This window comes from Leucopleurus acutus (genome assembly GCF_964270905.1).
Source record: "Leucopleurus acutus genome assembly, chromosome: 19".
Classification (NCBI taxonomy): Eukaryota; Metazoa; Chordata; class Mammalia; order Artiodactyla; family Delphinidae; genus Leucopleurus; species Leucopleurus acutus.
Window position 1 is genome coordinate 5,547,928 of NC_139161.1, and position 573,904 is coordinate 6,121,831.

The 573,904-nt window shown below is 52.8% G+C and overlaps 1 protein-coding gene across 1 annotated transcript; it reads right to left on the reverse strand.

Annotated features, from left to right (window-relative positions):
• Nucleotides 1–1,151: 1,151 nt before the first annotated feature.
• On the reverse strand, nt 1,152–259,323 carry SDK2 (sidekick cell adhesion molecule 2). The gene is made up of 45 exons (XM_082860149.1): nt 258,963–259,323; nt 138,217–138,382; nt 107,904–108,010; nt 94,989–95,136; nt 89,651–89,784; nt 82,267–82,378; nt 80,083–80,273; nt 79,869–79,952; nt 78,047–78,241; nt 77,408–77,524; nt 75,623–75,790; nt 74,580–74,682; nt 70,187–70,363; nt 69,712–69,848; nt 68,609–68,756; nt 64,713–64,853; nt 62,894–63,075; nt 62,235–62,350; nt 52,432–52,627; nt 52,134–52,232; nt 51,558–51,749; nt 49,819–49,940; nt 48,974–49,083; nt 48,725–48,875; nt 46,023–46,260; nt 45,140–45,255; nt 44,299–44,488; nt 42,606–42,704; nt 41,536–41,730; nt 40,266–40,467; nt 39,042–39,145; nt 38,461–38,531; nt 36,431–36,566; nt 34,810–34,866; nt 33,377–33,478; nt 33,093–33,208; nt 26,786–26,972; nt 24,303–24,440; nt 21,870–22,031; nt 19,123–19,248; nt 14,905–15,069; nt 13,489–13,629; nt 13,081–13,219; nt 10,620–10,746; nt 1,152–1,631 (listed from the first exon to the last, which is right to left on the reverse strand). Exons 1-45 carry the CDS (start codon nt 259,024–259,026, stop codon nt 1,278–1,280), a joined length of 6,525 nt encoding a protein of 2,174 aa, XP_082716275.1. The 5' UTR covers nt 259,027–259,323; the 3' UTR covers nt 1,152–1,277.
• Nucleotides 259,324–573,904: the final 314,581 nt, after the last annotated feature.

Consider the following 573,904-nt stretch of genomic DNA (forward strand, 5'->3'; position numbering starts at 1 on the left):
CGGGTGCTGGGAGATCCAGCCTCGGGACCGGAGACTTGGCCCGCCCCTCTGGGCCCCTGGACTTAGGAGGCGGGGGTCTTAGACACAGAGGGCTATGGGCTGAGAACGAGAGACACAGGTCTGAAAATGAGTCTCCTGCTGGCTAGGAGGACCCAAAGGGATTTCCCTTGGAGAGGATCTCTGGACCCTTTTCCTTGCCAGTGCATGGGGGGGTGTGTGTGTGCGTGCGTGTACGTGTGTGTGTGCGTGAAGGTGTCTATCCAGGGAGAGGGGCGTGTCTGCCACGGCGATGCCTCACCCCCGTTTAGCCCCTCAGCCCCACAGAAGCTGACTTTCCTTGTCTCTGTAATTCCCTTTTCCCTCTCCCTTTAAGAAGGGGGTCAGGTGGTACCTGAATTGGAAGAAAAGGAAAAGTCCAAGCTTCCTCCTTCCGGTTCTGAATTCTGCCTTATGCCCAGTTATCCCAGTGATGCCGGGCCAGTGCCCCCATCTCTGTTCCCCCAGTTCATCTCTCCTAGTCTGTGCTCAGGAAAGTGAATTCAAGGAAAGGGATGGCTGGGTTCAGTGGCAGAGGGACCTCTCCCCAACCCCCAGGGGCCCTCTTCCTTGGGTTCACAACAGAGAAATCTGTTAGGAGCAAAGGAGCTAGCTAGGCAAATTCTCATCCTTCAGCTGGGTTCGTTTTTCTAAATAAACCAAATGCTTGGTGGGGACATTGAACAGGGAGGGGGTAGTGGAGGGTGAGAAGCCGGGCTGCACAGGGTGGGGTGGGAGTGTGGGTGCAGGGGGGAGGGGAGCTTTGCCCCCAGGGATGCCCATCCCGGCGCAGCACTAGGCAGCAGCAGGCCCAGGGCTCCAGCACATGCCGGAAGGGAGCAGCCGGCTGGACGTCCAGAAGTTTCTTCACCACCGCCAGCCACGCCCGCCTTACAGCCCTCCAGGCTTTGCCTTCCCTCCCTCCCTCCCTCCCTCTCTCTCCAGGGGCCCAACCCACTCGTGTCCACCGCAGCCAGCCCCCCTACTCTGCTCAGCCCCCCGAAGGAGCAGCAAACCCCACAGTCTCGAAGCCACACACGTCCTCTCGTGGTTTTTCTCGTGGTTCTTCTCAACACCGGCTTTGCTGGCCCTGGAATCTCTGGAAAAATAAACTCAGGAGGTGAAAAGTTGACTTGGTTTCTTGGTGTTTCTCTTTTCTGGCAGGCGGTGCGAGGAGGGGCGGAAGGGGAGTTTGGTGCTGTGTTTTCTTACTTTTTCCTCTTCCGACAACGAGGATGACATCAAACAAATGATGAAAATCCTGCTATAGGAGCCCGGGAGCCAGGGGCGAGGCTGCTGGGGGGACGGTAGAGGGTGCTCTGCTGACTAGGGGGGTTCGGGGGGTTTTGGGGCGTTGGGGTCCGACTGGCCTTGGGCCGAAAGAGGCTGCCCTGCTGGGCGCTGCTGCCGTTGGACAGGGCGGTGGGGTCTGGCTCGCCCGGGTCGCTCTCCGTGTAGCTGTAGGCCTGGGCCCGCGAGATCCCCTTCTGCTGCCGCCTCCACGAGTTGTAATAGGTGGGGTCACTGATGTAGTGGTTGACAAAAGAGTGGGCCTTCTGGGGGCTCGGGTCGACCTCGTACTCGCTGTCGCTTCCCTGGGAGGGCAGAGAATCGGGGTGTCAGTGGGCCCCGGGGACAGGTCAGCAAGATCAGGGCTGACAGGCACAGAACACTCTGCCCTGAATCTCTGCTCGGCCGCTTCCGAGCCCCGAACGGTGGGCGTCTCAGCCCCCTCTCTGCCAAGGGGGTGTAACGCCCGCCTTCTTACGCACCTTCAGAGCTCGTGATGTGTATGAAGCCTCTACCTCAGGGCTGGCCCAGAGCCTGAGGACCCTCCACGGCAGAAGACCTGAGTGCTAACCTCTTACGAAAAATCGAAGTGAAATTCACATAACACGAGGTTAGCCACTGTCAAGCGTACGGTTCTCTGGCATTCCGTACATTCGCAGTGCTGTGCGACCATCGCGTCTTTTCATTCCACAACATCTTCATCAACACCCCGGGGGAAACCCTTGCGCCCACGAAGCAGTCGCTCCTCTGTCCTTCCTCCCCAGCCTCCCCCCGACCCCCACCCCCGGCAGACACCAGTCCACTTTCCGTCTCCGTGGACTGATCCCGTCTGGATATCGCATCAAGACGGAATCGCACCGCAGGTGGCTTTTGTGTCTCGCTTCTTTCATTTAGTATAATGTTTTCTTTTCGACGTTGAATTCATCATGTCTTTTCACTTTCTGGATTTCTGATGCTTTGATATCTGGGGCCTTTGCTGACCCTGGGAGGACGGCCCGCCCCCCCCAGAACTAGCCAGTTCCCGGAGGGAGTGAGCCGCCTTTCATACCCAGAGTCCACGCCGATACCACCTCCTCTAATGGGCTCTTACACACCGACTCGGGCCCATCATTCCCTGTCCCTAATCACCCCAGGGGCAGGTACCAGACAACCAGGGGCAGCCCCTACTCGCTAGGGCCCCCTGAATTTATTCAAACTAGCCTAAGCCTGCTTGCCCTGCCATGCCTTTCCTGGGGGAACCACAATAAAGGCTCCTGCCTGCGTCTTCCTGTTTTCCTCCGGCTCCTCCTGACCAAACCGGGTGTCTCCCTGTGTGGTCCCACCTGGCCTGGTGTGTCCCCTCTTCTTGGGAACCGTGAATAACTATCTTTTCATTGGTGGTCATCTCCTGATCTGCTGGCCTCATCACACCCGAATAATAACAAACCTACATTTTAAAAGAGGTTCACGCGTGATATACTGAGTTCTAATGTGGACCCAGCCTCTGACTTACTGTGACTGGGGCCAAAGCGGGGACCAGATCAGAAGACCTTTAGGGGCTCCTGGCACTGAACAAAGGGCGATGCTCACCCGTGTGTGGTCCAAAATAAAAGCAACACTCGGTTATAAAAGAAGCAAGAGAAAAAGATCAACGGAGTTCAGAATTGTCACACGATGACCACCCTGAGGCTGTCGGGGAGAAACAGAAAAAAAATTAAATTGTCCTGAACACGGTGATACTCTGGTGTCCTTGGCACGTGCTCTATCTGCCTTTTGGGGAAATCAGCAAAGGAGTCGGTCTGCGTTGCAAAGTGGCAGTTCGGCTCCCAACTGCGGAGCTAAAAATACCACGCACCCCTTCCCCCATCCCAGAGATGTTTTGAGAACTAGTAAGACAACAGATGGGAAGGCCCTGAGAACTCTCTGGAAGACATGCACTGATTTTAGTGAAGAGTACACTCTCAATGAATATGGTGCAGAAGACCGCGCTCGGGTTGCCTCGTCTCTGCCCAGAGAATACATGCTTGGAGGCAGTAGGTTAATTTTATCAAGTAAAATATACGTTGAAAAAACCCCTGCAGCCCGGTGAGCCCAATACAAACGAGTCTGGGACGATCACCTGTGTTTTGCTTCACAGGTAAAGAGAATGGGGAGTTGACCTTGCCCAGGAGGTCTGAGCTGTGGGGAAGGTAATGTGCGCTTGTTTTCAGGAACTCGAAGCTCTTTATGGCATGTAAACCTTCAAGAGAAATAGGTACGATGCAAAGAACTAAAATGATCCTAACTCTGGAGCAGGCTCTTTGCCAGACAGCAGGAAACGCTGACTTGCATTCTCGTGTTTAAATTTCACACCTCTGCGCTGCAGCTACTACCCTACTTGAGCGCTGATGAGAGGGTGAGGGTTTTGCCCAAGGAAATGACGAGTTGGACTTGAACGCAGATCTGCCTGATTTTCCAAAGCCCACGCATGCTCTGAACTCCCATACTCCTGCCTGGAGGTCACGAGACAGGAAGGAGAGCCCCTCTACCCTCCCGTGGGGATTAATTGCTCCCTGGTTGATCTGCTAATTTATGTCCCCTGGCCCCTCCCCTCCTCCCCCCACTCCCGCCCTTCCACAGTCCCCACTGCCCCCAGCAGACACCCCCAGGACACGATCGTCTTGGCAGGCAGAGCCGGTTGCCCAAGACAATGGAAAGTCCCTCACCCTTCTTCCCGTGACGCAGAGCGGCACAATACAAGCCCTTTCTTTGCCTACGGCCCAGCTGCCGGCCCAGGAGGGAACAAAGGGGCTGTGCAGACTGGAGGGCTCCATATGCCAGGAGCCCAGGGGAGGGGCGGAGGGTGGGCACCTGATGCCTGGGGCTGTGGTGAGGCTGGCCCAGGGGCAGGAAAAGTCTGAGCGAGCCGTGGAGGACGAGGCTGGGGTCCCTCCGGTCCAGGAGCAGTGAGGGTCTGAGAGTATGGGGGGCGAGAGGGGTGCCCCACAGTTTTCCCTACAGGTTAGGTCTCTCTGGGAGGGCACCTACCAACTGGCCGGAATCACTGCTAGTGGTTCTAGAACTTTGGCCAGCCCCAGGCCCCGGTCTTGAGGAGAAACCCCCAAATCACTGTGGGCCCAGAGTGAATGAGTCTCCGGGGTGAGGGGGGGGGGCACAGTGAAGTCCTGACTCTGTCCCTTCCCAGGTAGGTAAGCTTGGACCCATCACTTAGCCTCTCTCAGCCTCAGTATCCTTGTCTGTAAAATGGGTACATCCCGCAGTTCACAGGACGAAGTGAGCTAATGGATGAGAGAATAGTGTAAAGTATTATTAGGGAGACAGTGAGGGGGTGTCTGGGAGAGATGGGGCCTCGAAGCCCCCAGAGGAGGGATCAGAAGGGGCCACGGGATGGGGGAGGCTGACTCAGGGCTCAGCCGGGAAAAGAAAAGAATGTATGGTTCCTGCTTCCCCGCAAAACCCCAACCCTCAAGGATGACTAGTAGGTAGGGAATGGGCCTCCTTGGCCCTCCCGGGGGCCCAGACCAAAGCCCATTCACCCAAATCGTCTCCTACCCTCTGTTGAGCACCTACTGCGCACCAGACGCTCTGTGGGGCAGCAGTCCCGATGGGGATGGGAAAGCCAGAGGAGGAGCTGGGAGGCTGCGCTGGGGGAGGGGTGTGGGCTACAGTCTGGTCTGCCCCTCCCCCAGCTCTCCAGTGCCAAAGGATGGGGTCTCTGCACCGTCCTCCTCTCCGCCTCCACCTCCCAGAACATCTGTTTCTTTTCTGGATGGGGGTGGGGTGAGAAGAGAAGAAAGAAAGCGAGAGGGGACCAGGGGCTCCCATTCCGGCTTTCAACTCTCGCCCGGCCCTCGGTAATTGAATGCAGCTTCCCAGTCACCGGCCCAGCACAAAGAGGGCCTTTCACGGGCAGTCCCTCCAGGCTGCCAGCAATCAGGTGACTGCTTCAGCTCCCCGGCCTCTTAACAGCAACTCAAAGCCACTCCATCAGCAATCACCAAGGTCTGGGGAGGAGGGAGCGCAGACAGCAGGCCTGGCGATGGGAGTGAGCCGCATGGGGACCAGCGGGAGGGAGGACCCCGGAGCAAGGACGGAGACAAAAGAGAGGGAGCCATGGAAAGCCTTTAGCTTTTCTGTTCCTTTCTAGAAGGAGGAACTGTTGTATCAGACTCAGCAGGCGACAGGGCGGGCGGGTGCCGTCCTGGGCTTGGGGACCAGTGTTGAGAGCCCAGGGCGGGGCAGGGTGCCCTTATCTTGTTGAATCTCAAGAATTCCGGCAGGAACGCGTTGCCCCAGATGACAGGTCACCCTGTGCAGCTCCTTGGGAGACTGGGAGCTGGAGCCCCTCCCCCGCCCGTGGTCCAGGGGCTCCCTGCGCGGAGTCTAGCCTGAAGCCTAGATGGGAGTCTGTCACCTTGGATGCTCTCACGAGGCCCCTCCTGCAGGGGCTGCTGCCTCCCGGGGGTTAGAGGTGGGGTGGGGGGTGGGAGATGCCTCCCTGAGGCACATTTTTCTCCGGGGCTCTGGGCTCCTTACCCCTGCCAGGTGTCACGCAGAGCCCAACCTGTGTGTGGCCACTAACACCACCAGGCCTCCCAGAGGGCTCATGGGTTAAGTGGTACCATTCTCGAACAATCCTTAGAGCCATTCCTGGCTCCTAGTAAGGCCTTCGAAAAAGGTCACTCTTCTGATGGGGTGCTCAATAACCAGTGTCTAAAATCTACTATGGCCTATATACTTCCTTTTTCTCAGAGGTTCAGTTTCATTATAATGAGCTTAAAGGGGCTGCCCAGACATCACAAAGAACCGAGTATCGATTAGAAGAGACTTGCCATGGGCTTGGAGTTCTTTCCCACTGACATTTACTTGTGCGCTATGTGGTTTTTCTACCCAGCGTGGGCTCTGACTTTGAAATGAAGTAGGACAGTGGCCATACTTTCCTTTTAGAAGTTCCCTCAGACCAGCCTCAGCCTTTGTGGGTCCCCCTGCCTGGACCCCCTTCTCCTGTACCCCTTGAGACGCAGCCGCCAGCCCACCCCGTGCCGCCTGAAGGGAGCCAGCCCCGTCCTCCTCTGCCTCCACCCACAGCCCTGTTATGGCCTTTCCCATGTTGTATCATGTGTGTTTGTTTATAAGAAACCTCGACTTTGTGTTTATCACCATATCACAGGAAAATGGCTGGGCAAATTTCCTCCAGTTTTGGAGACCGACTTTTGGGTGGTCTGACTTAGAATACCAGCCAGGCGGCACAGGCAAAATTTACTCTCCGGGGACCCGGTGGGGGCGGGGTTGGGGACTTCGCAAAGACAGCTGGCCTGAGGGGCTGGCTGTGTGGCTGCAGTCCTTAGGGATGTGCCCTTGCAGAAACTGACACGGGCAGGGCTAACGGTGCGTCCACCGTGAGCCCCGAGTTGAAAGTCGTGACGGAGGATGCCGCACGTTCCAGACACTGATGTGCGGTCCAGCTGCTTCTCGGGGAGGTGGGGGGCGCGCGAGCAGCCCCAGGAGCATCAGAGCGAGGCCAGCGGCTCTGTCCCCAGTCTGTCCCCTCCAGCCCACAGGGAGCCCCGGGGAGGCAGGACTGCGTCTCCATCACCTCCTGGCCCTCACGGTGAGTGCTGAGAAGTCACGGTCTGCTTGCCCCCTGCACCGGCTGCAGCAGCCCTCACAGCCCCGGGCAAATGCTGACACCCAGGCCTCCTGAACCGCTTAGGCGGGAACTTTGATCTGACCCAGAGGCACAGAGGAGTGGCCCTGGCTGAACCAGGCATGACCCCACCTGCAGCTGCAGAATCATCGAGCACGCTTCCTGGGGTCCTCCGGGTGACACTTAGGGGCTCAGGGAGGGGGCTCTTTACCAACAGGTAATGGAAGCAATTCAACTTTTTGTTTTGTTTTGTTTCTTTGGGTCACACCACACGGCTTGTGGGATCTTAGTTCCCTGACCAGGGACTGAACCAGGGCCCCAACAGTGAAAGGGCTGAGTCCTAACCACTGGACCGCCAGGGAATTGTCACCATTTAACGACGCACAACGTACCAGTGCCCTGGGGCTGGCGGCACACGGGTGACTGATGGCTGAACCTCTCAGGGTCCTCCCGGGCCCTTTCACTTTCATGTCAGAGGACGCTAATGCGCTGACAGTAGCCTCCTGGATCCTGTATGATCTGCCGTGACCCTAAAGCCAACTGCCTGGTTTTCAAGAACAATTCTAGAACAAATAACCCACGTGATCCTGGTTGCCTCTTCTAGGGTCCCTGTGATGAACCTGGCACTGCACAGACCCGACTGCATCTCACCTAACGTACTCCTGTAACCGCCCCTTGGATAGACGGTCCTACTGTGCTGTGTGGGTGAGGACTTGAAGGATCTCCCCCACCCTCACCCCTGGGTCAGTAAAGGGTGGGCTGGGATGCAAGTCCAGGGTCACACACCAACCACAACTAAGTGCTGCAGATTTTCAAACGAGTGTCCCCCTTCAGAGCAGCCTCAGAAGCGGCTGGAGAATCACTGCGGTGATCCAGTGTCCAAAGCTGCTAGGGTGTCTCTCTTGGGGAAAATTTTAGTGCCTGTAGCACGTTCCTCTGAGTGTCTGTCTTTATCTTTTTTCCTTTTTTTTTTTTTTGCGGTACGCGGGCCTCTCACTGTTGTGGCCTCTCCCGTTGCAGAGCACAGGCTCCGGACGCACAGGCCCAGCCGCTCCGCGGCATGTGGGATCTTCCCGGACCGGGGCATGACCCGTGTCCCCTGCATCGGCAGGCGGACTCTCAACCACTGCGCCACCAGGGAAGCCCTGTCTTTATTTTTTAAAGACAGGCTGGAGTTTATTTATTTTGTAGAAAATCCAGTTGCTTATCCTCAAGATTGTTTCATCAGCTAGTTCTGAAGGTCTTTCCAGAAAGGTCTGCCACGAGGGCAACGTCACCGGCTTCAGGACAGGGGTAGGACCGAGGGGCTGATCTGGGTTCTGACATCCTAAGGCCTGTGTGTAGCATCTGGCTCTACAATCTGGAAGCCTGGGTTTGCACTTTTGGACCTGAGCCGACTTACTTAAGCTCTCCCAGCCTCAGCTTCCCCATCTGTACAAAAAAGATGACACCAAGGTCTGCCTTGGAGTGTCGGTGTGAAGATAAACCGTGGCGAGGCACTTGGGATGCTGAGTGTGGCCCAGCGGGCGGGGTGAGGGGTGGCTGGCTTCTGTCATCAGCGTTAACTTTGAAGAGCCTCTATGAATGTCTGAGATCTGATGCTGGTTATTCCACGAATCTTTGTTTCTGTAACCTGCTAACCATATACGGTTTTGAGTCTGTTCAACCTGACTACCTTCCCCAGCGACCCTCTCATGCTCTCAACAGATACGCCCAGAGAGCCCACGTGCCAGTGCCGTGCCGGACTCTGGGGACACAGCAGTGATCAGAACTGTCACGAGTCCCTGCTCTTATGCAACTTAGCCTTCAGAGTACATAGACCCAACTCAACTCAGCCCAGCCCCAAATCAGATCCAGAACCATCCCAAATGCTGCAGGTAGAACTCCAGGCCTGGGCTATGGTCCTCGGTTTGGGCATTCTGGAACCAGGAAGCCTCCTTTCTCTAGGGTATGTGCTCCCCGAAGGGGTGGTTGGTTCCAGGATGCTATGGAAACAGTGTTCAAGTGACGGGCTTGTTCTGAACAAAGAAGACCAATAGCTAAATGGAGGATTCCGGGTACTCTGCCGCCCTGGGGTAACTGCTGAAGCAGGGTGCTCCTGGGATGGGAATTCTTCTCCCAGCAACCTCTTCAAGGCTGGGGGACCCTGGCATGGCCTCAGGGACCAGCTCTGTATCCCATGTGAAGGTCCTCCAGACTCTTGCAGGGATGGCCACAGAAAGCTCCGGAGACATCGGGCAGTATCGTCTGCACTCAGGTGGCTTACTCTCTGAAAGGTTGGGGCTCAGCTGACGGGGGTGGATAATAATGCCCTCTGCGGAAGGTCAAGGGGGGCTGAGCAGAGCAACCCTTCCACCAGGCACCACGCCGCTTTCTCCACAGACGGGGTGGGGCTCAAGCAGCCCTTTGTTACCACCCCACGGGCACAGGGGATCCCTTTATCTTTTGGAATTTTACCTTGGGTACCTACAAGCCAAATGCCCATCACCATCTTTGGGGAGAAGCCCCTAGTTCGGACGCGGCTGCAAAGAGTTAAGTACGCATAACAGGATGCCGTAACCTGAATCATGTGAGTCCCCGTGTAACCCAGGCTAAGCTGGGGTCTCTGTCCCTGCCAGCTCTGAGCTGGGGTGTCAGCTCCAGCCTCCCCGGCTCTGCCAAGCCCAGCAGTAACCCTGGCTGAACAAAACGGCAGTGTGCAAGAGGCCCCCGGTTCACGGGGCCGCGACTGGATCCCAGGCTTTGCCGGTACATCCCGCCCGGCCAGCAGCCCCGCTCCCTGCCGGCGCCCCTCCCTTCTCATCCTCTCCCAGGACCGGGCAGAAAGGTCCAGGGCGTGGGACACAGTAGCCTTTTGCTGCCCCTTCCTCGGCAGCCGCCAGGCTTGGCCAAGGCCGAGAGGGCTGGGGTAAGAGGCTGTCACATCACTTTGCTGGAACGCACTCAATCCCCTCTCCCTAAAGTCTGGCCAGTGTCCCCGCGTGGCCACCTAATGGCAGCCTCTAAAGCTCTGGATCTCCCAAAGGCACCATCCCCTTTTCAATATTAAGAGCTGACATTTATGGAATGTAATCTCAGCAACTCCTCCCCACAACCCCATGAGCCCATTCTACAGACAGAGAAACTGAGGGTCCAAGACGTTACTTAGCGCACCCATGACGCCCGTGGCTCCTAGGCAGCAGAGCCAGGATCCAGCTCAGGTCTGCACCTCCAAAGCTTAACGCTGTAACGGTCTACACTGTTTTCCATCCTTGGGGGGTCCAGGGCACACAGTCCCCCATTTCTGGGGCTCATTCTGACCCCGAATAGCTAAGTTCAGTGGTTCTCCGGGCTCTGGCAAAGCAGGGCTGCTGTGCCAACCTCGCTCTCCTCGTCTTCAGGCTCCTTTGCAGCCCAGAGCTACTGAGGGACGGAGCACGTGGGGTGACCCTTGCAAATCCAGAGGGCCATGCTCTTGGGGGTTCCAGGGACCCCACTAGCCCAGGGTGCAAACTCTGAGCAGAGCTTGGGAGGTGGCAGCTGGTCTACACACACCTTCCGGATAGTTTTCTGGGACCCCTTGGTTTTTCCGGCCCGTAAAGGAAAGGAGGGAAGGAAGTGATGGGCAGGTTCACACTCTGGGGTGGGCTGCTTCACCTCCCTCTCCGGGGCACCTGGCCCTCCTCACCTGAGAGTCAGAGATTTCCGAGGGCTTCTCGGTCAGGCTGCTGCTCTCGGCTGGGATGAGGTCGTTGTACTTGGTGACGTCCTCGTCGGAGTAGTGGAGGCTGCCCGGGCTGGGCCGAGGAGGAGACCTAGAGAGTGGGAGCGGGGGTGGGGGGGGCAGAGCTGAGACCCGGCCTCCCTCACAGCAGCCTCGTCCAGCCCGGAAGGCGCAGGGGAGCCTGGAGGCCCTCAGACCCCTCCGTCCTGTGTTCCTCCTCCCCGGGTCTGCTCGTCCGGCAGGCCTGGGCCTTGGGCTGGAGGCCCTGCCTGGCTGGGGACGCTCCAGGTCTTGAAGGCCTAGGACAAGCCTCCCAAACCAGCTCAGGGAAATGGGGGGCTCGGGGAAGGAGAACCTTGACTCTAAGGCCCCAGCACTGGGAGCGCTTGGCAGTGAACGTTGCAAAGCAATTCTGGGCGCCACTGAGACCTCCTGAATCGGAATCTCAGGTGAGGTCTGGACACCTGCCCTGCAGACAAACTCCCTGTGTGACTCCTAAACTCACAAAGTGAGCTTCTGAGAGTTAACACAGAGGATTAGGGGAAAAAGGAGACTCACGGCCTCCCTCCCTCCACATCTGCTCAGAGACCAGAGATAGGCTAAGTCACACCCTACCTTGAAAAATCAGCCCTAGAGAAAGTTGTGCGTTTCCCAGGGGCTTGGCTCTGAGTCATCTGAACAAACAGCCAGGACAGGGCGCCTCGGGCACTCTGCCTGTCGTGGGGTGCATGATAGGGTGGGGGACAGGATGGGGGCAGGGGAGGCCGGCTGGCAGGCTCCCAGGGGCCCTGGGCAGGTGGCTGGGGTCCCCCATGACTCTGCCCTATTTGTGTCTTCTCAGGGTGGGGTACAAGGGGGCCCTGCCCAGGGCCTGATGCCCCCACGATCTGCCTACCCTGCTCCAGCAAGCGTTTATGGCCCCGAGGCCCTGAACCCCAGCTGTCCCGCCCGGGCTGGAGGCGGTTTGCTGCCGAAATGCCACTCCGAGAACAATCTGGTGGCCTGGGACTGTGTCACAAGCAACGCCCCCTGCTACCTCCAACCTCTTGTACTGTATCTGCATGCATTTTATTCCAATCAACAAAGCTGCGTCCTTAAACTACTTAAGAGTAAGATGGCAGAACCGGCAGCAGCTTCACGCAGACAAGACTGGCAAAGCAGGACAGTGGCAGGAGGGAGAAAATGGGGCGCCAGGCTAATGCAGTCTTGGCGACGTGCAGGCTGAGTGGGCGCCGATGTGGCACTGTGATTGGGTCGGGCCCCCGGCGCCTGGGGCTGGTTTGGGGGCCACGGACTTCCGTGTATACACAGCGGGGTAGGGGCCGCAGTGTGTGGACACGGGGGGTGTGAGAGGCAGGCGAGGCCAGGCCGTGGGTGAAACGTCCTCTTTTTCCACGTGGCAGGGCCTCAGAGCCTGGCTGGCCACTGCGGCCTCAAACGGCTCTTTCTTTGGAAAGCTGGCTTTGGCAGCGGATGAGACGGGGGGCTGGCCGGCCTGCACACCCCTCCCGCTGTCCTCCCGCTGAAGACACACGTCGCTCTTCCTTCCAGGACCAGACAGAGGGAAGCTTTGTGAGCTGTGCCTGGGAGAAGCAAATCCCCCACTCCCGCGGGCACCTCCAAGGAGCCGGGAATGTGAACAGGGCTGAGGCTGGAGAGAGGAGCCCCTGGGCCGCAGCCCCAGTGCTCCTGCGCTCCCGGGAGCCCGACACTGCCGGGTCAATCAGGTGAGGCTCCCACGAGCCAAAGCAGCTGCCCCTGCCCTTGGACACAGGCAGCCCGGCCCGCCGCAGCGAGTGGGGCTAGGAGGGGCCTGGGGCTGGAGAGGTGTCAGGAGGAGACAGGAGCTGGACAGCCTAGACCTCCCCTGGTTGGCTGCTCTCAAGATGCTGCCCCTTGAGGATGACGCTGAGCCTGTGGACTTGGGGGGCCGGTGGGAGAAAACTGTCTACAACTGCAGCAGGTATGAGTAGGTGCCCGGGGGAGAGGGCGTCCACACTGCGATGGCCCTCTCTTTCCGGAAGGAGGACAAGTTAAGGTATAAGCAGTCATGGGGGGGCTCCTGCCTGGCCCACCTTCGCTGGGCGCATCTCGCCTCTAGGGCCAGCAACCATCGCGGCTTCAGGCCTGTACTAGAAGCAGCTGGCCCCACGCAGCAGTCGGTGGTTTGCAGAATGGTGCAAGCGATTTGTATTCCGCTGTGTTTGGCACAAACCCTCTGTACCCACCTCCTTGTGACCTTCTCCCCAGCCCCTGTGGAGCTGCCTGGGCCCGGCTCTGTCTTCCTCGTGACCATTCCCAGTGGATGCCGCTCCAGGACAGGGCCCTGCCTGCTCTGTGGCCCTCCCAGGAGCCCCCCAGTCCCTCGGCACAGCTGGCCCCCAAGCCTCCATCCCCCGGTCCCCCACGCAGACAGCCCCGCTACCTGGTATACAGGCCGTTCTTTCGGCAGAAGGAGTTCTTGACTGAGAGCCGCCGGTTGTTGAGTTCTAGGGCAGGAAAACTGCTTTCGTCTAAGCTCATCATCTCCCCATGGCCCAGGGCACCAGACTTGGGATTGGTCCCTGGGAAGGGAGAGGGTGGGGATTGACATCCATCGCTCACTCCATCCCTTCAGACCAGGTGGCCTCCCCGCCGCCCCCATGGCTGGGCTGCCCCCCTTCTCTTGGTATAATAGGAGATGGAGATTGCAGGTAGGAACCCTAGGCTGCCGCCGCCCCTCGCCCCATCAGAGCACGTGCATTTCCAGGAGAGGGAAGACCCCGCCCTTGCCAAAAGGGAGGGGGCCGCGTGAGAGTCCCCGCGCAGCCGGCAGGGCTCGGGGCCGGCTCACCTGAGTCTGTCTTCTTGGCGTACTTCTTGCTCTGGCCCCGGATGATGAGCACGAAGACCAGGAGCAGGATGAAGATGAGGCCAACGAGCGCGATGACCACCAAGAACCACCACTCCTCGTAGAAGGGGTTGGCTTTCTGGGCTGCAGCACGGAGCGGGGGTCAGGGCCAGGACCGCTCAGCTCCATCCTGCCTCCAAGCCTCCTGCTCCAGCTGGGACCCTACCACCTGCCCTCACACTTCACGGGTCGTTGGGTCTGTGCCCTCTGCACGAGGCAGAACCTAAGGTGGGTAGGGGCGGTTTCATCCCAAGGGCCAGCTCTGAGCAATCAGTAAAGGGCTGCCTGGAGGGCTGTTTTGAGAAAAGTTCTCAGGTCGGTTCTAGACTCCCTGGAAAGAGGGCTGGGATTGATTAGTGATGTCTGCTAAAGACACAGGAGGGAGGACTGCAGCATGTTTGCTATCTTTCCCTTCTTATTTTTCCTTGCCACCCGTGGCCCAGTGGCTACCTTGACAGACAGACACCAATGTGGTTGGAAAGGCGATTGCCTGGTCGGCGATGGGCCTGGGAGAGTTTCTCCCAAGGTTCAGTTGTGACAGAAATCTTTTTCTGGTAGCAGAAGGCAGGGGGAGCTGGGAGGGTGGACACGAGTGGGTCTTCAGAAAGCCTCCTCCAGGGAGACTCCCCTTCGTCCAAAGCCCCCAGTACTGTGCTCCCTGCACCCGGCCGGTACTAATCCATGCTGCTGCCTGACGGGGGCTGGCTCTTCTGTTTCGTCTTGAAGTGCTTACTTCCCATGATTAGTTTCTATCAGGGCAAGGGTGAAACGTGCCTGGTGAGTAGACATTTTGAGTTATATTCCTGCCTCGAGGGAAGAGGCCTCGGTATCAAAAGTGGCTAGTGGTCAGATTTGGGGTCACGGGTTCCGACCCTGGCCTCCTCTGTGAGCTCGGGGACAGTGGGAAGAGAAAGGCAAGGAGGCGGGGGGGGATGGAGTCCTGCCCCGTCGGGGAGCTGCTTGTTCAGGCCTGCGCTTCACAGGCTGCTGGCGCTGTTTTGGGGGGAGGTTTCCACGGAAACACGCAGTTTATGGCCTGGTGCCCTTGAATCTCCTGGGTGACAAGCTCAGGGAGACTCTCATCTTGGTTCCGCTGATTCATCCTCAAGCCCACTGGGCCCCCTGCCCAGGGCTTCTGGAGTCCTTGAAAAGGAACCCAAAAGACCCCTGGCCCCCAGCTCCTTCCAGAGTCGAAGGCTGACTCAGGCCCTGGCCCAGGGCTCTCTGCTTTAGAGAACCGAAGCGGTCCCCACCCCAGTCTTCTGGGGCTGCTACCTCTCCTCCTTCATCTCTGCCCCAGACTCCACCACAAGGCTCTTCAATGGGGCACCCTCACCCCTCACCCGCAGGCCACAGTACCTGGCACAGACTGGGAGGGGCTGCTGGGGGTGCCAAAGCCGTAGTCGTTGACAGCGATGACCCGGAAGTCATAGCTCACGCCTGGCTTGAGGATGTCCATGCTGAACGTGTAGGAGGTTACCTCCTTGGGGATGTCTTTGATGAGGATGTCCCAGAGCCCCTCGTCTGCAGGGGCACAGAGAGGGAGGTGCCCGTGAGGAGGGGCCCTGCCCGACCCTAACTGGTGCTCTGATGCTGGGGCCTTTTGGGTCTGCCCCTTCGACACTGAATCTCCGGTGCACGGCACCTAGCAGGTCCTCAGGAGACATTTACAAAAAGTATCTGACTTTTTATTCTTTCTTTCTCTCTCTCTCTCTATCTGTCTAGGCTGCACTGCACAGCTTGTGGGATCTTAGCTCCCTGACCAGGGATCGAATCCAGGCCCCGGCAGTGAGAGCACTGAGTCCTAACCACTGGACCACCAGGGAACACCCTCTTTTTAATTAAAATGTCCGTAAAACATTAAAAAATGTATAATAAAAAAATGTATAATAGGCAGAAACTCCTTTAACACCCAACCCAGTATCACCATGCAGAGAAGGCGCCTCACCATTCCAGCACTTTGTGCAGAAGAAATCTACAGATCCGTTTCCCTGTCAGTAAAGCACGCTGGTCAGATGCTTTTAAGAGGCTGCCTAATGTGTTATCATGGGGGTAGGCCTTCCTTTACTTAACCTGGCCCCTATTTTTCTGATCCCCCTTCCTATTCAAAACACCCACAGTAGTGGCATCAGACAAAAAGAATAGGACTTTCTAACAATCGCTGTAGGAGGGACGGGGGTTGCCTGTGAGGTTCTGGTCAAGTTGCCTGGATGTGATGGGGCTCCGTTTGGGAGCGGAGATCTGAGGAGAATGAGGGACCAGTGAGAGCTGGAGGGGACTCCGTCCGCTCTCCCCCTACACCCCCATCCTTTGAGCTCCTGACTTAACCTTCAGGCCTGTCCCCCTTTGTCTGTGGCTCTCTGGGCCTTGTCCTCTTGGGCCATCATTCATTTCCACCTGCTTCAAAAGGAATGAGCGTGCTGCCCATGCAAGAGAAGAGGCCAGCAGCATCCTCCAGGGCCCAGTGGCATCGTCCGCAGATGCTCTGTGTGGGGCCCATGGGGCTGGCCTGGCTTGGGGAAGAGGGGGAGTCCTGCCTGCGTGAGTGCAGGGCTGATTCAGCAACCAAAGTGTCAAGCCACTTGGGCCCTGGACGGGACCCGTTTTCACATGGACCAGGGGCCCAGGGGTCTCAGAAGGGCCTTGGTGGGCTGAGTGCCCAGGTCTTCATCCTGAGCAGCTGCCGCTGGCCTGGACCAGCTCCCACAGCACGTCCTCCGCTCCACTGGCTTCACTGTCCTTCCTTGTCTGCTTCTCAACTCCTTGGCGTAAGAGCTGTCTTTCTGGCCCACAGGCTGCTCCCAGCTCGGCCATTCCCCGGGGAGGATGGATTTTGTTTGCTTCCTTCCCCACACTATGTTTTACAGACCCACCCGAGTCAGGAATCCCGGTGGAGTGGCCGTAACTCCATCATCATTTCTGAATGTTGGACCAGGAGTGTGGTGGCACCTGTGGAGGCCACCTTCCTGCCGTCCTGCCTGGGTCCCTCTGCTTGAAAGGCGGCCCGTCTGCATTCTGCTCTCCTTAGAAGACTCCAGGGTCCTCACCTTCCCTCTTAATGATTTGTTTTTCGGTGCCTGCCTCATACACATCACATCTTTTTGTTGACTGTCTCTCTTCCTCCTGCTAGGCTGTGAAAGTCCTCCAGGGCAGGGATCGTGCCTAATCTGTCTTTGTAGCCCAGCACCCAGCACAGGCATACTTGAAGTGTTTTTGAATCAGTGAGTGCAAACCTTTCTTCCCTGGCCTTTCCATAGCATCATGAAACACAGGCCCCGATTTCAGTACTGCAGGCCCCGAAATACAAGTATTGGGATGCAAATCCATTTTCCTCCTGTGACTTTGAATTCTCTCATTCACCCTTGATGACAGGCACGGTGATGATACCAATGATGATGATCAAACAGCGACACTCGCTCCTTATCAAGCATCCTGGTTCCAAGGGCTCTACTGGCAGCAACGGTGAGAAGGAAGAACACTTGTACCCATGTTACAGATGCGGAAACCAAGGCGTGGAGACAGCTGAGCTCATCCTCCCGAGGTCACAGTGGCAGCGCTGGTGCTTCAGCCTTGAGATGCCTGATTCGTCCCAGCGCTGAACGCCCTCCCTGTGCCCAGGACGACGCTGACCATCATGGCCGTGTCCAGGTGGGCTCGGCCAGGACCCCGCTGCCTCCCAGAAGCTGGGGGCTCCGGCCTGCTGTCTGACCCTCCTTGTTCCTCCCCACACAGGAACAAAGGGTGGAGCCGGGGCGACGGGGCCAGGCCGGAAGCTGAGGGAGCGTCATGCTGTGTCTCTGGCCTACAGCCCTGGGAGTTGGCCCGAAAGAGTCCCTCCCTGGTCTGCAGCGTCTGGCTTCTTGTGTTTAGTTGATTCTGCCCAGGAGGGAGCACAGGCGATGCCGGCAGAGCCAAGGACGCGAGCGATTCCATCCCGAAGAGGATGTACAGCCGGGGGGAGAAGCACGGCATTCCCCTCGTGTTCCCGTCACCAGCTCTCGGGTACCACCCCGAATCCCCGCCCTTCAGGGGGTCCTGGCTTGATCCTTCCTCTGACACTCAGTCCTTGACCCCAAGTGTGTGCGCCGAGTCGCGGCCCCCAAACCTGACCCCAAGTGTGTGCGCCGAGTCGCGGCAGGTCCCCTGCCGGGCCTCCCAGGGAACGCTGGAAAATCCACAGGGCTGAAGTCCAGCGCCAACATTCCAGAGCCTGGCGCCCCGGCAGGCCAACTTGGATGGGAGAAACAGGCACAGGCCCTGGTTGAGAGAAGCACGCGGAGGTCTCCCAGCCAAGTCAGCAGCTGGCCCTGGAGGGCCAGGGAGGGACCATCTGGAGAGGGGAGGGTGCCAAGGCTGCGCGTATCTTCCGGCTACACGTTGGATCTGAGCTGCTGGATGTAATAGCTATCTGTGACTGCAGTTATTAGTCCAAGATTAAGGCAATGGCAGGGTGGTAGCGCCTTCCTGGAACCGCTGGAATGAACTATTTGCTATTGAGATGTTCAGCGCTCAGCCACCCCGCGGTACTAACCACGTCGCTGGGATGTGTCAGCACCCCATTAGAAGTATTAGCTACTGAGATGCTGGCTTCCCGCTCTGATTAGTATTTGCTATTCGTGCTGGAGCAACACAGTCTTTTTGTTTGTTTCTCAACTTCAATTACCTAATCACAGATCCACGGAATACGGAGAACAAGCCTCCAGCCTGAGCCGACTCTGGCATCTCTGATTAACTCAGAAACCTAGCAACGGAGGGAGCTGGCCGCGGCCGGGAGCTCCTGGGGGTAAGGGGAGCTCCTGGGGGTAAGGGGAGCCGGAAAAGCAGGAGCAGGTGTCACCTCGACTGTGAAACAGGAGCTCGGCGGACAGCCCCCTGCAGCGACTTATCAACCGTTCATCTCCTGATGGCTTTGGAAGTTCTTGTGATTCGATTTCAGGCTTGAGAGGAGAGACTGAGACATTATAGGAACTGCAGTGACAGCCATGATAGCGGCGACGGGCCTCAAAGAGGCAGCTGGGGCTCCGGGGGACAGCCAGCCTCCTTGTGGGGCACTCGTCAGTGGGGTCGTGTGGAGGACATGGGTGTTTAGCAGATGGGAGCCCAAATCTTTGTTCTCCAGCTTCTTTTTTTTTTTTTTTTTTTTTTGCGGTACACGTGCCTCTCACTGTTGCGGCCTCTCCCGTTGTGGAGCACAGGCTCCGGACATGCAGGCTCAGCGGCCATGGCTCACGGGCCCAGCCGCTCCGTGGCATGTGGGATCTTCCCGAACCGGGGCACGAACCCGTGTCCCCTGCATCGGCAGGCGGACTCTCAACCACTGCGCCACCAGGGAAGCCCTGTTCTCTGGCTTCTTGGATGACCCTTACATGAGTCGGTCCTCACCTGGTGATTATAGCTGTTCTCCGGGGCCTCCTGGGTTTCCCTTAACTAAGGATGCAAGTCCCATTTCCCACTCGTCACAGGGCCGCCTCTAGCTTCACCTGGGGGAGCACAAGCCCCTTCTCACGCGACATCAGTGCCCCAGGTGGAGGCACTCTGTTCCTGAGGGCAAGCCGGCTCAGCCCGGGCGGGACGTACCTGAAGGTCTGGCTTCTATGACGTAGCGGGTGATGGGGCCTTTGCCGGGGTCTCCGCTGGACCAGTGGATGGCAATGGCCGAGCTGTACCGCACGATGATGGGCACTCCGGGCGGCCCGGGGGCACCTGTGAACGGCACACAGTGGGTGAGACGATGCATGGGAGCCAGAACAGGCGCCCAGCCTGTCTTCCTGAGCTCCAGCAGGAGGTGTTGGACGTCAAAACCAACCTCGGCCAGGGGCTCCAGGAACCTGCGCGTGCCGAGGCCCAAGAAGTGCCTCTTGGACAGGCCTACTGGGTCTGACTTATTCTCTGCCAGGTCACCCAGAGCCCCTGCACTCCAGGAGAGGTATATGTGACGATGCCAGAAAGGTTCCCAGCTGCATTTGCTTTAAGGCTAGGCCAGAGAGGAGGCCAGGGCCGCAGGGGGATCTGGAAGCTTTGCGTCCAACAGGAAGAAGAACCTGGCCCCGCTGCTGGCTCTGTTAAGTCGGCCACGCGGGGTACTGGCCCCAGGGGCCAGAGCAGGAGACAGACGTTCGCCTCCGTAGTGAGAGGAGTGAGCCCGTGCTATCTGCTAAGAGTCCTGTACCCCTTCTTCCCTGGGGTGCCCTGCAGCACCGGCTCCCACTGCCCCCAGGGCCCCTGTCTGCTGTTCCCCACGACATCTGGAGCCCTGTACCCCCAGGGCCTGGCACACAGTAGGTCTTCCTAGGTGCTTATGGGACAAGGGAGTGAGCCAGGGAGTGAGGGGGTGGGTGACTGGCTGGCCCGGTGGCCCCTGTGGACGCCTGCGGGGAAAGGAGCTGAGAGCCCAGCTTCAGACTGAAGATCCTCTGGGCCTGTGAAGGCTTGCAGCCGGACAGCAGGCCAGAGACTCACTACCAGAGCGTGGCGGCCCATTGCCCAGCCCGCGTCCAGCACCGCCCGTGACCTCAAAGGGCCTCACTGCCTTCCTTCCTGTCCCCCTTCCTCCCCTAACGAGCATCCTGCCCACAGCACAGGGCAAAGGTGGCTGAGGGATGGAGGGCGTGGGACACAGCCCGAGGGAGATGTGAAGGGCAGGGCAGGGGCCCTTGGGATCCTGAGTTGTCATTGCGCACAGGACAGCCCTCGGGGCTGAGAGGAGCTGTCATCTCCTCCTGGACTAGAAGCTTCCAGCATTTCCAGCATTGCCCAGCCTGGAGGGAGAAGGACACCCAGCTGCAATCTGCCCTTGCTGACCCCTCCTCCGCCGGGTGGGCGCAGCTCAGTGCTTTCTCGGAGGCCCCTCCCCCCAGCTCTGTACCGCCCCCCTCTGGATCCCCCCCCCCCCCCCCCCCCCCCGTCACTTCAAGCCTCCGGTTAGGACCCCCTGTCCTCCAGGCGGCCCTCTCCTGTCCCCAAGCCACCGCTCTGTCCTTGTTCCTGCCGGCTAGCTTCCTGCTTTTGTCTCCCAAGGAAGCCAAGCTGGCTCAGGTGAGAGGTGCTGGGGGGATGGGGGGAGGCTGGGGGCAGGGGGAGGGCAGAGGCGGGGCAGGGGCAGCTCCCTGGCAGTCTTCCCCCTGCAGCCCTGCAGGCTTTGTTCCAACAGAGCCCAGGGGCCAGAGGGCTTTTCTGCAGAACAAGGGGCAGGGAATACAAAGTGCCCAGGAAGAGAAAGTGAAGGGGGGCCGCCTTGAACTAGCCCCTGGGCAAACCCGCCAGGCCGGTGAGGCAGCCTCTGCAGGCCCAGCTCTCCCGGCAGGGGGGCAGCGGCTCTCCCAGCCCGGGTTCTCCCAGCCCCGGGCTGAGCTGGGGCCTCCTCCACTCCCGGCTGATGGGCGGGGAAGATGGGGAGGAGGGATTTCAGGGGGAGTCTGGGGTGGGCTGTGTACTTTCTCCGAGGGGGAAGTTCAGAGTGGCTGGGAGGTGGATTCTATGTTTGGGACACACTGCACGGGTGACAGAGACGCTGGGGAGCTAAGCCTCAACCTCAAGTTGCCCAGCAGAATTCCCCCAGCCTGACAATGACCCCAAGAGGCATCGCAAAACCCAAACCAAGCCACTCTTTCCTCCCTGGTCCCCGGTACTCCCCTCCCTCCCCTCCCCTCCCCCCAGGCCCAGTGCACAGGGCCTGGCCTGTAACTGCCTGGCTCCTTTCTTGCCCTCCCCCCAACCCTGCCCCTCTGTCTAGGAAGGATGCAGCCAGCAGGTGCCCCCTGGCCCTGCCCAGTGTCATCTTCCCAAGCCTGAAGACCCCCAGAGCGTGGGTTTTCACAGTGGGTAGCAAAGAGCTACCTCAGCTCTCGTTCAAATGCACATTCCCAGGGTGGCTGCACAGAGATGCTGAACTTCCTGAGACCCAGAAATCTGTACTTATCACAGGAACCCCGGGGGATCTGACATCAGTGGCACCTTGAGAAACACTCCACAGCCGGCCAGCCTTCCCTCACACCTGGACACCCACCCCTTCCCATCCTGCTCCACCACAGCAGAATTCTGCAGATGCCAGTCTGTATTCCCATGCAGCCATCTGAATGGATGACTTCACCCCCATGGAGTCTTCTGGAATCTCCCCCTTTACATACCCCCCCTCCTCCCCCCATTCCTCCCCCCAGGCCCACCCCCTACAACCCCAGGGGCCCACGTGCTCCACCAGAGACCCCATCTTGCTCAACTCTGCACCCCCAGGCTCCAGCACGGCTCTGGGCACCCCCTTCCGACTTGGGGGGCTGAACACCGTGTATGGAGACAGCAGCCCCCGCGTCCGCCCAAGGCTCCCCTACCTTCTCCGGGGCCCGTGGTGACGTTGGCTTCAATCTCGGGCCCGTAGGTGAAGGTCTTGGCTCTGATACGGAACCTGTAGGTCATCCCCTCCGCCAGGTCCTTCACCTTCAGCCACAGAGGGCTGCTGCCCTTCACATCCACTGTCACGATCTTACTGACTCCTGGGGGGGAGGGGGACACACCGCATGTAGGGCCGGGGGAGGCCATGGGGGAGAAGCTGGCCAGGGGCTGCACCCCCTTGGAGTCAGGCTGGGACAAGCACCCTTGGCCACACAGAGTGTTTTCCAGACTGCTCTCAGAACACAGCCCGCGGGCTGTTCTCAAGAATATATATGTACTGCCTGCCTGCCTGCCTGCCTGCCTGCCTGCCTACCTGCCTGCCTGTCTGTCTGTCTGTTGACTGAAAACCCAGAGGGTCCTTCAGCATCTGGAGGGAAAAAACAACTCACCATCTCGCTTAACTTAACCACTGTACGCCGAACATATTTCACCCCGTTTTTGGTCCCCCATGTTCCATCCCATAGAATTCAAACCCCAAGGATCATCTTCCGGCGAGTGCTTCTGTAAAGACACCACCGTCCAGAGCTGGAGGGGACACCGGTGCAGCTGCCCCTAGAGCCCAGGACAACCTCCTTCCTCCTGTACCAGCAAGAGCCAGGAGCCCACGCCCGGCCCTCCACCAGCTGAGCCCGCCAGGCTCTTCAGGGCAACAGTGAGGGCGCTACAGCACTCCAAATCTCGGCAACTAGACGGGAGGCTGGATGGCTTCCAGGAGGTGAGAGTTTGCGTGCCGTGACTCCCAAGTCAAAATCCTCCCGACCGCCAGCCTCCCCAGGACCGGGTTTCCTCTCTCATGCACACCAAGCAGCCGGCCACCCCCAGGAGACAGGCTTTGTGGCCAGCAGGCTGGGCTCAGACCCCAGAGCTGCCTAGGGGGTCTCTGAGCATGTCTCCTACCCTGGCTTCGCTTTATTCTACTGACTGAGGGTATCAGTGGCATCTTAGGCCAGGTGTCACGAGATTAAATAAAATAACAGAGCGTCTGGCTCAGGGTTGGGGCCCAGTGTATTGAATGAATGAAGTCCTGATGGACAGAAAAGTGGGCGATCTCGAGGGGCTTCCTGAAGGAGCGAGGTGCCCGTGGGGTCACGTGGTGATGCACCCTGGGACCCGGAACAGCAGCCCTGGGTACCTGGCCTCTCGACTTTTCTGAGCAAACCCTTCATTGGCCTGGGCCTCGGTTTTCCCTACAGAGAAGCAGGGGTTGCTGCATCCTCGCGGGGCCTGTTTGCTGGACTGAGGAACAGACAGGCCAAGTGACCATGCCTCGCCAGGTGTGGGTCCCCTGGTGCCACGGCAACAGGAGCCGTCTGTCCCCCTGCGTCCCGTCCCCGTGACCTCTGTCCTCTCCATCCTTCCGTGGGAGAGATGGCCCCTTTCCTGTGTCCTGCACCTGACCACCCCTCTTCCTGGGGCCCAGCTCCCCCTCGGGACCTCCAGACCCGGTGAACTGCTGGCACGCAGGTTGGGCCGGGAAGACTGAGGGCCATTGTTCCCGCCGCTGACCCAGAACTGCTGGCCGCCTCGGCTCCCAGGGCTCCGCCCCTTGTGCTGGTCAGGCTCCACCGTCGGGGAGGGGTGACCCCAGAAGCGGTCACCTCTAGCCACCAGGGTGCCACCTGGTAGGCCAGCCATACCCCCAAGGCCTCACTGGGCTCTGGAACTGGACACAGGCCACCAGGGGTGCAATCTCCTTCCTGCCTTTCTAAGCAAACAGCATTAATCTTGGCCGGGGGGTGGGGGCAGCAGGTGGAGGGGTCCAGGAGTGGGGCAGGGCCCCGACGGGGGTCTGGATGGACGGGGCGGGGCTGCGGGGAGGGCACTGAGGAACAGGGCTCAGGGCAAGCGGGAGGGAGGCTAGTTGCCGAGCAACAGGCTTGAGCTGAGGTTCCCAGGGGGCAGCGGGGCCGCAGTGATTCCCGGACTCGTGCACCTTTCGGAGAGAGGTTCCAAGGCTCTTATCAGATTCTCAGAGGGGTTCCTGCCCCCACGAGAGGCAAAGAGGAACTAACCCGGAGGAAGGCTGAGCCCCTGAGGTTGGCGGGCACATGTAGGACGGGACCATCGGGGGATGGCCCATCTCTACCATCCATCTCGGAATAGGTCCTTCCACTCCTCCCCGCTTCCATCCACTGAAGGGGAGAACGTATTTTAAAGTTCTCTCCCAGGGGTCAGGAGGCCGGGGCTACTGTTGCAATTTTGCCTCCAACTTGCCACTGTTTCACCTTGGCGATGCCCCGGCCTGTCCTGTCGGGGTCTCAGTCTCCCGTTTGTAAGCGGGGAGGGGCTCATGGCTCTGCGTGGTGATCACGGAGGGGACCTGTGCCGAGGGTGGGCTTGGGGATCCCCGCGGGAGGGAGGGCCCCACTCACCGTCCACGGGGGTGCAGGGCTCGTACACCAGCCGGTAGCCCTCCAGGACACCATTGGGGAACTGCGGAGCCTCCCAGGACACGTTCACTGAGGTGGTGGTCAGTTCACTGAACTTGACGGAGCTGGGAGCACTGGGGGCTGGGGGGAGACAGCAGAGGGGCTTTGTTTCCTCCTTCCTGGAGGTTCAAAGCCCTGGGTTTGGTTCCAAGGAACCAGCAGGGGCGTTTGGGCCCGGGAAGAAGCAGAAAGCAGGGCTTCGTGCCAGAGAGGGTGGGAGGGGTCACTAGAGGTCACTGGACCCCCTTCCCTCCCCCGCTGAGGTCATTAGCATTCTTTCCAACATCAGAGTCCAAGTACTGGGAGAAAAGGGGACTTTCTTTTCCCTAAAGTTGGAGAACGCTGGCTTCCTCTTGCTAAGTGGCCCCGAGCCCTGGCTGAGAGCGCAGGACACGCCTGGACTGTAGCCCCGGGGTCACTGCGGGGCCGGGCGATGCCTTGGCTTCCCTGGTGGAGGAGGTTGGGGGGTGCCTGGGCCTCAGAGCATCGGGTGGGCCCTAAACAACCTGCCAGAACTGCCACGGACGTGGACTTTCTCTTGCTCCTGGGGCCCCGGGGATTACTGCCGAGAGACACCACACCACAGGAACGTTCAACGCTCTGGAAGAGAAGCTTTCTTGGCCCAAGAATCCCGGAGTGACCCCAGAAACATCGGAGGGGGGGAGAGGTCAGAGGGGGAGGACAGAGAGGAAGGGAAGGGAACATCAACCACGCAGCGTCCCGAGCTGGCTCCAGCGGGACGACCGGGCTATTATTGTCCGGAGCTGCCCGCCCACGGAGCCGGAGCTAATCTGGGCCGGCTTCCGCTCCAGCCCCGGGAGGCAGCGTCAGGGAGCCGTCTTTGAAGGACGCAGGCCAGCTCTGGAGGCCCTTCCTGCCTCCCCTCTGTTAGAGGGACGTGAGACAGAACACTTTGTCCTGCTGACGGAAGCGTCCAGGCTCCCAGGAGCTCACATCCGGCCGATGACACTGACAGAGAGCGGTCGGGACAGACAGGCAGGCAGATCGACCCTCGGGAACCAGAGCTTGTCCCCAAAGAGGGCAATACTTAGGAACCGACTCCACGGGGTCTCACCCTGTCTTTAAGAGAAAGGTAATTGACAGAATGGGAAACAGGGAGAAGGTTGGAAAAGATGTTTCAAGCCAAAAGGCCTGTATTCAAATCCACGTAGAGCAAACTCGATGGCAGGCAAAGAAGGGGACCAGTGCCATGAAGACAGCCCAGGACATGCCCAGATATCCCGGGCCCCAGTCTCTGCTCCCCCATGGACCAGCTGGGGGACCTTAGGGGAGAAGCGTGACTTCCCAGGCCACCCTTGCTCATCGTGAAACCGGTCACTCCTGCCCTGCCCGTCCTCAGGGCTTCCGGAAAGGTCAAGTGTACTGTTGCCAGAGAAGTGCCTCTAGATACCATCTAGAGGGCTGGCTCTGCACGTGTGGACTGCAGGGTTCTTAGCATCGCCCACTCCTCTGCCCCGCCCCGCCACCCAGCCTCCTAACTGGCCTCCCTGCCTCCCTCCTCTCCCCTCCATCAGCCTGTCCCTGGTACAGCAGCCAGGGCCATCTTTTATAAACACAAACAGATCCTGTTGCCCAGATGCTCATCCCCACCAATGGCTCCCCGGCACGCTTAGAATTAATCCTAAACTTCCTTCCAAGGCCCCCAGACCCTCTGCCACCTGACTCTTACTCACGTTCTTTCAAGCCACCTGGCCTTCTCTCTGTTCTCTAATCCCCTCCAGCCTCCAGGCCTTTGCACCTGCTGGCCCCTCTGCCCGGAACACCCCTCTCCTCCAGAACTTCCCGCGGCTGGCTTCTTCTCACCGAAATCTCAGCTCAGATGTCAGCCACTCCGCGAGCCCTCCGCGGGCAAACCCATCGGAAGCCATCTGTCCACTCCCTGCCTCAGTCCTTAGCTCACTCACACCCACTACCACCTGAGGTTAATTCATCTAGATGCTTGCTTACCATCCGACTCCCTCCCTAGGAGTGGGCCCTTGTTGGCTTTATTCACTGTCGTGTTCCCAGCATATGGCCCGGTGCGGGCCCACAGAGAATGCTCAGTAAATACTGGTGGAGGGAACAAAGCCAGGGAGATATGAGAAAGTCAGATGGGAACAGACCGGGAGCAGAAGGCGGCTGGCTGGGCATGGACTGGCCATCGGCAAGGCGGGCTACTGGGGGAAGATGGGGGGAGGAAGGGCGAGATCTGGGGGCCTCTCCAAGGCTTTCTGGGGACAGTGCCCCTCTTCTGGGCACTCATATCTAGGCCCCTCTGGGTGGGCGGTGCTCTCCCACTCTGGAGGACGTCCCACGGGGCCCGGGGACCCAGGCCAGATCGCTCAGCTGCCTCCACTCCCCCACGATCGCGGACGCCAGGTGCCCCCCGCCCTCCCCGCCGTCTGTCCCTCCAGTCTGTCCCCCACCTGCTTGCTGGGTCTGGCCCCGGGCCGGCGTGCTCCGAGGCCCGTCCCCCGCGGCGTTGAAGGCCGCCACGCTGACCATGTAGGCGGTGTAGCCAGTCAGGTTCTTGAGTTTGACGCCGTTCTCGGCCAGGAAAAGCGTCTTCACCCGTTCCGTGAGGTTCCGCCGCTGGGCCTCCCAGAAATAAATCTGTGGGCACAGAGGATCTGGAGTGAGGGAGACAGTCACCCGGCTTCCCCCCTTGCCCCCGCCTGATCCCAGGGTCTCAGACACACCTGCTTTCGTACCATCCACACACCTGGATGGGAGCTGTGAGTCGCCCAAGAAATAGTATAGGTGTATTTAAGAGCTGTTTTAGAAACCCTTCCAGAGTGTTCCTTTTCACAGCTAATCCTTCAGTCTCTGCTAGACTGTAAACCCCATGAGGGCAGAGAGCCCATGCGTCTGTTCACTGCAGTGCCTGCAGGATTTAGCAGAGCGCGGGCACGGGTGGCCCTCAGAATGTTGCCACTGTAGGAATAACTCAATTCTGCTCTGTAGGACCCTGAGTGCAGTGTAGGTAGACTGCTGGCGTGAAGTCTACCTCAAACCCAGCCGAGAGTCGACTTTGAGGACCAGCCCATCGGCATCACCTAGGAGCTGCTTAGGGATGCAGTGTCAGCCCACCCTGGACCTGTGGCATCAGCATCTGCAGGTTGACAAGGCCCCCAGGGGCACACATGACAGCTGGAACAGCGCACTGTAGAGGCAGGCAGGCCTGGGCTGACCCCAGCGCACCACTGACTTGCCCAGGTGACTTCTCTGAGCCGCAGTTGTGTCGTCCGTATAGTGGGGGTCATGGACACCCACTTCCCAAAACCAAGGTGACGTGCAAAGGTTGTAAAAAGAAGGAAGACACGGCAATTCTGCAGAAAGTTTCAGTCCAGGAGCACAGCAGGTGTCCACAGTGCTTCCAATAATAGTTGAACCCCTGAACAACACGGGTTTGAACTGCCCGGGTCCACTTCTACGTGGATTTTTCTCAATAGACAGGTGCAGTACAACAGGATCTGCGGTTGGTTGAATCCGTGGATGTGGAACTGCGGATACAGAGAGCCGACTGGGACTTGAGCACCTGCAGATTTTGGTAGTATCCACAGTGGGTTCTGGAACTGATCCCCCGCGGATTCCGAGGGACGACTCTACTTCATATTCACCAGGGGTTAACACCCACTCGTCGCCAGCGAAGCAGCAGATCCTTCACTATTTTTATTTTTTGACTGTGCCATTCTTTATTATTTTGGATATCTACACAAAATTTTACTTTATTTTTTGAAAAATTATCTTTTTTAACATCTTTATTGGAGTCTAATCGCTTTACAATGGTGTGTTAGTTTCTGCTGTATAGCAAAGTGAATCAGCTATACATATACATATATCCCCATATCCCCTCCCTCTTGCGTGTCCCTCCCACCCTCCCTATCCCATCCCTCTCGGTGGTCACAAAGCACACGGAGCTGATCTCCCTGTGCTATGCGGCTGCTTCCCACTAGCTATCTATTTTACACTTGGTAGTGTATATACGTCCATGCCACTCTCCCACTTCGTCCCAGCTTACCCTTCCCCCTCCCCGTGTCCTCAAGTCCATTCTCTACGTCTGCGTCTTTATTCCTGTCCTGCCCCTAGGCTCTTCAGAAGCATTTTTTTTCCCTTAGATTCCATATATATGTGTTAGCATATGGTATTTGTTTTTCTCTTTCTGACTTACTTCACTCTGTATGACAGACTCTAGGTCCACCGACCTCACTACAAGTAACTGTTTCGTTTCTTTTTATGGCTGAGTAATATTCCATTGGATATATGTGCCACATCTTCTTTGTCCATTCCTCTTTCGATAGACACTTAAGATGCTTCCATGTCCTGGCTATTGCAAATAGTGCTGCAATGAACATTGCTTCACTACTTTTAGAACTCAGAATCGAGGCGTTGGGAAAGCTACAAGTCCCTGGCCCGCAGAGGACTAGAGAGCATTTGGCGCCACCTGCTGGCCAACGGGGTTTCGGCACGCTATTGGCTTCTCAATTTCTCAATTTGCCTGGAGAAAGTTCGTAAAAGTGAGAAAGCTAATAAGTGTCCCCACCTGGCATGTGTGAACGGCAGTTAGGACGACTCGGTACCATCAAATCCTTGCTTTTCTCTAACCCCTCCCTTTTTCTTTCTTCTTTTTGTTTTCAGTCTTCTGATACAGGTAGATAGTCACACATGAAGTCATTCACTCATTCACTGTTTGGAATGAATGAGTGAACCTACTTGGAGTGGATTCAAGAGAGACGGGGCAGAGGCAGCGGGCAGACATTTTTTGGGAGGGTTTCTGCCATAAAGGGACCAACCAGAAAAATGGCTGACGCAAACGTGAGGCCAGGAAGAGGCATTTGAAAGATGCAACATATTTCAGCATGAGAAAAGTGACAATGCAGGACAGGGGGTGCCAGTGGCTGGCATCACGTTCTTGGGAAGGGGAGGAGGGGGGTCCAGGATGCAGGGCCACCACACGTACATAAATGGGCACCCTCAGCAGGCAGGTCTTACCTGTGTGAACCGAATTCAGCAGACCTTTGTTGGATGAGGATTAAGTGACATCTGTGCAAATAGCACAAGGGGCTGAGGCTTGACCCCAACCCCAAGGGCACACAGCCGAGTTGCCGTGCCCGCTGATGGGTAGCCAGGTGTCTGCTAGAAAACACGCTCCCTGGAGGGCCCACGTCTTTGGCTGCCTTGCATCTCAAGCGCCTAGAATCATGCTCAATAAATATCTGCTAATGGATAAACACCGTCCTTAGACGGGAACAGGTGTAGGAGTGAATCGTCATCACCACCTTCTCCTAGTCTCAATTCCCTGCCCCTTCGGGCTTCACCACAGGCAACAGGCCGAACTTCAGCCTCGGTTAAGTCCGGTTCATGCCCACATGTCACATCGCTGGCTGTCGCTGGAGGAAAGCCACACTTTCAGTTCACGAGCACAGCCTCGCGTGGCCCGGCCACCGTGACACACTGGCCTGGTCCACTCTCTGCAGTCTCCGGCATCACAGTTCCACACAACCCTTCCCCATTTTCCCTCCCTCCCCAACCTCACTCCTGGCTCAGGACCCTTCACGGAGCTCCGGAAGCCATCACACAAGACTCCACAAGCTCCCTGCCCCAGCTGGACCACCTCCTGCCCTGTGTCCCTACCCTCCGCCTCCCTCCTGTGACCAGGGCTGAACTGCTGGCTCCCTACTAAGGCGGGCCCCACATTACTGCACTAAATCCCAGCCCCTCTCACAGCTTCCTCTCTTCCCTGACTCACCAAATTCCTCCTCTTTCCAGAATCATTTCTATCAGCACACAAATGAGTTATTCCTCCCATCTTAAAACCGCCTCCGTCCCGTTGACTGTCTTTTTCCAGTCTCTACCCCATTTTGTTACTTCCCTTTAAAGCGAAACTCCTCAAAAGGGATGTCGGTACTGGCTGCCTCTCCTCATTCTCTCGTGAACCCACTCCAAGCAGGCATTCCCCGCCCCCAGCTCTTATCAGAGTCACCTGTGAACTTGGCCTGTTTAATGCTGATCCAGGGCTCTGGAAACTCCCTCTGTAAAGGGCCAGGTAAGAAATATTTTAGGCTTTGCAGCCCTCACGGTCTCTGTTGCAGCTATTCAACCCTGCCTGTGACTTGAAAGTAGCCAAAGGCGATCTGTAAACAAGTGGGTGTGGCTGCATGACAATAAAACTTTATTTACAAAAACAAGTGGGGGGCCGGATTAGGCTCACGGGCTGTCTGCCCGTCCCTGAAAAATTGCTTCCTAGATTTCATCTTGTTTGAGCTCTCAGTAGTAGTTGGCACATCTGCTGCCTCCCTCCTTCTGGAAGCACGTTCTTCATGTGGGCTCTGAGACTTCGATCACTTGTTTTGGTCCCCAGGCTCCGTTTTCAGACTTCTGGTGTTTTGTATGTAGTCTCCGGGCTTTCAGGACCATCTATATGCTGAGGATCCCACCGTTCACACCTCCATCCTGGACCTTCTCCTTTGGACTCCGCACCTGTGTGTCCAGCTCCCTCGGGTGTCTCCCCTTGGAAGTCCAACAGACGTCTCAAACCAGCTCTCCCTCCGTGCCTCCCCCTCCCACCGTCTCCCCTTTTCCTGCGCTGTAACTGGAAGCTCCGTCATCCAACTGCTTGGAAATCCTTATTGCTTCTCCTTTTCTCACATTCCACATTCAGTCCCTCAGCAAATTCTATCAGCTCTACCCCCTTCAGATGGAACCAAGAGCAGATGCTTCTTACCTGCTACTGCGTGGACTAAACCACCATCATCTGGACGATGCTGCCTCCTCTTCATGTTTTCCATTTTCCCCATTTCAGGCTACTCTCAACGCAACAGCCAGCACAAGCCTTTAAAAACCCGAGTCACCCATGTCCCTCTTCTGTCCCCAAGTCCCTGTGGCTGCCATCTCATTCAGCCAAAGCCCTGAGGACCCCAAGCGATGCGCCCCATCACACTGGGACACGTGGGGCTCTTTGCTGGGCTTTGTACACGCCAAGCACCCAGGGATCTCAGGGCCTTTGCTCGTCTTCCCCCTCCTCCTGGAACACTCTTCTCCCAGATCCACGTGATTCACGCCCTGTTCGCCTTCATCTTTGGTCACGTGGCAGCTTCTCAGGAAGCGCTCTCCCAACGACCCTATTTAAAATGCCAAACCTGCTCCTGGACCCGTTCCACTTACCACCACCTGGAGGTGCCCTTTGCTTTGCATCACTGGCTTCCTCCCCTACAGTTTAAATAAGCTCACGTTGTCTCTGCTTTCATCTCAGCACCGAGGACACTGCTAGGCACAAAGTAACTACTCAATAAACACGCATCCCTGAAAGGCCGGATGCGTGGACGTGCCTGTCCCTGCACACGTCACAGCTCATTCTGGTGCAACCACTGGCTGGTGGTGTGAATGTGTGGTTAATGTTAAGGTCAGTGAACGTGGATGTTAATGCAGGTCTGGGAGGTGGCAATTCTGTTTCCCTTATCAATGTCCATGGCTGGTTATGATGTTTCCCTGAGCACGTGGATGTCTGCTGTGTGATGTCTGGGCAACCACACATTTCCTGGGACCGTCCCTTAACTGGAGACTTCCACACCTCCCTGGTCTGGTGGCTGCCAAACTGTTGCAGGCCCTGCCCGACTCCCTTCTTCCCCAGGGCGGCATATGCTAGTGGCGCAACATTTAGTTCTCCCAGCTGGCGCTGCGCGGGAGCGTCATCCATCTTCAGAGCATCCTTCGCGAGACGCCTTTCTTCCTCTCTCCTGCCTCCTTCACCCCACACAGAACCAGACTCCTGTACCAGATTCTGTCTGAAATGGGGTCTCCACAAGCCGTGGGACCGGGCAAGGCCCTTACCTTTGTGGAAACTCAGTTTCTGCCTGTGGGACGAGGGCTGAGCCGGGGAAGCCGGGAAGCTCCTGGGTGCTCCCACCCTTCCCACCGGAATAACAAACAACCACCAGGAATCAGAGCGGCGCTGGACAGCGGCACAGGAGGTAGGCCTCAGACATGGCCATGGGCTGAGCGTCCAAACGAGCAGCACGTGATTATTATTATTACTGTTATTGCCGCCTCCTCCAGCGGTTGTGTGCTCAGCGCTTCCTCCCCACCCTTCACAGGGTGACGGCGAGCAGACCTGGAATCTGACTCTCTGCCATCTATCTGCTTTTTCTGTGACCTCGTTGAACCACTAACCTGGGTCTCAGTTTCCTCATCTGTACAATGGGCACAAACATTATAACCTACCAGCTTTACTGGGCTTTCAGGAGGATTAAGGAGCTCTAAGGGGCTTTGCGAAGTCTGGAGACAAATTGAATCCTGCCATAACACAAGATGTTGCCTAAAATCTAGAAATAACTTTAAACAGAAATTACCAACACTTGGCCGGTGGTCCTTTGCTAATTGGCCATTCAGTTTGCATCAATATGGTAACTAGGGTTGGCCAGATAACCACTTTGAGAGGTCTCACGTTGGCATCGGGAGCTGGTGGGCTGGGTGGGGGCTGGGGGGGGGTGTACTGCCCAGGGATGATACAAGCTGGGGGGTGTCCTGAATTTCTAGCATCTGAGCGCCTCCTGCCCCAAGGACGCCAGGGGGGATGGGCGGAGTCTTGCTCCACCTGCAGGTGTTTCAGGGGATTGGGTGCAAACAGCCAGGGGATCAGGTGTAGCCCCGGGACCTCACCACTGCTGGGTCACTCCCAACCACCACCCGACCCTGTGTCCCTCTGAACCTTGCTCTCTGCCGGAGCGCCTGTACCTTGTAGCCCTGGATGTCTCCGTTCTGGCTTTCCGGCGGGGGTGGGTCCCACGTCACATCCAGCTGCGTGGCCGTGGCGCCGTGGACAGCCACGTTGCGGGGCACTGCCGTGGGCACTGGAGGGTGAGAGGGGTGGTGAGTGCGTGAGGGGACCTCGGGGAGGAGGAAGAGTAGGTGGGCTGGGGGCGGGGTGTGGTCCCCCAGCTCCCGTCTCTCCTCCTACTGGGCTTCCGGGGCGGGGCGTGGGAAAGGTGTGCTGGGGCTGGAAGGGCAGCGGCGCTCACCTGCCTCCCCGACGAAGACCTCGTGTGGGGGGCTGGAGGGCCCCTCGCCCGCAGTGTTGTACACACTCATGCGTATTTCGTAGCGCCGGTGCTTGTTCAGGTCTGGGGGTGAGAGTGGGGGAGGGGAGAGGCACACAGAGGTCACTGGCCCTGCAGTGGACGGGGGCGGCGTGGAGGGGGGCGGCTGCAGGGGGCGCTGTGATGACGCACCCCTGCGAGTCTGGACCCCTGAGTGCAGGTTCAGGAAAGAACAGGTAAGAGGTGGGGCAGCCGACACTGGGGAGAGGGATGCTCTGACTCATCCCTGGGAATCTGGACAGGGTGACACTGGGTGGCGTCCTGGCCAAGTGTGACCACCTTGGGCATTTTTGAGACCGAAAGGTGCACTGTTAACATTTATGCTGGGACAACAGGTGTGAACCAAAACTGTCCCAGAGGCGCCAGGTCACAGGTCACTCCTTCCCTGCCTGTCCTGGACACACTGGTCACTTCAGATGCTTCAAGTTCCCAGCTTCCCCCCGCCCCCAAGTCTCCATCAACCAGCTCTTAACGCGGGGGGCAGGGCCCAGCCCTAAAGAGAAAAGGCTCATTGGAGGCGAATCTGGGGCAAAGAAACTCTATGTTTTTGCTCAGTTGGGGTGCTTGGGGGGAGACGCTTAGACGGAAGCTGGGAGAGGGGAGCAGCTGCAGGAAAACAGGCCCCGACACCCTGGGTGGGAGTTGCCGTCCCTGCTGGGGGGTGGCTGACACGTTCCCCCAGTCTCCTCTGTGTTCCCCTCCACAGCTCCCCCTCCCCAGGTGGAAGCCCCAAGCACCCCGATAGCCCTGGCACTGCACCCGTGAGGGCTGTCGGTTCAGGAAGGACCTAGAGGCACAATTCAGTCAAACGCGTGCCATTAACGGGAGGCCCCCCTGGTCCAAAGCTCCGGGCCTCGGGGAGAACCGAATGTCCTCTGGGACGTTAGGAAAGAGCTAGGGCTCGGGGCACCAGGTGGGGACATTTCCTGGTCCCTGAGGGAAGACGGGGGCTCTGCTCACTCCAGGGTGGGCCTTGGCTTGAAAGACAGAGCTGAGCTGACAAGTGCCTCTGATGGGACGAGACAGAGCGGCAGCAACGTGGACGCCTGCCCGTGGACCCCCGGCCCCTACCGCGCACCTCCTCTCGCCATCCCCCGCCCCCCAGGAGGACGAGGCCTTAGCCATTTCCCTTTCTGTCCTGCACTGATGGACGGTGGCCTGGAGCAGACCTTCCCTGGCGACCCCCTGCTTTTCTGTGTATTTCAGGAAAGTCACGCGTGTGCAGGGGGTTCCCCTTCTTCAAGCAGCCTGAGGTGGGCGCACCACTCAGCTGTGGTCAGGCGTCCTCGGAGGCCCCTCTCCCCTCCCCGTGGAAGGCGGGGCCCGTCGGGGAGCTGCCGTGCAGGGGGACTTACTGTCCAGCTCGTACTGCGTGAGGCTGGGCCGGCTCAGGTCCCGCACGGAGTACAAGGCTACGGGGTTGGGGTGGGGTGGAGGGGGCCGGAGGGAGACAGCAGACAGAGGAGGTTAGTACACACGCCCCCCCGAGCCACACAGACCCCGATGAGGGGGGCGGGATGGGAACACGCATGCAGAGGGAAGGGCCCTCCAGATTCCTGAGTGAGGGGCCAGGGTGGGAGCGGGGATGGGGGGGGGAAGAGGCAGCTCCCAGGACAGTGCCATCCCGTCCTGGTGTGCACCTGCTGGAGGTCACAGGGCACAGGAGCCCCTGGGAGCCCAGCATCCCCAGATGGGGACAGCTCTGGTCCCTTGTCTAAGGCTGAGTTCCTGCCATGATAGAGTGGTGTCGTTAACTTCCTCATATGAACCAGAAAGCATTTTACTACCAGGAAATATGACTGTATTATCCACAGGCCTATAAAATCACAACGACCAGCACGTCTGCCAAAAAATAAAACAAAATAACGCAAGCTGCTGTATCAGCGCTTTCTGAGGTTCTCTATTAATTTTCCTCGGCTACGTGTTCAATCATCTTGTCTGTTAATACCTGCTAGGAGACACGGTGCAGAGGGTTTACGAGAAGGATGGGAGGAAAATCAAAACGCAGAGGATCTTAAACTGTTCCTGTTCTCCCAGTGTCTCTGGCTTGGTGCCACCACCCACCTGGGGACCAAATCCTCCAGACCCCTCCCCGTCCCACCGGCCCCCCTCTCCCCAGCTTGAATCAGTGCGCGTGTGTGTGGTGGGGCTCAGAGCACAACATCTCCCAAACAGGCCCTCGACTGCATCTCACGCCGGCCGCCCTGGCACCAACCTCATGCTCTTGCCTCCGTCATTGTATTCGCCTCGAACTGGGGCAACTGCTTCTGGACCCCATCACCGGCCATGGCCCTCAAGACCCCAAAGTAACCATCCTAACCCAGAAGTACAACGTGTCATTCCTTTGCTTGTGTGTGACTCTCTGGGATTTTTACTTGGCTTCTTGAATTTTTTCCTTCCTGCTGCAGAGGCAGGCTGGATTCCGGGGACCCCAGGGCAGAATGGTCATCTCCCTGAGGAACCAGAGGGGGCCAGACTGCTGCCCTTGGGACATGACCAGGCTTTGCTTTGGGTCCTTCCCACCTCAGGCCCTTTGCACATGCCAGGATCCACCCTCCCCCACCAACCTTCTCTGGACTGGTTGACCTGGAATCATCCATCAGTGTCGGCACCACAGCCACCCCCAGGGAAGCCTTTTCTGACACCTGCTTTAGGACCTCCTGGAATATGTGCTTCACAGAGGCCATGCCGACGGTCTTAGATTACCTATAGCAGGCTTTTCTTCTCCAGCGCCTGGCTCCTCCCCCAGCCTGCAAGCTGTCTGAGAGGGCAGGGACCTTGTCTGTCGTGTTCACTGGTGTCCCCCCCGGTGTCTGGAGCATAGAAGGTGCTCAATAAACATGCATTTGGGGACTGAATGGGATGGGATGAGAGGCACACACAGGGGAGGGCGCCAGGGTTTCGGGTTAGTGTGATTCCAGGATGCTGAGAGCTTCACGCCCCCGCCCGCCCCCGACTCCCTCCACTGTCACTCACAGGTGAGCTCTGCCCACTTGGCCCCCGGGTTGTTGATGCCACGCAGCGTGAAGCCCCTCAGACCCTCGTAGAGCAGCTCCCGGTACCGGATCCGGAAGCCCAGGAGGATGCCGTTGATCTTGTCTTCTGATGGTGGCTGCAGGGAAGGGAGTGGGGGTGGGGCCGGCCGGGCTGGACCATGGCTGGGCATCCCCTTCCACTCCGCCCCTGCCTCCCTCCCCATCCTGCGTCCTGCAGCCACAGAGCACTGTGTCTTAACCGGGAAAAGGAATCAAAGTGGCATTGAGCATTCTTAATTTACGAAGCATTTCCAACGAGGTTACTCCATCCCTGTAGCATTCCCTGGGAGGCAGGGCAGGGCGGGAATCACCATGCCATCCCCACTGAACAGAGAGGAAAGTGAGGCTCAGAGACGGTGAGGAACTTGCCCAAGGTCACACAGCATCATGGGGGCCCTGAGCATGACTCTGGACGCAGAACCGTCTCAAAGAGTTGTTCCTTGTCTAGAAACTTCCTCACATGATCACGTGCCCTGGCCAGGATTTCCTGGAGTTTCCCGGGAATTAGGGAGAGTCCTCGCCCTGCTTTTCAGCAAGAACGAGGGCGGCGTGTCTTCGTGCGCTGCCCCTCTCTGCCTTGATCGTTTTCCTCTTTGCTTCCTGCTCCCGTCCTCAGACGAGTTGGAGAACAGGCTTCTGGAGAAGGTGGAAACTACTTTATTTATTTACTTTTGGCTGTGTTGGGTGTTCGTTGCTGTGCGCGGGCTTTCTCTAGCTGCGGCGAGCGGGGGCCACTCTTCGTTGCGGTGCACGGGCTTCTCATTGCGGTGGCTTCTCTTTGTTGCGGAGCACGGGCTCTAGGTGCATGGGCTCAGTAGCTGTGGCACGCAGGCTCTAGAGCACAGGCTTGGTAGTTGCGGCGCACGGGCTTAGCTGCTCCGTGGCCTGTGGGATCTTCCCGGACCAGGGCTCCAACCTGGTGTCCCCTGCATTGGCAGGTGGATTCTTAACCACTGTGCCACCAGGGAAGTCCCAGAAACTACTTAGTTATGACGCCTCTTCTAAAAAACCTGCTAAAATGGTTCAGCCTTTTATTAGCTCCTTAACTGTATTCCTGGCTGCAGCTGGTGCTTCCCTGCCCCCTTCATCACGATGGCCCCGATCTGCTCCAGCCTTGGTTGGCTCCCCGCTGCACTAGGTCATTTTCACTTAAGGGACGGTCCTTCTCAGGTGGGGCCTTGAGCTGTGGGAGGGGTCGGGGGGGGTCCCTTCTGTTTTCTCTTCAAGGGCTTTCCCTCCAGGGGGGCTGCAGGTGGGCAAAGGTTGGCACCTGCCCCTCTAATCCTGAGAAACGGAGACAGGAGTTCAGGGCTTTGGGGCCTCCGTGGGTGACCCGCTGAGCCCCGGGACTGGGCTTCAGGGGCTGGGGAGGGTCCTAAAGGCACCCACGGGCAGCTGGGTCTCTGAGATGCGTCCCGGGTCTTCCTCAGGCCGTGAAGGGATGAGCAGGTGGTTGGCGGAGGAGAGGTGGGAGGCTGGTTCTTTGTACCTGGATGATGGGTTCCTGCTCACGGTGACAGGACCGAAGCCCAGCCTGGGTGCAGGTGAGGCAGGCACACCTGAGATTGGTCTCTGTCGGGAATCCCTTCACTCAGAGCGGGGCTGGGGTTCACAGAGACGCTGGAGGCCCTGACAGCCCCCCAGCCCTTCTCTGTGCAAGGATTCTGCTGACGTAAGGGCACCTAACCTGGCTCTGCCACCTAGTAGCTGTGTGACCTGGGGCATTCTTGTCACCTCCCCGAGTCTGGGTCCTCATCCACAGAAGGGTATAGGGTAGGACCGTATTATCTGGAGGTGGAATGAAGGGTGTGTATGTGTATGTGTACACACGTGTGTGTGCGTGCGTGTGCGTGTCTACGCATGTGGGTGCCGTGTTCCAGCCCTGCGGGGGCTATTGTCTTTCTGGTCCCAGCACAGGGTGTGTCTGAGTCCTCGTGGGAGACGGGCCTCTCCCCGCCTGCCCGGCCGTACCTGCCATCGGATCAGCACGGAGGTGGTGGTGTGCGGTGTCACCGAGACAATTGTGGGTGCTTCATCAGGGGCTGGGGGGAGAGGCGGACAGGTGAGCTCTGGGGGTGGGTGGGACTTAGGCCCCCTGGGAGCCATGGGACCAGATTCTGCAGACACTGGTCCCACTTAAGCCCCTCCTCATGCCCACCGCCCCAAGTTCTGTACAACAAAGAGCCAGCGTAAAGTGGGAGAGGGGCCGGGACCTTGACCCCAGCCCAAACCCAAGGGCCCCGATCCCCTCCTCTCTGCGCCCAGTGCCACAGGCCTCCCCACTCCCACTGAGGTTTCCTGGGGTCGGCCATGAGCGTCGAGGACAGAGAAGAAACACACGAGGATGCCAGGCTGGCTGTGGGTCCTGAGCCCATGGCAAAGGCCCCTCTGGCCCAAACCTCCTCAGGACTCTGCCTGGGGAGCCAGACCAAGGGCCCAGCAGGCCCAGTGCCCCACCCATCTTTGGAGGCTCCTCCCCCAGAAGAGAATGCCCAGTGCCCAGCAAGTGCCCAGGGGACCAAGAGAAAGAGACCCCAGTGGAGGGCACTGACCGGCCTGCAGGGTGGTCAGTGGTTCCGACTCCTTGCTGAACTCACTGTCCCCGATGTCATTGGTGGCCTTCACTCGGAACTTGTAGGACGTGAAGGGCTTGAGCCTGTGTAGGGGAATCGGGTTTGATGAACAGAGGTGCCCCCTAACGGCCCTGCCCCGCCGCCTCTGCTTCCCGTCTCCCCAGGGCAGCCCCAGCAGCTGTGGGTCCATCACACAGACAGGAACGTGGAGGTTCAGAAGGACGGTCTGCTACACAGGCAACAAGCTCGGGCCAGGCCCTGGGGTGCCCTAGACCAGGCCAGCTCAGGGTGTGGCCTCACCTTGGCCGCAGCTGGATGCCAAAGGTCCCCAAGTGGAAACGTCCACATATCCCCTATCTCAGAGGGGCCTGTAGGTAGGAAAGCTCCAGTAACTTCCCCTCAGAGCTGACACCTCCCCCAAAGGCTGCCAGCCCTCTCTTGCATTTAGTGAATTCAGGACGGGCTGAGGGTCTCAGGAGTTAACCAGCACTTCATCTCGATAAGCCTCATTTCCTCTGCAGGCAAACAGCTTCCTTTCTGATTTATTGAGGGTGGGAGGGGGAGTGAGGAGAAACGTCTTGCTCAAAACTCTCGGTCTCATCAACTGGAATGTTAAAAATACATCCCGGGCTTCCCTGGTGGCACAGTGGCTGGGAGTCCGCCTGCCGATGCAGGGGACGCGGGTTCGCGCCCCGATCAGGGAGGATCCTACATGCCGCGGAGCGGCTGGGCCCGTGAGCCATGGCCACTGAGCCTGCGCGTCCGGAGCCTGTGCTCTGCGACGGGAGAGGCCACAACAGTGAGAGGCCCGCGTACCACAAAAAAAACCAAAAAACAAAAAACCCCACATCCCACTAGGAATTAAATTGAAGGCAGAACTTTGGAGCGAAGCTCCACCCCCCTATTAAGGATGGAGAGGGAGGCTCCGCCTGGCTGGAGAAATCCAGCTAATGAAGGATGGCGAGCCTTTCACGGAGGGGGCTTCTAGGCTCCAGAAATAGATAATAAGAGGCAGCCCTAACAAGGCTCCAGAGAGGGTGGGGAGGGAGGTTAGGACAGAGCTGGAGGGGATGAGCGTGGATGCGGAGAGGCCCAGGGGGATGCGGGCTGTGGAAGCGATCTGGGGGTGGGCGGGGTCTGGGCTGGGAGGGGCGGAGCGGAGATGCTGGCGGACACACGGGAGGGGGGGGGGCGGGCCCTCACCTGTCCACAACGAAGGCAGAGGCGTTGTGGCTCACAGAGGCTGAGTGCAGGGCCCACCTGCCGCTGGGCAGCTCGCGGGTCTGGATGGTGTAGTAGCGCACGGGGGACAGCCCGTCGCTCCCGGGCTCCCAGGACAGGAGCACGCTGCGTGCCTTCACGTTCTCCTGCTGCACCACGGGCTTGCTGGGGGGCTGCGGGCGGTCTGGAGGGGGTGGATCGGGGAGGAGCAGGTGAGGCCACGGCGGAGATGGGGGTGCACTTTCTCGGCCCCCGGGAGCACTGATGGCCCCCATCCCATCCCATTTCTGCACGCAGGTCCCAACAGTCAGCACCGTGGCTCCTGGCCAGCGAGTGTCCCTGGGCTACTCGAGGTCCAGGTGCCTGGGAATTTACACCCCCTGAGGGCAGCCCCAGCACAGGGCTGACAGTGAGGTGATGTGAACGCCCCAGTTCCTTTGCCCCGGTCTGCACGGTGCTGAGATGGGACCCACGCTGTCCCCAGTGGGGTGGGGCTGAGCCCACATCTCCCTCGGTGGGACTCGGCTTTGTCCCCCGCGAGGGCTTGGCCTCTGCTCACTTCCCCACGCCCCATGGCGGGATTCTTGGTCTCAGCACTCTGGCTCTTGGGTGGATGAGTCTTTATTGCGGGACCTATCCTGTGCGTTGCAGGATGTGTAGCGGCACCCCGGCCTCTACCCTCCAGATGCCAGGGGCGCTTCCTTTCCACCTGTGACACCCAGACTCTGCTCAGTATCCCGGGGTGGAGGCAAGGGCACCCTGGCTGAGAAGCACTGTCCTCCTGGTTTTTCCTGGGAACACTGTCTAATAAATCACGCTCACAGGGATCTGGGGCTCAGGCCTGCTTCTGGGGAACCCAACTTTGAGCGAGAAGCCGGCTCAGGGAGGCAGGGCGACGGCAGCCAGGGCTCTAGGCTGCAGTCCCATCCTCCACCCAACTGGACACGGTCTCCTCTTGAGAAGGAGGGGAGAGAGGAAGGAAGCTGGTCTCACCGGCTCGCCCTTTAGAAAATCTGGGCAGGGCAGGACCCTGGGGAGGGGAACTCCCAGATCAGCTCTGGAAGTCTGCTGGAGCCCTTGCTGACCTTGGCCTCAGAGATTTGAGCCCACTTTCCATTCTGGACCAGGGCAAGAGACTCACAACTAGCCCACTCCCAGCTGTGCACGAGGAGATGGTGTGAGCTCCCGGGCCGGCTGCGGGTGCCCCCCCCCCGAGGCCCCCCAGGCCTCCCCAGTCCCGGTGGGCAGTCACCTCTCTTCTCCGTGGTCACCACCAAGGCCTCGGCGGCCTCTCCCCAGCCCTTGCGGGTCTGGGCCGTGATGCGGAACAGGTAGACGGACTCTGGCTTGAGGCCGGTGGCCGTGAACTGGCGGGCGCTGGGCACGAGCACCTCCACCGTGGCAGCGTTGGCCGTGGTGGCGTTGAGCCTGTGTGTGATCTGGTAGGCTGCGGGGAAGGAAGGAGACGGGCCGTGCTGGGAGGTGGGGCTGCGGGGGGCACGAGCAGGTGCTCTATGCAGCGTCTGCAACCCCCAGCCCAGCCCCCGACGAGGCAACTGAGGCTCAGGGAGGCCAGGCCACCTGCCAGGAATTGACCAAGCTGGAATTCCAGACCAGGTCTTTCTAAGCCCAAACGCCCTCCCCCCACCCCCCAACCCCCCAGCCCCATCGACTCTGTCTCCAGAGGCACAGCTTGCACAGGGGGCGGGCGCTGCACGATGCCAGGACTGAGCCCTGGACCGGCACAGGTGGTCCGATCCCCCGTTCTACAGGTGAGGGGCTGAGGCCATGGAGGGAAGCCGACTTGCTCAAGTTCACACAGCTGTTCATTTCAAGCCTATGAGTCTTCTCGTGTGTGTGTGTCTGCGTGTGTGTGTGTGTGTGTGTGTGCGCGTGTGTGTTAGTAGGAACCGTGACTATGAAATGATGCTTCCGAACTGTAGCATCCCTCCTGGGTGCCTCAGGCCTCGTTTCCCACCTGTGGGCGCGGCTGCGCTGAGCCAGCCCGTGCGCCCTCACCTGGCTACACTTAGGAACAGCGGCCGAGGGTCACCACATGGCCAGTGCCCTGGGGACCTGGGTCACGTGAGGCACAGAGCTGACCAATGGTCCCTAAGACACCTGAGCCCCAACCTTGCCCTCCGGCTGATAATCTTACAGGCTGAGATTTCCAGTAGGAGAAATTAGACTCACAACCATTCTTGAGGACATGTGGACACTTGTCCTGGGCTTAGCCTCTCTCCTGCCAAGACTGAACTGCCTCCTTTACACCTTATACCTCCTTCTTCCTGCAGCCAGGGCCCAGGAGGGGTACAGGCTTACCAAGAATGATGCCGTTGGGGGCGGCGGGGGGCTGCCAGATGAGCCGCACCGAGGTGGTCCTCACCTCTGGGAACAGGATGCCCATGGGTGGTCCCGGGACTGGAGGGGACAGAGGAGAAGCAGGGGACACTGCAGCTGCTGCTCAGCCCCTAGACCAGCCCGGCTCCGGCAGAGCAGCACGGCGGGGGGCAGGGGAAGGGGTCACTCTGCTCGCTGAACTTCTGAGGAGTGTGTGTCTGTGCTTGGCACCGTGTCCTCACACAGGACGGGGAGATGCTATCAGTGAGGTTTATGCGTTACTTGGCAGGAACTAGACGGGGCCGAGGCTCCAGCTTTGGGGCAAATGAAAGTGCCAACCCCAAGCACACACCACTCCTCTTTCTGGACCTCACTCTGGGACCCGTGGATGTGGAGCTCCACCGCTCCTCTTTCTGGACCTCACTCTGGGACCCGTGGACCTGGAGCTCCACCACTCCTCTTTCTGGGACCCGTGGACCTGGAGCTCCACCGCTCCTCTCTCTGGGCCTCACTCTGGAACCCGCGGGCCTGGAGCTCCACCGCTCCTCTTTCTGGACCTCGCTCTGGGACCCGCGGGCCTGGAGCTCCACCGCTCCTCTTTCTGGGACCCGCGGGCCTGGAGCTCCACCGCTCCTCTTTCTGGACCTCACTCTGGGACCCGCGGGCCTGGGGCTCCACCGCTCCTCTATCTGGGCCTCACTCTGGGACCCGTGGATCCGGAGCTCCCTGCCCAAACAGCCCCAGGCATGCTTCCCTTCTACAGGGGCCTGGAACCACCCCCCTGAGGGTGTAGACTTGTCCCTCTGGACTGAGGGATGGCCAAGGGGCAGGTGTTTTGGGCAAATGGATGGAAACTGAATGATATGGGCCAGAGGAGATGGGGGCAGGGCGGAAACAACAGGGTGGCAGAGTCGGGGGACGGCTGGGGGGGGGCAGCTCTTCCCAGGCTGCCTCGATCTAATTCGGAATGCCAAGAAATCTGAGATTTCTAAACTTGAACTGGGCCTTCCAGGTCATTAGGAGGGTATATCTGTCAAGGCAGGAGGGTAGAACATATTTAATTTAACAGATCATTAGCTTCATTTATCACTTTAGAACACAGAGACATATGGTGTTTGGGCTTCGCTTTGCACTCTCGTCCCGACCCCACAAGTGTTTTTGGTGAGCAGTATGTGAGGATGTGTGTGGGGAGGAGAAAGGGGGGCACAGGACCTGTCAGCTCAGCCTCCGATGGGGAGTTTTGCTGCAGAGATGAATGCCTGGAGCCCGGCAGGCGTCACTCGTTTGCTAACAGGACCCGTAGGCTTGTGTAAAGGAAAAAATCAAGCCTTTCGCTTGCACAGACCTGCACTCGGAGAGAGCCTGCCCCAGGTGACCAAGAAATCAAAGCGGGTACAAATCCTCTTTTCTGTTCACCTGTCCCGGAGAGACTGGATCAGATGCCAGCCTGCCCTTGCATTGTCATTTCTTCCTTAGGGATGCGCAGTTTGTAATTAGCATCCCTTGCAGTGGGGTTGGTGGCCCTCAGTGACCTGCTTCCCCCAGCAGAAGCCTGAGGCCACGGTTCCCTTTGGGGCAGAGAGAGACCTCAGAGGGGCGGGGCAGGGCTGGGCAGGGTAGGGGTGGACAAAGGCAGCTCTCAGCCTTCCCCAGGCTCCCAGGGATGGAAACGTACCGTCATCCAGCGTCCGCTCCAGGATGGCAGGATGGCTGGGGCTGCCGTCCCCGATGCGCGTGAAGGCTAGCACCTGCACCTCGTACAGCACGTATTTGCCCAGGCCTGTGAGCTGGGCGCTGCGTGACGCGTTCCCTTCCACCAGCCAGAACCGGGGCTGGGAGTCTGAGTCCTTCTCCTTATACAGCACCTGTTGGAGCCCAGAGCAGGGGTGAGGGCCTCCGGCCTGGGTCTGGTCCCGCCAGAACCTCTCCTATCTCCTCTCCAGGAGCCAGGTGGGTGAGGATGAGTGGGTGGACCTGGGGCTCCCTGGAGGGGCTTGGTTCCCAGGTTACACAAGCCTAGTGCTCGGGGAGGGAGGGGGACACAAAGATGCAGTCAGCCATGGAGCTGGAAGGTTCCTTAGAGAGCATCCAGCTGAGGAAACAGGCCCAGAGAGGGGGCGTGACTTGCCCAAGGTCACACAGCCAGTAGTGGCAGAGATGGGATGTTAAGCTATGTCTCCTGACTTCCAGGCTGGGGCGGTAGGTGCAGCTTTGGGAGGAATTCTAGAAGATAATGGAAATTGAAGCTGGGCCCATCGGGGCTGAGACTGAGGCTTGGGGCACCCAGTGTGGCCTCCCGGGGGAGGTAGAGCTGCCCCAAGGACCTCAGGCCTTCATGGGAAGCTTCCCCACCCCCAAGGGAGGACTCCTTGGTTGTCATGGTGACCAACGGATGCCGCCAGCAGATCCCCCGTGTCCACTGTAGAAGGCAGAGTCCTGGGCCCCAGGGGGTCACGAGGACAGGGAAGTGGGTGCAGGGGCTCCAGCCCCCTCCCGTGCTCGGATCTGGGACTCACCTTGTAGCCCAGCACCAGCCCGTTGCGGTCGGCCTCTGGGACTTCGCTCCAGCGAACCAGCATGCTGCTGGAGGTGGTGGCCAGCACAGACACGTTGGTGGGGCCCGAGGACGGCACTGGGGGAGAAAGGAGCGGAGAGAAGCAGCTCACGACCCAGAGCGGACCCGACAGTGGAGGGGGTGGACTGGGGTCTGAGGAAGGAAACGGGGCACGGTCCCCAAATAGCAAATTATTCTGCGACGATGATGCCTTTGGCTCCGGAGTGTCGCAGATGCTGCTTCTGGCTTCAGATCAGCCTCCCCGTTATCCCCCCTCAGACTAACGTTAGGATGAGGCTGCATTTCCTGCCGGCGTAGCAGCCAGGGGTGGGGGAGGGGCTAGGGTGGGAAAGCAGCTGTCATTTAAAGGGCGTTAGGAAAAAGCCACAGAGCTACACGCCACACGCGGCTGGATGAGAGCTGCCTGTAGGCCGGGAGCACATATTCTGTGGGTGTCCCCTTGCCAGGCCCCTATGAGCCGCTGCTGCTTCTGGAATGTTCTGAGAGCTCACCCAACCCGTACCCTCTCCCCACCCCCCCCACCTCCATCTTGGGGTCTCACAGGCACTGCTGGGTGTCAGGGTTAAAAGTGGGGACACAGAGGCGGGAAGCCCCTCCTGGGAACCTCTGGAGGCAGTGCTGGGAAAATCAGGTTCCGGAAGGCGCGGCCACGCACACACGGTGCCCTGCGGGACGCTGAGCAAAAGGAGCCCAGGACATTTTCGCACAACAGCTCCAGCCTCTGAGCCCCTAGCAGGCCCTGAGGGCAGAGAGACAAGGGTGGGGGGCATCCCCAGGCCCCAGGGCGGTGAAGCAGTGGGGTAGCTGGCATGAGGGCGCAGTACCTGACTCCCGGGTCCTGCCCAACACCGTCTGGCTCCAGGGCCCGCTCCCGATGGCGTTGAAGGCCTGCACCTGGACGCGGTACTCCGTCCACTCCTCCAGGTCTTCGATGGTGTACTCCCGTTCCACGCGGTCCTGGACCACGTGGCTCAGTGTCTTGCCGTGGCCGTCCGCCCGGCTGTACTTGATCTTGTAGCCCACCGACTCGGGGTTCCCGTTGTATTCCATCTCTGGGAGAGGCTGCGGGAGGGCAGGGGTGGGAAAAGCAGCTGTGAGGCCAGGCCCACCTAGCGTATGGAAGAACTGCCTGGCTCGAGCTGCCTCTTCCAGGCAGCCTTCGGGATTAGCCAGCCCACTGTCCAGCCCGTCAGCACCCATGTGAGGCGCTCTCACCCCTGGGTGTGGCTTAGTTGTGTAACTCTGTGCTTCTGACAGTCCCACCATCTCCCTGTCTCTCTACCCTGGGCTCAGAGGAGAGGCGGCATCCACTCTTCATTGTGCAGGTGACAAATTTATGACCCTGCCAGGGGAGTTGGCCCTGGTGAAGAGGCAGAAAGGCTGTCTGTCCCACACTCAGCACCTGTGGCAGTGGCTGTCTCTGCCACTTAACTCCCTCACTCAGCCTGCCAACATATACGTATTTAACTGCCTACGGCACGCCTGGTCTCAGGTTGTGTCTGCCCTTGGAGAAGCAAGCACGTGAAGGCAGCATCTCAGGCATGGGCGGAGCTCCAGTCACTGTCAGGAGGTCCTTCCATCCAGCACACCTCCGTCTCTCCCGCTGCAGTTTCAGCCTCCTCCTCTTTGTTTGAGTCTCAGTGAAGAGAAAAAAGACAGCTTCATCTCCTGAGCCTATGATTAGGCTGGTGGGGCTGTGGTCACCGGCTCAAGGTCATGCGGATGAACTTGGGCAGTGCTGATAAGCGGTGGAGGTCTTTGTACACTGGGGGCAGCCTGGGATCTGAAGCAGGTGTGAGCTGAGGGCCCAGCCTTCAGATTCTCCTCTGAAGGTGACAGGGCTGGAGCTGGGGCATCCTCAGCCCTCACCTGCCCGCATTCTGCTTCCCCAGAGGCTCCGACGAGCCCATGATCCACAGGCCCTGCACGTCCTGACCTACTTTCTCTGGCTGCTCGGCCTCTGCCTCACCGCCTACGTCCCCCGTCCCTCCTGCCAGCCCCCGCTCCTACAGACACTTAGTGAAGCAGACCAGAGACCATTAAGACAGCAATCGATGGGCCTGAGAGCTGGAGATGGGCCTCGAGCACATGCTCTCCTACCTGCTAAGGAAAGGCAACGGGCCATGCGCCATTAGGTGGGACCGGAGGGGCCCGGGGCCCCGCACAGTGCAACCCTGCCTTTTATTCCCCCTCCAGCTCCCACCCTACGTACCAGACTTTTTAGCCTTTTAGTATTTGGAAACCTTAAAGTGAGATGCAGAAGGGACGCGGGGAGCAGCCTGGAGGGGAGCAGAGCTGAGGTGAGAAGCGGGGGGTCGGGGAGGGGCGAACTGGGCCTGACAGCTCTGCCTGGTGCTGGGGCCAGCCGCCTGGGAGGGGCGTCGTCATTCATAACTAGCGCTCGTCTGGGCTGATGGCCATTAGCGCCTCCATCAGGCTTGTCCAGGCAAGCGAAAGGCAGCAATGACTTTCTGGTAAATCTCAGCCCACAGCTCGGGGTTTTGCAAGTTGAGTTTGGGGCAACTAGTAAGACATCTTTAGTGGAAGCAAAAAAGAGTTGCATGGCCGGAGGGGCCTGGTGAAGTGGAGGCAGGCAGCTCCCCCTGAAGCTATCATTCCTGGATTCTCTAAGGAGCCGGGCTGTTCGGTGCTGGCCCCACGTCTGCTTATCTAGGAATTCCTCTTGGGTTGCTGCTTTGTGGCGACCGTGCTGGGAAACGCGGTTCCAGGCGATGTCCTGGGGGAGAAATGCTCTCTCCTGTTTCCCAGAAGATGGGCTGGCTCAGGGGTTAGGGCGGCGGATTCTGGGGGCCAGACTCCCCGGGTTGGGATCCCGAGCCCTGCTGTTAACTAGGGGGTGTGGGGGGGGTCTTGGGCCAGTTATTCCACCTCTCTCTGCCTCAGTTTCCTCATCTGTAAAGTGGGGGCCAGGATCACTGTCACAGGCTCGTGGAGAGTGTTCAAGGTCCAACTCTGACAGCACTCAGAACCCAGCTTGGCAGGAGGAGAAGCCCTCTGCACGTATTACTAACTCGTGCAGGGTCACTGGGGTAATGACCCTCGATGTGGAACCCTGATCTGTGGGGACAGAGCCTAATGCCTCCCCGATCCCCCCCTCAACCTGAGAAGCAACCCCTCACTCTCTGACTTGGTGGGTGAGACAATCTACATCCGAAGCCCAGAACCACCCCGGGAGCTGTGTGACTGTGGGTGAATTCCTAACCTCTCGGAGCCTGTTTTCTTAGCTGTAAATTGGGAGAGTACCATGTCCTTTGCAGGATTACTGGGAGGATTAAATGGAAGAAAAATAATGTAAAGTGCTTGGCGTGTGGCAACGCTCAATGAACAGTATTTTCGAGCTTCTTTTCACGTGGGGCGTTTGTTCATTGGACTAAGACTGATGCTCAGAACAGAGGAGGGGCCTGGAGGGAATCCGGTGGACGCCTGCTTTGAGGCAGTGACACCTCTGCAGGGTGCTGAGGCCCGAGGAGACGTCCCACCCCCGCCGCTCTCGCGGGAGCCTCACCACCCAGCGGAGCCACAGGCTGGTCTCACTCGCTGTGCGCAGCGTCACGTTGGCCGGGGCCATGTCAGGGGGCGCCTGGAGGGTCTGGATCTTTCTGGAAGGCTGGCTGGGTGGGCTAGTGCCCACGATATTCACCTGGCGCACGCGGAAGCTGAGATGGGCGGAGAGGGGTGAGCAAAATGGTGAGGGCAGGACCCCAGGGCCAAAGCCCGTCCCAGGCCGGGCAGCCCCCGCCCCTTCCTAACCCACCTGTAGTAGGTGAAGGGGTTCAGGTCGGGCACCTCCATGGACCGGGCGTTGGGCTCGTTGGGGAGCTGGTGAATCAGCAGCCACTCCTCTCCCTCCCCGACCACGCCCACCTGAAAATGGAGACACCCTTAGACCTGGCCAGCCTGCCGGGCTGAGATGGGGGTGCTCTGAGCCCCAGCTCCCGGGAGGTATAGCCCGGCCCAGGGAAGGTCTTGACACAAACCCCAGGGCTCACCCGGAGGGCACCACAGGGGGCCCCCATCTTTCCAGGCCCTTAAACAAGACTTCAAGTGGGACCCCGAGCCCTCCTGCATCAGAATCTCACGGGCTGCTTATTATAAACCCACTCCTGGGCGCTGCCCTTGACCCAGCCAATCAGAATCCCCGGGGGTGGTGCCCAGGAGCCTGCATATCTATCAGCAGTAAGCTTCCCAGGTGATTCTCCCCAACACCCTGGCACGCTTCTTAAAACCCCAGCTAAATCAAAATCAGAATTTCTGGCGGTGGGACCCAGGTGCTGGAACTTCTGAACACTCCCCTGGTGCAGGCAAAGGTGAGACCCATGGGTGTAAAGGGCTGCAGGAAGCAGCTGGTTATTTCTCTAGACTAGCCAGTCACCACCCTGACCAGAGGAGGGGTGTGTGTGTGTGTGTGTGTGTGTGTGCGCGCACAGGTGAGGTGGAGGTGGAACTGTGGGCATTTCTGGTGTATCTGACCTTCTGATAGTTGCATGTGAAACTCACACAGATTGAAACACACATGTGATTTGCTGTCAAGAGCAGGCGTGCCGCCAAGGCCAGGGAGCAGGCTGCCCAGGCTGTAGGGCTCTCCTCCGGCAGCTTTACCTGGGCCTCCACCAGCCAGCGGGAGATGGAGGTCTTCCCATCATAACCTGGCCTGAACTGCAAGGTCACGGAGCGGGGGCCAATGTTGGAAATGCCCAGGTTGGTGGGGGCTCCTGGGAGTTCTGGAAAAGGAAAACAGGGCAGGAAAGGAGTGAGAAGAAGGTCCTTCCACCTCCCACAGGACTCTCCAGGCATGGGGCGGGGCAGGGGGGGGGGGGCTGTGTGTCGCACATTTCCTAGACACCTCGGAGTAGGAGCATGGCCGAGGCCTCAACCCACAACACGGCCTTCGGCCCTGCATCTAAGGCTCACTGTGTTCAGACCAGGGACCGAGGTAGGCTCGGGGCTGAGAGAACCCCCCCAGGGCCAGGGGCTTCCTGAATGAATTCTCTCCATCTACACACAACCCATTACAGCCCTCCCAAACCAATAATGGCTGAGGGAGGTTAGAAGGAGGGGTGAGGACAGGAGGAAGCCCCTGTATTCTTTTCTTTTTTTTTAATTATTAACTTTATTTAGTTTTTGGCTGCGTTGGGTCTTCGTTGCTGCACACGGGCTTTCTCTAGTTGCAGCGAGCGGGGGCTACTCTTCATTGAGGTGCGTGGGCTTCTCACTGCGGTGGCTTCTCTTGTGGAGCACGGGCTCTAGGCACACGGGCTCAGTAGTTGTGGCTCGCGGGCTCTAGAGTGCAGGCTCAGTAGTTGTGGCGCACGGGCTTAGTTGCTCCGCAGCAATGTGGGATCTTCTAGGACCAGGGCTCGAACCCGTGTCCCCTGCATTGGCAGGCAGATTCTTAGCCGCTACACCACCAGGGAATTCCCAAAGTCCCTGTATTCTGACCAGGAACCCTGGGGTTCAGGGTGAACAGAGAGAGAACAGATTCCGGGGTCGGACTGTCTGAGTTGAAATCCAACTCCACTGCTTCTGATGCTGTGTGCCTTTGGGCAAGTTACCTAACCTTTCTGTGCCGCAGTGTCTTCCTCGGTAAAATGCAGATGATAATAATATTGCCTACCTCAGGGTTGTTGGGAGGGCTAAGTGCACGGATGCACTGAGCTCTGGGCCAGGTGAGCACTACAGTGTGTCACTTGGGGTCAACTGAAGCTCAGGTATCTCAACCACCTCGGTGGGCAGGTCGAGGGATTCTGGCCACATCGCACAAGCACAGACTTACAGACCCAGACAGGACCACGTGGCTATCCGGTGTGTCTCTCCATAGACACAGATGGGGAAACTGAGGCACAGAGGGGGACGCTTGACCTGTTCAGGGTCACAGAGCCTGGCAGAAGCGCGATGGGGGCCAAAGCTTGCTGTTTACACCGGGGGTGAGGTTATTCTCACCCTGCTCTATCCCCTTCCCAACCAACATTTCCACTGGTTGGAATCCGTTTGGACCTTTTGGGCGACAGTGAGAATTCTTCCCCTGAATCATAGATACCGCTGCTTGATGCAGAACCTGGAGCAGGATGGGGGAGCAGAGGGAGGGGGCAGTGGTGGAAGGAGGCAAGGGTGGGGTTCTGCGGGGGCCCGGGCTCCCCTGAGAGTCAGGGGAGGAAGCGGCAGCAGCCCCCACGGCCTCACCATCACGAGGATGCAGCCGGCCCTGGGAGGACCTGGGAACCCCAGACTCCAGGGAGGGGAGAGCTGTGTGGGAAGAAGCCCATCTTCCTGAAGAAGGGGCCTCCTCCCGAACAGGAGAACAAGAGGCCAGGAGCCCAGCGCTGGGGGCAGGCACCCACCTGGAGGCACCCCGGAGGAGATGGTTGAGGCAGACACCTGGCCCTGGCCCTTGGCGGTCATGGCGGCCACCTCGATGGTGTAGGTGGTGAGCGCGGTGAGGCCCGTGACGCGGTACTCCAGGGTGACGTTGGGCAGGTAGTGCGTCACGCGGGTGTTGGTCCGGTTATACTCCTCCCAGGAGATCCGATATCCTGGGGAGAGGCCCCAGTGTGGTGTGAGCTTGGCTGGGACCTTAACCTTCTGCCCTGCTTCTCACTTCCTTACTAGTCTGGCAGTTAGACACGCACTGGAAGGAGGGGGCCGAGGGAGGTGGGAGCATCGTGCCTGGGGCCCCGGGTGTAACCTGGGTGGGTGCCCCTCGTTGGGTGTGGATTGCAGGAGGGAGGGTGGGTCACTGAGGCTGAAGATCTGGGATGCGGCTCAGAGCACAGGGGCTGAGAGCCTCCCATGAGTCCTTTCTAAGAAAGAGTGGCCTGCTGGGAGGCTCTGGATGACACTAGGTCGAAGGGAGGGGCATGGACGGGAGGGCCTTTGCCGCCCGTCTCACCCCGGGGCAGCGATGCCATGGCGCCTACCTGTGAGAATGCCGTTCTTCTCCCCTGGTTCTTGCCAGCTGACCTTCAGCGAGGTGTCCAGGATTTCAGTGAAGCTCAGGTGTCCCACGGGCCCTGGCACTGTACCCAAAAGGGTCCCCCACCCACACAATGCCAGTTAGAGCCGGAGAGAGACCACCGTCCTCAAGACAGCCCGTGGGGCTCCAGGGGTGACCCCCGGCTCGAAGACAAGAGCAGGGCCGTCCTGGGCCTGGAGCGCTCACCCTGGCCCGCGGAGGGGGGTGGGGGCAGAGGGGGCCGGGGTTAGGGCGCTGCCTACCGTCCTCGTGGGTGCGCGCCAGCTGCGGGGTGCTGCGAGGCCCGTCGCCGGGGGTGGTGAAGCACAGCACTGAGGTGAAGTACTCAGTGAACTTCTTCAGGCCCGACACAAAGCCCACGTGGATGCTGTCTTGAAAGTTGGGCCGGGCGGTCACCATGGTAACCTCCTCTTCCTGCTCTGGCTCCCAGGCCATCAGCTGCGGAGAGGGCAGCCACTCAAGCAGGGCGGCAGCGAGCGCGCGCCAGCAGAGGCCCAGCGCTTTCCCACAGGCTGGGCCAACGGACAGAGAGTGTCCAGGAGCCCAGCTTTCCTAGGGTCCCTCCTCTGAGGGAGGGGAGGCCGGGCGGATACCCACAGGCCACTGGAGCATCTGTCCTCTGGGAGCTCACTTTGGTGTGCTGCTCCATTTGCTGAGTGATTTACTCTAAGCAAGGTACCGGGCAGGGTGGTTTCAGTGAGTCCTCTCCCACTCGATTCCCACAGCAACCCCACAGGGAGGTACTTGACCAAGACTGGCTACATAATTTGCAGGTCCAGTGCAAAATGCAAATGGAGGCCCCCTTGTTCAAAAATTATGAAGAATTTCCAGAGACGGCAGCAGAGCATTTAACTGAACGTGGGGTCCTTCTGAGCGTGGAGCCCTGAACCCCCACACAGGCATGAAGCCAGTCTTGTTTTTTACAGATGACAAAACAGGCTCAGAGAGGCTAAGTGACTTACAATATATCACACAGCTCCTGGGTAGCTGAGGGTCTTTGCTTCTATACCTGGGCTCCCATGCCTTTCTCTGCCTGGGCCGGGGCAGTTCCTCCTAAGAACTCCAGTATGTAGATAACCCTCTCTTTTAAACTTGTTCCAAGTTGGGATTTCAACTGTAACCATCCTCTAGAGGTGGAGCATTGGCAAGAAAACCCCGTCTGGAAATTCAGCATCACTTTTCCTCTAATCTCCACTCTACATATCCCAGCCATAACTGCATAAACTCCCCACCTCCCCTTCCTTCCTCTTTTATTAAAAATTGAAGAATAAAGTTGATTTACAATGTTGTGTTAACTTCTGCAAAGTGATTCAGTTATACACATTTATACATCCTTTTTTTATTATTATTATTTTTTTTGCGGTTCGCGGGCCTCTCACCATTGTGGCCTCTCCCGTTGCGGAGCACAGGCTCTGGACGCGCAGGCTCAGCGGCCATGGCTCACGGGCCCAGCCGCTCCGCGGCATGTGGGATCTTCCCGGACCGGGGCACGAACCCGTGTCCCCTGCATCGGCAGGCGGACTCTCAACCACTGCGCTACCAGGGAAGCCCTACACATTCTTTTTTTTAAATATTCTTTTCCATATGGTTTATCACAGGATAGTGAATATAGTTCCCTGTGCTATACAGTAGGACCTTGTTGTTTATCCATCCTATATATAATACTTCAGCATTAAATATAGCATCTGCTATGTTAGCATCTGCTAACCCCAAACTCCCAATCCATCCTTCCCCCAGCCCTCTCCCCCTTGGCAACCACAAGTCTGTTCTCTGTGAGTCTGTTTCTGTTTCGTAGACAACTTCTTTTGTGTCATATTTTAGATTTCACATATGAGTGACATCGCGTGGTGTTTGTCTTTCTCTGTCTGACTCAGTTCGCTTAGTAGGAACATCTCTAGTTGCATCTGTGTTGCTGCACGTTCCTGCTGCTTCTTGACCTCCTGCCCCACACTCCTATTTTCTGGGCCCTTTGTCTGTCTCTAACAATGACAGCTGGTCTCACAGATTTCCTCAATTATTTCAAATTGATTAAATAGCAATTAATGGTGAAAAGCTACGCTGGATGAATTTTAATAAGCCTGGGTATTTATAGACATAAAACAATACCACGCCGATGTCTCTTGATTAACTCAGGCCCATGACAGTGCTTCATCTCCTCCTTTTCATGGCCGTGTGTTTATAAAGGATTTTGGAAATTTAATTGGTATTGTGAAAAGATAGCCTATAGCAAGTTAATTAGATACCAATTAGACCCTAAAAATACTAATCAGAAACACTAAGTGGTATTTAATACGTAGGTTAAATGCCCTCCTTATTGCGGTTATCTTGTTTCATAGCAATTCAATTGCTGAACTTCGCTGGAGTAGATTAAGAAACAAGCTTGATGTTTTAATATACTTTAATCAATGTAATTTCGAATTAATTACACCATTAGAATTGTGTGGTGCATTCTCCAGTAAGTGCAAAATCTGGGTAAATATTATTTTTTCGGGTTTAGGCCAATTGTGATCACTACTATTTAAAAAAATAAGGGACGGGCTCCCCTGGTGGCGCAGTGGTTGAGAGTCCGCCTGCCGATGCAGGGGACACGGGTTCGTGCCCCGGTCCGGGAAGATCCCACATGCCGCGGAGCGGCTGGGCCCATGAGCCATGGCCGCTGAGCCGCGCGTCCGGAGCCTGTGCTCTGCAACGGGAGAGGCCACAAGGGTGAGAGGCTGTGTAAAAAAAAAAAAAAAAAAAAAAAGGGACAAAGAATGTCTTGACAGGTGCCTTAAAGCACATCCACAGGGAATTGTCTTCAGATATGACAAAGAAGATGGGGACAGGGTGATGGTAGTGTGGTTGGGTGGAGTCATGACCACAGCATCATCCTCCAGGTCCAGGCCCAGAGCCCAAGACGGAGGCAGGACAGGGGTTGCTTCAGAACATTTACTCTGGGATGTGAACCACTTGTCCTGTAGCCGCATCCAAAGAGGAGGAGGCTAAGGGTTAAGAGGCCTCTCCCTCAGGTCCAGGAAGACAATAGAATTGTCTTCTGCACCTCTATTGCTTCCAAGGGGCTGGGCTCTGGGCAGCCATGGGGTGGAGGCTGTGCTCCACACACACACTGGGCTCTGGTCCCATGAGCCCTTCCTGTGTGCCTGGCACTGGGTTAAGCCCATCACGGACCAGTCCCGTTTCACCATCACAATGAGGAGGGCATGCGAATCACTGTCCTGTGCTGCTACAAAAAGGAAACCAAGGCTCAGGAAGGTTGAGGACTGGTCAGGGCACAGGGGACCACCTGGATCTGGCTTCAGATTTGTGGACCTGAGACCTTAGACGCAGCCCTCTATTTGCCGAGGTACACACGGCTGCCAGGTGAGGGCTGGGGGTTCTCCACGCCTGCTCTTTTTACCGGGGGTCAGCGCTGATTTACTTCCTCAGGTCCTTGGTCTTGGATTCTAAGCAGACTGGGCTGCCCTGAGCATGGCTGGGGTGTGTGGGTGAGTGTGCTTGTGGGGGGACTTCAGATCTAGATGGTGGGACAGGCAACTCCACCATAGACAGCAGAGGCCCAGGGGGTCACCCCTGTAACTGAAAGGGGTGTGTGTGTGTGTGTGTGTGTGTGTGTGTGTGTGTGTGTGTGATGGTGGGGGGGGCCAGGGTGCAGAATGTGCAGCCAAAGTCGAGAGACAGGACGACAGAGCACAGCTTTGCCATTTACTGTGTGACCCTGGGAAAATCACTCAACCTCTCTGAGCCTCAGGCTATTACAGGAGCCGGTATTAGCTACCTCAATGGTTGTGGGGAAAAGGGCTGAACTGACGTGCCTCCTGTTTCTGATGGAGGCAGTACATCGCGGGCTCGAGAGTCTAGGAGAGTATAACCTGCTAGATTCTGGAGTTAAAAACAAGTAGGGGAAATTCTCTTTTGCACCCTCCCTTTGTCTTTCCCTCTACTTTTCTATCTCTTTTGCACGGATTCGCACAAAACATCCTGGAAGGATATGTAAGAAATTAACAACAGTGGTTCCCTGGAGTGTGGAGAATTTCAAGGTTGGGTGGGATAGAACCAGGCAGATGAGGGACTGGGGTGGCATGGCGTGAGATGGAGGATGTCTGCCTGCTATAAGTTTATCTTTTTACATTTGTTGGTTTTTGAATCGTGTAAATATATTCCCAGTTAAAAATTAAATTAAAAAATTAAAAAAATAATGGGGGCGGTTTGGCAATAGCAGCAAAATTATACACATTTACCTTTTGACCCAGCAATCTCATTTCTAAGAATCTATTTCAGAGTTATATGTGACAGTACGAAAAAACGTAGGCACAAAACTATTCACTGCAGAAATCTTTGTTATAGTAAAAGACTGGAAACAACCAAAATGTCATCACTAGGGAGCTGGCTGACTAAACAATGGGAGATCCACATAATGGAACACGATACAGATTTTTTAAAAAGGGACAAGGAATATCTCTATATACTCTTACAGAGAGACCTCCAGGATACAATGTAAATAAAAAAGCAAAACGGAGAAAGTATGTAGAGTACACTGTCATTTATCTAAGAAGGCGACGGTACACATTTATACATGCATAGCTTTTGTTTATGTTAAAGACATGGAAGGGAAAACCGAACCAAACCAACAAACAAAAAGAAATCACTTCTCTTGGGAAGGAGGAGGACCAGAATTCAGGCTGATTTTTTTCTGAATTAACTTTGCTTTGTAGATTTAACTTTGGAACCATGTAAATATGCTACATAATTATAGAATAAAATTAAATAAAAAAATCAATCCCTAAAAATCGAAACCCAAATGAAACAAATGAACCTCACTGTATATTGAATTGTAGCAAAATTACACAGAAAGAAACCATTTCAGAGACTTTGCAGCACAGAAAGGGGGGGACTGTATCCCTGGTGGGATACATCCTGAGAAGTACAGATAATCTGAAACTATTTTCAGTAATCACAGTGTTGATATTGCTGTTCTGAAACTGTCGTGGGTATTTGTGGGATCAAGTAGTGAGTAATTCTGTTGCTGTGGAAGAAACTAGGTTTTCAGAATGGAGAAAAGAGAGACAAAAGACCAATGAGATTATTTTTAAAATGTCCTGAAATTGAATTGGAAGTATCAGTATGTGTTTTACCTTTAAAAAAAGTATTTCTGAGTTGTCCATTCACAGGGCCTTGAAACAACAGCCAATGCTAGAACCAGGAGCAGCCCCAGTGCCCAGATTTTGGTGTCTAACTATCATTAAAAGAGACAGGGGGCTCCCTGGGGGCGCAGTGGCTGGGAGTCCGCCTGCCGATGCGGGGGACGCGGGTTCGTGCCCCGGTCCGGGAAGATCCCACATGCCGCGGAGCGGCTGGGCCCGTGAGCCATGGCCGCTGAGCCTGCGCGATCGGAGCCTGTGCTCCGCAACGGGAGAGGCCACAACAGTGAGAGGCTCGCGTACCGCAAAAAAAAAAAAAAGAAACAAGGGCTCCTTGATGACATGGCTGATCCCAGGCACAGGGCAGGAAAAGGAGCTAGCTTGGGCCACCCTGTCATACCAGATAGCAAGGAACCTATCAAAGACTCCTGGGGCAGGCTTCCCTGGCGGCGCAGTAGTTGAGAATCTGCCTGCCAATGCAGGGGACACGGGTTCAAGCCCTGGTCTGGGAAGATCCCACATGCCACGGAGCAACTGGGCCCGTGAGCCGTGGCCGCTGAGCCTGCGCGTCCGGAGCCTGTGCTCCGCAACGACGGGAGAGGCCACAGCAGTGAGAGGCCCGCGTACCGCAAAAAAAAAAAAAAAAATAGAGTGGCCCCCGCTCGCCACAACTAGAGAAAGCCCTCGCACAGAAACGAAGACCCAACACAGCCAAAAGTGAATAAATAAATAAAATTTAAAAAAAGAATTAAAAAAAAAAAGACTCCTGGGGCCACATCAAAAGGACTCACCAACTTGGAAGAGGTGGGTGATGGGTCAATTTGGTATCAATGAGAGTAATAATGGCAGTGGATTGAAACATATCAGACGTATTAAAAATCCTTAAGGACATAATAATACTAACAAAAACAAAACAAAAAGATGCCTCCCTCTGCCCCCATCCAAACTCATCTGTCACCTTAGAAGACGCTAAGGAAACAATTCACTATTCTGAAAACTGTTCAGTCATGGAAAAGAACTGAGCATTTACCGTGCTTTTCCTAGACGAACTAAACCTTCAGGTAACCAGAAAGTTGTTAACGGAAAAATTCTTTTGGGGGGAAAGTATTTCAACTCATAAATCAAGGAGAAATCATAATATTCAAGTAGCCTCATTTTGATACTTGAATACATTTCCTATCCTCAAGTATCGCCTATTGAGATAATAGAGCACACAAGGGTGGTCAATGGTCACCACATCCTAGTAAGAGAGACAGGCAGACTCCGTGCCTTCTCATGAAAATGCACAGCACCATCTAGGAAGTAATATTTTGAAAATAAAAAATTCAAATCTGAATATGATCAAGCCTCTAGTTCTAAATTCCAATTTACTGCAAATATAGTGTTCAGAGGGATATATTAAATGACCCCACAGGGATGCAGTTGCAAATCCAGGCTGTGGAAAACTGGCTAAGTTTCTTTCTTTCTTTCTTTCTTTCTTTTGCTGTACACGGGCCTCTCACTGTTGTGGCCTCTCCCGTTGCAGAGCACAGGCTCCGGACGCGCAGGCTCAGCGGCCGTGGCTCACGGGCCCAGCCGCTCCGCGGCATGTGGGATCCTCCCGGTACCGGGGCACGAGCCCGTGTCCCCTGCATCGGCAGGCGGACTCTCAACCACTGCGCCACCAGGGAAGCCCTGACTAAGTTTCTTTACTAAATAAATTAAAAGGAAGAGAGAGTGAGAGAGAGAAAGGAGAGAGAGAATCTGTAGATCAACTGAGACCTAGAAAACTTCAACCAGTTGCAATTGTGTGGCTCTCATTTGGACCCTGAGGCAAATAAACCAACCAGTAAAAGAAATGCCGTGGCAACTGGGGAAATTTGAATGCTGACAGGGTATCTGATGCTATTAAGGGGACTGTTGATTTTTTAAGGCACTATAATGGGAATGTGGTTATTGTGTTTGGGTTTTAAGTAGAGACTTTATCTATAATATTTCTCTGCAGAAATATTTATGGATGAAAGGCTACAATACCTGGGATTTCCTTACAAATATTCTAGGGGAGAAGCAGAGGGCTGGAAAATAGAGGGAACGCATTGGGCCGTGAGTTGGTAACTGTCGAAGCCAGGGTGCGTTATGGTCTGATCAAGTCATCTTAGTCTCCTCACTACTTTTGTAGATGTTTGAAATTGTTCACAATTCAAAGGGGAAAAAAAGGTCCCTTCTCACTGGAAGGATGGAAGGGACAGACACTGCTTTTTTCCCCTCCCTGTGATACTGAAGGCCAAAGGAGCAGGAAACAAAATCCCCACTTGTATCCATTCATACTTAGAAAAAATCAAGTTATAGTTATTTACAATTAAATCATACAACACTTTCTTTTTAATGCAAGACAAAGTGCAGGCTCTGGAGTTCGAAGCCAAGCTTTGCAGTTACTCTGACTGTGAACAAGTCACTGGCCCTCATGCCTCAGTTTCCTCCTCTGTAAAATGGGGTGATGATAACACGCCTTCCTTCTTAGGGGTCTTGTGCAGCTTGTAGGAGACAAGAATGTGAGGGAAGCCCAGGCATCCTGCCTGGCCTGTAGAAAGCGCCCTGGAAGCGTGAGCTCTTCTTACGCACCAGTTTCTATGCTCAAGCTATCTGGACAATTCATTTCTGCTGACTTTCTTGGAGCAGTTATGGGGTGCTGGGCACAGACTGGACCTGGGAATCAGGTGGGCTTCTGCAGCTTCCTCTGGCTCTGGGTCATTGCCCTAATTGTCCCGGCCACTAAGCTGGTCTCCTTGGCCCTCCGGGAGCCATTTGCCTTAGAAGTTTGCAGCCCAGGTCTCCCCAAAGTGGAAGGAAACTTAGAACCGGCAGCAAGAAGCTAATTCTTCCCAGCTCAGCTCTTCTGCATGACGCAAGCCTCCCTCTTCCCTCCACTGCCTCCCCCCAGAGTCCCAATTAGGAGGTTTCTCCAGCCAGCCGGCACTACCGGCAAGCAGCTACAGCCCTGGTCCAGGAGGGCCCCGCTCGGCTTCGGTGACGCACTTTCCTAGAAGCGAGGTGTCTGCGGCTGGGGTGTGTCGGGATCTGGACCCTCCCGCCTTTACTTGAAACACCGGCAGAAAATTCTCTGGGTGATTTAATCTCAGCCCCTTCCCGTCCAGCCACCCCCCACCTTGCAGCAACAAAAGCTAAGGCTGCTAGTCCTAGAAATGGTCCTTGTTGTCACACACGGGTGGTGTGGGAATCTTCTGGAAGTATCTGCGGTCACCTCGAGGCCAGCAGAGCCCGCGGTTCCCTGCCCTCCACGGCTGGCTTCCTGGTGACATGCCTCTCACATCCAGAGGGAGCGCACTGCCTCCTCCCACCTGCCCCACTCAGCTGAGGCCAAGCTGTAAAACACGGCGTGGACCACACACTCTGTGATCTGCCATCTCCCATTCTCTTAGGGAAGGTCAGCTCTGTGCTCCTCGTGGGGTGATAGGAGAGACCCAGGAGTGGCTGCCAGAAGGGGATGGTTGAGACGTCCCGACTTGCAGCACAGTTCCAATTATAGCAAATTTACTACCATCACCGTCACCACCGCTACTAGTGCTTTTTGTTATGGCTGAATTGTTTCCCCTCCAATTTTTATGTGGAAGCCCTAACCCCCAGGACCTCAGAATGTGACTGTGTTTGGAGATAGCCTTTAAAGAGGTAATTAAGTTAAAACGAGGTCCTTAGTGTGGGTCCTCATCCAACAGAACTGGTGTCCTTCTAAGAAGCGGAAGTCTGGACACAGACACACAGAAGGAAGACGCGTGAGGACACAGAGAAGGCGGCCGTCTACATGCCAAGAAGAGACGCCTCAAAAGGAACCAGCCTCATCAGCACCTTGACCTTGGACTTCCGGCCCCCAGAACTGTGAGGAAATACATTTCTGCTGTTTAAGCCGCCCAGTCTGTGATACTCTGTGAGGGCAGCCTGAGCAACGAATCCATTTCTACTACTATTGCTACCGTTTTCGGAATGCTTCTTAGGTGTCATTCTGCTGAAAAAATTACAAATATTCTCATTGAATCCTCATGCAATCCTAAGGGACAGAAATTATCATCACCTTCGCGTGCAAAGGAGGAAACAGGATGTCTCTTGGCTCTCCAGCAGCCAGAACAGCGCCCATGGTTGGGCTCAGTAAACACTTATTGAAGGAAGGATGCTCAGACAGTTTACAGGACTTGTCCAGGGGCCTGGCCAGAGGCAGAGCCAGGACTTTAATCTAAGCTTTCTGAGTCCTACTCCTGCCCTTAAACACACTGTGTAGGGTCAAGTACAGTCTGAGGACAGATGACCCTGCAGAGTGCCCATTAGCCCATGGCTTGGGGGTAAGAAGCACGGTCTGGATTTTTCTTTTTTTTTTTTTTTTTTTGCGGTACGTGGGCCTCTCACTGCTGTGGCCTCTCCCGTTGCGGAGCACAGGCTCTGGACGCGCAGGCTCGGCAGCCATGGCTCACGGGCCCAGCCGCTCCGCGGCATGTGGGATCTTCCCGGACCGGGGCACGAACCCGTGTCCCCTGCATCGGCAGGCGTACTCTCAACCACTGCGCCACCAGGGAAGCCCCGTTCTGGATTTTTCTGCTGGGGCCGTGGCTGTGCGGGAACCCTGAACCTGAAGCAAACCTGGTTTCGTTCATAAGGCAGGCTCATCGAGACTGACTGCTCCCTGCACTGGGTCACACACAGGCCAGTGTCCGTACTCCCCGTGGCCTGGACGTGGACCTGGGGAAAGCCCGCATGCCCCTTGCCTTGATCACGTGTCCTCTGCTTGCCTTGAACCAATGATTCAGAGACAGAGCGGGGACTCCCTCCTCCCCCTTCCTTGCCTTCTCCCTGCCTCTGCGGCCTGCGTCCTTCCGAGAATCTCCAGGCTTCCTCTTGGGGCAAGGAGAGGCCTTAAGTACCTTGTAGCCCTGGTTGATGCCGTTGATGAACTGGGGGCTGGGGGCAGTCCAGGTGAAGCGGATGGTCGTGGAGTTGGTGGCTTCTGCATGCACGTTGCCCGGAGGGACTGTGGGCACTGGAGGAGAGCAGAGAGGTAGGGGTGTGTGTGGAGGGGGCACCGTCAGACTGTCCGGCCCGGTTAAGCAGCGAAAACACATGAGGTCTGCGGACCCTGCTTTACACCCCTCCCCCCAGCTCCTCCCCTGCTGCTACGGAGACTTCAGATGCCCTCTTTCTGCAGATTAGTTTGGGCTTAATGAAACCGGTCTGGCCCATTTCACAGGGTACCCACAAATAAAAGTGATGGATCTGAAAATGCTCAGGGTGGTTTTTAGGTACAATGCTAAATGTAAGCTGTTTCATGATCCAGTTAATGGGTAACTTTGCAGAAGGTCCCTGTATCCCTGAAGCCTCTGTGTTCATCACACCCACCCCAACCTCTTCATCCATCTTTCCCTCCATCCTCCCACCCTACGGGGTAGCTGGGCACAGCATGTGACAGCCTGGGACTGGATAAAACAGGTGACACGGTTGAGGCAGTCAGGACTGGACAGTCAGGACCCATCAGGCACGGAGAGGGGGAAGTACCAGCTCTTCCACGGCCACTGTCCCCACCCACCTCCCTGCAGTGTCCACTCGGTGACTTTGCTGCTGTAGACACCCAGTCCGGCGCTGTTGTAGGCGGCCACCTCGATCTCGTAGTTGGTCCAGATGATGAGGTCCTCCAGCAGCAGGTTGTTGACATCAGCATCCGTGATGTTCTTAAACTGGTACCCAACAGGCAACCCGGCCAGGCAGTACCTGAGGGGAGAAAGCCAAGATGCCATGGATTGGAGTCAGCCTGCTGTCCTCGTGCCCAGGAAGCTGTCTGTGACGGTGGAAACCCACATCCACGCTGTCCAACATGGAACCTGCTGGCACTTGGGGTTTTTGGGCACCTGAAACATGCTTAATGTAACTGAGGAACTACGTTTGTCATTTAATTTACTTTTTTATTAATTTAAATGGCTGCAAGTGACCAGCGGCTACCCCACGGGATAACGCAAGTCCAGGGGATGTGTCTGGACTCTTCTTTTTGACGGGGGAGGAGGACATTGGTAGGATAGCCAGCCAGGGATGCTGAGAGCTCCTGGGAAGATCTCACGGGTCTAGCTTTGAGGGGTCGCTGATCAGAGAGTGGTCTCCAAAGGTTGGGCTCATTTCCTTTCTCCTTCTAGGAGAAGGGCTCCCTCTCCTGACAGCCATTCACTGAGGTGGAAAGAAAAAAACCTGAGGCTACGTACTCTACCAAGTTCCACCTTCCACTGGAAAAAAGAACGCAGGGTAATAAAGAAATGGGACACGTACAGGCAAATTTTGGAGGATGGATAGCTCATAGGAAAACAACAGTGCACACATACTCTAGCGTCTAACTATTGGGAAGTCAGAGGCCCCAACTTATTCTGATGCTTCACAAAACCCCACAGCAGTGGTTCTCAAAGCCTTAGGGTGCATTAAAGACACCCGAAAAGCCTGTTGAAACACAGATTGCTGGGCTTATCCCAAAGGTTCTCATTCTATAGGTGAGGGGTAGGACTTGAGAATTTGCATTCCTATCAAGTTCTCAAGTGATGCTGACATTGCTGGTCCAGGAACCACACTTTGAGAACCACCACCCTTTAGGATTCACCAAAAAGCCCACGACGAAATTAACCGATAACAGAGCAGCCCAACCAACAGTAACTGCTTCCAAAATTGGGGAATTCCAGTGCTGTGAGTGTACACATTCAGGAAAGAGACGTGTGAAGTTGCCTAGCATCTTGCAACCAGCCAGAGTTCAGAATACTGACACGAGTTCTCAGAAGTTTCAAGTAGCAGGCTAATTTTCTTTTATGAATACCAAATTTTAGTAACAACTTAGTAATACACTTTCAGGTTACCAGTAAAGCACCCATAGTCAAATGTAAAAATAAAAGGCTATATAAGTGGGCTTCACTTGGCAGTAGGGACCAAAGACAGGACTTCCACTTTTCAACCAGTTCTTGGCCTAGTAATTCGCCCACTCATTGTCTGTCCTGGGGAAATCTGGCCTGCTAGAATATTCTTGGTTTCCCAGGTGGTTGGTCCCCTGGATAGTAATGTGTCTCCGTGTAGCCCTACTCCTATGTAGCCCTGATGTCTGGCAGACCTGCCATCCATACAGGCTTAAGGAGGCTACATTGTATCTCCTCTCTAACCATTCCTATTGGTTTCCAAGGCTCTCACTGCTGGAAGTTCTTCTAGATGTCTAACTTCAATCCCTCCTACTGTCGTGTAGGCATTTCTTGTTGCCTGGTCCTTGTGGATGAAGAAGGACCTGCCATGAATCTGCTCTGTTTTCCAATCCACTCCCTGACCCTCCCTCATCTCTTTCCTCTTGAGTCTGGGCGGCCCCTCCTTTCCCTGGTGCGGACGCCTACCTGATGATGTAGCCCTTAAGGATGCCATTCTGGTGGCTCTCGGGAGGTGGCTGCCACTGGATCATGATGGACTGGTTGGTCCGGCCGCTGGCGATGACATTCTGTGGAGGGGCCGTGGGGGGCTCCTCAGGAAGGGAGACCCTGGATAGGAAAACACCAAGAATGGGCAGGGCTTTTCACTCCTAGTCTCCACGGTAAATACAGGAGTTTAATGGGATAGGAAGAGGCCCCACCCTGCTCTGTTCCTGGATGACTCTGCACAATTGCTGTGTGCTTTTGGGCTAGTCACTTAACTTCTCTGAGCTTGCTTCTTTGCCTGTAAAAGCAGTATCATAAAGTCCACTTGCCTGCTTTATGAGTGGTTGAAGCTCGAATGACACAATGTATATGGAAGTCTTTTTAAAACACTGTAAAGCACCAGATATATGTATTTTCTGTGCGGTTGAGGGACACAGGCCTTGGTTTCCCATTTGTCAAAGAAGCTGCTGTCGGGGTTGATGACGTCATGAGTGTTCAAGTATTTTAGAAGCAGGAGTGTCAAATACTCACCTCCCAGTTACCAGCTGGCGGTGAACTTGAACCACGCTTCCTTTACGAACCAGCTGAGCCCCGGCAGGGGTGAGGCAGGCCGGGTAGGGGTGGCGTGGTGTGTGCGTGAGAGTTTGAGCATCCCTGCACCCCCCGAAGCCCAGTGCTACTGCATTTCTTTCTCTGGCATGGCCAGGGGACACAGCATTCCACTTCTGTATTTTTCACATAACTGACATGCATCCATTAACAACAAAAGTTGATTATTTTTGATGGATGTCTTTCCCGTTTTGTTTGTTTTTGTTTCCTGATGGATAGCTTTTCCAAAACATCCTGCACCCTCCCATGGCTTTGTAAAGCCTAAAGTGAGGGTAATCTAACCTTTTACTTGCTGACTCAGGACGATTCATTAAGAAGATGAATCAGCATTACACAGGGAAGCCCGAAGGACTGGAGAGGTTATAGGATGGTTTCCCTACACTTCAAGGCTTCTTGTTATTGGGATTTCGTAGCTCTGAAGGATTGGGGCTATGTCCATTTTTTTCCCCTGCACCACCTCTCGTGGTCCAAACATGGCCTGGCACATAGTAGGTGCTCAGTAAACAGTGAATGAATAAATTCTCCTATAACTGCTCTCCATGCCAGGCTGTTAGCTGTCACTTCTCCCTCCTGTTAGAGTGTCACAGCCCCTGTGGCATCCCCCTAGTAAAAGCCAGAGGGATTCAAGCTGATTGGAACTGTGGGGAAACCACAATGATTGATTTAACCCAGTGGGGGGGGTCTGTGTACACACCAAAGAGCATCTTTTAAAGAGCAAAGCGCATTCTTGGCTCCCTTAGCAAGTACTGTTCGCTATTTCTATTTGCTATTATTTCTGGGCTCTCAATTCTGTTCCATTGGTCTATGTGTGTATTTTTTTTTTTTTTTTTGGTTGCAGCTTGCAGAATCTCAGTTCACCAACCAGGGATTGAACCCGGGCCACAGCAATGAAAGTGCTGAGTCCTAACCACTTGACTACCAGGGAATTCCCTATGTGTCTATTTTTATGAGTAGCATACTGTTTTGGTTTACTATAACTTTGTAGTATAGTTGGGAATCAGGAAGTGTGGTGCCTCTGGCTTTGTTCTTTGTTCTCAGGATGGCTTTGGCTATTTGGGGTCTTTTGCGGCTCTATACAAATTTTAGAATCGTTTTTTACTATTTCTGTGAAAAATGCCGTTGGAATTGCGATAGGGATTGCATCGAATCAACGGATGGCTTTGGGCGATATGGACATTTTAACAATATTAACTCTTCTCAGTGGGAAAAGGATAGTCTCTTCAATAAACGATGTTGGGAAAACTGGAAAACCATATGCAGAAGAAGGCAATTGGACCTCTATTTTACACCACTCCCGAAAGTGAACTCGAAATGGATTAAAGACAAACTTAAGACCTGAAACTATAAAACTCCTAGAATAAAACATAAGAGAAAAGCTCCTTGATTTTGGTCTTGGCAGTAATTTCCTGGATATGACACCAAAAGGACAAGCAACGGAAGCAAAAACAAATAAAAGTGGGACTACATCAAACTAAAAAGCTTCTGCACAGAAAAAGAAACAACAAAATCAAAAGGCGACATAATGGAATGGGAGAAAATATCTGCAAGCCGTGTACCTGACAAGGGGTTAATATCCAAAGTATATCAAGAACTCATACAACTCAACAGCAGAAAACGAAATAATCTGATCAAAAAATGGGCAAATGAGCTGCATAGACATTTTTCCAAAAAAGACATAAGAATGGCCAACAGGTCAATGAAAAGGTGCTCAACGTCACTAACCATCAGGGAAATGCAAACCAAAACCACAGTGAGATATTACCTTACGCCCATCAGAATGGCTATTATCAAAAAGACAACAAACAGGGCTTCCCCGGTGGCGCAGTGGTTGAGAGTCCGCCTGCCGATGCGGGGGACGCGGGTTCGTGCCCCGGTCCGGGAGGATCCCACATGCCGCGGAGCGGCTGGGCCCGTGAGCCGTGGCCGCTGAGCCTGCGCGTCCGGAGCCTGTGCTCCGCAACGGGAGAGGCCACGGCAGTGAGAGGCCCGCGTACCGCAAAACAAAAACAAAAACAAAAAAGGCAACAAACAACAAGTGTTGGTGGGGATGTGGATAAAAGGGACCCCTCGTGCACTGTTGGTGGGAGTAAAAACTGGTACAGGGACTATGGGAAACAATATGGAGGTTCCCCCCCAAATTGATAACAGAACTACCACGTGATCCAGCTACCCCACTTCTGGGTATATATTCACCCCAAAGAAATGAAAACAGGATCTCGAAGACATATCTGCACCCCCATGTTTACGGCAGCATTATTCACAATAGCCAAGATATGGAAACACCCTAAGTGTCTGTCAACAAATAAATGGATAAAGAAGATGTAACACAGCTATACAGTGAAAGATTTTCCAGCCATGAGACAGAAAGAAATTCTGCCATTTGCGAAAACATGGATGGACCAGCAGGGTGTTATGCTAAGTGAAATAAGTCAGGCAGAGAAAGACAGATACTGCAGATCTCACTTATACGTGCAATCTAAGGGAGCTGAACTCAGAGAAATAGAGGAGGTGGGGGGCTGGGGAAGATGTTAGTCAAAAGGCATAAATTTCCAGTTATAAGAACAACAAGTTCTGGTGATGGAATACACAGCATGGTGATTATAGCTAAGAATTCTGTATTATATACTTGAAGGTTACTAAGAAAGTTGATCTCAAATGTTCTCACCACAGAAAGAAACGGTAATTATGTGACAGGATGGAGGTGTCAGCTAACACCATGGGGGTAATCATTTTGCCATAGAGGAGTGTGTCAAATCAACGCATTGTACACCTTAAACTTACATAATGTTACAAGTCAACGATATCTCAATAAATCTGGAAAAAATAAAAACACACATAAAAAAATAAAGAGCAAAGCACACAGCTTTGGGGCATGGGATTGGTGTCACTATCATTCTGACCTGATGTCTTTTTTCTCACTAGAGGAGGCTGCCTGTTCTACGGGGGTCTAGGCGGCTAGAACGCGCCTCCTACACAAGTGGGTGTTAAAACGCGTGAACTGCTGTTTTTATTAAACTTTCATCATTTTAAAAAAAGCTTTGTTGGAGGCTTCATGGGGTCTGGCACCATGCAAGGCACTGCGTACAGAGATCCGTGTAGACCCTAGACGTCTTTGGAAATTCACGTGCGTTTAACAATGATGGCAACCCATGAGGATGCACAGCAGAATGGGGTTAGGTCTTGGAACTTGCATGGCCCACAGTGAGAGGGACAACTCAACTGGGTTAGTGAGTTGAGCCCCTGACAGACACCCACCCGGCTCCCCTCACCTCTCTGTGTCTTTGCTGAACTGTCCTTTCCCCACGTCGTTGACGGCACAAAGACGGAACTGGTAGGAACGTGCGGGAACCAAGCCCTTGACCATCACCGAGGTGGCCTTGGGGTCCACACTGGCCAGAAGCACCGTCCAGGGGGCATCTACAGGGACAGAGGGCGGACGCTGAGGTAGGCATCTTGGGGGTGCACGCTTCTTCCCCCTCCATTCCCAGCAGGGGTCCAGCGTCGTTTGGGCTGGCAGGGTAGTACCTCCCCAGCTTGGTCCAGTAGAGGCTGGTCACGTCATTTTTCTGGGTCCCCTTAGCCCACATGTCCCAGGGGGTTGGGGGGGTTCTGGGGAGGGAGCAAGGGCTCATGGAAACTGAGAGGCATTTGTCTTTTCTATCTTTTTTGTTTTTTCTCAAATTGATGAGCTCTAGCAAACTGTATTTGAAACACCACTCAAATGATGCCTGCTAATTTTGGAGTTCATGGCTTGGGGATGGAGGATAAAAATTAAAAATAAAAAACAAAACTAATGGCCAGGGACTTCCCTGATGGCGCAGTGGTTAAGAATCCACCTGCCAATGCAGGGGACATGGGTTCGAGCCCTGGTCCGGGAAGCTCCCACATGCCGTGGAGCAACTAAGCCCGTGGCCACAACTACTGAGCCTGCACTCTAGAGCCCGAGAGCCGCAACTACTGAAGCCCGTGCGCCTAGAGCCCGTGCTCCGCAACAGGAGAAGCCACTGCAATGAGAAGCCCACGCACCGCAACGAACAGTAGCCCCTGCTCGCCGCAACTAGAGAAAGCCCGTGCGCAGCAACGAACACCCAATGCAGCCAAAAATATATATATATATATAAATAAATTAATAATAATAAAAAAAAAAACAACAGAAAACAAACAAAAAACTAATGGCCAGTGTCTTGGAGGCTTCTGGGTGGCAGGTCCCAAGTCCAGCCTGTGCGTCATCTCGTTCAATTGTCACACGACGGCAGGATGCCGTGGCTCATTTTGCAGATGAGGGAGCTGGGCCGTCCAGAGGGTTGGCTCAAAGGCACAGAAGTGGGGTCGCCCTGGCTGCGGTCGGTGGAGGGGGTGGGAGCAGCCTTACTGTTCTCCGACATCTCCAGGACGTAGCGGATCAGCGGGCTGTTGCCGTCGAAGGGCTTGGCCCACGTCAGGTTGACGGCCCTTCTCTCCGCGGCACTGAGAGTCGCCACTGGGTGCTCAGGGGCATGAGGCAGCTGCCTGGAGGAGACAGGTGTGGTGGGGCCCCCCCGTGAGGTCTAGAATCAGGTGACACCCAGGACTCAGTCTGAGCTCCCATGATATCTGGTGCTCGGCCCCCGAACCCAGCCTTTGGGGCCATCTAGCTGGAGATTCCGTGCACTGGCTTTGGAGCCCACCTGGCCAAAGCCATAACCCAGACTCCCTGCCCTTGACGGGGGCTGAACTGAGCTGGCGAAGGCCTGGAGGATGCTGGGGTGAGGTGGGCGGGCTCAGGTCACACCTGGCCTGGTGGCCTGCCTAGACGCAGCCTTCCCTTTGCTGCCTGCACCCCTTTACCCCCCGGAGCCTGCCCTCACCTCACACGCAGGTGGGCACTGCGAGAGTCGTTGCCTCCGGCTGAGAGCACCCGGCAGGTGTAGGTGCCGATGTCCCCGGACCACGTCTGCGAGATGTGCAGGGAGCCGTTTCTGTCCAGACGGATGCGGGGGTTGCCCTCCATGCTCAGTGTGGCCCCATCCTTCTCCCAGACGTGCCTGAGAGTAAGAAGGACCGCTATGTAAAGAGAGGCAGGGAAGGCAGGGTGGGGGGGCTGCTGGGGTGGGCACAGCCCAGGGCTGGTCTGGAACAGGGAGCTCCAAAAGTGGGCAGGGGGCAAGCCCCCAGCCGCAGCGGGGGCACCTGCAGCCCATTACGCCTGCGGGTGGGGCCCTTGGTCCAGGAGCGTGACCACATCAATATCCATCGTTCACACCTTCAGTTCAGGGCCAGGTCACAGCCTGGTTGCTTTTGGCCGGAAGCCATCACCAAGCGGTGCAGAGTGGACAAAAGGTACCTTCCAAAGAGGTTAAAAGATTAGGGCTGGAGAAAGAATGAACGTCTCCACGTAGACTACATGTGGGGATTAGTTTTATGACGGGAATCATCAGATCAATGCATCACTGTGACAAATTAACTTTGGCATCTAGAAAAATCACTTTAGCTTTGGTCAGTCAGTACAAAGGGGGACTTGAGAAACTACACACATGCCCGTGCCTGACAATGAGCAATACCTGCTCTGGATTCGTTCTGAAGGAGACACAATCATTGTCATGAAACACACAGGGTGCCAGCTCCTGGGAGGATGCTGGGCTGCTTCCCCCCAGGGAAGGGCGACCAGGGCAGAAATGCGGTCGGGCTGGGATGCTTTCCTAATAACCCATCAGTCGCTCAATGAAGGGACAGGGTGATGGGGCTGAGTCACAAGGCCCTAGAACTCTCTGGGTTTAGGGAGTGTGAGATGGCTGGGGAGAATGAGCCTGTAATATATATATATATATATATATATTTTTTTTTTGCGGTACGCGGGCTTCTCACTGCTGTGGCCCCTCCCGTTGCGGAGCACAGGCTCCGGACGCGCAGGCTCAGCGGCCATGGCTCACGGGCCCAGCCGCTCCGCAGCATGTGGGATCTTCCCGGACCGGGGCACGAACCCGTGTCCCCTGCATCGGCAGGCGGACTCTCAACCACTGCGCCACCGGGGAAGCCCTAAATAATATTTTATAGTCCTCAGGAGATCAAAGATGTGCAAAAATGTTTAGTTATAAGGACATTCAGAATGATATTTCTTAACATGAGCAAACATTCAGAAACAATCCACATACCCGGCATTAGGGAACCGGTAAAAAATTATGTGGCATCCACACAGTGGAGGACTGAGCAGTCATAAAACTGACAGAGGAAGAGATTCACAACAGGTTCGTAAGGGAAAAACCAGAGTAAAACACTGTTTCTAGTTTTTTCAAATGACACCCGAATACTACTCTCTCTAGTGAAAGGAAACAGATTAATCTACTCTTCTACTTCCTCTGTCTCCATCCCTCCCCATGGTCTTTGGTTTACCTGCATTTTCTATATTGCCCTCCCAAAACGGATACCTATTAGCTGTATGATAAGAAAAGACAGTAACAGTACCAATGAATATTAACAAGGTGGACTGTTCGGATTCAGTCTAGATCTGGGTTCAGATACCAAACAGAAGCAATTCTGGAGGTTTTTCATGCTGCCACCTACACCTGCCCAGCCTGCGTCCCCTGGAGCCCAGCTTTATTCTGAGGATATGTAACCAGGATTAAGTGGCTACCACTTTAGTCTGATTTGGTTGTTCAAATCCTTTCCAGTCTGTCTACTCAGGGAACCCCTGGTATGTTTCCTGCCGCCAGAACAGGGATTTTTAATTCTGGCTACACATCAGAATCACTTCGGGGACTTCTAAAAAAATACTTCAGTCTGGGGCCCACCCCACCCCTAAGACTCACCTCAAGGAGGAGGAGGGCTGCCGGGAAGCTCCCCTCCCCCAAGGTGATGGAAACCAGGCGTGCGTGGGAGATGTCGGGGTGGCCTTGGCCACAGATTTTGCCAGTTTGGGGGGATGATGGACCAATTCTGTTCCCTCCCCCATCTAAAAATGATTGTCCTAGATGGGTAATTCCACTCTAAGGCGAGGACCCCTCCAGTAAACTGGAACAGTGATTTCCCATCTGTAGTTCACTGGCGGTCCCGGAACGTGGGCCTGCAGATATATTGCAAAGGGTCCCTAAATCTCTCTGTTCACAAGAATTGTCCAGAGGATGAATAAAATGTGCAAGTTTTTCCCAAGTATTAGTAGATAACATTTGAATAAAATACCAATTTATTTTAAAGTTTTACTGACTTAATATAGCTTTTTGTTACAATAAAAATTTGCAATTAATGGATGTTAAAATGATAGCAGCTATTTATGTATGGGTCTGAGACCCACAGCGGTGTTCTATGGGGAGAACATGTGGGTTCTCCTGGAAGACATTTTTACACTTGGTATATTAATTTTTTAAATAAAAATCTAATAAACCCTGGGATAAGCATATTCTAGATTATCTGTTGGCCATGTTCTAACTCCGTCTATGTGATTTCCAGGCTCATGTCTGCATTTGATGATGAGTATCCTAAAGGGTCAATGTTTAACGTTTAATGAGGTGTTTCTCCAACTGGGGCCTGAGACAGATCCTCTGAGAATGGGTGTGGATCTAAAAGCCTAGTGCCCTTGAATGTAAGGCGGTGCAGCCACTGTGGAAAACAGTATGGAGGTTCCTCAGAAAACTAAACGTAGAACTACCAAATGATCCAGCAATCCCACTCCCGGACATATATCCAGAAAAAACTATAATTCAAAAAGATACATGCACTCCTATGTTCACAGCAGCACTATTCACAATAGCCAAGACATGGAAACAACCATGGATGTCCGTCGATGGAGGAATGGATAAAGAAGATGTGGTACATACACACAATGGAACATTAGCCATAAAAAAGAACAAAATAATGCCATTTGCAGCAATGTGGATGCAACTAAAGATTATCATACTAAGTGAAGTAAGTCAGAAAGAGAAAGACAAATACCATATGCTATCACTTACATGTGGAATCTAAAATATGACACAAATGAACTTATCTACAAAACAGAAACAGAATCGCGGTCATAGAGAACAGACTGGCGGTTGCCAAGGGGGAGGGGGTTGGGGAAGGGTGAACTGGGAGGTTGGGGTTACAGATGTAAGCTTTTATACACAGCCTTTACACAACAAGGTCCTACTGTGTAGCACAGAGAACTATGTTCAATATCCTCTGATAAACCCAAATGGAAAAGAATATACATACATATGTATAACTGAATCACTTTGCTGTACAGTAGTAATTAACACGACATTGTAAATCAACTATACTTCAATAAAAAATAAAATAAAAAAGGGGAAATAAAGCAAAAAAAAAAAAGTTGTGGTACCCTTGCCTCCAACCTTGGTTTCTGGGGTCCCATTTGTCACGGCCATACAGACTGTCATATACCCAGTGGCCACCAGGTGGGGTCCTAGGACACAACTGCCTCCTGAGCAGAGCGGGCCGTTACTCCAAGTGGCATCAGTGCCCGGCCCTTCCAGCTCCGTGCCAGTTGCTTTGGCAGTGACATTGCCCATAAAATAGAGAAGCAGCACGGAGGGAGTATTTATTTCTAAGGAAACAGTGACGTTTTCTACTCAGCATCCCAGAGCTCAAGGGAGAGCCTGAAGGGACCATTTTGTTCCTGTTTTAGTTCCAGGAAGTGTCCTTGTGCCCAGCCTGGGAGGGTTCCCAGCTTTCGTGACTTTCTCGGCTTCTTCTGTGCTCCCTGGCCTCTCCAGGGCGTTCCACGGCGGGACCTGGTTCCCTCCAGGCCAAGTGGCTGGCCGAGGTCTGGGCTCCCAAGGAGGATGGCGGGGGTGGCCCCAGGCTGGGCCTCTGTCCCTCACATGTGTCCCTTTGAGGGTCACCTCAGGACCCTTTCCCTTCCCAGCCCTGTCACTGCTCCCACGCCTGTTTACCCAGACCCCCCTGCTGTCCACGCAGTGGGCGGAGGGTCTAAGGCCTGGGGGGGTGGTGCTAGCAGGGGGTCCCGAGCAACCCGGAGCCTCCACCTCTCCCCGACAGATGCCTCTTTCTCATCCCTTCCCTTCCGCCCTCCTCCACTCCCTTTCCTCCACTTCCTCACCCCCTAGCCCCTTCCCCTCCCTCCACCACCCTGCCCAATTCAACTCAGGCTGGTCAGTCCGCCAGGCATTTACTTAGTATCCCCCATGTCCCAGCCCTGCACTAGCTCTGCACGGGCCACACTTACCCGTGTAGACACTCGCCCAGCAACCAGCTACCCCCTAAAGCTGCCCCTCCCCTTTTGCCTACAAGGGGCCACAGCCGAAGGAGTACCTGACAGTCACTCGGGGGTCGTGGGTCACTCCACACATCATGGAGGCCTGGGTTCCCTTGATGACGCTCTGGTCCTGGGGGGGCTTGGTGATGCGGGTCCGGGCTGAAAGAGAGCAGGGAAACGGCGTGGTGGGAAGGGAAACAGGTGGGTCCCACACAGACAGGTGAGATGCAGGTGTAGGGGAGGGGGACCTTCAGGTGAACGGCACCCGAGTGGCTGAATTCTACGGGTGGACTGGTCTGCTGTGGTCAATGTCCCAGAACGTTAAGAACCACGTGCTTCCACGGTATGGGATTCTTGGAAGCCACGATCACAGTGGGGGCTCTTTTAATTTTGCTCCCACAAACCCACGCAACGGATGAAGAAAGATCAGGGCTGTGTTCCCAGCACACCAGTGGTCCAGCCAGGGTAAAAATAGGATCGTCTGATTCTGGGTCTAATGGCCACCATCACCCACCAGGCCCCTGGCGCTCAGCCTAGAAGGGCGGCCCACACCTACGTGTGGTACCAGACCCCAAGTGGTACCATCTGAGGGTGGGAAGGGGCTTGGGAAGTTGCCCCAGAGCAGGGGTCACAAACCACAGCCTGGGGTCGAGCCCATCTGGGGGCCTGGCTGGGAAAGTTCCCCCGTCCTGGCACTCAGCCACACCCGCTGGATTCACCACCGTCTACAGCTGCTTTCTTGATGAAACAGAGGAGTTCATGGAGCTGTGACAGAGACTGTTTGGCTCACAACGCCTAAAATATTTACTATCTGGCCCTTTACAGAAAAAGTGTGCTGATTTCGGCCCTAAAGTCTATGCCCATCAGCTCTCTCTTCTCTCAGCTTGGCCAGGCACGGCCAGAGCCTCGCTCACACAGCATCACCCGCGGGACCTTGGCCTTCCTGTGGCCTGTCCTCTGCATTGATCCATCCAGGTCCTTCTTGTAAGACGTGCCGGCTGGACAGACACGCGGATGTGGAGCTGCAGGGGCTCGCGCGCGCTCAGCGCCAACTAACCCGCAGGCATGGAAAGAGCTCCCGCTTGCCCTTCATACTCACCCCACACGACCAGGTCGGCCGAGGCTTCGTCGACACCCCGAGAGTTGGTGGCCAAACAGGTGTAGGTGCCGGCGTCGGAGGTGTGCGTGGGGCTGACGAGCAGGCTGCCGGATTCCAGGAGCGTGAAGCGAGGCAGCTGGACTGAGCCGCTGGCCAGGATGCGCTCCCCTGGGGCAACACGGGGTTGGGGGGCATGCATGTGTTCAGGCTGCCGCCCTGGCACACTGACATCGCCAAGGGCCTGGACGGCACTCCCACCCGTCCCCGGCCCGTCTGGGGCAGGGTGAGCTCAGGCAGGCTCCCAGCTTCAGAAAGGCTGGAAGGGCCACCGGTGGGGGGATGGTGGTGGCAGCGGGGCTGGGGACCAGAATGGTTTCTGACTTGGTGATGGACACAAGGGCACACGGTCCCAGAGTGGGTGGCCCAGAGCCCGGGTCTCCTGATGTCTCTCCACCCACCGCGCTGTCTGCCCTTCACGAGAGGAAGCCAGCACTGTCTCTTGACGCTGCCGGGCACAGCCCTCGGAGGCAGCTGGCACCTGGGCTGGGGGGAGGGGACAGAGAGCTCTGACAAAGTGGTGACAAGCATCCTGTGGGAGGATGCTTCTGGAGAGTCACCTGCAGGGGAGCGGAGGAAAGTGATGGGTGGGAACAGTAAGGGGTGGGGGCGGAGAGGGACACATAGGGCGGGGGCAGCCCTTGTCAGGACGGACCTCCCTCTGCAGTGGGACCTAGGGAGGCCTGGAAAGAGGGAGAGGGAGGGAGGGAGGGAGGGAGAGGATACGCCATGTGTGAGTGAGTCTGAGAGTGCAGGTTTTCGTGATTGTACCTATTTTAGAGAAAATCCCACCTGTCTGTACAGAGGGGACTGTCCATGTGCAAGTCTGGGGGTGAGCGGGTCCCTCTGCACACACGTGTGGGCATACTGAACAAGTGAGCGTGTTCGGTGGGTGTGTTTACTTCTGGGCCTGAGTGTGCCCACACTCCCCCCACCAATAGTGATGGGGTATCTACTGTGTGTCAGACTCTGTTCTAGGCCCTGGGGAGATAGCAGGGGACAAAATCGAAAGCCCTGACCTCGTGGGGGGCCAGGCAATAAGCAAAACCAAGGTGCAGACGATCTTGCGTATTGGAAGGTGGGAAAATAACGCAGCGGGGGGCCGGGGGAGGGCCTGGGTGAGTCCTGTGGAGAAGGTTCATCTGAGCAGAGGCCTGGGGGGTGTGAGTGAGTGACTCTGTGTGTGTGTGTGTACATGTGTGTGTGTCCCCGGGCAGGGCTGTGAAGGTGAGTGTACAACGCAGAGTGTGGAGGAGTCACGCGGGGTGGGTGGACCTGGGTAGACGGCTTGGGCTTTGGCGGCTCAGGTGTCGGGAGCCCCGCAAGCTGCCTGCGGAGCGGGGATGGCCTCCTACCTGTACGAACAACCTTCACCGGGCTGTTACATCAGCCATCATTGTTTGGGCCTCCCTACTTCCCAGGCACAGAGCAGGCCCTTCGTGAGCATCCCCTCGTCTAGTTTTCATGCCACGCCCAGGTATGTGTCCTACTGTCCCCATTTTACAGATGGGAACCTTGAGGCTCCAAGGTCACAGGCCTCACAAGAGGTAGAGCTGAGCCTTGAGTACCTACCTTTGTGTGAAAGAAACCGTCTTGGGTTGTACAGTGCACAACCTTCCCAACTGTACATGGGAAACCCCACCCGGCTGGCTCCAGAACTGAGCCCTGAGGACTGCCCTAGACTTTGTCACGTGGCCACACCCTCCAAAGCAGATCTGTCTCAGCTACCTTTCTGCCAAGTGATGGCCGGCCGGGGCGCCCCCGAAGTCTCACAAGCCAGCACCACTGACATGCCGTCAATCACCGTGCTGTCCAGGGGGCCCCTGGTGATGTTGGGGGCGATGCCTGCGAAGGGAGACAGTGGGGCCTCTTAGGCACACCCCAGGTCCTTGTTCTGCCCTGCCACTCCCGCTGGCTGAAGTGGGTCCCTCTGCAGGGAAGGATGCAGGTGTCCTGACAGGGCCCCAGCATTGGGAAGAAGCCCGGAAGGCCCACGAGGGGCTCCCCTTACCACCTGCCCCATGGAAGGACCCAGGTGACACCAGTCCCCACCCTGCCTTGATTCTCAAGTCTCCATTTAGGGGAAACTGAGGACCCCCAAGAGCAGCTGACACCCTCCATGACAAGGTAAATGGGATTCATCCTTCATCAAATGTGAAATCGAGGCTCTGGTTTGTAAAAGAAAAAACGGTGCTGGCTGCAGAAGCAGCAGGTGTCACTGGCCAGAGCCGCCCGGCCCCGGGGGACAGCCTTCTGGGATCCTGTCTCTGCACCGCACAGCATCCTGTTCTCAAGAGGCCCCTGGCTTGGAGGAAAGCTGCGTCCTGGGCGGGAGGGGCTCGTGCAGGACAGGAAAGGTCGACTCACTGGTGACGGCCAGGTACGTGGAGGTCTGCACCTCGCCGGCCGCGTTGCGAGCGAAGCACTGGAACATGCCGGTGTCGTCGGGCACTAGCCCGCTGATCTGCAGGCCCCCGTCGCCTCGCTGCCGGAAGCGGCTTAGCCTCCCCACCTCCACCACGGTCGAGTCCTTGTACCAGGTGATGGAGGGTGGCGGCACACCTGTGGGAGATGAGCGCCCACCGTCAGCCGCCCCTGAGGGATGCTCAGGTAGAGGCTGAGGCAGCAAGTCCTCGGAGGGGGGGCGGGGTGTCCCTGGGGTGTCTTGGTTTCTAGAACCTTCTCAGAGGTGCCACTGTCGGTCTTGGGAGCGGGGAAAGATTTTCTCAGAGGGACAATTCTCAAATTCTCATCGAGTAGGCGTTCCAGGAAAATTTAAAAGATCCTGGCGTTAGTTTAGCTTGGAAAGGCTGGACTGGACAAGCTCTATTTTTTCTGCAATATTTAGCAGAGTCTTTTGTGTGCTCTGGGAACCTCCAACTGGGCTTCCACAAACCCAGGTGACCAGAGAACCCTGTGTCAAGGGGCATGCGGATGGGATCAGCGTTCCTTCGGAAGCCCCCTCCTACCGGGTTGCACAGGGAGGTGAATGGGGCTCCCCTTACGCCTCAGCCTTCCCCAAGCTATGTCCCCAGCCTGGCATGCTCTTCCCATAGGTATCCCCTGGCCCTCTCACCTCTCCCACTGCGTTTCTGCTCAAATGTGACTTCTACAGAAAAGGTCCCCAAACCCCGTTCGAAAGACCACCCCGTGGCTCCGAGCCCCCTCAGCCTGCTTGGTGTTCCTTCCCAGCACTTTTCAACCCTGACGTCCTCTAATAGTTCATCCAGTCCAAGCAGAGCCTTCTTTCACATTGTAACGTCTCACATCAGGACGTGTCTTCCAATCGACAGCATGTCATAATTTAATTGGCAGTCCCTTTTCTTTCTTAGAGGCACATGAAATAATGGGGCATCTTACAACCCATGGCATTTTAGATGAAGTGAAATACGCTCTCTTTATTTGCTTATTGGTTTGTCTACCTTCCTCATGAGAACGTAAGTTCTGTAAGAGCGGGGATTCGGCTGTTTGGTTCATCCTGTTTCTCTCCAGCCCCGAGAACAGTATCGGCACATGATAAGCCCTCCAAAACCTTTGTTCAGTAAATGAACGGACCTCTGTCTTCCCCTGGTGTGGTCTCAGAACCGGGGTCAGTATCCCCCCTCCCCCTCCACTGGACCCTCCCTCCTGCCTGGGCTACAGTCTCCTCTCTGTTCAATGTCAGACCCTGTCCCGTCATGCTCGCTCTCCCCTATCATCCCATCATCCCAGATTTCACCCTGGTTTCGGGGTGCCTTTGAGCTCAGTGGAACCTGAAGGGGGGGGGTGGGGATGGGAAAAGTAGAAAGTCTGCAAGAATTCCGACAAGGCGGGGTTAAGTAAAAATGGTGGGAGGAGATGAAGCAAAATGGCCCAGACACCGGGCAGAGATGCACTCAGTTCTGACGTAACGATAATTTGGCATTGTCTACGACTCTCAGATTATGGGCAATTTAGGTCTGTCACCTATCCTGAAATTACGGTAATTTGGATTCATTTGTAACCTTCAAGTTATGGTAACAGGGGGTTGATTTCCAGCCCTGAGATTATGGTAATTTGGCCTGTTGTTTCCTGGGGTGTCTGCCTACAGCCAGACTGACTCTCTGCTCAGTGATGAGAAGGATGAGAATTTGGAAAAGTCCGTGTCAGGGACAGGAGCGGCTGAAGGTCCGGGGGTCCCTGTCCACCCCCATCCGCACCACCGCGTTACCTTTGGCCCGACAGGGGACGTCCACCACGTTCTCCATCTCTGCTGTGATGTGTCTCTCTGGCTCCTTGACAAACTGAGGCGGCTCTGCAGGAGGGGGGACGGGGGGGGGGGTGTCAGAGCTGTGCTCCTGTTGGTATGGCCACCGTTTGGGGGGTCACCCTTCAGTAGGCCCCAGCCATGCTTGGGGGACCCCAGCAGCCCCACCCCGTCTCACCCAGCACAGACAGGTAGGCGCCACGGACGACAGAGGCGGCACTGCTGCCGCGAAGGATGGCCTCACACTCGTAGTAACCGGCGTCGCTGCCCGTGGGGTTGGGGATGGTGAGCCGGCGGTTGTAGTCGCTGATGCCGCCGGACAGCAGCACCCCATCCTTCTTCCAAGTGATGTGCAGCTTGATCAGGGGCCTGGGTGGGGGGGGGGGTGCGAGGGAGGCAGGACATCAGCCACAGAGACTTCAGAGGCCCGAGAGGCAGGGCAGGGCATGGTAAGGACTGCAGGTCCGGGGCCAGGCTGCCTGGGTTTGCCCACGCCCCTGACACTCTCTAGGTGAAGCCGTTGTTTGGCGTGGTTCCTTCAGGGCTCTGGGCCTCAGTTTCCTCGTCTGTGGAATGGGGGCAACCGTGCCCACCTGGGGGTTGTGGCGAGGGTGGATGGACTCACACAGGACCCGGTCCCGGGGGTAACTCGTGCTCGGGGGCTTTCGAGAGCAGAGAAGCGTCCTTCCCACGCATCTCTCTTTCTTCTGCTCTGCTCCGCGTGCCGTGCCCCATCCCATAGAAGTCAGTGGATAGGAAAGTGTGAAAGGTGAGGGAAAGTGACAAGTTGAAATGGGAGGGAAGCACCCAAAGTTTGGAGATGGGGAAACAAAGGCAGGCAGGTGGACATACGCACCCCCAACTCTGAGAGAGGGCTGAGGGTGTGAGCTGGGCCCCCTTTCCTCCATCACTGACCCCGGCTCCCCGAGGACCCCTGAGCTGGGGTTGGCCCGGCTCTCCTGTTTAACACCTGATGGATCCCTAAGGGCGGATCTGCCAAAGTGGGGTCCGTGCTAGTTCCCCGGGGACTCAGAGGGGTCCCACGAAAAAGGGGTTTCATGGTCGAGTTGAGTTTGGGCAGCCTGGCCTGAATGGTGTTATGTAGGTTCTTCTCTGCTCCCTTAACGTGCTCTGTTGCATCCTGGCGGCCTTTCCCCTACTTGTGAGAAACTTGGGTTCTGAGAAATGTACTTTTATGTATTAAAAAATTTTTTTTGGCTGCGTTGGGTCTTAGTTGCGGCACGTGGGCTCTTTCGTTGTGGCGCGCCGGCTTCTCTCTAGTTGTGGCATGCGGGTTTTCTCTCTTTAGTTGTGGCGCGCGTGCTCAGTACTTGTGGTGCACGAGCTTAGTTGCCCCACGGCATGTGGGAATCTTAGTTCCCCGACCAGGGATCGAACCTGTGTCCCCTGCCCTGGAAGGCGGATTCTTTACCACTGGATCACCAGGGAAGTCCCTGAGAAGCGTACTTTTAGAAGCACTGCTACAGAGACACGCTGTCCGGGAAACTTCAGCTGGGGGTGAGCTTGGGGGTCACTGGTCTAACTGCCCACTCCATCACATTGGATCATCTTTCTGGAGCACTTAGGAGGTGTCAGGTCGGGCTGGCTCCAGCATTCTACCTGCATGCCTCACTGCTGAGGTAGGCGCTGCGTCATTTCCCATTTTATAGCTGAGGACACTAAGGCCCAGAGCCTGGCAGTGAGCATGGGCCCGAGGGGTGGTGGCTTGTTGTATTGCAACTCTGCTATCGGTCAGCTGGGTGACCTTGGGTAGGTTGCTTGCCCTCTCTGGGCTTCAGAGTAGTGACACCTACGTGGGTAGCTGTTGGAAGAAAGGAGGTTTTGTGGGAGGGCATGTAGCACAGGGCCCACACACGACCAAGGGAGAGAAGTGAGGGTCGTACACGGCTGAGAAGGGGCCGCATTTGCACCTGACCCCAGGTCTACCCTCCTGCAAAGTCCATCACGTGACCTGTCTCCTAGCACAGCTTTCCTCTTGCCCATGCCTGCACGCGAGGAGGGCACTGCTGGCAGAGGTGAGCCACCCATCTCCAGGCTGCTCTGAACGTTGGAAGTATGAGTGGATTCCCCCACCGGCCCCAAATATCCCGGGCTGGGATCTGCTGGCCCGTAACTGCTGCCATGCCTCAAGGCGGGGCCTCTCCTCTCGGGCGGGCCCTGCTTGCATCCGAGGGCTCTGTGATGGCCCACCTGTCACCCCTCCTCTAGGCTAAATACCCCATCTTCTTTCATGGGTCCTCACGTGACACTTCTGGGCCTGTCTGAATTCCGACTGGTCTCCTCCGAGCCCACAGGTCAGGAGCGCTCGCTGGAGTTAAAGTGGGGGAGGGGCACTGCCCACCTGGCATTGGCCACGCACTCCATGGTCACCTCCGAGGTCCCGGTCACCACGCTGGTGTTCTTGGGAGGAATGATGATGGTTGGAGCGATGGGGTCTGCGGGGCCCCCTACATCTGGAGAGAGGACAGGTGTCAGCTGGGAACAGAGGCCAGAAATCCCACCCCCCTTTAGAGGGATGCCACGGGAGACCTTTGTCCTCACGGAAGGGGGGCAGGTGGCCATGGGGCAGACGCCCCAGCAGCCCCAGAGCCGAACCTCCAGACACTGGGGTCCCTTCCACCTCCTCTGCTGATGGATCTCCACACAGTGTCCAGGGAGAGTGCACTGGAGACCTCAAGACCTCTCCCGCTCCTCCGGTAATGCAGCCACTCCCTCGTCCCCATCCCCCTGTCCTGGTTTCTTGCCTTCAAAATCCTTCCCTCCACCTGCATGTATCTTGTTGGCTTACTGCTTCATCTGCCACCTCTTCTACCAGAATGCCAACTCCCTGTAGTTGGCTGAACACTGTCCCCCAAATCCAAGTCCATGGCAGCTGTGAATGTCACCTTATTTGAAAATAGGGTCTTTGCAAGTGCAATCCAGTTAAGATGCAGTCCTACCGCATCAGGGTGGGCCTGAAGTCCAATATGATGTGTCCTTATAAGAAGAGGGAAATTTACACACAGACCCACAGGGGAGACGGCCAGGGGGAGACAGAGGCAGAGCTGCAGTAATGAATTATAAGCCGAGGAACATCAAGGATTGTCCACAACTGCCACAGGCTTGGAGAGGCAGGAAAGGACCCTCCCTTACACCTGTCAGAGAGAGCATGGGCACGCCGACACCTTGATTTCAGACTTCTCTGCGAGAGTAAATTTCTGCTGTGATAGGTCACACAGTTTGTGGCCCTTAGGAAATTAATACATTCTATGAGGCAGGCACCTCATTTGTTTTTGCTTTGGACTGAATTGTCCCCACCCCCACCCCCATTCATATGTTGAAGCCCTAACTCCCCTGTGTTTGGGGTGGGGTCTTTAAGAGGTAATTGGGTTAAATAAGGTCATATGGGTGGGGCCCTAATCCAACAGGGTTATTGCCTTGATAAGGTGAGGAAAAGGCCCCAGAGCTCTCTCTCTGCCATGTGAGGACACAGTAAGAAGGCAGCCGTCTGCAAGCCAGGGAAGAGAGCCTTCAGCCAAAACCAACCATGCTGGTACCTTCGTCTTGGACTTCCAGAACTATGACAAGTAAATGCCTGTGTCTGAGCCCCACCGTCTGTGGTATTCTGTTACGGCAGCCTGAGTCAAGACAGTCCTGTTCGCCCCCACTTCCAGAACCATGCCACACAGCACACAGTAGGTGCTCAAATACACCTGTTAGGTGAATGAACGCATGGGACTGGAGCTATCGTTGTATAACTTCCAGGGTCGACGATTAAAATGAAAGAGAACTTATCATGACTGCGCTTCATTAAAGCAAAACACCCCCAAAACACCCCAAACTCTCCTAACAGAGGCAGGAGCATTTCCTTTTTTATATTTTTTGAGCTCTTTAAGAAGCGGCCAGGTTCTTAACTTTGTGGGTCAGCGCAGGCCCAATACTGGCAGAAACTCCAATATTCTCTGTACACCTGCTCTATGGCTCCCAGAAATACAGCCACCGAGGACTTGCTCTCACAGCAAATCCATCCAGGTGGCCCCTAACCGGGAGGCTCTGGAGGTGCAGGCCATAATGAAACACACAGCCCCCCAGGCCACAGCAACAGGACATGCTTTATGGGGACGTCAGTCCACCCCAGTCAGCCCCGGGAAGGGTTTTCCTGCCGGGCCTCCAGGCCTTGCTGGGAATAAAATGTAAACAATAAACTAAAATGAAGGGGGGAAGAAAGGAAGCTTATAAACCAAAATGACTGCAACAATATAAGAGCCTCATGTGGGCGCCATAAAGAGCGACGGGACTGAAAGCTGCTGACGTCGCTGAGTCCATGAAAGTGTCTCCACGCTGTACTGCACGCCGCGGTGCGCAGCTACGGAGGCCCAGACGACTGGCGCACGAGGAGAAGACAGACAGAGCCCCACGGCATCATGGGTAAACAGAGCCCTCGGAGTTTAAAAATAGGAGGGCTGCCCCCCCACCTCAGGGCTGCCTTGTTGGCTTTAGGAGGTTAAAGGGGTGACTGACACCCACCCAGGGACCCTGTCCTGCCCAGATCCAGGTGGCTGCTTGCAGGGTACGAGGGAAGGGGCCCCAGATGCAGTGAAGGAGGGCCTGGCGGTCAGGAGGGCCTGGCGGTCAGGAGGGCCTGGCGGTCAGGAGGGCCTGGCTCAAACTCTTGCTCTGCCCCAGGCGTCCTGGGCGTGACTCCGGCTGGTCACCTCGTCCCCCGAGTCTCTCAGTTTTTCTCAGCGGCAGAAAGGGGGTAGAAATCACCGCCTCTCAGGGTTGTGTGGGACCAGCTCCCGACTCGACAAATCTTTTCTGGGTAAGGGCTCTGTGTGCGCCAGACTGTGTACCAGGCACCAGGGATTCCCTGCTGAGTGAGATGGGTAGGGGGTCTGTCCTCATGGCGTGCAGTCTGGGAAGAAGTCAGATCCGCGCTTGGACGGCTAAGAGATTAAAGGTGCACATGACGGGTGTTGGAAGGAGGGTCCTGGGGGGGGCACGGCTAAGCTGCTCTGGGGTAAGCGCAGAGTCCCTGGCACATAGTAGGTGCTCAACAGATGACGGTCCCTCCTCTGGGGACTTGTCTGCCTGAGCTTGGGTGGGGGGATGTTTCCTTGCTTCTTCCCTCCACCCCCAACCCAGCCTGGACCAAGTGATGGAGCCAGAGGCTACCAGGAGGTGAAGTCATGGACTCTCAGGGGCCTCTTGACCGAGGGAAGGAGGACACACGTGTTCAGGGCTACAGGAGATCAGGCAAAGCCTCGAGTGCTCCCTGGGGACTCACAGGAGATGGGGGAACTTGAGCGGAACTCAGAGAAGCCAGAGGAAGAAGAACATTCCAGAACAGAAGCGCTGTGTGAGTGAAGGTGAGCTGAATGGGGGGAGCCGGAGGTAAACGTGGGCGCGACGCCGGGGTGGCCTCAGAGCGCTGGGATGGATGAGACGGGAGAGCCCCAGAGCAGACATGATGGATCCTGGCCCACATGCTGCCCCGTCCCCAGCCCACTCTCCTGATTGGTCAGTGCTTTTCTTGCCTGAGCCCAGAGGTGTCCTCAGAATCCTTCTTAACAAAGCACCAACAATGGATCAGAGCTGGCCGATGAGGTGAATCCCATTTTCCATCCCTGCTAGGGGGAGTAGATCTGACTGGGAGAAGTTGGGTCAGGGCCAGATTACTGAGAATTTCCAAGCTGGGCTATGGGCTGCAAGTCAGCCCTAGGTGGGCACATTACACGGAGGGGTCGACAGACACGAGGAAAAGATGCCTGGACATGGGGCCCCCTTTACAGAGAGAAGTTAAGCCCAAGAGGAACAGGTTTTCAAAGAAGGGAGATGGGTTGGGATTTTGTCACCCTGGGGTGGAGATGGCGGTGGGATGTCGGAATGAAGGTACTCAAGGGGGGACATTCAGGAACACGAGGCAGGAGCCCCGGGGGGTGACGCGCCCGGAGAGGACAGGAGGGTGGGGCAGGGGGGACCCCGGGGACCAGGGGTGGGGGAGTGGGAGGCACAAAGGGCAGAGAACCAGGCATCAGCTAGTTCACGTCAGGGGAGAAGGAAGCAGGAGACGGGAGAACAGGGGGAGACACGCAGGGCTGAGGAAGCTCAGGTTACGGGGTGCCAAGAGGGGGGTCAGTGGAGAGAATCAGGATGCAGGAAGTGGGTTTGCAACCAGGAGGTCACCAGTGGCAGGGGCTGGAGAACGCAGGGGAGCCGGTGGCAGCCATGACCGGGAGGTAAAGACTGGGGTGGGGTAACTTCTGAAAAGTCTCGAGGTGCCTCTCAGGGGGCGGCAGTGGCCAAGAGGGAGATCTGTTTGCCTCTGGGACGTCTGGGGAGCTGTTAACGAGGTGAGCTTGGCAGCCAGGGAAACATGGTTCCATCCTCGGGTTTGCGCATCATTAGCGAATGTCGCTGGGAAGTAAATTGCTTCACCTCTTAGGCCTGTTTCCCCCGCTTTTGTAACTCGTGGAGGGGAATGACAGACTGCCTCCAGGGTTTGCTGTAACGATGGAGCACCAGAGTGCCAGCTGGTGCCCAGCACGTGGGGCGGCGGAAAGGGAGGCTGTTGGTGTGGTGTGGAGGCAGAGGGGGACCACTCGGGTGGACCCACCCTCGGCAGGACGCACCTTTCTAGCAGGCGCTCCCTGCAGGGAGGCCTGTACTGACTCAGGGTCTTGGGAGGGCCAGCCAGGGGGACGGGGACAGCCTGGCCATGCTCAGGCACTGCTCTGGACAGCGGGGTGAATGGGGCCCTAAAGATCAAGCAAGAAAACCACATGCAAACCAGAGCAAGGACGGGCATCTTCCACACGAGCTCGCGATGTGGACGGGGTCCTGGGGCACGAGGAAGCTTAGGGGCTCCCCACATGGGGGCAAAGTTGGGTATCGCTGCCCCAGGACGATTTTGATAACAGGCGCGATGGGGGACACCCACTCTGATCCATTCTCCCCGAGTCATCTCATCGAATCCTCTTCCCAACTAGGCTTTGCCACAGGCGAGGAAACTGTGGCTCGGGGACCACGTGACGGGGCCACGGGTCAAGGGGGTGGGGAGCAGGGAGGCGAGCTGCTCCCCTCTGCCGGGCCGGCTTCCAGGCACTCGCGGGCCCAGGGCAGACCTACCCTGTCCAGCATGGGCAGGGGTGGGGTGAGAACCACAGATGGCTACGAGCTCTTGAAACGTGACTGGTGCCCCTTTGATGCAATGGGATTTAATTTTACCTAATTTACATTTAATTAAAAGCGGATCCCCGAATCAGTTATTAGAACCGATTACAACACTGTATGTTTGGAAAAACTTGGGCATACGATCCCACCTTTCCAGCTGTAAATTTTATGAAATCTAAATACAGATCACGTATTTCAGATGAAAACCCAGCATCCAAATTGAGATGTGCTTTAAGTGCAAAATACACACGGATTTTGAAGACTTAGTAAGAAAAGGAAACCCAGTGTAAAGCGTCTCATTAGTATTTTCTCGATTGTATGTTCAACCGCTAATATTTTGGATATGTTGGGTAAATAAAATATAATAAGATTAATTTCACCAGTTTCTTTTTCCTTCTGAAAAAGTGAGGCCAGTGGCAAGTTTTAAATTACATATGTGGCTCATATTACAATTCTATTGGACAGTGCAGCTCTGATTGCCACCCAGTGGGACCATCAGCCAGGTATGAACTTTTCAAGAGCTGTGACAGTCCGTGTGAGGTCACCTGGGTGACACCTGGGCAGAGGGCAACTCGGGACGGGGGGTGTCCCTAGTCTTTGCTCTCTCCTTCTCCATTTCTGAAGAGCATGGATGTCCCCTGAGGGCTGCTAAGAGGCTGAGCTGCCCTGAGCAGAGGAGGGAGGAAGGGGGGAGGGGGGAGAGCAGAGGGAGAGGTGAGGCTTGGGCGAGACAGATGAGGGGAGATGCAGCGGGCGGAGAGGCAATTGTTCCTAGGAAACTGGCCCGCAGGCCGGCAGTTGGGGGATTTGTGTCAGTGACAGTAACTGGGATTTGAAGTGCAGTCACTCGTGGGAGGAGCAGTTAGCTGATAAGCAGCTGATTTCGCTCTCAATCCGGTACAAATCACCGTGAGAGCAGGTGGAGGGGGCTGATGGGGTGGGGGAGAAACAGACAACAGGGGTGCGGCGGGCGAGGCTTGGGCACACATGGGGGTCCCAAGGGACCCTGCCTGCCTCTCTTGGGCCAGCCGGAGGGCTGGGGGAGGCAGCTGGGAGTGAAGAGCCCGCCCAGTTGGCCAGGAGAACAGCTGGTGCAATTCCCGCCAGGAGGAGGTGCCAGGGGAGGGGCTGGGGGACGGTCTCAGGGTCAGCGAGTCACCCAGGAAGATGCCTGGCCTTGACTCGGACCGTGAGCATCCCTCCCACTAAACGATTCAATTCCATTAGCCTCTCTAAGCGCTGGAAAATACATGGGGACAGACGTCTCTCTGACGGTTACCTTCCTTTTCCTATAGAAACAGCAGCCCCAGGTCATGGGCTAGGCCCCAGGTTGCCGGGACAAGACTGAGACCCTGGCCCAGGTCAATGTCAGAGGTTACACCTGTGACCCTGATAGGTCGGTATCCAGACTGGAACTCTGCTCCCTGCACCCAGGTTTCTTTCTGGGCAGACGGGAATGTGGTCTGGGGGGAGGGGGTCACTGCACGTATGGGAGGGGCTTCTGCTGGTGCTCAGGAGGTCCAGGAATGGGCAGGTTGGGACTGGGGAATGTTCTGGGCTTTCTGGGCCTTTGAAGACAGAGGCTGGGATCAGAGGAAGGACACGGGAAGGTTCCGAGCTGGCGGACACCCTTCTCTCGCTGCTGGCGGGTCGTCCCAGCAGGACCGCGGATGATAAATGAGGCTGGCTTTCGGAGCAGCAGTTGTGCAGATGTGGAGGGATGTGAGCATCTGGCTCCCCCAGCCTGTGTGGCTGCTTGGCCGCTGCGGGAAGCTCTGGCCTTGTCCCACGTACTCTGTGACCCCCCACCCACCTCTCCATCCCAGGGATGGAGAATGGAGGGAGCGGGCCGGGGAGAACCAGGCCGGGGGGGACACCCCCAGCATCTCCATCACCGATTGGAAACCTGCCTTGAGCCTCGGCTGGACAAATACTTCTTTGCCAAAGACACCCAAGGAGTCACCCTTTCCATTTGCTATCCTCTGTGCTCTGCCACTGGGGAGAGCCTTGCCTCTCTCTTCCGGGGTGCGGGGTGGTCTCTGGGGATGGACACAGGGGCACTTTTAGGCAGGAGCCTGGGCAGACAGCAAGTGTTCCCATCGGTGAACTTGGCTTGGCTCCAAGTAGAAGTGGCGCTTTTTACATGCCAGCGGAGTAGAGGCAGTCAGTACATTTCTTTAAAAATGAGCTTCCCATCTCCTGGCGGGCTCAGGCCACCAGCACCTGAGCCCCAGGGGTGGTGGTGATCCTCTAGTGCACACACTTTCTCCTATATCCCACGCCCTCCCTGGGCTCCCAGGGGCCCAGCTAACAGCCAAACTAAGTGTCCCCCCATCCCGATAGGGTCTCAGACTCGTCATGGGCACGGGGTCCGGAATTCAGCTCCCTCCCGGCCTCCACCTCCACTCCCACCCCCAGGTGGGCCTCTTCCTCCTTGGGATGGCGTCTCCCCCGCCTTTTCCCAGCCTCCCCCCTCCACCGCCATTCCATCTTCCCAATGACCCCCCGGAGCCCCATTCCCAAGATTTAACGACGGGCTCCACCATCGGTCCCGGGCCCTGCGGCTTACTTACTCTCCACGGCGAGAGCGATGGGCTGGCTGGTCTTGTTATCCCCATTCTTGTCATTAACAGCTTGCGCGTAGTAGCGGCCTGCGTCGGGAGCCACCGTTGACAGGATGACAAGGGCGTTCTCCAGGGTGATGGCTCTGGGAGGAGGAAAAGAACGCCTCTGCTGGGCCTGCTAAGCCTGAGCATCTGGGGATGCGAGCGGGGACGTGAAGCCAGGCACCCCAAGACCCCCTTCTCCAGCCCACCCCCTGGAACCACTTACTGCCTGAACTCCAGCCGTGTTTAGTTTGCAGAGAATCCCAATACTCCACCAGCGCTGGGGATCACACCCCAATACAGAACATGCCCAGGCGTCTGAAACTGTCCAGGTGACACTTCTCTGCCACTCCCCGCCCCCAGGCCTGGTTAGGGGCCAGAGCTCCCCTGGAATTCTACCCTTTCCTGTGTCACAGCGTGGATGGCTGTGTGGAGTTACCTCTGCACCAGGAGTGTCTAGAACTAAAGAAACTCATTCACCAGAATCAGTGAATGAATGAATGAATGATGAGACGAGAATGAATTTAGAGATGAACATGATCATTCCAGAATCACTGCCTTAACCTAATCCTGAATCTGTTTAGGTTGATTCAAAGGCTACAGCCTGCCTGTAACACAGCCTTCTGGGGTTCACATCTCCCCCCGTCCCCCTCTTAGGGTATCCGTTTACTTCTCCCCAAATCTGATCTATAAAAGAGGGGCCACCGGGGCTGGTGGAGAGGGAAAAAGGAGACGGGCCGGGTAGTGGGGTGTAGACGTGGGCTGTTTGCTCCCAGCCTGGTTCCCACTGCTGGGATCCCATCCTGCAGCCCCTTGGCTCCCATGTCCACGGGCCGGGCACAGGGCTTTTGCAGGCGGGAATTCGGACGCCACTGGACGCGGGTGCAGGAGCAATGCCCACCCTGGCTCTGCCAGGCACCCCCTCTCACCCAATCCTCCTGATGACAAACAAAACCACTAGTTTGTCAAGTCTCTCTCTGGATTTTAATGTGATGTGTCCGAGACAGCTGTTAAACATCCTTAATGTTCGTTTAACAAGGACAAATCCAGTTGAATTCTTTTCAAATTTTTCCATTAGGTGAACGTAACAGAGTTTTAAACGGGCTCTCAAACACCCCCACGAATGTCTCTCCAGCCTGGTCTCTCCCAGCCAGGCTGTGCTGAGGTCTCTCCTCCTGGTTTTGGGGCTTCGCGTGCTGAGTCTCAGGCTGCCTGCCGAGCTCCAGGAAGCAGGAAGACAAAGCCCTCCTGCCCCAATTCCTGGGAACCCTAATGATGTCCTTTCTTTTGTTTTCTTTTCCCCTGGAGAGCTCTTTTAACCTCCAGCTAATGAGGTGATGGGAGTGAGGACAGAGCCAGCTAAAATATTTTAAAATCGACATAATGGGACAGGGATGGTGACCATGTCCTCACGTGGGACTCTGCAGGGGCCCTGGTGGAGCTTGTGGAGTGGAGCTTGTCGGGGTGGGTGAGGGCTGGCGAAACGGAGGCTGGGCTGTGCCAGGGCAGGGGGGCAGCTCTGGCCTCTAAGGAGCTCACAGCCTCCTTCTTGCTGGGCCTCAGTCTCCCTATCTGTGTAAGGGGTGGAGGCAGAGGCGGGTGAAGACCCCTTCCAGCCCTGAGGCGGAGGCTGCTTCTGTTAGTTTCCAGGTGGCCTGGGGCTGTCCCCTCCCTCTCACTCAGCCCTCTCCAGGCACACAGTCCAAGGTCAGGGCTCGCGACAAGCAGCAGTGCACGAGGACCCCCTGGGCTCCAGCTTCCCCAGCCACTGCCCTGGTGACGTAGAAGCCAGCTAGATGAAACCTTTGGCAGGTGGGCACCCTGGGCATGGCCTGGTCCCCCTCCCCAGTACACCCGTCTGTCCTGAACTCCTCTTCTGGCCTCCAGAGAAGGCCCCCCACCTCCACTTCCTTCTCTCCTTGACCATACAGACTCTCCCCACCCCCTTTCTCTCCTTTGCCTATATTTTGTCTATAGTATGATGGATCCTTCTAGGTCAGTGGTTCTCAATCAGGGGTGGCTTCACCTTCCAGGGGACATTTGGCAATGCCTGGACAAGTCTTGGTTGTCCCAGCTGTGGGGCTGTACTAGTAACTAGTGCGTAGCGGTCAGGGATGCTGCAGTGTCCCCCCACGCACCAGACAGCCCGCACGACAGTTTGTGGGGTTCAGCATGGAATGTGTGGATCGTGCGGTGGTCAGTACCCTGTCCTGGGTCGGGGGGGACGGCACATCCAGGTGGCAGAGATGGTCACCATCTACCTCTGTTTCTGGCTCCCCTCCTGCAGAGAAATGAAGATCTCGGGAAGCCAGGCGTCACCCTTCCCAGCCCCCCTTGCACCCAGGTGGGCAGTTGGCCGAGCTAGTGGGATACGGAGGATGTGCGCCGCTTCTGGGCTTGGACCAGCGGGGCCACTGGGAGCCCGGTGTGGATGAGAGTGGAGCTCCCACCAGCCTGGCTGTGGAGGAGGGTGACCCTCCCATCCTTCGCCCTCGGTGGGACTTTCAGTTGGCAGGAAATAAACTTCTCTGGTGCTAAGCCCCTGGGATTTGGGGGTCTGTCTGTGATGCAGCTAGCATGGCCTTGACTGGAACTAGAGGAAAGCACTGTGTCCGGGATCCCGGGGCCTGGGTTCGAGTTCCCAGTGCGGAGTAAACAGGAGGCAGAGAGCCGGGGAAGGGCCAGCGGCCTTTTGACCTGCTGTCCCTCTGTCCTCAGCAGGAGGCTAAGGAAGGTCCCTGGGCTAGCAGCCTTCTGCAGGATGACCTTCCCCTTGAGAGATGGTTCTAGAACGACCCTGCCCCTCACCTCCAAAGTGCACAAAGCTATTTGTGGCTGTCAGGAGGGCTTCCGGCCTACTGCCCCCAGAGGCACCCGCATTGAAGGAAGCTGCTGGAATTCTTGCAGGGCGTGGACATCAGGGCTCTACTCTCAGGCGGGGGCTTGTTGTATTTTCCAGCCACGCTCCTCTGGTTTCAGTTTCCTAGGTCTTTCCCGCTGCTTTGATGGGCCCAGCTCCCTCCCACCTCCCATCTCCCACTCCTATGAAGTGTGCCCTTTTTTCTCAGCTCCACGGGAGCCCAACTCATCATTTAATTAAGAATAAAATAAATCACCCTAGAAGCTGCCCAAAGCCCCCAGCGTGTGTCTTTGATGGGAATCTTGTCTCCTTTTCAACAATGAGTATCAAGGAACGGGCCAGGGGTTACTAATCTCCACTTCTGCCCTGGGAGGGAGAGCGGTCCTCTGTAGATAGCACGCGCCTTCAGCACCCTGTGCACCCCACTGACTGACAGCGCTCATCAGATGCGTATCTCCAGCAAACAGACACCAGAGAATTTGTTTCCAGGGACCTTTCCTCTGGGTTACGAATATTAATCTGCTGTAATTGCTGAGATGAAATCCCCACAGTGTTCTCTCGTGTGTTCGGTACGACTGGAGGAGGTGGGGAGGGGGTAGGCGTGACCAGGAAGGTGTGCGTGTGTGTATACCCAATCATCACCTGCTCTGCAGCAGCACCTTCGCCAGGTGACTCTGTAGTCCTCTCACTCAAGAGCAGAATCAATTTCCTGGCTTCTTGAGCTGAGTTCTACCATGTGACTTGCTTTGACCAATGGGATATTAGCAGAAGCTTGTGTTTTGCTTCTTCTGAGACTGCCAGGAGGAGACACTAGGGGCCACTGGCTAGAGGCTGGGACACGTGGGGCAGAACTGAGTCACCCAGGCATTCTCATCAGCCAGCCCCAGCCAAGTGAGAGAGCCAGGCCAAGCTCACCAATCTGCCGGTTCACATGACAAATACAGGCTTATTGCATCAGGCCACTGGGACCACTTGTTACGTAGCACTATTGGGTCTGTCGGTAACAGATACATTCTAGACACTGGCTCTCAATTGAGGCTGCATGCTGGAATCACGGGGAAGCTTTTAAAACTCCCAAGGCCTCGGTACACCCCGTTTCAATGAAATAAGAATGTGTGAAGGGTAGAATCTGAAAATGAGTATATTTTAAATGGTCCCAGATCATCTCAGAGGGCAGCCACGTTGAGAATCACCAGGACCAGTTCTCCAAAAGTACAATCACTTTATCCTTTTTAGCTCCCATGTCTTTGTACCTGTTCTCATATAATTTCCACATAAGGCAGAATTAAGGACCTGACTCTGGAGTTGGCAAGCCTGGAACCAGCTGCGTGAGATCTAGCAAAGCAGTTAAACTCTGGGGGCCTTCACTCTACCGTCTATAAAATGGGGGTAAAATCAGCCACTTCGTAAGGTTGTTGTGAGGGTCATTCATTCAACAAATATTTCTTGAGGTGGACCTGGGGATGGAAAAGGGAACGAGACAGAGCATCTCTCCCTGGGAGGTGCGTGTCTGTCCTGGAGGAGAGGGTGATGGAGGGTGTGCTTAGCCCAGGCCTGAGAACACAGCAGGCACTGTCATTGCCAGGATATCATCATATTATTAAGATCACGCTTCTCTCACTGGACCTCATGTTCCCCAGAGGAAAGAACTGTCCGTCTCGGTTTCTGCTTCCTACAGAGACCAGAATGGGCTCCACCCACAATGGATCTGCGGCCCGAGTGGACAGGGACCAGGGTGGTCTTTCTTCTCTTCTGGGAGTAGAATGTAGGGGAGAGTGCGGGCCCTAAAGAGGACAGCCTGGGCTGGCTCTCCCAGGGGGCTCAGGAGGGCCACTGCGCCCCGTGCTTTGCCCCTCGCCCTCTGCGGAGGTGCTGCTTCTGTCACTCTGCCCACAAGCCAGGCTGCCACAACCCCCTTCCGGGCAGCACAGAGGGGCCCTTGTGAGCGCTGAAAGGACCGTGTGTTCCTCTTCCCGCCTCTCCTGGCCTCACCTCCTCCCTGGAGCCAAAACACACACAGCCATGCACACCGGTGGACACCCAGCCACACACGCACCGCGGAGACACCCTGCTGGGGAGGTGCCGGCGCCCTCCCATGTGCCCTGATCCCTGGGCCTGTAACCACGGTGACAGAGCCTCTGTCTGTGCCAGTTCGGGTTTTTTAAGCACTCTTAGAGGCAGAATTATTCTCCAGCCGAGAGTGGAGCCAATGCCTGGGATTCCCCGGGGAGGCCACGGAGCTGTCATGGTTCCAAGACTCCTCCCGCACTTTCCCAGAAAGGTCCCTGGAAACCAGACTTCCCTCATCGGGGACGTCCCCCATCTGGCTCCCTCCCAGAGCAGGGAGGGGCCTCCGTCCTCAGCATCTGGGGGCGCTACGTGGCCTCGCATTTCCTCTCCCGGGGCCAGCCCCCCCCCCCCCCCCCGCAAGGGCAGGAGGCTCACATGCGGCTGCTGGGCGGGATCTTGCGGCCATCCCGGAACCAGGTCACCTGCGGCCGTGGGAAGCTGGCGATGCGTGGGGCGCGGATGATGGCCGCTTCTCCGTGGGAGACGCTCTGGTGCTTCTGACTTTCCTCAAAGCTCCCCATGTCTGCGGGAGGGAAGGGCACATGGAGGGGTCAGGGGCCGGAGGTCGGCAGCCGAGACTGCCCGGCTCCCGGGCTGGGAGTGGTGGGGCAGACAGGATGCTCGTGGAGCACGGCCACCATGCTCGGGCTACCTCACGGGGCCCCATCACCCCATCCGTCACTACGACACGCTCTGCTTTGTACTTCTGGGGTTTGTATCCATTTATATCCATATGTCCCTGAAGCAATGGATTCATCCAACAACCATGAGACACGCGGCATTATTTCAAACAGTTTACAGCGGAAGAACTTCTTAAACAGGCTCGTTGGCTTGTCCAAAGACACGTGGTTGGAACAGGGCGGAGGCAGGATTTGAACTCGGACCTCAGAGTCTGGAGGCAGGCAGAGCTGTCCCTCCTTCCCTGCCCTGTAGTGCGGCAGGGGTTTAGGTGTGGGGTGAAGAGCACATCTGGGGAGCAGTTTCCCGTGCCCTTGGGTGAAGTGTGTGAGGCTGCATGGATGTTACACACAAACACCACGTTGCTCCTTTAAAAGAATGCCTACCCCCTTGGCAGATAAAGAGGGGACCGCTGGTCCAGCTCCGGTGCCCGTCAGCCTGGAGGGGAGCAGTGGAGATGCAGGTGGGAAGGTTCTGGCTGCCCACCTGCCTGCTGGGATCTGGATGGGCTCTGACTCTAAGAGCAGAGGCTTGGAGATGGGTGGAGTGTGGGAAGGGGTGTTTGTGTTGATGACCACAACAGCACAAATGAATGCTTTAAAATGAATGCACATCCTTGCTACACAAAGGGTGGTCCGTGGGCCAGCACATGGGCACCACCTGGGTGCCTGCCACAAAGGGAGAGCCTCAGGCCCGCCCCGCCCCCCAGACCTGCTGAATCAGAACCTGCCTTTTAACAAGACTCCCAGTCAACTGTGTCCACATCCAAGTGTGAGAAGTACTGTTTGCCCTCAAACTTGGCTGTATGTCACTGAGTTAACATGTCAAGAGTTAAAAGCACCTAATGCTGGGGTTTCAGCCCCAAACTTCTGATGTCCCTGGTACGGGGTGTGGGCTTCCCATCAGGATCCCACGTGCAGTAAGGTTCAGACCACCGAAAACTGGCTGTGAGTCCCCGTTGCCCGCCTGCTCCCTCCTGGATCAAGGGGGCCGCGTGCTAAGCCATATGGGTCTCCTGCTACTTTGATTTGTTTCCCAACCCCTCCAAGACCACTGCTCTTCCTCGTCTCCTTCAGCCAGGAGCCCCCAACATGACTGCGCCTTAGAACCCCCTTTAATATTCTCAGAGGTAAGAGCCTTTTGGGGTGGCTGGGGTCCAGACATCGGTGTTTCTAGAGCCGTTCAGGGTGTCCCAACAAGAGCCAAGGCCGAGAAGTACCGCTGGGCTGAAGCCAGTGGTTCTTACACTTTGGTGGGTCTCAGAATCCCTAGGGAACACGGTAAGCCCAGAAATTTGCTCCCACCCTTCCCTCGTCCCCTAGGGCACGGAAAGGCCCTGCTTCAACGTGCCTGGGTCTCTGAGTCCTTGACTCACCTTCCCGAGGATTCTGCTGCACGCCGAAGTTCTAGGACCACCGGCCCACACTCTCGTTTTCTAAAGCCCTGGGCTTGAATCTCCTCTTGGCCACATTCCCCCTTGGAGGCCTTGCCTAATCTGATGGTTCTGGCCATAGTCTCTCTGCAAAGGCTCTCACATCTGCCCTGGCTCCTCCCTGAGCTCCAACACTCAACACCCAACTTGCCACAGGAAATGCTGGGTACTTCTTACCTCCCTGCCAAGCCTCCCTTCTTGCTTTCACAGCTCTGCTAATAGCTGCCCCACCTGCACCTGCCCAGATCACCTGGGCTCAGATGCTTGGAGCCTTTCGTGGTGCTTCCTTTCCCACACTACGGCCCCTCTGTTCTCCCAGGCCCCACCCACGTGCTCGCCCCATCACTTGGCTGCACGGACTCCGCCCCTACGTCAACGCCTACACTGGATCCGCCTCCCCCATCTCCCACACTGCTCCTGATTAATTTTTCTGACTTGCTCAGATCTTCTGGTATCTCCTCATTGCCCCAGGAAAGTCTACATTCCCTTGCCTGGATTCAAGGTCTCTGCCTAATTTGACCCCAACCAACCTTTCTTGTCCTATCGCCCACACCACGTCCCGCGTCCCCCGCCACAATGAATTACTTACACCCCGCTTCTCACCTCGGGGCCTTTCTTTGTGTGGGGGACCCTGCCTGGAACGCCACCAGAGCAAGCCATGATTCACCAGGGCACCACGATTCAATAGCATCCCGGGAGGATCTAGTCAAGTAAGTGTCTCAAGATATGAAACCTGACGTTGGCAACCTTGTCCTAACTGGGCAAGCAGTAAATGTAACGGTGGTGGCTTTGGAGTCACTGAGACCTGAATTCAAATCCCACTTCTGTTACTTATAAGGCACGACCTTAGGCAAAATTTTGACTTTGCTGAGCTTTCACTTCCTCTTCTGTAAATTGGAGTTAAGAAGAGTATGTCCCTGGGCTTCCCTGGTGGTGCAGTCGTTAAGAATCTGCCTGCTATTGCAGGGGACACAGGTTCGATCCCTGGTCTGGGAAGAATCCACATGCCACGGAGCAAATAAGCCTGTGCACCACAATTACTGAAGTGTGTTAGCCTAGAGCCCGTGCTCCACAACAAGAGAGGCCACTGCAATGAGAAGCCCGCGCACCACAACCAAGAGTAGCTAGCCCCTGCTCGCCACAACTAGAGAAAGCCCGCGCGCAGCAGCGAAGACCCAACACAGCCTAAATAAATAAATAAATAAAATTTATTAAAAAAAGAAAGAATGGTCTACATTAAAAAAAATGATACAAATGAACTTATATACAAACAGAAATAGACCCACAGACATAGAAAACAAACTTATGGTTACCAAAGAGGAAAGGGGGGAGAGATAAATTAGGGATTTGGGATTAATTTATACACACTATATATATTAATTAATTTAATTTAATTAATATATATTTAATTCAATTATATATTATTAATAATTAATATACATCAATAATTAATATATATTAAGTTAATTAATTATATTTAATAATTAATATATATTTAATAAATTTAATTAATATATATTAATTTATACACGCTATATATAAAATAGATAAACAACAAGGACCTACTGTATAACACAGGGAACTATACTTAATGTTTTGTAATAACCTATAAGGGAAAAGAATCTGAAAAATAATATATATATATATGTATGTATAACTGAATCACTTTGTTGTACACCTGACACTAACACAACATTGTAAATCAACTATACTTCAATAAAAAAAAAGATGGCTACCTTACTATTTATCTCCCATTCAACATGATCTCCTGCCACTGAGAGGTGGGGGCTAAGACCCCTCCCCCTTGAGTCTGGGGGTTTTGTGACTATACTTGTAGAATATGCTGGAAGTGATGCTATGTGACTTTCAAGGCTAGGTCATCAGAAGGATATGGCTTCCACCTGGCTCTCCAGACACTGCTGCTTGGAATCCAGCTGCCATATTGTAAGGAAGCTCAATCTAGCTCACACAGACAAAGGAACAGCTCTTGTGCAGAGGAACTGAGGTCCCAGAGGATGGCCTGCATCAACATTGGACATGTGAGTGAACATGTGAGCCCTCAGATAATTTCAGCCCCCAGCCTTTGGGTCTTCTAGTTGAGACCTCAGTCATCAAAGAGCAGAGACCAGCTGTTCCCACCGTGCTTGGTCCAGACTCACAGAATCTGTGAGCATGATAAATGACTGTGGTGCACCATGATGTTTGGGGGTAATTTGTTATGTAGCCATAGAAACAGGAAGAGTATAGTCAAGTGCTAAAAACTGTGTCTAATATTTATAGTATTAAAATACTGGAATCCTATACATTTTTCACAGTTTAAACATCAACCTCTTCAACAAAGATTATCGCATGCCACCCAGATAGTCACTGACCCTACGTCAGGTTTCCTTCTAGGTGGACTTCACACAGACTGTCTCATTTCATCCGCATAATGACACGACAAAGCTCAACTTTCCTAAATACACATTTTTAAATTGTTTACTAATTTCTGTTACTTGGCTCTGTCTATAAAAAAATTGCATCAATAAATCACATTGATTTCGGTTCTTACAATAATTTTATCTATTTAAAAAACTTTTCACAGAGCTCTGAAGATATATTTGAACAATTTAAAGCAATTTCATGGTAATCATGTTTTTCCTCCTCTCTCGGGTTTTATTAGCTCCATTTCATCAGTGAGGAAATTAAAGCTCATGGAGATAGAGTGGCTTATCCAACGTGCGCAGTTAGGGCTGGGCCGGCCAGCGTTCAAACCCGGCTCTCCCTTTGCATTTCCTCCTCACCTCTTCCATGACTCATCCCCTGCGTTAAAATTCTTCATGCACATTCTTTATCTCTTTCTACTACATTGAAAGCTTCAAGAGGCAGTTCTATTCAATTATATTCATGAGCAAATCCTTATAAGACATCAGGCCCCCTCCTCTGCACACAGTAGGTTCTCTCTAAACTCACCCAATGCCATCATGCAATGACTCTTATATTGAGTCCCTACTATGGGTCAGACAGGCTCTGCAGAAGGTGCTGAAGAAAGACCCGGTCCCTGTCCTTGTGGAGCTTATGGTCTGGTTAGGGGAACAGGCATAAGAAAACCAACCCAACGAAATTCAGGGACATATTGTGACAAGTGTTAGGAAGAAGGAACAGGTTTTTTTTTTTTTTTTTTTGCGGTACGGGGACCTCTTACTATTGTGGCCTCTCTTGTGGAGCACAGGCTCCGGACGCGCAGGCTCAGCGGCCATGGCTCACGGGCCCAGCCGCTCCGCGGCATGTGGGATCTTCCCGGACCGGGGCACGAACCCATGTCCCCTGCATCGGCAGGCGGACTCTCAACCACTGGGCCACCAGGGAAGCCCCCAGGATTTTTTTTTTTTTTTTTTTTAATGAGAGGCGACATGAAGGGAACCTACTTTAGACTGGGAGGTGGGGGTGAGGCTTTTTTTAAGCAGAGACATAAATAAAGGGTAGGTGTCAGCCATGTGTGTGTGTGTGTGTGTGTGTGTGTTGGGGGTGGGGTGGGCGTGGTAATAGTCCAGAGGAAAGAGAGTATGCGAAGGCTAGGAGGTAGGAGAGAAGTGCTAGTTTGAGGCAATTTAAAAATGCCAATAGGGCGGGTGGTGTGTTTGTTCAGTGGACGGATGAATGAAGAGATGGATGGATAGATGGGTAATTGGATGAGGGCAGGGATGGATGGATGGATGAATGGATGGAGAGAAGGAGGCATGGATGGATGGAGGAGATGCAGGATGGAGGGATGGGTGATTGCATGTATGTATATATGGCAGGATGGATAGATGAAGGAAGGGCACAGCTGGCCTTGTCCAAGTTTTGCAGCTGATGCTCTCATTCACGCTTCCATCCCACAATCTCCCCTCCCTATGGCTCTTAGGCCCCCAGAACCCTCCCAATTCTCTCTACTCCACTTTGCCAAACGGGCCTCCTAGGTCAGGGAGCCCCTTGCCTCTGCTCAGGGGGCCCAGCACACAGGCGCGTATGTCCTGAACACCAGCTGCAAGGGTGGTGCTAAGAAGAAGTCTGCTCAGCCAGCCAGCGCAGGAGAAAGGCTAGAGGGAAGTGCACACTGATGGAGCTGGGGATCCAGGATCTCCTAGGAAAACTCACTCCCACTGAGGTGGAAACAGGTAAGGGTTTATCTACTATACCTCCTCCCCAAGATACATGCTTGTTAATATACCACGTCGTTCCTTGCAGTGCTGATCCAACTTTTCCTAAAAATTCCCCCAAGAGCAAAGAAGTATGGGCCTGGGGCACCGCTGGACGTGACCTAAAATTATTCCTGATGTTTCTGATATATCTTAAAAGGTCTTGTAAATTATGCACTCCACTTCAGAATATATTTATTGCTTTTATTTATTTTTAAAACATTTTTTATCATGAAATATGTCATGCATAAAAAGGAGTAAATATAATTATATGAATAGTTCAAAGAAGCAGAACAGAATGCACACTCATGTACCCACCGCCAGTTTAAGGAATAGCACATGAACAAAGCTCGTCTCTCTCCCCCACGGCACTCCTCCCATATCCCCTCCCTCGCCAGAGGTAACCGCCGGCCTGGATGCTGTGTCAATCATGTCGTTGCTTTTTGTTTTCTTTCAAGTTTCACCACACGCAGATGGATCCTTAAACAATTTATTGTTAATTTAGCCTGTTTCTAAGCACTTTGGGTTATTTTGTATGTCACCTACTGTGATTTGCTTTCTTTTGTGCAACATGTTTTTTGGGAGCTCCATCTCCGTCCTTGCACCTGGTCTAGTCGTTTTCATGGCTGCTTGGATGTCCATGTATCAGGATAGCACAGCGCTGCTGCAGGCTGGCTTTGTTATCAGTGTTTCCCTGTCCTGCTAAGAACAGTCTCATGTGGCTCTTCCAGCACATGTGGCTGAGAGAATCTCTAGAGGACGCACTAAAGGTGGAACTGCTGGGTTGTAGGTTGTGCAAATGTTAACCTTATGAGGTAATGCCAAGCTGTTTTCCTGATATGCACCAAGTTGCTAATTCACACGCCCACCAGCAGCGGTGGGACTTTGTATTAACACCTTGTCTTGCTAGACTCCGGTTTTTGCAGTGGGATGGTACCTCACTGTGGTTGTGTTTGCTTCTTATGAAGATGCTGTTTCTCCCTCCAATCAGTTGTATCGTGCCTCTGCCTCTAACCATCCGTGACTTCCACTGCATCCTGAGGCACACTGAACCGCCCAATCGCATCTTAGAATGTCACCATCTGTCCCCAGTGCCTCACCTCCTCCGCCACATCTCCTTCCACATCTTCATTCAACAGACACACTCAGGTTGAGGATTACGAAAAACGGGCCCATTGGTGGCACTCTGGACATGAGCTCCAGCCCATGTGACAATGGGTCTGATGCCCTCAGCTCTCCTTTTGTACAGGGGGCTGCCGAGCTGCCCAGTAGAACGGGGGGCAGGCCAGGCTCCCCAGTGGAGCAGGGGCTCTTGGCCCTCTGATGTGTGGGTGGGCTTATTGCTGGGCTGGGGGTTCCAAGTCTGAGCCATCCGCCCACCTGGTGAGGGCTGGGATGGGGTCAGGGATGTTGCTCAGGCGAGGAGGACAAAGAGGTGCCCACAGGATCCGGATGCCAACTCCGGAAGGCGTGCCCAACCCTCTCAGCCATTCAGTCCACATGTCAGAAATTTATGGCGACTTCGTAACAACAGAGACTCGAGGTGGGGTCAGGAAGGGAGCTGGGGAGGTGGGTGGGTATGTTACTGACTTCCCCTTAATTGCTGTAATTAAAAACATGTAAAGAGGGGACTTCCCTGGTGGCGCAGTGGTTAAGAATCCACCTGCCAATGCAGTGGACACGGGTTCGAGCCCTGGTCTGGGAAGATCCCACATGCTGCAGAGCAACTAAGCCCGTGCGCCACAACTACTTAGTGCGCGCTCTAGAGCCACTGAGCCACAACTACTGAGCCCGCGTGCCACAACTACTGAAGCCCACGTGCCTGGAGCCCATGCTCCGCAACAAGAGAAGCCACCACAATGAGAAGCCCGCACACCGCGACGAAGAGTAGCCCCCACTCGCCACAACTAGAGAAAGGCCGCACGCAGCAACGAAGACCCAACGCAGCCAAAAATAAAATAAATAAATAAACTTATTAAAATAAAAAAACATGTAAAGAATCTTTTTGGAATGACTTCGCTATTATCGTTAGTGGTTAGCACAGCTGCCTTATTAATTTCTCATTAGAACCCAATTCACAGCCCATCTTCGGGAAGGGGGATGAGAGCCGGGGTGGGGCCTGCCTGGCCCGGCCTGATCCAGTCCCTGTGGAACCGGCTGCTAGAAACCCCAGGACAAAACCCTCCCACCCCGGGAAGCAGAAACAGCCAAGGAGGGAAGATGAGGGGTTTGGAGAAGCAGCCGTACCCCATCCATCCTCAGAACAGTGAGCATCTGTGTGTCTGTGTAAAACAAACAGACGGAGGGACAGACAGATGCAGGAGGTCTGCGGGGCCCAAATCTGGGAGAGGCCAGGACCGGGGTGCGTGAGGAAGGCGAAAGATTTAAGGAGGTACCCACTGTCAGGGTCCTGCAGGTGCACGGTGAGTCCCATGAGAGGGAGTGCCTCCTTAAATCCTGCATCCTCCTTGCCTCACTTGCCTCACCCTAGCCCCAGCCCTGGAGAGCAGAGGTGGCGGCTAGGACCACACCTCCGAAGGTAGGATGAGAGAGGTTGTGAATGTTTATTCCAGGACGCCTTCCCTGGTTGGCCTGGCGGAGAGAAGACGCGTACACTCTGCCACCGCGAGCGTTCCCTGGGCTGGGCGCCATTTCTGATGGTTCGTGTGCACTGACTGATTACGTACTGTGACCACCCGGCCAGGTAGGTACTAATAGTAACATTCCTTTTTACACATGAGGAGGGAAAAGCACACAGAAGTTAAGTAATTTGCCCGAGGTCACACGGCCAGGGAGAGGCGAGGGGGATGTGAACTCAGGGTCCATGGCTGGGTCCATGGCCCCACTCTACAGCTGCTGGTGGCAAGGCAGGAGAAAGGAGATGGTAGGAATCCTGGCTGTGGGAACTTGGGTTGTCCTCTGACCTTTCTTTTAAGAGCCCCTATCGTTTTTTGGGGGGCAGTACCACGAGGCATGTGGGATCTTAGTTCCCATACCAGGGATAGAACTGCACCCCCTGCAGCGGAAGCACAGAGCCTTAACCACTGGACCGCCAGGGAAGTCCCTCCTCTGACCTTTCTGAGCCTCGACTTCCCCATCTCAAGATGTGGCTCCCTAGACACGCCTTCCTACCTCTGAGGCCTGTCCTAGGGACCCTCGGAGGAAAGAGTGCACTTCTGCACCATGTCACCGGAGGGCAGAGTGCTGGGGAGGCTCTGCTGCATCTCCCTAGCATCTCCTTAGGGACGCGGGTGTCCACCTTGGACCTGTGATTGTGACTGTTCTGAAGGCTCTTGGGCTCGTGCACATCTTTTCAGGGAAACAGAAGCCGTGCTTCCTTCTCTATCTGCAGCCCGGTCCCCTACTCCCCAGGTGTCCGGAGCCCTAAGCTAGTCGCCGACTAGACAGGGGCCAGAATCCACGGTTTCTCCCTCGCGTCCTCCCACGGGTCGTGCCCTGGCACACAAAGAACCCGGAAGCTAGCTGTAAGCATTTTTCATCTGCTCATCCGTGCTGAGAGCAGAGAAAAGGGGTGACGACGGGTCAAGGCCACCTGGTGGCGTGAGACGGCCTTCAGCCTAGGTGGGGGCCGCATCTACTCACAGGGCTGTCTGGACACGAATTCTTACAGTCCAGGGGTGTCCCTCTGATTCCCTTTGACCCCTGGCCCCAGCAGCAACTGGCCTCCCCGCAGCTGGACCCCATTTTGATGTCTCTCTTCTCGCCCTCAGGCAGCAGTGTGGGGAGGCGTGGGCTCAGGTCATGGCTTCGGCTCCTGCCTCTGGTGCTTCCTAACTGTGACTCTGGCGAGTCCCCTCAGCCACACCGAGCCTCGGTTTTCTCATCTGTAAATGGGGGTGGGGGCTTCCACTCTGCAGGCTGGGATGAGGTGGGGATGGGGGAAGGGGAGCGAGTTTCCCTTCTCCCCCACTGTGGCCGCCAGGGCTGGGCGAAACCTCCATCTGTTAGGATGAGCGCTTTTCTCAGCTGCCAGACGGAAGTTTCTAAGGCTCCCCTAACTCTTTTGCTTTAGGGCCCAAAGGGCTGCGCTGGGCGCTCTCTGCTTGATGACGCCTGGAGGACACAGCTTCAGGCTTGCAAAGCGGCCCGGGGCAGATGAGGCTGGGGTCTCGGCACCGGCCCCTGGGTACCAGCTCAGGGAGCTGCACCTGGTGGTCAGGAAGGGCTGAACCTGGGTCTCCCCACACCGCCCCTTTGGCCCCTTCGAGGTGCCCCGTGCTCTCTGCCAGGGGCCTGTAACCACATCTGCTCAGCTCAGCAGCAGCAACGCCATGTAGCCTGGTGGCCACATGGTGACAACCATGGTTCTAACTGTGTCCAGAAGGTGCCTGGAGCCCAGGGTGACAGGTAGCTCTGAGCAGCAGAGCAGGGCTGCCCCTGTGAGAGGTGGTGGAGGGGAAGGGGCCGGGCTGGCCGATGGCCCAGGGGACAGTGGCAGCTCCCTGCTCTGCATCTGGCCAGGACAAGTTTTGCTGGAAGCCATTCCATTCTGCGGCCTGTTTCTTCCTTCTTTAAAATGATAATATAGAATATTCATTGTAGCATTTACTCTCACTGAATCAAAGTGTGTTATCTGTAGGCATTGGCTAGGTGCATTGGTGGATACGGGCTCAAGGAAGGGCAAAGCCTAGGGGGAGGTAGTACTAGACGCACATTACAGATGAGGAACCTGAGCTGGGTGAGGCTCAGAGAGGGTCAGTCACTTCCCTGGAGACACACAGTGACTGAGGGCAGAGTTAGGATTCGGATGTGGTCCGTCCAACACGAAAGCCTAACCTCTTCATCAACTGTGCTGCCAGTCATGGTGATGGGCACCCCACAGCCTGCCAACACTGACTGGATCTCAGCACTGCAGAGTCCCAGGCTCCCTCATGGGTTTGGGCCAGGCCCCCTGCATGTCACCGCTACCTGGGGTCATTCCGGCCAGCATCACCTGGAGTGGTCCAGGACCCTCAGGACCCAGAGAGCCCATAGTGTGTGTGTGTGTGTGTGTGTGTGTGTGTGTGTGTGTGTGTGTGTGTGTGTGTGTGTGTGTACGTTGGGGGGGGGACCCCACCTCGAGGGTCTGTGACTGGGCAGACAGTTAGGGTGTTGGCTAGCTCGAGTCTCTGCCATCTGCTTTTCACCCCCAGGTCGGTCTGAGCCCTTCTCTGCCACGTGCAGGGACTACCAGGGACACCTGAGTCCTTCACAAAGGCCTCTGCCCTCCATCAGGGCACGGGCCCGCTTGCTCTGCACATGGGCCTGGTCACAACCCATCCCTCTGCTTGGGGGCAGGAGGGTACCTTCGGGTCTGGGGACAGGATCCGTACACACGTAGGCCGGCTTCCAGGGAGCAACCTCATGTGAAAAGGAAGATGCCTGTGGTGGGAGAGGGGTCAGGGGGTCAGGGGGCTGAGTCCTGGGTCCTGGATCCCTACCACAGCCAAGGAAAGAAACATCTCAGCCACACAGACACTGCTTCTCTGCCTTTCTCTTTCTGATCGGCGGAGCCAGCCCAGGGGAGACTCGTGCCATCTCTGCGGCTTTCAACTCCAGAAAGTTCTATCGTCTCCTGTGAGCGAAGGCTTTGGAACAGGCACTTGCCTGCTTCCCCCGACAGCCTGGACTGATTGGTGTCCTGAAAGGTATTTTCAACGGCACACACACACACGTTCTCACATGCACACAGGTGAACAAAGACGCCGACCAATCCAGACACACACATTTGCACAAACACATGCCTGAACCCACACCCACCCTGGAGTGGACACAGACACACGCATGAGCAGTCTCTCTGCAGGCTGACCCACGGCTACCCCTGCACCGCTGGGCTCTGGGCACCGGCTAAATGGCGCTCTGTGGGAGCCCTCCAGCTGGCTGCCAGCGGCCCTGATCCATCATTTTAATTCGGGGCTTTTCCACTCCTCTGAGTGAGCTGAGTTGCCTTTAGTGTTGATTTATGGGACAATCAGTCCTCCACTTCTGATTACGGTTGTTTTCCATAATTATTATAAACACTCTTTGCCCTCACTTGAGGTTTTCTTCTCGACTTCTCTCCCTCACTTCTAAGTAGCGAGCTCTCTCCTGCGCTAAATCTGACTCAAGCCCCAGTGGGCCCCAGATGAGAGGGTGTCCTTTTTTTTAGAAAAAGCTTCAGGGCTCATTAAGGCGTTCCACACTCCCGTGGCCCACGGTGCCACCTTGGACCTCTCCCCCTAAAAATCCCAGAATGAAACAGCCCATAATGAGGCTCATTTCTGCTCATTTCTAAGGCAGCTATCTTAGAATGGGGGGCAGGTCTGGGAAGGGGATACTGAGTCACAGGGGGAGGGGGTGGATTGGTGCGCCGGTCCCTGAGATGCCCTTGCGTTCTCCTGAGGCTTCCCTCTCGTCCTCCATCTGAGGGAGCCCTTTGGGGCTTGGTGGCAGTGGAGAAAGTCTGTTACCCCAAAGGCTCGGCGAGGGTCTGTTACCTTACCCTCTGCTTGCCTGGTCCTTTCAGGAACCCTGACTCATCAGGTCCCCTCTCCCTCTTAGAGCTATGGTACCCACACCAGCCATCTCCCAACGCCTCCTGAGACCGTGGGGACCCCCAAGCTGTTACTGCTCCAGGGCTGAGCAAGCTGGAGGATGGAAAAGTTAAGGTCATGGGAGGGCCCCGGGAAGTCTGCCATTACGAAGATCCCCCAAGTTGGCGGCCGAACCCAGAGGAGTCCCTTGAAGCAGGTGACAGGGCCTCCCTTTCAAAGCAGAAGCAGCTGGTCGCATCCAGAGTGCTGGGCTCAGCGCCAGCAGATGTGTGTCGCGTGTCAGCGGCGTGGCCTTGAGAGCTCTTGCCGCCCCTCTGGGCCTTGGTTCCCAGGTGGCGGGAAGGGCCACCATTAGCACCCAGTGAGCGTGGGAAGCCACAGCTGGGACCTGGCTCTGCCCAGCGTGTGGCCGATGGGGGACGACTCTGCAGATCCTCTCCCGCTTCACGGCCTCCCCCCACCCGCCCCAAGTCCGCGTTGTACTCACAGGCCACCTGGACCTCGGTTTGCCGCTGCAGCAGAGCGCCCATCCGGTTACGCACGATGCAGCGGTAGAAGCCGGCGTGGGTGCGGTCCAGGCTGGTGATCATGTACCTGGGGGCAGACGAGACAGCCAGTGAGCAAGTCGGGCAGCTCCAGGGATGCAGAGGTCAAACCAGGGTCAGAGGGCAGAGGTCGCCACATCACCCTCTTCCATAATGAAAGGTGCCAGGGAGCCCCTGGCTCTACCATGGGGGTCACAGGAGGGTCCTTATTAATAAGAGGTCCCTCCCAAAGGCTTTTGCTCAGCTGCCCAGGAAGGAGCCTGCACTTTCCCAAGGACAGGAGATGCTGTGCCTGAGCCCTTGACTGTGGCCGTGACCAGGCGTCCCAGGACTGTTTTGGGTCTGTTGGAGGCTACTGTCCTCCCCTGCCTGTGACCTGCATGACTGAGAAAGGTGGGGGCATTTTCTTTAGCCTGGACCAGGGACACGCCATAAATGTTAACTTAAATGGATGTAGGTTTGTTACAAAGCACAAACTAACACACCATTGTAAAGCAATTATACGCCAATAAAGATGTTAAAATAAATAAATAAGTAAATAAATAAATGGAGGCAGGGAAATTTACGTTTTCCCAAACGCTTTGCATCATTCCATGCTTAGAGTTGCAGACAGCTCCACTGAAGCTCTGTGAAGGGAAAGGGCAAAGCCGTCTGGGCAGGGCAGGTTGGCTTTCTGTCCGTGTGGGCCCTGGGGCCAGAATGCGTGAATCCAAGGAGGCTCTAGGGTGTATCCTGCTTTGGGAGCACGTCACTGGCCCGAGTGCTGCAGGATCTGGTGCTGGGGGGAGGGCGGGGGGCGAGCAGGTGTGTGGGGCGCTAACCTGGCTGGGAGGAAAGGAGGAGGCCAGGCAGGTCAGTGCAAGGAACTTCTGGCAGCGAGACACGGCAGATGATGGGTGCTCTCTGGTATGGAGGGGGCTAGTTCCCCTAGCACCCATCTCGTGATCACCTTTCTGACGCTTGGGCAGTGAATGGCCCGGCAGGGACCTCTGAGGATCCAGGGGCTTGTGCCTAGGAGACCTCCCCTGCCCTTGGGTGTCCTAGGTTTTGCCAGCTGACTTGGTGAACAAGCTTACTGCCACCTGCTCCCAGGCTATGCCAACCCCGGGACAGAGCAACCTCATCTGTAGGATTTGCCAAGTTTTCTTTTAACGTGAGTTCTAGACAGTGTCCATCAGCCTCTCAGAATGATGAAACAGCTACCACTTTCTGAGCACCACCCATGCTTCAGACGCTGTATTCAGTACTTTTCATTCATTTCATTTCTTTTTTTTTTTTGGCTGTGCCACGTGGCTTGTGGGATCTCAGTTCTCTGACCAGGGATCGAACCTGGGCCCCTGGCAGTGAAAGCACTGAGTCTTAACCACTGCACCACCAGGGAATTCCCTTCATTCCTTTCTTTATTTCACACAGCAGTTCCCAGACTACTGGATATCATGGACCAGTAACACTTAAAAAAATGGGGCCAGACATAAGATTGTCTTACTTACGGCCAAGTAAGACCATTAAGACCAATCGACCAAAAAGCAAACTGGGAAACAAGCAACCAATAAAACTAAAAAAAGTTACAGGCATGGAGAGAGAAAGGAACAGAAATGGTCAGTATTTTATCTAAAAAGGACATTTTTGAGATCACAAAAAAAAAATGTAACCTCAGCATCAAAGCAATTTTAACACATTTTAAACTGAAATTTTATGCCGCGTCCACGACACTAGCTTCCCTTTTCTCATTTGATGTGGACACGTGCAAAATGTCGTGGGTCTGAATTGGAGTCTTTCGCCTAATCTCCCTGCTGACGCTACGGAGGCAATACTTGTATTAGCTCCCCCTCCCCATTTTAGAGGTGAGGAAATTGAGGTTCAGAAATATCACATCATTGGCCTGGGGTCTCACAGGCAGTAAGAGGCAGGGCCAGGGTCCCAAAGAACCTTTCGGACTCCAAGGCCAGCTGCTAACCTGTTCAACACGGACATCCTACCCCAAAGGGCCCCACCTTCCATCCTGGGACTGCATGAGCCCCAGACTCACGGGTGGCTGTGTGCCAAACCTGCTCTGGCTCTGCATTAATATCCAGAACCTTCTGGCTGTCCAATCTCTTATCTCTGCCACCGGCTGCAGCTCTTATCTGTCCTTCGTTACTATGCACCGCGTGATGATGGGGAGATAGCGGGTACCCAGGCTCTGGCAAATTTCCTATTCTCCCTCTATTCTGTCCTCAAGCCCATCACAGGCTCTCTTGCCTCTGCCCCATCACTCCCTGGGGGGGGGGGGGGACAGCTTTGGGTAAACTGTTTGGGTCTTAAAAGTGATGGGGTGACCCAAGAGGAAGATGGAAGGAGAGATTGGCTGGAAAAGCTCTCTATCTTTGAAAATGGAATCAGATGTTATTAAAAAGCATCAGGGAGAGGAAAATGAACAGCTATGGCCAAACACAAAAGATGCTCGGCCTCTGTCACAGTGAAAGAAAGTCCAATGAAAAAACAAGACAATATGCACATATCAGATTGCCAAAAATTTTCTTGTATGATTACACCCATGGCAAGAGTGAGGGTGTAGGGAGGCTGACCTCAGATCGGCCGATGAAAGTGCAAATTGGTCCAGCCTTTGGGGCAGAATCGATCAAAGTAAGAATATTCCAGTCTTTTGACCCAGAGGCTGTACTCCAGGGAGCTGGTCTTTCAGATGTACTTGCAAAAATGTGACAAAAGGGCTTCCCTGGTGGCGCAGTGGTTGAGATTCCGCCTGCCGATGCAGGGGACACGGGCTCGTGCCCCGGTCCGGGAAGATCCCACACGCCGCGGAGCGGCTCGGCCCGTGAGCCATGGCCGCTGAGCCTGCGCGTCCGGAGCCTGTGCTCTGCAACGGGAGGGGCCCCAACAGCGAGAGGCCCGCGTACCGCAAAAAAAAAAAAAAGTGACAAAAAACAAGTATGAGGATGTTCACTGTGGCTTTGCTTGTAATAACAGAGACAAACGAACAAAAGCCAGAAGCAGCCCTCAAAACTGTTCTGTCTCATCCATCAGAAATGGAATTGAATCGACTCTTGATGCCGTAGCCACAGAACGAACGAAGAACACCTGTATGGGATGAGACAGTCTCCAAGATGCACAAAGCATGGAAAGGAAGTCGAAGCTGGAGACGGCGATGTTTATGGAAATTAAAAACATGAGAAATGAGCTAAATAGCGTCACAGCTGAGTGTTAGGGACACGAGAGATACTGTATTCTTATCACTTGATAAGTTGTTGTTTATTGATACAGGCTACCAAGCCCTTAGTCTAATGTTTAGGATCATGCAAATCGACCCAATAAAAAGAATTTTGAGTTTGTGGCCAAAAAAAAAAAAAAAAAAGTCAAAGAACAGTGTGTTATGATACCATGCAGGTAAACTGGAATAGTACGTATTTGTATATATCTGCACACGCATAACCATATATACCCTCTAGCATGGACATAAAATGTTTTCGGGATGGATACTCCAAAACACGTGATCTGCCTTTTGGGAGAGGTATTAGGAACGCAGAAGGAGGGAAACGTCTACTTTTCGATTTTATGTCTTTCTACGCCATCAGAATGTTCTTTATCGTATGCATATGTTGTTTTTATTTTAAAAAGAAAATTTAAAAACGCACTTTGAGCATATAATGTCAGGATATGTTATAAAAAAGACACCAGGGACTCGCTAGATCTGGGTTTGTTTGCTGATGTCAGTGATGTGTGGTGAAATTTCAACTTTAATAAAAGTTGATTTCTGCAGAAAGCTCTAGATCATTTGCTTCAGCCAGGAAGCCCCAGGCCCCATCTGGGGCCCCGAGGAAGGCCAGCTGGGTGCAGGTCTGCCCCACCCTGAGGTCAGTAGAGGAGGCCTGGCTCTGGGCCTCCCCTCGGCCCCCACTGTGGGGAGGTGGGCATCCTTGTCTGAGTATCCTTGGCCGGACAGAGAGCAGGGTGCAGCCCTCCTCCCCGGGCTGTCTCTGGCGTTCCCCTCCCTGCCTGGGAGCAGTATTTTTGGCTTGTAGGCAACTGTTATCTAAAGTAGCCCTTCGGCCCACCGCCTTTCCTACAGGGGAAACCCGCTTTGCTCCACCCAGATTGCCTCGCAGGCGGGTGGAAGAGGCAGCTGGCCAGCATCTCAGTTTGCAAATCCAGCGCAGCCAGCGCTGTGAGCACGCAAGCATCTGAGATAATGACAGTGACAGCTCAGTATCCCCCCCAGTGCTCCCTCCTGGGCCCTCAGGACGCACTTAGCCTACAGCTCTATCTGTCCCACCCACCTGTGGCTGCTGGCCTGGCAGGAAACTGGATGAGCCCAGCCCTGTCCAGGTCCCTTCCAGAGGCAGGGGGATGGCTGAAACGCCCTGTGCAGGAGGGTGCACTTGTGATCGCCCAAGACAGAGCCTGGTACTGGAGAGTGTGCTGAGGCTTCTGATGTAGGGAAAATTAAGCTTGATTTTCGCTTCTGCACTTTCTTAGCAGTGTGGCCTGGTCAAGTTATAGAAACTTGCAAGCCTCAGTCTTCTCATCTGTAAAATGGGGACAATAATGGCCACCTTTTTAAAAAATTGAAGTATAGTGGATATACCATATTATATAAATGACAGGTGTACAATATAGTGATTCACAATTTTTAAAGGTTATACTCCATTTACAGTTATTATAAAATAGTGGCTATGTCCCCATGTTGTACAATGTATCCTTGTAGCTTATTTTTCACCTAATAGTTTGTACCTCTCGCTTCTCTACCCCTATACTGACCCTCCCCCCCTTCCCTCTCCCACGGGCAACCGTTTTCTATAGCTGTGAGTCTGTTTCTTTTTTGTTATATTCACTAGTTTTGTTATATTCACTATTTTTTAGATTCCACATATAAGTGATGTCATACGGTATTTGACTTTCTCTGACTTTACTTAGTATAATGCACTCCAAGTCCATCCATGTTGCTGCAAATGGCAAAATTTCACTCTTTTTTATGGCTGAGTAGTATTCCATTGTGTATATATGTGTGTGTATATATATATATATATATATATATACCACATCTTTATCCATTCATCTATTGACGGACACTCAGGTTGTTTCTATAATGGATGTCTGGGCTGTAAGTCCTGGACTTAAGTCCTGGCACACGGCAGGTGCTGCACAAATGCTTGTCACACGAGGGAGCAAATATATGAGTCACTGGCGGGGAGTGGAAGGTAGTGGGGTGAGGTCGGGAGGATCAGAGAGGAAGATGAAGGGGGCGAGCAGGACCCTGTTCCCACCCGCGTGAGGATCCGGTAAGGGCTCCAAACCAAGCATCAGGGGACCACAGATTCCCTGGCAAATTCTTCGGCTTCCCCGTGGACACGTCCCAGCCACCCACGAAGGATCTGCCACACCCGTCGGTTTCCTCATCCTTCTTCCTGGGCTGCCCCCTTGGCCTCTTGGTCCCAGGGAAACTCTCTTCACCAGCCTGACCTCCTAACCTCTCCGTCACCTGTTTGTACCCTCGTCCTGGCTGACCTGCCATCTCGTCCTCCATCCAATGAAGAACAGGCGCAGGGGTGTGGCTCCAGGAGATGGGAACACCTGGATTCACCTGCCTCTAGATCCCCCGCAAAGGACCGCTGATTTACTGATTTATTATAGGAAAGATATTCCTGGAACTCAAAATTCAAAGAATAAAAGAAGAAGTACACAGTACAAATCTCTTCCATCCCTGTCCCACAGCTGCCTGGTCATTCCCAGCTCCCAACACACACACACACACACACACACACACACACACACACACACACACACACACACACACACACACACACACACACACACACACACGGAGGAAACCACTGTTAGTTTCTTGAGTATCTTTTCAGAATTCTTAGGCGAATGCAAGCAAGTGTAAATTCATAAGGTGAAGAATCTCCTGGACGGAAGAAGCTTGGCTTTCCCCCAGTCAGAGGGAGCAGGTGGTGGAGAGAGAGCCTTGGGGGCCAGGGTAGAAAGAAAGGGAGACACACAAGAACCCACACTGTCTGCTTTGCTCATCACAGGGGCCCTGATTTAACCTGCGGGACCCCGGTGGCACAGTCCCCTCCTCCGAGATGAAGGGCTGGGCTCAGGGTGGGGGGCGCATGACAACAATGCCGGGAGGAGCCGGGACAGATAACTGGAGTTTTAGAGACACAAGACGCACAGGGGAGAAAACAACTGCCTAATAAACGTGGCGTCTTCGGCGTACGAGGAAACGCACAACGCCCTTTTCGGTTCGAGTCCTTGAGTGTCACAGTTGATATTTAAAATGATTCTTACTCACGTTAAATAAGATATTTCAATTCCACAAAGCTGTCAGGAGATGATGCGGACACCAGAACTAACAGGCACACTCTCCTCGTGTCGTCCTCGTTAATGAGTCAGACGCCAGAGGTGCACGTGCGATGCTCATGGTGAGGGGGGAGCTGAGAGGGAAGGGTGCATGTGCACATGGGCACACGTGTGTACTCCCACCCCTGCGCACACACATGCACATATTCATGCACACACAGCCCACACACATTCATGCACATATGTGTACGCATACATGTGCAACCCATACCCACAAACTTACACACACACGTGTGTACTCGTCACACCAATGTACTCATGCATACGCATGCACACGTACACACTCACCCGCGTGCACGCACACTCGCGCAAGGCACACACTTGGGTATGCACATGCACACATGGACACTCCTACAAGCCACGTATGCGCACTCCTGCATACACGTGTGCCCACACCAACCCACATGAACACACACTCATTCACTCCTGCAAACACAGTCACACCTGTGCACAAGGGCAACACGCCCAGGTGAACACACGTCCCTGGCCATGCCCATCCGAGGTCACCCAGGTGCACCCAGCCCAGTTCCAGGCCCCTCCCCACTCTTGCCCTCACACGGAGGCCACAGGCCGCAGACACTCATTTAGATGCACCCAGGAGAGCGACAGCCACTGCCAGGCAGGCACCCTCCCACCCAAGCCTCACCTTCTAGGGTCTAGGTGGCCCTCAGGACACAGATTTCTGAAACAGTGGCCCCCTGGCTTGTCCTAGGGCTTTTCTCTCCAAGGCCCTGCATGGGGGAGGGGCGGCACTGAGGGCTGGGGGGAACAGAGCTCCTGCAGCCAGGCCCCCTCCCTGGGCTCTATGGCTGAGGCATGAGCCCTCTGCCACCCACCCACCGGGCCTCCGCTCCTCAGTGACCTGTGCTCGGGGAGGGGGCGCAGCGGGGACCGCCCACAAGCACTGCCGTAGGTGTCCCCGCGGACGGCTGGGCAGCTGAGTGCAGGGGGCCCCGGCCTCCTCCCCTCTTTCCACGGGCTTCCAGGCAATGGCGAGGCACCAACTCCAGGACGTGTTTGTGCCCGTGTGTGTGTCCTCAGATGTGCCTCTGCCTGCATCAGTGGTACAGTTGCCCCACGAACAGGCCACCGAGGTGCTGGCAGGCTGGACGTGCACCCCATCCTGTGGATTTGCTTTTGCAGAGATTCTTCAGGAAGGAAGACAAAACTCTGTCCAGGGTGATTTAAAGGGGAAAGTACATGTACCTGGTAATAATAATAATAACGTACCATTACATAATTAACATAATTATTAGTAGTGTAAGAAATGTCCCTGTTCTGAGGGCTTTAACATGCATCCACTCAGTTAATCTCACAATACTGTAGGAGACTCATGCTAACAGAAACCTCAGTTTATAGATGAGAACACTGGGACTCAGAGTGATCAAGTAACTTGCCTCAGGTCACACAGCTAATAAGTACCCAGTAGCCTGGACAGTCCACACAAAGAGAAGACACATACCTGATAGCTTGGGGTCTCTCCTTGAAGAAGGGTCGTTTTGACCATCTACACTCTCCCCCTCACACACGGACAGGCCGTGGATGACAGAGGGAAGAGGGGTGTTTCTGAGAATTTAGTCTAGGGCCTGTTAAAGAGGACGCCATTGTTAAGAGTAACAACCTAGTGACGCGGAGACCCAGGGGAGGGGGCTTGGCTGCTCGGGGTAACTCTTTAGCGGGACTTTTGGCTTTGGAAGGTGGGCAGGTCTGAGGGGGCCCAGGACCGGAGCTAAACTGTTGTGTGGGATGGTCCCCGGAGCGCCGAGTCTTCCCTTGTCAGCAGTACTGAGGATCCTGAACTCATGGGGGTGGCGGAGGGGAGAGAGAAAGAAAGGGATGGAGGGAGGGAGAGAGAGACAGAGACAGAGAGACACACAGAGACAGGAAGGGGAGACAGAGAAACAGACAGAGAGGGAGAGAGACAGAGAGGAGAGAGAGGAGAAGGGCCCACCGCCCTGCACAGGGAGTAGATGGGGTCTGAGGACCGCAGGTCCCCCTGGGGGGCTGGCAGGGCAATTCAGGAACCCAGATGTCTGTTCTCTTTTAAGCCGTTTCCATCCTGGGTTGTAAGTCCCCTCCCACACCTTCAGTCCGAGTCCTTTCCACACACAACCGGCTTCTGCTAACGGGGCTTTGGGGATGGAAGGGAGCCGCCATGCTCCCGCTGGAGGAGGGATCCTGGGGGGCGCCCAGGAGCAGAGCAGGAGCTGGCGAGGTGGCAGGTGAGGCCCAGGACGGGTAAGACCGTCCTCAGAGTCCTGGGAAGGCAGGGGCGCCCCGGGCTCTTCCCCACACAGCGTGCAGACATTTGTGTAGTCAAGAAGGAGGAGGCCCTTGGAAGCCGGCGGCGGGTGCGGCGCTTGGGCCGCTGGGTGCTCCCCGCCCCTGGGAGGACGCAGGGTGGGTGGAGGGCTGTACCGCGGTGGACGGAAGGGGGAGGAGCCCCTGCCTCTGATGACAGAACATGGGGGATAAAGTGATGCTGGGTCCAAGATGCGGGGCCACGCACCCCTCCTTTCTGCCTCAACTCACCCCCTCACCGGTGGACAGGGGTGGCGGGAACCTTTCGAGCGCTGGGTCCCCCCGGCCACAGTGCAGGGGACGAGCAGAGGCGCAGGGCGCACAGGCCCTGCTCACACGCGCAGGGGTCTGCAGCGGTTGCAGCATCCAGGGGACAGCCGGGCATCGGGCTTGTAGAGACCCCGCCCCCAGGGAGTACAAAGCTCCCCTTGGGCCCCAACTCTACCAAACTCCCAGCAGTTTCTAATGAAGACAAGCCACTGTCACCTCTCCACGTGCCTCTCCTCAGCCCGCAGGGAACATCTCTGGTTTCAGCTCGCGTGTTGGGTCCAGGAAGCATTCCTGAATCTCCTCTGGGCTACCCCAGGGTTGCCCCTGCCAGACCTGGTGCACGTGTCACGATTTAATGTTCTATGTACTTGTATGTGTGTCCCTGAGGCCAGGTCTCGTGTATTGGCATCACGCTCCTTGAGTATCATTCCTAGAATAACACGTGCTTCAGTGAACACCCTCTGGATGAGTGAATGAAACAGCCGGTACTGGAGGCCAGATCCTGCCCCCACAAGGTGTCCACATCCTACTTCCCAAAGCCTGGGAATATTCTACCTTACAGGGTATGATGGTTGAACTGGGTACCCCCAGAAGACCTGCTGAAGTCTAACCCCTAATACCTGCGAATGTTACCTTATTTAGAAATAGGGTCTTAGCAGATGTGATCAAGTTCAGATGAGGTCAGGAGGGTGGGCCTTGATCCAATATGAATGGTGTCCTTATAATAAGAGACACAGACACACAGGGAGAAGGCCATGCGGTGACAGAGGCAGAGATTGGAGGGATGCAACCGCAAGCCAAGGACGCCAGGATTACCGCAACACCAGAAGCTGGAAGAGAGGCATGGACTGCATCTCCTCAGAGCCTTCAGAGGCAGCGGTCGTGGCCGTATGAGCTTCCAGAAGGAACGCAGCCCTGCTGACACCTTACTCTTAGGACCTCTGAGCTTGAGAACTGTAAGAGAACTCATCTGTGTTAAGTCACAAAGTTTGCAGTTATTTTTTACCGTGGCAGGTCTCCTCCAGGTGGGGGATGGAGCGGGACCCAGGAAAAGTCTCTGTGACCGTGTGGGAGGGCTGAGTGGGTGGGGGATGAGGACGGATGTGGTCCATTCTCTGCAGACCACCGGAGGGCTGGGGCTGAGCTGAGCTGGACGCAGCGCTGCCTGAAGGCGGCTGCTCTGGTGAGACACAGCCTGCGGGCTTGGACGGCCACCTTCTGATGGGCGGTTCGTTTCAGGAGTAGAGATGATGCAGGGCCTCCCCGCCCTGCTGCCCCTGTGCTCCCCGCTCAGCCAGGAAAGCCATGAGGCTCTGACTGATCCCGGGGCCCCATAGTCAATGAGAGGGACGACCACTGACACCCAGACGGCCCTGGCTCAGATTGGCGGGGGGAGGGTGTCTGCCCGCCCTGTGACCTCTGGCCGGCTAACTGCCTTCAGTGAACAAGGAAAAGGACTTCACTAAGGATTTCCATCAGCCGGGAGATCCCAACAGACCTTGGGTGAGAAGACAGGGAGGGGGAGGCCTGGGAGGAAGCTGAGGGGCCTGAAAGGGCCCCTCTGCACGGGCGGGGGGTGGGCGGACTGCCGCTGCTGGGGAGTAAACAGGGTTCCTCCCTCTGATAGCAACAGTCACAGCAGCATCGGGTTCTGAGCAGACACTTGACAGCCGTTGTCTGGTTCGTTCCCACATTTACCGAGGCAGAGGGCTGGGGGAGGGACTCCTATCCCATAGTAGCCGGGGACCAGGGCTCAGAAAGGTTGAGCAAGTTGCCTGAGGCCACCCAGCTTGAGGGCAGCAACTCGAGATTCAACTGCAGGCCCACCCGACCCCAAACATGTCCCCGCCCCACGCCCACCCCCTGGCCTGTCCGGGGGCTCAGCAGAGCTCTCTCCTCACACCCCAGAAACAGATGCCTCACGGGCGCTGCCCAGACCTTGACCTGACCCAGGAGCGCCCCTCAGAGAGATTCGCCTGCTGCCTGAGAGGCCAGGGTAGTGAGGTCTGGGGATCATTTTGCAAAGTGGCAAGTGACACGGGACATCACATTTTATCACAGGGAGCAGAGAGGGATGAAGAGACAGAGAAGGCAACACTTGTCCAGGGCGCAATGAGTTAAAACTTACAGAGGTGCCCGTTTGGATTTTTTTTAAAAAATGACTGGGAAGGAAGAAAGCCTGAGTTTGAGGTTATTTTACAAAAATCATAAAGAAAATAAAAAGACGGACAGAGGGTGAGGGTGGACGTGTCACCTCCCGTTTTGCTCTCAATGATGCTCTAGAAACTTCCCCACTGCTCCCTGCTTTCTCTACCTCTGGGGGGCAGGGTGGGGGGAAGCCCTTCCATCTGCTCTCCAGGCTTCAGGGCCCACAGGGCCGCTGTGTCCAGGCTCCTGGCACCTGGCTGAAATTCCACGTGATCCCTTTTCAAGCCATCAGAAAGAAAGCAAATTAAAACAAGGCAATAAAGAGCCTGTATGGAAATCCGGCCTCAGGGAAGCAAGTTGCCTGTGCTTTGTGGCCCAATGGCTTTGCTTACTGCCCACTCGCCCCAGCCTGCCGTGTGTCTGGGTGTCCACGAGACATGCTGCTTTTAATGACCTCTTAGCCCCAGGGGGAGTGGGCGAGAGAGCAGCCTCTTAATCACACCTGCCCAGGTGCAGAGGCCAAGGAGGCTTTAACCTCCACTGTAGCTGGGGTCCCTGCTGTGAGAGGCCCAGCTTGTTTGGGGGGCACTGGGGCATCTGGGGGTGCCTCTGTCCTCGTCCCCTACCTACTGACCCCTCCCACACCGTCTAAGTGACTTTTCCTGGCCCTGGCTCCGTCCCCAACCTGGAGGAGACCCGGCTGTATGAGTTTCCTACAGCTGCCGTAACAAATAATGACAAACTCTGTGACTTCGAACAATACAAAGGATTCTCTTACGGTCCCGGAGCTCAGGAGTCCTGACCTCGAGGCGGGGGTGCGTTCGTTTTGGAGCCTTTAGGGGAGGCACCTTCTCCTTGCCCTTCCCAGCTCCAGGAGGCAACCTGCCTTCCCTGTGGCTCCTGGGCCCGCTTCACTCCAGCCTCTGCTGTTCTCCTCACATCTCCCTCCCTCACTCTGACTCTGCTGCCTCGCTCTCAGAAGGACCCTTAGGATCCCATTGGGCCCACAGGGTAACTCAGGTCATTTCCCCGTCACGAGGTCCTTCCCGTAATCCCAGCTTTAAAGCCTGTGTTACCATCTGCGTGAGTTTTGCAGAGCCAAGTGCCACACACTGGGCATCTTAAAACCTCAGACATTTCTTCTCTCACAGTTCTGGGGGCCAGAAGCCTGAAATCCAGGTGGCGGCAGGGCCACGCTCCCTCTGAAAGCTCTAGAGAAGGAGGCTTCCACGCCTCTTCCAGCTTCTGGAGGCTCCAGGAGCTCCTTGGCCTGTGGCCGCGTCACTCCCATCTCTGCCTCTGTCTTTACGTGGGCTCCTCCGCTGTGCCTCCATCTCCACATACCATCTCCCCTCTGTGTCTCTCCTCTTATAAGGACACCACTGCAGTATGAAGTCATCTTAACTAATTACACCTGCAATAAGCCCATTTCCAAATATGGTCATGTTCTGAGGTCCTGGGGGTTTGGACTTCAACATCTGTTTTGGGGGACAGGAGGAGGGCTGGTGGAGGCTGTGGGGAGTGGAAGGCAGAAAGGCTTTTGGGAGGTGGTCCTGTCCAAGGCAAGACATACAGGGGGAAGGCAAGCCTGGGTGAGGGGTGCCAGGCACGATGAGTAGATATCAGAGAGAGAGAGAGAGAGAGAGAGAGAGATTCCTGGGACCGTGAGGATTTGGGGCTTTTCTCCGAAGGACAGTAGGAATTTGCTGAGGGTGTTAAGCAGGGGTGTAAAACAGAGGTTGGCCAACTACAGCCCACGGGCCAAATCTACATCCCATCGCCTGTTGTACGGTAGGCATACTAAGAATAGTTTTTATATGTTTAAATAGTTGAACAAAATCAAAAGGAGCGTCCTGTTGCATGACAAGTGACAATGATATGAGATTCAAATTTCAGAGTCCGTAAGTAAAGCTTTATTGAAACCCAGCCACGCTCATCGTGGACGAACTGACTGTGGCTGCTTCTGCAATACGACCATGGAGTTGAAAAGCTGCAAAGGACCCTACGAGACCACAAAGCCTCACACAGTCAGTATGTGGCCCTTTACAGAAGAGGGTTTGCCAACCCTTGGAGTAAAGGAAGCAGATTTACTCCTTACAAACTCTGCTCCGATTACAGGGTGGACGACGAACTGGACTTGGTCTAGGCTGTGGAGTGGGAGGACAGATGGGTCTTTGCCATAGACCAGGGTAGAGACAGCGGGGCTGACCAGGGAGGATGGAGCCAGGGAAGGTGGAGAGTGTCTGCCATGTTGGCCTCAGGAGGGAGCTGACTGGGGGGCCGTTTGCACAGGCACAGCTGGCTGAGAAATTGGGGGTAAGCAAGAGAAGAGTGCCAAGATTCGGGCCACGACAGAGCAGAACGGATAACAAGTAGAGAGTGGATGTGGGCAGAAGGAGAGGCTTCATTCTGTTAAAGGTGGGAGAGACCTGAAAATGTCTACAAGTTGGTAGAAAGTTCGAGGGAGAAGTAGAGAGACGGGGTAAGTGACGGATCACACAGATCCTGCAGGAGTTGGGAGGATGGATCATGGGCACAGAGGAAGGACCATTGGAAGAGAAGCCGGGAGTGGGCGTGGTTCACTGAGACAGGGCTCCGGAAGCAGGAGGGATTCCTCACAGTGGCTTCTCGTTCCTCCAGGGAAGGGGGTGAGGGGAGGGGTGTGGGCTGGGTGGTGTGTATGGAGTGAAGGCGGAGGATAAATACGCAGACATGGAAACTCCTGGAAGGCCCAGGTGAGGTGATACAAACTCTAGTTTGTAATGGCGGCCCCCAAAGGCGCGTGGTATTCTCTAGCAGGGCTCGGTGGCCTTACTTAGGGAGCAAGACGGGTGGAAAGCCAGAGTGACCCAGGGCTGGGGTTCTTCCAGGAAGCCGTAACAGATGGACCACAACGCCAGGGAGCTCAAGATACTGGCAACATTGAGCCGAGATGATGATGTGACGTGTGGGCTGATTATGGACGATGGGGGCTGAGGGCATGAGGGCAAGAGGCTGGAGCTGGACCAGCGGCACGGGCAGAGCCTGCGGAACCAGGGCAGAGATGCAGGATCCCGAGCCCCACCCTGGCCCTGCTGAGGCCGGATCTGCATTTAAGACGTTCCCAGGGTGGAACCCTCCTACCCTGTTGCTGGGAATGTACATTGGTGCAGCCACTATGGAGAACAGTATGGAGGTGCCTCAAAAAACTGAAAATAGACTTGTCATATGATCCAGCAATTCTACTCCTGGGCATATATCCGGACAAAACTATAATTCGAAAAGATACACGCACCCAGACGTACACAGCCGCACCATTTACGATACCCAAGACATGGAAGCAACCTAAATGTCCATGAATAGAGAAACGGATAAGGAAGATGTGGTATATATATACACACATACACACACACATACCCACATATATACAGGAATATTAGCCATACGAAAGAAATAATGCCATTTGCAGCAACATGGATGGACCTAGAGATAATCATACTAAGTGAAGTAAGTCAGATAAAGACATACACCATATGATGTCACTTGTATGTGGAATCTAAAGTATGATACAAATGAGTTCATTTGGGTTCAAATCAGTTCGGCATCTACGAAACAGAAACACTCACAGACGTAGAGAACAGACTTGTGGTTGCCAAGGGGGAGGTGGGGTGGGGAGGGATGAACTGGGATTTGGGGTGAGCATTTGCAAACTATTACATACAGAATGGAAAAACAAGGTCCTACTGTAGAGCGCAGGGAGCTCTATTCAATATGCTGCGATAAAACATAATGGAAAAGAATATGAAAAAGAGTATATATAACTGAATCGCTTTGCTGTACAGCAGAAATTAACACAACTATACTTCAATAAAATAAACTTAAAAAAAAAGATGTTCCCAGAGTGATTCCCAAGTGCATCACAGATGGAGACGAGGTCAAGGAGGCGGGTCTAGGACAGGTTCAGCGGGCGATGGGAGGGAGGCTGGGGTGTGTGGCCATAGAGCGCACAGTCTGAATTTAACGTTTCAGACGTGACCATCTCACGTGAGGACAGGGGCCAGGGTGTGGGCTCCCCAGTCCTCAGTTTCCTCCTCTGTGAGATGACTCTGGTTATTGTCTGATAATGGGACTGATCAGAGTCCCAAAGAATGACAGTCCTGAAGAACCCCACTTTGGCCTCGGATTTTCACTCCGATCCTAGCTGTGCTACTCGCCAATAAGTGAGGGATCTTAGACAAGAGGCCGAACCTCGTTAAGCCGGGGACACCACTCCTGTGTAACGGGCAAAATAAGGGCGGCTGCTTTCCAGAAAATACGAGTAAGGGCAGTTCTGCTCTAAAGCTTGTTTTGAAAACATGCATTTGTTCCGATGCCATTGATAGGTTAGGGAACAATCGGCGCATAACTTGAGTTTTGCATCTGCTGTGTGTGCTTCAGTCCGCAAGAAACACTGGGTAAACCCAGAAACCCGCACGCAGCTGAGCGGAGCTGCAGTTACCACAATCTGCACACCCGGGAGATCTCAGCTCCCGTGTGTGTGACGAGCTCACCCACCCACATCTGGTCTTACAACTCTCCTTTCCATTGCAGACAACCCTCCTTCCACCCTGCATAATAATTCACCGGCTGCAACCCACCGATGCCCGCTTTCACTAGCAAATTTCAGGCCCTTCGAAAAAAGGCCAAGTACCGTACTTATTGTAGTCTTTACGCATTTCTAAACCACTGAGTGTTCGTGAACCCGAGCAATCATCCTCATTATTCTCCTCTCTTTTTTTACATACCCCAATGAAGTTTTTTTAAAAAATAAATTTATTTATTTATTATTTATTTTTGGCTGAGTTGGGTCTTCGTTGCTGTGCGTGGGCTTTCTCTAGTTGCGGCGAGCGGGGGCTACTCTTCGTTGCGGTGCGCGGGCTTGTCAATGCGGTGGCTTCTCCTGTTGCAGAGCACTGACTTCAGTAGTTGTGGCACGCGGGCTTCAGTAGTTGTGGCACGTGGGCTCAGTAGTTGTGGTGCACGGGCCTAGCTGCTCGGCGGCATGTGGGATCTTCCCGGACCAGGGCTCGAACCCGTGTCCCCTGCATTGGCAGGCGGGTTCTTAACCACTGCGCCACCAGGGAAGTGTCCCCCTAATGAAGTTTTCGAGAGTGGCTCCCTCACCCCATTTCCCCCATTAGCCCTGTGGTCTCTACTGCACGATTTTGCACAGCGCGGTGACTTTTGCAAACGTTTTATACCTCATTTTAGCAGAACTGACTGACAAGTGCTTAGCTCGGGGTCTGACATTCAACATGCACTCGAGAAATATGTCTTGATGTGTTTGCCGTCGTTATTAATCATTTGACCCAGAATGGAGTGCCCACAATGATCCAGGCGCTGCGTTAGGCTCTGGGTGTCAACAGTGATAATAACAACTATAGTAATAGCATGACCACCGTCTTCGTGGTATTGGGGTACCCTCAGCTCCTTACATTTAGATGAAATGTTACTGCTGCTGCCGTACCTGCTTAGAAGGGCCCTGTTCCCCAGTCCCAGGACCAGTCCCTCCTTTCCTTCAGCCAGCCCCCACCCCTTGGACATCTCAGAATCTCAGGGGACAGAAGGGAACAAGGACTTGCTCCTCTTAGGGCAGAAATGACTTTGCCATGGTCCCTTTAATTACCACAAGGGATAAAAGCTAATTAATACTAAGGAGGGCGGGGCCGATGTGCCTCCGGTGGGCACGGAGTGCAGGTGATGCTGTGAACCCGCCAAGCTCTGCCCGACCAGCCCGAGCTTCCTGCATGGCCGAGTCCTGCTCCCTGGTCTTCACCGGACTGCCACTTTCCCCAGGCCAGATGTTTGTGGGATTACTGAATGCTGATTAGGCTGGAGGATGCCCCACTGTACCCCCGGGTTTCCCCCCAGCTTGCCCAGGCAGGTCGAGGGGAGCTGGGAAGAGGCCCCCCTGGCCGTGCTGCAATGCCTGCTGTTGGCAGCGCGGGCAGGGCGGGGTGTGTGGTGAGCTGCCCATTCCCTTCCCGCCCAGCCCTGGCTCAAGGTCAGAACTGATGTCCTTCCTCTCTACCTGGGGCAAGGCTTCAGGTGGTGCTGCATCTCTCCTTTCCGAGTCCCAAGGCTCAAGCATGCAGGCAGGGAAGGTGTCCACTCCCCGAGCCCTCCCCTAGCTCCCGGCTCTGGGTTGCCTCTCCCTTTGGGAGAGTCTTGGCCACACTTCCACTGAAGTCAGAAAACAGGCACCAACAACTACTAGTGTCCAGAGCTGTGCTGGGGGGCTTGGGAGGCAAATGCTCTAGGGAGTGGTGGGCACAGGTGGAGAAGGAGGGTTTTGGACTGTCTGTGTATTTTACTTGCTGTGTGACCTCGGGCAAGTTGCCTAATCTCTCTGTGCCTCCATTTCCTCAACTACGAAATAGGAGTAATAGTAACAATCATAGTAAATAAACCAGGCAGTTCTAACCACTTTACATATGATAATGCATTTTTTCCTCTTTAACTACCCCATGAGGTCAGAATTCATTTTATCCAAATTTGGCAGCTGAAAAAGATGAAGAAAACAAGGCACAGAGAGGCTAAGTAACTTGCCCAAGATCACATAGCCAGCAGGTGGCAGAGCCCCAGGAGGTGGCCCCTAGATTTTGTGCTCTTTACCACGACACCACGGTCCCTACCTGAAGGCACACTGTGAGGATGACATAATACCTGTCACGTGCTTATTAGGACAGCGCCTGGCATGAGGCATGTGGTAAGCACACGCCCAGAGTTAGCTGCCACTGGGATCATTCACGTTCTTCTCATTCGCTCAGCATGTCCTGGGGGAAAGGAGTACTGCCCTAAGCCCCCTCTAACAGCCGCCGAATCCCAGGCCCAACGCTTCTGCCCAGCAAGTTAGCCTGAGCAGCAGCGTCTGAGCTGCGGCTGCACGTCCAATGTCGGCAGGTGACGGAGGCCGCCCCGAGCTCAAGGGTCAGAGCCAGCCCCCCGCTTCTCTGTCCTTCCCGACACCTGCTCAGACCCTGGGCAGGGGGCCCCACAGACAAGCCCACCGGCCCAGACCGTTCTGGCCTCAGTCCAGCGCGACTCACCTCTGACCTCTGCCCATCCTCTCTGGGCTTTCCAAAGTCACCGGCGAAGGTGACTTCAGAGATACTTGGTGAAGAGCTAGACCAGAACCGCGTTAATGGGGCCCTGGGGACCCGCCTGTGAGCCGCCATCCGGAAAAGGTGATCTGCGTGGGCTGCCGGGCACCGGCCAGACCTCGGTGGAGCTGGGAGCCTGAAGAGGGGGGCCCGAATGCTTTGCAGCCACTCCAGTGCGGATGTGGCGTCCACTCTCCCGTACATCTGGCCTGGCCTCGTGACTTGCCTTCACCCACAGAATGTGGTAGAACATTCCACAGCCCAGGCCTCAGGAGCCTTGCAGCGTCCACGACAGCCCTCTCAGACCACTGCCCCAGACCACCATGCCACAAAGGATGTTAAACCACAGGAAGAGAGACAGGCAGCCCAGCTGTCCCCACCACGCCCAGCTCCCACTGACAGCCCGCCGAATGCAACTTCATGAGAGCACGCAGGAGGGACCAGCACAGAAGCGACACATCACGGCTGTCTAAGTGACTGAGGTTTGGGGTGGTTTTCTGGACGGCAGGAGGTAACTGACCAGAAGCTGTGGCAGAGGCCAGGCTGGGCGTCTCCTGTGGGCATGGTCCCTGCTCCTTGTATGCTCCCTAGGGGTCGAAGGTAAAGGAGTAGCTGCCGTGGCTGGAGCTTCTGGACGTGCCGTACTGTGCGCCGACCTCCAGGGGCTGTGCCCGATCTCCTTTGGGGAGACTGTCTTTCTTGGGCACTATTCCCTGTTCTGCAGGCAGGAAGCCCCTCCCTGCTCCCTGCTCACACTGAGCTGTAGAACTCTCTGGCATCTCCCAGCCCCCAGGGGCTGCGGGTTGGAGCTGTAACCCCTGCTCCCAACCCCCCACCCCTCCTCCAAGCCCACCCCCAGGAGGCTCTGCGCCCCAGGGGACTTGGGCAGCCAGCTGGGAGCAGACCTCTTCCTTGGCTAGGGTGGGAAGTTCAGAATCACAGAACCCCCGGCGCCCCATCAGTCAGAAAGCAGAAAGTGGGTCACAGCAGAGACTCCTCCTGGCGGGACAAAGACACAGGGGAGAGACCACCTGAATCCTCCCACACTGAGAAATCCCATGAACGGGCCTGATGGGTCTCTGAGGGGTATGGGTGGGGAGAGGGGAGTCAGGCACCACGTCAGCCCCCAGGAAGCAGGGGTCATTACCAACTCCCCAGGCATCTGTCTAGACCATTTGCCTGCCTGAGTGCAGAACAGAGTCCAGATCGAATTAGTTTTTGTGTCCTGGCTGAGAGCCAAGGTTGGGGGGTGCCCCCAGGAAGATCTGGGGAAGGGGGAGGAAAGAGAGAGGCTCTCAGGGCAACCTGGCGTGTGAGGAGGGAGAATGAACATCTCATTTCCATGCATTGAAATCTCCCTCATGACAAACATATGTGCCTCTGCTGGGGACCACCTCCCATCCCTCCCCAAGGACCTTGGTCATCATCACACGTCCACTGCCCTACGCCCATCTTTGCGCATTGGTTACCAGGGATTCAGGCCAAATTTACATATGTCAATTTCGGGTGACAGAGGATCAGACCCTTCCTAATTCGCATGTTAAGTTTCCTTGTGGTAGAAATAAATAGCCTCCGCTCCTCAGAGAGCAGCTTTCCTCAGGGACCTTATCATGAAAGGCAGCGGCGATGCTGCACGTGCGTGATCTGTCTGCACTCTGCGGAGTCTGGGCGGACGTAGCCACCTGTCCCCAGGGCTGCCCGGATCAGAAAGTAGCAGGAGAGGAGGGGGAGAGAGGGTGTGGCTCATGTGTGCACACCTGTGTGTTCTAGACTGTTCCGTGTAGCGGGGCCACCAGCGGGTCTACGTCCCTTGCTCCAGCCCTGATTTGCAGCATGACCCTGGACGCGTCACTTTACCCCCTGGGCCTCAGTGTCTCCATCTATACAATGGGAGGCCTAGTAACATCCTCCTCCAACCACCCAGTGAGCATTAAACTCAGTCACGAGGGCTCACGTGGGCCATAGATGGGCCCCCAGAGGTGTGCCAGTTGCACAAGTGTCAGTGAGGAGACAGGGAGCAGCTCCTTCCTGCCTGCCCCAGCTTCAGGGGGAACCTACGGCTTCAGGGAAATGCCCTCCCTGCCCCAGTCCCAAGGGTTCTCAGGGCTGTGAAGCCTCGGAGTGATGTTCTGAACCACGGGGACATCAAGAGGACGCAACGGATACCCAAGGGGAGAGAAAGGAGCCTGAGACCGAGGGCCTGGGAATGACCCCCACCCCTAGCTTGGTGTGTCCCCCGCACATCCTGAGACGCTCAACCTGACGAAGGAAAAATCACTGAACCTAACTGGGTCTTGGAGTCTTCGCGTTCGCCCGTACTCGTAGCCCGATGAAATCCAAGCAGCGCCGGATGGAGACTCAGGGAGCCTGGGCGTGAATTCTAACCTTGACGTTAACTCACGCCCCGACTCTGGGGCAAGTCATCTTCCTCTCAGGCCACGGTGGCCTGTAAGGTGGCGAGCTTGGCCCGGGGGCCGGGGAGCCATCCTGTGGCTGTGACTGTCCCAAGGCCCCAGGCGAGGGTCCCCTGGCCCCCACTGCCCTCTGCTCGAGTCCAGCAAGGTACCACCTACCGTCCATCTCCAGCTTCCCCGGCAGTGGGGGGCCCACCCCCTGCCCAAGCCAGGACCCATTAGTGAGAGTGAGGAAACAGGTTGCCACGGAAACCGGGACAGCCAGTGTTTTAGAATCTCTTGCTTCTTTTTTTCCCTCTTTCCCCTCACATTTTGAACTTATTCATCTTAATTGGTATCATTATCGCAACGACACCCTGAGGTCAGGGGAGCCAGCCGTGCCCCTTGCTGCCCACCACCTGCCCTGGTCCTCCGGGGCCTCTCTGCCTCCTGCCCGCCTCTCTCCTGGCTTCTCCTGTCACTCCCCGTCAGAGTGGCTGGTCCCCTTGGGTCCGGGAAGGACCTGTCCTAAAGCAAGGGGAGGCCTCCACCCCCGGGAGTGGGATAGGCCAGGTTTTAGGGCCTCAGGACCCTGTCAGGAGGTTTCTTCGGCACTTGTAGGGACCGGGCCAGGGCTGCTCCAGGTAACTGAGACCCCTTCCACCGATGGCCTTAGCCTTCACCAAGGCTTCAAAGAGCGGGACTGCCCAGAGGAGACCAGGGTGCAGTACTGACACCTGGGGGAGCTGGTGCCTTCCATCCACGGGGTGAATGAGCGCTGGCCAGGCTCAGGGTCTCTGAGCCTCTGGCCTCGTCTGAGCAATGGAGCTGTCACACCCGCCCCGTGCATCCCACACGGAGGACCAAATGCAAATGCAGCATTGACGAAAGCAACTCCGTGCCACAGGAAGTCCAGTCTACTGGGGGCAGGAGAGACCCCAAGAGGGACCAGAGGGTGGCCAGCCACCTCCAGCTTCTCCCTCCCATGCCAGGCCCCTGACTCTGGCTCCAGCTAGGAGAGTCTGGGGCGCACTGCTGCCTCACTCTACATCACTGGTTCTCAGTGGGGGTGACGTAGCCCCCCCGCCCAGGGCACATTTGGCAGCGTCTGGAGACATTTTTGGTTGTCACATTTCGGGGAGGGGACTGCCGGCATCTAGGGGAACAAGGCCACGGACGCTGCTACACACCCTACAACGCACAACAAAGAACAACCCCGCCCCAAACGTTAAGAACGCCCAGGCCAAGAAACCCCACTCCCGCTACTATCTTCCTCACGGGCAGCACGGGGTGTCTTCGGAGGGTCCCTCAAACTCTGCTCCCACCCCGCTGCTGCGGGCCCCCTTGGGCGCACAGGAAGGGCGAGCAGGGCAACTCGCTGCAGCCTCCCCTCACCCCCGGATCCTTGGGAGCCGGGAGAGGGGCTTCCGGGTCAGGGAGAGGACAGCATGCTCGGCCGGGGGCCTCTTCCTCCTCTCGGTCCACCTTACCCACCCCTCCCGGAGGGTTACGACCTTTCTAACCTCGTTAACTTTTTTTTTTTGCGGTACGCGGGCCTCTCAGTGCTGTGGCCTCTCCCGTTGCGGAGCACAGGCTCCGGACGCGCAGGCTCAGCGGCCATGGCTCACGGGCCCAGCCGCTCCGCGGCATGTGGGATCTTCCCAGACCGGGGCACGAACCCGTGTCCCCTGCATCGGCAGGCTCAACCACTGCGCCACCAGGGAAGCCCTGGAGTTTCTCTTCATCCTCTCCTCTGAAGGATTTCAAAGGTTGCAGCTGCTCTGCAGGGGTCCCCTGTTTTGTGACCACAGCCAGGGCCATCTCACGCGTGGGTCTCTGCCTCGACTGGGCTTTCTTCTCCCCACCACCGAGCCTGTGCACCTCCCAGATGCTACAGCTCCACCATAAAGGATGTCAGGCTGGCAGCAGGGCTGAGGACACAGCGGGGGCCAGCCAGACGCCCGGCCTGGCTCACCTGAGCTTCCCCTCCACGCACCTGCCCGTCTCCACACCCAGCAGGGCCCATCTGGGGCCTCGGAGGACGGACTCAGCCTCAGCTGGTCTCACACCCACACGCTTGCCCCCCAGAGGGTCTGAGGGGCCCTCGGCTTCTTGTCTCTTGGGCCAGAGAACGACACACAGTGACAAAAGTGGGGCAGAAGGAACCCAATCGGGAACCTGTGTGCATCTGTGCAGAAAGGGCAAAATGCACTCAGGTGACGGACCTCTTGGAGCTGCTCCCGGGATGAGCCCAGACACATGCTGGAACTTCTGTGAGCTTCGTCTGCAAAATGAGGGTAATAACACTTCCTAGTGTTGCTGTGAAATGATGTATATTAAGTTCTTGAAAGCGAGTGAGTCTGGATAAACAGTTTTTCTATGGATACGCGTGCCTGACTGCGTGTGGGAATGTGTGTGTGTGTGTGTGTGTGTGTGTGTGTGTGTGTGTGTGTGTGGTCTGCCTAGCTGATTTGTTTTTCCTATTTGATTTTAAGTGTGAGACTAATTATGGCAGAAGGCGTTATCCAGGTGGGACAAAATAATCTGGTTGAAGACTCTGCCAGGACATGGTCACAAGGACGGGAGGTTAATGTCCATCCCCCTTCCTCCCCTCCAGCCACTGCCTGACCTGCCATTTCTTGGGCTGGGGGGATAGTCCCAATGCACGCAGCCCTGGCTGGTGACATGGATGCAAACGGAGGCTGACCTGATTCAACCTGGAGAGATGCCCCCCCCATGGGAGGGAAGGGGGGTGGTGGGAGAGGCTCCAGAGGCAACAGAGAGGACCTGACCTTTATGTGGGGTTACTAACCCATAGAGTCAGGAAGTCACGCCAACACATCTATGTGCTTTGCACGCTCATGACCATTAAATGTGTATATGAGACTTAAAGAAGCATATATATAACCAGAGCCCTGGGACCCCTTGGAGGAAGGTGTGCTCACCTGCACGCGAGATTTCTGGCGGCTTTGTTATTTGCCCATTATTCTATCAAGATGACACCCTGTAAAATCCTGACAGGTACCCTTTATTTCATGTCTGTTGCACCCGGGACTGGATTTGTCCCATAGCATCTCATTTAATCCTCACGATAACCCCCTAAAGTAGGCATTACCGTGCCCAGTTCCAAAGTGAGAAAACAAATTCAGGGTGGCTAAGTATTTCTGCCCTAAGTCACAGAGCTAGTAAGCGGTAGGAGTGTGATTGTATTCACGCGGGCCTAACCCCAAAGGCCAGGCTATTTCCACTCTGCCCCCATGGATGGATTCGGACCCACAAACTCCCCAGGGTCACCGGTACTCAGAAGGAGGCACTGGCTTTCCTTCTTGTAGATTTCTCTCTCTCTCTCACACATACACACACCCCTGGCCCATTCTGGTACAGATCCCACTGAGAATAAACACCCTTGGAGACTGAATGGGATGCAAACTTCTTCCTTTGGAGACGGCGTGGGAAACAGTTAAATTTACGGCAGTGTTTCCAATCTTCTTTTCACTCAACCTGCTGAGTCAATTCAGCCATCCTTCTGCCTGAAAATTGGATATTATCACTCGACTCAAAACCTGGAGTTTGATAAAAAAAACAAAAACAAAAACCTGGGGTTTGGATGAGATAGGAAGTCCTCAGCAAAAAGCAGTGGTGAGACAACCATAATGAGAAGCTGCTGACCGATCTCCTCCATGATGGGATTTTCAGTAGGCATTCATTCAAAAGGGGAAACGAATATTTTGTTGAGGCAAAAAGCAAGAAAGTGCTAGAAATCCATTGGGGACATGTCAAAAGGACTCAAGATCCAGCTTGAAGAAGCTCCATTGGCCAACTCTGGGTTACTACGAGTGTCCAAATAATGATGGGAATGGATGAAATTAGGGCAAATTAAATAGAAAAAATTATCCGTGAGTTTGTACTGATGCTAAATTATTTTAAAGGGGATGAGAAGGGAAAGCTCTCTTTCAAGAAAGAATGCCAAGTGGGCTTCCCTGGTGGTGCAGTGGTTAAGAATCTGCCTGTCAATGCAAGGGACACGGGTTCGAGCCCTGGCCCGGGAAGATACCACATTCTGTGGAGCAACTAAGCCCCTGTGCCACAGCTACCGAGCCTGAGCTCTAGAGCCTGCGAGCCACAACGACTGAGCCCACGTGCCACAATTACTGAACCCTGTGCGCCTAGAGCCCGTGCTCCACAACAAGAGAAGCCATGACAATGAGAAGCCCACACACTGCAACGAAGAGCAGTCCCTGCTCACCGCAACTAGAGAAAGCCCGTGCACAGCAATAAAGACCCAACACAGCCAAAAATAAATGAAAGAAAGAAAGAAAAGAAAGGAAAGCAAGCAAGCAAGCAAGCCAACTAATATAAGTAAAAGGAATGATGAAAAATCTGCTTATCACAACCACCTTGGTAATAATAATTGATTCAGGTAAGACTCATCAATGACTATTAAACCACTGGGTGGGAAATTCCTGGGGAGGAGAATATTCACAGAGTCTCAAGTTACCATTCAAAGGAGAGACGATACATCGATACCTGGACAAAGGAGAGATCTAGTAAACATCACCTTGACCAGTTGGTAAGACCCACCATCACCGATAATGGTGCAAAGTGACTTAAGGTGCTTGTAACTGTGAAGCGTTGAAATGGATGTATATCTACGTAATATCCTTGGAGGACATCTTGCAAAACTGGCTGAACTCTCAACAATGGCAATGCCGTGAAAGACAGGAAAGGAAAATGACCAACAGTTCTAGATTTAAGGAGTCTGAAGAGTCATGACAACTGAATCCAATGTGTGGTCCTTGATCAGATCCTGTACTGAACAGCAACAATAAAAATGCCCACAAAGGATCTAATTGGGACACATGGAGAAATTTCAGTGTGGACTGTGTGTCAGACAGCAGTATTTTATCAATGTGCAATTTCCTGAGTGTGAAAATTGTGTGGTAGTTCTGTAGGAAAATGCCTTGCTTTTAGGAAATTCTGCTTAGGGGTGAAGTGACGTGATGTCTGCAACTAACTCTTAAATAATTCAGAAAAAAAGATGCATGCATCTACGTGTGCATAGAATGAGCAAGAGAGAGTACAAATGATACAAAATATTAACAACTGGGGAATGGTAAAAAGGTATACAGGTGTTTACGGTACTGTCTTATAATTCTTCCAAGATTTGAAAATTTTCAAAATTAAAAAAAAAGAAAGGAAGGAAGGAAAAATACCTGCTATGAGCCAGGCCCTCACAGGAGGCAGGGGTGGTAAAGTGGACACAGGGGGCTACTGTCTGCCCCACCACCCTTTTCCCTTCTTCTGCTAAGAGCTCTCACCCTCCTTTCCACCACGTGGCTCTAGTGTGGGAGCTGCTGCGCAATGTCCTATGGCTCGGAGTAGACACATGATGCAGGCCTGGCCAATCACAGCACTCCATGCTGCTTCCCATTGGGATTGGTCAGGGCAGATCCAAGCTGGACCAATCAGAATCCTTCCCTGGGACTTTCTACATGGAACTCCTATGGCGAAATTCCTTCTACTCTGAAATCATGTGGCTGTGAGCCTGTGATTCCCAAACTTCTCAGTGTCACTCACTGCATGAGAATGAAGTCTGAACCCAGAGGCGGGCACAGCTGAGCAGCCCAGAGGGGAGAGGGCCTGGCAGTATCAAGTTCTTGGTTCTGAGATTCCTGGAACCTCCAGGAACCTGAGATCCCTGGAACCTCCCAGGTGCCTGAGGCTCTCACTTCATTCTGTGGTTTATTTGCAGGCTGTCATGTAAATAATTAGAAGGCAGAGTATAATAGGATGTATTATGGACAGTCACAAAGGGCAGAGAGAGGCAGAAATGAGTGTGTGTGTGTTTGAGAGAGAGAGATTTATTGAGAACACATATGTGTACTATCAGGAAAGGCTTTACCAAAAGAGCTGGAACCCTGCAGGAGAGAGACAGAAGGTTCTGAAAGGGGCAATATTCCAAGTGGAGGGGACAGGACAGTTTGGACAAAGGCAGAAAAAAGGGCATGTGGAAGGAACTGTCCTGGGACCTGTGGTGTGAGGGTCCTGTTTGGTGGGAATGTGTTACCTCAGATGGGAACAGCAAGAGCTAAAGCAGGTGCTGTCAGGAGCAGAACATGAAGAGTTCTGAAGGCCACACTGAGGAGTGTAGATCTTTCCCTGTGAGCACAGCTCGTTTTTTTAAAAAAATTAATTTAATTTATTTATATTTGGCTGTGTTGGGTCTTCGTTGTGGTGCGTGGGCTTCTCATTGAGGTGGCTTCTCTTTGTTGTGGAGCACGGGCTCTAGGCGCGTGGGCTTCAGTAATTGTGGCACGTGGGCTCAGTAGTTGTGGCCCGCAGGCTCTAGAGCACAGGCTCAGTAGTTGCGGCGCACGGGCTTAGTTGCTCCGCGGCATGGGGGATCTTCCCGGACCAGGGCTCGAACCCGTGTCTCCTGCACTGGCAGGCGGATGCGCCACCAGGGAAGCCCACAGCATAGTTTTGATTAGAGGAAAATCCTGATTGACTTGTCCTCGGGCACACGGCAGGCACACGCTGTCACGAAGAGTAGCCCCTGCTCACCGCAACTAGAGAAAGCCCACGCACAGCAATAAAGACCCAACACAGCCAAAAATAAATGAAAGAAAGAAAGAAAAGAAAAGAATGCCCTGCTGTAACAGCCAGCCTTCCTGGGGATGAGGAGGCAGGAGGATGAGTTTCCCGAATGGACGTCCATTTACGTCTCCCTGAATAACTTCCACCCAACTAAGCTCTGAAATGGAGCTTTGTTTTCTAGAACGTGCAGAGCACAGTTAGCAGAAAGATGCTTAGGATACACACGGAGGAGGCGATGGCTTCAATCTTTCTTTCTTCAACGGGAGGCAGTGTGGGGGATGGTAAAGAATTCTAGTCCTGTAGTTATGTGACTTATATGTGAAGCCCAACTCAACAACTTGACCTTGGGTGGACTCTTTCATCTCCCTAAACCTCAGTTTGCTCGTCTGTAGAATGGAGAAAACACTGGAACCTACTCGTGGGATTGCTGGCAGGATTAAACAAGACGCTCTCAGAGCGCCCATCACGCCGTCTGCCAGGTAATAAATTTTTTCTCATTGCTGATGACTGTTATCATCATTACCATCATCAACAGCTGCACCCTGACAACCGTTTGGATGCCTCCAGGGACAGGTTGCTGACTGTGTCCCGAGGAAGCCCATTCCATGGCTGGGCAAGTCTGAACCGGAGGCTGAGCCAGGATCTGCTTCTGTGTAAAGCCCACCCCACGTCCCTGCAGCTTCAGGCACCAAAAGAATGGCTGTGAAACAGATCAAGAACCAACTCTCCTGCTCCTCCTGGGTCCTGCCTCCAGCTCAAGACAAGGGCAAGGGCACCATTAAGAGCGTGGCATGCCATCAGCGTGCTCCTGGGGCGCCCGTTCGGCATGTTCAGCATCTAAGCGGCTGCAGGGGCTTTTCATGGACACGGTCAAAACTGCCCAGGGTGCCAGACAGCATTCAAGAATGGCTCTGGGCCCCAGCTGAAAACCATCACGGGGACCACCCTGGGAGGCTCCCTGGAGAACCGAGGCCCAGAGTGGCCAGCCCTGGAGGGCCTCCTGCATCCTGGTCCCGGTCTCTCACCAGCCACAGAGGGGAGGGTGGTCGTCCTGCCCGGCCTCTCCTGCCCCCTCCTTTGCCAAACTGGCCACTCCCACTGAAACCAAGCAGAACCTCGTGGGGCTCCTAGGCACCAAAGTCTTTCTGTGTCCCCCATTTCTTGTATGTAGGGAACAGCCTTCAGCCTCCATGACCTTCCCTGAGTCCCAAAGGGCAGATCAGAACGGTTGCTAATCAGGGAAGGGAGGGGATGCAGAGACAAGGGAGGGGCAGTCAAGAAACAACAGTGCAGCCTTGGGGCAGGTCCTGGTCCCTCCTCAAGGGATACACACAACAGTATCTTTGAGCTCTTTACAGAACTAAACCCCCAACAAATGGAAGATGAACTATTTGATGAAGCGTTCTTCATTTCAGGGGGAAGGTCACAGTTTGATAACCTCAAGAACCACAGAAGCTCATCAAGAGGCCACCTGAGGAGCCTCCCTGGTGGCGCAGTGGTTAAGAATCCACCTGCCAATGCAGGGGACACGGGTTCGAGCCCTGGTCCGGGAAGATCCCACACGCCACGGAGCAACTAAGCCCGTGCGCCACAACTACTGAGCCCACGTGCCACAACTACTGAAGCCCGCACGCCTACAGCCCGAGCTCCGCAACAAGAGAAGCCACCGCAGTGAGAAGCCCGCGCACCGCAATGAAGAGTAGCCCCCGCTCGCCGCAACTAGACAAAGCCGCACGCAGCAACAAAGACCCAACGCAGCCAAAAATAAATAATAAATAAATTTATAAAAAAAAAGAGACCACCTGAGGCCAGATTAAAGGAGTGCAGGCCCTGCATACACCCTAATCTTATTAGTAACCCCACCCTTGAACTATTGCTATAAAACTCCTCACCAAATCATCACAGGTTGGGACACAGTTTTTGAGGGCATGAGCCCACTGTGTCCCCCTTTGCCTGGCAAAGCCATTAAGCTATTCTTTTCTACTTCACCCCAAACTCTGTGTCTGAGATTTGGCACTGGTGCACAGAGGCCGAATTTTCGGCTCTCATCACCATCCCATCCAGGCCAGGGCTGGGGCAGAAGGAACCTGGGCATGGGGGTCACCCCAAACTCTGGCCTCCCTGCTTCATGAAGAAAAGGATGGTTTTCTGGAAAGGACCTATTCTCAAGCAATTAAATCCCCCTCCTGTCATTTGCATTCCTGTCCCTGGTGGCAGATTTGTATCAACATCCCCAGGGCAAGACAGTCTTGTTTCCCCAACAAAACCAATTATGCACATCAGGCCTGGGGATTAATCGCCAGGCACGGGGTCAGGAGCCAATAAAAAAGGCCGAGATGGGGGACAGAAGCAGGGGGAAGGAGAGCCGGGAGAAAGGCTGGAGGCTACCTGGCTTGGGGAGTAGCTGCCCCACTGCTCACTCTTCTGGTAGCAAACTTGCTCTCACTGAGACCCTGTTTCTCGCTCTCTCTCTCCCTGTTCTCCCTTATCCCCACTTGGCAGTGTCCTGGGGAAGGAAGGGCAGCCCAAGCCAGAGCCCAGTGCGAGGGCACAGCAGGGAGTGGAGATAAGCGCAAAGGCCCTGGCGGGGGAGGTCCCACCTCCATGTCCCCCCCGAATTGCCCTCCCAAACAGAATCTGTCTGCCCCTTACAGACCCCAGGTAGCTGCGTGCCCTACCCCTCTGCTGGACCCAGGCCCCTCCAATAGCTCCCCCGAGACAGCAGGGCTCTTCTCAGTGGGGAGGGGAGGTGGGGATCTGGTCACAGCCGTGGCCACAGTCTAGCTGCTGGCAGCGGGCTCCCCTACCTCAGTCATCACCTCTGCCCCGTCCACGGTTGCCTGGCCGCCCAGCCAGCTTCTGCCGGGTGCAGCAGGGCAGCGTCTTCTCACCCTGGGCAAGGGCGGCCTTGGCCCCCTACTTCTGTCACCCCAGCCTCCCAGCAACACTGGAGCAGGGGCTCCCCCACCAAAACCACCACACGGCGCCCCTGCCCAGTGCCCTGGTACCCCCTCAGGACACAGCAGGACCCTGGTGGCCGGGTGGGAAGAAAGGGGCGGCACGCTTGCCTGTACTCCAGAGAGAACTTGGTCAGCTCCCTGTCGTTGTGGAGCCACTTGAACTCCAGTGGCCAGCTGCCCTCGGCCATGCACGTGAGTACCAGGCGATTCCCCTCCAGGTGCACCTGTGTTCGCACCGGCTCCGTCTTGAAGTAGGGGGCCACGTCATCTGTGGGGAACAGAGACACAACGTTGCTGGTTATCACCGGCTCACCTGCCTGCGGCGGCTCAGCTGGAGCCCTGAGGCCCCGAGGCAGACGGGGCAGGTGCAGCGGGTAACCTGCCAAGGTCATGTGCCTGGGCAGGACTTGTCTTCAGAGTGAGCTCTCCCCGCCACCCTCCTCCCAGACCCCACCAGCTCACCACCACTGCTGCCACCCCTCCGCTCCAGTACCTTCCACCTCTCTCCCCTCGGGATCCCATCCCGTCCATACCCTTAGCTTTGGTTTCTCCTTCCAGAGCAGAAGGGGGGGGGGTCGACAGCGCTTACCGCACTTCAGCCAAAGGGAAAGGGAAACAGGGACACCTGCGCTGACAGAAGCGGCGGGTGATGGGGCTGCCCTGAATCCTGCTTCCCAAGGCTGAGGAAACCCTGCAAAGGCATCAAGGGCAGAGTCCCTCCGGTCGGCCCCCTCCACTGCCCGGTTGCTTGATCTTCCATCCCGGGTCCTGGGCCAGCCTGCCTCGGCCTCCCCGTTCGCACACCAGGCCGCCGTCGGGGCAGAGGAAATGGCACTGCTGGGCTGTGGGTGTGGGTCCAGCGCTTGCTATGCTCCCTACCCTAACCCTGTGACCTGACTCAGTCCAGCCAAGCACGAGCCCCCGCCCCCCCCCCCCCCGCCACCGCGGCTTCCCTCGACGGAGACAACGCACTCCGGATCCCGGACTTCAGGGGACCACTCAGACCAACAGCTTTGGGTGGAAATAGAGGCCTTCTGCTCTCTGGCCAGTGGGAAAAAGGGCAGAAGTGAAACAGACAAGGGGGTTGACGAAAGGACAGGGAGAGAGGGGGGAACGGGGAGAGGACCTCCAAGCCCATCATTGAGCAGCCCTGCCCTTTAGGGGCTGGGCTGGGCTGGGGGAGGAGCCAGGATCTGGAGACAGCACAAGGACTGAAGCACCTGCTAGGTTCTGGGCTGTTCCTGGGGTTTAATATATGCTCATTTAATCCACACGCAAGCCCACAACCAGACAGGATCATAATGCACCTTTTAGAAAAGCGGTTAGAAACCCGCCCAGGGCAACACAGCTGCAAGGGGAGGAGCCAGCCCTGCAGGCTAGACCTAGAGTCCCGCACCTGCCTTGATGAAGGTGGAACGTGGATGGAGGAGAAGATGGGCTTAAGGCGAGACTCCCAGAGTTCGTGCCGCCGCCGAGCCCTTGCATCTGACAGATGGAGGGAGCGAGCTCCAGAAAGCACCATTCACCGGCTCACCCACGTATCACCTGGCGCTCACAGCAGCGCTCCCGTTGTGGTAAGGGATACCGCTCGGGGACCCCACGGCCACGTGCCGCTAAAGGGGAGTCAGGTCCAGACTTGCCAGACGCAAGTGCAAGCACCTTCCACCCATCACACTGCGCCCCGAGGGGCGGGCAGTGCTCAAAGCCAGGAAGCTGTTGGCGAGCCAGGCACCGGGCGTCCCGACCTCCAGCCCCGTGGTGGGGGAGGGGTCCTGGCACCACGTTCCCATCTGTGCTCAGCCTGCGACTCCCAGCTGCCTGGGCGTGGACAAGCATTCATCTTTCCGAGACTCAGTTTCTCCACCAGGAGACACGGGAAGAGAAACAGCCACCTTGATATCTCAAGGGTTCAATAAGATAGGAATTGTGAAAATGCCAGGTCCGTGCTTGGCCCAGAGTAAATGTTCTGCAAATGTTCACTTCTTTCCCAACATCAGAGAGTGGGTGTCCCCACCAGGGTGGGTGTTCCATCATCCTCGATGCCCCAGATATGCCTTGGTCCGAGTGCTAACTCTCCCCTGGGGGTCCAGAGGGTGAAAACCATAAGACACTATTCTTTTGGCCTAAGATATGGAACAAACCAAAGAAGAGGAAGGGGCACGTGTCAGGAGTCGGGGAGGGGGTGACTTCAAGGGTGGCAGGGAGTGAATCAAGACGCGGCCTGGCAGGCTGGTCAGCGCACTAGGGGTGGGGGCATCGGGGCCCCTCCCGCATCACACGTTGAATCTCCGGAGTGTCAGTGGGGCCTCACCCTCAGATTTAACCAGAATTGGGCACCCTTGGTTTTCAGATAAGGTTCAGCATCTGTGACAAAGCCTCACTCTGAGCTTACACACAGACTGACAGCTCGAGACAAGCCGTCACGCAGGTCTGGGGCCCAGGTCAACCTGTGGGCTGCACAGCATCTGCGTCCCCTCCGTCTCCACTGGACACTGCGTGGCTGAGTCTTCCTTGAACCCCATCCCTGCTACTGACCCTCCCCTTGGGGGCCACTGGAGGGCAGGTGCAGACACGCGCAAGAGGCGCACCCTGGACCATTCTGCCCCACCTCGTCTCTCTGTGTGACCGCGCACGTTCCCATCTCGGAGTTGACGCTACCTATTCGCAGGTCTCTCCCTCACTCTTTTTTACAGTTGTTTTTTTTTTTTAATGTATATTTATTTGTGGCTGTGTTGGGTCTTCATTTCTGTGCAAGGGCTTTCTCTAGTTGTGGCAAGCGGGGGCCACTCTTCATCGCGGTGCACGGGCCTTTCACTATCGCGGCCTCTCTTGTCGTGGATAACAGGCTCCAGACGCACAGGCTCAGTAGTTGTGGCTCACGGGCCCAGTTGCTCTGCGGCATGTGGGATCCTCCCGGATAAGGGCTCGAACCCGTGTCCCCTGCATTGGCAGGCAGATTCTCAACCACTGCGCCACCAGGGAAGCCCTCTCCCTCACTCTTAACGACCGTCATGTGAGCACACTGCCTTCAAGGTGGTTGAAAAGGCGCCTACTGATATGAAGAACCGAGGGGCAGGACAGGAATAAAGACGCAGACACAGAGAATGGACTTGAGGACACGGGGAGTAGAAAGGGTAAGCTGGGACGCAGTGAGAGAGTGGCATGGACATATATATACTACCAAATGTAAAATAGATAGCTAGTGGGAAGCAGCTGCACAGCACAGGGAGATCAGCTCGGTGCTTTGTGACCACCTAGAGGGGTGGGATAGGGAGGGTGGGAGGGAGGGAGACATAAGAGGGAGGAGATATGGGGATATATGTATATGTATAGCTGGTTCACTTTGTTATACAGCAGAAACTAACACACCATTGTAGAGCAATTATACTCCAATAAAGATGTTAAAAAAGAAAAGGCGCTTCTTCTAGAGTGTGTCTTGGGAGAGTGGCCGCCACGCCGGATCCCTCGCTTTGGGGTCCTAGCGCACCTCTGGAGGTGGCGGAGGGCAGAGAGGGAGGCAAGCCCCCAGTTGCCAAGGAAAACGATTCCCCACCCCTCGGAGGCAGCTGGCTCGCTCTCAGTTTAACAAATGGACACGTTCGCACTTCAAAGGCGCATTCATTCTCCAGCAGCTTTCAAGAGCCCTTTGAATCGAGTCTTTAAGAAGGGGGAAGGGTAAACTGGGACGAAGTGAGAGAGTGGCATGGACATATAGACACTACCAAACGTAAAATAGATAGCTAGTGGGAAGCAGCCGCATAGCACAGGGAGATCAGCTCGGTGCTTTGTGACCACCGAGAGGGGTGGGATAGGGTGGGAGGGAGGGAGACGCAAGAGGGAAGAGATATGGAAACATATGTATATGTATAACTCATTCACTTCGTTATAAAGCAGAAACTAACACACCATTGTAAAGCAATTATACTCCAATAAAGATGTTAAAAGAAAAAAAAAGAACCCTCTGTTAGTTCCTGTCATACCCTGTTTGTTTAAAAACAACAACATTCCCAGCCCCCACTGATTAAATCCCTTCGAGGCGGGCCGACTCAGAGCCAGAACAGTCGGTGCGCGCGCGCGGGCACACGCGCTCTGCACCCAAACCCTCGCCTCCGCAACTCGACTCCCTGGGCGATGCGCCTCCATGTCTGCATTTGCCAGTTCGTTCCTCACGCTCTCCCGGGGGTGGGGTGGGGTGCCAGTCTGGAGCCGAATGGCTTTTGCTTGGATGAGTTGATTCCAGAGGCCGCTGGAGACAATGACTTGGGGGAAGTGGAGGGGGGAGGGATGCGGTTAGCCTTTCCTGAGAACCTGCTGGGTACCCAGCTCAGAGCTGCATCCCTCATCCCAGGTTATCCTAACAAGGCGGTCTGGCAGAAGCCGAGGTTCCCCTCCCCAAGTCCCTGCTATGCGGGTCATACCTCCTTTTCCTGAAAGGCTAAAGGCCCCCTCCTCTCTGGGTACAGGGATTTGGGAGGGAGGCCCTATGCAGAGCTGAGAGCCAGGACAGGGAGTCCAGCCAGGCGGTTTTCCTGGATGGACTGGCCCTGCCCCAAAGCAGGGGGACTGGGAGTGTGTGAGCCATCGAAGGAAAGATTCTGATGGGAAAAGGGTGCTGGTGGGAACAGCAGCGTGTGCGTTTGTGTCTGTGTGTGTGCGTGCCTTTGAGCGTCTGTGCCTGTGTGCATCTGTGTATGTACGCAGGTATGTGTTCACGTGTGTGTCTCTGTGTATGTCTGCATGCATATCTGATGGCATGGGTATCTGTATGTCTGAGTGTGAATCTGTGTGTGTGTGTGTGTGCACACACGTGCTTATGTGCAGGAACAGATTTCTGTGTCATGACTGCACAAATCATTGACCTTGGGCAAGTTACTTCGACTTTTTGCACCTCAGTTTCCTTAGCTGTAAATTGGGGATATATTTGTTGTGACGCTTAAATAAATTAAAAAACATAAAGTGCTTAGCAAGGTGCCTGGCGCACGCTATAGGAGAGGCAGCTATTTTATTCTTGATCGGATATGTAGATGGGCAGATTCCCTGGAGGGAAGAGCTCATACCCTGTTGGCAGGGGCCAGCAGCTCCTCTCAACCTTAGTTCTAGGACTGTGCAGTACACAACTTGGACTACTGTACACAGCAGGCCTGCTAGCCATGTTCTCAGTGGGAAGGGATAACCGGAAATGGAGGAGAACAGTGGACAGAATCAACACTTTGAAAACACACACACAGAGGATTTTTTAACTAGACAAAGTGATTTGAAAGTGCACATTTTAAAAGACCACAAAAGAATAGCCAAGAAAATTCTGAAAAAGAATGGTAAGCAGAGGAGACTAGCACAGATATTGAACTCTATTATAAAGCTGCAATAATTAAAGAAGTGTGTTCTTGTCCAAATAGACTGATGAAGCAATGAACGAGAGAGGCCAGAAATATGCCCCAATATATATGGGATATTTAAGACAGGACGAAAGTAGAATTTCAGGTCAGTGGGGAATAGATCAATTATTCAACAAATGGCCTTGGAAAAACCAGGATGCCATCTGGGGGGGAAAAAAAATCAAGTGGAATCTCTTCCTCACACTTTACCTCAAAATAAATTCTAGATGGATCAATGTTTTAAACAAGAAAAATGAAATTCTAAAAGAACTAGAAAAAAATCACCGGGGTTTTAAAATATACAATCTTGGCAAAGCAAAAGAATTCGCCAAGTACTTTCTAAGTACTACACAAACTCCAGAAAGTCATACAACAGATTGATACCTTCAACTATATAAAAATCTTGCGTGGAAAAAAAATGTCCATAAACCAAAAGCAACACATGACAAACGGGGGGAAAATATCTGCAACTTCTATCAGGGACAAAGCACTCATCTTCCTGATATAAAAAATATTCCCATAAATCAATAAGAAAAAGATGAACAAGCCAACAGAGAAACGGGCAAAGGATATGAACCGTTCACAGAAAAGAATTGCAAGTAACTCTGAAACATAGACAAAGATGCTGAACCTCGTGATAAGAGAAAGGCAAGGGAAACGCAATAAGACAATTTTTTTTCTATCACTTCGGCCAAGATCTGAAAGTGCGATAATACCCCGGGCTGGCCGGCCTGCGGAGACCCGGGTGTCGCGCACACAGCTTTGGGGACTGTCCTTGGTACCACACCTATGCAGAACAACGTGGCGACTCTGTCGAAACTAAAAATGCACCTCCCCATCCCCCAATCCTTCAAGGAATTTCTCCTCCACACACACCCGTGCACGAGTGAAGTGACAGCACTTCATGGCAACACTATGTTTTGTAACAGCAAAAGCTCGGAAATGACCTGAATGCCTGTCAAGAGGGTGATGATGGTTAAAGAAATGATTGCACCTCCAAACAAAAGAATTCTCTATAGCGAAAGGCTCTGGAACAAATTTTGAGAGCTACTGTTAAGTGAAAAAAGCAAGGTGTAGAATGGGGTGTGTAATCTGCTACCACTTGTGCACAAGTTTGGTTTTTTGTTTTTTTTTTTTCAAGGATAAAAATAGATTTGCCTGTATAGGCGCAGGCTTTTTCTAGGGGGTCACATAAGAAACTGGGCTCAATGACGCTTTGGGGAGGAGAACTGGGTGGCTGGGGGCTGGGTGGGGAGGGGTTTACTTTTTACTCTACGCTTTTTTGCAACTTTTCCGTTGCGTCCCACAGGTGTGGATTGCTTATTTATAATCAAATGCGTTTATTGCTTATTTATAATCAGATGTGTACACACAGATGCAAACACGTATGTGACTGGGCAGGGTCAACAGTCGCGGGCAGCCCTGCTGGTGACGCAGGAAAGGACAGGCCTTCCGTGTGCATGGGACACGGGGGTGTGGCGTGGCTGGGGGTCCCTGACCACCAGAGCCTGAGCCTCTTGAAGGAAGAGCCGCCTTCAGAGGTGGACAAGAGGCCTCAGTCCTGGGCTTCCTTCTCGTTTCCCAGAACAGCTCAGGGGGCCCCTGGCTGGCTTTTCCTCCAAATTCCCACTAAATACACTTATCGTCATCCTTCTCCTCCAAGCTCCAGGCGAAATAGCCCCACACAGACGCTTATCTCAACTTCAACCTCTCCCCTCCCTTCAGCCCCCAGCACAATGATGTCATCTTTCTCTAGGGGTCCCCCCCCAATCTCTCCTGGGATTTGACTCCCCAGCCAGCCCAGGCCTGGGAACCCCACCTCCCCTGGAGCCAGACCCTTGCCAGCTGGCAGTGCCAGTCAGGGTGAAGACCTCCACCCACCACCAGTGCAATTAGTTGGCCAAAAGGTGTCCATCTGCCCTCCAGAGCCAGCTTCACGGGGCACCAGGCCTGGACCAGTCCCCTTCCCAGCTCTGAAAGACCCCAAAGCCTTTCTCTTTTAGCAGCTCTCCCGCAGTAACTACACAGCCATCGGGAGTGTCTCTGGAAAGCTCAGGGACGGGGTGGAGGTTGGGATTCTCTCAAACTTTCTCAGCTCACCACCCCCTAGCTTCTGCACCGTCACCTTTGTCCTGGATTGACCTCCATGCCCTCCTAACTGGTCCCCACCCTGGAGCTGGCTGGTGGCCACAGACCAAAGCAGGCTGGGCCCCGGGTCAGAGGAAGCAGGGGCTCTGGACAGGCCCTTCTCCACAAACCCCACTTCTCCCTACACATCTATTCCTGCTGCCTTTATTTCATACGACCTATGCAACTTCCCACACGTCAAGTGCTTTATGTCCATCTCTTCAGTTAAGTGTCACGAGAACTTCTCAAGGATGGTACTACCTTTATCCCCATTTTACAGACGAGAAAGCTGACACTCAGGAACGGTTGGTCTTTTGACCTTGCCACACAGATGGAAACCCAGATCTGGCAGATTCTAGAGTCCTGGACCTTTCTGTAGGTGGCACGGGGCTTCCTTGAGCTGTCCCACTCTTCACATCCCAACCCGTGGCCTCACGGGTGGTAAGTGAGGGATGGTGGCCTCTCTCAGGGTCGTAGCTTTGAAGCCACAAGCAGGGGCCACGCCGGTTGTGTGGCAGGGGCATTCTTACCCCAGCCTCCAATGTCACGGCCCTAGGACTAGATTGGGGGTGAGGGTGAACCAGGCAGGCTGACCGGGCATAAGTCCAGAGGATACTGGAAGGATGATGGGGCAGAACCGCCCAGGGGAGACGGGTCCACCTAGGGGTGGAGTTTTGGAGGGCTGGGCTAGTGGGGTGCAGGGAGAGAAGCCTGGGATTAAGGGAGGTCCGAGTCCAGAAGATGAATAGATGTGGGCGGGAGGGGTCAAGTAAGACGAGGCAGGGGTCGGAGCCCCGGGGGTTCTTGGGAAGGAGCCGCTGACCTGGGGCCCCCATCCCAAAGCTCTGCTCCCCACGTAAGCCCCCAGGTACCACCCTTTCCCTAGGGTCTGGCTTGAAGGTCCCAGTGGGGGAAGAGAAGAGAAACTGGGTTTAAATGCCAGTTGCTATGCCAACTGAAGTGTGACCTTGAGCAGAGTAACCTCGCGAGTCTCCCTTGTCTGTCCGTGGAAGAGATTCCAACCCCTGCCCCAGAGGCTGCTGGGAGGACCAAGGGAGCGAACGTACGTCAAATTCGGAGCTCAGCGCTTGGCGCCTACGGGATGCTCTTTCTGCCCTTCAGACCCCTGGAGGTGACTGCATGGGGAGGAGATGGGGAAACGGGAGCCAGGGGCGCTATCACTGCCCCACCCGTCTCCCCTGACTCAGAGGCATCCCGCTTACAGAGCCCATAGTCTCCTGAATGCCTCACATCTGAGTCTTCTGAATCCAGCTCCCTCACGGCCACTCCAAACTGGCTCAAGAATCAAGTCTGGCTTAGGGATGGCTGGTGAAGCCTTGAGCGAAGGTTCAGGACCTGGGTACGAACGGCTGGAGAGCTGCAGGAGATTTTGCATAATGTCAGCGATTCCTCTTGGGGAGCTGCCTGGACGGGGGCTCAGGAGTAGGGAGCTGTGGGACCCGGAAGATCAGCCATGCATGGAGGTGTTGGAGCCCTGCCCCCACAAGAAATGTTCGGCGTGCGCACAGCAGGCAGATGCTAGCAGGCAGAGGACCCCGGGCTCCCCAGCTGTGCCCCTCCCCCTCCCAGCCCCACGCCTGACACGGCCTGTTGGCTCCTGCCCACCCAGCCAGGGCCTCGAAGCCCCCCAGCCCCCTGGTTCCTCCCCTCCGGCTTCCCTTCTCCCCACTGCCTCGCCCACAAATGAGATGCTAATTTATGCCCCTTCCCTGTCTCCCGGCAGATGCCCGGTCCAGCCTCGGTGCTGCCTGCATGCCAAGTGCTTCATTAGCTAGGAAAGGAGGCTCTCGCCCGCCTTAATCTAATCCTCGCCGGTGACCTTCAGGAACCAGGCACCTTCTGACGTCGGGGGCCTGGCGGGGGGCGACAGTCAATTATGCCTCGGCCTCCACAGCTGCTGCCGAATGGATTTCTCGCTCAGAAAAGCATCTCATGGAACGGATCATCAATTTGTTTGAATACACATCTAATCTGATTAGGGGGCGCCCAGCCACCAGGGTAGCCAGCCTGACTGAGCCTCGACACGGCCCTGGGGAATGGGGAGTGGGGCCGAGGGGCCCAGCCTGGTGAAGGGCGGGGGTGTGTCCCAAGCTCCCAGCCTCCCTCCCCCAAGCCGGCTCCGCCGATTGTATATCCAGCCAAAAAAAAAAAAGCCACAGTCCTGCCCGCTGCCCCTCCGAGGCTCCAATGTGCTGTGCTCTGTAACTCTCTTCCTGCTGTCCAACTCCACGGCCCTCAGACTTCTGGGATTACGTCCCTTACAGCACGCAGGACGCACATGACAGCCGCACGCGTGGTGACTCCCATGCTAGTGTGTCAGCCATGGGAAGGTGGGGGTGGAGCTCCTTCGCCGCCCGGGTCCCAGAGCTTGGCAATGAGTCTGACACGCAGGAAGCCACACAGCCATGAAGGAAAAAGCCAAGTGAACTTGCTGTTGAGCTCGGCCAGGTCACCTCCCTCTTGAGAGCTGACATTCCTCTATGTTCTTCCAGCTCTGGCAGTGCCAGGTCTGAGCAGTAGTGTGGTCTGTGACCTGGGAGTGGGGTTACTTGGATGTGAATCCTGGCTCGGCTACTCACTAGCTATGTGACCCCGGACATCTCTCTGAAACCCCTCCGCATCTCAGGGTCCTCAACGGAAAGATGGGATAATAGTGGTGCCTATCTCATAGGCCTATGGAGAGGGGAAGGGGCTCGGCCAGTGCCTGACACAACGCACCCACACAGGGGGGTCTGCTATTATTCCTCACCCTCACTTGGTGTAACCTCTGCTCGCCCATCTCCCAGCCGGGGCCTCCTGCCTGGACCGCACAGGTAAACTAACGCCGAAACATCCCCAGCCTTGCGTGGAAAAAGATGGTTCTCATTTCCGATGGGTTTATTTTGCAATTAACAGAGGGGAAGGGAGCCCTGTCATACATTTCAGCTGGAGGGTTCAGAGATTAAACTTATACCATCGATTAGAATGCTTTTGCCTAATGGTGCTATTATCATTTTAGTGTATTCAGATTCTTTTCAGCTATAAAAGCAGTGATAACATTTTCCCTATCTCCTGGAATCTCTTCCAAGAAGCTCCACGATGCCGTGTGGATGACACGCATCTTCCCCTCGGTGACCCCCAGGAGGGTGACCAGCTTGGAGCGATTCTCCAGTCTCACAGCTGGGACCTGAGACCCCCAGGGATGAAGGGCTTGCCGAAGCTCAGCTTTGGGGGTCAGCTGCCTGGCCAGGCCCACGGAGACTTGTCCCACATGGCATCTGTCACTCCCCCAGCTGATTCTCTTGAAGATTCCCTAGCAGGTGAGTTCTCTCCATCCCGTGGGTACCACTCTCAGCCTGTCCCCTAAGCTCTGGGGATGGAGAAACGTCCGCCACCCGCTGGCCTGGAAAAGCCGAGGGCAAGGGCTGGTAGGCTTGGGGATGCTTCCAAGAACCCAAAGCCTGGGGATCCCCAGTGTCTACCTTGGCCGGCGACGGCCCCACCGGACACAGGGCGCAGAGGGCTGTGCGAAGAGAGTGGACAGCGTTCCCAAGCTTTGGGTGGCACGCTTCCCAAGGGTAACCTCCTTTTCTGCCTCTTTTCCACCCTTGAGAAAGGCCAAGCCCTCCAGAAAGATGGTGCTCCGGGCCTGAGGAAGGGGAGACGGAGTGAGGGAAGCTGGTGGAAAATGTGACTTAGCATCAGCCCCAACTTCCTGGGTGGGCAGTTGGCCTCACCACCCCCAGGTGGGTGCTATCAGTGGCTCTTCCCCACCTCCCCTTCCCTGGGTCAGGTGGGCAGCTCAGCCTTGGGAGAAGGGAAGAGAAGGGGACGTGTTTGCTGCAGGCCTAATGCACGTCGATCTCCCTGTGTTTTCTCTTTTAATCCTCCCGGCCACCTCGGGGGCGAGTTATGATTCCTGCCCTTTTATTTCTCTCATCAGAAGCTCAGAGGAGATGGGTCACCCGAGAGTCAGAGCCGGGTTTCGAACCCACGGCTGCCTGCCCTCCTGCAAGGCCTCTGAGGTCAGCGCTGTGCCTGGATCACAGGGAAGGAGTCTGCGGCCGGGCCTGTGGGGAGGCTGCGAGATGGAGCTGCCGTCGCCAGGAAGAGCACACATTCATCAGGCTGGTGACCCCCGTGTACCGGCGCTTTGTGGCGTGCAACAAAGACTGCGGAGCAGAAAATTGGAGTTCAATTTGCCGTCCATCCCGTGCAGCGCTCAGCCCATTCCAGTCCCTGGCAGGCACCTCTGCGCTTCATCATAAATAATAACACCACGCAGCTCGATGGCCCTTTCCGCAGTTACAGGCGCCGAGCAATTTACAAGCTGGATGATACACAGAAGCCCGCTTGCGCCTGCCGGCACACACGGCCCCTCCCCAGTCACTGCACGGGCACTCACTCATGCCACCCTCCTTTCCAGCTGCCACCACCTGGGGGCCGTGCCCAATCGGAGGGAAACAGGCCCTGGTGCAGCCCAGACTGCCTTCCTTCCTGGCCCTGGTCACTGGCAGAAAGCCCCCCAGGCCTGGCAGGGACCGAGTCCTTGCTGCCCCTGCCGGACCAGCAGGAGGCGCCGCTGTCTCTCTCTTTCCTCCTGTTTTAGAAAGAGTTTCTGGATCTCTGATCTGGCCTGCCTTTGCCATCACACAAAGTCCCATTTCTCGCCTCTGAACCTCACGGGGCGGGGGTGGTAGCGGTGGCACAGCAGTCATTGAGACCCAGCCCTTCAACCTCCCACTTAGCAGGCGAGATGCCCAGAGGCCCACGTTAGCTGCCGCGCTGAGACCAAGCCCAGGGCTCGGGCGCCCAGTCACCACCTGGGACAGCCACGTGGAGGCAGCCACACCCAGGGGCCTGGGGCAGACCTGCCGGCTTCCTCTGAGCAGGCCTGGGGACTTTCCAGCAGGCAGGGGCTTTGGGGCGGAGTATGCAGGGGGCTCGGGCCACATTTCTCCGTCTTCCCATCAAAGAGTGCACATGTATGAGTCAATGTGTATGAAACATCCGGAAGAGATAAATGCATAGACAGGACAGAGATTGGCGGCTGCCAGGTGGTCGGGAGAAGGGGGATGGGGAGTGACTGCTTGATGGGTACAGGATGTCCTTCTGGGGAGATGAAAATGTTCTGGAATTAAGTAGAGATGCTGGCTGTACCACATTGCAAAGGTACTCAGTGCAACAGAACTGTTCACTTGAAAGCCATTGATTTTACAATATGAGTCTTATCTCAGTTGAGAAAAAAACAAGTAAATCTGGTGACAAGGTCTCTCCCTGTCCCCCTACCTCCACTCACCCCCCTCCAGCCCTGCCCCTCCCCACTCTCTGCCCCCAGCCCCATATGCTCCTTAGCAGTGAGGGCAGGGCGAAGTTCTAACAGCTCTTTCACATCCTAAGAGGTCACCTGGCTCTTGTCTTCACCTCCTCCCTGCCCTCCCCTGATGGGATGCTCAGGGCCCCTCCCAGTTCGGGCGAGGGGCCCACTCTGCAGGTTACGGAGGATGGGCTGGGTTTCTAAGCAGTCTTACGGGCACAGGGCTAGAAGCCCATCCTGGTTCCAAGTGAACGCCCTCCCCGGCCGCTGCCCAAGTTGACAGGCTGTTTGAGTGAGGGCAGAGGGACTTCCCTGGCGGTCCAGTGGTTAAGACTCTGCACTTCCAGGGCAGGGGGTGCGGGTTCGATCCCTGGTCGGGGAACTAAGATCCCAAACGCCGCGTGGTGCAGCCAAAATATTAAAAAAAAAGAAAAAAAAAAAAAAGAAGGAGGGCAGAAAGCCTCAGCTTCGCAGGTGGACCACGGGGCCCCCTCTCTGTGCCTCCTCGGCGCACGAGGAGGGTCCTGCGTCACTCCCCTTGCCAGGTCTCGGTAGGATTCGCTGGGATAGAACTTAAAAGACCAGGATCCCAGGCCTGGCTGAGGGTTCACCCTACGGGGTCTGGTGAGGATCCTGCGCTCCGCTCCGGGCCGCAGGTGCATTTTCTGATTCTCGCCACACAGCAGCATGGGGTAGGATTCACCGTCCCAGGGTCCAGAGCAGGATGGCGTCTGGCAGGGTTGAGTCCCTCCCACGTCTGGCGCCTGGGAAGCGGCCGGGGTGGAGTGACGGATAAACACAAGTCAGCTTTCTCAATGCTCCCACCAAACCCAGGGTCACCAAAAGCCAACCCGGAGCGTGAACTCAGGAGGAGAAGGGGAGCCCAAGATGCGGGCGGGTGGGCGGCCCCAAGTGCAGGGGGGATGAGGCCGAACGTCACCCTGTCCCAGGCTGCAGATGCCCCCGCTGCCCGCCCGGCCCTGGCTTGGCCGCCTCGGCTCACGTGTCCTGGTGGCAGGTGGCCTTTCCGGACAGCAGCCTGGCCGCCGGCTTGGAGAAGCAGAGGGAACCCGCTGAAAGGAGGGGTGTGGTGGGGAGGGGCAGAGACAGGTGGCAGTGTCCCCACCCTGCTCCAGAGGCTGCATTCATAATCCTTGCCCGGGAGCCAGCTGGGACTCCCCATCCTGCCTCTTCATTCTGTCACTCTGAAAACCCAGAGCCCATCTGTGGTGTGTGAAATGTGGCCAAGCCAGAGGCTGCAGGAGGGGGCTCCGGTATCCGCTCACCACTTTTGATCCCCTGACCGTTACCCACCCAGGGAGGTCAGGGGGCCTCCTCTCCGCTCAGCGGCTCCCCTTCCTTCTCTCGCTCCTTACGCCGTGCCCCCAGATCTAATCGGGCTCCCCAGCCCTCTCCGGAGAAGCCTGGGCCTGGCGGCAGCTGATGCCAACAGCAAATGAGAGAGACGGAGACCCAGGGAACTCACACTAATGAGAGACACGCCAGGTTGACCAAGAGCATCTCCACGGGTGCCGCGGTTCACGTCAAAATGGGGTTTATGTTCCTGGCGCTGGCCCCCAGCCCTCCTGTGTGTGGGGGGTGAGGAAGGAGGCGGCTTCCTGGGCTGGACATCAGACAGAGCCCTGGGCTGCAGGCCAGCCCGTCCCAGCTCTGACTCCAACAGACGAGCGCCCGTGGCCTCCCACTGGCTCCACGCACCCCAAGCGGGGAGCGTCCGTACAACTTGCCTAGTCCAGCCCCTTTTGTTGGCAGACGGGGAAACGGAGGACGAGGGGTTTCAAGGAGGATTCGAGCCTAGCTTTTCTGACACCAAGTCACCCTGTCTCACTTGATAGCTCTTGGCCTCATTTCTCCCATCTATAAAATGGGCACAAGGGCTTAACAGACGTCCACTGCTGTCTTCCAAGTCTGGCCTCCACCCTCCTTGATGGAGCGAGGTCTGGGTGCCACGGAATGGTCTTCGTGGATTCCTGCTATACCCCCGGTTATGGTTGTACTATGTTCCCCCAAAGATATACTGAAGTCCTAACCCTGGTACCCGTGATTATAAGCTTATTGGGAAATACAGTCTTTGCAGATGTGATCAAGTGAAGATGAGGTGGTCAGAGCAGGTCCTAATTTAATATGACTGATACACAGAGCGAGAGACGTGGGGGAAGATGGCCGTGTGATGCCAAAGGCAGAGACTGGAGGAAACCCTCGACAAGTCAAGGAATGCTGACAACACCAGGAACTGGGAGAGGGAAGGAAGGGGTCTCCCATGCAGCCTTTAGAGAGAGCGCGGCCTCCGGAACTGTGACGCAAAACCTGCTGTTGTATTAAGCCGCCTAGTTAGTGGCACTCGGTTATGACAGCCCCGAGAACCTGATGCACCCCCTCAAAGTGACCCCCCCAAAGCCAGCATCGAGCGGAGCCCCCTGCTCTATGGAGGTTTCACAGATGCTTCCCCCCAGTAGAAGTGAGCCCCCCTTTGTGTTCACTGAGCCACCACAGGAACCCTCAGGGGTCCCCGCATCTTCTGAATGCCCCGACTGGACTCCAAGCTGTGAGGGGACACATCTCAGTCATTTTTGTGCCCTCGGTCCCTTCCCTGGCTGCTTGCACAGAGTAGGAACTCAATACCGAATGAAGAGAGAGTGAAAGGAATTCTCTTGTTTCCAGAGGCTTCTGTCATGATCTCTGACTGCCTCGCCCCCGACCGATCGCTGCCCAGACTCACTGGTCACCTCCGATGCGCGGTCCTCAACATGCCCTCCTGACCCCAGCCTCATGCCAGCTGCTCTGCCCTGGGGCCCCAGCTCCGCTAATGGTGACTGACGACACTTCACGTGCCAGGGAGCTCACGGCAGCCAGGATTGGCATGCTGGCAGGAGGCACCTGAGTGATGGATGGCCTCGCACAGCCTTTTCCAATTCATTCCCCAGAAGCCAAGGCTTTCTGGGAAGCAGAGCAGAGCGGCCGCTCCACCGCCCGCCCACGCACACGGCCAGCCCCCTTCCTAGGACCGAACCCCCGCCTTCCCCCGGCGACTGGGGCACAGCCAGCTAGACGATATTTAGCTTTCCCGGGCTCAGAAAGTAGATGAGATGTTCCTTGCACTCCCCCTTTTCCTGCAGGGACCCGCCATCCAGAGACAGCGATCTGGGAATCGTACCCTTACTGCCCTCTCCCCTCTGGCTCGGCTGGAGAAGTGACCCCCAGCCAGGCTCCCACACCCCCGAAGCCAGCCTCTGTCCTTGGTTATGAGGACCAGGTGTCCCCATGCTCTGTGTGTGTGATCCCTGAGCCCAGGCAGGTACGACTGTCCATTGTACAGATAGGAAAACTGATGCTCCAGTTCATGAAGTGTCTTAGCCCAGGCGACACAGATGGCCAGTGTGGGCACTAGGATCGGAACACAAGGCTGTCTGTCCCCAAAGTCCATGCTCCTTCCACCGTGACACCTGAGGTGGGCTGCAAAGGAGAGGTAGCCACCTCGGGGTGCTCTGTCCTCGACCACCCACGAGTCCCAGGGAGGCAGGGACAAGAGTTCCATGAGCACATCGTTCCCGTGGACACAGGCTTGCCCGGGGTCCCAAGGGAAAGGTCAAGGTCAGGCCCCCAGCCCCCCAGGGCCAAACCATCACACACGGCACGTGGTTGGGGCGATTGAGATCCACTTCCCCAGGACTTGTGTGACCTTGGGCAAGCCGGGCTAGGTCTCCTGGCCTCAGTTTCCCTTTAGGTCACGGCCAGGCTCATCTCTGTCCATCCCTCCCTGGGGAGCCAAGGAGTAAGCAAGGGATGGCGCTTGAGGCAAGAATTGAGGATGGGTGAGGGTTCTGTTGCCAGAATGGGGAGCTGATATAAGAAGGTGAGCTCCAGAAGCCGTCCTCAAAGGGCCAAGGCCAGGAGGGTCCCAGGAGACCTCTGCTCCCTGTCCGGCCATTCTCCGGCGTGGGGAGCAGAGGGCAACCTGGGAGCCGTGCTTTGGCAGTGGGCAAACCCAGCATGGGAAAGGGAGGCATTGACGGGAAGCCTTCAAGTTACGGGAAAGGACAATAAATTAAAATAATCGGGCTGTTTGGCTGGTGACAATGGATAAAACATGTGGTCCAAAAAAGCCCCATGTGAGACTGTCACAGGGATGAATGAGAAGGCAGGATCGGGAGAGAGCAGGGAAGAGGCTCACGGAGGCCGAGGAAGCTGAGGAGGTGGTGGGGGCCTGGCTGGGCCTCCTGACCTTCCTGTCATCCCTCCTCCGCCTCTCCTGACTCTCCGCTCCCCCTTGCCTTCCCTCAAAGCAGCACACTCAGCATCAGAGCCTTCTCTCCAGACACCAGGTCCTGCACTGGCCCCTCCATCCCCACTGAAGGCCCCCACCCTCCTCCTTAGAGTTTCTGTGCCTTGGACGTCCAGCTCACACAAATGCCCGTGGCCCTCGGTCATAATAGAAGGTACACATTTCATTCATTCAGTCATTCACTCAACTCCCTAATTCAGCAACTGGTTTTTTTTAAGCACCTACTATGTGCTGGGAGATGACACGGTGAACCGGAAGAAAACCGCTGTCTTCCAGCTGCTCACAGGCTTACAGGGACATGGATGAGCCCTGTGACAGTGGAGGGACGCCCGTGACACATCAGGCCCACGGCGCAGGCACAGCTCGCCCCCCAGGCCTGGAGGGACCATCCGGAAAGGTGGTCCCAGCAGCATCCTAAAGGATGTGCACCAGGCAGGGGCTGTCATGCGCAGAGAGTGCCACGTGTGCAAAAGCCAGGAAGCGTGAGAGAACAGTGGCTTCTGGGAACTTCAGGTGTTCCCGGACGGCGGGGATGGAGGGTGCAGGGTTGCGGCTGCAGGGCCGGGGGAGGCTAGCTGGCCCAGCGGCCATGGGCGCAGGCCGCTGCAGAGTGAACTTGGATTCAAGCCCTGGCTTCTCCAATTAGGAGCTGCACGACCTTGGGCAAATCACTTAGTCCCTTTGAGCTGATTTCCTCATTTAAGGAGAAGGAGGTGGAGATAATAGTGCCTGCCTCACAGAAGTGGGGCAAGGAAAAAACGGGAAAATGCAGAGGTATCTCCCAGCTGGGTTTTTGAATAAATGAATGGGGAGGGTTGAGGTTCCAGAGAATAAAGGGCTTATCAATTGCGCTCAGGAGTTTGGATGTCATCCTGAGGGCGGTGGAGAGGCACTGGCGTTTCTGAGTGTGTGTGCGTGTGTGCGCGCACGTGCGTGCGTATGTTCGTGCCCGTGCATCCTGGGGGCTTGTTGGGGGGGTAGGATCAGCCCAAGCTCCATCTCCCGCCTCTCCCAACTCTAGTCAATTTTGTTCCCTGCTTCCTAGAGGAGAGGACGGTCTTGAACGACCCTTGATGAGGATGGAATAAAGGACCTGCACCTTCTCAGCCAGACAGTCTCAAGGTCATGACTCATCTCACTGACCCTTCTGCGAAGTGAACACCAATTACGGCCCTGGAACACAAAGACATGGCCACACCCGGAGGCCCTTCAGGCCGGCTGGAGAGATGGCATTCAAACGGGTGAGGCACCTTGGAGCACAGCCTCCCTCAGCCCTGGGGACCAGGTGCCGTGGGTCCTGGGGACAGAGGGGGCTGCCGAGGATTAGTGGGGCAGTCAGGGCGATCCTTGTGAGTCACTGTCTCATGGATTAATCCAGTGGCTCTGGACTGTCAGCTCTGCACCGGCCTCCATGTGACACACTGGGACAGAGTGGGGACCAAGACCATGCAGTCTTGGAGTTCATGAAGTGACATTTGCAGTTTCCTCTGTTCCTGCTGCAGTGCGGCGGGAGGGGCAGGGATGGAAGAAGATGAGAGCAGATGCCAGATGTCCATGGTGCAGGGGCTGCTGTTGGAGAGTCCAGGGAGAGATGATCTCCAGGGAGAGATGATCTCCAGGGAGAGATGATCTCCGGGGAGCAATACCTCCTTCTGGAGACTTCACTTTCTTTTTAATTTTTAAAAATGTATTTATTAATTATTATTATTATTATTTGGCTGCGTTGGGTCTTCGTTGCTGCGCACGGGCTTTCTCTAGTTGCGGCGAGCGGGGGCTACTCTTCGTTGTGGTGCCCAGGCTTCTTATTGTGGTGGCTTCTCTTGTCGCGGAGCACAGGCTGTAGGCATGCCAGCTTCGGTAGTTGCAGCACGTGGGCTTAGTAGCTGTGGCACACGGGCTTAGTTGCTCCATGGCATGTGGGATTTTCCAGGACCAGGGATCGAACTCATGTCCCCTGCATTGGCAGGCCAATTCTTAACCACTGCGCCACCAGGGAGGTCCCTGGAGACTTCACTTAAATCTTTCAGTCCCGGCGAGAAAGTATTTCCCTGTCCAGGGAGAGAGAGATGACGCTGAGCTGAGAGGAGGTGGTTTAGCTTGGACCCTGGTGGTGGTGAAACCGAGCAGGACCCTGTGGGCCTCCTGGGCACGGAAGCCTTTCGTGTCCCCCGTTCCTTGTTTGTAGGGAACAGACTCCAGCCTTCGTGACCTTCCCTGAATCCCAAAGGGCAGATCAGAACGGTTGCTACTCAGGGAAGGGAGGGGATGCAGAGACAAGGGAGGGGCAGTCAAGAAACCACAGTGCAGCCTTGGGGCAGGTCCTGGTTCCCCCTCAAGGGATACACATAACAGTATCTTTGAGCTCTTTACAGAACTAAAACCCCCAACAAATGGAAGATGTCAGCATTCTTCATTCCAAAGAAGACCCCCTGAGGCCAGATTAAAGGAACCAGAGAAGCTCAGTAAGAGTAAAGGAGTACAGGCCCTGCACACACCCTAATTTTATCAGCAACCCTACCCTTGAACCACTGCTATAAAACTCCTCATCAAATCCTGCCAGGTTGGGGGACACAGTCTCTGAGGCAGGAGCCCGCTGTGTCCCCACTTTGCCTGGCGGAACAATAACGCTCTTCTCTTCTACTTCTCCCAACACTCTGTCTCTGAGATTCGATGCGGCACCGGTACACAGAGGCCGAGTCTTTGGCATCAGTGACGGTCGGGGTGGAGAGAAGCAGGGGACGTGGAGGCAGGATGGAGACTGTGGGGCTTGTCCGAGGGAGAAGGTCAGTGGTGATGGTTCCTAAGACCCAAACCCTGGAGCAGGCGCTGCTCTGGGGGAAAGATGCGGAGTCTAGTTTTAGGTGCGTGTGGATATCCAGGCGGATGTCCAAGTCTGGGACCCAGAGCCGGAGAAGGGTCACGGAGCACACACCGGACAGGAAGGGGAGAGCGACGAGGAAAGGGTTCTGACCCCTGCTGAGCACAGCTCCGAAGCCTCAAGGGCTATGCACCCATCCTGGGTCCTGAGGCCCACCTGATGGTCTGCGCACACACCAAGAAAGCACTAACTCGTATTAAGTGCCTGCCCTGTGCCAGGTGGTCCCAGGGGCCTCAGAGGCACATCTCAACAGATCTGCACGGCAAAGACAGCCGTGCAGTGAGGTTGAGGCTCTGTCCCAGACCACGGGGGTGTGACCATCCGAGGAGGGATTCACACCCAAGTCTGGGCAAGTCCAGCGCCCAGTCGCTTGTCCCAAGGAAACCTCCCCCCATCGTTAAGCCCCAGTTGAACAGGGAGCTGCCTGAATTGTGTTCTCCCAGAAGAGTTTAAGAATCAGGAGGGTGTAACAGCAGGGCTTAGGGGGCCACAACCCCAGGACCCCCAGCTGCCGGGCACATGTGGCACCACCCCTCTGCTTCCAGGAAGAGGCCACAGGGGCGGCCAGAGAAAGGATCCCAGCGGGGATGGCAGGGGGCCCTCTGCCTCCTTCCCCCGCGGTCCTGCCCCTCCTCCCCCTATGGCCACATCCGCCCATCTGCCATCCCGCTCCCACCCTCTGCTGACTCTTGGACACCACAGAGCCACCATCCGCAACGGCAGATCCATCTCTCCATGGCTCATCCACTCAAAACCCATCATTTATCCCCTCAAGGTCGAAGTGTTTATTTCCGGGTGAGAAGAGGGCTAAGAGAAGAGTCCCTCTGGCCATGCCCCGTCCCAGATAACATATGGACCAATCAGTACATCCGTCTGCTTTGCACTGAGGCACAGATACAGAGGGGGCAGCTGGAGGAGCTGCCTTGCCCCTGCAGCTCTGCCTCTTTTGGGGTCCCTGAACTCTCCCCAACTTCTGCAGCTCCCTTGGGTGGCTCTCATGGGCCTCGATTATTGTTTTTCTCTGCTCTCTCTTTCTTGAGTCTTCTTAAACAATTTTGAGGCTTCTGTAAACATCTTTTGGGAGACTTGACTCTCTTTTTATTCCTGAGGAGAAAATATTTCTCTGCCCAGAAGAAAGGTGATTCTGGGGAGAGAGTGGGTGGATTAGCTTGTATTGAAAAGCGCTTATGAGCGGGCACCAGGGCGCCCTGTTAATGAGTGGCCAGCATGGAAGCAGGTGAAGTGGAGCAGAGGGAAGACGGGGCTGGATGCTGAGAGGTTGCCTTTGGCCCGTCGCCACTGCCTGGAGCCGGGAGACTTTGGAAAATCCACACCACCCCTCCAGGCCTCAATTTTCTGGTCTGAAATGGACGGTGGTGTGATCATTAAACGGGATAGGGTAGGGAGCTGGCCTAGAGAAGGCTCTTAATACATGAGAGCTAGTTAGGTTGGTGTACTGGGTTGAACAGGGTCCCCCTTGCACCCAAATTCATGTCTGCCAGGAACCTCAGAATCTGACCTTAACTTGGAAATAGAGTCTGCAGATAGAATTAGTTAAGATGAGGTCCTCCTGGATTAGGGTGGGGCTTGAATCCAATGCCCGGTGTCCTTATAAGACCGTAAGAAGAAGGGCATGTGAAGGTGGAGGCAGAGATGGGAGCTGTGTGTCCAGAAGCCAAGAAACGTGAAGGATTGCTGGCCAACGCCAGAAGCGGGGGAGAGAGGCCTGGGACAGACTCTCCCTCAGAGCCTCCAGAAGGAACCAACCCTGCTGACCCGTTGATTTGGGACTTCTGCCTCCAGAATTGTGAGCAAATAAATCTCTATTGTTTTAAGCCAGAAACTTTGTGGTAATTTGTTACGGCAGCCACAGGAAACAAACGCAGCTGGGGATAAGATAGGAGAGGAACTCTCTTAAGGCTGGACCCATTCCCGTCTGCCTGCGGGGTTGAGCGGAGCTCTGTATGGAGGGGGAGGGGGAGGGGGAGACCCCGTCCTGCTGCTGCCTCACGTTCCAGGTTGGACCATTGCTTGAAGACAAGGGAGGCACAAGATTCTGTACGCTTTGCTCCCGCTTATTTCATCTCTGGCGTGCTTATCCTTCTCCCCAGGATCCACGGAAGACCGACAGCCCGATAAACAGGTGCAGGGGCTGTAGGCGCGGGTAGGGTCTGGTCGGGGTGGGACATGGGGGACGAGGATGGGCACCGTGGTCTCTGGCGGGGATGCCGGGGCAAACAATACTACTAACTGCGCTGCAGAACTGGGAGAACTCTACAAGCCTGCAGAGACCCGAGTTCAGCTTTGGGTCTTTTGACCTTTAGAGTCTGGAGGTCATCAAAATCGGGTTGGTTCATTCAGGCAAGAGATGAGGGTGAAAGATCTGGGAGGCGTCAGCATCCACGCGACAGCCGACAGCGGAAAAGTGGATGTTCTCACCAAGGGAAAAGCGCCGTCACCCAGCTCACTACTTAATTCAGGGATTTCCAATCCAGTGCTTCCTGCTGTATTTCCGTCCATAGCACCCTATCCCTATAGGATAAAATACTCCCTAACAAGGAGTACAAAACCCTTTTTGTCACTGAACCAGACACACGATGAGTGTTCTGGAAATACTGGTGAAACAGAAGAACGCAGCAACTGTGGCTTCCTGCCCAACCGCACAGCCTCACCCCTGGGTCTCTGCTCCTGTCAAGTCACCGCATGGTCCCCCCACCAACCTCCCCTGGGCACTACGACCTGAACCCCATGGCAGGTAAGATGCACACCTCCATCTCTGCACTGTCACCTCCACTGGGTCACCTTCGAATGATCTCATTATGCATTTCTCTCTCTGTCTAGACCAGGAGTTCTCAACCAGGGGGCCCACCTTCCCAGAGGACACTTGGCGATGTCTGGAGATATTTTTGGTTGTCACAACTGCAGTGGGTGGGTAGTGCTAGCAGGATCTAGTGGGTAGAGCCAGGGATGCGGCGATACATCTTACAATATAACATGTAGGAGAGCCTTTACAGCAAAGAATGACGCGGCTCAAAACGTCAATGCTGAGACGTCCTGGGCCAGACTCGGGCTGGTTCCGTATCCATGTGTTCCCGTGCTCCAGGGCCTGCCTGGGTGCCCGCCGCATCCTAGGCCCTCAGCACACGCTAGCGGAGAAAACGGCCCCACAGTGAAATCCAATCACTTCTCCAAATGGGAGGCCACAGAGGAAGGATGCTGGGGGCCATCTCCAGCCCCAGAATCAGGTGCCGGGGAAGAAGGCCGCTGAGAGCCCAGCCTTCAGAGAGGAGCTGCTGCTTCCAGGAGCCAGGGCAGATGCCACCAATCTCGCTAACAAGTTGCCAGGGCTGGGATAATGCTGCCAGACAATGAAATTGCCCTTCTCACCCACAAGGACTGCCAGGACGATAAGACAACAGGCCTGTTAATTAGGCTGTGATGGCAGCCACAGAGCGCACAGTTTTGTCGAGGGAAGAGGGGGCTGGGGGCTCTCGTCCCACTGGAGACGGAGCCTGAGGCTGGGCTTTGTTGCTTTCCGAGAGGGAGGACAGCTGCCTGTCGCCAGAGCTGCAGCCCAGGGCGGGGTCGGAGGCCTGTCTCCAGTCCCAGGCTTCCCCAGCCTAGGGGACTCTCTGTGGCCTCAAGCCCAGCGGTTTGCCCAGAGGAGACTCAGTCAAGGCATTTAATAAAGAGGAGTGTGAACATCGCAGGGTCTCTTCTCCCGGCCCAGGCTCCACCTCTGGTGCCCTCCCAGCCATCTCCCTGGACGCCCCGTCCGGCTCTCGCCTTTCTTGGGGACACTCCCTCCGGGTAACACTCGTGCCCCAACCAGACACAGGCAGAGCAGCACGCGGCCACGCCAGACCCAGAGAGGTCGTCCTTTCCGGGTCCCCTTGAGTTGGTGGTGCTGATGGGGACGTGCCAGCCACCGCATCCCAAACCCACTTCCTCAGCATTCCTGGTCCTGCAGTCCCTCGGATGCAGGCAGGCGAGCACATCTCCCGGCAGCCTGTCGGGTCATCGGGCAGTGGCTGGTGACACAGGTGTGTGTCCCAGCAAGAGTGTAAACAGTCCGGAAAACCCCAGGTCCCTGGACACAGGTCCCAAGGCCCTCTAGGCCTCGCCCTGGCTCCGGCTCCACCCCGGTTCCCACGGTCATATCCACGGGGGCTTCCCTCCACTTACAAAACTCCCTCTGCAAGGTGCTCTGTGCCGCCGCGTGGACTCACCCAGCTACAGACCCGCCCCTACAGGCGCCAACTGGCACCTTCTCTGCAGACGCCACCGTCCCCGCTGGGGCACCTGTCGCCAGCAGGTACCGCCGTGGCCCCAGCCTCCTCCAGCCTGCCCTGCAGCTCCTGCAAGGAAGTGCCTCTTTTTGAGACTCTGCCCCAGAAGAAGGGTCAGTATTGCTAATGCCTTTTCTCCCCCATCTGTTGTGACTGTTTACACTCCACTTGCTAATTAGAGACTAATTAACTGGTGCTGAAATTCATCACTTTCCAAACACAACACAGCAGCAGGAAGAGCACAGTGACACGGGCCACATCTGCACCTCTGCTTGGAGCCAAGGCGCCATTCTGTTCTTCCCGCTTCCCTCCCCCTCCTTCCCTCCTCCCCTCCTTCCCTCCTCCCCCTCCCCTCATCCTTCCTTCCTCCCCCTCCTCCCCCTCCCCCTCCCCCTTCCCTCCTCCCTTCCTCCCCTCCTCCTTCCCTCCCCCCTCCTTCCCTCCTCCCCCTCCCCCCTCCTTCCCTCCTCCCCTCCTTCCCTCCTCCCCCTCCCCTCATCCTTCCTTCCTCCCCCTCCTCCCCCTCCCCCTCCCCCTTCCCTCCTCCCTTCCTCCCCTCCTCCTTCCCTCCCCCCTCCTTCCCTCCTCCCCCTCCCCTCATCCTTCCCTCCTCCCCCTCCCCCTCGTCCTTCCCCTCCCCCTTCCCTCCTCCCCTCCCCCTCCTTTCCTCCTCCCCTCCCTCCTCCCCTCCTTCCCCTCCCCCTCCCCCTCCTCCCCTCCTCCCCTCCCCCTCCTCTTCCTCCCCCTTCCCACTCTTCCAATGAGCCCCTGGAGGGGCTGCAGATGCCTGCTCTTTCATTCGGTCCCCCCAGCACAGTGCACAGCTCGTGGTAAAGACCCGATAACGTCTCTCTGACCGAGCGGAGGCAGGAATGCATGGGGACCAAAGAGTAGCTGCTGCGGCCTGTGTACTGTCAGAGAAAGGGGAGCAGAACTCACCCACTCACTGGCAGCCAGACCAGAAGCTGTCGTGACTCCATGGAGGATGACACTGGACGGGGCAGGGGCCTGGGGAAAAGCATCCCTGAGGGGCGGGCAGTTCGGAAGGGATGCTCCAGGCTGGAGATCAGGCCTCTGGGGGTACTGGCTGTGAGCACGGAGGTAGAGGGAGGAAAGATGGACCAGAAGGAGAAAGAGGGACGATTAGGTCACAAAGGGAGGGATGGGGTACAGACAGAGGGACAGAGAGAGGGACAGAGCCGGGGTCAGCGGGGTGCGGGGTAGGCCGCAGGAAGGAGTCACGGCCCTGGCTTGGGGTGAGGACGCCTGATTGCATCTGAGAGAAATCTCTGTGGCCTGTGGGGCGGCCTTGATTGAAACCAAGCACAACAGCGGGGAGCAGAGAGGAGCAGAGAGGGTCCGGGCCCTGACCTCTCTTCCCCTCGACTCAGAGAGAGCCGCTGCTCTTCCCCAAAGCTCCCTTTCTGTAATGAGGCATGGGCAGCGGGGGCTGGGGCGGGCGGCAGCCGCTGCACTCTTCTGCACCTTCTAGGCCTCCCTGGGGACACGCCATGAGCTCAGCTGGCTGCTGTCCAGGGTCTCAGGAGCCCAGGAGGGAAGCAGCGCGAGCCTCTGAGAGGCAGGCCTTACTCTGCGCGTGAGCTGGGGCTGCTCCAAGGGGGCCCCCAGGACAGCTGGAATCGGGGGGGGCGTCCCTCTCCTGGGGACATCCCCGAAGACACCATTGACCCCTACAGCTCTGGCCAGGGAACCAAGGTCACCTCACTCCAAACCCTAGTCCGTGTGTTGGAAACACGGGCTTGCCCTCAGGTCCAAGCGTGCAGGCTGTATGCGTGTCTTACCTTGGCCTTCCCTGAGGGCTGGGTCATGGGAGACAACAGCCTGAGTCTAACCTCCCAGTGCCACTTTCTTGCTGTGTGGCTTAGGGTACGCCGCCTAACTTCTCTGAGCTTGTTTACTCATCTGTAAAATGGGGATGTCGACATCTCCCTCACGGAGGCGCCATTAGGACAAATTAGATGCGTTTCCCTTTTGAGCATGGTGTCTGGTCTCCACGTGTGGTGGTGAGTGGTGCGAGTCCGGCATCCTGGTGGCTGGCTGGCCCACAGAGAACACGGACCATTTCCTTCTTCCCTTCTTTCCTCACCTGCAGCAGCACGCTGGTGAACGTTTAACAACCCTCTCTCCGGGAAAAATGAAAAAGCCCCGAGTTGCGGTGTTTGCCGATTTCCACTGTGTAAATATTCCCAGCATGGCCCATTTTAAGCTCTCAGGGGGACATCGCTGGACTCAAACCGGGAAGAGAGGCACAGTCACTGCCTGCATGTCACCAAAGTAGGACTACGTAGCAGAGATCTATCAGTGGCTGTGACAGGCGGGGCTTACCAGGAACCTGGGTCAGGCCAGCTGAGGCCCTGAAACCAAAGCTGCTCGGAGCACAGGTGGTCACTTGGCCTTGTGTGGGCGTGGAAGGCAGGGCTGTGGGCAGCTGGGGTCACTTACGCCGCCCTCCGTAAGGTACACACCCACCCACCAGACACACCTTTCTTCCTAACTCCTCCCCTCCCCTCCACACCTATCCTGACACTTGCCTTTGCTCCCATCTTTTAAACACTTGCCACGTTCCAGGTGCTCCGCCCACCCTGCAAACAGGCCGGATCCCTGCCCCACAGACTTCCTGGACCAGAGAGCAGTGGGTCTCACCCTTGAGCCTGTATCTGAATCGCTGGGAGAGCTTATTAGAAGACACGGTGGGCCCCACCTGCAGGGTGTCTGATGCGGCAGGTGGAATCTGCGTTTCTAACAAGTTCCCAGGTGCTGTTGCTGCCCCTGGCCCAGGGGCCACACTTTGAGAGCCCCTGGCTGAGCGGGGGAACCAGAGAAGGAAGCAGGCGGTTGCCACCCTGGCAAGGTAGGTGATGCTGGGCTGGCAGGACTCGCGGGTGACGGAGTTCAGAGGCTCTCTTCCATCCCAGGAAAGGCCTGGCTTGATTCCTCACTTGCCTTCCACCCCCAAACCCTCCCCAATCTAATTAAGAGACGATCACCAGCCTGGGGAGGGGTAAGGATCCGCCTCCCACCTCTCCAAGCCCCTGGGGTGCCACCCGGGCACCTCCCACCTCCCATCGTCCGTCCGCCCACGAGATGTGCCGATGCCTTGTTAAGCAAAGGGAGAGCGGGCCAAGGGGGCCACAGAGAGACAGCAGGAGCCCCTGCCCCCCAGCGAACGAGGGGGTCACAGAATCATTCATCAGTTTCCCCTCCCTCCTCCCACCAAGGCCCACGGGGGGGGCCCTTCCCTGGGCAGACAGGTGGAGAAACCAGAAGCACAAAGCTGGCTTCCACCTGCCACCCCCTGCCCACGATGGGGGCAGGTGACCAGGGGCTGCCGGGACCTCTTCCAAGTTGGGGGTTATGAACAGGGTGCAGGCACCAGCCCCCTTCTCTCCGAGGGCCCCCCTGCCCCTTCCTGCTGACATTCTAATCTCCCAGCCTCCTGGGTCACTAACCCCCCGTAATGGGATCAGGTCTCTTTCCCTGCGCTTTATTGGGGCACGGGGACGCCTTCCTCTCACCGGCTTGGAGGGCAGCTGGGCTGGGGGGCAGGAGTGGCACCTGGGGTGCAGGAGCACAGCCCACCCGGAGGCTCTGGGGACAGTGGGGATGGACCTTGACCCAGCGGCTCGGGATAACGATGCGTGTGCACGCCTGTGTGTGTGTGTGTTTGCGTGTGTGTGTGTACACACGTGTGTGTGGGTGCTCGGTTAATACTCAACCACAGATATTAATTAATCCCTTTTTATGCAGAGACGATGAATCATAAGCCCCGAGAAATCAAACCTGAAACCCGGCCAGCCCCCCGCCCCGCTCCCCTCCCCCCTGCCGGAGGGACATGTCTGCTAATGGCGGAGATAAACGGAAAGGCCACCAAAGCAGATTTTCAATCTGTCGATTTCACTTTGCGGCCTTCAGAGCTCGATTTCGCCCGCCCCCTCTGCCCCAAATCCTGCTTCCTCTGCTTCCACTCCCCACGCTGTTCCCCAGCCCCCAGGCTTTGATCTCCCAAAGTGGGATCTCATGACCCGGCTCATAAGGGCTCCTTTTATCGGCTCCAGATCTGATAATGGACAGGCAGGCCGAGGGGGTGGCAAGGGGCAGAGAGGTTGGCCATGCAGCCAGCAGGGTGGGGGCTGGGAAGAAAGGGAGGGCTTTTTCTCGGGGTGGGGGGGGTGCTTTCCTGCAGCAGACTGAGGCCTAGGCAAGCGGGCATGTGCCCGGCCTGGGGACAGCGTCTCCCCTCACAACCCCCGCCCCCCAGTGGCTCAAGGAAAAGAGGATGAGGAAGGAGGGGACGGGCTTGGCCTTTCTGCACGGCTGACCCCAGCCTGGCCCACAGCACCAGCGGCCTGATGAACGCGGTCCCATTCAACCTGTAGGATGTGTGGTTTTCTACCTGTTCTGTACATGACCAGAGTGTGAACAGGTAACCTGCTCTGGGGGCAGATGGCTGGTACCTGGCAGACGAAGACCCATGACCCCCAGGGATGGCGGTTTTCACCCCCTGGCAGGAAGGGCCAGTGAATATTTGGGGTTAGAACACAGACTCAGAAGCCACACAGATGGGTCTCAAGTAGGTGCCATGACTGTGCCCATTTTATAGATGGGGAGACTGAAGCACAGAGAGGTTAACTACCTCCCCAAAGTCACACAGCTGATGATCCTTAGACCCGTGTGTCTGCCTCCTGAGTTGGTAAACCCTATACCAGGCTCCCTGTACCCCTCCTCTGCCTGTCCTCCCCTACTCTTTCTCACTTTGTGTCTCTGCCCCCTTTTTATTTTATTTTTTTTGCAGTACGCGGGCCTCTCACTGCTGTGGCCTCTCCCGTTGCGGAGCACAGGCTCCGGACGCGCAGGCTCAGCGGCCATGGCTCACGGGCCCAGCCGCTCCGAGGCATGCGGGATCCTCCCGGACCGGGGCACGAACCCACGTCCCCTGCATCGGCAGGCGGACTCTCAACCACTGCACCACCAGGGAAGCCCTCTCTGCCCCTTTTTAAAAGGGTCACTAAGGGACTTCTCCCAAGAACTCACTCTGTGATGCTGGGGCCTTAAACCAGGCTTCCAGTTTTAAAATGCGCAAGGACAGCTTTTCAATAACTACGTAAATAAGTAAATATGCGTGCGTGACATTAGCAAGGACAACTCACTGAGCGAACCACCTTCTGGCCTCCTAATGAACAGTGTCAAACAAGGTCAAGGTCACGCTCAGATCACGCAGGCCCTGCTGGCCCACAGTGGGCGTTCAGTAGGGGCTGCTCCTGAGAAATACGACGAGTCCTTTGAAAGCACCAAACTCTGCCGCGCGAGGGTGTAGGAGAGGCGGAGGAGGGCAGGGAGTGACATTTTAGCGGGCACGGCGGTATGCCACAGCTGCCTCTTCGCAAACTTAAAGGATCGGGAGGTCTTCGGCCCTGGTGTCCCCAGGGCTCTGGACTCCCCCACCCAGTGCTCGGGTGGCCCCCTCATCACTGCTCTAACCTTCAAGGGGCTTAGTTTCTCAACCATCAGTTGTCATTCCGGTCCTCTCTGCACACCCGGGAGTGTTATCTGGGTTAAAGTGACCCCCCCACCCTCCAAGAGGAAGGGGGCTAGTGACCTCAGGAGAAGGGCAGACAGAGGACAGGTGAGGGGGTCCTGACCAGCACCCAGGCCTCCCGCCTCCAGCCCCAAAGAGGAGAGGAAGCCAAGTGCCCCCCCCCCCCCCCCCGCGCCAATCTGCCAAAGAACTAAGGAGAAGCCCTGGGACATTTCCTAGTCGCTTGAAATTTGTTTGGCCATCACTCGCCAGCCAGGCTGAGCGGGCCCTTTAAAGAGGAAGAACAAGCATACGTGGGAAGAGTGAGAAATCATTCGTTTGTCAACAAAGGGAGGGAAAGTCTGGGAGGGAACCAGCCCCGGAGGGCCCGGCAGGGTCAGCGGGAAGGGAGAGGGATTAAACACTCAGCCGTACATCAAGCCCGCTCTGTTGAGCCCAGACAGACCCCGAGAGGCCGGTGGGGAGACAAACAGCACGGGGCTCTGGCCCAGGGGCGCCTTGGTTTAAAAAAAAATGTGATCCGGCATCACAGTTACAAGCCATTTGCTTGGGTGGGAGCCAGAGCCCCTTTACAGGTTGAATTGCATTCCACCCCCTACCCATCCACCCACCCCCACCCCCAGCAAAAACGTGTCGAAGGCCTCACCCCTGGTACCTGTGAATGTGACCTTTCTTTGCAAATAGGGTCTTTGCAGATGTATCCAAATTGGAACGAAAGCGTTACGGTGGGCCCCACTCCAACGTGACTGGTGTCCTTGTAAGAAGAGGGAACTTTGGACGCAGACACCCAGGGAGAAGACCACGTGACGACAGGGCAGAGACTGGAGAGACGGCGCTGCAAGCCAAGGCTGGCCAGAAGCGAGGCAGAGGCGAGGAAGGATGCTCCCCAGATCTCAGAGGGAGCCCAGCCCTGCTGACACCGTGAACTTAGCCTTCTGACCTTCAGAACTGGGAGACGATAAACCTCTGTTGTTTTGAGTCACCCAGCTTGTGGTACTTGGTTACAGCAGCCCCAGGAAACTCACACAGGTCCCAAGAGTGCATTGTGTCCCCGAGGTGATTTTTTTCCAATAAACTCTGAACCCCTACCTTCCACAGCTGTCCACCTAAGGAGGTGCTGCCGTCAACCTGGTTGCTTCAGCCCCAACCTAGGAGTCAGCCTGGATCCTCTGTCTCCTTCAGCCCCATGTCCAGTCAGTTACCAAGTTCTGTGGTCACTTCCTCCAAGACATATTCCAGAATCCATCCACCTCTCCAGCCCCACGGTTTCCTCTCCCTGGGTTGGTGTCACCGCGGCCTCCCGTCGCTATGCAGTCGGGGAATCAACTAGACACGACGACTAGACGCATGGAAGCAAGGTTTGCAGAGACGGTCTTGTGTCTGCAGGTCAAGATTAAGGTTGGATACAAGACAGAGATAGAAAGAGGAACCTCTCACTCGGTCCTGATGGAAGGAGTATTAGGTGGTGATCGTTGTTAATGAACTTTTTGTTTTTAGGATAGATCCAGATGTACAGAAAAGTTACGAAGATAGTTCAGAGAAGTTCCCATACACACCCAATAGGTTTCCCCTATGTTGACATCTCACATTATCACGGCGCATTTGTCACAGCTAAGGAACATTACTGATACCTTCTTACTAAGGAAACTACATCGTCTACTCAGATTCTTGTTGATTTTTCCCTAAACGGCCCTCTTCTGTTCTGGGACCCCCTCCCGGATCCCACATAACGTTTAGCTGTCTCCCTAGGCTCCTAGACACAGTGCCAGTTTCTCAGACTTCCTTGTTTTGGACGATCTTATAGTTTTTTGTTTTATTGGGTTTTTTTTTTTGCGGTACGCGGGCCTCTCACTGCTGTGGCCTCTCCCGTTGCGGAGCACAGGCTCCGGACGCGCAGGCTCAGCGGCCACGGCTCACGGGCCCAGCCGCTCCGCGGCACGTGGGATCCTCCCGGACCGGGGCACGAACCCGCGTCCCCTGCATCGGCAGGCGGACTCCCAGCCACCGCGCCACCGGGGAAGCCCGGTCTCATAGTTTTGATGGTCGCAGGTATTTTATAGACGGTCTCTCAACTAGGGTTGCTTGGTTTGTTTTAATGCTTAAAGACCAGGGGGAAAGCATGTCCCCCCCGACACACACACCGAATAAACACACTTATTGCATCTGACTTCAATTCCTCCTTCTGTGACAACGATACTACTGTAGCTTCCGTGGGGTTTATCTTTTAACACCTCTCTGATGTTGCCAACAGAATATGGTACCAGGTATGCCAATTATTAGAACACCTATTTCATGAATGAAGACACGGAGGCTAGTTGGGACACCCAACAACTGGTTGCAGAGTCCCCAACTTGGGTCCCCAGGCCAGAGTCCTTCCCTCTGCCTCTCTGCCCCGAGGGGCTTCAGCCCACTCCCCAAGTCAAGCCCTGTCTGGGAGGCAGGCGAAGGGAGAAGAGGCCAGTCAGGGGGCCAGCAACTTGACTAGAGCAGGGCAAGAACCACGCCCCAGAGCCCCACCCCAGCCAGAGGCGGAGGCGCCCAGCTGCGGCTACCAGCTCATTCCCCAGCCACCGCACCCCACAGCCTGGACACACAGCGGTGCCCTGTGATCGCGGCAGAACAAGCTGCCAGGGCACAGCTGCCCAGTGCCCTGGGCGTGAGCCTCTGCCAGCTGCTGTGGGATGCCCCCTCCCCACTCCCGGCCAGGGTGGCAGAAGCAGCTTCACGGCTGCTATGAGGGCAGTGCTGGCTGGGGAGAGGCAGCTGGGCCCAAGGGGGCTGGGGAAGCAGCGAAAGGCGGGCTGCTGCGTGCGCAGAAGGCTGACGGCCAAGGGCTCTGCGACCTGCGGAGAGAGAGAGCAGCGCCCGGCCCTAGCTCTCCCGGCTGGCTGAGCAGACGCAGAGGCACGGATTATCCCCAAACTGCAGGTGACACCAGAAGGACCAAAGTGAGCAAACTTAGCCAAGGGCGGCTCCACGCTGAACACTTCACCCACCTCGCCTTTCAGCATCCTCACCCCGTCTTAGAGGCGCGATGCTGTCCCATCCCCATTTCACAGATGAGGAGCCTGAGGCCTGCGGAGAGGCCAGGTCACTTGCCCACGGACACCTTTGCGCGGCTTCAGGGTCGCAGCCCATCCCATCCTCCCGGTCTCTCCCTGCTCGCTTAGCGTTTCTCCCCGGTGTTTACCTTCCCCATTTGGCCTGCTTTTGTTTGGTTTGATAGGAAAGTGAGTTTGTGCAGAAGGCACAGCAGCAGAAGGAAGGGGGCTTGGGCGGGACCCGTGCTGAGTGGCAGGAAGCAGCAGACGTGGAGTTCAAAGCAGGCTGTCACCAAGGGAATCCACCCACGGAAAAATCGGGATGGATTTAGACGTCAGTGTAAGATCCTAGTCAATGGGGCTCGGTCTGGTGGAAACCGCAGGGGGCGTGGGGCCTGAGGTGTCAGCGCTGGCCTGCTCTTGACTGTGTGCCCTTAGGGCAAGCCCTTAACCTCTCTGAGCCTCAGTCGGGTCTGCTGATCAATGGTGACAACCATACCTCTTTTACAGGGTCGTTGTGAGTCTGTGAAGCACCTGCTGTGAACTGCCAAGTGCCACCCATTGGGAGGTTGTATCAGGGCCTCTGAAGCCGGGGACCCACCAGCCCCAGGATGGTGGAGGGAGGGAGCAGGCTCTCAGACCCTCTATGGGCCTCTCTTTGTCTGGCAGGGCCCATCCTCCAACCTGCCCGGCCCTGGACCTTCTGAGCAGTTCTGGGATGGGGCACGGCTGGGAGAACAAGGCTGAGGTTGGCACCTGCCCCATGGCAGCGGGGGCTGTTCCTGACGTGAATGGCTGTTCCGTGGGAGGGGGCAGAGGGAGGAACAAGACAGGGCAGGGCTCTTCCCACCTGTGCCTGCCTGGAATAGCCCTGGGAGAGGGTGCTGGTGAAGCAGCTCTTTAAGAAAAGACACATCCCCCAGCCAGGACCAGGCGGGCAGGGAACGGCCCTGCCGGACAGGCCGGGCCTCCATTCCTCCAAGAACAGGTAGGGGGAAGGCGGGCTTACAAGGCATCAAGGGGAGACCAAGCCCCCGGCGGAGGGGCCCTGGGCACTTGGCCACCGTCCCAGGCCCACAAGGGGCCTGAAGCGTCTGCGATTTGGTGGTTGTCTTTAAGAACACAAACTACCCAATACAAAATGGATGTGTAGTCCTGGAGGGGCCCCGAGGCTTAAGTTCATTAGCTTCGCGGGAAGTTGCCTCTGATCCCAGAGGTGGCCGGAGTCCCACAAATGCTCAGAAGTCGTGACACACGCTGGGAAGCACAGCCCCTCCGCTGCAGACGCAGCGGGCCCTGGGACACCCAGGGAGGGGCAATCCCTGCCCTGCTGTCCAGGCCTCCGGGGCTCCAGATGGGCTGAGGAGGCAGGAAGCCACCTGGGCTCCAGGGCAGGGACGGTGCCTGGCACGAGCAAGGCTCACCTTCCCGCTCAGGTGTGGTGTGTGGCGGGTCCCTCCTGTGTCCCCGAAGGAGGAGGCCAGGGCGGGGTCACCAGACACCCACCTCGCCTGGGAAAGGAGTCACACTCTGAGGACAGACGTCGCCGTCCCATCCCCCAGCCCTTGACTGTGCAGAACCAGAGTCTACTCAAGCGGCATCAGGCAGCTTTTCCCTCCCTTCTCCCACTGTGCAGAGAATCTCTCTTCAGAGGTGAATATCTAGTTCCCCAAACCTTTCCCCCACTGGATGCAGGAGTTATCATTACAGAAGATGATGTAGGCTGGGGCGGAACGTCTGACCCCAGAGCTATTGATTTGGGCCAGCCCTGGGGCAGGGGCTGGGGGCGGGGTCAGCCATGCTCCCACCCTCTCACAGAGTCTGGCCTGACCAGCTCCAGTGGTGGTGGGGCCGGGTAGGACGAAGGCCAGGCCTGTCCTCCAGGAGCTCCAGGAGGAGGGGGAGGCAAGGCAGCTGCTGTGCCCTGGGCCCTGCCCTTAGCAAGCATGGACTGGGCGTCTTCTGGGTGAGGACACCCATGTGGCCCTGTGACCGATGCCCCATGGCAGGGCTCAGATCATACCCGAGTGCTTCAAAACTGCAGGGGGCAGAAGTGTCCAGGGGACGCAAGGAACACCACCTGAAGGAAGTCACACCAGCGCGGTCTTAAAGAAGAACGGAAAGGCCAGCAAAGGAGAGAGATGAGTGTGGTGCAACTGGGGAACAGGAAGTGGTTTTTATGGGGTTGGAGGTCAGGGGACCCAGAGATGAGAAGATGCTAAAGGTTTATCCCGTGAGGATGGTCACCTGCCTTTACGGAGGCTTTCCGCCTCCTTTGCCTTCGGTGAACTCACTGAAATTCTCACAACAAACTTCGAAGCTTGCCTGGTACCCTCGTCTTTCAGGTGGCAGCTCTGGGGACTTCCTGCGGGAATCCTTCCTTGCTACTCCCCAGTGGATGGGCTGGGGCCTGTCCTGTGTGTCCTCATGGCTCCCCCTCTTCACAGATCACTGGGTCATCGCCAGAGTCTGCAGTAGAATCTGGCAGGTAGCAGGTGCTTCATCTGTTAGACGGATGGATGGACGAATGGATGGATGGATGGACGGATGGATGGATGGATGGATGGACGGGCAGGTGTGTGGCTAGATGGAAGAACAGGCACACAGATGGACAGATGAAAAGATGGGTGGACAGACAAATGTATGTATGGATGGATGGACAGATGAATGGATAAATGGATGTGTAGATGGATGTAAGGACAGATGGACAGATGGACAGGTTTGTGCGTAGATGGAAGGACAGGCGAATGGATGGACAGATTAATGGATGTATGTATGGACGGACAGATGGATGGAGGGGCGGGTGGATGATGTATGGATGGATACATAGATGGATGGATGGATGGATGGATAGATGGAAGAACAAACGGCTGCGATACCATGAAGTCCCAGGATCCCGCCACGTCACGCCAAGCAGCGTGCCATGAACCACCTCAGATATCATCAAACCCAACCCCTTCATCTCCCAGGTACAACACAGAGCCTCATGAAGGGGAAATGCTCACAGGAGACCTCTGAGGACAGCAGGGGCACGGCCAGAGTCAGAGCCCAGGTCTACAGCCCCTACGCCAGGGCGGGTCACTTGCCCAGAGCGCTGGGCAGCAGGTCCTCAGCAGACAGATGTCAACCACTGACGGCGGCCCCCGAGACCTCCCCCATCCTCTTTGCCTGTCCCCCTGCAGAGAAGCTCTTTGGACCCTCACAGCCTCTTCTCAAGGCTGGATGTCTCACCCTCTATGTCCTGTTGGGGTTCCCCTCCCCCAGGACACCCCTGCCTCTGGGAGGGAGACGCCGGGAGTTCAGCCCCCCTGGACTCCCCAAACCTCCTGCCCTCTCCTCCCCAGCTGCCCATCCCCACCCCCATCGTACACAGGTCATCCCAGCAGCAGGAGGGGGCCCTGCGGAGAGCTAACTGTGCCATCTTCTCAGTAAGACTTTCTCCTTAATTAATTAATGTATGTGCCTGAGAGACAATGTGGGGGGGACAACTGGGGACAAAGGGATCAAGAATAAGGCCCAGGGATGGGAGAGGGAGGCACCAGGACATTTGAGCCAAACGGGCCCTGCCTCAAGTGGGAAAGGACCAGACACAGGAGGGATCCCCCCACCCTCCCACCCCCAAGTCTCAGGCCCCAGAAGGCTGACGAATGTCACACTGGGAGGTGTTTGGGGGACAGCAGTGCCACCTCCCACTGCTCGCCCAGTCTGATTGAGGCCAATGAATGGCAGGCCCCAGTGGCGGGATGATTCAGCCGCCAGCCGCTCTCAGCGGAGGTTTCTCCTCTACGTGAGGCTGCCCAGGGACATCCAGCCCAGCTGTCTGGACGGCTCTGGCCTCCTTCTTCCAGAACCTCATGGTGTGCCCTGGGCCACGACCCTTCTCTCTGGAGGGTCTCGGCCGCCCCCAGCCTACTCCCATCCCTCCCACAGAGCTGGGGCTTTCCTAAAACCACATCTGGGAGAGGCCCGGAAGGGATTCCCACCCAGTGAACAGGAGAGATCTGGGGAAAGAGCCGTGGGGCTGGGAGAGGTCTCTGAGGGGGCCTGGGGGGTCGCACTACTCAACCTCTCGGAATAGGGTTCATCGGACGAGCTGGGAGCCAGTAGCTCTGGTAAAGGCAGGTGGCAGTGGACGGAGCCTTCTGTAACCCAGGACTTAGAGAAGGCCAAGCCCCACCAGACACTCGGACCGCACCTCAGAAGATGACGACTGTCGAGGGAATGGACAGACAAACCGCAGACTGGGAGAAAGTGTTTGCAAAAACACGTCTGATAAAGGACGGTTATCCAAATTATACAAGCAACTCTTAAAACCCAACAATGAGAAAACAAACAGCGCGATTAAAAAACGGGCCAAAGATCTCAAAAGACACCTCAGAGAAGAAGAAAGACAGATGGCAAAAAAACATATGAAAGGAGGCTCCACATCCTATGTCATCAGGGCAATGCAAATTAAGGCAACGAGCTACTACCTCACGCCTATGAGGATGGCCAAAATCTGAAACACTGACAACGTCAAATGCTGGCAAGGAGGTGGAGCAACGGGAACTCTCATTCATTGCCGGTGGGGATGCAAAATGGTACAGCCACTCTGGAAGAGAGTTCGGTAGTTAACTTACTAAACTAAACATACTCTTAGCATGTGACCCAGCAACTGTGGTATTTTACCCAAAGGAGTTGAAAACCTGAGATTACACAAAAACCTGCATGCAATATTTATGGCAGCTTTATTCACAATTGCCAAAACTTGGAAGCAACCAGGCTGACCTTCAGTAGGTGAATGGATAAATAAACTGTGGTCCTTGCAGACAATGGAATATTATCAGCACTAAAAAGAAATGAGCTACCAAGCCATGAAAAGACATGGAGGAACCGTAAATGCAGAGTGAATTACCATGCATTGACTTAATAAACAGAAGCCGATCTGAAAAAGCTACAAGCTGTATGATTCCAACTGTATGACATTCTGGAGAAGGCAAAACTATGTAGGCAGCAAAAGGATCAGTGGTTGCCAGGGGGGAGGGGGGAGGGGGGATGACGGCGGAGCACGGAGGATTTTGAGGGTAGTGAAACTAGCCTGCATGATACGGTAATGGTGGGTAAATGTCACCATACATTTGTCTAAACCCATAGGCTGTACAACACTGCGAGTGCACTGCAAGGTGAACTCTGCACTCTGGGTGGTAATGATGTGTCGATGCAGGGTCATCGATTGTAACATGCGGGGGCAGCGGGTCTCCGGGAAATCTCTGTACTTCCTGCACAGTGTTGATGGGAACCTAAAAACGTAAAGTCTTAATTTTAAAAAGAAGACAATTGCAGAGAGGTGGGGAAAAGGAGACCTAAGGGGGTTTCAGGCGAGGGTGGGGGAAGATGGGCAGGGAGGGAGAGGCAGGAGATGGGGAGGGAGGCCTGGATCACCCACGCTGCTCCCTCCGCCCTCTCCCCTCCCCAGCCTGGTGGCGGGGTGGGGGGCGGTGGCAGACTGAGGTGCAGAATTCAGCCCTGCTTTCCCTCTCCTGGCAGGCGGGCGGGGCGGGGGAAGGAAAGGATCAATTAATTCAATTAAGTCGTTAGGCTGACATGTCTGCGAACATCGCTCCTGGGACTCGACGGGCCTGGCAGCCAATGGTGGTTTAATGGGCACTTTAGCTCTGAGATGACACCTGGGCCAGCTGCTCCTTCCACGGCACTCACCTCAAGAGGTGGGGAGCCATTGGAGGGATGACACCCTGAAGCGGAGGGGAAAGTCCTTGGGCCGGGAAGGGACGGCCCCCTCCCGATCTCTGCTCAGACCGCACCTCCTCCATCCCTGGGTGACCAGAGGACAGCAGCACAGGGTTGGCGGGGAGACCTGACTTCCCGTCTCCAGGCCTCGGGGTCCTTGTGGGTCCGTGGAGGGGCCAGGCCAGGTGGCCTCTAACCCCTTCCAGTTCTGACATTCTAGGATCTGTGGTCTGGAGGGGAATTTACATTTCAGAATCTGTGGATGGTTTCCAAATGCCCGACCACTCCGGTGCCAGAGATCAGAGAACAGGGCTGCTCTGAGAGGTGCAGGCATGTCTCTGGCCACACAGCTCCTTAGGGGCAGAGCTGGACGCAGACCCAGGTGCTGGCCCCACAGCCTGCACCCTCATGGCTTCCCCATGCTGTCCCCCTGGGAGCGGGGAAGCTGGGCCCAGGTTCCAAGTACTCACCTTCGGGCCCCCCCGCGTGCATCTCCCGGGGAATCGCCTGCGCTCGTCCTACTGTCCGTTTAGGGAGCTGAGGGCAGGTCTGTAGCAGGCGGAGGGTGGCGGTGAGAGTGCAGCCGGTCGCTGCATCCCCTCCCCTCCTGCCAGGGCCTGCCTGCCCCACCCCAGAAGGGCAGACGCCATGAAGACGTCCCTAAAGGCTCCCACTGGCCTCCATCAGGCTCCTGGTCAGTAGCGGGGGACAGGGGACAAGAAGTGTGTTTTGAGAGTCCAGGATGCCGGGCACGGCGCTGTCTGCTGTTCACATTTTTCATCTAACTTAATCGTATCAGCTCAGTTTTATCAGCCCATTTCAGACTGTCCTCAGTTGAGGTGGACAGGGGTTAAGTCACAATGTCTCAGAGCTAGGAGGTGGCAGTGGTGGAATTCAAGCCCGGGGCCTGTGCCCTTTCTGCTCCCCCAAAGCTTGGAGGATCCCGTGATGCCCCTGCTGGGAGGGAAAGGCCCCTGCCGTTCACCCCCATCCTGTCACCCCCCCCCCCCCGGCCCCAGGGGAATGTCCTGCCACTGTAGCAGCAGACCCGGCTTCCTTGTTTCCTCTCCAAGCCCCTCCCTTCAAATCCCTGGGCACAGGGTGATGGCTTCTCCCGGGGTGGGCACACAAATAATCCCGATCCTGTTTCAGGGATATTGAAACTGATGCCCACGGTCTGTCTGGTACAGAAGCCAGGTGTGCTGTGCTCTCTCTCGACCGGCCTCCCGTCTACCCTCCACAGCCCAAGCTTGCTGGGGTTCCCTGTGGCTGGCTCTTGGTGTCCACTGGGCAGTGTGGCCCGTCTCCCCCCTGAGGACATGACCATGGATACTGCCCAGTGCCCAGCCCTGTCCAGGGGAACCAGCGTGGGGGGGGAAAATCAGGCCTCCCTCTCACCAACCAAAGGTTCAGCCCCTGTGTGACTGAAGGCTTTGACCGTACACTCAGGTCTGCTGCTGTCCCAAGGAGCGGAAGGCACCTGGCCCCAGTCACAGGCTCAGACACCCTGAGATGTGTCATCCACGCCAGCAGCTGCTGCTGTCAGCTTTCTTCTCAGCGCTCTGAGTTTCGGGACGACCCCAGTTGCCTCCTAAGGAGGCACGTCAAGGACTCCTGTCACCATGCCACCATCAGCCTTCTCACTGTTCGCTGAGACACTGGGCATCAGCAGTCCCTGCCCTGGCCCTGCTGCCGGCTGATAAAAAGATGATTTTGCTGCCAAAGGCAAAAACTAGCAAGTCTTTCCTTGTGAGGAAGCTCTTAGGCTGACGGGAGAAGCCAGAGTGGGGAGCAGAGAGGGGGCGAAGGAGAGAGGAGTGGGAAGAGAGGAGGCGGCTTCCTCTTCCAGGCAGCCTTCCTTGATGGCTGTGGAGCAGGCGGCCAGCCACCTGGGGCTGCTCTCTGTTGAAGAAATCTTCCCACAACTTCATCACTCAGGGTTCTGTAGGTACGCTTTGCCCTTTAGCTTCTACTTGATCAATTAATTTTTATTAAGTAATTTGATCCTTCATTCATTCACCCAGAAACCATTCTCCGAGAGCCTGCCATGTCCAAGGCGCTGTCAACAAAGGTTCAGTCCCTGCTCTCGAATTGTTCACAGGCCAGGGGCTCGGACAAGGCACCATGAAGTGCTAGGGGGGAAGAGAAGCGGGTTAATCCAGGCTGGAAGCATCAGGGAAGGCTTCTTGGAGGAGGAGGTGTCTCAGTCAAGACTCGAAGGACAGATGGGAGTCAGCCAAGCAGAGACGCGGGCGTGCTCTAGAGAGCGGGGACGTGTGCATAGGCCAGAGGGAACGTGGCAGGTCCCACCTGACTGCATTTGACTGGCTGGAAGTGGCCAGGATTCTGGCTTGGACAATGGCTGTTGGTGCCCTAGACCGAGACTAGGAACCCTGGAAAAGGTCCCAGCTTGAGGAGGGAGATGGCAAGTTCCCGTGGTCTTGTGGGGCGTGTGCTGGGGCTGCCTTGTACCACCTCGTGAAAGGCCGCAGGCATCTCTCTTCCCAGTTCTCTGTTCAGTAATGTCAGGTTGGTGGCCCCAAACGGCCATGGTGGCGGCACTTATCCCACGGAAACGGGCAAATGCTATGAGCCCAGAGCCGGCTGTCAGACGCTCCGTAGCGCGGCGCTGCTCCCCTCCACTCTCAGGTACGTTCAACCGGAGAAAGTCAGCAGGGTGTTGGAGGATGCTCTGTGCTCGGGAGAGAAATCTGGGGTGGACCTGGATCTAGAGATGACCAGTGTAGTGACAGCAAGTGATGAGCCACTCAGGGAGGGGCAGGGTGGAGGGACAGGGCAGAGGAGAGTCTGAGGGTCCTACAGGACCCCAACCTTCACAAGGAACCAACCAGCAGGCTGTTGGAAATGGTCCCCTCTGAGCATCACTCCTCATGACCCTCACCGTGCTTTATTGTCATTACTGGCTGGGCACGTGTCTTCCTAGAGTGAGTTTTCCTTGCTCGACTGTAAGCTCAGTGAGCATGAAAACAGATACCTGACAAATTCACAGTTCTAATCCCAGTGCCTGGATGGTGCTGGGCAAAGAGTAACTACTCAGTGAATATCTGGTGAATGAACAAACGAACCAATGAATGAATGACATGTCCGTGCATGCACCTGTGCCCCTCTCTGGGAGAGCTGACTATATGCTCCCAGCATCCTCAGGTCCAGGGCAGGTACTTAGTAAGTCTTGTGGGAAGTGATAAGGAAGAGAATTAGTGATGAGAGGCAGGATGAGAGTGGGCAGTAAGTGGTCCTGTGTGACCTTGGACCAGCCACTGACTATCTCTGAAACTCAGATTCCTCAATCTATAACAATAATGATTCCTACTTCATAAAATATAGTGAGGGGCTTCCCTGGTGGCGCAGTGGTTGAGAGTCCGCCTGCCGATGCAGGGGACACAGGTTCGTACCCAGGTCCGGGAAGATCCCACATGCCGTGGAGCAGCTGGGCCTGTGAGCCATGGCCGCTGAGCCTGTGCGTCCGGAGCCTGTGCTCCGCAACGGGAGAGGCCACAACAGTGAGAGGCCCACGTACCGCAAAAAAAAAAAAAGTGAGAATTCAGTAAGATGATGAAAGTGAGAGTACCTGGCACATAGTAGGTGCTCAACTAACATTTACCCTCCCCCTCTCTGCTGTGGACTAGGCCCTGTGTTTCCCAGGCTCCAGGTCAGCTGGCGTCTAGTTTCATCACCCAGCCTCTCTCCCTACCTGCTCCCTTCCTCCACAACTCTCCCTGCTCTTTTCTGGTCTAGTGCCCTGGTTATTTCTAGATCAAGGTGAACTGGCCTTGCTCGGAAATATGCCTGATAGAGTTCTGGCTAAGAGGACTCAAGCTGAACTTGACGCGGTACGGGGGCAGATGGAAGTAGGGGGGCCGGAAGGGGCAGGGGGCATGGCTCTCCCTGGCCTCCCCAGCTGCTCTGCTCCAGGGTTAATGGCTCTGTAATTTATTCTGCTGGATGCTACATTCCCAGGAAAGGGCCCTAACCTGCTAACCCTTTGCCCAACTGGGAAAATAGCTCAATTACTGCGAAATGAGATGCTGTCCCATGTGGCTGGATCAACATAAAATGATCAGTAGAGAGGGCTGGACAGGAGTGGCCAGCTGTCTGGACACAGCAACCTCCCCTGGGCAGTGGGACAGCCAGGAGGGGCAGCAGGGAGCCTCTCCCACCCCCACCCCTGCCAGGGCAGTCCCACTGTCCCCATTTGTCTCCCTGCAATGTTCACAGAGCGGATGTTACAGCTGGAGTCCAACCAGGAAGAGGAACGACTTGATGTATTAAAACGCAAGGAATTTGCTACAGAAAACTGGTTACAGGAGAGCTGAGAAGGCAAATGGGGGACAGTGAACAACACAGAAAAGCTCTACCACCCTTAGGCTGGAAGGGTCCAGGAGGAAGCTGGGTTATTGGAGCCCAAGGCAGGTCACTGGGGGCAGCTAGAACAGGGCCGCCAGTCTGCTAGGAGCAGCTGTGAGGAACGCCAGTGGAGACACAGAGAGAGGGCGATACCCCAGCTTCTCCCTCTTTCCCACCTGCTGGTGCCTCCCGTTGGCCACACCCAGTCTGAGGCCAGCTGACCCGGAGCCTGGGAAACCAGGAAGACGGGCCCCTGCGATACAGGACAGTAGCCTTGAGCCGCAAAGCGTGTAAGCCGGGGCCTCGGAGACCCTCGCCCCGCTTTCCTTCCTGCCCAGCGCCGAGGGCTCAGCTGACAGTGCTGGACAGTGTCATTTGGCTCCTACCAGCTTCCGGTGCCTCGGTGATAAATGCCCAGGAGCTCCCATGCCCAGCCCGATTCATCAAGCTCACAGTGGCAGGCTGCAGGGCCAGAGACCTTGCCCATCAGGAGCTTAATCTCCCAGACAAAGAACAGAAACGCAGTTCGAGCCACGGAGACATATAACACACCAAGGGCAGTTACCAGCTGTGTGAGTCAGCCTAGGAGCCTTGCAGCTCCTGCCAGGAATGAAGAGGGAGACTGTCTTTGGTTTTCCGTCCTCCTAACATCTCTGGAGGGGATGCAGGGAGGCCTGGAAAGGGAATCCAGAGCGTTTCCAGGCCGTTTTCTGCTCTCCTGTCTCATTACTCTCTGCCTAACCCATCCTGGACCAAGCAGGCTCTACGAATAGCCTTTTCTCTCTCCCTCCCGCCCTTCCTTCCTCGACAAGAATCATAAGCCTCCACTGTATCACTTATGATGCTGGGAGCTAGGGATTCAGCAGGCAAGCTCCCTGCCCTCACGGTGCCTGCACACAGAGCTTCCAGAACCTTCCTCAATTGCCCCCACAAGGGCAGGAAGAACTTCAGGTCTGCCCCACCCACCCCACCCTGCTGCTTTCCATAAGAAGCTGAGACCCAGGCACCCAGAGACCCAACTCCCGGGGCTTCCCTTCTCCCTCCAAGCCCTTTCCTGTAAGGAGGAGGAGAGAGAGGAGGGTGGGGAGGGAGGCACTGGATTCAGAGGGCTGTGATTGGCTGCCATCAGGCTGACAGATGGCTGAAGAGACCAATCAAGACGGGCAGGCGGCCAGAGTGACAGTCACTCTGGCATCAGAGGCAGATGCCGCCACAGTTCCCTGCTGCCCGCCCCCCACCCCTCGGCCAGCTTCTCCCTCCCATCTGCAGCACAGCTCTAAATCTCTTTGACATAAAATATCGTCGGAGGGCCGCAGCACAGAGAGATTAAAAAACAATAAAGAGAAATCAAAACTCTCGGCTATAACTACCAGCCTCTAGCCGACAGCGGCAAAAACGCACTAAAATTTTAATAGGAACAACCGCATTTAATTTAATGACACATTTTTTCAATTACCAGAGTAATTGTTTTATTCATAAAATGAGTTTCAATAAAGAGGGTCATTTTCCTTTGTTTTTATTATTCATTTGTGCAACATATTTGAGATAGAATTCCCTCATGTTAAGGCAGTTTGGAGGGGACTCATGACATCTGTGTCATGAGTGAAAACTGGAGGGGGCAGGGGACCCGAGGAGGTGGGCGTCCACACGCCCAGGTGATGACTGAGAGCGCTCTGCCAGGGCGTCAACCCACGCCCTCCCCGGAGAACCTTCCAGAGCACACTTCCGCTCACTTCGCCAGGCTCATCCGATCTCTCCAGCCGTATCCTCCACTCACACTTTGCTGAGCGCCCCATGGCCACTGGGAAGGGGAGACAAGAAATGCAGCTCCTTCTGCACTGCAGGAGGGAAGCAGGAGCTCAGATCCTCCAAAAAAACACTGCTAAACTGTAGGACAGCCAAAGCCCGGGGCCACTTGGAGGAGCAAAGAAAAGTGAGCAAAGATGATACGTAAAAAAGACAGCCTGTTGCTGGGAAATTGAAGGCTGGCTGCACTCAGGGACCCCTGAGCCTCCGTCCCTGCCCTCCCAGAATCCAATCAGACAATCATCACGACCATCACTTACTGGGTGCCGATCCTGTCCCAGCCGGATTAACTTCCCAGCACCCAACAGAGTGCTGTTGTCACACCCACTTTAGATATGAGAAACTACGGCTCAAATAGATTAAGCTACTTGTCCCAGATCTCCCTGAACCCGGCCAGGCTGACCGCAGAGCCCGCAGAGGATGCTGCATACGACGGTGCCAGCTGGCCTCGAGGTAGGCTGCTTCTCGGAGTGCCCTCTGCGACTTCATCTTTGAATCAACTCATTTGCACTTCTCGCTCTGGCTTGGTTTACACTGCACTCTAAGCTCTCTCCCTGGCAAGCTCTCAACTCAAGAGTCCTCACCCTGAGCCTCTGGCTCAGAGATGCGCCAGCTCCCAGGCCAGGGCAGACGGTCCCAGCCTCATGCCGCTCCCAGGGATGGATGGATGGAAGGATGGATGGATGCAGAGTGGAGGCTGGTGTGAGGGCTGGGAGCAAAGGGCCAGCGGGGAGCTCTGGGGTCCCCCACTCTGGGCATGGATGTGATGCTGAGCGTGGAAACACACTTGGGTGTCTGCCCATTCTGAACTCCATTAGAGCCAAGAGTGGGGAGACAGGACACAAGGAGCCAGTGGTGGGCTGCCTCCGGTAGGGAAATTGACATCGATGAACCAATTTCAGTGTCAAGGCCTTTGGGCACACGTTACCTATTTAGTCCCCACGGCTACCCTGAAAGGTGGGTATTATTCCTGGGCTAAAGATGAAGAAACTGAGGCCCCAAGCGGTCAAACAAGGTCTGTCCATGATCACTGAGTTCGTAAGCATCCTAGCGGGGGGGTCACCCATAAGCCTTTGCTGGGTGCACCCCCATATGATGGGGTCCCCCCCTCCCCATGCAGGGAGCTGCCCTTTGGAACGACAGGACGGCACGAGGCTGGACGGGTGAGGATGGAGAGGAGGAAGGTCTGAGGCTCAGCCCTGACCCCTGCACTGGCCACACTGGCCATGCCACCTGCGACCTTCTTCCTCTGGCCTGTGAGCCCGGCTTGCTGCCCTCCTGCAGGTGAAGGGCCTCAACCTCTGACTCCTTACAGCACAGGCCTGGCCCAGGGACTCAAATCACTCCCTTCCTGGGTGGGTGCAGGAGGGGTGAGTCCAGCTCTGGGCTGAAGCCTTGGCTTTCCTCGAGCCCTTTTGGAAGCTCCTGATGCAGCGAGGGTGGGCGGGGGGAGATGGGATACAGGAGTGGGAGCATCTCAGGACGGTTCCCACCCCAGGTGCAAGTCTGGTCCCCAGAAGTCTTCTTTGGGGTGAGACATTTGGTGGGGTGGCCCCAACACATCCTCTTGGAAGCCTAGCTCCTTCCCACTGAGGTCCGTCTCTCCCTGTGAGGGAGAGGATGGGAGGACAGAGGGAGGGTCACGAGGAATGCTGGGGCCCTAAGCCTCACGTGGGGCTGAGGCCACCTGTGCCTTCCCCTTGAGCAGCCCCTCTGTCCTTACCAGCTCATCACCACCTGACTGTGACTCCAGGCGCCCTGCTCTGGGGGCTTCCCCCAGCCTCGGGCTTAGGGAACTCCAAAAATGCCCAGGGCACTCACACACCCGGCCATCTCCTCCAACTCTCACCAGGCTGGTCTTGCTGACACCCCCTCCCAGGTCTTTTGCTCCTTCCAGAGGGGTTCTCCCCATGACCTTGGGCTCCTGAAGATAGGGACAAGATGTCCCTGCCCTTGGAAGCCCAGTGCTTTGCACAACGCCAGGCACGTAGGAGAAGGGAATCAACACTGTACACAGCAGCACGGCACCTAGACTACACGGGACACCTTCCATTCTGGGATGGGCTGACTTAGGCTCCCCCTCCAATTCAAGCGGTGCTAACCACCACCACCCCCCCGCCACGTTTATCTCAGACTGTGACTAATTGGAGATAGAAACTTTAAACAGTGATTAAGGTTACATGAGGTCACTGGCATGGGCCCTAATCCCATATGACCAGTGTCCTTGTAAGAAGAGATCAGGACTCAGACACGCGTGGAGGGATGACCATGTGAAGACATGAGGAGAAGATGGCCGTCTCCGAGCCAAAGAGAGAGGCCTGGAACAGAGCCTTCCCACCTGGTCTTCAGAAGAAACAAACCCTGTCAACGCCTTGACCTTGGACTCTGAGCCTCCAGAGTTGTGAGAAAAGAAAATTCTGTTTTTACGACTCAGTCTGTGGTATTTGTTACAGCATCTCTAACAAACAAACAAACAAACAAATACACTTTTTTTTTTTTTTTTTGCGGTACGCGGGCCTCTCACTGCTGTGGCCTCTCCCGTTGTGGAGCACAGGCTCTGGACACGCAGGCTCAGCGGCCATGGCTCACGGGCCCAGCCGCTCCGCGGCACGTGGGATCTTCCCGGACCGGGGCACGAACCCGTGTCCCCTGCATCGGCAGGCGGACTCTCAACCACTGCACCACCAGGGAAGCCCAACAAATACACTTTTATACATATCTCTTCCCTTCCCTGGAATTCATCCTCTTCCTTCTCTGCAAATGCGAGTTCTCTTCGTCCAGTCCTGCCTCAAAGCCCACCTTCTCCGGGAAGCCTGCTTTGATTAAACCTGCTCTTTCCCTTTTAACCTGGTGGCGCTCTCGGCTGTCCTGTTTGAAGAGTATAGATTTATACTCCTTCGTGGGTTGTTCTATACCTGTCACTAAGTCAATCTGGTGCGGGTTTTATGACAGGATGGAAGCTGAGAGCTTCTTCCTGCCAGGGTCTGTGTCTCTTCCATCTTCAGAAGCCGTTCTATGTGCTCTGAACTCAGTCAGGGGCTTGGTCCCCAGACAGCCTGGGGAACCAGGCTGGGAAGAAGGAGGAATGGGGAGCTTCTCTGGGTTTGTCCCTCTGACAGTGCAAACCCCCATTATCCCCACTCCCAGTTAATCCAAGAGCACTTGTTTCAGCCGCACACCCAGCCTTGAGCTACGGGCTGCGGGCGCACGGTCCTGCTCCCAAGAAGAGTCACATCCAGCAGGTGAGATCGTGGGGACCAGAGAGAGAGAGGAGGAGGGGCAGAGGCACCCTCTGTGCGGATGAGCCACATGGGGGACACGAGTCTTGACCTGGCCTCGAAGGCTGCTGGAACTTGAACTGGTCGAGGGCGGAACGAAGCACCTCCCCGGTGGGGACAACAGCTCATGCAAAGGTGTGGCACGTGAAGGGAGCCCACGGCCTCGAGGAGGTGCCTTCTGGAAGCTCGATGTTAGATCCTGGACGCATGCAGCCTGTCCCCTCCTCTGTCCACTGAGCTAAAGCCCATGAGAGGGAAGAGTCTGCCCCGGGTGGCTCGTCTTGGCCAGGTCCCTGCCCTGGGCCTCAGAGGGGACTTGGAGGTCATGATTCCCGCCCCCACCACGGGGTGAGCACGCTTGGCTAGCCCAAATCATCCTCTCATTTTCCGTCTCAAGGCCCTGGAGCTCGGCTGGGGTGGGGGGCCGGGGAGGGAGGCTGCTAGGCGCCAAGATCACATAAGGAGCAGATGCTGGCGGATTAGCAGCCGGCCTCGCAGAGACACCTGAGTCACTTAATATTCTGCAGATGGATCACCTCCCTTTCATAAAAAGCAAGCATGGAATTGAAATGCTGCAGATTCCAAACACCTGGGGAGGGCTGGAGTCTCCAAGCCGCGCACCTTGGGGAAGGGGTCCTGGGAATGAGACAGAAGGATGAGAGGGACGGGGGAGCAGGCTTCCCTGCTGGCCGGAAGCAGTGACAGTCCCCGCTGGGAGCGGGGCTGTCGGAGGTGCAGAGGGCCCTGGGAAACGCCCAGGGCTTTGGGAGATACGAGGGCATCGCCCAGGGTGCTCGGGCTGGGGGTGGACAGTTGGCAAAGCCTGTCGCGTGCTGGAAGCCGCCACCAGGAAATGAGACGTTCAGGGACCGTTCCGCTCCCTTTTCGTGACACCAGACACTGGGATGGAGGCCCAGCCACCGCAATTGGAAGCAGCAGCCTCTTTCCAAACAAACAGATCAACAGAGCAAAACAGCAAACAGCTTTCGTTAAATGTGAATAATTCTGAGAGCCCAGAGAGCTTTTTACCTTATGAGCTTTTCCTTAAATACTGGAAGATGATTTCCGTGGATTACACAGAGCTCGCCTTACCCAGACGGGACAGAAGCAGAAGCGCTCTCTCCCCCAGCCTCATATAAGACCAGGCGTGGCTGGGCACAGACCGTAACAGGTGGCATTCTCTTGGGTGTTGGTTGGACAGAGGCCGTTTGCAGCCGGGCATTTACAAACCATGAATCATCTTCAGTTGGGGCACTCATGTTTGACCTACACGGGACTTTATTGTCAAAAATATCTGTTAATTCTCGTGCCGTTGCTGTCCTGTGGTTGTTCCGTATCTGTCCCCTTTGGAAATCTGTTCCCAGTTTTAAAAGGAATGTGGTCCGAGGAATAACCCAGCTTGCCTGGGAAGAAGTACAGCACGGAGGCCCGACCGCCTGGGTTCACATCTGAGCTCTGCCGTCTACTGCCTTTGAGACTTTGGGGGATTTTCTGAGTCTCAGTTTCCTTACCTGTAAAAGCGGGGTGCTGACTATAATGGAAACTCCCTCACAGGGCCTTTGTGAAGATGATGAGTTAAAACATGCCAGGAATTTAGACAGGACTCAGTGGATAAAGCTACTATCGAGATGGGAACTAAATCTCCACTACTGTCTTCTCTTAGAATCTAGGAAAGGCCATGCAGCACTTAGGAAGGGCAGACACTCAGCCTGCCGTGCATGCGTTTGAATTCCTCAGAATGTTCCAGTTGTGAAACTGAGCAGGTCGCTTAACTTCTCTGAGCCTCAGCTTCCTTATCTGTAAAATGGGACTAGCAGTAACACAATACTCCAAGTGACTGAAGCTCGCGGAATAACACAACACATAGTACGTGCTCAATAAACGTGACTGGCCTGGTTGACTGAGGCTGGACCTTGCTGAGGTTTAGACCAAAGGCCTTGTGTGTGTTGCTGGACCTGAAAAGAAGTTTCCCTCTTTCCCCCTCCCTCCCTTCCTCCTTCTTTCCTTTCCTCTTCTTCCTTCCTTATTTTATTATTATTAATCAGAAGCTCCTCTTTCAACAGAGGATGTAGAGTACTGGACCCTTGACAGCCCAAAGCTCAAAGCCCTGCCATTCTCATTTCTTATCCCATTAAGAGGGGTCCCTTGAATTCTGTGAGTCCAAATGTCCCGCCCTCCCCACGATCTGCTTGCAGCCTCTACACGTAGTGACGTGATGGGCAACTCTGGACCCAGCAGCGGAAATGGCAGTGAGAGTGAAGCCGCCTTCTCCATCCTCTCTCACCCCCTCACCACCAGGGCTTCCTGGAAAGCCAAGCCCTATTCTTCCTTCCCAGGAGACCCCCTCCCCCGGACACTCTGTCCGTCTGCTTCAGGCCCCCTCCCCAACACCGGGAGGCTGGCAGCCTTAGGGGCGCAGAGCACCGGCTCCAAGAGCATGGGTGAAGTGCCTTCTGATGAAGCAGGAAGGAGGCCGCTTAGTGAAAGGGCAGAAAAGCCTAAGGTTCTGCCAGTGAACTGACAGAGGATACAGACCCTCAGCCCGTAGCTGCACGGGGCAAATGCCGGAGGAGCCAGCCAATCTGCGAGTGTGCGCCTGTGCTTAGCTCTGCATGTGGTTCTGCCGGGTTTCCTCTGGAACCTTCCAGAATTCCTCCATTAATGACAATGACTCTACCCAGGCTGCCATGGAAAGGGACATGGATGCTTTGCTCTGAAACTAACTTCAGTTGGAAGAAAGAAAGGGAGGGAAGGAAGGGGAAAAAAAAGGAAGGAGAGAATAGAACAATAATCAAGCCCGTTTCTAATACCTGCGTGGCACTTTCAAAAGTCCCAGCACGTTTACATGGACTGCGTCTCCTTTTATCATCCAGCCAGTGATGGTCACAGCTTGGGCATTATTAGCCCATTAGACAGATGAAGAAACCAAGGTCCACAGAGTCTTCCACAGGCACATGCTGAATCAGGGTCCAAGCTAACAGGACTTCCCCCAGGAGCCCCAAGGGAAGGCTGCCGCCTGGGGTCTTGAGCCCCCCCCCCATGGGGGTTCCTGGCCCTGACTCCTGGGGTTGTGGGTCACCCCAGATGGGAGGGATTCCCACCCACTGCAGCCCCAGACCTGTCTGCTTCCAGCCTCTTCCAGCCGGTGGCCCGGCTCCCAGGATGGGGTCTCATTTCAAAGGATGAAAAGTCAACCAAGAAACAAAGTGAGATAGGAAAACACATGAGAGAAGGAAAGCTGAGAGCCTTCTCTGTGGGGAGAAAGAGAAAACTAAACACTGCTTTCGTTTGCTGCCCAACTGGAATCTCCCGCCTGCACCAGGGCCCCCCATGCGCAAGGGTTAGGCCCCGAAAGTGTGTCTCAGTCCAAAGGGGACTTGGGGGGCACAGGGGCTGGGAGAGGAGGCCAAGTCCCACCCAGATAGAGGAACCCTGACAAGAAGACAGCACACCACCTGAGCGCACACACTGACCGTGCAACTCTGGGAAAATTACTTAAGCTCTCTGAGCCCTGGGTTTTCTCACTAGTAACGGAGAGATGACAGAAATACATATACCACAGAGTGGGCTACATGGCATACTGCAGATAAAACAGTTGGCACGGTGTCTGGCGCAGAGCAAGGAGTGGATACATAGAATGTAATATAATAAAGTAATTATAATATAAATTACGTTAGAATGTGTGTTCTTTTTGAGGGTTCTTGACATTGAGAACTTTCTGCTGACATGGGAGAAGGAAAAGGGGGTTGGGAAGGCTACGCAGGTGAGGGCGCTAAGCTCCCCGCCAGGATGCAGGACAGTATGGGGGGCAGGTCCCCCCATCCGCCAGCACCCCTTCGTCCCCTCCCCTCCCCCCTTTCTCCTGCTCTACGATCAACTACACCTCCGGATGGCTGCTTTCCAGCTTGCGAAGGGCCCCCCCCCCACAGCCAGGTGGTGGGCAGACTCAGCAGCATGGGCAGGTAAGGTCCTAACAGGGACACGGCCCTAAAAGTCTGTGCTCCAGGGTCCTGATGCCACAAAGACCTTGCCAAGACAGGACCTGAGAGAGGGTGAGACAGCTCAGAGCCTTTAGTCCCCAAAGCTAGAGCGCCTCCGGCCGCTGCGGCCCCTTTAAAGTATTTGCTCTTGACCCCTGGTCAGCATGCAAGGTTGGGGGTCCTCTAGGTTGTCACGCAGGGGAGGTGGGTCTGTGCCCCAGAGTCCTGCCTTGGCCCCGTCTAGAAGGAGTGTAACCTAGAGAACAGCGCACAGGCTCCAGACCCCCAGAGAGCCAAGTTCAAATCTAGCCTTGATCAAATGGCTCAGCCCCGAGGGCCTCGGCGCCCTCATCTGTGGGATGCAGTCACTTCCAGTGCCACTACCTTAAATCCTGAGAAGAGACTGCAGACATTTAATACAGGAACACACGTGCCACTTGGCTGGGATGACAGCCGGGCTATGGGGTCGGAGCAGGGCTGGGCGTCCTGACTGCTGAGGCTACGCCTGGCATCCACCCTCCGGCAGCTGGAACACGGCATGTTCCGGAGATGTCAGGACAGCGCTATTTCCTCAATAGCCGAACATGCTGCATGATGATGGCGGATTTGGGGGGGACCCTGCGCCCCACCTAACGGGTTACTGGGAAGTGGCCTTAAGATCACGGGCGCGCATACCCTGCTTGGTACAGAGCAGCTGCTCCAGAAATGCCGGGTCCCACACCTTCCCCCGGGCCTGACTCAGGAACACCTGGGCTCCCCCACTGGGGGACGGGCCAAAGCTCCCACGTGCCGGCAAGGACTGTCACAGGAGCTAGGACACCCGTGGGGGTCAGGAAGCAGAGAGGGTGGGACGATGCCAATAGGCCGGGCTGGCTCCCTGCAGGATGTCAGGGGCCCCCTTCTCCCCCGCAGGTACGGGAAGAGGGGACACGCCTGCCCTGTTCCTAGCCGCCCTGCCCAGGCTTTGGGGGATCTGGTGAGCGCCCTGCCTCGGACACCCACAGCTTGGGCATCTCTAGTGGCACCAAGGGTGGGGCTGGGGGAGCTATTTTGGGTCTGGAGAAAGGGCTGTGGGGAGCATGCAATGGGAGACAATGACAGGGCTGGGGCCCCTCCTCTGGCCTCTGTCCACCGACACCACCCACCCTTGTCTGTGGCCAGCCCTTGGTGCGACCTCCCTCAAGTGATGGAGAGGCCGAGGGGGAGGGGGAAGAAGAGACCAAGACAGGGGCCTGGTTAGGGAGAGGAGCCGTCATGACGCCCAGGGCCTGGGAGGCCCCCAGTAGGAGGTGGCCGCAGAGAGGCGGCCAAGAAGACACACCTCCACGGGCTGCCTCGGAGAAGAGGCGGCTGCCTTCTTCAGGCCATACCCTGCGGTGGTCTTGGCGGGCCCTAAGGGTACACGGTACAGGAGTCATGTAGGGGCATTCGAGATCACCGCGTCATGGGAAGCTTCTTCCTTTTTCCTTCTTCCTGTGGCTCAGGGCTGCCCCTGCCCAGCCTCTAGTGGCCACGAGGCTGGACAAGGAACAAGTGGCCCGAGAGGGCTCCCTGGGGACGGTTGGGATCCTCCCCCCTCCTCCCCGCAGCTGGCTTCCCCTAGAATGAGCCTCTGCTCGCAAGGACTCTGTTCCAGGGCCGGGATCCGGGTGAGGAAAGTGAGGCAGCGGGGCAAACTTTCAGGGAGGGGCGCCCAACAAGATCAATCTTTTAATGCAATGTTTCAAAAAATACAAGTTAACCTAAGACATTCCATGATGAGCAAACCAGCAAAACGTTGAGTAAAGTCAGGCCCCGACAGGGCTGGTGCTGGGGGCGGGGCTGGGGTGAGCCGTGCAAGGGAAGGGTCAGATCCGGTCTTTTGTGAACATTTTTTTTTTTTTTGCGGTACGCGGGCCTCTCACCGCTGCGGCCTCTCCCGTTGCGGAGCACAGGCTCCGGACGCGCAGGCTCAGCGGCCATGGCTCACGGGCCCAGCCGCTCCGCGGCACGTGGGATCCTCCCGGACCGGGGCACGAACCCGCGTCCCCCGCATCGGCAGGCGGGCTCCCAACCACTGCGTCACCGGGGAAGCCCTCTATTCTCTTTTTATATCCAATTCGCCCACCCCTTCCTCCCACGTCCCCTGAAAGAATTAGGGCAGGTGGAAGTACGGTAGAACGAGAGCCACACGGAATCTGAACAGAACACGCGGTCAGATGCTTCTCAGAGGACACGGAAGGAGTGGGAAGCAGGCAGGCAGGGGAGAAGGGGGTGGAGGCAGTTCTAGTGTCTATCCAGGGTGATGCATGAAGGCTGGGGAGACAAGGGGTGAGCCGTGGGGTTTGGGGACAGTCAGAAAGACAGGGGAGAGGTAGACAGAACATGGGCATGGAGGAGGGGTAAGTAAGAAAGAGAGATACCAGCAAGACGTATTGAGCATTTTACCACGTGCCAAGCGCTGTTGTAAATGATGTGTCTGTGTTCTATATGCTTCAACACATGCTTACACATTCCATCCTAAACAGCCTTAGGAAGTGGGCTGACTTATTGTCCCCATTTTACAGATGTGTACGTTGAGGCACACAGAAGCACCCAAGCCCAGAGCGCTGTGTTGAAGCTGGAATACCATCTCAGGCAGTCTGGCTGGAACCTCAGTACTCTTACTACTCCTGGGAGGTGGGGGGACGATGCCCCCCGCCTGGTCTTCAGACCACTGCTGGCAGGGAGCCTTGGGCAGGCGCTCACCACCCAGGAACTGCATGGCTTCTGGGCAAGGCTGGGCTGAGACAAAGTCAGAGATGGATAACTTCGCTTCAAGTTAAGAGATATGCTCCCCCAGAAGTAACAGGCAAATCTAATTTTTATAAATCATGTCCTATCTCGAATATCTTTGGGGAATTAATAACTTAAAAACACTCTTTTGTGTCCCTTTGCAACTGCTTCCTAATATAGCTCTCAGTTTGAAATGCCATGAGCAACTCTGCAGGGCAACAGGACCCTGAAAGGGTCTATTCTAGGTATATGTACTGTTTTGGGGGAAGGGAATAAATGAAATCCTATCTCAAACACCCTGAGTTTTATTTTCTTCTTTCTTACAGTAAATCTTTCTGTAATTCTTTTTTACAGTTACCCTGTTTTCTGTCTTTCTGTCAATGCAGACAGATTTCTTGAATTTGCTTAGACCTATACTAATACAGCAGCCACCAGCCACATGAAGCTACTGAAATTTTAACTTATCCTTGAAATGACATAAACATTTTTTATTGAAGTACGGTTGATTTACAATGTTGTGTTAATTTCTGCTGTGTAGCAAAGTGATTCAGTTATACGTATATATACACTCTTTTTTTAACTATTCCTTTCCAGAGGATATTGAATGCAGTTCCCTGTGCTATACAGTAGGACCTTGTTGTTCACTAAAATGAAATAAAATTTAAAATTTAGTTCCTCGGTCACACTGACCACATGTGGCTAGAGGCTGCCAAGCTGGGCTGTGCAGAATATAGCACGTGCCTATCACCATAGAAAGTTCGACTGGACAGGGCTGGCTTAGAGTATGAAGTCCCCTTTCTCTTAAAAGTGAGTCTCATCTGCATTTCTGCATTCTCTCCTGGGTCTGAGCCTCTGGAGTGTTTGGCTATATGTTATGAACAACTGTTGCAACGAATGCCACTGGGTGCAAGTATAACCCAGAGAGATGCCTGGTGTCCCGCCTGACTACTCCCTGTGACCCTGCGACACCGAACAGCTGGGCCTGCCTGGGCTTCTGGTAAAGGTGGCTGCTATCAGACCAAGCCCCCTCCAGCAGAGAACAACTATAAACCAGTGCCTGAAGGCACTGGAGAGCAGCCAGAAGCAGGTGACAAGGGAGGGGAGTCAATACTTAGAAAATAGGGACGGCACTTGGGTGAGTTTCCCATATGTATGGGGTTCTGTTGACGGCAGGCTCCAGCGTCTGCCAAGGGGGGCAACTAAAATCCAGAGAGAAACTCCCAAATCTTACTGACTTAAATAGCTAGAGGACAGAGTTTGGAGCGACTCCAGTAACTGGAAAGTGAGGGTGGGAATCCCAGAAAAAAAAGAGCCGGAACGAGGGGGCTCAAATTCCGTGTATAAACTCTACCCAAATCTTAGGCCAACCTTTGAAATGTCCACACAAGTGCTGCTCTAAGCAGCCCAACCAAGGCTACAAAAACTGAACAGAGAGTTCTGCTACTGGCCACCACAGGAGAGACAAAGTTTGGAGTTTGAGTCCAGCCAGATTCACTGTTTCTGTTTGGTTCTAGTCAATGCACTTCAGGGTAACGCAACAAAATCCAGTGTTCACCACCTAACATTCACAATGTCCAGGATATAGCCCCAAACTTCTAGGCACACAAAGAAAGAGAAAAATGTGATCCCTACATAAGAGAAATCAATACAGACTGTTTTAAAACAGCTATTCTAACTGTCCTCAAGGACATAAAGGAAAATATAGCTGCAGTGAGTGTCCAAATAGGGAATCTCAGTAGAGAAATAAAAACTATTAAAAAGAATCAAGTAAAAATTCTAGAATTGAAAAATGCAGGATCTGAAATTAAAAACTGACTGGATAGGCTTAACAATTCATTGACGAGAACAGAAGAAAACGCCAGTGAATGTGAAGATAGATCAATAGAAAATATCTAATCTGAAGGACAAAAAAAAAAAAAAAGGACTAAAAAAACATGAAACAAAGCACCAAACCCAGGGCCTCAGGAACTGTATCTAAACATCTAACATCTATATAAATGAAGTCCTAGAAAGAGAGGAAAGAAAATAGGGGCAGAAAAAGTATTGAAGAAATAAGGGCTGAATAGCCCCCAATTTGGAGAAAGACAAATTGCAGATTCAAGGTGCTCAATGAGCTCCAAGTAGAACATATACAAAGAGTAAGAGCCATTAACCTAGTGACCCACAGGAAGCGTGACCACCACGCCTACTTTACCTGAAAAACCACCGGACAGCAGAGCCCACCTCTCTGCAGGCTGCATGCACGCTTTGTGATAGATCATATGACAATATACTGTCCTCTCGCTACAGAGGGGGCTGAGGCTACAAAGCACCTGGCAGATGTTACGTGCTTTCCACGCATTTTCTTAACTGACACTCAACAGTTATCTCCTGAAGAACGGGAACTCTTGTCTCCATTGCGATTTGCCTATTAATTCATTTTTTAAAAATGGAAATCAGCACTAGGGTTCAGAGATGTTGAGCAACTCACCTAAGATCACACAGTAAGTGGGGGAGCCGGGGTTGGACACCCAACTCCAAAGCCCATTTTCTTTCCTTTATAGTCATGCCTGTTAACCCTGGTTGCACATTGGCTTCATCTATGTAGGGGGCGTTCAAAAAACATCCCCACCCCAGATGAATTAAATCAAAATCAGCGGCGGCGGGGCGGGGTGGGGGGGGGTTCAGGTCCAGGTATGAGAAATTTTTAAAGCCCCTCCAGGTGATTTTAAGGTGTGGCCTGGGTTGAGAAGCACTGCGGACATTATGCTGCAGTCTGGAAAATTCCAGACAAAGGAAGAGAACTGGGTCAAGCTGGCGCACACAGGTGGGCAGTGAGAACCCTCGGTAAAGGCCCCTGGGACAAAGCAAGCCCAGCCCTGTGAGCTTGTAACCTTCCACCTCTCATCTTTTTCCCGGATTTCTAGGAAATGCATAGCCATCCCCCGCTCTCACCTCCAGAAGACACAGGGGTGATAAAAGTGTCAGAGGAGCCTCTCTGCAGCAGGGCTTGAGTTACAGGAGGCTGCAGAACCGGACGCAGGACACTTAACTCTGGGCGAGGAATGAGCAGTGAGACCTCAGAGCCCTAACTCCCCCAGCTTTGGCTGGGGGAAGGCAGAGAGCCAGACAGCCCCCATTTACTCTCTCAGAGCCCTCGGGACTGGCCCACGGCCCTGGGGAGAAAGTGAGCCTGCGCTGGGCAAGGCGGATGCAGCCCAAACGCCCCATGGGCACAGCCCTGCCACATCCCCGTCCCCTCCGTGCCACGCTCACATGCCTGCCTCCTAAACCCAGCCCGGCCTCAGGACAGTACTCCCACCACCCCCTGCACCCAGCCCAGAATCCACTTATGAGCTCCTTGCTGTTTCTCCAAAGCCCAACACAGAGCAGACGCTCCCTAAATAGTTTCTGAACGCGTGTGAGGGTGCGCGAGGCTGGCTCCCACTGCTGGCTGGCTCAGCTTTGCCATTTGATGCTAGATTAGCCAAACCGCCCAACCAGCAACAACAAAAACCAAAAACAAGACAGTGAGACCCACTGAGCATCCCTCTTAGAACGGTGGTGATGATGAGATGGTGATACTGATGGTAGTGATGCTGGGGGTGATGATGAGACGACAATGATGGTGACGTAGCTGCCGCCCTCCACTGAGCCCTGACTACATGCTAGCACTTCACATGCATCACCTCGCTGCATCCTCAGACCCGCCCTGCCAACGGTGCTGTTCTAGCTCCATTTTACAGATGGGGAGACTGAGGTTCAGAGAGGGACTATCGCTTGCCTGTGGCACAACCAAGATCAAAGCCAGGTCTGTCTCTAATGGAGGAGCCCTCAGGGGCGGCCCTAACTCTCCCATTCCCATGTTCCCCCCAACCTCACTGGACTGAACCAGATTTAATCCTAAAAGGGCCCCCTGGCCAAGCCCAGGCCTCCAGCAGCACAGCCAACCCCACATGCTTTGTGTCCACTTCGGGGTTCCTGCTCTGGGGAGCTCTCCACTCCGGGCCAGCTCGTGGCCTGGGGTCAAGGGTGGCTGCTGTGAGCCCCGGCGTGGTCCCCAGGGACCGCCTGTGCTCGGGGAGGTGGTGGCCCACCGAGGTCCACTCCTGGCTTATCGATCTGGGTCTGGGGGGAGCAGACGGGAGCCCAGCCCGGCGGCCTGGCAGGCACTCCCAATGGCCTGTGTCTAATGACGGCAGAAAGCCATTACAGCCCACTTAGCTATAAACGGCTCTCCACAGCGCTCATTAGGGCCACTGAGCATCAGAGAGAGCCCTGCTCCTGGAGCGCGGGCTGTGCCAAGCTAGCAGGGGCTGAACCTTCTTCTTACTGGAAATGCTGCTTCCCGCCTGGCCTGGCTTCCAGGAAAGGTGAACCCAGCTGGGGCCCGGCCAGCCCGCCCGCCCTGCCCTCTGAGACCAGGGTCCCCCACGGCAGCGGCTCTGTGCCCCCCATGACAGCATGGGCCAGGTTCTCCACATCCCAGCCTGGCCTGACATCCAACCTGAAGGACAGCCAGCTGGACAGACTCCCCTGGGGTGTGCCCGGCGCCCCAGAAACACTGGCTGGGCCGGTCCCCACACAGACTCCCTCCTTTCTACGGTGGGGACATTCTGCCTGTCGTTAGAGAGGATGCGCATTTCTGGGGTCTAAACTCCAGGCAGGTGAGACCCCCGGGGCTTGGACCAGATATAGTCTCCCCCCAGATCAGAGCTTTCAAACAGTCTTAAGCCTTGATCCTAATAAAATCCCATAAGGGTTCCAACAGATAAAACAGAGCAAAGTGCAGATGCCCTCCTGCAAAGAGGGGTTAGGGTGGCGGGTCCAAGGTCTATCCGTGATGCTGTCCCCTCACTCCCCACCCTGACCCATCCCCACTTGCCACGATGGCTGGAGCACCTGTGAACTCTGGGGTCCTCAGGACACGGTGTAATAACACTGACCTGGCCCACATGCTGTTTTCTCTGCCTGGAGCCCTCGAACCCATCACCCTCCAAGCCTCGCGGGTCCCCCTCCGAAGCCCCCCCTCTCTGCCGTGCTGGTTCTCCTTATTGCCCGGGTCTCATCCTTCTTAGCATACACCATATTTTCTAATCACATATTTCTTTGTGTCGTGATTTGCTTACTATCTGCCTTCCCTACCGTTCTCTGAGTTCCACAGGGATGGGGACCACGTCTGTTTCGTCTCCTTATCTCCAGCGAGAGCCCAATGCTTGCACACGGACGGTGCTTGGTAAAGATCTGACTGATGAATGAATGAATGAGTGAATGATCGATCGAAGAAGGTACTGTCCAGCTTGCTCTGAAGCCTTCTGGGGAAGGGGTACCTACGTCTTACTGCCACTGACCTTTCCCATGACTCCAATCCTCACGGCCGACGTTTCTCCCATCTGTGTTCACCTCCTGACCATCTGATTCACTCCCGTTTGTCCTCCACCTTTCAGCTGAGACACTCTCCCCCAGGAAGCTGCCGAGCCTCATCAAATACCCAACACACTCCCTTGTCACGGCTCCTTGGGACAGGCATCTCTAGTGTCAACACGTGCCTAGGTGCCTGATGTAGGTGGGTTGAATGAATGAATGAAGGGGTGGCTACCATATGGCCCTGCAGCTACAGTCAGCACCACCCCCCTGGCTGGCTCCCAGGGACACGAAGGCAGTAAGCTAACACGGCCCCTGCCCTCAAAAAGCTACGAGAGGGCTTCCCTGGTGGCGCAGTGGTTGAGAGTCCGCCTGCCGATGCAGGGGACGCGGGTTCATGCCCCGGTCTGGGAAGATCCCACATGCCGTGGAGCGGCTGGGCCCGTGAGCCATGGCCGCTGAGCCTGCGCGTCCGGAGCCTGTGCTCCGCAACGGGAGAGGCCACAACAGTGAGAGGCCCGCGTGTCGCAAAAAAAAAAAAAAAAAAAATGCTACGAGAGAGTGGGGAAGAGACGGCCCCCCAGCTGGTGTGCAGACTGGAGGGTGTGGTCCCCACCCTACAGGACCGTTTATCAAAGGGTCAGGTACCCCTGGGAGATCCAGGCATCCCTCATCCCTCCCTAAGAGAGGCAAGGGGGTGGGGGTCAGTGCACAACTTGGCGGCCAGCCTGCCCGGGGTGTGAACCCTGGCTCCTCTCCTGCTAGCTGAGGGCACTGGGTAACTCCTTGACATTCTTAGGCCTCAGCATCCTCATTTATAAAAATAGGGATGGTAAATAAATAAATAAAACTAAAAAAATAAAAATAGGGATGGTGATCATGTGTAGTCAGCAGGATAACGCTCCCAGAGGTGTCCACGTCCTAATTCCCGGAATCTGCGAATACGGTATGTTACATTGGAAAGGTGGAATTAACGTTGCTAATCAGCTGACTTTAAATTAGGGAGACGATCCTGGGTTACCAGGGTCCTTAACTGCAGAAGAGGGAGGCAGAAAGGGAGTCAGTGTCAGAGGGACACAGCATGAAAAGACCAAGCGGCCCAGGGCTGGCGTGGAAGATGAAATGCAGGAGGCCTCGAGAAACGGAAAGGCGAATGGATTCTCCCCTTGAGTTTTGAGCCCTCCAGATATCTTGATTTTAGTCCAGTGAGACCCGTTTTGGACTTCTCACCTCCAAAGCTGTAAGAAAATTAATGTGTCGTTTCAAGCTACCAAGGTTATGGTAATTTGTTACAGCAGCCATTGGAAACTAATACATCACAGTACCGACCTCACGTAGCTCGTTGTGGAGATTAATGACTTAATGACACACAGCAAGTGCTGTTGCTGGGTATTATTATTTGAGGAACTGTGAGGGCAAGATTCCGTGGGCCAGGCCTGGGTAGGGGTTCCTCCTGAGACAGAAGAAGGTCCAGGAGCCCTTGGGACAGTGGGGCACCCAGGTCAAAGGGCCAGAGGCAGGGACTGGCGTTGGCCCAAGTGCATGAGGAGCTGGGCTAGCTGGAGCAGGTCGGACAGGCAAGGGTGGGCTCACCCTCCTCTGCCCAGCCACTAATGCTGGCCCGTCTCAAGGCACAGTCGAGGCCAACTCCCCTTTCCACTCTGTGCCGTGCCCCTAGGTCATCACAGCCTGTCCAGGTCTGTACCTTCATTCATCTCGGCTGCTTGGTGTATCCAAACCTCCTTGGAATTACCATGTCCCAAACCAAGCGCTCCCCCTCTTCCCACCTTCCTGCCCCATCTCCATCTCAGACTTCCTCTCCAGTTGGGCTCCCTCAGGGTGTGGCACCCCTAGCCGGCCAGGTCAGGGTCCTAAGGGCCATCTCAACACCTCCCTGCCCATCACTGCCCTTGTCCAGTTCCTCCCCAAGCTGTGTCAATTCTTCCTCTTCTCTCGGGCATTCTTTCACGTCTCTCCATCCCGGCTGCCACAGCCCCAGCCCTTGCAGCCACCATCTCTTGCCTGCCCCCTTCAAGAGTCTTACTTGTCCCCTTCATCCTCCTGTAGCCTTTCCAGTCTGTGATGGTTAATTCCATGTGTCAACTTGCCTGGACCACGGGGTGCCCAGATTAAACATCATTTCTGGGTGTGTCCGTTAGGGTGTCTCCAGAATTGGTGGGCTCAGTATATCGCCCTCCCCAGTGTGAGTGGACATCGTCCAATCGGCCGAGGGCCTGAACAGAACCAAAGGAGGAATTCGCCTCCTTTTCTTCCTTTCCTCTAGAGCATCCGGACTGATACACAGTCCATTCTCCTCACCAGAGTCAAAGCCATCTTTGCAAGAGCAGCTCACACCAGGTCCTGAGAATAGAGACCACCGTTCTTATTGGGGCCCGTGGGGTCAGACCCCTGCCACCCTCTGCAAACTCATCAGGTGTCACTCACCGGAATCTCCCCCAGTGCCCTCGCCCACCGCACAGCGCCTGCGTCGGCAGCACCCTGCAGCTGCTCACCCAGCCCTTCTCAGATGATGTTCCTGTCTGGAGAAGCACCCCCTTTCCCTTTCCCTAAGTAACCTTCTACTCACTGTTTAGCTCTGAGCTCAGAGAGCACTTCCTCCGGGAAGCTGTTATGAGCTGAACTGTGTCCCCCTTGGAATTCAGACGTTGAAGTCCTAACCTGCCCCCCACCCCACCCCCGACCCCAATACTTCAGAACGTGACTGCATTTAGAGACAGGGTCTTGCAGAGGTCATGAAGGTAAAATGAGGTCCTATGGGTGGGCTCTAATCCAGCGTGACTGGTGTCCTTGTAGGAAGAGATTAGGACACAGACACACAGAGGGAAGACCAGGTGAAGCCACAGGGAGAAGACGGCCGTCTGCAAGCCATGGACAGAGGCCTCGGAAGAAACCAACCCTGCTGACACCTTGATCCTGGACTTCCAGCCTCCAGAGCCCTGAGAGTTGTTAAGCTGCCCAGTGGGTGGTTCTTTGTTACAGCAGCCCAAGCAGCCTTCCCTGACCATCGGGGGTGGGTTCTCCTCCCTGTAACACTCCCATCTCATCCTGTGCTTCTCCTTCTTCGCTCATGCAGATTCATCATCATACATTCCTCTTTGCCGGACCACAGAGTCCGTTCCTCCCATCGCCCGTTCCTCCCATCGCTTGGCCTACGACACGGTTTGCCCTCCGTGTTGAAATCTGTGACACCCACTCCAGGCTGTCAGTGTCCCTCTGATGTGTGGCCCCCAGCACCCTGTCCCACACCCTGAGCAGGGAACCGCGGGCTGTCCCCTCCCTCGTGGGGACAGCCTCCTGGCCCGCAAGTGCACTTGCTTCTCTGGGGCGCAGTGGCTCACGCCGAACCAGGGCCGGTTTTGCGGGCGGTGAGACCCATCCAGTCACTTGAGCCGCATGCTCAGAAGAGGCCGTGCCTAGTTTAGGGCTCTGTGGTCGCCGTCTTGAAATTCTCAGTAATTGTATCTTTGAACTGGCGTTCTGTAAGTGAAGCACGGAGCTTCCTCGATTTACGACGGGGTCACATCCCAGTAAGCTCATCGTGAGTGGAATATGCAGTTAATACACCTAACCTACATCACAGCTTAGCCTCGCCGACCTCGAACGTGCTCGGAACACTTACATTAGCTACAGCTGGGCAAAATCATCTAACACAAAGCCTATTTTATAATGAAGTGTCGAACATCTCACATCATCGATCGATTACTATACTAAAAGTGAAAAACGGAATGGTCGCCTGGGTACAGAATGGCTTTAAGCGCATTGGTTTTTGACTCTCATGATAGCGGGGCTGCCTGGGAGCTGCGGTCACTGCCACTGCCCAACATCACGAGAGAGGATTGGACGGCGTACTGCCAGCTGGGAAAAGATCAAAGTTCAAAATCTGAAGTACGGTTTCTACTGACTGCGCATCACTTTCGTGCCAGCGACCAAAGTCGAAAAATTCTAAGTCGAGCCATCGTAAGTCGGGGACCCTCTGTGCACTGGAACGGTGGCCCGTGCACATGAGAAGAGACACGTAGAAGAAAGGAAAAAGCTGGCTATTTCAGTAGCTTTCACAGCACTTTTTTGTCTGCTTTTCAAACAAGGTCCCACATTTTCATTCTGCCCCAGGTCTTGCAAATTATACAGCTAGTCTCACAGCAAATTTAGGAAAACCTCCTAAACCCCCAAGGCATTTCCCTCAAAGTGCTAGTAAGGTGAGTCTGTGCTCTTAAGGATTTCCTGAGCCTCCCTGAGGGGACCTGCATGCATTCCTATGCCCTGTGACTACCTTGGCTAATCCTGGTCTGTAATCCAACTGCCAAGGGCCCAGCTCAGCTCTGACAGCCCGCCTGCCATGTGCCCCTCTGTCACTGATGGAAATGATGACCCGGCAGGGCCAAGGACATCGCCCCCGCCACCGCACTGAGACTCCCTCCCTCCAGACTGACACCTGTCCCTGGATGAGCCACCACGGCCCGCTGGAAGAGGAACGCTCCCGAGTGCCAGCTTTGCCAAATGCCCCTCCTGGTATCCCATGGGAAAACCGCCCTTCCAGCCCCGCCCCAGCCTGACTCAGGACCTCTGGGGTTGCACCGGGGCTGGGAGCTGGAGTGAGGGAGTCATGTTCTTGGGGATATTTGGGGGGCTGCACGGCTCACACTATGGAACCCTGACCTGGGGCTCCGATGGGTAGGGTGGGGACAACCCCTCTTCTCTACTACCCAGCACCCCACTTCCGGCTGAGCCCCAGAAGTGTCTGATCTCTTGGGGGAGGGGAGAAACAAAGCAGAGAGTGGGGCGCACAGGCGCGAGCGTTGGGGGGTGTGCACCGCGCAGGCAGGAGCGTCTCGCTTTCTTTTTTCATGCTGGCAACAGCTGGCGCTGCATCGGAGCCTGCGGCTGTGACGATTACCAAAATGTTTACTGTGTCACTATTAATAATGCAGAAGCTCCGCCAGCCTCTTACTCAGAAAAAGAGCGCGAGGCAACGATGGAGCCGGGCGCCCGGGAAGGGTCCCGCTCTCCTGCCCATTCACCCTTGACTCTGTGCGGGCGGCCTCGGTGTAAGGACACGGGCTGTGCCCACCCCGTGCCTGGGGGTCCCCCTCTCCTCCTACTCAGCCGGCCCCTCCAGACCAGCACAGAGCTCTCCCCCCGCCTGGGTATCTGCCTTGCCCTTCTGATAAAGGCTTTAGAGCCACCTCCGTCCTGTCCTGCCCTCCCTCCTTCTGCCGCTGACTTGCAGAACAAGCTTGGGCAGGGTGTGTGCCCATCTGAGCCTCGCCTTCCACAACGCTAAAATGCGAGGGGCAGACTCCATGCGCCAACAGGGTCTCCCAGCTCTGACCTTCCAGGCGTTTCTCGCCCTCTGACTCCCTCTGCCCGAGGGGCTTCCCTGCCCCTCCTGCCACCCCAGCCCACCCCAGCCCTCGGGTCTCCACAGCAGAAGAGGCGAGGGTGACTTGTAAGAGGAAGGGTCAAAGGTCGCAGAGCCTGTTGGTCTGTTACAGGTGATGGATGCTGGCAGCTACTCCACTGTCCTTACGGCTGATGAGAAAGTCTCTGATGCGAGATTAAAGGGCGCAGGGGTGAAGGGGGCGGCGGTGGATCCAGCTGCACTGCAAGCCCACCCTCTGCTCAGGTGGTCCTACTCTCCATCATGGGGCGGTCAGGGGCTGTGGCCCAACACTGGTTTCTCACCGTCACACCGCCTGGCACCAATTCACTGAGTCTGCTCAGCCACCCAGCAAGGAAGGTGGTGCTGTTCTTGTTGGAGATGTGAAGAATGGAAGCTCAGAGAGGTTAAGTAACTTGCCCAAGGCTACACAGCTAGACACAAGAGACAAGATTTGAACGTAGATCTGTCTGATTTAGAATGCATACTCTTTCCCCCAGGCCATGCACTTCCTGCCATGGGTGCCAGGGCCTAGGGTGATTCAGTAAAAAGAGCACGGGAACCAGGAGGCTGTCCAAGACCAGCCCTCCACCCCCTACAGTCGCCATACATAAGCTGTGTGCCCTTGGACCACTCGGGACCCCTTTTGGGGCCTCAGTGTCACTATCTGTAAAGATGGATGACGCAGGACTTCTCAACTAATGCGACTAGGAATCACCTAGGGGGGTTCAATACAGATTCCTGGGGCCGCCCCCAAATGTTCTGATTCAGTTGGTCAAGATGGGACGATGCTGCTGCTGCTGACCTGCGGACCACGGCCTGAGCTGCAATTCACTCCTGGGTTCCTTTCGAATCTCAAAATGTGTGACTGTTAGAAGCCTAGGATAAGGAGAGGGCAAGTAGGGACCCAAGACACTGGCTCAGGGCAAGCTCTGGACAAAACCCCCAAATCTCCCATCAATCTCGCAGAGGATGAGCTGGCTGCAACCCTGTGGTGTTCCTTTCTCACCATCTCCCACCCTCCACCAGGCCTGGCCACTCCCTGTATTCAGTACCTACCCCCCTCCTGTCCATGGGGAGCAACCCCACCCCATGGGAAGAACCCCAACTCCGTCTGTCACACCTTGAACGCAGTGCTCAGTGCAAGCCATAACGAGGTTTGGAAACAGGGCTCCTCCCCTTAGGAGCTGTGTGACTCTGGGAAAGTTACTAGACCTCTCTGAGACCCCCAGTTACCTTGTCTCTAAAATAAGAATAAGACTGGAGCAACATATAGAATGATACCATCCACATTCAAAGCATACACTCATGTGTACTGATACAGGCTCATATGTGTAGATGTATATATGGGATGCTTCTGGAAAGGTACAAGAAATGGACAGTTGGATATTTAGCGGGAAGGTAGGTCAATGGCAGGGAGGGGAGACTCAGCGGTCACCTAAATACCCTTTTGGAATGTCTTCCAGAAATGACTGTCTACCTGCTTACAGGGCTGCGGTAGGACGATCCACACAAAGGGGTTAGCGCGATGCCTGGCAATATAGTAAGCGCTCGGTACACTGTCAGCGCTTCTTCTGGGTCCTTTCCTACTCCTGATGCCTCTCGGGCCAGCTGGCTCTCCCAGCCACCTGCCAGTCTCCTGAGCTGGAATGCCTCTCTTCTTCCTGCTGCCCTTTACGTATGTGAATATTCCCTTCAAAAGAAAGGCCCGGGTGTGGTTGGATCCATCCATTCACATCATTCACTTTGCTCCACACCCGCCTCCGTCCACCCTTCTCCCCCTCGCTGAGACCAAGAGTGTAAATTCCTTCTGGCTATTAATTAAAAGCAGCCTCTTCCTTAGAGCGAGTGTACTTGCCATAAATTAATAGCAGAGTCTTCTTAATCAAATCTTATCTCCTCCTCGAGCCATAAACACATGCAGCTCGAGTTGCTATCTCTGTGCACCCAGCCGTGAAATTTAATTTCTGATGCTTCAGCAGACTGCGTGGGGTGGGGGTGGGGGGCACCTATTTGGGGGGCAGCCCCACCTTGAGTTCCCGCACCAGATCCCTGGCCGACCAAGTGGGTACACTGAACCATCGCCCCTGATGTTCGGAGCGGAGCACGCCTGGCTCTTAAAACCCGACGGTGCAGAAGTTTAATCGTCATGAATATAACCTCTGGCATTCCTATAGCTTATATTATCATACATTTTTATCCCATCTGATTCCCATGACAGCTCTAGGAGGGAATGGGTTGGGAGTATGAACCTCATTTTAGAGATAGAAAAATGAAGTCGAACGTGTTCTTTAGAGTCAGATCTGGATGGAATTCTTGCTCTGCCACATTCTAGCTGCCACTCTGACCCTCAGTCTCTTCATCTCTCCAAGGGGATTTGTCCTGTAGTTCTGATGTGAAAATGGGATAAAGGTAATATGTAAAAGGCCCGGTAGGTGCCACACAGGGTGAAGATCTTTAATAAGTGACCCCTCCCAAGATCATCTATCTAGCTCCAAATAGAGGAACCTGGACACAGACCTTGACTCAAATTCCACACCCTTGGAATTCCATCTTGAGACTCTGGAGTCCAGGGTCACTGGGCTGGTCCCTGAGCAAGTTCCGCTCAGCCTGCTTTCTACTCCTGGTCAGCGGAATGCCCTCTCCCATGTGAGTCCACCAGCCACAGGACAGAGGTGGAGCCAGGAGCTGCCTGGACGTGAGCACGGATGGGCCAAGGCAGGGTCTGGATGGAAGATGCTCCTGCTAGCCCAGCTGCAGCTGCTAAGTTACTCTGAGCTGCCACCACCACGGGGTGCCCCCTCCCTCCCCCTGGGTCACGCCAGCATCACCACTCTGCTGAGTAGGTGAGCGTTCCCCGCGATTTCCTCTGGGCCATGGGAAGCCTCGTGGCCGTCTCTGTACATTATCTCCGTTACTCTCGCAGGGTTTCATGTCATCCTGGCGCAGGTTCATTCACAGATGAGACAGGAGTCCGCGGCCACTGTTGGAGCTGCTTTTCCCATCCAGAGCTGAGTGTCACTGTCTCTCCAGGCTCTTCTGGCCCTTCAGGAAATGAGCCTTTCTGTCTGGGTCCAGGCACCCCCACCCTCGGCTCCTGGGCAAACAGCCCTCCTCACGCCCGTCAGGCCCTCTGTCAGGCTCCTCTGGAGCTGGCTCACAGAAATCTCCCTGAATTAGCTTCTCCCTGCCTAAGCGTGCAGCCGCTCTCCTTTCAAAGTCTCCTCACTGCTTCTGAGTTGGTTATTACTGTTTTTTTGTTTTTGTTTTTTCCAGTAAAATCTACACGTTTGTTCCTAATGCTTCCCACCTGCAGGGAGGTACCTCTCCCGGAAACTCCTCTCCTGTCCTCTCTCTTCTCAGTACCATGTTCACTAACCTCAATATCTCTAAAGCCTGACCCTCTTACTCTTGTTCGATGGTTCCCAAAGTGGGGGGTCCCTGGCACAGCTGAAGCAGCAGCACCTGGGAACTCTTTAGAGGCGCAGATTCTGGGGGCCTTCCCAAACCCCAGGAATCAGCAACTCCGAGGGCGGGGCTACGCGGTCTGTGTTTCAGCCAGCCCTCCAGGTGAGTCTGATGCCTTCCACAGTTGGGAGAATGTCGTCACCCAGCCTGAGCCCCCAGGGCAAATGTCCGGAGGCGTTTTTGGTTGTTATAATTGGCATCTAGCTGGTAGAGTCCAGGGCTGCCGCTAAACATCCTACAAGGCACGGGACAGCTCCCTTCCCTTCCCCCATTACACAGAACGAGCCGGTCCAAAGTGCCGAGGTGCGAGGCTGAGAAATCTTGCTCTCGACCCACCCAGGCTAGGATTGCCTTGCGATTCACATCTGAGGAGGGTGAGGAAATGTCACAGGGCCCCGAGCTCCCGAGGGCCAGGGTGGCACAATCCCAGGCTTTGGATGTAACAGGGCGCCTTTCCTCGCACTGCAGGTGCTGTAGACACACGAAGCCACTTCGCTCGCACAGCAAACCTCGGAGAGGGAGGCCCCTTCTGGTGGCCCATTTTACAGACCGGGAACCTGTGGCACAGAGAAGCCCAAGGTCTCACAGCTAGTGCACAGTGGGGATGGAAACCCAGAGTAACTACAGCTTCCTCCCCGCGGTGGCACGCACGACTTTCTCACGGGGAGATGTTCACTTGTTAGTCAATGATCTATTTAAGCAAGAAACAAGAACTGCAGGCATTGCAACCACTCACTCAATCTGTCTAGGAGTGGTTATTCAGTGCCGACGACATGCTCCTCTCTAAGCCAGCGGCTTTACGGTGTGACCAGGCCACCAGAAATGCACAGTCCAGCTGGGAGAGATTCAGATTAGCGCACACACATAGACACAACCCTGGAGCATAAGGCAGCGTCTCTTTCGATCTCTTTTGAGGTGCACAGTTATAGGTGCTCAACGCATTTAGAGACACAGAACAGGAGGGAGGGAGGCCCCGAGGGAGAGCTGAGCCTCGAGGTGTAGCTCAGATTTGCAGAGCTGGGGAAGTGAAACACCAGGAAGAGCGTGGGGCAATGAACGTGGCCTTGGAACCAGACAGAGTGGCTCTGGATCCCGCTCTCCCACTTACCAGTGGTGTTAATCTTGAGCAACTCCCTTATTCCTCAAGCCTCAGCTTCCTAATCTGCTAAGTGGGGACATTGCCACCTGGCACACAGCATTGGGTGGGGATGAAACAGGAAGTCACGGGACAGCGCTCAGCTCTGTTCACAGTGCTGTTCGTATGTCAGCACTGCCTGGCCCTGAAGCAGGGTTAACTCCAGTCTGGTCATTGGAAACTGGAGCCCCACTTGGGGTGTGAGATGGGGTAAGGGGGACAAGAGTGCGTGTGTTTGGGCAGTAACAGAGCCCCATCCCCAGCCAGCAGGGCAGAGCAGTTGGATCATCCTGAGCAGTCCTGCAGAGCCACTGGGATGTGCAGGTGTCACAGAGGTGCTAAGTGCCATTAGCATCTAATTATGCCTTTGTCCTTGCTGTAATCAGGTGAACTGAAAAGGGCTGGAAAGGGGACAGACTTCAAGAGAAAGCAGGCATTTTTGGTCTTGTTTATGGTTTCCTTTGCTGTGCAAAAGCTTTGAAGTTTCATTAGGTCCCATTTGTTTATTTTTGTTTTAATTTCCATTTCTCTAGGAGGTGGGTCAAAAACGATCTTGCTGTGATTTATGTCATAGAGTGTTCTGCCTATGTTTTCCTCTAAGAGTTTGATAGTTTCTGGCCTTACATTTAGGTCTTTAATCCATTTTGAGCTTATTTTTGTGTATGGTGTTAGGGAGTGATCTAATCTCATACTTTTATATATACCTGTCCAGTTTTCCCAGCACCACTTATTGAAGAGGCTGTCCTTTCTCCACTGTACATTCCTGCCTCCTTTATCAAAGATAAGATGACCATATGTGCGTGGGTTTATCTCTGGGCTTTCTATCCTGTTCCATTCATCTATATTTCTGTTTTTGTGCCAGTACCATACTGTCTTGATTACTGTAGCTTTGTAGTATAGTCTGAAGTCAGGGAGCCTGATTCCTCCAGCTCAAGAAACCATAAACAAGACCAAAAGACAACCCTCAGAATGGGAGAAAATATTTGCAAATGAAGCAACTGACAAAGGATTAATCTCCAAAATTTATAAGCAGCTCATGCAGCTCAATAACAAAAAAACAAACAACCCAATCCAAAAATGGGCAGAAGACCTAAATAGACATTTCTCCAAAGAAGATATACAGACTGCCAACAAACACATGAAAGAATGCTCAACATCATTAATCATTAGAGAAATGCAAATCAAAACTACAATGAGATATCATCTCACACCAGTCAGAATGGCCATCATCAAAAAATCTAGAAACAATAAATGCTGGAGAGGGTGTGGAGAAAAGGGAACCCTCTTGCACTGCTGGTGGGAATGTGAATTGGTACAGCCACTATGGAGAACAGTATGGAGGTGCCTTAAAAAACTACAAATAGAACTACCATACGACCCAGCAATCCCACTACTGGGCATATACCCTGAGAAAACCATAATTCAAAAAGAGTCATGTACCACAATGTTCATTGCAGCTCTATTTACAATAGCCAGGACATGGAAGCAACCTAAGTGTCCATCATCGGATGAATGGATAAAGGAGATGTGGCACATATATATAATGGAATATTACTCAGCCATAAAAAGAAACGAAATTGAGCTACTTGTAATGAGGTGGATGGACCTAGGGTCTGTCATACAGAGTGAAGTAAGTCAGAAAGAGAAAGACAAATACCATATGCTAACACATATATATGGAATTTAAGAAAAAAAAATGTCATGAAGAACCTAGGGGTAAGACAGGAATAAAGACACAGACCTACTAGGGAATGGACTTGAGGATATGGGGAGGGGGAGGGGTGGGCTGTGTTGGAGTGAGAGAGTGGCATGGACATATATACACTACCGAACGTAAGATAGATAGCTAGTGGGAAGCAGCCGCATCGCACAGGGAGATCAGCTTGGTGCTCTGTGACCAGCACCGCCTGGAGGGGTGGGATAGGGAGGGTGGGAGGGAGGGAGACGCAAGAGGGAAGAGATGTGGGAACGTGTGTATATGTATCGCTGATTCACTTTGTTATAAAGCAGAAACTAACACACCATTGTAAAGCAATTATACTCCAATAAAGATGTAAAGAAAAAAAAAAAAAGAGAAAGCAGGCAGCTACTGGCCGAAAATACCTGCAAACATGCCCATTCCTCTCTGGAATGTGGCCTCTTGCAAATGGCCAAGGGCCTGGGGGCAGCCAAGTGGGCAGATAGGAGGCTGCCAATTACAGACTTCAAAGGTGGGGCAGGTCAACGTCCTGGCTCAATAGGAAACGGGGAGCCAGTGGGTCCTTTGAGAAGCAGAAGGCATTTGATGAAAGAGGACGTTTAGCAAGAAGGCTCAGACAGCTGTCTGCGGGATGGAAGGAAAGGAAAGGCCAGATCAGAGGGGTCGGGTAGCAGGCGGTTAGCGGAATCCAGGCAGATGTGGGAGGCTACCAGGGAGGCGTGAGAACTGACAGCCCTGGTAAGTGATACCTCCTTCCCAGGCACCGGCTTCCCCCATCGGAGATGATGCCCCAACGCCTGCGGGTCCCACAGATACATGCCAAAGACTCAGCACCACCCTTCCATGGTAGAGAACAGCCCACTCTGCCCCTTGAGACCCTGGACTCTTGGAATTTACAACAGTCCAAATTTACACCTGGAATTTTCAACACTCCAAACCTTCAGAAACTAAGGATCAAAGACGCTATATCTCAGGAGCTAGAGGGCCCCGATAAATCTGCCCTTCCTCCGCGTGCCCACCTTGCTAGGTGATTCGTTGCCTGGCGGCGGTCACAACCAGAGGGCAGGGCAGGGGTCTGCTGAGGTCAGGGGAGTCCACAGGTGACTAGTGATGGTTGGGGCCATGAACGTGGCCTTGAATCTTGAATTGCCAGGGCTTCTGGTCACCCAGTCTTGCCTCTGCCCCCCTGGTTCCCAGCACACTCCTCCTGGGCCCCATTCTGGGTTAACAGGACACCCGGTTAAATGTCAACCCCAGACTGTTAGAGCTAGGGTTTTCAATAGTCCAAACCTGCAAGAAACGCAGCATATACACCTGATACTTGGGACATACTAAGAGATGAGTCCTTGTTTATCTGAAATGGACATTTACCTGGGCGTCCTGTATCTTACCCGGTAGCCCATGCACCTGGAGAGACCAGCTGGGCAAGAATACACAATAGCGTGGAAAAGAACTAGAAAAGTGCGCTGGACGCCAGGACACCTGGGGGCCCCTCCTGCTGTCCACGAGGCTGCGACTGCGACGTGGGGACAGAGCCAGAGGGCAGCGATCACACAGCTGTTAGGAAACCTTACAGGTGAAAAGAACCAAGCACTAAAAAGGTAAGCGGGGCCGGGGGCAACACAGTTGACGTTCAACTGGAGATCAAAGGCCTCCAGCAGCACACTTGGCCCCTCTGGGGACACAGGGTGGGTGCCTGGGAGAGGAGGGAGTTGATTTCCCCAGCCACGTTCAACTTAAAAATCTGATGGTAACTCCAGGTGACTACCTTCATCTGTCAGTAAAGACGCAGTCGGGGAACTGCAACTTGTATTCCACCAACAGCCCCTCAACACCTAGAGAAAGGTAACCCACAGCCAGCAAAAAGTATCGTGTCCTGTAGTCCACAGACAAGCCTCCGTGACCTGGGCACCATCTACCACTGGGAACCATCAAGGCCACGGTGTCCCCTCGGTGGGGAATTAGAGGCTGGCTACGAGCTGCTGCCCCACAGCTGTCAGCAGGATTACACCTGTACTATTCGAATGTGTAAGAGCAGATTTTATTGGGATAATAAAAATGATTGAAATGAAAGCGGAACCCAATCAAAGAGGGAGCATTGGAGGGAAAGAGACGGAGGCTTTTTGATTTTTTAGGCAGGCTAGCGGGTAGAGGATGTGACAGCCTCTGTCTGTGCCCCTGCCAATGTCCCCAGCCATCTGTCCCCGTCAGCATCCTGCCTGGTTAGCCCACTTACACAACCAGGGCATGCCGGGAGCCAAGCTTGGAGGGAAGGAGGGCAGAGAGGGCGGGGAGAGGCGGCCTGGACCGAGGGTGGCTCGCCAGGGATGCACAGGTAAGAAGGGGGTGACTGGATGGGCAGGCAGGCCCTGGTGGCTTCCGGCCTGTCCCCCTCTCCAGAATGAGGACCCTGGTGACACCACGCGCTTTGGGGAAGGTACGGAATAAAGGGTCATGGATTCGTGGCCCGTCCCCATGGCCTTCTCCCAATATTTTGGGGTGTTGGAAACCTCTGTTCACCCAGGAACAGTGTTTGCAGCACACGGAGCAGGGCGATGCGGGAAGAGGGTGCAGAGCCCAGCTGGTCAACCTGTTCATTCTGCAGGTGGTGAGTGAGAGGCCCAGGTGGCCTCCCCTAAGCTCTCAGCATCCCAGCATCCAGCATGACCTTCCCCTCCCCCGCCCCCTCCTTCCCCGAGGGACATAACCGGCTACTGCTCCAGGTCTCTTCCCTCAGCAGGTGGGTGGCTCCACCCTCGCCCTCCGCCAGGTGTATGATGCCTGGAGCAGAGGAGGGGTGTCTCTGCAGGTCCCTCAGCAGCCTGGATGCACAGCTGCTCCCAAGCATCCACACAGGGCAGGGGCCCAAACACCTCTGTTCTTCAAGTCGCTGGCCAACTCTGAACACCATCCCTTCACCCTCCCCCCCGCCCCTGCCCACACTCGTTGCCACAATTGCAACTTTCCTCCTTACTAAGCAGGCACGCCCCACCCAAGGGAGCAAGGATGGTGGGCCAGGGTGAGGGGAAGGCTTCCCCTCCAAGGCCAGGGGGCTAGAGGTAGCTGGACAGCACCTGCTCTCCCGGGCACCAGGGGAGGACGGTGGTGGCACAGGACTCCGCACCCGGCACCTGCCGGGCCTGCCAGAGGCAGGGCACCCAGCTTGGAAGGGCCAGAGGCCTCAGGGAGGAGCAGGTGGCAGTCAAAGTTGAGCCCCTTCTCTGCAGTGCCCCCCACCGCCAAGCCGTGCCACGCACATGATGCCTTCTGATCAGATCTGGGGTTTCTCTCATGGAGTAATCGGATCACAGGGGGTGTAACTAGATTAGGCAGAAGTCTTCTAAGAGACACAGGCGGGAAGTGGCTATTGCACCGCACAGGGGCCTGGGCATGTGACGAGGGCTGGTTTCCAACCCTGCTCTTTCCTCTCCTTCCCTCCTGGGACGGGGGCTTGGAGCCGGCCCTGGCTCCTCAGCCCTCTACTTAAGGTGTCCCTGTCCCCTCACTGACCCACCCAGTTCTTGTCTCAACGCTTTTCCCTCTTGGAGCACAGACCACGGAGATTCTTTGCTTTGTCTCCTTTAATCTCCACAGGGAATTTTACAAGGTAGTTTTCAGCCTGCCCACTGAACAGAAGGAAAAACAGAGGCTCAGAGGTTAAACAAATGACTCCGTAACTCACAGTTAAGCAGCGATAAGTTTGGGGTTCCAGTCCAGGTCTGTCTGCTCTTACTTCCATCTCAAGAACCATCTCCCCAAACCTAGTCATGGCCAAACCCCCTAACTTCTGGGGCCCAGCCATGGACCGTCCACCCTCGCCAGCCTCTGAGGCCGAGTGCTGGGTGGGGAGGAGGTGGCGTTGGTACCGATTTATGGGCTCCAGAGAGAGGCCAGACACCGGACCACTGCCCGGACGCCCAACCACCTCTGGCTGGAGTGTCGCCTTCCTCATCAGGGTACCAGAGGGCCTGAGTCACATGTCGTCAGGCTGTCCTAGATCAGATGTCTCAAGGCCAACACGCACACACACACATATACAGGCACACACAGATACACATACACACACACATACACATGCACACACATACACAGACACACATATACACAGGCACACACAGATACACATAGAGACACACATACACATGCACACACATACACAGACACATGCACACAGATCCACAGAGATCCACACAGACACACATACACATGCACACAGACCCACACACATGCACACACACATACACATAGACACATACACACACATATACACGTGCACACACACATACACACACATATACACGTGCACACACAAACACACACAGACATATACACATGCACACAGACACACACACAGACACATGCACACAGGCCCCCACACATACACACATACACATGCACACAGACACATACACATGCACACACACATATACACATGCACACAGATACACATAGATGCACACACATACACGTGCACACATACACACACATACACACATGCACACACACAGACACACATGCAGACACACACATACACACGTATACATGTGCACACACAGATACACACACATATACACGTGCACACACAGACACCCCCCACACACACACCCCAAAAGGCCTTCTCTTCCTTCCTGCTTTTTTCCCCCTCCTCCCCCTTCCCCATAGCAACTTATCAGCATCTAATACATATAAATTGTATTTATCCTCCTATGATACAACTTATGTTACTTTAGGTTGTCTTTCATCTGAGGCCCCAGGAGGAGGGGTGTTTTGGGTACAGGACGGCCACATCAAAAGATTTCAGCATCCTACAACTGCATATATAAGGTGATCTCAAAATATAAGGACTTTATATTACTTAAAATACTGATCACTTTAGAATTCTAACTTCTTTTACGTTATACTGAAAATGTTGTCTTGATGTACTTTCTTTTGTTTTTATTAAAGTAGAGTTGATTTATTATATCATATTAATTGCAGGTGTACAACATAGATGCAAGAAGCCTCTAGAAGCTGGAAAAGGTAAGGAAACAGACTCTCCCCACAGCCTCCAGAAAGGAAGAGACCTGCTAACACCTTGATTTTTAGCCCGTGAGACCTGTGCCATATTTCTAAGCGCCAGAATGGTAAGACGATAAATCTGTGTTGTTTAAACTAAAAAAACCCCAAACAACTGACTTATCTGTTCTGCGGGTCATCTCCCAACCGGAAGCTAAACGGCAGGAGAACAAAGGTGTTTGCCTGTTTCTTTGTGTCCAGTGACCCAACGGTCAGCTCCTAGAACAGAGCCTGAGATACGGTGGGTGTTCAATGAGCGTTTGTTAATGCTAATGAATGAATTCATGGGGGAGGGAAGGGGCATGAGAAGCAAAGGTAGCGGGAAAGTGGGGAGGATACGCCTGCATTCGTGCGAAGGGCCGAGAAGATGGTGAGATGAACACGCGGGAAACAGGCCTGGGGGCCACAGATGGGCTGTGTAAAGGGGGTAGCTGGTGTGTGTGTGGGGGGGGCCTGGGTGGTGGTCTCGGGAAGAGCGTGGATGAGATGCCCCAGCCGTGTGACCGTCAGACATGGAAAGGGCGCAGCAGAGGGTGTGCGTGGGGCGGGTGGAGTGGCAGGTGCAGTGGGCCCAGGTCGGGGGCGGCGTGTGATTCTCTTGCCGCCTGGCTCCCGATGGAGGGTGGGCCCAGAGGACAGCCGAGCATGGCGTCAGAGCCCCCATGAAGCTCCCGGGAGTGGGGGACAAGGCTCCGAAAGGGGGCCCCCCATGCTGCCCGGACGCCCGCCCTGCAGCCGCGCGAGTGGCGCTCAGCTCTGTATGTGACCGGATGCTCCCTGCCGCAGGGACATGCCGGGCAACCTCAGGAGGCTCAGCGGCGTGGCCAGCGACACACGGTGCTTCCTAATGAGGTATGGAGTCATGGGAAGGCGGCCTGGGGTCCAGGCCAGCCCCAGATGGCCCCAGCTGCTCACCACAGCCCCAGGGATGGGCAGGAAGCGGGAGTTGCCACTGATGGGGGAATGAGAGGCAGTTGGGAGAAGGGCCTGGGGGGGACAGCATCAGTGCAGGCCTGACGTCACCCACCACCCCTCCCTCCCCAGGCCCCAGCCAGGGCCCATCCTCCTGGAATGTACCAAGGCAGCCAGGAGGGCAGCGAGGGGCCAAGGAACTGCGGGGTGGGCGGGGGAGGAACAGGCCCCATCCCGTCGGGCTCTCTGCCCCTCAGGACCGGCCGCCCAGCAGCCTGAGGGCGTCATGAACATGGACCAGGCGTGCTGACCAGGAAACCCTTGAGACGCGATATTACAGAAATCAGACATGCCGGCCTTGGGCGGGGGGTATGCAGGGAGCCCACTGACCCCGAGGCCCTGCCAGCTTCACATCCCAGGCAGGTCTCCCCACCACCACCGGCTGCCCGTCCTAACGTGCTTGGCCTGTTCTGGGCACAGACCGCAGGTCGAGCGTCCTGGCCACAGGCAGTGGGAGGCCTACAAGACGGGGGTCCTGGGCAGCTCTGGAATGGAACCGCTGGGCAATGTGGAGCGCCAGGCAGACTGGAGCGAGGGCCTATGCGTGAGTGTGGAGACCACGGGGCCTCCGTGGAAAAGCAGCCTTGCGGAGTGATCTCTTGATCAGTTCAGGGCTGGGCACATCTGGGTCCCGTCCTTACTGTGACTCCTAGCTGGGCGACCTGGAGAGGATGCAGGGCATGGCATCAAAGTCCAGTGGGGCTCCACACCTGGCCCAGAGACCGGGGACAGGTCACTTCACTCACCCTAGTAAGCCTTGCTTTCCTTATCTGTAAAATGGGTTGGCAGGGCTATGAACCAAGGTGACCCGAACAAAAGCACCTATTCCGATGCACTGTTTACATCTCCACACGTCTGTGTATTTATTCATTCTGTCCTCCTCCCTTCCCCAGCCTCTGAAGGGACGGTGCTGGTCGGCTGATGGCAGGTCTGGTGCCTGCAATGCAGTGTCCAGAGCCCATGGCCACCTTCCCTCCCAGCAGGCCCCAACTTTCAGTGAGGCCACACGACTCTGATGCTCCCCCCACCCCCACCCCAGGAACAGGACACACAGGCCAGGGTGGCAGGTACCAGCCTCTACTGACCCTCCTGCCACCACTCTCATCTGGTGACGCCTTCAGCCCTCAGCCCCCGTAGGCTCCCCATGGCAGGCCCCGGTCACAGCCCGACAGTGGCTCAGCAGAGGAGCGAGATGAGCCGGGTGGAGGAGAGGGGTGACCCTGGCATCAGAGGCTGACACCTGCCTCCCCCGACCCTCAGCCCAGGAAGGCACGGCAGGACCCTGACAACTTCCTTCTGGGACCCTGGTTCTCAGCCGGGGGCCCAGGGACCATCTCCTAACTCCATTCAGTACTAAGTCCACGCCCGGGTGCCTGGTCCAGTGCACCTGGACTCAGCTCACCTGCATCGCACCTGTGCTCACTCCTGCCAATAGCTGGGCTGCTCCTAGGCTCACCTGTACTTCCTTTACCTTGAACAGTCCCGACTTTTGAATGCTTTCCGCTCTTCCCTGTTTCACGGGAGGCCGCAGGGCGGAGACTCTCCCTCACTTCTGGCCACCTGGTACCTCCCTGCCTGGCACGGGCTTCTGGCCACTCCCACTGCTGACTTAGGAGGAGCTGACGTGGTGGAAGATGAGAGCCTGATGCTGTAAGATTTCTGGATCGGGACACAGGAGACCCAAGGTCAAATCTCAGCCCCGCCATTTACAACTGTCTGACTGTGGGCAAAGTATATAACTTCTGCGATGTCCGTTTTGTAAAACGGGGGGAGCTTAATATTTGCTTACGGGGCTTTCTGGGATTAGGTATGGAACTGGCTGGTAGAGAGAAGGCGTAGAATTCCTGGAACCACAGGCATCACGGTCCATGCCACTCATTCTGCCTCTCAACTCTCATCCAGTGAGAGCCATGTGTATTTATATATACAGATCTATCTGTTTACCAATATCTATAAAGATGCTGTTGGGAATCCTTATATATTCCAGGAGTGTTCACCTCGTCCTTTGCGCTTACTGTTTTATTTAACTTCGGGGCCATCCCTGCAGGCGAAATATTCTCCTTCCAGTTTTAGCACGTGAGAAAAAGGAGGCTCAGAGGGCTTGGGTCACGGCGCTGAGGTCGCAAGGCCAGTTGGTGGCCGAGTGAAGAGCTGCTGGCAGGTGCCCTAAATCTCAGCCTTTTCTCAGCGCATCTCCCCAGGTGCCAGGGGTCCCCCTGCCCCAAAGCTGGTCACCACCAAGCTGCACCCCATTTGCCCCCATCGCCATTCGGGAACCATCTGCTCACGTGCAGAATGTAAAGGTCTGCAGGAGCTCAGGGGCAGCTGCTGGGGCTGGGGGTCGGGGTCAGGGGTCAGTCCTAGCACCTGACCCCCTGCACTCCCGGGTCAGGCCACTGGGCCGGTGCTGGACGGCCCGGGCGCCACAGGCCCTCCTGCCAGCCGGCTGGCGGAGGCAACGCTGTGCACCAGCCAGTTTTAACTGTTTATTCTCCAGCCTTGTTTATGACTCGATAAAATCCTCCTTGGCTCCCTGGGGACACGGCTCTTCTCTTCATAGAAACCACTTGCTAAACTGGACCCACTTTAAATCCGTAATTGTCAGCAAATGACCCTCCCAGAAGAGAAGCTGTAAGTTAAGTGCGAAGCTCTGGGCAAAACATGGATCGATGGCCTCTGCCTTTATCAGGGACGTGAACGGTCCTCCCGGGAGCAGCAGACTCCCTTCCAGGCCAGCTCCCAAGCCTCCATGGGAGCCACCGGCCGGGGAAGGAAGGAGGGGCCTGGACGGGCTGGTGAGGGCACACGGGTGCTGGCCTAGGCCTGTCACTGACACTGAGCCTCCGGGTGAGTCCCAGCACCTCTCTGGCCTCCTGGTAACTCACAGCAAGTACGTGGATTCGGCACCAGAAGCTTCTGCCTCCTTTTTAATTTTTTTAAGGGGTGAACCCCTTCTTTAAGCGAAATTTTAAAACAGATCCCCCAAAGACAAGACAACTGAAAACAGACTTTTCTCATTAAGGGGCAAGTGGGAAAGGGAGCCCCTGCCTTGAAGGAACCTCCTCCTTTTTTTGCTTCTCCAACTGAAGTCCAGGAGTTCTGGAAGGCTAAGAGGGGGCCTGTTTCACTGCTGTGTCCTGCACACTGGGCCTGTCCCAGCACCGTGTCCCCAGCATGGCTTAACACATGTGTGCAAAGGAGAGGGGACATGAGGGACGGAGGCAGGAAGGAAAGGAGGAGAGAGGGGCAAACACGTGAAGCCACTTTTTGTTTTTCCTCTCACAAAGCCCAAATGCGCTCCTCCATCCTGAGGCCTCCTCGCCTTCCTGGGGCTCAGGAGACAACCGGAGGCCCTCCACAGTCCCCGAGCAACCCAGCCTGCTCCCAGGACGCACAGAGGTAAGCCAGTGGTCCCCAACACGGGGGCCAGGGCAGCGCACGTGCAGCCCACACCATCTGCCGACAGAATTGATACGTCTCACACACCCATGGCCATCTGTCAAAAGCGAAAGGCTGCTGTCGTGACTAAAAACGTAAAAACCCATTGAAAGGCGGTACTGCGTTCACAGCAGCCACGTGTCACGTGTCTTCACAAACAGCGACTGCTACGCGAACAACCACTAGCGCGTGGAGATGCCTCAGTTTCTCTGGAAGAGGGTCCCTGTGCCGGGAAAGGAGGGATGCGGGTCCCACTTGGCCTGAGCCTCGGGCAGCCCGACTCCCCCCTCCTGCCATCTGCACGCCCACCTCATCCTCCTTCCCGGCCAGGAGCTCCGGGTTCCCCCCACAGGAGGCCAAGGCAGCTGTCTGCGGAGCCAGAGGCCACATCTGGAACGCATCCTCTTCATTACTTTAGTGGCTGTTTCCCAAGCCCCGGTTCCCTTGATCCCTCAAAGCCCTGTTCGTGCTGCTAACAAGGACAGTAATTTGTTCATTAAAAATAGGCTGCCTTCCCAACAGGCCTCCTGGCTGCTGCCGGTTCTGGGGGACGGAGGAGTCACAGGGTCTGAGCCGTCCCACCCAAGGCCTCTCCAGGGCAGAGCCCCACCGGCTCTGGTCACTTGACCCCTAACTCCCCGAGTGACTCCTAGGAGGCCTGGGACAGTCTGGGGACAGGCCCTCAGGCAGTCCCTGCCAGGTCCCCTCCTGCTGCACGACGGCTTCGTGGCCATCCAATCAACGCACGCAACTCGATGGGCATCGAGTCCCCATGCAAACCACAGCCCATCAACGGGCATTTACTGTCGTGAAAACACACAGGCCCCCTCCGCCCCGCCTGCCTGGGTATCCTTCGCCTGTCCTTGGAGCTGCTCAGACCCACACTAATCCAGGGCCGCTGGCTCCTGTGCATTCCAATCTCCACCCGAGCCGGGCTGGTCCACCAGGGGACAGGAACCAGGGCCTGGGGGGCAGGTCCCCACACAAGGTAACCCACCAGAGAGGGGCCTCCAGGCCTTCAGTCCCTGCACCGTTAGTAACGAGCTGAGTTTAACCACGTCGACCCCTGGAGGTGGGGAACTGGGCTAAAGGGTGTCCCCCAAAGTCTTGTCCATCCAGCATCTCAGAATATGACCTTATTTGGACAGAGCGTGGCTGTATCTGTAATGCAGTTAAGATGAGGTCATCCTGGATCAGGCCCTAATCCAGTCATGGTGCCCTTCTGAGAAGAGGGAAATCTGGACACAGAGACACACCCAGAGGGAAGGTGGCGAGAGACAGAGAGATTCAGGGAAGACGGCCACGTAGCCATGGAGGCAGAGGTTGGAGTGACGCGCGTCTTACGAGCCAAGGATTGCCGGGAAGCCACGAACTGGCTTCTCCCTCGGGGCCTCCGGAAGGAACCAGCCCTGCCGGTGCCTTGACTGTGGACCTCTGGCCTCCTGAACTGGTTTCAGCTGCCCAGTCTGTGGTCCTCTGTGGTGGCAGCCACAGGAAACGCACACAGACGGGGAGTGGGGTAGGCAGTGTGATGGTTAGTTTTATGCGTTCACTTGGCTGGGCTAACGGGTGCCCAGATAGTTGGTAAAATGTCATTTCTGGGCGTGTCTGTGAGGATGCTTCCGGAAGAGATTAGTATTTGAATTGGCGAACTGAGCAAAGCCCATGGGCCCTTGCCCGTGTGGAGGGACATGAACAAATCTACTGAGGGTCCCAAGGGCCAAAAAGGTGGAGGAAGGGTGGAGGCTTTCGGTTGAGCTGTGGGACGTCCATTTTCTCCTGCTCTTGGGCATCGGGTTCCTGGTCCTCAGGCCTTCAGACTTGACCTGGGACTTCCACCACTGGCTCCCCAGGCTCCCCCGGACTAGCACAACACCCGCGGCTTTCCCCAGTCTGCAGCTCGCGGACGGCAGATCATGGGATTTCTCGGCTCCCACGGTAACAGGAGGCAGCTCCTCGCGTAAAGTTCTTCCTGTATGTCTCTATATGGTCTCTCAGTTTTTCTTTCTCTGGAGAACCCGGACTGGTATGGACAGGTTTGGGAAACTGAGGCCCAGAAGCTGGAGCGGTTCACCCGGAGGTCACAGGAAGAGAGCAGGGACAGCGCGGAGCTTGGAGCTTCCGGCCCTTCTCCCCTAAGAATCCCTCCATGAGTCCCGGAGGCTGAGAAGAAACACAGGCCCCTCACTCCAGCCACGCTGTGAAGAAGGCGGCCGGGGCTGGAAGGCCTGAGCATCTGAAGGGCAGAGACCTCTTCCTCCACGGCATCCCCAGCTTCAAGCCCAGCCCTGAAATGGGGCCTCCACAAAAGGCCCTCGTCTCGGACCCAGTGTCTCGGATTCTCCAGCCCATTCACAGGGTGCCTAGTAGATGCCAATAAGTGAATACCCAGGAGGAAGACAACAATCTAAGCGCTTTGCGTGGAGTTCCTTTGCAAAATCCTCCTTTTGGTTGCCAGATGGAAATGAAGTTGGATGAGTTTTCCTCCATTTTCAGTCTTTTAAATCTCAGGAAACCCACACAAGTCGTTCTGTGTTCAGGTCTGGGCACGGCTCTTAAAGTGGGCTGTTGATTTAAGGCAGAGTTTCTCACCCTCGGCACGACTGACAGTTTGGGCCGGATCATTCTTAATCATGGGGTGTGACCTGTGTTTCCTTGGCCTCTACCCGCTAGAGGCCAGGAGTGCCCACAGCCGCCCAGGTCGGGACATCCAAAAATGTCTGCAGAAATGGTCACAAGTCCTTGGGGGGCAAGTCACCCCCCGCCCCCGAGACCACCATGTGCTGGCGTATGTGGGTGCAGAGACGAAGACAGCCCAGGCCCTGCCCTCAGAGGGCTTCCCTTTTGTGAAGAGTAGGGGTTGACAAAACAAGGGATGTGCATCCGGGAAGAGGGGAGGCCATGCTGCCCGGGATCCAGGAGGCGGCCTGGCAAAGGAGAAGCTTCCAGTCCGAGGGAGTGTCCAGGCAGAGGCTGGTCCCCCCTGTGCTGGAGAAGAATTCCTGTCCTGGAGGGACGATCCACTCTTCCCCTAGAAGATTCTAAAATACTCTGTGTTCCTACCACACTGATGAGAAGGCAGATGACTCCTTTTTCCTCTGAAATACAGCCACCACTGGGCCCCGAGACGGCCAACGCCCTGGGATGCCTGTGATACCACACCAGGCAGGACGGCCTTCCCAGAGTGCCTGGGAGCTCGGGCCCCCAGTGCTCCCCCACACCCACCGCCCTGCCAACTCTGAATCTATAAATAGAGTAGCAGCGGCTGGTATTTTATAGTTCTGTGCTAGGTACTCTTCAGACATTATTTCACTATCTCTACTCTTTGAAACTACCCTATTGGAGGAGTATTATTAGTCCCACTTTAAAGAAGAGGAAACCAAGGCTCAGAGAGGTTAAGGAAGTTGCCAGAGGTCACACAGCTTGTGAGGGGCGGGGATTCCAACCCAGGTCTGTCTGGCTCCTACGAACACAGGCCCTGGCGTACCTGGACCCTCTATGACATCCCCCACCTGGGCCACTTCCTGGGAGAACAGAAGCCAGTAATCATCAATGAGCCTCCTTTCCACAGGAGCCCCAGGAAAGAGGTGTCAAAGGGAGGAGGTTGGGGACTAAGAGGGAGGCCCAGCAGCCTGCCGGCAACGTCACTTGGCACGAGGACAATGGCTGTCTCAGAACCCAGGGCCAAGTGGGCAGCAGGTCCCCTGAGATGCCACACAGGGGGAATGCCCGCCCCGGCCAGCTCCTGGCCACGGGAGTGTTGCTTTCCAGGGCGAGGCCGGGGGTGGTTTCCAGGTGGGGGTCCGTGGAAATAACGCGCTCACACACACTCTGTCTCAAGCTGCCCCTGAGCGTTGCTCAGGAACACAGCCCCATTCAGCCCATGCAGCGGGGGCGCCTGTGTGGCTCGCAGCCCACGTTCCCGGGAGGGTGGAAAAGTCAACTCAGAGACGAATGCTCTCTCCACCCTTGCCACATCCTTCACAGCCTCTCCTGAGAGGACAGAGCACGTGCAGGGCATGGGAAAGGGACGCTTGTGGCGCCCCAGGCTGCCCCGGGGGAGTCACTGGCCCCCGACACACAGCATCCTGACAGCACCCAGCACATCCCGAGAGCCCAGTGGGCGGTGGGCTTGAAGGAACCAGTGGTGGCTCTGGGAGTCCCACGGACATCTCCTTTCCTAGCCCTGCCGAGCCCTGGGGCTGAAGGTCGGGGACAGCCAGGGGTTGTTGCACAAGTCCAGGAGGATGGGCAAGACTTTCTGAGCTATTCAAACGGAGGGGCCAGGGGAGAGGAGGGAGAAGGGACAGCGTCAGGTCCAAGCCACTGGGTGACAGGTGGGTTTCTCTCAGGGACAGGAGGCACACAGGTGTAGAAACCTTGGGGGCTCAGTTTGGAGTGGTACTAAGGGCAGGAGACATTCAAACAGAGACGTCCCGCCATCACAGACATCCTGGCAGGAAGTGTGGGCAAGGGTGACGTTGGCACAGTGATGGCAACCGAAACCATGGTGGGGGGAGGGGGAGGTGTGGAACACGGGCAGACACCCACATTTAGGGGACCGATGCAGGAAGAGGAGGCCCCCAAATGGGCCTGGGAAGGGAACTCTGAGAGGCAGGTGGACTCCAGGAAGCCAAGAAGGGAGAGGTCACCGCTGGGCAACGATGGGCAAGACGCCAAGGCCACTGAAGGGTCCGCTGGATTTAGCAACACGAGATCACAGGCAACCTTGACCGGGAAGCTTCAAGGAAGGGCGGGGGCGGAGGTGATGGTGGGCGGGCAGGGAGGGACGTGGGCAAACGGAGGTGGTACCAGCAAGAAGGCTTGGCATGAAGGGGCCGAAGCAGCCAAGAGAAGTCTCTGCGAAGATGCAAGAGACTCAGCAGGTGTGCGCTGACGGGAGGGACCCAGTAGAGAGAGAAAGACAGCAGGTACGGATGCCAGGGGCACCCGAGCAGTGAGCGGGGTGGGATACGGGCTCAGGTGGAGGGCCCGGCCTTGACCATAGGAAGTGGGAGCAGAAGAGAAAACACAGGAGAAAAGGTTTGCTAGAAGTCAACGGGGTTCTCTTCTCTCTGAGAAGGCAGGTGGGGCCGTCGGCGAAGGGATGGAGGAGGTGGCAGAGGTGAGTGACCCATGACTCCTGTCCCAGAGTTCCCCGCGCTCCTTTCCTCCATCAGCCCAGCATCACCTCCCCCAGGAGCGCTTCCTCGCTACCTAGTCCTGCGTGGGTTTCCCGTCACTCCTCTAAATGCCAGCGCTACCCGGCACCCCTCCGTGCAGCACCAGCCGGATGCACCAGAACCCAGTTCTGTGTGGGTGTCTGGGTTCCTCACTAACTCTGGGCCCGTGCCGACAGGTCACATCCACGTGTAGGTCACCAGCCCCTCGGGGCGTGCCCGGCACACGACAGATGCTCCAAATATTTGTTGAGTGACTTACAGATCTTCTCCCCACCTACAGACTCAGCCTCAGGGACTCAGCCGAGTCTGAGAAAGCTGACACCCCACTTCCCTGCCAATCCAGTGAGACCACAGTAAATTGTGGAGTTTGCTTTTTTTCTTCCTGTGTTTTCAGGAAAAGAAGAAAAAAGCCATCCACTCACATCGAACACACAAAACGAGGGGGCCTTGTTGAAGCGCTGATGAATCTAATTAGCAGAGATGGGGCTGTGTTGGTTTTCCTTTGCAAACATCCTGTTTGTTTGTGGAGGGCCCGTCATGCTTGTTCTTTATTATTACTTTGCTTCACGTGGGGTCAGGAGGGGTCCAGGGAGCTGGTGCAGGCAGCCCCCTGGGGACACGGGACGTGGCAGGGGGCAAAGCGTGGTCTGCGGAGCCCCTCTTCTGAGGCGGGGCGGGGAGCAGACAGCTGGGAGGGGCTCCCAGGGGGGTGATGACTATACCAGCTTCCATCTATTCGGTGCCTGCCGTGCTCCAGGCCCTCTGCTGTTTTCCATATATCACCCCTAACCCTTACAACAAGCTGTGCAGGCAGGGGTGGTATTTCCATTTTGCAGACGAGGTTCAGTGAGGTTTCGTAAACTGAGCAACGTGACGTGGCTGGTCAATGGTCACCTTAGGTTCCCAACCCCGGTCGGGCTCACTCCGGAGTGCATTTCCTTTGGGACAGCCACTATCGAAATCCATGGGGAATCCAGATTTTCAGTCTGGAGAATGGGGAGGGAAGGGAAAAATCAGAGACAGCGGCAACAGATTCTCTTAGTCATGGAAACTGGTATTTTTCATTCTGGAAGCACCCAGGCTGAGGGTCCAGGAAGGAGCTGCGGGAAGACCAGGCCAAGGGGAAGATTCCCAAGGCCAAGTCCAACGGAGGGGGCCCAGACGGGAGTATAGAAACAACGTTCCAGGCTGCTACGACAGGAAGCAGTGGAACAGCCCAACAGCCAACGTCTGTGAGGGTCTCCAATATTTGAGGCTCCGAGCCAGAGCCTGGGGCTAGACAGTGACAGAGGACGGTCCCTTTCCTCCCTGATTCATTCAATACCCTTCCCAGGAGTGGCCTCTTGTCCCACATTCTCCGGGAGATAAGATGTGTCCCTAAGAGGCAACTACTGACTCAAGTGCCAAGTGAGAGGTGTGGATGGCAAGCGATCAAGAGTGCTTTGTAGACTCTTCCAGATCTCCAAGAAGGAGAGGAATCGTGCTTCCTGCCAGGACAGTCTTGACACGAACAAGCCCAAATGAGAAGGCACTGCTGGACATGAGCATACGTGAGGTACCCGCTCTGCATGGCTGGTCCCCTTGTTAACTATTTTAACTATTACCTGCCCCGAAAGCAGGGGGAGGCCCTCATTCATTCATTCACTCAAAGATAAGTACGTGTCAGCGCCTACCACATACCAGGCACTGTTCTGGGCATATGTTCACCCATAAACATTGAGACAAAGATCCCCGCCCTTGGGGAGGTGACACTCTGGCGGTGGGGGCGGGGATGACAGTAAACAATAAACACGATGAATAGGTACGTGCTCTGGTATGTTAGAAGGTGATACGTGATGTGGAGAGAGAAGGGTCTCAAGCAGGGTGAGGGGTCTGGGGGTGCGGATAGCAGATGCTGGGGGTAGATTACAGTCGGGCTAGACCCCACCGAGGAGGCGACACCCGAGCAGACACTCAGAATCGCACCAAACAGCTTTCTGTGGGAGGAGCGTTCAGAGCAGCCGAACCAGCTGGCCCAGAGGTTCTCCAGGGGTGCTGTGTGGTGCATGTCAGGAGCAGAATAGCGGCCGCCTGGCTGAGCTGGGAGAGAGAAGCAGGGGGGCTCAAAGAAGCAGCAGAGAGTCTGAGCAACGTGGCCTCATAAGCCACTGTAAGGACAGTGCCATTTACTCTGGAGTTTTTTACACTGCTGGCTTTTGAGCAGAGGACAGAGGCGCTGATTCCTGGGTTTTAAAAATCGTATTTTACATCAGAACAGTTGTAGATTACAGAAAAGTTGCAAAGCTCCCATCTACCCCAGTCATCCGGCTTCTCTTACTGTGACCATCTTACATCCTACGGGACATCTGTCACAGCTAAGGAGCCAGTCTGCTACACTACAGGAACTCCACTCCACAGTGTGTGCGGATTTCACTAGTCTTCCCTCATGTCCCTTGTTGGCTCCAGGATCCCATCCAGGATTTAGTCGTCATGTCTCCTTGGGCTCCTCTGGGCTGTGACAGTTTCAGACGTTCCTTGTTTCTGATGGTCCGGACGCGTGAGAGGACTCCCGCTCAGGCATTTTGTAGGAAGTCCCTCCGTGTGGGTTAGTCTGATGTTTTTCTCCTGGTCAGGCTGTGGTTATGGGTACGGGGCAGGGAGACCCCCAAGGTGAAGCACCTTTCTCATCACGTCACATCAGGGGTACGTACCCTCGATGTGACTTAGCATTGACGATGTGGACCCTGGTCACCTGGCTGAGGTGGGCTGTGTCAGGTTCCCCCGCTGTAAAGTCACTTTTTCAATGCCTCTTTCCAGACCTTACTCTTCAGAAGCAACTGCGCCAAGCACAACCGGGGAGAAATGGGTCACGTCTATTTGGAAAGGGCCGCCGTAGCTACTGGCTGGTCTTAAGAGGCTATTACAGCAGCCCAGGGCAAGGTGATGGCGGCTGGGACCTGTGTAGCAGCAGAGAAGGTGGTGAGAAGCAGCTGGACTCCTCATATATTAATACAAGATACTAATTTAATTAGATTATCCTACTGGATGAGACGAGGGCCTAAGACAGAGAGTGAAGTCAAGGGTGGCCTCAGGGTTTTGGCTGTAGACAACTGCAGCTGGGCACTGCCCTGCACGGAGCTGCCAGAGGAGGGCAGGTTGGGGGAAGACAGGGAGTCTGATCTTGGGTGTTGTTAAGTTTGGGGTTCAGGCAGAGCCGGACAGAGGAGCCTGGAGTTTGAGAGACAGGTCTGGGCTGGAGGGATACACGTGGGCATCGCAGGTGCAGGGACCGGATGAGATCACCAAGGTGATGGGGACACACGGGGAAAGGACGAGAGCCTGAGTCCCAGGACGCCCTGACGTCAGAGGCTGGACCAGGAGGCAGAGCCAGCGAGGGAGGCGCCTCACAGAGATCGAGTCCTGACCACCGCGTGTTAAGGACCAGGAAGCCACCCCATAAGAGCAGCAGAGGAGCAGCATTCAGAGTAGACGGGGTTGGGGGTAACTGGAGATGGAAGCGTGAAAACCTTTCCCGTGACCTTTTGCTGCAAAAGGAGCAAAGAAAGGGGTGGGTGGGGTGGAAGCTGACAGGGGAAGTGGACTCAAGAGGTTTATTTTTCAAGATGGGAGAAATTAGGAGTGACCCCAGAGGGAGGTGACAGGGCCCTCTGATCTATGTGCCAGAGGCTCTCCAAGCCCCCCAACGGGCACACCGTGGGGAGGAGTTGCAGGAGATGCTCCTGGAAATGGAGACCCCCGAGAGCACTGGAGACAGAGCCCCCGCCGTCTGGGCACCCCCCACCTGCCCTGGTACAGCATCAAAAGGCAGCTGTTAGGAGATGAGAACAGCTCCCAGGGCCCAGAGCAGGGCTGGGGCTGGTGGGACAGCATTGGAAACAACTCATTGGAAACAACTATCATGGCACCAGAGAAAGGGGATGGATGACGCACGTCAGCCCTGGGAAGACGTGGGGAGGCTCCCATCTCCCTCTTCCAAGTCCCAGGGGGATGTCACTGCCCTCTGGAGGCACTGAAAGCTCAGGATGCTTTGGAAACACTGCTCCCTAGGGGTCCCCAGACATGGTGCTGACCCCCCCTGAAATTATACCCCAAACGCTGCCTGCTCAGGCATATGCAAGTGTTTTTCTGGAGAGAGGCACCCATGGGGTTCACTGGCTCTTCAAAGGGGTCCATGTCCTCTGGACAGGAGCTCAGGAAACGTCGAAATGCACCCTGTCGCCCCACTCCAAGTCCCAAAGCTGCCTGCCCCATCCTAGACAATGCAGAAAGGGGGAAAATAATCAATGAGCTATTCTGCTGCCGGCCCCATCACACACCCTGAGCAGCTGCAGATCCCAGGGACGGTGTGATTCTCAGTATCTGGGTCACTCTCTGGGTCTCTGATTCACGGGGCTGCTTCGCTGCAGTTAGGACACTGACGGCCCGGAGAGTTGATGGCATTGCTGATTTCCCCAGAGCGGCTGGAGGGAAGCGGAGAGCACTTACGCGTATTCACGCACAAATGTGTGTAAGCGTGCAGCTGGTGTGGGTTTGCATGTACATGAGATATGTTTGTGTGTGTAAGGGCGTATGCGTACGTAGTGTGTGTTACGTGTGTCCAGAAAGGACGGGGAGGGCGTGTGCGCATACGTGCATGTGTGTGCTATGTGCGTCCAGAAAGGACGGGGAGGGCGTATGCGCATACGTGCATGTTGTGCTATGTGTGTCCAGAAAGGACGGGGAGGGCCTGTGTGCATACATGCATGTGTGTGTTGGAGGCGGAAGGGGATGGGGCATCGACGGGGCGTGGAGGGGGACGTGCCCCGCAGCCTCTCAGGATGAACACGAGGATCTGTCAGAAACGTGGAAACACCCTCCACCACCCTCCAAACAATGTGAGATCAGCGACGGGTCTCGACTCTCTATTTTCTGCACAGAAGGAAATGCCATTCTACTAGAAATCGTGCCCAGCCAATGCCACGGTCCTGCTGTGACCACGCGCGAGTCCGCCCAGGCGCTCAGAGCAGCTGTGACGCGGCCAAGGTCACAGCCCTGAGGCAGATGTGTGGAGACAGAGATGAGCCTCTGATTCTCCTCCAGCCGCTTCCCTCGGGGTCGGAGCCCAGGGAGCTGGGTTTGGCTCTCTCCCCCTGACGCCACTGAGGGGCAAGGACTCCTCCCCCAGGTTCAGGCTTCTGGGTTCTGTCCCTCTCTTTCCTGACAGTGGGGCTGTGGCAGAAGCCAGGCTGTCCCCGGAAGCCTCTCTCTGGGCAGGACCGCCCCTCGGAAGGCCCTCCCGGCCTGGCGCCCAACACTTTCCAGAGGACCATGATGGAACCAGCATCTCTCTCTGGCTTGGCCAGGCCTGCTCTGAGCCGCCTGGACCAGCTCCAAGCAGAAAGGGCTGGGGCCGGGCGCCCCTCCCTGCTGGACCCCAGGAACCCTGGGACAGGTGCCTTCGGGAGACCCAACACCAGGCCCTCCATGGCTGCTGCTCACGTGGTCAGCGGATGGAGGCCTGAGTTTGCGATCAGGCTCTGTCGTGTGCGACAGACTTGCGACAGCTTGCGTGAACTGCCGAAGCTCTCTGAGCCTCAGTTTCCCCAGCTGTAAACTGGTGGTCCTGACACCATCCCTCATTGGGCTGTCCTGCTGCTTCCCCCCAGGGGAGGCCCGGAAAGACCCCAGCAAGGGTCTGCACGTCACCGGGGCTCAGGAAGGGGGTCCCCCGTGCCCACTTCACTTTGGGGTCCGCCACTCACCACCCCTCCTGTTGGGACCACGTCCCGGCCAGCTCTGAAGCGGGGCAGCCCCGCCCAGCCTCTCCCCTGCTTCCACGCCCCCGAAGCCCACTTGGAGGGAGACACCCAGGGTCCCGGGGGCAGATGAAGGCGTCTCTGGGGCAGCACCTGCAGGACAAGGCGCCCACTGCCCTTCCCAGGTTTCTGGACCCTGCGTGGGGAACGGGAGAAGCAAGTCCCCACCCCGTGCTACTGGTCACGGAGACTTTAACTACCACAGACACTCCCGCCATCTCAGGAGGGAGCCCGTCTTACCCATTAGCCACCAGGGAAGTCTCCCCACAGCACAGTTGTGAATTAAACATGCAGCCTAATGAGTTGATTTTATTAGTTTGCAAACGCATTGAGCACTCGTTATCAAAATAAACATCAATTCCTCTCACCCCTGCTGCAGCCTCTTCAAGTGGGGAACATCAACGCAAGGATACAACGGCCATGACCCAGTAGCCCGTGTGGCTCCAAGTTGGCCCAGGCGGGGTCCCACCATCTCTCCGGGACCCTGTGGCCCTGCTGGGGTGGGGACAGAGGAGGAGCCCAGGGAAGGGGGTTCTGCTGCTGCTGACAAGACCAGGGTGGGGGTCTGAAGTCTGTCCCAGGTCAGGCCCCTCACTCCAGCTGGACTCTCAGAGCGAGGTATGGGCAAGAGCTGAGGCCCAGAGGACTAGCCAGCAAATAATAATAATAATTAATAAAAGCAATAGTAACAGCAGCAGCGTTTCTTACGCACCAGGCTCTGTGCTATGCGTTCTTCTACTAACCCTATGGTGGGGGGAGGAAATATGATCCCATTTTATAGATGAGAACACCGAGGGCACGGAGAGTCCTTTCTCCTGCTCAAGGTCGGGGGGTGGGGGGGGGGGCAGGGGATGCAAGCCGGGGCTTATCCCACCATCCTGGCTCCCAGGCTCTGCCTCTGTGGACACCCCCCAGCCCCGCTCAGTCCTGAATGGGGCTTTCTGGGGGCATGGGAGATTTTAGTTACTCAGGAGACTTTCTCCTTGCCGAGTTAAACAAGGGCTGGGTTAAAAACAGCAAAGCTCGTTTTCCCTGAAAAAGATTCCCATAATCCTGTGGTTGGGCAGGGGGCCGGGACATGGGCAAGTTGACCTTTGGAGGAACCTACTCCCCCCACCAGCTCGGGCCTTCTCTGGCTCCAAGCCTGTCTCCCTGGAGACGCCAGTGAGTCGCCGGCTTCCCTCCCCCCTTCCCCTGGCCCCAGGCCCCTGGAGAGAGATGGTTCCAGGCTGGCGGAATTAGCCACAAAGCCAGCAGGACAGGGGACCGTATTGTCACGCTCTGCGGTCCGTGCTCTCTCTTTGGAAAAGGATGTTCTAATCCCATCTCATCCGCTTCCCATGGCTGTCGGCTGTTGGGAGGCATTTGGGAGGCAGGTTTCTGAAATCAGAGCCATGGTGTGGTCCCACCCCCATTGCCAGGCCCCTCCCCCGCTGGCCTGTGCTCATCCATCCCTCACGCTGTCCGGGACCTCTTTGTTGGCCAGCCAACTCCCATCCAATGGCATCTCGGGCCTCACCCCCCTGCCAGCTGCCCACCTTCCCTTCTATTTTGGGCTCACAGCAGGACAGGGCTGGGATGCATTAGCCAAGCCCCCTGCAAAGAGGAGGGCGGGCACACGGAGGGGGGAACCTCCTGGATTCCACAGGGAAGCAATCAACTAAGTTTGGGGATTTTCTGCAAGCGAGGTTAGATGAGGGCGATCTCTGAGAAGTGAAGGGAACTGAACTTCTTAACTAGATTTCTTCTCCTAGTGCAGCAGAGAGATCAGCCACTAAAACAAAAACAAAAACAAAAACAAAAGAAAAACCCTCCCGGCCCCCGGCCCTGAGGCACACAAGCTACAGAAGATACATCCAGTGCCCCCAGCTGCCCCGCAAGCTGCCCTCGCCCTTCCCCACCCTTCCCTCCCTCCCCTGGGCCCCTGTACTTGAAACTCCACGGCTTTTAGTCTCCCAAGCTTGCCAGGCATGGCATTTCCAGCCTCTAGGCCTTCGCTCAGCCTGGAATGCCCTCCCAGCCTCCTGTGCCAGCATGGTTCCCACCCTGCTTCACAACTCAGCACCTGGGCTGAGCCCCTCCAGGGGCCCCTCCAGAAAGCTTTCCCTAAGCCCAGGATGGACCACGGGCCTGCCTCTGTTCTCCCGAAGGATCCTAGGACGCATCCTTCTTAGCACTTGATTTAAATATCCTATGGGATCTGTCTGGGCATATCTTGTCTCGCCCTGGACTAGACTGAGTCCAGGCTACACTTGAGGTCAGGGACCACAAAACACGTCAAAGTAGGCATCGTGCAAAGACAGTTCATAGAGGTCTTGACTATCGTATGAATCTGCCTGGCCCGGGGTAGGTGCTCTGTAAGTATCAGCTACCTCTACTGTTGTCATTATTCTTGTTCTCATTTTTAGCTCCCCAGCTCCCAGTACCGTGCCTGGCCCACAGTGAGCGCGTACTCGATAAACGTTAAAACAGGTGCCTCGATCGTGTGGGATTCTATTCAGGGTCTTAGAAAAGGTACAGCAAGAACGCAACTTGAAAAATCACTGCTTTGAACACTCTCCGTTGTAAATGATGAATGTGAGGCCCCAGAAGTCAAGGGACTTGTTTGAGGCCCCCGGAGTAGGTCTCCGGCTGAGCTGAGCCTGGAACCAGACCCCTGGCATCCTGCCAACGCACTGCCCACTGCCTGAGGCCCTCCCCACTGCAAGCTGGAGTTCACTCCAGGCTATGTGCTCCCGAAGGCAAAGGAAGTCTGCACTGGTGTCTTTGTAGAACCCAGTTCTTTGCATCACGCTTAGAGGACGTGGGGTTAGGGGCTGGGGCAGACCCACTGTGTGCTACTCGCCAGAGGAAGAGGAAGCACACACATCCTCCCAAGCTCTGCTCCCTTCTCCATCCCCAGTCTCGTTCTGACCACTACACGTGGTCCCAGGGCCTGCGTGGTCGCTGTGGGGATTGGTCTAGAATAAAGCTCACGGGGGGGGGGGGGATGCCCAGGATGGGGGGCGTGGGAAGACAGGGTAGTGGGCAAGGTGGTCAGGCAGCCCCTCAGAAGCTATGTTTCTGGGCCACGGTCATGTGAAATAAGCAAGCATAACGTACAAACACACACGTGCGTGTGCACAAACACACGCACACAGGCATTCACCTACCCACATACACACGTGCGCACACATGCATGCACCTATATACCTAGGCACACATATACACACACCCAGACAGTGCACACACACACACACACACACGTTTTCCCCCTGCATCCCGGCTCGCCAGGCTGCACAGAGCAGGGACACAGTCCAGTTTGTGGAAACAGTACCGCCTCTTTCCCAGGATGCCGTGAAGGGATCAGAAAGGCTATTCCTTTGCAAACTGGCCTCAGGACATTGCAAAACCCAGTGCTTGGCTGCCCCAGCCTTCCCAGGGCCCCTTCCCCTCCCCATGCAGCCCCTCCTCTCCTGAGCTGGGCAAATTCCTCTATCCCCTGCCCCACACCCCAACCAGCCCTAGCTCTGAACAGCACGTGCAGACACCCGCTCAGGAGGGGAAAAGCAGGCCAGCCACCATGACTTCATTTCACTTGGGCAGCCTGACCAACTGCCTCTAGGGCCACTGGCTGTAATTTTTTGCGCTGGGAATCTGTCTTTGTTTTGTTTCGTTCTCGGGGCTGAATTACCACGTGGCAGCAGATTCTTTTTCTGGAGTGACGGAGCCTTAGTCCCGGGTGTTTGGGGCTGGGAAAAATGAACGCTCCAAGAAGGTACAAAAGAAGGAAGATAAGAAAACGAACGAGCCTTGGAGTACAGCTACTTTCTGCAGAAAAATTATGAGTCACCAGGCTGTCAAGGCACTTTCTCCCTCAGCCCAGCACTTAAAAAGGTGCCTGAGAGATGGAAGGGGGGAGGGGAGCAGTGGTCTGCTCAGCGGAGTTGCAGGCCCTGCGTGGTTTCCTTCCAGGTCTCCGCTGGATGGGCTGCCTGGGGAAGGGGTCAGATTCCAGGGCGCCAGGCAGAGGGGCCCCTTCTCAAGTGGGGACAGCTGAGCCTGGACGGGGCGGGCGGGGCAGGCTGAGAAGCGTGCTCTCCTCGGAAGAGTGGAGAGCAAGGAGTGGGATAAGAGGCCAAGGGTCTTCACAGGCCCACCCAGCACACGGGAGGCGCCGGACAAATAGTTACTGAAGGAGGGAAGGAAGGAAAGAAAGGCCGGGGCAGTGAACACACTTGTGGGCGGCGGTGGGGAGGGTAAGAGAGCTGCCCTCCACCTAGTGAGGGAGGTATAGAGGGCTGCCGGGGGGAGGGGAGGGGGCCCAGGGGTGCCTTTTAGCAGCAGCAAGAAGAACCCACATCACCTTTCTGATTCTAGACCTCGGAGCTGCTGGAGGGGCCTTTCTCAGGGAAAGAGTCCCCCCATCTCTTTGGGTCTGAACACAGTCTCGCTCTAAGGCAAGTGGATGAATCTGGAGACGCCCCCCCCCGGCCCCCCCCCTTTCTGGTCCCTGGCTCTGGTTTCGAACTCCAGGCAATGTGGGGAGAGAGGTGGCAAGGGGGGTAGTGCCGCCCAGAGACCTCGTCCGCCTGGCTGCAGAGGGTTCTCCCCGTGCAGTTTAACCAGTAGCATCCCCCGGGGATACAGAGCTTCAGGGGGACGGGGGTCCCTGCTGTTTACACGGTTCTCCTGAATGTTTCACCATCCCTGCCAATATAACCCCCTCTCCTGGTAAATTAACTGGCTCTTCTGAAATCATAAATAATTAGTGAGTCCAGCCAGATGCCACTTAACAGTTTGTGTTTTCAAAGCACTTTATAGCCCATTAACTAAAGAATTCTACAGGCATCTCCAGAAGCAAAGGATAATGTGAGAAGGAGGTTGAAAAGACCTCTCTGGAAGTCATCTCCTCCAGCCCCCTGCCCCTGGGCAGCGCTGTACCAAAGAGACAAAACATACACACAATCCCCCTTTTAAGAAGACACCCAGATGGAAATACCCAAGACAGAACAGAACGAAGTAAAACAAGTCATAACCAGGGCAAGCTGCTCTCAGATGAATTCACCACCAGACGGAGCCCAGCCTGCCAGGAGCCCCGTGGAATGTAGTGGGTCAGAGGGGAAAGCCCGTTAAGGAACTGGGGGTGGTTAATTTAATCCAAGGCAAACCGGAGAGACCTTGATCCAATAAGCAGGTTTCCTCACCTGTAAGCAGGGAAAACGGTTAATTTTCTAAGCAAGACCCGTTCATTAGTCTGCAAATGACACAGTTCGGATACTTAGGAATGTCCCTCTTAATTAGCCCCCCTGCCTTGGCCCAGCAACATGTAAAGTTTTGCTTCTGGCTTGGGGTATAAATGGCCATTCACGCCAATTTGCCTCTCCCTGTGGAAAGGGCGGGCTCCAGGTCTGTGTTGATTCTTGTATAATTTGCCCAAACGGGATCTTCCTGGGGGGCAGCAATTGGCCAACCCCGGAGGGCAGCAGAGCCAGAGGGAAACATCACTCCTCTATCTTTGCTAGAGTCACAAACACTTTACTTTTCAATGAGGAGCTACTGGAAGCCTACCATGTGCCCAGCACAGTACTGAGAAGTGAAAAAAAAAAAAAAAAAGGAGGAAAAGAGTGAAAAAAGGAGGAGACTTCAGCTCTGTCCTAGGAACACAAGGGCATTTCTCTCTGGAATCTCCATCCACTTAGAGCCCAGGAATGATACAGGAGGAAAGCATCCCCCAGCATCCCCCTCCCCGCACCGCCATATTCGTGGTTCAGGGGAACACGGGCCAAGCAAGAAGTCTTCTCCAGGGAGAAAGTACCTGGGCAGGGAACTTCCCATCCCATCGCTTCTGCTATCCTCACTAAAAACATTCTCACTTAAAAGCCAAGGAAAGCAATGGAAGGAGGAAGGGGAGAGTCAAGAGGAGATTCTGCTCCTGGCTCGGCCCAGTAAACTCCTGCCAGAGCAAGCAACCCACAGTTAACAGCCCACAAACTCTGGACAGGGTACAAAGAAAGCAACAACCTGAAGGCACTGGACAGTGAACCAAAGCAGCAGCTTCTGGACAGGACTTGAAGACGCCCACGGCACAAGGTGAGTTTCCTGTTTTGTATGGCTCCCCCCTGCTTTCTGTGGCTTTGCTGCTGTTTTATTATTTTTAAATTTTATTGAAGTTTAGTTGATTCACAGTGGTGTGTTTAATTTCTGCTGGACAGCAAAGTGACTCAGTTATCCATATATACATTCTTTTCTCTTATAGTCTATCACAGGATATTGAATATAGTTCCCTGTGCTCTACAGTAGGACCTTGTTGTTTATCCATCCTATATATAGTAGTTTGCATCTGTTAACCCCAAACTCCCAGTCCTTCCCTTCCCCACCTCCCTCCCCCTTGGCGACCACAAGTCTGTTCTCTATGTCTGTAAGTCTGTTTTTGTTTCACAGATATGTTCATTTGTGTCGTATTTTAGATTCCACATATAAGTGATATAATATGGTATTTGTCTTTCTCTTTCTGACTTATTTCGCTTAGTATGATAGTCTCTAGGTCAATCCATGTTGCTGCAAATGGAATTATTTCATTGTTTTTAATGGCTGAGTAATATTCCATTGTGTGTGTATATATATATATATATATATATATATATATACACCACATCTTCTTTATTCCATATGGCTTTTAACTTGAGGGCTGGCTGAAGTCAGCACAGCACAGAGAGCTAATCTCTCAACAGAACAAAGCTACAGTCATCAAAACAGTGTGGTACCACCAGAAGGACAAACACAGAGACCAATGGAATACAACTGAGAGGCAAGAATTAGACCCATATATCTATGGCCCACTGATTTTTGACAAGGTTGTCAAGAACACACAATGGGGAAAAATTGTCTCTTCAACAAATGCTTCCAGGACAACTGGATCTTCATATGCAAAACAATGAAGATGAACCCTTACATCATACCACCTATAAAAATTAATACAAAATGGATCAATGACCTAAATATAAGAACCAAACCATAAAACTCTTAGGAAAAAAACACAGAGTTAAATCTTCATAACTTTGGATTTAGCAATGGATTCTCAGATATGACAGCAAAGGAACAAATAGTTAAGTGGACTTCATCAAAATTAAAATCTTTTGTGCACCAAAGGGCATTATCGAGAAAGTGGAAATGCAATCTACAGAATGGGAGAAAATATTTGCAACTCATATATCTGACGACGGTCTAGTGTCCAGAATATATAAAGAACTCTTACCACGCAACAACAAAAAGATGAGCAACATGATTAAAAAAATGAACAAAGGACTTGAAGAGACATTTCTCCAGAGAAGATATACAAATGGCCAACAAGGAGGTAAAAAGATGGTCGTCATTGTTACTCATCAGGGAAATGCAAAATCAAAGCCACAATGAGGTGCCACTTCACTAAGATACTTTAACAAATGAATTAAACAAGTGAATTAATTAATTCAAAGATAATTGTTGGTGAAGAATGTGAAGAAATTGGAACTCTGGTACATTACTGGTGAGAAATGTAAAATGGTTCAGGAACTGTGGAAAACAGTGTGTCAGTTCCTGAAAAGGTGAAGCACAGAATTACCGTATGATTCAGCAATTCCACTCCTAGGTATACACCCCAAAGAACTGAGAACAGATACCCAAACAAATGCAGATACACACATGTTCACAGAAGCACTAGTCACAACAGCCAAAAGGTGGAAAGGGCCCACGCGTCCATCAACAAATGAATGGATATGGGACTTCCCTGGTAGCGCAGTGGTTAAGAATCCGCCTGCCAATGCAGGGGACATGGGTTCGAGCCCTGGTCTGGGAAGATCCCACATGCCGCGGAGCAACTAAGCCCGTGCGTCACAACTACTGAGACTGTGCTCTAGAGCCCACGAGCCACAACTACTGAGCCCGTGTGCCACAACTACTGAATCCTGTGCACCTAGAGCCCATGCTCCACAAAAAAGAGAAGCCACCGCAATGAGAAGCCCACAAACCGCAATGAAGAGTAGCCCCTGCTCACTGCAACTAGAGAAAGCCTGCGCACAGCAACGAAGACCCAATGCAGCCAAAAAATAAAAAAATAAATAAGTAAATTAAAAAAACACACGAATGGGGCTTCCCTGGTGGCGCAGTGGTTGAGAGTCCGCCTGCCGATGCAGGGGACATGGGTTCGTGCCCCAGTCTGGGAAGATCCCACGTGCCGCGGAGTGGCTGGGCCCGTGAGCCATGGCCGCTGAGCCTGCGCGTCCAGAGCCCGTACTCCACAACGGGAGAGGCCACAACAGTGAGAGGCCCGCGTACCACAAAAAACAAAAAACAAAAAAAAACCACACACGAATGGATAAACAAATTGTGGAATATACACGCAGTGAAATATTATTCAGACATAAAAAAAGAACAAAGTACTGAGACATGCTACAACATGGATGAACTTCAAAAACGTCACGCCCCATGAAAGAAGCCAGACACGAAAGGTCACATATGGTATGGTTCCGTTTACATGAAATATCTGGAATAAGTAGATCCGTAGATATGGATTGCAGATGGGTCGTTTTCATCATTCCCTTTCGGGCTGATGAAAATCTTTTGAAACTAGATAGAAGTGGTGGCTGTCCAACATTATGAATGTACTAAAATGAACACTGATTGTTCACTTTAAAATGGTTAATTTTATGTCATGTGAACTTTAACATAATAATAGTAATAATAAAACTCCAGTAGAAAACTCAGAGTCTTTCTGCCTGAAGAAGTAGAGAATATGGGGCAACCACAGCCACTGGAAAAGTGAGGGGTGAATACTGGAAAGGAGAGAGCCAAAGGGAGAAACACCAAATTCTGTATCTAGTCTCTGCCCAAATCTCTGGCTGACCCTCTAACCATGCAAGCTCAGGGCAGACTGGAAGTAACCCAGCTGAAGATAAAAGAACTGAACTGAGATTTGAGCTAACTGTTCCAAGAGACAGCATTTGCAGTTTGATTCAACTAAGTGAATTCCCACTAAAACAGAAATGAAATCAATACTCTTTGAAGAAATATAACAGAATTCAGGTTCTCCATAACATACCAGTCACAATGCCCAGGATACCTTCCAAAGTTACTCCACATGCAACGAATCAGGAAAATATGAAATATTCCCCAGGTTAAAGACAACCAATGGAGAATGACCCTGAAATGAAGATGCTGCAGTCAGCTGGCACCGACTGTACAGTAGCTCTTCTAACTATACTCAGTGAGGTAAACGACAATATGCTCTTAATGAAAGAAAAGACAATACGTCTTTAGCAAGCTAGAAAAAAATACATATGATCTATAGAGCCATACGTAAATTTTAGAACTGAAAACTAAAGTATGTGAAAATTTGAAATTCAGTAGATGGGCTTAACCACAGAATGCAGAAAACAGAGGAAATAGTGAACTGGAAAATATACCTATAGAAACTATTTAATCTGAAGAACAGAGAGAAAAAAATTTAAAAAGTTAACAGAGCCTTAGGGACCTGTGGGGCAATATCAATGCATCTGATATAGGTGGCAGTAAAGTTCCAGAAGGAGAGGAAAGAGAGAATGGGGCACAGAAAATATTTGAAGAAATAATGGCTGACATCTCCCCAAATTTCTGGTGAAAGACAAAGTCCTTCCTGATTCCCCAGGGGAAGGCATCTCTCCCCCACTGGATTACTGCTTCCTATTTCAACTTATTTAACAAATACTCATGTAGGGTTAACTATATGGCAGAAGCTCTTCTAAGATATAATAAGGTTTAATTCTCAAGAAGCAAGTACTACCATCCCCAACTTACAGATGGGGAAACTTAAGTTCAGAGAGGCTAGGTTGCTTGTCCACAGCCACAGAGGCAGTGTGGCCCCAGGGTGCTAGCTCTTATCCACGACCTTAGTTGGTTGAGTCAAGAAGTAGGGAATATCGCACTCGGTCCAGAGCCCTGAGTGGGCGGGAGGAGGCCTTCCCATCCCCCTCCAGGCCCCCCAGGGCTTGAATGGGAAGAGAGACTGGGGAACTGAGACTGCACCCCAACCTAGTTAAGTTCCCTCTTTGCAAAAGTGGGATGGGCAGGGAGGGTACACAGATCTAGCCTAACGCCGCCTTGGGGACTCGGACCCCATCGGGTCAACTCCACCGCACCCCACCCCCTCTCAGACCCAGACACACTCAGCTCCCTCCTGCCTGTGGGTCCGGCTGGGCTGCTCTGTGCTTTTCTCCCTGATATTTAATGGGTCCACACTGTTTGGGGAACTGCACTTAAATAAGTGATGAGTTCTCATAAGTGCGCTCCTGTGCTTGTCCCCTGGAGAATTTTCCATTTTGTTTATTTAAAGGGGTGATTCCTTTTCATGTTCCTGAATGAAAGATGGCACTGCAGAGAGACCAGTAACAAAGCAGGGCCTCTGGGTTGTTTTTCCAGGAGGAGGAATGGGGGAGGACAGCTCAGGGCCCACACTCCCTCCTCCCAGTCGGGGCTGGGGCTGGGAAGAGGGCTGTCCTCAGCAAAGAGAAATGAGATTCAACAGACCGGGTTTAGGCAACCACTAGCCCCTCCAAACCACTCTATGAAAGCTGACGGCACCGACAGCACATATTTTAGGAGGGCCTCTGCCCTCCTAAAATATATCTTTAGATAGCAACAGCAGCAAACGAACTCCAGTGTTTCCCCAACTTTAATGTACATACACATCACCTAAGGATCTTCAAACGCAGATTCTGATTCATCAGCTGTGGGGATGAGCCCGAGAGTCTGCATTTCTAGCAAACCCTGAGTGGTGCTGATGCTGCAAGCACTGCTCTCAGCCACTCAAAGCACTGGTGCATCCCAAAGCCCCGAATTCACCTGGCTGATCCCTGGGGAAGACACAACCTTAACAATGGTGGTAGCGGGACTGCTGTGAATAGTCACCGGTATTTACTGAGCATCTACTATGTGCCAGATGCGCCACGCCACCGCCGACTGTAGGAGGAGAATCTATCCAATGTTGCTGAAGGATCTTCCTGATTTCCCTCAAAGAGCCAGCCAGTCACAGGGAAGAAGGAATCTGGATATAGGAGGATTAACATTTTCTGAGCAATGTATATTGCTGCCCCATTCGACAGATGGGATAACGGAGGCTGGGAGGGTCTCTTATTGAGGTCCTACAGCTAGCAAGCAGCAGGGCCTGGATTCCAGCCGAGGTTGTGCTCTGGCTTCGAAGACACAGGCGTTTTGTACACGGCTTCTCATGGGATGAGGCGACAGGCAGTGCATCCCAGACAGGACCAGACAAGCAGGCCCCCCAGACACGGGGCTGAATTCCAGATCCTTCCCCTCCATTCACGATTCACTGGACAAAACTGGCGCACTTCCTGGAGCAGTGTCTACACTTGCTCCCCCTTCTGCCTCCTATTCTCTTACCCCGAGAGCCTGAGACAGGAGAACGCCTTGCCTTCTCAGGCCAAGGACAGGTGGGGGGGGGGGGGGCCCAGGGACAACGGCAGGAGGAAAACAGGGTCCTGGATGGGTCAACTCTCTGCTTTTACAGACCAGGAGACGGAGGCCAGGAGAGGGGAGGGGAATCCCTGAAGGGTCTCGCCAGTGGGCGGGGCTGGCCTCAGGGGCCGGGACCCGCGCTCAGGGGTCCTGTTCTTAGTTTAATGTTTTGCTGTCACCACACTGAAATTCTTAATAATTATCAAGAGGCCGCGTTTTCATTTTGCACTGGGCCCTGCAGATTATTTTGCAGGTCCTGCCAGTGGGTTAGGGGTCTTGCTGGAGCTGGACCCTCTTTCGGAGCTGTCCCACTGGCGTCATCAACGAGCAGGATTGAGCTAGACAGAACTGCGTCCAATGGGCAGGCCAGCGCTGGCCCACACCTCCACACATGGAAACCTCTGGACAGTCAAGGCATGAGGAAGGACCTTCTGAGGGCCGGGGAGGTAACACCCCAGAATGGTGCCTCAGGGGGCGCCTAGAACAGACTAATGGGTTGGCCAAGGCTGGGGAGGGGTGGAGAGAGGCCAGCTGTCTTCTGGGCCTCAGCTTCTCCATGGAAACCACCAGCAACACCACCCAACACCCAAGGGCTGGGCGGATGCAGGGTGCTCAGCTGTGCCAGCCTGTCTCAGGGATTCGTGTAATTAGAGCCGAGCCCTCCACTGGGCTTTCGGGGTTGGCCACAGGGGAGGAGAGAGCCAAGTGGAGCTGATTCAGAAGCTCTGGCCCGGCCTGCAAGTCCCAGCTCAGAGGGGAGGCCTGGGGAGGAACCGAAGCCAGACATTCATTCCTCTGGGGCCACTGTCCCCCAGGAGACAGGTGTTGGCATCAGGCGGAGCTTCGGGAGGAATGCGGAGCCCAGGGCAGGACGGGGAGAGACTTCATCAGGCCCAGCATGTGCCAGGAAGATGGTGATGGGGGAGGGGAGAGTGTTCTAGAGCCCTGGAGGCAAACCCAGGGGTCTGAGCCTGGGGAACTTGGTCCATGGTGGGTCCCCAGAGTTTTCTGATGCACACATGAGTTCGGAGAGGGCAGCAGCATTCAGTCCACTGGGGCGGCCTCTTAACCCTGCAGCCCTTCTCCATGGTGGCCTTCCTGGGCCCAGTTGACAGAGTTAAGTGCTGGCTGGGGCCCAGGATCCCAGGGGAATCTCCATGATGTTGGCCAATCCATGAGCACCGCCAAGATGAGCATCTTAAATTTTCTGGATCGATTCTATTGGCCTGTTTCGTGGTTGAGACAATGGTCGAATCCAAACGAAGGGGGTTGCTGTGAGGGTAAAATGCGTTAATACATGCAGGACCCTCAGGACGGAATCTGGCGGGGGGTAGGGCAGCATTATAGAAATCATGGCTGTTATCCAATTTCAGGGATTCCAAATGCATTTTTACATCTCTGTAGTCAGAACGCATCTTACTGCAGATGAAATGGCCGCATTTTTTTCTTTCTCGGTGGCACATAAAATAATGATGTGTCTTACAAGTGATGTCTTAGGTTCAACCAAATACGGGATGATGACAATGGTGACTGTACGTCTCGACTGCATTTTTTCAGCGATGGCTCCTTCCATAGGAGTTGAGGTCTGGGGTGCTCCAGTGTCCTGTTCCATGTGGAAACAGGCCTGGAGACCCCAGGTTGCTGGAGAGGGCTGGAGCCTGGGGTCCCCAGGGTACAAGAGCTACTGCTCTTGGGGGCAATGAACACAAAGTCATGGGCAGAGGCTGCGACAGGCTGGCAGAGTCCTTGGCAGGTGGGTCAGGAGCACGGTGGGCACGGGGTGAGCCCTCAGTTCCTTAATCCGTACAATGGGGAAGGTATGCTGCCGCACAGGCTTGTCGAGAGAACCAGACAATCTGTGTCTGGTTCGTGGCAAAGGCTCGGTCTGTGGGACCTCTTGTTATCACGCCCTGACTCCAAAAGCTCATTGTCTGGGAGATAAGCTGCCTTGTGTGTCTGGGGCTGAGAGCTGGGGTAGCAGAGGGGAGCCTAGGCTGAACGTCTGGGCAGGGGGCTCTAAGAACTGACTCTCAACCCTATAAAGGGCTATTCAAGCCCATCACACTCCAGGAGACCCTGGGGCTTATGGGAGGAAATGTGAGAGGCTGGCCCCTCTTCCAAATCCACACCTGTGGCTGATTCTTTTTTTATATAAGTCTATTCATTTTATTTATTTAGTTTTGGCTGCCTTGGGTCTTTGTTGCTATGCGCAGGCTTTCTCTAGTTGTGGCGAGCGGGGGCTGCTCTCCCTTGAGTGGTCTTCTCATTGCCATGGCTTCTCTTGTTGCGGAGCGCGGGCTCTAGGCGTGCAGGCTTCAGTAGTTGTGGCACATGGGCTTAGTCGCTCTGCGGCATGTAGGATCTTCCCAGACCAAGGCTCGAACCCGTGTCTCCTGCATTGGCGGGCGGATTCTTAACCACTGCGCCACCAGGGAAGTCCTGTGGCTGATTCTTGACCTCCCTCCCCCTCCACCTGGCAAAGACCCTGTCTGCTCCGTGGCTGTCTGCACCCGGACCCCCTGGACCCCAGCTGGCTGCAGCTCTCCCACGTCCCAATTCAGCTGCTGTGACCATCCCCGTAGCTCAGCTGGAGCTGAGAAAGAGGGTTCAGAGGAATCACAGTCCTGCCAGAGGCTGGCTTTTCAGCTAAGGTGAAAACCAAAATGCCAACACTTGCCACGGGATGGAGCCTGCAAAGGGTACCTGAAATCCCAAGCTCAGAAGCCCTGTGACTTAGGACACCTCATTGGGTCCCTTGGCCCCATGTCCTCCTCTGTGAAATGGGTAGCCCTTTGTAATCTGACCTTAGTGGTTCTCTGAGTTGCCCTATAGTTCTAGCTCACCTACTGCCCCTTAGGGAGGAGGCTCCAGGACTCGGCTAGAGGAGGGGTCTGGGGAGGAAGATACCCCCCCCAAATGCACGTGCTCATCACACGTGTGGACACACAGAGACAAGAGAGTCACTGTGCTTTTGTTTCCTGCTCCCCTCCTGAAGCTTGCAGAGGTTCTATAGGCTGGTTGATGCCAAAGAGTGCACGTGCGGCTGGGCGTGAGCACCCAGGGTGGGGGGCACGGGAGGAAGCACAATCTGACCTCATTGGTTAAGCCACCACGAAGGCGGGCATTTGCTCCCCGTGTAAGTGCTGCTTAGCAACGCAAGGGATGAAAACAAAGGCCCCAGGCAGGGTCTCATCAGTGTAACAGGTCAAGAAAGAGAAATGAAAGGGATCCAGGTTGGAAAAGTAGTTCAACTGTGCCTTTGGAGACAACCTGATCATCTGTGCAGAAAATCTGATGGAGTCTACAGAAAAGCTACTAGAACCAATCACTGAGCTGAGTCAAAATCCGCTGTGTTCCTATATCCTGCAGACAAACCACTGGAAGTCGAAATTTAAAAAAGCATTTACAGTGGCATCAAAAATCTGAAATATTTAGGGATAAATCTGACAAACGATGTACAAAACATATACTGTGAAACCCACAACATGTTGCTGAGAAGAAATCAAAGAACTAAAGAATGGGGTGACAGCCCATGTTCACGGGCCGGAGGACTCGATGCGGTCAGATATCGACACCCTTCAACTTGATCTGTATCATCAGTGCAATTCAAAAGTCCCAGCAGGGTGTTTTTTTGAATGAATGAATGAATTTTTTGGCTGTGTTGGGTCTTTGCTGCTGCACGCGGGCTTTCTCTAGTTGCGGCGGGGGGGCTACTCTTCGTTGCGGTCTGCGGGCTTCTCACTGTGGCTGGCTTCTCTTGTTGCAGAGCACGGGCTCTAGGCATGCAGGCTTCAGTAATTGCGGCACGTGGGCTCAGCAGTTGTGGCTCACGGGCTCTAGAGCGCAGGCTCAGTAGTTGTGGCGCACGGGCTTAGTTGCTCCGCGGCATGTGGGATCTTCCCAGACCAGGGCTCGAACCCGCGTCCCCTGCGTTGGCAGGCGGATTCTTAACCACTGTACCACCAGGGAAGCCCCCCCAGCAGGATTTCTAAAAATCCGATTCTAAAATGCATATGTCATATAAAGAAAAATATAAAATGCACATGGCAATGGAAAGGACCTAGAATAGCCAAAACAACTGTGAAAAAGAACAAAGTCAGAGAACTAACAGTACCTGCTTTCAAGGCTTATTACAAAGCAACAGTAACCATGACAACGTGCTATCGGAATAAAGACAGACAAATAGATAAACGAAGCACAATGGTGTCCAGAGGTAGACCCGCACCTGTAGGGACAACTGATTTTCAACGAAGGTGAAGAGAGAATTCAGTGGCGAAAAGAAAGTTTTCAAAAAATGAGGCTAGAACAACGGGATGTATTCATTGAAAAAGAAAGAAGGAAAAGAAAAAGATCTATACACCAGCCAGAGAGGGGTGACCGAGGGCACAAGAAAACTTTTGGTGGTGATGAGTGTCATCAAGATTTTGGTGATGATTTAAGGTGTTATACGTGTGTCAAGGAAAATCAAGTTGTACCCTTTAAATAGGTACAGTTTATTACGTCAAAACAAAAACAAAGCCCCCAGTGTTCCCTAAGGACGCTGGGGGCAGCTCCCATCCTAGAAGACCTCAGCTTCAAGGTCACCTCCTCCAGGAAGCCCCCGCCGCTGGGGCAGGATTCTCAGGTTACCCCTCTGCACCCCCCATCACCTGGTTCCCACCTGCAATAGCATCCTTCACACTGTCCTCTACCACTGACCACACGCTTGATGCCCACACTTGACCATGAACAATCTGAGAGGCAGGACCTGCCTTAACCTGTGCTGGAGCCCAGGCCCTGTGTCTGGCACCCAGTAGGTGCTGAGAGAGCGCTCAAAGAGCCAAGAGAGGTTTTGTTATCCACGGACGCATTAGGGTTGCCTTGGCGCTCCTAGCAAAACCTGCTTCAGCCGGAGAGGACATCACCCCCTGCCCTCCCCTTCCCAGGAAGGAGGCCTCTGGGCTGGTGTTTTTTTTTTTCTTTCCCTTTTAAGGAAGGACTTTGGGAGCAAGAGCTTCTGATGATGAGAAAAGAAGAAGGAAGGGGAGGTGGTCCCTGCTTCCCACGTGCAGCACGTATTTCACGGGTCCTGCTAACGGAGCTTCACCACCATCCTCTGCGGCGGGGAACGGGCAGAGCCCATCGCAGCGTAAGTGGCTCATCATGGCCACCAGTGTGGCACCTCGGATTCTCAAACCTCTAGGCTCGTTCTTCTCAAAGTGTGGCCCCCGGACCAGTGGCAGCACATCACCTGGGAACCTGTTTACACACTCACACTCCTGGGCCCCGCCCCCAGACCAGATGCTCTGGGGGCGGGGCCCAGGAATCTGCATCCTAGCGAGCCCTTCAGGGGATCCGATGCAGGTTCAGGTGTGAGCCCCATCGCTCCGGGCCACCTTCTCACTTCCCGTAACGAGGCAGGTTACACCTGGGCTCCAAGAATGTGCTCCCGAGGCCCTAGATGCAAGGGTACCCCTCCTTCGTTCGGACTCTCTTCAGTCCCCGGGTGTCCCAAGGCCTAGCGCCACGGAGGGGCTGCTCCCTTGTCCCCAGCTGTGTGTCGGACGCTTAGGCTGGGCTCAGCGGGTCCAGGGCCCCTGAGCTCTCACACAGCAGAGGCACAGGGGAAGCTGGAGTCAGAGGCCTGCTCCCCGCACCCTGGGGCTGGACATTCCAAGTTCCTGGAGAGACAATGGGTCCTAACATCGCAGGCAGGCGAGGTGGCAGGCAGGGGGGCGCAGACAATGGGCCTGTGTTTCTCCCCAGTACCTTCCTGCGGCCGCTCTCAGCCAGGGCCCTGTGAGGGAGGCTGAACCGTCAAGAGCACAGCGGTTCACCCAACAGATCCCCACTGCCTCTGCCCAGGGCCCAGGCTGAGGCTGGGGCCCCCCATCACACCCTCCCTCCCTCCCTGGGGCCGAACAATGCTCCTTCCCCCCCCCCCCCCCCGAAGGCTTCCAGCATCTTCTAGGCTCTTCAGCCACTAAGGGCCCGGGAGAAAGCGGTTAAATGCCAACACCTCTCTCCTTCTCCCTGACGCCCTGGCCTCTGTCTTCCTGGGGCAGGGAGAATGGGCAGTGGACAGCGCCTGGCCTCTGTCTTCCCGGGGCAGGGAGAATGGGCAGTGGACAGCGCTCTGCAGCCCCCCGGAGCCGCAGCCAGGGGCACCTCCTCTCGCCCCGGCTGATTTCTCTTCATTAGTGCAAATCACATCAACGCTGACAGCGGCGTATTTATTACCGCCCTGACGACACCCAGTGATGCACAGCTTGGTAATGAGCTTGGGGCAGAGCTAATGAGGAACTCCCCCCGGGCCTCCCGGGCAGCTCCGGCCTCTCCATGGCCTGCCCGCCCACCCCCTGCCTACAGCCGCTCCACCAGGGCAGGGAGACGGGGTTCCAAACTGGGAGGTCAAGGGCCACCGGGCCGGGAGCTGCGCAAAGCCAGCGAGCATCCGCTCGAGTGGGGAGGCGTCAAGGTTGACCGAGCAGGAAGGCGTGAGTGCTGGGCACTGTCTCAGGGCAGAAGCACTGCCTCCAGTCCGGGGCAGAGAGGGACAAACAGCCGTGGCGGGGAAGGCTGGCTGCCCCGGGGGAGTCTGGGACGGCACGCATGCTCTGGGCTTTGCTTCCAGGAGCCCAAGAGCTTCAAGAGGATTTGGGAGGGGGTGGCTGAAGTCGATCTGGAACATTTAGTTAGCGCTGCAAGGGCCGGGCGCGGAGCTGCTGCTGGGATGCCGACTACAGTAAGGCCCTGCTTTGCTAGAGGATGGGCTTCTGGTCACCTCGGCTCTCCTGGAAGCCGCCGATGCGCGTCAGTGAGAAAGACCCCTGGGCGGTGGGCACAGCTTCACAGAGCCTAGTGCCTCTTACTAGGGAGTCTTCAGGCCCTCACTCCGTGCCCCGCCCCCAGCTCTTTTTCAGTCACAGCTACAGTGGTAGAGTTGATGAAGTCTGATGCATTTGGTGGCATGTCCGGTGCAAATTAAAAGGGAAAGGAGGGAGGGCCCAGGGACAGGCCAGGGGACAGGCCCACTAATGGTATGGAAGCTAAGGGAATACCCAGCAAACGCCAACCATCTAAGCAGCAGGGTCCTCTAGGGACCTAGAAGGCACCAGACCACCCCGGCGGACGGTTAGAGTGGCCCAGGGTCGATTATATTTGGGACACAACTACTTTCCGAAGTGGATATGTAGATAAAACGTTACAGAAACATTTAAATACAAATGCTGGAAATATATACGTGTAAAGCATCTTGGAATCTCACAGATGATGTGACCCAAGAGATCACCTCATTCAAGTTTTTCAAAGCCAAGTTTTGCCCTCTATCCCGGGGGTTCAGGAAGCCAGGGGGCAGACATACCACATCTTCCAGCAACATCAATGGGCTTGAAAATCTCCTTTGTGTGTTAAAATAGAACTCAGGGAGACTGTGGAACGAAATGCAAAATTTCACGCATTTAAAAAGGAAAATGTTAAAAAGGAAAAGGTTGTGAGGATGGCGGGCAGCTTCAGGCCGCATGGTCAGATCCCCCAGGGCACGTGTCCACCTCCTCCACTGCGAGAGCGCTTGGAAATGCTGTACTTATACACCCACCTTTTCCCACGGAGGACATGGGGGCCAGGATGGACCCAGTGAGAATGGGGTGTGGCCTCTGAGGCCCACAAGCCTATTACCTTCTCTCTGATGTTACTATCACCCTACAGCACCCTGCTTTAAAGGGTTAACTTCATTAATGGCGAACAATAATTTATGTCTCATACCTCTCTCCTTGTTGATGAAGGGTTATTAATCTAAACTCAAGGAGTCTGTAGTTAAAGAAATCAGTCACACACACGAAAAGATAATTCAGAATCCACAAAGCCAAGTGCCAAAGGAGACATCTAGACCGTTGGCAGCCCGACGGCTCGGAGGCATCTGGGAGGATGCGTTCCAGCCATGGGACCCAGGGGTGTGTGGGAGGATGGGGTGCAGAGGGGAGGCAGGAGGGAAAGGCGCGGATGGCTTGGGGGGGTGGGCGGTGAGCATGGTGGAGGATGAGAGTGGGGGGAGGGAGAGGTGAGATGGCAGCCGTGCACAGGGCCAGACTGGGGAGGGCTTGGCGGTGGTACCCAGTGGGGGAAGCCATGAGGGTAAAGGCTTATCAGTGGGGTGGGTAGGGGGAGATGCAAGAGGACTCAGCATTCAGATGCTACCACTAAGACCCTGTGGGAGAGCAGACGGGGCATCTTGAAAGGGCTTTAGAGAGAGGAGAGGCCATTCCAGCCTACAGCCCGTGCCCTACCCCTGCACCCACCCAAGCTGGGGTAGAGCCTGTGGTCCAATGCGACAGCTCCCAAATCCCCAGGCAGCATGGTCAGCCATTCCTGAATGGTGGAAGCTCTGACCAGACCAAAAGCAATGATCTAAGAGGCAGCTGACCTCCTCTCATTGTCTCTTTCTTACAAGGCAAGGGACCTTGGCAAGTTTCTTCATGTTTCTGAACTTCAATGCTAACAAGGTTAATACCAACACCTTCTGGCCAAAATCCTTCATAGGTTGGGGTGAAGAGACACATGAGACGTCTGTGAACGCTACCCTCAGAAATTTGAGTTTTTAGGAAAGGATCCAGTGAAAACATTCACCTCAAGGCCTGAACAGCTGATAATAGCTTAATATGTGGGTTCTCAGTGACGTATCTGCATTTTAAGCTGGAGGCAGGGAATGTCTCAACCAAATAAATAAATCCCTAATAATGGAAGTTTAGAGGATACCGGCAGGTCTGTGAAAGAGAAAGAGAGCAGCGGCATTTGGGGACAGGGCGCATGACAGATTGTAGGCCCAAAGCTGACCTTGCTTCGCTGACACCGAGATGACAACCATGACAATGATGAACACTTACTCCATGTTTGCTACACACTGAGCTCTGTCCTAAGAGCTTAGCATATCTCATTAAATCTTGTCACAACCCTGTGAGGTGAGGACGACTGTTATCTCCATTTTACAGATGGAACAACTGTGGCACCGATAGGCTATGTAACTGATCTAAGGTCATCCAAGCAGTAAATGACGGGTAAATGAATTCAAGGAGTCGTGTATGTTTCAGGCCCCTTAGAGGCCTGTTCTGTCCCACCTGGACCCTCTGATGGCAGACGCTGGATTGGCCCTCGTAGTTCAAAGCAAGGAACGGGGCATCTGTACCAGATTCAGACCTGGCTCACATAATATGGGACAAGGCAGTTGTGCAGGAGTCACTGCTCAGACTTTAGGCAACACACCTCCCTCCCCATGTGCACATTTGCACCCCTGTGGAGGAGTCCAGGTGTGGGGCCCCCGGACCCTGAAGAGTCACCGTGTCCACCCCAGAAGCTGAACTCCCTGAATGGGCTGCATTACAGCCAATAATATTTCCTCCTTTCAGGATTAGCACATCATCAAAATTTCATCACCCCTGCAGGTCACTAATAGCTTCCTAAATGGCATCCAAGTTTAATGGCTGCTTTTCTCCACCCCATTCAGCTTAGAAGACTCTAGAGCTCGGTCACTGGCCAGCCAGCCATGAATGCCCCAGGTGACCCTCAGGAGACTCCCCAGACATCTCCAGGGAGGGGACAGGGGAAAGCAGTAGAGGAGGCATGGAAGGAAGGGGTTCCCCTCCTGACCGCTCATGTTCTGCCAGCTTAAGGCCCATTGAGGACACAACTGGGGCAGAGGCAAGAACCAGGAGGGTCAGAAGGGGAAAGAGAATGAATTCCCAGGGCGACTTCCAAACTCCACTGCCGCCCCTGGGCCACACAGCACAACAGGCTGGGCATCTCTCATCGGGAAGATATCAGTGAAGGATGTGGTGCAGGTGCAGGGCAGCGGGGGGCAGTGGAAAGATGCCCCATAGAGCCCTGGGTTCAAATTCTGACTTCTTTTATTATTATTATCATTGGGGTACAGTTGTTTTACAATATTGTGTTAGTTTCTACTGTACAGCAAAGTGAAGTCGTGTTCCCTGTGCTATATAGCGGGTTCTCATTAGTTATCTATTTTATACGTATTAGTGTATATATGTCAATCCCTATCTCCCAATTCATCCCACCCCCCTCCCTTCCCCCCTTGGTGTCCATACGTTTGTTCTCTACGTCTGTATCTCGAGTTCTGCCCTGTAAACCAGTTCATCTGTACCATTTTTCTAGATTCCACATGTATGTGTTAATATACGATATTTGTTTTTCTCCTTCTGACTTACTTCAACCTGTATGACATCTCTAGGTCCATCCACGTCTCTACAAATGACCCAGTTTCATTCCTTTTTATGGCTGAGTAATATTCCATTGTATATGTACCACACCTTCTTTACCCATTTGTCTGTCGATGGACATTTACGTTGCTTCCATGACCTGGCTATTGTACAAATCCTGACTTCCTAGCTGGGGGCCTTGGGCAGGCAATGGCTCTGAGCCTCAGGTTACCCACACGTTGGAGGTGAAGGAGGTCAGAGGCGGGTAATGACTGTAATGCACGTGACACAAAGAACTGGGTGGCAATTGTGAGCTGGCTTCCCCTCTTTAGATGCCTAGCATGGGGAGAGGAGGCCAAATCTTTCTACACCGGGGAGGAAGCAAAAGAGAGTGAAGCAAGAGGAAGATACGGGGGAAATATGGAGAAAAGACAGCAGGGGGAGAATCTGGAAACAAAATGCAACCTGAGGCCCAATCTGGAGACCCTTTGGCGGGGCAAATACAGAAGCACAAATATAGTTACATTAGCTTATTAAGTGCTTCTGATACGTCAGGCTCCATGCCGAGTGCTCTGCTGGTGTCATCTCATCGACTTCTCCTTGTATTACAAACAAGCCAACGGGGCTTGAGCATATAAGTGATGGAATGCAAAGTAGCAGAGATTAACCTGAACTGACAGAGCTGGAACCCAGGTTGGCCCAGTTCCAAGGCACTGGCCCCTCTACATGCCACTTCTCAACAGCTTAAGGGAAAAAAAACCCTCAGAAGGCAGGAAAGTAAGAGCACAGACAGGGAGGGGAATGCTTTAGGGATGGCCCTGTCTTGGGTGAAGTGACTCTCTGTAAGAAATGTTCTTCTGGAGACCACAGTATCATCTCTGCAGTTATTAGGAATGCTCGACATCACCAGTGCGCGTCGAGATGCTCTTTTTACAGCACACAGAAGACTGCACTTCCCAGCTCCCTTGCCTGGGAAGGACCACTGGGTGGGGCCACGTGATCAGCTCTGGCCAATGGGCTGCCAGGGGAAGTGAGCCGGGCTAGAGTATTTAATTGTAAATGCACGTCTTCCCCTCTCAGGTATTTCAAAAGGTGCCTCCGCGCCTGGATGGGGGCATTACCTAAGCCCCCTACCAGTCCTCCCAACTTCCTCCCCAGCGAAAGATGGAGCTCAGCTGATAGAGATTCAGCAAGGACCCAACCCAGAGGCCCTACTGCTAGAGGCAGCTTCACCTGCAGGGCCAGAGGTGCAGAAGGCTGGGAACAGGGGCGCGGAAGTCTGAGCAAGGGCTCCTGGTTCAGCAGAAACACTATCCTGGATTGACATGTACACACTGCTATATTTTAAATGGATAAGCAACAAGGACCTACTATACAGCACAGGGAACTCTACTCAATATTATCAATGTGTAACAACCTAAATGGGAAAAGAATTTGAAAAAGAATCGATACATGTATATGTGGAACTGAATCACTTTGCTGTACACCTGAAACTAATGCAACATTGTTAACCAACTCTACTCCAATGTAAAATAAAAAGTTAAAACAAATAAACACTATTCCACGGAAGCCCAGGCTGGAGGGCAGGGCTCCCATCTCCGAGGGGCTTGGCCGCTCGTCGCAGTGGAGGCTCCACGGCACGGGGCGTAAGTGATGTGCAGAGGGGCCCGTGGGAGTGGGTGAGCGACTGGAGAGGAGCTGGAGAAGCAGGTAGAGACCAGATGACAGAGGGCTTTATGCGGTAGGTAAGTGTTCACTTATTCACACATTCAGTGATGTATTCTTCGTTCACTAATTCATATTCGTTGAGCTCCTTCTATCTGCCAGGCACTCTCCTAGCAGCTGGGGTACAGCAGGGGATAATATAAAGCCCCGCCCACATGAGAAAGACCAGCAATAAACAAGCCAATATATGTCAGATGGAGCTGAGGGCTGTGCAGAGAGGAAAGCAGGCTCAGGGATGGGTGCTTGGAGATGCCACGTTACAGGGTGTTTAGGGACGGATCAGGGACATCAGAGGAAAGGCCCGATTAACTAAGGATTGAGCTGTGCAGACATCTGGGAGGAGTGGTATACAAGACTTATTTTTAACTCCGTTTCCTCATTTTACAGATGAGGAAACTGGGCCTCAGCTCCCGGTGGCTCAGTGACAGAGGAAGGCCAGGACCAGGCTGGAAGCCATCTCCATTGCCATGTTGGCACCTCCAGTATTGGCAGGAGAGGGCCCTCAGTGGGGCTCCCGGGCTCAGAGAGGGGCTTTCTGGACCAGACATCTGGCTCGGGGAGTCTGATGAGACAAGCTGTGCAGCCCCTCCCTCCCCTCCCTCCAGGACCCTGAGCAGTCCCGGTGGGTCCCTGGCTCAGCATTACTCACTGGCCCCGCCTTCTGTCCCCGGAGGACAGGAGTGGGTGGGAGGACGAGGAGTGGCGGGGTTGGTAGCGGGGATGTCTCAGCAACCGGCCTGTTTTCCTTTCCGTTACAGGCAGTGGGGCTGCTGCTGGCCCATTTGTTGCTATTGGCATCCCAAGGCCCCAAATTTATGATGACTAATTCCCACCGCTTCAGGCAGCTCCAGGGCTGTCTGCTGCAACAATGTGCTCCAGGCGGGCCAGGGTGGAAATCCCGCAGGCCGCACCCTAACACCCTGCATCAATTCCAACTCAGTTTCCTGACTCCCTGAGGGGCCAGGAGTCAGAGGGCAGGGAGGGCGAGGTTCCAGCCAATCAGAGGACTCCTTCACCCACAGCCAAATCCTAGGATAACCAGCCACAGGGAGGTTCAGCAACATAAAGCACGACTGTCTAACAACCAGCCTGTTTTGTGAGGTAGTGAGCCCCCCATCGCCAGGGGTATGCAAGCAGAGACCACATGGCCACTTGTCCCAGGCTTGTAGGCAGGGGACAGCACTAGATGATTTTTCATGTTTCTTTCAAGTCAGATGTACTGATCATGTTAGTCCTCAGGACAGAGAACAAGCTCATTCTCTATTACCGTTTAGCTTACAGCCCAATTGTGTCCTGTGGTACAAGATCGAGTGCATACCAATATGCAGTTTAACACATTATTTTAAGGTCGGCCGTTCAGGCACTATTTAAACAGAAAACTGCTGTAAAGGACTTGGCCTCTTTCCCAGCCTCCCTTCCCTGACGGAACAAGGTTCCTGGCCCCTACTTTGGCCTTCCAGCAGAGGACATAAAGGAGAGGCGGTCGATAAATATTTGCCGAACAAATATACGAAAGGGAGAGTTTCTGAGGCAGGTATCAGGCTGCCAGCATGATTTGGTCTCTGGGTGGGGGGGTCCTGAGTCTGTCCACCCCAGGTAGGGGTGATCTTCTGCGGCCAATACAAGCACCAAACGGTGTCACTCATCAATCCACAGCCAGAATGTTCCAGACTGCCCAGCTGAAGCCCTGGGGTGCACAGGGCGAGGGCGAGGGGTTTTTGGGGCCGAGAGCCACCTCTCTGGCCCTGGGAGAAGGGGAGGTAGGGAACAGGGACACCCCTGGGGCCGCCCTCGCATGGGGCGGGGGCTCTTGACACGTACCAGCTGAGCCGCAGGCAAGCACGCCAGTCAGCCTTGTGGTAATGAGTATGAAGCCCTGATCAATAAGTTATTTTTTGCTGTCAGTAATTAATTATTATAGCTTAGCCACAGCATTAAACTTTCATCCCACTCCCTTGAGTACTGTTTGGCGTTTATTGTGATCACCTCCCAGCAGTAAACTTTCTCCGTTTGGAGCCCTCGGGATCCTCCGGGGCTGGGCTTCCCAATCTCCGTTCAGGGTTTTCCCACTGCCTGCTTCCCTCAGCTCAGACTCCCCTCTGTTCCTCCCCCAGGCACCGTTCACTTGAAAGAAGCTTCTGGACCAGCTGGCTGGGCTCTGCCGCCCTCCTTCCAGCCTCCCAGCCTCCGAGAGATGTCCACCAGCAGTGGCACGTGAAACATCTTGCGAGGTGCTTGTTAAAATGCAGACACCCTCCAATCCGAATGCCTGGGGGTCTGGATCGGGACCGCTGGAGGGCCACTTTGGGTCATGGTGATGCGGCCACAGAAGGGAGTCAGAGAAGGGTCTTGGGTGAGGAAAAGGCATTCAAGGCCTTTTCAGTGGGTGCCCAGGAACCACTCCTCGTGGCCCCTTGGCTAATAGTGTACAAAGAATCATAATAACAACAAAAATAACAATTACCCTTTATTAAGCACCTTCTACGTGCCAGGCACTTGCTAGGCACCCCCTGAATACCTGGTATCCTCATACGTGCTCTGCTCTCTTTACAACACCCTGCGCTTAGTTCGGGGAAAGAGTGGGAACCGTGTGACATCACGTTTCAGGGGAAACGATCAAATGGTAGCTTTCAGTATAAACAGGTAGTGTTACCCAGGTTCTGCACCTGAAAAAAACTAGGTTGTGTGGATAAATCTGGCAGCCAATGTGAGGTTTGTCCCAAGAGAGGAAGACTGCTTGGTCCCTCACTCTGTATCATCATTAGAGAACGGGGCTCATGGGCTCAGAAGTGACACACAGTGCCAGTGGCTCTAACCACCCCAAAGGGTTAACAGCATCGCCTCAAACTCAAAAGCAAAGCAAATGGAGAAAAAAGCAAAGGAGAGACTCCACTCTCTAACCCCAAAGCAGACGAGAAACAACCCCCTGGAACCCCATGCTTGACCCTGTTTCCCCGACACACAACGCAACAGTGCCCCCAGACCTGGGCCGAGACCAAGTTCCCATAATCCTCTGCATGGTTTGCCGCCCTGGAGACAAATGGAAGGAGAGTACCCGATGGATGCTGGAAAACACTCTCTCTGGAGCCAGAGAACACAACGGAGCAGCAGGGAACCTGGGCAGCCACACTGAAGCCCGCAGCAAACAAGAGAAGCGGGAGAGAGAGTGAATCAATCAAAGAGACCTTCACCACTTCTGACAGGGCGAGCCTCTCCCTCTGGAAGCACAAGGACATGAGGTGGCCTGGCCTGAACTTCAGCAGGACGGCCGCGTGGCATCTTGGACTTCGGTGGATGGGACAGGTGTGGAGGTGGGACATGGAAACGACTTGCTGACCCAGAAGGAAGGACCTTCAGGTGCCCTGGGGACTCCTTACAAGCCTGGTTTTGGATGGGACAAGAACTAACGAGCCGCCTGCCCAAGGAAATCGTGAGGTTACCGGAGTCTGTGCAGTAATGAAATCAGAAGCAGCCAGATAGAGACGGACACCCCTCAGAGTCCTCCCAGTGGCCTGGCTTTCAGCTAGTGACCCCATGGACATCTCAAAACACATCTGCGAGGTGCCCCAGGCCTAACCTGTTCTATTCTGCCAGCCTCACATTCCCCCTGGACCCTTAGAAGAAGGGCCCCGTCCCAGCAAGCCCACCCCACCTGCAGATGGTCCTAGTTCCAGGGAGAGAGGGGCTTAGAACTCACCTGGTCCCAGTCCAGACTCCCGCCCCCAGATCACCCAGCAGCCTTTGGCAAGTCACCTAATGCCCCTAGACCTCAGTTTTCCCATCTGTTAAATGGCTACTAGAATAAGACGACCTCTGAAGTCCCTGCCTGCTGGAAGATTTTATGATGATCATAAAAATAATAACTTATTACCTTACATTTACGGGGCCCCGTTACAAAATTTCTAAGTGCTTTAACGCAAATTACATTGTAAAATCCTTCTCTCCACCCTGTGAGTGAGAGCTGATTATTTTTATCTGTTTGATCTTGCCTCTCTGGGATGCCTGACGCTGGGCTCACTGGAGTCCCTGCGACTCTGGGACTCCAGAGATGGGGTGGGGCCCTTTCGAGGTTGCAGCCTCCGCAGACCGGCGCCCCCTGGGTGGGTCCAGGCCCCCTCCCGAGCCTGGAAGAATGGAAGGCCAAGCCCTGGGAGTCCTGGAGCTCAGTCCAGGCTTCGTCTCCCGCCGCCCCCAGCAGGCGCCGCTCGGACACCGCTGGCACTGCTGTCTGGATCTGCGAACACCGAAGGCAAGAAGGAGGCACGGGTGCAGCCGCCCTCCCCCGCTGGGACCTGCCCGAGGACTGGCGGTATGTCTGGGCATCCGCCCTCTGGAGGGGGGCAGGGCGGATCGATCACGCCTCCCCCTCCTTCCCAGCACTCCCACCCCAAACCCACCAGCCCTTCTCCACCCTGAGGCTGCGCCAGGCAGCTACAGGTCAGAGCGGCGGCGGCAGACACTGGAGCGGCCAGTGGAGCTGGAGGCAAAGGCGGGACGCTGAGTGTGTCTGGGGGCGGGGGGAGGGGAGGGGGGTGGGCGCGAGAGGAGAGGGCCTCAGACCTCGCCTCCGGCGAGCACCGCGAAGCACCCCCAGCCCCGGCGGCCGGCCAGGCAGCCAGGCGCGGGCTCCGAGACTTGGCCAGGCCCCGAGACTGCCCTCCCGGGGCGACCATCCAGGAACCCAGCGCTCTACTCTGGCTCCTTCCCGCCGCCCTCCCGCCCCACTGCCTCGCCCCGGGGCGGCCAGCGCGTGCCCGGCAGGGCCTTGCCCTTCCCCGCGGACACCGAGCGGGGACCCAGGAGCCCGGCCTGAGGAGCAGGGTGCAGCCGGGCGCTGAGGTCGGCACGGAATGGCGCGCCCCTCCCACACCAGCCCGAGGGCACCCACAGCCCGGGTGGGGGGGTAGCGACCCCCCCCGACTCCTCTTAGGCTCCACGAGCGACGCCTCCCAGCACGGACCCCCACCTTCCCTTATTCGGAAGTCACAAGTCTCAGCAAGACCGCTCCAGCCCCCCAAAGAGAGCCCCCAAACTCGGGGAAAGGGGCCTGAAACTCCCGGGAGAGGGCTCTGCCCAGGCCAAGCCCGGGGTCCCGGAGGCGACCGTGAGGCCAGCGAGCTCCCGCGCCCCTCCCCGCGCCCCTCCCGCGCCCCTTCCCCAGCCCCACTGGGGGTGGCACTGTACCTTGGGCTCCGGCCGCGCGGATCTGGTGCAGGGCCAGCAGAGTCCAGATCAGTGGTCCCCACATGGCAACCAGCCTTTTCTTCGGGGGATTGGTCTTCCGAACAGTTTTATAATCCTGGTGAGGTCCGGTACCCCGTGGCTACGTCCCGGGAGGCTGTCTACGCGGCTCCGGCCCGGAGCGGTATCCGCCGGGGAGGGGAGACGCTGGCGACCCCAACCCTTCCTCCTCTTCTTTAGTACAAGTCCGATCCCCGCGGCGCTCCGGGAAGGCGAGGGGCGAGCAAAGAGGAGGATGAAGCCGCTCTCGGTCTCGGGGCACCTCCCCGCTTGGCACCCCAACTCCGACTTCTTCTACCGGGCAAGGCGGCCTCACCGATCTGACCAGGTCGCGGGCCGGGCTCCGGAATAAAGCGACAACTTCAGGAAACTTCCTCCCGTGGCCACGTTGCCCGCCCCTGCCCGCCCCCTACCCGCCCCCTGGTTGGGTGCTCCGCGCGGACGCAGTCACCGCCGATCGGGGCGCCGGGCCCCCGGGGCCGCGCGAGAGGCGAGTGCGGCGGCAGATGCGGGTGCGGGGCTTCTTTCAGGGGCGTCGGGTTCGGGAGGCGCGGTAAGCATAGCGGTCCGAATCTCCCTGGAGCTGAAGTTTTCTTCTCTCTAACTTTGCAGGCGGCATCTGGCGGGGCCGAACCACCTCTCTCGGCTCCACCGCCCCGGCGCCTAATCCGGGGACTCTCGGTCCCTCCAGGGGACGCCGGGCCCGGGCGCGCCCTCGGCTCCGCGCCCAGCGGGCTAGCAAACTTTGCGGGTCCCGCGGCCCGGCGCGCCGCCCCGCGAGCCCATGTCCGCTCCGGCTGCGGGGCGGCGGGGACGTCTGCTGGGCTCGGCGACCAGGGCTTGTCGCCGGCGCCCGGACGCGGAGCCTCCTGCTGGCCCGAGGCTGGAGCCGGGCGGCTCTGCCCTCCGCCGCTCCCCGGCCGGAGCTCTCGGCGAGGCGCGCGGAGAGCCTGGCGGGCGGCCCCGGCTCCGGGGGCGCGGCGCCTCCTCGGACGCCCGGCGCGCGCCGACCTCCCGGGCAGGAGAAGCAGCGGCCGGCGCGCCCGCCCCAGCGCCTCGGCCGCGCCGCCGGCCGCCTCGGCCGCTCGCTCGCAGAACCCGCCGCCCTCGGCTTCCCGGGCTCGGCGTCCGGAGAGCCACTCCTGCCTGAGCCGAGCGGGAGCTGCGCGGGCCGCGTGAGCCGGGGACGAGCGCGGCGGAGGCGGAGGCGGAGACGCGGCGAGGGGGGCCGAGCGCTACCCCGTGGCCGCGACTGAAGAGCAGCCTGCGCCCTGGGAAGGGGGGGCGGGCGGCGGCGGCGGCGGCGGCGGCGGCGGCTCCGAGCCAGGCCCGGGAGCGAGCCCCGTGGAAACACGAGCCGTTTGCGCGGCCGCGGGCGCCCAGCCTCTCCGGGAGCCGCGGGAGAGCAGCAGTGCCAACCTCGAACCTGGCCGGGGCGGGATGCGCCCAGAGCCCCTCGGCTCCCTCGGCCAGCCTTCCCTTCCAGCCTCGGCCCCACACCGCGCTCTCAAAGGCCTCATCGGACCTCTCTCCTCGGGTGTCGGGGTTCCCGGACGTTGAGTAATAGGGGTGGGGGGGTACTGGATAGAGGGGTTCGGGCAACTGGTTGATTCCAGTTTCCCCTTCCCAGGTTAGGCTTTCAAAAGAACCGCTCAGGGCGGAGAGCAAGACAAAGGAGAGGCCTGGGACTTAGAGACAGTGAGAAAGTGAAGTTGGTGCCAAGGCGTGTGCATTCTTTGTTTCTTCTTTTCTTTTTCCTTTTGAGCTCTGCTTGCAAAGGGTAGAAGAATGGGAAATTATTGAGGAAGCTATAAAAAGGAAGCTCGGAGGCTTCCTTGCTTATGGACCACAGGAGTCAGCAGCCCTGCTGAGGGAGAAGGCCAGCTGGGGTTTGCAGGACCCAGTTAAACATTCCTGGGTATTAGACGGCTTTGCTTCCATGATCCCTTCCTCCATTAAAGAAAAAAAAAAGAAATCTATCTATATATATTTAAAATAATATCTAGGACTGCGTTGGCACAAATATATTAATATTACATATTAAAACAGTTTTCTTCAACCTAAAAGTTCATTGATTTCTTCTGATTTTAAAAGAAACGAAAACATTTCCATTTCATGCTCCCCGGCACTGTGGCTGCGGAGCCACGTGGAGTCTCCCTGTCCCTTTGGTGGTTCTGCTGGGAGCAAAGAGCCACTGGATTCCACCTGTGGGCACAGCGCGTTTCTCCTCTGTCTCCCTGGCGGCCCACACCAGCCCAGAGGGCAGCCCTCCTGCTTGCTGTGGAGCGGTCACAGCCCTGCAGACGTTTCATTACTTCTATATTCCCATCTCACCTGCCTTGGAAAAAGAACCATGGGCATTTTCTGAAAACAGCTGAGAAGCCAGCCCACTTTCCCTACATGCTTCCATCGCCTAATTCAAACATTTTGCAACTTTTTCCCCTGGCAACGTGTGCTCCATCCCAGACCAAAGTCCTTCTGGCTGGCTGACTGGTAAAGGGGAGGGCTTTGGGGGCAGGTGGCCCAAGTGTGGCCAGCCCTCCTTCGTCTTACTGGCCATGCCATTGCCAGTTGCTTAGGGATGCCCAGCTGGGGCCTTGCACGCTCCCTGCCTGCTCTAACTGCCCCCTCCCAGAGCGCAGGCCCTTCCCAGACCTCGGAGAACAGCTGTCTCCACGGTGCTATTACACTCTTGGCTCACAGAGGGGGCTTGAGAGCCAGCTTTGCCAGGGACCTCTCCTCAGCCAGCAAAGGACCAGCAGAAAGGCTGTATCTCTGTTCTCCGAGGGCGGGAGCTCACGTCCACCCAAACGCCTACCCTCTTCATGTCCAGTCCCAGACTTCAGTAGCCAGGAGTCTGAACTGGAGGCTCCGAACAGCATTTGTTCTCTTTGTAGAAAGAGACATGTTTGCACAACCACGTGTAACCCCATACACCTTCTTCTGGGAGTTTAATCCCCAAAGGCCAGGGCAGGGCACCAACCAGCGGCTGCGGTGAGGGAGGAGGTTGTCCCTTTGTGTAGGACATCTCCAGGCATGCCTGCTTGTTAGAGAGCTGTGAGGATGGTACCCTTCCAGCAAATCTTTGTCTCTATCCATCTTAGGCTGTTTCTGGCCTCGGCCTGCACACACACACACACACACACACACACACGAACTATCTTAGAGTTTCGCCAGCTGAGCAGGGAGACTGCCACTTTGAGAGGGGCTCGTTACTGAGAAAGTCACTTGCAGACAGCATGACCTCATTCTTGCCAGCAGCGGTGTAATTAGAGGTTGCAAACGGTGCAGTTACAGTGGGTGTCACATCGGGAGGGGCCGCGTGGCTTTCCCAGGCCCTCTTCTGCCGCCCTCATGCAATCCAGCCCCTTTAAATTTGAGTCTGTGGGTACAGATCTCCCGAAAAACTCGGGACAGGATCTGGGGCTTCTCCCTCATTTCCATCCCATCTCCCTCCATCCCCAGAGCTGGCGCGTAGAAGGCTCTTCATCTTGGAGATGCTCTCTCCATCCATTCCAGTCTGTAAATTTGAGGCGGGGTGGGGTATGGAGATGAGCACAGTTCATTTCAAAAGAGAAGGAAAGGCCTGGGTCCCTCTGCTTCCCCTGCCCCTTCTCCCTTTCCAAGTGGATGAAGTGCGTGTAAAACATCACCCTTTTTGTAGAAAAACCTTTGCCAAGCCCCAAACGGGACCACTTTCTTAGCCTCCCATCCCACACATAGAGCCAGTGAGAGAGCATTACTGCAGAACTTTGCCAGAGAGACTTTGGAGTGGGAGGTGGATTACACCCTGTGCCAGCCAAGAGCAAGGAGACAACCCCCAGGACGGTCAGATGGAGCTGTTCAATGTCACAGCCTCCCTCCCCATCATCCCTTGGCCTCCGACCCATCTTCCGCCCCATTTTACACACAGAAACCAAAGGGGAGGCCAGGCGGGGTCAGCTTTTCAATGTGATTATTGTATAGTTTTTTTCTATTTTCTATCTCAAATGTAACAGCAACGAGAACAGACTGTTCGTTTGCAGGGCTGGGCACATTCTCCACCAGCGGGGACCAGGCAGGCGGCAGTGATATCGGAGAGACAGACACGTGTGCCCGCTCCCTGACCCCACCCCCTCATCCCCGGTTCCCTGCTTCCCAAGGTGCTCCAGGTGCCGCCAGCAGCCAGGAAGCCCACTCCGGTGCTTAAATTTGCTGAGGATGAGAAGGCAGAAAGAGTGAGTCTCGAGAGCAGGGGAAAAGGATTGGGCACGACTCAGTCTAGAAGGAAGATGAAAGGGAGACCAGAAGGAGAGTCAGGGTTGAAGTGGTCTTTTAACTATGGGTTTCAGGGCAAAAATACTTCCCACGCCCGTCTCTTCCTCCCCAGCATCTCATTCCAGGCTGCTCTCAGGGTTGCCGCGAGTCGGGCTGGGAAAAGGCCCCCCTGAGTAGGAACGCTCAGCACAGCCATCTCTGCTCCACCTGAAGGGAACTCAGACAACTAATTGCCTTGAAACACGGCTTCTAGTAAATAATTAATAGCATTCTTTTTTCGTTTTGTTCTGTTTTGAGGTTGGAGAAAAGGATGGAGTAGAGTTGACGGAAGTGGTTTATTAATCTCCGTCGGAAAAGAGGGAGGCTCTGGGGCCCTGTCTCAGTCAGCTCGGGCTGCCATAACTGAATACCACAGACTGGGGACTGGGAAGGCCAAGGTCAAGGTGCTGGTATATTTGATTCTTGGTGAAAGCTTGTAGTGGCCACTTTCTTGCTGTGTCCTCACATGGGAGAGAGAGAGGAGGTAGCGGGGAGAGACTGGAGGGAGAGAGAGAGCTCTCTTCCCACTTCTTTTCATAAGGACACTAATCTCACCTTTGGTGTCCCATCCTTATGAGCCCATCTAAACCCAATTACCTCCCAAAGACCCCATCACCTTCCAAAGACCCCATCTCCAAATATTGTCACATTTGGGGAAGGGTAGGGCTTCAACATGTGAACTTGGGGAGGATGCAGTTTACCCCAAAGCAATCCCCTAATGCAAGATGTACCTCCCTCCTCAATTACCCGCTGTAACTTAACTTTTACTCCCTTAGGAGAAAGGACCTAAGAGCACAGTGCACGTTCATGGCTGGGCTCAGAGAAGCCTGCTTCTCTGGCTTTTCTGTGCTAAGGTCCAAACCACCGTGGGTGTAGGTCCTGGACTCCAAGCCCCAGGACCTGATTGGCTAGGAATTTACCTAAACAGACTGGGGTTCTGCCTTCCATGCCCACCAAGAAGAGGAAAAGAGACACAGAGAGATGGAGCAGAAACCCACCAATACTGGTGCAGAAATGAAATGCACACGGCTTGCTGGTCCGGAGCCAGATGCAAGCCAGAGAGAATAGAGGTTAACAGACCACAGGAGACAGCATTTTTAGACAATAAAACTGCTAAATGTAGGCTAGGCTGGGAAAGGAAGTGAACGCATGAGGAAACATAGGCATCTATTATGTCTAGGCCATTTTCAGCCACTCTGAGCCCCCGGCTCAGCATGTGATGGGTGGTGGCTGGTGGCTGGTGGCTGGTGGGTGGGTGTGCAGCCGAGTCTTGTGGAGAAGCGTAGTGCTGATGCCAGACAGGAGAGGGCGCTATAAACACACACTGCTGGAAGGTCCAGGAAGGAGGAAGTTGGTTGGGGCAAAGTGTGTACTTCATGGTCGTTTCAGAAGTAAAACCAGTACACATTTTACTCAAGAATGTCCTTAAAGTGTCTCCAATACGGTCTGGAGCACCACAGAGAAGACTGCCTCTGGGTGGCCGGGACATTGATCTTTAAATTAGACAAGGATTTAGAAGCATTTAAGGCCATTCAAAATCCCAGAGCAATGAACTCAAACTCGAGCAGGGTTTATTTCATCTGCCTAGTACAAGAGGAAACTGTGACTGCCTTTCAGAGCCATCAAAGGTGAGCTCTCACAACTTAAAGGGTGAGTGCCTCTGACTGGGCACCGTCTGCTTCAGGAACACTCGCCTCCTGGCTGTTTCGAAGCCACGCCGCACACGGGCTTGCCTTGCTGATCCCTGGGCCTGAAATGCCCTTCCTCCAAATGTCCGCCTGGCTCACCCCTCCAGCTTCACTGTGTCTCTGTTTCAGTGGTACCCGGCCCGTGAGGCCTCCCTGCCAATCACTTTGAAAAAGCAATCCCACCTGAAGGGTGATGTTCAAAACAGTCGCCAGTGGGAAGGCAGAGGCACTGACCGGTCAGCACAGTTGCCGCCTGGGCCGCACCACGAGCACATAATGCCCTGCATACACACATATGTGCACGCATGAACACACACACACGCACACACACACACACACACTCCCTATGTCTCCTCCGACTTCCTTTCCCTTTAGCACTTTTACCGCCATCTGATACACCTCAGATTTTACTTGTTATAGTGTATTTATTGCCCATACTCCCCCACTGGAATAGAACATCTTAAAGGCAGGGATTTTTTTTTTTTTTTTTTTTTTTGCCGTACGCGGGCCTCTCGCTGTTGTGGCCTCTCCCGTTGCGGAGCGCAGGCTCCGGACGCGCAGGCTCAGCGGCCATGGCTCACGGGCCCAGCCGCTCCGCGGCACGTGGGATCTTCCCGGACCGGGGCACGAACCCGCGCTCCCCGCATCGGCAGGCGGACTCCCAACCACTGCGCCACCAGGGAAGCCCAGGCAGGGATTTTTACCAGGTTTACTCTGGGCATGGAAAATAATCACAATCAGACCAAGCGATAATATATGTTCAATGAGATCAAAACAACGGGAAAATGTATATGAAGTGTGAACAGCCTTTCAGTTTCATTACGGTATCTTTCCTTCTACTGACCTTGCAAATTAAGCTATTTACACCTCAAGTGTGTGTTTTCCGATATTTGTATTTACAGCAAACATTACTACTGCCTGAAAATTAATCCAATATCCAACTAACATCTGTAATTTATACAATCCCATACATTCATTTAATTTCTAAGTAAGGTTTTGCAGAACTAAGTGAGTTGAAAGGCGCTGTGGATTTTAGGCACGAGGATACTTCTCATTACAATGCAGTTAATATTCCAAGTTGTGCTGTGGCGGAGTTAGGCCTCCTTCCTTGGTTTCTAAAGAGGGCTCTTCTCTTTGTAAACGTTTACATTACAGAATTCTTAAAAGTTGCTGCATATAAAATATGATTCAGTTTGTGTTCTAAGATCAAAGTCCACCCATGCTTGGGTTAAGAGGGAGGCATTTTTTGGAAGGCAAAAGGCAAGAGTGGCCAGAGCTGGAATGGGGTCTCAGAGATCTGAGTTCAAATTCCAGCTCTACCAGCACTCGTGGAAGATGCTACCTTTCTAATCCTTCATTTCCTCATAGGTAAAATAAGACTGATAAAAGCACCTGCCTAATAATGTTGTAAAAATTAAATGAGATAATACATAGAAACTCTGGCATCTAACAAGCAATCAGTGATATTAGCTATTCTTTTTTTAATAAATATTTTATTAGTTATTTATTTATTTGGTTGTGCCAGGTCTTAGTTGCAGCTGGCAGGCTCCTTAGTTGCAGCTCGAGGGCTCCTTAGTTGAGGCTTGCCAGCTCCTTAGTTGTGGCACGCAAACTCTTAGTTGCGGCATGCATGTGGGACATTGTTCCTTGATCAGGGATCGAACCCAGGCCCCCTGCATTGGGAGCTTGGAGTCTTAACCACCTGGGCCACCAGGGAAGTCCCATGATACTAACTATTCTTAATGACAATCATTCCTCAGTGTTCTCTTAGAGTTTTGGAACAATCCGGCAGTTACTTCTCCAGGTAATAGAACTAGGCTTTGCTCTAGGGCAGGCTGGTAAACTACAGCCCAGGGGCCAAATCCCACCTGTCGGCAATTTTTGTAAATAAGGTTTTATTCGCGCAGCCACGCCCATTCACTTACTATTGTCTGTGGTTACTTGCAGTTAACACAGTAGCAGAGTTGAGCAGTTGCCACAGAGACTTTATGGCCTGCAAATGTTCAGTATTAGCTACTACCTGGCCCTTTACAGAAAACAAGTGCCACTGTGGCTCAAAAAGAAAAGGACGGCGGGTAGTCCCGTACGTGTCCTAGACTTTTGTATTCAGAGATTGTCCGTTCTGCCCTTACCATTTTCTTGCAGGCCCGAGTGTCAGCCTGCCCTTCCGTATGTGCCTGAAGTCCTCTGAGGGCAGCGGTCCAGTGATGTGAGATGCTCCTAGCTTTCCTGCACCTGACTTTTATCTGGTAAGCAATTGCATCCAGCAGGAATTTATACAATATAAAGAGTGGGCCAGAGGACATGTGCCAACAGGCACATGAAAAGATGCTCAACATCGCTAATTATTAGAGAAAAGCAAATCAAAACTACAATGAGGGATCACTTCACTCTGGTCAGAATGACCATCATCAAAAAGTCTACAAATAGGGCTTCCCTGGTGGCACAGTGGTTGAGAGTCCGCCTGCCGATGCAGGGGACGCGGGTTCGAGGTCCGGTCCGGGAGGATCCCACATGCCGCGGAGTGGCTGGGCCCGTGAGCCATGGCCACTGAGCCTGTGCTCCCGGAGCCTGTGCTCCGCAACGGGAGAGGCCACAACAGTGAGAGGCCCGCGTACCGCAAAAAAAAAAAAAAAAAAAATGTCTACAAATAATAAATGCTGGAGAGGGTGTGGAGAAAAGGGAACCCTCTTGCACTGTTGGTGGGAATGTAAATTGATACAGCCACTATGGAGAACAGTATGGAGGTTCCTTAAAAAACTAAGAATAGAGTTGTCATATGATCCAGCAATCCCACTCCTGGGCATGTATCCAGGGAAAACTCTAATTCGAAAAAATACATGCACCCCAGTGTTCATTGCAGCACTATTTACAGTAGCCAAGAGATGGAAACAACCTAAATACCCATCGACAGAGGAATGGATCGACCTCTTTGTTTCACGTCTCCGCCATCGACCTCTCCTTGCCTCTCCTGGATGACACGACCTACTCCCTCATTCCTAAATGACTGTACCTCATTTTTTTTTTTTTCCTGTATCTCATTCAACTCTTGACTTCCTCTAGATAAATTCAGAAAATCAGATCAGTATATCTGGACTTCATTACTTTTACTGCCTTGTTTTTACTGAATTTCAGATTGCCATTTTTCCAGTAGACTCATGGAAAGATGAAATGAGAAACAGCCCTGAGAAAGCAAGTCCATAGGTTCTTGTTGAGCAAGTTGTGCTTTTGATCTGAGTATCCTCTTGGAGTGATAGTTGGGCTGGGTATATTACATTCCAGGTTCAGAATAATCCTCCCTCGGAACATTGTATATATTGGAGCCCCTGCATTTCTGATGAAACATATGATACTAGTTTTATTCTCCTAGCTTTGCAGCCAACCTGTTGGTTAGCTCTGGAGAGAAGTTCTTGTGGTCCTTGTTCTGAAATTAACCAGGATGTCTTGTTTCCTTCTGGGTTGTCTTGTTTCATTCATCTTGCTTAGGGAGCCCTCTCATTCTGGAGACCTCCATTCTCCTCAAGGAAGTTTCCTTCGATTAGGTTTTTGATAATTTCCTCTTTTCCATGTTGTTCTCTGATCCCGTATCCTAAGACTCTTAGTAGTTGGATCTTGTACATGAAGGCCAGCAGCACAGGTACCACCTGGGAACTTGTTGGAAATTCAGATTCTCAGGCCTCGCCCCAGACCTACTGAATCGGAATTTGTATTTTCACAAGATCCCTAGATGATGTGTACGTACATCACGTTTTGAGATGTGCTGCTTTAAATCATTATCACTTCATATTTGATTGGAACCATTAAGGCTACACACCCGAAGAACCATTGCATCCCACTACCTCTGTCCCTGGAGCCATCCTCTCATCTTTCAAGGCTTAGAAATCCGGTGTCCCTCTTCTTTGAGGTGAGACGCTTTCTAACTCCCAAGGGATCCTCCTCATTTATGTACTTGTTCCTCTCTTTTTCTTTTTGCTGAATCTTTTCATAACACCTTCAAATAGAAGCAGGTATTCCCAACCTGAAAAAGTTTCGCTTGACCCTTTTCCCTCTTGCAGTCACCATCCCATTTCTCAATTGCCTTTTCCTGCCAAATTTCCTGAATTCATACAAAACAGGCTCTGGTTTCTTTCTGTATCTCCCTTCCTTAACCGGCTCACTGCTTTTAAAACTTTTCTAAACGTTCTTTTTCGCTGTGGCTGATTACTGTGGCCTTTCTGGATCGCCCTTTCCCTTGACTTTCATGACACCTTGGTGTTGTCTTATCCCACGGAAGGAGTAGGAAGAACGTCAGCTGGGTCATCTCCCTCTGCCTTCCCTCAGTGCTCAGTTCCAATATGGCCGCTTCTCAGAGGCTTTTTCTGACTGTTCGCTTCCAGGGTGATCTGCTGAATGCACCCCATTCCTGCCTGAGTCTGTCCTCAGTCTGTTGGTGCACCCGCACATAAAGCCGAGAAGAAACGTAACATCATATCGTTACCGCAGTCGCCCCTCATTGCACCAAGCTGATTAAAAGCTGTTAGGGGCGAGGACAAGGTCCAGCACCACTATGAATGGTTGCTTTGGTTTTCTCCACTGTCCAAGGATAGCTGGACAAGGGGGTGCACCACGCCCCAAAGAAACGCCTTTCCTTCATTTTCACACAGATAATGTCCACCTTCAGAATCGCATGCCTGGGGGCGCCATCTGCCCAGAGGAGACGTTTTCTAATTCACCCAAAGGCACAGCATGGCCTGCAGTGTCCCCGGCATGGGTCATGGCCTCTCCTACATTCTCTCGAGTATTTATACCCGTTTGGGGCCATCTTGTGAATGAGATTGTTTTAATGTCTGGAAAGCTCTCTATTTTCCTTTCTCACTCAGGACATGGAAATATGTCAGAGGTGACTGCTCAGGGCCGGGGTGTGGAGGTGTCCTGAAGCTGCGAGGGCAGAACTTGTTCCTCAGATGAGGACGAAGCCCCCAGCTGCCCACAGACAGTTAGTGGCCCTTCTGGAAAGCCAGAGGGCTCCTGTGCTCCCTCGGTGTGAAGCCTCAGCCCACACAGCATTTACACAAAGCCTCCTACTCCTAGGGCGTGTGGCAAGTGTGGGGCAGGGGAAGGGGAGGGGGAGAGGGAGGGGAGGGGAGGGGAGGGGGAGGGGGAGGGGGAAGGGCAGTGGAGGTCAGGGACTATGGCAGGCACCTCCTTCATCACCCCCTGAGCAAACTTATAGGAGCAGGGAGGATCCGTAAAGCTGAACTCTTCATCCCCCTTCTTCTGCCCACACCCCACCACTGCTCACCCAGTGTCTTCATCTCAGTAAGCGGCACCTCCACTCTCCCTGATTCTTGGGACGGAGCCTAAGGGGCACCCTGGGCATCTCCCCTTCTCATCTTCTATATTCCATCCATCGCCAAGTCTGTGCGTCCACCTCCCAAGTGGACCCACGTTTGCACTTCCTTCCATGTCCTCTTCCACTGCCCCAGTCCGTCCTCCACTAAGTGCAGTCTGGACCACTACCATGGCCTCCTAATGCTCTGCCTCCATTTCTCCAGCCCCAAGTCTGACCTGCACAGGGCACCCATGATGGTTATTAGAAGTAAATCACATAATGTGATTCTCCTGCTTAAAACCCTTCAAAGCTTTGATATTATTCAGAAATTATTATTCAGTTTTTAGGTATGATATTGTATTTTGGTTATTTTTCCCAAAAAAAGTGCTTCTCTTTTAGAGGTACGTACTGTAATATTTCTATGTGAAATGATGTGATGTATTGGATTCTCTCCAAAATACTACCCTGTGGATCAGGGAGGTGAGATTGGTCGTGTTGAAGCTGAGTACCCAGGGTTTCGTTACGCTCGTCTACTTTTGTGTGTTTGAACATTATTTTTTTTAATTAATTAATTAATTAATTTTATTTTTGGCTGCATTAGGTCGTCATTGCTGTGCATGGGCTTTCTCTAGCTGCGGCAAGCGGGGGCTACTCTTCGTTGCGGTGTGCGGGCTTCTCATTGCGGTGGCTTCTCTTGTTGTGGAGCACGGGCTCTAGAGCGCAGGCTCAGTAGTTGTGGCGCACGGGTTTAGTTGCTCCGCGGCATGTGGGATCTTCCCGGACCAGGGTGGGAACCTATGTCCCCTACGTTGGCAGGCGGATTCTCAACCACTGTGCCACCAGGGAAGTCCCTGTTTGAACATTTTTATAATGAAAAAATTAAAAAAACAAATTGCAAAGATACTTCGTTACTCATAAGATGAAAAAAAAAAAATCTGACTTGTGAAGATACTCCATTACTCATACAATTAAAACAAAACCCAAAACTATCCTCCAGCCTGCACTTGCCCTGCCAGTGCTTCTGCCTCATCTCTTGCCAGTAATGTCCTTCTGTGAGGCTTGGCCCCGCACCACCCCCCTCAGTGAGCTCCTCATTTTCCTTCCCCTCAAGGAAGTCATCTCGGACCTGCCTGGAAGCTTCTCCCGCATCATTCCCAAGACCCCTAATCCAGTCCACTCCTACCCCAAACCCCACTGGCTACTTCCTGCTACCCCCCCCCCCCCAGGCCTCGATTTAAGACCAGTCTTTCAGAAACGCCCTTTCTAATGGCCCAGTTTAAATGTAACCTCCCTACTTTACTTTATCTCTGCATCCTATACTTTCCCATCTTTGCCCTTAGCCCAGTTGTAGTATGCTTTCGCCACCAGGCCATGCCCTCCATGAGGGCCAAGTTCATGACTTTCTTTTTTCACTGGTGTGTCCACCAGCATCCAGCAGAACATTGCAACATGAAGTGAGGTGGTCACCGCACCCTCGGTCCCCTTCTGAAGCAATCTCCCCTCAGCTATGAAAGCAATAATTAAAATGAAAAATACAGTAGCAAGGATGCAAGAACGGATGTATCTGCTAGGCCAGATTAACAAAATGCTAAGCATTTTTTCATTTTTTTAATGATCGTTCTCTATTTTATTAAGGAATACAAATTGAGAGATAAGATTAAAGTCTCCTGTAATCCTCCCACCCTCTCCCACCTGGCCACCTCCCGTCTTTCCCCTAAGTAACGACCATCATGATTTTGGCGTGTGTTCAGGGCATATCTTTTACATTTTTATTACAAATGTGTGCATCCATGGTATTGTTTTCTGTGTTTTTGAAAATGTATGGAAATGGCATAATTTGTTACATAATATCGTACAGCTTATGTTTTTCACTCAACATTGTCATATATAGGTGTGTTATGCATATATATTATATATTAGTTCATCCATTGTAACTGTTAGACAGCAATCCACTGTATGAACACATCACAATTTATTTATTCATTCCCTTAATGAGGTACCTCTGGCTTATCTCCAATTTTATCTCTGACAAGAATTCCGGGAAGAATGTATTTGAACTTGGGTCTCCCTAGGCACAGGCCCCCTCATCGCCATTAGACTGGCTAAAATAAATGAGAGCGGGCTGGCCAGGTTGTAAGGAAATGGGAATTCTCCTATGCTGCTGCTGGTGGGAGTGGAAATTGATATAATCATTTGAGAGAGCAATTTGGCAATATCTAGTTAGGATGAAAACACTCAACCTTGCGGTCCAGCAGTTGTCCAGCCTTTATAAAAAATCCTTATCATCAAAGCTAAATGATGTAATTCTTTTCTACTCAACAGAAAGCATTAAATATATGATATTCCTTTATGCCTTAGAGTTTACAATGCATTTGCACATATGTTGCCCCATTTGACGTTCCCCACCGTGGGAGAGTGGTACTAGCCCCTGTTACAGATGAGGCTAAATGTAAGGTACCTGACTGTGGTTTGGCGCTAGGGCTTAAATCCCACCGGTTTCACATTTTTGCCCAGTGCATTTTCTACCACCGCACACTGCCTCACTGTGTCTTTATGCTACGAAGAAAATTAACCAGCTCCAGGTCCTTTGTAGGAGATGCTGTTGGTGCCACAACGAGATGCTTTCCACCATGCCTTGTACTCACGCGTTGGGGACTGTAAGCGTTGGTAGCTAACAGCTCACAGCTTTTCCTTCTTCAGAGAATTGCCCACAGCCATCCGGAGCAGACTTACTTGAAGATGCCCGGACTTAGTGGGGGGGTTCCTTAGCCAATGGCTAACGATACAGTTGTCCACAGCTGGCCCCATTGCCGTGAGGGTGGACAACTCCGTGGTACCATTTATGCTCCAGAGCTCCCCGTGGGATCAGGCTGAGGCAGAACTTTTCAGCTGAACCCACACCTCAGCCTTGCTCCTTCCTCTGCCTTATTATGCTTCCTCACTTCCTTATACCTCCTCCTGAGAGTACGTCTTCGAGAAACCACCTGCACAGAATCTTATCCCAGTCTCTGCCTCCAGGGCAATGGTTCTCAACATTTAGCAGCATCCGAATCACCTTCAGGCCTTGTTAAAGCACAGATCGCTCACCCTCAGAGTTTCTGTTTCAGTTGATCTAGGGGAGGGTCCAAGCATTTGCATTTCTAACGAGTTCCCAGGTGATGCGGGTGCTACTGGTCCAGGGACCACACGTTGAGAACCATTGTTCTAGGGACCTGACCTAAGAGAGTTGGTGCCAGGAGAAGCAGACTCTAAGGCTGGGATTTTGGAGTTGGGTGACCTGCTGGCAATGAGGACTCCAACATCAGCGGTAGAAGGAGAATTGGTAATTCCTGGCACGTGGTAAACACAATTTCTGTGACCACGAATAGCTGGAAGGGGATGTAGTGGCTTTTGCAATATTTCTAGCATTGGAACCGTAAAACAGAGGTAGTAATGATAAAGACTGTGGAATTGAGAGGCTGTGTCTGAGAGCCACTGGTGCATCAAAGAAGAAAAATGAGAGGCCCGAGTAGTTTAATTCAGAGCAAAGTGTGACAGCCATAGGACCTCTGGTAGGAAGGGCCTTATCTCCTGTAGCGGAAAGACTGATCAGGCTGAAAGCCAGGTTCAGTGTCTACTATTAAGAGACGCAGGACTTTGGGGAAGTTTGAAGTCTCAGCCTCAGGGAGTCTCCTATGCCAAAGTCAGGGCCCTGATGGGACGGGGTGGGACCTGAGACTGAGGAATGGGACGTCCATATGATGGTGATCAAGGAGCCCTGGAGGATTCCCCTGAACCCTCAGGCGCCTTCGGAAGTGGCCCAGTTCCCCCTGTTAGTAGATAGTCCATTAACGTGGCCAACTGTACCCCAGGAAAAGGGAATATCCAGGTCTTTCAATGGTTGGAAACGAAGTCTGAGTTGACAGTGGTACCCAGTGCTACCATGGCCCCCTATTAGAGGCATATCTAGGGGGTCAGGCAATAAATGGACTTCTGGCCCAGGGTCATCTCACAGTGACTCTTCTAGGTTCATGGACCCAAAGGGAGGTCATTTTTTCAGGTTCAAGAATGCGTCATCACAAGGAACATACTTAGAAGCTGGAAAGTCCTCCCCTTCATTCCTTGGCCTACAGAATAAGTGCTATTATAGTAGGAAAGAGTGATTATGGTAGAAAAGGCCAAGTGAAGTTCTGACCGACCCACCCCCACTGGATCAAGGTAGTAAATCAAAAACAATACTGCACACTGGAAATAAGGGCGGAGATCAGTGCCCTGGAGATTTCCCGGATGCAGGGGTGGTGGTTCTCATCCTTTTCATGTTGTCTGACCCCCATGAAACCCGATGGATCACGGCAGATGGCCATGGACTTGTACCAGTTGAAGCTGGTAGCAGCTCCAACGGTGGCCGCTGTGCTTCATGTAGTATCTTTTTTTTTTAATGTAGTATCTTTAATAGACGAAATTACACAGCTTCTGATCTATGATATGCAGGTACAGATCTGGCAAACGCATTTCTTTTCAACAGCCTTCTAGAAGGAGGATCTGAAGCAGTTTGCATTCCCAGGGGACAGACCACAGTCAGCTTTCACAGTCTTGGCCCAGGGCCATGTTAATTCTCAGGCTCTGGTGCAAAAGGATCCGGATATCTGGATGTCGCACACGCATTACACTGGTTACTCTATGGAGGGCATCATGGTAATGGGACTTAATAAGTGAGAAGTTCAAGTGCCCCAGACCCCTTGGTAGGATATATGTTCTCCAGAGGGTCAGAAATAACCCAACAGGAATTCAGAAGTCTGTGACATCGAGGAATTTTTTAGGGGTCCAGGGATCTGGGACGTGCTAGGACATTCCCTCCAAACCAAAGGAAAAATAGGTGCACCTTGGACCTCCTACCACAGGCAGAGCCATTTGGAAGCTGCAAACCTGACAGTGGGATGGCCTCTTGGAAGTGCAGCTGAGTGGAGAGGACAGCCTCTCTACTTCCGGTTGTAGCATCTCCAACCAATGGTCACCATGTGGTGCTGCATCCTCTGCAGACAGAATACATGGGCTTAGGAACCACGGGATGAAGTAGGGGTTGCTCTGGTCACTGTGAATTCCAGGACTCACTTGGGTCATTTGCGTTTTGATCCCTTACATCCCTCAGTCTGTGAGCCTGGAGGAGTCCAGCTCCCAGAGGGAGGATGATTCCGCCAGGAGACACAGGAAGTTCTCCCTAAATTCAAAGCTGTGGTTGGTGCTCCTGGTCACTGGGGGACCTTCATTCCAGTAGGACAGCAAGGAAACTGAGGGGCTTTCTTCCTGGCCGGCATGGTGAGGGCTGCTCCACCATGGGAACAGGGAGCAATATATTTACACTTGGGTGACAACTGGAGCATCTCCAGTACTCTCGCGCGTTTCTAATTGAAACTGAGCAAGTACAGTAACCATGGCTTAGCCCTGATAAGCATGGGATCCAGGGGCTCAGAGCCCCTGGGCAAGCCCCCAGGCCAGCAGTGGTGGGTAATCTAGGGAGGTTACCAGAGGAGGGAGGTGGTGGACATTAGTTATGGCCTTGGGACTAATGGCAACAGCGATGGAAGTCTTTGTCCCACTATCCCTCCTCTTTTTATTTTTAACTAAATTTATTTTATTTATTTATTCTTGGCTGCGTTGGGTCTTCGTTGCTGCGCGCGGGCTGTCTCTAGTTGCAGCGAGCAGGGGCTACTCTTCGTTGCGGTGCGCGGGCTTCTCATTGCGGTGGCTTCTCTTGATGCGGAGCACGGGCTCTAGGCGCGCGGACTTCAGTAGTTGTGGCACGTGGGCTCAGTAGTTGTGGCTCGCAGGCTCTAGAGCGCAGGCTCGGTAGTTGTGGCGCACGGGCTTAGTTGCTCTGCAGCATGTGGGATCTTCCCGGACCAGGGCTCGAACCTTTGTCCCCTGCATTGGCAGGCAGATTCTTAACCACTGCACCACCAGGGAAGCCCTATCCCTCCTCTTTTAAGTTTTTCCCCAAATTGTGACCCAACAGGAATCCGGAGAAATGGACTTAGATAGGGTGAACTTAATGGGAGAAGCAAGGGGGGGGGGGGTCAGGTAGTAGATGCTTTTGGTGTCTTGCCCTGAATCCTTTCACCAAGAAGGTGCATCTGTTCTCCAGTTGGGTATTGACTGCTACAGCTCAGAGCTGTATCTTTGTCCGGAAAGTTGACCTTGGGAATGACCTGGAGACCCTGCCCATCAGCAATTGCTTTGCCTGGAGATGCTGGAAGGTCACGTAGCCATCCCCTCAGAGGAAGCCTGCAACCAATGACACTGATATTGGGGTACACAAGCCCAACCCCCTCGCCTCGAGAAGGGCCAGCTCGTGGTACCATTTATGCTCCAGAGAATGTCCTGGGATCAGGCTGAGGTTGGACTTCAGCGAAACCCACATCTTTGCTTAAGGTTCTTCTCTTTCTTTACTCTGTGTCCACCATTTCCTTCCAGGCCCGTCCTGTGGGAGCTCTCCCTCAAACACTCACCTGCACAAGAATCCCTGTCTTGGGCTCTGCTTCTAGGAAACGCAACAAAACACGCTCGCTCTTCTCTGTCTTTTAAAATCTATTTCCCAAGGTTCAACTAGCAGGAAAATACATAGAAAAAAGTGAGCCTCTCCCATTCCTCACCTTCACCCTGTCTGCCCTTCCTAGGCCGGCGGTTTGATGATGTGTCCTTTTTGTCTCCTTCCCGTGCAATTTAATATATGTATATATGTATGTTCGTATGTGTGTGTGTATATATAGACTTAAAAGTAAATTGGATAATTCTACACATATTTTTTCTGTGACCTGTTTCATTTAACAATATGTCTCAGATACCTTTCCATGACAATACCTAGAGGTCTAGCTTTTTTTTGAAATGGCTGTATAGTACGGCATATATGGACACACCACAATTTATTAAATGACTTCCCTGTGGGAAGATAGAGCAACATTAAAGATTTCAAGTTGAAGGAAATGAATAGAGGGAATTGTTTGCACACGTGTTAGGAGGTTCAAAAGAGTAGAAGGGGACACTGAGATAACTCGGGTATTAATGCACACCCGGGGCTGAGATCATTGTATCATAACTGCAGGAAACAGCAGTCACTCCTAGGACTGGGAACACCAAAGGGAAGAAGTGGGGTTACCCTAACCTAAGACTTGCAGAAGGTGAGTGGGTGTACACAGCAAGCCACAGTTTTCATTGAATGAAACTGGTAAAAAAAAAAAAAACAACCCCCCCAAACTTCCTACCCTCATCTGCATATTTCTGATTACCGGTTAAGAAGTAGTTTGAAAAATAGTTATTAGCCATTGGTTTGGTCCTTTAAGACCATGAATTACTTGTGTCTTTTCTTCCATTCTTCAGTTGAATATTTTAGCTTTTCTTATTGAGTTGTAGATAGATGCTTTCTGTCTATTCTATGAATTGTTCTTTTGCTCGTAACTGTGCTGTAAATATTTTCTCCCAGACTGTCACTTTGGTCTCGTTGTTTTTTAAAAAAATATTGGCTGGGGGACTTCCCTGGTGGCACAGTGGTTGAGAGTCCGCCTGCCGATGCAGGGAACGCGGGTTCGTGCCCCAGTCCTGGAAGATCCCACATGCCGCGGAGCGGCTGGGCCCGTGAGCCATGGCCACTGAGCCTGCGCATCCGGAGCCTGTGCTCCGCAACGGGAGAGGCCACAACAGTGAGAGGCCCGCGTACCGCAAAAAGAAAAAAATTGGTTGGATTGCATTTTTTCCCCTTTATGACTACCAAGTTGTTTCTTAGAAAAGCTTTCTCTACCATAAGAATGTGTGTGTGTGTGTGTGTGTGTGTGTGTGTGTGTGTGTGTGTGCAGGGCCTAACTCCCTTGCCCTAAAGGGGGTAGACATAATTTACTGACTATGCTACCCTTTTCCTGTTGCAATGTCACCTAAATCTTAAGCTAAATCACCTTGTATAAATGTATCTGTTTTGGGCCTCTGTTCTGCTCCTTTGATCTACTTGTCTATTCTTCTGTCGTGACTAAGTTATCTTAACAAACGCCTGGATAGTATGTTTTCCTGTGAATTGTGTTAAGACCCTTTACATTGTGCTTTTCTTTCTTTCCCAAAAAGTTCTTAGCTATTTTTGGACATTGCTTTTTCCATATGGATTTTAGGATTGACTCATCAAGTTAAAAATCTCTTGTCTGGATTTTAACGAAGATAACATTTCACGGATATATTAAGATAAAGAGAATTACTGTGTTTTCAAGGGTGAGTCTTTCCATAGAGGAATCCTCTCTAAGCCCTCTTTTGTGTCCTGTGAAGTTTAATCATGTTTTTCATATGTATATTTATTAGGTGTGTCTGAGTATTTTACAGTTTCTCTTGTAATTGTGAATGGCATCTATTTTCCTATTAGATTTTCTAATTGGTCATTGCTATTGAATAGAAGAGCTATCGGATTTCGCACGTTGACTTTAAATTCAACTTAATTTTAGTTGTTCTAATAGCTTTTCAGTTGATTCTCTTGTAGGCTCTAGGTTGATAATCACATTATGTGAAAAGAGTGACAGTTTGGTCTCTCCTTTACCTGTATTTATAGCTTGTTTTATTTCCTTCTCGCACTGGTCTGTAGTGGTAAACGGTAGGAGGTAGGCATTTAAACTTTGACTGAAACTGTTTTCAGTGGGGGTGACTGTAATATGATGTAACTATCAAGTACAATATTAGTGGTTGGTTCGCTATAGTATAAAGGAAACTTTACCAGGTTGAGAAATGTTTAGTCTAGTCCAGCGGTCTTTCATTATTGAGATGGTTCAGTATCAGTAAGAGACGTGTTGGAAACAGGAGAGCTTTACCTGATAAACCTGCAAATAAACCCCAAACTTCCCTTCCAGTGGCCATCTGAGAACCAGATAAGGCTGGATGCAAAGCTGATTTATTTTTCCTCGAGAATGAGGGGAAAAAATTACTCCCCACCACGGCCTTGAATTCTGCAAAATAAAACCCTGTCAGAGCTGCCAACGCTTTTCATCTTTAGTGAGAAAAGGTGTTGGATTTTATCAAATCTCTTTAGTATCCACCGAAATGATCAGAACACTTTTCCTATAATTTGTTAATGTGAAAAATGACATTAATATGTTGCCTAGTATCAAACCATCCTTTCATTCCTAAAGCAAATTAAACTTGGGTATAATATATTATTTTTTAATACACAGATGAATTTGATTTATTCATTTTTTGTCGCTAATTTTTAATAGTGAAATTGGCTTTTAGGTGTTTGCTTGCCTTTTGGGCTACTCTGGGTTCGGTATTTGAGCCCTGCTATTTCGTAGAAATTATTTGAAGCATTTTCATTTTATTCTGTGTTCCTGAATAGTTTATATATCATAGGAATCAACTGTTCCTTGAAGGTTTAATAGAATTCGCCCATTAGCTCCTTGGGACTATGACCTTGAGCCAGGCATGCCCTGTTTGCCATCAGATTCATTGCCCACCCTTCCCTGCTTTGCTCTGTATCTCAGGGAGCTACGTTTTCAGGCTCACTTGCCCTCTGGTTCCAGGTAGGTTGGCCAATGGGAGGCGCTGGTTCAAAAAATGAAAGAAGGGGATTGGGGAGAAGCAAGGGTGTCCCTTCTCCCCTTCTCCCATGGTTTGGGTAGCATCTCTGACAGCAACTGCATCCCCTTTGTGGTGTGGCTTCAGTCACCATTCTCAGCCCCTCCCTCAAAGACCAGACTGGCCTCTGCTGGTGGTACCTCTCTGCTTCGTCCTGCCAGCTTCCCACTGTTGCTAGGCAACCCTAGTGAAAGAGGAGGGAAGGAGGCAGGGCACAACCTTTAAAAGAATGATAAAGCCATAGTACATGACAAAGACCAACTGGGTCTAAGACGCCCGAAGATTCAACTTCCAGTAGACCTTAAGCCTCATTATACGCTCATTGAAATACATTAGCAGGCTAAATGACACACCCACCAGTGCCAGGACAGTTTTGAGGCCAACCATAAAAGGTCGGAAAGGTGGGCGGTGGCCCAATTCCTGGAAATCCCCACCCCTTCCCCAAAATAGTTAGAATAATCCTCCCACACATTAGCCTATGAAATCATCAGCCCATAAAAACTAACCATGCCATATGTTGAGACTCTCTCTCACCTTCTGAGGTGGCCCACACTCTGTCTGTGGAGTGTGTTTCTCTCCAAATAAATGTACTTCTTACCTATCACTTCATCTCCAAATTCTTTTGCGACGAAGAAAGAACCTTAAATTCACCGGGAACACTAGGAGGTTTCTTAGCTCTTCCACTACCTATGTAACAAATCCCCTGTATTAAACCCCTTGGTTTGAAGCACCTAGCATAGTGTCTATATTCTGACTGATTCCTGACTCGTACAGATATTGATCTGATGCCTCTTCTTCAATCGATTTTGATGATTTACTTTTTTGGGGGGAGTCACTTATTTCATGTTGATTTCAAATTTGTTGAGTAAAGTTGTATATACTATTTTCTTAGGCTTTAAAAGATTGTCTCCATTTGTTTCTAAAGTTGTTTATGTGCAAGTCTGCGTACCTTGTGATCAAACTAGTCAGACGTTTGTCTATATTATATTAGCATTTTGATGCACATGTTACATAAATCCTGATTTGATCTTCCCACCAACTTCACAGAAAAGGTTTCTATATCAAGAAATGGCAGCAGAAGATCACTCCCTTCTTTGCCCGAGAGAAACATACTTAGTTGCAGAACTCGTACTTGAACTCAGACCTCTCTGAATTCAGAACCCAGACTTTCCTCATTGCATCAGAGAGCCTAAACATTCTGGGTGAGATTAACAGGATCATTATAAACAGGCTTGACATTTCCTACAAAGAATATGAATTTCTCTTTTAATTGGGGGGAAAAAGTTAATTAAGCTTCAACAAATAATTATAATAAAAGTAGCTTTGAAAGGAGAGAAAATGTCACAGCAGAGCAACTGAAAGCCTTGGAATGTTTATAAAAGGAGGTGCATCCTTACCAGATAGCTATCTCCATCCTGCTTTACCTGGTCCAGCAAGTAGACCTTGGCCTCCCCTTCCCCACCAGGTTAGAAGGAGAAGTTGTCCCAAAAGGTGAAGTTCATCCTAATCACCCTGAAGGATGCTTCTCGTGGCAACGTTCAATGATATATGCTTTGGGGAGATGACCACGTTGCCATGCCCATCATGGCACATGTGGTTTGGAAATTCCACTCTGCTCTTTCTCTAAAGGATGTGACCGGAATGACTGGAGCCACAGAAGCTGAGATTCTCTGTGAGACGGGGCTGATCGCCACTGGCGGTGTTGGTTGCCCATTCTCCTTGGTCAGGGCAACGAGAGAAGGATCATTTTCTATTTCAACTTCCTCCAGCCCTGAACTCAGCTTCTGATGGCAGAGAAGTCCCTGCAACCTCCTAAAATAGCCTCCTGCTGGAAAGAAGTAATGCAATGCACACCACAGTATGCATATTGATTTCTATTTTTTGTTCTTATCAAGATTTATTTTTCGTCCCTTCAGGTAAATAGTGACCTTGGACACGCTGCCTTCCATACATGCAGCCTGGGTCAATGAATCTTGGTATCGACCTCGGGGGCCATCAATAGCTGCTTATTGTACAGATATTTCAATGTCAATAAGTGGCCCCATGGAAGTGAGAGGGGGGCTGCCCAGCAGCTACAAAACCAATCCCTTTTCGCCTCGTCGTTATCTCACACAGAAGGGGCTGGTTCTAAAATGGATTAACTTTTCTGCAGGGAGTGGAAAAACAAACTCCCCAACATAGCCTGAATCCTGTTAATGGAACCTTCTCAGAATTACTATCCATTATAATGAAAGGAGAGAAACACCCATGTGTGTTCTATCTTCTCTCTGTCTCTCTCTGTCTCTGTCTCTCTCTGTCTCTCTCTGTCTCTCTGTCTCTCTCTCTCTCTCTCTCACACACACACACACACACACACACACACACAGACAAACACACTGTCACACTCAATCCCAGAAGAAGATCCAAAACACTTTGGAAAGAGAGACCTGGTTCCTAAAACAGCTATTAGGAGCCCATCACATGTGTCCTTACAAGCCCAATTCACCCAGCCAGGCTTAACCAACTGAAGAGTAGGCAGGCTGGTATAGTTAAGAGAGCTTACACTTTGGCATCTGACCCTCCTAGAAGTAAATCCAGGTTTTATTACTGACAAGCTATAGTTTCCTCATCTGTACAGTAAGGGTGCCACCTGCCCCTCTGTGCTCACAGATGCTGTCAGTAGGCGCCTGGTACTAGTAGGTGGAAATCACATGAATCCCAGTTCTTGTTTCGTTATGATTCTACTAGCTAAGCGGAGCTGGTGAGGGACCAGGACTCTCCACTCGGAGTCTCGGCCACCTGATATTCTCTGCTCCTCACTTACATCTGTTTCAAATTCAAAGGAAGGTTTTAAAAAAAAAAAAGAATGAACATGTGACTGAGATTAAATACTCCCTTACTATCAAATCACATGTTTATCAGAGTTTATTGGCCATGCTTTCAGCTATCGGCCCACTTTTTTGTCCATCTTGGTGTGTTTGGTCTGGCTTGGAGGCTCCAAGAGGGCAGGGCTGAGCCTGGGCAGAATTCTCTGGACCAAAAGTGGGGGAAGGGGGTCATCTTCCATTGGACAGCACTGGTTCTCCTCCCTCCAGTGTGTGGAGGCTCAGCACCCCTGCCTACTTCCTTTCTCTCTGGTCACATCAAAGTTCCCAGCAGCCGGGTGATGGAACTCTCCCGGCTCCTTTCTCCCCAGGTCATGTGCTGCCCAGAGTGGCCGTGGTAATGTCCACGAGGTAGCCTTGGTAATGACAGAGGAGTGAGGGATTAAGGTGACTACCCTGCTATGCCTCATAGACAGAGTGGTGACTCATCCGGGAAGAACTTGCCCTGGTGATAACGGAGAGATGCTTAGACTGAGGCAGGTGGAAGATGCTGGGAAAGAGGAGAAACCCAGGGCAGGCATTTTACAAACAGCATTTCAGGAAGTGCTCAGAACAACCCTGAGTGATAGGCATCAATATCCTCATTTTACAGATGAGGAAACAGAGGCTCGAAGTTTCAGAGCCGAGATTTGAACCCAGGTCTGTCTGATTCTAAATCCCATGCATAACTAAGCAGCTGTGTTTGAAGGATTCTGCGGCAGAGGAGAAATACGAAGGAGACATTCAAGCATCTGATTTGGTTAAAGGGTAAGAAGAGATACCCTAGGTGCCCTTATCCTGCCCTGGATCTGAAACTCTAAGAATAGAAGTAAGGAGTGCCAGCCTTGCTTAAGGCCATTCCTGGCGTAGCGTCTCAGCCCTTGAAGCCCAATTTCCCTTTCAGAGTAGATTTCACTAACCATGGGCCAGCTTTGGGCAGATTCCAAAGTCTTTTGCCTACTGCCATCTCTGGACTCTCCACTCATGCTGCCAGAAATCTAATCTCTAAAGCAAACACCCCAAACTCAGACGACTCAGACTGAATCACTAATTTGCATATGCAAATCAATACTTGTCCTGACACACAGTCCCCCTCCCAACCAAGCAGAAAGTAGATCATATGTTAGCAGGTGGTAACCATATCTTCTGCTGATGCAGCTTCAGAACAGAGAGCGGGGAGTTTGTTCATTCATTCATTTATTGATTCATTAACTCCACAAATATGTATTGTGTGCTTACCACGCGTCAGACAGGGCAACAGGACCTGAACCTGGGCACAAAGAATGAAAATTCATGTGTTAATTGTTACAATAAGCACATATTGGTTTAGTAATTAATATATATCTGTGTGTGTGTGCGTGTGCGTGTGCGTGTGCGTGTGTGTGTGTGTGTGCGTGTAATTTATTAACAGGATTCTTGCCCTCAAGGAAACAAAGTTCAGCAGAGAAGACAGGCTTGCAAACCATTATGATGTAGTAAGAAAAACAGCATTGATGTGGGCAGGATCAAAGAACAGAGGAGACTAGAATAACAAGTGCCCTAGGCTACTTGGGAACTTGGGAAAGACCTCAAGGAGGTCTTGAGGTGAAGGCTGAGCGAGCATCTTCCAGACAGATAAGGAGCACAGGAGCTGCCCAGGCAGAAGGAACATTCATTTGTTTAATCATTATTTATTAGAATAGCTGCTTCTGGTTAGAATGAAGTTTTGTGATCAGTTAGGATGTAAAAGTAGCAAGAGACAACCCCCTCCCCAACTCTACCCTTCTATCCTAAAAATGAGAACAAGCTGGATTAACTACATGACTGCATCTTTAAAAACCCATCAAAGAGTGGAGGACACAGAGCCCAGAAATTTACAAGCTCTTCCTAGGGTAGAAGAAAGCCATACTGCGGGCATGGCAGGAGGACGACTAAACCCACCATAGATGGGAGGAAAAAGAAACAACCAAACTTTAACTACTTTTCATAGGCATGTGGAGGCTGACGCAACAGATTGTATCCTGCAGAGCCCGGCACACCTTCCAGTTCTTTCCCAAGAGCATGGAGGGGGCTGAAGGCAGGTCAGGAGAGCCGAGAGATGCCCTCCATGTGCCTCAAACTTCACCAAGTGCATGACAGTGTCCAGCCAAAGGATATGGGCAGGAAAGCAGGGTGGGAAGAGATTGCCCAAGGAAGAAAGCCAGGAATAGAGCTGGAGAGCAAGAGAACTTCCCAGTGGACCCAAAACTCAACATCTGGGCTCTGAAACAGAGGGATCAACTGTGGTTCAGAAGGCTTGCTGGTATGCAGATCGCAAGCTGCAGGGAAAGCCCTGATCCAGCCCTCAGAACATTTAAAGTGAGTGGTGAACCAAAGACGTGACTAAAGATGCCAAGAAGTTCAGACTCGACTGAACTCAATTCAACCACAGATGAAGTCGCCTTGGCCTCCCCCTTTAGTGAGTAATCACTACATACTTTAATCTCTACTCTTCTTTTATATACGATGTCTGAAGTGTAATTAAAAATCACAAAAACACTTGATGAAGCAGGAAAATGCGACCTATAATTAAGAGGAAAGAAGTTACTGAGGCAGAACCGCAGAGATTCCAGATGCTGCAACGAGCAAACAAGGACTTTAAAATAACAATTAAAATACTGTCGTGAGTCCAGTGCAAGAGGTGAACGAGACACGTGAACAGATAGTGGATGTCACCATCAAACTATAAAATAGAACCAAACGGTTATTCTAAAACTGAAAGCTACTGAATCCGAATTAAAAATTTGACTCTATGGGCATGATATCAGACTGGACATAACAGAAGAAACACTCAGTAAAACTGAAGACAGGTCAATAGAAATCCTCTAATTAAGCAGAAGGAGAAAACTACAATAACAGACTGAGCAGATTGTCTGAACCCTGTGGGACAATATTAGTATGATCTAATATGTTTATTATAAAGTCCCAGAAGGAAAGGAACAAAATTCGGTGGAAGAAATGTTTAAACAGTTATAGTCAAGGATATTCCAAAATCGATCAAGGACATCCACAGATCTAAGAAGTTTAACAATCTCAAATCAGGAAAAATATAAACAAAAGCCTACCCAGCCAGATGATAGGCAAACTCTTGAAAAACAAAGACAATGAGAACATCTTTAAAGACAGCAACTAAAAAAAGAATGTAATCATTAAAAGGAATAACAATTAGAATATTGAGTGGCTTCTCATTTTAAAAAAATGAAAGCCAACAGACAATAGAATGATATTTTTAAAGTGTTAAAAAGAAAAACACCAAACTGTCAGTGTTATGCCTGGTGAAAATATTCTTCAAAAATGAAAAGGAAACAGAAACATTTTCAGATGACAAAGCTGAGGAAATTATCTCCAGCAGACCTGTACCAGAAGAAATGCTAAAAGAAAATTTTCAGACTGAAAGGCCATAATACCAGATGGAATCCTATGTCTGTGGGAAGAAATGAAGAGGCAAAAAGTGTAAACCTGAGGGTAATTGCAGATTATCTTTACATTTTATGAGAAAAATATTGTTAAATTTCTGTAAAAGACTATTGACTAAAGTAAAAATTATAACAATGTGGGTTTATACCTTATTAGAAGTAAAGTGTATAACAGCAAGAGCACGTTATGCAGTAGCAAGATTTTTTCGTAGTTTATAATGCAGTACAAAATGATTTAAAGGTAAACTATGTTAGGTTGAAGATGTGTATTGTAACCTAGAGCAGCTACTAAAAATTAACACAAAGAGGTATTACTTTGGAAGAGATTAAATGAAACGCTGAAAAGTAATTAATCTAAAAGAAAGCAACAGGGCTTCCCTGGTGGCGCAGTGGTTAAGAATCCGCCTGCCAATGCAAGGGACACGGGTTCGAGCCCTGGCCCGGAAAGATCCCACGTGCCGCAGAGCAACGAAGCCCATGCACCACAGCTACTGAGCCTGAGCTCTAGAGCCCGCAAGCCACAACTACTGAGCCCGCATGCCACCACTACTGAAGCTCGCATGCCTAGAGCCCGTGCTCCGCAACAAGAGAAGCCACCGCAATGAGAAGCCTGCGCACCGGAACGGAGAGTAGGCCCCGCTCGCCGCAACTAGAGAAAGCCTGCATGCAGCAACAAAGACCCAACGCAACCCAAAATAAATAAATAAATAAATAAACTAATTAATTAAAAATAAATAAATAAAAGAAAGCAAGGAATGGAGAGTAGGATGACAAATAACAGGACAAACAGGAATATTGAAAGTGGACTTAAATTCAACTATATCGATAATTTTAAAAGCTGTAAACAGACCGAATTCTGAAATTTAAAGACAGAGATTGTCAGAATAGATAAAGGCAAGATCTGACTATATGCTGTCTATAAGAAACACAATTTAATGTAAAGTCATGGACAAGTTGAAAGTAGTAAAAGCTATCCCAATGCAAATACCAATCATAAGAAATTTAGTGTGTCTAGAGTTTATCAGACAAAGTAGAATTCAAAGTGAGTTGTATAGGAAGCATTTCCTCACATTACACTTCATATCGATAAAAGGATGAATTTGTCAAGGAGAACTAACAGCCTTACGTTTATATGTACGTAATAACAGAGCTTAAAAATACGTGAAGCAAAAATCAACAGAACTAAAGAGGGAATAGACAAATACACAGTAATAGTTGAATATGTTAATGTCCCTTGATCATCAGTTGACATAATAAACAGGCAAAACGTCAGTCATGGACATATAGGGTTGGCAAAATACTGTCAAACAGCTTGTAGTTGAACAATACTTACAATCAATGTATAGTTGACACTTGCAGATCACAGCTACACTCAATAAGTGTAGAAAACACACGCTTTCCAAATGTACATGAATATTCATCAAGATTGACCATGTGCTGATCAAAAAAAAAGTTTCAAAGATTAAAAAATTTAAATGTCACAGAGTATGTTCTTTAAGCTTTGCATAGTTAAATTAGAAATGAATAGCAATGAGATTCTAGAAAATCTGCAAATAGTTGGAAATTAAACAATATATTTCTAAATAACTACTGCTCAAAGAAAAAATCCTAGAAGTAATCAGAAAATATTTTTAATTAAATGTAAAACACAGTCTATCAAAAGTGGTGAAATGGGGGCTTCCCTGGTGGCGCAGTGGTTGAGAGTCCGCCTGCCGATGCAGGGGACACGGGTTCGTGCCCCAGTCCGGGAGGATTCCATATGCCGCGGAGCGGCTGGGCCCGTGAGCCATGGCCGCTAAGCCTGTGTGTCCGGAGCCTGTGCTCCACAACGGGAGAGGCCACAACAGTGAGAGGCCCGCGTACGCAAAAAAAAAAAAAAAAAAAAAAAAGAAAAGCACTTGACAAAATATCACCGCTATTCATGATTTTAAAAAAATACTAAAAATAGAAAACAGCAAACATTTTCAGTTTAATAAAGGGCACCTGTGATCTATAAACTATCTATATAGGTTATACGGTTACATCTATGACCATCTATAACCTAAAGTTAAATCATACTTAATGCTGAGACACTAATGCTTTTCTCCTAAGATTGGAAAGATTGCAAGAATATCCATTCTTACCACTTCTATTCAGCTTTGTACTAGCAGCCTGGACAGTGCAAACAGTCAAGAAAATGAAATGAAAGCTATAAAAATTGGAAAGAAAGAAGAAAAGTGTCTTTATTCACAGATGACATGATTATAAACATAAAAATTCTAATGAATTTATGTCATAATTCCTAGAATTAGTAAATAATTTTAGCAAGATTGCAGGATACAAGGCCAATATACAAACTTCAATTGTATTTCTATATGCTAGCAGTGAACAACTGGAGAATACAAGTTTTTAAACAATTTCATTTAACGTTGCATAGGAAAAAAATCAAATATCTAGGAATAAGTTTAACAGAAGACGTAGAGCTCTACACTGAAAACTCAAACCATTTCTTAGAGAAATTAAAGATCTAATGGAGATAATTAAAGATCTAAATGGCGAGATATACCCTACTTATGGATTAAAAAGAGTCAACAATTTTTATTTATTTACTTATTTTTTTTTTTCTGGTACGCGGGCCTCTCACTGTTGTGGCTTCCTCCGTTGCGGAGCACAGGCTCCGGACGTGCAGGCTCCGCGGCCATGGCTCACGGGCCCAGCCGCTCCGCGGCACGTGGGATCCTCCCGGACGGGGACACGAACCTGCGTCCCTTACATCGGCAGGCAGACTCTCAACCACTGCGCCACCAGGGAAGCCCGAGTCAACATGTTTAAGATGTCTAATTCTCCCCAAATTGATCTACACATTCAGTACAACCCCAGTCAAAATCCCAACAGGCTTCTTAATAGAAATTGACAAGCTGTTCTACAATTTACATGAAAATAGAAAAGATTCAGAAGACGCAAAAGTCTTAAAAACAACAACAAAGTTTTACTAGAGAAATATAAAAACATAGGTCCACAAAGAGACTGGTACAAACAAGAATGTTCAAAGTGGCCTATTTTTAGGAACCCCCAAATGAAAACAACTAAAATGTCTATCAACAGGAGAATAGATAATCAAATGATAGCCATGGTACATGCATACAATGGGATACAACTCAGTAGTAAGAAGGAATGAACTACTGAGACACACAACAACAGGGATGGATCTCCGAAACATTATTTGAAACAGTGAGGCCAGACACAACGCACTGTATGATTCCATTTGTATTAAGACCTTCAGGAACAGGCAAAGCAGATGTAGGGTGATAGAAATTAGAAGAAGAGCTGCTTTTGGGTAAGGGTAGTGCGGACTGACTGGTCAGAGCCCATTCCTGAGCCCACGTAACGTTCTATATTTTGCTTAGGGTGGGGGTTGCATGGGTGTGTACTATTGTCAAACCCCATCAAAGTGTTCGTTTCATTTTATGTACCTTGAACCCCAACATCAGAGAGAGATAGGAGGGCAAAGAGTGGAGGGGAAGAAGGAGAGGAACCTAAGAAAACCAAATGCAATATTTGGACCTTGTCTGGAACCTGATTCAAACCAACCAACCGTAAAAACCCATTTTTGAGACAATCAGGAAAAACTGATCATGAACCAGGTAATGGAAAACATTAGATAATTACTGTTATTTGTTAGAAATATGGGTGGATGGCTATAAGGGCAAAATGCTATGATGTCTGAGATTTGCTTTAAAATGTTTCAGCAAAAAAGTGGGCAGACATGGAGGAAAGCAAGATGGCAAAATGTTAGCTGTTGAAACTGCACAAAAGTATACATGGGGTACATTATTCTCTCTACTTCTGTGTCTGTTTATAATTTTCCATGAAAATGATAAACAATAAAACAAATGAAAAAATTAATCATAGGTTAGGTCATGTCCCTCCTCTGTTGAAAATGCCCAGCAGCTTCTCATGTCAGAGTGGAATCCAAAAACTTCTCCATGTACACAGAAATCTATTAATAGGTCATGAAATCAATCTAGTGGGTCCTGATCAGCATTTTTATTATATGGAAGAGAGCGAAATGGAACAGAGGAGTCATGAAGAAAAACACTAGAGAGCATAATACGTGTAAGGAAGATAAGTGTTGCTTCACAAAACTTTCTGTTTGCGTGTGTGCTTGTGTGTGTGTGTATGCACACACACGTGCCTATGTTTTTTCCAGTAGATTGTGGTGGAAACTGTTTACGGAACACAGCCCTATGTGATACCCGCCCTGACACCTCATATCTCTCTGCCTTTGGCCCCACCCCTCACCCGACCCATCCCATACAAACCTTCTCACTGTGCATCTGTTATGCCAACCTCCCCGCCAGGCATCCACACAGCCTCTTTCCTCATTTTCAAATATCTACTCAAATGTTACTTCATCAGCGAGGTTCTCCCTGGTCATCTCATACAACATCACCCGCTAGCTTCCTTCTTCAGTTTCTGTGCTTAATTCATGGTACGTGCTACCACTTGGTACACCATATACTGCTTATGGGTTTTTGCTAACTGGCTCCCTCCTACCCTTATCTCCATTCCAGGATGGCAGTCTGATGTACAGACTACCACAGCCACATACAAGCCACGTGACCTTGGACGAGTCATTTAACGCCTCCAAGACTCAGTGTTCTCATCTTTAAAACGGGGATAATACTAGCACGTACCTCGGTGTCCTTGTTCGGACTGAATAAGGTGGTACATGGAAAGAGCATGGCAGAGTGCCTGGCCCTGGGTGGTGTTAATCATCATCAACGCCATTGCATTGCTGGTGTTTTCGCTACTTGAGCCCCTGCACTGCCTGGTGCCCTGCCTGGCTTTACTCTCCTGAAGGAAGCTCTGCTCCCACTAGAGGGAATGGGCTCCCTGCTTTAGAACTCTGGTATGTCGAGTGTCTTGTTTTCCACCAGCAACCACTGCGCAGGCAGAGGCCCACCACTCCTTGCTATGCTAGACGAGGAGCCAGCCCAGTCTATCCCCCTTCTCCACCTCCATCCCATCCCTTTGTTTTCTTTTTGTTAATTAAATATGGGTCAGCTATTTACATGAACAACTGTTGCCGTGCCAATCTGGAGAGCATCTTGAAGTGACAGCATCCTTTGCCCTGCTCCAGGAGAAGCTTCTCCTCCAGCCTCTCTCTCCACGTCCTGAGCCTGTGTCCATGCTTCCCTCCCTCCCTCCCTCACGGAACTCTTCTAGGTAACCCCTGTTTCCTGCCAACCAGTCCCTGAAGAGAGCAGGACACAAGGCCACCAAATCTTCCAGACAGGTCTTAAAGACCTTTTTTTTGTTTTTTTTAAGATGTTGGGGGTAGGAGTTTATTAATTATTTCTTTTTGCTGTGTTGGGTCTTCATTTCTGTGCGAGGGCTTTCTCTAGTTGCGGCAAGCGGGGGCCACTCTTCATCGCGGTGCGCGGGCCTCTCACTACGGCGGCCTCTCTTGTTGCGGAGCACAGGCTCCAGACGCGCAGACTCAGTAGTTGTGGCTCACGGGCCTACTTGCTCTGCGGCATGTGGGATCTTCCCAGACCAGGGCTCGAACCCGTGTCCCCTGCATTGGCAGGCAGATTCTCAACCACTGCGCCACCAGGGAAGCCCAAGACCTTTTTTTTTTTTAATATTCAAAGATCTCTTAGATCTTGTTTCCACCGTCCCCCATACGTTTAGCATCTATCAGTTGAGAAAATGCATAACAATGAAAAGTTACTATGAATTCCGTAATCCTTTGAAGATGCTTTATTCATCCTCGCCAGCATGAGGAATACTGATACCCATATCTGAGACATATGTAATGAATTCTGTTTCAGGCAGTATTCGGCACCTCATGGATTCATAGCGGACTGTCCTGTCTGGCATCCCTTGCCGCAATTCTGGGAAGAGCCAGAATCCTCTGCGTGTAGATTAGCACTCCTCACTAGCCCCTGCCGCTCAGGTGAGGATACATGGACCTGTAACTCAAGCATCTTCTGGCAACTGGCTAGAAATGCAGAATCTCAGGCCTCCCTCCAGACCTACTGATCAGAGACTCTATTGTAACAAGATCTCCAGGTGATACTTGTGCACACTGAAATTGCTGAAGGCTGATTTAATATCAACCGTTAGGGTCACACAGTCAGTCAATCAACCAGTTGTTGAGGGCACAGGCTTTGGAACCGGCAACCTGGGTGTGGATCCCAGTTCTTCATCCGTGCAACACATATTGATGGGGTTCCTCCAAGTATCAGGCCCTGGGGTGCACGCTGGTGATATACTAGAGGGAAAACCAGCTGTGGGTCCTGTTCTCTGGTCACCCATGGTCAAGCGAGGGAGCGATGTGTTAGTGAACATGTAAATGAAAGGCTCTGGAAGATGTAAATACACATCCATCCATTCATTCTATTCATTTAACAGATATTTATTGAGTGCCTACTACATGCTGGATACTGCTGTGAATGGAACGCACGGGAACGCGTACAGTGGAACTTGACCTACGAGGGATAGTCAAGGAGGGCTTCCCTGAGGAAGTGACACTTGAGTAGAGACCTGAAGGATGCACTGGAGTTCACTGAGAGAGGAGTGAGGTGGGCAATTGCAGAGGGTTTCATGGTCAGCAGGCTCAAATGTTGCTAGAAAGATGAGTCATTGAGGGCTGAGAAATCCCCATGGGATGTAACACTGAGAGGTCACAATTGAACTTAGTGGAAATTTTCTTGGGAGCACTTGGGCTGAAGCCAGTTTGCATGGTAGGAGGAGTGAGTGGGAGGTGAGAAAAAGGAGAGCGTGGGCAAAGCTGGACTTTTAAGCATTTTTTTTAAGGTTGTGGTGGGGGGAGAATACAGCTGTGAACGTGAAGTAGAGGGTGGGACCTATTTTATTCATTCTCTGTAACTAGGGAGGACTCTGCTTCGGATGAGCTGCGTGACTTTGGGCCTGTTGCTTACCATCTCTGAGAGCCAGTTTCTTCTTTCTCTATAAAATAGGGATGATAGCAGTAACAAGCCAAACCCCAAACCTTCTGTATATTAGTCGTGTTGGAATTCCTCTTAGGTAGTGAAGTGCTTATCTTTGGAGGAATGCCCTGATTGGAAGTGCTGGAGGGTTCAAGAGGGGACCTGGGGCTCTGGGTGTGGGCAGAACCGATTTTCTGAGACCCAGGAAGGGAAGTGGCCACAGCTCTAGAGAGAAGAAAGCAGAGAGAGGGGACATGAGCCAGTAAGCCAGAGGGAGGTGATGTCCCCAGGCCTCCCCAACCCCCCAGCAACCTCCTCTGCCCACAAAATGCTCGGTGCAGGGGGATGTTTTTTCATGGAGATTCCTTGTCTGAGCTAATGGGAATCAGACAGGCTGCCTGGGAGGGGCAGGAGCCCAGCACAGCAATCATGGGCTGGGCTTTTTGAATCTCAAGGATAGAGAAAGTGAAGGCTCAGGTTAAGTTTTCCCAGGTCCCCAAGGTTCATGGAGGCCCCAGCTAATGTCCAATGAAATAGGAGGAGGCACTATGCTAAGTGAGGCTGCCGCAAAGCCACCTTATCGGGAAGAGGTAAAGGCTCTGCACCCCGTACCCACCGCCATCAGTGCTGGTCTAACCGTGCTCTCTTCTTTACACGTGTGTCTACTCCGGAGACTGTGCGCTCCCGTTGGGGCTTGGCTGGTCTGGTGTCCAGCATGGGGCTGACACCTGGAAGGAGAGTTTGGCTGGAGAGGGGATTTGGCTGGAGGTGGGCAGGGGCTGGAAGGTAGGAGGAAGAGAGGATTGGAGACCCAGGTGGAGCTGGGACGTGGGAATGTGAATCTGGCTGTGCCGTGTATGATGCTTTTCAGGAGGAGGACTGGGGCCAGGGAGACCCACTAGTAAGGATGCCAGTGTCCCCAGCATTGGTGAGGGCTCTTGCCCTCATCCTGAGTGGAGAGAATGAAGAATAAAGGAGATGGGAGAGAGACCCCAGGAAGAACTTACGTAGTTTATCTCAGGATCCCCTGCATAGACCTTGTCTTCATCTTACCCCCTGGTGAGTGACTTTTCAATGAAGTTCCAGACATTGGAATTTGAATATCAGCCTTCCCTTAGGGTAGTCTAATGGCTATTAACAGACATTCGTGTCAACCCTAGGTGTCTGTGCTGTGGAGAACAGTATGGAGGTTCCTGAAAAACCTGCAAATAGAGCTGCCATACGGTCCTGCAATCCCACTCCTGGGCATATACCCTGAGAAAACCATAATTTGAAAAGACACATGCACCCCGATGTTCATAGCAGCACCATTCACAATAGCCAGGACATGGAAGCAACCTAAATGCTCATCAACAGAGGAATGGATAAAGAAGATGTGGTACATATGTACAATGGAATATTACTCAGCCATAAAAAAGAACAAAACAATGCCACTTGCAGCAACATGGATGGACCTAGAGATTATCATACTGAGTGAAGTAAGTCAGAGAAAGACAAATAGATGATATTGCTTATTTGTGGAATCTAAAAAAATGATACAAATGAACTTACTTACAAAACAGAAACAGACTCACAGACATAGAAAACAAAGTTATGGTTACCAAAGGGGAAAGGTAGGGGGTAGATATAAATTAGGAATTTGGGAGTAACATATATATACTGCTATATATAAAATAGATCAACAACAAGGACTTACTATATAGCACAGGGAACTATACTCAATATTTTGTAATAACCTATACGGGAAAAGAATCTGAAAAAGAATAATATATAGTATGTATTGTGTATATATATATATAAAATTGAATATATATATATATATATATATATATATATAAACTGAATCACTTTGCTGTACACCTTAAACTAACACAATATTGTAAATCAACTATACTTCAGTAAAAGGAAAATCCTAGGTTTCTGTAGTAGAACCTGGAAACTTGACTACAAAGAGTCAATGACAATAATACCCCTGCCTAGCAGAGCCGCTTGCGGTTATCCTGTAAGACTTGATTCATCAGAGCTATGAAATAATGATGGGGGGGGCCTACATTGGTAGAGCACATTCAAATCAGATTAATTAGTTAATTACAAATAAAAATACCCATTAAGATCATTAGGAACACCTCAACTTGATTTAGCATCCCAGCTGTAAATGTCTCAGAGCTTTTCGCAGGACTGCCTCATTCAGATGGTGAGACCGGACCTCACAGCCTGATCTGTGAAGCTAAATCCGTAGGCCTTCATTTAACAAGCATTGATTGGGTGTCACACCTTCCGCTGGGCCTGGGACTGTAAAGATGAGCGAGATAGGCCCTTGTTCCTGAGGGCCTTGCCTTTTCTTGGTGGGGGAGACAGGCTTGGGAGTGGTTAGTGATGGCTCAGGATGGGGGTTGAGCACTGTGAACTCAGAGGGAAGCACAGCTTGTTTTGGGGCCAGGAAGCCTGAAGCCCAGAGAGGCTGATAGAAGCCATCACTGACGTCCATGGGCACTGCCTGCAACGATGATCACGGATACGTGGCTAAAATGACCCTGAAATCCCAGTGTGTCAACTTGTGTGTTCTCCACGAGGCAGAGAAGTAAACGGTACATGTGCTGGCGGGCAGAGGGAGACACAGTCCTGGACCCTTCTCTCTCATTACAGTCGTTGTCCTGAAAGCACCAAAAGTTGGTTCAGAGTCTGAACGTTCCTTTGTTGAATAAGGCCAAGATGACCCCCACCCCGGAAGGAGCCCCCCCCCCTCTACAGTGGACATAGTGAGGGAGTGGTGGGTAGGCACCCGGGGCTCCTACCTGCCAGGGTCTTGTCAACTCTATATGCTCCTGGGCCTGTTTCCTGGATTTGTACCCATCTCTCCCTTCCAGGCCTGAGACAAGAAGGAAGGAGCCTCTGGGTTCAGAGAATGGCCAGTGTAAAGGCCCTGGGGTTGTACAGAGTCTGCATGTTCCAGACATGTTGGAGATCAGTGTTGCTGAACTCTGACAAGGTAGAGATTGGCCTCATGTGAGGTCAGAGAGGAGCCCGTGAGAAGGGTTTGGACCCCATTCTAAGCACAACGAGAAGACACTGAAGGGTTCCCAGCAGGGCAATGATGTGACAACATTCACATTCTCAAAAATATCCTTCTGGTTTTCTAACTGGAGGATGGGATTGAAGGTGGGTCTCCAGACCAGAGCTAGCCAATAAAACTTTCTGGGATGATGGAATGTCTATGCCTGTTGTCCAAGATGGCAGCCGCTCAGCGCGTGTAGCTCTTGGGCAGCTGAAATGTGACAGCAGCTAATTTTAATATAAATAGCCCACGTGGCTAGCGCCTAGCTTATAGGACAGCACAGCTCCAGACCTTTCTCTATACGTGGGGAGGACCCGGGAGACTTTTATCCCCAAGTCCCTGTTTGTCTCTAATTTCCCGAGGATACATTTGGAGAAGCACAATTGCTGGGTCGAAGGGAATGCACACTTCCACGATGTTTTGATTCCTGTTATCCAGTCACTTTCCAGAAAACATCTACCACTGCAATGAATATGATGGAAGCAATGGCCCCGTATCCTCACCGACATTCTTATTCTCTTTTTCCCTTTCACCTTCTACAGGCTTGGGGATAGTGGTGGATGACCAGGAGCTGACTTCAAAGACAGCCTCGGGATTCCCTGGTGGCACAGTGGTTGAGAGCCCGCCTGCCGATGCAGGGGACATGGGTTCGTGCCCCGGTCTGGGAAGATCCCACATACTGCGGAGCGGCTGGGCCCGTGAGCCATGGCCGCTGAGCTTGCGCGTCCGGAGCCTGTGCTCCGCAACGGGAGAGGCCACAACAGTGAGAGGCCCGCGTACCGCAAAAAAAAAAAAAAAGAGACAGCCTTTACGCCTCCTTCTGACGTGACCCCAGCTTGGTCTCCTCCACCCTCACCTTCCCTGGGGAGTCCACTGCAGCCCATAAATCCTCCCAAATCCACTCCCAACTTTCCAGAATTCAAAAAGAATCATGACGCTTACTGGGCTTCCCGGGGCACATCCCATCCCCTCCAAGGGAGGAAGCCAACTGGCATTTCTCTTCCCTTTTGCGGCTCCACCCACATTGTAACTTTTCTCGGTGTTATGTTTCAATGAACAACCCCAGTCCTCTGGATTCCAGTTTCTCATTCGCCAGGGTTATGAGTAGGGAAAAACTCACACGAATGATAAATATTCGCGGCGGCTCTGTGCTCTGCCCAGGGCCCTGGCTCTGCCGGCTCGGCATAATTAAAAAGCCTGCCACGTGGGCACACGCAAAGCCTGGATGCCCCCTGCGGGCACGGAGAGGACACGGGAGGCTCGTGGACCCCAAACAGGCCATCAGTGCCGGGCCAGAGCCACCAGCAAATATGGAGCAAAACAAATGAAGCCAAGGGAGAAGCCTAATAAATCTTGCCCAAAGTAGCCATCACTCGGGGCCGTGAGCTGCAGTTGGGGGCGGGGTGGGACAGCCAGCCGCCTGCTCTGGAAGGCGCCTCGCTCTCGGCCTTTGCTCTGAGGGCTGATTCCTGGGTCCCTCCAGAGAGAGCGGGGACCACAGCTCCCTCTCACTTCCTTCCGATCCCGGCCTGACCTCTGCCCTTTGGGGCTCCCGGGACAGCCTCGCACTCTGCTCCTTCCAGACTCACGACGCACGCTCTTCACTCCATCCTCAGACCTCCCTCCACCGTCACCCTGACCCGCTGCCTTCCCTCCCACACGGTTTGTTTGCTGTCTTCGTGCTCCCTGTTCCCTTCCCTCTCCTAACACCCGTATCTTTCTCTCACCTTCTATGCCTCTTCCTTTTTGCAAAGCGGGTCTCCCAAGTTGCCCCCTCCCAGCAGCTTCTTCTCCTGCATCCCACCCTTCGTAGACTGTACGTTCCTTCCTACGGGGCCCCTCAGGGGTCCCAGAGGACCTGACTTCACAATGAGCTCTGCCCTCGAGTGAGCTGTGTGACTCTGGGCAAGTTAATCCCTCTCTCTGGTCCTCGGGGTCCCCATGTGCAGAAGGGCAGCTTCCTCACAGCTGTGCTCCGGGGATTAAGTGAGATACTACATGCAGAGGGGTTTGTCCATGGTAGGTGATCAACTAAAGTTAATGGGACAGCCCTTTTACCTGCCCCTTTCGACTTGGACACAGTTCACGTGAACACTTCTTGTCCTCATGTCACAGTGAGTATGTTCTCTGTCCCTTCAGTGTGCTTCCCATCCGAATGCTTCTGTTTGTCCTTCCTTAGAGCTGACGTAGGGCTCTACACGCTGGGGTTGCCAAATTCTTGATGCTAAGAGAGGAGATGGGTGAATTGCTGGTCCATGTCCCCTTTCTCTTTGTCCCTGGGAAGCTGCCTAACCGATACCTCCAGCTGGCTGGGACTCCCACAGAGTTATTTGCAAGGGTGGCAAAAAGGAGTTCTGGGTTACTTGCTTCTGGTCTTCAGACCTGATTTTGGGGCAGCACATTTTTCTCTGAGCCCCCAAGAGACTAAAAATAATTCTATTTCCACCACCCTATAGTCTGAGCTTCTGTGCATCCCAGTCCCTGCCACACACCCAATTTCCTAAAGGACAGGGTTCCCCTACATCTCGGAACGTTCCGCCCGTCTTCTGCCATTCGGTCATGGAGCCTAACACAATCTGTATTTCCAACAATAGGAGTTCCTTGAATTACAGTGCCACGAGCACATTTATATTTTCAATGCAAAAAAGTAGGTTTCAAAACAGTATGTAAAATAAGAACCTATTTTAGTTAGGAAAAAAACCTCAACTATATTTGTATGGGCAGAAAACTGTCTGAAAGGCTATACACCAAAATGTTAGCAATGGCTTTTGTTTTTCTCCGAGTGGTGGGCTAAGAAGGGATATTGATGTCCTTTGTGTGTATCCCTCTTTTCTGATTCGTTTATAATGAGCAGATATTTCTTCTGTCTCAACTAAATAAACAAATAAAGTAAAACTGTGCCGGTTCTCTGGGGCCTCATTTGCATACGTTTGCATATGCCGTCCCATCAACGCCATCCATCAAAGCTCTACACCGTCAGCCTTCAAGAATCGAGGGGCCCCAGTGTGCCAGCATCCTCTGTGGTCCTGAGGCCACGATGGCCAGTAGCCCCCACCCCTCCTCCTTAGGAGGGCCCTGGCCCCTTCCATCTGAGACCCCGAGCCCAGCCAGCCTCCCGCACCAAGCCCTCTAGCTAAGCATCCCAGTCTTCAGGGTAACTGGCCGTGACACCAGCCCAGAGGCAGCAACACTTCTGTTGTCACATTTCCCACCTCGAAGACCTCTTGCTTCCGCTCCGTTGGCAGTGTTTTCGTGTTATTCTCACTGCTTTGACCTTAAGTGGTGGATTTTCCTTTCTTTCTCCTTTCCCTCGTGTTCCGCCTCTCTCCCTCCCCTTCTCTGTCTCCGCTGAGACTGTCTGAGCCACAGGCATCTGAGCTGTCTAGAGATTGCCTATTTTTGTACGTGGTGAAACCGGGGGATACAAAGGGCCAGGAGTGCAACGCACCTCTGGGTCCTGTACTGATCTGTCTCCTCGCCCTGGCTGGGGCCCGATCGCATCTCAACAACAGTTGGGAAGCATAAGCTGGGGGACCATCACATACAGTCTGGTTGCTTCAAGTCTTAGCTCACCCTCCACCGTGGTAAAAATGATACGTCCAAAACCACACACACACACACACACACACACACACACACACAGGACCGAAAGTCGACTGAGAAGTAACGCTGTCCCAACACCTGCTCTTCAATCAGCTGCACAAGAGATCATATCCAGTGATTTTAGGCGGACCAGAGACCCCGAGGGCCAGGAGCCCCCTGGATCACAGCATCCTCAGTCCATCTGTCATGGGCTTCCAGGACAGCCCGCACCAGCACGTCACAGTGTGGGGGGCACTGGTTATGCCCCTATAGAGGTGGCCTCATTTAGTCCCAACACAAGGATCGACAGGCTACGTCCTGAAACCTCACTGCCTTCGCCAGTCCTCCTTTCCTCCGCTTACGAGCTGCGTCATCCTGGTTGAATGACTCAGCATCTTTATGCTTCAGTTTCCTCATCCATCCCTAAGGACCAAACAGCCCCTGCCTCCTAGGCTTCTCGTGAGAAGCAAAGGACCTCACCCACAGAGAGCCATCAGAGCAGCGTCTGACACTTGGGGGACATTTATTCCATACGAGTTATTGCCTGATTTCCCCCCCTTTGACAAGCCTGGGAAGTAGTGGGTACGGGGTGGCCATAGTGTCTGGAAACACTCTTATTCTATCGCTCATCACGATCTCGATAATCCGTTCATTGTCTGTTCACCCTAGAGTTTACCCTCATTCCAACATGGAAAACGCAAATGGAGGCGCAATTCTTACCTGGCTGGTGAGTAGTGGGTGGTAGGATTGGCAGCCTTTTCTGTGTGGTTCCAAGCCCACTGGAAGTCCTCCCTCGGGCCTGGCCCGCGTCCCCTCCTCCCGTAGCTTCTTGTCTCGTTCTGTCCTTCGCGGATGACTGTGCTGCACAGGACTGTCCTTCGAGGGCCACAGCTGGTTATGACACTCTTGCACCTCCTGTGACCCCACTTCCCCACCTGTCCTTGGGAGTGACATTCGCCTACTCTCTCTTGCTCCGGGTTCGAGATGGCGCGGAGAGAGCGCTGGCTGTTGGAGTGGGATTTCTCGTCCCTCTTCCCGCGGAGCTTGTGGAAAGAACACCGCGGGCCCACCTGGGAGAGTTCACATGGGTCTCACAAGCGTTTGCTGCCAGTGCTGCCAGCTGGCCTGGCTGGACGGTAAACCCCTAGGGGTGGGGCTTTGTCTTCTGTGCGCCTTGTTTGGTGCGGGCCGTGCTGTCAGCACGAGCAGATAACAATAAATACTGGAGACGATCGCGGTAAAGAGGCGGCCAGAGGCAGACGGGGCTCCTCCTGTCTCTGTTTCTGGAGGTGGGTACGCAGGAGGGCACCCTCTGCGTGGAGCCTGGACAGGCCTGGTTCCTGGTGCCCAGCAGACGGGGCCCCCTCTGTCTGAGGGGCCAGCAGATACGAAGCCCCGACCTGCGGCAGCTGCTCTGTCCCTGTGTGAAGAGAGATGTTCCACAGCACGACCCCTCACCTCTCCCTCCGGCTGACCACCTGCGGGACCCCCAGGCAGCCTCCGAGCCCGGCCTCCGGGAGGGATGGTCTGGGTGGAGTGAGAGTGAAGTCTGAAGTCACGTAATCTAAGTCTGTGATTATGTGGGGCTCCAAGAGCAGGTCTGGGCTGGGGGAGAGCCCTTCTGAGAAGGAGGGGGCTGGCTGCTGGGGGAACCTGAGCCCCAGAGCGTGAAGACTCCCCGCGCCGTTCTCCAGCAGCTCCTCGCTGCCCTCAGATCACGGCCCGAGGGACCTGCTGCTGCAGCCGGGAGCCCGAGAGCGTCTCTCGCCGATCCCGGGCTTTGCACCTGGGTCTCCTTATCCGGCGGTGCCGCCAGGTGCAGGTGCTTGATGTGAAGGGCTCACACCTGAGCCTCTCTGGCGGCTTGTTCTCCCCTAGACCCCCTTCAGGGCAGCCCAGAGCCGCTCTCTGTGGTGCAATTCACATGCCAGAGCTCCCCATGGGATCAGCTGGGGCTAGGACCCCCGCACCCCGCTGACTGTCTTTGCCTCTCCACCCCCCATCCCACTTCCGTCACCGCCTCTTACACACGCCTCCTGAGATCACCGACTTCACGAGTCATTTCACAAGAATCCCCCTCACAGGCTGTGCTGTCGGAGACCTGCCCTGAGACAACGTCCCACTGGCTCTGGAGCTCAAGCAGTAGGTTTCCATGGTCGGGGTGTGCACCCAGGCCCGAAGCCCTGCCCGCCGTGCTCTGGGGGAGCTGTGAATCTCGGGATTCACCAGCCTGACCCCCATCCGCCCCATCACCCGCCCCTACCTACAGCCACCCACACACATACATGAACATACAATCACACACAAAGCACACAGCCACATATGCATGCACACACAATCATACACACAGATGCACACAGACACACATGCATATACACATGATCACATATGCACACACAATCATACACAGAATCACCAGTACCTGCACACACAGCCACACACGCACAAACGATCACAAATACCTGTATGCACACATGCGTACACGGGCACACGCACAATCGTACATACATATACACAGTCACAGTGCATGCACACAGAGACACATACACGAACACAAGTCACACATGTATCGTGCACACACAGTCCCACACGCACACACAGTCCCACACACACACGCCACATCCTGGGGTTGAGGGACCGCGGGTCCTGATGCTCTTGGGTATTTGAAGGTAAGAGGAGTGGATTGCCAAACCCACTGGCCTCTTCGCTGGGCCAAGGTCTTGCCGAGGGCTCAGCACCCCCTATCTCCTTTGCACTCGCGCTTTCTGGGGAGAAGGAAGGTCTCCTAGGAAGTCCCCAAGGTTGGAAGTTGATTTCTTGATTTCCACACACCCTTCGCTTCCAATCCAGGGCGTGGAAAGACTCAGCACCTCTTTCATTGATCCTCGTCAGGAGGCGAGTGAGGCGGTGACAGGAGTCAAAGGGGACAGGGCTGCCGGGGGCTCCCCAGCGTCCTGTGGGACCCAGGGAGAAACCGGCTTCAGAGCCAGTGACCTCCTTCTGGCTTCTGAAAACGTGCAACCTGTTTCCTTTGTTTCTCGGTTTGTTTTTTCACCCTCTGCCGCACCCTGCCCAGACAGGAGGGCTTGTAACAACTGTCTTGGAGCTGCACTCCCCTTGCTGGGGAGGGGCTGGGTCCACTGTTTTTGATGAATAACCCGTTTACTAAACATTCTGCCCCTGCCCAGAAGCTGAGAAGTAGACCCCCCTGAACAGCCCGGGTTCCCCACTTGCCAGCACCCTCTGCCCACGAGATGAGAAGGTGTGATAACCTGAGCTCCCCACGAGCCAAGCTCCATCTGCAGAGCCCGTGGAGACGGAAGCCCACAGACGTTATTCATGGACAGTATGGCGGGCATATGCCTGGGGGTCTCACCGGCCTGGGGGCCCAGGGCTGGGGTGGGGTAAGGCCAGCAGCGGGAGGCCCACATCCCTTGGCCCTCGAAGCCCCAGGGCTGCAGAATGTGACTGTATTTAGAGATAGGACCTTTGTAGAGGGGACTGAGTTAAAATGAGGCCTTTAGCGTGGGCCCTAATCCAATCCGAGAGATGTCTTTACCAGAAGAGGAAATGTGGACGCGAGGAGAGACTCCAGGGATGTGAGTGCACGGAGGAAGGACGACTTGAGGGCCCAGCAAGGAAGACAGCATCTAAGGGCCAGGGAGAGAAGCCTCCGAAGGAACCAGCCCTGCCGACACCTTGATCTTAGACTTCTAGCCTCCAGAATCGTGAGACAATGAATTTCTGTTGTTCAAGCCCCCCAGTCTGCGGTACTTTGTTGTGTCAGCCCGAGCAGACATGAGGTGTGACCTCCATCTCACCAACCACCGTGTTGGAGAGTAGGGGTGACCGTGGGGGGGGCACCCCAGGGCGTGGCGATCCCGGCTGTGCCACCCCTCGCCATGTGGCCCTCAGCAAGTTCAGTCTGCTCATCTATAAAGTATGACAATGACAGTACCTACCCCACAGAGCGGTTACGAGGACGCAGGGTGTGGGTGCTCAGAAACCACCTGGAATAAACAGTCCCCGCCCTAGGCAGCCCCCATCCCCCACGTGTCAGCGGATAACGTCGGGCTCTAAAACCTCAGGCTGGAGACCCTTCCTCTCCCAGATCACTCCTGTCTCAGGGTGGGCTCTGGCAATGTCAAGGACTACTTCCCTCTGAGACCTGAGAAAGAGAATGCGGAGGCCCCCGACCCCAGCGTGGGTGTTGGGCTGGGTGTACACGTGGACCCCTGCACCTGCTCCATTCACTCCAGGGAAGCGCCTGGCAGACCGCTGTACCGCAGGATGACACACCCGTCCCCAGGAGGAGGGACAAGCCCTCTCGGCAGGAGACCACGCTGCAAAGAGAGAGGAGACCCAGCTTCTGAATCACAGGCGTGGGCTTCCGTCTCATTCTGGCCGTTCACCAGCTGTGGTACCCGCAGTTTGTCATTTAACCTCTCTGACCCTCAGTATCTTCGTCTATCTGTGAAAGATGATGCTAGGCCCCTCATAAGATTATATAGTGGGGATGACATAATAGTTTAAGTATCTAACAATATTAATAGTCAGCAGATAAGGCCTATTTATTACATAACATCTATTAAAGTAGGTAAAACGTATATGAGAAAGGGGGACGTGAGATTCTACATTCCCTTTTCCAGACTGGGGCCCTTTTTTTTTTTTTTTTAGCGGTACGCGGGCCTCTCACTGTTGTGGCCTCTCCCGTTGCGGAGCACAGGCTCCGGACGCGCAGGCCCAGCGGCCATGGCTCACGGGCCCAGCCGCTCCGCGGCACGCGGGATCCTCCCAGACCGGGGCACGAACCCGTGCCCCCTGCATCGGCAGGCAGACTCCCAACCACTGCGCCACCAGGGAAGCCCCTGGGGCCCTTTTTAAAGAATAAGACTTGACTGTCGACAGGGCATCTTCCTGAACGTTGGGGGGGGGGGTCCCACAGACTCACACCTGAGTTCCACTCTGGTTAATGGATTCAGGAAGGTTCCTGGTGGGTAATTATATTCAATAAGGGTCTGTCAATATAATTTTCTGTCCGTGTCGCTCTGTGCTATGGGGGGGAGAGTGGACTCGGGGGCTGGTGGAGGTCAGGCCTGCTTGGCCAAGGGCCATGGGGCTCCTGACCCACGGGACAAGCAGGCTCAGCGGACTCCTGTTGTCCCACTAACCAGAGAGGACTGGCCGGGCAGCACACTGGTCAGAACCTGTCCCCGGGCGCCACACAGGAACTCACGATGGCCAGGAGCCTGTGGGGATGCTGGTGACAATGAGGCAGGCCCGGCAGAGGCCCACTGTCCTTCAAGGAGAGACACTGCCTGACCCCCGACTGACCTCCCGGATGTTCGCGTGAGCTCCAGCGCGTCCTGAGGACCAGGGTGGGCGATCTACCAAGCTGACTGAGGTTTTATTAACCTGCCACCCACCAAGGTGAGTAAATCAAAGAAGCCCACGTTATTGAACCGCTGGCCTTAGGAACACAGACGCTGTCTCGGCTCCAAGCGCCTGGCTGTGTGACACAGCATCAAATCTCATTGCCTCTCAACGGTGACAGGTGCAAAATCAGGACACGTAGATAATTAAATTATATTTCTTCTGGGCCTTGAAAAGCACTAGCAGACTGTTTGGGTTCTTGTTGTTGTTTTTGTTTTGTTTAACAGTATATCTGTTGTCCTCGTTTTATTTTGCACTGAATGATATTGAAATGAGTTTACCTTTCTGGGTTCAAACCCCCAGCTGACAAGGAGTCATCCCTGGATGTGTCAGGTGGGGCTGCAGAAGAGCTTCCTTTTAAACAAGAACATGGGAAGTAGATTGCCAAAGAGTTAGCGCTCCTTCAGAGTCAGGCGTCTCTACGCTCTTGTGTTCAAGTAGACCTTCTTCCTTAACTACCCTTTTGGAGTCTTCCTTCCGTCCTTCCTTCCTTCCTTCCTTCCTTCCTTCTTTCCTTCTTTTTCTTCCTGATTTCGTGTATCTATATGTCAGTCCATTTGGGCTGCTATAACAAAATACCACACACTGAACGACTTAAACAGAAACATTTCTTACAGTTCTGGAGGCTGGAAACCCAAGGTCAGGCTGCCAGCATGGTCGGGTGAGGGCCCTCTCCCAGGTTGCAGACTTATGGCGTTTTCACCTGGTAGAAAAGACCAGGGATCTCTCTGGACCCTCTTTTATCAGGGCACTAATCCCATTCATGAGGGTTCTGCTCTCATGACCTAATCACCTCCCAAAGGCCCCACCCCCTAACACCATCACCTTGGGCATTAGATTTTCAGTATATGAATTCTGGAGGGACACGAACTTTCAGACCATAGCACTATATATATTTATTCATCCATCTGTCTATCCACTTATTTATCACATCATTTTTTAATTCTTGTGCTTGGTACTAGGGATTCCATGGAAGAGGGGAAATGGCACTGTTCTGGCTGTGTGGCAGACTGCATTTATCAAAGATGGCTGCAAAAATATATCCCATCCCATAAGCTCTTCTGCTGTATCATCTTGCCACTCCCACATCAAGAGGTGGGGTCCACGCCGCACTCCTTGAATCTGAGCTGGTCTCGGTGACTCCCTTGTCATTGGTAGAGTGCAGCTAAAGTCACGTGACACTGAGTGGCTTCCAAGGCTGGATCAGAAAAAGCCATACACCTCTCTTTGGGGGCTGTATGTTTGGTGCCCTGAGACTGCCATGCTAGGGAGGCCAGGTGAAGATGCTCCGGTCAGTAGCTCACCTGAGCTTCCAGCAGATATCAAGTGCGAGGTGTGTGAATGTGCCCGCCATCTTGGATGTCTAGCCCAGTTGAGCCTTCAGAGGACCACAGCCCCGGCCAACATATGACTGCAGCTGCATAAGAGATCCACATGGGAGCTGCCGGGCTGATCTTCCTCCAAATTCCTGACCCACAAAATCATGAGCAAAATGCAATGGTTGTTTTAAACCGCTGAATCGGCGGGTAATTTGTTACATAGCAGTCGGTGACTGGGCCATGCTCTTGTGGAATTTACAGTCCAGTAGGAGACACAGATATTAAAGTCTCTTCCAAACTGACATGAAATTATGCTTGAGGTCAGTGCTACATTGAGAAACTCGGAGGGTGCATTGGCCCAGTGAGAGCAGGGAATCTGCCAGAGGAATGGTTGATTGACTGAGAGCTAAAGGAAGGAGGGATTTCATGGGGGATGAGAGGAGGAGAGTTCTGGCCCGAGCAAAGTCCCTGTGGCAGGAATGAGATACTGAAAGAAGGCCAGTGATGCTGCAGGATGCCGAGCAGGGGAAGCCAGAGAGGAACACAGTGTCCAGAGCCTCAGGGCAACCCTTGGGTGCCACGCTAAGGGTCTGGACCAGAAGGAGCGTGATGGGAATCCGGCCACGGCCGAGCCTGGAAGCAGCATCTGTGGGCGGCGCCCGGGCTGGTGAATGAACACGGTGAGCGCCCCCCGTTGAAATGACGTGTGCAAATCCCAATTATGCAGCAGGACCCACGTTCTCACTCGGGTCGCTTTCCTGTTAAGGGGCCCGAAGCCTACCTTTCCTAGAAAAGGCCACCACTTCAAATTTAATCGCATTACCTTGGGTAGGTCACTTCACCTCTCTGGGGACAGGCCTCGTACGGATGATGTATAGGTCCTTTCAAATTCTGTGAATCTAAGAATCAATGCTCAAAGACTTTCCCATCATGAATAAAGCATTTGCTAAAACTTACATAAATAGATTAAATAGGCCAACGACATGAAATTATATTTAATATGATTCATTACCATAATGTGCTATATACAGAGCTGTCTCTTTTCTCCCTAACGCTGCCTTATTTTTTTTTATGGCAACACAAGGGTTAGGGAAGACAGCCACCGAGCAAATGTGCCGGGGCTCCCCGGGGAGAGTCTGGCTGTGAGAAGCTACAGCAGAGAAGCCAATGCTATGTGTGTGGCCGAGGACTGGCCGTGACCCTGCCCATCCGCTCACTCGCCCAAAGGTGCAGCCGCTGCCTGGCCAGGGAGGCTCACCTACTAGGCGAAGACTGGTTCGCAGTGTTGTAAACAGCACTGCGTTGAGACTCAAACTCAGTGCCATTGAAAACGCAGTAAGCAGCAGGGCACCCGGCTTTGACGTCATTTACTCTCTGTGACCTTGGTCCCTGCACTCAACCTCTGTAAGCAGCCATTTCCTCTAAAACGGAGATAAAAATACCCACCTCCCGACCTTAAAGGGGAGACGTGGAGATTAAACAAGATCATTCCTGTCGATGGTGACGATCTGCTAGGTGCCTGGCGCACAGTCTGTGCTGCGTAGACATTGGCCGTTGTTCTTCCAGCCTCTTCCTTACTGCTGTTCTTGGGAAACTGAAGCTACACACAATTGAGGTGACAAGTGTCAAACCCACGAATGCCGAGGGTCTGCTGTATGTCTTTAGGCTTAAATTGACTGCTCGGAAAACACAGAGTAGGTTTGTCTCCTCGCCGTGATCCCTTTTGCTATTTTGATACTGTCCCCGGTGACGGAGAAAAGCAAAAACACAATCCTAAGTAATGTTTAAAGAGAGGTGCCCCAGCCCGGTGGCTCCAAACGACATTTGAAGTTCCTTGCAGAATAACCAGCAGGGCCCCGTCCCTGTTTGGAATGCACGCTTTGGGCTTGAGTGTGAGTGGGCTGACACACACGTGCTCACGCGCGCACATGCACCTCCTTGCTGAGCGTGTGCCTGGAAAACTAACTCCCATTTCCTGACACGGTCCTGCTCTGCTTTCCAAGATGAAAAACACATCGCCGCCCCCAGCAGCAGCCTCGCTCCTGTCTGATGAGGGCGAAAGGTGAGGCTGGCGGAACGTGGAAAAGGCAGGGCATCCAGAATGAGACAAGGAGGGTATCCATTCTGGACTAGCACCTCCGCCCCTAGCCCGCCAGGCCCCTCCCAGGCCGGGGCGGGGGGTGAGGGGCAGTGGAGAGTGTCTTCAGAGCAGGTGAGATTAAAAAACATCGTTACATCCTGAATCCATCTAGACAGTAAAATTTTGAGTCCCTATAAGCTAAAATCAATATTGGCACAACTGTGTGTCATTAAAAACTAAATGAACATGACAAAGCCAAACTGCTGCCTGTTAAACAAATGAGTTTTCTCCCCACATCGGCACCGCGGGTTATTAAATTCTTTATTACGGGAACATCACCGTTTGAAGGGGGTAAAAATCTGTCTTTATGAGTCACCTGTACGTGCGAAGCAGCCTGGCCTTCCTGTACTCGCCCCCGCAGATGCTCTGGCAGTCCTTGACCTGGTCCTCCCACAGGGAGATGCAGTTTCTCAGAGCTGCCAGGAGAGGGGAAGAGAAAAGGGTGAGGTGACGGCGGCCATTCGCTCCCATGGCATGGGTCCCTCCGATCTTTACTGATTCATTCAACGAGTATTTAGTGAACACCTACTACATGTCAGGCATTCTGCAGGGTCCTGGGGATACAGTGGTGAACCACTACCACCAACACCAAATAGTCCACTTGCCCAGGCCAGTCCTACCTCATTAACATATCAGCAGAGATACTGGCAACAGCGTCACAGAAGACCCAACTGTATGTGACCTAAAAGCCAGTTATTTATTTTCTTCACTTAACAGACAGTCTGCAGGCAAAGTGGTTCCAGAGCCATGTGATCACAGGCTCAGGTTTTTTCCATCTTTGTGCTCTGCCCTTCACAGCATGACCCTTTGTGCCCTCATGGTTGCAAAGTGGCTGCCATAGCTCTGAACATCTTGACCTCACACCCAGCCATATCCAACAGCAGTTTCTACTCCTCCATGTCATTAGATTAGGGAGTAAAACCTTTTCCAGAAGCCCCCAAAGTTTTCCCTCAGGTCCCACTGGTCACAGGTGATACATGTGCTTAAGCTAGCTGTAAGGGAGGCTGGAATGTGAGCCATGTGGGACATGTGTGAACGGTGGTCCACAGGCTCCCTCTACTCCTCCAAAAAGGTTTCTCTTTCTATTTTCCAGACATCTGCGATTCTCTTGGGTCCTCACCTCCTAGTGGCCCCCATGCCTGCTTGTTCTGTTGATGTAAAGGAAGGAGAAGAAAGAGAAGACTTGCAGAGGTGTTAAGGTTAAGGAGATGGATGGGACCCTTTCTGAGCAGACCCATCCTGTCCCTGAGGGGTGTGCAAAACTGTGCTCCTGTCTTCCACCGGGAAAGTGAGGACAGGGTCAGGTGCTCCAACCGTCCTTGGCCGCATGACCCCAGGGATCTCTCATTTGCACTAGGAGGTCACCCGTCTTCTCTGCTTCAGCTCAGGGTCGCGTCCGCATCTCAGCCAGGAAGCAGCAACTCAGGACTCAGACAGCACTTCTGTGTACGTTGTTGCTCTTACGTTTCACGATAGCCAATCAAAGTAGACATTATAGTCTCCATTTTACAGATGAGGAAACTGAGACACAGAGATGGTAAGCCTCTTGCCCAAGGTCTCATATTATTCCTAGCAGGACTTGGACTGGAATCCCACCCCCTGAGTTCAAATTCCATGCTCTGTCCTCGATGCTGTGGTTTCTGGTCTCTGCTCTGAACAATTTTGGGGACTGCAGGCTGAAATGAGAGGCTTGTTCTACTGGTAAAATAGGATAATGACTGGGTTTTTTTTCCCCTCAATTTGTAGATAGAATACATTTGCATGTATAATTTCTTCGATTTTTTGGCTTGGTTTCCCAATTTTTTTGGTCTTTTGACTCATCATCCTATCATCAATATCAGAATCTCACAGGAAATCCGCTATGATTTAGCATGGCATTGCATACTTAAATCCAATGTCTCAGTACTTCACAGTGTTTTGTACCGATTATTATGTGCTTCTCTGTGCTTTATGCCCAGATTAGTGGTTTGAAAACCATTTTTCCACAATTGTTTTCAGCCTCTGAAAGGTTTCATATCAAATTCTAGCATGAATAACCTGGTGGTGACTCTGGGAGTGCTTGTTGAAAAGGATGTGAGGCTGCATTTGGACTCGGGGGAAAAAGATAGGGGCTCCATTAGTTATGCCTGCCACAGGCACGGGCATTGGGAGTGTTGACATTCTTCCGTTTATTTACACACCTTCACCCAGGCCTGTCCCTCCAGCAGAAGACAAGACGCTGGTTTCAATCCTTCTTGGATTTGGGGCGTCTCTTGGAATGACGAAGGCGTTGGAGAGAGGACAAGCTGGCCTCATTTCCCCTGCCTGTTCTAAGCGGCAATCTTGATGGCATAAAAGATGATCCCATAATATTATTTAAACATGCTTTTTAATAGCCATGAGAATGGCCAAGCTCCATCCGCAGACTGTGACCACAACCTAGTAAAGGGCAATGGTTTTGTAAGATGAGAACATTGTTGGCGTGGAGCCCCTTGGCCATCCTTTCTCGACGAAATCCAGAGCTGCGTCTCTCTGGAGGTAACGTGGCCGTTGGTGTGGTGTGGAAGAGTAGATTCTCTGCTGCTCGGATGGAGTTGAGCTGGAGGCAAGCCCCATTGCCCAGGAAGTTTAGGGGCACATGGAAGCAGTGACCGCTTCTGGTCGACAGAGGAATCACATGGGCTTGCTAGTGAGGGTGAGGGAGAATTAAGGGTGAGCGTATGTGAGAAAGGACATGCATGACCCCACAGAGCAGGCCCTGGGAAGGGTAGGCAGATTTGGGATAAAAAAGAAAGAGTCTGAAATGGGTTGAGCCTTTAAGTCAAATCAAGGGAAACTGAGTCACGTGAAGCCTGTCCTTGTCTCCACCGTGGGCTCAGGAGGGAGGCTTTTATGGCATCTGATGGATGCTCTGAGCCAGAAGAAGAGAACGTGAAATGTTCTGAATTCCAAGGACATGGGCTGGTGGCATCCTGGGTTGTCTCACAGCCCTGAGGGTCAGCCGAGGGGCCTTCACCACATAAGCACTGTTTCTTCCATCTAAAGTAAGGGATTTTCAGTGATTACAGACCCCTCGGGCGTCAGTGAACGTGCTTTGAAAGGTCCCTGGGCTCCACGGACATTGTTTGTGAAATTTAGTGTGTATTATATGTACATTTTCTTTTCCTAAGGAGAAGGGTCATAGCTCCCGTCAGATTCTCAAAGGCTTCTGCGACCCCCTTGAAAGAGGATTTGTTTAAAGAATGTGTCTGAAAGGAGGATTATCCTATAAATGGTATTGGGATAACTAGCTAACCTTTTGGGGAAAAACAAGATAAAGCTGATTCCCACCTAACAATTTACACCAAAATACATTCAAGATGGAGCAAGGATTTCAACGTGAAAGAGAAAAATGAAACAATGAAAGCTATGGATGAAATGTGGGTAAATAGATTTACAGCCTTGGCATTGGAAACCAGCTTTCAAAGTGGGACACAAGATCTGGAAGCCATTTAGAATAAGATTGATTAATGTAGCACAGAAAAACTAAACTTTAGGGTGAGAAAAAGGAAACAAGGGACACACTGAGGTCAAAACACAAGGGACGAACAGGGAAAAATACTTACAGTACAAATCAGAGGACAAGAAGTCGATTTATTAATGTCCAAAGAGCTAAGGCAACCATAAGAGAAAAAAATTAAAATAACCAAACATGAAGAGGTACACAGGACATGGACAAGCAGTGCGTCTGAAAAGAGACACAATGAACCAAGAAACAAATTTTTTAAATGCCCAGCAATTCATTAAATAATTAAAGAAATACAAATCAGTACCAACATTTAGCCTCTTGTAGCAGATCTGTTTCCAAAGTGATTGGAGCAGGCAGGCTGGAGCCGGGGCCACAGTACAGGGTTCAGAGCCCTCCTGGGAACGGCAGCCCCAGATCTGGAGATTTTAAAAAATGGTAAATAATGTTCCATGAGCATCTATTAAGTGGAAGGAGTGTGTCAGACATTTCCACATTTATTAGGCATTTTGTTTAGCCCTACAACAGCATTAAGAAGTGAGGCAAGCATCTTTTCCCCATTTGTACAGATGAGCAAACAAGGATCAGAAAGGTTTAGTAACTGGTCCGAGATTGCACAGTGAAGCGAGAGCTGGGACTGGGGGCACGGATCTCTCTGGCCTGAAAGCCTAAGAACTGAAAAAGTTCTTTTTGCTTTGAACCAAACTTGCTTTGCTTCCCTCCCCAACCCTGACTTTTTAGGTGCATTGAAATGGGCCACCCACGCAGACCCTAAGCTTTCAATCACCAGCATGTGTACACAAGCTGACACACAGCTCAGCAATGGAAAAGAGGCTTCTGGGTTCTCTTTGGTCTCAGGGAATTCCAGACCGGTGCTCACCTAATTGTGCTTCTTAACCCTTCTATGGGATCTTCCCCAGCAAAGCCAATTCATCTCCCCGTCACCTTTGCCCGGACTGGTCTCTCCCCAGATCATCCAGTTAAGAAATCATGTTCAGGTCATAGTCTTAGAGAGCAAAGGGCAGGTCTGATGTTACCTTTTAAATACATTCTGAAGCTCCAACCAAGTTAGAAGAGGAGTTTGGAGGCTCAGAGTTAATTTTCTAAGAGGAATCACTCTTCTCCACCACAGCCTTGCCTTCAGCTCTTCTGTAGCCAACAGAGATAAACGATGATTCTGAAAAGAGCCAGTGTAAGCAGAGAGATGAATCATTCCACCATGTCTGTGATGGACGGTAACTCACTTTCCGTGCTCCGTTATTATCCTGGAGTGGTTACCGGTCAAAGTTATTCCAGAAATATTTGGCTAGTCCTAAAGACACATAGTAAGAGAGAGTGTAGAAGGTACCAAAAGACTTAGAAAATGTACATCTTTAAGAATTTAATTTGGCATAATTTCACTCTTATGAATTTATCTTAAGGAAATAACCTGATTTGTACAAAGATCTATGTACAATATGTTCTTCACGGCATCTTTTATACTATCGGCGGATTGGAAGCAAACCAATGTTCAGTAAAAGAGACTGAGAAAATGAATGTGGAGATTAAAAACCATGCTGTAGGAAGGATAGGGATGGGGCAGAAGGTCGCAATATAGCCTTTAGTGAGCTTGGCAGGAGAGCTAGCTGGAAAACAGTATGACAATATTAAGTATTTTAATAAAGAAGAAACATTGGGGGAAAGAGAAAGAAGTCTGGAAAATCTATGTATCAAAAGTGCTGTGGAGTTTTTCCCCAGGTGATGGATTTATGGGCAGTTTTTCTTTTCCTTGCGCTTTTTGGCTTTCCATGTTTACCGCATCAAGTACCCTTTGTCATAAGGAAGACCATTTTCAGAAAGATGGTTCTGGGACAGGTGCTTTCGTGGGCGCCTGAGGATGTCTGTTTCAGAGCTAGGCAGCCGTCGGGTTGCATCCAGGACGCAGGGAGCCATGGGAGCTGGTCTGCCCAGGCAGAGGTGAGCCTGGCTCATGGATTCATGTCCTGTGATCGCTCTTACCTCTGATCCGCTGGGGACGATCAGGATACCAAATACCCAGGCTGTTAGACACAGTGTTTGATGGAAGATCGAGTTCCTTGGATTAGTGCTGGGCTGAAAAATGACCCACGAGCCCCCGGAGAGAGAGCAGAGCTGGAGAGAGCTCAGTATTTATAACCCAGTCTCCTGGCCCGGGGTCTGGACACCACACAATTGTGACAGATGATTCTCATGAGAAACTCTCAGTTTCCATTTGATTATGGGCCCATAAACACAGATCGCAACTGAGCAGAGTGAGGGCTCTGCCTGCACGGGACCTGCCAGGGCTCAGGAAGCCTTTCTGGATGGCTCTGGTGTGCCTGTCACCTGCTGATGTCCCGGGGTGTTCTTGTTTCTGAGCAGCTGCCCTCAGTCACGCCTGTGCTCTGATGAGGCTGTTGGAAGTACCCACCTGCATCCTTCATGTGGGCGTCTGCCTCTCCTGTTACCCGGGCAGGGGAGTGTCTTTCCCCTGGATCGTCTAATCCTACCCAGCTTTGGGGGGTAGAGTGGGCCCAGCTGGTTCTAGGAGACTTTTACACTGGTCTGGGGTCCACCATCCTGCTTTTTCTCTCCTTCACCCACTCATTCATTCACTCATTCATTCATTCATTCATCATTTGGCAATACTGAGCACCTGCCATGTGTCAGACACGTGGACCTAGAGATACCAGGTAGACCCCAGGAGTCATGCTCTAAGTCAGTGTCATACGCATTAACTTAGAAGGAAACTCTGGGAGGAAAGAGAGCACAGAGGTGGAGGAAGCCGGCCTGGGCTATGAGAAGGGATGTTGGTAACTCAATTCAACAAAAGTGTCCAGAGCATCTTCTCTACGCTAGTCCCCATGGGGATGAGACAAAAACAGTGAGCGACAGTGTCTCCACCCTTGCGTTGCTTATCACCGTCGAGCATTGCTTCTTTTTTTTTTTTTTCGGTTGGGAAAGACATTTAAAGTTTTATTTGTTTATTTTTTATTGAAGTATAGTTATTTACAATGTTGTGTTAGTTTCAGGTGATTCATTATATATATATTCTTTTTCAGATTCTTTTCCCTTATAGGTTATTACAAAATACTGAGACTAGTTCCCTGTGCTCTACAGCAGGTTCTTGTTGGTTATCTATTTTATGTGTAGTATAGTGTGTATACGTTAATCCCAAACTCCTAATTTATCCCTCCCTGCCCTTTCCCCTTTGGTAATCATAAGTTTGTTCTCTATGTCTGTGAATCTATATCTGTTTTGTAAATAAGTTCATTTGTATCATTTTTTAAAGATTCCATGTATAAGCGATATCATATGATATTTGTCTTTGTCTGACTTACTTAGTATGATAATCTCTAGGTCCATCCATGTTGCTGCAAATGGCATTATTTCATTCTTTTTTATGGCTGAGTAATATTCTGTTGTATATACACCACATCTGCTTTATCCATTCCTCTGTTGATGGACATTTAAGTTGCTTCATGTCTTGGCTATTGTAAATAGTGATGCTATGAATGTTGGGGTGCGTGTATCTGTTAGGATTGCTTCTTCCTCCTTCCACGAGGGGGAAAAGATTAGGAAGTGCTTCCCTCGAGCAAGGGGACGACATGAATCCGTGACAGAGTGACGTCTATGGGGTCTTGAGTCTTCAGCTGAAATTAATTCAACTAATAGTTATTGCCCATGTGCCGGGCACTGTTCTAGGCACGGGGAAGCATAAAAGGCCAAAGGAGGCAAAGTCCAAGGATTAGGGGAGCCTCCATTCTACGGGGAAGAAAGAGAGACGGTGACCAGAGCCAGGAAGACACACACACAGGAATATGCATGTGTCCAGCGAAGATGGACAGCCTAAACCCGAGAAGGGGGAGCGAGGGTGGGCGTGGGCATCGATTTTGTACAGGGACGATGATGGTGGCAGCTTGGACCATGGTGCCAACAGAGGAAGTGACCAGACTCTAAGTGTATTTTGAAGGTAGAGCGTTCAGGGTGAGGGGTAGAGGGGAAAGAGGGGCGTGGAGGATGAGTCTCTGGTTTTTGCTTAAGAACTGTGGGTGGGATGGGGGCAGAGTTGCCGATTACTAAGGTGGAGAAAGCTGGGCAAGAATCTTGGGGGGAATGTCACTTCTAACCCACAGCTCTGTCCCAGGGGCTCCCCACATGCCACCCCTACCTCACGGCCCCTTACCCAGTGCTATGATGGGTCACACTGTCTTTTTCGTCAATCCCCTGCATCCTCCTGCCTTCCCTGGTTGAGGTGTCATTTGCACTGGTCTCTGGATTGCAAATGCCACAGCAAACAAGAAAGTACCTGCTCTCATGCCCGGTCTCCCCCAGCCCTTGTCCACTGTGAACCCCGCCTCAGTGTGCTCCAGCCCAGAGCCCGAGGCGACCTTCCCAGCCCTGGGCTCAGAGACCAGGCCGTCCAAAACCACCTCGGGGCCCAGGCGCCTATGGGGGCTGCTTCCTCTTTGCCTTGTGCTGCAGCTCAGGCTCCTTTTCCGTAGAAACACCCAGCCCACCTGGCATGCCTTGCACCAGCCTCTTTTGTGGACCAGCTGCTGGGCCTCTGCTCTTTCATTCCTGATCCTGGGAGGCATTGGCTCTGTTTCCTGAGCAAATGCATCTGGACTTCTCAGATCACGTGACAGCAACATCTGCCGCCAGAAAGCCAAGGACACAGCGGCCCATTTGTAACCACTCCTAAGTGTCTCCAGTCCCAGGAGCACTTGCATTTGGGTCTCGGATTTAAGGACTTTCAAGATGTTTCTAGAAGCGTATTATGGCCTTCTGTGGTCCAGGTGGCAGCAGGGAGAAGGGCGTAGTAGGGGTGCAGAGGCCACTGGGATTGAGCAAAAGGGCGGATACAAATCTCCCTTGGAACAGGACAGGCACACAAGGGCAGAAAACGAGGTGAAGTAGCAGGTGCCCGCCGGACCCCTTGGCCTCACCTCTTCGGGGGTCTCCTGTTGCCTTCTACCTGCTGGGAGCTCCATCTCTTTGCTTATGGTTTTTTTTTCTGAAGCCCTGAAAGTTTGTTTTGCCACAAGTGGGAGCATGAACTCTCACCTCCAAAGCAACCCTCGACAGTGGCTGAGGGGAGGGAGCGTAGAAGTGCCCCAGCCGCCTTGCCCCTGGGCTGGGCTGACTCGGCAGCGTCCCTCCTACGGGTGTCCTGGAGATCCCCATGGGAGGACGTTCCAGTTGTCCACGTGGGAGCTGGTGTGGTGACCCGCTCCTCTGGCTGCCTTCCCTCCCCTTCCCCTGCATCACCTCCCTCCTCCCGGCTGCACTGAGGACAGAGAGGTTAATTAGAAAGGTCCCTCAGCTGGTAAGTAGCACACTAGGACTGAAGGCTTCTCTCTGCTTTGGGGGCTCCCCGATTCTGTCACCCTCGGGCAGAGTAAGGATAGACAAGCTTCCAGACCAGTGGGTTTTCAGACCTGAAGAAGCTAAGAAAGCTGCTGGGAGGATGGGTTCCCACGTGTCCTTCCTCACCTGGGGCTGTTATTCATTTTTCAGGCTGAGGGGAAGCAGGTGGGCCTTGGGACACAAGGCAGCATTGCAGTTCTTTGTGCTCCTGACCACGTGGGCACGGAATGCAGCAGGCTACTGACTCCCAGTCGGAGGGGTTTTGGTAGATGTCCCGGCGCTGGATCGATAAGGCAGCTCTACCTTCATTAAGGTCCCGGCAAGAAGCAAGAACCAACCTGCTTGGTGCCCAGGTCCCTGGGGTCACTGCTCTCTGACCGGACGCCCCAGGGCCAGGACGTTGAGTGCAAGGGGGCTGGCCAGGTGGGCAGCGTGCCTCCATGCAGAGGGCATGCACCCTGTTTGTTTGTTTTTTTTTTCCAGAGAAGTGCAACCGCCTCTGGTAGTGAGCGGCTGAGTCCGGCCAAGTGAACAGCAGGAGGGCAGCGGGCAGCTCCCTGGGCCCCGCACCTTCAGTGCCCATCGAACTACGGCAAACCCTACCTGCTCAGGCCTCCCTCCACGGAGCCCAGGTCAGCAGATGTGGGCTGGGGACTGTGCATGGGGTTGGGAGGGGGGCTGGTGGAAGAGCAGGGAGAGAGAGAAAAAGGTTCTATCAGGCATCTTGATCAGAGGTGAAAGGAAACGCTCCTCAAAACGGCTTAAGAGAAACCAAAAGGGAGAGGATATCTCTTCCTGATTCCTTTCACTAAAATATCGATGCCTGGCTGGACCCAGGTGCCTGGATGCTGTCATCAGGATGATGTCATTTTGGCCTGTCCCCATTTCTCAGGGAATTGAAGCAAGGTGACGGCTCCCAGCTCCCTGCCTTGGGGAAAAGAGTGAGTTTTTCCTCCTCAACCAATAAAAGCCATGTTCCAAGCCTGATTCTCTTCGGCCTGAATTGAGTTACATGGTGATCCAGGAACAAAGCCTGTATCTACTGATTGCCACTTCCTGGAACTGGAGGTGGGATCAATCCCGCAGGAAAGAGGATGGGGGAAAGGTGATGTTGCCCAAGACCTGAGAATGGGAGTGGGTGCTGGGTGGCCCCAGGAACCATCCCTGCCCATTAACTGGGACAGTGTTAACCTGGACGGGTCAGAGAGTAGTTCTTGGATGGAGTTGTGTCCAGAAACCTGTGCCCATGGGACAGAGGAGGGAAGATGCACATGTGCAGATAGGAAGACACTGAAGGGTTTGTTCAGAGAGAGCCCTGGGGTGCAGCCTCACGAGGGCAGCAGATGGGGGTCAATGGGTGTGTGTGTGGGGTCAGGGTGTCCACTTGTTCCCTGGGAACATCTAACCTACAGACCCTAACAAGCCCCACCCAGCAGTAGCCGACATTTCCCTAGTGCTTCGACACCACCAGGCTTTTCATGTCCTGTGTCCTCGGATCTTCCCCAACTTCCTGGGCGGCAGGTAAGGCTGTTACCATGGAGATCTCCATTTAACAGAAGAGGTACAATGTAGCAGGTAGGCGGGTCTCCTCTAGGGCCAAGTTGTGTGGGTTGGATCCTGGGCTCTGCTGTGTGACTTCAGACCAGATGCTCAACCTCTCTGTGCCTCGGCTTCTGCATTTGTTAAGAGGAGCTGATAGCAGTACCCACCGCACGGGGGGTGGTGAGGCTGAGATAAATTGGTGACATGCAGAGATCGCCACTTGGCGTGTTGTAGGAAGGATAATCTGGGATTTATATCTTGGATCGCTGGACTCAGTCCAGCAGCTGGGCCAGTGATTTCTGGAGCCTATAACCCTGAGCTGGGCAGTTTCAAATAAGCCTTTCCATGGAGGTCTCTAGAGCTCTTTTGTGAACACTCCTTCCCGCGGCCAGGAGTATAAGTAAGACAGAGATCCTGTGGGACTGCCTGCTGAGGCTGGGCTGGTGAGGCCACGCTGCACTGTTATTAAACAGCCCGGCTGACGCTGCAAATCTGAGTGAAGCCAGGGGTGTGGGACCTGGAGGTCCCTCTCCTGTTATTTCCGCCTGGGTCCAGGCCTCCAGGGGAGGGACACTGAATGTTTGGGGCTTCTCTTCTTCAAAAGGGAGACATGGGAAAAAGCAGAAGATAGTGGTTTGGGCAGGTGGGGTGATGGAATGGGTGCTATTTGCCTGCCAGAAAGACGGAGACCTCAGTGCTCTGCTACCCAAGGTGGGGTCCATTGTCATCACCTGGAAACCTTGTTAGAAATGCAGACCTCAGGCTGACCCCAGACTATGCATCAGAATCAGCTTTTTTAAAAAAAATAAATTTATTTATTTTTATTTATCTATCATTTTTGGCTGCGTTGGGCCTTCGTTGCTGCGCGTGGGCTTTCTCTAGTTGTGGCGAGCAGGGGCTACTCTTCGTTGCGGGGCACAGGCTTCTCATTGCGGAGCACGGGCTCTAGGCATGCAGGCTCAGCAGTTGTGGCTCACGGGCTTCGTTGCTCCACGGCATGTGGGATCTTCCCGGACCAGGGCTCGAACCTGTGTCCCCTGCCTTGGCAGGCAGATTCTTAACCACTGCACCACCAGGGAAGCCCTGGAATCTGCTTTTTAATGGGTTGTTTCAACGTCCATGTTTGCGAAGCACTGCTATGGTCACTTTCAGCCTGCGGACGTTTCTGTTCCCCCGACTGTGTTGAGCTTCCACGGAGGTTCCAGAACCCAAGAGAGAGAACCTCAGGTGCAAGTCAGACGGCTAAGCTCCAGCCCCTGCTTTCGGGCGCCGTGTTATCCAAGGCAGGCGGCAGCCACTAGTCCCCCGTAGCTATTAAAGTTAAATGCAAATCAGTGGAAACAAAGGACAACGAAGCATTTTAGTGGCTCAGTCCCAGAAGGCGCAGCTCAGCGCTACACAGGCACAGGTGGCCAGTGGCTGCCATACTGGGCCGTGCAGATTACAGAACGGTTCCATCATCATGGGAAGTTCTGCTGGGCAGCGTGGGTCTAGTGGTCATTGTGTAGCCGTGGGTGGTGGATGTCCCCACCCAGCCCCTGCTCTCACCGAACGGCAGCTTCCCTGTTTGGGTGGCAGGGAGGGTGGGCGTCTATAGCAAACGTGCAAGTGACAGACGCATGCGTGGGAACTCAGGAGCCTCTGAGTGGGGCGGGGGAGGGGCACGGGGCACTCAGGAAGTAGCTGCCTAAGAACATCCGGTGAAAGATCAAAGCTTGAGTCAGTTAAGGTGAGAAACACAGGGAGGGAGTCTAGACATCATTTAGCTTAAATCTCCGCCCTCACTTTCCCGCCCCCCATTTAATAGAGCTAGACCTAGAAACTGGAGAGAGAGGGGCAGCAGCCAGACCTGAAGTTGGATTTTGGACTCCAAGCCTGGTGCTGCATTCGTTTTGCTAGTGAGACAATGAGACAGAGTCGGCCTGCGGAGGCTTCACCAGGATGAGGGCGTGTGTGGTGGTGGGGAAGCGGCGGCGGCTGTGAAAGAGGCCATTTCTCAGAACCTGAGAACCTGCATCTACAGTCGACAGTCTTGGCAGGAGGAGGTCAGAGGGATGGGGGTGGGGTGGAGGTGCTGGGGAAGGACATCTTAGGTGAGGCCAGGAGACGGAGGGCAGGAGGGAGGAGGACCTGGGCTGGGAAGGGTCTGGCTGTCCCCACTCCTCTAACTCTATGTATTAGGGCTCTCCAGAGAAGCGGAAGCAATGCACACGTACATACATATATACTGCTTATATATCTACACACACACACATACTATATGTACACATCTATACTGTATACCCACATATATACACACGTGCTATTTATATACCCGCATATATACATACTATATATATACACATAGATATTACACGTATGCATATATACTACACACACACATATACATACATACTACTTATATATACATATATGCTACAATATGTACACACATATATACATGTATACTATTTATATATATATATACTGTAGATACACACAAATATCTAAAATCATATATATCATAACCAATAGGATATGTAACCAAAAGCATATATAATATTACATATAATATCTATATTATATAGGATATGTATATCATTAAATATAATGACGTGTATTATGAGGAATTGGCACACTGATTGTGGAGGCTGATGGTGGAACTTCCCGTGACCTGCCGTCTGTAAGCTGGAGACCTCAGCAAAGCCAGTGGTGTGGTCTGAAGGTATAGTGTGGTCTGAAGGTATAGTATGGTCTGAAGGTATAGTATGGTCTGAAGGTATAGTATGGTCTGAAGGCCTGACAGCAGGAGAGCTGTCAGTTCCAGGTGGTGTCAGTTCCATTCTGGGTCTGCAAGCCTGTGACCGGGAGCTCTGAGGGCAGGGGAAGATGGATGTCCCAGCTCAAACAGTCAGGCAGAGCACAAATCTTCCCTTCCTCTGCCTTTACGTTCTGCTTGGGCCTTTGGGCGATTGGAGGGGACCCATCCATGTGCTTTACTCAGTTCAACAGTTTAAATGCTAGTCTTTTCCCCAAATACCCTCCCAGACACACCGAGAAATACTGTCTAGGCAGCCGTCAGAGGGCCCACCATGGCCCAGTCAAGCTGCCACATAAAACTAACTATCACGCTCTGTTGCGTGAGCTCCTGCGTGGGGCAGAGGTTGGAGGACTGTTCACCTGTGTGTCTGTCCTCTCCCTTCTCACCCCACATTTCTGGGCTTCCCCCACGTCTCCACCACCGGACAGGTGGGCCAGGTGACTGAGTTCTGGCCTCTGGAATCCGGGCAGAAGGGATGCTGCCACTTCCAAACCTGGGCCCCCAGAAGGCTCCTCCCCTCCCCTGGCAGCCCAACCAGACACAGACAGCCTAGCAAAGGACTCCGCAGCCCTGGAAGACAGCTGAGGTACCGGGTAAGTAAAGCCTTCAGCCCAACAGCCCACCGGAAACTGAATCCTGCCGGCAAGCACGGAGTGAGCTTGGAGGTGGAACCTGCTCCAGGGCAGCCTGCGGAGGAGACCCCAGCCCTGGCCAAGACCTGGACTGCAGCCTTGCGAGACCTAGAGGTGAGGATCCAGTTAAGCCATGCCCTGACCCAGAGAAACTTTGACGTGATAAACGTGTTGGTTTAACCATTAAGTTTTGGGGCATTTTAAAAATGCAGCAGTGGATAACGAATATACCCACAGGGAAAAACAATTTAATGAAGGAAGGCAAATTGGTCCTGGCAGTCAAGCAGTGCAGCCAGTGATTGGGGCTGGGTTGGTGGAGATGCAGGATGTGGAGAGAATCAAGGGGAACCTTGGGTGCATACAAGGGAGGTGACCGGATCACCGCCAGGGACCCTCTCAGGTGGGCTCCTGGGAATGGCCCTGGGGGCAGCCCCTGTGGATTTGTGGGTCCTCAGGTCGGGGACAGCTCTCCTAAACCTCTGCTCCCAGGGCCGACAAGCTCTCACACTCCACATTCTGTCCACACACACAGCTGTAAATAGAGGAGAGATTGGAAAATAGGGTTGCGGGCAAAATACTGCTCTGAGCTGGGGAGAGGAAATGCGAATGAATTTCTTTCTTCCCATTCCTGCTCCAGTATGTCTACTGCAGAAGGTGTTAAGGAGTGGAAGCCTTGTGCCCCGAGGTCTCTGAAGGGAGGTGTTTCCCCTGGGGTCACCTGGAGAGGGTGGGGATGGGCACCGCCCGGCCCTGGGCGCTGGGACTCTTCACGCGGCCCCCTGAGGACCATCCTGGACGCCGGCTACTGAGCAGAGCTCTGAGCCAGCCCTGCTGGTCTACATCAGGGCAAAAATCCAAGATAAGTTAAAACAAAATAAATAAGATAAAAGCAGACAAAGTGCCCCCGTGGGGCAGGAGTGGGTGATCTCCATGACAGGGTCTTAGCTGTAGAGAGAGGAGGAGAATCCCAGCCGGCACCTCTAGCCTTTCTCTCCATCCACTTTTCCTCCAGGGCCTTCTTTCGGTCCACCCTCTTCTTTTGCATTCCCGCGGCCAGCATCCCATTTGCATACAGTTCAGTTCATCGCCTCCCCATCCAGTGATTGCCATGGATTTCTGATGGGTCCTGCCTCGCTACATCACTTCCTATTGAAAAATTTTCTATTTGCCCCAAACCACTGGTAGGACCAAGTCCAAGAGTGTTGGCCAGACACACAGGCCCCTCACGTACCCCATTCTACCAAGGCCTCTGAGGCCCGACCCCTGAGCACCCACTCCACGCCCCCAACCCCAAGTGCACCCTGAACTCTGGTCTTTTCCCACACTTCCCGTGGCCTGGCGGATCCTGACCGGCCCCCAGCCTACATCTTTCCTGCACTAATTCTACCCCTCCTTCTTCAAAACCCAGGTCAAATCTTACCTTTCAGCAAATCCATCCCTGACAATTGAAGCCCTGAGCGCTTTCTCTGTCCTCTGAACTTTTATGCGATTTTAGCCTGCACAGTTCATTTGTTAATTAATCATGCACTATGCAGCCTTGAGACACTGTTTTTTCTCTCCTAGCCTTGCGGGCGGATGCTGTGATTATGCCCCTGGGGTCCCCCGCAGAGCCCAGCACTGCGCATGGCCAGTCTGGGGGTGCAAGGGGTTTTTGTTGGAATTTTTTTCCCCCTCCTTTTTGCGGTATGCGGGCCTCTCACTGCCGTGGCCTCTCCCATTGCGGAGCACAGGCTCCAGACGCGCAGGCTCAGCGGCCATGGCTCACGGGCCCAGCCGCTCCACGGCACGTGGGATCCTCCCGGACCGGGGCACGAACCCGTGTCCCCTGCATCGGCAGGCGGACTCTCAACCACTGCGCCACCAGGGAAGCCCTTTTGTTGGGTTGTATTCTCTCCTTCCATTGGTCCTGAGATACAACCCTAGTTCATTCATTCATTCATTCATTCACTGACCTGTCCTTTGGGAAAAGGCATCTTTTCACGCTCGTCCTTAAATGGCATTTCCTTGGGGTTCTGCTCAAGCCCTGTGCTCTTCTCGTAGTTCCACTCTCCCCTGGATAACCTCAGACATCCACTCTCTCCGCTACCATGTGCTTGCTGATAGCATCAGCGTCCACCCCTCATTGCTTCCTAGACCTCAGGGCCCTGTCGCCGCCTCCCTATCGGACCTCTCAAGCTGCGTGTCTCCAGAGTTCAGCCCAATGCCTTTCAGAGTCAGAGCTCCACGGGTGTTTTACTGGATGGATGAACGAGTGAGTGAATGAACGACCGGCTTCCCTGTGCTTCCATTGCCCAACCCGCTCGGACTCCACCATTGCCACCTGTTGCCAAGCACCTCTGGAGGCTGCTCAGTTTCTATCTGCCCATCTCCTCCTCCACAGATGAACTTTTCTCTTCCACGCGGTGTCACCATGCGGGCTCCTTATTCTCACTCCTAGTTGGCCCCGCCCTCTGTTTTAACTCTCCTCCAGTGGCCCCAGGCCGCCCCCTCCACGGTCCAGCTGAGTCCCCGGAAACCTCCCCCTGACGCGCTCCTGTTCCCACCGCCTTTTCTCTTTCCTCCCCATGCCACCTGCACACCTGCTTCAGCTGAACGGCTCCCCCTTCTTCCTCTCCCTGCCGCGTGCCCCTCCAGTCACCATCCCCACCAGGGGCCGAGGCCTGCCAGAAGGGCCTCCTGACCTCTAAGTGTGTGAAGGGAAAGGTCCACAAGACCCTGGGCGGGTCCTGAGTCCAAGGAGGGCTTCCGCATGAAGCAGGTGTGCCAGCCACACTCCCTGCCCCATGACACGGGGATGGCTGTGAAGAGGATAGCTATCCCCCAGGTCAGACTTAAAGATGCACAATTGGGACCCCTGTTCCAGGATGAGGTCTCGTAAGACAGACACAGACGTAGACTGTATTGATTCACTGTAGAGAGAGCAAAAGTGGAGACACTCAGGTGTGAACGTCAGGGAAGCCGCGGGATGGAGAAGGATGAGTGGGACAGACAGGAGAGAAACACAGCCAACTGGATTGAAGTGGAAGGCCTGCCGTTCACCTAACTGCCATCTCTCCCTCCGGACGTGCAGACCTTTTGCTCTCCGCGGGGCTTTGCTTCTGTGAATGCAGCCCCAGCTCTACTGGACAGATCTGCTAGCATCAGTGGTCACCATCCGTGCTGTTCGTCTCTCTGGTATTGGTTCCCTGGGGCTGCGGTAATAAACTGTGACAAACAGGGCGGCTTAATACAATAGAAATGTGCTCTCTTACAGTTCTGGAGGCCGGAAGTTCAGAGTCAGCTGCAGTGAGCCAAAGCCAACGTGTCAGTAGGACCACGTTCCCGCTGGAGGCTCGAGCGGAGGATCTGTTCCTCGCCTCCCGGTGGCTGCCCACATCCTAGCCCTGGGGCTGCACCACTCCAATCTCTCCCGCTGTGGTCGCGTTGCATCCTCCTGTTCCGTCTGTGGTCCAATCTCTGTCTGCCTCCCTTTAAACGAGTCTTATGATTGCATTTAGGGCCCATGCAGACAATCCGGGATCATATCCTCCTCTCAAGAAGGGAAATTTAGTCACATCTACAGAGTCAAAGTCACATCTACACAGTCACATCTACAAAGTCACATCTACAGAGTCTCCCCGCCCCACCTCTTTTTTGGCTGTGTAAGGGAACATTCACAGGCTCCAGGGATTAGGACGTGGGTATCTTTGGGGGGCTCTTATTCTGCCTGGCATTTCCCCTTTGGCCCCTACAGATTATATGAGATGAGCACTCCTCAAAGGTCCACGGGTGGGAGTGATGTGTCTGGTAGCCTCTCTCGCTCAGTGACGCTGGAGGCAGGTTTGCTCCTGTTTCCCTACTCCCTCCTCTTCTCCCTCATTTTGGGGTCCATGGTACCATTTGGGTTTGGAAATGATGCCCCATGTCACTGGAATAAGCAAGCATGAAACTCGGGGCATCCCATCACTCCATCAGAAGGATTCCTATTGGGGCGGCTGGTACCATTTTCAAATGGATGAGTCACAGTTTCCCTGGGCGCCAGGCCCCAGCCCCTGTGTCTCCCTGCGCGTTCACCAGGAAGTGAACTGTGTGGCCTGACCTCCTGGATCTATCAGATCAAAGAGAATCACTTGACCACCGCCTACCCCCCACCCTGAAATGGCTCCTGTCTCCCTCATCCCAGCCGGATGTGACTCAGAGGAGGGAGGGCAGATGGGCTGAAGATCTGTGCCCTTCTACCACTGGGATGGCCGACCCCTCCCTCTGTGCCTGGGGACTAGGTCTGGCAGGACAGACGGCACGAGAGAGGCTGGGAGAGAGGAAGAGTCTGGGAGGAAAGATTAGCTGTCATGTAGAGAGTGGAAAGAGTGCAGGACTTGAAGTCAAAAGAACGGATTCAAGCCCCACCTTCCCCCGACTCTCTGTGTGATGTGGAGAAGTCACTCAACGTCTCTGAGCCGCATTCAGTTCATCTGCCAATTGGCAAATAACAATACCTCCCTGATAGGGTGGCCGTAAGGATAAGGCATGTGGATGAATTTTATAAATGCGCTCTGTGTGCAAAGAATTTCTATCATTCCAGTCTCTATATCCCACCTGCTAAGACAGAAACCCACAGTGATGTTTACAGGCTTCTAGAACCAAATGAGGGTTGATGACTCTTGCCACCCAGGCTCTGAGAACCTGGAGAGAGGGGATGGTGTCTGTCGGGATGACTTGGGAAAACCCTGAACTCCTTCACCTGTAGTGAAGGGACTGAGGGAGCAAAGACTCCCTAACCTGACTTTGCTGCAGTTTGATATTCTCAGAAGGAAAGTCCTCCACCCGATTCTGCTTGAAGCCGGGCTCTCCGAGGTGACGCTCTGACAGGATGATGGATGGTGGCCAGGCGCGGTTTCCGACACCTCAGCACACACTCTGCATTCTCTATCTGGAGCCGCTGGTGGCAGAAGGCTGCAAATTAGCTCTCCAGTCCCAGCGATCCCTGATGAAATTCCATCATGGGCCCGGGGACACAATCAGGCTGGATTCAATCTCCCGGCAGACTGGGGAGGAGCTCGCTGCCACTGGCCTCCCCAGCCTGTCCCCCAGTCTGGGGGCTCTCACACCGGAATTCCATAGAAGTTCCCTGTCTGGGTCTGAGCCGAGACTCAGACCGTCTCTGACATTCAACTGCCTTTTCCATTTGCGATTCGAGGAGAATTACGTGGGCCGTGCTGTTGCCCGAGAGGCCGAGACCTCGGCGCTGGAGTCTGCTCCGTGTTATTGAGATGTTAGCCTTCCCCTTGCGGACGTGTCCATGGGAAGCCACCTTTGTTGCCTCGCTCACTTTCTGGCCTCCGGCTGATTCATCCAGACCCTTTGATGCCCGGTGGTGAATCCATCACCCTCTGCCCCTCGGAGATTTCAGAAAACTTGGCTCAGACCCCCAACGTTGTGCCTGCAGCCACCCGTGGGGACATTATCTGGGCAGAAATGAGTACAAAACCCAATCCACTGGCTTTAGGAATTTTGCGAGTTCTGTAAGACTTGAGGGATGCAGGGGGAACCTCCCGGGCTTCCATGCTCCCTGGGTCACCCCACCCTCTCCCCGATCCTGGCTCTTCCTTTTATCCTCTATCCTTGCAACCAGCAAACTCCTCCTCTGTCCCTGCAAGGCGACTGTTCCCCCACCAGGCTCCCAAGATACAGCTTCTACCTCGAGTGGCCTTACGAAGGCAGGTCTCTCTCTAAGAGGCATCTTCTACCAGCTGCTCAGGGAATGAAACAACACCCATCCTGCCGTACAAGCTAATAGCCAACGCGCAGTGGTCCTGCCTCCGGCCAGGCGCCGTGTATGGGTTTTTCACGTATGGACCCATTTGATCCTCTCAGTGACGTGGTGCTGTCCTTGCCCCATTTTACAGATGAGAAAACTAAGCCACAAGTAAACTGAGTCCCATGGCCAAGGTCACACAGTAAACCCAGGCCATCTGGCGCCTGTCCTCTTGTCATGACCATTACACTGGATGGAAATGGGCCCCTGGGAGCCCTCCCCCAGCCAGCAGCGCCCTGGGAACCCTTCCAGAGGAAGCGAGAGACCCTGGCCGACCCCAGTCACACCCCAGCTCCCGTTAAGAACTTTGGTCCCGGTCATCCCGACAACGCATGGCTTCCAAGGGCAATGGCAGCGCCGGGTCGAGGCTGAGTAACCTGTCTGCATCCTGCCCGCGCTCCTTGTTCCCTGTTCTCACCTGGGCTAATCCCTGAAGGAGAGTTAGCATCTTCCTGGCAGGTGCATTTGAGATGTCCTGGTCTCACCTCCAAGTCCCTCGTCTAGAACGATCTTGCTGCAAGCAGGGTTGGTGTTCTCTGCGAGGCCCCGAGCAGACTCCGTCCCGGCACCATTAGAGGGAAACCCGCTCAGATGAGCTGGGGTGCACACCCCACTGCTCCCACAATTGCAATTTTGATTAAATTAGCCTTTCTGTCGAGATTTGGGAGACCTGCTTGCTATTCCGAACATCTCTATCAGCCCAGATTCTTGACTTCTGGGCCGGCTCTTCCGAACCTGCCCTGACATCCTAGATGACCGATCTCCAGTCTCAGTGTGACGACTGCTAGCCTGTGACGACTGCCACCCTCCAGCTTAGGAACCTAATGGCAGAGACAGGTTGGCGTCGTGAGGCGGGAACGAAAGAGCCGGCTAGTCAGGCAAGTCCAGGTTAAAATTCCTTGTCTTCCGCTTGCAAACGGCAGTGCTGGAAAATCACTCAAGAAGGCAGAGGAGAGCATTGATGACAGCAGCCCAGTCCCCCTTCTGGGGCCTCTGTCCCATCCCAGTTGCTGCCTGAGACATAAGATGACACACATGGCAGGCCCTGCCCAAGCAGAGGGAGAAAAAAGAGAACGAGCTGGAAGCTGGGGCTCCTTGAGTGAGGGGCTGCCTGCTTTCTGCCCTGGTGACGGGCAGCGCCGCCACTGGGGGGATGAAAGGAGGGTCCCCAACAGTCTTCGGTGTGGGCGTCAGGCCCTAAAACCCCGGCTGTGTGCCTCCTTTATCGTGCATTGTTATGGGCTCAGCTGTGTCTCCCCAAATTCACATTAAAGAGAGCGTTGAAGCCCTATCCCCCGGCGACTCAGAATGTGACCGGATTTGGAGACAGGGTCTTTAGAGAGGTGATTAATTTAAAATGAGGTCACGAGGGTGGGCCCTAGTCCCTATGACTGGGGTCCTTGTGGAAAGAGGAGATTAGGTCATAGACACTTACAGCAGGAAGACCACGTGAAGCCACAGGGAGAAGACGGCCGTCTGCAAGCCAAGGACAGAGGCCTCGGAAAAACCAACCCTGCCAACACCTTGATCTTGGACGTCCAGCTTCCAGACTGTGAGAAAGTTCATTTCTGTTGTTTAGGCTGCCGGGCTGTGGTACTTTGTCAGGGCGGCCTGAGCAAACGACTGCATCATCGAGCCCAGCATCCTGACAGCTGACCGGGCCGGTGGGCTGCAACAGGTGGATGGAAAGAAAAGAGTGGAGCAGGTGGGGAGAGGTGGAAAGCCTGCTCCTACTAGCAGCATGCAAGTGGGGCTCCTCCTGCTATCAGAATAAAAGCCCGGAAGAGGGTGGGTGGGGAATCTGGACTTCGTCAGGACCTGCACGAGCTGGAAAACCATTGTGTGATGCCAGAGCTTGAACCCTGCCCAGTCTCACCTCGCCAGGCAGGGTGTGCTGGGCCCGCCCCACGGGACCTCGCTTCTCCTCTCTCGGACCCTCTGGAATAAGGAGAGCCTTTCCTTCGTGGCTTTTTGTGTCCATCGCCAGGAACTAGCTGTCCAGCTCTGCTGGTCTCTTTCCTAGACGGCGCCTCCTCCAGCTGCCCGTCCTCCGCTTGTACCCTCAGCCTTCACCAACCCGGTTCTGGTTCCTCCTGCCCTTGGCTTCCTCTCCCATCTGGGCCCCTCCCGTCCCCTGGTCCACAGCCCCGCACCGCCACATCCCCTGCCCCTGCTGCTTCTGTTTCCCGTCAGTTCATCTCTGGCTCACGAGTCACTCGAATGTAGAAGTTCAGTTTCCTTCTGGGGCGTGTTCCATGCTCCTCCCGAACGGGGGGACACGGGGTGCATTTCTCTGGCTCCATTGCCCGTGGGGCCTGGTGCTCCCTGACGGCGTCTGCCGGACGCCCTTCCCCCTCGCCTCTGGCTTGCATCTCCTCCTGGCCCGTCCTGTAGGATCAAGGAACCCAGCTGTGAGCGTTCCAATACTAGTCCTTGAGCTTTTCAATTCTCTGTTTCTCATTTATTAAAAAAGTATGTGTTCAGCAACATTCCCAGTTCTGTTCTCTGAAGGACTAGGAAGGAATCAAACATTTTCTTATTTTCTCTCTCAAATATAAATTTTGTGTAAACGGTTTTTGCTGCCTCCTTCTCTTCCTTTTTCTCCTCTTCCTTCTTCCCTCTTCCCCCTCTTCCCTCTTCCCCCTCTCTCGTTCCTTCCTTTTTTTAATATGTACCTTGAGTCAGACATTTTTCTGAGGGTCATTGGCCCCATATGGAAAAAGGGTCTTTGGTTCAGCAAAATACGTGATCAGTTCCCACTTGTTTCTCAGACACGTGCAGCCATGGTCATTCTGACGTTTCCTGCAGGGGAGAAGGCGGGACAGAGGGAGTGGTGGTTGGAGGAGCTGGAACCCAGGCACTGGGCCCGCTGGAACCTCCGGGGCATTACCACCTGTCACTCTGTCCCTGAGGCTCAGAACCTCTCCCTCCCGCCCATAGCCCGCGGCCCCTGCCCAAGTCCTGCCTCTGGAGCCCACACCCCATGGGGCCCTTCTCTGACCTCTGACCTGGCTGGCAGACATCCTCTCTGCCCGGCTTACCTGTGAGCTCACTACCTGGGTGCCCCTCCACCTGGGTTCAGCTCTGATGGCTCTCCATGGAGACAAAGCCACCTCCTTCTCCTAAATTGTCCTCCCGGGACAAGCAAATGGCCCGTACTTCTGGTTCTCCCTGACCCTGTCCAGCCCCTTCCTTTTCTCTTCATTAGAGGTGACAGAAACTCCTATCTCCCTTGATGGAAAGTTTCTAAGAGGTTGAAAAGTTTCCTGCCTTTTCCCTGGAGCCCCGAGGAGAGGAGGGGACCAAGGACCGCGGAAAAGGATGTTGACCCTGCTGCAGCCTTGAGCACCTCAGTAAGGACCAGATGGGGGGCCACAGGTGGATGATTCCCAGATCAGCTCAGGTTGCAGGCCGCGCCCCCCTCTAGCCCCCGCCCCATGGGATAGCACATCTCCCAGCCTCGCCCTGCCCCTGCCTCTCCACCGCCCGCTGTCACCAGCTCTGCACAGCACAGGCGCCCGAGCAAGGCGTCTAATCAGACTCTTGGCCATTAGTCCCCGAGTCGTAATTGAAGTGGTCTGATTGGACCCATCTATTAGGCCCGGGGAGCTGTGGGGAGGCGGCTCCCAGAGCATTTCCTCCGCCTGCTAATCTATCTGTCTGGCATTTTATCTGGAGCTCAAAGCCCATGCTTGAGCACTCAGGCATTTTACGGCATTATTATTACTTAGCACTTATAACGCACTTCATCAATGAGAGGGCCGGGCGGCCGCAGCCGGAACGATAAAGCGCGGTGCGACAGATACAGAGATACAGATCTAGCTCGGGTCTGTGTAATATTTGATGCCTGTGTCTTTGGTCCCTTGCGATCTGTTTATTAGTTATGTCTCCTCAAGGAGAAAACCAATTGTCTTTCTCCTGATAGATGGGAGTCGGGTGGCCAGGAGGCTGGGGTTGGGGGGTGTGCAGGCTGGAGGAAGGACACACAGGGGAGATCTTAGTGGGGGTCCCCCAGGGAGCCGGCCTGAGGCAGGGTGCTGCGTGCAAGGAGTGTGTGTGGGGAGGTGATCCTGGGACCAGGAAGGGAAGGAAGCCAATACAGGATGCTGCACTGTTGGGCAGGTCACTGCCATGGGCAACGGGCATTCAGCTCCACTGGGGAAGTGGGGACAGGGTGAGGGTCACCCCAAAGTTATTCCACCCAAGGATCGAGGAAGCTAGAGCTCTTGTCCTCTGATTCCGAGCTCCCAGGGGCTCGAGCTCCCAGCCCTTTGACCTTGGCGCCCCTGTCTGGGCTGAGAGAAGCCCCAGCTGGGGACTCACGGGTGCTGGTCCAGCGGGCGGCCAGGAGATGGCAGTGGCTGACGGATGGGCCGTGGGGTCTGGAAACAGGTGTTTTGATTGAAGGACAAGGCCGGGCGAGGGACCTTCTTCCTCCCGTCACTCCCTGCTCACCCTGACTCTCCCTGCATCTCTGTAGATTGATCCTGGCCCAGTATCGTGCGGGCCAGTGTGGGGAGGACCAGGGACCCTGTCCAGCTGCTCCCCCTGCCTGGATCCTGCCCCAAGCGGAGCATATTCAAGGAGAGGTGCAGAAGGTGGTTCGGGTTCAAGTACCAGTTCTGGAGCCTCTGGATGCGTAAGCCTGGGCGAGTGACTTATTCTCTCTGAGCCTTGGTTTCCTCACCTGTGAAATGGGGGCAATACAGCCCTGCAGGGTTGTTTTTGAGGATTGAATGAGGTATTGTCCACAGAGCGCCTGGTCCTCTGCCTGCCACGGAGCGAGGGCCCAGCGCGTGTCAATTTCCCTTCCCTTCCACCCCTTCCCGCACCGGCACCCAGGACTCCACTTCCTGTTTGGAATATTTCGAGTTACAAGAATTTCCTCTGAGGCTCACATTCCCCGGGGTGGGTGAGGGACTCCCCGCTTCCGGGACACGGTGCACCCTTTCCACGCAGAGGGCGGGCATGCCCCTGACCGGCTACTCTGACAGCCTCCCTCCTGATGCCTGGGGTTGAAAATATCCCCATACTCACCAGGCCGAGGCAGAGCCACACGGCATCCCCTGAGGGGCCAATTTATGCAGAAGCATAAATATCTTTTAAAACTCCCTCTCTTTCCTGGAGACGTGAGAGTCTGCCATTGCCGCTCATGGCTTGAGGCTTTTCTTCAAAGGGCATCCCCCATGGGCAGATGGAAAACTTGCTAGGAAAAGCTCTTTTCTTTTTTTCTGACATATTTTTTCTCCTTCACAGAATTCTTGCTCCTGCCTCAGCCCCTGGCTTCCAGAGAGCAATCAGGGAGCCTCCGGGAATCAGACACCTCCAGCCCCCTGGGGGCACCTCCTGCAGGAAGTCTTCCATAATTACCTCACCACCTCCAGCATCCCTTCTCTGCTTTCTCTGCTGCCTCTCTGGTTTGCGGGCTTCTGGCAGCCATATGCCTGACTTGGGGGATTGCCTTTAAGGTCTGAAAAGCATGTGCGTAGAGTGGGGAAATTGACATCTATCTCTCCAGAGGGATGAAAGCGTCTCGGAGGACTGGAGTCGGGCCCCATCCTTCCTCCGAGCATCCTGCAGGGCCCGATCCAAGGCCTGGGCCCACGGGCGGCTGCTGCCAACTGGCAGGGCTGGGGGGCGGGGGGCAGTGTAAGGCCTAATCCAAGCCCACCACGAGGCTGCCTGCCCGGCCCGGGCAGGCTCCAGGTAGGAGCCGGTGTCTCTGCTGCAGAAAGGATCCATCAGGGCCGAAAGGCCTGGCAGCCCTTCTTCATATTAAAGACCAATTCAGCGCAGATTAAGAGGACGTGGCATCCCTTCTCTTGGGTTTGGGGAAACATCCATCCTCCTGGAGCCGCTTGGGGTGGGGGGTGGCGCAGGCTGGGGAGCTCTCGGCGGGGAAGGGAAAGGACCCAGGTAGCGACATGGTGAGAAGGAGTCCTTTTCCTGAGCCTGGAGATGAGGCCCCAGGGGGTTGTAGTGCCTGGCTCGTTGGCGGCTCTGATTCCCTGCCAGGTGCTGAGCGCTCTGCTTCCTGCATGGGGCCCTCTTTTCATCCAGAGCCCCGAAAATGCTCAGGGGCCCTGGGTCTTTCTTAAGATCAAGCCTTTGGACTTCTTCCAAGGTCAGGAGCCTACCTCTGTCTGCGACACTGCTAGCCATCTTTCTCCTTTGTCTGCCCTTCCTGCATTGCCAGCAACCAGGGATTAACCATGCCTTGGGGAAGGACCACCGCTCCCTGGCAGGCTGGCCCGGGGAGCAAAGACAAGGGGATTGGGGAGGGGGCAGGGATACCTTGGGGGGAGGGCACGCGAGCAGCCTGAAGCTGGATGCTGCGCTAAGCCGGCTGAGCTGGGGTGGGGGAGAGCTCTGCGCACAGCAGGAAGGGCAGAGAGAAGGGGATGGGCATTGACTGATCCCCTTCTGTGCTCCGGGGCCAGGCCTTTTTATGTGTTATCTCCTAACGTGAATCTAGCATGACGGTCAAGAGCTTGGGTTCCTGAGTCAGCAGAGCTGGGGTAGGATTCCAGCTCCCCTGGTTTCTGGCTGGGTGGCCCTGGGTAAGTGATTTAGCCCACCTAAGCCTCAATGTGTTCATCGGTAAAGGGTGACTAATCAAAGTCCCTCCAAGAGCTGCTACGTCCTAGGTCTAGAGCTCCTGGCGGCGTCCTAGGTCTAGAGCTCCCGGCAGCGTCCCAGGTCTAGAGCTCCCGGCAGCGTCCCAGGTCTAGAGCTCCCGGCGGCGTCCTAGGTCTAGAGCTCCCGGCAGCTTGCCCGACCAGTGGATGCACCCCTTAAATGTTCACTCTATCCGTTAGTAACACCCCTGGGATGCGGAAGTCGCTGCCTTTATTTCTGCTAGAGGTAGCCAGGGCTCTGAGATATTCAGGCCTGCTCAAGGCCACCGAGTTAAGAGGTTGGCAGGCTAAGCTCCAGCACAGGCCTGCCAGGCCCCGAAGCCCAGGCCTCTCAGACACCCTTCAGCCTCCAAGGGGAAGGGATAAATGAGCCCAGGCCTTGAGAGGTGCCCGCCGGCCCAGCCTCACGGCAAGGGCAGAGGCCAGGCTGCCAAGCTCATGACAGCTAACACGGCCAGGCAGGGCCCTTTCCTTGGAGTCGGTGGAGAAGCTGCTCCAAAGTGCGCCCCGGATGTGGAAGGTGGCTCTGCTCCCATAGCTGCAAACACTTTCACCTTGTGCCAGGGGGTTCTGTCCTTCAGCAGCCTGGGGAAGGGGAGGGATCCGCAGTGGGAAGGATGGCGGGGGAGCTGGGGGCTGCGGCCCCCATACCCACTCCCTCCCTTACTGCAGAATTGAATCTGGATAAACAATTACAGTCTATTTACCTCAGACCATATGGTGCTGGGAAACAGGTGTGCAGGTAATGAAGAGCCCGGCTCCAATTAAGCGTCTGGGAATCCGGCCGGATTCCTGCTGCATCTTTTGCTTGGGCTGAGGCCCACTTACAAATGAGAGCTAAAAGGGACCACGGCTTAATAGAGGCAGAAATGGGAGCCCAGAGGCGCCCAAGATGTTGGGCTGGACCACGCAGGTGATGGAGAGGGTGCAGGGGCAACCGGCGGCTCCCACCCTCCATCCCATTCCTGCTGGCAGGGAGGGCAGAGCCCGGAACCTCACCTGGGCCCCTCTTGGCAGCAGCCGTGCACCTGGAGTTGTGAAGGGAAACAATTCAGGGTCACTGATCTCTTGGCAACACCATCCTGGTACCTGCACGGGTGGGAAGCCTGGAGGAGATTCCCATAGGACAGTGGGGGGTGGGGTGGGGGGGGTGGACTTGGCACTCTGCCAGAGCCATTTCACCCTGCCCTTCCCACTTGCCTTACTTCCCTCTGCCTTAATTCCCAAGCATTCCACGCATCTTTTTGAGGACTTGCCCTATGCCAGGCCGAGCTAAGCCCTGGGGACACACAGATGAACCAAATAGACAAAGGCCTTGTGGTTCCATGGAGTTTATTTTATGAGCATGGAGATTTCAGGCATTTTAGGGGGATGGAAGGACAACCACTGAGTCACAGGACACACGTGAGGTCATTTCGGGGAGCGTAAGCGCCACAGGGGAAGCCCGTCCTTTCTGCTGCTGGGGTGAAGGCCCGGCTCAGGCACCCTCTTCAGACACTTCCCAGGTGCCTCCAGTGGCCAGTCCCGTCCTCCTCCGGGCTCCTGGCCGTTCCTGTCCTCCCTCCTATTACTTGAGAGGTCTTGTAAACAGCTGTTTCTGCATCCTTCTCCCTCCAGGACACTGACCTTCTCCAGGGCAGGGAGGGTGTCTGGCTCACTGCTATTTCCAGAGCACGGCGCAGGGCCAGGTGGGCAGGAAGCAGGGTTTGGGGAGGGACGGAGCAGAGGCTGGCCCGGACCCCCGCAGTTCCATCCTCCCGGGGGAGCTGTCCTGCCTGCTGAGAAGATACTGGCCACTCCAGCCTGGCCTGAGACAGTGGACAAACTGTGACTTTGGAGGGTGCCAGCTTTGGGGAGGGACATCCGTGCCTCATCTGATCCCAGAGTCAGGCAAGGTGCCCCTCACCCATGCCTTGGAGGCTGCAAGCTGAGCCAGAAGGAAGATGAACAACGCCTGTCCCTGTGGTGAGCTGATGGGAGGTGGACCAGGGCACATGTTCCTGGCAGACAGATGAATCTCTCACGTCAGGTTTTACTGCAGAGCAATGAGGCCTCACGAAGCTAGGGAGGTGGAGGATACATTGCTTCTTCTAGAAGCCCCGGCTTGAGTGGCTGGTGAGGAGAGAGCCAGAAAGGGAGATTTTTTTTTTTTTTTTTTTGCGGTACGCGGGCCTCTCACTGCTGTGGACTCTCCCGTTGCGGCGGAGCACAGGCTCCGGACGCACAGGCTCAGCGGCTGTGGCTCCTCCGCGGCATGTGGGATCCTCCCGGACCGGGGCACGAACCTGCGTCCCATGCATCGGCAGGCGGACTCTCAACCACTGCGCCACCGGGGAAGCCCAGAAAGGGAGATTTTTCATGCCCTTTTGCCTACTTAATAGTTTTCCTTTCTTTAATTCTTGGATTTATGCCTGGCTTTAGGACTGCCAAACCCAAATCAGCACCTTCCCAAATCTCCCTGCTGAGAGAAGGGAATGTCCCCACCCACCCCTCCGTGGTCGCACTCTTGCCCCCTGGGTCACTCCCATTGTTCCTCGGGGACGCTGGCCTGATCCACAGGGCTCTGCCCAGCTCTGTCTGATTATAAGGAGGATAGCTTCCCTCAGAAACACACAGCTGCACTGTGGGAAATGGATAACAGATCATTGCAGGCAAAATGCAGGTTTCACATGAGGGGCTTGCCCTCTTTCTGGGTGGGCAAGGTTTTTGGAGCCAGGGTTCTGGAAGGTTCCAGGCTGCAGCCTCCCTTCCTAACACAGAAGGCAGGAAACAAAGCAAATGGTTTTCGAGGTGGGAAACAAATTGGATTTTTAAAAAATGCCCTGGCTCTAATGGTCGGAGGGGTTATTTATAATCCCGGAGTAGAAAGTATGTCTCGAAATCTGTTTTACATTGACAGCTTCTCCCTAATGGGCGAGATCTCACACATGAGAGGACCATAAAACAGAGCTCTGGCGGGCCCTGCTGCCTGTCTGATAAGCGAGAGCGACCCTCTCGGTAGCAGGCAGAGGGCGTGGGACCAGAGTCCCCCACCCCACTGCCCCACCCCCGCTCCTGGACCTTCCCCCAAATGATCCCCAACAGGTGGGGAGGGGGAGGGGGAGAGGGGGCAGAAAGCAAGTCCTTGATGCAGAACGATCCTTGGAGCCAGAAATCTCCTGGATGCCAGAAAGGATCCTCTCCAGAACACAAATCTCCTGGCTGCTTTGCAGTGGAAGGGTTTCATGCCCAAGTAAGTCCAGAAAGTGAGGAAATGCCACCTACCCTGCCCCCTGTTGACAGTGAGTCACAGCAGCTGCGAGCATGGTCAGAGCTGCAAGGAGTCTGGTGGTAAACAAGAAATCCACGTAGTTTTGCTTGACCCAGTGGTTCCCAAACGTGTTTGACAATGAGCCGCGTTTTGACACAACACCCAGTGGATGCCCTGCAGAATGAGCGTTCCCCGAAAGCACGGTGGTAACAGCCATATTAGTTTCCTAGGGCTGCCATAACAAAGTACCCCAGACTGGGTGGCTTAAATAGCAGAAATTTATTTTCTCACAATTCTGGAGGCCGAATGACTGAGATCAAGGTGGCGGCAGGGTTGGCTTCTCCCGAGACCTCTCTCCTAGGCCACCTTCTCGCTGCCCCTGTGTGTGTGTGCCCACATTTCCTCTTCTTAAAAGCACCCCAGGACCCCAGTCTTACTGGATTAGGGTCCACCCATAAGAACTTGTTTTAACTTAGTTACCTCTTCAAAGGTCGTATCTCCAAATGCAGTCACATTCTGAGGACCTGGGGGTTAGGACTTCAACGTACAAATTTGGGGGTGACGCAATTCAACCCATAGCAATAGCAATGGATCTCAGCATTGTGACCAGCAACTTGGTCATTGGTGGGATCCTGAAGGTGGGGAGGGGCAGAAAGGTGGGTCCCTGGCAGAGGGGACTGGTGCTGTCCAGCCCACGCCTTCTAATACACAGTGATGACGTTGACAGCAGCCACTTTTGTGAGGCACTTAACAGATGCACAGTACTTTTCCATCCATCGATTATTCGTCTGATCCACATGACAGCTGGTGAGGTGGGAGGTCCCATCATTATTCCCACTTAACAGAAGAGGACACCTACACTCAGAGAAGTTGCGTCACTGGTTTTAGGTCAATCAGTAAGTAGGGGAGTGGAGAAGTAAACCCAGGTGGGCTTAAAGAACCAGGCCCGAGGACCAGGGGTGGCTGGGCCCCCCTGCACCCTGAGATGGATATGGCTGTAGCTGGCAGCAGAGGCAAGAGTCATCTCAGCACAGCTCAGAGGCCCTTCTGCCCTGGAGCCCAGGCCCCCACAGGTGGCATTTATCCTGACGAGTCTGGCCCACGCGGGGGCCCACGCTCACTTCGCCAGCTCGGATGGAGAGACGTCCCCTGGGGCTCCTCAAGCAGTTTCAGATGAGCCCATCCTGCCGGATGCTCTAGGCACCTGGCCATCAGAACCAGAGGCCAACCAGGGAGAAAGAGCTGGAGAGTTCTCTCTGTCCCATGGACAGGACCAGGTTAGAAAGTGCAGAACACGGAGCTCGAAGCGATGCCAGCCCCGTGTCCGTGGAGACTGAGAAACGGGTGTGTCCATCGGTGAGCTCTCTCCAGGAAGGAGACATTCAGGAGGGTAGGAGCTGGCTGTAAGTGAAATCAGAGAGATCGCAGCTCTGCAGCCGGAGAGGCACCGGGAAACCAGCAGACTCGCTTCCTGGCCCCTCGCGGCCTGCACACCTGCTGTTTGTCTCCTTGAGCTTCTCGGCAAGTTTCCTGCAGGATGCAGGCCTGTGTTTCACTGATTCTTCCTCTCGGCGCCTGGACAAAGCGCCTGTGGCTCGCTGCTCTTGCCCCTTAAACTCACTGGGCACGTCTGCCGGGCATTTAGTCCAAGACGCCTGGCAAAGCCGGAGCAACACTTGTCCTGAGGAGGAGACAGGGATTCTAGGCCTGAGCCCCCGTTCCGGGCCGTGCAGCCTGGGCCAGCTTACTCGGTCCCTGAACAAGTTCATCTTTTTTTTTTTTTTTCTTTTTTGCGGTACGCGGGCCTCTCACTGTTGTGGCCTCTCCTGCTGCGGAGCACAGGCTCCGGACGCGCAGGCTCAGCGGCCATGGCTCACGGGCCCAGCCGCTCCGTGGCATGTGGGATCTTCCCGGACCGGGGCACGAACCTGCATCCCCTGCATCGGCAGGCGGGCTCCCAACCACTGCACCACCAGGGAAGCCTGCCCAGCGTGCAAACTGAAGGCCTTGACCACCTTCAGGTGCCAACCCTGTAGTTGCAGGAGCCCCGAGAGTGAGGCTGCCTCAAATTTTTCATCCTGGATGCCTCACTTGCCTCGCCCTAGTCCCAGCCCTGTTTTGGGGAACTTCCTTTGTGAAATGCTCTGCCCAAATGACACCCTCCCTGCCGCATCCCTTTGGCCAGCCCAAGGGGCTTGTGGAAAACAAGAGGCTGACCCCTACCTTCCCCACAGAAAAGTAAAACCTTGCTCCACAGTTAGTTCTTTAGAGCAAGCGGCAGGTTCCCGGGATGGGAGTTCAGACCTACGAGTGGCCAAGTCTTCGTGGCCAAGAGAAGCTCCAAGGAGCAGGTGGGCGCACTCTCGGGCCACTGGTGGGTAGACAGTTCTGCAGCTGGGGCTTTGGGCCACTGATGGTGTCATTGCCACTCCACCCCCAAAGCAGCATCACGGCAGGGTCCCTGGTCCCTTCTGAGAGAGGCAATCCCCACAGAGGTCCAGGGATTAACTTCATCCCTAGAAAAACAAGACAGACTCCAAGAGAAGCAAATAAGCCAATTAAAAGGCCAGCTCATTCCGGCAGCTGGGGCGTCACCGGCTCTCATCTCGCGAGACGTGAGCGACTTGAGCTGCTGGGAAGGTACAGGTCGTCCCAGTTACACTCTCCTCTGCGACAGGCAGTGTCCAAAGATTAAAGAAATCAAACCAAGTGGCTCTCAGCAACCCCTCCCCTAAGAATGAGGGCCGCTGCGTGGAGGCGATCACGGTACCGAGCTGGTGGTCAGGAAGGTACTTTCCAAGGGGCCCAGGCCTGCCGCAGCTGCCTTCAGTAGCTGTGCATGAGCACTGCATCTTGGTGGCCTTGTCAGGGCTCCTCGGATTCATTTTCTTCTCTGCTGGCACAGCTGAGCAGAAGAAAACCCATTAAGCACCCCTCCCTCCATGGCCTCCCGACCCCGCCACGCACAGCCCTTCGTGAGCAGGAAACTTTCCTCCTGTTCATTCTCTCTCTTTCTCTTTTTCTCTCATCGTTTGATTTCCCTTCTCACTTTTCCTTCCTAGCTGTCTTCACTTCATTCGCCCCTTCTCATGTCCTGTTGGGTTCCTGCCTCTCTTTTTCTCTCCCTCCTTAAATACCCACCAGATCTCAAGGAAAAAGAAGCCACTGTGTGCTTTTCAGTTTTCTACCTGCACGCCCCACCATGGTCTTTGGAATCATAACAGCAGTAAGAAAGACCCATTCTTGAGCACTTAGATCTCGTGAGCCCCGTGTGGAGCGCATCTCTTGCGAGAGCTCATTCATCCTCACCAGATGTCATCAGATAAGGAAACTGGCACTTGGTGGCTCGGTGGTGACTTGCTGCAGGTCCCATGGATGGAAAGGGCTGGAACCAGGATTACGAGCTCAGTTGTTGACGGCACAGGTGGCTGTTGACCTGCTGTCCGCGTTCTAGCCTGGGTAACGCAGGAGGAAGAGATGGGTGGGAAAGAATGTTTGAAAGCAAGCCTGGAAGTCAACTCTGAGAGCATCTCCTCCAGACAGAGAAGACCAGGCATCGGGGGAGAGGGACCAGGGTAGCAGGACCTCCCCACTCCAGACCCTGATATATGCCTGCCTGCGGTGGAGACTTTCTGCTGCAATGGATTCTAGCTTAGTCAGCTCAGGCTACCATCACAAAATACCATGGACTGGGGGGCTTAAATGATAGACACTTATTCCCGCAGTCCTGGAGGAATCAAGACCAAGGTGTCAGCAAGGTGGTTTCCTACTGAGGCCTCTTCTCTTGCTTTGCAGGTGGCCACCTTCTTACTGTGTGCTCACACGGCCTCTTCTTTGTGCAGCCCTGAGTCGGGGTGGGGAGCAGTTTGGGGGAAGAGAGATCTGGTATCTCTTCTCATAAGGGCACTAATCCCCCCACCCCCTCCCAAAGGCCCCATCTCCAAATACTATCACATTAGGGGTTAGGAGTTCAACATGAATTTGGGGGGACACAACTCAGTCCATAGCAGACCATCACCCCTGATCAGGGAATGCCACACCCTTCAGGTGTGCTGGAGCAGGGTAACAGTCAGAAACCCCTGACCCAGGGCTTCCCTGGTGGCGCAGTGGTTGAGAGTCCGTCTGCCGATGCAGGGGACGCGGGTTCGTGCCCCGGTCCGGGAAGATCCCACATGCCACGGAGCGGCTGGGCCCGTGAGCCATGGCCGCTGAGCCTGCGCGTCTGGAGCCTGTGCTCCGCAACGGGAGAGGCCACGGTAGTGAGAGGCCCGCATACTGCAAAAAAAAAAAAAAAAAAAAAAATTCATTACACAGGGAGGGGCTGGGGCTCTGAGAAGTCATGTGACTTACCCAAGATAACCTGGAAGGGTGAGACTAGAGCCTGGCTCTCCTGCTCTCCAGCCTAAGGGTTGTTTGGCCCTCCTCTGAACCCTCAGTATCTGCAGAAGAAGTCCTGTAGGACCCTTTCTGTGATGATAGCACATCATCTGTGAGCAGAAGGAAAGATGCTGAGGGGTGGTGGTGGTGACGGTGGCTTTGACAATGGCTTCTGCTTCTGGTGGCCTGAGGTTGTGACTTGTGATTTCGGGTGGAAGTTTTATTTAATGCCATTACAGCATGTCACTTCCTGGGGATGGTGCCCGTTGGGGGAGGGGTGCAGAGGGGAGTGGTGGGATGCAATACCCACCTTGTCTGGCCTCCTGTCTCCCATTCCTGCCCCACTTGCAAATGAGCATCGTCGAGGGATTGGGGGGTTAAAAAGTGGCCATGAGAAGAGAGCACGAGAGGCCTGCACCAGCTAATGTGGAGTGTCTCCATTACCATAATAACTAACCACTTAATAACTGACTTCCCCACTAATTCTAATTGAAACACGGAACGATATTTCCGGGCGGAGAGTGGCAGGCCCAAGTCTGGGCAGACATCTCCAGGGGCGCCCTGGCTTCACACGGCGAAAACCGTGCGGTCTCTTCGAGCCTTCCGCTGGAAGAGACTGAGGCAGCAGCTCTTGTACGGCTGCCAGGAACCACAGCTGATGATAAAAGCCATTAAAGGTCAGCTGGGAATAGAAAACTATTTATGTTAAATGTCACAGATTAAGCCGCAGAATGGGTCTCAGGTGGGGAGCAGAGAGTGAGGTGAGAAACGCCATGCTTGCCTCTTGAGGGGCCTTGAAGGGGCAGGTGGTGTTGAGAGGTGGCGGACGGGGGCGGGGGAGGGGCTTAGTTTCAGGCTTCTTCAGCCTCGGGAAGCAGGTGGATGTCGGCAACCACAGGTGATTGGCCAGGCTGGCTGCCTGTCTAGGTTGCTAGGCGACCTGAGTGGGAGATTTGGGGAGTGAGGACTGAGCTGGTCTCCATCACAGCATAGAATGGGGCCCGGCGTGTCTCCGCAGGGCCTGTGCCATGGACTCTGAGGCCAGGCAGACTGCTCTCACTACAGTAGGGACCCAGGCTGGCTCTGTTTGCCTGTGGATCGTCCCGGGTTTGGCGCGGGTGCGTTTAACCATGATGGAGATGTAATGTGACGCAGCTGAGCCGCAGGAGGTCATGGAGAGAGGACGACACATTCCCTTCCCCAAGGATGCTGGATGCTGGGCTTTGAAGGACACAGGAGGGACTGCCAGGGCGTGGTGCTCTTGGGAGGGTCTTCAGGGCTCAGCAGGGTCTGGACCAAGTTCTGAAGGGGCAGTGCCACCCCAGAGCTTCCCCACCGTAAATGCACTGGGGCTCCCAACCTGGGCCTGAGCCACCGGCAAGAGCCCCATTGTATCGTGCCTGGGCCCCATTTATTCGCCAAATGCTTCTAAAGGTGGAGTCCGCTGACAGGTGAAAATACCCCCTAGAAGGCCCCACTGGAAAAATTACTACAACTACTAAAACTACCCACGTGGGGATGGTTCAGTTTGCAGGTTGAGGCAGAGGCTTAACTTCTGTTAAGGGCTGGGCGTAGGGGGCGAGGGAGGCTGGAAAGGAAAGTTTGGGGAAGACGGTGAGAGGCCTTGAACGCTGTGCTTAACAAGTTAATTGAAAATTAATTCTGAAGGCACAGGAGAGTTTATACATTGGTGCTGAAAATGAGAGGACGTGGCCTGGGTTTCAGAAAGAACGCTCTGGAAGCTGCAGGGAGGATGTGCTAGACACGGGGGTTCCCAACCCTGAGCCCATGGGAATCACCTGGGGGCTTGTTGAAAGGCGGATGCCGGGCCACGCCCCCAGAGTTCCTGGTCCAGCAGGTTGGGGAGTGGGTAGCAGAATCGTGATATGGTCCTGGATTTGCTGAAGGTGATGGACAAAGGCCAAGAAGCACAGAGCAGGGAAATCGGAAGTGGGATGCAAGGCTTAGTTCCTTGGTAAACAAGGCGAGAAGCCAGATATTGGGGCTGAGGTCAGAGTTCCAGCTCAGGTTACTGAGCTGGGGCCTCATTCACCTCCCCCGCCTTCAGTTAGACTTCAGGTCTGGGAGGCAGTGGCAGCTGCAGACGGGCCTGGATTTGAAGGTCAGGAGGATGCAAGGACAGTGAATCAAGCAGACTAAGTGGGAGAAAATCTGACTCACTGTGTGTGGTGAGGCACCAGCGCAGTGAAAACGCCCTGTTGCCGGGCCCTGGTTTGCATCCCAGGCCCAGGAGCATCAAAGCACACAGCCTCCATCCAAGGCCAGATCCCCAGTGCCAGGGGCCCTGCTCAGACCTAGCCCCAAAGCCTCAGATCCGGGAGCTGGCCTGACTGCCGCAGGAAGGAGCATCTCCTGGGAGGGGTCAGAGCAGCAGAAGGTCCCTCCCATTTGCTTCGGCAGTAGCCTGGGAGCAGAGAAGAGGGCTGCTAGGGAGAGCGGGGGGGAGGGGGGGGCAGACAGACCTCGGGAAGGTGTGGCCAAGAGTTATCAGCTAAGGGAGCCCAGGCAGAGACCTCTCCCCACTTCCTGGTTCTCGGGCCTCTGTCCCCAAGGCCATGTCCCTAACTCTGAGTCCTGATCCGTCCTCCTCCATTGCGTTCTTGCCTGTGACCCACTCGACAGTTTATTTCACGTACAGGAAATACTTAACTGCGATTGAAGGGAAGCCGGTATTTGGACATCCCTTAGTTACAGTTTGAAGCACAGTTTCTCAGCTCACGTTGGAATGGACTCCCCAGCGGACTGGTGTCTGTGTATATGCTGGCCAGCCAATAATATGCATAAGTATTACTCCAAGCCAGGGTTCTGCCTGTCTCAATCTCAGCACTGTTATTCCTGGTTAAAACGGTTCTGCAAGAGAGAACAGTCATAATCCTCTCTTCCCTTATTATTATGACGGTTTGTATTTTTTTTTCCCCAGAAGCACCCCAGGGCAGTGCAGTGTCTTCTCTGGGGTCGGCTGCAAGATCTCCATCCGCTGAACCTACTCATTTTTTAGCATTTGGACCCCCAGGGTCTCAGGTCCTGGAATTGTTGTTGCTTCCAGACTTTCTGATCCCATGGCCCCAAGTTGCCTCACACTCTGTTCTGCTTCACTCTCCCGCTCGTGTTCACCACTGGGGTCTCCATTCCCTCTCTGTCCCCATCTGTGCCAGGTTTAGCAGCGGCCCTTATGCGGGTGCGCACCATCTCTCCCGGTACCCACCTTAGCAGGGACATCTGGGCTCTAAAGCCCAGTGATGTTTCACCGTCCAAGGTTTCTCCCCAGCCCATGGCAACTGTAAAGGAGGCTGTTTGGGACCCCAGGGAGATAGAGGAGTGTCTCTGGCTGGGTGACTCTGTCTGGAGGACACTTGGAGGGCAGGAAGCAGCCCAGAGAGAGGGGAGAATGAAACAGAGCACAGGAGGATGTGGGTGCTGGAAGGAGCAGGGCCCAAGTGCTTGCTCTCCAGCGCCCCCTGTGGGCAGCCTGTTGGGTGACCGTTCCAGCAGGGACAACACCCTTTGCAGGTGGGGGGCTGTCAGGGCAGGTCAGCAAAGCAAGGGCAGCCGTCAGGGGATGGCAGTCAGCTCGCCCAGGCCACCTTCTGCCTCTATTGGCAGGCGGTCCAGAGGTGCTGCCATCCGGCAGAACCCACCCCTGTGCTTTTCCACTCCATTCTCTTTGACATATTTATTTTATTATTTTTTACGGCCATGCCGCGTGGCATGCGGGATCTTAGTTCCCCGACCAGGGATCAAATCTGCGCCCCCTGCAGTGGAAGCGTGGAGTCCTAACCACTGGACTGCCAGGGAAGTCCATCTCTGAAACTTTGGAAGAGCAGAGCAGGCCCCCAGAAGCATGATCAGAAGGGAAGATAGGATTATGATACGTTTGGGAGTAAAGGGGACAAAAGTCCTAAAACCTTCCTGCAAGGACTCCCCTCTGAGAGTCAAAACACCAAGGCCAAACTCACTCTATTATAATCACCCCTAGAAGCTGACACCCGCTCAGCACTGACGCCAGACCTAACACAGATTCACGCGCACCATCCCCCGGGAGGAGAAATGATTATCATTATCAATTTGGGGATGAGAAAATGGAAACTCAGAGTTTAGCGTCTGAGTCAAGTTCACACAGCAAAGTCTGAATCAAGTTCACACAGCAAAGACTGGAGATGGGGGCTGTCCCCTCTCAAAACCCATATTTGCACCTCTGCCAAGGCACAGCTGCAAAGTCATACTCAGCGCTCCCTGGGCTGGTGTGGGTGTGGGATGCTTGCAGACAGAGATCCTTGCCCCGTGGCACCAAGAGCCGCCTCAGCCAGTCACACCAGCTGTGTCCCCAACACTTAGCCTTTGGCAGGGCTCAGCAGACTGGCCCATGGGCCAAATCCGCCCCGCCACCTGTTTTTATGAAGTGGTGTTGGAACACGGCTATGCCCGTTCATTTATGCACTGCTTCTGTGCTCCGACGCTGACTTGAATGGTTGCAACAGGGACCATATGGCTCATCATACCTGCAGGATTTACTCTCTGACCCTGGACAGAAGAGCGTGTCAGCTCTCAGCCTTTGATAAAACCATCAGCTTGCCTGAGTCTCGCAGAGCTCAGCTGAGGTGACGCGGAGGGTGGTGTGCAGGTAGGCGCGTACGCGCGCCAGCCAGTGTGCAAATGGCCCCGACAGCGTCGGTGACATCCAGCTCCAGGAGAGCAGGAGTGGGTGTTGTGTGGGCAGCGAGCTCCTTTGGAAGGCAGCTGGGTTTAGAGGCTTTTATAGTCGGAATGGCACAGTGGCTGCTGCTGCTGCAATTTAATTTTCCCCTAATTAAGCAATTATCTCGGAGAGAGATGCTCGCATCTCCAGGAACTTTTCTTGTGGAGGGTGGCGAGGAGCGAGACAGAGGTGTAGCTTTCGGGAAGTCCTGGATGTAGAAACACCCTGACTGTGAGTTTCTCCGCCGATGGACACAGCGGCAGGAAGAGCGCAGTGGACATCAAAGGCACGCTGGAGAGTGACACGACCCGCCTCGAACCCTGCCATCCCGCGAGCCAAACACGCACAAGGCAACTAACTCATCACAGGAGATCTGAGCCCACCAAGGCCGCTGAGAAGGAAGACCTGGATTCAGGGTGGGGACAGGTCCTTTTTAGCAGGCAAGGGCGAGCGAGAAAAGGCTTGGAAGTTCTAGAGACCAGAAAGCGGGGTGGGGTGGGCTTCATTCTTTTGTTGGGAGGGCAGAGCTGGACCACCCTGAAGAGCCAGTCCTGGGGCACGAGGCTCACCCCGTCTTCCTGCAAAGACTTCATCCAGTCACGGGTGGGAGTAGTCAAGGGCTCAGCCTTCCTCCAGAGGCAGGCGACCCACAGATGCCCCAACCAGTCCGGAAGCTGGACCTGCAGCCCAGGGCTGGACTGGCCAGAAAAGACAGGATGCCCCGATACACTGGAGTTTCAGATAAACAACGGAAAAATGTGTAATGCAAGTATGTCCCAATTATCGCACAGGGCATTCTTATGCCCAAAACCTACTCATTGTTTCATTGTTTCGTTGTTTCATTTAACTAGGCGTTCTGCAGTTTTACTTGCTAAATCTGGCCTCTTTACCCAGGGTCCACACTCTACATACCTTCTCCCCACAATTCCCAAGCAAGGAAATGATTATCTGTCCCTAGGCAGTCACTGGATCCAACCCAGACAGCCCAAGGGATCTAGGCTGGAGATCTAGAAATTTTTAGTTCGGAAGGATGTAGGAAAACCAGAGAGTTCCTCGTTAATCAGTTCGAGGTGGGTGTGTGTATTAGGCAAACCGCCAAGGTGACTTTTTGCCTTTGGATTCAGATAGAAGGAAGCTAGAAAGGAAGGGGAAAGAGGCCCTTGCTTTTTGGTGGTAATCATTTACTGTATAGGAAATTTTTTTTTAAAAAAGACAGTGGTCGGGCTTCCCTGGTGGCGCAGTGGTTGAGAGTCCGCCTGCCGATGCAGGGGACGCGGGTTCGTGCCCCGGTCCGGGAAGATCCCACATGCCGCGGAGCGGCTGGGCCCGTGAGCCATGGCCGCTGAGCCTGCGCGTCCGGAGCCTGTGCTCCACAACGGGAGAGGCCACAACAGTGAGAGGCCCGCGTACCGCAAAAAAAAAAAAAAAAAAAAAAAGACAGTGGTCGACAGAGATGTTGCTTTGCAAAATGACGTTGACAGGATCGTTCCCGTTCCCTTTTCCAACAGAGTATTGGACCCTCACATAGATCTTTCCATGGGAACCAGGAAAACAGAGATGGTCTCTGTTTGTCCAATGGAAAACATCATCAGGGACTACAGGCCTTTGCCTCCAAGCTAGCAGGCATATGAGTCAAGTCAGGTTCTGCCTGGGGAGCCCAGGTGGGCCAGCACCGGCAAGAGGGAGCTTGTGCTGGGACTGGTGACTCCCGGCTTGAACGTGGGGAGGGACCCTCATTCCCCAGGGTGGCCGCAGACCCTGCATCATTGGCCTGGCCTCTATCAGCGCTGGGTCTTGACCCACAACTGAAATGTAGCAGGTATTCCTTCTTAGCTGCTCCAAATCGCTTCACAGTCGAGGGGTCGGTTAGTAAGATGCGAGCAGGGGTACAGAGAGGGGCCCCAGCTGCTTCTCAAGGGAGCGTGTGGCAGGAGGGGGCAGCTGAGGACCAAAGAGGGAGCGACGCCTGGTGGGTGAAGATCCAGGGGGCCAGGACGAAATGCATGAGGCTCAAGGGCACAGGGTGACCTGATGCGCCCCCTCCCCAACTTCCTTCCACCTGATGCTGAGGTTCCAGGCAGCTCCAGACTCTGCCCAGCCCCGAAGGCTCCAGCCGATCAAGGCTGAGAAAAGTTACACTGTATTTATTTATTCCCAAGAAGTACAGAGAGACCTGCATAAAAGGAAAGGGCAAAGCTGTGTAGAGATCATGAAAAGAGAGTTTAGTTTTTATGCAGTGGTAACCTGGGGAATTAATTCCTGGCTGACAGAGGTCACGCGACAGTCACTGAGTTTTAAACAGGCAGAGAAGACCCTGGGGGAGCAGGGAAGAGGCAGCCGGGCCAAGGAGGAGCAGAGGAGGGTAGGGTGAGGGGTGGGAGGCTATGGGCTGGTCCTGGAAGGTGTGGGCGCTGGAGCCCCGTTTCAAAGCAAGTTACGCAAGGGCTTTAAAGGCGGGTGAACTTAGGGCTGGTCTCATTCAGCCCACATTTATCGGGCACCTACTGCGTGTCAGGACCTGGCTTGTTGCCATGGGGATTATAGTGATGGATAAACTGGGGTTCTTGCTCTCAAGACCCTCTGTCTTTTGGGGTACCAGGAATTATGCTTGCAGTGATGGGGGCCATCAGGCATGTTAGATAGAGTGTAGCCGGGGAACCAGACCCTGGGGGTTGGAATTCTACTTCCTGTACTATAAACTCTGCCGTCTGGGACAAGACGCTAATCTCTCTGTGCCTCAGTTTCCTGACATAGAAAATAGGCATAACTATTTATGAGTAGCTATCTCCTAAGATTGTTCTGAGGATTTATATGAATAGACGTGGCACATAGGGTTTTCTATCTAAGGTTCTATGAGTGCCCAGAGTGATTCATTCATTGAAGCAGTCTGGGAGGGCTTCGTGGAGGAGGTGACTTCTGACCTAGATTTTAAAGGATGAAATAAGACCCACATGGGTGGAGATAAGGGGCAAAACTTCTCGGCAGGGGCTCTAGGATGAGCAAAACCATGGAGGTGCAACAGCAAGACTAGAGGGGGCCGCCTGGCACTGGAGGCTTGGTGTCCTGGGGTGTCTTGGCCAACTTTGGGGAGACCCTCTTAAATGTGTAAGGCTGAGCTCAGGGTCCTGGGTGGTGGGCAGGCAAGTCTATCAGCTCAGCTGCCCTGTCCACGGGAACACTAAATATGGGGGAATATTTTAGCTGAATCCAGCAGTCCCCCACTTCTGAAGGCACAATGCTAACCAAGTCAGAATCCTCAGGATGGGGAGAACAATGCAGTTTAAAATTTTCCACTAGCCACACGGAGAAAGTAAACAACAAACAACCAGGTGAGATGAATTTTAATAGAATGTTTTATTTAACCCAACATAGGCAAAATACTGTCATAGTATCATGTCAGCATGTAATAACTATAAAGGAATTATTCATGAGCTAGTTTGCATTCTCTATTTTATACTAAGTGATGGAAATCTGGTGTGTAATTGACACTTGCAGCACATCCCTAGCCCAATGTCAAATGCTCACTAGCCACACGTGGCCTATGGCTACCGTATCAGACGGTACTGGAATAGAAAAATCACTGAGTGAAACTTCTCCTCTGTTGGATCCAGAGATGGTCCATTTCCCTGTGGCTCTCCAAACACACACATCTGGAAACAACGGCCAAGGGCTGCTTGCTGGTCAAGTTGTCTCATGGTGCCGGTTTGTGTTGATTCCTTTCGTGCTGACCAGGGAGGGAAGCAGCTGGAGGTGATTGCGGGGTGGGGTGGGAGTTGGACAGCAGGAGGGGTGGGGTCTCAGAGCGCCCCCTACAGAACCTACTCCTGAAGCGCCTCTAATAGCCGCGCTCTTCCCAATGCCAGGACCAAGGCCATGGTTCTAGGATGGAGCCCAGGAAGCCATTAGCCTAGAGTGAGGAGCCTGGGAGACGTCCAGCCGGGAAAGTGGCAGCTTCCACGATGGTGGAGAGATCACCCATGCTTCTGCCCATCACATATTTGAAAAGACCCAAAGCTAGAGCCCCCCTTCTCCCCAACACACGGGCACTTCCTACCGTCTCCGGACATAGAGATGTGATCACAGAATCAGTTTATTCACTGCTTTCTAAAGTGCGAGGCACTGTGTTTTACACGCATGAGCCCAGGTAAGGCTCGCAACCACCCTTGAGATATAGGTCCTATTATTTATTATTATCTCCACTTTAAAGATGAGAAAAAGGGGGCACAGAGAGGTTAAGCCGCTTGCCTGATGTCACACAGCTCGTCGGTGGGGTGCCCGGGATTTGGAGCTGAATCAGGACCCACCGAGGTGCCAGCCATTCACCACTGCCCTGGAAGCTGGAGAGTCTGCTGTCACCTGGAATCTACATCGTGACGAGAGGAGATGGAAAGCGGGGAGGCTGTCACTGGCGACAAAGAGGGGGAAGGCTGCGTCTGGCATCACCACGCAGCCGGTCCCAGATGGCGGAGAACCTACATCAGCTGCCTGGCTGCGTTGGAGCAAGACGAGCACACAGACAGGCTCTGCGATGAGGGTCTCGCGCTCCACCTGGGAGGGAGGGAGGGAGGGAGCGCAGCGGGAAGGGAAGCCTGTGACCTCACCGGCTGGGCCAACGGCCAATGACATCACCAGGAGGGCAAGGAGCCAGGCCTGGCAAGTTATTTATGGAAAAGCCTGGCGGCTAGGTGCAGCAGCTCCTGAGCTCTTTCAGACGTTTGGGAGGAAGCCTCCAGCTGGTCTGGTGGGGGGCTGCCAGGGCTGGGCAGGCGGGTATGGAAGTAGGAAGGCTGGAAGAGACAGCCAGCTGGTGGGGTGGGGGGCTTCTCGAAGCCTCCCTGGGGGCGGGGGCAGGGATCACTGGGCTCCTTCCTCTTAGTGTCTACCCACCCCTCTCCACCCTTGCTCTGAGTGAGCCTCTGATCTCGGCAGCCCTCCCTCGGGGTCGCCCATTCACAACACAGAGACCAGATGGGCTCAGAAAAGGCAGCCTGGGGATTTCACGGGATCTGCATTTGTGCACGTGAGGGCGTGTGCCCGTGTGCATGGCTGTTTTGTGTGCTTCCTCATCAATGGGAAGATTCATTCCCTGGTTCCTCGTATGTCGGTGCCTGCAGTCATCATGTGTGCAAGTAAGTTTGTGAGTGTGTGGGTATATGCATCTTTGTATATTGTGCACGTGCATGTGTGTGTGTGGGTGTGTGTGTGTGCCTGAGAGAGGGAGAAGGGAAGAGAGTACATGAGAGCCAGCAGACAGGGAGAGAGGAGTCACTGGGGGAGAGAAATCACCGTAGGAAGTTGAGAAATATAATTTCAGTGGAAGATACAGAGGCACTTACAGAAGCTTCAGCAAAACTAGACAAACCTTTCAATCCATTTATCAAAAATGCCTGCAGCTCTGCTGCCTGGGCAGGTGCAACAAAAATGAAATATTGAGCAGAAACAGCAACTGTGGGGCTGGAGTCCAGTAAGTGAGGCGTTACTGCCACGCTCCCCCTGACTCGGCTGGGTTTGGTGCAGCCGGTGCCTCCGCCCTCACGTCCCGTGGTCCTACGGGCGCTGCCTGCGGCCCAGCTGCCTGCATCTCTGGGGTTCTGACAATAGGCCTTGTGGGAGGATGACAGGGGTTCATGGAGACCAAGCTGCCGACCCCCACGCAGAAGAGCTTTGGTGTGACGGCAGCCTTGCTTCTCGTGCCCCTGGGGCTTGCAAACTGCCTTCCTTTCCTTTAAAACCGTCCACGAGGGAACCAGATCCCTGTGATCTCAATGGAGCTTGGGTGGTCATTCTATGGGCCCCAATGGGCAGCAGCAGGGGCTGCAAATGGGGACCAGGTTGTGACAAAGGGGACTCCTGCACCCAGACCCCAGGTTGTGTCACCTACTGAGACCCCCCCCGCCCCCCCAGCACCGACCCAATCCCATGTCTTGACAACTTGGGCCTTTTGAATGGTGGGTGGAGGGGTAGACATCATGTCACATCAAGGGAATGGGGAACCCATCCTCCAATACTTCTGAACCTCCCCTTTCATGCCACCCCTCCTCAATGCCAGAAGAGGAGACGTATCTCTACGCGGTAATTTTCAAATACTCCTAAAACTTGAGCCCACAGAAGAGGATGTCTGCATTGACTGGTTCACCTCCGATTCCACAAGGGTAGTGGGCTCCCCCTTCCCAACCACACACACACGTGCACAGACGCACACAACTCAGGGTACCGCCCCTGCACCCCACTGCTCATCATTTGCTTTCCTCACCACTGACACCACCACCACCTCAACGATATAACTTGCATCATTGCATCTTGAGGTCAGGAGCCAGAAGGGCAGGAGACACCACTGGGGAGACACCATCCAGGGCGGCAACTGCAGGAGGCCATTCTCTGAGCTCACCCGGCGGAGACGGGGGCATGGGAAAGGCACGGCTGAGTGGGTCTCTGGCTTGCCAGACTAAATTCCTGGAATGCAGGTAATAGGATTAAACCTCGGCAGGAAACGGGGGGGGGGTGGGGGGGTAAAGGTTAATGAGGGAGGAGGGAAGTACACACAGACTGGCCGTTCCCAGGGACGAAAGGGCAGCATCTCAGCTCCGTGGAAGCAGCCTGAGGTCACGTGGTCCGCTCTCCTGGTTTTACAAACCCAGCAGACGGGGGCCCCGCTTCTTCTAGAATGTGCCTGGAAAGCAAAAGCCGTATCCACGAGTTGTTCTTAGACCGCCTGGATCACCTGCCTCATTACAGCTTCTGCTCTTATTTTCTGTTCCCCGCAAGAGCTTGGATTATCTGTGGTTCTTGTGGGACCCGCCAAGAGGCTCTCATCTCTTCTGAACCTAACCCAGTCCTTCCCCTGCATCTCTGTTTTCTCACGCATCCCAGGGACTGCAGGAGGTCCATCTTAGGACCCGAGCAAGATGCAATGTCACTAGGTCCTGTGGTCGGCAGGGGTCAGCAGCTGGGCTGAGCCTTTCCCTTCTTGCTCCAAAGGCATCCTTTTCTCCTTTGAAAGGATGCGGGTGGAACAGAAGAAAGAACTTCCCAGCAGCCGTTACTCTGGAATTTTCGGGACAATTGCATCCAGGGACTTCGATGGGGATGAGCTGGGACTCAAGGAGGGGCGCTCTTGTTCTCAGGAGTTTACTGTTTTGTCCTGCAAAATGCCCTTCCAGACTGCTGCCCGCCCCCCCGGGAGCCGCCCCCTCTCCAGCCCAGCTGCCCGCCCCCCCCCCCCCGGGAGCCGCCCCCTCTCCAGCCCAGCTGCCCCCCCCCCCCGGGAGCCGCCCCCCCTCCAGCCAGTTTCCGGGCGAAGTGTGGGGAGGGGCGTGAGTAAAGTTGCCAGGGCGACCATCGCAACTCCCTCTTTCCTCTGCCTTTGGAAACCTTCAAGGAGAGGAAGCAGTCATTTTCCTGGGTTGCTGAGATGCGGCCCCACGGCATCAAAACTATGCAAGGCCTACAGCGCCAAGCAGAAGGCCCTGGTCCCAGCCCATCATCTGCGTCGCAGCTGCCTGCATTAGTGGCTTCTTTAAAGACTCAACATCTGGGCTTCAGCCAGTGCTCAGATGGAGGGTGGAGGGCTGCATTTGCTGTGAGCTGGTGAGGGAAGGGTGTCACTTCTTCCAGGAGGGGCCCTTCACCAGTCTCTTCCTTTTTTCATGGCCCTTTGCTTAAAGAGATGTGTTCCAATGACGGTCCTGATGATGACGGCGATGACGTCGCCATGGGCTCACTCTCTCCCTGCGACCGTTCAGCACTTCGCTTGCATTACCGCTCTAACTCGCACAGCCGTGCCGCGAAGTGGGTAGTTCTATCCCCATGTTTCACGTGGGGAAACTGAAGCTGAGGAAAGCTATGGAACTTGCCAGCGTGCACAGGTAGTAAGTGACGAATGCTGGGCCCAGACCCTGTGAGGGAAGTGGTTTGAGGCACAGAAACAGGAAAGCCAGCCCGAGGAATTAGCTCTTGTCGGGCAGACGGACCAGAACTTTCTGGCAGAGGGTGCAAAGGAGGTGGCTGATCCCAGTGGGCCTGGGGTTTTTTTCTGTTTTAACACTGAAAGCCCTGCATCTAAGAAAGCCCCCCGGTCCCGGGAGAACGGAGATGGTTGGTCGTCCTAGATGGGGTGCACACAGAGTGTGGGATGGGTGCCTTGGAGACCCACCCACCTGCCATGGGGGTTTAAGGTTGTTTAAGGCTCAAGTCCATGGGCAGGATGAGAGCTGCTGGCAAAGTGTCTACCAGACAGCTCATCTGTGGCTCTGAGGACCACCAGCTTGATCTCCTCCTTTCTCCGCTAGAAATGATGTATAAGCCCCGCCCCTGCCGTCTTTTACCGGGCCAACACTTGGCTGTAAGGATGCCCCGAGCCCCTGGTACCCCCACGTCTGGCCCTCACCCTGACCACACCTGAATCTGATATCCCCGTAGACAGAGAATGAGAAGAGACTGATAGAGTTTTCAGCCTCTTGTGCCCCCCAAAATCTCCACCTTCCGTGAGTCAAGTCAGAGAGGGGTCACAGAGGGGGCTGAGCTCGTCAGGGATGAGAGCCCGGGCTGCTGGGGCCCCGGAGTGGTGGGAAAGGTGAGAAGAGAAACAGGAGAAAGGCAAAACTCCCAGCAAAAAGAAAAAGTTCAATCAGATTTGTAAAGGGCACAATTTACAAATCCGTCACATACTTTTCTAGGCTGGGATTTACGGATTAGCCTGTAATACTTAGGCGGCTTTTGGTAATAAAACTCTGAGCCCGGGCAGCCTTGGGGAAGTGAGGAAGATGGGGCCTTCTCTCTCTATCTTGCTTTCATTTTCCCGGCATTTTTTGATCTAGGTAGACCCATTAATCTCTGCTTTATCTGCCTATGGAGAAGGATTGAGCTCTTTATTGGATTTTTGTCAAGAATAAATGATTTAGTTTGGGATATTGTGGAAACGATTTTTGTGGTATTACACCATCTAATAAATGAAACAGCAGGGATCAATTCCTTTCTTGCAATGTGTTCAACAGGCAGGGTGAAATATGCCCCACAATTATTTGGTATTGTACTCTATAGATATTTATAACTGAGTGTGACTGCACGGATATGCGTCTGCCCAGGTGGGGGCACCTATCCAGCAAGATGTGATCCATCAGCTCTAAAGCATGAGACTTGGGACCCATGTGACAGGCCGGTCACACATGCAGATCAACTTCCCTCGAGCAGGCACTTGAGGCCCGAGTGCTGGCAAGGAGTCAGGCTTAGGGGTGAAGCCTGGAGCTGAGAGATGATACTTACAAAGACCCTTGGCTGGAGTGTGCTTTTCCTGGAGGGATGGAAAATTGACAGGGAGGGAGAGACATCACTGCCGTAGCAAGCCTGGCAAACGCCTAGTGTGAGGACACAGCGCAGAGAACCCGGGGTCTCATCCCTTCCTGTCCTGGGTGCCCCACTGCCCTCTCTCCCAAGACACCGCTTCAAGGGAAGATGTCTGGAAACACTTGGAGATGGAAGCTGGCTTTCTGCCCAGGTAGGCTCACAAGGTTTACATTCCTTTACAAGGTTTACAAATATTTACTGAAAGCCTATTATATGACAGTGCTTAGCACAGGCCTGGCACAAAGTAAGCCATAGATAGATACTTGTTCACAGATTGATAAACAGAAAGCTTTCAAGATTCCCACCCCTCCCCAAAACTCACTCTGTCCTCGTGAGCACAAACGGGGAGCAGTCAGGGGGAAGCAAGAGATTAGAGCAGGATCCAGCCAAGAAGTGGGGAAACTGCTTCCCCACCCTTCACCCAAGCCCCTCCTCTAGAGAAAGAATAGAGTTACCCCAAATGGGGGAAGCCGGGAGGGACGGTCCTGGGTAACACGCGTCATGCCCCGTTGAGACATCTGTGTCAGAGATGGTCGCTTATTCAGGTATCACATTCTGGACACCAGCACCTTGACTCAATTTGTCAAAAATGGTCCCTTCCATCGACTAGACTTGTAGGCACCGTCAGAGGAAATACCTGGCTTGACATCTCATCGCTGTGAACTTTGCTGTGCTTGGGACATAGGAAAAGTTCAGTAAATGTTCATCACGTGACTGCCTGAAGGAATGGGTATTGGTACCTAGCGGGGTTCTTTGACCTGGAGATTCTTGGAGTTGGTGAAAGCGATGGTTGAAGTCCACAGTCTTGGTCCATTCAAGCTGCTCTAATCCAATGCCACAGACTGGGTGGCGTATCAACAACAGACATTTATTGCTCACGGTTCTGGAGGCTGGAAGGCTGAGCTTAGGGCGGCTGCATGGTCCGGTGAGGGCCCTCTTTTGGGTCCCAGACTTCTCTCTCCGACCTCACACAGCAGAAGATGGCAAGGGAGCTCTGTGGAGTCTCTTTTATATAAAAGGCACTAATCCCATACACAAGGGCTCCACCCTCATGAGCTAATCACCTCCCACAAGCCCCACCTCCTAATACCATCACCTTGGGGGTTAGGATTGCAACAGATGAATTTAGGGAGGACACATTCAGATCATAATGATCATGGATTGCTATACCCTGCAAGGAAAGTTTATTCTATGTACTCATATAGATAACCACAGCCAACAGAGCTGTGCTGCGCTGGCAACGTGAGGTCCTCCCTTGAGACCCCCATATTATTCTATTGTACAAGGTCTGAACTGGGCCTTCTGTCCCTGCATTGAAGCCTTTGTTAGTAAGTCTTCATCCCTGTTTATGGACTCAAAGTGTCTGATGCGTGAGTACTGATTTCCTTAGGGGGTTAATTTCCTCGACAGGCTCTGCCTCTCCTGCCGCATGTTCTGTAAACGTTGGCAGTGACAATGAGACCTTACAGCTGTCTCTCTACTCTGAGTGTTGTATTTCTGTCCTATTTTGGACTGTCTTCACTGGCTGTGTTTTTTCTGCCACAATCAGAATTCTTGGAGCTTGGTGGTGATGGGAGGGGAGTTTTAAGTGTCTTAGGCATAAAAAGTCTCTTCTGCTCAGAGTTCAACTTGAAGATGTCTCCTCCTTCCCACCCCCTTTGCAAAGAAAGAAGTAATCCTGTGTGTAACCAATTTAAAAATCATTGACAATTCCCACCCCTTTCCCTGACAGTGGCAGCTCAGAGGCTTGACTGCTGGAACAATTCCCATGCAGTCACGTGGATGGGTTGTGGGCAGAAGCAAGATGTGGCTAACAGTGGAAGCTGGGTTTGAGCTTGGGGTCCTATGGTACCATTTGCCCAGCTCCCAACCAGGGGACAATTAGGAGAGGTTTCCTGCTAGATCCCAAGTCTGACTGTTAGGAGGCTAACTGGGTCTTGGCCTTGAGCCCTTTGCATTCTTTGATGTTCCTCTTGACACGCTCAGAGGCCTTCTGCCCTGTTGGATATGGAAAGCACCAAGCAATCATTATTATTATTTCTATCCCAGACTCCTTTGAAAGCCCTCTTGCTTGGACATAACACCTCCCTAGCAAGACAGTTATTATCATTCTAACATGTTATGCTGAGATTTTGTCTTCAGAGGGAGTTGCCACACTTGTTAGAAAACAGACATTCCCTGTGTCTCCGCGGAGAAGCAACGCTGTCTTCTAGCCAGTTCCTCAGGCCGCGGCTCTGAGCTATCAGGGTTGCTTCTCTTTCTCCCACGTTCCACTTCCCACGCATTGGAAAATCCTGTCGGTTCTACTTCAGATTGTCCACGATCCCACCACTGGTCCTCTCCATTCCTACTGCCGCCATCCTGGCAGAGCCACCGGCATCTCTAGCTGGTTTTCCTGATCCATCCCTGCCCCTGGCAGCCTACAACTCAACCCAGCAGCTGGAGCAAGCCACCCACTGCTTAAAATCCCACACATCTCCCCTCTCCCCAGAGCAGAGTTCAAGTCCTCACTGTGGCCTGAGTGACAGCTCTGACCACCAGCCCCCTGCTCATCCCTGCCAGCCACACTGGCTGCCTTGCCAGGATGGCCAAATAACCCAGGCATGCTCCTGCCTCAGGACCTTTGCACTGGCTGCTCCTTTTCCCGGGAATGCTTTTCTCACTGAGATCTTCACGGCTGACTCCTTTATGGCCTTGAGGGTTTTACTCAAATATCAGGCACTGTTGTATAGAGCAGCGGTCCCCAAACTTTTTGGTACCAGGGACCGGTTTCATGGAAGACCATTTTTCTACAGGGGGATGGTTCAGGCGGTAATGCGAGCTATGAGGAGCGATGGGGAGAAGCAGATGAAGCTTCGCTCGTTTGCCCACCACGCACCTCCTGCTGTGCGGCCCGGTTCCTAACAGGCTGTGAACCAGTACGGGGGGTTGGGGACCCCTGGTATAGAGGATAAGAGGATAGACTGGAACCACGCCACCTTGGCTCACATCCCTTTTCTGCCACTTGCCCATGCTGCCAACATTATTTCACCTCTCTGTGCCTCAGTTTTCTCATCTGTAAAACGGAGATAATAATGGCATTCCTTCATAGGGCTATTCGGAAGATGAAATGATGTAATATTCGTAAAGTTCTTAGAAACTGACACCAAGCAAGTGTGAAATAAATGATTACTAAAGGAACGAATCAAATGAGGGTGACACCAAGCACACTATTTACGCATGCAGTCAGGTCCTCCCCCCCACCCCCCCACCCCCAATCTCCCTCCTCTGCTGTACTTTTACTGTTTTTCCATTGCCGTGGATGCCCTCTAACTTCCTACCTGACTTGCTTCTTACGTTTGCTACTTACTATCTGTCTCCTCCAAACAGAATGGCTAGAACAGAAGCTCTAAGAGGGAAGAAATCTTTGTTTTGTTCACGGATGTGCCCCTAAACACATAGCCTTCAGCAAAGTATTTGTGGAGTGAACGAATACAGTCCCTCGTGCCCCCTATTATAATCATTTTACTTACTTTTTAAAATAAAAAGAATGTCTTTCTGACCATATAAGTAAGGTATGTAGAAAAGCTCCCATGGCGGGAGGCCAGGCACAGTTGGAGATGCCATACTGAACAGAAGGGAATTAACTGAAATTCTGCATCTTGGGATGGGGTCCTCCAAAAGCTGGCCCTGAGATAAGAAGGCGTGTGAGTTTCCTAGGGTTGCTGAACAAGTTGCCACAAATTTGGGGGCATAAAACAACACAAGTCTTTTATGGTTTTAGAGATCAGAAGTTCCAAATGAGTCTTGTGCAGCTAAAATCAGGGTATCCACAGAGCTTGCCTTTCAGGAGGGTCTAGGGAAGAATCTGCTCCTTACCTTTTCCAGGTTCCAGAGGCTCCCTGCCTTCCTGGGCTATGGTTCCCTTCCGGCCAGCAATCCTGCCCCTCTCCCCTCTTCATCACATCTTCTCTGAGCCTCCTGCCTCCTTCCTGTAAGGACCCACCTGGATAACCCAGGCCAAACTCTCCACCTCCAGATCCTTACCTCATTCACATCTGCAGAGTCCCTGTTACCATGAGGATAAAATATTCACAGGTTTTAGGGATTAGGAAGTGGGCTCTTTGGGGGGCCAGCGTTCTGCCTACCACTTAAGGATTCCAGTGCAAGTCATTTATTTGCTAGAAAATATGATCTCATTCGACCTTAATTATCACTTTAAAGGTCCTATCTTCAAATATAGTCACACTGGAGATTAGCGCTTCAACGTTTGAATTTGGGGGTTGGGGGGGGACACAATTCCGTCCATAGCAGGAACTCACCTGGGGAACCAGGTAAAAACACAAAGGCCCTGGGAGTTCCCTGGCGGTCCAGTGTTTAGGACTCTGTGCTTCCACTGCAGGGGGCACGGGTTCAATCCCTGGTCAGGGAACTAAGATCCTGCGCACTGTGGCATGGCCAGGAAAAGCCCCCAAAACACAAAGGCTATTCTGCTGCTCGTAGAAGTCGGAGAAGCCCCTGGGATAGAACATGGGCTGCAGCCCCCGCCTACGGTGATACGGATTGAGGGCTACCAGGGTCATTTACTGTCAGGCCCTTCTGGCCTGTGCCTACCTTACTTCCTCAATCAGAAGGAAGCTCTTGAGTGGATGGCCACAGGCATTCCCATGAACCTGGCATGTAGAGGTGAGAGCCAAGGGGAAAAGGGCGGTTCAGTGGTCTGCACGGAACATAAATTGCTTGTGTTTTCAGAAAAAAAATTAAACAATGTTTACTATGAAAAGCAGCCTGATGATGTGCTCATAAAATAATCTGAATAATAACATGTATACATACAGTTTAATCTCATTGCTTTCTCTTTAGTGTTAAAATTCATATATATACACATACCTATATACGTTACCATATGTGTAATATCTATACATACATGTATATGATATGCATAGGTAAATAGATATTATATATAAAGTTCTAGAGACTATATAGCAAATGACTAACAATAGTTATAGCAGGGTACAGCTTTCCTTTACAATATAATTTGAATTTATTTCTACATGGAGAATGTTTTATTTTATACTTTTTTTTTTTTTTTTGCGGTACGCGGGCCTCTCACTGTCGGGGCCTCTCCGGTTGCGGAGCACAGGCTCCGGACGCGCAGGCTCAGCGGCCATGGCTCACGGGCCCAGCCGCTCTGCGACATGTGGGATCTTCCCGGACCGGGGCACGAACCCGCATCCCCTGCATCGGCAGGCGGACTCTCAACCACTGTGCCACCAGGGAAGCCCTATTTTGTACTTTAAAAAGGTTTTAAAATAAAGAAAAATTTTAAACTAGAAGGGATAAAGGCAAATTGCAGGGGAGATGGAAAGTCCCTACGTGTATAAAGAAGGAAACTTCTGGTGTATTTCTTCTGATCCTCCTTCAACATATGGCTTTTCCTAAATATGCAGTTCTAAGTTCTAGGGTTTTTTTAACTTAATATTATATTGTGAGCATGTTTCATGTCATTGAATATTCTTTGCATATGTATTTTTAATGGCTGCATAATATTCCTTCATGGCTATGCCATCATTTATTTATCCACCCCCTCCACAATTCCCCACCTCACCCTCTTCATCACTGCCCATTAATACCTTAACTACTTGGATGAGAAATGGTGGCTTTCACCGTCCCCAGTCAGTGAATGTATATCAGGAACATTTCGGAGAATATCAAAGTCGCTGCTTCATTAATATAAAGAGGACACAGACCAAGCAAATCAATATCTCCATGACGCGTCCTCCTTGGAGGAGCAGACGCCCTCAGCATCATGACATGCACTCAGCTATCTGCGTCATCTCACTTGGGTCTCCGTGTCTCCCCCCGTCCCACCCCCCGCTTTCCTGCCAGTTGCCCTGAGCAGAGCCAACTGACCTATTAGCTCATGAAAAAATAAATTTGGGATAAAAATACGGTGGGTATAGGAGCTTAATAATTTTCCAAAAATAGACCTCCCTAGGGTTTGCTGTCTGTCTCTTTGTGGGAGAATGTACCATTTGGCCAACAAAGATAGCGTGTGGGGGCTTCGCTGGTGGCGCAGTGGTTGAGAGTCCGCCTGTCGATGCAGGGGACACGGGTTCGTGCCCCGGTCCGGGAAGATCCCACATACCATGGAGCGGCTGGGCCCGTGAGCCATGGCCGTTGAGCCTGCGCGTCCGGAGCCTGTGCTCCGCAATGGGAGGGGCCACAACAGTGAGAGGCCCGCGTACCGCAAAAAAAAAAAAAAAAAAAAAAAAAAAAAAAAAAAATGGCGTGTGGGTCGGACTGGAAATGTTGAAAGCCAGTAGAAGCGAATAGAGAAGATGTGGGTGGTGTTCATTATTTTAACAGAATTTCTAAGCAAAATACTGACGCCTCCTTGCCGTTGCCCCAAGGAGATGAGGGAGAGGGGCTCGGGGAACTGGGGAGGGGCACGCCCAGGGACAGTCTTCCCCTGCATGCTGGCATTTTACTTCCAGTTGAGGACTCGGACCACGTATCTCTGGCGGCACAGAAAGGGCACTGAGTGATTCTGGTTTGGTATCAATACCATCACAAAGGTAATCCTAAAAGAGCTTTCCCGTCTTCGGAATAAAACCTTTTGCATTGAGTGGAATCTGGGAGAAGAGGTTAATTGAAGATTGACTCACAATCTTAGGTTTGCAAAAAAGAGGGTTAAGTGGAGCCCTTTCACAGCGTTTACTTACTTCAAAGCTCCAGCCTTTCCACCGTGCGGATTAAGCTGCCAGGGAAGACTGAGTCCTCCCCTGGTTTAGTCCTGGTACCCAGGAGCCAGGATGCTGGGTCCTACCCTCAGGGAATTATAATCTGTGGGTACTCCATGATAAAGGAAACTTGTGAAAACCCAGTCCAGCTTTTGGGAGACTCCGAATTTGGCGTTCCCTTCTTCCCTGAGCGAGAACGAAGCATGATCTTATTAGGGACAGGGTCCACCGGACTTCAGAATTTGATTGGGTTCAACTCAAAAAGCACATATAAAGCCAGCCACTGTTCTAGGGACTGTGTGTACAGAGCTGGATAAGACAGTCTATGTAGTTGTCGGGGTCTCGGTCTAGAAGGAAAACAGATGTGAAAATAATTACAGTGGGGAGGGAGGGGTAGGCATACTGTTTATTCATTTATTCACCCAGCAACTGTGGTCTGCGGTGTGCCAGGCACCATGCTATTTTACGGATTCCACGTGTCACGACAGATGTGGCCCTTGCCCTCATGAAGCTTATAGCCCAGCAGGCAATGGAGACACTGAACACATAAAAACACAATACATCTTTGATTTTCATTTGTGATAAACACATGAAAAGACATGCGGGGAGCTATGAGTATAATACAGGAGAGCTTGCGAGCTTAAATAATTTCCCCAAACCGGCTTCCCTAGGACCCCATCTGTCTGTGTTACACACACCCTCCTCCTCCACCAGGTCCTGGCCTTTGACCCCTCGGATCCCACAGGTCCTGGCTGCCTGCTGGTGGGGTGGGCCCCGCCCACAGCTTCTGGAGCCAGAATGCTTGGTTTCAGAGCCCACCAACTTGCCTCCGGGTGCCTCAGTTTTCTCCTCTGTACAATGGGGCTAATATCTGTGTGTAACAGGGTGGTTGTGAGGATTCAGTGAGTTGATGGGAGAGTGCCTCACACATGGTCTGTGGACAGGAAGCTGCTCTTCTCACTATTTATTTTGTGTGATGGTTAATTTCATGTGTCCACTGGACTGGGCCACGGGATGCCCGGATTGCTGGCTAAACATTCTGTCTGGGTGTGTCTGCGAGAGTATTCCTGGAAGAGACTAGCATTTGAATTGGTGAACCAAGCAGGGCAGATGGCCCTCCCCAGTGTGGGTGGGTTTCCTCCAAGCCATTGAGGAGGGCCTGAAGAGAACAGAAAGGCGGAGGGCTTGAATTCCTTGTCTGCCTGACTTAGAACTGAGACATCAATCTTCCCTTGACCTTGGCACTTCTGGTCCTCAGGGCTTCAGATTCGGACTGGAATCTTCATCAGCAGCTCTCCAGCTCCCAGACCTTCAAACTACACCACTGGCTTCCCTGGGTCTCCAGCTTACAGACAGCAGATCATGGAAAGTCTCTTAATCAGCTTCCATAATCGTGTGAGCTAATTCCTTACAATCCACCTACCTGTCTACCTATTTCTCCTGTTGGTTCTGTTACTCTGAAGAACTCTAACGCATGTGATTTCTCCTCCAAATCCACGTGACTTAGAAGGTAGCGGAGGGATTTATGGCTTAATAGACATAGCATTTAGTGGTCTCACCCATGGTTCTCACCCTGGAGGGCTTGTTAGTACAGATTGCTGGACCTCGCCCAGCATTTCTGATTCTGTAGGTCCGGGGCAGGGCCTGAGGATGCGCGTTTCTAGCAAGCTCCCTGGTGGCGATGCCCCTGGTCCTGGTATGGGGACCACACTTGGAGGATCACTCCGACTCGGACTTTATTTGCCTAAATCTAGAACTGGACCCAGAGATGAGCACTCACAATGTGCCTGCCCCCGTGTTAGCCGCTTTCACGTAGATATCACTTTATTTCTCACCACGGCTCAGCAAAGCCAGCCTCATTCTTCCGGTTTTTGGAAGATGAAATTACCAGTGCTCAGACAAGGTACATGGCTTGCCCAAGGCCACGTGACTTGTAAGTGACAGAGCTGGTCTTGAACTCCGACCTCTGGGTGTCCTTTTCAACGTTCTGCTTTCTCCATTGCTTTTGGAAGCCGATGTGGGGATAGAGACCGTAGCAGGAGGAATCTGAGGAGGAGGAAACTGGCTGGGAAAGGCGTCTGACAGGCAGATGAGGCCACGGATGTGTGACGCGTATTGTGGGGGTGATAGAAACGCACCCAACTAAGAGGTCCAGACGGGCTCAGCCAACTGATCGCAGAGTCGGGACGGAATCTGCCATAGAGCGGCCCTCGGCGGCTGGAGACCCGGATCTCTGGCTGGGCGGCTCCCTGTGGCTCAGGAGTGCCACCCAGCTCCGGCCCACCCGTGGCCTGGGCCCCCCTACCCCCCGACTGAGCTGAACAAGGTGGGCTGTTCCTCAGCCCCTCCTCCATCCCTGCCCTTCCTCCCGGCAGCAGAGAAAACAGGAGCTGCCCATTAACAGGCGAGCAGGCACCCATCTGAAGGGACCAGTCATCCATTAAGGCCTTGACATCGTGCTACAATTGTGACCAACAGGACCCAAATGCCCGAGGTGCCAAGAGCCCCCAGTCCAGTCACATCTGCCGGCTTGAGTAAGGAAGATCACAGAACGGGGGCGTTGGCCAAGACACGCCCAGCACAGGCAGCTGCTCCTCTGCAAGGAGCCTGGGGACGCTTCGGTAGCCAGCCCTGGGCCGGAGGGAGCTGATGACCTGGAGGAGGAGATTCTGGGGCGCTGGCAGGCCCCAACCTTACCATCAGTTTTTAATCTCACCGGCAGAGTTGCAAGACTCTCCCCAGCCCCGATCCCCAAAGGTGCCAGGAGGCTGATTTGTGTGTGATCTGCGTGCTGGGTCTGGAGGACCCCTCTCCCCTCCCTACCCCTTTTCTCCCTTTCTCTGTGGGGCTGAGTGGGAGCAAGGTGATGACTGACCCGGGAGGAAGCTGTGTCTCCTATCCTGGGAACTTGTGGCCCCACATATGGCACAGCAGGGCTGATAGAGCCGGGGGGCGGGTGCGGGGGGCGAGGCTACATCTCTACAGGGGATTTCCATAGCTCCGGCAAGATCTTAACTGTCACCTGGGGATCTTGTTCAATGCAGATTCTGACTCATCAGGCCTGGTGTGGGGCTTAGAGCCAGCATTTTTCACAAGCTCCCAGGTGAGGCTGAGGTCCCAGCCCACACTTGAGGCGGAAGACTGGAGGGCAATGATCCTCAGACGTGGCCCCGTGTCGGAACCACCTGGGCACGTTAACAATACCAATGCCCAGCCCCACTCCCAGGGCTTCTGATTTATTGGCCTTGGGCATCAGGTGGTTCCACCATGCAGCAGGTGTAGGCCCCGATGCTGTAGAGGATGGAGTCTGGTTGTGGAGACAGACCTGGACTCACGTTGCTGATCCAGTGAGTCTCCACATATCCATCTGTAGAATGGAGCCACAAAGGTGGCGCTGACCTCCCGCTGCACACACTGGGAGAGGTGAATCGGGAACCTCTCATTACAGAGTAAGCAGCCAGCCAATTGTACTGTAATGCAGGAGATTACTAACGAAGAACCTCTCTCTCCTCACCATTTCCCACACATTCCAGGTCACTTGCTAAGCAGCAAAAACATGCCACTTGACTGTAAGCTCTGTGGGTACGGACCACATTGGCTCTTGCATTTTTTTTTTTTTTTTTTTTTTTTTTTTTTTGCGGTACGTGGGCCTCTCACCGTTGTGGCCTCTCCCGTTGCAGAGCACAGGCTCCGGACGCGCAGGCTCAGCGGCCGTGGCTCACGGGCCCAGCCGCTCCGCGGCATGTGGGATCTTCCTGGACTGGGGCACGAACCCGTGTCCCCTGCATCGGCAGGCGGACTCTCAACCACTGCGCCACCAGGGAAGCCCGGCTCTTGCATTTTTATATCTAGTGTCCAGTGTCTGGAACACAGTAGGTGCTGAAAGAAGGCAGCAACGGACCAACACATGGAGGAAGGGGCTTTGGCTGGTGAAGGGGGGAGGGCCCCATCCTCATGCCCAGCCTGCCACGTTGGGCGTGACAATGCGGCCTTTTCTGGGATGGAAGGAGAGAAGGGATTTGTGAAAAGGACTTTTTCTTAGTGAAAAAGCATCCTCACGCCCCTTGTTAATCAAGCTTTCTGCCTTGGCAGAGAGGATGGAGAGGAAGAGAAAAACTTTCCTTCCACAGAAGGACATCTGCCAGTTTCCCACTTGGAGACGGGATGGAAATAGCTTTTCCAGATCCTCCCGTTAAGCTGACACATGGGGCCCCTCCGCTCCTCCACTGGGTTCCATCCCAGCAGCAGTTATCTCGACTCCAACAGGACAGCTCTACCTCCCTGCAGCCTGCAGCTGTCTCCCTTCACAAGAGAGAGGCTCGGGCCCCAGAGAGAGCCTGATGTAAATAGCATCAGAATACAGATGGGCTGGAGTGCTGGGGGGTGGGAGGGGGAGGACGGGGGCGTGGTCACCCCTCTAAGGCCGCATCAGTCAGCCTGCACCTAGGGAGGCGTCGACATGCTCCTTGGGGTATGTGGGGATGCAGGAACAGTAAGGGGCCAGGGCTGAGAGTGAGCTGAGGATGACACAGCTAAAAAAGCGTCACCTAAAGTTGTGGAAGGCAAACGCCACTTCTAGGCCAGCGCTGCTCCCCAGGCTTGGGAATGAGATAATGAATTATTACCCAAGGAAATGAAACTGCTAATAAATTCGAAAGCAAACCTCAGGGAGGTTAAACTCCAGTTTTAAAAGGGAGCCGTTGATTTGTAAAGTGCCCTCTCTCCTCGCCTCCTGGGGCTTCATCAGCCTCTCTGTCCCTCCTGTCTCCGACACAGCCTGGCCCCTGGCCCTCTGGACACGTGCCCCTGGCCCTCTGGACACGTGCCCCAGGCCCTCTGGACACGTGCCCCTGGCCCTCTGGACACGTGCCCCAGGCCCTCTGGACACGGTGCCCCTGGCGCTCTGGACACGTGCCCCTGGCGCTCTGGACACGTGCCCCTGGCCCCCTGGACACGTGCCCCTGGCCCCCTGGACACGTGCCCCTGGCCCCCTGGACACGTGCCCCAGGCCCTCTGGACACGTGCCCCTGGCCCTCTGGACACGGTGCCCCTGGCGCTCTGGACACGGTGCCCCTGGCGCTCTGGACACGTGCCCCTGGCGCTCTGGACACGTGCCCCTGGCCCTCTGGACACGTGCCCCTGGCCCTCTGGACACGTGCCCCTGGCCCCCTGGACACGTGCCCCAGGCCCTCTGGACACGTGCCCCTGGCCCTCTGGACACGTGCCCCAGGCCCTCTGGACACGGTGCCCCTGGCGCTCTGGACACGTGCCCCTGGCCCTCTGGACACGTGCCCCAGGCCCTCTGGACACGTGCCCCTGGCCCCCTGGACACGTGCCCCTGGCCCTGGTCTCTGGCCGCTCATTTTGCCCTTTCCCTGTGAGCCTCGCCCACCCCCAGTGGGAATATAAAGCCCAAACCGGGCTGAGATTTGGGCCAATTGGTTTTGAGAGCTCAGTCCTCAAGGAACGGCCAGAGGAAGTCCGTCTTTCTAAGAAGTCCACTCCGACCTTTGAGCCAACAAATGACAAGTAGAACCAGCTCCGAATGGACCATCAGGCTCTGGGGGGTGGCCCTGGGCAGGGGGCGGCTTCTGCAGGAAGCGACCAATCATCTTCGCCTCCCAGCGGCGGCCGCGCCTTCCGGATCTGCCCCTGTTTGGGGAAGGTCGCGGGCTGCGTTTTCAGCTCTCTGGATGTCAGGTGTCAAAACGAATCCCCCCTGGGCTCCACTCCCGCAATCCTGGCCCCCCAGCTCTCGCCACCCCTCCTTCCCTGCCTGAAGCCATCACCCCCCAACCCCCCACTCCCACCCCCATCCCCGCTGCTTGACCTCATTGCCCGTTTCGGCGGCGACAGGCCTGTGATGCCACTCGTGGAGGCCTGTGAGCCTTCAGGTGGGTAGGACGGGCACAGCAGGTGCCCAGGAAGAGGGAAAGAACAAAGCTCTAGCTTCTATGCCATCGCCCTACCTGGAACTTGGGGAGGGAGGGTGCAGCCTTGCCTAACCTCGCCTGCTCTGACATGGCCCTGGCTCCGCTGTGGAAGCCAGAGAGCCTTCCCAAAGCCCCTGCCCCACACTCCTGACCCGAACAGCTACGATTTAAAAGCCTCTTGAGTCCTGGAGGGACTCAGTTTCCCCCAGTGAGCCATTTCCCGCAGCCTGCCCTGCACCTTCTGATGGTGTGATGCAAAGGGAGACTGCCCTGGTCAGCTCGTGGGCCCACCTCCAGCAGAAGCGGGCTCCAGGGCTCCCTCCTCAGTCTGGGTTCTGTAGGAGGCCCCCTGCCAAGTGGCTGTCAGAGCTAGCCCCAGCTGGGACCACGGCTGCTAGTTCAGTGATGGGGAAGCCGTGCCTCCACCTCCCCTGTTTCTGGTCCCTTCTGTTCCCGCCACGTTCCCAGACGAGAATACAGCCTCCCTGTGGAAACAAAGGCTCTGGCCAGCAGGCTCTCCTTGGTCTGAAAAGCCCACTTTCACCTGAGTTTCAGGTAATTTGCTTGCAGCCTGCATTATGTAGACAAATTAGGCTCCGTGGGACTTCAGGTGTCCCAATTACCTGAGTAATTTGCATGTTTATGAGTGAAGGGGATTGAAAACCAGCTCAAAGCAAATGGAAAATTCTGACGTTGGAGGCCCCGAAGCCCTCCCGTGCACCTTTGCTCGCCACAGACAGAACGAGGGGCAGAGGAAGCCTGCGGCATCGCGTAACCCGGAGCAGGCGACAGAGGGGGCCCGACCCATCCCGGTGCTGGACCTTGCCTTAGTTTCTCCTCCAGGATCTGTCAAAAACCCAAAGCAACTGCCTAGAACGGCTCCAAAGAAAAGTGGGAGAAGAAAGCGAGAAAAATCTTTTTTATTGATTGTTTATACCTAAGGAAAGAGAGGAGAAAGGATTCCCGATAGCCCAGCCAGGAGATGAAGAGTTAATCCTATAATCTAGTCTGCTGGGGAGAAAGGAAGGATAAAGTTATTTCCAAGCTGGAGTGTGCATGCAGAATGCTCGATGCTTGGGGGTGAAGCCCAGAACCCTGAGACCATTTAAAAGCATCCTTTGGGTGCTCAGAGTGTATAGAGACCTGTTCTCAGGGCTCCTTCGAATTCCAAATTTCTGGGGCACTCCCCTATCTTTTTTTTTTTTTTTTGCGGTACGCGGGCCTCTCTCCGTTGTGGCCTCTCCTGTTGCGGAGCACAGGCTCTGGACGCGCAGGCTCAGCGGCCATGGCTCACGGGCCCAGCCGCTCCACGGCATGTGGGATCTTCCCACACCGGGGCACAAACCCGCATCCCCTGCATCGGCAGGCGGACTCCCAACCACTGCGCCACCAGGGAAGCCCTCCCCTATCTTTTATTAGAGAATGGACCACCAACCCCCCTTTTCAGTTTCTTCTGTGTGCCCACTCCCCTTGCCCAGGCCACAGCTCCGCTGGGCTCAGTGAAGTACTTGCAAATGCTCGGTGACCTTTTGAGAGTTAGACCAGTGACACTCCAGTGAAACAGTTTAAGAATTGCAAAGTAGCACGTGAAAACTCTTCTAGTTAATCTGAGTGAGACCGGGGGCAACACTTCTGTCCCTGGCTACGTATTGGCGTCACCCAGAGAATTTTTCAAACTACGGGTACCCGAGTCCCCCCACCCCAGAGAGTAAGATTTCACTAGTATTGGAGGCAGTGGAATTTTTTTAAAAGCTCCCCAATGACTTAAAAATGCAGCAAAGTGAGAACTGCTGAGCTGGAGGATTTAGGATTTTTGAATTATTTAATGGTGAGTCTTTGGGCTGAAACGGATCAAGTTTGATACTCTGCTAATGGGATCAGGGCACCCTTAGCATTCTATCTGGCTGGTAGGCTGCCGTCCTGAAACAAAATAATGGTGGCAAAGTTTTCATATGGATATTATTTTATGGATTCTAATGTGAGTTGGTAGGAAGGGGTGGGCTTCGTAGAGAATAAAGTCTTTACCAAACTATCATTTAGTTCAGGGGGAGGCAGCAGGAGGAAATAACCGACATTTCTTGAGTGTCTGTTGTGCACCAGGAACTGTGCTTGAAAGACTACACTGACATTTCATTTATTCTTTCCAGCCAGATGGGTATTATCCCCATTTTACAGATCAAGGAACTGAGGCTCAGAGATGAAGACACAGCTGTTGAGTACTGGGAGACGGTCTTCTTTGGGTCTCTCACATTTCTGTTTATCTTCCAAGCAGAGATGCAGACTGCCTTTGTTCTGATTTTCGTAAGGATGCTTGCATGGTAGACAGCATTGGAAGCCATAATGTCACCCTCTTGGAGCCAAGGGTAGGCATGCTTACTATCCATTATGAAAGATTCAGCTTCCCTAACCTCAGGGTTCCTCTATTGTAACACACCCTACTGTGTATGCCCAGGTGTCACCTGGCCCTCTTTGCACTGCATTGTGGGAGCTGTGGCTTGAGGAACAGATGCCAAAACAATGACAGTGACACTCTGGCTATCACTCTTGCTGTGAGAAACTGTCCTGTGTCTCTGACCCATGAGTTTCAATATCGAGGATTCTGCTAATATCAAGGAAACTGTGGCAGGGCAGACTAACTTGTTAACTTGGGGTGGATTGGACATCTTAATCTACATCTGTTTTAAAACCTGGTGCACTTAGGAGATGCATTAAAACAAGAGGTCATATTAAAACAAAACAAAATACATACTTCAGATCGACGACTGCTTTTCCTCTAGATAGAAAATAATGATACAAATCAGTTCCCATCTCCCTTTCTATGGGAATGAACAAATTCAATCTGCATGAAGAGTTAAAAGAAATGTAAACCTTGGGCACATACGGTACCTGGTGGTTCTAAAGTCCACTTGATTTTGAACTTGATTAAGCGATCTGCTCTTTTCTCTCAAGAACATTTCAGTTGATCCCATCAAAACAGCCTCTAGGCTTGATAAGCAAGTCTGGGTCCTGGCTTTGCCTCACCACCCAAACCCCACTCATCTTATTGTCGTCAGAAGCCGATCACCCCGTGTTACCTGCCTATTTTCCAGACCGGGAGAAATGGTTTTTCTTCTGGTATTAACACCACTGGCCGCTTCATTGGTGACCATTTCCCTTTGAGGTCAGAATCTTTAAAAGACAGATTATGGCCAGGCTGAGTCTCTTTCAGCCCTTTTCTTACCCAGTTCTTAAACCAACTAAGTTGCTAGGTAAAAATACTTTTGAAAGGATCACTTCCTTTTGTACTAATTATCTCCTCTTCTAATGAATGAGAATTTAATATGCAATGGTAATTTCTAGTAGCAGCTTCGGTATAATTTTCAGCTGCTAATTACTAAAATTATTAAAACTACTATTTATATGCCAGGAAGTTTTAAAGTGCTTTATAAGGTATCTTAAATCGACTCAACAACCCTAAGTATTTTCACTCGAAGAAGCTGAGGTTTCAGGGAGGTTAAATGTCTTGTCATCGGAGCTAGGAAGTGGTAAAGCTGGAACTCAAAGCCGTGTCTATCCAGCCCCAAAGCTATAGTTTTCCTTCCTTCTACACCCAACTGCCCTTTCTGTAAACAGCTTTCTTGAGATACAGTTCACATAGCATACAATTCACCCATTTACAGTATAAGATTCAGTGGTTTTAGTGTATTCTCAGATATGTGCAACCCTCACTACAGTCAATTTTGGAACTTTTCCATCACATCCAAAAGAAACCCTGTACACTTTAGTTACCACCCCCATCGCCCCATCCTCCCCCTAAACCTTAAGCAACTGCCTTCTAACCAAGTCTCTTTCTAAAAAAAGCCAAGCCTTTTCTTCCCTCTATATTAAATATCAATGGATATTAATATGCATTTGGTAACTGGTTGCCTCTTTGGGTTACTGAGAGATTGAGTCGCAAAAAAACACCCCCCAAAAAACCCATGTGCCTCTCGCTGATGTTCCCTGGGGTTGGTTTTTTGTTCCTCCTTCTGCCCAGAGACCACCAAGAAGAACCTCCAAAAGGCCACGGGGAGCCCCAGCTGGCTGTGTCACTGCGTTTAGTACCTGGTCCCAGGAGGTAGCTCTTGGGTCTGGGATGATGGTGAAAAGGATGGGGACCCCAGAAAACTTCTTCCAGCCTGGAATCAAACCTCACACCTTAGGACAGAGAGCAGCCCTCTCTGTCTCCTCTCAGACATAGCCCATCCCCCGGAAGGAGCCTCTCATTAGTCCTTCCCGTGAGGGCTGGCTCCTTGGAGAAGCTGACCTTGCCCAAGGAAGGTCTTGTCAGTATCAGACTAGGGTCCATCTGACTTTGCAAGGAGCGAGGTCTGCGTACGTGTTAGTTTGGGTTCCCCAGAAGGATTCGGGTGCTCGGAGATGAGTTGGGAGATACAGGGACCGCTGGTGGGGTGGGGCGGGCATGGGGAAGGGGCACAGGGACAGGACGGCGACCACTAAGCAGTGTTCTAGGAAGCCAGCTGTCCCGGTGTGAGACCAGATCTCGCTGGTGTAGGTAAACTCCAGGAGACACTGGGAACACACCTCAGAGTTATCCACCCCCCGGCCGGAGGATGAGGTTGCCCAGGGGTTTAAACACCAACTCCCAGGAGTCCTTGGTTAAGGGCTGCTCGCAGAGGGTATTCATTCCTCAGCTCTCCTGGCCTGCTGTGCTCCTGTCGCCCTCCGGCCGAGACATGCAGATACTGCGTCGGAGGTTGGCGAGGGATCACAGAATGGTCCTGTCTGAGGGATACAGATGGGTACTCGCAGCAGCTGCTGCAGCCTGGCCCTGTTCTAACTCCTGCGTGCACAGGTGCACACGCATGCACACACACATGCATGCACACACAGTGAGAAGGGTGGGAATACAGCCTCAGTAGAGCGCGCTTCTCCATCCCCAGGCTCCACTCTTGCTGACAATAATCAGTGCTCACCTTTCCATAGTAATGCAGGGGGCAGCAAGGCGTTCCCTCCATCTTCTACCTACACCTTTTACTTCCGAAGCTGGCAGGATTGCCACCAGGCTTTGCAGAGAATTTAGAACGCCAGACAAGATTGCTTGAGGGTGGGGTTGCTCCAGGACAGAGGAAGGAATGAGCGCCATCCCTTTGGGTCCAGAGGAAGGGACCTCAGGTTTGCAAAGCTCGTTAGAGAGTCTGGCTTTCAAGCTGCAGCCTGCTCCCCCGCCCCACCCACAATCCCAGGGGCTCAGAGGCTGGCAGGTAGCTGAGCTGGAAAGACCAGTCACCTTCCCCGGTTGATCCTTTCAAAGCTGAGCGCCTTGGGGGTGCCTCTTCTCCAGGAATGGAATGGAATGTCGGAGTTCTGGGCAGCCCAAGGCCATGTCTACCTTGTTGCTAGTTGGCAGAATGTTCATTCATTCATTCACTCACTTATTTGTTCATTCTTGAACTCATTCATTCATCTTCATGGCTCAGGCATTGAGCGTACCATGGTAATGAGACAGTGACAGATATGCAAACCTTTCACCTCCTTTCAAAGACCTCAGAGTACGCGTGAGTCCACTGTGGTCTAGACTCCCTCGCCCACCTCCTTAGCAGCCTCTTCCTCTAGCTCCATGCCTCTGTGGGATTACATCTCAGCACGTCAGTAGGCTATGAGCTCACTTAGGAGATGACCTGCGGTCCTGTTCACCACTGTATCCTCATAACCCAGCAGCGTCCCTCACACACAGGGGGGGCACCCGATAAATATTTGTGAATGAATGGATGGATGGATGCCTTAGGGCAAAAGGCAGATCCTTGTATGTATTTTAATGTATTTCTATGTCTCTATGTTTGGGTGTCATTGCACATGTTTCTGTGTCTGTGTCATTGTTTTTTATACTTATATAACTGTGCATATGTGTGTGTGTGTGTGTGTGTGTGTGTGTGTGTGTGTGTGTGTGTGTGTGTGTGAGATTCCTTAATAGACAGTCTTCCCTTCACAATATTTCAAGAGAATGAACATTTCTGCTTCTGGTATCTGACTTCAAATCCCCAATCTGCATGTTCCGCACATATACAGCTCCCCAGATTTTCAACTATTTATACTCCTATATTTAAAATCTGTGATATTTCTCTCTCTTTCTCACCCTTCCATGCTTGTGCTCTCTCCCCCTCCCTCCCACCCAGGCAACAGCTCTTCCTCTCTACCTTATTTCCTCTTTTCTCCCAAATACATATACATGTCGGTGAAGAAACGCCCAGACCGGCCCACACTTTCACTTCCAAGTTGGGGGTCACCAAGGGACCCGTGTGGGCCACCACCGTGGCCCTTTGACAAATCCTGAATGTTGAGCCCAGCCAGGGAGGGGCGTAGAGACTCCAGCGCCCCTTCCCCAAACCCTGAAGAAGGCCCGCCCTCTGCGGGGGGAGTTTCCTCTGGTCACCCTGCTCTGGGCCCTGGGAGGCTCACCCGAATGGACCACACCCACGGGCTCCCGTGCTCTGTGGCTTCCAGCTGGGTTCAGCCGATGGAGCCTTGGCCACAGATCAGAGGGAGGGAGAATGTGGCCAGGTCTGCATTGCTTTGGCTGCCACCCTGCAGGGTCAGCTCAGGGCGCCCAGGTCCCACCACCAAAGGCCACTGCTCCTCTCGTGATAGCTTCTGCCCTAGAGATTCCCTCCTGAGCTGTGGACTGGCCCCTCCCCTTGTCCTCTCGGCTTGGGGTGGTCACAGCTCCACTGCATCCATCCCGGAATCCTGGCTTCCACTTGCCCTCACCTTGGAAATTAATCCCCTTGTAAGCAAACCCTCCCCAGATGACCTAATTTGAATGTGTCTCCAGTTGAAGTTATAACTAAGAAATAACAGGGCAGATCAGGGAACTTTGTTACTTTGGATTGGATTTGGTCAGGGACTTGATGCCAATCTGTTCATCTTCATTATTTTATTTTATTTATTTATTTGTTTTGCGGTACGCGGGCCTCTCACTGTTGTGGCCTCTCCCGTTGCGGAGCACAGGCTCCGGACACGCAGGCTCAGCGGCCATGGCTCACGGGCCCAGCCGCTCCGCGGCATGTGGGATCCTCCCGGACCGGGGCACGAACCCGCGTCCCCTGCATCGGCAGGCGGACTCCCAACCACTGCGCCACCAGGGGAGCCCTCATCTTCATTATTGCCGGCGTATGAGTGGACATAGGAATTCCGTTTCTACCATTTTAAGAAGTGTCTATTTGCGACTCTCCCTAAAACTACAGGTTTAATAGGTTGCTAGATACACATAAATCTGGGTTTCTCAAACTGGTAGTTGTCCCAGCGGGGCAGAAGGGGTGTCAACGGCTTATTGATCAATAAATAATGTTCAATAGTTTGTTGATAAACCACTGGATCACTTTTTGACGCCCTTTTTCATCTCGAGGGGAAATCGAATAAGAAGCACCTCAGATGGTTTGGGGCTTTTATTGACCTGCCGTGACTACTGACTTCGTGGAAGTTGGTTCCTGGCCAACAGTTATGAGCTTAATGGAGGCGGCTTGGTCATAGTCTAAGGGTCAGATGCAACGGGAACAGTCACGCAGCAGATCTGGAGACGATTCTGAGCCATGGAAAAGAAGACTGTGCTCAGGCCTCTTCCTTTTGAAAATATATCTTAACGATGTGAGACTCCTTTTGGATTATCTCAATTCATGCCCTCCTCTTATAGAAAAGAGAAAAAGGGTGAGTAGCTTCCTGTTTGCTTTGCTATCACTTCATTGTCACAGGACAGAAGTGGACCCAACTGATAGCAGCTTCTATGACTTAACTACTGTCAGAACCACTGGCTTAAGAATAACTAGTCTGAAACAAAGTGGATTGTGTTGGGTAGGTGTGCCTGCCACCCACCCAGCAGAAGGGGTTCCTATCCCAGTAGTTCTATATTCCAAAGTAATTTCTTTTGTTACCTAAGGATGCATGTTGTAACTGCCCTGCAGCATTTATATTTGGCTCCACCCCTTAAAATCAGAGGAAGCGTGATCTTCATTGGAGATGTATTGATGACCATGGTGAGGACCTGGTAACTCTTGCTTTGAAAAACAGTCATACTCAAGTCATCCTGTCAAACCTTGGGACTTTGAATGTTCCCCAGCCAGGGTAGAGCCAGGTTATTTAGCCAGGACAGGAGAGGTTATGCTGCCGTAGCAAACAGCCCCTCAACCTCAGTCAATTAAAAACACAAGGGTATGTCTCCCCTGGTTTACACGCCCATGCAGCCAAGCTGGGGCTCAGCCCCCCGTTGTCGCCACCCTATCTGGGAGCCAGGCTGCCGGACCACCCACTTGTGTGGAAACTTGCCGTCTTCACAGCAGAGGGAAAAGGGAACGTGGCGAAGCGTGCAGCAGCTCTTGGAGCTCCTGCCCTGAAATGACAGTCATTCTCCTGCTCACACTTCACTGGCCAAAGCAGGTCACGTGACGAGACCCAACAGGTGGGGTACACGATCCTGCCGAGTTCCCAGAGGGAGCGAGAGCCCAGATGCTGTAATTAGCCCCAGTGACTACAGCCCTGATGGTTTCTTAGGACAGATTCTGCCCCTGCCTATGGAGGACCTGCTCCTAGATACTTCCGCTCCTCTGGGATACTGTCCGCGGGTGACATTTTCGACTGGGGAGCCTGACGTTTCCTAAAAGGATACTGTATCCGTTTCTGAGGGCTGTCATGATGTACCACAAACTGGAGGGCTCAAAACACCAGGGATTTATTGTTTCACAGTTCTGGAGGCGAGGAGTCCAAGATCAAGGTGTCCGCAGGGCCGTGCTCCGTCCGAAGCCTCTAGGGGAGGCTCCGTGCTTGCCTCTTCCAGCTTCCGGCGGCCCCAGGTATTCTTCGGCTCGTGGCCACGTCACTCCAGTCTCTGCCTCCCTCTTCACATGGCCTTCTGTGTGTCTGTCTGGGTCCAAATGTCCTTTTTATAAGGACACGGGTCATTGCGTTAGGACCCACCCACCTGAATCCAGTATGACCTGATTTTAACTTAATTCCATCTGCAAAGACGCATTTCCAAGTAAGGTCAGTTCACAAGATACAGGCGTAAAGATTTCCATGTATCTTTTCGGCGGGGAGAGAGGGCAAGTCAACCCATGGTAAATACCAAGCCTAACACCAGGCGATGGATCTTCTTCAAATGTTAGCACGTGATTTGGTTTCAGTTTGGTGTTTTTCTCGTGGGCTATTCAAAGCAACCAAATCACTCGTATTCGGCAACAGAAAATCCATACCCCAGAGCCCTGCTGGGTCAGAAAACAGAGCCTGAACTCTGCTGCTCAGGGTTGATTAAAGGCTGGGCTGGGCCAGTGGGCAGTTCACAGAATCTCACTGGGCCAGTGGCTGGTTCCTTGTCTCAATCACTGGCTTCAGTATTTTGGAGGGCTTTGTTTTTGTTTTGTGGTTTAGTTATTGCTTTAGAGGAAGAAACTCTTTTTCAAATGAGACCTTAAGGAACTCGCTAGCAATCCCGTTATAAGATGGATGAAAGCAGAGCTGCCCTGCCGGAGGGGCTGTTGTCCCGTGATAAGGAATTCAAAGTCCCTTCTCCTTTCTTCTTCCTCTCCTGGCTATCAGTTTTGCACGGGCAGGATGCGTGTCTGTCTTTCTCATAGGTGTAACCCCAGTGCCTAGCACATGGCCTGCTGCAGAGTAACCACCTGATGAACATTTATTGGATAAGCAAATGAAAATAGCTGCAAAACTATACTGCTCAGTGAAATACAAAGGCTGTAGGATAAGAGTAGGGAAGGAGAAAGGCAGGCAGAGGGGAGAAAAGGGCCATGGGTCGAACAGAAGACAGAGGCACCCTTTCAGCCTCAGAAGAAGGGAGTCCAAAGGAACAGACACTCTCTGAGCAGCTCCTACTTACCAAGATCTCACCTAGAGACTCTGCAGACACACAGCATTCCGTTTTATCTTCACAACATCCTTCCAAGGCCGGTCGGCTACTCCCACTTTACAGATGAGAAAACTGATGGTCGAAGAGTCGAAATTGCCTGAAATCTACAAAACCCATAAGTAGCTGAGTCAGATTCGAGTTCAAGGATCTGGGGCTTCAAAGCTGAGGGGTCGTCCTCTGCAGCACAGCGGGAAAACCCTGGAATCCCAAAGCGGCCATGCCTACCACAGGGTGACTCCGCACGCCGCTTGCCGCTCAGGTCCCCGTCCATCTGCTCTGGAATGAGACGCTGCTCCCAGCGGGTCTCCTCCCACGTGGGCAGCTGTGCGAGCAGCCGTGCAGGGGCGAACAGAAAAGCAGGTCCAAGGGATGCTTCAACCTTGGCACCCAGACTATAACCAGGGCCAGCTGGGGGCAGCGTAGACAGAGCAGCACACCCCTCACCTCGCCAGTGAGTGGGGTGGCACTGGGGGCAATGGGGAGGGCCACGGCTCCTCCACCCCTACTCCCCCAACCTCCATCCACACCTCCTCCCAGAACTGGAGGGGCTGAGCCAGGCTGAGCTGGAGGGTGTCAGGCTCGGACTGGCCAGGGATCCAGAAGGGCGGATACCAGCTGCGCCCCTGCTTCAGCCACAAGCAGCCGGAGCTGCGCACGCCAGGGTGCGGGGTGGTCTTCCTTCCTCCCAGCCGCGGCAGCTGCTCAGCTAGAAGCTGTCCCTGGTGGATTCTTGCCACTTGTAATCCAGTCTTCGTGGGTGGGAAGAAGCCTCGTCCAGACGCTCCAACCCAAAGAAGAAACACCAGTGTGCACTCGTGGGGCAGCAGGACCTTATTTGCCCTCCTCGCGTCCTGTGATACGGGGACTCTGGGGACACTGACCGAGATTCATTTGATCCAAAGCCTTTGCTTCCCCTCTAGCTGTCTCAGCCATCACCCAGAGGTTCATTTCTTATGGGAAGACAAAAATGGCAGTGGGAGAACAGAACCCTTGGAGAAGTTGCCTAGAGTGTAAAGGCTTAAAAATCCCAGAGTCAGTAAGGGAGAGTCCTCTCCTGGACTCAACACCTTTGCAGCCAACAGTGTTGACCCAGAGGCTCTGAGGGTCGGTCAGGGGAGAGAGAGAACCATGTGTGTCCTTGGGCCAGAGCTCACCACCCTGGTCTCTAGAACTCTTCCAACCTGGACTTAGACTCTGCAAATAAACTTGTCTTAGCTGGTTTCCCTACACTTGAGAATCTGAGTATCTCAGATCCACCCACTTAGTTGGATTCCCGGATTTCCAGTCCTCCCAGAGTCTTATCAGCTATTGTTTCTCAGCCATTGTTTCTACTCCAAAGGGAGCAGAGCAACAAATAATACACTTCGGTGTTTGCACGATGGATGCAGACTTCAGTCAAGAAGAACTTCTCAACGAGAAGGTCCTGGAACGGATACTGTCGAGAACAGTATCGCACCAGGTCTCCAGAGATGTTTAAACTCCGAAGGATTTGTCATCATCTGGGGAAAAGCACAGAACCAGGCAGATACCCATGCTTCTTCTCGGCCCTTAGATTCTCCAGACCCACAACTTTGTTTAAAAACAAAATGTGAAGGAACGGCTGCTGTTTCTAGATCCCTGTTCCTGGGATCATGGAGCAGAGATCTAGCTTGTTCAGAAATATTGTCCCCTTTCCAGAGCTGTTGTCAAGAGGCAATAGTCAGGGAGATGGAGAGAGAGGAGGGGCGACCATGGTGAATTTCATCCAGAGCCCGAGAACCACGTGCTCCATTACGTCGCACACAAGAAAGCTCAGCTATAATCACCAACCCACTTGCTCCCCTGTAAATTGACTATGTCACAACCAGCTCCTCTCGGAGGTTTAACATCGCTTATCCCCTCAGACTAATCGGGATGGGAAGGACATCTGGAAGTCATCCTGAGCTGTGACCACCCTCCTGCCTTAGCTTCAGAACCTTGGAGCTTAAAAGCCATCTGGCCCAGCCATCCAGTGCAGGGTGGGGTCCCCTCCGGAACCCTCCAGCCCGCAGCACCCTGCTGTACACCTACCTACATATTTCCAGGGAGAGCCAGAAAGGGCCATCAAGATGACATGGTCCCTGACCCTTGGGAGTCTGAAGCTTGGGTGAAGGGCAGACTCCACACCCCACCAACTCAAAAACTAAGACTCAGATCAAAAAGTGCCAGGGGATCTTAAATAGACAGAGACTGTAGGACCCCTACCATAGAACATTCTGGAAAATGCAGAACTATGAGACAGTGAAAAAAAAAATCAGGGGTCCTGGGGTTGGGGGTGGAGGAGAGCAGGTGGATGACGAGGGACTTTTAGGGCAGGGAAACCATTCCGTATGTCCCCGGAATGGTGGATACAGGACATTGTGCTTGTGTCAAAACCCATACAACGTACAACGCAGAGTGAACCCTAATGAAAACTGCGGACTTTATTTAATAATTCTGCATCAACCTTGGTTCATCAGTTGTAACACATGTACTACACTAATGCCAGGTGTTAATGATAGAAGAAATTGGGGTGGGAAATCTTTGTACTTTCCACTCCATTTTTGTCTTTTTTGACCGCACCGCGTGGCTTGCAGGATCTCAGTTCCCGGACCAGGGACTGAACCCGGGCCCCCTGCAGTGGAAGCGCAGAGTCTTAACCACTGGGCCACCAGGGAACTTCCTCCACTCCATGTTTCTTTAAACCTAAAACTGCTCAAAATAATAAAGTCTATTAAAAATTTTTTTAAGTGCAAGGGGAAGTGTAAGGTAAAGAAATAATGAGAGGGGTGGGAGAATTCTGGGCAGAATTCCTGGAAAGGGTTGAGTTGTAAAGAGGGGGAGGGTGAAGTACAGGAGAAGGAGGGGGAGACCACTGTGAGTTCCCCAAATTTCTTAAAGACACTCCTCCCCACTCAAAGCCCAAATCTGCCCCTTTCTTGGACCTGGCAAGGATTTTGTAAGTCAGAGACCCTAGAAGAAGCAGGGTGAGAAGGAAGGGAAAAGAATGGAGGGAAACAACAGCCAGGGAATAGTTCTCTGGTACAGGAGGCACAAAACACAAGCGGAATTAGTCAAAGAAGAACTTGAAATTAAAAGTGATTCCAAGCCGAGGCGGGGAGTACATAAGTTCCTGCAGCCCCAAGACATTTATGAATAATACAAATGCCGAGAGGCGGTAGAGCCCGAGTGCAGTTAATTAATATGTACAGGCGGATAGATGCACTTGAAAAACAATAGTGCTGTTTCTCCCTCGCTCGAAGTAAAAATATTTCCAGAAAAACTGACACGTTTGTTATTTTCTAACATAATTACCTTATTGTGGAGCATTTGTAATGGAACCCGTTAGAGGCGCTAAGTAAGCACCTGCCTGGCTCCCCTTCACGCGGTCTGGTTTCAAGGTACTGGGGAGGGAAGGGAAAGACGCAGGCTGGTGGGGTGCGGCGAGGCAGGTGGAGGGGCGTCCTGGGAGAGCACTGCAGCTTTACGCGCCCAATGCCCTTCCTCCCCTGCCCTCTGCCCGCCCCCAGCCAAGCCCACCTCAGTCCTCCGCCTTCCATTCCTTTTCCTGCCTTCCTGAGCCCACCGTCACCCGCTGCTGGGTACTTCTGCGAGCTGGTGTGGGCTGGAGGGGCAAGGATGTAGCCTTGGAACCTGCCGCCCCCCCACCCCCCCAGCGTATGAAGGCCGAGAGGAAGTGGCTGCCACTGAAGCCGGAGATAGCGGAGGAAGCAGGATGGATGGATGGGGGAGGGGAGCTGGAGCCAAAACAATCAGCCCAAGTTCAAGACCAGCCTAGTTGGGAGAAAGTTCAGCCTCCATGTTGCTCTTGGGATTTCGTGGCTAAGTTGGGTGGGAACGTTGGCCCTGGAGGCTGGGACCCGGGGTTCTGGTCCTCCTAGCTCTTTTTTTTTTTTTTTTTTTTTTTTGCGGTATGCTGGCCTCTCACTGTTGTGGCCCCTCCCGTTGCGGAGCACAGGCTCCAGACGCGCAGGCTCAGCGGCCATGGCTCACGGGCCCAGCCGCTCCGTGGCATGTGGGATCTTCCCGGACCGGGGCACGAACCCGTGTCCCCTGCATCGGCAGGCAGACTGTCAACCACTGCGCCACCAGGGAAGCCCCCTCCTAGCTCTTTTGGACCAAAGACCAAAAGGCACTTTGCATCTCTGGCTCTCAGTATCCTCACCTGTCAAATGGTGCCCGTGCAGGGCGGCTGGGGCACCTGGCCTCCAACGTTCTCACTGCCCCGCATTCTACACACCAGTCACTTCAGACAAGAGGTGTTTCTTGCCATCACATCTGGCCCCTTTCCTCCGCAGTTAGGAAAGCCCGCCTTAACAGATAGGCCTCCAAACTACTCTTTCCCTGGAGAGGAATGCTGTGTCCTCCCCACCATCAATGGAAACCGGAAGCCGCCATTCGCGTGGCGTGGCATCCTGGCCACTCCCTCCTGCATGCCCTCCGTCCTTTGTCCTTATCGTCTGGCCACATCCCAGCTGTCCCACTGCTCCTCCTTGTCTCTTCCTCTCTCCACCCTTAAACACGGGCTCTCTCCAGGATTTTGCCCTCGGCCCTCCTATGGCTTGAGGGGACAGCTAAATCTCGTATCTGTCCTAAAAGCCCAGCCCTTTCTTCTGAGCTGCAAAATTTGTAAATCCAGATGCCCGTGGGTTACCTTCATCTACTTAAGAATCAGTGTGCCCCAGATCAAACCCTTCATCTTCCTGCCTAAACTTTCTTGTCCTTCTGTCCTCTGTCTCCGGGACTGGCGTCTTGCTCCCACGATTCAGAAATCCAAGGAACCTTCCAAAATCCCTCTCCTCCTTCATCTGTCTTATTCATCTGGCCATACAACTGATTTGGTTCTGTAAATACCCAGGGCTGTCTTTTCTAGCTTCACTGCTGCTGCGTATCTTTCTTGAACGGATCTGTGGAGTAGCCTCCTACCCGCCCTGTGGGTCTGACCCAGAGGTGGCACTTGGGTGGATGGTAACAGAGATCTGAATCAGTCTTATCTCTCTTCATTCCACTGTCCACTGGTCCTCATTCCAAATTCCAGAGATGATTAGGTCTTCCTTCTGCTTGAAAACCTCAAAAACTCCCTGTGACGTACAGGACTAAAGCCCCACCCTTGCGCTGTCCAATCTTGCAAGCTTTTCCCACCCTCCAACCCCCTGCGCACCAGACACGCACAACACCAGCTCCTGTGGGTCTCTAATCACGAGACTCTAACTCGTGCTTCTGTGCTGTGCGTGTATTGTTCGTTTTGCCTGGAACACCACTCACCCACCACCTGGTCAGCCTCTGCCGTACCTTACGAATCAGTATTTTAGTTATATATCGCTGTGCAATGAATCACGCCAGACGTAGTGACATAAAACGATAGCAATCATTGTATTACAATATCTCACAGTTCTGGGCCTGGCTGGGCTCAGAGAGCTGGTTCTTGTTCATGGTCTCTCTATGCTGCAGTCAGGTGGTGGCTGGAGCTGGGGTCCCCTTGAGGGCTCTCTCACTCACGTGTCCGAGAGTTGATGATGCCGGCTGCCAGCCTCCCCGTGTGGCCTGGGCTTCCTCCCAACATGGCATCTGCTGAACAAGCATCCCAAGAGAGGCAACTGCAGAAGCTTCATTGGCCTTTTATAACCTTGGAAGTCATGCAGCATCGCTTCTGCTCCATTCTATTCATCGAGGTTGTCACAAGGGCCTGCCCAGTTTCAGGGCAAGGAGGGCACAGGCTCCATCTCTGAATTGAGGGAGTGGCAAGGTTCTGAGAGAGCATCCAGAATGGAAATGATGTTGTGGCCACTTTGTAAAAAGACGATCTGCCTCCAGGAAGCCCTTGGATGCCTCTTTCCCTCCTCCAGGCGACTCCTGGGCCTACCTCTTGCATTCCCCACCGTACGTATTGCAATTATTTTTTATTTTTTGTCTGGTCCCTTGAAGGGACGGTCTGTATTCTATTCACCCTGGTGCTTGGCCCATAGTTAGTGCTCATTAAATGTCTGTAAATTCATGACTGAATTAGTGAGAGGCTGAGGATGACCGTGTCCCGCTGTCAGGGGGATGCTCTTTCCGGAGCAGGCCAGGTGCCTCCCAGGATGGCCACTCTTCAGGTGAACGTGGCCGGAGGTCCCAGCACCTCCGTGCCCCAACTGCCACCGTTCAGAGACAGCCAGCCTCCCCCATTCAAGGTCTGTTACCTGCCCCGCCAGGTAGGCACAGGTATGGACCCTGTGTCCAGAATCTTCCATTCAACCCCAGTATCACCTCCACCTTCTTGCTGCTTTTTTAAAATGCCCAGAAGTGGAATGAAAGCTCGTCCCACCGAAGAGGGAAAGGTTCATCGCTGGGAAGCTTGGACGGCTCGTGGAGGGCCAAGCCTTCCTTTGCCCTCCCTCCTGCGTCCCCGACCTCATCGGCCCTCTGGAGCCAGTGAGGGCAGAAATAGCCCTTTTCACTTCCCGGCATCATTCCCCAGCTGCCTGGCCCACATGTTGGGCCTTTGGAGCGGTTGTTTGCCGAGCCGTTCAGCGGGGCAGCTCCCTCGTGGGCACCCAGCCCCACCGCCTGACAGGCTGCATGCGAGGGGACGGGCCTGAATGACCATAATATGAACCATGAAAGTGGATGTTAAAGACTTTATTACAGGGTGAGGACGGCTAATTGCGACGTTCCTTTCAGGAAGCCGGAGCTGGTGAGTTTAAGTTGAAGCACCCAATTACTATAACTCTGTCAGCGCCGAGCAGGGTGGGGCGGGGGTGAGGGTGGGGGAGCTGGGGGAGGCCAGCTGAAGGCACAATTACCTGCGCTTTATCCAAGGCACACGCCGCCGGTCTGGAAGTTTACAGGGGGATCAGTTCTGCTCGGAGCTGCCTCTCTGTCACCGCCAGGCTGCTCTTGAGGACCGATCCCCCTGCTCTGCCCTCCGTCTCCCCAGGCTTCTTGTGGAAGAGGTGGCATTTGTGAATATCTATAGGACATCCCAGCCCTCCCTGGGCCCTGCTGGTGACACAGCCTCGTGCTGAGATGCGAGGTTGTCCGGGGCACCTCGGGGTCAATCTGTCCAGCTCTCATGTTTCAAATGAGAAAGCAGACTCCAAGAGGTTGAGGGACCAAGATGGGGGAGCAGGACGAGGGACCTGTCTAGGTTACCCGGCTGGTAAGTGGCAGAGCAGGGCAGGACCCTTCTGGTCTGCTTCCAGCTTCGAGCCCTGGCTGCACGTTCCAAGAGATACGCCAGGACACATGGGGGCAACCAGAGTCTCCTTAACGTGAATTCGGCAGGTGTAGGCACGGCCCACCAGGTGCGTGGGAACCTGGTGCATCTTGGGACGAGCTCATGGAAGAAGACAGTGCAGTCCTCTCTGGGGAGGTTACTTGTAAACAGCACCATCGAAAGTCGTCATCACCTTGCTCCAAGAGTATTTCGCGCATTACCGTTTCAACAGTCATGCGTTCAAATGTTCTTGGGCACCTACTGGATGCCAGGCATGGGAGATAAAGGATACAGACATCTTTGTATGCAAGGGGCTCACAGCTTAAAAGGGTAGACACACGAGGCAATCAACAATTAGGATACAGCGTGGAAAACCCTAGATAGAGGTGGGCATGCACACACATCACCTTCTTTAATTTAATCACATAAATTTAAGTGACTGCACATAAAAAGGGGCTACAACATACGAGCTGCCTGGCGCTGAGTGAGTGGTGCAGACGGCAAAGGCTAGAACTGTTCTGAGATGGGCAAGCCCACCATGGCACACGGTGGTCCCGGCAGGTTCACTAGAAAGACAGTTTCTGATGGATGGGTGGGAGTTCAAAAGGCAGTGAAGAGGAGTGGGAGTTGGGACTGGGGAGAGAAGAGGTGGGTTTCTTTCCCTGCATCGAACTCAGGAAAGCCAATACTCAGAATACTGACTCCTCTTTATCCCCACCCAAGAGCATCCAGGTTGCCTGCACCATCGGGGAAGCAGACCAGCATCATGAGCGTGCTGGTCCATTTCCAGGGAATTCAAGATGCCCCAAAACAGTGATGATAGAGAAGGGGAGGGGCAAAGTTATGGAGACTCCACCCCCTTTCCTTGGACGTGTGCATGCCCAGAGTTAGCTTGCCCAACTAATGTTCCCCAGCCATGGTGCTCAGCCCAAAGAAGCCTGATGTGTCCCATCAGCCAGGAGATGTGTCCCATTTACTGAGATTCAGGAGGTCAGGGAGCAGCAAGGAGGGCAAGAAGTGGATTCAGGGGTCCTTCCTTAGACATGCTAAGTTTGAGCTGCCTGCTAGATAACCACGTGGAGGGGGATGGATTTGGGTAGAGAGTTTGGGAGTTCAGGAATTATATATGGACTGGTGCTGGTATAATGTGGGTGTCTTTGGCATATGGATGGTATGTAAAACCATGAGACTGGAGGAGACACATCTGGAGAGAGCGATGAGAGAGAGAGAGAGATCGGGAGAAACAGAGGGGAGACAAAGTGATGGACAGAAACAGATACAGAGAGGAGGTGAGCATACTGTTGCACTCTGGTGGGGACAGGTGCCAGTAAAGGAGACGGAGGTGGGAGGAAAGACAGAGGACCATGATGTGCTGGAAGTGAAGAAAGAGACGGTGCAGGAAAGACTGGTGCTTGGGGTGGAATCCTGCAGAGACACCAAGGAAAATGAGGATGGAAGGGTGGCCAGTTTGTCAGCGTGGAGGGTACTGGGAGTCCTATCTCAGACAGCAGGTTTAGAAGCCAGTTAGGAGGGATTGAAAAGTGAATGGGGGCAGCAGGGGGCAGCACCGTGCAAATAAGTGAAACTTGACCCTTACCTCACACCATACACAGCTCAGTCAACACCAAGCAGATGCAACCACACCCTGTACTATTAGCTTTTTCTGTGCAATCACTTATAGTCAGGCAATTTAATTAAAGGAAGTGAGGTTTGTGTGAACACTTCTATCTAGCACTTCCTACACTGTATGATAATTGTTGGTTGACTTATGTATCTCCCACATTAAGCCATGAACTCCTTGAATACAGAGAATCTTGTCATCTTTTTATTTCCAGTGTAACTCAAAATGGATCAGAGACCTCAATGTCAAATCTAGAACCATAGAACTTCTGGAATAAAACATAAAAGAAACTTTTGTAACCTTAGGTTAGGTAGAGATTTCTTAGGCTACAAAATATTTTAAAAAATTGATGATATACGTCACAAAAATTTTAAAATTCTGCTCTTCAAGAACATCATTAAGAAAATGAAAAGGAAAGACCAGACTGGGAGAAAATCTTCACAACACATTTATCTGACAAAAGACTTGTATCCAGAATGTACAAAGAATTCTTACAACTCAACAGTATGACAATCCGATAGAAAAAAAGGAAAAAGATTTAAACAGACACTTCACCAAAATAAAGGAGCACATTGTTGAAAGATGCTCAACAATATTATTCATCAGGGAAATGCAAATTTAAATCACTATGAGATATCACTATGCATATCTCCAAGGATGGCAAAAATTAAAAAGACATACTTAGCACCAAGTGTTACTGAGGATGTGGAGCAACTGGAACGCTCATGCATTGCTGGTGAAATGGTCCAACCGCTTTGGGAAATAATCTGGCACTTTCTAATAAAGCCAAACATACGCTTAAATTATGATCCAAAAATTCTACTTCTACATATTTAGAAATGTAAATATGTACATGTGAAAATGTGTCCAAAGACGTGTATGCTCATGTTTCTAATAGCTTGATTCATCAAACTCGCAAACTAGAAATGACTCACTTATCCATCAACAGAACGAATAAACAACTCGTGGCATATCCACATAATGAAACTCTGCTCAACACTGCTCAGGACGAATTGCTGATGTGTGCAACAGTTATACCCCTCCAAGAACATTATGCTGAGTGAAAGACCCCAGACACCGAAGAGTACCTGCTGTAGGATTCCATTTATATGCAATTCTAGAAAAGACAAAACTATCTGTGGTGACAGAAAGCAGATCAGAGGTCGCCTGGAGCTGGCGGTGGGCATGGAGATCGACTGTAAATAGTCATGAGGGTACTTTATATTGTTCTTTGGTTTTGGGAGCTGTGTTGCATGGTTGTGTATATTTGTCAAAACTGAGCAAACTAGGGCTTCCCTGGTGGCGCAGTGGTTGAGAATCTGCCTGCTAATGCAGGGGACACGGGTTCGAGCCCTGGTCTGGGAGGATCCCACATGCCGCGGAGCAACTGAGCCCGTGAGCCACAGCTACTGAGCCTGCGCGTCTGGAGCCTGTGCTCCGCAACAAGAGAGGCCGTGATAGTGAGAGGCCCACGCACCACGATGAACAGTGTCCCCCGCTCGCCACAACTAGAGAAAGCCCTTGCACAGAAACGAAGACCCAACACAGCCAAAAATAAATTAATTAATTAATTTAAAAAAAAAACTGAGCAAACTGAATACGTTTTGTTGCATGTAAATTGTATCTCAATAAAGGTAATCTTTAAAAGTGAATAGGACAAAAAAAATAAATAAAATAAAAAATAAATAAATAAATAAATAAAATTTAAAAAAAGTGAATAGGAAAACCCCTTAGTATGATACCATATAATTTTCATATATGTGGAAATATACACATTTCCACGTGAGTACATAAATGTATAGAGATATCCAGAAAGATGCACAACAAAACGGCTGTATTGCTGACCAATGGGGAGAGAAGGGGAGAGGACTGCCATTAAGGTAAGTGGTCAAAGGGACTTCAGCATTAACTACAGTGCTTTAATTTTTCAAAAGGAGAGTGTGCCACGTATTCCCTTGTACTTAGATTTTCAGGAAGAGTGAACAGCAGAGGTGAGCAGAGTTTGTTCCATCATCAAAAATCAGTCGACTATCTTTTACCTGTTTGGACCAGCCATTCCCTTCAATTATTTATTGAGCATTGATGTTTCTAGCAATACACGATGAGACGGGGTTCTTTTTTTCTTGACTCCAAATCTTCCTTTGGCTCACTCCAAAGTAGCCAGAGAGCCCAATCTTCGACACCCATCATTTACTGGCCGGGAGACCAATTGACTCAGATTTTTCAACCTTGTTTCTGCTGGATCATAATTGCATCTGCTACATAGCGCTCCTGAGGGATTCCATGAGAAAACGGAGGCAACGAACATGGCATAGAGCTTAATAGATAAGAGCTGAGATTTGTGTTTTATTATTATGACCATACTTTATTGATTTTTAAGACAGTTTTTTTCATACTTTAATATTTCCGGAATTGGGCTCATTTTACAGTCGCTGTCGCAATTTATTTGGCAGTGTTTTTTTCTTCTTGGTCCATAAAATAACGACTCATCTTATCATCGCTGGTGTCTCAGATTGTATGAAACATGGTGATAGCGTTTCACTCACGGCTTTCCTGTGAGGCCCTGCTGGTGTTTAACCAACATTACAAACAGGGAGAAACGTTAATCCTCCTACCAGCTGAGGGAGGAAGAGAAAAAGCAGGAATGGCTTAATTAAATCACCACTGCCACTACCCCAACCCTAGAATGCTCCACCTCGCACAGCCATCAATTTGGGGAGGGCTCAGCGGCCCGGGAGCTTCTTAGGTACCACTTTCTGGATACTTGCTATGCATATCTCGTCCCTGTATGGCCAAGGCTAGTCCCTGGCTTTTTGGTCAAGTGACCTCCATCGGCCTCTTCAGCTTCCCTGCCTGCAGGCTTTCCTCTGTAACACAAATCACGAGCATCCTTGGGGGTGGTTCTTTACCCATTGGCTCTGTTCCCCCCATGCCACGGCCATCTGAAAATTCTGATGCCGCTGTCGTGATATTCACTCACCACGAACCTTTCCAGTGCATCCAGTGGGTTCTGAGTAGCAAGCCACAGGAACCAGCCCTGGCTAACTTCTGCAGAAAGTGATTGCTTTGGAAAGAAAGCAGGAAGCTCACAGAATTTGATGGGAAGGATGGAGAACCAGGCTGGGGAAATAAAGAGGAACCAAAGAAAGGCAGGCGGGACAAAAGAGCTGGGGCACTGCTGCATGGCCAGTACTTACCCCCCAGCCCCAGGACGCAGTGCTGGTGCTGTTGTAATGACGACCCTCCTTTCCCCATGAGCCTGCGTCCATCACTCTCTCAATACTCAAGTTCCCTCTGAGAGCCCTGAATTGCTTGACCCCAGTCATGTGTGCTCACCTTACTTCTAGGGCGGAGAATGGAAAAGCTGGTCACCTGCCACCCACCGGGACTCACAATGGGGAATTCTTGTCCTTTAGGAAGGGACTACAGATGTTCTGGACAGCTAACAAATGGCCAATGTTCACTACATTTGTTTTCATGAATGCTCGTGTTTTCAACACTAGGGATTGACTCAGAAATGTTTCCTGTGTGGTATCTTGTCTGCAATTCAGGCAAGCTAACCCCCGGGGGAGGAGAGACTTCTTATAGTTCAGCCTGGTGAGTCAAGGAGCCCCTTCCCATAGTCAGGGCTAGCAGAGAAATGAGTCCTCTGCACCCCCTAGGTATCCTTCCTGAAAACATAGAAACTATAGTGTTTTATTGAAACAGCTATGAAAAAAGATAGTCTAGGATCATGAATTACTGTATGTCAATAGTGATACCTAATGAAAACAATATTTAGAGAAATCAAGACACCTGTCTACTTTCGTAATTGAGTCTTAACTTATCAATCACAGTTAAGGCCAGTGGCTCTCCGAACAGCCCGGAACTTGTTCCAAATGCGAATTCTTGGGCTCCTCCCCAAACTGGGTGAATCAGTCACTCAGAAGTGGAGCCCAGCAGTGTGTTTGAACAAGCCCTCCAGGTGAATTTGATATTTGCTGAATTATGAGAAATGCCGGCTGCATCTTGACCTTGACTCCATTTGAGAATCACCTGAGGAACTTTAAACTGTTCACTGTCTGGACCTTACCCCAAAGCAACTCAATCTGCCTGGTGAGGGAAGAGACATTTTTTTTTCTTTTAAATTTTCCTAGGTGATACACGTACAGCCAGGGCTGAGGGACCCAGATGCAGCCCACGACTCTGTAGAAGGTGTCTTCACTCAGGCTCCCTTTTGAACTTAGCTCCCTTTTGAAAGTAGGTGCTTGTCTCTACTACCTTGAGATTTTTTGAAGCTGTCACTGAGATTCTCCCCACCTTCGACAAGCACTTTCCTGCTAAGCTGATCTATATCAATAAAGGAAAACCCAACCCATCCGGGGACAACGGCAGCTGTAAGCAAGAGCAGAAAGTCACCCTGTGCCTCCTTCCCAGCGTGGAATTCGGGGTGACCCTCTTTGCTTTCTCTAAAGAAGAGTTTTCGTGGTCCACTTTGCAAACACGCCCTCTCCACCTCCTCTACGCCAAATCTCTGGGAATCAGAACAGCTGGATGTTGCTTGGGTTAAAGGCAGTTGTTATTGTTTAAAGTCCAGACCCTTCTCTATCCCAATTCAGGATCTTGTCCGCCTGTTGGCTTCTTTTCCTCTATTGCAAATGAGTTATATTTCCTTACTGGGGAATACGGCCACAGGCAGCTTTAGGATTACCTCATTTTCACAGAGACCCAAGAGGAAAGAGGGTGTCTGTCACCCAGCCTCGGTATGGAAGATCCCCAGAAAGTCTTCTCATGGCTTCATCTTGGATGAAGAGCCAGGATTGGCTCACTCAGGGAGCTGGGTCCACGACCAGGTTGTAGGGAAGGGGCACTAGAAGACATCCCAAATCTGTTACAGGTTGGTTAACCCTTTAACCCTTTCTATGTCGAGCCATTTTCCATATTTGAGTCAATACATGTGTTTTCTGATGCAGACAGATGCTTCCTTATAAAGGTCACATTTCCCAAAACTTTAACATGTATCACCGCACAGAAGGACCATTTAACAAGACCGTTTTAAGAGGACAGTGGAGGTTTTCCTCAATCCGGAGAGGACACCAGGATGGGGAGGGGCTCAGAACCGTATCATCTGAGGAATTGTTGGAAACCAGGGCGTTTAATGCAGAGCAGAGAAGACTGGGAACGCTAGCTGCCTCTTGTTAATATTCAGAGTCCTCAGGTAAGAGAATGTTAACTTGTTCTGCATGGCTTCCCATGCAAAGCTATCCCCTGGCCGCAGCGTGAGGTCCAGACGCCTTAGAGTGGAGTCCAAGACCTGCATCCAGTTTTCAGAGCCTTCTCTGATGTCATCTCTGTGTTCCAAAGGAAGCCAGTGTCGAGGGAATACAGCGTGAGACTCTTGTTAGAGACTCTTGTTAGAGACTCTTGTTAAAGGCGCAAGACAGACTTGATTCAGACAACTTCTCTAGTAGAGAGTGAGCTCAAATCCAGCTAAGACAAAGATGACTGAGGTTCTTAAAGGGAGAACAGGGAGGGGACAAAGGAGGCTATGGGGAAGTGAAAAGGCCCATTTTGAATACGAATTTTGGCCATATTGCATCTTCTTGAGCAGAAACTCAACACGGGACCAGGAGTCACCCTATAGCCCAGCTAGAAGCCGGGCTGAAGTCTGGTCCAGTTCCTTAAGCACAGCGTCTGGGCAAGTCCTTAGTGCCCTGTGGGAGTTCATAGTTCACACCAGGCACAGGCAGCGAGGGGCCTGGGGGAGGGCAGGGAGGGCCTGGGAGTGTTGTCTTTGTAGCAATGCCCAGCGTGGTGCCCAGTAGCAATATTCGGTGAATGGAAAAATGAATGTGTGCACTCACGGTCTCTCATCACCCACTCCGGGCACTCCTGCTGGCACTGGATTCAACCAGTCTGGACAAATGGGTCAAAGTGTTTACAGTGAGCCCATACAGTGGTATTCTAGAGGCAAAGGGACACGATGCAAAGAACACGGGCTAGAGGGATTTCAGTCCTTGCTTGATCATACACATGCAGCTTTGAACAATTCATTAACCTCAGCTAGAGTTTGCATTTTCTCAGCTCTAAGATAGGAGTAATAATCATGTCCAGCTATTTGGGTTGATGGAAGAGTAAGTGAGATTTCACAAATGGGGCTCCTAGCCCACCGCTCTAGGTAAGACGCTTAAGAAAACTTACTTCCTCTTTCCCCAAACAGTTATCATCATTTTGTTCTGTTTTGTCCAAAAATGTGAGTTGATGTCCACGTGTTTTGGAGGACAGAGTGAATGTTTCAGCTGCATGATGTCATTTATAATGAAAAACTCAATAAAGGGCTTCCTTGGTGGCGCAGTGGTTGAGGGTCCGCCTGCCGATGCAGGGGACGCGGGTTCGTGCCCCGGTCCGGGAAGACCCCACATGCCACGGAGCGGCTGGGCCCATGAGCCATGGCCGCTGAGCCTGTGCGCCCGGAGGTGCTTCTTAAGGAAAGCATAACCCATCTAGGTTTCCTTAAGGAACAGCCCAAAAGCAATTTCAAGGTCCCTGGTCCTGGGGCTGAGGCTTTCACTCTTCTAAGTTTCTAGGAAGGAGTTGTAGGATGAGGGTTAAACAAAAAAAGGTCTAGAATTATGGGTTGCTACAACATACGCAGAGGTAGACTTGATTTAGTTATGCTGGTACCTTGGACAGCCCCACTCAACAGACTCTTAACCTAGTCAATACTTCCAGATGCTGGAGTGATGGAGCTCACCTGAGTTGCTCCCACTCATTCTGATATTCGGCTGCAGTGAGTCATCGAATCCTCCTGAACCAATTGCAACAGTTCTGCTGGCCGAGCTGCCCAAGGTCCTGGCAATATGGGGGCTGAGCAGGTGATAGCTCCTGTGGGGTGACAGCCCACTGGCAGGACACAGGGTGTTCCCACCATGCCCCTCAAGGTCCTTGGGGCACCCTCATTAGCATATGGCCCCTTTCAATGCCCAACCTGCGGGTAGTGGCCATTCAATTTCCATTTTCCACAGAGGCTGTGCCCTAACTGGCTTCACTGAATTAGCAGGGCTCAAAGGGAGCGCTTCAGAGAGATCCCTCCTAGATGAACGTGTAAAATGTAATTACAGAAGCCTGGGCTATCGCAATGTTTAAAGCCATTTACAAAGCCTGGGAGCTACAAAGCCTTCCCACTCCTGTGCCTAGGGAGGGCAGGGCAGCCCTTAGATCATTAGCCGCTGAGAAAAATCTCAGTTTGCATATTAAGGTCAGGAAATTATCCTTTCACTTTCCTCACTAAATGGCCAACGTATTCATCTTGTGGAGAAGGAGCAATTCTGAGGCTCCAGGAGGATGCAAAGACCTCCAGAAGTCATCGGTCCAGGTTCCCATCTCTAAGCGGCTCAACAGTCTAATTCAATTACCAGATAAAGGCCAAAGGTACAGGTGAGATACAAATCCCAGTCAGTAAGGAACTCCTAAATGAATAGGGAGACAGACATAAGCACCAATAAGTAAATGAAGGATAGACAGGGAGATTAATGCAAGCCTTGGGGATATTCCTAGAAGGCTTCCCAGGGGAGGTGGCGCTTCAGGGTTTTGAAGAATGAAGAGGAGTCATTCTTGCAAGTGAAGGAGTAGGTGGGCATGAGCTAATAAAGGACATTTCAGGCAGGACTCGGCTGGTTCTGCAATTTGCAGGAACAAAGTTTCTTCCATCCAACTTGCTTCTCTCTGGAAGATTCTCTCCTGCTTTGCTCTCTGTAGAGCTGGAGAACCGGTCAGCACCCATTCCCTAAAAACTTTAGGTTGTAAACTCCTTGATGGCTTCTTTTAGATTCCCAGCAGCATCTGAAAGGGCTGAGCCCATACCAGCGGAGCCCGTAATTGAACTTGAAAGCAGACGCTGGAAACTTTAACACCTGATTTTCAGGACCCTCTTCTGTGTGAGCCAACTCCTGCCCAAATTCAGAACCTTCGGAAGTATGATTTTTTTCCATCAGTTTAATCCTCACAGAATTAAGAGAGTGAAGTAGGATAAGTGGATTTATGGTCTCAAATGAATTTCAAGAAGAATAAGAACAATCACAATTAAAATCAAGTTTCTGAGAGAGGATTTGCTCTCTTTCAAGGAAAGAGTGAGCCCAGCCTGCCGGCTGCCAGGGCAGCTCCTTAATGGGAATTTCAATGCCAGAAGCCAAGAGTCTGGAGCAAACATCTGGGGAATGCCACCACCTTTGAAGCTAATTTTGTGACAGCTCTTTCACTGTGGTACCTCGGGAGACCATACACGGCTTTTAATTACGAAAGTTCCTCTTTTTAGGCACTGCTCCGCTGGGTGAGTCATCTATTTTTCCATGGCCCTGAGGTGGATAAATGAGGGCTCCAGGGGGTCAGGGATTTGCAGTAGTTGGTTAGAAAAAACTTAACAGCTGCCAGACCCTGAGCCCTGCGCCCACGTCTTCACACACGTTTTTCTTTGATATTAGAACCCCGCACCCGCCCCAGGTATTATTTGCTTTATTTTGTAGATGAGGAGACAGGCTCAGAGAGGTCAGGAAACTAGCTCAGGGTCACCCAGCTGGTGGGTGGAATTTAGTTTTATTTATTTATTTTTAAAATAAATTTATTTTGTTTTTGGCTGTGTTGGGTCTTTGTTGCTGCGCGCGGGCTTTCTCTAGTTGTGGCGAGCGGGGGCTACTCTTTGTTGCGGTGCGTGGGCTTCTCATTGCGGTGGCTTCTCTTGTTGCGGAGCACGGGCTCTAGGCGTGCAGGCTTCAGTAGTTGTGGTGTGCGGTCTCAGTGGTTGTGGCTCACGGGCTCCAGAGCACAGGCTGTGTGGCGCACGGGTTTAGTTGCTCCGTGGCATGTGGGATCCTCCCGGACCAGGGCTAGAACCTGTGTCCTCTGCGTTGGCAGGCGGATTCTTAACCACTGCGCCACCAGGGAAGTCCCAGCTGGTGGGTGGTATTTAAACCCACATCGTCCGACCCCAAAGCCTGGTGGTTTCCCATCTGCCATCCTGATGCTCAGAGGCCGAGGAGAGGGAGGAGAGGAGCTGGATTCGGCTCCTTCAGGGAGTCCAGGTCTCCGGGAACTGACTGTCCACTGCTTCCCCGGCCTTCTGGAACATTTCTGGGGGTCTCCAGAAATGTGTTAGGTCTTCTCTTTGTCCGGAAGATACGGTCTTCCTCAGTTAATTCCTTATTGCAGTGCTGTCAGGTGAACCTAGGGCCAGACCAGCAAGGGATTTTCTGTGTTAACCTAGAAGAGCTCACCTCTCTACTTCTCCCCCAGTGGGGGTCCCAAAGCCAGAGCCTGTAAACCCTGGGGGCTCTGCCTCCCCCCAGGGGACCTCTGGGGACATTTTGCATGTCACATCCCAGAAGGAGAGGTGCTAGTAGCATCTAGTGGGTGGAGGCCAGGGACGCTGCTAAACGTCCCCCGAAGCACAGGACAGTCCCCACTGCAGACAATTATCCAGCCCCAATGTCAGCAGTGCCGTAGGCGAGGAGCTCTACTGTAAATGGGGACACGGGGAAGAGGACGGAGCCCCTTGATTTCAATGTCCTGGGCCTGTGGGGCCAGGTAGGACTGGCTCCGTAGCAACTTTCGTTGGGGGAGGGGCAGCAGCGTAAAATGAAAACGCAAAACCTCTTGTAAAACATGATTTAAAATTTCGAGACGGCAACACCAGAGTGTTAAAGCAAGGAAGAGCCCAGCTAAGCGCGGGGCAGGTGTGAGCGCGCGGGTGCCCCCCTGCCCCCCACCCCCCGGGAAGCCAGGATTGAGCTGCCTGCTTTCCCTGGGGGTCTCCGCCCGTGTCCCGTCCCTGGAACCCAGGCTGACTTTTGCCCTGATGCGCATGGCTTTTCCAAGGCAGTTCAGGCCCAGCCGGCAGAGAGGGCAGTGCCCGCTGAGAACCCAAACCGGCCGCTCCCCTTTCCTCGGAGGAGAAAAAAGTCAGTTCTGCCTGGAGCAGGGCAGAGGGGACAGCCTGGGAGGCGCTGAGTTGTCCCTGGTCTTACTGCTTCTTGGAAGGCACCAGGGATCAAGGTGTTGGGAGGGTTTTCCAATTCCAGAGCAATTAAGGGGAGCGGAAAAGAGAGAGAAAGGGAGCGAGTTGGGTGTGGGGAGGAAGAGACAGAGGAGGGAGGCCATGGGGAGAGAGGGATTTAGCTCCTTGGATCTTTACCTGATGCTGGGGACCCCTAGGGCTAAATCGTGTGGCCTCTCCCCTTCCTGTGATCTTTCATCAACAGAGGCTGCCTGACCCCCACGTCAACCGCGACTCTAGGAAAGGAGGGGACACAAACATGACTCAGCCCGAGGAGCAGGAACAGGCCACCTGGTTTCCCCACCAGAACCTGGGAGTCACCTTCTCTGCTTCCACTTACAGCCCTCGCCCAGCTCCCCCCAGCCCCGCGAAGAGCAATCTCCTGACGTGTACTCCAGTGATGCTGCCTTCCTGTTGCTTCCTTTTTCTTACATGTTTCACAATGATGCTATTCTGCTCTGTCCCGGGTGTTTTTGCAAAACACCTCCCAGGCCTCTAGGGAAGATGGTGCTGGGGGCCTGCACAGGGGCTGCAGAGAGGCGAGGGGCCTGGATGAAATGAGTGCAATTTGTCTCTCATGGAACAGGTGAGGAGGACCCTGTGTCTCATGCTAGCAGCGCACAGGCAGACAGCTGCAGAGGTGTCCCGAGGCTTGCCTCCTTTCTCAAGATCGGGACAGAAAGGGCTTGAGGAAGGCCCACCAGATAATGACCACAGGTCAGAGCCACCACTGGCCACAGCTCCTGCAGCCCAGGTCTACTGATGATCAAAACGGATGCTGTAAACAATTAGATAGCTTCCGTTCTCTGATATTTATCTCAGGAGTTCCAGTGGAGGGTAAGTTAAGAGCCTGGATCCTTGAGCCAGAAGCTGGGTTCAAATTTCAACTCTGCCACTTCCCAGCTGTAGAGCCTTAATCCTTCTGTGACTCAGCTTCCTTAAAACTCAGCTCCCTACCTCATCAGGGTCGCTATAAATGGCTAAACTTCTATAAAGTGCTTAGAACAGTATCAGGCATGAATAACGCTAGCAGGAGTGTTTGTTAAACAAATGAAATGGCCAGATTTAACCCCCATGGCAACCCTCTAGGTAGGTTTTATTACAATCAGCATTTATATTTGAGGACACTTGAGCACAGAGAGGTTGAGACACATGGCCAGAGTCACACAGCTGGTCTGTGGCAGAGCTTGGATTCAAATCCAACAGTGCAGCCCAGAACTGAGACTTAGTGGATTGTGTCCTCCCTCTGAGATTAGGATGGATGTTGAGTCCACAGGCGGGATACCAGCGTCAGGGCCAGAGGCTGGTTCTGCTTCCAGCCTGCCCACCAACTAGCTTTGGGTGTCGGTTTTCGTATCTGAAAGCAGGGTGGTTCCACTGATGCTGTAGGTGGCTCCTCTGGTGTCATGGCTCTAAGAGGTCAGGTAGGCCCGGTTTCTGGTCCCATCCTGGTCCCAGGCCCGGCCTCGGGGACAAGGAAGGAGCCGGAGTTGGAGGGCGGCAGCTGTCCCAGCACAGGGTGGACCAATGGTGGCTTTCTGGCCTGGCTCCCTGCACGTGCCAGCAGCCCAGCCAGGGCCTGGGCGACAAGACAAGCACAAAAAGGATCTGAAGCGGATCTAACCGTTACTCTGGTGCCTGCCAGCTCTTGTCAAGTTAACGGTTCCACCTGCTTCTCTCTGACATGACAGTCAGGATGCTTCTAGGCAATGGGGCTGGAGGAGGACCCAAGTCCTGGACTTGGCTCAGGGTGGGCCTCTCCCAGAACACCTGCCTGATCCTCCATCCCTGACTCCTTCACCTTCTCTGCGGGACCCAGTGAGGGGCGCAGGCTCGGAGGGGTTCTTCTGACGTCCTCTAGTTCCCATGAGGCCTTACTCCGGGCAGGCGTGGCGGGTGGGCAGGAGTCTCCGTCCCCCTCCTCTGTGGCCTCCTCCTTAAAGTGATTCAGGATAGAATCCCCGGGGGGCTCTGATGGTGCTTGGGGCAAGGTTGGGAAGGGAGTAGCCTGGAGCAGAGCAGGCCCCAGTCCCAGGCCCTTGAGCTCCGCCCCGCACCCACCGGCTCTCTCCTCAGCCTTCCAGGCAGGCTGGGCTCTCCCCAGTCTTGTCTCCAGCTTCAGTTCAGCCCCGCCCTGTGCATCCCTGCCCTAGGACCCGCACAGGTACAGAGGGCCCGGACTTCAGACCAGCCCAGAGAAGTGTGCTGCGGGTCTGCGGGGCTGAGACAGGTGAAAGTGAAGGTCATGGAATCCCCAACACCGTGCTCCGAATATCATGTTTCTCCGGCTCCGTCGTGTGCATCACGATGCCCACACGGGCTGTTTTATTAAAGATCCCTGGGCCTCAGCCCAGACTTCCGGAAGCAGAATCTCTGGAGGGCAGGAATCTGATTCTTCAAAAGTTGTGCAGGGTGTTGGTACCCACGTGAGAGCCCTGCTTCTCACCTGGGTGCACATCAGCATCTTGCGGGAGTAGAAACAGCACCCGTGCCTGAGCCTCAACCCCGGACCAAGGAAATCAGCTTCCATGCTGGGCATCAGGCATCAATATTTTCAGAAAAATGATTAAAATGTGCAACCGGGGTTGAGAGCTATTGCTTCAGCATTTGAGAACCACCTGGATCTTACCCTGGAAAACAGGAAGCAAGAGACCCGGGGTCAGCTGGGACCCTTCAGGTCAGATCTCCCAGGATCCAATCAACCACCCACTGCCAGGCCAGTTTAAAAGAGGAAAGGAGCTCTGGGAAGTCGATGCTACTCCGCCAGCTGAGGAAGGGGCTTCAGGAAGTTGGAGGTCAAGGCCTTCACCTGGACAGAGGCGATGGTCTGGAGGCATGTGTAATTGTCAGACTGGGGCAGGATGCTACTGGCATCAGGTGGGTAGAGGCCAGGGTGCCAGGAAACATCCTACAGTGGGCAGGATGGCCCTGCAGCAAAGAATGATGCAGCCCCCAACATCCACAGTGCCAAGGCCATGGACCCCTGGTGTCGAGAGGACGACGGAGGGGTGCTGGGGTGCTCGGACGGGAGGAGGCCTGAGCTCACTGGGGTCCTGGCTGAGGAGGCTGAACCTGGCCCTACGAGAGGGGAGTTTTCTGGAAGTCTCACAGTTGTGACCAAGGAATCAAAGCACGGGAAGGGGTCTGCAGGGATGAAGGGGCAAAGGGGAGAAGAAAGGCCAGTGGGGGAAAGGAAAAAGTAAAGCAAAGCGGGCTACAGTTAAAGGGGACCGGAAGCCTTTTTGCTAATGACCTGTGCATCAGAGCTTGTCCTGCCTTTCCTACCAGCACATCTGGAGGAAAGAGAAACCACATCCTTGTCTTCAGGAGCCTCCGGGTTGGAAAAGGAATCAGCGGCCCAACAGGGAAGACAGGAGCCCATACCCCAGCTGGCCGGAGAGAGGTCCCCACGAGGGGTTGCCTGGGGAGGTTCCCAGTGGGGATGGAGGCTGGGACAAGGCTTAGAGGACGTGGCATTTAAGGAAGCACCTCCCTCTCAGGGGCCGCCCCTCCCTTGCACAGCCCTGAGAGTAGGTGCCTCCTTAAATGCTGTGCCCAAGGGGTTCCCCTTTTGCTCCCCCTCCCCCTAGAGTCTACTCTGAGTTGGGAGAGGGGGGTGGTTTCCTTTGTGTTTCCAGAAGTAAGAATAGTCTCCTCTTTGAGGTGCATCCGTTTTCCCCTCAACAGCCCTCGAATGAAATACACAAACAATGAACGAGACTCTGGGCAAAAATGACCTCCCCTAATGATCCGGCTCTCTCACGGCATCTTCACACCATCTTTCTCCCCTAACCTGCCCTCCCTGCCCCTTCTCAGTCTTAGCTGGTGACTTTGCCTCTTTCTGGACTGAGTGCAACTTGTTAGGAGTTTGGAAGGAGGAAGAGAAGACCCAGTGGGAGGAAGCCTGGGTGGTGACCCCCCCTCACCCTGTACCCATCCCTGGATGGTGCCCGGAACCCCAGCCCATCTAGACAGCCTCAGTGACAGTGCCTCTCAAAGGCAGGGTCTGGTGGTCCAGCCCCCTACCTTCACCCCGCACCAGGCCGAGCATGGATGCCAGATGGGTAGTCAGAAAACACGTGGGCTAACTCCTCGGGAGTTGCAGACCGAACCCCCAAGACAGCAGCTTCTCTCTGAGGTGTCTGTGGAATGAAACGAGCCTCTGTCAAAACACCTTTCCAGCAGGATGTCTGAGAAAATCCAAAGGGATGCTCCTTCCTGTGTACAGGGGAGGGGCTGTGGAAGTGGTCTGGTCAGGTCTTCCCAATCCACCTGGACCGGAGCCGTTGAAGATGCTCCGGAGGTGCTGTACCCAGTGCGCTGGTGACCTCGATTTCTTGGCTGTCTGCCTTCCCTGGCCCGTGCTGAGATGGAGGCGACGTGGAGCTGGAGGAGGCGAGGCATCTGTAGGCGACACAGCGTCAGCTCCCAGAGACGCCCTCCCTCTGGAGCCTGGGCAGGGTAGAGCCACTTGGTGTCGTGAATGTCTGGCGCCTGGCGCGCTGTGGCTGTTCCTCGGTTTTAAGGCGCCTGCCAGGAACAGAGGGAGGACTGGTGAGCCGAGGTGTAAGATTGCAGCTGTGGTTCCATTTCTCCCACCTTCCTGCATCCTCACCCTTGGCGGCTTCTCTCATCCAGAGATGGAATCTATCTCCCACCTGCATGCGTTTCCCAGGGCGGCTGGAAGAAATCACCGTAAACCGGGCGGCTTAAACAACAGAATTTCTTCTCTCATCATTCTGGACACCGGCGGTCCAAAGTCAAGGTACCAGCAGCACCCTGCTCCCTCCGAAGGCTCTAGGGGAGACGCTCTTCCCTGCTTCTGGTGGCTGCCATCAAGGTCTGGCGTTCCTTGCCTTGGACCTGCCTCACTCCAGTCTTTGCCTCCAACTTCACGTGTCTTTCCCACCGTGTCTCTCTGTCCCTGTGTCTTTTCTTCTTCTAATAAGGACCCCAGTCGTTGGATTGACGGCCCACCCTAAATCCAGAATGATCTTATCTGGAGAACCTTAATTACATCTGCAAAAATCCTCCTTCCGAATAACGTCACATTCTGAAGTTCCAGGGGGAAGTGAGTTTTGGAGAAACCCTATTCAACCACCCTCTGACTCTGAACTGGCCTTGTGTCTTGCTTTGGCCAAGAAAATGTGGTAGAAGTGACAATGTTCAGATCTAAGGCTGTGAAGTTTCTGCTCTTGCCCTCTGAACCCTGAGACCACCCGTGGACAAGCCCAAGGAAGATGAGACACAACATGGTGAGGGGCTCCCATCATCCCTTGTGGCCTGGCTGAGGCCACTCTGTATTTTTTTTTTTTTTTTTTTTTTTTTTTTTGCAGTACGCAAGCCTCTCACTGTTGTGGCCCCTCCCGTTGCGGAGCACAGGCTCCAGACGCGCAGGCTCAGCGGCCATGGCTCATGGGCCCAGCCGCCCCGTGGCACGTGGGATCTTCCCGGACCGGGGCACGAACCCGCGTCCCCTGCATCGGCAGGCGGACTCCCAGCCACTGCGCCACCAGGGAAGCCCCTGGGGCCACTCTGAACCAAGCAGCTCCTGGCTAAGCTACCCAGCTGAGCTCCTGAGCTCAGGGAAACCTGGTGCACATCAGCGGAAGCTCCAGACCAGCTGAGCCCAGAATCCAGACTGAATAGTTATTGTTTTAAGCCGCCAGGTTTGGGGTTATTGGTTACGCAGCAACGGGTGACTGACTCACAAGATGTGGTTGGTTCCAGGCCAATGGAGGAAGGTGGTACCGCTTGTGGGGGCTGCTGAGGGTAACAAAAGTGAGTGGCTTAAGAGCTGGACCATCCGCTAGTGAGCTGGTCATCTGGACATCTTCTGAGCCACCCTCAGAAATAGTAACCAATGCTGCTGAATCCACCAGTGCGTTCACACCCGTGCACCTTCCAGCATCCCTCCACAGTCACCTTCATGTGGACTCACGCACACAGTGGTGCCTATTAAAAGTATGGAGGTGGTGGTAACAGTGGTGATAGTAACAAAAGCCAGGGTCAAAGCCGCCAGGATTTAGGAAAAAATGAGTAGTCGCTGCCCACCAGCCTCTCCATCTTTTGGAGCATGAGAAATGCTCTATTCCTCCTGCACCCCAAAGCCACGTGGACACCAAGAAGCTGCCAGTTTGAAATCCCGGAGATGGGACCCCCCCCCCCACTTGGCCAGGGACACCTATTAAGAGCCCAAGAGCCAGCCATCAGTAGGAACCTTGAACGTGCTGGCTGAAATTAATCACTTGCCTTGCCAGGGTATTTATTTCCTCCTTTATACCTGGAGAGAAATGGGCCGTGAACTGGAAATTTCCTGAGCAGTAGGCTGAACTTTTTGTCTGAATGGGAACAAGTTTCTTTTAAAGTGCAACCATTTGCTCTGTTCAATTCCACTGTTAAAGGACCATGGCCAGTTTTCTGAAGACCTGGGATGTCCGTTTTGCCTGAAGAGTGAGCGCGCGGGTAATTTACTAACCTGGCAGTGAGGAGGCAGCTGAGAATTCGAGCAGCATCTTTCCCTTCTAGCTCTTCGTGAGATAAGACAGGAGATTTGGCAGTGATAGATAAGAGACGGGCAGAAAGAGACAAGACAGAGTCCGGGCCAAAGAGATGGGTGGGATGGTCCCAATCAAGAGAGGGCACCCGCTTTTTTTAATGTGATATTAAACTAGGTGTGTGTTCATTCAGTCCCTTTTCCACCAGTTTCATTCAACAAGTGTTTTTGTTAAGGGATCTGCAGAGCTCAAGGCTCTTGGATGGTATCAAATCCAAGCAGATTCCAATCTTCGTGGGCTTGCCAGAAGAGGCATTTGGAACCAGTTCTTAACCTAATTTTTAATGCTTCTGCCAACTGTTCCTTACCACACTCGTCCCCTCTCCCTCTGATCTTGTGGCTTGTTAAATGAAGGAATGACTAGAATATGGGGATTAGCGCCAGGAGGTCGGTTCTTCCATTTACTGACTATAACCTCAGGTTATTGTATAGCCTCAGTTTTCTCATCTATAAAGTGGGACTATCACCTAACTCCGGTGATCATCTTCAGAATTAAATAAAAGTGTGGGTGAGTCTTCTGGCACAATACCAAGTATACATGAGCTAAAGACAAGTGTCAGTTTCCTCCCTCTTCCCAATCGGCCTTTGCCAGGCTACAATGCTCTCTAAAATCTGCCCAGGAGTTTATCGCTTCCAGAGGCTTCCTTCGGCCTAGAAGTTACTAAATTTGGGGTAGCCCTGCCCTTAACAGCACAGTGCAGTGCCTCAGAATGAGGGCTGGGGATCAGACTTCGAAATTCAAATCTTAGCTCCCAGCTGTGTGAAATTGAATGAAATATTTAACCCTTTCATTCTTAGTTTCTCATTAAAGACGTAGTATCATTGCATGCTTCCTAGGGCATCAGGGTTAAATGAGGTAACCCATATAAAACGCTGTCCTGGGGACCAGGCACATAGTACGTGTTCAATAAACGACAGCTGTGAGCCCCCATTGTTATGACCCATGACCATGAATGAGGGTGGTTCCCTAGAGGAATTCTAATCCACAACTGCCCTTGGTAAAGAAATCTTTGTCCTTATTTGAAAAGCAACAGCACATCACCCCTGCCGGAGCCCACGCAGAGACCACACCTTCCCAGCAGAAAGAGTTTTACATCCAGGCTTAATTTGTCCAATTACCCCACCTGCTCACAACTTAGGCTCTTCCAACACACACACACACACACACACACACACACACACACACACACAGAGTCTTTAAAGCAGGACTGTACTGGGGGAAGGAAGAGGAAATGCTCATTTGTCTATACACATGGCAGGGAAGAAACTCTTTCCCTACTGGGCTCAGGAATGTACTTTCTGACCTCCTTAGGCTGCAGCCTTACCTCCTCATCTGTTCTGCTTCCTTGAATTTCAGAATGACTTTTCATTTCCTGCAATAGCTCTGAGATAGATGGGAGGTGGAGGGGAAGAAGCCAGAGTGGATGAGCAGTATAATACCCCAGCAATACGCTTTCCAAACCCCAAATCAGGACCCACAGCCTGAGGGGCTTTGCATGTGAGTGTATTTGGGAGGTGGCAATCTAAGAGACATTGTTCGGTTGCTGAAATACTGGAATGTCAATGGTTTGTGGGCACAAAGGAATAGTGTTCTTGAAATCAGAGCTGTTCTAAAAAATCCAGGATGTGTGGGTACCATGGTAAGTCCAGGGAATCTAACCTTGAAGTTTTCAGTTTGCTGCAAAACGTAAAATCAGAAGCAAGTGACACAGTACAGTGGGCGTCTCTGGGGACCCACTGAGAGCTGGGCTTGTCATAGGACATATCGTTCTCTAGCAGAGTCGCTCACGGCCCTGGACATCAGTGATTAGTCATTATTATTTATTAATTAACTGCCATTAACTATTGGTGTGCTATTTCCTCATGGCTTTCTTCCCCAGCTTTATCCTGAGCGCTTGATAACAAGGGCTATGCAGTGTCACACTCTTAGTAAGAGTCTCAATATATTTGCTGAACGAGTGAACAAATGTTTATCTCTGGAACATGCTCTTTATCTTGGAAGGAAGTGGGCAGGAGAGTCAGCACTGAGAAATCTTATTATCCGTTTGGGCTCCCGAGTGGCTCGCTCTGCAAATGGCCGTCATATTGGAGGAATCCAACAACCACGGTGAATTTCAGTGGGAGCGCTCGACGCCTGCCCCAAATCCCACAGCCCGGTATACTTGCACTTCATCTATTTCCTTTTCTGGTTCCAGCAATGTAGTCCAACATGTACAGGATCCAAAAGGCGGTGGGGGCCAGGACCCAGTGGGCTGGAGTTTAGCCTACTGTCCTCCCACTGCTGCCACCCCAGCCGGCAGGGGGCCAGCAGCGTCAGTGGTCTCAGCCCCAGCCTTCTCCCTTGTGTCTTCTCCTCCCCGTCCTTGGGTCGCATCAACACCTCATTCCCTCTTGAAGCTCTCCTCTGTGTCACGCCCCCTGCATGAGCTGTCAATCGCCATCCACAGTGATTCTCTAACCTGCCCCTTGTTGCAAAGGGATAGGGGAAGGAAGGGCGGATCTTGAATGTGGGGTGGGGAGAGAGAGGAGGGAGGACAAAACACGTAGAATTATTTGAAAAAGCAATTATATTGAAACATGGTTATCAAATATTTTTTAAAAAATCACACCAAACCCGTAGCAATTTGTAGTTTGAAAAACAAATGTATGGTAGTTCATGTGCTCTTTCATTAATACATTAAAAACAAGATCTAGCTGCAGGTCTAATAACTACCATAGTTTCAAAGTAGCGATGAGCATAAATAACGTTTTGAGATACCTGCCACAGCTAGAGTTTGATATATGAAATATGAAGTGAAAATACCTGTGTTTTCCGTCGGTGCAAAAGTTTCAAGTGCTGCTAATATTTCTGTGGTTTGTCACCTATATTCACAGTTAAAGGAAATGATAACTTTAATGTAAGCTTAATGAAAATAAGGATGTATTTTTCCCCAGTTAAGTTCACAGACCCCCTGAATTCTATCATGGACCCCAGGATACAAGCCCCCATCAGGTAAGTGGATCTTCTGTGGTTTGTACATAGTGTCTGTTTAGTTCCTAGTTCCTAGTCACGTCACAGAGAGCAGCCCTCTTAGACTTGGGAGAGCCCAGGAGGTGTGGTTGGAGGCGGGGGTGATCACCATTCCCATCATGGAAGAATGAATGAACTCTCCAGGTGATGGTTTACCTGCTTGATTCAAAGTAGAAGCCAAACACCTGAGGATAAAGACACAGACTGCTCAGACATCTGTTCTACCCCCAAGCAGTAGAAATACCTGTTCTCCTGAGTCTGGGGCCGCAAGCAAACAGTGAGAGAGGGGTCTCCCTCTGTATCTGTCTCTATCAGCTCCCTCACTGGCTCCCCTGGGACCCTCCCTTCCTTGAGCTCCCACGTCCCAAGGGCTGCTGGCGGTTCCCGCACTGCAGGGGGGGTACGCTTGTGTACTCCTGCATTCTTCTTAAAGCCACGCCCATGGCACGGAGCCCTCAACCCCTAGAGGCTCAGGGCTGGAGAAGACCTTAGTCTTTTTAGTCCAGCTCTGTCACTTTACACCCAGGCCAGTTTGGGCTCTGAGATGTGAAGCGGTTTGCCCGCCATTAGCTGGCTGACATGGGCTCTACACCATGTGTTACGGTTTCCCATCCAGGGCTCTTTCCATCCTGCCTTTGAGAAGCTGGGAAGACTCCTGAGGGTGAGGGTGGGCGGCCTATTCTCTGAACTGGCTTTCTGTCCCTGCTGACTACTCTGCCCCCTCACCTGCCATGGTGTAACGCATGGCATTTTCAGGACCCCCCTCTGCCTGCTGTAGGAGCAGACCTACTGCTAGCTGCCTTCTGACTCTGAGCCCCCATGAAGGACAGGAGCTCCCACGCCCTCTCCAAGGTGGAGGGTGGGTGCAGGAGTTTGGGAGAAGCCCAGAGACAGGTATCTTCTCAATCCCAACCCTCCCGGGAAACGGCTGCCCGGCAGGAGGCTGCGGACACGAGGGTCCAGCAGCCAGAGGGTGGTGGGAAGCGGGGACAGTGCCAGGGCAGCTTGGCACCTCACTGGAGCAGGAGGACGGAAGGGTGAGAGGAGTTCCAGGCAGTTGGGCATGTCACATAATTACAGGAGAAAAATTAGGCCAGAGCCTGGCTCTCTCTGCCTCTGTCTGAGTGATCATCGCTTTTATTATAAAACAACTAATTATTAGCCCGGCTCATTAGCAATTATAAATCTCTAACTCCAGGATTTAATTTAAAAAAATGACAAGTTAGCACTTAATTAATTTCCCCACTGTCTCAATCATGCATGATGTTAAGGGACCCGGTTCCCGTGGTTTGTACGAGCAGTGCTGGCTCTCAGGTACCAGGGAGGGGGTCCCTGCTTTGTTTCCCATCCAGAAACTTGAGTGTCCCTGCCTGGCTGCAATCAGATACCCTGAGATGTGGGGAGTAGAGAAATAGAGGCAAACTGTCTTCTCCTTCTGCTTTCCAGTAAAAATAGAAACCACACATTTATTAAGCATGCCAGCTGCTTGGCATGCCTTGTCACATTTAAATCTCTCCATAACCACGTGGAGCAGATATGATTCATCTCCATTTTACTGATATAGAACCTAGGTCATGACAGCTGTCATATAGATCACAGGCCACCAGCTTGGGGAGTAAACCCAGGTTGGCCTGACTCAAAGCCAATATCTTTAACCACTCTGGTCTGTTCAACCAGAAGCCTCAAGCTGGGAGAGGCTGGCTCTGATTAAGGAAGGGTTCTAGGTAGGTGATGGCCAAGACTGTCTACACTCCAATTCTCCCCCAACTCGCCGGCCGAGGGAAAGATAGTCCGCTGGATCCTGGTGTGTCTTATCGGTAAACGGTGAGTGGGTGGGTAGGTGGGAGGAAGGAAGGAAAAACCATTCCCAATTCCTAGTGCTGACAGTTTTCGTTATCCTACACGTAGCTTTCCTAGCTTCTTCATCCTTTCCCAGTCTTCTCCATCTCTTACCACTTCTTCCTCTTCTTGGGCAATACCTGAAGGATGTGATGACGTAGAAGAGGTTGCTTGAGGACAGCACTTTCCGTTACGTACCCCTTCCCATTTTTTGTGGCTTTCTCTCTTTTGGGTCTGAGGGAATGACTAGGCCAAGAAGAGCTGCCTGAGATGGAAGAGCCAGAGGTGGGAGACCAAGAGAAGACAGACCGTGAGTCCTCAGACCCACAAGAGGGAGGAAACACCCACCTGGACTCGTGGGACCCACCACCAAGGCAGCCCAGCGTGGTAACAGGAGCCCAGAACAAGTGAAGGGTCCTGGTCTTGACTCTGCCCTGACAGATCGTGTGACTTTTACAGGGAGAGTGTTTTCCCACCTGTAAAGTAAGGAGTACGGGTTAGACAATCCTTCCATTGCTGACTTGGATGGGTGTTGCAATGGATGTTCCAGTGAAAAAACCTTCTGATCACAGTCAGCGATTCAAACAGTACCTACAGTCTGAGGTAGGAAGCTAACACTTTAAAATACCCAGATCACAAAATTCAAAGAAATGAGTGACTTCCATGACTTTGTGTGTTTGAACCCATGCAATTATGTGGGAGTGGAGCGGATGGGGAGAAGGAAAGGTAGTTATAGGACGGAAGAGTAACTCACGCCATGGGTTCAAATCCCAGGTCTATAAGGACTCCAACAACGAATAGCTTAACAAATAGCTTAACAAATATAAGTCCCACCAGGATGCAATGCAGAGTCTACTATGGATGAAGCCCATTCCTCTCATTCTACATACCTAGGAAGGCTTCCCAAAGGACGTGAACCCTCCCAGTCAGGGGCCAGGTGGGCAAGCAGGTCAGCTAAATAGGGCAGGTGTCCAAACGCCCAATCCACAAGGCTCAGTAAAAGTCAGTAGAATGTCACCAAGAGAGAAATCCAGGGAGGGTGGAGGGAATCCTTTGATAAGCAGCTCGGGGAGGGTGGGCACAGTTGAGTGGCAGTGATCATGAGACTGCTCTCTAAGGGGGGGTGGGGTGCGGTTCCCTGCAGGACTTCTGCATCCCTGAGGGGCATGTAAGTCTGGGGTCACTGACAAGTTGCTACAAACGGTCGTGATATGGGCTGACACTCCTTAAATGCGCCACGTGTATTAACTCATTTAACTTTCACAAGAACCCTGATATCATCCCCATTGTACAGATGGGGAAACTGAGGCACACGGCCTGGGAGCAGGGGAGTGAGGATTTGAGCTAGATAGTCTGGCTCCAGGATCCCCTGATCTTCACTACTAGGTTCTGCTGTATCTTTTTTTTTTTTTTAATAAGTTTTATTTATTTATTTATTTTTGGCTGTGTTGGGTCTTCATTGCTGCGCACAGGCTCTCTCTAGTTGTGGCGAGCGGGGGCTACTCTTCGTTGCGGTGTGCAGGCTTCTCATTGCGGTGGCTTCTCTTGTTGCAGAGCACCGGCTCTAGGTGCGTGGGCTTCAGTAGTTGTGGTGCACGGGCTTAGTTGCTCCGCGGCATGTGGGATCTTCCTGGATCAGGGCTCGAACCTGAGCCCCCTGCATTGGCAGGCGGATTCTTAACCACTGCGCCACCAGGGAAGCCCTGGCTCTGCTGTATCTTGATGAGGGAGCTGAGCCCTGCCTGGGAGAAGGGCAAGGAAGGAGGCTCTAGTGGCAGAATATTGGCTTTATATTGTGCTAATACCGGCTGATATCTGCCAAGGTGCCCACACCTTCATCAGAGCCTACTCTCCTCCCACAAGATGCTCCTGGAGACGAGGGGTCCCGAGAGGAGAAGTGAGCTCCTGGTGGGTCTTGACCATCCCTGAATCCCCAACTCCCAGCAGTGCCCCAGCAGCCTGGGGGTGCAGGATGACATGGAGCACAGCGTCCTCTGCTGGCCGGAACAGGAACACATCCTGGGAGAGCCCAAGCCAGAAGGAAGCCCAAGCTGTTTGGACCTCTGGAATAATGTTCTATTAGAGAGAGACTCCAAGAATTCCTGGGGCTTCAGGAACAAGGAGAAAGTGGGGAAAGGGATAAAGATGAGATGACCCCACTGATCCTCAAAGGTGTATCCTAAGTTCAGGACTGACATCCAGGGAGGGTATCCCAGAGTCAGGTCACCCAGGCCAGGGGGCGGCGGACATTCTTGGCAGAGAAGAATCTGTTTCTCAGGCATGAGGACCAAAGGCAACCTCCATGTAACTCCACTTAGCGGAGTGGGGAGGGGTTGATGGTGTTCACAGTTGATCCCTAGAGTTTGGCAAGGGCCACACAAGTGACCCTTGAGGGTTATAATGACACCAATGGTGAACACCATAGGCGAGACTCTGGCCCGGTCAGGGTCAGGGTCAGCCAAGTGGACCTGGGCTGCCTCTCCACCTAGTGAGCTCCCTGTCCGCCAAGGTATTCAAGAGAGGCTGGGTGACCCCCTGGCAGGAATCAAGCACTAGAAAGAGGTAGGACCACATCATGATAACCAACAAATGGATAAGTTGGATTCCATCCACAGCCCATTTTCCTCTAAGGAACAGAGAGGTTAAGTAACTGCCCAAGGTCACACAGGGCTGGGCTCCCTTTGGGCTGAACCCGACTGCAGAACCCATGCGTTTATAGCCGTTCTTGCCACTCCCTCTCTATGGCCACCTCATACTGGGCTCGAAGGGTTTGGCCCGCCCTGAGATGCTTGAGTTCTGTTAGAAGACCCTCCACTGCCCAGAGACCCCAGCCCCTTGCTGCTGCCTCCCCGCGCCCTCACCCCACGCCTCTGGCAGGGTTCTCCTTACTGGGAAAAGATGGGGACAGCACTCCCTGACTCAGGGCTGGTCAGGGTCCAGCCGTGCTTTGTCCTCCAGGGCTCCTACCTGAAGCTCCGGACCCTCGCCTCCAGCTACAGACAGCGCGCCCCTCCCAGCTGTCAGCTCCTCCCACCCAGCCACACCTGCTGTCAAGTAGCGCTTCCAGAAGCCACAGCAGGTGATACCTTCCTGCTTGGGAACAGCACCTCTCAGCAAACTGACAGGTAATTCGTCCCTGAATCCCCGGGGGGGACACGGGGAGGAAGAGGAAAAATTACGGCTGTGGAGTCTTAAGAATTGTATCACCTCTGCTGACAGCGTAATTACTCCTTTTTCTCGAGATTTAGTGCAGATCTCCAGTCCTTAAACAGTTGAGGGGTATTTTAAGGCGTCTTCCTGTGCCATTCTCTCCTTCTCCTTGGCCTCTGGAGGTTGGGTTCCTGCCATCTGCCAGCTTCTCCACCACTCCTGGGACCCAAAATGTCCCTGGGTTTGGCGGTATGAAAGGTCACCCAAGGGGGGAGGTGGTGATGGAGAGAAACCAGGAGGAATGGTCTTACCCAGGACTCACTGTTTGGGCCTGCTCGGGGCAGGTCCTGAATGACTCCTGGCCACCTGTCTGAATGTCCCTTAGTTTCCGGAGCCGTCCCCTAGCAGAGGTGGCCAGTCCCCGCCTATAGCCCCTTGGTCTGCTGCAGAGGCCCCCTGCAGGCAGATCCCACCCTGGCCCTGGTTTCCCATGCCTCCTGGCCTGAAGGCGTCTCTGGCATAGAGTGGCCTGCAAGTCCCAGGAGCTAATTCCTCATCCTCCAGGGGCAACTCTCAGCCCAAGCGGATGGATGAGTGGAGCAACCCCCCAACCCAGAGCCCCCTCGGGATGAACCTCGGGTGCCTGCTGCGGTGGTAACCCGCTCCCTGACATTTCACCAGCTTTCCTTCCTCCCGTCTTGATATCCGTCTCGATATCACATACTTCCTGGATCGGCTCCCAAATAAACTACCTGCACCCAAATCCTCATCTCGGGGTTTGCTTTGGCGGAAGCTCAAACGTGAGGCTCCCTCCACCGCGGCTTCGCCTGAGTGCCGTGTGGGCACCGGCTTATTTGGAAGTGGACGTTCTCTGAATAAAGCAGGATGGCTCAGTGGTCCAGGGGCTCGCATGTCTTCAGCTACAATGTTCTACAGGGGCAGCGCCCCTTTTTCCAAAAGTAAGGAGAAAGATTTGGGGACCTGAATTCTGGACGCCACGGATGTCTGTCTCCCCAGGAGTCATCACCCTCTCTCTTGCCTCTGGATCTACGTGTGAGGGTCCCTCTGGCACGTGTAGCTGGGATGGAAGATGCTCGTGACCTTGACGTCCCCTAAGCTCTCGGTAAGAGTTGACGTAGGATTCAGGCCCTGTGGATAGAAGCGCCGGCCTGTTTCATGATCTGATGGGATCAGGAATCAGAACTCTGAGATTTTATGTTAAAACAGCTGTCAGGACAGCACTCTGAGAAGCGAGGCAGAGGGTGAGAGCAGATTATCCTGGGTCAGTACTGGCCAGGAATTGGACCTGCAGCTAGGAAAAGACAGACCTTAGGAGGATCACAAAAGTCCATGGTCAAGGGCCAGATCAGGGAGACGAAAAAGCACGCTTGGGCCAACAGACTCAAGCAGGCTCTAGAAAGCATTTTCGACATCTCTCCAGTTTGTGCCAGACCCCCGTGCTCACGGGGACACCTCGGGAAGACAAGGCAGGAGCTGAACTGGAATTGATGTTTCCCAAGGCAGCCAGGGCTGCGCCTGAGTCACCAGGCAGAACCCTCCCACGCTTAGACCTTCTGGTCCCGGAGTCTCCGTCCAGGCTGTAAGGGTGGGGGTGCACGCTCTCCAGCCTCAGCTCCCTGACACCTCCGTGCAATCTCATCACGAGCCCTCACCGTCCCCGCCTCACCAAGCACCCCGTCACAGCAGCTGTCACCCGACATGCTAACATCCTGCTTCTTGTAGGAGAATAATGCTAACTCACATTTCCCGTGTGCCTACGGCCTGCCCAGCAGGGTTGTGAGTATTTTATACATATTAACCCCTCTGTCCACAAAGCCGTGAGGAAGGTGGCGGTTTATCCCCGCCTTATGGACGAGGAAATGGACACACAGAGAGCTCACCTCCCTCGCCTGCAGGCGCCTAAGTCATCTCAGGGATGGGGTCTAAACTCGGGCAGCTGGATCCAGAGGGCTAGCAACCGCCCTTGACGTTGATCTTGGAAATTGGCATCTCCCTCTCCTCCTTGCTTCCCTCTGCTTAGACCTTGGGTATGTTTCCCCGGGTGGGTGTGATGTTTAATTTTGTTTCAATTTGACTAGGCCGTGGGGTGCCTGGACTATTGGTCAAACATTATTCCGGGTGAGTGTGTAAGAGTTTTCTGGATGGGATTAACATTTGAGTCCGTAGACTGAGCAATGACCCGCCCTAATGTGGGTGGACCTCATCCGAGCCCTTGAAGATCTAAATAGGGCTGAGTCAGAGGGAACTCCTCCTGCCTCAGACTCACCCGAAACGCTGGCTCTTCCGGGGTCTGGAGCCTGCTGGCTTCGGGCCGGAACTCACACCATTGGGTCTCCTGGTCTCAGGCCTTAGGACTTGGGCTGCGAGCACATCATGGGTTTGCCTCATCTCCAGTTTGCCGACTGCCAATCTTGGGACTTCTCGGCCTCCATAATCGTGGGAACCAATTCCTTATAATAAATCTCTTTGTGTGTGGGGGCACGCGTGGGCACACACACACACACACACACACACACCCTGTTGCTTCTGCTTCTCTGAGAATCGTATCTAATACAATGGGATTGTGTGCTTTTCCTCACGAACACCAAAGGGCTCAGCTTCCTCAAGGACATCACCACTGTCCCCGTCAATGGGACGCCACTGGCGGAGGCCTGCCCTGGAGATGTGTGTCAGCAAAGAGCAGCTGGAGGTCTGACCGCGGTGACTTAACAGGCTGGACCGATCCGAGTTGGCCTGGGACACAAACGCCAGGTGAAAATAGCCTTGGGTCTGCCCACCTCCAGTGACCACAGAACATCGAAGTCGTGGCTACGTGGGACCATCCAGGATCCTAATCCCCTCCCTGTGTCTGGAAAACGTCCCCAGTATAGAATGTAAACATGCCAGTAACTCGCTCGCCGGCCTGCCTTGCCCAGGACCAGACTTGGCGATCAGATGCGCCCTTCTGGGACTTCGCATCTGGAGTTGGCCATGCAGACTAGCAGGACGTGTGGAGAACGTGAAGTGGTGGTGGCAGCGGTCACCATCCAGTTCCCAGGGGACAGCATTGTGTGGTGGCTTCAGTGCTGCCCTGAATGCAAAGCCCCCACCCCGAGGCCCCGGGTACTCCGTGGAGGTGGAGGGTCCTCACTGGACCAGTCCTGGGGTGTGACTTCGGCCGTGGTTCTGACCACTTCATCACAAAGCCTGGCCCTCCCTGCATCCTCTCACCCAATTTCTTTGCCGCTTAAACCAGCCAGAATCATCAGTGTTGTACCTAGAACACTCACGGATGTAACCAACACTGGCTCAGGCAGTCAGCATTCTACGCACGTGATCTCCTTAACCAGCCCCCCCCTCCACAGGCCTTTGAGGAAGGCAGCTTTAATTGCCACAAAACTGAGGTTCAGAGAGGTTGTGTAATTTTGCCCAGGTCACAGAGCTTTTGGTGGAGCTCTGATGCAAACCGAAGTCTTGGTGACTCGGAGTCTGCGTTTCTAGCTGTCACGATGTCCGTTTTCTCCCTGGATTCTTTCCCCACCACCTTAATTATACCAACGAGCGAAGGAGAAGGAGAAAATCCATTGTGCAGAGTTGGGCCTGGGAGCCAAATGGTTTCTGAGCTAAACGCTTCCCTCCAAGCCTTCAAGGAGGCGTCGGCAGCTCTTTGACTCCAGTTGTGGCGAGAACGCAGCCCTAACGTATATTCACAAGCCGGAGAGAAAAAGCTGCAGGGGGCCCGGGCATTCATCCCAGCGCGGGCGGTCCACATGGCATCCGATAAACTGCTTTAACACAGAGGCGCATCAATGCTGGAGGTGCTGGGAGTGAGCCCCACATCCCCGGCCGGGGGCAGGTTTTACTGTCCGCCCTTACACCCCAATGGCCACTTCAATATTTCGTGGCCACCTCAGTGGCTGGTGACAGATAAACAAGTGAGTCGGCCCCGAGCTTCGGGACTCCTGCCCCAAGAGAAGACAGAATTTAAGGAATCAGAGCCCTCTGCCGCCACTCCGTCTCCCTCCTCACACCCAAGGTGGGTGAGTTGAAAGCCTCTTCTCTGGTGAGGGTGAGACGAGACAGTCATTTTTCTGGCATCAATCCTTGGGTTTTTCATTTGCCAGTCGCGTTGCCGGGAGAGGCTGGAGCGAAGCGTGAGTAGGATGAATCTGGAAGACCTTCCGCTGACACTGCGCGGGGATCCAAGCCAGTGAGGTGCAGAAGTGCAGGGCCTGGATGCAGGGGGCTGTGTGGCCAAGTTGGGGGCAGCTGGGTGCCGGGTTTGTTAGTTTTGCAGGTCACTGGAGCCCCGGGGAGACTGCGGGTCCATGTCCGGCGCCACGTGGCTGGAGCATAGCTACAGGATCGAGGGCAGCACATCGAGAGCACTTGGTATTCGAGGAACGGGCCTCCCAAGCCCAGCCTGGCCACCCCCAGGCTCTCCCTCCCTGCCGCCCCCTCCCCCCTGCCAGCCTCTGACCCTTCCGTGCTCCATGCTCCCCTTGGCCTCTCTCTTCTGATCTCTGACCTCTGACCTTCCTCACTGCCATTGGCTGCAGTTTGATTGTCCTTCTCGCAGATGCCTCCTCTCTGGTCGCTGGACCCCCGCCCCCCCCGCCCCCAGAGATCTGCTCCCAGGACCCAGCTGCCATCTGCACCTCCTGAGCAGGCCTTGCAGCTGCCGTCCCCCTAGTCCTGTCTCCTGCAAAACGCGCTTCGGAATCCAGCCGGAGCACCTTTGGTCTCTGCTACTTTGCAGCAGCGAGCCCCGGGCAGGTCGCATCCTCTGAGCCTAGACTTTGCGGATGGGGCGGTGAACGGCAGCCACCTTGCGGAGCTGTGATGAGGTCAAATGAAATCATGGTCACAGAGGAAAATGTAGAGCTTTTGAGGTCAGAGGGACGGAGACTAGGAAGAGATGGGAAGGAGAAATATCAAAAGAGCCAGCAAGACAGAGAGAGGAGGCCTGAGCACCACCGGGGACAAAATGACTGATGGAGACTGACACTGTCGTGTTGGCCCAAGAACTCTGTGACCAGGAAGTTGCAGAGCTGTTTGCAGCGCTGCTCGATTTCTCTGCAAAACCCCAATGGCTTTGAGAACCTGAAGGAGGGGGAGGAAGGGTGACTTTGTTTTATTTGATGGAGATTCAGAAAGGACCTGCCTGGTCCGGGACGACGTGCACGGGACGTAGGTGGGTCTTCAGTCCAGAAGTGAAGTCAGACACTGAAACAGGATTCCAGAGCCAGACGGAGCCACGAGGGCGTGGCTGTGGCCTCCCTGGGGTATAAAAGAGGCACAGGTCACTTCCTCTAGATTTCAAGACTCCATCTGACATCTGCTTCTTTGTCTGCTCTGCTTGACCCCTGGGGACCCCTGAGGGCTCCCAGATGCTGACTCAGTCCCCCTTCCTCCCTAAAATTCAGTGCAAATGGTCCCAGGCACAGACCCGAACGCCCTTCTGGGGAGAGCGTACGTGCCCCTGAATTAGGCCGGGGTAGGGGTGGGGGGAGGCTGACCACAAAGGACCAGCTGCCTGGGATTCATGACCCCGGGCCCCCTCCCTGCCCCAGGTCGAGAGCCATGTGTAAGTCAGTTAAATAGACAACACAAGCCTGGAACGGAAAGCCTGTTACTGCACCTGCTAACAGACAATGACAGTACCAACCGCATGGCCACTTCCAAATTAGACGCTGATAAGTCATTAGTTAAACGTGTCAAATCAGTCGAGGGGTGCTGGGCCCTGGCCAGTGGGGAGGCGCCCCACGGACCTGGTGTGACCCACTGTGGTCTGAGGAGGGTCAGTGGAGAAGCCGGGGAGACCCCCTCCTCCCCCAGTACCCACACCAGGATGTGCTGTCCCACGAGGCTCACGAGGCCTCGTCCACCCTGTCCTCCCTCCTTGGCTTTTCTGCCAGCTCCCAGTGCCAGCCCACTGCTCCAAATCCCACCACATTCCCTCCCCCCACCCCGGCTTACCCTGTGCAGGTTAGCTAACCTCTTTATGCCTCAGTTTTCTCATCTCTAACATGGGGACAGTAGCACCACCTGCTGCATGGACCTGAGGGGAAGAGGAAATGAATTCATTTACGGAAAGTGCTTGGAATCATACCTGGAAGAGAGCCCTGGACAGGTAAGGTGTTATGATTCATCCCCACCGACCTCTCTGAGACCACCCCTGCCACAAATAAGGGCAGGCTGCTGCCCGCGGGTGGGGAGGAAACGTTCTGTTTTTGGTCTTAGTGCCTCCTCTGAGTTGCTGTGGCGGCAGTCTGGAACCTTAGCTTTCCCTTCCTATACTGGTGGCATCATGACCACAAGCAAGAAGTGGGCATAAAAGAGCTTCATGTTCTTTAGGGGGAAAAAGAAGAAGCAAAGTCAGCTCTCTGCTATCCACCCTCCAGGACGGAATCAAAGTAGCAGGAAATGCAGGAAGGGGCAGAGAGTAGCTCAGCACTGCCTTCCAGCCTCTGTGCAGGTGAAGGACATTTCATTCCACCCTCCACATGGACATATTTTTTCTACCTTTCACAGACTTTGGAGAACTTCCCTCCGAATCCATCAGGGTTCTGGTTGCAAGCAATAGAAACCTAGACTCAGGGAATGTTCTGGAAGGGTATTGGGGTGCACAGCATCACTGAGAGGATGAAGAGATACCTAGGAAGTAAGGAGCAAGGGGGTCCTGGAAGCTGGGCAGCAGGATCTGGTTGGTTGTGACACTTTTGTCACTATGGTCACTGGCCGTGTCTCCTCCCCAAGAGGCCACACCAAAAATATTCTAACTGTCCTTGTGCCTTTTACTACATACGCCAAAGTCAAAGCGGAGTGTATGATTGGCCAAGCCAGGTCACCTGACTGGGCCCTGGCTGTTGGGATTGGCCAAGCTGCATCACCAGACTGGACCCTGGCTGTCAAGATTGGCTAAGCCAGGTCACCTGACTGGGCTCCGGATGTTGGGTTTGGCCAAGCCAGGCCATCTGACTGACCTTGGCTCTCAGGGAGAAGCGGGGAGGCAGGGGTCCGGGGGGGTCCCTTTTTTGGGCTGAGGAATGGATGGAGCAGAGCTGTATCTTGCAACACTGCCCACAGTGGCAGGCTACCCCAGATATATAAAGTGGGCAGCTCATCGAAGCTTTTCCCCTACCCCCTCCCCTGCTGACCTGCTGGTCTGGCCAAGGTCAGTGTCCTGTTAGCAACGTCCCAAGTCCTTCACTTTAAGGCAGACAAACTGGAAACCTCCCTGGGGTGGGAGAATGGCAGGATGGGCTGTATTACAGAGCAATATTCTGAAGGAGGAGAGAGCCATTTGGACGGGAAGATGGAGCCGGTGAATTTGTCTTGTCTCCTTGTACCGGGGGAAAGATTGATCTTGTTCATGAATGCTCTCAGTGATCTTGAGTGCCAAAGCAGGCTGCAAGTGGCTACTAGTGGGTCCCTTTGACCTTCCCTCTGCCCACCACCACTGCCACCGCCCTAACCAAACCCTGCCCCTTTCTTCCCTACTTTATCAACTTGTTGTATTTCATGTAGAGAATCCTAGGGAACGTGACAGTGAGAGCCAGGGCCAAAGTCTCTGGACGTGGTGGGGACCTCAGCGTCCCCAGACCTTACCCAGCCCTTTGAAACAACTTTCCATCTGTCACTCAGCCCCACTCTGGGGGCCCCTTCCCTGCATCCTCGGCAGTGTCCTCGTGCACTCAGCACTGTGCCTTCCTGGTGTGGCCTCGGGCCTCTGAACCCTCCCCCATAACGGAAACCTGAGTCTCCCCACCACAGCCCAAACCCATCACAGCCTCTCCTGTCCCCACTGACTGATGAGAATAATCGTGCCTGCCCGTCCTCCGCAGACCCTCTCCGTGTGGATCTGTAGACAATGGATTTCAAATTGATTTAAAGCCTGTGTCATGCTGGCTTAAAGAAAAATCCCCACAGAAATGAACTAGTTTAACATTTGGGGGATGCTAGGCAGAACTCTGGCTACACAATTACAGAGGATGTGCCTTTTCTCCGGGAGGAGGGTGGAAGCACAGAGGTGCCTAGGAAGTGCAGACATCCTCCCCTGAGAAGGCAGGGCCACTGCTCCCGTGTAAATTGCCCGGGGACGCCAGGGCATCCCTGGCACTGGCCCCCAAATCTACATCTTCCAAGACACAGTAAAGCTGGCTCAGCTGAGGATTTGCTGTTTTGCTCATTCACGCCTTCATCCATCAAGCCAGACGAGTGCACAGCGCGTGCTTTAGTCTAGACCCTCGTCATCCGTTGCCGGAATTGTTTTAGCAGCTGCCTGAATGATCTTCCTGTGTCCGGTCTCTTCCTCAACCCATCCCCCCGCCACACACACTGGCACAGGGCAATCTCGGGGAAGCAAAACAAGTCACCCTCCCAAAGAAAGTCCTGGACTGTCCCCACGGTGCCTGCAGGATACGAATCCTTGCTCCCAGTAAGGCTGGAAAAGCTCTTCTCCTCCTGGCACAGCTGAGGTCCCCAGCGCATCTTCCATACATACTCCCCAGCTCTTGGATAGGGTGACTGAGCCACACTGACGTCTCCTACTACCAAACCAGCTGTCCCCTCTGCCTGGAGCACCTCTCTCTCTCTCCAGAGCTTCTGCCCGATTTACTTCCCCCCCAAAACCCTGTGGGCATCGCCACGTCCTTGGGGCCTCCTTTGGAAGGGATCACACTCGCTCCTCCGTAGGATTTCCATACCTTCCTATACATTCGGTCCATGCATGTTTGCATTAACTTGCATCTAAGTGCCACGTGGTAAGCCCCTGACAGGCGAAGGCTGATATTGGCAAGGCCCCGCCCAGCACAGCGCCTGGCTCATGGCTGATGACCAGATGTAGTGTTGAGCGACAGGCAGCAAACTATGGATGGAGATGCGTAGACACAGCCCTGCCCCTAAGGGGCTCCCCTTCTCCTGGGAGAGGAGCCCTTCTACTCACTGTCTCCCCAGTTTACCAAGGGGCCCTGGGGGGTGTCAGTTTTGTTGGTTGTCCACCAACACTGATTTCTTCAGTACTTGTTTTGGTGGGGACTTTATTAATCACCACTTTGTTAATCCAATGGTTCGCAGCATCACCTGGGAACCTGTTAGAAATGCCAGTTCTTAAGGCTTCTCCCAGACCCCTTGAATGAAAGACTTAGGGTGGTGCCCCGTGGCTACGTTTAACAAGTCCTCCAGGGAATGCCAATGCGCACTTGAGCACACAGCCCCCCCCCCCAGAGGAATTACTGTACCAATTTGCAGGAGAGGGAACTGAGGCTCGCCATGTAGAGGGACCCTTCAAGATCCCACAAGGAGGTCATATCTTGATTGGAGCATGTGGCAGGCTGAAAAAAAAGCCCCCCGAAAATAGCCACGCCAAATTTGGACCTGCCAATGTGATCTTATTTGGAAAAAAAAAAGCCTTTGCAGATGTGGTTAGGTTGAAGATTTTGAGGCAGGGTTAGCTTGGATTATCCGGGGGTGTACACTACATGCCATTGCAACTGTCCTTGTAAGAAAAAGGCAGAAGGAGCTTTGACATCCACAGAGAAGAGGAGGCGAACATGAAGACAAGGCAGCGATCGGAGTGATGCAGCCACAAGCCAAGGAATGCTAGGAGCCACCCGAAGCTGGACAGACCTTCCCTAGAGTTTCCCAAGGGAGCACGGCCCTGTCCACGTCTTTTCTCCAGAACGAAAAGAGAGTCAAATTCCTGTTGCTTTTAGCCACCAAGTTTCTGGTACTTTATTACAGCAGCCCTGGGAAACTAATGCAGACAGTCATAGAGGCTGGGGCTGCTCTCGGCGATTCGCTCAGACTCCAAAGAGAGGGTAAGATGCTTGGTGATCATCACAGGGGTTTAGCTTTTCTCTCGGGCATCTTTTTAACCCGGAGTGGGGGTCTACCTATTCCTACTGGAGAATAATTTCCCTGAGGGCTGGAAGTGGGTCCTGCTTGTCTTTTTATCCCCAGACTTTTATGAAATGGTTGATTAAATGAACATTGGCATCTTGGGGCTCAATCCACAGGAGGTGGCTGGGACTTCAGAGACAATTCCTTTTCAAGGTTAAGGTTCTTGTGCAGGAAGAATATTTCTACGCAAGTTTTCTGAGGCCAGAGAAGGTGGTGAATCGTTCCCCCGAGAGAGTTCTTATACATGTTCATTTCTGCAGTAACCCAATGAACGGAGCCACTGAAGCAGGCTGCACACACTTTAATGTGCCTGTGGAGCCCCTGGGGGTCTTGTTAAAAGGCAGACTCTGATTCACCAGGCCTGGGCCGGGCCTGAGAGCCTGCATTCCTAACAAGCTCCCTGGGGATGCCTGGCGTGCTGAACCATGCACCAGGCTTGGAATCACAAGCCGTGAACTGTTGCTTCTGGAAGAAACTCTAAAATCACCTGCTCTGACAGCCCCATGACACAGAGAAGGAAATGGAGGCCAAGGAGGGACAGAGGCTCGTCCAAGGTCACAGACCTAGGAATCAGTATTGATGCCAACCTAAGTGGTGGGCCCTGGCTTGTCAAGGTGAGAAAGAGGATGGGGGGCCTTCCCTTTGGGGTAAGAGCACACACACACCCCAAGACCCTCACCCCGCTGGCTCTGCTCCTGGTCCAAACCCCCACGTTTTTTTTTTGTTTTTTTGGCGGTACGCGGGCCTCTCACTGTTGTGGCCTCTCCCGTTGCGGAGCACAGGCTCCGGACGCGCAGGCTCAGCGGCCATGGCTCACGGGCCCAGCCTATCCGCGGCATGTGGGATCCTCCCGGACCGGGGCACGAACCCGTGTCCCCTGCATCGGCAGGCGGACTCTCAACCACTGCGCCACCAGGGAAGCCCCCACTTTTGTTTTTAAAACAAACGTCATCTGCCAGGCTGATCGATAGCCTGCTCATCTGTGAGGTTTGAGCCTCTCTCCACAGACGTAATCAGGGCTCTGGAGACGTCCTGGCAGCGGCTATGTGGGGAGGGAGCACAGTAATACATTTAATCAAGAAACAGATGGGGAGCTGATAGAGTGTGTAGGAAAATCAGGTTTCTGTGATAACGTTCTCTTCCCCCACTCAGCCTCTGCAGCCCGCAGCTTCTCCAGCAAGAACTCCCGGCACCAACTCCAGCCCTGCCCCTTCACAAGATGTTTTTCCCGGGAACCTCAGGGCCCCCGGAGATCTGCGTGCTGCGAGTGGGGTGGAGGCTGCTGCCTGTCGGGCCCATCCCTCCCCCCAGGCTCCCCTGTTCCACGGCCTCCTCCACGACTCCCCCACCGCCCCAGCTCCCCTCTCCAACCAGAGCCAGCAGAGGCCGGGAAGCCGACGGGCAGACGGCCGAGCGCGGAGTCCTCAGCTCGGAAGCCTTCAGAGATGCTGGAAGGCCCGGGCTCCCGGGAGCTTGCAGAGAGGAAATGGAGCTCACCTGTCCATTTAACCCCTCGCCCATGGCCAAGTTCACGGACCCTCAGCCCCCCACTCCATTTCCTTAGGAGGTATCTGGGTCCAATGAGAAGATGTCTGAAGACTCTACAGCGGTGGTTCTCGTGAGGTGACAGCCCCCAGGGGACATTTGGCAGAGTCTGGAGACAGTTGTGGTTGTCATGACTCAGGGAGGATGCTCCTGGCGCCTAGTGGTGGAGGCCAGGGGTGCTGCTAAACGTCCTACAACGCCTGGGGCAGCCTCCCCCACGCGGGATGATCCCACCCGAAATGCCGATGGAGCCCGGCTTGAGAAACCCTACTGTTGACGGAGAGCCAGGTGCCCAGGCTGACCCCCTCCAGGTGGACTCATCTGGCTTTTCCCATCTGCACCCGGTCCTCAAATTAGCGCGTTCTCTAGCTGCCGAGGTCCTCCCGTACCACACAGTTGCACACGGGCACACGCGTGTACCAAACGATGTGGCGCTAGGTGAGTCCGGACAGGGCTGGGGATTGGCTTGGGCAGGATGTTCACCTCGAGGCGGGGTGGGCGTGGGGCGTGGTCTCATGTACTTACCGTAATGATGCCACTCCGCTCAGGCTGCCCCGGCAGTTTTGTGATTTAAACAGTTGGTAGGTAGTAAAGAAAGAAATGCATGAGATAAATTTCCACTACTTCTTGAAGGCCTGATCTCTTACTTAGTCCCTGGAAATCCACCTTATAAGCAGGGATGTGGTGGGCGGGAGCTGGTCACGGTCATTCTCCACCCCGCTCAGCGCCCATGCCCGCAGGCTTTGCTCTGGACCAGACATCTTTCTGTGACCCGGCCCGGGGGGTGAGGCTGGTCTGTGCCATGTCCCTGAGATCCAACCCTCCCTGACACCGAAGCTATAGGGACAGCAGAGCCTTTGGAGTCACTGCTCAGAGCTTGGGGTGACCTCCTGTGGCAGTAGCCTTGAGACCGCACTTCTTCCTGCTTGCACTAATCTTCCTAATAAGCTTTGACATTGATATAATGTATTATTGGTAATAACTTAAACCCTCTTATGTATTGAGAGCTTATTACATCCCAGCCTCTGAGCTCCATGTGCTGTGTCACTGAATCTTCCCGGCCATCCTGTGATGCTATGTGATCCCCATTTGACTAATGAAGAAACCTCGGCCCAGAGAGGTTACGTAACTGGCTCAAGGTCACAGAGCCAGTAAGTGAGCAGCATACTCAGGACTTGAACCCTTGACTGACTCCAAAAAGCATCCTCCTAGCAGCCCTGCTCCCCACTGCCCCTCGCCCCTCAAGGTGGCCATGACACCCAGCGTTACCTAGAAGCTTGTTAGATAGGCAGAGTCCTAGCCCACCACCAGGTACTGACTTGGAATCTGCACCCGCAACTTAAAGACCCCAGGGGACTCAGCGGTGTGTTCTGGTGACGATTGTGCAGGACAGCGACCGACCACACTGCGCTATCTGCCCTCTGCCTGAGCACAGATGCTGCTTTCCGGGAGGGTGGGGGGGCTGGGGTGGAAGTAGGGGGATGAGGATGTGTGTCCCAGGTGTTAAGAAACCCAGCGGAACTGGGTGGGTTCGGTGTGCGTCTGGGCCAATTTGATCAGGCTTATGGAGCGTTTTACATGCTGACCTCCTGGGCTGGACATCACCTGTGTCTGGCCTCGTCCCTGCCTTCTCTCTGGATATTCAAGAAGGCTGGTGTCCCACTTGAGGAATTCCCCTCCTGGGATCCCACACCCTTCCCCTGACTCCCGAGCATGCAGCTGTTCTGTCTGCTTTCTAGGCCCGGGGAGCCCAACCTCCTGTCTTTAAGAACAAGCTTTCCCCAGATCCCCACTTTCTGAGAATTCTCCCAATTGCTTCCTGCATTTTTTTTTTCCTTGTAACCATCTTCCCCTCGCATTGGAAACACTTTCATCTTCTGTTTGATCTGGGACTCGGGACTTCTCCTGCGCCTCTGAGGTGCTGTTTCTATTACCAATTAGAATATAAAAGTGCAGCCATTTATCAAAGGTACACATAAAGCAATACACGGGCTGCACCGCAGAGAGGCGTGGGCTGGCAAAGCCAGACGCGGCCGCTTCCAACACCGCCACTGCACATGTCAGGAGGCCGGCAGTCGTGAACAGACGTTTCCCTGTAACCCCACGGGCAGGTGGTATTATTTCCATCTCACATCTCAGCTGCACATAGGTAAGTGTCTACCTCAAGCTCTATGAATCAGTGTATAGTTACAGCTAGAAAGAGGTAACGGCTGAATTAAACCTCCGTTGCCTACTTTGATCTGCTTCCTTTTCCACTCTAAGTGGCAAGGATCAGCTGAGAACTCAAGCCCTCTGTGGGGTGTCATAAGTTTCAATGTATCCAGAAAGTTCTGCGAACAGGTCGTTCTAATGAAAGGTTGCATATACTTGAGATTTATTTATCCATTTCAACCGTAGATCTGCCCGACTCTGAGACAATGAAACAGATCATTTATAGGGAGGTGACTCCGTCCGATGGAAACTGCTAGAACTCGGGTGGGGTGAGCTGCCACCTGCCTGTTCGTGATGGGAGGCAGAGATCTTCACATCTTTTTTAAAGTTTTCCTACTGCAAAGGGAGTAGATTTATTCTAAATTGTTAGAAGATTATATGAGGATCAGTAAGTCGAATTAGCAAGGAGACATTTGGATTTATAATTATAACAGTTAACAGTAGTAAGAGCTGGCATTCTTGAGCACTTAGAGTGTTTCGGGCACATGGATTCTTCTCCTCCTACCATTAAGTTTCCGCCTGGGTCTAAAGATGAGAACCCGCCAGGCCCTCCCAACGGGAGTGTGTTGGGGAAACAATTTTCACTTCTCCCTAAAGATCTGATTGGAAGGCACCTGACATCAGTTGGGCCGTGTCCCCCACCAAGAGCCTGATGAGAAGGGCAGGCCCTGGCTTGACTTCTTGTCCCTGCCTGGTCACCACGCTTGGGGCCGGGCCAGGGCCTGGCTTCCCTCGACCAGCTGGAGGCCCCCACTCTCTACCTCCTGGTGCGAGCTCTCTCTCCATCCACGATGGGGTCTGTCAGGCAGGCAGCAACACTGCTTGACCAGCCAAGGTCTCCCCCAGGCAGGACCTAAGATCTGGACTTTGAGTAGGCAGCCCTAACCTTGGCCCTGGGAGCATCCTCCGGCCAGCTTTCTCAGGAGCCGTGGGCTCCAGAGCAGAGGTCTGCAAGTATAACCTGTCAAGGTCCAGAGAGTAAAATTTTCAGCTTTGTGCCCCAAACAGTCTTGGTGGCAATGACTCACCTCAGTCATTGGAGCACGAAAGCAGCCACAGACAATGGGAAAATGCGTGGGTATGTTCCACTAAAATGTTATATACAAAATAAGACAGCAGCAGGGGCTTCCCCGGTGGTGCAGTAGTTGAGAGTCCGCCTGCCGATGCAGGGGACGCAGGTTCGTGCCCTGGTCCGGGAAGATCCCACATGCTGCGGAGCGGCTGGGCCCGTGAGCCATGGCCACTGAGTCTGCACATCCGGAGCCTGTGCTCCGCAACGGGAGAGGCCACAGCGGTGAGAGGCCCACGTACCGCCAAAAGAAAAAAAAGAAAGGCAATCCAGTCGACCCTTGAACAACACGGGTTTGAATTAGGTGGGTCCCCACCGATACACAGATTATTTTTTCAATAACTATAGTATCTGTATTTTCATTTTACAGATCTTTAAATTTGGTGAAGTCTGTGTTCGATTAGAGATCACAATATGTGAAAGCAAAAGAAGTAGGTCTGAGTCCTGATTCTACCCAAACTCTTTCAGCTTCCTGCCCTTGGGCGAGTCATTTATCAATTCCTTTGTGTTTGAGGCAGAAATAGCAGGGCGTGGATTTTGATGGCATGGGGGTTGGCACCCTAACCCCTGCGTTGTTCAAGGGTCAACTCCATACCCTTAGAATATCGCCAGGCAAAAAACGATCAGGGGAGAAACGCAGCCTGCTGGTGTTATCACAGATTAATTCTCCAGTCAGTACCATGGCCAAGGGGGACAGAGCAAGAGGGAAGTCCTGTCTCTGGGGCCAGGTGCCTGTCCCTTGTTCCCGTCCACTCCCCTCGTGTCTCTGACACTGCTGGTCCCTCCAGCCCAACACCAGCTAGAGGCCCAGGGAGGAGTAGTCAATCTGTTGAGAGAGATTTACGCTCAACTTTCCCTTCTTTTCAAGGTCCTCCTTCCCAGGCCGGATTCCAGGACACATGCACTGGCCGTAGCTGTGGGGACACAAAGATGCCCCACCACGGGAGGCTTGGAGCAGGACGTGCAGGCGGCCTCAGCCTCAGGGGCAGACAGCTGATGCCTTGGGGCCATCACCTTCTGGGGCAGCCCTGCATCCAGTGACCAACCAGATGGGGTCTAAAGGCCTGGCCATGTGGGCCCACCTTCTACCTCTGCTCCACTCTGTTTCCTCCCCTCCCTACACAGGGTTGATCCCTAATCAATCAATTAATCAATCAATCAATCGATCAATCAATCAATTAATCAATTAATCCCTACCTCCCCCCTCAGTGTTTCTGTCCCAGGAGCACCCCCCTCGGCAGCCCACACCCCATCCTTCTGTCTGTACCCCGAACCCCCGGCTCAGCTCACATCTTACCTGAGAGCATCTCTCTTTCCTTTTCCCTTCTCCTTTTCAAACCCCTTCATTTCCCACTGCTGGCTGTCTGAGGAGTTGTTTACCACCATAAACCACAATACAATTCCATAAATATGTTATTTATCCTTCCTATTATTATTCCCCATTATTTATTTCTGAAACTCTATTATTAAATTGGTAAATTGTTCGGTGATACACTGGCAATGAAAGACACTATATAAAGGTGAGTTTATTGTTATTATTACTCTCTGATTAAAACAAGGAAGAGGGCTTCCCTGGTGGCGCTGTGGTTGAGAATCCGCCTGCCAATGCAGGGGGCACGGGTTCCAGCCCTGGTCCGGGAAGATCCCACATGCTGCGGAGCAACTAAGCCCGTGCACTACAACTACTGAGCCTGTGCTCTAGAGCCCGCGAGCCACAACTACTGAGCCCACGTGCTGCAACTACTGAAACCTGCGCACCTAGAACCCGCGTTCCGCAACAAGAGGAACCACCACAATGAGAAGCTCGCGCACTGCAACGAAGAGTAGCCCCCGCTCGCCGCAACTAGAGAAAGCCTGCGTGCAGCAACGAAGACCCAATGCAGCCAAAAATAAATAAATAAAATAAGTAAATTTATTTTAAAAAATAAATAAATAAATAAAATGAGGAAGAAAAATGAACTGTATTAAATCAAACCGGATTCCCTTTTGCCTGCAGGGGCCCCTGCTTTTAGGTGAGGGACGGCCCCCGGGCCTGGGCTGGGTGAAGGCTCTGTCTTCCACGTTGGCAGCTCTCCTGGCCGGTTCCGTCACAGCAGCTGCCGGTGACACTTGGGAGAACCACAGATTTGCAGGAGGCTCCGTCACCGGGTGGAGTGTGTTCTGGGCAAAGGGAAAGCGATTCCCTTTGCAATCTTACTTTTCGCCATCAGTCACTGCCAGTGACGTGAAGAGGTAATAGAAGTGCCCAGGAATCCTGCATTTTATTTCCACTTGGCAACGTTTCTCTTGCTGGGGAAACATAAATTCAGCCGATTTGCAGAATTGGGCTCTCTCCTTGCAGCTCTCTGTACGTACGTGACGCAGGGACAGAGGGATGGTTCTGCCCTGCCGTTGGAGATGGTCTCACTGAGGAAGCCTCATCCAGGGAGAGATGTGGGGAAGGAACTTGGGGCCCCATGGAGAGATACCTGGTCCGTGCACAGGGGTGACAAGTTAGGGAGCTAGGATGGGGAGGCTGTCTGCATCACCTGGCCACATCCACCCTTTAGTGCAGTGGTTCTCAAAGTGTGGTCCCTGGCCCAGCAACATCAGTATCACTCAGGTACTTGTTGGAAATGCAAATTCTCAGGTTCTGCCCCAGACCAACTGAATCAGAAACTCTAGGGGAAGAGTCCAGGGATCTGTTTGAACAGGTCGTCCAGGTGATTCCAGTGCACCCCAGAGTGGGAGAATCACTGCTTGAGTACGTTGGATTCAAAATGCCATCCTGTAGCAGCATCTAACCGGGAGCTTGTTAAGAATGCAGCATCGTAAGTTTCCCCCAGGACCTACTGATTCAGAATCAGCATTTCTGCAAGCTTCCCAGGTGCTTCCTTCACCCATTAAAGTTGAAGAAGCACTGCCTTTGTGTTTTTGCCACTCTCTTCGGGTCTGGTGCGCAGAAGATAAGAGCGAGCTTGTGAGAGTGGAGGCAAGGGACCGGAGCTGCGGGGTGATGGGGAAACTTGTGGGACATTTAGGGATGAAGGACCTGGGACAGTTGGTTTTGGGCATCTGGGGGTCAATTAGCTAGGCACGAATCATTCAATCTGACTTGAAATTTCCCCATATCGGAGTTTAAGGCAAAAATCATCTCAACGGGCTGAACCTGGGATGCCTGACTCCTTAGGAACCAAACTGACATCTTGTCATGGTTGTCAAATCCTTGTGACAACCCCGCCAAGAGAAAGCACAGCAGAGCATACGATTTGATTATTTTGTGATAGCCTTCGGGTAATTTTATATACTCTGGGATGTCACAAAATCCCCCCGACTCGTCACCAGGTTGGGATCTGTTGCTATGGAAACCACTGGAAGGAGAGTTGAGACTGGGATTTTGGACCCCATCCCCCACTCAGACCAACAGTGTGACCTGAGGCAAAGTCACCCCACCTGTCTGTAGCTGACCCCCACTTCTTACAACAGGAAGTCATCTGTGAGTTGTGGGTGAGTCGGTGTGGTCACAGGGGGAAGGAGGGTCCAGGGCTGCTTATCCCGCCATCTTGCTGGCATCACTTAGCTCCCACTTTTTAAATGTCTGTTCTGTCCAGGTGCAGGGATTCTCACTTCATCGTCTCATGTCTGTTCGGGGAAGTAGGTGTCATCAGCCCCATTTTATAGAAGTGAAAAGGAAGGGACAGAGAGATTGCGATCTTGCATAAGGTCACACAGCTCCTGAGTAGCGGAGCCAGGGTTTGAATCCAGCCTGAGAGTTTTCAAAACCCACCGTGGTCCATAAAGAGTGGATCACAGGGAACTTTGATCAATATTCTGTAACAAGCTAAGTGGGAACAGAGCTTGGATAAGAATAGATACATGTATATGTATAACTAAATCACTTTGCTGTACACCTGGAACTAACATAACATTGTTAATCAACTACACTCAAATAGAAAATAAAAATTAAAAATAATAATAGACAAACAAAAAAGAGCGGATCAGATGACTACCATTCTCTCCTGCCTCAGTTTGCCCAGGTATGAAATGGGAGAAGCATGTCCACTTTAGTTCTCCTTCCAAAGTTTGCTGCGAAAACGAGACTTCATCGTTTTTAAGGGCTTCCAGCCACAGGGAAGGCAGGGGTCCCTCCCCACCTCCCCTCTGCCCAGTCTAATGTTTGGCTGAATCTAACCTGTGAGAGCGGCCAGTGGCCTTTCTGATTGGTCAGTCCTCGGGCCTCCCTGGCTGTCACCCCCTTGGAATATCATCTCCGCCTCTGATGCAAGAGCGGGTTGGGTAGACGTGAGGACATGACTCAAAGTTTGCTTAGCAATTTTCTGCCTTCGAGAGAGAACTATTAGTGGTGGTGACACAGAGAGGATGAAGGTGCGGTAATGAATGGAGGCGCTAAATTACCTGGGGGATGACACTGCTTGATTAACCTAAGTACTCACGGTAGCACCTCAGCTAGCAGTTGTTCATTTATTTATCTTAGGAGAACTGATGTTTGCACCTACACACTTCTTCATGAGCTCCGGACACTTCCCAGCTCAGGCTGGCCTGGACATGGCCGCCTAGGGACGCGACCTTTCCTCACCTTCAAATGACTATCACACCACCACTCCCCTCTGCGGGGAGCTGCCCCACCTGTGACGTGTCACCCTCCCCCCTCCACAGTCATACGCCCTCCTCACGGGCCGAGTGCCCCGGAAGCCGCAGGGCTGGGCTCAGGGAGGACATTGCCAAGGTAGCTCACAGGACTGGGGTCCCCCACCTTCAGTACCTTGCACCCCTCGAGGAGTTTCTTGGAATGAGACCAAGTGGACCCTCACTCTTGCTGAAAGGTGGGGTAAAACGGGGCCAGGAAAGGGCAGTTCTAAGCCAACTGCTTCCAGAAGCCTGATCAGAGTCCAGATGGGCATTTCTGGAGACTCACGACTTGCCTGTGAGTGATGGCCATTGCCTCGCCTGGATCCTGAGTGATGAAAACGGCAGCTATCTCCACTGAGGACACCTTGGGCCAGACACAGTGTTGCTGTCAGAGGCCCCTAACCCTGAAGGTGCCAACTCGGCCTCTCCCGTCTCTGCTGGAGTCACAGGATAGAATTGCTGGAAGCGGGGGCTTCCCTGGTGGTGCAGTGGTTAAGAATCCGCCTGCCAAGTGCAGGGGACACAGGTTCGAGCCCTGGTCCAGGAAGATCCCACACGCCGCGGAACAACTAAGCCCGTGTGCCACAACTACTGAGCCCACGTGCCACAACTACTGAAGCCTGCGCGCCTAGAGCCCGTGCTCTGCAACAAGAGAAGCCACCGCAATGAGAAGCCCGCGCACCGCAACGAAGAGTAGCCCCCACTCACCTCAACTAGAGAAAAACCCGTGCACGGCAATGAAGACCCAGCACAGCCAAAAAGAATAAAAAATAAATAAAATAAATAATTGCTGGAACGTCTCTTTCTGGGTTAAAACTCAGGCCATGAGCCGTGCCTGTTGAGGAATTGTGTCCTAACCCCGAGAGGTGGCCCTGCCACCTGGGAAAACCAGTACCTGAGGAGTAGATGCATGCATTTATTCATTCGTTCATTCGTTCTTTTATTTTTTCATTCATGTGTTTAACAGCCTTTTGTGTCCTACTATGTGTCAGACAGCCATAGGCATAGAGGATAGAGTTTGGGCCCCAGAAGGGTTAACAAGCTAAATGACCTGCCCTGGGCTGAAAGCAAAGCCCAGGGAGGGTCAGGATTGCCTGTTAGAAAGACCTGATGGTCCCAAGTGTTTGTTAAATGAATGAAAGAACAAACAAGTTGCAAAAGAAAACCTGCTGGACCCCCAGAGGCCAATAAAATCTGGGAGGGTCTTGCCTGGTAACTAGGTCCCCCAAGGTCAGTACCGTGGTCCATCTCTTTGCACTCCTGTCCTTCTTGAAATGGGACTTGAATTTCCAGGTAGTTTTCTCACCACCTGAGAGCTGGGTACCCTCCCATCGACCACCCACTGGGGAGCCCGGTATGATCCGTCACCTGCCCTGCTCAGCACCTCTTTGGCTCAACTCCAGGTTTACTGACGGGTCATTTCTTTCCTCCCTGGAAACATCTGGATTGTCGGAGTTAGCAGTGAGTTATGAGGCTGGGAGACCCTCAGTTTCTCTTCAGCCGTATTTCAACACGGGCGGCACTGCTAGGATGTCCCCCGGCCCCAACGGGCCACCTCTGCCAGAAGGTACGGGGAGCTGGGGACAGAACCCCAGGAGACGGCATCCTCTCCCGAGTCCAGCCCAAGGAGCCAATCTTAGCTACGTGCCTGGGAAGCATGGGCATCTGCGTGGCAGAGCTGCCAGCCTCGCAGTGGATGCTTCCGGCCTTTGATGGACCCTCTCTTCTGGGAAGTGGGACCTTGCTGATAACCAGGCTTGGGGTAGGAAACGTCACTCCCACCTGGGCCTCTCTGGGGAAGAAGCATCTGGAAAGGGCAAGTCCCCACCCCGAGGACCACATCGTCTCCTCCATTTGCCTCCGAGTTTGTAGTCTGTGATCCACCTCAGGGGCAGGGCTGCCTCCTTCGTCCCCACTGGCTTCTTCTCCACCCAATTCAGATTCCCTTGCTCATGAATGCCAACCTGCAAAAATAGTCCACCGGTTTCCAACCCCTGCAAGAGGAAGATACATTATGACAGATCGACTTGGTGCAGAGGTAACAAATTGTCCATATTATAGCACTTTACATCTTGATATCCATTCTCCTCAACGGGCTTATCTGTAAACCGACTGAATTCACACTGGGATGCTAAGAAAATAGCTGTCATATAATAGATGGGGTCTCCTGGAAAATGAACATTTACAAATGGCTGTAGCATTTACTTAAAATGTCACGCCAATTGCTTGCTGTTGTCTTTATGCAATGAGATTGATTTCACTGCCCCACCGAGTCCTCGGCCTTGATGGATAATTTTTAATGCAGCAGGGAGATGCTTTTTGTGTTTAATCTATAAATAGTCTGCAAAGGCAAGAGCTGTTTAAGGTGCAGCCTTGGAGTGGTCCAAGCCTCTTTTTCCGGGATCCACCTCTTTTTTTCTCCCTCCTCCTCCCTCCGGGAGAAGTTGGACCTGGGCAGGGTCTGAGCCGATCTTATTCATGTATTCAAATGTATGCAGATGTATGCATTTTGGTTAACAAGTTAATTCATTTGCCAGGCCAGGCAGTTAGGGGTTTGCACAGTGTAATACCCACACTTGACTCTCCCTTCCACACCCGATTATGCCCTGGGGTTTTACTTGGATAGAGTTTATAAAGTTGGAGCCTAGGATGGGGCGGGGGAGGGGCAGCTTGCCTCTTGCAGAAAATGGCTTCGAGGTGTCCTCAAGATGACACCCACAGTTCTGCCTAGCCTCCCCGGTGTCCTAGAAGCCACAGACAGCCCACATGGACATTACTTAGGAAGTTCACAGTTTACCTCTCCCCTCACCCCACTCCACCCCACAACATGGCCACTTTTTCCTCCTTTATCTCCTGAAAAGCTACTTACAATCACCCCTCGGTTGGCAGTCCCAAGATGGGGGAACACAACTTCCTGCTCGTCCCCAGACTCAATGCCCTGTGTCCCCTGCAGAACACAGCCTCCTCCCTCCCCAGACACCATGCCCCATATCCCCTGCTGAGTTTTGCTTCTTCCTCCTTAGGGAAGTGGAAAGGTAAAGCCGGATGGAATAGCCCACTTTGATTCTCCCTCCTGTCTTCTCAAGGAAGATTTTCCATAGCGTTTAGGAGCCACCATATCGCCCTTTTCCATCTCTAGAACCCTGGCCGCACCTGTGGGGGAGCCACCTTTTCATCCAAGTTGTTCAGAGTTTGCAGGTCTGAATAAGATCCAGGTTGCCTTTAGATGCCAGCTTTTTCTTCATGGGAGGAATTGGAAGCATCTGACTGCTTATCATCATTAATGATAATGATGTCTTCACCTGGTGTCCCGTTCCGCAGGAGAGCATGCCCGTACATCACGCTGCAGGATCCCAAGAAGCAGACGGGGGTGTGGGCATCAACTCTATTCCTTTGTTCAACAAATATTTATTCAGCACGTACTATGAGCCAGGGGCAGTGTCGGGGGCTCGGAACAGATCAAGAAGCACAGCAGACTCGGTCTCTGCTCTTGAAGGCATCTATATTCTGGGGGGATGGAGAAGCAAGTATGGCAGCCCTGACAGGCCGGGTACCTGCCACACATGAGCCCGCAGGTGGGCTGCCTTCCCAGCCTTAGCAGCAGTAGCTGGGGAGGGATTCAGGGCAGGCTTCCTGGAGGAAGTGCTATGGAACTGGAGGTCTGAGGGATGAATAGGAGCTGGCCAGCTTAGGACTAAAGAAGGGCAAAATACAAAAACAATGTTTTCCGAGGGAGGGGACAGTATTTTTCAAGGAACTGGAGCTCAGAGAGAGCAAGACATTCCCAAGTCACATAACTAGGAAGTGAATATGAGACCAGTTTCTTTAACCAACCTGTCTCTGGGGTCCCCTGGTGGGAAATTCTACAGATGGGGAAGCAGAAGCCATGGTCAACACAAGTTTCCTGACTCTGGGGGTCACGCTTCCTCTTAGTAGGATGAACATGAACAAGCCAGGCCCTCCCAGGGAAAATGATCACTGCTCAGACAGATTAGACAGCTGTGGGTAGCAATGTTGGTCTGAAAGCATGATTAAAATCTAAATAGAATCTAAATAGTGATTTAGATTAATCATCTGCAAATGACCATCAACAGAGACAAGGAAATAATAAAGAAAGCCGATGTGTTCAGAGCGTTATTAATTACTCAGATCCAGGACCTAGCACCTTAATGTTTAGTAAAGGGCCAAAGGAAGGAGAGACCCCTTTCCTCCATGGAGTCACTGGCCTCTCCCCCGTTCCTTGTACCAAGTACTGAAACACTCATGGTCGAATTCAGAAACCATGCACACTGTAGAGTCAACAAATTGACTCATACAAGACTGGAGCCAAGAGACACCCAAGAGCTCACTCTGCCCAACCTACTCTTTACACAGATCTGGAGCCAGGGACAGGGTGCTAGTCTGTTTGGGCTGCTATAACAAAATACCACAGACCAGGGTGCTTGACAGCAAACGTTCATTTCTCATGGTTCTGGAGGCTGGGAGTCTAAGTCAAGGTGCCAGCAGACTCAGTAACTAGTGAGACTCCTCTTCCTAGTTCATAGATGGCTTCCTCTTGCTGTGTCCTCACATGGCTGAAGAGGGGAGGGAGCTCTCTGTGGGTCTCTTTAATAAGGGCACTAACCCCATTCATGAGGGCCCCACCCTCATGACCTAATCACCCCCCCAAAGGCCCCACCTCCAAATACCATCACTTTGGGGATTGGCTTTCAGCCTGTCAATTTGGGGGAACACAAACATTCAGTCTACAGCAGATGGGCCTAACATCGTCAGAATTGGTGCTGGAATAAGAACTAGAAGGAAGAGCATTAGAGTCTTTTGCACTGATCAAGCCTTGAAAACGCAAGTGTTCTCTTCCAAGAAAAGCAGCCATGGGCGCTTCCTTGAAAAGTCCACTCCCACACCTCAAGCAGGGGACCCAGTTACCCTGGCAACCACTGACTGGCAGGGGAGACCACACTCCTGCCCAACAGCAGTTATGGGTAAACCAGACAGAAAGGAGGCCTGCAAGGGTGCTTGTGTTTGTGTTCGGTGCTGATTGCATCAGTGGTCTGTTACTGGGTAACAAGTCACTTCAAAACTAGTTGGATTAAGACAGTCATCACTTTGTTATCTCTCACAGTTTCTGAGGGTCAGGAACTTGGCTGGGAAGACTAGAAGATGGGGGTGTGGGGGGCAGCCCAACAGTGTGAGGCTGAAAGCACTGGGAGGCGTCTTCACTCATGGGTCTGGTGGCTGGTGCCGGCTGTTGGCAGGGACCTCAGCTGGGCTGTCAGCCAGCACACCTACATGGGGTCTCTCTGCGTGGACTAATTTGAACTTCCCAACAGCATGGCAGCTGTTCCAAGAGCAAAGTGTCTGCAGGAATCAAGGGGGAAGCGCACAGCATCTTTATAGTCTCGTTTCAAAAGTCACTTGGTGTCACTTCCATATACTCTCCCCGTCAAGACAGCTAAAAGGTCCTCCCAGGTTCTGGGGGAAGCGGGGGCTGGAGTCAAGGTCAGACTGTAAAAAAACAGCCTGTGGAGTGGGAGCTATTATTAGGGCCGTCTTTAGACCAGGCAGTCTGTGCTGCACCAGCTCCTTCTAAGCAATCCAACCAAATTCGTTTATTTAAAAACCAATATTTATTGAGCACTTACTGCATGCCCAGTACTGCACTAGGGGCTCTCCTATCTCTTAAAAGTGCCGGCAGCTGTAAGGGCGCTGTGGGGAGAAGCAGCCTAAAGAAGCTGGGTGCCGGGGGAGAGGGTGCAGGGGGGCAGCCCCTGGCCCCTGGTCTTTCCCTCAGAAGCAGTCACCTTTCCTTACATCTGTCCATCGCCTTTACATCTGTGCTTACACCTTTCCTTACAAGCTGTGCATCTTCACCCTCGCCCCCAGCAAGGGCAAGGTGAATGCTCCATGGTGTTGCCACGACAACCTGGGGTCTGGCTGAGCCTGCGGTCCTGTCACATGGCGAGGGCAGCCACTGAGTCCACGGGAGGAAGAGAAATTCTGTGTCTACAGCCCCCCACGGAGCAGGGTCCCAGGTCCCTGCCAGCCCCTCCTACTGAGCACAGCCCAAACACCACCATTCATCTTCCCCCAGCAGAGCCAGGGACCCCTGCCGCTCCTGCCCTTCACACACAGAAGCTGGACCAAGGCTCTTCCTGGCCCCAGAAACCCTCCCTCACATCTGCAAGGGGCTAAAGCCTCGTAGGTGTGCCTGGATTTGCTTCTTCCCTCCTAGCCAAAGATTTCTGATTTGAAATTGCCATCGTTATTTTCAATGCACCCCCGTTAACTCTCAAAGGCCTCTCCGGGGCCACCTGATACTTGAATACAGCCAGCCACGGGCAGCTCACTCCCACCCATGTCATTTGCAGACAGCTGTACCCCTTAGGAAGTCCTGCAATCTCATTCTTTTTTTTTTTTTTGAACCTTAAATTTTTAATATTAGATTCAGAAGACATAGAAGAATACTCTGACAAATTGTCATAATAATTTCTAAACACATACTCTCAATTATGTCCTCATTTTGGGAAGCCAGAAAACAATGGGTGGTGGACCAGTGCCTGTCTGTAGGACACAGTCTACTGATACTGCTCTATATCCCTGAAAACAAAGCAGTCAAAAGAGGCCTGTCTCATACCCATCACACATATCTACCCATGCACCCTTCCCAAATATTCTCCCTTACTAGATATAAACTATCAATTCTCTTATAAAGAATTAAATGCTCTTGTCTACTCCATGATATTGTTCTAGCAATTCTTTTATCTTTTTCTCAAATTCCTTTTTTTTTCAACATCTTTATTGGAGTATAATTGCTTTACATATTGAGTTAGTTTCTGCTGTATAACAAAGTGAATCAGCTATATGTATACATATATCTCCATATCCCCTCCCTCTTGCGTCTCCCTCCCACCCTCCCTATCCCACCCCTCTAGGTGGTCACAAACCACTGAGCTGATCTCCCTGTGCTATGCAGCTGCTTCCCACTAGCTATCTATTTTACATTTGGTAGTGTATATATGTCCATGCTACCCTCTCTCACTTCATCCTAGCTTACCCTTCCCCCTCCCCGTGTCGTCAAGTCCATTCTCTACGTCCTGCGATCTCACTCTAAATAACACTAAACTCAGCTCTAGATCATTTGGTGACAAAAGTGCCTCCCTTGCTCCATCAAAATAATTGTGGATTAAGGGATCTCCCCAGGCAGGCCTGGCACTCACGTTTATATATAAATAGGGAGCCTTTAAAAAAGTTAATTGCGGTGGTGGATGATGGTGGGGACTTCCCAGAGAGAGATGGGATGGTTTTAATGAAGCAAACGCGTGCTGGGGAAGGGGGCCATGGAGCAAGCGGGTGAGTCTAGCTGATGGGCTGAGCACGGGAGGGGGTGAGAGGGTTGTCAAGATCCAGGGGTTGCTGTTTAGGAAATGGTGATTTCAGACAGGAAAAGGAGGTCAAGGGGAAGACGGATAATTTGTTCCAGAGCAGATTTGTTGAGGGGAAAGGCTAGGAGGAAGGGCGGGAGAAAGTAAATATGAAGCCATCAGCATTCCTAGCGGTAGACGGAGGCCAGAGGGGGCTCCAGCGTGGTTAAAGGGGAGGATGGCCACTAGGGGCAGCTGCTTCCAGCAGAAGCCAAACTGGAGAGACCCAGGGATGAAGCAGAAAAGGACCTGCGGGGCTTCCCTGGTGGCGCAGTGGTTGAGAGTCCGCCTGCCAATGCAGGGGACACGGGTTCGAGCCCTGGCCTGGGAGGATCCCACATGCCGTGGAGCAACTAGGCCCGTGAGCCACAGCTACTGAGCCTGCGCGTCTGGAGCCTGTGCTCCACAACAAGAGAGGCCGCGACAGTGAGAGGCCCGCACACCGCGATGAAGAGTGGCCCCCGCTTGCCGCAACTAGAGAAAGCCCCCGCACAGAAATGAAGACCCAACACAGCCAAAAATAAATAAATAAATAAATTTATAAAAAAGAAAAGGACCTGCTCTTCCAGAAATCTTAGGTGTAAAGAGATAGAACTCAGAGATGGACTGGAAGGTGGGAAGAAGGGGTGGTGTGGCAACAAAAGCTGTAACATTCATTCACTCGTTCATTCATTCATTCAACAATCACTTATTGGGTTTCTACCCCATGCAAGCACTGGATTACTCCCCCTCCCCCAGCCCCAGGGGATTCAGGGAATCCTGCCTCCAGGGTGAATTAAGGAATTGACAACCACCAAAGGTCCTTCTCCGAAGAGTGGAATAAACAGTAAGGGAGCCCCAAGAATGCCACAGAGGGAGGATCTCATTTGGGGGTGTTTGGAAGCCAAGGAGGAAAGGTGGCCCCTGACTAGGGCAGAACCCTTTTTGTTTCACTGTTGCTGAAACATGCCAGACCCTTCCTTAAAGTCCCCAGAGCTCCCTAGAGCTTCCTGCATCCTGTGCACACCCCTCACGCTGGGCTTCTCACCCCTCATCTGAGGGTCATCTCAGTCTCTCCTGCCCCATTCTGTTATCTGAGCCTCTCTGGACCCGCCCTCTCCCACCTCAGCTCCTGGGCCCGACCTGCCTCTTCTCTGTATCCCTGGACCCGTTCAAGGAAGTTATCTTGAGGAGGGTGGGTGTGGGGTTTTCCCAACCGGGGTCTGACCCAAAACTGCTGAGAAGGGGGGTCATCACCGTTTCCCTGGTCTGTGTCTCCATGGTTCAGTGGCGCTCAACTGGGGCAATGCTGCTTGTCTACGGAGCATTTGGAAATGGGGCGGAGTGGTTATCACAGTGGCCCTGGGCTGCTCCTGGTATTAGAGCACGCGCAGTGTCCTGAACAGACCTGCTAGGTGAAGGCCCATCCCCCGCTCCCATCACCAACGCACTTGCTGAGGATACGGAAGGGGAGCCCTCCCCGCCTGTCACCCCTCACTCAGTCCTTCTCGAGGTCTGTCAGGCCCCTCGGGAGGATGACCCCTCCACGCGTGCACGGCTCAGCTCCTTCCGGCCTATCTCTCTCTCTCTGATCCCCGGAAGGTTGCCACCCAATCTGCTCATCCCTCTAGAGAGACGAAGGGGCAGGATCTCCTCTTCCAAGCCGCTGACGGCTGCCATTTGGGGGTTATTTTCAACCCATCCGGGAGCATGTAGAGGCCCACGATGACCCCACGCCCATGCCAGTTCAGCTTTCAGGGGAATGAAGCTGAGATTTTGAACTCACTTTCTCTGATGCCTGGGTCCACCTCTCAACTGGTTCCAAACTCAGAGACGGGACCAAGTTTGTGACAAATCGTCACTCCTCCAAGCCCAGTGGAGGTCTGGGCCCAGAAACTGCAGACCCAGCCAATAAAACCTACCCACTGAATTTCTAGGAACAGGTGACCCTACCTCCCCTGCCTCCACCTCCCTTTCCTCATGCACTGGAGGTCAGATACTTTCAGAGACCAAGGGCATCTCCGGTGCAGCCCTGAAGCCACAGTGCAGGGGACCAACCAGAAAGAGATGCCTTTTCCTTGCGTCTAAAGGGCGGGGATAGCAAGGAAGGGGCATGAAGGGGGCTCAGAACACGCCTTGGAGGAATCTGATCGATGTGAGAAAACTGTGCTTTTTCATGTTTACATTTTGCTCTTTGGACACGAGGCCACCTGCACCCCGTGGACCCTTTACAGCTGTTCTGCTTTGGGCTCCAAACCAGAGGACAGAGTTATGCCGGGACCAGAGCTGCCTTCTCTAACCTCGCCTGCCCTCCTCCCCCATCGCAGCCCTTTCTGCCCCTTCCCAGGCAGCAGCAGGGGCTGTGGCCTTTAACAAGCCCCCTGAGAAGTGGCCCCAGGGGCTCTTGGTGGAGAGGGAGAGCTTTGCTGCCCCAGAAAGAGTGGGGAGCTGGTGTTCACAGCTACTCAGCCCTTGGCGAGCTCGCGGGTGACGTGGGTGAGAGCTCCCCTCCTTGAAACGGCCCCGGTCACCTTTTGAAAGTGGCCCTGGCTTCATCAAGAAAGCAAGCGGCCCTTCTTCACCTCCCATCCACAGGGAGCCCTGGCTCGTGCCTCCAGCTCAGAGGAGCTGATCCAGCCCCGTTCCCAACTGCAGCTTCTGAAACGTGAGTGTCCACCTTGTATCCCAAGCAGGACGCCAGGATAAAACTCCAGCCCCGGCCACTCTCCACGTGCGTCACTCCAGCCCGGCCCACCGTGGCCCAAGTATGGCAGCGAGGAAGACTCCAAGATGTGAGTTTATTTCAGGTTCAGAACCCAGGCCAGGTTCAGAGCCAGGCTGCTCAGGCTACCCTTCCAGCCCCGTGGGACGCTGGCCAGGAGCCGATTTGCCCCCAGGCAAGCACTTCCGGTGGAGAAGACTTGCTTCTCCTCCCCTCCCAATGGCTGGTGCTCAGCGGGACCCTCCTGCTGCTCTGCCCTGATGGAGAAGAGAGACTTTCTGAAGGCAGACAGACAGCCAGACTTCCAGAGTACTCCTGGCCCACATGAACCAATCCAGCCAGGACTCAGCCCTGACTCAGCACCACAGACCTTCTCCAAGTGCCCCCTCCTCATCGGCCAGGGACGCCCATAGCCTGGTGCCGCCTGGGTCGTCAGACGGTTTCCAAGACACCAGTTGGCTCAGCTGAGCTGGCCCCTGAATATCCTCCCTTTACCGGGCAGGAAGCGCCCACCAGAGCCACGTGGACTTTAACTCCTTCCCTCCTGCAAGGTCCTTCCTGGGGCTGGTTCTCCCACTTCAGCTGGTTCCCTCGCTGCTGTGAGAAAGAAAATGGGAGTGGGGCCTGGCAGGGTGACTGGCGGCTCCCATAGGACACCGGGGACCCCAGCCTTCTCATATGCTTCCTCCCCACCCTGCTCCAGGCTCTACTGTGTACCTCAGCTCCAGGACGGCCTGGACCAAAGGAAGTGGCAACAGGACGCAATTCACGAGGTGTGTAAAGCCTTAGAGTATAAGAAGATGCAAACTTGAAAAGGCTTAGAAAGGAGAGAGTGCAAGCCATAGAGGCCTCTGAACCATTTCCCGTTTCGGGATGTGGCATTTGGCAAAAATCAGATTGGACTGGACACCCCTAAGACCAAGGACTTGCTGGCTCTTTGGCAGGATGGCGATAGCAGGACAGACCTCATCTCCAGGCTGCGAGAAAAGACACGCCCGGCACTGAGGGTGAGTGGCTGGGGGTCATGGAACGTCCTCTCCTGAATAGTGTGAGGGCTGCAGGGACCTGACTCCAGTCTCTGCTTTTCCCTTGAACTTGCGAGAGGAGGGCTGTGGGCCTCGGAGCCTCAAGGGACCACTTGGAGCTCACCATGCCCTACCTCCACAGGGGACTCAGGAATCCAGGCCCTGGGCTGGGACCCCCGGTGCCTGCAGCCTGCCAGACGCCGGTGAGCGGGAGAGAAGGCGGTGCTCCGGGCACCAGGGAGGAGGGTAATCCACGAGCTGGCACAATGGATGGGGATAGATCTAGTGTGAGAGTCTGCGAAGATGACATTACTCCGCAGCCTCACGCTTTTCATCTGGAACTTATTGGAAAACCTCGCTAAGGGGATCAGTTGCCTTCCGGGCGCCGACTTCCAGCTCGCATCCAATTGGCGTGCAGGCCCTTTAAAGTCTTACTTCTCGACACCATGAGCATTGTATGTTCCTGACAGGATAAGCCCGCCACAAATTAATACCTGGGGCAGCTCCTAAAACACAATTCTTCCCGGCTGCAATAATTCCAGCCAACCCCTCTATCTGCGCTGACAGATGCGGTAAATCTTTCATGGTTGCCATTCGCGCTTTGCTCTCTTTCTCCGGTATCGAAAACAGCCCAAACAATAAACTTTACCTCCTTTTATGATTATCGATGTGGTTATGGGGTACCCATGCTACACCGCCAGCGACTAGCCAAGGGCCCCTTAGCTGCCTTCGGGGAGCCTCCTAAGTTGGAGCTGGCGTCTGGGAGACAAAGGAGAGCGCGGCTTCCTGTCTCGGGGCAGCTGAGGCTGGCGGTAAGGGGGGAGGGAGAGGCGCTTAGCCCTTGTCATCCAGGAGAGATCAGGGCATCAGCCTGGTGCCTGTGAGACAAGGGGAGAGCCTCAGGACATGAATGCCAGCTGCCCAACCTGGCTCTGGCCAAGCTTAGCCAGGTAGCGTGAGGAGAGGCCGGGCCCGAGGGACTCTGAGAATCACCACGCATCCTGCCTGGTGTCACAGTTTGCTTGTGGCTGAGACCGGCACAGAAAGCCAGGCCTGGGTCCTATTCCCACAGGCCTTTGTCTCTCCATCTGCAAAATAGGATTGGTGACACTGGTCCTGCCTGCTCCAGGGAGCCATTGCAGGGCAGGGATGCCTACTGTAATGGTAAAACGCCATGGCAACAGCTCAGAGGCCAGGGACGTCCCTTCTTTTTTTTTTTTTTTTTTTTTGCGGTACGCGGGCCTCTCACTGTTGTGGCCTCTCCCGTTGCGGAGCACAGGCTCTGGACGCGCAGGCTCAGCGGCCATGGCTCACGGGCCCAGCCGCTCCGCGGCTTGTGGGATCTTCCTGGACTGGGGCACGAACCCGTGTCCCCTGCATCGGCAGGCGGACTCTCAATCAGTGCGCCACCAGGGAAGCCCCAGGGACGTCCCTTCTAACTGCTCCTTGGAGACTTGGGGTATCCCAGGGATACTCTGCCCTGAGACACTCCAGCTCCTTGTCTGGCCCCTCCACACCTTGGTCACCTGCTCTTAAAGAACCAGCCCCTACCTTCCCTCCCCGCCCTCCCCCCTCCTCAACTCTGGTCTGTTCCTCCAGGGCCTATGGGGCAGTCTTAGCCGGTGCCTGGTGGGAGCCCAGTCCCAAGTGGCACAGTTTAAATTATGCATTAGCTTTTTAAACAGCACTTTAAGGCCGGCAGGGAGACAGAGTTTTATCAGTGGTGAATGCCCACCTAGGGCGGCTAACTTTCATCTTGGGTTCATGTGACGGGTAATAACTCTCAGCTCCCTCCCTCTATAAAGAGACACGGCCTGTCTCTCGGCCCGGGGAGGGCACAGTTGTGCACACGCCATGCCCCAGGTGTCAGAGCTCGAGGGCCTCGTCCTCCCTGTGGGCCTCCAGCCCACCCACCGCAGCTTCCCTGCCATGGCAACCACTGGAGGGACCAGGAGGGCCCCACGATGACCCCCCATCCGTGGGGCCCAGGTCATTCTGCCCAGGGACACAGGATGCTCGCTCTATATCATGCCCCGTCCTGCTTAATTACTGGAGAGAGGCGCTCTTGCCACCTGCTCTGTAAGTAAATAGTCTTGACATTTTTAGCAACAGGCTCTGCTCCAAGGGGCAGATGGTTGCCCCAGGGCCGATCTTCTGGACAGGGGAGACCAGGTTGTCATGCAGGATGGTCTGACCTGAACCTACCTCTTGGGCCCTAGTCCTTCCCAAGGCACTGCCTCACTGGGAGGCGTCTTTGTTTTCCTAACCCTCCCCCAAATCTCCACATCTTGCCCCTCCTGGATGACTTCCGTTCCCTCCCCAGCCGTGAGCTCTGAGGCCCTCTGGGGAAAATCGGTTTGTCAGGCGCAGGAGCAGACACTCCAGCCCTGCTGGCACTGGTGGTGTGAAGCCTCAGCTGAGGCTGGAGGCTTTTCCACTGACCTTGGCACTTAGGAGAGGGTGGCAGTCTCGTGGTTGTGTTCTCACACACACGAGTACCCCAGGCAGTCTACCACGTGAAAAGGCTTCCGAGAAGCTTCTCTGTCCTAAATAAGTTGTTAAAAGCCAAGATTCATTTGCTTCTGAAAATATGGTAGATCAATACGAATGGTGCTGTCTGCAGAGGGACACGCGTGTCCCTGCTCCTCTGCGCTCGGGGATGTGGGCCCCCGGCTCCCGGCCTCACTTTCCCTCCCACCCCCCAACCCCCATCCTTCCCCATCGTATTTGTATCTGCGCTCTGTTCCTTCACTTAGCCCATCTTGCCATTCCGGAAAGGACAAGACATTCGGGAAAGGAACGTGATCCCAAGGAAGTGGGCGTGTGTTCCCTATGGGTGCGGGGGACACTGGGATGCGCACTTCCCAGGAGGAGCGACCCCTGCCCTGTGGGTCCCCAGCCCCACTCCTCCTCTGCCTCCCCAGGGCTTCAGCTGAATCCCAGCAGCTCCACCCTCAATCTGCAGCCTGCCACTCACCTTGGGGAGTGGTGTCTAAGGCAACTTAACAGGGATAGCTACCAGGAAGCCTCCTGCCTGTCTTAAATCAAGGCTCTGCCCTCAGCAAGGTGTGTGTGTGTGACCTTGGATGTGAGTGAGTAACGCCACCGGCTTTAATGTCCTTATCTGGTTATTAGAGACGATGAGAGCCTGCCCGGGTTATACTTGACACGGAGTGAGCTCTCAATTAGTAATATTCATATCCAAACATTAAACAGGCAAAGCTGATCTGAGCACTTTATCTCTAGGGACTTTTTTAATCCCCACAATAGTCTCATGATTACCTACCATTATTATCTCCCCATTTTAGAAAAGAGGAAACAGAGGGCCAGAGAGGTCAAGTAACTTGCCCAAGGTTGCACAGCTAATAAGTACAGAGCCTGGATTTGAACCCAGGCAGTCTGGCCTGGTACCCATGGACTTCACCCCTGCCATTGTTGTTATATTTTGGGCTGGGTCAAGCTGGGGGCACAGATACAATGTCCAAAAGCACTGGTCTAGCCCTTGCCCTCAGGAATCTTCCTCTTCCTCCAGGTGGTCTCCAGGTGAAGAGAGAAGGCTTGGGCCCTCCCTAGGGTCTTGTGTTGGCAGAAGCTCCAGCCACCAAGCATGATTTAACCCTCATCAAGCCTGTCGTTCCTGCAATGCTCAGCAGCTTAGCTTGGAAAATGATGATGGAGTAAAATTTAAAAGCCTGAACAATGGACTATTATTCTTATCAGTGCTAATAAAGGGGAAAGCGTTTTATTTCCTCGTCTGCGTGTGGTTCAGACTGCGAGAAAGTCCTCCCCCACCATGAACTGGCGCCCTCCCTGACTCCTGCATCCTCTGAGGTCCCCCAGGACGTGTATTCCTGAGAGGCCCACCCCTCCACGAACCCCAGCTCCCTGCGGATGTTCCCAAAAGCCCAGTGGAGTAGAGGGATGACGAAGCAGGGTGCAGGTTCTCCCATCGGTGATTCACTCAGCAAACATTCAGCTCTTGTGCACTCCACCCTGGGCACCGGGATACCCTAGTGAGCAATGCAGAGCTCCTGCCCTCACACGACCTGCATTAGAGTGGGGGCGGAAGACCGTAGAAATAGTCTGATACTTATATAATGCAGTGTCAGGCAACTATCAGCCTTCAAAGCAAGACAAACAGGGTAAGAGATAAAATTGTGGGAGGAGAGGCGTCCGTCAGGGATGAGGCAGGAAGCAGACAGTTCCTCAATTGCATAATAGACGAGATTTCACAAAGGGACAAAGACGGGGGAAGGGTCAAGAGGAAGCAATCAGGGAGGGCCCATCACCCTGGACCAGTCCACTAAGGAGAGACCTGATTCTCCTCCCACCTTCCAGCGACTTCCATTGGCCAAGCCCAACTGGAAGGCAGAGGGCAAGGGGGCAGTCTCCTCCAGCAGCCTCCTGTGACACAGAACAGGGTGGAAAGTATGGGGTGGGGACCTGCAGGGTCGAATGGAGAAGAGGCAGCTGGGGGCTGCCGCTGTTTTGTGTAAGGTGGTTGGTGAAGACCCTCTGATGAAGTGACATTGGAGCAGAACCTGGAAATATCCAGTCTCAACCTCCCACTGACCCTCTATCCTTTATCCTGCTTTATTTCTCTCCCCCATCATGACCTCCCACAGATGCATCCTTACAGCCCTGAAGGAAGAAGGAACCAGAACGATCTTCCCCTAAGACCAGGCTACAGTGGGGATGGGATAGATATGGGATAGACCTGCAACATGGCTGCAAGACACTGACACGTCCTGGGCCAGTGGGAGTTTCTGTGACGCGTGAGGGTCACCACCACTCCCCTAAGCGGTCTCTGCTAGTTCCCTGGAGAGGAGGGGAAGCCGCTGGGAGAAATGACCACAGCTGAGGCTGCCACAGTCCCTTCCTCCTCTGGTCATTCGTGGAGAGCTACAGGCAGTGCAGCTGTTGCTAGAAGATTCTCTAGCTGTCCCTCTGTGCCCCTGGGGAGGTTCTACATGCAGATCTTGCCATTCCATCTTGCCCAGACTTGTCTACAAAAGTTGAGTCGGCGCTTCCCTGGTGGCGCAGTGGTTGAGAGTCCGCCTGCCGATGCAGGGGACGCGGGTTTGTGCCCCGGTCCGGGAAGATCCCACATGCCGCGGAGCGGCTGGGCCCGTGAGCCATGGCCGCTGAGCCTGCGCGTCCAGAGCCTGTGCTCCGCAGCGGGAGAGGCCACAACAGTGAGAGGCCCGCGTACCAAAAAAAAAAAAAAAAAAAGTTGAGTCGATGAGACTATGAAATTTCACATAATTTCAGAGATTGGCTCAAGAAATTAGACTTCCCACCCCCAGCCACTACACACACAGAGTGCTTTCTAGCTCTGCAAAGAGAAAAGGGTCTTTGATTCTCGCTCTTGCCTTCGAAAAAGCCTCTGCTTCTCATCTATCACTCTTCTTCCTCCCCAGAGGGTCTTCTGAGCTGGTTCTCTGAGACCCTTTCCCCGGGGTGCATCCCTGCGTGATAACTGGTTGTGCATGAGTTTGTTTTTAAGATGCTCCTTGTGCCTCGCCCTTTTCCTTGGAGTTGGAAATCAAATGCAAACCGCTGGCTGCACTCGTGTGTTTTATTTCCATTGCTCTTGGAATAAATTTCCAGTTTCTTAGGTGACCTGCAAAGCTTGTGCATGATGAACCTGCCCAGCTCCATCACGTGCCCCTCTCCCTCTGGCTCACTATTTCCAGCCACAGCAGTTTCCTTCCTGTTTCTTGAACACACCAAGTTCCCTACACTTGTGTCCTTGCTCTTCTATCTGTCTGGATTCTTTCACTCCAGCTCTTACCTTGCGTCATGCTTCATTCTCCTTCTTCAGATCTTAACTCAGAGGCACCTTCTCCGAGAAGTCTTCCTTCTCCGTCGTGTTCATGAAGTCTCTCTCTGCTCTTGTCTCAGCACCCTGAGATAGCCCTGACTATTTCTTTCACAGCACTTAGGACCATCTGTAGTTACATCGTTGGTTAATTACTGTTGATGGTACTGTGTGTGCGTGAGTGTGAGTGTGTATGTGTTTGTGTGTTGATCTGTCTTGCCCACAAGAATGCCTACTCCTTGAGGTCAGGAACCTAGTCTGTATTTGTGCAGTAAAGGGTTAATCTTGCCCAAAGAGAGATCTGACTTTTGCCCTCAGCTCCTGGGAGGTCACCTCTAAGCCCCTGGAGTGTCCTGCCTGATAAGATTGTCCTTCTTACCTGGGGACCTTGGGCCAGCAAGATAGTCTACACTTCATTGTGATTTATGGGTGGGGAGGGAGGCTTCTGCCATATGGTATCAGCTTGACTTCTGGGAGGCTGGAGACTAAGGTCAACCATATCTATATGACTCAGTCCCAATAAAATCTCTGAACACCAAGGTTCCAGTGAGCATTCCTGGTTGGCAAAACTCCCCGAGTGTTGTCACATATTGTTGTTGGGAGAAGCAAATGCTGTCTGCACAATTCCACTGGGAGAGGACGGTGGGAAGCTCCATATCTCATCTGTCCTGAACGCTGCCCTGTGTACTTCTTCCCAGTGCTGATTTCAACCTCTATCCTTTCACTGTAATAAACCGTAACCGTGAGTCAAACGGCTCTGCTGAGTTCTGCAAGTCCTTCTAGTTAATCATTAAACCTGAGGGGGGGTCTTGGAGACCCCCAAATGTTGTAGTTGGTGTCAGACAGAGGTGGTTTGGGGGACCTCTGACCTTTACGGTATTGTTCACAGTTGTCTTCCCAGGGCCTGGGACCATGTGGGGTACATAGTAAGAACTCAAGAAGTAGTACTGATAGTGAATGTTCTTTCTGGGACAAAAGCCTCCTTCATAGAGCCAGCATCCCCGGGACATGTTCTTAATGACCTGTGGCACCCTCATCCCTCTGCACTGAGTTGAACTCCACCAACTGACTTCTCATTATCAGAAAATGCTGAGCTCTCTTAAGCCCCCAGACCTCTGTATGGGCTGTGGTTTTTGTCTGGAGGTTCCATCTTTTTCCTCCATCACCTCCCCAATTCTTTTCTTTTCTTTCTTTCTTTCTTTTTTTTTTTTTTGCGGTATGTGGGCCTCTCACTGTTGTGGCCTCTCCCGTTGCGGAGCACAGGCTCTGGACACGCAGGCTCAGCGGCCATGGCTCACGGGACCAGCCGCTCCATGGCACGTGGGATCTTCCCAGACCGGGGCACGAACCCGTGTCCCCTGCATCGGCAGGCGGACTCTCAACCACTGTGCCACTAGGGAAGCCCACCTCCCCAATTCTTCATCATGCTCTCAGACCCAGCTCAAACATCACCTCCCCTGAGAAAAACCCCATATGCACAGCTCCTTCCAAGCCTGGATGAGCTCATGCCTCTGGATTCCCATGGCACCCTGCACTAACCTCAGTTGAAACTCCTGTCACCTGGGCTATCATTGCAAAGGCTTCTTTTTAGCCTTCTCTGCCTAGAGCTGTGTTGTGCTTGAAGATCTTCTGCCTGGATAATGGCACTTGAGCTCCTTTAAAGCCAGAAACTGTGTGTTTTATCTCTAGGTCTTTACTAGCAAGCACTGTGCCAATTACATAGTAAATGCTCAATAAATGTCAATTAACAAATGGATCAACCTCTCAATAAGGAGGGGTAGACAGAGAGTCAGGGACATGCCAGTGGGAAATTGTTTTAAACTGATGACCGTATAGCAGCGCTCAGCACCATTTTCAGAGACGAGATTCCATCTACTCATTCTGATTCCTACAGAAGGAGACAGAGGATAAAACTAAGGAGGTCACACTGTCAAGGAGCTGCTTTGGAGTAGAACTGCTCTAGGCACAGGGAGGAAACCCAAGCCCCTAAGATTTGCAGAATGCTTACCTAGTCTTAGACTTGGGTGATTGGCAGTGGGGTTTGCTGCCCTCTCTCCTCTGTGGCAGGCTGACTCTAAGATGGACTAAGTGATCCCCACCCTTGTGTAATCTCCCCTTGAGTGTGGGCTGGCCTGGTGACTTGTTCTAACCAATAGAGTATGGCAAAGGTGATGTGACGTCACTTCTGAGGTTAGTTTATAAAGGTTGTAGCTTCTTTCTTGCTAGTGGACTTTCTTCCTTGCTGGACTTCTTTGTGGGACAAGGACCTGAGGGCAACCTCCAGCCAACAGCCTACTGAGAACTGAAGCTCTCAGCCCAACGACCATCAAGGATCAGAATCCTGCCAATAACCACAGATGTGAAGTTGGAAGTGAGTCCTTTCCCATTCGCGCCTTTAGATGGGACCTCATCCACAGCTAACTCCTTGATCGCAGCCTGTGAGAGACTCCAAAGCAGAGGGTCCAGCTAAGCTATGCACAGATTTCTGATCACAGAAATTGTGAGACAATAAATGTGTACTGTCTTAAGCTGCTATGTTTTGGAGTGATTTGTTACACAGCAACAGATAACTAATACACTCTCCCAATCTCTGATCGACACCAGGTCATATTAAACTCTATGGTTAGCAGTACAGTATAGTAGTTAATCCATGACCTCTAGAGTCAAGAGGCCTGGGCTCAAATCCCAGTCTTCTACTTTGTGCGACCTCAGGCAAACTACTTAGCACCTGCTCTCTCATTGGGGCTGTAACTGCATTACCTATGTTGTAGGATTTTTGTGAGAATTAGAGTAGATCGTACATGTAACATGCTTACAGCAGTAGTAATATTTATAATATTTATTGCTGTCCATTATATCACATAAATATTGATGATGTTTGTTATTCTAAACCATTGTGGCTTAAGTTCCCAACTGTATGAGTACATACAATTGATCACACGCCACCCACATAACCCAGCTCTACCACAGGCTCATGGAGGGAAGACCCTGGGGCAGAGAGCAGCCTTCCACACCCACCCACCACAGACTAAAAGGCCATGTCTGGAGTCCCAATCCTCAGAGCCCACCTCCTTCCCTCTGCCCAGTGTCATGACCGCCCCTGCTCTTGGCACACCAAGAGCGGAGTTGCACACACAGGTCTAATCATTCCACTATTGGAAAACACATTTACCAACAGTCAGGGTCCATTCCCCTTGGTTGTTAAGGGGAATTCAATACCTAATCATTACAATTAAATCTCATTATGGATAACTGGAACACACCAACGTAGTCATAAAGGCATCGCTCCGCTGCCACGGGTGCTCACAGCTGAGCGGTCCCTCCAGCCCACATGGGGTCACACTTGCTCTCGGCAGCACAGCCACCCATGTCCAGGGAGAGAATCTTCAAGGGGAAATCTCTGTGCTGGTTTAGGGCAGACTCAGCCGCAAGGGTTTGCTCTGGAGTTAGAATGGTTCCTCCTGTTGCCATCACCATAGTCCTAGGGGCAGCCTGGCAGATAGCAAAGGCTCTTAGAGCACAGGTGCCTTTGTGTGTGTGGGGGGGGAGGCGGGGAAGTGAGCTGGGGAGTGGCCACTGGGAAAGGCTCCATCCCGCTTCTCCAAGGGCCTACCTTGGCTTCTGTACCTTGGGGATTTCCCCAATTTGCACTGGGAAATTTGGTCCATCCTGAACCGATGAGCTGGTCTGCAGGCCAGGCATGGACGCCGGGGTTTGGATTGGAGAGAAGATGGAAATCCTGCATGACAAGCTAAGAAGGAAGAAAGCATTCTCAGAGCAAGAGTCTGAGCACAATTTATGTCCTGGGCCATGGAGATCCTGTCACTGGTTTCCCCTGATAGAGTTTGACTCCCATTTACTTTTTTAAATTGCTTGTGGGCAAGCAATCCTCTGAGGATTGGTATCTCTGGTGTCCCGCCTGGGTCTCCCCTGGGATGTGAACGTATGTGACTTTGTTCTTCTGTTCCCTCAAGGTGATGGTTCAGAGATGTTAGGAAATGAACAGCAGGCGAGTACCTGCTGCCACGTGGGACCCAGTGTGTGTGTGTGTGTGTGTGTGTGCGCGCGCGCGCGCGGCTATGTGTCTTGTAGCTGGTGAACATCAGTAGATATCCTCAGGAAGACAGGATCAAATCATCACTGTCAGGGCTGTGCTTCTGATTAGCTTTCTAGTCCCAAAGCTAATTGTCAAATTTAACAGGCATCTGCTCTTTTTTCATAAGTGTGCTTGAATTTCACAAGCCAAGAGACTTATTTTAGCAGACAGTCAAAAACCTGGAGTATAATACGTTTCGTATCTTATCTGGCCCAATATCCCTTCTCAACCAAATGACCAAGTTATAAAAGGAAGATGAAACAGCAGTACGATGCCCCCACCTACCAATCAGCCCCCTTGCTCTGGAGCCAGGAATTGTTTTCCACTTGATGAATGTGCTGATCCTAGTGTGCTCAGAGGACAGCATGCCGTGCACGGGGGCAGCGTTGCTCTCCCTGCAACTCGGGGCCTGCTAACAGACAGCCGATGTGCAGCAGGGGAGGGGACCTGACACCTGTGCCGGCCCGGATCAGGTCTGAGCATGCGTGCAGTCTCCAGGAGGCTATGTTCTTTGTCTTGAGGACGTTGGTAGGCTGCATGCCATGTTCAGTGGGAAATAAGATGATACAGGTTTGTAGCTTGTTACCTCTGGCTTCCCACAGCCTTCATACTGTGCATCTGTAGCTGAGTAACTACCAACGGAGGAAACATCTGTAGTCTTGCAAGAAAATATCCCAGCTTCCCTAGTGTTTACCCAGTGTGCCCTTCCCGCAATGGCCAGGACAACTAAACTAGAGTGTAGTACTGAAGAGCAGGGTGTATTCATTAGGATAGGATAGGTGAGGCTCCACTAACAGACAACTCCAAAATCTCAGTTGCATAAACATTCAAAGTCTATTTCTAATTCCTGTTCTATACCCTCTGGGCCTCTGCCCCTGCACTGTCATTGTCCTCGCTCTGGAATCCAGGCAGATGGAGGAGCCACCAACAGAAACTTTGCTGATCACCACGGCAGAGGGAAAAGAGCCACAGTGGATCTCACATTAGTAAGTAAATGCTCAGCCCAGAAGTGACTCAACTCATTGGTCAGAAGTGGTCACCTGGGTCCGTCCAGCTATAGGAGCCAGTTAGTATAACACTACCATGTGTGCAGAGCAGGGCAGAAGCAGAAAACTGGACAAATGGCAGTTAGGATTATCACGAAGGTAATTAAAGCAGCTCAGAGAGACTGACTGGTGAAAGCAATGAGGTGACAGATCTGATTCTATTAAGGAAGAACTTGCAAACTTCCAGAAACTTCTATGGGAGGAATGGCCCACCAGGGGAGGTGGCACAGCCATAGTTAGAGGACAGTGACGTGTTTAAGATCGCTTCCAAATGAATTAAATCAGCTTTCCTCACCCACCTAATGTTAAATAATCCTTGTCATAAAGACTGGTCACTCAGATTCTTGTAGGACTGAGCAGTCTGAAGGAAAAACTGAAATCAGGAGACAGGTTAAGTTCAGAGGTTGGGGTCAGGCAGGGGGCAATATGCAAACTCCTGCTGTGGACTTAGTTACCCCTAAGTTGGCTCCTTCTTTATACCATGTTGCTAAGGAGGTTGGGGTTAGGCTTTAGCTCCCAATCTGTGGTCACGTGAGTTTGGAGTCAATCTTTCCCCGGTCAAGCCTTGAGATGAGACCTCAGCCCTGGCCAACACCTTGATTTCAGTTTATGAAAGACCTTGAAACAGAGAAAAGCCAAGAACCTCTGGTTCAAAGAGATTAGATAGAGAGCAGCAACAGGAGCTTAGGCAAAGGGGTTGGTCAGCTCATCTGTCAAGCCAGGCTGGGGCTACCTTATACCTTCCCAAGACGTCACCCAGGCAGAGAGATCTGGCGTTGGATGGAGCAGTTAGCCTAACTCTCAAAGGCCAGTGAGAGTCTCACTCTGCCCTACTCATAGATGGTAAGTCAGTTAAGCCCTAATTAACTAATGGAGCTAATTACAGCTGCCATTACTGAGCAGCTGCTATGGCCCAGACTCAGTTCTTTTGCCAACGTGATTCAATTTATTCTAGTGACGGCCCTGAGACGTAGGTGCCGTTAACCTTATTTGAGGATCAGGAAACTGAAATACAGAGGACGAACTAACTCGCTGAAGGCCATCCAACTTGTCAAGTGACAGAGCTGGGTTCTAACCAACTTTGGGCCCCAAAGCCAGTCCTCTTTCTACTCCAATCCCCCCACCCTGCAGACAAGCAGAGGGGCCTCGAGATAGTGCCACTCTTGGCTGCCTCCCTTCCCGATGTCTCAAACCTGGAAAATAACTCCAAGCCAAGTATCTCCCCAATAAGTGAGGGCTGGCCCCTTCCACAGCCCTGTCATAGACAACTTGAATCATCCCTGAGCCATCACCCCACCCATATAACCTCATCCCTATTAAAAGGTGTTCCCTTGCCCATCAGCACCCTGATTGCGAACTAGAACAAAAACACCATCTTTTGCTTAATTTAAAGACATTTACACCACACTTTGAAATGTCAAACGTTTTCATTAAAATCCTCTCACACTTTGGGCTGACAAAGGAATGCCGGGATCTTTGGGAGGTACTTTAATCTCAATCAATTAGGGAGAGAGTCATCTTAGCGGTGTGGCAATAAAAGAAAGCTTTAATTTTAGAGCTAATTAAATATCAACAATTGGAATGTGGCAACAGACACTTAACCTGCAGGAACCCATTATTTATTAGGAATATAATGCATTGAGTCTGGATATGATGTGAGTTGTAGTCATTTTAATATCAGCTGTCACAGTCTAGCGGCTCCCCTTTGTTTTGCTCCAGCACAATCATCTCCCAGGCCCTGCTGGGATCACTCTGGCACCTGGGCTCCACACAAGATTAATTAAGCTGACTGGCACGAGGGTGCCTTGGCCCCAGACAACACAATCTGTGACCAAGGGAGGGCAGCACAGGTAAATAACAGGCAACAGTTTGGTCTAGACCCATCTGGGCCAAGGGGACAAGTCTGGGCCTTGAAATGGACCAGGTAGGATGCTTTCAGCTGCAAGTAACAGGAAAAACAAAAAAAAAACCTGTCTCAACCTAAAAGTACTTTAACAAAAAGGGTTTATTATCTCACATAAAGAGAAGCAGGTGGGGGCAGGCGGCGGTTACAAAATTGGATAGTTCCAAGGCTTGACGATATGGTCAGATACTCAGGTTCTCTCTTCTCTCATCACCCTGCTGCCCTAAGCAGGTGACTAATGTCACCCTTCATGGTGTCAAGATGGCCTTGACACAGGATAAGGTCTTGCAAAGAGGAGGGTCCTTCCTTCTGTGCAACTTTTCCCCCCATTACTTTTTTTAAAATATTTTTTTTTTACTTCGGCATAAATTTAGATTTACTGAAAAGTGGCAAAGGTAGCACAGAGAGCTCCTGTATACACCTCACCCAGCTCCTCTTTTTATTAACTAAACTGCAAATTGCATTCGAATTGCACTCACTTTTCTGATCCAGGGTCCCATCTTGGATACTTATTGCATTTAGTCATCCTGTGTCCTCAGTCTCCTTGTGTCTGTTGCAGCTTCTCCATCTTTCCTTGTCTTTGACGCCCTTGATAGTTTTGAGAAGCGCTGGTCTATTTTGTAGAAGGTACTGCAATTTGAGTGTCTGATGTTTTTCTCATGGTTAGACTGGACTTATGATTTTGGGAAGACTGCAGGGGTGTGGAGTGGCCTTGTCACATCATATCGGGGGGGGGTACCTGATAGCACGCGACTTATCGCTGATGATGCAAACCTGGATCACTGGGCAAGGCAGTGTTTGCCAGGCTTCTCCGCTGTAAAGTGACACTCCCTTGCTCTCTCCCCACTACCTGTATCCTTTTTATTACTGAGGAAAACCCTCCTCAAAGCCCCCTGGTTCATGTCCACTTGGTCCCATGTCCATACCTTAACCAAACACCAGAGAAGGGAACCAGATAGGTTTTCCTCCATCATAATTCAAACCTTAGGAATTTGGGCCAGTGGGCAGGGATCACCACTCCTGAAAACACTTGATCAAGAGCCACTAATGCCAAAAGATACATGCACCCTTATGTTCATGGTGGTATTATTTACAATAGCCAACACATGGAAACAACCCAAGTGTCCACTGATAGATAAATGGATAAAGAAAATGTGCTACACACACACACACACACACACACACACACACACAAAAGAAAACTACTCAGCCTTAGAAAAGATGAAATCTTACCATTTTTGACAACACGGATGGACCTCAAGGGTATTATGCTAAGTGAAATAAGTCAGATGGAGAAAGACACGTACCATATGATCTCACTCATAGGCAAAATATAAAAAACAAAGAAACAAAACCCACAAAATAAATGAACAAACCAAACCAACCAAAAATAAACACATAGATAAGGAGTAGTGGTGATCAGAGGGGGAGGGCTGGGGGGGGGGAATAGGTAAAGGCAATCAACCGTATGGTGATACATGCAAATGAAATTTTGGGTGGTGAGCACTCTGTAGGGGAATACAGAAGTAGAAATATAACGTCGTACCCATGAAACTTATATAATGTGATAAGTCGTTGTTACCTTACTATAAACAAATTAATTAATTAACTAAAAGAGGTCTCTGCTGGTGAGAAAGGGATGGCTGTGGGGTGGGGGAGAGGGAGTCAGTAGCAGTTGGAAGGGCAGGCAGCCAACAGCGCCCACCTCAGAAAACTGCTTGTCTGCACTTCCCTCTGTGTCCCAATCCCTCCCTGCCCCATCGGGCTGCTGTGCAGTGTTAGCATCGAGAGACACGCAGTATCTCCAGCACGACGTCACACCATAGCACAGTCACAGCGCAGACGTGGAGCCTGGCTGCTCAAGTTCAAATCCTGATTCGAGGGACTTCCCTGGTGGTCCAGTGGGTAAGATTCTGTGCTCCCAATGTTCGATCCCTGGTTGGGGAACTAGATCCCACATGTATGCTACAACTAAGAGTTTGCATGCTACAACTAAGAGTTTGCATGCTACAACTAAGAGTTTGCATGCCACAACTAAGAAGTCCACATGCCACAACTAAAACCTGGGGCAGCCTAAATAAATAAATAAATATATATACATATATATATATATATATATTTTTTTTTTTTTTTACTGCATCAAACATTTTATTGTCCATGAAAAATACTTGAACATGATACAGGAACGTCTAACGCATAGAGTACTGAGCACCAATTACTAATCAGGAGGGTCTCATAGGTGCAAAAGGGCAACGAGTAACCCAGAAAAGCAGGTGACCACACAAGTAGTGAACTCTCCATGGATTAAAAATTAAAAGAATTTCACATTTTCTCCAACGTGAAAAACTTTAAGGAGGCGGAGTCAAGATGGCGTACGAGGAGGACGCGGAATTCTCGTCTCCGCCCAACTAGGGCACCTACCAGGCACCGGTGGGGGACCACGGACACCTAAAGGGACGGGAGGAACCTCCAGGGACCGGGTAGGATGTGGGGTGTGGGAGGAGTGAAGGGGGAGAAGTGGAGGCGGGATGGGACTGGCGTCCTTGAGGGACTGGTGTCCTTGAGGGGCGGCTGGGGGAGGGGAAGGGATCCCACACCCGAAGGGGAAATTGGGGGACCACTGGGAGGGCAGAAGATCAAAAGGGAGCGTGGCCAGGTTTCCCCTGCCCACGTGGGCCCCCAGGAGCCCATTGAGATCCCGGGCCTGATCCTCTGCAAGCCTAAGTCCCCTCCAGCCATGCGGGTCCTGAGGGAGTGGGAGGGAGGGAAGGGGGAGCAAAAGTAAAGGCTGGATCTCCGGGACCGGCACCCCTGGGGTTGGCTGGGGGAGGGGAGGAGTGCCTACACCCAGTGGGACCCTCGCATGGTTAGGGGTCCAGTGGCGACAGGGGAGACCCTGGGGGAGATGGTGGGGAGGGGCACGAAGGAACGGAAGGGAACATGGCCAGTGCCTTCCCTGTCCACTTAGGCACCGGGGAGCCTCCTGGGCCTAATGGTCTGCCCTCGGAGCCTCCCTTCTGCCACGCAGAACCCAAGCCCCACCCCTACCACCCACCCAGGGCCTGACCTCTACTCGGAGACCCCCCTCTGAGACCTCCTCCAACGCCCACGGGGTCTAAACCCCACCCACTCACCCTCACTCGGGGCCGTTCCTCCAGACTCCCCAACTCCACACTCTGGACACCCTCCTTTCCACGTGCTGCCTCTCCCCTTGATGCAGGTCCTAAACAGAAGCCCCCCTCCGCCCGCACGCTTGAACGTCCCCCTGCCTAGGCCCCGTCCCCAGGGCCTTTTCCGGCTACATGGGTCCTGAGTGTAGGCCCTGCCCCACGCTCAAACATCACCCACCCACCGACCCAGGTCCCACCCCACCCTAAACCCCACCCCTGCATAAGTTCCACCCCCGTCTAAACTCCGCCCCCATAGCCATGGCTTTTTTTTTCCTTTTTTTCCTCTTTTATTTATTTATTTATTTATTGGTGTGTTTTTTTGAATTTTATTTTATTTATTTTTTTATACAGCTGGTTCTTATTAGTTATCTATTTTTATACGCATTAGTGTATATATGTCAATCCCAATCTCTCCATTCATCCCACCATTTTTTTTTCTTTCTTTTTTCCTGTTTTAGATTGTGGTCTGTTTTACCTTATTGATTCATTGTTGTTGATCATTTATATTTTTATTTTTCCTAATAAATCTTTTATTTTTCTAATTTTATTTTATTCTTTATACTTTGTTATTGCTCTCTCCTTTTGGCTCCCCCCCCCCCTTTTCCTTTCCTTTTTCTGTTGTGGTTTTAGTTTACCTCATTGCAGCTGTTTCAATTATATTTTTATTTTTCCTAATATATTTTTTATCTTTCTAGTTTTATTTTGTTTTTTATTCTTTGATATTGTACTGCTTCTTTCTCTCTCTCTCTCTTTCTCTCTCTCTCTCTTTCTTTCTTTCTTTATTTTTCGCCACGCCACCCAGCTTGTGGGATCTTGGTTCCCAGGCTGGAGGTCGGGCCTGAGCTCCTGTGCTGGGAGCTCCGAGTACAAACTGCTGGACTAACAGAGAACCTCAGACCCCGGGGAATATTAATCAGAGTGAGGCCTTCTGGAGGTCCTCACTGCAGCACCAAGACCCAGCTCTATCCAACTGCCTTCAAACTCCAGTGCTGGATGCCTCAGGCCAAACAACCAGTAAGACAGGAATACAGCCTCACCCATCAAAAAAAAAGAAACAACAAAAAAATACGTTGCAGACAAAGGAGCAAGGTAAAAACCTACAAGACCAAATAAATGAAGACAAACTAGGCAACCTACCTGAAAAATAATTCAGAGTGATGATAGTAAAGATGATCCAAAATCTCAGAAACAGAATGGAGAAAATAAAAGAAATGTTTAACAAGGACCTAGAAGAACTAAAGAACAAACGCACAGTGATGAACAACACAATCACTGAAATTAAAAATACTCTAGAAGGAATCAATAGCAGAATAACTGAGGCAGAAGAACGGATAAGTGAGCTGGAAGATAAAATGGTGGAAATAACGGCCAGGGAGCAGAATAAAGAAAAAAGAATGAAAAGAAATGAGGACAGACTCAGAGACCTCTGGGACAACATTAAACGCACCATCATTCAAATTATAGGGGTCCCAGAAGAAGAAGAGAAAAAGAAAGGGTCTGAGAACATATTTGAAGAGATTATAGTCAAAAACTTCCCTAACATGGGAAAGGAAATAGTCACTCAAGTCCAGGAAACACAGAGAGTCCCATACAGGATAAACCCAAAGAGAAACATGCCAAGACACATATTAGTCAAACTATCAAAAATTAAATACAAAGAAAAAATATTAAAAGCAGCAAGGGAAAAGCATCAAAGAACATACAAGGGAATCCCCATAAGGTTAACAGCTGATCTTTCAGCAGAAACTCTGCAAGCCAGAAGGGAGTGGGAGGACATATTTAAAGTGATGAAAGGGAAAAACCTGCAACCAAGATTACTTTACCAGCAAGGATCTCACTCAGATTCGATGGGGAAATTAAAACCTTTAGACAAGCAGAACTAAGAGAATTCAGCACCACCAAACCAGCTTTACAACAAATGCTAAAGGAACTTCTCTAGGTAGGAAACACAAGAGAAGGAAAAACCTACAAAAACAAACCCAAAACAGTAAGAATACAGTAATAGGAACATACATATCAATAATTACCTTAAATGTAAATGGATTAAATGCTCCAACCAAAAGACATAGACTGGCTGAATGGATACAAAAACAAGACCCATATATATGCTGTCTACAAGAGACCCATTTCAGACCTAGGGACACGTACAGACTGAAACTGAGGGAATGGAAAAAGATATTCCATGCAAATGGAAATAAAAAGAAAGCTGGAGTAGCAATTCTCATATCAGACAAAATAGACTTTAAAATAAAGTCTAGGGCTTCCCTGGTGGCGCAGTGGTTGAGGGTCCGCCTGCCGATGCAGGGAACACGGGTTCGTGCCCCGGGTCGGGAAGATCCCACATGCCACGGAGCGGCTGGGCCCGTGAGCCATGGCCGCTAAGGCTGCGCGTCTGGAGCCTGTGCTCTGCAACGGGAGAGGCCACAACAATGAGAGGCCCGCGTACTGCAAAAAAAAAAAAAAGGGGGGGAAATTGACAGTAACACAATCATAGTAGGAGACTTTAACACCCCACTTTCACCAATGGACAGATCATCCAAAATGAAAATAAATAAGGAAACAGAAGCTTTAAATGACACATTAAACAAGATGCACTTAATTGATATTTAGAAGACATTCCATCCCAAAACAACAGAATACACGTTCTTCTCAAGTGCTCATGGAACATTCTCCAGGATAGACCATATCTTGGGTCACACATCAAGCCTTGGTAAATTTAAGAAAATTGAAATCTTATCAAGTATCTTTTCTGACCACAGTTCCATGAGACTAGATATCAATTACAGGAAAAAAAACTGTAAAAAATACAAATACATGGAGGCTAAACAATATGCTACTAAATAACCAAGAAATCACTGAAGAAATCAAAGAGGAAATCAAAAAATACCTAGAAACAAATGACAATGAAAACACGACGACCCAAAACCTTGGGATGAAGCAAAAGTGGTTCTAAGAGGGAAGTTTATAACAATACAATCCTACCTCAAGAAACAAGAAAAATCTCAAATAAACAACCTAACCTTACACCTGAAGCAATTAGAGAAAGAAGAACAAAAAACCCCCAAAGTTAGCAGAAGGAAAGAAATCATAAAGATCAGATCAGAAATAAATGAAAAAGAAATGAAGGAAACAGTAGCAAAGATCAATAAAAATAAAAGCTGGTTCTGTGAGAAGATAAACAAAATTGATAAACCATTAGCCAGACTCATCAAGAAAAAAGGGAGAAGACTCAGATCAACAGAATTAGAAATGAAAAAGGAGAAGTAACAACTGACACTGCAGAAATACAAAGGATCATGAGACATTACTACAACCAACTATATGCCAATAAAATGGACAACCTGCAAGAAATGGACAAATTCTTAGAAAAGCCACAACCATCCGAGACTGAACCAGGAAGAAATATAAAATATAAACAGACCAATCACAAGCACTGAAATGGAAACTGTGATTACAAATCTTCCAACAAACAAAAGCCCAGGACCAGATGGCTTCACAGGTGAATTCTATCAAACATTTAGAGAAGAGCTAACAGCCATCCTTCTCAAACTCTTCCAAAACATTGCAGAGGAATGAACACTCCCAAACTCATTCTATGAGGCCACCATCACCCTGATACCAAAACCAGACAAAGATGTCACAAAAAAAGAAAACCACAGGCCAATATCACTGCTGAACATAAATGCAAAAATCCTCCACAAAATACTAGCAAACAGAATCCAACAGCACATTAAAAGGGTCATACACCATGATCAACAGGGGTTTGTCCCAGGAATGCAAGGATTCTTCAATATACGCAAATCAATCAATGTGATACACCATATTAACAAATTGAAGGAGAAAAACCATATGATCATGTCAATAGATGCAGAAAAACCTTTTGACAAAATTCAACACCCATTTATGATAAAAACTGTCCAGAAAGTAGGCATAGGAGGAACCTACCTCCATAATAATAAAGGCCATATATGACAAACCCACAGCCATCATTGCTGTCAATGGTGAAAAACTGAAAGCATTTCCTCTAAGATCAGGAAGAGGACAAGGTTGCCCACTCTCCCCACTATTACTCAACAAAGTTTTGGAAGTTTTAGCCACAGCAATCAGAGAAGAAAAAGAAATAACAGGAATCCAGATCAGAAAAGAAGAAGTAAAACTGTCACTGTTTGCAGATGACATGATACTATACATAGAGAATCCTAACGGTGCTACCAGAAAACTACTAGGGCTAATAAGCGAATTTGGTAAAGTAGCAGGATACAAAATTAATGCACAGAAATCTCTTGCATTCCTATACGCTAATGAATAAAAATCTGAAAGAGAAATTAAGGAAACACTCCCATTTACCATTGCAACAAAAAGAATAAAATACCTAGGAATAAACCTACCTAAGGAGACAAAAGACCTGTATGCAGAAAATTATAAGACACTAATGAAAGAAATTAAAGATGATACCAACAGATGGAGAGATATACCATTCACTTGGATCGGAAGAATCAATATTGTGAAAATGACTAAACTACCCAAAGCAATCTACAGATTCAATGCAATCCCTATCAAATTACCAATGACATTTTTTACGGAACTAGAACAAAAAATGCAGCATGCAGCTCAATATCAAAAAAACAAACAACCTAATCAAAAAATGGGCAGAAGACTTAAATAGACATTTCTCCAAAGAAGATATACAGATTGCCAACAAACATATGAAAGGGTGCTCAACATCACTAATCATTAGCGAAATGCAAATCAAAAACTACAATGAAGTATCACCTCACACCACTCAGAATGGCCATCATCAAAAAATCTACAAACAATAAATGCTGGAGAGGGTGTAGAGAAAAGGGAACCCTCATGCACTGTTGGTGGGAATGTAAATTGATACAGCCACTATGGAGAACAGTATGGAGGTTCCTAAAAAAACTAAAAATAGAACTACCATACGACCCAGCAATCCCACTACTGGGCATATACCCTGAGAAAACCATAATTCAAAAAGAGTCATGTACCACAATGTTCATTCAGCACTATTTACAATAGCCAGGACATGGAAGCAACCTAAGTGTCCATCGACAGATGAATGGATAAAGAAGATGTGGCACATATATACAATGGAATATTACTCAGCCATAAAAGGAAACGAAATTGAGTTATTTGTAGTGAGGGGGATGGACCTAGAGTCTGTCATATAGAGTGAAGTAAGTCAGAAAGAGAAAAACAAATACCATATGCTAATACATATATATGGAATCAAAAAGAAATATGGTTCTGAAGAACCTAGGGGCAGGACAGGAATAAAGACGCAGACGTAGAGAATGGACCTGAGGACACGGGGAGGGGGAAGGGTAAGCTGGGACGAAGTGAGAGAGTGGCACGGACATATATACATTACCAAACGTAAAATAGATAGCTAGTGGGAAGCAGCTGCATAGCACAGGGAGATCAGCTCCGTGCTTTGTGACCACTTAGAGGGGTGGGATAGGGAAGGTGGGAGGGAGACACAAGAGGGAGGGGATATGGGGATACATGTATGCATATAGCGGATTCAGTCTGTTATACAGCAGAAACTAACACAACATTGTAAAGCAATTATATTCCAATAAAGATGCTAAAAAATTTTTTTAATTAAAAAAATATTTTAAATACCTTCTTTAAAAAAAAAATCCTGATTCGACCTGATTCACCTGCTTTAGGACCTTGGGCAGGTGCATTACACTTCCTGGATCTCAATGTTCTCATTAGCAAAATGGGCATAATTATAATGTCTTCCTCATGAGGTACGTGTGCGGCTCAAATGAACACACAGGGAGTCTGTATAAGCCTTAGCAATTAAACGCCCGGCTCAGAAGCGACTCAGCTCACAATACTTACCTCGTGGATTGAATGACCACGCAATTTATTGTCCAAACTGGGACAGTAATGAGAGTTAATTACGGCAGGAAACAGGCCTAATAGGGAATCATTCCAGAAAAGTCTGGGAGGTGTGTGGTCACCTTCCTCACGGGGACATTGTCAGGATGCAAATGGGAAACACTGATCCCTTCCTGGAACTAGCTGTAGGAGCACATCTGCTGTCACCTGCTCCCTTGTCTGCACGGGGTTTGAGGCTGCAATCACTCCCCCTCTCTCCTGCATCATCGTCCCTCCCTCTCCTGGGTCATTTCCACCAGCACCAAACATGCATAAGAGCTCCATCTCTAAAAAGAAAAAACCCAGAACCTTCCCAGGTCCCCCCCCCCCCAACCCTGGCTAGTAGCACATGGCTCTGCTCCTCTAGGGCTTCCTCTCACTCAGTGACCACCAAAGTCCCTGCTCCCCCTGCCCCATGACCCCCAGGCCCCGCTGACTGCTGTACCCCATCTTCCACTGCCCTTCACACGGCCGACTCCGCTCCAGCACACAGGCCTTCCGCTGTTCCTCTGTCATGCCAAGCTCTTCCCCACCTCAGAGCCTTCCCATTGGCTGTTCCCTCTGCCTGGAACACTTTTCCCTAGGTCTTCGCATGACTCATTGCCTTGCTTCACTCGAATCTCAGCTCTAGCCCCTTCCCTCCCTAGTTCTTCAGAATACTTCTACATCCTGAAATTAGGTCATGCATTAATTAATTGGATTGGGTTGGATTTTTGGTCCCTGTCTGCAAGGTGAGTTTCAGAGTCGGGGACTTGTTTGCTCACCACTGTTTCCTATGAACCCAGCACAGTGCCAGGCATGTGGTCAGTGCTCGATCAATACCTCCTGAATGAATGAAACGGTAACTAGCATCGTGGCGGTAATGATTCGTGGCGTACACTGTCGTTGTTAGCAGCCATGTCTGGAATGAACTGACCACCATCCCAGCACATTGGGATGTTTTCAGAGCTGATTCCTCACGCTGCCCCGTGCCTTTTGACAGTTTTTATGTTCAGGAGGGCGGGTGTTCTCCACCTGGGAGGTGCCTCAGCCCGCAGCTTTCCAGATGGACTCGTGGCATTTCCTGGGCACCAAGCTCCTCTGATGCGATTACCGTAACGGGAGTAGCCACGAGGACCGAGAGCCCTGCCCAGCGTTCAAGGCTGGGAGCGGCGCTCTCCATTGCCCGTTCTTGGTCACACACAGTCCCCTCCAGCTTCAACTGAGCATTAATTATGCAGCCAGCCTGGCCTGGGCAGAAAAGCCCAAGGTAAACTCCAGTCCAGAGGACACCGGCTGGTCTAAAGGTGGGGTAGACGAGGGCAAAGGGAAACCGAGGCCGGGGTCAGTGCCGTCTTGGCCAGGCTGACTCAAGGCTCTCTGGACCCACTCTAGGCTCCAGGGTTGGGGGTGGCAGAAGCTGAGACCTTGGTCTGTCTTTCTGCAGCTGAGAAAGGCTGAGTCCTGTTACTGCCGGACAGGTTAGGAAGAGCCTCACTTCCCTGGAGACCTCCAATTGCCTGGGTCCTCCGCTCCCCGGCCCGTCACCATCCAGGGCTGTGCTGGAACGGAGCTGGTTCTTTCTCCCCTCCCCCATCACAATGGCTCCCCTTGCCACCCACCCCTCCCGTTTGGGGCCTTTAAAGCCCCCCTTTGTTACAAAGCTTCAGGAGCAAAGCTGGATTGAAACGCCAGCTCTGCCTCTTTCCGGTTCTGTAACTTCAAACAGGCCGTATAACCCAGGGGTCGGCAAACATACAGGACTGGAGAGGAAATATTTTAGCCTTTGGGGGCCACACGGTCTGTTACTGCTACTCAACTCCACCTTGCAGCGTGAAAGAAAGCAGCCACAGACGGTACATGAAAGAACAGATGCGGCTGTATGCCAATAAAACTTTATTCACACAGACGAGAAGTGGGCCAGATCTGGCCTATAAACCATCGTTTACTAATCCCTGAATTAACCGTCCCGAGACTCAGTTTCCTCCTCTGTAAAATGGGGATAATGATACCGAAATAGGTTCACTGAGAATTGATACCGAGATGAAAGTATTAAAACTGCACGATAAATGTTTTCATTTGGTTTCATTTTGGTGGGGATTTCGTGGCAAATTCCCACCCTGCCCCCCAGCCCAGAGCAGCCGCCTCTGGGTGCGTCAGTGAGCACATCACCGTGACCTCTTGTCTGGGAGTCTGCAAACCTCGGACTGCTTGTGTTATTATTTATCAGCGTGGCTATTATGCTGCTTCTCTCCGCACAGAGCGGTGCTGCTGGGGATGGCCTGAAAGGCATGCTGGCCTTTCCAATGAGGCGGGATTGTATTAGCTCCTGATTACACGGTGCAGAACACAATAGAGGCGCCCGCCCCGGAAAGCAGCCCCCTGCCTTTGCCTCATCTGGGCTGCTTTGTGCTTCATTTCCTTCTCTGCGGCCCCATTTCCCTTTTTCTATTTTCTTTATTTTTCTCACGCTTGCCCCTGCTAATCTGCTTAACAACTTGCCTCGCTCCCGCCCGCCTCCCCCCTCCGCGCCCCTCCCCCTCCCCCTCCCCCCAAGCCTTGCCCACTGTTTCTGAGCGCCTCTCCGCGTCCTTAATAGCACCGCTGTTCCTGCATTTAATAAAAGCTGCTGACAGGGAAATCTGGGCTAACTGAATTACTTCCTCATTAAAGAGGCGGGCGGATTCCCGGCCCCTCGGTGCTCTGCAGCCCCCTGCCCCCCTCCTTCCTGCTGGGCCCCTCCCAGCCGGCTGCAATTAGGTGAAGATGCTTTGGGCTCCAGTGGGGGCCTGGGTCCTACAGGGGGCTGGGAGTGGCTGGGGGCTTCTCTCCAGGGTAGTTCCCAGCTCTCCTTACTTTCCCACCTTCTTAGATGTTCGGTTCCCCAGCCAGGGAGCTCCAGGCCAGCTGGGAGGACGAAAGAAGGGAGGTGGCTTGCCCATGGTCACCCAGGCCTCCGCCTCCTCCTGTTCCCAAGGGGCTTTTTGCTTTGGCCTGGGCAGGTCAGCTGGTGATGCCCAAGGCCTGCCGTTGGCTTCAGAGGAGTCTGTTTCCTGGCAAGGCTGTGAGGACATTCTCTCCAGCCGGCTGGATTCCTCCAAGAAAAAGAAAAGAGGAACCAGACTCCAGGTGTCCACCCCCCCACCCTCCTGCCCACCTCTCAGAGGCCCTGCCTCTGTCTGACTAGCACCCCCGGGGCTCCCTGTGCCTGCGTTTTCTCGGGCTTCCCCCCAGCTCTTCTGTGGCCGATCGGGGTGTCCCGCCGACACCCCTCGCCTCCATCTCCCCATGCCAGCAGTAAGCATCTCGTCTGCGGTGCCCTCACCTGCTATTCCTACCTAGAGCTCCTGCATGTTGGGCCCGCTCCATGCCGGGCAGCTAGTAAGTGCTTTGCAGCTGCAGGGAGCAGGGAGACCAGAAACAGTTATTTTAAAAGCTGGCTGCATTAGAAGCCTTTTACTCCCAGACGGTGGAAGATTTACTCCTTCTTTTGTTTGGGAAAAACTCCTTAATGGGCCTTTTGGCCCCTGGGTACGTGTACGTGGGAGAAGATTGAGACAAAAAAACATGGACTTGCTTTGCTTCTTCCTAAAATAAAGGAAGTTCTGGTTCCCTAAGCAGCCCAGGAATGGGAAGTGGTGACTGGGAGGGAGTCTAGCTGGGAGGAAGGTGAATGAGGGGGAACCCGAAAGCAGACTGGCTGCAACCTAAGGGGCCTAGATGCTGGGGATGGACACAACCCTGGAAGAAATATCTTAGACCACAAACTCCCACCTTGCCTATGGAGTCACGGGAGATGCTGGCCAGGGACTGGGCATTCTACATCATTGCAATCCACAGCTTACGTCTTGGGATAAAGTTGCTGCAAGAGAGCCCTACCCAGGCGAGGGTTTCCTAAGCAAATGCCACTTGGGGACAAGACATGTTTGGTTCCCCAGGCTGTCTGGTACAGTGGATCAGGGCTGCAGACTTGGCAGTCCAGTGCCTGATGCTATTTGATGATACTGTAGCAGTTTGAATTCTTGGACTGACGCTCTCCTCCCATCGTCATGTGTAAACGCTTTCAGCATCCATGTAGGGTGGACTGGTGGGTGATTTGGTCTGAGGGATCCCAGGCCTAGGACTTGCAGGCAATTCTAGCCCCTGCTGTTCCGGTTACACATGTAGGGTCAGGCTCACCCAGTTGGTACTTTCAGAAGTGGGGGGGTGGGGGTCTCTCTCTGGGACACCTGTCGGGACCTATTGGTCTAAGTGCTGCCCCTCCTCTGGCCGGCCAAGTGTTGGGGGCTCAGGGCTGCCCCCAAATATGCCACAAGGGCATATTGATTATTTTGAATTGAAGTTGCTTAAGAAGCAGCCAATACAGTTCTGAATCTCCTCTGTCCCCTTGAAAGCAGGAAATTCTCTCATATGAAAGGTGTGCTCCCTGAATCTGAAGGTAGAAAAACACTGTTAGCGTCAGAGGTGGGGAATTCGGAGCGGAGAGAAGCCTATACAAACCAACCTTGTTACTTCTTGAATTTATTACCCCAAAAGCCCAAACTCTGCTTAGATTCTTCACCCATTAAGCACCCAAAGCCAGTTTCTCTGTCCTGTCAGTTCCTCCCAAATGTATTGTTTCTTTATCTAGGAAGTATGAAAGCTTCCTCCTCTGCCACTCCTTAGGTCCTATTTTCTATGACACCTTCATGTGCACAAATGAAAATTTGTTTCTTTTCTGCTGTTAATCGGTCTTGTGTCAAGTACATAATTAGTCCAGCCAGAAGAACCCAAGAGAGGCGAGCGGACATGTCGCCCTTCGGGACACAAAGTAGCCAGCTTTCTGGGGTCTCTGGGGTCAGCACGATGCCTGTGAAGGGGTTCAGGACATGCCACCCCCAAATATTGTCAAGTGTCGCCCCACGTTGTCATAGTGGTTATTTTGAGCTGAAGACGCTTGAGAAATAGCAGATGTAGGCAGGGCTCTCTGACCTCTTTCCTCCTACCTAAAAGCAGGTCATAACCTTTCCCGTGAGAAAAACACCCTCCCTGCACCAGGATGAGAACATTCTTATCGCCCGACACTGGGAGTCAATGCCGAAATGGACCCTCAAACAAACCTACTAAAATAACTGTGATCGTCCGTTAGTTTCCCCTGTATATTTCCCAGTCCCTGTCCCACAAACCCAAGCCCCTTTGTCCTTTTACATCCCCACAATTTATTGTTCTTTGTTTAAAAAAGGTATATAAGCTTTAGGACCTAATTACTTCTTTGGGTCTTACTTCCCTTATGAAGACTCCTATGTGCATGTAAAAATACTAAATAAAACTTGTGCACTTTTCTTCCTTTAATGTATCTTATGTTAGTTGAATTCTTGAGCCCAGTCACAGAACCTAAGAGGGTGGAAGGAAGTTTTTCCTCCCCAACGCTGGGCTTCCCCAAGCCTCCTTGCCCACAGACCCTCTGCTAGTTCTGATGTCAGCACGCCCGACGTCTGTTGGGAGTTTGGGCAATTGTAGCCCTTAGACACGTGGCCAGGGACCCCTCCTCTCTTTCACACTGGGCTGCAGAACAGACGGTGAGGCCAAAGCTGGCTGGAATTTTGTTTTGTCTTTAACCACGGGCTTGTGTCTCCAGCTCCAGGTTGGCTCATCTAAAGTGGAAACGCTGGACTTGCCTGATGGTCCAGTGGTTAAGACTCTGCGTTTCCAATGGCTGGGGATGCGGGTTCGATCCCCGGTCGGGGAACTAAGATCCCACATGCTGCGTGACACAGCCAAAAAAATAAAAATAAAAACAAAGGAGACTGAGGGAGCTGGAGGGCCGCAGACAAAGCAGCTCACACTCTTTAAAAAAATAATAATAAAAAATGAAGTGGAAAAGCTGCTCTAGCTCCAACTCTGGGCTTGAGAAATATCTTGCTTTTGTTAGAGGGATATAAAAGCACCACAAAGTCACAGAAATCCATACGTGGCTCTGCTGCCCTCTGTTCCCTGTGGGTGGGTTTCCTCACACAGAGACCCTGAGCCAGGGACTTGGGTGCGGGCAGCTTATTCGGAGGGTGGTCCCAAGAAGCATAAGCCAGTGGGTGGAGAATTTGAGGCAGGGAGGAGAGAAAAATCCTTGTTGGGGTGCGGGGAGCCACTGCGGGCACCCATGCAGATTAATTTTGTATCAACTTGACTGAACCATGGGGTGCCCCCCCCCAACCCCGGACATTTGCTTAAACATTATTCTGGGCTTGTCGGTGTGGGTATTTTGGGATGAGATTAACATTTAAATCTAGACTGAGTAAAGCAGATGGCCCTTCCTGATGTGGGTGGGCCTCATCCCATCCCTTGGGGGACTAAACAGAAGAAAAGGGCTGAGTAAGAGGGAACTCCTCCTGTCTGTGTGCCTGTAGCTGCGACACTGGTCTTTTTCCTGCTTCCAACTGAAACATTGGCTGTTCCCGGATCTCAAGCCTGGTGGCTTTCAGGCTGGAACTCCCCCACTGGCTCTCATAGGTCTTCCTCTAGCCAATTTCAGATCCTGGAAATTTGGCATCCTCCACTGTCATGTGAGCTTATTCCTTACAAACAATCTCTCTCTCTCCCTCTCTCTCTCTCTCTATACATATCTAGCTAGCTAGCTAGATATATACATTCTATTGGTTCTGTTTGGAGATCCCTGACTAATACAGCAACCAACTCTCAGTCCCATAGGGGACCTGCTGAGGAACCATGAAGAGGGTGCTTTGGGATTACCCACCCCCACCCCCAAGGGTTGGGGAAGCCAAAGGATAATCCTCTGACTCTTGTCCTGCATTGGTTGAGGGTCCCTCCTAGGGCAGTAAATCCCCCGACACTTCTAGGCTGCCCCGTACCCAAGTTGCATGTTTTGTTCAAGAGCCCCAGGCTTTAGGGAAAGATCTCAAGGTAGAAAAGCAGAGGAGCCGCAGAGCTGCGGTCGGAGGCCAAAGCCTAAGCAGGAGCTGCCCATCATGCCTTTGGGTGAACTTCAGGATGGGCTGGGAGGTAATGGGATGGAATATGAAGAGCCCTTGCTGTAAATCCCTAACATCACTGAAGCCGACGCCACAGAGGGATTTAAATAAACCTGGTGGTGCTGGCGGAAGCGCGAATGAGCTGGAGAAGCATAATCTCTTGCTTTGCTTCTCCAGATATTCCTACCATAATATCTTAACAAAGAGCCTATATGCCTGGAGGATACATTGAGACCCACAGTTCTGGGGTTTTTAATGGGGTTGTCTGTCCAAGAGGCAGAGGCATGATGAGTTTAGGAAAATTCGGGATGTATACAGTGAAGAGTTTATAGCCATAATATATAAAGACTGGCCATATTCAATAAGAAAAGCCGATCTCACAAGCTGATAGAGAAAATAGTCAAATTATACAAACAAGAGTTCAGCAAAAACAACACGCACATTGCCAACAAATATCTGAAACTATTTCAAGCTCACTCATAATCAAAATAATTTAAAACCAGGTATGAATTTTTTTCCTCATCAGATTGGCAAAAAGTGTATAAGTTTGTTACTAGACAGAATGGGTGAGAGTATGGAAGGCCATCTGCTCTTTTTGGAAGGCGGTTTGACAATATGTATTACAAATAAACAGCGAGGTTACCCTTGACCTAGCAGTTCCACTGGTAGGAATATCACCAGACATGCACAAAGATGTCATATACAAAGAAATTCATTTCATAACTGTAACAAAATTTGAACCAATCTAAACATCTATAGGGATGTGGTAAATTACAGCACAACCATGCCCTGACTGTACAGCTATTAAAAACAAACAAGATAGACTTATCAGAGGTCCATTAAGTAAAAGAAGCAGGTCTCAGAGTAATATTTCATTGTTATTCTGTTTTTGCAAAACAAAGAATTCTATATTTTTGTGTGTATGCCTTGAAAAATATCTGGAAAGGCACACATCTAATTGTTCACAATAATTCCCTCTAGGGAATGAAATCAGAGTGGGGACAAGCAGAGGAAGGGGTAAGGTAGGTGGTACAGTAAAGTAGAATTTTTAACTTTATGTATTCTTATATTGTTTGTTACCTAAAGAGCATGTGTTATTTATGCGATTTGATGAAAACTGATAAAATCTAAAACGTTGGAATAAGTAGAATTTAAGAGGATCCTAGCAACTCTCAGTGCCTAAATTTGATTTTTGGCTCATCATAGAACAATTCCAGGCTCATTTCATAAATGGAATCTTGGGCATCAGAGATACAGTATCTTCTAGGGCCCAGCCTGGCTTCCTTCAAGCTGATCTCTGGAATGGCTTTAATGTATTGATGAAGGAGATATATGTATCAGTCAGCTACTGCTGCATACCAAGCATCCCAAATAATAGTGGCTTCCAACAACAACCATTTATTGTTTCTCATGAGTCTATAGGTCGACTGGGCTGGGCTCAGCTGATCTCAGTTGGGCCTGCTCATGTATCTGTGACGTGGGTTGGCTGGTGGCTGGCTGGTCCAGAATGGCCTGGGCTGTGACAACTTGGCTTTCCTTCATATACCTCTCACACCCTTCCAGCAAGGTAGCCTGAGTGTGTTCTCATGACGGAAGCACAGGTACATGGTGGAAATGCACAAGCACTTCAAATCAAGTTTGCTACTGTCTCTACTGTCCCATTGGCCAAGGCAGGTCACATGATCAACATGAGACTCTTAGGGAGTGTGGAAGGTCACTGCCAGAGTGCCTGGACACAGGGAGGCCATTCACAGGGCCATTGACACAATCAATCTACCACAGAGACCAGCTCAGGACCTTCAGAGGTCAGAGATGATTGAAGGCCCCTCCCTCCCATGACCTTGGAAGCCTGGCTGTGGGGAGTCCAAGTTCTGAGTAAGTTACTGGTGATTGCAGCCTCCTCTGCCGTGGCGCTCAGCCTGGGGATAAAGAAAGCCAGTCTTTCTGCTGTAGGAATGGCGCGACTATGGGATAAAACAGTGGGGGAAGCATCTCGTCCGTGATTTGTTGGAGATGAGTCATTGGTGATTAGCCACCTTCCAACCTCACCTGGGGCCCCAAGGTGAGACTGAGGATGAAAGAATCAGGGAAGTAGAGAGGAGTTAAAAACACCTGGAACAACCCCAAAAGGTCTGAGTGTTGCAATGGTCAATCTGTCCTAGGTGTTCATCAAACAGCCACCATCTGGCCTCCCCACTTTCTGTCTCCTGCATCCCCCGACCCCTGCCTGGTGGGTGCATTAAACCTGGAATGGATTGTGCAGAAACTTCCTTTTCAAAAAATGTTCAGGGCTTCCCTGGTGGCGCAGTGGTTGAGAGTCCGCCTGCCGATGCAGGGGACACAGGTTCGTGCCCCGGTCCGGGAAGATCCCACATGCCACAGAGCGGCTGGGCCCGTGAGCCATGGCCGCTGAGCCTGCGCGTCCAGAGCCTGTGCTCCACAACGGGAGAGGCCACAACAGTGAGAGGGCCGTGTACCGCAAAAAAAAAAAGACATATGCACCCCAGTGTTCATTGCAGCACTATTTACAATGGCCAGGACATGGAAGCAACCTAAATGTCCATCAATAGAGGAATGGATAAAGAAGATGTGGTACATATATACAATGGAATATAACTCAGCCATAAAAAGGAACGAAATTGGGTCATTTGTAGAGACGTGGATGCACCTAGAGACTGTCATACAGAGTAAAGTAAGTCAGAAAGAGAAAAACAAATATCGTATATTAACGCATATATGTGGAATCCAAAAAAATGGTATAGAAGATCTTATTTGCCAAACAGGAACAGAGACACAGACGTAGAGAACACACATATGGATACCAAGGGGGAAGCAGGGGGTGGGATGAATTGGGACACAGGGATTGACATATATACACTATTGATACTATGTATAAAATAGATAACTAATGAGAACCTATGTAGCACAGGGAACTGTACTCAGTCCTCTGGGGTGACCTAAATGGGAAGGAAATCCAATAAAAGAGGGGGTATATGTATACATAGAGCTGATTCACTTCGCTGTAGAGTAGAAACTAACACGACATGGTAAAGCAACTATACTCCAATAAAAATTTAAAAAAAAAATAAAGAACCTCACATCAATCTGGGACCTCAAAGAGGTCCTCCCAGCCTGGGAGACAAGGAGGAAACGTGCCCCTCTTGCTTAACCTTGGCATTGGATGGAGGGAGAAAAATAAACTCACCTGAGACTTGGTAATCGTGAGCTAGTCCTCTTGTGGGTTCGTGGTCATAATTCAAGAGACCTGTAGTCCAAGAGACCAAAAGAGGAAGATCAAATTTAAACTTGTCCAAGCTTGGGAGACCAAAGAAGAAACAAATACAAGTTCCCTCTGGGAAACTCTACTTCCACACGCTTCCTAGAATTTTTATAAAGTTCTAAGGAATATGGCGGCCAATAGTCAAAGATCCCCAGAATTACACTGTTAGGACTCCAGAAGGAAAAGAAAAAAAAAGAGGTCAAAGAGAATGAGACATCAAAATGTCTAATCAAAATCTCAGTAGGAGATGGTAGAAAAAATGGGGAAAAGATACAATTCAAAAAGATAATAGCTGAGAACTTTCAGATTTTTTTTTTTTTTTTTGCAAGGCACACATTTTCATATCCAGGAAGTTCTACTTAAAATTTGCTGCTATTCCCGGAGAGGAGAACTGGTGCCTTGAAAAGATGTTTGGCACCTTCTACCTCTTAGTTTGTAGGAAGTTGCAAAAAAAAAAAATTACTCTTAATCCTAACAACGTGAAAAAGTTAGATAAATTACAGGATCAGAAATGTCCTTGAACCCTCCAGAGAGCTGAGGTCACAAGGCAACCAAGTAACCTGAAATCCAGAAAGGAACCAGTCCCTCCAAGGAGAGAAGAGACACATGAATTATCTGGTTTGTGGCAGAACGTGGAAGGAAGAGGTGCTGTATTATTACTACAGCATATATATAGTAAGAAAACTCTGCTAAAATTTTAAAGAACTCCTGGCCAAGTGCGGTTTAGCGTCTCAATCTGAAATAGCTGGGAGCAATGTGATAACATAGGAGCTTGTGTCACTCACAAGCTGTTTCCCACGAGCCCTACCAGGTGCTCCGAGAGAAAGATCTGGGGCAGAGCAGGATGCCTGAGAAAGTCCCCACGGTGGTGCAGACCCGCAGGAGGTGATCACCTGCAAGGGAGACATAAAACTCAGTCATTTCTCTGGACCCTTCTTTCCTACAAAGCAAACTCTTAAGTCATCAGAGGAGGGACCGCAAACCCTTTCACCCACAGGGCTCAAAATGCCAGGGGCAGGAAGAAGCAGGTTCAAAGCCCCATCCGTGTTCCCTAGGCCCTTCCCTCCTACAAAGCAAAAGCCATAAATCTTTGATTTCTCTCATCTATGCTTTGTAGTTTTGGCGTATAAACCTTGCACGTATATTTTCAGGTTTTCAGTAATTGTATAAACGGTACTTCAAAAACTTTGAAAAATTCAATTCCCATTTGTTCACTGCTAGTACATAAAAATACGATTTTTATTTAACAACTGTTTTCTGTATCCTTTCTAAACTAACCCATTAGAATCAGTTGTAGCTATTGTAGATAAAATAGACTTAGGCAAAAAGTACCCCTAAAAATAAAGAGACTTTCTACCTCATGATAAAAGGTTTCATTCATCTCGAAAATACAATTCTGAACTTTTATGCACCAAAAACAAAGCTCAAAATATAAAATCAAAAATACGAGACGAAATAGAAAAATGCACAGTCATAGTGAGAGATTTTTAATCCATCCATCTCAATTACTGGTCAAGCCCACAGAAAATTACTAAGAATATAGAAAATTTGAATAGTACAGAAAGGACCTCAAGATCATATAGAGAATATTGCACCCAACAATGGGAAGATAAACATTTATCTCAAAGCATTTATGAAATAGTTATAAAAATTGACTATGTGCTTGACCATCAAGTTAGCCTCAACAAATTCTAAGAATACCATATTCTCTGGCCCCAATATATTCAAGTACGAAATTTAATAACAAAAATATACCCATTAAAAACCTAGATACCTGGAAATTTAAAATATTGAAAAATTCATGGGTCAAAGAAGGAATTACAGCAGAAATTAGAAAACAGAAATATGAATAAGCGATAACAAAATTATTCCTTATAAAAATTCTGGGGGTACAACTAAAGTCATATTTAAAGGAAAATGTATACCTTTAATTGCTTATATTAGAATTCAAGAGACTGATTCATCAGGGGAAAATAAAGAGGCGGGAGAGAAAAAACTGAAGAGATAAACAATATTAAGAATTAAAAAGGTGTCATAACTGCAAAAGCTGTAATGATTAAACAAATGGAAAATGATTATTACGAACAACTTTGTGACAAGTTTTAAAATTTAGGCAAAATGGATTAATTCTTTTAAAAAATACAACTTACCGAAGAGGCAATAGAAAACCCAGACAGTCTAATGACATTTAAAGAAATTGAATGATTAGTTAAAAATCTTCCCAGAAAGAAAAAACCAGGTTCAAAAGATTTATCAGCAATTCCTACCAAATGTTTTAGGATCTGTAACAGGAAAGAGCTAAATCGGACTCCAAGCTGGAACTGTTTCTTTGACTTTAACCTTTGCTTTTTGTTGCTTTTGTCATTATATTCATACATAATGGCCTGCCTCAGGGAACCCTGCCCGCCTGTGAATGGCTGCAAGAAAAAAGAAACTAACACATCCTCTCCCCGAGGCTGGTCATTCCAGGAGATGTTTTGCAAGACTGATGGCCCCTTTACTTTACTTCCTCACCGCCTCTCCCTCTCTGATGCTATAAAAGAAACTGGCATCCAGACCCAGAGAAGATGATTTTTTGGAGACACTAGTCTGCCATCTTCTCAGTCTGCTGGCTTTCCAGCACGTCGTCTCTGATTCATTGGCCTGTCATGCAGCGAGCAGAGAGAGCTTGGACTCGGTAACAGATCCACTCTTCCAAATAATAAAAAAAGAAAAAGAAAAAGAAGAAAAAACATGCCCCAGATCATTTTAAAGGCTAACATAATCTTAATTCCAGAACTAGGCAAGACCAATATTGGCAAGAAAAAAAAATTACAGTCTAATGTTGTTCAAAACCTGCATTAGTCAGGATAGAATATATCCTGGGGTTTGCAGTAAACAAATCCCAACATTTCAGGGGTCTTGCACAATAAAGGTTTAATTCTCTCCCTGTCTTAGTTGGCTGCAGGGCAGACAGCTCTGTTCCAAGCAGTAACACAGGGATCTAGGCTGCCGCTTCCCTCTTGTGGCTACACCACTTAGACCACGTGGCTTCCAAAGTTGCAACAAAAGGGCAAGAAAAGGCTGGAAAATCATGTGCGGTAATTGAGGTCCTTAGGGTGGGTCTTAATCCAATTGACTGATGTCCTTTTTTTTTTTTTTTTTTTTGCGGTATGTGGGCCTCTCACTGTTGTGGCCTCTCCCGTTGCGGAGCACAGGCTCCAGACGCGCAGGCTCAGCGGCCATGGCTCACGGGCCCAGTAGCTCCGCGGCATGCAGGGTCCTCCCGGACCGGGGCACGAACCCGCATCCCCTGCATCGGCAGGCGGACCCCCAACCACTGCACCACCAGGGAAACCCTGATGTCCTTTTTAAGAAGAAGAGGTTAGGGCGTAGACCAGGAGGCATCCACGTGAGGACATTGAGAAGGAAGCCATCTGCAAAGCCAAGCAGAGAGACTTCAGAAGAATTCACACCTGCCAACGTCATGATCTTGGACCTGTAGCCGCCAGAGCTGTGAGAAGGTCAATTTCTATTAAGGCACTCATTCTGTGGTATTGTGTTCAGGCAGCCCTGGGAAACTAATACAACCATCATTCCTGTAATTGTCATCAGCCACGTGGTCCCAATCTAACTGCAAAGAAGCCTGGGAAATTAGCCCTTCCTTTGGCCCGGGAAGAAGAAATGAGCTGCTGAACACATTGCCTGGCTCTGTCACAGGAACAAAGATGTAAAACTCCTAAACAGAATATCTCCTAGGAATCAATGATGAGAGGCCAAAAAAAAACCACACAAAAACGACCAATAGAAAAATGGCCCCAAAGATGAGGCATTTGTTGGGTGAGAAAACATGCTGGTCCATTAACATATGAAAAGATGAGACTCTAGGCTGCTACTCTAAGTGTGGTCTCAGAGCAAAAGCGTTGGCATCAACTGGGGACATGTTGGGGACATTTCAGGGAAATGAAAAGGAAAACCACACTGAGACACCATTTTGCACCTACCGGATTGGCAAAGACTGACTTTTAAGTCAGTACCAAGAGCCGATGACGACATGGAAAATTGGAACTTTCATCTTTGATTGGAGTAGATGGGAATTGGCATAGCTATTCTGGAAAACGGTTAGCCAGTTTACTATAAACTGTGATACGTGCTCACCCTGGCACTCAACAAATCCATTTCTAGGTATAAACCTACATCTAGAGCGGTGCTTCTCAAACTTTAACGTGCCTACAATTTTGTTACAATGCAGATTCTGATTCAGTACGTCCGGAATGGGACGCTGAAATTCTGCATTTTTAACAAGTTCCTGGAGGATATCAATGCTCCCGCTCTGAGGACCGCAGTTGGAGTAGCAACCAGGAGTCACGAAAATGGGTATTTACAGCCACATCCGTAACAGCCAAAATCCCAAATTTCCACCAGCAGTAAGACCAGGCAAATAAACTACAACATACGGCAGCATAGTCACACGCCGGAATACTATTTAGAAGTGAAAATGAATAAACTATGACTACTCACATTAAAGATGGAGGAATCCAACAAAAGAAGTAAGGCACAGAGGAAATTATACAGTATGATTCCCTAATATAAAGTTAAAAACTCAGACAGAGCTAAATCATACATTGTTTAGGAATGCATACACACCTGTTAAAACTTTGTTAAAAAAAAAAAAAAAAGACCAGTAAGGAAATAATTAGCACAAAACTGAGGATAGCAGTGGTGAAGAGAGAGAGGAACGTGATGGGGATAAATCCACCCGGGGTTTCTCAGGTCCTGGCAACGCTCTATCTCTCAACCTGAATGGTGAATACATGGTTGCTCTATTCTATTATTATCCTTTAAACTGTATATATGCATTTTATGTGCTTTTTTGAATAAAAATAGTAGCAGGAAGCCTTTTTGTATTGATGTTCCAAGTGCCAAGTAAAATAAACCTAGTGAATTTACAAAAAGTCTAAATTTGGGGAATCGAGGTTTCCTTGTACCTCTGAAACAAAGCACATGCAGGCAGCCACCCCAATTTGCAAGTGAAGCCAGCAGGAGTCCAGTCTCAGGGATATACTCCCTTTTTCAATCTAAGACTCTCAGCTACGGACAAATGGGGCGGGGAGCGGAGCTGACAGGATAAATGCAGAGCGGTAACTGCCCATCAGTACCTGGACACAGGTCAGAGTGGTTGGCTGTAGAGGGTGGGGATCAGTGATTTCCTGGAGCTCCCAGGGAAGGGAGAAGAAGAGGGGTGGGGCGGCGGGGGGGAATCAGTCCTGGGGAAGGGGCTGGGGACCCATCATCTCCCACTTTATCAGTGTGGGATGCTCTCTGGGGAGCCCACCTTCTCTTTCTGAAAAATCTCATGGAAACGTCCCTCTCTCACCTTCAAAGGAGTGCCGTCCAGCTGGCTATGGGCATCACCGCGAGACAATTTTAAGTCTTGAGCCTCCGGTTCTCTGGTCTGGGGCCCTGAGCCCTTGGCTCCAAGCCCTCTGTCTCCTAGATGGGTGTGGCACCTGGGCCAGACTTCTCCCACCTCCATTCCAAGAACCGCCCCTCCACATAGCATCCCTGCTTGCCTTTAACCACTCATGCAAGAGCGATGATGAGATTGAATTTTAGCTTAGGGAGAAGCAAGATATAAATACATCCTGGTGTACTATTAATGTCAATAATATTAGTGCAATTATTTCCAGACTAGTCAGATTCAATAAAAGCAACAGTAAACAAGCCTGGCGCAGCCACCAGGTGAGCACTGCGGGGGCCCCGCACAGCTGGCTGGCTGCTGAGAACGCCTTGTCTTTGCTGCCGCCCCTTGAGCAGGGAGAGACCTGGTGAGTGGGCACAGGTCCATCGATCGCCTGCCACCCAGCCCCGCCTCCGCCCCGGGTCCTGATGCCTTTAAATAACTGAACTGGGGGGCCATCTGCGGAGGAGAGAGGGCAAGGGAGAGCCCCACATGCTGATTACAGGTGAGACATCTACAAACTCAGAGCTGAGACTGTGTCCAGCCCTGGGGACCCCTTCCCGGAATTCCCAGAACACTGGCTTTTCTCTTTGGCGCTCCTCACTGCTTTGTTATGTCCGTTTCCACATCTATCATCCCAGCGCACTCTCAGCTCTCTGCGGACGTGGACCAGGAACCTTAGGGCCTGCAGTCGTGTGTAATTCAGAGCCTGGGATGCTTTGGCCTGGCTGTTTGGAAAATCAGATACCTTGGTGGCTAAGAATGTGTAAGGGGGGAAAAACTCCTTTGGACCTTCTTAGGTTTTGTGGCCGCCCTGAGAATTAAACTGATATAAGATAGGACAAAAGCATATAAATTTATTTACGATTTTTACATGGATATGGGAGTCTTCAGAGGAACTTAAGACCTGAAGAAGGTGTTAGACGAAAAGCTTATATCTTTTTAAACAAAGACAGAGGGGTTCAGGCTAGGGGAGGTAAATTATGGGACGGTGACTAGGAAGAAAATGGTGAACCAGATCAGGGTTGTTTTAGCAGGTTTGTCTGTACTGGTCCATTTCGGTGTCGACTGCTAGTTTCTAGTGATAAGAATGTTTTTCCCCTCCTGGCACAAGGAGCACCTTTCTCATGGGAAATGTGAGATAGAAACAAGGAGATCAGGAAGCCCTTTCTGCTTCTGCTGGTTATCAAGTACCTTCAGCTCAAAAGAATCAATATGTCAGAGTGGCATATTTAGGGGTGGCACGTCCTGAACCCCTTCAAATGCGAGTCTGGAAGCAGGTGGGCATGGAGTCAAAGGCCTTTTCTTCCACTTTTTGGCTGTGTGACTTTGGGTAAGTTACTCAACCATTCTGTGCCTCATCTAGTTCATCTGTAAAATAGAGATAATAATAATACTTGCCTTTCAGGGCTGTGGTGAGGACTCTCAGTGAGGATAGATGTCACATAAAGTAGCACAGGGTCAGGAGCATAGAGGTGCTTCATAAGCATACTATTTTTTTTGTTTGTTTTTTTGCGGTACGCGGGCCTCTCACTGTTGTGGCCTCTCCCGTTGCGGAGCACAGGCTCCGGACGCGCAGGCTCAGCGGCCATGGCTCACGGGCCCAGCCGCTCCGCGGCATGTGGGATCTTCCCGGACCAGGGCACGAACCCGCGTCCCCTGCATCGGCAGGCGGGCTTTCAACCACTGTGCCACCAGGGAAGCCCCATAAGCATCCTATTATCATATTACTATCTTCCTAAGCATACTTCTACCTACGATTATTACAGAGGCAGTATGGTGGAGTGATAAGAGCCAGACTTCCTCGTTTTGATTCCTGGCTTGATTCTTTACTAGTTGAGTGACCTTGTGTGACCTTGGGTGACCGGGCTGGGACTAGAGGGCAGTGAGGCCCCTTGGGTGTGAAATTCAGGGAGACACCTCACTTGCCTCCCACAGTCCTGTCCTTGTTGAGCCAATTGCTTCTCTGTGCCACGCGGTAAGTCACACATGAATGTTAGTTACTCTTACCCACGAAAATGTCCCTGGAACGATTGTCTATGTAGCAGACTGTTCCAATGTTGTATATGAAGAATAAACCCGATTCCATCAGTGAACCTGAGGGAGAAAGAACTCCCATAGATGAAATAGTGGGGGAAGGAAAAGGACTTCTCCTGGAGTGCCTCTGTATCTCTGCAATCAACACACTTTCCTGGCTTTCGCTTGAGTGGGAAGCTGGGAACCAAATCAAAAGTACTTGAATATACTCATATCTTGTAATAAATAACCTATAGGGCTTTCATGGTGGCGCAGTGGTTAGGAATCCACCTGCCAATGCAGGGGACATGGGTTTGAATCCTGGTCGGGGAAGATCCCACATGCTGCGGAGCAACTAAGCCCGTGCGCCTAGAGCCCGTGCTCCACAACAAGAGAAGCCACCGCAATGAGAAGACAGTGCACCGCAATGAAGAGTAGCCCCCGCTCGCCGCAACTAGAGAAAGCCCGCACGCAGCAACGAAGACCCAATGCAGCCAAAAATAAAAAATTTTTAAAAATAAATAAATAACCTATAATGGGAAAGAATCTGATAAAGAATATATATATATATATGAATCACTTTGCTGTACACTTGAAACTAACACAACATTGTGAATTACCATACTTCAATGAAAAAAAGAAAGCCCTTGAAGGTCATGTTAAGAAGTTGGGTCTTGACTCTCGCTGGCTGTCCCATTTCTGATAGTCGGCGGTTCCCACTTAGGAGATCACGTCCTCTTTCACACCCTGCTGTCCAGGCCTTCCTACCCAGGCTTCATCCTGGCAGCAGAAGTGAAAAGAGAAGGGTCACCCAGTGCGTTTCTATGCAGAGAACATAAAACATTCAGTGACTGGCTTCTTTCCCATTAGAAAGAGACAGTGTCCGCCTTATTCTTTAGAAAGATAGAGCATTTGAGCGTTCTTCACTCCAGCAGCTATCGATCTGGGATACCAAATTTGCATGGAACCCCCTTCGGCAGCGCCCTGGCAAAGGCCTCCCCTCCCCTGCTCTCTACAAAGGCCTGTATATCCTTTCCCTGGGCCTTTCCAGCTGAATTTTAAAGACGATTTTAAGGAGCGTGTCATGACGAGGGTGCCTCAGAGTCTTCTAAATCATAACACACAGAACCGAAAGAGGCCTATTTCTCTTCCCAGCGATGATTTGCCCACCCTGACTCTTGGTGCTCCAGCCACAAGCTGAGAAACCCCGCCCCCAAAGGGAAACTTCTCATCCTCCATTTTTCCTCCCCCCAAAATTGCTCTCAGTCTCTTCCTCTCCCGTGCTGTGCCCTCCCTTTTCCCTCTCCCCTTCTCTCCATCACAAAATCATAAGGCAAACCCGAGTGCGTCTAAATCCCTTGCAATAGCCAGAGAGGGGGCCAGCCAGGCATCTTTACCACTAAGTGGATGCAAATTCACTTACCGCTGATTTTCAAAGCAGTGCGACATCCCTGCCACAATATTGCTTTTCTCATCACCAAATGGGGCCTTTGCTTTGTAATTTGGCAAAGCTGTCAAGACAATCAGATCTGGGAGGCCGGATGGTGTCTGCATCCTGCCATCCTGAGAGATGGATCTCTGGGACAGCCCAGGCGCCTCCACTCAGAAGTGTGTGAAGGGGCCTTGTTCAAGGACATGGGACAGAGCACGCGGAGCACAGGGCAGAGGCAGGACCAGGATGGGCCAGCCCTTCTGGTTCCTCCCTAAAGGCAGCCCTGGGGAGACAGCGATCCTGATGACCCAAGGAGCTGGTCTTTCCCGGGTTTTCACAGCCCCCCCCGGCCCACCGCAGCCCGTGTGTAGATGCTAGATCTGCCCGAGTCATGTCACTCCATCTCTCTGGGCCTCCCTGGGAGTCTTCATTTGCAGGAGAAAGTTGCATAAATGTGCCACAACATGCACTCCAAATATCTTCAGAGGTAACAGACATGACAGCAAGTCATGAGCATTTAAATGCAGGGCTACACTAAAGAGAAATGCTGGTCCTCCTGGGGCTGGTGTACGAGTCAGGATTCTTTTGGTGACAAAGGATAGAAAATCAAGTCTAACACAAGCTAATTTGGCCCAAGCAACCAGGAAGCCACCAGGATTCATTTTCTATGACTGCTGTTAACAAATTACCACAGAGGTACTGGCCTGAAACAACAGAAATGTGTTGTCTTATAGATCTAGAGGTCGGAAGTCCAAAAATGAGTTTACATGGCTCAAATCAAGAGATCAGCAAGTCTGCATTCCTTCTGGAAGTTCTAAAGCAAAAAGAATTCATTCCTTGTCTTTTCTAGCCTCTAGAGAATGCCAGGATTCCTTGGTTCGTGGCCCCCTTCCTGCAATGGCATAGCTTCAACTTCTGCTTCTGTCTCCACATCTCCTTCTCTGACTCTGACCCTCCTGAACCCCTCTTATAATGAGGACCCCTTGTAATCACACTGAGCCTCTGGATAATGCCAGGTAATCTCCCAACTCAATATCCTCAACTTAATCATATCTGTACTGTCCCTTTTGCCAGGTAAGAGAACATATTTGCAGGTTCTAAGGATGAAGACGTACGTAGACATTTTGTGGCGGGATTATTCTCTCTGCCACACCGAGGAATGGACTTCAGGCATGGATAGATCTAGAGGCTCCAACAGTATCATCAGGATCTTTCTCTCATCTCTACCTCTGCATTCTGCTTTCCTTTGTGTTACTCTTATTCTCTATGCCATTTCAAACAGCTTCCTCCCACACCTAAGGAAAACGCTGCCTGTAGCCTTAAATCATGGCATTTGAGATCAGCAGATGGTTAGGGAAAATATAATTTTTTCCTTCCCCTCTCCTTCTCCCTTCCCTGGCCCAGTCATCAGTTTCTATGTAGACCTCCTGACTCCCTGCGATGCTTGAAAAGAAGGACCCTGGGGGAGGAATAAAACATCCTGGAGATGGTCAGGTAGGGAGTTAGTCACTTAACATGTATCCTAGGTATATATCCATTCTGTAATTCAAGGAGGTGATGCCAGACACAGCTACAAAATGCCCCAGCAGCATAACTTGGTCATTATTCCAGTCTTTTAGAGGCCAGGCTGACCATGCAGAGGCAGATATCCTAAAACTGCTCAGCCCAGGGCATTGACATTTGTGGTTAAGCGGGGCCCGTGGGAGCCATAAATACTCTTGGCCTCACCGTGTGTCTCCATGACCTTGAGGCAATGAGCCCCCCTCCTGGAGTGGTCTCATAATTGAGTGATTTTGGTCTTGTTGGGTTCCAATCACAATGACAAGTTCAAGATATGTTAACACTCAAACTGGCCTGGAGAAGATAATGGAATTTAGAATGCAGACCCCCATTTAAGGGCTATGGCTTGGGAGATCCTACATCCAGGTTTGCCGGGGACAGTCCTGGTTTGTACCTGTTGTCCTGATATAATTATTAATAGCTCTCCCCTTCACTCTGGACAGGGTGCCTATTTAAATGATAAATGTTGTGGTTACCCTAGTGGCAGCACGAGTACAAAAGGGTTTCTTTTTCCCTCTTACTGTTCAGTTTAGCCCTGAGCCAGGTGGGGTTTCCAAGGCAGCAGCTTGGAAAGACCCTCGCATCGCAGTTTCCTTCTTCCTTGTGCCAGTTTTAAAGCCAAGGGATAAACAAGACCTTCCCGTTATACTCTGTTTTGTTACGGGGGATGGGGAATTATGACACGGACCCTCTCTCAGCTTTGTCCACAGCCCGCGCGCAGTGCCTTCTGAGTCACCCAGGACTCTGTTCTCTCTCGTTCCTTCACCCAGATCTGTGGGGTGACAGCTCAGTTGCTCTAGGGAAAGAACTTTTACAACTTTTCCTTGAACTTTCTTATATGAGTGCTGATACCTTTATGAAAATGCATAAATACGGTCCTGTGCACGGGACGTGTGTGTGTGTGTGTGCATGGCGTGTGTGTTACCCTTTTCTTTTCCTTGTTAGTCTGATTTTCCGTTCTCCCTCTCTCTCCTTTACCCACATAAACACGGATGATCCATGCTAATTTCCCAGTAAGGGGATCCTTCCATAATTTTCTTTATAATCATATATACTAACTATACCTACCTGCATACAGGTGTGTAACTTTATACATGCCCACATACGTGCACTTATGCAATACATATACTTACAAGTATAGGTGGCCTTTGTAGTTGTTTGTTTTCTTGAATTGTATGATACTTAGTTTCTTCCGTCTTCCTTCTCTTACTCAACAATACCTTGGGGAACTCTCTCTCCATCCTCTGGTACAGCTCTAGTTAATTGTTCTCCATAGTGTGTAAATGTACTTTCATTCATTCACCCAGACCTCCCTCCAGTGATGGAGATTCACTTTGTTTCCTCGGGAGAATTTCCCACAGTCACCAACAGATGAATGTATTACACTTTGGCCCTAATGCCCCTGACTCATAAAAGATTCAAAATCTTTAAAAGTATGTGTCAATTCGAAGAGTATAATTAGCCACCACTGTGTTTCAAAATGTTGGACGGACCCACGAAGCAGACTTTAGGCAGAGCTTGAAGCCCTCACTTCCATATAAATGTGGTCACAGTCAACCTTTTCTGTTCTCTTATGTTTGCTGCTCGAGTGCAATTCTGGAGTGGGGTGACCAGTCAAAGCTGGGTCTCCACCTCGATATTAGAAAGAGCTCCAGCTTTCGGAACAAATGGACCTGGTCTCAAATTCTGGCTCCGCCACTTATGAGTGGGGAGATTTAGATAAATGCTCACCTTCTCCCAGCCCTGGTTTTCTCGCTTTTAGAATAGGAGCCGTGACACCAACCACACAGGGAGTTAAATGGATCATCTGTGCACAGGTCCCAGCAGACAAGAAGCCCGTGGCCCACGTGACCCTCCCCACTCGCAGATCATGAATCATGCTGGAGCCTGAAGGGGAAAAGTTCAAATCAATCAACAATGAAGCCCAGGGCAAAAAGTCGAAGACTGATAAGCAAACAGATACAGGCTGTTTTCCGAATAATTGGATGCCCTGTCTTGTTTACAGAGCGCTGGTGAGCCACAGGAGATGCAAGGCTGGAGGTGCCCTGAGCCCATGCGTGCACTTGGGGGAGGGGTTGGAAAGGAGGGAGATGATGGAGACTAGAGGACTTGAGGAAGGCATCCTGGGGTAGGAGTGCAGAGGGTAGGGATGGCCTAAATCCTTCTGTACTCTGGCCTTAGGCTTGGGGTGGCAGGGTGGGGGGTGGGTATTACCCACCAAGCAGTAGAGGCCACTCCCTGTCCTCACCTCCCACCGCACCCCATACTTTCTAGACGCCCACCTGCTGATCTGCCTTTAAAAAAAAAAAGCAGAAACTGGGGCCTGACCCTACAGCATCTCTGTGGACTCAATGTGTGTGTCCCCCCAGAATCCATATGTTGAAGCCCTAACTCCCAAAGTGATGGTATTCAGAGCTGAGAATTGGGCTGGGGGGGGGGGGTGATTAGGGTTAGATAAGGTCATGAGGATGGGACCCTCATGGTGGGATTAGTGTCCTTATAAGAGGAAAAGAGATCAGCGCTTTCTCTCTGCCTTGTGAGTACACAGCAAGAAGGAGGCCGCCAGCAAGCCAGGAAAAGAGCCCTCACCAGGAACTGGATCTGCCAGTACCTTGATCTTGGACATCCCAAGCCTCCAGAACTGTGAGAAATAAATGTCTGTTGTTTAAACCACTCGGTATTTTGTTATGGCAGCTCAAGTGGACTGAAACAGCAGCCCTGCGTCTCCCTTTTAGGATACTGGGGGCAGAAAGCATGCAAGTATCTTCAACATATCTGGCTCCAGGAATTGTGTCCTGTGGCCAACACCAAGTCACTTCACTGTCATGATCCCATGGGACTGTGGCCAGGGCAGTGGAGAACATCTAGGGTGTTGATGGGAAATCAGTGTCAATGGAAAATTTGGGACTAGGTGATGACTTAGGGCTGGAAAACGATAGTCACACACACACACACACACACACACACACCCAAGATTTCCATTACTAAGAGTCAGATTTTGGCTTCAAAACCAGCCCCCAAGAAACCTACCCAAAGCCCCTGAGAAATTACAGGAATTCTAATTTTCTTCTTCTGGGCAACCTTCTCTGTGTCAACCCTCCAAACACCCCTCTCCCAGCATCTTCCATTACTCTCCACCCCTCCTCCACCCTCAGCATCACCCCAGACCCTGATGAGGGGCCTTTCTTAGGGACAACTTGCCCAGCACTCTGACATAGCCATTTGCATCCTCCTTAGTCCTAAGCATGGTGCCTTACACACAGTGGGTGCTTAAGTTGTATTCGGTGAGTCATCGATTAGAAATATTAGATGGTCAGTACCAGCAGACGGAGAGATGGGGAACCAGCAATTGCCTGGATTGGAGGGAAGAGTGAAGCCCCATTCCCAGCAGAAACCTGAGTCTGAAATCCCGAGTCCCGCCAGGGAGGTGGGAGCCATCAATTACTTAGACGAGACCTTCATTCATTCATTAAAATCTCCAAAACGGGAGTCGTGTTAATGGCCAGGCACGCTGTTCTTTCCCCTCAAGGTAAGAAGATTTATTGTCCAAACTTACATTTTATCGTGCACAACCGAATAAAAATGATCGATTTCCCTGCCCACCTTACAGCATCCTTCCACAGTTATTAAAGTCTCTAAAAATGTTTTCTTTAAAAAAAAAAAAATAAGTTGAAAAAAAGAGAGGAGACCAGGAGGAGGTGGGAAATGCCGGATTGCTAAGAGTTATCTATCTTGTCAGCTGGGGACCACATAACCTTGATGTCACTATATTTTCTGTTCAGACCCAAATTTACAATTTGCCAGCCAAGGAGATAGAAATGCCAAACCTCCTCCTTGGAGGTGAGTGCTGGGAGCTTCTCAAAGGGCTGGAGAGAGGAGAGGACTCCAGCTCTGAAAACTCTTACAAGACATTGAGCCTGTCTCTGAGCTCTTAGCAATTTCCCCCAAGTTGGGAAAACACAGCCTCCAAGGGCAAGGAGACGAGTTAAACAACAGAGCTCCAAACACATTCGGCCAAGAGTTCATTTGTGCTCTGTCCACCGATGAATGAGCAGGTTTCCAACCCAGAGGAGCAGCCTTGGTGGGCTGGACATTCACCCGCTCAAGGTAGGAGCTGGGACGTCAAAGCAGCAGGGGAAGGAGGGAACCAGAGTGCAAGGGAGGCATTTAACCCACGGGAAAGAGCAAACGGCACGCACACCCAGCAGCAGTGCCAGTTGGCACGCACACATGTTGATAGGCAATTGCACATCATTCATCTGTTCATTCTAGTAGGTCCCCAAGAACCTTTGTATCGCCTTTTGATAATTTAATTTTACTAAATGCCAAGTAATACAATTGTATATCACCCATTTCCCTGGCACACTGGGAATTCCTTCAGGACAAGGATAAGTGCTCTCTCGCTCTCGCTCTCTCTCTCTCTCTCTCACACACACACACACACATGCAGGCACATTGGATGCCTTCTAGAAGGGTCTATTGCAGCCTATTTACTTGAAAGTGGTAAAACTGTGTTTAAAAATTCCATAATTTGGGCTTCCCTGGTGGCGCAGTGGTTGAGAGTCCGCCTGCCGATGCAGGAGACATGGGTTCGTGCCCCGGTCCGGGAAAATCCCACATGCCACGGAGCGGCTGGGCCCGTGAGCCATGGCCGCTGAGCCTGCACATCTGGAGCCTGTGCTCCGCAACAGGAGAGGCCACAGCAGTGAGAGGCCCACATACTGCAAAAAAAAATTAAAATTAAAAAATTCCATAATTTGGAATTAGTTACTAGGTCAGTCTGGCCTCTTTCCAAATTAGTGCTAATTAGTTAGTCTTCCTGGACTTGTTTCTGGGTGAATCCAGACATCTGTCCTTTGCTCAGACCCCATGTCACACTCAGGCAACCCTTTTCTGACTTTGGAGGCATCCTACCCGTGGGTGAGGCCACAGGCCACCACAGCCCCACCACACCGAGAAAGCTCCCTCCACCCCTCCAGGTTTTCCGAGTGCATGCGAGTCGTGGAGGGCTGTCAGGACGCATTTTCCTGGCGTGGCCTGGACGACGGCCATAAATCTGTCTCGGGCCATTTGACTCAGGCTCCTAGTGCCAAGCTTAACAGACACTTCCATTGGGTCTGATGTGCCAACGATCTATAAGCCATTAGCCAGGCAGTATTAGACCTCCCGCCTTGGCCTCCTCTGTGGGAACGCATGCAGAGAAGGGGGAAGGAGGGAGAGAGAGGATGTACAGTGGCTGGGTGGGGGGAGGCAGTGGGGGGAGGGCGCTGGCCAGCCAGGAAAGAACTGCTAAACCTTCCCTTGGCCTATCAGGGCCCCGCAACCAGGCAGCACCTGCCCAGTCGTTCCTACCTAGACCCGGGGGTAGAATGGGAAGCCAGCCTGGTGGGGGAGGGCCAACGCTGGCTGATCAGGAGCCAGGGCAGCAGTTTAGGGCTCAAAGGTCCGCAAGTATCAGTCCTACTCTGACTGATACACCTTCTAGGAGGTGCACTACTGGGTAGGCTGAGCACGTCCTCAGGCAGTTGACCTTTGGCCACTTCCACTGAGTCTGAATTTCCTCTCCGAGCATATGTCCTCAGGACTCCAGCCCTGAGTACCAGACCCTCCATTTCCTATAAGAATAGATGATCTTGATGATGACGGTGGTGGTGGTGGTAGTGGCTAACGATTGTTTAGGGTTCTTCACATATAACTCCTCTATCATCACAACAACCCCATGAGATAGACACTGTTCTTATACTCACTATACAGGTGGGGAAGCTGAGGCACAGAGCTATTAAGAAATTCCCTAAGTGGCAGCACCCAGATTTAAACCAGGCTGCCTGGCCCCCAGCATCTGTGGTCTTAGCCACTACATTTATTGCCTCTCAAAGTAGCCAGGAGGTCAGAGTCAAAATAGACAGGAGATAGTTCAGCTTAACGTTGGCATCACAGTCCTGGGTCCCCAACTGGTTGCTACTGCTCTGGTAGGATTGGCCCCCAGCCCAGCAAGCAAAGGAAGGAGAGTAGTTCACCCAGAGAGTCCTTATTCAAGCCACAGAGACCAAAAATGACATCTATTCCTTCTAGAAACAACAGTGTCTAAGCTGCTTCCTTAATCGGATCCCCTTAGACCATTTGCATTTTTAGGTCCAAGATCTTCCACCTTTGAGGTTCTTAGTGGCCAGAGCCTCAGCATCCTTCAGGCTGTGCCAAATGTCTGTGCCAAAGGGACTGGTCTGCAAAGTCCCCTCATGTGCCAAAATCTCTTCAGACACAGGAGATACGGACTGGGATAGAATGGGGTGGGATGGGATGGGATGGGATGGGACGGGATGGGATGAGGATGGGATGAGATGTCATGAGATGGGAAGGGAAGGGGATGAATGGTGTCTTTTTAGTTGAACTATCCATATGCTCCAATCTCCCCTTCTTTCTAGAAAATCATTAAAAGAAACATCCACATAATCCTGCCAGGTAGCCATGCATGTAAGAGCTGGTGGTCCATTGCTCTTCACCCAGGATGAAGAAGCTCCGTGATAGGTGTCTTAACTTAGGCGGCTGTAACAAAATACCATCGGTTGGGGGGCTTCAACAGCAGCCATTTATTTCTCATGGTTCTGCAGGCTGGGAAGTCCAAGATCAAGGTGCCAGCGGGTTCAGTTCCTGGTGAGGGCTCTTTTCCTGGCTTGCTATGTCCCCGGTGGTAGAGAGAGAAAGAGCTCGGATCTCTCTTCTTCTTCTTATAAGGACACAGATCCCATCATGAGGGCCCCACCCTTATGACCTCATCTAAACCTAATTATCCAAAGACCCCCACCTCCTAATACCATCACAATGGGGGGTTGTGGCTTTAACATATGGATTTGGTGGGGGGGAGGTTACAAACATTCCATCCATAGCAATGAGTGTGCCAGTACCTGCACCTTCAGACTGTGGTCTAGAGGCCTCTTCCCATGCCTTGCTCCCCTGCATGGGCCCCAACCTACCTGGGTTCACTCAGCCTTGAAGACCCAGCTCAAACTTCCCCACTCCCAGGAAGCCTTCTCCACCCACATCTTTCCTTTCTCTGATTCCCATCTCTATTTAGAATTTGTCACCCAACTGAACACTTGCTTCTATGCAACGCTTATTGATCTTTAATCTTACAATCCAGGTGGACAGAATATAGCCTATGTTTTTGCCCTGTGGCAACCCTGAATGAATTTAATGTTTCAATGACTAAGAAACAGATTCATATAGAACCATAGAGCATTAACCCTTACCATACAAATTTGAAAACAGAGAATCCAAGAAGCTATGGGATGTGCCTGGTATCACATGGCCAGGATGCCCAGAGTTCGGGGTCCCACACTGCCTCTACTAAAATGCAGGGAGCTTGTGTCTGAGTTTGAGTTCTCCTAAAAGCAGACCTTTGGGCAAGGATTTGAGTGCAAGTTGTTTATTTGGGAGTGCGTTCCAAGAAGCATGGGGAGGGAGTGGAGAAGAGAGAATGGGAAGAGAGGAAAGCTAATTAAGGAGCATTAATGAACAGGTTCCCACTGTGGGCAATGGGGCCTGTAAGAGGCTGCAGAACACATGACGGAGCTGGGGGCTTTCTCTATGAGCTCCTGTCCCTTAGGGTTGAGAGCCCCACTGCTGAAGGATTTAACTCTCATCACCTCTGCCTGCCTTGTGGGACTAAGTTCCCTTCCACAGTCAAAGAACAGCCCGAGGTAGAGAAAGGCAGGTATAGGGCTGGGAAGACTTCTGCAGGCATGTGGACTGTCCACCATGGCCGTGGTATCCTCCGGGTGGGTGGGTCAAAGAGGTGGGGGAGGGGGACACTTCCCTGGTGGCGCAGTGGTTAAGAATTCGCCTGCCAATGCAGGGGACAAGGGTTCGAGCCCTGATCCGGGAAGATCCCACATGCCGCGGAGCAACTAAGCCCGTGCGCCGCAACTACTGAGCCTGTGCTCTAGAGCCAGCGAGCTACAACTACTGAAGCCCGCACGCCTAGAGCCCGTGCTCCGCAACAAGAGAAGCCACCGCAATGAGACGCCCGTGCACCGCAACCTAGAGTAGCCCCCGCTCGCCGCCACTAGAGACAGCCCGCGCGCAGCGACGAAGACCCAACGCAGCCAAAAATAAATAAATAAGTAAATTTATTAAAAAAAAAAAAAAAAAGAGGCGGGGGAGGCCACGGACAGGGTCTGCCACGGTCAATGACACTTGCCAATCCGTGAAAGTAGAATCGGTACCCCGACTGCCTCTCATACGTGTGTCCTGTTCTCTGCTGGGAACAGGCCTCTGCTTCACAATCCCAGATGAAAAGCTAGAGCCCCCCACCTGCACCCCACCCCGCGGATATATGTTGTCATGGGGAACTTTGAAAAGGCACAAGGAAAAGGTGCACTATTATTTGGGAGCTGCCTGGGGTCACAGCCGCCCACTCCCACACGTGTGCGAGGAAAGGGCCTCTGACACATCCACCTGGTTTCTTCCTATAGGACCCCTTTCTCTGGGTAATCACAGCTGGGAAGGGGGCTCACAGCAGGCCCGTGCAGGGGTCGGGAGGGATGCAGACCCCAGCCCAGCCTCCTGCATCCCCGGAGGAGGGCAGACTAGGGCCACGGGAGCTGTCAACCCGGTGGGCTGAGGGACAGGCTCTGGGCACAGGTTCTTACAAGAGGCCCCTGAGCGCCCGGCACAGACGGCCGTAAAGAGGAAAGATAAGCAACGACTTCAGCGGGTGTTTCACAAAACTCCGCACAAGCTTCTCCCCAGGCAGGTTATGTCCTGAGTTGACGAAGCAAACATCCTTGTCATCTTTGCCTCTTGTCCTAGGAGACACGCTCTCACCTCGGCCTGGAAATACGGGCCTCTCCATTCGACTGCTTCCCCTCAAGGTATCCTGTGCCGAGCCCCCCACCCCTGCAAACACACACACACACACACACACACACACACACACACGCACACACGCACACACACACAAGAAACCCGAAACAAGAGTTAGCAGACCCAGATTGAGCTTCCTCTCTGCCTCTGCTGAACTCTGAGCCCAGTGACACGTCCCTTTCTAGGCCTTATTTTTCTCATCTGTAAAATGGGCACTGCGGCCCTTTTCAGCACTGGCTTTGTGTGTCTGGATGATTGTAAAGAGCTCCCCAGGGATGCCCAGCCCCCTGTCCAGAGGAGCTACAGGCCCATGGATGGACAGCATGCTTCGGGATGGAGGAGGGAAAGCTGGGAGGGATGGTTCCCTGGCTTCCCCTTTGCCTCTGTGGGGAACAGTGTCTTGGGACTCGGAAGCCAGTTCTTAGCAGAAGGGCTTTTGACAAGGCCCTACTCCTCAAACTTCCCAAATGGTAGGCTGAAAACAAAGGGTTTCTAGGACCGAGACCCCACAGCCAGCTACCTGACCTTTGAAGACTCGGCTCCGACGTCCAGCTGGGCGGAGGACCCTTCCAGGGGAGCCCCTGAGAGCCCACCCAGGCCAGCGCACGGCAGACCTACCCCTCCAGGAAGGGGCCACTCCTTTCCTCTTGCAGTCTTTGATTTCTATTTGTTCAGATTAGGAAGCTTACTTATAGTCCTTTCTTTTGCAAAGCACATCTCCGACTTCTCACCTGTGAGCGCTCCCCTGCCTCACGGCCAAGTGAACGATGATCACTGCACCCCAGGTGGGGAAACTGAGGCTGCGGGAGCGGAAGAGACTGAGTCAAGGTCAGAGTCATCAGCCTCGGCCGTGACTCTGATACTCATTCCTCACCGAACTCTCAATTTCCGAATCCGGGATTGAATCGGGGTCGGGGGAGGTAGAGTCGTGTTTCCTCGGGGTCTGGGGCGCACTGGTTCCTATTGCCAAGGGGGATCACGACCAGCAAGTTGCTGGGAAGAGGAGACAGGGTTTTCAAAAAATATATAAAGAAAGAAAGAAAAAAAGGAGTAAAAGGGAGAAAGAAACCGCCTGCTTCCAACCTCCCTCCCCAGCAATCTCAGGCAGCTGCGTGTCCGGTCACCACCCCCCTTCCTCACACCTCCCCTTTTCACATCAACATTCAATCATCTTTCCCCATTCACTTCGTCTCTTCCATTTTTATCTTACGCTGCCTGTGAAAATTGGTGTGAAATAAAAAGGCAACTCTGCCTACAGATGTAATCAATTGGTCTGGCAGGTAGTCCGCAGACACCTAGGAAGGGAAAGCCAGTCTCCAGCGTGGACATCCCCGCCCTGTATTTTCTTTCTCTACCTCCTACCGTTCCGCCTCTCCATCCCCCTCCTTACATATTTCTGTCTCCTCTTCGGCCTTGCTTTGATCTTCTTGTTATTTTCTGCTTTGCGATTAGCAGAGGTAAACCAGCCTATGGGTCCCCGCCCTCCCACCCTGTTTCTTTCTCTTTTTTTTTTTTTTACATCTTTATTGGAGTATAATTGTTTTACAATGTTGTGTTACTTTCTGCTGTATAACAAACTGAATTAGTTATACGTATTCATATGTCCCCATATCCCCTCCCTCTTGCGTCTCCCTCCCACCCTCCCTATCCCGCCCCAATAGATCGTCACAAAGCACTGAGCTGATCTCCCTGTGCTATGCGGCTGCTTCCCACTAGCTATCTACCTTATGTTTGGTAGTGTTATATATGTCAATGTTACTCTCTCACTTCGTCCCAGCTTACCCTTTCCCCTCCCCGTGTCCTCACGTCCATTCTCTAGGTCTGCGTCTTTATTCCTGTCCTGCCCCTTAGGTTCATCAGAACTATGGTTTTTTTTTTTTTAGATTCCATATATATGTGTTAGCATACGGTATTTGTCTTTCTCTTTCTGACTTACTTCACTCTGTATGACAGACTCTTGGTCCATCCACCTCACTACAGTAACTCAATTACGTTTCTTTTTACGGCTGAGTAATATTCCATTGTATATTGCAAACAAATACATGAAAGGATGCTCAACATCATTAATCATTAGAGAAATGCAAATCAAAACTACAATGAGGTATCACCTCCCACTGGTCAGAATGGCCATCATCAAAAAATCTACAAACAGTAAATGGTAGAGAGGGTGTGGAGAAAAGGGAACCCTCCTGCAATGTTGCTGGGAATGTAAATTGATACAGCCACTATGGAGAACAGTATGGAGGTTCCTTAAAAAACTAAAAATAGAACTACCATAGGACCCAGCAATCCCACTACTGGGCATATACCCTGAGAAAACCATAATTCAAAAAGAGTCATGTACCACAATGTTCATTGCAGCTCTATTTACAATAGCCAGGACATGGAAGCAACCTAAGTGTCCATCGACAGATGAATGGATAAAGAAGATGTGGCACATATATACAATGGAATATTACTCAGCCGACCCTGAGTAATATTCTTTACTTTAAATAAAGTCATATTTCTTTACCATTATTTTGTTATATGAGAGGCAGTGGAGAAGGTGTCTGCATTTCCCCACCGCCGCCTCTGCAGGATGCCAGAAGATGCCCAGAGCTCCCAGGGATCCTCCTCAACCTTTCTAGAGAAGTGAGAAAAGGTTCAGGATCTCTAAGGATCCCAGCCACCTAAGCCCTCACACACACCCCCAGCTAGGAGCTAAGTCTATAAAGCCAGTCCCAGAATAAAAGCCTCGCCATCCTCCAGGAAAGGAGAGAATGTCCTATGCAGGAGAATTGTCCATTTTTACTCATTAAATCACTTACTAAAAAATATATATATTTATCAAGCATCACTTTGGCCAGGTGCTGGGCACACAGAAATGAGCAAAGCAGCCATAGATCCTTGCAAAGTGCAGTTCCTGGCACAGAGTAGATGCTCAGTAAATAGAGGTCACTGTTGGTTACTATTATTCTAGAAGTCTTTATTACGGTGCAAGACACTTAATAGCATAAAATAAATGTTCGTTCCCTCCCTTCTAAAGGCAAGAGAGACTAACTCCGTACGATTATCTCCTTATTGGTCTTGTTTTAATGCAAGGAAGGATGGAGGTGTGAAACCGAAATGCTCACTCCAGGACCATTTAGATTAGAAGATATTCAGTCAACACAAATAAGCTTATAATCAAAAATTTGTGAGACTTGGCGTGAAGAAGAAGCTACTGGAGGACTTAATTTAGAAAGGTGGGGGGGGGGGGAGGATCTGTGAAGCCAGCATCTTAAAGTAGCGTCACTTAACCCAGTGGTTCTCAAAGTACGGTCCCCTCAGCAACAACAGCAGCACCAGGAAACTTGTTAGAAATGAAGATTCTCGGGCCGCCCCAGAACTACTGAATCAGAAACTCTGGGGATGAGGCCCTGTTACCTATGTTTCCGTTAGCAATCCAGGAGAGTCTGGTACTTGCTTTGTTTTGTTTTGTTCTTGCGGTACGCGGGCCTCTCACTGTTGTGGCCTCTCCCACTGCGGAGCACAGGCTCCGGACATGCAGGCTCAGCGGCCATGGCTCACGGGCCCAGCCGCTCCGCGGCATGTGGGATCCTCCCGGACCGGGGCACGAACCCCTGTCCCCTGCATCGGCAGGCAGACTCTCAACCACTGCGCCACCAGGGAAGCCCTGGTACTTCTTGAAGGGTGAGAACCACTGATGGAAGCCGAGACCGGAAGGATGAGTGGGAGCTGGCCAAGTGATGGGGAGAAAGAAAACTCTCCGGGCAGGGGAAACAGAACAGCACAACCAAGGCCCTGAGGCAGGAAAGCCCATGGGAGGATGTGGCTGGGATGTAGCGAGGGACAGAGAGGCAGGGGTTGGAGGGTTAGACCTCGCAGAATCTTAGAGACCCATAAAGAGTGTGGTTTTGCTCCTACATCCACCAGAAGCCCCAACGGGCTCTCAGCAGAGGCATTCCATACAATGTCAATGTCACAGAATCTTGTTTATATCTGAGCTGGTGGGCCAAGGTTTAAGCAAAAACCACCTGTAGCCTGGCTCCCAGCGGCACCCAGGGTTTCCCCGGGCCTCTAGCCTCTTCCCGGGTCACACCTGCCCCCAACCCATGAACGAGCCCTTCTCAGACGCCAAGAAGGGGCTGCCGTGGGTGGTGGGGCTGCGGGGGGTGGTGGAGGGGAGGGAGGGGCTACGGGGGGGCGGGGCTGCTGGGGAGGGTGCAGACGGGAGTCGTGGAAGACGGCTCTTTCCTTTCATCCTATGCCTTTTGATACCTAATAGGATTTTCTAACTGTCTGCATGTATTATTTTTATCTTTCTAAAAATGTCCATGGGGGTATCAAAACAGTGGGATTATAGGTTATTTTTGTTTCTGTTCTGCAGAACAGAAATTTTATGAAATAAAGGCAAACACAATTTTATAAAGCCAATATTTATCAAATACTGTTTTGCATCAGGTACTTTGGTGAGTTAGCTCTTTATTCTCTCAACAAATATTTATGAAGCCTCTGCCATGCCCCAGGCACTGGGCAGGCCTGGGGGTGGGGAGGAAAAGAGACCAAAATCCTGCCTCCATGGTGCTTCCATTCTAACGGCAGGAGTCAGACCAATACGCAAATTTAAAAAGTAATAATAGACATCAGTGTTTGCACGGGAAGGGGAACAGAGCTGGTCACGGGAAGCCTGAGAAGGTGGTAGCTGGCTGAAGAACCAAGAGGAAAAGAAGGAATGTGAGCGTGTCGGCCAGGAGAAGGATAATGGGAGCCCGAAGGTGGATGTTGGCCTGAAGATGAACAGCAAAGAGAGTGTGTAGCTGAAGGGGGTGGAGGACAGGCTAGAGGGGGCAGGGAGGGTCCGTGAGGACGGCTGTCTGGCTCATGCCTTTTGCCTGCGAGCCAATGGCCCCCAGGATGTGATCTGACATCTTGAAAGCATCACTCAGCTGTATGATGAGAATAGCCCAAGGAAGGGGCAGGACGAGAGCGAGGTGGGCTGCCGGGAGAGGAGGGTTAAGTGACAAGCCAGGTGGGAGGTGACAATGGCTTGGGCTGGTGCAGGAGCAGTGGAGAGCCAGGCACATCGGATTCTCAACAGGCTCTGAAGTGGTAGCCGCCCGGATTTGATGCTGGGTCGTAGAAGGGAAGAAAGAGGAGACTGAAGGATCTGCCGTTGTTTTTTGACCTGAGCAACCGAAAAGATAGTTGCCACTTACTAAGATGTGGTTTGAAGGCTGAGGGAGAAGTAGGTTTTTGGCAGGGAGAGGGAGATGGATAATTTGGTCCAGAACATTCGAAGTTTGAGATGTGAGTGTGTCTGTTTGGATCCTCCATGGAGCAGACTCTGAGACGGGACTGGACGGGCAAGAGGCTTCTAGGGGAAAAGGCTATGAAGGATGGAGGGGAGGGAACAGGGGTAGGTGGGAGATCCCAGATGCAGGACTTGTGAAAAGAGAGAGGGCGGGAGGGAGGACCTGGGAGGGGGATCCTGCAGACACAGTACAGTTCTAAAAACGGTTCAGTCAGGCCAGTGGGGGGTCCTCGAGCCAAAATCTCCCATCAGGGGTGTCCACATCCCACAGGAATGGGCCTGCACTGAACCCCCTTCTCTCTGGCTTACCCCACCCCCACGCTCAGTCATCAGCTGGGAGAAGCCCGCAAGAGGCAGGGGCTCAGGGTACTGTGAAGCCGGGTCCAGGGTTGCCAGTTATCCTGTTCCCACAACTGGAGGTGTGAGTGGAGCGTTTCCATGGCTGCCACGGCCTATTAGACGTATAAATAGAGATACCGAATAGGCAGTTGGATATATGAGTCTGGAGTTCAACAAGAAGTCCAAGCTGGGGATAAAATTTTCAGAGTCTCAGCTTGTAAATGGTATTTAAAGGCTGGAGAATGGATGAGAGGGTGCATAATTGGCAGAGAGAAGCGGTCCAAGGACTGAGACCGGAGGCACACCTGCACTTAAGAGTGGGGGGCTGCAGAGGAACCAATGTTGGATGCTGCCTGGGAAGCAGGAGGCAAACCAGAGCCTGGGAGCTGCTGGATGCCAAAGCAAGAAACTGTTTCCAAGGGGAGGGGCTCGCACCTTTCAGAAGGCTGCCAGTCGCCATTTATTTAGCTCCTTCCTGGGCCTTGCAATTTGCCAACGATTCCATGGACGTCGTCCCACTCGGCTGGTCTTCTCACCGGTGGTGGGTGCTGCCCACACCTTTCCGGGGCCGACACACCCACCCTCTAGTTGCTGGGAGTGTTGCCGGCTGATGCCCAAGGTTGCACTCCCTCCCCAGGGGCACAAAGGCCCAGCCTCCTTGCTGCCGTTCTGGATACCTCGAAAGGGCATCTGCTCTTCGAGGCTCCCGGGATCAGCTGAGGCTTGGGGGTACAGTCAGCAGCTTCCGCCATCAGAAGAAAGGCTTGCTGACCGCAGGGGCTTGGGCAAAGGGCTACCTTTTTAAGAATCCGAGGATGCTCTGGTGAGAAATAGGAAACTCATAGACTCTCTCGGCCATTCTGTTCTAAGTCACGACCCACTCGACACTCTCTAGACACTCCTTATCCCTCTTTTCTGGCTACTTTCCTCATTTCTCAAAGTGGCATTGATCGTCTTCCAGTGTACTATATCCCTTCCTTATTTATTTGCCTACTGTTTATGGTTCACCTTCCTTCTTTCCTAGAACATCAGCTCCATATGAGGGCAGGGATATGTCTCACTTTTGTTCATTGATAGATCCCAAGTGCCTCGTCCACAACGGGAGTCTGCTGAGCACTGTCCTAAGGGCTTCCTGGATGTTAAGCTCTGTGCTGCTCTCATCAGCCCTATGAGGAAGGAACTATGATCATGCCCAGTTTACAGCTGGGGAAACTGAGGCACGGAGAAATTCAGTAACACCCTGAATTCTCACAGCTAGTAATGGCAGAGCCAGGGAACTAACTCAGCCGGTCTGGTTGCAGAGTTTGTGCTCTTAACGCCCCCCATGCGTGGCTGAGAGAGAGAGAGAGTGAGAGAGGAAGAGAGAGAGAGAGAAACAGGTTGATCTGCTGGTGCAAAGAGGCCAATTTCCAGCATAACTGCCCACCCCGTCCGAATGTTCAGACGCTGGCACGTCAGACCCGAGGCAGCAAGGCTGCATTCCTGTATGTTTCCCCCCTTGCAGTGGGTTGAATAATGACCTTCAAACGGACGCGTCCAAGTTCCAATCCCCTGGAACCTGAGAAGGTGGCCTTATTTGGGAAAAGGGCCTTTGCAGATGTAATTAAAGACCTGGAGATGAGATCATCCTGGATTCAGGGTGGGCCCTAGATCCACTGAAGAGTGTCCTTAGAGAGACAGAAAAGAAGCAGACACACAGAGATGCAGGGAAAAGGCCATGTGAAGACGGAGGCAGAGATGGGGGTGATGTGTCTACCAGTCAAGTGACGCCAGGGATCGCCGGCAACACCAGAAGCCGTGAGGGAGACCTGGGACAGAGGCTCCTTCAGCCTCCAGAAGGAAGCAGCTCGGCTGCAACCTTGAGTTTGGATGTCAGGCCTCCAAAACTGTGAAAGAATCCTTTTCTGTTGTTTCAGGCCACCCAGTTTGCGATCATATGTTACAGCAGCCTTGGGAAACTAATACACCCGCTTCCCACTTCCTCCTCGCCACCTCCCCCCTCCCCCACTGGAGAACCGGAGACTTCTGCCCCTCCCTCTGCTTCCCCCTCTTCTGGTTCATCCCCACTGAACCCATCATCAAAACGCTGCATCGGTGAGGTCCCCATGGCAACGGCTCTCATGCCAGAACCCAGGATTAGGGCACTGGAAAGAGCTCCGAGGTGGGGGCCGGGAGGGGTCTGCCGACAAAACAAAGAGCAGAGGGAAGGCAACTGACAAACACACTGGGCTTTATATTAGCTCTTCTTTAACAAAACAAGGTTCTGTGAAAAGTCCCCCTTGACCTGATGAATAATCTGTAGGTAGGAAAGCGAAAAGGCTGGCGGAATCCTGCAGCGCCTGGGGGCTGCGATCTAGCCCGAGGGGGGTAGGGGGCGGGGCGGGGAGAGGGGGACACAGACAAAGCCACCCTCCTGGTTCCTTCCAGACGCGCCCTGATCTAGGGGTCAACGTTGGCCTGCCTGCTGGGAGACGCCACAGGGGCCCAGGCTCCAGGAGCAGTTTCAGGTCTCCTGATGGTGGCCTGAGGGCGGTTCTGCCCGCTCTCTGTCTTGCTCTGCCCTGGGTGGACGTGAGCCCGGTGACCTCCACTTCCAAGGTGAGCACGTTCGCGTGGCCGACCCCAGGGCTGCGTCCCATCTCCCCTCCCATCTCCCAGCGCCTCCTGGACCAGCCAGTGGAGCCTCCCACCCAGCCGCCGACCTCACCCGCTTCCGCTGCGGACGGCGCCCCCTGCCGGCCTCCCGTCTCCTCCTCGCCTGGCAGGAGGCGACCGGTCTCCGGCTCCTCTCCTCCAGCCCCGAATTCCATCAGGTGTCACGTTCTGAACGCTGTCCTCCCTCACAGCCTTGTGCATCCTCCTCCTGTGGGTTCCCATGGACGCCTCTCCAGTCCAGCCCCGCGCCACTCACGATGGGGAAGTCAAGCCATCCCACCTGCTGCTCCCAGACCAGCTTTCTAGCCATCTTCGTGCTTTCCCTCCCAAGGAAGTCCCCTCCCACCTCCGTGCACTCATAGGCGCACACACTCACAATTACACACTCACACATGCTATATACACACGAACACAGACACACATTCACGCACGTACACACTCACGCACACCACAGACACAGGACTATTCACACACTCGTTCACACACTCATTCATACTCACACTTATACACTCACAATACCACAGGGACACACTAACACAGATAGACACACACAGACACACACAGAAATACGCACTCACACATATTCATTCATACTCATAGACTCACACTCATTCACGTACTTACGCACTCACACATACCACAGAGACACACTAACACAGACACACTCAGAGACACACACTCACATGGCATGGAAATACACACTCACACATACTCATTCACACCCACAGACACACTCACACTCATTCTCACAGACACACACACTCACACACGGAAGTACACATACGTATTCACACTCACAGACACGCTCACACAGGCACATGCACACACACTCGCAGACACACTCCCGCCACCCTCTCCTACACATGTTCACACTCACACCCGCACACACACATTCTGGTCCTGGGCTCAGGCAGTGCTATCAGCCACACAGGTGCCGCAGCCACGGAGGTGGTAAGACTTTGCTCAGGTGGCCCCTGAGTTGGGGCATCGACAAGCAGGTGGGACCCAAGGGTGTGAGGACACAGGCTGTCTCTCTGTCTCTCTCCCCGTGCCTCGCTTTCCAGCTCATCTAACACAGTTCAAGGCACACAGTAGTTTCTTCAGAAATATTTCTTAAATGAGTGGCCATCAGCCACCCAAACTAAACCCTGCACGAGAATGCCCAGAGACCATCATTTTGCAGCCCAGGACTTCAGAGTAGCCTCGTTAAAACCACTGGATCATTCTCAAAACAAGAAACAAAAAAAGGAGAGTGGAGACAGAATGCCTGCATCCTTAACTGTCTGCCCATATTCCATGTACCTCCCGACTCAGAACCTTTGTTGACAAAAACCCCTGTCCTGGAAAAGCTCCCTGCACCACTGCAAGCTCTCTAGTGCCTGGCACAAGCAAACCCTCGACTTTGGGTCGTAGGTGAATAAATAAATGAACGAATCAATTAGCATCACTTTGCCCTGGGAGCTGTTTAGCACAAGTCTGGGTACGGTGAAGGCATCAGTCAAGATGGGTGAGTGGGTGGATGGATGGACGGATGGATGGATGGAAGTGACCTTTAAAATCTGGCCTAAAACTCACTTCTAAGACACTTCCTGGAATGTTTCCACTCCACTCGGATCTCCTTCTTTACAGAGCATTTCTATGAGAATTCAGCTTGAGCAATGTTCCTGTGTGGTTTTAGCCATTTCACTCCCACGGCTGCATGAGTATGTGTGAACCCATCACCATCACATCCCCCCCCCCCCCCCCAGTTAGTCCATGGTTCCTCCCGAGCAAGGGCTGGGCTGTTTCCATCGTGCCTTCCTTGAAGTTACTGCAGGGCTGGGTCACCACCGGTTGAAGGGTGTGTGGGAGCTCTGGCGAGGGCAGCTCCACTACAGATGTGTCTTGGAGCACATGTTCTGGCTGACGGGCTTTGGAGTGGGGACAGGGAACGGGAATTCTCCCTTAGCTATAATTTCTTCTTTATGGGAAAGTGGCCGAGTGCTGTTCCTTTTCAGGCCCTAGAGAAATGTCTGATTGCCTTCCTGGGAGGCCCACTTACAGGGCAGATAACTGCTAAAGGAATCTCACACCATGTTTCCGGAAGAGGAAGTACAGGAGGCCCAGGGATGGCCCTCAGTTGGATCAGTTTCTACACTACTCTTGTTTCCAGAAGCCAAGGGAAGAAGAAAAATGCAGACATTTTCCAGAAAGGTCTAGAAGCTCCCAGAAATTGCCAGAATTTTCCAGGCTTGTCTATAAATACAGTGGTGCTGTGTACTATGAAGCTCTAGTTACCTGGATGTGCCCTTGAAGGGGACACAGACCCAGCCCTGTTTCCCCATACTAAATTAAACCAAATCAGCTAAATTAAACCAAAGCAGTACAGAATCCTCTAGCACCCCGGGAGAGATCCTGGAGGGCACAGCATCCTCATTTTCTGTTTTCTGATCTGTAAAACGGAGTGATATTAGCACTGACATCCCAGGTTGCCGTGATGACTAAATGACGGGAACAATGTAAAACGCTTGGCACTGTGCCCCCACGTAGTAGGTGCTTAATGATGGTTGGACGATGATGGCGATGATGAAGGCCAAGAAGAAACTGTGCTTTGCGGTCAGAAGACAAGTCCCAGTTGGTTGCTGCCACTTAGGATGGTACCAGGAATATATTAAGTGCTCATTAAAAATTAATTGGTATTCTTCTTCAGAATTTGCATTCTCTTTTTCCCCATTTGCCACAACTAAGAGTGCTTAAGGAGCAAATGACTTCCTGTTATCCCCAGAGAAAGATCCTTTTACTGGCAGGAAGGATACCAAAGGCCACCCTGAGGCTAGACTCGACAAACAAACATACAAGCAAGAAAGAGCCCACCTGGGCAGCATCTAGCATCGCTCACTTACAAGAAATTCAACCCGGGAGGTGCCTTCCCAGGGCCCTGCTCAAGCCATATAAAGTACACAGGTACACATACATATAAACGCACAGCCTTAGCACCTCAGGCCTGGTTTCAGAAACCTGGAAGTAGCACCACATTCTGATTAACAGTTGAGAAAAAAAATATAAAAGAAGACAAGTCCCTCCGACAGGCCACTCTGATTGCCTGGCTACCGTTGTCCAGTGCCTTTGCAGCTCCACACCTCTACCCACCAAAGCATCCACAGAATCAACAGTGCCTCCTGCAGGCCTTGGCCTCCAGGGACTGTCTGGATGCCTCTGGGAGCAGAGGGTTAAAATGCACAGGGAATGTTCCATTGCAAAAAATAAAAGGTTCCTTGGAGTCCTGCAGAACTCAGGGGTTCGTCTAGGGACATTCCCTGGCCTCTTTCCTAGAGAACTCCCAAAGTCCAAGCCTACTGCCAAGTTCAGGAATTCCCCGAGGTCTGCCAGGCCTCTAGCCAGGAGTCCAAGGTGCACCTTGGTAAAATGCAAGGTGATCTGGGGGCCCCAAAGTCTCATCCAGAAAGGTGAGTGTCTAGTGCATCAGCCGCTGGCTCAATTCCCCCAGCCCAGCCCAGGCAGCTGCTCTGTCCCCCAGAGCCTTGTGTTTGGGCAGCTGCAGGTCCACACCAACTGTCCGGGTTCCTCTGGTTTGTCTGTTAGTTTCTATCTGGTATTTTGCAGGGTCACCTTACACGTGGGGTTTGTGATGAAGCCTTCTGGCGATACCTCCTGACTGAAGCAAATTTGCCTTCTCTAATGGCCTGAGAAAAGGTCGTAGCCTGGGAGTCTGTATTACTGTGTCACAGAAATTAAAGGAGCAGTTTGCCACAATAAAGGAGTCTCTGCGGGGCAGCCTGCTCACCCTTGCCACCTTGCTCCTGCTAGAATCCTCTTCCAACAGCAGGCAGGATGCCTTTGGAGCTACAGGTAAACCACTGAATACAGCTACCCCACTCACGCACCTCCAGGCCGTTGTACCGTGTGATGAAAATAGCTGCTGTGGGGCTTGGGGGAGCTTCACTGAAGGGTTTACCATCCACCAACTTATTTCCTGGTCGGGGACGTGTTCTCTTTATTTGTCCCACGATGATTCAAAGAGTAGGCGAGTAGGAAAAAAAAACCTCAGAAAGTCAAAGTACTAAATTGTTTTCAGTGGTTACTTGCTGGGGACGGGGGACCTGGATAGGACTGGAGATGTGATTTTTCCATTCTTAATTTGTACAAATATTTTAAAGTGGTTGTTTTTTTTTGTTTTTTTCTATGTTTCAAGTTAACAAAAAACTGAACACCTTCCCTGGGGAAAAGGCATATGTTGAAACGCCTTAATTTCCTCTTGATGCAAAAGTAAGCCAAAGAGAGGAAAACACAGTGTGCTGAGTTCCAGGCAGTTGTAGGATTTGGTAGGGGGAGGAGCGAGGGTGGAAAGGAAGAATAAAATGACCACTCCCGTCTGGCTCCCAGCATCCCTGAAGACTTGGTATTTGATCAACTTTGTGGGCTTCTATAAAGAACAATTCTCACCTGCACCCCAAGTCTGTCTTTGTTTAGTTGACTTACCGTCTTCATTCTGTTCCTGAAAGGGTTTGTGGAATCCTCACCCTCAGTCGCTGAGTAGATTTGAAATTCACAAATGAACTCTGTAGCCGGCGAAGACTTTGCTCCCTTTGCCGAGCTGTGCTGTCTCCTTCCTTTTGCAGGAATTGTGGAATTCCTGAGATGGCTTGTTTGGGAGTCCCTCTGCTGTGGGGAGGGAGTGAGAAAACCTTCCAACAGTGACTCTTGGGTGAACCAAAATTGACATCTATAACACATGGTGCAAGAAAAGGTCCCATTTGAGAAAAATGTGTAACTCCGTGTCACAGAAAAGGAAGAAGCTGCTTCTCACCTAATCAACTCACGTCTGAGCTCTTGAGAGCAGACCCCATAGAGCAGAGGAAGTCGCCCAGTGTCTCGTCATCACAGCCCTGCCCCAGCCGCCAGCTCCCACCCTGGCTGCTTCAGGGTTGAGGATGGAGAGATCCAGCTTGGCGGAAGCTGAACCACCTTGAGGAAGTGTCAGTTCAACACTGTCAAGAAGAGCCTGGAAACTGTCAGAGGCTCTCACATCCCTAGTACGAGCGAATCTTGACTCCCCGCGTGACAGCAAAGCTCAGGGGTGTGTCATTTTCAGACAATTCTTGGCGAGATGCCTCTGAATATTAGTCCTTGCAGGAGTACCCAGACAGCCCAGAGGGCAAGGAGAAAACCAGCGCTGATGGCAGTGTCTTCATTCGGGGACCATTTCCAGCAAAACCCTGAGCCAAGTTTTGTGAGGCCAGCACGCATTTTTTTCTTTCACTTTTTATGATAAGAAATGACAAGTATATACACGTAGACAGAATAGTGTAATGAACCCCCAGGTACCCATCGTGCAGCTTCAACAGCTATCAGCATCCTGTTATGGCCTAAATTGTGTCCTCCCCACTGCCAACAACACCACTGCAAACTTCCTATGTTGAAACCCTAACCTCCAACATGATTATTGCTGGAAATAGAGCTTTTAGGAGGTAATTAAGGTTAAATGAAGCCAAAGGGTGGAGTCCTGCTCTGATAGAATTGGTGGCCTTATAAGAAGAGGAATAAGTTCTCTCCTCCCCCCACCCTCCCATCCCCCGCCTCGTGCATGCACCAGGGAAAAGCCGTGTGAGGATATCTGCAAGAAAAGTGGCCATCCGCAAGCCAGAAAGAGAGCTTTTCCCCAAGCCCGACCTTGCTGACATCCTGATCTGGGACTTCCAGCCTCTAGAACTCTGAGAAAATGAATGTCTATTGTTTAAGCTACCCTGTCTACAGTATTTTGTTATGGTAGCCCAAGCAGACTAATAAAACTCCTAGATGCTTTATATTGTTAAAGATATTATAAATGGAATTTTATTTTTTTATTATTATTTTTTTAAATGTGCTAAGCAATGTGCTAGGTGGTTCATCTTTTTTTTTTTTTTTTTGGTTCATCTTTTTTTTATAGTGTTTATTTATTTTTACTTGTTGACAGTTTGCTTTATTTATTTATTTTTGCTGCGTTGGGTCTTTGTTTCTGTGCGAGGGCTTTCTCTAGTTGCGGCGAGCGGGGGCCGTTCTTCATCGAGATGCGCGGGCCTCTCACTATCACGGCCTCTCTTGTTGCGGAGCACAGGCTCCAGACGCGCAGGCTCAGTAATTGTGGCTCACGGGCCCAGTTGCTCCGCGGCATGTGGGATCTTCCCAGACCAGGGCTCGAACCCATGTCCCCTGCATTGGCAGGCAGATTCTCAACCACTGCGCCACCAGGGAAGCCCTCTAAGTGGAATTTTAAAACAGTTTTGTAACTGTTTCTACTATTCTATAAAAATACAATTGACTCTCTTAGGTTGACTTTGCAGCCTGAAGCCTTGCTAAACACGCGTAACAGTTCTCGCAGTTCTGTTGTTAATTCCTGCGGATTTTCTACAGAAAAGAACATATTCTATACAAAGAGCGAGAGTTTTACTTCTTCCTTTCCAACTGTATACCTTTCATTTCTTTTCCTTGCCTTATTGCACTGGACATAATCTCCAGTCCAATGTGAAATAGAAGTGATAAAATTGTCTTGGTTCCCGTCTTAAGGAGAAAGAAGTCTTCCATCATTTAGTATGATGTTGACTCTGGTTTTTCATCTATGCCCTTTTTATACTGAGGAAGTTCCCTTCTAGTCTTATGTGCTGATAGTTTTAAAATTTTGAATGACATTAAACTTTGTCAAATGCTTTTTTCTCTATCAGAATAATCCTATGATTTTTCTCCTTTATTTTGTTTATATAGTAAATTACATTAATTTTATTGAGTTACAGTTGATGTACAATATTATATAAATTATGGGTGTACAATATAGCGATTCACAATTTTTGAAAGGTATACTCCATTTATTGTTATCAAATATTAGCTATAGTCCCATGTTGTACAATATATCCTGGTAGCTTATTTTGTAAATAATAGTTTGTACCTCTTAATCTCCTACTTCTGTATTGCCCCTTCTCTCTTCTCCCTCCTCACAGATAACCACTAGTTTGTTCTCTATATCTTTGAATCTGTTTCTTTTTTGTTATATTCACTAGTTTGTTGTATTATTTCGATTCCACATATAAGTGATATCATATTGTATTTGTCTTTCTCTGACTTACTTCACTTAGTATGATCATCTCTAGGTCCATCCACGTTGCTGCAAATGGCATTATTTCATTCCTTTCTATGGCTGAGTAGTATTCCATTGTATATATGTACCACATCTTCTTTACCCGTTCATCCATTGATGGACACCTAGGTTGCTTCCATATCTTGGTAATTGTAACTAATGCTGCTAGGAACATTGGGGTACATATATTATTTCAAACAAGTGTTTTTGTTTTCGGCTAAAGACCCAGGAGTGGAATTGCTGGGTCATATGGTCGTCCTATTTTTAGTTTTTTGAGAACTCTCCACGCTGTTTTCCACACTGGCGGCACCAATATACATTCGTATTCCATACATTTCTCCACATCCTTGCCAGCATTTGTTATTTATGTTGCTTTTGATGATAGTCATTCTGACAGGTGTGAGGCGATCTCTCATTGTGGTTTAGACTTGCATTTCCCTGATGATTAGTGATGCTGAGCAACTTTTTATGTGCCTGTTGGCTACATTAATTAATTTTTGAATGTTAAACCAATCTTACATTTCTGGAACAAATTCCACTTGGTTATGATGTATTAGTCTTTTTATTTGTTGTGAGATTCAACTGGTTAATATTTCGTTAAGGATTTTTACATCTATGTTCATGAGGAACGTTGGTCTATATTTTTTCTTGTATTAGTTTTGTCAAGTTCCAGTATCAGGGTTATATTGGCCTCATGAAATGAGCTGGAACGTTTTCTTTCCCCTCTATTATAAACAATAAATTTATCAACTTCCTCTCTTCATAAAGAAAATAGTGTAAGTAAAATTAGCATTGGTATTTGATAGAATTAGCCAGTGAAACCTTCCGAGCCTGGAATTCCTGTGTGTGAAGGTTTTTGATAACAAATTCAATTTCTTGGAAATTCAGATGTCCTATTTCACCTGGTGTCAGTTTTCATTAAGTCGTGTTTCTCAAAGAATTAGTCCATTTCATCTAATTTGTCAACTCTTTTAGAATGAAGTTGCTTACAATAGCCCTTATTATCCCTTACATGTCGTAGATTCTATAGTGACGGCCCTTTTTGTGTTCCTAATATGGAAATTTGTATTTTCCTCTCTTTTTTCTTAGTCTTGTTAGAGGTACACAATTTTATTTATCTTTTCAAAGAACCAACTTTTGACCTGTTTATTTTTTTGTCTATTTTCTACTTCCGTGGTTTCTGCTCCATATTTATTGCTTCCCTCTTGCTTACCTTGGGTTTAATTTGCTTGTCTTTTTCTAGCTTTTTAATGTGAAAACTTAGAACATTTATTTTAAACATTTCTTCCTTTATAATATAATTCCTTAAAGCTATACATTTTTCTATATGCATCAATTCAGCTGCATTTTGATATGTTAATAAGTTTTATTATGTTTCACCTCGAAATGTTTTCTAATTTCCTTTGTGTTTGTGTTATTTAGAAGTGTTGTGTAATTTCCAAATCTGTGGCTCTATTTTACTGTTCTCGATTTCTAATTTAATTCCATTGTGTCAGAGAATACATTCTGTAAGATTCCCATCTTTCAAACTTATGCAGCATTGTCTTATGGGCTACCATATGTCTTTCAACTGTTTTATGCATATTTGGAAAGAATGTGTATTCTACAGTTGTTGGACGTATGGCTCTATAACTGTCATTAGGTTGAGGTAATTGATAGCATCTTTCAAATATTTTATTTTCTTACTGATTTATTTTTAATTAATTGTTCTACAAGTAGTGAGGCAAGGGTGCTAATTTCTCCAAGTATGACTGTGGAGTTTTCTAATTCTCCTTTTAGTTCTGTCAGCTTTTGTCGTGTGATTTTGGAATGCTGTTAGTAGACTCACACACATTTTAAGTTGTCTGTCTTCTTCACATTTTCAGTTTCAGTCTTCACACACATTTTAAGTTGTCTGTCTTCTTCCTTTTAACACTATGAAATGTCCCTCTTATCGGTGATATGACTTTATCTTAAAGTCTAATTTGTCAGATACTAATATAGCCACTCCAGCTTTCTTATAATTTAGGGTTTGCATGGTATATCATTTTCCATCCTTTTACTTTTAGCCTATTTATGTCTTTGTATTTAAAATCCATCTCTTGCAAATGTATAGTGGGTCTTATTATTTTTATCCAGTCTGACAATCTCTGCTTTTTAGAAGGAGTGTTTAGTTCATTTATTTTGTAATAAAGTTATGCGTATGATTGGATTTAATCTGCCTTTTTGTTATTTGCTTTCTATTGGTCTCATCTGTTTTCTTCCCCTGATCCTCCTTTCTGGCTTTCCTTTTTGCTGATCTATTTTGGCATTCCACTTTGATTCTAACGTTGGCTTTTTCGAGTTATCGTCTATAATATTCATCTATTAACTCATCACAGTCTACTTAAAGCTAATATCTTATCACTTCACATAAACTATAGGAACTTTGAAACTATATAGTCCCATGTACTGCCCCTCTACCTTTGTGTTATTTTTGCCACATGTGTTGCTTCTATCTATGTTTAAAAATGCCCACAATATAGTTTTATAAGTTTTGTTTAGTCATATATGTTTTTTCTCTGTATTTTAAAGAAATAGATAAAATATAAAAGGCTATACATATATATAAGACTATATACTTATTAATTGATTCATTCTGCTGATTTGAATTATCCTCTGGTGCCGTTTCATTTCAGCCTAAAGAATTTCCTTTAGCATTTCTTGTAGTGCAGGTCTGCTGGAAATTCTCTCGGTTTTCGTTTATTTTAAAATCTCTTTATCTTTATTTTCGACGTATAACTTGATTGGGTATAGACTTCTGGGTGGCAGTGTGGGGTTTTCTTTTTCTGAATTTTAAAGTTATTGTTTACTGTCTTCTGGCCTCTGTTTTCTCTGATGAGAAGTCAGTCATGATTAGTATCTCTTAATAGAATGTGTTGTTTTTCTCTGAGTGCGTCCAAGCTTTTCTCTTTCTCTTTGGGTTTCAACTGTTTGATTATGAGGCACCTCAGCATATGGTTCTCTTTGTATGTATCCTGCTTGGGGCTCATGAACTTGTTGGATCTGTAAATTAATGTGTTTCACAAAATTTGGAGAGTTTTTAGTCAATAATTCTACAAATATGTTTCTGCCTCATTTTCTAGTACTCCAATTACACATATTTTAGCTTGATATAGTCCCATAAGTTTATGAGGTTCTGCTCATTTTTCTTCCATTTTTTTCCTCTCTATTCTTCTCCTTGAATAATTTCTATTGATCTATCTTCAAATCCACTGACTCTTTCTTCCTCCATCTCCAATCAACTACAAAATGATTTAAGGAATTCTTTCATTTCGGTTATGTACATTTTGGGTATAGCACTGCAGAGCCCTGTATAGTAGTTGGTATGTCTCTATTCAAATTCAAATTAAATAAAATCAAAATTCAATTTCTTTATCACAGTAGCCACATTTCTAGTGCTCCATCGCCAAGTTTGGCTAGTGGCTCCAGTGTTGGACAGTGCAGGTACAGAACATTTTCATCACTGCAGAAATCTCTATTGGACAGAGTTGCTGTCAAATTCCCACTTCGTTCTTTTTTGAGTTTACGTTTCTTTACTGAGATGTCCTATTTTTACAATGTATATATTTTCCTCTGAGTCTTTGAACGTATTCACAATGGGTGCTTTAAATTCCTTTGTACCACTTGCAACATCTGGGTCATCTTGGGGTCAGTCTCTATTGATGGCTCTTTTTCTTGAACTTAAGTAACATTTTGTTCTTTCTTCACCTGTCTAGAGATTTTTGATTGGATACTGGTAATTTTGAATGATACATTGTAGAGGCTCTGAGTCCAGTTTGTTCTCTGCCAATTTATTCTAGCAGGTAATTAAGCTCCTTGGGCTCAGTCTCCAAAGTTTATCTCCCCTTTGAACAGCAGCAACTGAAATCTCTACTCAGTTCCTTCAGCTTCCAGCTGCTGCTTTTTTCCCCCTGGGGCACATAAAGTTCCCCCTGAATATATACATCTTAGACGTGCCAAGAATTGAGGCGGATCTTATATGTAAATTTTGGAGCTCACTTCCTCTGCGGCACCCTTCTTTCAAGGATTCCCCACCCCCACCCCCCACTAAACTTTCTGGCTTTCTTCCAGCCCTGAACTCCGTTTTCTGACATATTAAGCCAGTACAGCTATGGTCTTCTGCCACTTCAATGTATGCACAGATTTGGGAGCTCTGGGTAAAAAGTCTGTGATGAGAAAACAGCTATCCTGAGTTGCTGCCTAGGCATTTTACAGTATGACAACCCTGCTCACGCCCAGAGTCTGGACATTTAGATAAGGACCTGAGCTTAGGATTCCTGCCACTAGTTCCTGCTTTGCTTTTCCTGGGGCACCTTTCACAATAACCAGTTAAGAGTTAAGCCGGGAAAAATAAGTTAGTGACCTCTGCCCCGACCATCTTATAAGTAATAGGTGCTTGCAACCCTGCTCTCTGTCTCCTGCTTGGTCTTGACCTGAGACAGGACTCCCCTTCCCCCAGCTCACTGTATCCCCCTCCCCAACTCCATTCTGGGATCTCTAAGTAATAAATCTTAGGACTTTACTTCCCTTGCATGGGTGTATTAAAACCATGCCTTCAATCAAAATGACCCCAGGGTTTTCACTTCTGCAAAGTGGGAGCCCAGATGCTGAGGAAGCTGCCGGCCAGCCCTGTGTGGGTGGCTTGTGCTTCCTCATTCTGCAGGTCATCATCTGCATATTCTTAGTTCAATACACCAGCTACAGGCTCCCCAGCACAAAGCCTCGAACTCACACATGTCACCCATGAAGTTAGTCTTTCAAGGGGAGATTCCTCTCCTATTCTGCCTATTTTTTTTTTTTTTTTTTTTTTGCTGTACACGGGCCTCTCACTGCTGTGGCCTCTCCCGTTGCAGAGCAACAGGCTCCGGACACGCAGGCCCAGTGGCCATGGCCCACGGGCCCCACCGCTCCGCGGCATGTGGGATCCTCCCGGACCGGGGCACGAACCCGTGTCCCCTGCATCGGCAGGCGGACTCCCAACCGCTGCGCCACCAGGAAAGCCCAAGTTTCTGCCTATTTTTGATTGCTCACGTGCCTTCTTATGTTGCCTCTAAGGTTTCATAATTGTTGTCTGTGCAAGGGTTACTCTACCACTGTTATGACAGTTATGGCACTGTTACCAGAAGCCCGAAGCTCCCACCATGCATTTTTCCCCAGTCTGATGTTCACCCAGTTTGTACTGTTGAAGACTTAACCTTGGGGCATATGGCCTTAGGAGGAGAAGCTTCCATTCTTTGTCTCCTGGAGGAAACTCAGAGGCTAGCCTCATACCATTAGCCATCAGAATTCAAAGCAATCAGTACTCTTGGGTTACAGTTATTAACGTTCTCCAGAGAATGTAGACTATCTAAAAGGAAACCAGCACAATCCTATCTGGACCCACACTTTCTTTCGATCTTTTTGAAAATTAAAAACAAACTTTATTCTTTTTTTCCTCTCAGGAAAGAAATGATAGAGCTTGAACATCTAATCAGCAACATTATCATCGTCCACTAAAAGAAAAAATTCTCTTCCAACCACCTACATGTACCAATAGGTTACACTCGTCTAGAAGCCTTACACTCCAGTGATAATTTACCAGTAGATGCCTATGTGGGTGTGGAGAAATCACATTGCATAGTGGGAAAGCACGAATGCAGAGCCCAGTCCCAGCATCTTTTAGCTGTGTGGCCTTGGGAAATTCTTTTAACTTCTGTAAGCCACACCTTTCTCATCTGTAAAGTTGGAATAATAATATCCTCCCTGTAGGGTTGTTACGAGAGCTAAATGATAAAGCATGAAAAGTTGCCTCCTGTAATACAGTTGACAGAAGACTCTCAAAAATTCTGTTCATAGAGTCCCTGAGGTCTCTACGACCAGCCACGTGAAATCCAGTTGAGGGAGAGTTCTCACCGGCAATGAAAGCTTTCCCAAATTTATCCACAGCTCATCATGGGTAATGGTTCTCTAAATGTTCGTAAATCACATAGAGAGATCCAGAGCGTGGCATCTTCAGTTCAGAACTTCCGAGGGCTACTCCGATTTCCTACAGTTTCACGGAAATTCTGCGTTCTATGCTTCCCAAACATTTCAATGAAATTCAGTTTGGGGGATCATCTGAGGAATCAGTCCCTTTGAATGATCTAGTATCCAGATGAGAGGGGAGAACTATGACGTCATAGTTTCCAATGTCACCTACTTAGTCGATAGCATCAAGGCTGCCGGTATTCATCCTTCCTAAGATGAAATTCGTGCACACCTGGCTGCATGGCCCCCAAAAAGCTTCCAGCTTTCCTGGGGCTTTTCATTCCTTTCAAATATATCTTCCATAAAAGGCAATCACTGTTGAACCACTTTAGTGACTACTGGGGAAAGGCCTTCCTCGACACTGGGTCCACCAGTGAGTATCTCCTTCCCAGAATGTCAAGTAGTTATTCACTTCTTGTTTTGTGCTAGCGCATTGCAATGTTCTGTTTCTTATACCAGCACTTTGCCTGAAGTGTCAGAACCGTGCTTATCCACAAAACACGAGGTGGCCCCGAGACTCCAATTACTCACCACTCAAGAACAAAGTCATTGCAGGAAGGAACAATGCACCGGCTGCCAAAGAGCCCTTGGGCTGTCTTCGCAAGACGCAAGTTGCTCCGCAACTATCTGTGTGGGGCTGTCTCTACGGACTGTACTTGTCACAAGACTCGGGGGGGATTTCTTTCTAACGATGAGCCCCCTCCCCCAGGAAGGAGACTGGTGTTCAGTTAGGACTAAAAATCCAATGTGTGCCAGGGAGTGCCAGGATGCAGGACTGAATCATGCCCTGAACTACCTTCCCACTCGCTGCAGATCAGGCAGTGCACATCCACGGAAAGGTATCACCCTGATTCATTCGTTCGTTGAATGTGTATTTGAATGTCTAGCTCTGGGGAGACGGCAGAGAACAAGGCTACAGGAATTGGTTAATTCTACCAGGTGACATTGCTGAAGACAGGGGCCAGCATTGACTGAGTGGTGGCTTCTCACAGAAGACCCACTACGTGTCACACAAAATCCAAACTGTTGTATGTATACATTTTCTCTGATCCGTACCACACAGATTATCCAGATGAGGACGCCGAGGTTGCCCAGGTCTTAAGAAGCAGGGCTGGGATCCAAACCCCAGTGGAAGTGTCTCCGCAGCCCACGCACTCCTGCCTCACACCTTCCAGAACCAGACATGGGGGCTATTGCAGCATCATGGACTGAAGGTCCCAACGGCCTTTCCATCTACAGGACGGAGCCGCAGTACACGTGCACCAACTTAAAGAAGCAGCCATGGGGAAGGGGCCATGAGAATGGGGCCGGTCTGCCTGTATTTAGTTCCTGGTTCTACAGGTTAGCTCATGGCCTCTCTGTGCCTCAGTTGCCTCATCTGTAAAGTGGCTATTATTCATGGTACCTATGCCCTGAGCACCTGAGGATTAGAACAGACAATTCATATAAAGCCCTTTGTGCATGTCAGCTCATGCTAGTACAACAAAATACAATCGACTGCAGTGCTTAAACAACAGACATTTACTTCTCACAGGTCTGCAGGCTGAAAGTCCGAGATCAGGGTATCAGCATGTCCTGGTTCTGATGAGGGTCCTCTTCCTGCCTTGCAGACGGCCACCTTCTCACTGTGTCCTCATTTGGTGGAGAGACAGCGAGCTCTATCCCGTCTGTCTCTCTCCAGGCTGTGGGTGTAGTATACGCCTGAAGAGTGATCAAGCCATCTATTAGCTATAGGATCAGGCTCAACTGCACAGAACACAAAATCCGGATTAACCGTGGCTTAACCAAGACGGTAGCATCTCTTTTCCCTTATATAAAAGAAGTGCAAGGTAAGTGATCCCAGGGCTGGTAAGGCAACTCGGTGGTTATCTGAACTCAGACGCTCTCTGTCTTTCTGCTTCTGCCAGCCTAGCACAGAGCTTCCATTTCAAGGCTCCAATTTGGTCCAACATGGCTACTGGAGCTCCAGCCACCCCTTTCCAGGCAGGAGGGTGGGAAACAGTGGGAAAGGCATCAAAGGGCGGCGTGCCCTTCCAGCTGAGCCAGCTTCCCTTGAGCCTCCTGCCCAGACGTCCCACTGAACGTAGCCACTCACATCGCATGAACGGAATTTGGTCCCGTGGCCATGCCTAGCTGCTTGAAAGGCCAGAAAATGGGGTTTTTAGCTGGTTTCATTACCTTCCCAAATATAACAGATTCTCTTACTAAGGAAGAAAAGGATTACGCCTGTTGGACAGAATCAGCAGTTACGGCTTCTCCTTGGGTCCTGTTTCCTCTGTGCTCTGGCGGTGCCATTGTAACCTGGGTTTCTTACATCTGTGAAATGAGGAAAATCAACTCAGGCTCCTCCCCTACCTCAAAGAGCAAGCATGATAATAAAGAAGTTAATTAAAACCAAAAAAAAAAGATATAAAGAAAGAAAAGTAATTCGTAGGAAGTAAAATAAGCTGGTCGGGGGGCCAGGCACCCACCCGTGCAGCTTGGCCTGTCTGGACGCTCCGTGGTGAATACCCCAGGGGAGCCTGCTAATTATGGGCCCCCTGCCGCAGAGCCTTTGGAAACATAAGAATTCTTTGGAAATGTAACTAATTACCCCCTACCTGACTTTAAGACTAGATTTTTGTGTCTGAGGCTTTTTTCAAAAGGAGCCTCACCTGGGTTGCTGCCAGCCCAGGGGGACTAATGGTGTGGAACAGTTGGGGGAGGGAGGGAGGGACCAGGTCGAATGGGCAAATGAGAAATGAAAATCCACCCACCTCCCGGTGCCGGTAAGGCCGGCATCCTCCCCTCTCAGCCTTTGGCCTGAATGGCTAACGAGGAGTAAAACTGAGCTCCATCCCCTTTCGTCCCCATCCCAGCTCCGGTGGAGACTTTAATGAGCTGGAGGGACCGAGGGCTGAGAGATGCAACTTGGTGATTCTGTGGGACTTGAGAGCAGTTCTGAAATAACATGATGATCCCTGTTCTCCCAGGCGCAGGGGTCTGCAGATCAAGGGGATGAGAAGAAAATGCCACTGTCACCGCCACTGGAGGAGGAAGCAGAGGAAGCAATGGAGAAGGAAGGGACCACATGAGGTTCTGGTTTAGGAAGTTAAAAATCAAACTCCAAGACCAGCGCCCCGCATAGGGCTTCATTCTAAGATGATGCAATACAGAGAAAGCAGGCAGGAGGGAAGAAAGAGGGTGAGAAGAAAGAGGGTAAAATGAAGGCAGTTTGGCTATGTCTGCAAAGCCTGGGAGGATGACAGACCCTTGACTGAAAGAATGTTACTATCACATCTCTGTGTGGAATAGGCCCAGGGGATGTCTTTCCTGAGTTCACACTTCCAAGGAGCTGTAGTGTAGACAACAGTGAGATCTGGGGGAAATCAGGTGGTAACAGGCAGGGATTCCACTAGGCAGCGGGAAGAACTTCCCAGCTGTAATAGCCTTCTGAAAGAGGGTTCATTTGAAGGGGTCTTGTAGGATGAATAGGAGTTCACTAGATGGACAGGAGGAAAGAGCATTCCAGTCAGAGATAATACCATGCCTAAAGCCCAGAGGTGTGAAATGGCCAGGGATGTCCAGGGAAGTGCATTTGGTTGGGCGTGGCTGAATAGGGGTTTGTAGCGGGGAGAGTGGCTGGGGATAAAGCTGAATCAATGGGCAGGTCCTACTCCTGGGAAAATTATGTCATACAAGGAATGTGGGCTTTCACTGAAGGTCACTGGGAGCCATTGAAAGTGCTAGCAAGGCAGCAGCCTAATCATAAACACATTTTAGGACAATCCCTCTGGCTACAGAAAGGGAAATGGACTTAGGGGATTTGCAGCGGGAAGACAAGCTGAAGGACCTTTGCAAAGCTCTGGTGACTGCGGGATAGTGGGAACGGAGGGTAGGAGGGCCCATCAGGCGGATGTTGATAGCACTGGCGGGACGTGGGGGAATCTACGGTGACTCCCACATTCCTGGCGTGGGTGACAGGGCGATGGACACCACTAACCAGGTAAGAAATAAGAAGGAAGATGTTTGACAGTGAGGTGATGAGTTTCCCTTCTGACATCTCAGTTTTGGAGCGGCAGGGGGACCTTCAGGTGGAGACAACGAAGAGGCAGTTGGATATGCGGGGCAGGAGCTGTTGGCATGTGGGTCATCCGTGTACACGTGACCCTCTGGTCTTTTTTTTTTTTTGGCTGCGCTGCGTGGCTCGCGGGATCTTAGTTCCCCAGCCAGGGATTGAACCCAGGCCACGACAGTGAAAGCTCCAAGCCCTAACCACTGGACCACCAGGGAACGCCCTTCTCTCGGGTCTTTTAAATCGTGGGCCTGTTGTCTTTTATCTGGGCTCCCCGGAATGCGGTTACACCTAGAGAAGGAAAGGTGAGCCTCTTGGGGAGGACAGACTGTCCTCTGGGATGATGACAACGGAGGTTGAGTGCGAGTCCCCAGGGAGGAACCCCCCTCTTGTGAGATGCAGTTCTTTAGGACCAAGCAGCATCCCACACGTATGGCAGAAAGCTTTTCATCGGAGCTCTTCCCGGCCCCGCTGGCTGAGCAGCTGCTCACACATGGAGCAAAATGACTACAAGAAGCAAATGGTCTCCCCAAGAGGCCTTTGGTTGAGAAGCCCAGAGCCCTTCTGCGATCTGATGGCTTTAGGAAGCACAGACCCAGGAATGGAGGGAGAGAGGGAGGAGACAAAGATGGGAGGGAGAGAGGAAATCAGAGGTGGAGGCCTAGTGTGGGGGAAGGAGGCGGCTGGGAAAATGGGGGCTGGGGAAGGCAGAGAGATGTCAAGCCCTGGGGGGTGGGGGTCACCAACAGGCTGGACCGACTGATGAACAATTCAGACCCCACCATCTCTTTCGGTGTCCTGCGCAGCGTGAGTAGCTCCCTCCCGTCTGTTGCCAGGCACCCACCAACAGACGTGGGAGGAGACCCACGTACAGTCTCCTCTGAGTTCCTGGACCGCACGGCCCCCTCCAGCCGGCCCATCTTTGCCGTTCCTGAGGCAGAAGCCTGCTGACAGGTAACCCTGGCCGGGCAGATTCCTCCTGCCTCTGCGGTGGGAAGTAGAAATTGAAGCAGCTTCCTCGGACTTGCTACCAAACCGTGCTGGGAAATTGTAAGGCTATTTATTCCTCTCTCCAGCCGGAACCCTGGATGCAAAAGCCCACTTTAAGGGACACCGCCAAAGTCAAGAGGCCGCCTCTGTGACCCTGGTCACGAGGCTTGAGGACCAGACAGCGCTTCAGACGATAGCAGTGTCTGTCCGTCTGGGATCACCAATGCAGAACAGGTGATGTAGGACTTCCCAGATGAGACCGGAAGGGAGGGTCGGTCACAGGGACCCTTCCCGAGTAAGGGTTGCGGCGGGAGTGTCTCTGGGGGAGGGAAGGGGAGACAGAAACGAAGGATGTTTGAGACGCGAAGGAAAAGACCACTTTCCTCTGCTCAGCCGCGTCTCCCTTGTCATTGCAGAGACCGTGGACCAATTATTCCATCAAGTCCGATATTAGAGAATCCAACTTCATTAGAGCTTCGAGGCGCATGGAACGTTAATCATGGAAACCTTGATATTCTGCAGGAGTGACTTACTCTGGGAAGAAAAAAAAAAAAAACACTTTCATTTTCCTTTGAGGTTAATAGAAGGCTAATTTGAAAGCACTTGGTTAATGAGAAAGCTAAAAATACCTCTGGTAGGGTCACATGGCCTTGGCAGCTCCAGCCTCTCTGGAGCACGAAGTCAGCTTCAGGAAGGAAAAGTGGCTCCGCCCATGAAGGACCAGCGCCCACCCTGTGCCAGCATCCCCACATGGGGCAGGTGGTCCATCTCGGAACAGTTGGTGCAGGAGGGAAAATGGTGGGCCGAGGAAGTGGAGAGAGGGACCACTCTCTGTGGGCTCCCAGGATGGAATCTCAGGGGCTACCGGGAGTGGGAATGGGATTTACTGGCCACTCACCTTCCCTGGCCCAGCCCTGCTTGCCCACGGGGGCCGTCACCAGGAGGGTGTTCACTGCGGTGGAGGACAAAGTTTACTTCCCGGTGAAGGAACAGTAACCCCTGGGGGTAGTCACAGCAGCTCCCCAAGTGCCTCAAGCCACAAGGGCAAGAAAGATAATAGCTTATGGGAAATGAGGAGAGGTCTGATTCAGCCTCGAGGACTCATGTGCGTGCTGTGCGCGCGCGCACAGCGCGCGCACATGCCCGTGTGAAACCCAGAGAAGAATTGGATTTCAAAGAAGAGATGCCCTCAGGGCCGGCAGCTCTGGGAGCTTTCAGAAGGAGAGAGGAAGGTCCTACGTGTCTGAGGAAATGGTCTGGGGAGCTGTCTCTTCCCACGTCCCCCTCACCGGGATTCCAGGCTGATGGATGTGGCTTTGGAGCTGGCAGGGCGGGGGGGACTCTCTCCACTGCAGCCCCAGACCCTGGTCTCCAGGCGAGCCATCTGTGGACCTTGGCGTGGGCCTCTCTGCTCATAGGATGCTGTGATTCCCTTTGCTCTGCAGCCCTGGCTTTGCAGGCAAATGAAGAAAATGGAGGAGGGAAGGAGGGGTGGGGGGAAAAGGAAGGGACCTGTGCCCACTCCACGCCAGACACATGCACGTTCTACCTGGAGCAGCTCCTCTGAGGGCCTGGGTCTGCGCCCTCCTCGGGTGGTACCGCCAGCACTCCCCCCACCACGGCCCCACCCCTGGTACAGCTCCCACTGGCTGAAAGATGCTCCCTTTAAACACATGCCGGGCTCCTTACTCCCTCCCTCTCCCCCCAACCTGGACCCAGCAGAGGGAAAGACAGGACAAGTGTAGCCACAAGCAGGTGGAAGGCGGAAATGGGGACCCCTACTCTGAATTCCTCTCTCCTGGTTCCAAGGTCAGGAAACCGAGGCCCATTCATTAATTCACACAACCAGCCTTTTTTTTTTTTTAATATATTTATTTATTTTTGGCCGCATTGGGTCTTCATTGCTGTGCGCAGGCTTTCTCTAGTTGCGGCAAGTGGGGGCTACTCTTCGTTGCGGTGCGTGGGCTTCTCATTGCGGTGACTTCTCTTGTTGCAGAGCACGGGTTCTAGGCACACAGGCTTCAGTAGTTGTGGCACGTGGGCTCAGTAGTTGTGGCTCACGGGCTCAGTAGTTGTGGCTCGCGGGCTCTAGAGCTCAGGCTCAGTAGTCGTGGCGCACGGGCTTAGTTGCTCTGCGGCATGTGGGATCTTCCCGGACCAGGGCTTGAACCCGTGTCCCAGGCCTTGGCAGGCAGATTCCCAACCACTGCGCCACCAGGGAAGTCCCTCACACAACCAACCTTTATGAAAGGCCTCCGGCATGCCGGACCAGGGATGTCGCCACCAATAAGGAAAGCACAGACGCTCACATAGGGAAATAGGAATTAAACAAATACATACGTTCAATCCATGTATTGAGGAGTATTGGCGTGCTCCAGTACACAAAGGAAATGGTTTTATGTGTCCCTAACTACGTTCTGCCAAACCTCCCTTGCCTGCTCCCTTAAAGAAGTTTGGTCAAATTATATACATTTTCAGCCGTGCCCAGTTGTTAGAGCCCTAATATTTCCAATATTTAGTCCGCTTTATTTAAAACTGCAGTCAGAGCTCTCTTGGTCCGGACTTCGCCGTGGCTGAATGGATGTGAGGGTGGGGATGCGGTCTGCTGGTCACTCCCTCCCTCTCTGCTTCCCTACCTGAGGCCACCCCCTTGCTGGCCGCCTCTCTGTCTAAGTCTGACCAGCTGCCCCTGACCCCACCATTAAGGTGTGGGGGGAGGGACGTGGGCCCTGCAGGGACCCCTCCTGCAGCACCATGCGTTGGTCTGGGAGGCCCAGCTTCTGTTTCTTCCTCTTTCTCCCTCTTCCTCCTCCCCCTCCCCCATCTCTTCCAGCCAGAGACCTTCTCTGGTGGGGTCCCTGCAAAACGGCTGAAGCCCAGCTCCCTTCCATGGGTTCACTCCATCCAAGGCAGGGGCACGCGACCTCGTCCACCAACCGCGGGAGAGCAGACAGCATCATGGCTGCCCCTCCCGGGACCCAGCATCTCTAGCCAACCCTGTCCCCGCCCTGCTCAGGTGCAAGAGGCTGCCAGAAAACCCGTTGGCCTCGTTAAACGGCCAACCAACTGGGGAGCCACCTTGATGTGGGGGGTGACAGTATCCCCCTCGCCCCGCCCTGCTCCGGTGGGAAGGGGGAGCCCAGGCTTCCTTCACAAACTGCACTTGAGCAAGGCCGGCTTCCTCTGTCCTTGCCCGATTTCGGGTGGGGGAGGGGCATAATGATAATCACGATAACGGGCTGACATTTATGAAATGGTACCTGCTTTCCAGGCAGAACCTGTGATGTAGGTCCTATTGATACCTTCACCTTAGAACTGAGGAAACTGAGGGACAGGAGGGGGACGCAGTGTCCAAGGTCACATGGGAAGTGCTGGAGCCCCGCCCCAGGCTGTTTCCGCAGCCACGCCCTGGGCCGCTGCTGCAGGGATGCTGAGGGTCTTTCCCCTCCTTCCGGGACAGGTTAGTCCTAAAAGCAACGCCCCATCACTGGGAGGCTTTTTTTTTTTTTTTAAACATCTTTATTGGAGTATAATTGTTTTACAATGGTGTGTTAGTTTCTGCTGTATAACAAAGTGACTCAGCTGTACGTACAACTTATATCCCCATATCTCCTCCCTCTTGCGTCTCCCTCCTACCTTCCCTATCCCACCCCTCTAGGTGGTCACAAAGCACCGAGCTGATCTCCCTGTGCTATGCAGCTGCTTCCCACTACCTATCTGTTTTACGTTTGGTAGTGTATATATGTCCATGCCACTCTCTCACTTTGTCCCAGCTTACCCTTCCCCCTCCCCGTGTCCTCAAGTCCATTCTCTAGTAGGTCTGCGTCTTTATTCCCGTCCTGCCCCTAGGTTCTTCATGACCATTTTTTTTTTAGATTCCATATATATGTGTTAGCATATGGTATTTGTCTTTCTCTTTCTGACTTACTTCATTCTGTATGACGGTATCTGGGTCCATCCCCCTCACTACAAATAACTCAATTTCGTTTCCTTTTATGGCTGAGTAATATTCCATTGTATATATGTGCCACATCTTCTGTATCCATTCATCTGTCGATGGACGCTTAGGTTGCTTCCATATCCTGGCTATTGTAAGGAGGCTCTTAAGCAGAGTTAGGACAGACCCCGAAGCCCAAGTCTGGAGAAGTGGGGTAGCCAAGGTACACACATGCTAATGGGCCACCTTGAGCCCTTGCCTTCTTTCCTGCAATTCACCCAACCTCATTTCTTCCAGCGGTTTTGGGAACCCTCCTGAAGTGACTCGGAAGGGCTGTGCAGCCCCATTGGGCCCCGCAAAAGGGAAGGGCAGCAGGTTCTTCCTTCCTCGCGCTGGCCCACGGGCACATGCAGCTCCCTGGGGGATACACTGTGCCTCGGAACGTAATGTGCAACTAATGTTCTGTGGATTCTTAGACAGCAGCCCCGCTGCAGACTAGGCAATGCCAGGCGGAGGGATGCCACCTCTCCTCATTACCCCTCCCGCACACACTGTGTGCCCTGCCTCCCAGGAAATGGGAAGGGAGCCTGGATGCCAGTCCTAGGGCAGCCTGGAGGAGCCAGTCCCTCCCGGAGCACAGAGCCCAGAGAGCCCTTACCATCCCCGGCTCTCAGGTGGAGACCGTGGGGCAGTGAACCTGGGGGTTTCAGGCTCCTGCCGCCGACACCCCTGGCTTTAATTCTGACTCTGCTCCCCGTCCAAATAGCTCTCATTTGCTGACTGCTTTGCAGATGTCACGCTGTTTCACACCTCCCGAATAACCCCACGGGGAAGGTGTTTTCCCACAATATGATTGAAAAAGCAGAGACCCACACTCGTGCTCCCGCATCATAACTGAAATTCAGACTGCTCTGACGAATTCCAGAGCTCTCAACACTTCTGCCAGCACGCAAGGCAAGTCGCCCAAGTTCTCCACACCCCCATTTCCTCATCTGTAAAGAGGTGGACATTAGCTCCTACTTCCCTGAGCTCTGAGAAGGTTCTGTGTTGACAGAGGACCTGGCACGGCGCTTGAACATGGTTGTATCAGTGTGGGTTTTCTAGAGAAACAGAACCAACAGGATGTGTATATAAATAGAGAGACAGAGAGATTTATTTTAAGGAATTGGCTTATGTGATTGTGAAGGCTTGGCGAGTGCAAAATCTGACGGGGTAAGGCTGGCAGACTGGAGACTCGGGGAAGAGATGCAATTTGAGTCCAATGACTGTCTGCTGGCAGAATCCCCTCTTGCTCTGGGAAAGTCAGACTTTCTTCAACTGATTGCATGAGGCTCACCCATCTTAGGGAGGGCAATTGGCTTTACTCCAAGTCCACTGATGTCAATGGTCATCTCATCCAAAAACACCTTCATAGAGACATCCAGAATAATGTTTGACCAAATTTCTGGGCACTGTGGTCCAGCCAAGTTGACACATAAAATCGATCGTCACAATGGTGAACGCCTCCCCCACTGCGGCAGCCGTTCCGGGTAGAGGCGCTTCCCCCTGCCATTAGCACCCACGGGTCTTTGTCGTGGGATGTGGTACCCATGGCTGGTGTTTGTATGTGCATTGTGTGTCCATGGGAATGGGGAGGGGGGTTCATGAGTGAACACATGGGCATGTACACAGCTCTCAAGGCATAGGACACCCCCGAGGGGGTGAGCCAAGCTGTGCACAGACTCTGGAACCAAAGGGACCACTTCACTGACCCATTAGGACCCAGGGAGTGGGGGCAGTTGAAGGATGCAGCCAGAATGGGATACAAATCCTAACTTCTGGCCATGGCTTTAGATAGAACACGGAGCCTCCCTGAGATTTGGTCCAGCCTCAGTGAAGCGGGAATAATGAACCCAGCCACGCGGAGCTGTTGGGAGGATGAAATGTACTAATGGAAGCAGCTAGCTGGGCCCAGCCCAGCACAAGCAAACATAAGAGCCTTCCCTCCCCAACCTTGCTGAAGAGACGAGCACGTCCAAAGCAGAGCAGAAACTTAATTAGGATTGGAAAAATGTGAATTCCAAGGCTTATTAAATTCATGATATTTTTACTTACCATGTACCCAGAAATATATTTAGCAAAGCAATTTACACCATCACTGGCTGATGGATTGTGGTTTTTTTCTAAGTTAAGTTTTAAGATGTAAATGGGCTCCATTCAGGGCTTGGCCAGGAGTAGATACTCCCCTCCATCCCGTCCTGGTCCTCTGGGCTCCAGCCTCGCCTGGGCAGCCTTCTGGAATGGATAGATGGTCCTGCGCTCCCACCCTCCACAGAGGCTCTGCTGGGATCATCTCTGCCTGGCAGGGAGAGGGGTGGGGCGGGGAGCAAAGAGGCAACATAGTAACAACGGTAACAACCATTTCCCAGGCACTCACCGTGTGCCAGACGCTGTGTGCTTCCCTGCGGGTAACCCAGTCACCACGCCCAGCAGCCCCATGAGATAATGAGCGCACAGACACCTCTTCTTAGCAGCTGCGTGACCTTGGGCATGTGGCTTAACCCCTCTCTCTTTCTCTGCCTCAGTTTCCTCATCTGCAAAGTGAAGATAATAAGAGCTATATGTGATAAACGCTAAGCCTGATTCCTGGAACGTAGTGAACTCTCAACGTTAGATGTCAGCGAGTCTATGAAGGGGCAAATGACTTGCTCAAGATCAAATGGCTGGTAAGCATGGAATCGGGATTCAAAATCAGGTGCACAGGGCTTCCCTGGTGGCGCAGTGGTTGAGAGTCCGCCTGCCGATGCAGGGGACGCGGGTTCGTGCCCCGGTCCGGGAGGATTCCACATGCTGCCAAGCGGCTGGGCCCGTGAGCCATGGCCACTGGGCCTGCGCGTCCGGAGCCTGTGCTCCGCAACGGGAGAGGGCACAGCAGTGAGAGGCCCGTGTACCGCAAAAAAAAAAAATCAGTGTACAAACTCTGAAGCTCTAAACTGCAGGTGGGGATGAACCCACAGTACATTCGTCCCCAGGTCAGGCCTCTCACGTGTCATCTACCTTTCATGCCCGAGTGTACAGGGTGGAGGAGTGCGAGAGGGGGGTCAGTGAGGTTTGGTGGGACCTCCCTGCGACACACACCCGGGAAGCCCAGGCGTGAGTCATGTCTTGGTGACCTGCTGATCCCACGTGAGATGGAGGCTTATTCCCCAAGGTCCAGGCTAACCTCCCTTCCTTTTCTGTTTGTCACTGTCCTCCCTGCTGGAGTGCCCTTGCCCAAAACAAGGGCATGCTGGAGTAGGGTAAGCAGCTGGCCTTGGGATTTTGTTTACTGAAACGATTTGCTTATGAACCAGCGTGTTGATGCAAAACTGAATATCACTCCTGCTCAGATTAAATCATCACAGGTTCCAAATGAATTGATTTGACCGTGCATAGAACACCGAACTGCGTAAGGTTGGTGAGCTTAGGTCCTCCTGCCCTGGCCAGCAACCCTTTGCCAGGAGAGGAGCTGGACGGAGATATTGCTGGAGACCAGGAGAGCCTGGTGGGAGGGAAAGTGGCTGCCTCTGGAGGAGTGGAGACCAGCCCCCAAGGATACTGACCAGCTCTGTCCTTCTACTGCCACTGGGAAACAGGCCAGTCTTCCAAGCCTCTGGGATTGTGTGTGTAATACAACCACCCTCCCTCTCTCACTTTCTTCTGTGCTGATCCCCAGGACCCGTGGAAACCTTATGTGCTTCCAAATGACACCTCCACCACGAAGCCACCCTGGATTTTCCAAGCGGAATTACTCCTTCCTTCCCATAACTCTCTCCATTTGTGGTTTTCTTAAAATTACACACTCATCTGTTGCTCCTTGAGCCTGAAAACTGGAAGCTCCTTGAAGCCAGAGACCTTTGTCTTTTATCATCTCCAAGACCAACTCCAGTAAGTGGAGTCTGTAACAGGTCACGCCAGCAAGGCCTGCATTCTCACCAGTGAAATCGGGCCATTACCTTCCCTTGACCTAGAGGGTTGTGCCTGTACGGGGCATGGGGTTCCTCCTCTGCGTGGCTGGGTTTCTCCACTAGTTCACCACGGGGAGAGTAGAGTGACCCTGGGGGGCAGATAAGCAGTGGCTTGGCTGGGGGCTGACTTTACTCTGGCCCCAAGGCACTAAGCTCTGGATGTGGAATCCTGGCCTGTTTACCAGTTCACCAAATGCCCCAGAGATGAGCAGACACTGTGAGGGCCCGTCAGGAGGGCGCCCAAGATGTACACCCTCTCACTTCTGGGGGATCACAGGAACCTGGCCCCCAAACAATTAGGCTTGCCTTTGCTCCACCCCATCCCTGGGTCAGCTGTCCCCATGTGGTCTTTCCCCTCCAGAAATGACAAGTCCCTCTCCTCTTAGCCTCTGCAGGCATTAAATAATAATAATGACACAAAATAAAAAACCATTAACACGGTTTTTATTTTCACGTTATAAAAGTAATACATACTGATTGTAGAAAACCTGGAACAAAACTACAATCATATAATCCCCACTAGAGGTAAATGCTAACGTTTTGGTACTTATGTATCAAGACTTCCAGAGTGTGTGTACACCAACGTCTCCATATTATAAGGCGCAGTTAGGATCACACCGTGTACACTTTTCATTAGCACGATATTGCGAACCTTTTCTCACATGGCTAAGGGTCTTCAGACCTCCCTCCAATGGTAACCTCGTCTTTTCTCCTTGTGTTTTGGTCATTCAGAGGGGCCAGGAGAGAACGCCCAGTCCAGGAGGGAAGGGAAGGCCCATCAGGCATTAACCGAGTCAACCACTTATAAAGTTAAATGTTTGAAAGGCAAAGAGATTCACAGTTAATCAAATAGTCAATTAGTCAGAAGGTTGAAGGAGATAGAGCAACTGTTTCAATTTTATGCTTTAAATGTTCAACAAGCGAAGTCACCTCCTGTGTAATCCCACAGTAATCCCACCTCTCTCGGGACTATGACATCCTAAAATCTTGACCATCAGGGACCCCCATTCTGGCCTGCTCACCCCTCCACAACAATCCCTTTACCTTTACTGTGTGGATTTGTTAAATCAAACTAATCAACATTCCTGACCACCCAGAGCTCCGGGAGCTGGTGCTCAGAGAAGGTGCCTCTGGGAGGTTGGTGAAATTAACAGGGGCCCACGGCGGAGAGCGTGTGTGCAGAGGGTGGTCAGGGTGGAAGGTGAGAGCTGAGAGACTAAGGTCGAATGGAATAGCCCAAGGTCAAGGGCTGGGGGCCAGCACATAGCTCTGGTGACCCCGCCGTGAATTCAAAATAAATGCAACAACTCTCCAACCACTTCTGTTTTCCTTTTTCTCAGTGGTTCTCAACCACAGATACTTCTGTCCCCAAGAGAAATTTGGAATGTCTAAGGATGTTTTTGGTTGTCACAACTGGGGAACCGCATCTAGTGGGTAGAGGCCAGGGATGCTCTAAACATCCTACCGTGTACGGGATGGTCCCCACCACGCAAGAGGACCGGGATCCACGTGGCAATAGTGTTGAGACTGAGGAACCTACTTTCTTTTCTCTCCTTTTGTTCCTGTGACGTACACGCAGAACCTTCCAGATTCACAGATGTAGATTCTCATGAATCCCAGAGGCAAACTGGGTGGCTGAGACTAAAGCCACTGAGATTCAGAAAAATAAGTGGACAGAGCCCTTCTTGGTTGGAGCAAGGCATGTCCTGCCTATGAAGTGGTAGAACACGGTCTGGGGAGTAAGTTGCCCTTGGACAATTTTGTAGGCTAGAAAGAGGAGGGGACAGAGGTGACAGGGTCTTGAAGGTACGCCCTTTGAGCCTTAAAGGGATTTGTTCTTCTTGGGGCTCCGTCCACCACCCCAAACTCTTGAGACAACCAAATGGCCGCTTGCTTTTCATACACACCTCTTGAAGGGACGTTGGGTTGACTTGATGGTGTTTGGAGAGGTTGTCCTGTTAGGTCACAGCTTTTAAGCCCTCACGCCCGCCCAGAGGGCCAGGACCCATGGTCCAAAGAGGCAGCATCTCCTCAGACTGGAAACTGAAACACAGAAATGGGCCTCTGGCCTTTATCTCCTGGCCTCACCTTGAGGAGGGCCGTTGTCTAGGTGACAGCTCCTGGCGGTAGATGTCAAGGTGATGTCACTTACCTGTCTCATCCTAGGAGTGGAGATGGAAGAGGGCCTGGGAGCTTCAGAGAACAAGCCAGAGCTTGAATGCCAGCTCACCAGGTTCTGCCGCCCCCTCATTTTTCTTTCCTTTCGGTATCCCTAAGTACCGCCTTGACGAAATGCCGCTGCCCAGCATCCGTGCATGGTCTGGAGGGTTAAGACCGGGGCAGCCAGCCTGGAGACTTTAACAAGAGGCCCAACTCCAAGGTGGATCTCGGGGCTGGAGAGAGGGAAGCCTGTTCTCTCATCCCACCCGAGATACGTCTTCTATCGCCAGAATGTGGGGAGTGGGGTTTCCTGACTGCATTAGGGAGAAAGGCAGTTCCTCACCTAGTAACACCTGAAGCCTTCACTCGTTGGGATGATTCCGTTTTTAACTAAGAATAGGAGCCAGGAGGACTGAATATGGGCTTGAAGGTAGAGCTAAGGAGAGACTCCAGGACAGGATAAATGAGGATCAAGAGAAAGAGACTGGAGATGAACTTTGGAAGAAGCAGCGCATCTGAAAATCAGCCTGCCGACCCCGCTTAGTGATACAGAGACCATCCCCTTCACAGCAGAGATGCAGGATGGAGTAAGACACTGGGGAAATATGGCTATTTTGAATACCTGTCATCCTCCCTCTTTTTGCAAAGTCTCTGGAATCTCCTGGAAGCTCCTAGAAAAGGCCTGGCATTGACGCAAACTTAACAGCAGAGACTCATTCATATACTAGGCGTTTGTATAATCAGTATGTGTACACAGCCTCACTGTCCACAAAGCGCTGTGCCCTTCAGCAAGGATAGTGCCTGGTATACAGTAGGTGCTTAACCATTATTTGTTTGGGACGTATAATGGCGACTAAGAGATTGTCCCTGAGACCAAGGAGTTTATAATCCAGTGAGGGAGACAGACATGCCAGCCAGTGATTCAAAGCAGAACGAAATAAACACATCGCCTTCCTAGCCACCTGCTCAGCTAACAGTGAAGCATGGATCCCGGGGGCCCAGAGAGCTTAGAAGATTTCTTCTTTGAGTGGCCCCTGAGAATGAATCCGGAGACTCTTCCCAGGATAAACCAGTTCACCCTTCTACTTCCCTTCTGCTGAGTTAAGCCTTCAGAGCAGCACGCCGTCTTTTCCTACTCCTTTCTCCACTGAGGCCGCGCTCCCAGCTGGCCATGGAACAAGCTTGGCTATGGGGACCGGCTGGCGAGGAGACCACCCGCTGGATGGGGGACCTTGGGTACTGAGCCTTGGTTGCCTCATCTGGAAAGGGAGCTGCTTTTGTCTTCCTTCGGGGGTGGTTGTGAGAATCATGGATGCAAAGTGGGGGGCACACCGTGGTGGGCGCCCAGTTAACTGTGTTTCCATCCGTTGATGGGCTGTCTGTGTACCAGATCGTGCGTGTTAATGTTCTCTGAGCAGAGGGCCCTCGTCTGACTGATTTTCCCACATCTCCCTAGTGTATTTGCCCCCGTGGGTGTTGAATAAACATCAGTTGGCCAAATATTTGAAACCACGGGGACTTCCCTGGTGGTCTAGTGGGGAAGACTCCGCACTCCCAATGCAGGGGGTCCGGGTTCGATCCCTGGTCAGGGAACTAGATCCCACACGCATGCCGCAACTGAGTCCGCATGCCACAACTAAGAGTCCGCATGTTGCAATGAAGACCTGGAGCAGCTAATAAATAAATAAATAATAAATATTTTTAAAAATATATTTCTATAAATAAAAAAATAAAACCACGTGCCTGCTGTTACAAGGATCGTACCTTCAAAACCAAAAATTGCTACATGCCTAACGAGGACACGCACACCCAAGGCAGAGACCTATGGGACACTTTTAATAAAGTCGGTCCTGGGAGGTCTGGGTCTGTAGATGCAATGGCCACATCATGGCTGTCTCTTCCAGAGAATCTGGGAAACCAGATGTTGAAGGGCTACCTGCTCAACACAGCTTTAGAGCTTTTGGTGCATGGCGTGGAATCTGGCCTTTGTAAATTGAACTCAGGGGAGCACGGAAGGTTTATCCTTCGTATTGTGGCTGAGATAAATGAGGGATAGGCACTCCCGGAACTAAGACAAAAGAAGTCCTCATTTCTGTGGTGGAATAAAAAAGGACGATTGGGAAGCCTAAGGCTTGTAAAAAGTAAAAATATCTGCACAGTGTGCGTGGGCAGCCTGGAGAACATTGCTTTCTGCTCCCCTGGCAGTTTGAATGTGCTGGTTCTAGAAGCCTGAGAAATCATCAGAGGCCTCCGGGCTTGGAGAAGATTTGGCTGGACCTAAAAGAAGCCAGACCGCGGGGAAGACAACGTAAACATGACCTGAAAACACACAGACACGTGTTCCCAGAAGCCGCTTCCATTCATTCATGCGATATTTATCTCCTGCTTATTATGTTCTGACAAGTAAGCGAGGGACTGACAAAGTCAAGTTGAATAAGACCCAGTGCCCCCGGCAAGGAGCCCGGGAGCGGGTCAGGCTGGCAGGTTCAGCTTGGAAAGGGATCTTAGGAGCAGGAAAAGTTGTCAGGTATCAGGACAGGCGCGCTCCAGGGGTGCAGCCCGCACAGTCACTGCCCCCTTGTGGATGCGGGAGGTGCAACCTTCCCGGGTTCTAAGCGTCTGGCAGGTACCCAGTGAGAGTGAGGAATGAGGCTCAGTGGGTCTGGGGGCTGCCCCACCGCCACATCAAGCCTGCCCCCAGGAGAGGGGCAGCCCTGAGTTCTAAGACCGAGGATACAGCTGAACTTCACCTGCCGAGCCTCTGTCTCTCTTCCTGTTCAGAAACTCTCCACCCTGCCCTGCTCTGCAGAGGGAGCTGCCCCAAGAAGGTACCAGCAGCGGGTCTGGAGAGCTGGGTGGGGAGATCAAAGGGGAAAAGCCAATCAAATGTGCAGCCTCTCTGCTCTGGAGTGATCCCTCCTGCCTGGTCAGCACCCTGTCGCTGGCACTGAGGGTTTCATTGTTCTGAGGAGGAAAAGACCAAACACAGTAGATAATTGTAGTGGAACGGCTGATAAGTAACGTTGGGTCTCCTTTTTACAACCAATCCCTAGGGCCCCATTATGTTAATTTTTCTTCTATAACTGGCAAATTGTATAACAAGTCAGATGATAAACCAGCAAGCAAGGCAGAAATTTGCATTTTAATACAAGTGCCAGTATCATTCCCCCCTCCCCCAGCTTGGGGAGGTCAGGCCCTCTCTGATCCTGGGTCCTCCCTGCGCCCTGCCCTCCTGGCTCCCTTCTCGAGTTCTGAGCCAGTGAGTCTGGAGCGCTCAATACGTGTAGCTTTCCGCTTTCTCCAGATATTATGTGGCAGAGAGATGAAGACCCAGGGCCCTGGAGGCAGCCAGCCAGGCCCTCCCCCAGTTTTACTCAAAGAACGGGTGTCCTTGGGCCTCAGTTTTCCCTTCTGTAAATGGGGATAATTATGCCACTTACATTATAGGGTTTTTTCAATGAATGCCTGACACAGAGCAAATGCTCAGTAAATATTATTAACGATGTTGTTGTGTTGGTGACGATGGTGAAGGGTTCTGGGGAGCCCCCTGGGTCCCGAGGGCAGTGATTCCTAGTTGAGACTGTAGATATCACATCGGTCTCTGCTCTCTCTGCCCCTCACCTTTACTCTTCTGCACCACCTTCAATACCGCGTCCTTGGACCATAGCTCTCTGCCTTTTTGTTCAGAGCCCAGGAGTCCTTGAAAGGATCTGCAGTGAAACCAGCCATGGGTTATAGAAGATCTCCTTCTCTTTCTCTCTCTCTCTCTCTCTCTCTCTCTCTCTCTCTCTCTCTCTCTCGCGCGCGCGCGCGCGCGCGCACACAGACGCACGCACACACATAGCACCACCTTCACCAAGCCTTCTGCTATGCCATATGGCCACACCCTGGGCAAGCCCAGTTTCCGGAATTCTAGCAATAGAACCATCCACCCATGTAAAGAGGTGACTGAGCCCCGGCCTCTGAATCACAGGCTTGGCCTCGAAGCTCTGCTCTGTCCCCTCCAGCCGGATAACGCTGGAACAGCAAGCACCTTTCTCTGTCTGTAAAGTGTGGGTGAGGGCATCTACTACTGTGAGCACCGAATGGGTTAACAGACGCCCGCGTCTGGCACCCGCCAGACACCAGTTGAACACACCGGTTAGTTGACTCTGAAGGGCTCTTACAATCTCAGCCAGCCTTTCGGCATGGTGGTTCCAACTGGCAGGGACAATCATCCTTTCGTGCTCACGAGAAACCAAGCGTTATCCAGAAAATCCTGCCGAAAACCCGGGATTATTATTTGAGCTCCAGGAGCGAGGCCTCTGGGGACTTGGCCTGCCCTATTGTTTGACTTTAGAGATGCCCCTCCCACAGCCAGCAGGGAGGAAAGGGCTGTTATTGCAGCGGATTTGGGGAGGGTCAGTTTTAGAATTTCATTCACCCCCTTGAGACCGTTGGAGATTCCAAACCAGGATGGGGACTGGAGATCGTTTTGGCTCCTGATGAGGTTCTTGTCCACCTCACTGGGGAGGAGGCGAGGGGCTGCTGTTCCTGCACAAAATGAGCCACAGACCACGATGAGGACTTTGGTGGTGATGTCATAGCTAAGATCATTCATTCGTTCATTCATTCATTCATTCTACACATATGTATTGACCGCCTACTAAGTTCCAGGTCTGATCTAAGTGCTTAAGATACATTAGGGGGCTTCCCTGGTGGCGCAGTGGTTGGGAGTCCGCCTGCCGATGCAGGGGACACGGGTTCGTGCCCCGGTCCGGGAAGATCCCACGTGCCGCGGAGCGGCTGGGCCCGTGAGCCATGGCCGCTGAGCCTGTGCGTCCGGAGCCTGTGCTCCGCAGCGGGAGAGGCCACAGCAGTGAGAGGCCCGCGTACCGCAAAAAAAAAAAAGACACATTAGGGATCAAAACAGACAACATTTCTCACCTTCATGAAGCTTACGTTCTAGGGTAAGGAGGCACACACACACACAATATACCCAGGTCTAGGAGAGTCAGATGGTGGAGTTGGCGGGAGTCCCATGAGAACCACGAAGGCTCTAATCACTGTCTCTGGCTGGACTAACTGGGAGATCAAGGAGTTGTTAGTTGCTAGGGGCTGGGAGGTGGCAAGCGACATCCACCTAAGTCCTGTCCATGTGTGTAGACCCCAGCACCTAACACCATCCCACAGTAATGTGAGGTGTAACAGGAAATGCCTGCTAATTGATCGACAACTCAGAGGACTGTGTCTCACCTCACCACCTCTCCTACACCAGGAGGGGCCCCCAACTTCAATAGCAAAGCAGAGATGAATGACCTTCTCAGGATGACACACATCCCCAGAACGTCATTAGGTTGAGTTTCTACTCATTCAATCAACATTTGCAGGACTGGGTGCAGTGTGGCCATAAAGGTGGATGAGATGTGGCTCCTATCATTAAGGAGCTTGCCAACTCGGAGGTAATATAAGATACGCAGGTAGATAACTTGGATTAAAAAGGATAAATGGATGTGTACCCTGACAAAGTATAGAGAAAGTGTTCCAAGAATTCAGAGGAGGGAGATGACTTCCTGCTTGGGCAGGTGGGAGGGGATGGAGAGGAGGTGGGAGGGGATGGAGAGGAGGTGGAAGGGAGGCCATCAGGGCAACATGGAGGGGATGGTGTTTGATTTGACCCTTGAAAAGATCTGAGGAGAGGCATCCTGGTACGGGGTCTGTGTGAGCACGCTGTGCAGAAGGGCGAGCGGGGCCAGCAGTGCTGGGGGCGAGGAGGGTGGGGGAGATGGAGTTGGGCTGGAGCCTGATCCTGGAGGGTTAAGCAGTTGGGACGAGTTCTTTAAGTTCATGCCGCCATCGCTGCTCCCTCCATCTGCACTCAGGGGCAAACGATAGGAGTTCTGTTTAGACGCTTCCAAAGATGAGACTAGGAGGACTTGTCAATTATGTCTTGTTCTGAGAACCTTAGAAGCCCAAGCTTTTCGGGCTGGGAGGAATATTAAAGCTTACCCCTTCCACCTGATGCTGCATCCCTGCCTGCCCCAGCATCCCCTGCTCCAGCCCCTGCACATGCAGCAGACCCATCTTCCATCCACACCCTGGCTCAGGACCTGCTGCCGCCACAAGCAGGCGTCCTGCTCAGCACCCTGGGTCTGCGGGGCTAAGACAGACCATTCCTGTCGTGGCCAAAAATCCATCCACCCCCCTGAGCCCAGCCTGATGACTTCCCGCAGTGGCCGGTTCACACACTCAGCCCCCACACACCCTCTGTGGACCAAGTGGAGGGAGGGAGAAGATGGGAGGGGGAAACAGCATCTTTCGTCTGCTGGAGACGGGGCTCTCCTGGCTTCTCTTTCCATCCATGCATGCTTGAGTGTGCCCAGAAAAGCCCCTCCCTGGGAGCCTCCCTTCTCCTCCCTGCCTCTCCGAGAGGGGAGACAGGTAGCTGGAAGGCTGGAAAAACAACCCAAACCTTCCAGGAACAAACATGGGGGCTTGGTCCTCAAGGGAGGGACAGAGCCTCTTGAAGCTTGGGAACAAGTAGCTGTGTTGGAGGGGGGAGGGGGAGGGAGGGGAAGGAAGGAGCGGAAACCTGAGCCCAAGTGTATCCAGTTCACATGCTTCTCTCAAACCCTCCTGTCAAGTTGAGACAAACTGTTCTTTCAGAAATCCAACCAGGGAGATGTTAATAAAAGCGCCGGGACTTCCCCGGTGGCGCAGTGGTTGAGAGTCCACCTGCCGATGCAGGGGACGCGGGTTCGTGCCCCGGTCCGGGAAGATCCCACATGCCGCGGAGCGGCTGGACCCGTGAGCCATGGCCGCTGAGCCTGCGCTTCCGAAGCCTACGCTTCCGGAGCCTGTGCTCCGCAACGGGAGAGGCCACAACAGTGAGAGGCCCGCGTACCGCAAAAATAACTAAATAAATAAAAATAAAAGCGCCTACTGAAAATGGGGAGGGGAGCCCACGCTAAATAATTGAAGGTCTTCGAGAGCTGGTGTGGGGAGACGTGGTGTTCTATGCTGTGTGGAAGGAAGGTTAATAAACACTCGTGACACAGGGCAGCGGCTGAGGCCTTGCAGTGCGTGGGGCCGCTTCCCAGAAAGACACGTGTGCTCCGGCTCATGTCCAAGGCCGGAAGCATCTTGCAGGCTTGGTTTCTCTCGTTCTCCTCCTCGGTCTGCCAGCCCCAGAAGACGTGTGAGAGGGGCCCAAGGACACAGAGGACACAGGGAGACATCCAAGACCCTCTAAATCAGAAGGCTGGGCAGTGTCCCTCCCAGATCCCCTCACTCAGCCACAGAAAGGGTGGAACCCAGCCTCTCTTTGCTTTTCCTTGAAGGGGAGGAGAGGAAGGGGAGGAGAGGGTCCCAAGCCCCTGGCCTCCTTCCGGGTATCTGATCCCCAGGATGGAACCATTGAGATGGAGCCTTGTAGGCAGGATTGCCTCATCTTCTGTGGCCCCATCTTCCCTCACAGTGATGTTCAGCCACGAGGCCCACAGGCAGCCGTAAGAGTGAACGGCATCGCGGTCCACGTCCCAGGGGAGCTTGGGCACAGAGAGGCGTGCACCCAGCGTGCCCTCTGTTAGCTGGAGGCGTGGGAAGCCCTGCAGTGAACCAAGTTCGTCCCAGGTGTGCTGCTTTCCACCTGGGGTCTGTACTCAAGCCGACAGTCTGTACACTGGCCTCATCTGGCCTCAGCCCAGAGCTGCCAGCACTTGGCAGCCGGAAGCCCAGGACATTCTGGATGCTGCCAGCGGCTTTGATCTCCTCAGCAGGTGCCTGGCTGCAGCGGTTTACCACCTAAATACCGCATCCGGAATCTAACAGAGAAACAAGCGCTTGGGTGACACCCAAATGCAGCATCAACACAGACGTGCTGACTTTTCCATCTGCCCCTCTGTCTCAAGAGCCCCTCTGTGTGAGCGAAACCACAGGCAAAAAAGTAGGTCACCCTGCTCTGGGCGGAACAGAGCAGATGTTTACCAGATGCTCAGCTACCTGCTTTCGTGGGGGGGGGGGGGATGCTGTAGGCGTGTGATGGATAAGGGAGGGGGCAATCCTTTGCCTAACTCCCAACAAAGTGCAGCTGGGTAAATGGGAATAGACTTGGGTCTAAGCCAGTAGTTCTCAACCCTGTCTGCGTGTAAGAACCTCTGGAGGAACTTTATTCTAGAAAAAACAAACAAACAAACAAAACAACAACAAAACAGAAACAAACCTTGGTCTTAGGTCCCACCCAAGACCAAGTAATTTAGAATCTCTGGGGGAAAGGCTGAGGCATCAGTAATATTAAAATCTCCCCCAGGTGTCTAAGAATGTACAGTCATGGGTGAGCAGCCCCTGGGCCAGGCAGAGGGAGGGCTGCTCTTCCCTTGGTGATCCCAGCGAGGGGAGAAAGCACTGGGACGGAGGGTGTGGCTGTATATGGAACATTCTTGCATTTTTCTACTTCCTCTGCCTCAGACAGGAAGCTCCCTCCACCTGGACCGCCTCTTTCCTCTCCACTTACCTGCACTTAACTGACTCTTCAAAACCCGATTTCATTGCCTCTCCCTCTAGTACCTGCAGCACGTGGTGTGTACGTGCTCGCCAGGAAGCTCACGTCGTTGTCTGTCCTGATTTCTGCTGCTGTCTCGTTGCCCCTGCTGGACCCTGAGCTCCCAGTGCAAGTCTCTGTCGCAGAGACCAATGACTCATTTCCCGACTCCATCACGGTCACCTGGGCAGTTGTTAGAAATGAAAATTTTCAGGCTCTCCTCCAGACCTACTAGATTAGAAACCCCAGGGTGGGACCAGCAATCCACATTTTAACATGTCCTCTGCGTGATGCAGAATCACTGCTCTGGGCTCTAGACCCTGGCTACGCAAAGTGTGGTCCCTGGACCAGTAGCCCCAGCCTCACCTGGCAAGTGGTTAGAAAGGCAGAATAGAATCTCCGGCCCCATCCCAGACGCACTGAATGGGATTCTGCATTGATGCGCAGGGGATGTGCGCGCGCAGTCAACCGTGAGAGCTGCTGAAGGAGGCTGTGTCCGGGAATGCCTCGCCTGGCTCATCAAAAAGCAACACCGTTCCCTTGTCACGAGGACCTTATTCCTCAACCCTGTTCGGAAGATCTCAGCCTCTAGCACAGGCCGCGTGTGCTGGGGGCCCATAGGGAGGATCTAGAGAGGTTGTCAAAACCACAAATGGCCTAGCCTCTAGCCCTGAGAAAGACCGAGTTGACAAGATGTGGCTCCAGGGTTGCTGTACCTGGTCCTTGCATCCTGGACCCACTCCCTGAATGAGAGCGAGCCCCTGATGCCGTTCACGTGGTCGGCTCGCTTTCAAGGCACCACCTCTGTGGAATGATGGTCTGATTGCCCCAAGGTTGTCATCGAAGCCAAGCCTCCCGCTTGGTCGTCCTCTCCCCTGCAACCTTGCCCCTTTTGATGTTCCCCAGCCACGCTCCCCTTAATTGCACCCAAGGGGAATGGCATCGGACCTTAGTTCCAGGAGTGGGACTCAGCCACACTGGGCAGAGACAGGAAAAGAAGAGAAGAGGTGTCGTGGGAGCACCCCAGACTCCCAGCCCACTGCTCATTCAATTCCTTCCCACAAATCCTAGGCACCCACTGTGTGCATGCCAGGCGCATTCCTCCTGCTCATTGGTCACCTTAAAAGTCGTTAAAAATTTATCCAGTATGTGATTAATATTGAAATGCCCGCTTCCCCTGACAGGTTATAAATAGCTGCTTTGAGTCCAATTTTGAGGTTTTGATTTAAAAAAAAAAAAAAGTAAGTAATTGTGCATTCATCTGTGATTGAATCAGAGATACCTCATCCCTCCTCTCCCGAAACCCACGGTCAAAGGCCATCACTACTTTCCTCGCTCAGAGAATATTGTGTTTGGAGCTTTTAATGTCCCCCGGGGAAGTAAGACCATTATAGGAAAAAAAAAAGACGGATTTCCATCTCTGTTCCGATACACACACCTAATTAAGATTTTATAAACACCCAACAGGAAAACACACACACACACACACACACACACACACACACACACATTCACGGGCACCTAAATTAGCAAGGCAAATAGCGTCTAAATGAAGTGGCTTCCTTGCCTGTTTCTGTCCAGCTTTAATTAGGTGTCTGTCACAGGGAGGGGGTCACACAGTGGAATTGTCTCATTTCGAGTCTTTAGGGTTGGGCTGTCGGGTTGCTGGATCCCCCTGCTTGTCCCTTTTCCTGGGAACCACAACTTGGTCTCCTCTGAGCTTTCCTCCTCACAGCCCTCAGCCTCATGGGCTCTGGGAGGACAAGAAGGACCTTGTCTCCCAAGTGGCCACATTTCAGGGGCCTTGCTGTGGCACTAGCTCCCCAGGGGCAGCGATGCTGTGGAAATGACCTTGGTGGAGTCACACCTGTGAGATTGCCTGGTGGGAGCGGCTCAGGATGCCAGCTCGGGGGACACGAAGCACAGGCTCTGTCGTTTCCCCAAATGCCAGCAGGGCAGCCTCCCTGCACCCCAAGGTGCAGGTGACCTGTCGATTTCTGCTCTCCCATCCCTACTGGCACGCTGTCCGGGCTGGAAGAAAATCCAGGAGATAATTAGCTTTCTCCCTTTCTTGCCCCTAAGGCTATTTGGAAAAGTACATTTTTTTTCACACGTGTGGAAAATGAATTCTGTTTATGTTTTTGAGGAGCAACGGGAGGGAGGGGTTGAGGAAAGTCTCTCTCGCTCCTTTGGGCAGAGTTGGGGGTGCGTGGGGTGCAGGGCAGGGAAAACTCACTCCTCTGAAGCCAGATCGAATGCAGGGAGAAGGGAGGGCCTGGGAGGAGCCAGTCCACCCAGACTCTGCACGTGGCCTCCAGGGAAGCCTGCTCCTTGGAGCGGCTCTTTGTTTCCTGCAACAAAGCAAGAGCTGCACCCACCAGGTGAAGCTGCATCAAAACTTTCCAAGAGAGGGCTTCCCTGGTGGCGCAGTGGTTGAGAGTCCGCCTGCCGATGCAGGGGACACGGGTTCGTGCCCCGGTCCGGGAAGATCCCACATGCCGCGGAGCGCTGGGCCCATGAGCCATGGCCGCTGAGCCTGCGCGTCCGGAGCCCATGCTCCGCAACGGGAGAGGCCACAGCAGTGAGAGGCCCGCGTACCGCAAAAAAAAAAAACTTTCCAAGAGAGTCTCCGGGGGCAGGGGCAGGGGCCCCAGCTTCAAAGGAGACCAAAGGTGGTGACTTCTGAGTGTGCTCGCCTTCGTGGCCGTCACTCTTAATTGGACCCAGCACTCAGCAGTACTTATTGGTCTGAACCATCCCTGCCATCTTCAGGCAGGGACCCAGGCTGGGAGGCCGATGAGGGTGCGTGTAAAGGTGTGGGGATAATGATCTCATTGCAAAGATGATCAAAGTGAGACCCAGGGAGATTGTGAGACGAAGCCAAGATCTCCAAGCTCCCGGCTCAAAGAGAACTCACATTCAGAGCTTCCTCCACCACGGAGGTGTGGGGACTCAGCTCATCTCTCTGCCCAGCAAAGACAGAAAGAATGGAAATCCATGCAGAAGAGCAGAAGCGCTGTGGAACTGACATGAAGAAAAGACTGCTGGTAGCGATTTATTTTAACTCAATGTTAATGTCTCAAGTTCAAGTCTCTTGACACGAGAAAGGAGAGTAGCACAGCCTGCCTTTAGGGTATCTACAGTCCGCAAGGAGCATGATTAAACCTGAGTAGTGATGGCCAGAGAGCCAGGTAAGAAGCCAGGTAAGGCTCTAAGAAAATGTGGGCCCATGATGCCCAGGCTGGATGCCTGAAGCCTTGCAGTCTAGCCTCCCGCCAGCCGCCCGCACTTCCTGCTGGAAGAAAGGCCACCCGCTTGTGCACCCCACTGTCCTCCGGCGGCCCCTGCTCTGCCGCCCCCCACCCCCATCCCCGGGTACAGCTGCAGCAACTGGCAAAGCAGCCAGGCCCTCGTGAATTAGCTGAAGTGACACTCGCTTTGTATACACATGTTTACAATCAGGGCCAGATGGTGAGGGATTGGCTCCATTTCAACGTCACTCCAGGGTGCCCGGCTGAGCGGGCTCTGCACGTGGCAAAAAGATAATGTGGAGAGAGGGCAACCCCTTCCTTCCTGAGACTCCGGCCCTGAATCTTTTCTCCATCTGACGAGCCCTCACTTAAAAGCAGCCTTAGCTTGCCGCTGTCGGAAGTTTCTTTTTATCAAATCCCCTGGAATTCTACAGACAGAAGAAGCATAGCCCACTCAGATATCCTCCAGAGTTTCTTTCCCCTTTTTCTATTTTTATTTTTTGAAAAAAGAAATAAATAAAGCATACTTGATGGAAAGGAGCTCGCGAACGATCACCAATGACAGTGTTTATGTTGCCAAATTATTTGTACTGGCAGGAAGAGAGGGCAGACTGAACACGAATCAAGCAGAGCGATTGTTTACCAAACTAGAGAGACGTTCCTAAGTGACATGATAGGAAAAGGGGAGGAGGGGGAGGATATTGGCCACATGCCAGGGACAGATTCAGACACGTCTGTGTGTTTCCATCTGCTTCTCCCCAAAAAAGACAGTAAAAGAAATCCATCAGGGACAGCTGTACTCTGAGGCCAGAAGGAAGGTCAGGACAGGAGGCCTTCATGGACACCTGAGCCAGAGCTTCCAAAATGTGGTACCTTCCAGAAAGGTGGTGGTGATTCTGTGAGGACGACCAGTCCTTCCCCCTCTGTTCTTAACCTGAAAAATCCCCTCCCAACAAAACCCAGGAAAACCAGCTACAACACCAAAAAAAAAAAAAGAAAGAAAAACTAGAGGTAGACTTTTATAATCTCCAACAGTGGGAATCATAAGGTCTGAGGAAAAAGCAACAAAAGTTTTTGGAAAGAACATTCCAGAATTCCTCCATCAGAATGAGGGCATCTCACTCAAATTGTCCCTCTGGGAGGTTGTGCTTTTATTCCAGGGATGTAGCCATCATTCAAAACATCTTATTTTGAAATTCACTTTTTCAAACAGACTTTAGAGTTAGTTCATGAGATATATTTCATAGTCTAATAGCCATTACTTTAGCTGTGTGTGTGTATGTGTGTGTGTATGCGTGTGTGTGTGTGTGTATGCGTGTGTATATGTGTGTGTGTGTGTGTGTGTGTGTGTGAGTGTGGTGTGAAGGTAAGGGTGGTTGCTGGTGGCAGAATTCTAAATTCATTTGCACTAGAGAAGGTTCAAATGGTGATTCACGGACCCTCCCCACCTAAACAACCTGGCCCAATGACGCAGCTGTGCTACCTTTGAAAATGTTTGAAGGAATCTGCCTGGACTTCTTGTTCAAGGTCACTCCAAAAGGGAGCTCTGGAAATGATTTCCACTAGAGCAGCCCATCTGAGCATTGCAGAGTGATAACTATGACAGAGGAAAGAGGTTACATTCTCTTGAAAGTGTGTGCGCGCACACACACATACAGAGTCAGGACGCACATTCAGAGACTGTCCTCCAGGCATCCCCTCCCATTGAACTGGTCATTTATCCAGACTTACACAGAAGCACAGGCCCAATCTGGTGTTTGGGTCTGTTTTGGTCACTGACAAATCCCCAGAGGCTGGAACACTGCCAGCACATAGCAGAGGTGCAATGAATAGTTATTAAATGTGGGTCAAAGACCTAATATTAGATGAGGTTTGAAACAGGGAAAGGTAAGCGTGGTAGCTAGCCTCTAGCATGACCCCAATGACCCTTCCTCCTGGTGTTCACATCTGTGTGTCTTCTCCTCCCAGATTGTGCCAGGGTTGGTCTCTAGGACCAAGAGAATATGGCAGAAGCGATGGTGTGTCATTTCTGAGATGAGGTTACCAAAGACACTGAGGACTGTGGGAAACCAGCCGCCATGTCACCAGCATCCTTATGGAGAGGCCCACATGGAGAGGTGCTGAGCCCTCCTGCACGCAGTCAGCAAGGAACTGAGGCTTCCAACAACCATCTGAACAAGCCGTTTTGAACATGGAACCTCAGACAATCTTCAGCTGACTGAAGCCCAGCCCACACCTCAAGATAACACAGCAACTTGGGGCGATTTGTTACGCAGCTTTTGATAACTAACACAGTGAGAGGATGGGGAACAGCACGGGCTAGATATGTACATTTGCACTCACCCACCAGGCTGTATTTTAGCCCAAACCCTGATCCTTTTTTTTTCAAAATCTGTTGGGAAAAAAGGAAGCAGTGATGTAGCTGGTAATACCTATCTTGTAATAGGGGTTACAAATGATGCGTGTTTTGGGAACCCTTTCCACCCATCTCCAGCCCTCCTCAGATATTTCCCCTTCGGATCAGGACAGGTGGCTCCATTTCTTTTATAACTTTTCTTTTGTCTTTCTTGTCATTTGACTTTCCAAGGTACTTCTCGGTCCCAGCTACTACAATTGCACCTGGCCTGTACTGGGTACTCAATAAATATTTGTTGAATGAATGAATGAATGAATGAATGAACAGCCTAGGCCCCCATTTGTGCTACTTACCACGGGGCTGACCAGGGTGCCTGGCCAAGCTCTCTTCACTGGCTCTCTCCCCTGGAATCAGGGCCCGGGCAGTGTGGAAGGGAGAGAAAAGGAAGGGATGGACCCACTCATTACTGTCACTCTGGCTAATGAGCTGGGATGGAGATGTAAAACAAGAGAACTGTGGATTGAGAGAAAGACTGGAGACTTTTCCAGCCACTATTATTTAGTAGGAGACACAGTGGCAGATTGAGAATGAGCTGGTTTTCATTACTGGATAATGAACCCAAATGATGGAAGAAAGGGATGGCTGGTTGGGAAAAGGAGCAGAGAAGCTTTCCCACCCTGCTTTGTCAGGCAAGAGCCAGGGACAATCTGGGTACCAGAAGACAGGTGCACCTGGCTGGGATGAGAAGCATCCAGACGGCCTTCTCTCTCCTTGGTTCCAGAGAGAATGAATATACATCCTCTCCTTGAACATGGAATTCAACCTTTGGGCAGAGCCAGCTCCCTCCTCTGGCCGCAGCCATCAGCTGGGCCCCTGCAGATAGCTTCCTGAGGTCTTGGGAATCCTTGCTGACCACAGACCCCAGAGTCCCTGCTGCCCACGGTGGAAGGAACATGACCTCTCTAAGCGTCAGGACATTGGGAAGAGTGTTCGGGGCCTTTGGCCTCTACTTTTTAGAGTGTCCAGATTATACAAATAAAAACAAGGATACCCAGTACAATTTGGATTTCAAACAAATGACAAATAATTCGGTGTAAGTATAACCCAACTATTGCATGGGCTATACTTATTCTAAAATTTATCATTGTTTATCTGGAATTCGAATTTAACTCAGCATCCTATATTTCCTCTGGCAATCTTATGACAATCCTTCTCTTCCACCCACCCCGCTTTCCATGGTCTCCTGTTCCCAGCAACTACGGGGAGTGGTTTGAGATGCTGCAGTTCATGTCTGGGTCAACCTTTGGAGAGATGCGAAGATGAGTGGTGTGTTTTAGTAAGAACGGCAGTTACTAACAGGCCCACTTACTATTGCCGTGTGACAAACCACTCCAACACTTAATGGCCTAAATCAACCATTTTATTATGCTCAGAGACTCTGTGGGCACTTAGACGCGGCACGGCAGGAATGACTGGTCTCTGCTCCACGATCGGGGGTTTCAGCGAGGAAGGTGCAATGGCTGGAGGGTCGTCATCACCTGTCTGGTGGATGATGCCGGCTACGGGCTGGGACCTCAGCTGGGCTCTGCAGGGGCACGTGCTCCTAGCCTCGTCATGTGACATGAGCTTCCCCACATCCTGGTACTTGCAATCCTTACCTGGTAGCTCAGGGAGCCAAAGGTGAGTGTCCCAAAAGACCCTAGCAGAAGTTGTCTGGCCTCTTCTGACCTACTGTTAGTTGGCGGGGAACAGTCACACGTCGGCCCAGATTTAAGGGAAGGAGGACAGACCCATCCTCTTGGTGGCTGTAGTGTCAAAGGATCTGTGGGTGTGTTTTAAACTCTGACAGGTGGAGGGGAGACCTCAGTGGAAGGAGTGAGGGGATCTCACGGCGAGATGGTGGATGTGGGAAGGTTCTGATGATGACGGAGGAGCTCCAAGGAGAAGCCTCCCCAGAGGAGGGATGCTCCCCTGGGGAGGGGTGCTCCGAGAGGTCGGGGACCTCCGGGAATCATGGGAACTGGGTGTCAGGAGGAGCATGCAGGCTGGGCTGAAGTCCAGGGGGATGGCAGGGATTGGGTTCCAGAAGAAACAATTACGAAGTAGGGGAGGAACAGCAGAGAGGGGTGGGAGGCATCCGAAAGCACCCCAAAACACTCCTGTGCCAGGGAAGGTTTACACTGTACTTCCTCAAAACCGTCTGCCGCTGACATTGCATTTGACTGACACCATCTGTACTGATCTTGCTTCCAGCCCCGCAGGTTCCGTCTCCACTCCCACCCATCTGCACACACCGAGGCCCCGCGTCCCCCGTCTCCACTTGAGAACAGAACATCTGCCTGCGGCCAAACGACCTCCTCCCAGCTTGTCTACGATGGGTTTTGGCTGCCAGCGCGGGGCCAGGGACCCATTCTGCAAACCTGGGAACAGCCTCCCTTTGAGGCTGGGAGATGCAGGCACTGACTTACAGAGAGGAGAGAGTTTGATGCCAACAAAGGGGAGGGGAGCTGGAGGCTCTGGGGGTGCTGGGGGTGGGAGGCTGGGCAGCCTGAGACCCCACACAGTGAACTGCACACCCCCCATTCCTCCCCGCTCCCCCCGCACTGCCAAGAGGAGCCAGGAGTGACCTTAGCCTCGGGGCTTTTTACCTGGGCCATCTGGATACGCCCAGCAGCCCCCTCCCAGTGCACCTGCCCTAGAAGCCACGGCGGCCTGACTGCTGTTTGCGGTGGTGCGAGTTGGCACCGCACAGAGACCGTGCCTTTTGAAGCCGGAGTTAATTGGATTTGACAGCATCCTCTCTTGCCTGCCCCGTCCTTATTAAATGACAGAGGAGAGAAGAGAGCAGCTGATGTCGTACAGAGAAGGAAGAGGTTAGGACACGGCCCCTTTGTGGAAAGCAATCAGTGCTCAGCCTTCCTCCAACACGCCTCACCGTGTAGGAGCTCAAACAGTGCCCAGAACTTGGGGAGAGTGCCAAAAGGTTAGCTGCCTGTATCACTATTCCTATCAGTACCGGCTTCAAGGAGAGCTGTAATCTCAGCCCACACCTACACAACACCACGCGTGTGCATGCATACGTGTGTATGTGCACATCCCATGCATTCACACCCGGCTAACCTACGGTCTGGGATGACCTGTGACGGCCCACAGGACCCAGGAGTGCCATGCCCCGATCTGCTGTCTGGATGGAGAATTGCCTCTCGGGGCCCAGAACTCCAGCAGCTGAGTCACCCTGGGCTTCAGCTGCCCCGTCTGTCCCGCCCGATCTGTGATAAGAGGGTAGGAGGAGCATTACAGAGTTATTCCCTCTCCTTGCTTCCTAGGCCCATAATTTAAAGAAAACGTGTGGCTATTCAAGATTATGTCGGTGAAATCGACTAGCATGATAGATGGAATTTCGGGCTGGGTACTTCTCTTCCCTGTGGTGTGAGACAAGTCCACGTCTCTGCCGTGGCCTCAGGGGGGGCAAGGTGACTTCCCCCCACCTTGACTTCAGGTTTGCCCATTGAACTGACTTTGGCCAGTGGGACAGATGCAAAGGCTCGCCACCCCAAGGAAAGAACATACCCTGGTGTCCTGCTGGTCTGGGGACGATGGAAACCCATGGAGCAGACCTGATTCCAGCCACAGCCCAGAGTCAGGCTCAGCTGGGCGCCGGCTGACCCACAGAGAGTAAATGAGCTGGCTGGTGCAGCCCACTGAGACTGTGTGGTTGTCTCCATACAACTCTACCACGGCCATGAAAAACCCATAGAGCATACCTCATCCTGTCTACAGAAATCCATTCTAGAGGTTTTGAAAATTAAATGAGAAAAAAATCAAAGTGTAAATAAATTTTTTTAAGACGCAAATGCAATGGAAAGTTAGGAAGAAGCAAGACCCATGGATTGAATTACAGAACTAGTAACAATCTCTGTGTCACAGAGCCTTATGACAGCCTTATAGAGCTGAAAATGTAACGCAATGTCTGCTCAAAGCTCAACTTAATTTTTTGTTATAAATACAACTTATTTCTTTGGCCTCACTATGCGGCATGTGGGATCTCACTTCCCCAACCAGGGATCGAAGGCGGAAGGGTGGGAGAATACTTTAGACAGCCATCAGGATGTCAAGGGGGAAAAAACAGCTTCTAGGGTCAGGAAGAGAGAGAGCAGATCCCCAAGGAGAGAAGGGGAGGAAGAAGGCTTCGTGCAAGGTTAAGACACAAGCAGCGTGCTTTGCAGTCCTAGCCCAGAACTACAGCAAGGATATGGCTTGTGCCCTGAAGCTGTTTGACACGGAACCATTTTCCCCACAAACCCGTGTATTTTTGGGGAAAGAACCTGCTATTTCTTTTGCCTCAGAGACTTGCCCACAGATGCCTGGCTGTCATATTAATGGGAGCTTTCATGGCCAGCACGCTGAGCCTTTACACGTCAAACTGGTGTCTAGGAAAGATGCTTTCATGTCCGGAGTCCCACATGTGCCCTAAGGAGACCACCACAGGAGAAAACCCCTGCACTGGAACTCTGGGACAGGAGGGGGGCAGCCTACAGTGTCTTGAACCGGGGAGAGAGGGAAACAGACATCGTCATTAGAAAAGAAATCAAATTGTGATATCAAAGGTCATCATCACTCAAGGAAAATTGGGATTAAAAAAATGATACAAATGAACTTTTGTACAAAACAGAAAGAGATCCACAGACATAGAAAGCAAGCTTATGGTTACCAAAGGGGAAAGGGAGGGGGGAGGGATAAATTAGGAGATTAAGATTAACAGATGCACACTACTGTATATAAAATAGGGCTTCCCTGGTGGCGTAGTGGTTAAGAAGCCACCTGCCAGTGCAGGGGACACGGGTTCGATCCCTGGTCCAGGAAGATCCCACATGCTGCAGAGCAACTAAGCCCATGCGCCACAACTACTGAGTCTGCGTTCTAGAGCCCGCGAGCCACAACTATTGGGCCCACGTGCCACAACTACTGAAGCCCGCCTGCCTAGATCCTGTGCTCCACAACAAGAGAAGCCACCACAATGAGAAGCCCGTGCACTGCAAGGAAGAGTAGCTCCCACTCACCGCAACTAGAGAAAGCCCGTGTGCAGCAACAAAGACCCGATGCAGCCAAAAGTAAATAAATAAATAAAATCTACGTTTAAAAAAAAAAAGATTACCAACAAGGACCTACTGTATAGCACAGGGAACTATACTCAATATTTTGTAATAACCTATAAGGGAAAAGATTCTGAAAAAAATAGATATATATGTATGTATAACTGAATCACTTTGCTGTACACCTGAAACTAACACAACATTGTAAATAAACTATACTTCAATAAAAATAAATTTTCTAAAAAGGCTACAGAGTGAATCAATTTTTAAAAAGGGGAAGAAATAAACGTTTGTGGCATAGTTAAAAAGAAATGACAAATTATGAAAATATGTTTTAGCTTACATTTAACCAGAGTAGGCTGTGAATGCAACTCTTTTTTAATTCTTCCAATGAACAAAAAATAAATCAAATGTTGATTTAGTGGGCATAATTCTTCTGACAAGATTGTCTGATAGTGTGATACATCCTTGATTTCACGTTTGACTTTCACAGCACAATCATAAGAGGACATTTTTGCAAAAAAATACTTAAAGGCATCATCAATTTTCCCAGTGGCCTGTCTTAATCCTCCAAAATTCAAATCTCTCTCTTTTGAAGTGCCTGTCATTTCATCAGCCTCGTAGGTTTTCTCTTCTGTAATTGTTAACTAGCAGAATTCCGCTTTATTCTCACTTGCCAGTAGCCTTCCATGGGATTCAAATAATTCTCCATAATCACTTTGATCAACCTCAGGAAATGTTGCATCTCTGGAAAAATTTGAAATGGTTTTGCATGCTACTCAAGAATGTTTATAACATATGGCTAACAGGAACAGACCAACCCACAAATCTAATGATGAAGGATGAAAAATACGCTAGTGTTAAGTGTGAGGGGTATGGGAGCAGGGGCAGAATTTGTAAGAGGGCAGCACGGGAGTGGCCGTTTTGGGGTTTTGGCAAATTTGGTTTTCCTATGCAAAGTCCCTATAACTTCAGGGACTTCAATCCTGAGAATGTGGAAAGCCTTTGTATATGATCCAGGGACATTATCTATAATATGTAAAGAGCAAAGCAATGAGAAAAAAAATGGGCAGAAACAAAGACCTATTACGAAAAGCAAGAAAGAAACACAGGAGGCTAACAACCGTAGGAAAAAATATTCCACTCCACTGTAAACAAAGAAACGCACGACAAAGCAATATTTCCCCATCAAATGAACATTTTTTAAATTATAATTCTCGATGCCGCTAAGTTTATAAAGAGCGAGGCCCTCCTTATACACTGCTGGTGGGGTGTAAGTTGGTACACGCTTTCCAGAGAGCAAATGCAAAGCTATATCGAGGCTTCAAATCATTTCAGCAGCACCATATTTTTTTATAAAGTCCCATGTTGCCTGTTCATATCCTCACATCATTCTTAAAATGAACAAAGACTAAATCAAATGTTGATTTTAAGGGCGTAATTTTTTCTGGGGGAAAAATCGTCTAGTGGCACAAAACAATATCCTTCACTTTGAGCGAAGTTAATTGCTTTTTCAGCTCTCTCTAAAGTTTGATCTCTCACTTGGAGGCCACTTTGCACAGGAAATAAAGACTTTCCCTCGGCGTCCCCGTAGGAAAGGCCAGGGAGCCAGGCAGAGCTGCATGAAAGCCTCATCACTGAATAAGAAGCAGCTCCTGCCCCACCCAGGGGACGCCTAGCTCACCTGCCTCTGTTTCCTTCCTCAGCAAAGTCCAACTACTGTAAGTTCAGGCCTGTGTGTGCATCCCAGGTAGCGAGAAGCTGGGATGTTAAGCTCTTGACAGCCAGGACTCCACCCATATGCCAACAGTGGTTATTTCTGGGTAACGGGGGTTAGGGAGCTTTTCAACTTTCTTCTTCAAACTTTCTGTGGGTGCAGAAATTTCTACAGTGAGAACCTTCACATTTACAATCATAAAAGGAGATTATTTTTTTAAAGGGAGAGAGGGGAATCTCATGAACAAAGCACAGAAATAGAACTGAGAGGAGGGATGAAGAGAAAATGTCAAGACAGTTCCGAGGCTAGAAGCTTCAATAGCAGGTGGGTTGGGTGGATCAGACGGTGAGGGTCCAAATTTATCTGCACTGAAAGAGCGTTTATCTCTGTACACAGTGAGGAGCCAGGCATCGTGAGAAGAAGGCAATGCTTGGGGGTGGGGGCAGTGGGGAAATGCAGAAAGCATTGAGCTGCTGAATCAACCCTCACCTGAAGTACACCCTACCTCTGGATTTTTCAGACACATATGTCAATTAATTCTCCTTATTTTTTTAAGCCACTTTGAGTCAGGTTTTCCATTTCTGGCGACAGAAAGTATTCCAACTGGTAGAATTTCCAAAGGAATATGGCTCAGAGCAAGATGTTGAGGTGGACCTGCCACTCCTGTCCCAGTTAAAAATGGACAAGTCACTTATAATTTACTGAGTCTTAGTCATCCCTACAGATGGAACAGGATGTTTCCGTTCTCTCTCACCAGCATAAGAATAAACATTTTTAAGATATAATGAGACTCTTTGATGAGCAGAAGATTTGAATTTTGCAAGTCCCACTTGCAGGCACAAGAGCAGTTGGTCCAGCTTCAGGGACTCAACTACTTCTGAGGGTCAGATCTGCGGGGAAGTGTGCAAGAGATATGAAGGTCAGCTGCGTGCACAGGAATCACGGGGGGATGCAGATTCTGATTGAACAGGTCTGCGGTGGAGCCCAAGACTCTGCACTGCCAATAAGCACCCAGGAGCTGCAGAGACAGCCAGGAGCTGAAGTCAGATCACGGAACACAACACCTCTTACGGCTCCCTTCGCAGGACGCTGAACACCACGTTTAAGAACTTAAGCTCTGGAGTCAGACCTTCCCTCCCCACCCCCTTACCAGCTGTGCAACCTTGGCACATCACTTACCCTCTCTAAACCTTGGGTTCTTCACATGTAAAAGTGGGGTAACAACAGTACCTAACTGCTGGGACTGTTATGAGAAGACAAAACACGTAAAGAGCTTAGCATAGTGCCTGGCACATAGTAGGTGCTCAATAAATGACAGCCATTTTTCTTATTCTAACCCAGCAAGAAACCCATGTGGGCTGAGCTCTGAGGAATGTCCCAAGTGGACACCACTCTGCTGGCTGAGAATGAATGAAAGGCAATTAGATGTAAACTGTCAATAATACGTCATTTAATGTACAGCCCTCTGTCTCAAAAAACTTATATAAACTGTGCCTTGACTTCTCATGGGTGGAACTGTTCTCAGAGCTTTCTGAGATACTCTTCCCAGGTTATAATCCTCAAATTTGGCTAAAATAAAAATTTCTAGTTCTTTCTTTAAAAAAAAAAAAGAAAGGCAATTAGCGTGTCTGTTGGAACCTCTCAAAGAGCACCTCCCGGGGCTTTCCTGGTGGCGCAGTGGTTGGGAGTCCGCCTGCCGATGCAGGGGACGCGGGTTCGTGCCCCGGTCCGGGAAGATCCCACATGCCGCGGAGCGGCTGGGCCCGTGAGCCGTGGCCGCTGAGCCTGCGCGTCCGGAGCCTCTGCTCCACAACGGGAGAGGTCGGCAACTTTAACTCTCTATTCCCACACTCCTCGAGCTCCAGGCTCCCCCCCCAACCCCCCACCCGTTTAACAATGTGTGTGATCCATCCCTTTAACGCCTCGAGCTTTCTTTCTTTGGGTTCTGGTTTGCTCTGTTAGGGTGGGGACACGGCTGTTCTTGTGTCTTGCCCATCCCTCAGATTCAGTACAACCTGGAAGACCAGAGAGCTGATGGAGTGGGTTAGTTGGGTCCCCTTAGGTTGAACACTGACAAAACTCAACCCAAGTTGACACAGTTAAAAGAAGAGAATTTTTAGGCTGACATAACTCAAACGTCTGGGAGTGGGGGGGAGCGTCAGTGGGACCGGTGCTCTGCACACCTGGACTCGGGACTCAGCGCCTCTTCCTCCCGGCTCTGTCTCCCCTGGACCGAACTCCAGCTCACAAGCCCCAATCCCAAATTCAGAGTGAAAGCCTACTGTTCCGAGAGCTGGACTCAAAAGCCCAGAATTCAGGCTCATTGGCTCTGATTGGCCTATCTTGGGTCATGTGTTCATCCCTGACCCAATCCCAGCAGCCAGGGGGTGGAAGCTGCTGATTGGCTTAGCTTAGGTCATGTGCTCCACCCCAGACAGAAGGGTGGGACCAGCTTCTGCAGAAGGAGAGCGTCTGAGATGGGGGTAGGGGGTGGATGCCCCTATGAGAATCAGGATGCTCTTGTCATAAAAAGGAGAATGATGCTGGCTGGTAAAAACCCTACATGTAGGTAATGCTCTATCCTGGGAAGTCTTTCCTCCTTGGCGGGGGTGTAGGTGGGGGAGGAAACTCCTACAACCAGCCTGCAAGGGGGTTATGTCAAAAGCGGAGATGCCCTGGCCGTGCTCTTAAGCGTGGAATCCCCGACAGCCAGTATAAGGACAGATTTCCATATCGCAGCGTGTTGGTGTAGGTTACGTAAATCCCAGCACACATCAGTACTTTCCACATGTCACTCCCCTGCTCAAAAACTTGCCATGGCTCCCCTTGGCCATCAAAAGCAAATTCCTCAGCCTGAACTCAGAGTCCCCTGACCTCACCCCATGTGGATCCTTGACATACGCCCTTCAGCTCCTTCTGCACTGTGTCATCTTTCTCCCTGCCACCCAGCACGACCCATTTCCTCTCTGCCCTTCTGTGCCACAGCCCCCAATCCTAGACGGCCCCTCCTTCTCTCCGCCTATCCGAGTCTTGGTGGAAAGAGCCCTGGAAGAGGAGACGATGAGGGTCTCCTGATTCTCACACTAGTTGTGCAGCCTTCCTCCAATCACTCAACCTCACAGGGCCTCCGTTACCTCCCTAGTTCAGCCTTCTGCCCTGGTCACATGAAAAAGAGAGGCTGTGATGAGGCACGTTCCCCCAGGAAGATCTTCCTTTCCTCTGAATGTACAAAACCGTAACCTACCTCCCCCTCTCTCTGCCTCCTCCCCTGCCGTTGGCTCTCTTGAGAGATGCTCTGCATATATGAGGGACCCATCTCCTCTTGGGCATCAAGTCCAAGCCCCACACCCTAGAGGTGTCCCTAATCCCTCAGTGCCGTTGTCCTGCACTCCTCCTGTCCTGAGCTCCACGCTGAAACAAGACAAGAAACAAAACGAGGAGCAGGGACCAACAGCCCAGCAGAGTGGCACCAAGCTCACTCTAAACTGAAGACGTAGATACAGCAGATGCAGCCTGAAGCCATTCCTGAGCTTCCTTTATCTGACTAAAGCAGAGCTCCCTGAGAATTCAGCTGCTGTAACCTGCTCTGAGAGCATCTCCAGACAGGGAGGCCACTGACCTTTAACACGGTGACATCCCAAGGCAATTGGGTAGACGAGCTGTCTCAGTTGTCTTGGGCCACCGTGACAAAATACCAGAGACTGAGGGGCTTAGAGAACAGAAGTAATTTTCTCACAGTTCTGAAGGCCGGAAGTCCAAGATCAAGGTGCCAGTCTGGTCAGGTTCTGGTGAGGGCTCCCTTCCTGGCTTTCAGGGGACCACCTTCCTGATGTGTCTCCACATTGCAGAGAAAGAGCAAACACGCCAGTGTCTTTCCTTGTAAGGGCACTAATCCCATCACGGGGCCCCCACCCTCATGACATCATCTAACCCTAATGACCTCCCAAAGGCCCTATGTCCAAATATAATACCATCACACTGGGGGCCAAGGCTTCAATATATGAATGTGGATGGGGAGGAGGCATGAACATTCAGTCCAGAACACAAGCCTTGTCAGAACCTTCCGTACTTTCCCATTGAAGCCCTAAGCACCTCCCCCTGCCTCCATTAAACTGGTGTGTAAACCCTTGCCCTTGGCTGTCTGGAGAGCTACTCCTTTCAGAGCGCTCCCGCAAACTGTGTCTTTTCTCCTGTTAATCTGTCTATTGTCCATTCATTTGCAGGCCCCTGATCACTCAGACCTAAGCTGGTAGAGGAAACATTTTCCTCCCAACAGAGTCAAGCACTGTATGGTTTGCAAACATATAGTGTTTGTCCTTTCCTTAATAAGGTTTTTGAGAGGACAGGGAATATGCCTCATCCGTCTCTGTGTGCACAAAGAGCTCGCCCCACCCCGATCTTCCTCGGAACATACAAAACCTTAACCAACTCCTGCTCCTTTTCTCACCCCGTCCGCTACCCTGGCTCTTATGCCTGGACCTGTGTTTGCTTTTGCCCAGGCCCTGTCTCCCCCATCAGACCAGGCTCATTGTCAGAGACCTTCCAGTTCCTCACAGGGCACCAGGTGCCCTCGTGGAGGCTGGTGTCAAATGAAAACAAGTTCAAACCCAGTAAGGAGAGGCTTTATTCCAAAGGATTATTATTGCAGGGACAGGAAGGTACTGTGGCGGTAAAGGCAGGGGGCCATTGCCACAGAGAGGATGCTTTGACCGGAAGATCTGTAAGCATCTCCGGGGTTCAGCAAAGAGAGTTTTCTTTTATGGAGAGGAGGAAACAAGGCTGGAAGAGCCAGGTGTGGGGAAGTGGGATGAAAAAAATGCCACGATGGAACCGGAGATCAGAGGGTGTTTTACCCTGAGGCCAGTCTGTTCTCAGGAGGGGCTGTGAGCCGGGGAGGGTGAGGGCAGGCCAAAGGTCGGGAGCTAGAGAAAGGAGAGAAGCTTAACCACAGTTTGACAAAGAAGCATTTCGTTCCAATGGACCAGTTGGGACAAGCAGTTCGGCTAGTCATTTACGGGGCAAAGAATGAGAATTTGGAGGGTCCGTGTCTGGCCTTTTCACAGGTCCGTGAGTCTTATTTAAGTCATGTAGGGAAGGCTGGTTCTCTGCAGTGAGCTGTTTTCCAGAACAGAAGGGTGAGGGGATTCCTTGAATTTTTGTTGTTTTCCAGGGACACAGAGCCTGGGCACACACACACACACACACACACACACACACACACACACACACAAAGGGGTATACACATGCACACATACATGTGCACAGATAGACAATAGACCACAAGGAAGTCTGGTTTTTATTTTTTATTTATTTTTTTTTGTTTTGCTGTATGCAGGCCTCTCACTGTTGTGGCCTCTCCCGTTGTGGAGCACAGGCTCTGGACGCACAGACTCAGCGGCCATGGCTCACGGGCCCAGCCGCTCCACGGCATGTGGGATCTTCCCGGACCGGGGCACGAACGCGGGTCCCCTGCATCGGCAGGCGGACTCTCAACCACTGCGCCACCAGGGAAGCCCGGAAGTCTTGTTTTTAAAGCCTTCCTGAAGTTGCAGCTTTTCTTTTTATCTGGAGACACAAGTTTGACCTTCCCAACCAGGGCAGATTGGCCCCTTGTTTGGGGGTGTTACCCTCTTAATGGGCCTCATGGTTTTGCAAAGCTAACGTCCACTTCCAGTGTGAGAATGAGTTTGAGTTGGAGAACAAATGCCCTGCATATCAATGAAAACATCCTCTGAAATTATGATTGCTTTAAAGTAAAAATAGAATTTACTCTCCTAAGGGCACTTTAGGGGACGGGGGGCTCTGAGCTCTAAGGAGGAGAGGGGAGGCATGAAACCAGGCCAGGGCTGGGGCTTGAGGAGGGGACCTCATGGACCCTGGGAGTAAGCAGATCACCTGTGTTTGCCCCAAGTCATTGTCATTCCCTCTGCCTGCCCCAAGCCGTCAGGAAGGTAGTCTAGTCTATGGGTGACTAAGGGGGGTTTACCCAGGGGTACACCACCCAGTGGTGAGCTGCTAAATGTTTAACAACTGGCTCTCTGGAAAGGTTGTGGGGAGGTGGAAGCCTTAGTTGGTAGAGTTTGCTGATTTCCATGGTGTAAATACTCCCGCCACAGTCAACTTAAATCTACCAAACTCACAAAATCCCTGCAATGTAACAAGCAGTGCCCACGTACTGGAGTAAGCCAGCTCCGGCGCACACAGGTGTATTTGTGTTGGATGTCGGGCAAGTTGCAGGGGAGGTCGTGGGCAGCAGCCTAGGGAAGTCGGTTCCAAGATGACCAAAGGCACAGAGCGGTGGTCAAGCTTGATGACCGGCTGAGATGACCCTACTTGGAAACGTAGAAGAGTTTCTCAGGAGGTCCCAGCATCCTTGGAGTGGGGGGCCTGGAACAGATGGCGCTTCCTGCCATCAAGTGGGGGTGGGGACTCTTGGGTTATCAGGGAATCGAGGGGGCCAAACGCTGGACCCCGAGTGGTTTACAACAGCTGCTGGGAATTGCCTTACGTGACCCTGACCCTGAGGTCTCCCCAGTCCCAGTTCACTGCCTGAATCACGGGCGGTGTGGTGGCAACACCTGAGTACGTGCTTGCGCAGGATTAGTTTGCCCAGAACAGGCATCCTCCAGTAGCTCCGTGTGTCTCAGAACCTGGAGGTGAACTCCAGGTGCACGTGCGTGTCAACCACGTAGTAAACACTTTTAACCAAGGCCAGAAACTGCCACCACTTGGGTCACTTCCCCTCACCAAGTCCATTAACTGGGCAAGGTGGAAATGGATGGAGTCTTTGAGAGGCCTGGGAGCTCGGAGACATTGGTTTAACGAAAGAACCTTGCCTCCTTCCAGGGTTATGCAGTAGAAGAAGTTTGCACTCTCCATCTCAAGGACGCAGGAAATGGTGCTGGGCTTTATTTTCTTTAAGTCAGGTTCATTCTAACTCCGAGACCGACCCCCAGTGCGGGGGCAAGAAACTCAATCTCGTTCAAGGTTGGGGCTCCCTCCCTGCCTCTCTCTGCCCAGGGTCTCAGGAAGGCACCAGCGATCCTTGCAAAGTTAAAACATTTGGGGCGTCTCTGGTCTACCCTGGTCCCTTGAAGTCCGGCAGCCCCCAAGCATCTGTGCCAGGTAGGTCCAGGCTGGGGCTCTGCTGAGGCAGGGAGCCCTGGTGCCCGGCCCCCCGCTTTCCACAATCCCCACCCCCAGGGCACCTCAAGAAAGCAAAAGCCAAGGAACCTCTATCTCCTCCTTCTTGTTCTTGGAGAATCTCCCTCCTTTTGCTGCTTCTACCTCTCTCCCTGCAAAGCCTCAGCCGTCTCTCTTCCACTCTGGGCCTCCCAGCACCCTCTGCTTGGTGAGCCATGGCTTTCCCGGGAACCAGGAGGAGACAGGGTGGTCTTCACACCTTCTGCTTTCGGCCCTGCAAGTGCCCCAGGTCAAGCACGCAGAAAGACTTACCCCGCAAGTGTCCTGTACCCATAAGCTCACCGATTCCTCACAGCCACTCTGCCCATGGCAGCATCCCCACCTGACAGTGAGAAAACTGGTGCACAGAGCACTTGTCCATGTCTGCACACTCCACAAGCCTTAGAGGAGAGAAAGCCCCATGTGTCCAATGCTCTTTCATCTTACAACTTTGTTACGGGATCCGGAGGAGGGGAACGCATCAGCCCCATATCCATGAGGAATTAGCCCAGATGCACTTACCAGACTACACACGAGCAGACAGGAGGGAGCAGACGGAACCCTGAATGAATACACGTGGAGGGCGGGAAAGCAATGGGAAAGGACTGAGTTGTGGGGAACAGCCCGGGAGGCTGGTGGACAGAGGCGGGCTGGGTGAAAATGTATTCTGGTGCCATTTGACGTGCCACTTACAGTTTCCAAAGTGCTTTCATGTAATGCATCCTGATTCATCCTGACAACAACTGCGCGAAGCGGACAGTTAGTATGCGGAGGACACTGGGTTGGTGGGGGTAAGGGCTTGGCACACAGATCGGAAGGGCGGGCGCTCGGACCACACCCACCATCCTAGCGGAGGGGCGTGCGGGGGCAGACCGGAAGTCACAGGCCCCCTGTGAGGGGTATAATTTGGAACCTGCACAGCACGTGCAGTGCCCGGGAGAGTTGGCCCAAACAAGCTTTGCTCTCTGCCCACTGGGGCAGCACGCCTAACACTGGGATATGCACCGGAAGGCCCCGGGGATGTTGTTAAAATGCAGGTGCTGATTCAGCAGGTACGGGGTGGGGATTGAGGGTCTGCACTTCTCATAAGCAGTCAGGTGATGCCGTGGCTCCTGATCTGTGACCATGCGTCGAGCAGAAGGAGGTTGTTCCCATCTTTAGAAGGTTAAACTGCCAGGACGAGCAGACCGGGGCAGCTCCGACTTTTCAGAGCCCCCTCCTGGGCTCTCAGAAGGGGGCTGCAGATCCCCGAGGCCCGTCTGGCCTCTGATGGGGACTCAAACCCCACCCCACCCCCAAGTAGGACGTCCGCACGCGATCGGCCCTCGCCATACTTGGCACTGCAAGTGCTGGCACCAGAGCAGCTTAGGGTACCAGAGGGACCGAGGAAAGTAATATCCTCACAGCCCGGGGGGTGTAAGTAATGAAAGTCGGATCCATGAGTAATTACTTTTTAATTAATTAGGAATGATGAATAGCGAAGACCCGGCGACTCTGGGTGGAGTGGTGTTAACTGTAATAGCCTTGCTCCTTTCCCTGCTGAAATTGATTTGCTGGGGGAGGGGGCAGAGGGGAGGGAACACCCTGGGTCTGGGGGACAGAGGAGGGCCAGGCGAGGAGGGAGGGGCAGCCTTCTCGCAGGGCCGATGCCCCAGAAATTCTCTCCACTCCACCGAAGGTTCTCCTCCCTGTGGAAGGGACCTGGAGAGAAAAGGGCTGCACTTCTCACTTCCAAACGCTGTAAGACTCACCTAATTAATCTTCATACTCTTCCGGGGGGAGAGACCCCTGTGATTCTCCCTCTCCACTCTGCGGGAGCAGAGCTGCTGCCCAGGGGGGACTGCTCGGTCCCAGGACGGCTCAGCAGCAGGGGAGACCCTTCCCGAAGGCAGCCCCCGGGTCCGGGGAACAGTCAGCAGGCGAGAAGGAGTGAGGCCAGGTCAGGTCCCTGCCCGGGAGGGCAGAGGGGTCCAGTTGGGTCACGCCATCCTACACACGTTTTTCTCACCTGGTGCCAGGAGCATAGTAGACCCCCGGGGCCCCTGCACCACGTGTCCAGAAAACAAGACCATTCCGGATCTTCACCACCACCACCCCCTACCCCCCATCTGCCCCGCCCTCTACTTCTGTTAGGAATCCCATCACTCAAAGATGTGAAAGGCAGACCTCTAAGCATCTGGCTAATAGTCTGAAAAGCGGGCAGCAAGGGATTGTCACAGCGTGAACACGGGTTGGCATCCACCATTGGTCCCCTCCCCTCCACTGCACACAACCTCGTCCCCAGGTCCCTCTCTCAGCCTCGGAGGATAGTGAGGGGGTGGGCTGCCCATCCCTGTAGATCCACCAGGGTGAGCAGCTGGGGAGGGAGGGAGGGAGGAAGCGGGGAGGGTAAGAGGTAAAGATTTTCTTAGGCGTTTGAAGAAGGCCCAGGGCTAGGGTGAGGCAAGTGAGGTATGGGCCTCCAGCGCGAAATTTAAGGGGCGCTCAGAAAACTCCGTCTGTCTCCCGGGCCTGTCTCCCTGAGAAATGAGATTGCTGGAGGCCTCGCCACCAGACCCATGAAGCAGCCTTGCACCTGTAGGGTGCTGAAAGATGAGTGATCTCAGGAATTCCCTGGTGGTCCAGTGGCTACGACTCAGCGCTTCCACAGCTTCAATCCCTGGTCCAGGAATTAAGATCCCACAAGCTGCGTGGCGCGGTCAAAAAAAAAAAAAAGGAGTAATCTCACAGGCATGGGTGGTAACTAAGTTTTAAGCAACTTTGAGGTAGGAAAGAAAAGCAGATGGGACAAGACAGAAATCAGGAAAAGGAAAGGAAAGAAAGGGAACGTTTCTTTAAGTACCTGCTCTGCGGAGCCACGTTCTTTGCACACCTCGGAGGAGAGCATTTGTGTCCTCGTTTACAGGTGCTGACACACGCAGAATCAGTTTCCCCACCTGTGTAGAATGGGCCAGATCTGACGATCCACATGAACAAAACAGACAAGTGTCAAATCAAGACCAAATCCCACCCTGCACTCAACCTCACTCTCCTGTCCCTGATCCCAGCCCTATTGGATCCTGTCTTTATTTGAAATTTGGATCATTTTTTCATCATGAATAGTTTGCATTAATTTTGATTGTTCTAAATATCGTGTGAAAATGTTGTCTATGATTACCGAGTTTTGACCTCCTCCCTTAAATCCAGCGCCCAAGGGCACTCACTGCCTCACCTCTCTCTCCCTAGCCCTTGGCACTACTTGGAAACCGTATGGGTTAGTGAACAAACACCACTGATTTTGGAACCAGACACAAAACCAAGCTTAGCTTTGCCAGGACTCCTAGCCAAGCTTCAATTTCCTCCTCCATAAAAATGGGTAACTAACGGGGTTTCCCTGGTGGCGCAGTGGTTGAGAGTCCGCCTGCCGATGCAGGGGACACGGGTTCGTGCCCCGGTCCGGGAGGATCCCACATGCCGCAGAGCGGCTGGGCCCGTGAGCCATGGCCGCTGAGCCTGTGCGTCCAGAGCCTGTGCTCCGCAACGGGAGAGGCCACAACAGTGAGAGGCCCGCGTATTGGAAAAAAAAAAAAAGTTCCTTCTGGGCTTTTCTTTGGCAAGTTAAGAAACGAACAGCAGATTCAGGGTGAGAAGGGAAAATTGATAATTGCAGTGATGTCGAATCAATTTGTTTGTGTTAATTGGAGCCAATTAAAGTTTGCTCTTTGTAAGTTACCCCAGGTCAGGCTATCTTAGAGAAGTTGATTTCTGGCCAGATGGTAAGAAATGCCCATATCTACCCTCACAAGAGGTGGAGGGAGACAGAGAAGTTTCACAGGCGTCCCGAAAGGACGAATAGATGGACAAAGGGCTAGAGAGGACAGGACAGATGGAAATGCATGAGCCGGACTGTCTGACAACCCAGCCCCCGTGAGGGGCATGAGAACACGGGGGAAGGAAGACCTAGGCTGGCCTAGGCTGGCTACTCTGTGTGTGGTCCATGGACCAGCAGGGGCTTCCAGTGGCAGCTTGTTAGAAATGCACCCCGCTTCCAACCTGCTGAGTCAGAGTCTGCATTTTAACAAGATCTCTGGGGGGATCTGTACATACCATACAGTTTGACGGTGCTGGGCTAGACAGCCCTGAGCTCCAGCCACCCTGGCTCTGTCTGCCCAGGCATCACATAGAGGTTCCTTATACTCTGCAGTGTTCTCTGCAACACCCCATCCATTTCCGAGGCCATTCGCTGAGAAAGGTTCTATAATCGCTGATCCAACTCCACTCCCCACACATCAGTTCTCTACCTGCTGGGGCTCCAGGAGCTGTTCTCAGGTGTCTGCTTGGCTTCAGCCAATGGGAGGCCCGGTTGGAGATGAGAGACAGGAAGAGAGATAAGCAGGGGTGTTTCTTCCCCCCACTCTCTGCCTGCAGGGCTGCAGCTTCACGATAACTCTGTTCCTCTCCTTACGGCCACATCTGTCAGGCACCCTCTCCCAAAGTGACATCTTTTGCTGGCATCTGTTACGGATGCCCCTGCCTCTTGCCCCTTCAGACCTACCTGCAGGTAGCGATGGTTTCCTGGCTTCTCCCCGGATAGCTCTGTATTCTTTGTTGTTTCTCTTAGCCCTATTGTTTTCATTGCTTTTTATTATTATTTAGGTATGGTAAGGCCAACAGATCAGGAGACAACGCCATCGGCAAGAGAGTTTCTTATACTCACAGATCCTGAGAGAGGCACACGGCGCGCCGCAGGAGGGCCACGTGGAGAAGCTCCAGGGTGAGTCACAAGGCAGAGGAAGGAGGAAGAAATGTGGGCAAGAATGGCTAGTTTGAAGGATGTTGGTGGGCTCTGGGGCCATCCTGAGTTGCCTGGTACCTGGCGCCTGTTCCTGGAGTGATTAGAGCAGGTGTATAGTGGTCTGGAGGGGGAGGATGGGAGAGCCCAGTAAAAGAGGTCGTTGGGGGCGTGGGCCCCAAACAACATACATTTATTTCTCACCGTTCTGGAGGCTGGAACTCTGAGACCACCACCTGTCATCCTGGTCAGGTTCCGGCTTGCATTTAAAAATTATATCCCCAGGGAGGAGAACTCGCCCCCCAGGAGAGGGGGTGGCGTAGGAGGCCAAGGCCAGGTGACCCAGGCCTGTTATCCAGACGAGAATGTGATGCGTTCAGCCGGTGCCTGCAGGGCAGATGTTGAAGCATCCCGTTCACAGCAGCCAGAAACATGGCTCACCCACCTGTACCTCTACCTGTAAAACAGTCCTTCCTTAGACTGTCTTCAGTGATCCCTGTGAAGGCGCCAGCTGCTTCCTGCAGGGCCCTGACCAAACCAAAAAGCAGCCTATGCTCGTTTTCTTTGACTCTGTTCTCTCCAAACCATGAGGACGCCTGGATTCTCTTGACCTGGACCCTGGGCCCTTCAGTCATTAACTAAACTTGTAACGGAACGAGCGTCTCTCTAGAACACGCTTTAGACGCGTGTGCGTATCTCCCGGTCATTCTCACAGGTGATTATTCCCTGCTTCCAGTACACACACAAAGGAACTGGGGGCTTAAGTAGCATTTTGCACAGGAGAGCAGGAGTCAGGCCTTCTTACCAGCAAATGGCAAGGGGTATGTTGTGGGTCTAGACCTGGTCCCCTCCCATCCCCTGAGAGAGCGGGGTCATCGCTCCTGCCCTGTGTCACGTCCACCGTTCCCCTCCCTGGATTTGATGGTTCGGATCAGGAGCTGGGAATGTGCTGAGCAGGCTGCCTGGAGCTTGCAGGCTAATGACGATCAGATTGAACACTTATTACTGATCTGCACGCTTTCTGCAGCAGATGAAATAATTGTAGAGGAAGGCTGGTGGAAGGAAGAAAACCATAAATGTCTTTTCCTTTCAGCATTAAACCACTATATCTATAGAGCTTGCCACAATTAATTAGCACTCTGTCTTATTAGCGCCCTTATCCACTCCTTCCCCGCCCCCCCACACACAGCAAATGCGATGCAGCATCCGGCAGTCCCACTGCCTTCGTTGCTGATGCTGTAGCTAAAGGAGCCTCAGGCCTGGGCAGAACCAGGGAGGGGGGAGGAGGCACCTGGGGGGACGGGTGTGTTGGCTGGAGATAGCTGCACCTCCAACAGACAGGAGACTGAGTCTCTCTCCTGGGCCCTGAGCCAGTGGGCGTCACCCAGGGAATCTTGCCCAGGCAAAGAAATGCCAACTACCAGCAAGTGGCCGGGGAGAAAGGGCAGCGTGTTTGCATCTGCAGAAGCACATGCGCTCCAAGACTCGCTGTCGAGACCAGCTTCGTGGACGTGTGATCGGTGCAGTCACATGGGGCTCCATGCTTGGAAGGGCCCTTCTCAAAATGCTTAATACGTTTAACTTTGAACTTGCCATTTCTAAGTGAAGTCTGATGGAACAAATGAGCAAAAGGAGCATGTGTGGTAGGGGCTGGGGTGGGGGGGGTGGCGGTGTGGAGGCTTCTCTGCTTCTACAGCTCCCTGGGGGTGATTCTCAGCCGCCCACTCTCCCATCCGCTCCCATCCCTGGTGGGAGCCTGGGTGGCAGCGGGCCAGGGCCCGGTGTGTGCACCCCATGCTCTGAACTGTGGGGTCGGGCCCTAAGCATCTGTCAGCAGCTGCACTCACCCTGCAAGTATTCGCGCACCGAGGGAGAGCAACATTATAGAGCAAAGACCATCCTGATAGGAAGGAAAAAGCTTCTCCTCTGCTTTTAGTGCAAGGAGCTCTGCGCTTTTATTTTCATTTTGAACCAGGCTCTACAAATTATGCAGCTGGCCTCGCCTGCTGTCTCTGGGGCAGGATGGAGGGTGTTTCAGAGGGCTCCCCCAAGTCTGGGCGGCTGAAACTACTACATTTGATCCTTTGATGGACACATTGAGACCCTGCCCTGTGCAAGGCTCTGGGTGGTCCCATCGGGGGGGTGAAAGATGGAAGTCACAGATCCCTCAAAAAACTGCAATCCTGGGCTCAGTCACCCTTTCTGTGCAACTGACCACCCATCCCAGGAAATCCAAAACTACTTGTAAATTTCAAAATACAGACGTAAATAGATCCCCGTGCCAATGTTTAAAACCCTGAGCCCTGGCTGGAATTTCCTTAGCTGGAGAGGTGGGCAGAGAATGACAGAGTGGAGGCCGTTTAGGAGAAGTTCAAACTTAGTAGGATTAGCCAGTTTAACTTTAATAGTTAAACTATGTAGCTCTGTGAGACTGCCCTGTAGTGGTTAAATATGGAATTAGTCAGAGCAGCTTCAATTCCTTTTTTCTTTTCTTTCTTTTAAGCTGGTTCAATTCCTGATTCTGCTACATACTACGTAACTTTTTTAAGTCCATTAAAGTCTCAGAGCCTCACTTTTCTCACCTGTAAAATGGGTGCCCTTGACTCAAACCAAAAAAGTTTTGGATTAAACAATATAGGATGCCTAGCATATAATAGATGTTCGCTGACTGTTTTAGTCAATTCATGCTGCTATGACAAAGACTGGGTGGCTTACAAGCAACATACATTTACTTCTCACCGTCCTGGAGGCTGGAACTCTGAGACCACCACCTGTCATCCTGGTCAGGTTCCAGTGAGGGCTGTCTTCCAGGTTGTGGGTGGCTGACTTCTCGCTGTGTCTGCGCGTGGTGGAAAGAGGGCAACAGAGCTATCTTGGGTCTGTTTTACAAGGACACTCATCCTATTACAGACAGAGACCAGTCTGAGCCAGAGGCATACTCTTCCCCTCCGTGAAGTGGGCCCAACAGCCTCTACTCTGATACCTCACAGAGCCTTGGCCTTGAAGTGAGACCAACAAGCATGAAAGTGAGCAGAAAGGAGAAAGCAGAGGTACCACGCAGGCACAAAGAACCAGCACGAGTGCTAACACAGAGGGAGCGCCCGTTTGAGCAAAAAGAAGACAAGAAGCAAAGAAATGCAAGACAGACCTCAGCAGAATTCCAGGCGTTGGGCTCCTGGCTTGCCTCTCTCCCAACAGCTGCTGTCACCCTCCTAAGTCTGGGAGCCCCTCAACCTACCCCACCCCATTCCTGAGAAGGCAGAACCAGTGGGCACAGCTGGTGGACGAGGGCACTGGACGTCTGCACTGCTCGTGACGGTCAGATCATTCCCTGGGAGTTATTCAGCAGCTGCATCTCCCAGTCCGTCTGAGCCAGGGTACCGCAGAAGTTAAAGCCTGTGGCATCTATGTCGATGACAGTGGTGGTACAATGACAACAGGCCTGCTGACGTCCATGGCATTCCTTCCCGCCCAGCCCAGGAGCCCAGGAAGCTCATTTAGAGTGGACGCTTCCCCCCAGAGGAACAGCTTCCTGCATCTGTCCCTGCCTGGGGTAAAAGGACAGAAACACTCCGAGGAAGATAGCTTTCCCTGGCCCTGGCCACATCCAGTCCTAGCCAAACCTGGGAGAACAGCCAGGACCATTTTTTAATTCTTTTGCAATAAGCATTTTCCTTTCTTCATATGCTGGTTGAATAATGCAGCCTGTAAGAAAAGGGCCCTCAGCACAATTCTCGTGCTCGTTTACAATGGAAATTGGGAAAACAGCGAAACGCACACTGCAAAACGCATTTGAAAGAGATGATTCAATTGGATTTGGCAGCTCTGATATTCGGCACCAGAAGGAGGAAATCTGTCTATGACTTGAACATGTATAATTAAGATGAAAGCCTTAAGTATCGGGTGTATTTCTTTTCTTTTTTTTTTTTTTTTTTTTTTTTGCGGTACGCGGGCCTCTCTCACTGTTGTGGCCTCTCCCGTTGCGGAGCACAGGCTCCGGACGCTCAGGCTCAGCGGCCATGGCTCACGGTCCCAGCCGCTCCGCGGCATGTGGGATCCTCCCGGACCAGGGCATGAACCCGCATCACCTGCATCGGCAGGCGGACTCTCAACCACTGCGCCACCAGGGAAGCCCTCGGGTGCATTTCTTAAGGTGTCACCGGCTCTGTTGACTTCAGGCGTTCTGATCAGTGGTAAGGAGCATTTATTTCTGAAATCTGAATAGCTATGAGTGAGATGCCTTTCTAAAACCAGCTCTGTGGAGCCAAGTCAAACCCTAGCACTGCACAGCTCATCAAGTGGGGCGAAGACAGCCAGAGGAAAGGGAGACTCGGGCCCAGCTTTGGTCTTTCCCCAAGGTGCCCCCCTAAACCGTGCAGGCTGAGGTTTAGGCAAAATTGGATCCATTTGGTGTGCTCTGTTTTCTGTTGGGTGTGTTCTGGTGCCAACGGAAGCACCAGTGCCCTGGGAACTCTTCCAGCCTGAAAGTAGAGAACCTGCTTTGAATGTTGGAATCGAGGGCTTTCAAAGAGGCAAACAGGCATCATGAGAAAAGCGAGGCAGTAGGAACAAGGAGACCAGGGCTCACACCCCATCTTCACTCCTTGCTAATTGTGTGATGTCGGGCCGGTTACCTAGCCCCTCCGTGCCTCAGCTTTCTCATCTGTAAAATGGGGCTAAATAATAGACCCGCCCTCATGAGAGAGTTAAGAGGGTTAGGGCAATTAAATGAGGTTGCCCACGTAAATTCCAGCATCTCGCATCTAAGCAGTGCTCACAACACGTGAGCTGTTACTCTCTTTGGCCCTCTTTCTCGAGCCACCCAAAGTAATCTCCACTAGCCAGACGGCTCGCTCGCTGGACCTGCTGGGCCTCTAATCCGTGTGGAAGCCAGAACGTCATGACAAAGTTCCTGCAGTGTGAGATGACTCAGCGATGGAATTTCTGGCAGCCCAACAGCCTCCTCCAGGGAGAGCGGAGGCCTCACGAGGATGACTCACAGGCGGCATGGGGGAGGGGGTGGGGGACAGAACGCTGAAACTGACACAAGTCATGTGACCACCCTGTCACATGACTTGAAAACTCCTCTTCCTAAGCAGGGCTGGAATTTCCCTGGGACTGCTAGGGTCTCCGTGCTCTCTCTCTCTTTCTTTTTCTTTTTTGCAGATGGGAGATGAAAGAGGAGACCGGGTCTGAGCTGTGGCCACTCTACTTAGAGGTCTGGCCCTCTCTGGACAGAATGCGGCCAGACTGTGTGTGACAAAGGCACTCACTGCACGCTCTCTTCTTGGGGTGAGAGGAAGGGGGAGGGAGGGAGCGTCAGAAGCCACAGTGCAAAGAAAGAAGATGAAGAAGCTGTAACACAGGGAACATGTGCAGGTTCCACATCCAGATATCTCACAGGCAAAGTCCCCAGAGCGGCCACACTCCCTGGGGGGCCGGCCAGTGCTTTCCTACGCATGCCTGCAGCCCACCCAGTGGGAGCAGCCCAGCCCCGGTCCCCAAGGCCGAGGGACCTGCATCATGTGACCAGAAGAATCCAGCCCCGTGTGGCCCCACGGAGCAGGGAGGAAGCCCCTCCCACTGAGAGTGGCAGCCAGAGACAAGCTCAGGCCAGTTCTGCACAGGTGGGGAAACTGAGGCCTGCTGTGGCTGAGCAGGGGGCTGAGCCACGGTGGGGAGCCGGCACTCCCCGCCTCCTTCTGGCCCAGACCATTGGGCCACACTGCCCACCTGGATCCCAGGGTGCTGGAGTTACATGCAGGTGGCTTCAGATCTCCGGCTCTGCCTCTTACCAGCTGTGTGATTTATGGAAAGTTACTTCACCTCTCTCATCTCTCTGTCATCACCTGGAAATGGAGCAAAAGTGCTTTCTTCGGAGGTGTGCAAAGAACTTAAAGAGTTTGCTCTCTTTCCTCTCCTTTTCCTGACTTCCTGTCTTGTCCCATCTGTTCTTCTTTCCTTCCTCAAAGCTGCCTAAAGCTCAGTAACACTCATGCCTCTGTGACCACTCACCCTTCAGCATTCCACCTGCGCAGTGATGCACCCCCCCACATGACGGTAAGGCCCTCAGCTATCTCATCTGATGGAGAGTCAGAGGCTGGAAATATGCAAGGACACACCCTCTGAGTCTTAAGGGAAGCCCCAGGGCTTCGCTCCCTAAGGGAGAAAGTGCCCGAAAGCCCCCAGTCCGGAGCTTCCGATGTGGTGTAGCGTGAAAAATTAATGTTTCTGGTTTCACGAGTTTTGCTTATTGCTTTTTACCTTCCAAATCAGGCATAGCTTATAGGAACCAAAGCAATCTGAAAAGAGCAGGGCGAAACGAAGACGGAATCAGAAAAGCACAGCGGCTGGGCTCTCTTAGGGAGGGGACACAGGGCAATAGGTTCCGAGGACATGCCTGCCGCTTCACTAAACAGAGGGTGACGTCCATGCTCCTAAGACGTCAGGAGACAGGGGCTAGCTAGGCTGCTGTGGGGTCCCACGATGCTGGGGTTGATGGTCTCCCAGAAGCCAGAGGCAGCACCCCAGCAGGTGGGGTCCAGGTTGACAAGGGAGTGGTGCTAGGAGAGTCCCAGAAGCCGGGCCTGCCGTCCCAGGCAGGCTGTCACTGTCACAGAGGTGGGTTATCCGTTTTCTTTTAGCAATTTCGTCTGTCGGAGAGGCCAAACCAGAAAATATAAAAGGAAATGCCCTCTGAATGTGGAGGACCGTCCCACCGGACTATGTTCTAAGACTTGATAACCTAAGAAAGGAGAGAAAAGATATTTGGGTCCCCAGCCCAGAGCTTCTGATGTCATAGAGTGTGAAAAGGTAACGTCTCTGGTTTCACAAGTTGTGTTTCATTTCGTTTGTTTTTAACCTTCCAGATCAATGGAGTGAGGAGGCTGGAGAAAGGAGACGGGCTCCCTGTAAGAGGCCAGAAACTGAGCAGAGGGAACAGGGCTTAGGACACAGTGGAGAAAGATTTCACTCAAAAGTGTGAACTCGGGGCATTTTCCCGCTGGGAAGAGAAAGCCCCTAATATCAGACATCTGGTGCCCTGATCATAGTAAATTTAAAAGATATTAGTACTTTGGGAGTTTCTGTGAGGTTGGGCTTATTGGGAACATTGGTTTGTAAGAGTGTTGGGGTCTAATTTTTTTTTTTTTTTACTATATGCATGGCATTCTCCCTCAGTAGATTTTTGGGCTTCAAAGTGGGGAGGCTGATTCTCGCTCTTCATACACTCCCCATCACCCAGAGGAAGACTCTGCAGTTGGGCTTAAGGGTTCAGAGAATGAGCTCTGGGGGCAAACACAGACCCCCTCCAGCCACTGCTTAGATGATGGTCTTGGGCAGCGTGTTGAACCTCTTGATGACAACTGTCCACGGCTGCCCATCTGCCATCCTCCCATCCTCTCCCTGCAAAGCCCACCTCCTGCTGCAGATGCCGAAATCACCAGGGACTCATTTCCCTGCCTCCTTACAGCTCGGACACGGACACGTGACCAGTCCCGGTCAACGAGGGAATCTGTTTGGGGATCTCTGGGAAAGATTGTCCTGCCTTCTGTCTTAAGAGGGAGCAGGGAGAGAGACAGAGAGGCAGAAAGCCAGAAAGAGGCAAAGGAAGCTCGCTCTTGTTCCCTTCTTGCTACCTTTGAACATGGATGGATGAGCAGGCAAGGCCTGGAGCTGCTGCTGCCCTCCTTGGATGAAACGGAAAAACCTCAGAGGGGCCGACCAGAGCCCTGGCATGACTGTGGAGCTGAAGTAACCCCAGAGCACTCCCCTCCAGAGGCTTGTGTAAGGAAAGAGAAGACCTTCTGATTTAAGTCACTTCCGGCTGGATGTTGTTACTTGCAACTGAACGCACCCCTCTCCAAGCCCAGACATGCAGAGCTGTAGAATGTCACCCTGGGTAGGCACCTGCCCGGTGGCCCAGGGAGGCCGGGGAACAAAGCCTGAGCTTTTGGGAAGAGAGAGAAGCTGTCAAGGAAGCGAGCTGGAGAAGCCATGAACATCTGACCCCTCCAGAAAGTGCCACCCAGGCAAAATGCCAGGCGAGCTGCATTTCCAACCCCTGATTGATTCAAGATAATGATGAGTCATTTAACTCTGCCTCCGAAGAGTGAAGCAAATTACCTGTGTCTATATTGCTTAATGATGGAGGCACTAACAGGATCTTTGCCGCCGGCGGAACTGAAACTGACCCATCCCAGGAGGCAATTTTCCGCCCGTGGGTTTGCCACTTGACTGAAGCATCCGTCAGACGGGGACTGCACCCCCAGCACGCACTCCACGTTAGCTGATGTCCTCCATCCACTGCGCTCCCCCTCCCCCCCCACCTCATGGGCTCTGGCTTTCTTAACCCGATGAGATTGATGTCATTAGTTATTTCCTGGACGTGAACCATTGGGTCCCCATTAGCCAACACTCAGGTATCCGGGTGTGAATTTTCCACTTTGGCTACGTTTCCCCAGAGCAGTATTCAGCTGAGCCAGAGTCCTGGGCTCCTCTACATCTGCAGCAAATGCCAACGCCCCCCATGGCTTCCAAGCAGAAGGCAATGAGAGAAATCAGGGTGCAGCGGACCTCACAAGCCCTCCAAAGGCCAGAGGGGCTCTTTGGGGTTTTCCATCATTCAGGGTCTGTAGATTTCTTTTTCTGTTTCAGTTCCTTTAATTAAGATACGATTTCCATATGGTAAAACTGACCCTTTTAAAAAGTAATGGCGGGCTTCCCTGGTGGCGCAGTGGTTGAGAGTCCGCCTGCCGATGCAGGCAACGCGGGTTCGTGCCCCGGTCCGGGAAGATCCCACATGCCGCGGAGCGGCTGGGCCCGTGAGCCATGGCCGCTGAGCCTGCGCGTCCGGAGCCTGTGCTCCGCAACGGGAGAGGCCACAACAGTGAGAGGCCCACGTACCGCAAAACAAAACAAAACAAAACAAACAAACAAAAGTAATGGCTCTGGGAGTCTTAACAAATGCATAAAGTCATGGAGCCATCACATTTGAGATGCAGAATGGTTTCATCACCCCGAAAAGTTCCCTCACGCCCTTTGTGTCATCCTGTCCTCCCTCTCCCAGCCCCTGGCCACCACTGATCTGTCTTCTCTCCCTAAAGCTTGGCCTTTTCCAGCATTATATACACTGCGTCACCATTGAGTCCAGTTTCTTTCACTTAGTAACCTGCCTTTAAGATGAATCCATGCATAAAGAAGGTGTGATACATATATACAACGGACTATTACTCAGCCTTTAAAAAAAGAATGAAATGATGCCATTTGCAGCAACATGGATGGACCTAGAGATCATCACACTGAGTGAAGTAAGTCAGACAGAGAAAGACACATATTATATGATATCACTTATATGTGCAATCTAAAAACTAATACAAATTAATCTATTTACAAGACAGAAACAGACTCACAGACTTAGAAAACAAACTCATGATTACCAAAGGGGGAAGGGGGCAAGGGATAAATTATGAGTATGGGGTTAACAGATACACATCACTGACATTCACAGAAAGATAGACAAGATGAAAAGGCAGAGGGCTAGGTACCAGATGAACGAACAAGATGAAACCCCAGAAAAACAACTAAATGAAGTGGAGATAGAGAACCTTCCAGAAAAAGAATTCAGAAGAATGATAGTGAAGATGATCCAGGACCTCAGAAGAAGATGGAGGCAAAGATAGAGAAGATGCAAGAAATGTTTAACAAAGACCTAGAAGAATTAAAGAATAAACAAACAGAGATGAACAATACAATAACTGAAATGAAAACTACACTAGAAGGAATGAATAGCAGAATAACTGAGGCAGAAGAACGGATAAGTGACCTGGAAGACAGAATGGTGGAATTCACTGCTGCGGAACAGAATAAAGAAAAAAGAATGAAAAGAAATGAAGACAGCCTAAGAGACCTCTGGGACAGCATTAAGTGTAACAACATTCACATTATA

What these genes read in the sequence shown, in the direction of transcription:
- SDK2 (XM_082860149.1), bottom strand. Translation starts at nt 259,026, where the DNA reads ATGTGGGGACCACTGATCTGGACTCTGCTGGCCCTGCACCAGATCCGC. An exon ending in AACCGAGGTCCAGGTGGCCT is followed by an intron (nt 95,137 to 107,903) that starts GTGAGTACAACG and finishes TCCCTCCCGCAG; the next exon opens with ACATGGGGAGCTTTGAGGAA. An exon ending in CACCACGGGCCCCGGAGAAG is followed by an intron (nt 19,249 to 21,869) that starts GTAGGGGAGCCT and finishes TGCCGTTCACAG; the next exon opens with GTGCCCCCGGGCCGCCCGGA.